The 565,169-nt window shown below is 42.0% G+C and overlaps 2 protein-coding genes across 6 annotated transcripts; both read left to right on the top strand.

Annotated features, from left to right (window-relative positions):
* The first annotated feature begins 108,688 nt into the window (after window positions 1-108,688).
* SEMA4G (semaphorin 4G) lies at window positions 108,689-408,698 on the top strand. Of its 3 annotated transcripts, none has more exons than XR_016313584.1 (16): window positions 108,689-108,865; window positions 192,887-193,050; window positions 248,464-248,612; window positions 262,908-262,970; window positions 275,450-275,548; window positions 307,789-307,882; window positions 312,734-312,850; window positions 318,781-318,938; window positions 335,853-336,016; window positions 355,888-356,032; window positions 361,092-361,314; window positions 362,064-362,179; window positions 366,163-366,317; window positions 370,211-370,272; window positions 377,645-378,753; window positions 400,216-408,698. XR_016313584.1 is itself a non-coding variant. In XM_089683293.1 (15 exons), exons 2-15 carry the CDS (start codon window positions 192,933-192,935, stop codon window positions 378,460-378,462), a joined length of 2,481 nt encoding a protein of 826 aa, XP_089539419.1. In that variant the 5' UTR covers window positions 108,689-108,865; window positions 192,852-192,932; the 3' UTR covers window positions 378,463-381,666. The 3 variants fall into 3 exon arrangements, 1 of the variants encoding a protein (XP_089539419.1); XR_016313583.1 differs by having other exon boundaries at window positions 192,852-193,050; XM_089683293.1 differs by lacking the exon at window positions 400,216-408,698 and having other exon boundaries at window positions 192,852-193,050; window positions 377,645-381,666.
* A 49,156-nt stretch (window positions 408,699-457,854) lies between these two features.
* Window positions 457,855-502,770, top strand: TWNK (twinkle mtDNA helicase). 3 transcript variants are annotated; one of them, XR_016313582.1, is made up of 8 exons: window positions 457,855-457,986; window positions 460,519-462,203; window positions 480,352-480,592; window positions 484,894-485,001; window positions 488,360-488,501; window positions 499,662-500,165; window positions 501,391-501,450; window positions 502,168-502,770. XR_016313582.1 is itself a non-coding variant. In XM_089683292.1 (6 exons), the coding sequence occupies exons 2-6, from the start codon at window positions 460,910-460,912 to the stop codon at window positions 499,911-499,913; spliced, it is 2,037 nt and encodes a 678-aa protein (XP_089539418.1). In that variant the 5' UTR covers window positions 457,855-457,986; window positions 460,519-460,909; the 3' UTR covers window positions 499,914-500,646. The 3 variants fall into 3 exon arrangements, 1 of the variants encoding a protein (XP_089539418.1); XR_016313581.1 differs by having other exon boundaries at window positions 501,391-502,770; XM_089683292.1 differs by lacking the exons at window positions 501,391-501,450; window positions 502,168-502,770 and having other exon boundaries at window positions 499,662-500,646.
* Window positions 502,771-565,169: the final 62,399 nt, after the last annotated feature.

Here is a 565,169-nt window from a genome sequence, read left to right as displayed (position 1 = left end):
CTATGAGACTGCTCATTGCCAGAATATATAACCTCTTCACTGGATGAGTGGCAACAATTCCTTGAGTGTATTGACTATGTGTTTAATGAATGTGACCCCCTGTTAGGTGTTGTCCTCTTTATCCCTGGCTGTTTGAACAAAGCATACAGGGCTTTACTGGCCAAGGCAGGAGCAGCACAGACCCAGTTTAGATGTGCATGCTGTATACTGATCTGGAGAGATTAAATGGCAATGAGCCCATGGCTACAGGGACAAACCTATAGCTTAGAAAAGTAAGCAAATGGTTTTGCAGCAAATTGGCAGCAAGAAATATAAGAAGGCAAATGTTAGAATACAGTGTTCATGCATTTTGTGCAACAACTACATTAGTATTCAGTAGAGATATATTCTTCAACCAGTAGATGGCAGTGTTTATAAGTTTGTATTTGCATATATGGTAATACTCTATGTCTTTTCTCTGAATAAAGTTTCTGTTTTCTTTGTTTCAGTGAAGCAGAAAAGCACATGTGGACTGTTCACTGTCTTTTCTGTAGGGTTATATACAGAATTGCTAACTGTAAACAGCACACAGCTTTAGGAGGCCCACAGAAGGACTGACAACCCAAGAAGAAATATCAGAAAGGAAGGCACTGATATCCACCATTACTAATGTGCAGTCACATTATAGAGGGATCAGACTGCAGGCTGCACAAGTACCTGTCCCAGGCGGTCCGAGCAGATGTGGCAGCGGGTACCTTTCAAAATCAGGTATCCACTCCCCCCCTCCCAAAAAGACTGAAAAATGTCAAAGAGGAGGGGGGAAGAGGAGGCCTTAAAGTGGAACTTTTCTTTCTGGGTGGAGTTAAAAAATAAGATGGAAGTTTTATATCTGTGCAGAGGAAAGGGGATGAAGAACAGAGGTAGACATGGCTGGAGCTGCTTACTCAGAAGAGGAGAATGTCAGCTGGATTTTATCATTTGATCAGTCCTCTAAGGCCTTGTTCACACCATACGTGCATGAAAACCAATGGAAACTGATGTGCAGATTTCACTTGCCAAAACATCAGTTTATATCAGTTTTCATGCATGCCTCAATACGTTTTATACACGTTGCAGGTTCCCCTGCAGAAAAAAATCTGCATGTGATACTAGTGTTGTGGTGTGAACAAGGCACATAGAGAACAATTCATTTTTTGTGCCCTTTCAGAATGCATGCAGAAAAACTGACATCTCTGCAACATGGTGTGAACAAGCCCTATGAGTTGTTGGACACTGGGGGGGGGGTTATTTACTAAAGCTGGAGAGTGCAAAATCAGGCACACTTCTGTATAGAAACCAATCAGCTTCTAACTTCAACTTGTTCAGTTAAGCTTTGACAATAAAAATTGGAAGCTGATTGGGTTCTATGCAGAAGTGAGTCTGATTTTGCACTCTTCAGCTTTAGTAAATAAACCCCTGGCTGACTGCCTGCCATCGTAGTCATAAGAACAATAAATGGTCTGGCTGAAAATGACTGCCTCTCATGTCTACGTTCTTGGCATCTCTGTTGAGTGTTCTTGCAGCTGCCCTATGGTGGTGTTTTCAAGCAGCAAGCAGCTGGAATGTCACAGTATAGTGCCAGAATCCAAACTTTCTACCCTCTATTCCATGTAATTAGTATAAAAAGTATCCCGTTTCTCTGTGCTTTGCTTCCATTGTGTGAGATACATCAGTGTGCTCTCCTCCAATGAACAGACTTGTCCTAACAGCCTTTCATTGGGAAGATCAATGTGCTGCTGTTTCTCCTCCCCTAGGTCTTTTGCACCTGAGACCAAAGGGTATGTGATCGCTGATAAAAAAAAGGGGGAAAAAAGGTATTTAGAATTTTTGTTTATATCTGTACACAAATATTTTTTACCTTTGATTTCTAGTTTAAACTGAATGGGTTGTTTTACAAGGTGATGGTTTACAATCACTTTAAGCTCCTGGTCTGCTGTTACTGATTTCTGCTTTGAGTGAGTTGGCAGGTGCCAAGTCTGTGCCTGACTGCAGGTATGTGTAGGCACCACTAGGTGCTGATTTGCTAAAGTGATAGAATGAAGCAGTTTTCCTGTCCAGAGGCCTTTTTCAGCCTATTTTACAGATGCTTATCAGGATATCCTGTCTAGGTATTATGCCTATTGTTACCAGGACACCTTAACAGGTGCTAGAACAGTAATATGAATATTTAGTAGTAGCGAGCGACTTACAGTGTAGTCACATATTATAGCATGTGCGTTTGTTACTGCCTGGTTTTGTTTATTGTCTGTTCTTGTGGCTCCACTGGATATGAGCAATACCTTAATCCTAGAGATTAACTGCTTGAATGGTCATTATAATTCCTTTTCTTGTTTTACACATGATGTCACAATTGAGGCATATAATGTATGCTGGCTAGCTTACCTTCTAAATCCGAGGCGGCTACAAGATAATGTGTGTGAAATTACACTCAAGGTTGTCAAGCAAGACAGTATCTGGGCAGTTCCTAATGCAGTGACTGTTATATTGAAACATCTATTACAGTGCTCAGCATCAATGAGTACACCCCTTTTGAAAAGTAAGATTTTAATCAATATCTCAATGAACACAGGAACAGTTTCCAAAATTCTGACAAAACTGAGTTTTATACTGTATTTAAATGCATGTTCTTAGACAAGTTAATTTGGTTTTTGATAGTTGGCTAACTGGCTGGCAGTTTGAACTGGCTTTCTTATCCCCCTCTTTTGATAAGTTGTACTTATCCATGTTCCTTGCCGACAATAGCCATTATTAGACTGGGGTAGGCTGGCAAGTTGAACTGGATAGTCCTATTTTTTACTTTGTGACGCCTTCCATGTTCACTGTTTAGTGATATAGACCTGGGCAGGTGACCAGTTTTTTCTTTGCATTTAAAGGCTAAACATGGGTCTTTTAGAATTTTACTAATTGTGGCCCAACTAAAACTTTCTTTTTTTTTTTTCATTAGGGTTTGTGTGGGAAAAGTTTAGAACATTAGTCAGGTTTTTATTTTGTTCCCCTTGGGGAAAAATAACTTTATGCCCTGTCTCTCTGTCACTGGGAGAGAAGAAGCAGAAAAAATTCCCTACTTTTCAGCCAGTAGGCTGAAAAAGGAAAAAAGAAAAAAAAACTAATAGGTAGACAGAGGAATTGCCCCTGTTGGGACATTGTATTCTGACAGAAGTGGCACTTGCCATTGCCAGAATACACTGATCAGTGGCGGCAGACATAATCACATTCTATTGCTTTGCAGCCTGAAATGAAGACAGACACAGTTTTTGTATTATCCAGCTGTATTTATTCAGTGCAACTTACAACATCCAAGTGAAAGATATGTAGCACTACCCTCTCGAGGGCCGCTGTATTTGATTGGGGCCCCCCGAAGTTCTGCACGGCCTGGCAACATGCATGTTCCTTGTACACTTAAGTCAGTAATACAGTCCTTGAGCTGGTCTTTATTTTTTTTCTATTAAGGCGTTAACAACTTGGATAGGTTCTAGGAGTTTATGGGATGCCCAAGGAACTGAACTTGAAGACAAACGTTTTAGCAACCTGTACACGACAAAATGTGGATCCACAAAAATAGCACTGTCTCTTTAAGGAGCTCTAAAGTCCCCTTGATGTACCAACTCAGACATCAGATGACTCCTTCCTCTTCACCCAGCTGCACTGAGAGTATCCCTGGGCAAGGAATTCCAAGATTTAGCAATGAAGTAGTCCCGGATGAGAACTAGCTGGGTCTTGTACCTGACTGCCTTCTCCCTTTATCTGGCCCAGGGAGTGTAGAAGTACTCACACGGTCCTGTCCTATCCTGTCAGTGTGGTGGGTTTGTAGCTGCTTTCAGGCATTTTGCTGTCTGGCTCCTTCCCTAGATGGCTCCTTCCCTGCTGCTCAGGATGTCCTCCCTAAGAGACCCTGGGCAGTAGAGATCCTCCTTTCCAGCATCCTGCCTGAAGGTAGGCTCCCCTCCCCAGGGCCCCCTCCCAGGCTGTACACTCAACACTCCAGCCTTCCCTCAGTCCATCTTCTGCCTGACTCTCCTTCTGCTCAGGCTCTACCATATTTAAGGGTTGTCCTAGGCCACTTGCCCGGCCTCCTGCCTGGGGATTTGCCAAGTGCCCTCAAACATGCAGATCTGAGCCTCCTCCTCTCCTCTTCCCCACTTCAAGAAAGTTCTCTAACTCCATAAGCCCTGACCCACAGAGTCTTCCAGCCTGTCCTGAAGTGAACTCCTGCCTCACTCAAATGCTGACTCCCAGGCTGCTTCCCAACCTCTAACAAAAAACAATAAACCCAGCTACCTAGAGGACACTACAGATATAACACCATGTCAGAATTTGTTAAAAAATAATTCAAAAACAGAATCGCTGAGTTGAAAAAAAGGATCACCCTCTTGTGTCAGTATTTTGTAGAACCACCTTTTGCTATAATTACAGCCTTTAGTCTGTTGGGATATGTCTAACTTTGCATATCTAGACTTTTCAATAATTGCCCACTCTTCTTTGCAGAACTTCTTAAGTTCAGTTAAGTATGATGGTGACCATTTGTAGACTGCAGTCTTCAAGTCCTTCCATAGATTTTCAATGGGGTTTAAGTCTGGGCTCTGACTAGGCCATGCAAGGACATTCACCTTTTTCTCCTTCAACCACTGTGTTGTCATTTTTGCTTTGTACTTTGTTTCATGTAAACCTTCTTTCCATTGACAACTTTCTGGTAGAGGAGAGCAGATTTTCCTCAAGAATTTGACTGTATTTTGTCCCATCCATTTTTCCTTCTATCCTGACAAGTACTCCAGGTCCCTGCTGCAGAGAAACACCCCCATAACAGGATAATGCCACCTCCATGCTTTACTGTAGGAATGGTGTTATTTGGATGGGGAGCTGTTCTGGACTTCTACCAGACATACATATCTTTCACTTGGATGGTGTAAGTTGCACTGAGCAAATACAGCTGGAAAAAAACAAAAACTGTGTCTGTCGTCATTTCAGGCTGCAAAGCAACAAATTGTGATTATTTTAAAGAGGTGTTCTATGCTCACTGTATATCACTAAAAACCAGACAGAGGTTGTAACCCTTCTTCATCTATCTAAAAAATGTTTTATGATCAAGCAATGTTATTGTACTCTGAAGTTTGGCCACATCTCGGTGAACTGAATGTACCTATAGACTTATACATGCACAATTTGACCAATTATTATCATCCAGTAGTAGCACAAACATGATCAAGAACACAGCATGTGCCAGTCCAACATACTGACCCTACCCTTCCAAATCAACCTTTGTTTGACAGAGGTGTTTCTACATAATCATAAAAGAAAAGAAGATGATTCGACTGACGTCTTTGGGCAGCTTTTATTTTGTAATCACTCCTGAATAATTTTCATCTGAAAACAAACAGAGTATTTGAGAAAAGACTAACACATTACGCTAAACATTGGCAACTTGTCCTGAATACATTTGGTGTCAGCCTAAAGCATTTTATTGTTTACTGTTGGTGTACAAAAGATCCATGGAATTGCACAAATATTACACAGGCTTATTGTCAACATTCATTTGAAAATAAGATACCTTATGTTACTAATCTGTTTACTTTTTGGGTGTGACACCAACACAAAGTGTGTGCAGGTTAACAGAAATGATTCCAGGCTATTTAATGAGTAAAGTACACCAAATGTGTAACCAAGACCTAAGACTAGGTTCACACCTATGCAGGTTGCGTGTTTTTGTATTTGCATTTTGCTCTTTTTTTCTTGTTGCTAGGCAGATTTAAAACGCAAAATGCATCAAAAACGCAGTAGATGCTTTTCTACCAACTCTACCCACTTAGAGTGGACATCACCAGACAGCTACTCTGGCACTCATGCCAATCCTTGCCTTCCCAGGAGGCCTCCACAACATTCCAGTCTTCACTAGTTACATGACAGGAAGATAGGTTGACTCTGAGTTCCAGTGCCACGCCACACTTTTGCATGTGAGAAGCTGAGTTCCAGTCTGGTTGGACAACAGTGGAAGGATCTCTCCATCGCTGCTGAACTTCTTCAGATCTCCGAAGTACAGATGGATGCCACATCATGATCATCCTCCGGGGCCCCTGCATATGGACTTTGCTGCAACATTTATCTGGAGATTGTCAGGGAAGGCTTACCTATAATACAGGTGAAAGTTTAAATATGCACATGTGCAGACCAGCAACTGGCCAGGCAAATGTGCATGGTCTTGGACATAGGCGCGTGCAAGTTTGCACGCATGCGCACTCACACATTCAGGTGCGTGTCTGTCACTAATGCTGGCACCAAACAGGCTATTTAAAGCAGAGTTCCACTCACTCTGTAAAAAAATAAAAGCCAGCAGCTACAAAAACTGTAGCTAATGACTTTTAAAAAACAGCCACTCACCTGTCCCATGATCCCGCGTTGCCCCCACCGCAGCTCGTTTCACCGGCCGTCATGTATTCCAGGTGTCGGCATCTTCAGTGTGGGCACCCAGCTGTGACAGCTTGCAGCTTCACAGCCGGGTGCCCACTGCACATGCGTGAGTAGCGCTGTGCTTCCTGAATGGCCCCGTCATCTTCTAGGACCTGTCACGTGTCCCACGAGACTTCGGGGAGGAAGGGAAGGAGGACAACTTCCATTTACGATCGCCTAGGTGACCACAGTGGAAGTGGGAGCAGATACTTGTCAAATTCGGGTACCTGCCCTCCCCCCCACTCCCCAAAGTTGCCAATCCTTAATGGGGAGCGGGGGACATCCAACCAATCTTTAAAGCAGAACTTCCCTTTTTGGGTGGAGCTCCACTTTAAACAGGCTGCAGTAGTATCTCATTGCTGTTTGGTCTACAGATTCTGTGTGTTGTTCCTGATTCTTGTGCCTGACCTCTGATACAGACCTGGCATGCAACAGCGCTCAAAGCTGAAAATTGGCCTTGGCAGGAAAGGGGGGAAAGTGCCTGGTAAGCAAGTGGTTGTTAATCAGGTATGAGGAGGTGACACTGGGCACAGATCTTAGACTTCTCCCATGAGTTGCCTGACCCTGATCTATAACAATTGTCACTGCTCCTGGTTCAAAGCACCTGTGTAGCTCTTTCTTGTAAAAAAGAGAATGCTGGTTTGCTATTTCCTTGTTTGTTATTCCTAAACAGTGTCAGTAACAACATACAATCGTCTGCAACACAAATGTTGAATAAATATAAAATAGTGCTTGTGTAAACCCGTACTGGTGCTGGGTATATATATATAAATAAAAACAATCCTTTGACAAGCATTTTTGATGCTAGTGGATCTACATACAGGTCTATTTAAAATATCTTCATTGTACATGTTAAAGTAGTCTCAAAACAAAGATTAACCCATAGTTCCGTAACTTGGTAGGAGAGGGGTTTTTACTCAGTTTGTGCCTAACCCAGCTATAGGGGCAATTTTCATAAACTCAATCTCACTAGGGGATTGAATGCTAGCAATTTCAATTACCGCCTAAACAGATGGACCATATCGCTCCCTAAGGTAAGGAACATCCAGGCAGAATTGTTTTATTTGGATGTGATTACCTGAGTGTTTTGTGCTGCAGATCTTGCAGCAAATCTTTCTGGCGAGTGAGCATTTATTTAGGGATGTGGTGTGGACATACACATGAAGATTGGATACAGATGTGACACGATGGTGAAGACACAATTATAGCACATTATCATTGATCATCATCATCATCAATTGTATTTGATCAGTATACTGATTATATATATTTCATTTTTTATTGCCTAATTGTACTATTTTTGGTGCTGCACATTTCTTTTATCTGTATTGTATGTTAGGTTTGGTGTAATAGCCGATCTGGTTGCTGGCTGCCCGACTCCCATAAGCACTGACCTTTTTAACCTTTTTTTAAAACAAGCAGGTCACCCTGGTGGATGATGTAGGCTCACCCAAGGTGCAGGGTCTAAGTACTTTTGCTGCATTTCTGAGGGTAGGGCAGCCCAGTTGACCTGCTTTTATCATCCCCAACCTTTAGCTGCAGAAGCATCAGCTGGGGGTGTACACATGCTGTGGCCACAGCTGGAAGTATACCTTCATGCCAATGGGGTTGCACTACAACAACCCCGTAACTGTGTGGGCATTGAATGCGGCTGTGGTGATGCTGCATTTAATACAGGTGGTGAGGAAGCAACATATTGCCTATTTACCACCTGTCAAATGCCTCTGAAAAGCGATCTGAGCATGTATTGCTTTTCAGAGGAGCAGCAGTCTTTGCTGCTATTAAAACTAGTCCTACAAAAGCAGTTCTGATGGTACAGGAATAGGGGGTCAAGATTAAAGGTAACATACATACACCTATAAAAACAAACACACACAAACAAACGCATGTATACACACACATATACAGACACATGTACTTACAGATACATGTACACACACATACAGACGCATGCACACACACATATGTACACACACACAGACACATGTACACAAACACAAGTACATACAGACACACACATACAGACACAAACACAAACACACACACATGTACACACAACCACACATACAAACACATGTATATAGTCCTATAAAAAGTTGCCTTCCCTCACACAGCCGGGTACTGCACTCTAAGGGAAGGCAGAGCGCACAGCTCTCTTTGCTTTCACTTTGCTCAGAGTATTGAGCAGTCTGATTGAGCTCCCAGTGCCAATGTACAGTGTGGCTTGGGTTGAACTGACAGCCTTTCTCTGCCAGGACACCACAGCACCCCTGAAGACCTTTGGTGGCACCCTGGGGTGCCACAGCAACCCGGTTGAGAAAGGCTACATTGGCACATATAGCAGGTAGGGATCAAGCGTAGTTAGTAAACAAGCCAAAGGAGGGTAACAAGTGGTTTCAGTTTGGTATCAAGCAGAAGCGTACTTGAACAACAAGCCAAATGTAGATAAAGAAGGTAGAGGCAGCACGAGTGACAAGAGAGATATTGCCTGCAGAGAGTGCATTAATCTAGCACACATGAAGTGGAAAGCCATAGCTTTATTAGGAAGTTCATGGGAGGAGCAAAGGGTTCAAGGTTCAAGAGAAACAAAAACTCAAGGCATGGTCATCTTAAGAGATAAGACAGTGAGCTGTCCAGCATCTCAGGTGGCTCAGCAAGAAGAGTTACTGCCAGACACATGTAAGTAGGTTGAAATGCTGGTTAATGAGACAGCTACTGCTTCAGCCAAGAGGGGAACATTTAACCCTTTTCTCAAATTTTTTCTGAGCTCTGCCTTAGACAAGCCACCACATGCAATCTCCCGATGATTACAGAGAAGGTAGAAGAGAGAGCAGTTCCACCTCAGAGAGCAAGCCTTTCTGCTGTCACATCCTCTACATCGGGGGATTGCTGGGACCTGCAGAAGGACACCAGTTTAGGAAATCTGTTGCTAGGGGCTCTGCTTTGTATGGACTCTTACCTGTGCAGGTATGCTGGGGCAGCCACAAGGCTGAGTGAGGGACTAGGTTAGGGGAAGACTATTGCTGTTCTGTTGGCTGTAATGCTGAAGTTAATTAAGTAAAGCGTTGAAAAGTTTGTCTTGCCCGGTCTAAAGTCACCTAAAGGTTTGCATGGTGGTAATGGTTTATGGAAGAACAGAGCTGTAATGTACACACAGGGTGAAGTGGTGACATTCCATTGCTAGTGGCAGCAAATATGACAGCCAGACAGTAGGAAAGCGGTACTGGCAGGGGTGACAGATCTCATGTATGGTTATGGAGCAGTGCATGGCCTGCCTCCTGAGCAGTCAGTGCCCCAGCAGCTGGGACCAAAACCACATGGCTGAGGCCCCAAGTACCTAGCCGTATGGTACAGAAGAGAAAGGAGGTAATTATGTGCACACATAGGGTCAGCACCGATGCAGTGGGACCCCGTTCTGTTACTGGAAGAGACTCAGCAGAGTCAAGGTTGACTGGTAGAACAGATTACTGCTCTGTGGTGTCTCCTTCAAAATGTCGCACCCTGAGCAGGTATATGTATCGTTGGTCTAGGAGGCACCTGTATGACAGCTTCAGGTTATGATATAGAAACACCGGGGTGTATGGCTCACTTCTAAGTTGGGGTATCATCAATGTTGATGTCATATTAACGTGGCCCCGCCTAGTCCCAGGCATTAGCAAGGGTGAGCAAAAGGCCCTGTGTGCATTGGGCGAGTCAGCCCCACCCACACATAGAAGAGGTCATGGGTCAGATCCAGGTCCTGACACAGGTGCAACCTATTTAGGATAGAGGATTTGTTTCATTTCTGTGTATCTTTAGTGGGTAAATGTAAGGGTTTATCAAATATTACCAAACACAACAGCGCTCAAATCTTGGTGCTTCACAATTCCACACGATATCTGTCACTTGATGAGGTGCAGCCCTCCACAGATTGGGGAATCTAGGAACTGTCAAAAGCAAAATACAAGAGGGAGCACTCTCCTTGTGCATTACCATAATATCATAATTATTAAAAGAGTGATCACAAATGAATACTCACAAGCCAACCATAAAAACAGACATGGAGCCTGATTTTTAAGTCCCAGACAATGGGGTCCTGTCCCAGATACTGCCCGATCGGGAAAGCTGCAGCATTTCGGGAGGTGAACTCCCTTCCTCAGAGCTGCCTAAAAAAGTTAAGAACCATTTTTTAATAAATAACAAAGCTTTAGTTTCAAGGCTGGAGAGCATGAGGCTGGGGGGGGAGAACACTAGCGGGTGGTGGCCAGAGAGCATGGGGGCAGGGAGCACAGGGGGCTGGAGAGCTGCGGGGGTGGCTGAATATAGAGGAATTGATCTCTCCATTTTCCTCCTGCAGCCTCTGAAAGCCTGCTTCTCCTCCTTTCCCTCCTGCAGGCAGAGGCTGCAGGAGGATGGATTCCTCTATATTCAGCTGTTCCCGCCGCTCCTCCTATAATTTTTTGTAATAGTAAGTTAACATGCCACCATTGGCAGTCTGCCACTTATTTTCTCTCCAGTCCGGATTGTAGTGTCTGCTTTGGGCCCCACAAGGACATGCTGCCTGGTGGTCCGGCTCCGGTGTGCCCTATGGCCAGTCCAGGCCTGCCTTGTGCCAACAGTGAATGGACTGACAAAAGCCCAGGTGCCAGGATGCAATTTTTAGTCACCATTGCAACCTAGTGCCTGGGATTTGTTGAGCCCCAGTTTACAACCACTTTAACAGTACTTACCAGTTTGAGGATGGTGACTTGCAATTTCTGCTGTCTTGCATTGGTATGAATCTCCTGCATGGGTATATGAATACAGGGGTTTCAACCCTGAGGAAGTCACGTGTTACCGTGACGCAACGCAACGCGTCGGAACGCGAGGAGGATTCTGGGAGCGCGGTGACGTCATTTCCGTGATGGCGGCCATATTTTAAACCCCTGTATTCATATACCCATGCAGGAGATTCATATCATGGGGTACTGAAGGCTTGTTACAAGACGATTTTAAATGTGAGTGGGCAATTTTACTATATATCTACTTACCTAATAAACAGGATTACACTATGGGAGTTTTTGTTTGTATATGAACCGAGGAGGAGATCGCTGTTAGAGTGTAAGAGGCGGGGAAGGTCCTGGTGAGTCATCTAAAGGGTGTCCTGTTGTAAAGCGAGCTGACCCTGTAGGGTCTTGGCAAGGAGGTGAGGAGCCATCACGGCCAAAGTTTGGATTCACACAGTGTGGACACGTGTGACACATGCATGAAGACTGTTAGTCCTTTTGTTGCATTTGGACACTTTATCTTACTTTGGATTTATCATTATTTATAATAGATAATTGGAGTGATTTTTATTGCACTTTATTCTCATTTTGATTGCACTTTATTCTCATTTTGAAGCACACGGTTTGCACAAATTTTGCTTATGCACATATTTGTAAATGCACCATTTTTACACATATGTTTAGTATTTTGTGTCACTATGTAGAGCACTTTTCAGCCAAGTGTGCACTTTATATTTATATTTATATGTAATTAGTTTAGGGAGAGCGCTGCACTTTATATTTATATGTATTCCTGTTATGATTTACTCTCCCCATCACCTTCTTTTTATGCCATTCTGGCACTTGGAATATTGGTGTTTTTTGCCGATATAGTTTAGGAATACCAAACTAAGGACACAACCTATGGCAGTATCTATAGACATAGCTACAAGCTGCTTTAGTGCTACCTTTTTTATAGGTTTCTTCCTGCTGATAAAGCCTAACTCCCAACGAAATATTTTTTTAAATTTCCTTTTGTATAGAGTGAGGAAGGATTAGAGCCTCTGTCAGGTTTTATTGTTTTTAGCATCTCCATTAGGGAGCTTTCCCTTCACTTTTTGCTCCAGCAACCAGGAAAAGAGAACAATAATCTTCAGCTGTTACAACAATTATTTTGGTATAATGGGGAAAGGTTTTAATCTGTATGAGGTTTTATTGTTTTCAGTGTACCCATTTGCGAGATTTTATCTTACTTTCTGTCCTGATGACCAGTAAAAGTGGGGAAGTTTCTCAAGAAGAGATACCGTAACAGCACATATTGTAGGGGCCAACAAGATCACTGGAAGAGCAGGGATGTCACTGACAGCATCAGTTTTTCAGTGACTGATCTGGCCAGGTATAGCTCCAGCAACACCTAATAAGATTTGATACTGTGGGAATGAAGCTATAGGTGTGAGTGCAAATTTTTTTTAGCAACCCTATTGCTAGCCTATTGCCTTCAACAAAAAAGCATAACTAGTGTGGGATGGCCCTTAGAGCCTTAAAGTGCTTCTAAACGCTGAAGGTTTTTACCTTTACACATTCTATGCATGAATGTAAAAAACCTTCAGTGTGCAGCTTTCCCCTGAGCCCCCCAAATACCTGAGCCTGATCTAGATCTAGCAGCAGCTCTCCCAGGTCTCTCCCTCCTCATTGGCTCTGACACTGTAGCGAGAGCCATTGGGTCACACTTCTGTCAATCACAGCCAGTGAGGAGGGAGTGGGGTGCTGAGTTGCACTCTGTGTGGCGGGAGCGAGCACAAACAAGGGCCCCAGAGCAAGCAGCTGGGGGCACCCAGCAGAGGGGACGAGCCAGAAGCACCGGCAGGGGACCCAAGGAGAGGAGGATCAGGGCTGCTCTTTGCAAAACCACTGCACAGAGCAGGTAAGTATGACATGTTTGTTATTTTTAAAACAAAACAGCTGAACCTTTAGTATCACTAATCAAGTACTGTACTTATTGCCCCTCATTTGCTTTGGGGTAATTCCCATTGCTGTCTTCTCTGGTGACAAAAGAGGAAGTGAGGGTTTATTTCCTTAGTGGAGACACAGTAACAACATCTGGCAAAGGATCTAATCCTTCCTTTACTTGTTGTGGAGGGAGCGGTCAGAGCTCTCTTGGGGAAACAGTGAGGAAGACCATGGGACACAGTATTAAGGTAAGTATTAAAAAAATGACATTATTTCCTTAACCTACTGGAAAGGGAGTGGGGCTACATTTTTTTTAGATCAGTCCTGGGTTCAGCTTTAAATCACAAACCAAGAATAGCATGCTATAAACCAGTGAACTTAATCCTTATCCCTATACATGTCTCAGGTCCGTGACTCAAAAAAATTTGAAGCCAAAGCATCAGCATGATGGCCAGCTAACTGGAATTCTCAAAAGCAGAGGTCAGCAACGGCAGCCTACATAATTCTCTCATGACATTTTCCCTTTAGGTTCAAAGTGTTAAGCTTTATCTCTTTGAGGTACTCATTTGCCAGTGTGAATGAGCCCCAATGCTGACAATACAAATTTCAGATAATTCCAGCAACCTTCAACCAGATTTCAATTTCAAGAATGATCGAAAGCAGAAAGGTAGCTTACCACCACCAACTTTGGCTGGATTAAATCTTTTTTTCTTTGCTGTCTGGGGAATTTTCCTTTTAATTCCTTTCCCAGAGACACAGCAAGTCAGAGGATATCTCAAAAATTGGGGGGATATTTTCCAACAGAACAGGTGTTCCTTTTGTAGGATTTCCCCTTGCTTCATGTTCTGGGGGCAATTAAAAAAGTTTTACTTTCCCCCCACTTTCTTTCCCGCTGACAAAGGGCACCAGTACAAAGAGTGGGATGAATCTCCCCAATGGGGACACAGACAGCACTTAAAACTGAACAGAGGGTCTAACCCTTCCTCATTCTATCCACAACTAAAAAATTGTTTTGCTTAAAGATACACTTTATGAGTAGTTGAAGTCTGAAAGACCCCTTTCACATAGGTTTTCAGTTTACATCAGCCTAATTCCCAGTCCATTCAAGCCCAAAAAAAACCAAACACGGACTGTGTCCTTTTCCATTTTTCCCAGTCTAAACAGGTCTCAGGTACCATAATGTAGGCAGCATTTGGCAGCTCAAGGATCCAGCACAAGTTCACCACAGTCTGCTGTCAAAATGCAGACCAGCAACTGAATGATACAGATCACAAAATGGACATCCATCCGTTTCATCTCTGATTCAGCACAGATCCCCTGCTGAATGGAACGGCCCCTAGGTGGTTATATACTTTAGATGAAGTCATCTGATATAGCTATATTTGGCAATAATTTCATGTCTTTGAGCACCTGGGGGTACTGCCAGTCCATAGATTTGGTGAGGCAGTAGTTACCAGAAAGGTCTGGTACCCTTGTCTGAACGCTTCTGTTTCCACTTAAAAAAAAACAGTACCATAAGTATCTACAAGTACTCATTTCTCACCAACTTCATATAAATCCTTTGTGCCCTTAAAAAAAACAAAATGTTTGAAGCTTGACAAAATTACATTCTCAGATGGTCAGCTGATTTGTTTGTATCTTACAATACTCTATGATCAGCTCAACCTGCACCCTGCTTATCGACCCATAGTAGTTTTATGTTTACGTTGATTTTATGATGTTTCGTTTCTAAATGGATTTACAAACCCCCTAGTTAGTAGCTGTTGAACTAATAGCAGCTTATTATTTGTTCTTATGTATTATGTTCTTATGTATTTGTGGTACTATTGTTTATTCTCATACACCAATGACATGCCTCCACTTAGGGACCTATAATTAAACAGGTTTGTGTTCCTACATTAGAATCTGTACCGAACGATCATTTTCTAATATTCACAAATATGTGAGCCGTGTCTCATCCACATAAAAAAAATAATGGGGATGTCCGCCATCATACATATTCTCCAAAATTATCTCAAATATCTTTTTTTAGAAAAGTTTTTTTTAAATATATACTTGTGAATATTTTTAGCAGCTGTGCTGTAAAACAAGAAGGTATGCTTGCTTGCTGATTTTCTTTTTAAATTAGTAATATTTTTTACACATCAGCACAAAAATACAATATATATTGTAAAATTGTAGCAAAGTGAATACTCCTGCAGTTATGAGACAGATGATGTGCTTTAGTTTCTTGTTTTTAACTGGAGAATTCACGTTTTTATCACCCACCAAAAGCCCAACATTACAAACTTAATTCGGCTTGTCGAGACTGACAAGTTGCAACATGTGTCAAACTTTCCAGTTATAGTCAATAGGAAAGGTTGCCTATCAGAAAAAACAAAACAAAACAAAAAAAGACAGGCTGTCAGGAGGCAGTCGGATTGCCTCCTGAATACCTGGAAGCTGCTACCATCCTATAAAAAGAGATGCACCATGGATTCCTTGGATTGCTTCTCATAGGGTGGTAGAAACTGCTTTACGTGTGAACCTGACCTTTAATTGCAGAAATGTTTTTGAGGTTTTTTTTTTGCAAGAGGTAGAGTTGGATTAAAAATGTGAATATAGACCTATAGCCAAGAGTCAGTCTTGTTGAACAGGTCTATACAGGTGTATTCTTTGATTAGGTGTCACAATGACTTAGAAAAAACTACTAGACTTAACTACATGTGACTAAGTGACTTCATACTAACTGCGTAGTAATTATTAAAATTCTTAGTAAAATTTTTGTTCATATTCTTTTTTTTTTTTTTTTTATAATCCCTTTATAAAAAAGAGGTAGGTATCTATATATGTCTTAACCCCAAACTGGGTAGGGGTTGCAAAGGGGAATTGGGGGGGCTGCTGGTATGGGAGAGGGAGAGAAAACAGCGCAGGATTAATGAAATGAAAGAAGATAGAGTAAAAGAACAGATGCCAGGTGCTAGGGCATCCAAGAAGAGGCAGGAAAAGCTATAGGCATCTAGAAGGAGAGGTTATTTTGCCCGGAGTTCGATCGCAGGGCCCCCCCGAGGAGTCACTAAGGTTGTGAAACCTCTTGCAAACAGGCATCTGTATACGCAAAGTATTGCCAGAATCTTCATGTGTCACAAAAAGCCTCCTTCAAATTGTGAAGGGTAACCATGATATCCTCCATGTCTCTAAATTCATTGACTTTAGGGAACCAAAGGAATTTCGAGGGCAGATACTCAGACTTCCAACGCGGAATGCATGCCTTAGCCACATTCAGCAATTGAATAGTGAGGGAGGCCTTATACTTTGTGATAGGGCATTCTGACAGGTGCAACAGACATGACGCAGGGTCTCCAGCTAGCTCAACATTGGTCAGTTGTTTGATAATACCGGTCACCTCCTGCCATAATGGCCTGATCTTGAGTCCCAAAAGAAATGCAGCATCAAGCCTTCTTCAGCCCCACCCCACCAGCACTTACTAGGTACCTGAGGAAGGATATGATGTAAGGTAGAAGGTACCCTATATCACCTGGTCAAGATTTTGTAGCTGGTCTCCTGGACCTTAGTGGAAATGGAAGACTTCTGGATGTTAAGAATTTTCTCCTTCTGAGGATCTGTAAACTTTATGTTAAGATCGGATTCCCAAGAGGAGAGAAAAGCAGGAAAAGCCGTCGCCGGTTGAGCAGCATAAAGAATGGAGAGGCTATGGCAGATCGGCTCCCTCCTGTGGCAAATGCTCTCAAGTACCATGAAATGATGAGAGATACCCGGGGATTGATATTGCTGATGAAGGAAATGATGGAGTTGGAGACTACTCCATAAGTCCAGATCTGGGTCCAATCTGGTTGCAAAGTCTGTGGAAGAGAGGTGGCAATCAGGACCTAGGAAATCCTTGAGATGAAGGTGGCCACTGGACACCAGCGAAAGGAACTGGGGGGGGTTCTTAATTTTATTGTTTCGTTCTTTTGCTTTTCATATGACTTCTACTGCTTAATTCTGAAATATGTGACTACTAGAAGGGGAGAGTTTACAGGCTGAAAAAGAAACCCATCACCGCTACATTCAGAAGAGGAGCGTTTGGGCAGAAAAAATGCTTGATGCACCTAAATGTGCCTTAACACTACACATGTTTAACTCCTAAATTAATATTCTGATCAATGGAATTCATAATTGCTCAAATGCTTGATGTGCCTACACACGCCTAAATGTGTGTACAATATGCAGCTTTAGGGATGTTTTTTAAGCTGCTTTTTCCTGTCAGGAGTAAAAAGAGTTGAGAGGAAAAATTCAAACTCCCTGTGTGCCCAAAACTTACACAGACTCACACTTCATCCAGGCTTCTTTTATTGAGATTATGATAAGACTGTGTTACTCCCTTGGAGTCCTATTATGGTTGCCAGTCCTGTTCTTGATAAATTACGATTTATGAGCTCTGAGCTCAGGGGTTTTGTTTTTCAGGGGGACACACATTTTAGTCAATCAGATGCCATGGAGAACCCAGCATGGACAATAGCTGTAGTTGAATACCCTAACATGAGTTTGAAATTCATTGCTGGGGTTTTCCATCTACCTATGGTGGTCATCTATGGCACCTTGACATTTTTCCTTTCCTTTTTGTATTATATCACGCTTTTTTGTAGTTTAGATCTCTGAGCAGTAAGCTGTAGTTATGTACTATTAGGTTACTGAATATTAGTGGAGAGAAAAATATTTTACCCGTAACAGATCACGGCTTTTTCAGAAATTAACTGTCAAATTGTCTGATGTATAGTTTGTATTGTTCTTTGCAGGCTCTATGTTCTGCTTAGTAGTGCAACCTAATGTTATGCTTTGTTAATCCTTTGGTCTCACTGCAGTTCTACTAGGTAGGGTCTGTGTGACTGAAAACAATATATTCACTGCAGACTCTCACAATGAAAAAAAATGTGAATGCTCTTGATAGCCAGAGGCCATGTAGTCTTTTCCTTGGTTTTATGTCATATGAGGAAACTCAGAGTAGTGTTTTCTTCTAGTTTAGTTTTTTGCTTTATTCATAGCAGGAAAGAGGTTCTTGTTTCATGAAGTAAACCTGTACTTTGCCAATGTAGGGCTCTGCGCAAAGCTCATCTATGTGCACTTTGCTTTGGTTATAAATTGGGGTGGTTGCCATTTTTGTTTAGCCAGCAGTGTTTTAGGCTGGTGTGAATTGCAGCGGCAGCAATCTTTTGATGCTTGCTGTGACTGTGAGTGGATAGGTGTAGCCACTGGCCCCATTCACTATTTAGACAGGTCACTGGTGACAGCATCTATTCAGCAGTGATTGCTGCTGGACGCACTTTGAGTGCGCCCTCAATGTGCTTCCAGTAACACACTCTGCAGGTGCAGACAGCCACAAATAGCTGCAGCCTCCAGCGGTGTGTGTGGTAAGGCTTGTGGTGGATAAGATTTTTTGTCCTTGTACTGCAGATTGCAAATGAGACAGGGCAGACTCCTAGCCTGACCTGCACCCTCAGTGGAATACCCCGAATGGAGACATATATGTAGGGACCCTACAGTCAACTTAGGTTCACAGTGATTTGGGAACCAGTTAAATTGGTGGGTTTAATTTCACTATAAGAAGGAATGGGCTGCCTCCAGGCATACCTTTCCTTAATGTATCCATATATACTCCAACATGAAGGCTTTCGTAGACTAGAGTTAGGGACCACACTTCACATTGGAGCTTTGACAAGGCAGTGTGGTTTCCTCTTTTTTTAATACCAATTGTTAGGCATTGTAGTTTTTTTCTGGCTAGCTGGTAGATGTGTTAGGAAAATGCTTTACTTTCTCTGGGCAAAGCCCTTCCATGTTCACTTTACTTAAAGTGAAAGTTCACCTTTTCAGAAAAAATGAAAGGGGAACTAACAGCCTACATCCACTCCAAACCCTCAAGCCTGCTATACTTACCTCCATGGGTTATGAGCTGTCAGTGCCCATGCAGGTAATGCAGCAGCCTGGGGATTTAAAAATCCCTGTTCTCCTCCTTCTTCCTGCCGGGCTTCCACGACAGATCAGATCGGTTCTGATTGGTCAGTGTCTGCACAACGCATAGCTCTGATCTGTCTAAGAAGCACTGCAGAAAGAAGTGGGAGAAGACTGACTTGCTGTTTACTTAGTGTGGGACAGTGACATAGCTTACAAGAAAGCTAAATAGGTTTGACTTATTGTTTCTGTAACTAGGGTACAATCTTAGTGTCAGAAAATGGCAGTTTCCTTCAGACACTTCTCATCCAGATACTTGTACTTTATGACACAGAAGGTCATAGCCTAGAAGGTCCTTTTTCACAAAACTATTACATATGTATTTCTGGCTTTTGTTAGACAACACTCAAGACTGTTGAAATGATTTTCCAGCTTGTAGAACAAGGAAGTCCTTCAATTGTTCTGTTCCTTTGTAGAGGCCGCTTTGCTCATAAACACTAACTGCTAAAAAACATCAAAGCAATGCCTCTCACATACAGATAATTGATGGCTTACATCTATAGCAGTGAATGTGTCATCTGGACACCTGACTGATCAATGATGTACATAATGATGTATAGTCATAGCAATACATGTGAAGTCTGAACCTAACAGATGGATGACATGCAAAGGTAAACAGCCATAGAAGAGAAAGTGCCTACACCTAGGACACCTATGAGAGATTTATATGTCAAGGTGTCCCGTCAGTCTGGCTGTATTTGCACTGGACACATATATGTATAATATAAAACAAACGTGTACTTACATTATTCTGACTTTCTGATCTGCATGTCTGTGCCAGCTCAGTCACTCAAAAATAACTGAAGACAGACACAGCTAGAAAACTAGTATTTTTAGAACCAGGTTAACAATGGTGGCCAATTTATTTCTCCAATGACTTTCCTTTTAGCAACATTGTCAAGCAACCTGAGAGCCCAGGAGCAACTTGAAGCTGACATGTTTTTTCTTTGTTTCAAAATTTTATTGTTTAAGGCCTCGTTCACACCATACATGCAGAAAACCTGATGGAAACTGACGCACAGATTTCACTTGCAGAGACATTAGTTTACATCCGTTTTCATGCACGCGTCAGTGAGTTTTATTCACATTATAGATTCCTATGGAGAAAAAATTTGCACGTGATGCTAGTGTTGTGGTGTGAAGAGGGCACATAGAAAACAATTGAATTTGCCCTTGCAGAATGCATGCAGAAAAACCAGCGTCTTTGCACCATGGTGTGAACGAGCCTACTCTCTGCTAACTTTGTAACATTTTACGTTTTTGAATATTTTTAAATATTAAAAGTTTTAATTAACTCCTTTGTGCCGATGCCTCCTTACCCTTTAGGAGCTTTTAGATGCTGGGAGGTGGAGGCGGGCATTTGGGTCATGTGACCACTGTGATTGGCTGTCACAGCAGTCACATGATTAGAAAGCTACCGATGGCAAGTATGCATCAGGAGCTTACTGATCCCCACTGACTACTGTGCTGGGAGCATGTAGGGTGTGTCCTCTCAGCCTGGTAAGTTGTTTATACAGGCCTTCATATATGCGGGCACTCGGTGTTTAGGCCCATCCGTCAAGAGGCCGCATGTATGCATACAGCTGGCACAAAATGGTTAAAGAGTTGATATACTGGTGACATTACATGATAACTGTTCTGGATTGCAGAATCCTCTTACTGTAAGGCCCTGTTCACATTTCTTGTAGTGAGAACAAACGTTCCCACTTACAATTTGTTTTGGACAACTCTTCTTTCGCCAACTGCTCTAGGTCTCTGACTAGAAGGGTTCCTTTTCCTTACTGTTTTGAGATCTCTCCACAGGTGTTCTATAGGATTGAGATTTAGATTCATTGCTGGCCAGTTCAGTACTCTCCAGCGCTTTGTCTTAAACCATTTCTGGGTGCTTTTTGGCATGTGGTTTGGGTCATTATCTTGCTGTAAGACCCATGACCTCTGACAGAGACCCAACTTTCTGACACTGGGTCCTACATTGCACCCCAGAATTCTTTAGTAGTCTTCAGATTTCATAATGCCATGCACACGGTAAAGACATCCAGTGCCTGAAGCAGCAAAGCAACCCAAAAACATCAGTGAACCTCCACCATGTTTGACTGTAGGGACTGTACTCTTCTCTGAAACTAGTAGAATGATGGGCTTTCCAAAAAGCTGTAATTTTGTTTCGTCTGTCCACAGCACATTCTTCCAAAAGGATTTTAGCTTCCTCAGGTGAGTTTTAGCAAACTCTAATCTGGATTTTTTATGTCTCTGTGTCAGAAGTGGGGTCCTCCTGGGTCTCCTACCATAGCATTCCTTTTCATTCAGATGGCGACGTATAGTGCGAGCTGACACAGTTGTACCCTGTGCCTGAAGGTCAGCTTGAATTTGCCTGGAAGTCGATAGAGGTTCTTTGTCCACCTTTCGAACAATCCTTCATTGCAATATTTGATTGAGTTTTTCTCTTTTGTCCAGGGAGGTTAGCAACAGTGCCATGGGCTGTAAACTTCTTGACAATGTTGCACACAGTGGACACAGGAACATTAAGATCTGTTGATTGATACAGGTGAGTTTAATTCCAATTACAGGAGCATCACAAACGTGGAATGCCATTATTTCTTACAATTTGGGGAAGGTGCCAATAATTTTGTCCAGTCTATTTTGTGGGTTTTGCACTGAAAGTGTCAGATTTGGCTTTTTGTAGAGTGGTTAAATATTTGTAATTGCAACACTTTTTTGAGCGAAGTGGTGCATTATCTGATAGAAGTGCAGGGGTGTCAATATCTTTGGCCATAACTGTATATGCGCTTGCTGCAGCAAAGAAGCTTGTCCTATGCTTGTACCGATTCTGCCCATGATTCTAAATCAGACCTTAGATATATTTTAATAAGCAGAATAGTAACAAAAGAATAAAAAGATGATATTGCTGGATTTGGATGGAAAAACTCACGTTTTGAAAAGGAAAGTCAACTGAACATGGATATTTAATTTAAAAGTACCCAGTGCCTAAATAAATCACCTGTTGAGTTCATATTTTAACCAGTTTCTAGCCGCCCTATAGGAGAAATAGTGCTACAGAGTGGCAGGGGTGCACAAAATCAAGTATATATACGTGATTTTGCATTTCCGGGTAGGGGGTCCCACCCGCGCTACCATTCGTGGCCTCAGCTGTCAATCACCGGGTCCCGGCCGGTGATTATTTGCTGGCACTCGGTGATTGCTGAGTATTACTGACGGGGGAGAGAACTGTATGTAAACAATATAGTTCTGTCAGCTCCAGCACAGTGCTTTGTATGGCTCTACATAGCAGAGCCATACAAAGCAATGTGCTTACAGTGGAAAGCACAGACACAGCCCCCATAGTGAAACAGCACATAGTTAACCCTTTGATCACCCCAGATGTTAACCCCTTCCTGCCCAGTGCCATTAGAACAGCGTCAGTTCTTTGTATTAGCACTGATCACTGTATTGGTGTCACTGGGGATGTCAGTGACACCAAGTCAGTTCCCCCCAGTGTCAGAATGCCTGCCGCAGTCCCGCTATAACTCTCTGATCGTCGTCATTACTAGTATAAAAAACCCCAACAAATTCCAGTATCTATAACCGCCATTTGTAAACACTATAACTTTCACGCAAACCATTTCATTTACATGTATTGGGATTTTTTTTAGAAAAGACATGTAGCAGAATACATTTTGCTCTAAATTTATGACAAAATTTGATTTTTTTTAAAAAAATTTATTGGACATGTTTAATAGCAAAAAGTCAAAAATATAGTTTTTTTTCTCAACATCAGTGTTTTTTTGTTTATAGCAAATACCACTGAAAGAAAGCTCTATTTGTGGGGGAAAAAGGACATAAATTTAATTTGGGTGCATGATTGCGCAATTGCCAGTTAAAGTAACGCAGCTGCGTAACACAAAAAATGGCCAGGTCAGGAAGGGGGGTAAATCCCCTGGAGGGCGAGTGGTTAAGAAGGCTCCAGTAGCAGGACATCCCTACTGGAGCTCTCAGCTCTGATCTGTTAACACTGCAAAGTAAAGCTTGTGGCTCACTCCTCCTGCTGAATTCTATGGAATGTAGATTAAATGCTATATAGAATCCTGTATATTAGTAGTAGTAGTAGTAATAATAATAATAAATTAATAAACAGAGAAACTAGAGGCAAGGGCTAGATTACCTATCAAACATGGCCATAGCAGGCTGACAGACTGGGTTGCACTCAGCTTTTATACGTAGATGTTGACATATGTTCAGGCTTTCTTTGTTTGGTAATTTGCAATATACAGATTAGTATAAGGGCTAATAATAGGATTCTGGAATACTTTCACTGTTTTTACACTCCCTGATAACATCTTTGAAGCTATGCCTGGGATTAGTTGACATTTTTGGTAACTGTTATGTTGTTAGTAAAGCTCCTTTTGGCCATACTTGTCCTGTGGGTCACAGGAGTGCACATAGTTCAGATGTCACTGAGCTGGTCCAGACTCTGGAGCAGGGGCGGACTGACCATTCGAGCCCGGGGGCCCCATGAGTTGTCAGTCCGCCCCTGCTCTGGACGGATCCCGACAGTATTTGTAGCTGCTAACTTTTAATTTTTTTGAGGGAAGCTAAAGCTCCTCTTTAATTACATATTAAGATACAACTGTTTTAAAAGTTTTGCTAGGGTTGGTAGATAAAGAGTTATAAAAGGATTGCAATTCTTACCTTCGCTGGCAAGCCTTATTCTCTTTTCAGTGCTTGCCGCATATCTAAAAGCTTTTAGTATTTGGTCACATAAATTTTACTGAAAGGAAGGATCATTCTGTTGGTGGAGCCAGTTTGTTGGTACCCAAGTTGGAAGAATGGCACACAGAGCCCAAGGAAAGGTTGACCAATTATTATTTTGTAACTTACAGCTAAACAGATAACAAGTGAAGTACCATTCGGCAATCATCATCACTAGTAATGTGGCTGCAGTAACTGTGGCAAAACATTTGCCATAACAATTCCAAGCAGTATGGTCTTCTCAAACACAGTGGCACTGACAACACAGGTGTAGAAAGGCTAGTAGGTGTTTACTTAGCAATGTTGGCAGTACATTGGCAGAATTCCAGCATAAGGGTTGGTATGGCTTACATTGCCAGAGCAGGATCTGTGTAGGGAGGTGACTGATAGGCAGAGTGGTGGTGCAAATGGCAATTATATGGTCAGTTCAAGTCCTTTGACACAGCACTGGAGGATAGCAGAGCAGACAGCAGTGTCCCTAATTAATATTTCCTTCAACAGCAACCTTTTCCCTAGGGCTAATTCACTGTCCCTGACAAGCATGGTTCCTTTCCTTAGTCTATTCATTTGCAAATGTGAACCGAATACAGTGGGGCACTGCTATTTATAAGCATTGCCCACACTAAAGATGGCCAGGGAGGTCACCCAGTGATGAAGTGTTCAGTTGTATCACTGCTGTCCTGGTAACACCTATGGAGTCTGCAGAGGAACAATGTTCCTCTCAACCTCCACTCCCTCTGTACATTGGTCAGCAACAGTGCCACCTACAGAAGGGAGGGTAAACTGCACCTGCCTATACGCCAATCTAAATGATGTTTTTGTCTTTCAGCAGAAATCACATGACCCAATGGCTAATTCTTCATGCAAGTGGCCAGTATTAAGAGGAATATGGTGCAGCATATCCTTATCTCCAGCTAGACAAGAGTTGTCTTCAAAAGGTAAACATGGTAACTGAGTTTTCTTGTTACAGGTCCAGTGTAAATATCTCAGCTCCTGACGTGGTGCTGAAAAAGATTACAGCCTTGGGAAGAAATGGACAATTGTTTGGATTCTAATTCCTGTCTTTCTGGGTATCTTGGGCTCACAGTTCCTCATCTGTCTCTGCCTGTCTAACAGCTTCTTCATTTTGGTTGATCTCAACCACAATGCCTAGCTGGCAGATCTAGTTGTGTCAGCTGTGCAGACACAACTTATCTGCCCTGACGATGTCATTTATGATGCAACACGTAGGGCAGAGCTTACGCTCATTACGTCATCCTGCAAAAGAAAACTAGGAAGCAACTGCGGCCGATTCTGGGATTGGTATTACATGTGTTCAATGCTTTTAATATCTTTGTTAATGTGAGTAGATACAAATGCATTTTAATAAATATGGCTTTACAGCAGCAATTTTTTCTTTATTTATACTGTGGAGAGAACTTCCATTGTTCTCTGTTTAGTTCTATTGGTTCTATATCAGTTTTTTGCAGCTTACACTGTGCATAAAACTGAATAATTTTTCTCCTTTTGATTTTTTGTGTGATCTTGGCAGCCATACCTGCCCTTGGATTGACAGGGGCTAATTTACTAAGGACAAATAGGCTGTTCACTTTGCAAACAAAGTTACATTTTGCATTGAAATTTCCCCTATAACATGCAAGGAAAAAATTGGACGATGGAAGTCAGCAGAACTTCACCTTATTCACTAAGTTCTGGGGATAATTTCCTTCGAAAATGAATGATCTATTTGCCTTTAGTAAATTAACCCCTCAGTCTCAACATGGTTGCTTAGACAGCACTTCCAGACAGGATACAGTACTGTCAGTGACCAGGATATACTGAAAGAGTAAGTGACAAAGGGATGTACAAACCAATACAATATATGACCAAAAGCATGTGGACACCTCTCCAGATTATTACGTTCAGGTGTTTTTAGACTATGTTGAATTTCTTCCTTTGTGACAACAGTTCAGGCAAGGCCATTTCTTTTTCAGCATGATTGTGCCCTTTGCACATAGCCAGATCCATAAAGACATGATTTGATGAGTTTGGTGTGGAGGAACTTGAGTGGACTCCACAGAGCTGACACAAACCCTACTGAGCACCTTTGGGAAGAATTGGAATGCTGATAGTAGGAACGATCTTCTCATTCTATATCAATACCTGACCTCACAAGTGCTCATTCAGCTTGATGGGCACAAATTCCTACAGACATTGTCCTAAATCATGTGAAAGCCTTCTCAGAAAGTGCAGGCTGTTATAGTCACAAAAGGCAAGACAACTATATATTTTTGATATGGGATGCCCAGCCAGCTCATATTGGTGAGTTCAGGGATGGGACAAAGGGGTGGGTGGAAGGGGCAGCTGCCCTGGACACAATGGTTTGCTGTAGGGATGGGGAGTGACTGCTGGGCGTAGGATCCCCTAAGCTTGCACATCATGAACCGGGGTGGGAGAAGGGGTTTAGTTTGGCATCTTTGCCCTGGGTGCTGGATGACCTTGTCCCTGCACTGGGTATGGTAATCAGGTGTCCATAAACTGTTGCCATATAGGGTATAGATATTTCAGCTTGAGGATTCTGAACTCTAAAATTAATATTCTTTTGTGTGCTGCACCTTAAAGCAAAAGAGTCTTTTGCTTAATAAGAAATTAGTCATTCAAAGACAATAAAACCCATTAGCCATTAAACCCTCAGCCAACAGCACACATATTCTTGAATGTGAAGTAATGGAACCTTGTCTCTTATCCTCCACACTTGAATATAGTGTTGATGAACATTACTCTGATGACGAAGCTCTATTTGCTGAAGAGAGAAAGCAACAATGCTTGAGTGGCACCACAAACAGACACCTAGTCACTGGAGCATTTCCTGTCATGCCATTTCTTTCTCAACACAAAGAGATATTTCCACCCTCCAACAGGTCTTTGGGATTCTGAAGATTGATGTATCTACTCTTTATTTAGATATCATGAGAATATGAGATGGTTTATTGAAAAGATTAAGAACATAGCAACATTCAGCTAAAGTCCATAGTAAAACTTAACCCAGATGTTTCTAAATAAGTGTTTAACATGACGATAAGCTGTGGTTATAATCTATTCAAAAATATATTTGTAGCACCCTCCTAGTTAGGTGCTAGAAGTGAGGAAAGATGTTAGCGGAACGTGGTGATGGTCACCGCCATTTTGGTACACCTTGGAAGTATAATCCCATATAGATACATGTGTTTGAGGTCTGATTTCAACTGATGTGATGTAAGTGTTCATTTGGCATTTCTCCATTAAAGATTTTGCTTTAAAATTACTACTCTATGGGAGTGCCCTCTCTTTTTCCTTTGGGGTGTATCTGAACTGGCTGATGTTCCTGTGAAAATGATTACCAGTTTCAACACTACTGAAATCATTATGGTTATACGGTGAGGAAGGCCATATTCCTGTGATCGGTGTGATCATCTTGGATATCTATTAAGGGCCCTGGGAGTGTGAGGCCTGAAAGCTGTGTGGCCCCTTGGGGTCTTGGTGTGGAGGTGAGGAGGCATTTTAGCCGGTGACGGATTTATCATTCATTTCATCCAGTTGCTTTGTTCGTTTGGAGTTGGCGGTCTACTTACATGGACTTTATGCCGATTTGATAATCACTTATGTTTATTTTGATGGCCACTCATTATTTGTTATATGTCACGTTGTTTTAATTATTTTTTGTGCTTATTGACGTTTATTTCCACTGTGCGTTTTTCACTGGCATCAATCCTGATTAAAAGGTGCATTTTTAGTTTCATGCACCTTGTATGATTAGTTTTGCACATATATTTCTTTGCTTTTTGATTGTCAGTTTTCTTTGCACGGTGCTTTTTGTGCCATTTTTATTTAGGACGTGTTAGTCCTATTATGTTTAATACATAATTTATTTTCACTTGTTGATTATCGTGCACGTTGTTTTCATCACAATCCATATTGCACTTAGTTTGGTCTGGTTTCAGGCCTTTACATTTTTATGCATTATTTATGATGTATTTATAGTTTCATGCACCTTGTATGATTAGTTTGCACATATTTGTTTCCATTTGATTTTGGGACAGTTTTCCTTGCATGGTGTTTTTTATGCACTTTTATTTAGGACGTGTTAGTCTTATTATGTTGAATACATTATTTATGTTCACTTAGTGACTATTCATGATGTATTTCATCACAATCTATATTACACTTAGTTTGGTCTGGGTTCAAGTCTTTACATTTTATGTATTATTTATGTTCACTTGCTGATTATTAGTTCAGTTGTCTTTGTCACAGTTCATATTGCACTTAATTAGGTCTGGATTAAGGCCTTTATACTTATCACCTCTGTTTTGGGGTTATTTTTTCTGTTTCCCCACTATTCGAATTGTTGTGTCCTTAGTACTATTGATATTAGCGCAACACCATTTTATTTGTTTTGTTTCCTTGTGCTAGTGGTGTCTAGGTCTAGGTGTTTGCAGCTTTTTTCAATAGTCCTATCTATACCTATATCAGCGCAGAAGGTTTTTTTCTATTATGAATAGATACTGTTGTTAAGTCTGTGATGGGCATCTGAAAACATTTGTCATGCAAACACGACTTGGTTGCCTTACATTGTTTTTAGGCACAGTTCCTGCCATATAGTACATAAGAATTCCTAGTTTACATTTGTGGCACCCTCTAGTGTGCTACTAGTATGGTGTAGGCAATTTTTTTTGTGTATGACTCAAGGTAACTGTGTGAGTCTATGATTAAGGTCAGGTTGCTGCAGGTCAAGTTGGATGGCTTAACAGGTTGGGACTCTATCTTCTCCACCTGCTTCTGGACAACCATTGGAACTTTCCAGAAGCTAGTAGGTGGAAGAGGTGGAGACTTAATCTGCATGTTTATCAGAGTCTAACCAGGATTGGAGGTCCTGGAAGAGTGGTGGATCAGCCCATAAAGATGGGAGAGTCAGGCTGGCAGGGGAGTTGGGTGGACAATGGATTTCTGAGGACTGTCTATGGAAGGGTCCCCTAGGTGTAGGGAAGGAGGGGCAGCCTCCAGGTTGGGCTTGGGCTGGCTCAGAAGGGTCCATTCAGCAGTATGGCTTGAACAGGATCAAGGCCTGAGAGCAAGGAGGACATAGTGAGTTAATCAACACACCGAGGGATGTACAAGAGAGACTGTCACATGTAGCAAGCTATCAAAGGACAGCATTGTGCTTAATCCTTTATCCTTGTTCTGGGAGATCTTCAGAGCAGACATGAGGGCTGTTAGTGTCTGCAGGCTGTGAAGCTAGGAGCAATTCTACAGGGGAGAGGAGACATCTCGCCATGTATTTTGCAACAAGCTAAGCCAATTTTCAAAGGGGGGCTGTGAGTCCCTAGCCCATAATGGGCAGTTGTAACTGATCAGCAAAGACTGACAGCTTTCCAGGAAAAGAACAGTCCAGGATTTGTTTCTGTAAATAGGAAGGAAGCTGTCCCCTTGCATTGATTCAGCAAAATTGGGCATCCCATAGTCCCTTTTACCCTATCGAAGTTATTTCCCCTAATAAAATAACAAAAACCAAGTACAAGGACTGTTGCGTGTTGCCTGGCTGTGAAGAGCTAACTGGGATCTGGAAACCCAGCAGCCCTCACAAGGGTAATGCTACACATGCTTGTCTTAAAGGATAAGTTCACTTTAAAAAAAAAAAAGAATACATGTCCACTTTTTTGCAGGGAAAGCATTGCATCAGCGATCAGCAAATCACTGGTGCCATACAGGACCCCTGCAAACTGTTATTGTATCTGTGACTGGAAGACTCTATTAACTACCACAGCGCTCAACAGCACCGTGGTTGTTCATTGAGGACTTCAAGGCAACAGCCACAAAGGCTGTCAGAACTTGTAGTTCATTCATTCACAGAACTCTGTGAATGAATGGCGGGGCCGTGTGGGTGGAGCCCTGTACAACCACGCTGTTTTCAAAAAGTGACAGCTAGTACGGGGAACTTCTCCTTGTACTGCTCTCACAGGGAGGGGGGACTGGGCAGCGGCTGCAGTGATGGGAACATGTTACATGTTGCACCCTAAAAATGGGTGGAACATGTAACATGCTCCCAAAGGTGGACTTATCCTTTAAGCTGGACATACACTGTTTGAAGGTTTCTAATGAATCGCCTGAAATTTGCTTAGTGGGTGGTCCTGCTGTCCTTCTCCTACCCAACGTCCTTCAAAATTCAATAGAGCTGGGTGGAAATTTTTATGGCTGAACAGTAGCTTAACAGGAGATTCGTCCATCCACACTGTATAATTAAAGTATATGGTCAGGGTGTGTGTGTGTTTTGTGTTTAGGAGACCAATGGCAATTGGCCAATCTGTCTAATCTCTTTATCATAGCTGTTTGAGGTTGCTCCATACTGTAATGGGAGGGGTTTACATTGGATGTCTATAAGCATGTTTATTCTGAAAAGATATTGAATGAAGGTTTTTGCATTTGTACACTTATATCCCATGGTAACAAGCCGGGTCTAGTTGTCAGTGTACTAGTTCAAGTTACAAAACATAACAGTGAAGTAGTGATATCTGTGTGGATGTGGGACATAGGTTCATACACTGTTTGTAGAACAGAGGCCTGTTAGTGTACACAAGATCCACTCCTATTTTGAATTCTGTAGAGCCGCTAAATACACATTTGGTTTCCTGCACTGTCACTCAATGCAGGGTGTGTTCTGCTCAGATACTTGCTGTACCTTAGATTCCATGATAGGTGTACTGAGTGACTATATAAAGGCATGCGTTGCTAAGTTCCTGCTTTGTTTCAATGGTTTTTCACTGTCATTTCAGTAGTAAGGTTTCCCCATCTTTCTAGAGCATTTATTGTCTGACAGAATCTCTGATTCAATTGCATCTTTCTGCTAGGTAATTTTCTGTCAAGACCTGTTCCCTTTTAAGAAAGGAATGGCAAAAATAAGCAATGCTTTTCTTTAACCACTTGCCCTCCGGAAGATTTACCCCCCTTCCCGAACAGGCGATATTTTTTTTGCTATTTTGCGCTGCTCTATTTCAACTAGTAATTGCACAGTCAAGCAACACTGTAACCAAACACATTTTTTCCCTTTTTGTTTACACAATTAGAGCTTTCTTTCGGTGGTATTTGTTCACCAGTGGGATTTTTATTTTTTGTTATATAGGAGAAAAAAGACGAAAAAGTTTAGAAATAAAATTGACATTTTCTTTGTTATAAAAAATATCCAATAAACTCAAATTTAGTCATAAATTTAAGCCAAAATGTATTCTGTTACATGTCTTTGGTAAAAAAAAAAAGAAGAACCCCCCGCATAATGACACAGGGTGGGCAATCTACCTTTAGTAACAAGAGACACACCAGCAGACAGTCCCATCAGGAGGGAGGGCTGCTGGAGACACCCCCACCAAGCCGATACACATAAACACATACATCCCATAATAGTTTCCTCCCAAGCAAGACACACAATAGAACAATGGGATGCAACCACATGGCATTAAACAATCAACAACCCCCACCCCAATATTAGGACAGATCGCCCTGTACCCCTAACAGGCACAGGGTGACTTACACATAAGAGGGATATGGGGAGCTGAGACAGGGGTCTTCCCACCTCTCCAAAGTGAGCTGGGTTTCCACACCCAAAGTGACTCCTGTCACAGTTATAGCATCTGCAAACTATGGTATGTACTTTGGAATTTACGCAACTTTTACTTTCTGACTGCCTATCACATTTCTTGAGGTGCTAAAATGCCAGGGCAGTACAAAACCCCCCAAAGTACCCCTTTTTGGAAAGAAGACACCCCAAAGAATTTGCTGAGAGGCATGTTGAGCCCATTGGAAGCTTTTATGTTTTGCCAAACATTTTTGGAAAATGACAAAACAATTTTTTTTCCCACAAAGTTGTCATCACAAAATTGTCACATAAATGATACACTGCTCAAAAAAAAAAAATGAAAAGAACATTTTGAAAACACATCAGATCTCAATGGGGAAACATATCATGCTGGATATCTATACTGATATGGATTCGTAATGTGTTAGGAATGTAAGGATGTCCCATCATTTGATGAAAATGATCAGCCTACAGAGGACTGAATTCAAAGACACCCTGAAAATCAAAGTGGAAAAATGATGCAGCAGGCTAGTCCATTTTGCTGAAATTTCATTGCAGCAACTCAAAATGGTTCTCAGTAGTTTGTATGGCCCCCAAGCGCTTGTATGCATGCCTGACAGCATTGGAGCATGCTCCTAATGAAACGACAGATGGTGTCCTGGGGTATTTCTTCCCAAATCTGGACCAGGGCATCACTGAGCTCCTGGACAGTCTGAGGTGCAACCTGGTTTTGTCGGATTGACTGAAACATGGTATCCCAGAGGTGTTCTATTAGATTTAGGTCAGACGAGTGTGGGGGCCATTCAATGGTATAAATTTCTTCATCCTCCAACAACTGCCTGCATACTCTCACCACATGAGGCCGGGCATTGTCATGCACCAGGAGGAACCCAGGACCCACTGCACCAGCGTAGGGTCTGACAATGGGTCCAAAGATTTCATCCCGATACCTAATGGCAGTAAGGATGCCATTGTCTAGCCTGTAGAGGTCTGTGCGTCCTTCCATGGATATGCTTTCCCAAACCATCATTGACCCAACACCAAAATGGTTATGCTGAATGATGTTACTGGCAGCATAATGTTCTCCATAGCTTCTCCAGACCCTTTCATGTGACAGACTCGGGATGAACCTGCTCTCATCTGTGAAAAGCACAGGGCACCAGTGGCTGACCTGCCACTTCTGGTGTTCAATGGCAAATGCCAATCAAGGCCTATGGTGCCAGGCAGTGATCACAGGGCCCACTAGAGGATGTTGGGCCCTCAGGCCACCATCATGAAGTCTGTTTTTGATTGGTCAGAGACATTCACACCAGTGGCTTGCTGGAGGTCATTTTGTAGGGCCCTGGCAATACTCATCCTGCTCCTCATTGCACAAAGGAACAGATACCAGTCCTACTGATGGGTTAAGGACCTTTTACGGCCCCATCCAGCTCTCCTGAAGTAACTGCCTGTCTCCTGGAATCTCCTCTATGCTCTTGAGACTGTGCTGGGAGACACAGCAAACTTTCTGGCAATGTGCCATCCTGGAGGAGTTGGACTGCCTGCGCAACCTCCGTAAGGTCCAGGTATCACCTCATGCTACCAGTAGTGACACTAACCCTAGGCAAATGCAAAACTAATGAAAAACAGTCGGAAAAGATGAGCAGGGAAACAATTTAATTGGCGTCCACCTGTAAAACCATTACTGTTTTGGGGGTCATCTTATTGTTTCCCATATAGTGTACATGTTGTTAATTTCATTAACACCAAAGCACCTGAAACTGATTAACAACCCCCTCTGCTACTTAACAGAGCAGATCAATATCCCAGGAGTTTAATTGACTTGATGTTGTACTCTGGTTAAAAAGTGTTCTTTAATTTTTTTGAGCAGTGTATATTGCTCACACATGACATGGATATATGTGGAAGAACACTCCAAAACACATTCTGCTACTTCTCCCGAGTATGGGAATAGCACACGTGAGAGACATCTTGGCAGCCTAGCTACATACAGGCCCCCAAATTCCAATGACCACCTTTAGGCTTTCAAAGGGCATATTGCCTCGTATCACTTCCTCACTACCCATCACAGTTTCGGAGGCCCTGAAATGCCAGGATAGTACAAACACCCCTCAAATTAACCCATTTTGGAAAGTAGGCAACCCAAGGAATTTGATAAGAGGCATGGTAAGTATTTTCAGGTAGAATTTTTTGTCACAGGGTTTTGAAAAAGGTGATTGGGGATTTATTTATCTTTTAAATACATAAAGGTAAAAACCCTTCAGCCGTTACAACCACTTAAGTCCATTCAGTGACACAGAAATCCATAAATAGTCTGGTTATACTGCTGCCCACAGGAATACTGGATGCTGTCAAAAAAATTATGTAGGCCAGGTCACAGGAACCCCCATGACCATCATACTTCAGTTTCATAGCAAACTGGTTCCAAAAGCAATGGCTGTAAACACAGAGGTTGTGTCTCTCAATGGACTCCAAGAAAAGGATTTTAAGGTGAGTACAAAAATCCTGTCTTCTCTCTTGTTCATTGAGGGACACAGCAATATTTAAATTCCCCGGACGTCCAAAAGCAGTCCAACTAAGAGGTGGTCAACACAGCAAACACTGGCTAACAGGCTAAACAACAAGAGCTATGGACTGCATTGTATAGAGGAAGGCATGTGGATGTCGTGTATGTGGATTTTGCTAAGGCAGCTCACAAAGCTGCCTGTAAAACTTTGTGTCTGAAGCTGGTATCAGAAATGTCCAGCTGGTAAAACTTAGAGAACATGTGAACAGAAGTCAGGTGGCCTTACAAACCTGGGAAACAGAGACTTGATGCCAGAATGCACAAGAAGCACTCAGCCATAACTGAATGAACTTTGACAGGAACATAAGGGAAAACAATAAGAGGATGAAAACTATTCTTGAGACCATAGACCTTTGCCCATTTGGGATAACAAACAAAGAATTTTATTTATTTATTTTTTTTGTTCAAAGAGACCATAGCTGAGAGATGAACCCTTACAGCACAAACTACATTCAGACAGTGGAGTGAGGTCCTCTTCTGATGAACTGAGGCCAGTCACAGGAATGGTAGGACAATGTCTGGGTTATGTTGAAAGGCTGAGACCACCCTAGGAAGGAAGGAAGAATGGCCCAGGTTTCAACACCTTAATACTTTGAAGCCAGCGGAGCACTATTAAATGAAAAACAATAGAAAGCTCACTTGACCTGCCAAACATACAGTAGTACCCACAAATTAGTGTAAACCCTGCAGAATATACCAAAGAACTGATAGCGATAATCCCTGATGTGGCAGTGATTAGTGACACTGACAGTGTGTAAAAAAATAATAAAAAAAATTTGCCATTCCTTACTTTTTTTGTTTACAATTTTTTTACATACTATCACCAGAGCAGCAGTGTCACCATAGGTAAACTGTAGGACTCAGGGTGGGGGTGGTGATCAGGGATTTAAATTTTTTTTAATACACTTTGATTGCTTATTACAGTGACAATCACCGTTTAAGCAATCTGTAACACTGTTCAAATGTTTCATTCATGTAACCTTTGTTTACTGATGTGATTGGTCACAGCTATCACATGGTACAGGGTTGTTGTGATTGTCCCTGGTACCATGTGATCACTGTGACCAAGCACAGAGATCACACAGTAGTAAGCAAGGCATCATGAATACTACTGTAATTGTGATCACTGTGAATGGTCACAGGGGCCAGGTATAACGGTCTGTGATCGGTTAAATCCAGTGAACATAGTAGTCATGGATTGCACTGCTGCAGAGAGCACGCATGAGCAGCTGACGCAAGATGACATACAGGTACATCCACCTGCATCAGCACTACTCTCTTCAGCCATTTATGTACAATGTCCAGGAAGGGAAGCAGTTAAACTGAGCTGGCCAGAGTAAGCATGGCAGTATAAGCTTGGCTGAGAGCCAGCATACCAGGGTTGAAAAAAAAATTTCAAAAAAGCCATCTTATGAGAGAAGTCAGTAACAGTCCTATGTAAGGAGCTTCCTCTGCTGGACAAAAGAAACACTGCAACTTAAGTGCCTAAAAGCTTCCTTCTGCATTACTAAAAAATGGCAGTGATAATTTAACTTTTAGAAATATCATAGTTGGTAAGCTTGAATCGAGAGACTGGTCCATCCAGTTCAACATGTGTGTGTATTCAATACTCCTGTAGATTGTGTTAACTAAGAAACACATTTTTGAATTTATCTACACTCCGCACTATACATGAACACACTGGAAATTTTTGTTTACGGAATTCGTTTTGTATTTTTGGCATTCGTTTCATATATTTGTTGGTCTGGGTGTATTAAAAAAAAAGTTGCAGTTTTTGCAGAAGATTGCTACATATTCAATATTATCGAATCAGATGGATTAGAATCAGAAGTATTCAATATTTTAGGACACTAGTCCAACCCATGAAGAGAAATTGCATCAGCTGATTGGGCAATATCGACAGAACAAAATTCAGATCCATTAGTTTTCCAAATCCAAATTTGGAAAATTGAATTTTCAAATTGGAAAATCGAATGAATTTCCCCATGGGTCCGAACTACAATTGCATCATGTGCATTCGTTAATTTTGCTATAACCTTTTTTTCTTAATTCATAGACATTCGTTAGTGTGTTCATTTGGAGATTCGTATACATCCAAATCTCCAAAAATTTAATTTATGTCCAAAGAAATAATCGTAATGAAATGAAATGCACTTGTCAGCTCTCCACTGATACCACCAAATGTAGAAGGGAGTTCCACATCCTTACTGATCTATCCGTAAAGAATCACTTACCCAATTTAAGATTGAACTGCTTCTCGACCAACCACATTGTGTGGCTGCATGTCTTCTGTAAAGATCTTAGATTGAATCATTTTCTCCCAATGATACAGTCACCATTTAAAGATGTGTATATTGTGATCAGATTCCCTCTAAGCAGCTCTTCTCCAGGGAGAATAAGTTTAGTTTTTGTAGTTCCTCTTAATTGAGAAGCCCCCTTTGTTGCCCTTCTTTGGACTCTCTCCAGTTCAAGGACAATCCTCCTGAAGATTGGTGACCAACACTGGACTTCATACACAAGATGTGGACAAATCAGTGTAAAGTGGTAGAATTATACTTTTATCTCTTGAGTAAATACTCTTTTTAATGCAAAATAATAGTCTGTTAGCCTTGCTTGCTGCTTGGCATCAAATGCTCAGTCTGTGATCTACTAGGTCCCACAGATCCTATTCCATACTTGATTCTTCCAGGGGTTCTCCTCCTAGCAAGTAACTTGTGTGGATATTTTTAGCTCCCTTTTTGTATTACTTTATATTTTTCAATAATAGACCTCACCTTTCATATAGCTGCTTACTATTCTAAAGCTAAATCCTGTTGTGAAACTATTGTCATGCTTAGCTTTTCATCATCAAACATTAAGTTTGGATTATTTATTCCAACCTCTGTATCGTTTATGAACACGTTAAACAGAATTTGTCTAAGGACAGAGTCCTGGGGTATCCCACTTACAACTCTAAACCATTCAGAAAATATGCCATTAATCACAACCCTCTGGACTCATTCTTATAACTAGTTTTATATCCTAATGTCAAAAGGCCTTAAAGATAATCTTCAATCTCCCCCCAAAAAATTAAAAGTCAACAACTAAACACTGTAGCTGCTGACTTTTAATATAAAGACACTCCCCTGTCCAGGGATCTAGCGCTGTCCTCACCTGAGCCAATTCCTCAGTTGGCTTTGGGTCCAGGGAAACAGGCTGTGAAGCCTTGCAAGTTTACAGCTGGCTTTCCACTGCTCTTGCGCAAGCCGTGCTGCACTTTGTGAAAGGTCCCACAGTCTTCCAGGACCTGTGATGTGTTCCAGAAGGTTGTGGGCGAAGGGGAGGGGGTGTACTTTTACTCGCCTCACCTAGGCAATCTGGGTGGAAGTGGGAGCTGGTACCTGTCAAAACCAGGTATTCCCCCCCCCCCCCAAAAAAAGTGCCACATGTTAAAGTGGAGGGGGGGAGGAGAAGGAGGAAGGCAAGCGGAACTTCCTCTTTTGGGTGATGTTTCTCTTTAATTTGAAAATTAAGCATTTGTGGGGTACTATACCAAATGTCTTAGCAAAATCCACATACATGTTTCATTTTTATTCATCTACAGATCAAAGAGACTTGATAAGGCGCATGTGTGCGAAATGTGGATATCAGCTTTAAACGGTGTCAACCCTAGCTACTTCATTCTTGGAGGATTACAAAGGATACCCCCATCCACCCACATCTCCATAATGCCTCCTGGTGCACAGGAAAGTTTTCCACTTACAGGCTTTTAATGGCATATTTAGCAGCCCAAAAGAGAACAAATAAGTGAAGATAATGGCTGGAGTTTACATACTTTTTAGCTAAGCAAGCAAAAAACTGATTAGTTGCCATCTGTAGCTGGAGCACAGGAGCCTAAGGAGGAGGAGCTTAGACATCTTTACCCTAGAGATACCTAATCTCCCATAGCCAAACCATCCTGTAATATTAAAAAAGAATTCCAGGTATGGCATTTTATATAGTTGCATTGATCCAGCTTGGTGATATTACACTTTCTAGCTCATCCAATCAGAGAACCATTTACATGCCGAGTGGCTGACCTCCTGTGTTTAGAATATAGCAAGGCAGCCACTTGGCATGGGACCTAAAAACTAATGGAGATCCCTGGAATACTGGTGTCTAGTACAGTGATTTCCAACTTCTAGAGGGATCCCACAGATATGGTATGTGTATTGTTACATTGGTCCATGCTGGACCAATGTAACTATGTCTAAAATGCCATACCTGGAAGTTTTTTTTTATGAGGTTAGCCATCTAACCCATGTACTTACCAGTGAAAACTTGTTCCCTGGCCCTCTAAAACTGGCTATTGGATTCTCTATTAAACTATAAGGGACTGAGAGTTGCAGTCCTGTTGAATTTAGGTGCAGATTCACCTGGGAGACCTTTCTGTAAACCACAACACACTGCATGGCCTTTCACTATGGCCAGCAGGCTCTTCCGAGAGACCAACAAGGGGTTTTGAGAAACCTGCTATAAAAAGGAAGTGGGCACAGGGCAGCCAATAGTGTCAGTGTATTGGAGGCTGCTGTAGAGAGAAGATAGGGAAAAATGACATAGCGGTCAGCTAGGAAACGTTTCTTTAATTCTGAGTGCTAGCTCTTTGAGCAATCAACCCATTTGCTAACTTTTAAGAAAATAAAAATGGGATTCTGTTTCATACAGGTACATTGGAATTCTAATTTATTTTTGGGTCATAATGTTTTTAATTATATGTTGACAGGGCCAAAAGTAGAACTGCATTTTAATGAAAAGTTCACCTTTCAGAACTTGTTACACCCATATTCAGGGTGTAAGATGTAACATGTTATGAGCAGACTGGTCCCCGCTCCCCTGCTTTGACAGCTAGAGGGGGGATCTTCTCTCCCCTTGCAAGCTGTCAAATTTTCAAATAATGTAGCCAGCGGTGCTCCGCCCACCAGCCGCATCACTCATTCACTGTGTTCTGTTAATGAGAAACTACAAGTCCCAACGGCCTGTGGTAGTTCATTGAATCTTCCTGTCTGTATATCTGCTTGCCTGTACATCCCATACCGGCAAGCAGACATACTGACAGATCTGCAAGAGACCTGCATAGCACCAGTGATCTGCTGATCACCGGTGCAATGCTTTACAGGCTCCTGCAACAAAAAATAATGAATGCACATTTTTTTTTTAACCTTTATTTTTTTTTAATGCAAACAAATGTGCATTTATTATTTTTTGTATAAAGGTGAACTTATTCTTTCTTTATTGTTATGTGTATGTATTTATGTATATTTGTATGTATTTATGTATATTTGTATGTATTTATTTTTTGCTGCAATGCTTACCTTTAAAAGAAGTAGTCTTTTTAGGGATTTTCATTTTTCAGGGGAGTTTCTTGATCTTTATATGATATATTTTATGTTTAAGGTGCCCAAAGCACAGTATTCACTACTTGCCATCTGTTCTTGGCCACCTTTTGTCTGCAGCACACAGATGCATTGTTTGAAAAAAAAAATCCTCTGGAGATGATTTTATTTTTGTAGAACCTGCCTGTACTCCCATATACTGTAATTAGTAAATTTGAGCCTAGCCTCATTTATTATAATTTACCAGCTGCTGGCACATTTTATACTATTGTGCCATCTGCAGTTTTCTAACTCTTGTAGTAAAACACCTGCCTGAATCCTTGTATATTTTGGCCAAATCTCTGTTATTATTTCCTGCTTCTGGACAGTTTTAGGCTGCTTTATCAAAGTGTTTTCTCAGCAAAATAAAGCAAGGAGACATGGATGAATGGGTGAGTTTGCTTCATATAATATAGATGAATTAAAGTGGTTGTAAACCCTTACATATACCCCGTGAATTGAAAGGCCTCAAGTGATACAGAAATGAAGCAAATCCTTCTGCATAAATTGTACCTGTTTATCTGTAGCCACATTATCTTTCCCACATCCATTCAAAGTCCAGAATTTATAAAGCTTGTCTGTGCTTTCAGAAAACATGATGGAGAGCTGAAATGAAATGCTGCAGAACTTGGTGAGGAAAGCTCTAACAGCTGATTGGAGGGAAGGGACACATCCTCTTCACATAGCATACAGGTATTGAGCTGAGGCTGTCAATCACAGGCTGTGTGCTGGAGATCCCTCCCCTGTCATCTTTTTTTCTCTTGGTGTCAGGAAAAACTGTCAGATGTTCCTGAGGCAGCAGACAGAAATTACACTTAGTGCTCTAGACTGAGACAAGTACACACTAAAGAGGGGTTTGCTTTGTTACTATTTCATGTCTGGGGTTTACAGCCCCTTTAAATAGTGCTTTCAGTTTGTAGTGCTGAGATACAGTGTAGTTCCACTTTATGTTTTCTACTGAATGCAGGTCAGTATGATTGCTATCAATAACATTCTGTAAACATATAAAACACATAAGCACCAAGTAAAAAAAAAATGAAACCATAAACCATTCTCAATATTTGCTGTAACATTCTTTTGTGAGTGTGTACTTTTTATGTCATCAACTATCCCTACCTAACTATGGTTGCTGTGTATGTTTGTGTTTTTGTTTTTCTCAGATTGTCTTGCTTAACATTCTGATAAAACTTTGTGTATTATTACTTCTTGGACCTTAGACTAAGGGGGTATGCATCAAAAGCATGTCCTTAACATTTGAATATTCGTGCAAAGAAAACAAAAACAAAAATCAAATACAGCACTCATTTGCTTTTGTTGAAAGAAGGTGGGAACTATACAATGATTGTGTTTGAATAGCAAGTCTCAACATTGAACAAGAGAAGGCTGTGCATGACCTGCTTTGCCTGAGGTTCAAAAGCTCTTTAATAAGTCAGGCTGCATTCAAAGAAATGCAGCGTAATGCAAAACAGTTCAAACGCAGCCTCTGAGCTTCCATGTGTACTGCTTGACTGAAGTCAATGGGATTTTGATGACCAATGTTTCACATGCTTTCCAAATGCATGTCAATTGCAAAAAAACAAGCCAATTAACAGAAAGATTAATGTTTAATAAATAGTTTTAAATAATTAAACACTTTAAACTTGAGAGGTACATAAAAAGTGATACCTGTGAATAGGGCTGCTGTTAGAAACCATGGGGCCCCATAAAGATGACCTAACAGGCCCCCCCTCCACAAAAAAAGTTTACTATGCTTCAGTTATGAATAAACACAGTGAGTGATCGGTACAAATAACTCATTATGTTCATTCAGGAAAGGAAGTTGCTGGTAAATGTGACATTTACTGGACCCTCTCCCCACTCTTCATTCTGAAGGATCCTGTTGTGTGTTTGCAGCCACCTCTGGAGAGGAGGGAAGCTGGCAGCACTGTGGGGGCATACAGGGGAGTCTGGGCAGAAGGGCGAAAGGTATGGTTCACAGGGAGGGTGATGGGGCAATTACTGGAGCCGATCCCCTATATGGCTCTCTCTGCAGTAGCTGAGAGCAAGAGGGAAGGAAAGGAGAAGCAGACAGCTTTCAGCTGCTGCAGAGAGAGCTATACAGGGGATCAGTTACAGTAATTGCCCCCCTGCCATGACGAATGCCCTGCCTGCCGACATCCATTTCACTCAGATGTCTGTGCCCCCCTTGCTGGCCTGGGCCCCATACAGGAGGACTGGTGGTACCCCCTTATCCACGGCCCTGCCCGTGAAGATGTAAGGTTTTTTTTTAATAGAACAAAGGTACGTTTTTTATTTACAGACTCAGCAATTAGAGAACAAATATTAACTACAGTTATAATTACCAGCCACTAGAGGGAGCTTGGTGATTTAAAATGCTGTATTTGCTGCTGTATTCATTTGGAAGAATATTGTATAATATAAGTGATAGTAAACGGTTCGGATTTTTCTTCTTAAGGCGGAGTTCCACCCAAAAGTGGAAGCTCCACTTGTATGCCTCACTCCCCCCACTGCCATATTTGGTACCTTTTTGGGGAAAGGGGGGAGCGGGTACCTGTTTCTGACAGGTACCCACTCCCACTTCCGGCTCAGTTTGCCACAACAAAGTGAGCAGAAATTTTGGCTCCCTCCTTCCTCCTGCAGTCTCCTGGGAACTTTCACCGGTCTCATAAGACTGCCAGACTGCCGGACCAATCAGGAGGCGCAGTGCGACTTGCCGCATGCTGTCACAGCCTGGTGTCCACAGTTAAGATGCCGGCGCCATGGAGGAGAGAAGGAGAGGAGGGACGACGTGGTTGAGAACATCGCTGGACCCTGGGACAGGTAAGTTTCTGTTTATTAAAAGTCAGCAGCTAAAGTTTTTGTAGCTGCTGACTTTTAATAAGCACAAAAACGGCTGGAATTCTGCTTTGAGATTAAAAAAAAAATGTTATACCTACCTGCTCTGTGCAACAATATTGAACAGAGTGGTTGCTTACCTCCTCTTCATCCCCTGCAAACAGTCTCTGCTCCTTCTGTCACCTGAGCAAGCCGTGTGCTAAGGAGGCACCCGTGTGGCCATGCTCCTAAGCCAGGCTGTGTGCGTCTATAGAGACACACAGGGCCGGCATGCAGCACTCTTGCTCCCTCCTCACAGCAACAGTGCTGACTAAAAGAACTGCTGGCCTCGGCATCAGATCAGGCATCAGGCTGTGGCTTGTATTCACACGTCCCGCCGCACGAATAGAAGCTGAGCTTGGCAGTACACTCATTGGCTGAATTTGGAACTGCACATGCGCAGTTCTTAATCGCCGGCAACAACATTTTTTAAAACTCACCACCAGCAAGATCAGGAAGGTATGTGTAAGAGGCACTCACACTCTGAAGAAGGATGTCTTATGCACTAAGGGACCATACTAGAAGAGGAGGACGTAAAGGGGTAAACTGGAGGAGGATGTAAGGGGGCACCGAGGGGTTACTCTGGTGGTACTAATGCCCCCTTGTATCATCCAGAGTGCCCCCTTAGTGCCTCCACAGTTCCCCCATACATCCTCTAGAGTGCCTCCTTAGTGCCTCCAGAGAGTCCCTAGTGGGGTGCGGGCTGCATTGGGTGACACTGGGGGTGCAGGAGCAGGATGCCAGCAGAGCTTCTGGGCTCTGTGAAGGTCCTGGCTAGTTATTGGGGTGATCCCGGATTCCCAACACAGTGACAGCTGCCCCCCGGAGTAGCGGTAAAATGAGAATCCCATGAAGGTATGTATCCCTTGAAGCAACTGCGCAAGTGCCGGTTTCAGGCCGAAGAAGCCGATTGCCGATCTCTGACTTTAGCACAGAGCTGCCAAAGTTAACCCCTTACAGGCTGCAAACCGCTGAAGCTGATCCCGCGGATCAATAAGGGTTGCAAGATCAGTTAACCCCGTATAGGTTTAACCTGTACGGGGGTTAATTGATCTTGCAACCCATAGTGATCTGCGGGATCAGCTTCAGCGGTTTGCAGCCTGTAAGGGGTTAACTGTGGCAGCTCTGTGCTAAAGTCAGAGATGGGCTTCTTCGGCCTGAAACCGGCACATGTGTAGTCGCTTCAGGGGATACATATCTTCACGGGTCAGGATACCCATTTTACTGCTACACCTGCACCACTCTTTCCTCTCTGGAGGGGTGACACCACGTGTTACCACACCGGGTGACACCAACCCTACTAACGCCTCTGCCCTCTGGAGGATGTAGGGGGGCACTATGAAGAATGTAAGGCAGCCCTCTGGAGGTACTAACTTAGTACTTCCAGAGTGCCTCCTTCCTGAATCCAGAGTGCCCTTTTACATCCTCCAGAGTGGGGGCACTCTGGAGGCTCTAAGGGGGCACTCTGGAGGATATAAAGGGGAACTCTGGATTCAGTAGAGAGGCACTCTGGTGATACTAAGTTAGCACCTCCAGAGTGACCCCTTACATCCTCCTCCAGTGTACCCACTAAATTTTGTGCCCCCATACATCCTTCTCTTCCATTGTGGTCTGTTAGTGCATAAGACATCCTCCTTCAGAGTGCAAGTGCCTCTTACCTATACCTTCCTGATCACTTCCCCAGAGTTACTATGGTAACATTGTATTGCTCTGGTCACAGTATAATAAAAAAAATAGTAAAAAAAGAAAAAAAAGGAATAATAAAGAAAATAATTTAAATTTTTTTTAAAAATTATCTTTTTACATACTGTCACCAGTAATTGTTCATGATCACTGCCACACCAGTTGTATGATGACGCTGTCCTGCACTGGTGACAGTATGTAAAAATTTTTTTTTTTTAAAATGTCTTCATCTTCCAAAAAATTTACAAAAAATTACAACTTCGAGAGCTTTCCATGCCTAGATTTGTACTATTTGAGGGTATTTGTACTGTCCCGGAATAAAAAACATACACTGATTTGGGTTATTTTTACCAAAGAAATGTAGTAGAATACATTTTGGCCTAAATTTATGAAGAAAGATTACGTATTTGTAAAAATGTATAACAGAAACAAAGAAAATGTTTTTTTAATTTTTGGGCTTTTATCATGTAGTTAGCAAACAAATAAAAATAAACAGTGGTGATTAAATACCACCAAAAGAAAGCTATATTTGTGTGAAAAAATTATAAAAATGATATGAATGACCGCGCAATTGTCATTCAAAGTGTAACCGCACTGAATGCTGAAAATTGGTCTGGGCAGGAACGGGCTGAAAGTGCCTGGTAATGAATTAGTTAAAGTGCTGCAAAAGAAAGTCAGTGTCTTAATAGTGTACATAGTTCTTTTTAGAGCATCCTATTCATTCCCCGTCCCTATCCCAGTTACCCATAAAAATAAAAACATGAAAAAGAACACCTGGACTGTTTAATGAGCCAAAGAGTGAATGTGCTCATGCGCCTGGCTGCGGGGCAAAATTACGTAAAATACCTCAGGGACCTATTTAATTGCTGGCCCCTATGGGGGTACTGCTACAGTTAGATATCCTTTTTTACAGACTTGACAACTTATCAACCTGGAGAAAGTGGTTGTGGAATTAGCTTTAGGCCCCTTTCACACTGGTGCACCTTTGTCATACTTTTCCAGGGTGAAAAAAGGGAATAAAAAATATTCCCCATTAAATCCTATGTCACTGTTCACACTGCAGGTGTGCTGTGCTTTGAAAAGTCCGGCATACTGCATGTTTGGTGCAGTTTTTCACAAGCACACCATAAAGGCACTTTCCGTTGTAAGTCAATCCAGGGGAGGACTGACCATTCAAGCAATCGGGCACTGCCGAGGGCCTGGGGTCAGTAGGGGGCCCCATGAAACGCCCCTGGTACCTTTTTTATAGGCTTTTTTGTTGTACTTTAAGGGTGGGCAAGGACACAGGGGCCCCATGATCCCCTATTTCCCGGGGGCCCCATGAGTTGTCTGTCCACCCTGAACACATCAAAAACGCATCAGTGTGCCAGGGTTTCTAAGAAGGTACCTGGCACAAAGAAAACCACCTGGCCCAGGAAAACTGTCATCCACAGTACTCAAGAGTAAGAAGAATACTCTGGTCTCTGGCAGAAATAAGTTCTGTTGCAATTATAACTGAAATCAATGACTTCCAGACCTATGTCAGCCTCAAATGTTGGATCCTCCTTTAAATATCAAGGGATTCTGATAACTAGAGATCCCTCACTGACTCTCTTAAAAAGTACTATTCCCTGTTGCAAATGGCTAAAACCAAACTTTCAGTGGGCTGCCCTTGCAAGAAATGTGCAAAAGAAGTCCCTTTGTCAAAATCATACCATAGCGAACAAATTGGTGCTGTAGCACCATGCAGACTGGCGCACACATTAGCATATGCGTGAGGGTGACATTAATAATTAATGGCACCGAGGCAGATCTGGTAAAGAGCAACTCATTTCTATGTGCAATTTTGCAGAGGTTCTGGACATGCACAAGATGTGAACCTAGCCTAGCCTGTGATGATTCTGAAATCCCTTTTGATACAACTCTATCCTCTCTTCGTTTGTATGAGGCAATGCCAGACCTCAGCTGAACATGATCACATTACAAAGAAGCGAAGAGGAAGCAAGAGTGGCCCTCCCAGACCTTTTTCTATACTTCTTGATAGAGACATCAAGTCAAGAGGGTTCTCGTGGATACACCTTCAAACTCAAAGGCATGTTTGACAAATATACTAGAAACAAAACAGCTGTTCATCTTTTTAGAAGCCCTCAAATTGCTCTTGCATAACCTACAACTACCTATTTTGAAAATTGTCCCTATCTGAAGCGAGGTAAAATGATTGGTATCCTTTCGATTCTTTTTTATTATTTTTCAGAAAAAGGTTACATTTAACAGAGAGAGGTCCAGACAGAAAATATACAAAACCAGTAGGCATAAACACGTCTTAGCACCACAATGTCACTACACTCGGAGGTCTAATGGAACCTTGGAATAATGGCCCATGGCCTACGATTGCATGCATAATAGATTACTTCTAAATTATCAATACCTGTAATCAACAATTGAGTTGACCTTTAAGGCCTATAGTGCATACATAGTGCTTATTATAGACAAAAATAACTGAAAAAAAAGGAAAAAAGAAGGGGAAAAGACACTAGAATAAAGAAACGCAAAAACAGAGAGAATTAAAACTAGCGTGCAGATGCAGCAAAAATCAAATCACGGTTATATAGAAAACAGTATTCTCATGCAGTTACATCATGGGGTAAAACATATTTGTCCAACACGACCATTTCAAGTCAAATTTCCCCATATTTTGACACTGAAAAGCCATCGCTCTTTCGCAAATGTATCTCGAGTTAACTCTATGGATTACTTCTAGTATATTAGGAATCCTCACTAATTTCCAAACAGCAGCAATAGACATTCTAGCAGCGATGAGTATATGACCAACAATTGTTCTATATTGGGCGGGGAATAATTGTAATGTAATATTGAGGAGAGCTAGATGAGGCGCTGAGTTAGTGGTCGTGCCAGAAACCCGTGAGATGAGTGCAAAGAGTTCCTGCCATAAATTCTTTAAGAGGGGGCATCCCTACCGAATGTGGAGTAGATTGGCCTCCTCTCCACAATTCTTCCAGCAAAGGGGCGACATATTGGGATACATTTTAGCAAGAGTTTACGGAGTGAGGTAGCTACGATAAAGGATTTTTGGAGAGCAATTCCAATAATTTGTGCATTTGGAAATACTTAAGTTGTTGCCCAGTGCAGCCTCCCATTCATCTCATGTGAAAGACCTATTAAGATCGGTTTCCCAGCTACTTATGTTGCGGGGGGTAATAAGGTCAGTATCATAATGTAGATAATTATTGAACCACGAGATCCCTTTTTTTAATCGAACAGGATTCATCATGGCTTGCCAGAATTTGGCATCGATTTCAACCCGTCTTTGGATGCGCCCCATGATAACTTCTGAGCTGTAGAAGGGAGTATAGACCTCTAATAGGGGTGGTATTCCCTATTTCAGTAAGAGTAGTGTAACCCAACTCCTGTAAAGGTCTGGTGTCAAGGTTAGGGATAAAGTGTTCATATACTGGAAGAGGAATATCTATTTGAATCTTAGGTGAAGAGGGATTTATTTTATTTACACCAAATAACCATGCCACGAGCGATGGCGAAGTGAGCCAGAAGTTCAGCCCCCTCCTTCCTCCCGCAGTCTCCTGAGAACCTTCACAGGTCCCAGAAGACTGCCGGACCACTGAGAATGCGCAGCGCAACTCTCACATGCGCAGTGGGCACTCGGCTGTGAAGCTGTGACAACCCGGTGCCCACAGTTGTGATGCCGGCACCAGGGAGAGAAGAGGCAGAGAAGGGATGGCGTGGGTGAGCACATCGCTGGATCTTTGGACAGGTGTGTGTTTATTACATGTCAGCAGCTACAGTTTAAAGTATAACCGCTGAATGGTGTATCAAGTGAATAAGACAAACATTTTACACTAATATTTTCCCATTGAAGCTGCTGGAACAATTCTCATCGCTGTGGAAGAGTAAATAAATAATAATAATAATAATAATATACCAGCAATATCCAACACCCCCTTCAAAATATGCAAGCAACTCGTAATGTGCTCCAACACAATAAATTAATAATAAATAGTTTATTTACTCTGAAAAAATAATGCTAATAAGTGCAATAAAAAATTCAAATATTAAAATCAGCAATAACCAGTAATAATGAATAATCCCCCTTCACACACTCCTATTAAAAAAAAAAAAAAAGTCCAGTGAATAAGATCATATAAAAATCCAATTGTTTCAGACAATTTATGCTTCCACTCCTTGGTGCACAAAGCAATTCAAATAAAATCTCAGCAGAAATATACAATCCCTTAATAATAAGTAGGCCATAGAGAGAAGGGTGTAATAATTTCAGCGGCCACCAGATATCACTCTCCTCCTCTGAAGACTAGTACTCCCAATTCCTCCGCTCCTACAAGTAAATAAAACATCCCACATGGAGAAAAACACAATCCACTCCATAGTGTATTATATTGGTTAAAACCTCTTTATTCTAATAAAAGAATACACTCACATTTGGCTTGTTTGAAATGACTTTATATAGAGACAGACTGGCCTACAGCATACTGGGAAAAACAACTTCCAGTTTCTGGACCCGGCATCTGATCTCACTTCCACCTCCACTGATTTCATCTCTATGACCTTCTCTTTTGGCTTCTTGAGATAGTCCTACTGACAAAACCGGTATAGACATCCGATGTCACTTCTGCCTCAATTGATTTGTTCACTTTCTCAAGAAGCCGAAAGGGAATGTTCTAGTGATGAAACTAATCAGAGATAAACTAGGAAACGAGGCAGAAGTGATGTCAGACACTGGGTCCATAAACCAGGTCCAGAATTGTTTGGGTTCTCTCTAATCTTACATAGTAATGCCTCAATGATTAAGTCAAATAGTAAAGGGGAAAAAGGACATCCCTTTTGAGTGCCATTCCTGATCTTAAAAGGGCGTGAAAGGGTGCATTGACCTGCACTCTTGCAGAAGGCTGACTATATAGGGCAAGTATCCAATGCAATATAATATGGCTCAGTAGGGCCTAATCCTAAAGTGTATTGGGTTTCCTCTAGAAAAGTCCAGTCTACCCTGTCAAACACCTTTTTGGTGTTGGCGGTCAAGAGAAGACTAGGAGGACAGGGATGAAAGGTTCTAGCACAATGTGTCAGATGTAAAGCTCTTATTTATTTATTTATTTCAGGTACTTATATAGGGCCGTCAATTTACGCAGCGCTTTTACACATACAGTTGTGTTCAAAATAATAGCAGTGTGTTGAAAAAAGTGAATAAAGCTCAAAATCCTTCTAATAGCTTTTATTTCCATACACACAAATGCATTGGGAACACTACAGATTCTATTCCAAATCAAAACATGAAGAAAAATATATCAAATTTGTGTTGTTCCTCTAAAAAAATTGAAGAAAAGTGAATATTAGACTGCTCAAAAAATAGCATTGTTTGTATTCTTTACAGAAACAATTGAGTACTGTCTGTGATACTTTGCACTAACATATGCACTAACATACAATTTTGAGGAAAAGCTTTTGGGGAGTGTCCCCTTCTTCAAGGTCCAAGCAGTACTGTTAAAAAGTTTCAGCAGAATGTTAGAAGATATGTGGGGATTGAGAAGAGAAAAAAAAACAACTGAAATAAACACACGCCTAAGGTTAGCCTAGAGATAAGAACAGCAAAGCAAAGAGCAAAGACTGGGGGGGGGGGGGGGAAACAGCACTCATAGAGGGAGTCATAAATATGTTGGATAACCAAAAAGATATTCTTCTTTACATTCACTATATAAACTGAAAAATGTTTGAAGATTTTGATTTCCTTTGAATCACTTAATGAATATTTAGTTGTATAAGCACTGTTTCTGAGAACTGCTGTACATCTGTGTTGCATGGAGTCAACCAACTTCTGGCACCTGTGAACAGGTATTCCAGCCCAGGATGATTGGACTACATTCCACAGTTCTTCTCTATTTCTTGGTTTGACCCCAGAAGCTGCATTTTTGATGTCACCCCACAAGTTTTCTATTGGATTAAGATCCGGGGATTGGGCTGGCCACTCCATATTGTCAATCTTGTTGGTCTGGAACCAAGATGTTGCACGTTTACTGGTGTGTTTGGGGTCGTTGTCTTGTTGGAACACCCATTTCAAGGGCATTTCCTCTTCAGCATAAGGCAGCATGACCTCTTCAAGTATTCTGATGTATTCAAACTGATCCATGATCCCTGGTATGCGATAAATAGGCCCAACACCGTAGTATGAGAAACATCCCCATATCATGATGCTTGCGCAACCATGCTTCACTGTCTTCACAGTGTACTGTGGCTTGAATTCAGTGTTTGGGGGTCGTCTGACAAACTGTCTCCGGCCACTAGACCCAAAAAGAACAATCTTACTTTCATCAGTCCACAAAATGTTGCACCATTTCTCTTTAGGCCAGTCAATGTGCTCTTTGGCAAATTGTAACCTCTTCAGCACGTCTTTTTTTCAACAGTGGGACTTTGCGGGGGCTTCTTGCAGATAGCTTGGCTTCACATAGGCGTCTTCTAATTGTAACAGTACTCACAGGTAACTTTACACCTTCTTTGATCTTCCTGGAGCTGATTGTTGGCTGAATCCTTGCCATTTTGGCTATTCTTCTATCCATTCCAATGGCAGTTTTTCGCTTTCTTCCACGTCTTTCAGGTTTTGGTTGCCATTTTAAAGCATTTGCCATCATTTTAGCTGAGCAGCCTATCATTTTCTGCACTTCTTTATATGTTTTCCCCTCTCCAATCAACTTTTTAATCAAGGTACGCTGTTCTTCTGAACAATGTCTGGAACGACCCATTTTCCTCAGAATTTCAGAGAGAAATGCACTGTAACCAGCATGTACAACATTTGCTGCCTTCCTTCTTTAAATAAGGGCAATAATTGCCACCTGTTTTTCAAAGAATGAATGACCTCACAAATAGAACGCCACACTGCTATTATTTTGAACATGCTCCTTTCAATTAGTGATTCAATTACACAGAATCAGCAGCATGCATGTCATGACTGTTGGGTCTGTTGGATTTCTATTACTCTACTACACCTGCTAGTAAATTATTTGCCATGTAGAAATATAATTTCTACCAAAAACAGTGATTGGTCAGGATAGTGATGTCTGACTGCTATTATTTTGAACACAAATGTATATATTGTACATTCACATCAGTCTCTAACCCTCAAGGGGTATACAATCTAAGGTCCCTAACTTACATTCATACATACACATATTAGGGCCAGTTTAGACAGGATCCAATTAACCTACCAGCATGTCTTTGGAGTGTGGGAGGAAACCGGAGTACCCGAATGAAACCCATGCAGGCACAGGGAGAACATGCAAACTCCAGGCAGGTGGTGCTGTGGCTCTTATAGAGTTGCCTCAAGCTTCTCTGTCCATTATGATACAAAGCTAAGCAAGGTAATAACTTCCAATAGGATATAGAAACCTTACAAGAAGAACTTGATAAAATAAAGGGGTGGGCAACTACATGGCAAATGAGGTTTAATAAAAAGTGCAATACATTTGGGAGCTAAAAATTTGAATGCAGGTGGAGAAACTCTGGGTGAATCAAGTATGGGAAAGGATCTGGGAGTCTTAGTAGATCACAAGCTCCGTAATAGCATGCAATGCCAAGCTGCAGCAAGCAAAATTAGTAGACTATTAGCATGCATTAAAAAAGGGTATTTATGTGAGACAAGGCTAAAACTGTACTGCTTTACAGAACGCTGATCTACTTATACTTATAGTGCCACTGTAAGCAAAAAAGGAAGATGTATATTGTCCCACTGGTACTCAGGAATGGGGTGCCGGAATGAAATATCACCATCCAGTAATGTGTAGTGTACTCCCAGTCCAGTCTGTGTTGTTAACATGTGTGATATGGCCTCAGCCTTACACCACTCCACACACCAAGCCCTCTGACATGTTTCACCCCACCCATGGGGCTTAGTCATAGCGGTTAAGGGCAGAAGCAGGATGGAAAAATGTACACATCACTGGCCATGAAGATGAGGGGATAAACATGTGCAAGTGATTAAGGTGAAGAAGTGAAAGATGTGGAACTCCCTTCCACATTTGGTGGTGTCAGGAAAGAATTTCAACATTTTCAAACAATGTTTAGATGGGCATCTAAGCGAACACAGTATACAGGGATATGGGAAGTGGTTGTGACCGAAACACAAACTCACAATAACACAGGTTGAACTACATGGATTGGTGTCTTTATTCAACCTTACTATTTACTGTATGCTACTATGAACCCACTTTGATCATGGTGGATTTTGTGGTAGGAGTTGTTGATGTGCAAGTAGCAGTATTTTAACAAGGATCTTTATGTCCACATTTAAAAGGGAAATTGGATGAAAATTTGCATATTGGGTGTGGATTATACCTTCCATTGGTATTACAGTTATGTGGCTAGAATGAAATCAAGTGACATAGAACTTCCGTTGGTTAATGAGTTAAAATATCTGCTCATGCAAAAACAGTAGTACTTATTGTTATAGCTACCTGGGCCAGGACTCTTCCCATTAGGGAGACCCTTAATATTGGATTCTATTTCATCTGAAGATGTTGCGTGTTCTGAAGTGGCAATCACATCTCTGCAATTTTGGCCGAAAAGGTGCTACTTTCAAGTTGAGAGACATTATTTGATTGCAAATTATAAAAACACATCTATAAGTTGCATAATTGTTCAGCGATATGACATATGAAATACATGTTGTCCCACTGGGGACAATAATTTATGAACATGCCTGGCCTCTAGCTATTTCCATAATGCACTGGCAAGCATTCTTCCCTGATGTACTACCATATTTGCAGTATTTGTAGGACCAGTATTTTATTTTCTTCAGAATCTGTGGATCAAGTAGATGTGGCATTTATCCCACAAACTTTCTAGATTGTCCTTAAATGTTGGTGTTTGTACTTATTTTCCAGGTGATGTTTTTCAGCAAAAAGTTGGGTAGGACAGTGTCTAAGTGGTTAGCACTTCTGGCTAGCAGCCCTAGGGTTATCAGTCTGAATCCCAACCACAGCACTACCTGCACTGAGTTTGCATGTTCTCCATGTGCCTGCATGGGTTTCCTCCCACACGCTAAAGACATGTTAGTTAATTGCTTCTTTGTCTAAATTGGCTGTAGTATGAATGTGATTTAGTGACCTTAGACTGTAAACTCCTTAAGGGTAGGGACTGATGTGAATGTATGATATGTAAAGCGCTGTGTAAATAGCACTAATACAAGTGCCTGAAAAAAATAAGGTTATATATATCTTCAAGCCTTTGCTTCTTAATCCAAGAGGCATGTAAGATAAGGACTTTACAAAAAACTGGTTTGTGTCCTTCCTATATGACCCTTCAGAGACCTCGCCTGTTGTGTTAAGATTTGAGCACCCTTTCAGCTGCCTCAGATGCTGTCAAATCATTTTAAATGTTGTCATTCAGGCAATAGATCCATTCTTTATCTACAGATTGGACCTAAATCAGTGGTCGGCAAGCCGCGGCTCGCTTTAATGCGGCTCTTCTGTGTGCCGGGCGCCCGCTCCCCTCCCTCCTCTCGGGCGGCCGCCCCAAAAGTCAGGACTCTGCAGCTAACCCAGCAATGGGCAAACTACGGCCCGGCAGACCTTTTAATCCGGCTCGCGGAGCGTGATCAAAAAAAAAAAAAACAGCCAGGGCAGCGCGCTCAAATGCAATGATTGGCCAGTCTCGCTGCCACTCACATCCTGATAGCCAGTGATTGGCTGTCAGGATGTGTGTAGGCGGGGCAGCGTGACGAACATGAGAGGAGCTAGGCTCCTCTCACAGTCCGCCCTGAAGACCGGAACGGCGCGGGAACACGGCGAGAAGAACGCGCGGAGCAAAGGTAAGTGAATTGACACAGGGGGGACTTGGCTTACTACTTGCTACTTACTTACTACTACTATATGAGGGATGAATTAATATGGGGGATGAATTACTATAGGGGGGATGAATTACTATAGGGGGGATGAATTACTATAGGGGGGATGAATTACTATATGGGGGATGAATTCCTATGGGGGATGAATTACTATATGGGGGATGAATTACTATAGGGGGATGAATTACTATGGGGGATGAATTACTATATGGGGGATGAATTACTATATGGGGAATGAATTACTATATGGGGGATGAATTACTATATGGGGGATGAATTACTATATGGGGGATGAATTACTATATGGGGAATGAATTACTATATGGGGGATGAATTACTATATGGGGGATGAATTACTATATGGGGGATGAATTACTATAAAAACTTATTGAAACTAAAAACAGTGTACCATCCTATGTATTTTCAGTTTTAAAAATGTGGCTCTCAAAATAAATTTCAATCGTGGTTTTGGCGAGATTTGGCTCAGTTGAAAAAAAAGGTTGCCCACCACTGACCTAAATGGATACTGGCATATGATTAGAGAATGTGATTTGTTTGAGAGCCTAGCCAATCAGTGCATCTACATAGAATCAGTCTATATACAGTAAGTCAGTTCTCGAAAAAGTGACCTTAGTCCCTTTGAGAAGCATCTACAAAAGGAAAAAATGAACTGGGCAGCAGCATACCAACCAAACCAATCCAAGAAGCAGCTATCTACTGTAGCAATGATTAATATCAATGCATAAATGAAATAATAAAAAAAGACAGCACTAGTGGGAAAGTCCTATTCCAATACTCATACAACTGTGAGCCAAACTTCTCTGTACATCAAAAAGAAAAAAATACTGTATAAGGTATCGGTATCCCTATAAATCAAAATTCATAAGTAAAATATTTCAAAATAAATGTGAAAAAAATTCATATATAAAGAGGTCTCCAAAATTATGCATCTGTCACCCAATTAAAGTGCTATTTGCTAAAGTGCTAAAAAAAACTCAATATGATCAAACATTACTGCACAAAACTACAGAATGTTATTAAAGGCGGAGATGTTGTCCATAGTAACCAATAGGGTTCCATCTTTTATTGCATCTGAAAATGCAACAAGGAATCATATAGGCCACAATGAGCAAATGCTCTGTTTTGTTCTCCTTGTATCTTTGTATGTGCATTTTATGTTACTATGTTTCCTTCTAACTATGGGCTCAGTTCACTAAAGGATGGCACATGAAATATTTGAATCACGCTACTCATTTGACCCATATATCAGGCCTGAAAAGGAGGGGGGATGAATGTGTGCCCCCCTCGAACCATACCAGACCACATTTCCTCAAAATGGATGGGGGGCCTTTGCCAAGGTTAGGCCCCCTGGCAAAGTACCTTTTCCCTATGTTGGCGAGGACCAGGGCCTCTTCTCCAGAACCGTGGTCTGGTGGTTGTGGGTTCCTAAACTTACACTGTGTACTGTGTCTGTCTGTGTAGCTGCTTTGCCCAATAGATATCAGTGGGACTGTCTGCATGGGGATGCATGAAACACCTGTACAGTACTGTATGCCCAACGTGAATGAGGCTTTAAATGGACAGGTGTATTTTTTTTAAAAAGTGGCAGTGATCCCCATGGCAATCAGGTTCTAGCAGGTATATTTGTTTCCTTGTCCAGCCATATGACGGTTTAAGAATCCATTTACTCTAGGCATCCTTACCCCTATGCAATATACCAGTATGGCTTGGAACATTATAAGCACTGCCCAAAGACAGCTGCCTGAACTATACTGGCAGAAAAGGCTTCATATTAGTTAGAATTAATTATTGCTTGGATGGTTAATATTCACTTTAGATATGTTTTTGAAAAAGAATTTGGGAATTGATTCTTAAATTAGAACTAACAGCAAAACCTTATTTCTCATTTTGGATGGCGTAAGGGAGGGTATTAGGGAGATTTCCATTCACTTCTTGTCCCATAGCCAAAATAGAAAGTGTGAGTAAATCCCTCCATACTTAGGGAATCGCAGGTTGTCATCGGGGTCACCAAAACTAGTGTCCCTATTGGAAGATTTCTCCTCTATTACTGTTCTGGGAACAACCAGAAAATTGGAATTTTATTCTCACTTTCGATAATAACAGTACACGTGACAAATAGGGTAAATCTCCCTAACAGATGCAAAGACAGCAAAAAAAAACAGACAAGTATTCCAATCTCTCTATACTCTCTCCAAAAGTAAAAAAAAACCTTTTTGCCATTAGTAATACTTTGAGCTGGCCATAGATGGTTCTTTTTTTTTTTTTTAGCCAGCAGACAAAAACAGATACCTCCCTCCACACAAAGGAGGTAGATGGAGGAAATCCCTCCACTGGGACATTGTACTTTGACAGGGGTACTTGCTGCTGTCAGAATACACTGATCAGTTTTAGTAATGTTCCCCGCGACTTCCAGTCGGGGCCACCTAGGTGATTGCATCATCAGCTTGACCAGTTGACTCCTGGGATATCTACGTCATCAATCCCAGGAGTCTTTGTGTATTTAATGGAGGTACACAAAGCGTGTGTGTCATTACTGCGCATGCGTGAGATCCCAGGGTGCATGCTGGGTAGCCAGCTGCATGAAATCTAGGAAATGAAGCCAGGCCGGCTTCAGCAGCATGGCTGCAGACACAATCGAGGGGGACAAAAGAAAAATAAACAGTTTGTCAGTAGTTACAATGTGTATATGGGCAACATTATCCATTCTGCTTATGGGGAATTACAATGATCCCTGCAGTGCTATTAATGCAATGTGGGCTAGGAGACTGGAACTCCGCTTTAATGATCCACCTTGGTGACCAAGATTGTGTACACAACAAAACTCTCACCAGAAGTCAATGACCCCTGATTGCTAAGCAGGTCATATGAGCCAGATGTAAATGTAGCAAATGAATAAACCTCCCAGTAATGCTATTACTATGCTACAGCTAGAGGAAACTCTACTGTGTAGTGTCACTTCAGGAGACTATACAACAAGCTCACATTAAACTCAAATTGCAAATGAGAAACCTGTGTTTTCTGCTCCTAGCCACACTATGTTTATGCTCTTTGTTCAGTTATGTGTTTGTTCTGACACTCTCTGTTTACTATCCTATATGTTAGTAATGGTAATTCTCTAGTACAAATTGATTTGCTTTTCCATGTGGCCTGTGCTGCCACCATAAATAAAGTAATTAACTGTAGAATGGGATCCATTTCTGTTTAACACATAAAACCCAGAATGCAAGTGAGCAACACATGTTTTCTACTCTTCCTTAAATACAGATACTGCAGGCTGCATCATTGTCATACCTCGCTCTCAGATCACCGATCAGCCTGTAACATAATGTATGAAATAATCACCAGGCCATGATTTCTTTTTTTTCCTGTAACAGACCTGTCCTGTTTTGGACTCCATTCCACAAGTCCATCTATTTTGTATGTTTCTACTTGCATTGTCTGTAATCTCTTTTACACATTTTGTAAAATGAGTAAACATATTGAAAGTGAAATGAGCACCAGGCACTGCTCTGCTTAAATTATGGCCAGGATTTCCAGCTCCTCCACTCCAGAAATGTATAATTCCTTTTCAATAAATTAGTAAGATTCTTGCTTGCTTATGGCTAGAACCACCAACTCTTCCACTCTTTTTATAAAAGGGTTTAGGCATCATAAAAAGAAAGTACAACATCCATAGTGCAACCAATATAAAAAGTTCTTTATTAACCTCTTGCCCTCCAGAGGATTTACCCCCCTTCCTAACCAGGCAATTTTTTGCGTTACGGCACTGCGTTACTTTAACTGACAATTGCACGGTCATGCAACGCTGCACCCAAATGAAATTTATGCCCTTTTTTCCCATTAATTGAGCTTTCTTTTGGTGGTATTTGATTGCCTGTGCGTTTTTTATTTTTTGTGCTATAAAAAAAAGTGACAATTTTGAGAAGACTTTTTGACTTTTTGCTATTAAACATGTTCAGTAAAAAAAAAGTAAAAAAATTTCATCATGAACTTAGGCCATAATGTATTCTGCTCCATGTCTTTGCTAAAAAAAAAATCCCAATAGGTGTAAATTAATTGGTTTACATGAAAGTTATAGCGTTTACAAATGGGGGTATATATACTGGGACTTATAGTGGGACTGCAGTGGGCATTCTGGCACTGGGTGGAACTGACTTGGTGTCATTGACATCCCCAGTGACACCAATACAGTGATCAGTGCTAATAAAAAGCACTGACCCTGTACTAATGGTGCTGGGCAAGAAGGGGTTAACATGTGGGCCGATCAAAGGGTTAACTGTGTGCTGTTTTACTTTGGGCTGTGTCTGTGTGCTCCAATGTAAGCACACTGCTTTGCATGGCTGTGCTAAGCACAGCCATGCAAAGCAGTGTGCTCGAGCTGACAGGGAGGAGAACTGTTTTGTTTACAAACAGTTCTCCCCCCCGGTCGGAGATGCTCGTCAATCACCGGGTGCTGGCGAGTAATCACCGGCTGGGACCCGGTGACTGACAGCCGCAGCTGCGAATGGCAGCACATGTAGGGCATGTGCCTCCTACCCGGAAATGCAAAATCACGTATATTTACATGAATTTGCGCACCTGTGCCACCCTATAGCAGTATTTCTGCTATAGGGCAGATGGGAAGCAGTTAAATAACAAAAAGTAATACACTCACATTTAAAATGAATCAGGTAATCTCATAAAACTGACGACTGTTAGTATAACAGTAAATGTATAAAAGCTATATAGTATAGTGAAGTGTTTTTCAAAGAACAAATCCCAATAAAATATATATATCATACATTATTAAACATAGTAGATATATCATGCATTAACATACATAGCACATGCATTTTTTCCTACGTGTGATTAACAATAAAGTGCATGCGTAGTAACAGCTCCTAATGTAAATAAATAAATGTGCAAATGTGCATAAAATCCAATATTTTAATTGAATGCGATCCAAAAAGTGTCCAAACAATCAAAAACACGTGTGTTCAGTCCAGGGGTGTATTTGCCACAAGGCAATCAAGGCACTTGCTTAGGGCTGCATTTTTCAGGGGGGCAGCACCTCCCCTCAGAAGAAGAGATGGAAGAAGGGATATGCGTGATGGGAACCAGGTGGGATCTGAGAGAGGCTGCTTGTTGGTGTAAGTAGAGTCTGATTCTCATTCTCAGGGATGTCCGGAGCTGTGCAGATGAGTGTCTTTCTTTCTATCTATATATGGGGGGGCAGGGGTGTTGTTGGTCAATGGTCGGGGGGGCAGGGGTGGTGTTGGTTGGTGTCCATGGGGGCAGACGATTTTTCTGTTGCCTAGGGAAGCACAAAACCTAAATACACCACTAGTTCAGTCCATAACGGGAGTCCCAATAATACCTTGTAAATGTTAAGATCATCAATGGTAAATCTTCACCGTGCTCAATCATCACCACCGTGTCCAATAATAGGTGTACTCTCACCTCCACGGTTGGACCCCACTCATGCAATATATTAAGAGGTCATACAGCACTTGGTATATATCCCGCAAGCACAATCCAATATTTCTTCTGGAAATTCTAGCTCCTCAAATCTCAGATCAGCGATATATCACACCAGGAAACATGTTTTCAGTGTAGATTTCAACAAATTCTTGCACTTGTCCTTCCTGGACCTGAGTTAAAGATGCTGACAGTGCAGTCATTCAGACACAATTCAATTTTCTTGTAAAGTAAAATTTGTGGTCATCCACATAAACAGTCGCTCAGCTTGTTACTTTGAACTGCTCATCATGGTAGCAACCCACAACTTAGGTAGTGACCAGTCTATAACTGCCACTGCTCAGAAACTCGCCAACCGCTGCCACACTATGGGGCTCTTGGGGGGGGGGGGGTGGCAGTATTAGAAGAGGCTAAAAAAACCCATATACGTACCTTCAGGAGAGGAGCTGAAGAGCAGAAAAAATGCTAAATACACCTAAGAATATGCAACTGCCTCTAAAGGTGCCTAAACATTAGGCGCACTTAGCCACATTACAGAGTCACTGCATTACAATAGCCAGAATAAATATTATCCTCCCAAATGGAATCTATTAACACTCAAACGCTTGACGTGCCTAAACGCAAGTGCAGCTTTGTCATGATTAAAGTGGCGTTTCTGCTGCCAGGAGCTTTGGTGTTCAGAGAAGCAAAGGAAACACCCTGTGTGCATGAGGCCTAAGGGTCAGTTCACACTGCTGCAACTTGGCATCCAACTTGTGAATCCCTAAGTCGCATGGCATGTGAAATCCTATGTTAGTCAATGAGAGCTGTCTTAATTAGCACTACTGAAGTCGCTCTGAGTTTAGAAAAGGTTCCTGTACTACTACCACTGCCGACAGAATTTAATGGAAGTTGCATTCAAGTTGGAGCCTCATCAATAATGATGTGAATTGGATCCGACATTGCAGGAAGATTACTCAGGCAAAGTCGCAAGGCATGAAAATCGCGCATCAAGTCACATCAAAGTCGTACTCAAGTCGCCAGCAAACTGCCAGGAAGTCGCCTGGCAAGTCGCACTGTAAGTCATGTGACTTTCAGGTTGCAGCAGTGTGAACCAAGCCTAAATTGCTGGGAGGAAATGCTATCACTATATAAATAAAGGAAAATAAAACATTAATATATTTTTATTTCCCTAAATTTAATGGGTGCAAAATTTAGCTAAACAAGACTTTGAAAAAAATGCTGAATGTCTGCCTATCTTGTTAAACCTGTTTTAATATATTTCAGAATTAAAGAAAGTAAAGAGAGTTTAAAATAGAAAAAAAACTTGATTGACAAGATTCCACTTCCCGGTTTATATACGGCTTCCAAGTAACAAAGAAGAGGCTGTTCTTTAGCTTTCATTTTTCATATACTTGGTTGGTTATAAAACCAATGCATGAAAACGGCAGATGTTTCCCCCTGTTCCTGATCTGCATGCTTAAAGTGCACCTGCACCCTGTTAAGGGACTTTAAGTCCCTCCCTCTGGCACCCCTTTAACTATCCAAAAAAGTTTTTTTTGGGTTTTTTTCAGGCTCATTCTATTTTTTTAAAATATTTTTCTGTAGTCCACCCACCACCACTGTCATTTTCACCTATGCGAGACTTGTGTGTCCTACTCCTGCACCCTCTTGGGATATTCCCTTCACATATCCTAGGAGGCTGTGGAAGCCAATTTGCAGAGCGGTGGTTGGGTGGAGCTGCTTCAGGTCTTTGTGGGACTGGTTGCCAAAACCAGGAAGAGACATCTGGGTGACTGAGTACACCAAGATGACTGTGGAGGACACAGACTAGCTCCACTGAGCAGGTGAGTATATTTTCTGACAAGAGCCCATTGTCACAGGTAAAAGGGAGTGGTTGAGGGAAAAAGCAGGGGGAATGAAGTTCCTGTTTAATCAAGGTCAGCAACTCAAGTAAACTATTAAAATCAGTTGATCTGCACAATAGCAAGACACCCAGTATTTTCAAAGGGAGGTCAGCAATGGAAGCCTTCATTTTTCCTTGAGCAAAGGTTTCCTTCAACCTCAGGACAGTAGCTACAATTCTATACATTCTTCTGGTCTTTTTTCGTGATAAATTTCATGATTTCTCTGTTCTGGTATGGGATGACTCATCAACTTTGAACGGTTAAAGGTTGGGCTTGTTCTAACATTTCTTGTGTAAACTTGACATATTCTGCTTGATAATCTCTTGTAAACCCTTAACAATTACTTAAACAGTAGTACAGCTTCCACCCCCTAGTTCTGTAAATGTACTGAAAGTAGTGTAGTCAGGTTGTTTTGAACAATCTTGTGGGTTACGAAGTAGAAAAAACAAACACGCACATAAAATTTCTGTCCATAGTGTTCATCCAAATAAGAATGGATGTTTTCACAGTGGAATTAAAGTGGCTATAAAGTCAGAAGGTTTTTTTTACCTTAATGCATTACCTGCATTCAGGTAAAAACTTTCCACTAGTTGTTCCTACCAGTCCTGAATCTTGTATTGATCCAGTGCTGTGCCTGTCTGCAGCACGTTCTTTCTTTCCCCTCTCACAGGCTCAGAGACAGAAGTGGGTGTCTGTCAAATGCTGTGAGGAGGGAGCAGGGTCGAGCCACGCTCTGTGGTCAATAGACACAGCTCAGTTCCAGAGCAAGCCCTGAGGTGCTCCACCATAGGTGCTGAGAGTGTAACCTTCCCAGAGAAGGAGGTTAGGGCTACTCTGTGCAATACCATTGCATAGCGCAGGTATATATACCTGTATGTAGGGAGCAGGTGTATGTATGTATGTATGTATATGTGTATATATATATATATATATATATATATATACACACACATACAGTTGTGTTCAAAATAATAGCAGTGTATTGAAGAAAGTGAATAAAGCTCAAAATCCTTCTAATAGCTTTTATTTCTATACACACAAATGCATTGGGGACACTACACATTCTATTCCAAATCAAAACATGAAGAAAAATATATCAAATTTGTGTTGTTCCTCTAAAAAAAATGAAGAAAAGTGAATATTAGACTGTTCAAAAAAATAGCAGTGTTTGTATTCTTCTTTACAAACTCAAACATTCACTATATAAACTGAAAAATGTTTGAAGACTTTGCTTTCCTTTGAATCACTTAATCAATTATTTTGAACACAACTGTATATATATATGTAGCACTACCCCATTAGGGATTGCAGAATACTTTTTGGGTTCCCTGTCATTCTGGACCTCTTGTTGAAAACCTCTGCCGACACCACCGTGCTCTGGTGACCCAGATACATCACACTTGTAGAATGGACTCACACACAGTAGTAGTATAAACCAAAATTAAGTTTATATTGGATTTGGAGGCAACTGAGTCAAGAATAACAAAACAACTCTGGTAATGGCAGCAAATCTGATCACTCTTGACTATTGTGAACAAAAACAACAACATTCACAATAAAACAACAGTATCCGTTAGCAGGCCTACAGTTTGCTGCCTCCAGTCTAAGGGGAATGTTGAATCCCCAGTGAGCAGGAATGAATATCAACAACAGATAAGTTCACTGTGGGTCCTCAGAACTGGATAACCAGGATTAAATGTGAAATAAAGAGAATATTCAGTTATAATGGGCAGTGTTCCCTTTAGGAGCTCTATAATGTCTTCTGTTGGGTCCCAACTGGTGTTAAGCTGCATCAAGGAAGAGATGACAGTTCCTCAGGGTGGTCATGTCAGAGGTAGCAAGGGAAAGGGAGAAGATTCAACACCTCCCTGATTGATGGTAAAGAATTAGTGCTCTGACCATTAACATAAATGTCTATGGACAAACAACTCCCTCTGAATGTCAAAGACAAAAGGTGAACAGTAGTAGGAATCCTGCTGTGCAGAGAGGGAAATAGACTTGTTGATTTAGTTGGCACTTTTGCATTTTGGGCTGGAACGGTATGTCCTGTGGTCAGCTTAAATGATAATTGTACTGCAAATATATTCCAAAAATGGCGCTGGTATAACTAGGACGCAAACTGGGGCGCTGTATGTAATGTTCGCAACTCTGTGCAAGCAGGTAACTTAGGTGGTGAACTATCAACGATCACATTGTTTGAGGATGCATGGTTCTCTCTCACCCGATCAATGTGGTTTGGTGGATTGCTATGATCAATCTTTCCCAATGGACAGAGACAGTCCACGGGCCCTCTGGTTCAGTCTTGGCATTCTGCTCTGTCTCCTGCTGTCAGAGTGGCCTGCTTGGCAGCATGGCAGGCTGGGCAGTCAGTGAGTATTTCCACTCTCTCTCTCCAATCCTGGCTCTATGGCCAAGTTCAGCACTTCAGCTGACAGCACACCTCCTTCTCCTTCAATCTCCCTCCGAACTCTCCTGGCCAATCTCCCGGGTTTTGATATTTATATGCCCCCCACACGCTACCTCTCCTTGGAAATGTAGTCCTAGGCACTCTGCTTATCAGCCAAGTCCTGCTGTTCAGAAATACAAGTTCCAGAGGGCTGTTCTGTCAATGTGAGTAACCCTGAATAGCAGGCCACCACCATCTAATGTCCACTTTAGTATACTGTAAGTAATAACATTTCAATGGGTTACACATATACAATATAATGCCAAAAGTATTGGGACGCCTGCCTTTACACGAACATGAACTATAATGGCACCCCAGTCTTAGTCCGTAGGGTTCAATATTGAGTTGGCCCACCCTTTGCAGCTATAACAGCTTCAACTCTTCTGGGAAGGCTGTCCACAAAGTTTAGGAGTGTGTCTATGGGAATGTTTGACCATTCTTCCAGAAGTGCATTTGTGAGGTCAGGCATTGATGGCAGACAAGAAGGCCTGGCTCACAGTCTCTGCTCTAATTCATCCCAAAGGTGTTCTTTCTATCAACCCCACACCATACACAGTGCCTTGAAAAAGTATTCATACCCCTTGAAATTTTCCACATTTTGTCATGTTACAGCCAAAAAAGTAATGTGTTTTATTGGGATTTTATGTGACAAACACAAAGTGCCACATAATTGTGAAGTAAAAGGAAAAAGATAAATGGTTCTCAAAATTGTTTTACAAATAATTATGTGAAAAGTGTGGCGTGCATTTGTATTCAGCCCTCTTTACTCTGATATCCCTAACTAAAATCTAGTGGAACCAATTGCCTTCAGAAGTCACCTAATTAGTGAATAGAGTCCACCTGTGTGTAATTTAATCTCAGTATAAATACAGCTGTTCTGTGAAGCCCTCAGAGGTTCGTCAGAGAACATTAGCGAACAAGCAGCATCATGAAGGCCAAGGAACACACCAGACAGGTCAGGAATAAAGTTGTGGAGAAGTTTAAACCAGGGTTAGGTTATAAAAAAATATCCCAAGCTTTGGACATCGCACGGAGCACTGTTCAATCCATCATGCCAAAATGGAAAGAGTATGGCACAACGGCAAACCTACCAAGACATGGCCATCCACCTAAACTGACAGGCCGGGCAAGGAGAGCATTAATCAGAGAAGCAGCCAAGAGGCCCATTTTAACTCTGGAGAAGCTGCAGAGATCCACAGCTCAGGTGGGAGAATCTGTCCACAAGACAACTATTAGTTGTGCACTCCACAAATCTGGCCTTTATGGAAGAGTGGCAAAAAGAAAGCCATTGGGGGACACAACAAACTTGAAGAAGAAGGTGTTCTGGTCAGATGAGACCAAAGTTGAACTTTTTGGCCTAAAAGCAAAACACTGTGTGGCAGAAAACAAACACTGCACATCACCCTGAACACATCATCCGCACTGTGAAACATGGTGGTGGCAGCATCATGTTGTGGGGATGCTTTTCTTCAGCAGGGACAGGGAAGCTGGTCAGAGTTGATGGAAAGATAGATGGAGCCAAATACAGGGCAATCTTAGAAAAAAACCTGTTAGAGTCTGCAAAAGACTTGACACTGGTGTGGAGGTTCACATTCCAGCAGGACAAAGACCCTAAACATACAGCCAGAGCAACAATGGAATGGTTTAGATCACAGCATATTCATATGTTAGAATGGCCCAGTCAAAGTCCAGACCTAAATCCAATTGAGAATCTGTGGCAAGACTTGAAAATTGCTGTTCACAGATGCTCTCCATCCAATCTGACAGAGCTTGAGCTATTTTGCAAAGAAGAATGGGCAAAAATTTCCTTCTCTAGATGTGCAAAGTCGGTAGAGACATACCCAAAAAGAACTGCAGCTGTAATAGCAGCGAAAGGTAGTTCTACAAAGTATCGACTGAATACAAATGTACGCCATACTTTTCACATATTTATTTGTAAAAAATGTTGAAAACTATCATTTTCCTTCCACTTCACAATTATGTGCCACTTTGTGTTGGTCTATCACATAAAATCCCAATCCCAATAAAATACATTTATGTTTTTGGTTGTAACATGACAAAACGTGGAAATTCAAGGGGCATGAATACTTTTACAAGGCACTGTATATACTGTATATAACAGCCAATCCAACTGAATTGGGAGGACACTTGTGCTGAGGTATGTGGCTGTGATAGAAATAAGTATTTGATCCCCTGCTGATTCTGAATGTTTGCCCACTCACAAAGAAATGATCAGTCTAAAAATCAAATGGTTGGTGTATTGTAACACTGAGAGACAGAATAGCAACAAAAAATTCAAAAGAAATGCATGTCTCAAAAATGATGCACTGATTTGCATGTTCATGAGGGAAATAAGTATTTGATTCCCTTTACAAAACTCAGTACTTGGTGACAAAGGAAGGATTTTGGCCCACTCCTCTTGGCAGATCCTCATTAAGGTTTGGTGGCTGACATTTGGCAACTCGAACTTTCAGCTCCCTCCACAGATTTCCAATCGGATTAAGGTCCGGAGACTGGCTAGGCCACTCCAGGACCTTAATGTACTCCTTCTTGAGCCACTCCTTTGTTGCCTTGGCCGTGTATTTTGGGTCATTGTCATGCCACCCATTCACGACTCATTTTCAATGCCCTGGCTGAGGGAAGAAGGTTCTCACCCAAGATTTGATGGTACATTGCCCTGTCCATCGTCCCTTTGATGCGGTGCAGTTGTCCTGTCCCCTTAGCAGAAAAACACCCCCAAAGCAGAATGTTTCCACCACCATGTTTGACAGTTGGGATGGTGTTCTTGCGGTTATAGGCAGCATTCCTCCTCCTCCAAACACGGTGAGTTGAGTTGATGCCCATCCTCTGGAATTCCCTACCCCAATCCATCAGACTGTCACCCACCCTCACCACCTTCAGGCGCACCCTGAAGACCCACCTCTTCAGGGAGGCCGACCCCTCCCTCACCTAACATCTGACCTCCACTCCTCCCACCACCTCATCCCCCACAGCCACTTCCTCCTGTACCACTTTCCCCTCCCTCCTAGATTGTAAGCTCGAAAGAGCAGGGCCCTCGAACCCCTCGTGTATCGCACTGTCTCTGTCTTGTCTCATGTCTTGTCCCCCTGCCTTTGTACAGCGCTGAGCAAACCCTTTGGCGCTATATAAATACTGTATAATAATAATAATGCAAAAGAGTTGGTCTCATCTGACCACAACACTTTCAACCAGTCCTCCTCTGCATCATTTAGATGTTCAGTGGCAAACTTCAGACGGGCCTGAACAAGTGCTTTCTTGAGCAGAGGGACCTTGTGGGCACTGCAGGATTTCAATCCTTGTCAGTGTAGTGTGTTACCAATTGTTTTCTTGGTGACTGTGGCCCCAGCTGCCTGGAGATCATTGACAAGATCCTCACGTGTAGTTCTGGGATGCTTCCTCACTGTTCTCATGATCATTGACACTCCACGAGGTGAGATCTTGCATGGTGCACCAGACCTAGGGAGACTGACAGTTGTTTTGTGTTTCTTCCATTTGGGAATGATTGCACCAACTGTTGTCACCTTCTCACCAAGCTGATTGGCCATTGTTTTGTAGCCCAGTCCAGTCTTGTGTAGGTCTACAATCTTGTCCCTGACTTCCTTGGACAGCTCTTTGGTCTTTGCCATGGCGGAGAGTTTGGAATTTGATTGCTCCTGTGGACAGGTGTCTTTTATACAGGTAACAAAATGAGATTAGCAGCACTCCCTTTAAGAGACTGCTTCTAATCCCAGCTTGTTACCTGTCTGAAAGACACCTTGTAGCCAGAAATCCTGCTGAATGATAGGGGATCAAATACTTTTTTCCCTCATGAACATGCAAATCAGTACATCATTTGTTAGACATGCATTTCTTTTGAATTTTTTGGTGCTATTCTGTCTCTCAGTGTTACAATACACCTATCATTTGATTTTTAGACTGATCGTTTCTTTGTGAGTGGGCAAACATTCAAAAGCAGCAGAGGATCAAATACTTATTTCCTTTATTTTATTTAGATCTGCCAAATATAGACCACTCTATTGGGAGGGCAGGGATTAGCATTTGTCAGTTAGAGAAAGAGACGTTTATGGCATTTCCAGACAATAGTCAGTCAAAATCATGTAGGTGCACAAGACTATAAATTATTATTATTATTTCAGGTACTTATATAGCAGCGTCAATTTATGCAGTGCTTTACATATATATTGTACATTCACATCAGTCCCTAACCCTCAGGGAGTGTACAATCTATGGTCTTAAACTCACATTCATTCATACATACACAAACTAGGGCCAATTTAGACAGGAGCCAATCTACCAGCATGTCTTTGGAGTGTGGGAGGAAACCAGAGTACCCACGGGAAACCCACGAAAGCACATAAGATAAAAAAAGTGTCAGTCTTCAATGGGCTTTAAAAGAGAAGCATTACCATCTTGTTTTGATTATTGCTCACTATCAGCTGACATGGCAGAGCCACAGGCTTGGGAAGGATCCACCTGGCTGACAGCTGGCTCCACCTTCCAGGGAACAGCAAAAAGCCGGTGCCAGACGTGTCCTTCTCCTTCCCAGCTCAACTGAGCGCTGGAGGAACAGAGAGGAGAGCACTTACTGATTGTCCTTTTGGCGTATACTGGGAGCAGAGATGTCAGTGTGTCGGAGTGGGGTAGCTGTAGGGTCACACAGATGATGCAGCATGAAGGAGAGTATGTATGGGTTGTTTTAATATATTCCAATACTTCTCCTTTAAGTTAGCCAAGAAAGCATGTTCCTAAATCTTTATCTTGAGTGAGGACAAGAATAATGAAATTGCTACCACACTGGGACCCAAGAAGATAAATTTTGCCAAAATGTCAGAAAAGCCTTACGAAGATAGCAGTGGTTGTCTAATAAAAACATACACTAGCAGCAATTAAAGCAGTTCTGTATTCGTAATAAATCCTGGTGGAGGGGCAAGGGCCACATTAACAAAATAGGTTTTCAGGTCTATCTCTGCCACTAGCACCAGTTTCTATTATTGAGTGAAATAGGAACTAGTGCGGGTTCCGAACCTGATTAACAAAGTGATTGCAGCAGTCTTCACTCTAGAAAACTGCCACCAATCCCTGCCAGACTAGACCCAGCGTCGGGATATAAACTCTCTGCTGGTAACCTAGCAGACAGCTCACGTGTCTCTCTTTATCCATGCAGCGAACTCACTACATGAGCAGAGCCTTCATACAAACAGGAAAAGCTCCTTTCCCTGCCTGTATGCCTGGCTGCTAACCTCAGCCATCTCAGGGTTAACAGCCTTCATGCTTCTTTTTACTCTTAACCAGAGTCAGGGGTGAGTAGAAGGAGTTAGAGTAAGCTGTTTGATCCCAATTAGTGAAAAGACTTGTGTCCTCTTTGTTAATCAGAGGCATGATCTGCCCTTTTTTCAGCTTAAAAAATTGGTGCAGGATTTATGCCTGCGCCACCCTTTGTTAATTCCCTCCATTGTTTTTTACATTTCTGCTTTACCACTGAAGAATGTCTTGAGATGTTTTTCATGCTATCGGTGGTTTGTTAAAAATGCCACTTTAACTTGTTAACTTTTTTTTAAATAACAAACAAGTCATACTTACCAGCTCTGTGCAATGGTTTGCACACAGCAACCCTGCAGGCTCTCCTGGCTGCCTCCCCTTGACCTGTGCGCCCAATAGCAAGTCACTTTCTATGGGAGCACTGGTGCCCAACTCAATGCATCCATAAGACAAATAGAGCCGCGGCTTGCCCCTCCCCCTACTCTCTCCTCATTGGCTCACTGACTGTGATTGACAGCAGTGGGAACCAATGGCTCATTCTCATTACTAAGAACATTCCCACATTGCTGGCACTCTTCTCCATTTCTGCAAGGTTTAGCTAGAGTGAAACTAAAGTTATGTCATCCAGCACCAATAGTTACATTATCCTGTGCTGGTCAATGAAGATGGCTGAACACCAGCACACAGCAGAAGATGCCAGTGAAGGATGGGACTGATGAAGCAAAGGTAAGTTTAGTTCTGCTTCAAGCCAAGAGAAATGCAATCTTAGCTGTGTTTCCTTTTAGTAGTAGATAATTTTAACTAGTGTCGGGTCTCTCCACTTCACGATCTTATATGGGTATTTGCTGCTGTCCCCTCCTTGCACGTGCTCTAGCACATTATGATTTTGCGCTTGGACACAAAGTCAAGTGGTGAGCCATCCCGAACAGATCTGTGACCCAAATTTGGTTACAACCCAGAAACACTGCAAAAAAAGTTACCACTTATCTCTCAAACACTTAACAAAATCTAAGCAATGTATTGGGCCTTTGAAGTGAACACAGACTTGGCTAAAAATAACTACTTTAGCAAACCAACCCCTTTATTAATCTAAGGCTGTGTTAACACCAGTTCGGGAATAGCGTTGTGAGATGGGGAAACAGCTTTCATTGTTTGAACACTGACTGAAGTAAATTAAAAACGTTCTGACTGACATTCTGCAGTTTAGCCACAAGATGTCACTGTTTTTTCTAACACAGAATCAGACTGGATAGAGATTTCTATATTCATGAAGGGGTGGGGTTTGACACTTGGAGAGTGAACAGGAAAAAGAAGGGTAGCCATGCTTGAGAGAGAAAATGGCTGAGTGATCAGAGAATCAGTCGCCATCCAGCTGTGAGAACGGCCCTCTGTAATCAGAAATTCACTTGAGTGAAGCTGATGGTGTTGAAGACGCTAACCCTGTTCAAAGAAAGGAAGATTTGCTGCCAGGAAGCTGATGAGCACAGAGGAGCAAAGCAACATATACTGCTGATGACATCGCATGCTTTGCGGAGAGACATCTGTTCTGTTCACCAGCGGATGCAAAGCAGATCCGGGTCGGTAAGATCGTGCACGCACCTCATTTCAGTGTTGGCGCCTATAGGACTGAGACAGGTCTATAGTTAGTTAGGGTCTCTGTTTGTGTCAGGCCACAAGTGTTGTTACTGATCATTGGAAGGACTCCACAACTTAAAGTGACATTTTTACATTGGAGAGCTGATAAAATCCCACAAACTCAAGCCAGACTGGCGTTTTGCTCAGAAGGAATACTCAGGCACGTGTCACAGGACCAGTTATGGGAGGGGGAATACTGTAGATTTGTGTAAGATTGTAAGCTGTTGTGCTGCACCGCAAGCTAGCCCATACCATACACCCATACACTGATTCTTGTTCTTTTAGGGTAATAACAGGTAAGGTGTTGCAGCTTAGTTGTACCCACCAGTAGGTAAATTACTACACTTTCTACCTTCATCCATCAGAAGGCGCCGTGCTGTGCAGCACAAGGGTCTCAGCCTTTGGGCTGAGTGTATGTAAATTTATTGTATATTCCAGCATTTGTGATTTTGTTTATTTGCCACATCTAAGTAAAATTCTCTTGTGATGGGGTTGCTTTCCTCGTTCGTGACTTCACTGTATCCTGGGGAGCCCACCCCGGTACAGGGCTTACAGCGTGATTGTATGCCTGTTTTACATGCGATTCTAGGTGCACTCCCATTGACTTCTATTAGACCATGGCACATCAAAGATGGCGCATACGGGACTTTTATGCGCTTTCATGAATATGCAGTTTAATAGAAGTCAATGGGAGCATACTTAAAACTGTGCGTAAAATAAAAATACGGTAGCGCTGCTCTCGAACCTGAGCACACCCATGTGAACCTGGCCTAAATGTACTTAATATAATTTCCATTGCTATATCCCAAGGGCTCAAAATAACGTAACAATTTGAGTATCACATTCATATCACATGAACATCAGCAACAAGCAGGACATGTGATAAGAAACAAACAACTTGAAGTATGCCTCTTAATGAAAGTAATTCAATTAAATAATAGTGGATCATTTATTTTGGAATAATATTTGTTAAATGTTATGTTTTAGCATCACTTTCATGTTTTTTATGTCTGTTTTGCAATAATCCTTTCAATAGACAATGTGCTGAAATCTTCACCTAAGCTGGCTGACCATCAGTCACTCATATCTAATACAGTACCTGCAGACTGCCATGCCTGAGATTTTTAGGGAATATATGACCATTTAAGCTGGCCATACACAAACAGCACAACTAAAAAAATGTAACCAATTCCTCCATCCATGCTATACAGTGCAGATGGACAAATCTCACACTGCAGCAATTACAGGGCCAGCTATCAAAATACCCTGGACGATGGCTACAACTGTTGGATGCGGATGCTGTTTGATGGACAAATTTCCACTTGGCTCCATTCAATTGAGGGATGTCATGCAGGAGATGACCAACAGGGCTACCCACTGAACGGATTTTGCCTCGTTTGCAGAGTCTGAGTGCTATGCTTGTTATAGCAACCCTGGGCCTGAGTGTGGGAGGAAACTTTGTGTGTATAAGAAACTAGCACGGATCTAGGACTGTTTCATTTGGGGTTAGGGAGGATGCAGCTGACAACAACTCTGATACTCTGTGAAGTTTTCAGTTTAGAGGAGATAATCTGGTTATATTTAAACTTTTATGGTTCCTCATTTCCCCTCATGATCAACATGCTATTAAAAAAAAAAATTCTTCACATATTTTATTTTAGTTCCAGTGCTATGTATGCAATGTCAGCAGATCATGGATGGTGGGAGGGGCCAAAAAGTTTCTGTGCATAGATTCTTGAAAACATCACAGCCCCTTGTATCAGTGCTTCCTTCAGGAACCTTCAGCACTCGTGCAAGCATTGGGCTGGCTCTTGGGAGTAATGCAAATCTCATAATGACTTGATAGTTGGATGTCAGTCTGGAGGAGCAGGCATTTCTAGGTGGACTGTACATGCTCACGGACCATCCTAGGTAACACCCACATGTGATAATGAGTCTCCATGAACTAAAATCCAATGAATTAAAGGGGTGGGCCAGTAAGGCAATATATGAAAGGATTAGATGAAAGCAAAAAAAAGATAAAGAGGAAAATAAAAATGTTTAAAAATTATAAATATTTAATAAAGATGTTCAACCACTTAAGCTCCCAAAGGTTTTATTCCCTTTATGACCAGGCCATTTTTGCTATTCGGCACTGTACTACTTTAATATGTTACTTTCCTCATTTTACCAGAAAATTGTGGCCAAAAATGTACAACTTCAAAAAACTCACTATACTTCTTACTATAAGCTTTGGTGTGTCTACTTTCAAAAGAGTCATTATGGGGGTATACTGTCCTGGCATTTTAGGGCTATCAAGAGAAGCAATCAGTACATTAGGGTTGATACATTTAAAAATATATATTTTTTAGTTTTTTAGACTGTATGACTTTCACGCTAAATAGTATACACTTCGTTGTTTTTTTTACCAAATAAATATAGCAGGATACGTTTTAGCCCAAATTGATAAAGAAACGTTATTTATTTGCATATTTTTTTAGCAGAAGCTAAAGGAAAAGGGTTGTGGGTACAGTATTGCATGACCACGTAATGGTTATCAACTTATGACAGTGCTGAAAACTGAAAAATAGCCTGGATAGGAAGAGGGTTTAATATGCCTGTCTTCAAACAGTTAAAATACCCAGTGATTATGCCATGTAGGTCCTTGTGCCCAGGTACCTGTTACAGGAAGACCACTTTCTTCACCCTTCATCATTTGCCTACAGTGAAGACTACAAGCAGCTGTGCTGACACTCAATGCACATTTATATTCCACTATTGTACCTATAAGGAAATCCACCCTGTGCAACAACATGCAGGTACTACTGGAGCAAGTGTACCTAGACACAAAGTGGCTGCAAAGATGTTGAAGGAGATCAGCAGTATTGAAATATGCATCTTAAAAATGGCAATTGCTCATGATACTCAATGGTTTTGCAAACGAAATGTCATCCATTCAGGATTTACATCTGTTTTAACCACTTGCCCCCCTCCTGACCAGGCCATTTTTTGCGATATTGCAATATTTTTTACTTTTTGCTATAAAACATATCCAGTAAAAAAAAAATTTTAAAAAATCAAATTTCTTCATAAATTTAGGTCAAAATGTATTCTGCTACACATCTTTGCTAAATAAATCCTAATACATGTAAATTAGTTTACGTGAAAGTTATAGCATCTACAAATGGCGGTATATATACTGGAATTTTCTTTTTTTTCTACTAGTAATGGCAGTGATCAGTGACTTATAGTGGGACTGCGACGGGCATTCTGACACTGGGGGGGAACTAACTGCCACTGACATGCCAATGACACTAATACAGTGATCAGTGCCAATAAAAAGCACTGACACTGTACTAATGTGTCAAGGTCCTACCTTTCCTCAGGGCTTGTGCTGCTCCATGTGCTGGCATCCATCTTAGGTGTCTGCAAAGCATTGTGGGATCCTTTATGCTTTCAGCCCTCTGCGGCTCCTCCCCCAGGAGGTGGTGGCTTATCACATATAAGTGCTGTTTGTAGTTGTCCTTTGCATTCGTGTCCTGTCTGTTGCACAGCAGCAAGCTCCTGTTTAGTTTCTCATTGCTCTCCTGGATACCGACTTGGCTTTGGCAAGACTCCTTCCTGGCTTCTGACCCCGGCTCTGGCGACTATCCTTCCTGGCTTCTGACCCCGGCTCTGGCGACCATCCTTCCTGGCTTCTGACCCCAGCTCTGGCGATCATCCTTCCTGGCTTCTGACCCCGGCTCTGGCGACCATCCTTCCTGGCTACTGTCCTACCAAGTCATCCGCTGTTGCTGTTGGACTCTGTCTTGTTTTTGTATAATAAACCTACCTTTAATTGCACCTCCTTGTGTGTCTGGCTCCTTGCTCCCTGACATAATGACACTGGGCAGGAAGGGGTTAACATCTGGGGCCATCAAAGGGTTAACTGTGTGCTGTTTTACATAATGTGCTGAGTGTGTTTTACTAGGGAAACATACTGCTGTATATTTCTCTACTGTGCAGAGAAATGCATACCAACATGTTACTGCTGGTAAAAGAGAGACCTGTGAGGTTTACACATAGGTCTCTCCCCTGTCAGTGATACAGTGATCGCGGGGAATCTCCGGCCGGGACCCAGTGATCGACATCTGTAGCCGCCAATGGCGGCGCGGGTAGAGCAATGTGCGAGCGCACCCCCTACCTGGAAATGCAAAATCACGTGTATATATACGCAGCCCTGCCGCCCTGTAGCAGTACTTCTGCTATAGGATGGTCGGGAAGCTGTTAAAGTGGTTCTAAAGTCTAGGTGTTTTTTATCTTAATGCATTCCCAAACACTTTCCTGAGTCCTCTATTCATCCAGCATTGTCCCCAGCTGCAGCTCTTCTCTCTCCTCTTCCTGCTCTCATGGCCACACTCACTCTCTATAGCACACAGCTTGCTATGTGGGTACTTGTAAGCAGGAGAAGGAAAGGGCGCTGGAGGGGACCACCAAAGAAGAGGTAAGAGACTGACTGTGCAATATCACACAGAGCAGATAAGCATAACCTCTTTTTTATTCTAATTTTTTAAATATTGCCTTTGGAACCATTAGTAGAAGTCCAGACTAAGCCCATCTAATATTAAACGTGCTTCCACCTCCATTCTAAGTCCTATACTAACTAGCCTGTACAGCAAAGATGTCTGTAGTTACCTATTCACTTGGTGCTCCAGTGATGTCTCATGATCGTTTCCCAGTGCCAGCTTCAGTGGAGAGATCAAAGAAAACTGCAGTGTTGTCACCCATGGGCATACTACGGGGTATGCGTTGTTGGCTGTCTCTCCTCTGTCCTCAAGCCGCTGCTGGGAGCCTATCATACGACCGGACCATAGCACCTATCTTTTCTCCACAGCCTAGCTAGTATAGGACTTAGAATGGGGGTAGGAGCAAGTTTAGGTTTAGACCGGACTTCCACTTTTGTGGATTTTATGATAATTTATCTTTAAGTATATAGATTGCAAGAGAAAATGGGGGCTGTCATTTCTGATTTCTGCTTCTGAAAATGCTAGTTGCATGACTGTTGTGCTTAGGGTTGCCACCCAATTTAGATAAAGGATCAGCACAACTAGGGTTGCCACCTCATCCCTTTAAAACTGAACACATTAATTACACAGGTTTTGTGGCTGATTGAGGTGTTAATTAAACTCATTTAGAGCCTTATCTGCATTAAATTAGCCTCAGAACCTGTGTAATTAATATGTGTTCGGTTTTAAAGGGATGAGATGGCAACCCTAGTTGTGCTGATCCTTTATCTTAATTGGGTCACTGATCTGGAAGAAGGTAGGAACTTCTGACTGAACACAAGACAGTTATAAAAACCCAGTTTAATCTACTTAAGTTAGCTTTAAAATAATCTATGGACTGATATTGTTTGCAGTATTCATCCAGTTGAATTGCCCTTTTAAAAATATGTTTGTAATATTTCACACTGTGCTAGGATTACAGCATTGAAGAACAAGCATTACTAATAGACGACAAACCTGCTATGTGTAATAGAGTGGTTTCTTTTATAGTTTAGAAACATATTTTTATATTTCAATCTTTACAAGGCCAACACATATAATTATGCAAGTACCCTGTCAATAAATTGATTAATTGTATCTATTTTAATAGTCATATTGAGTGTCACCTGTGATTGAAGCAGAGGTATCATGAATAAGGGCTCATGTACACAGGGTGTTTGGAAAACTCTTCTGAACGATGAAAGCTGACTGCTGGAAAACGTAGGTTAAAAAATGTCTGCTTAGCCACGTTTGCATACTGAGTTTATGTGCGCTTATGCGCGTTTGCGTTTAGAAGCGTTTTTTAAAGATAACCTCAGGAGACCTTCCCAAATGCCCAGTATGCACTGAAAAACAGTCAAAAATTAACTATTTCAGACATTTTGAGAGAAATAGAGAGAGCAGAAGCAGAGAGAGCAGTACGTGTTGAGATGACCTGTCTTTTCTGGTTGTATTCACTATGGATCCCATCATGAGCATAATGCAGCACGTTCTACCATTTTTTCCTTCACGTGAAACCTGACTGCGCTGGTGTACTAGGTCCATTTGAATACATGGAAAACTATTTGGATGCATTTCTGATGAGGAAAAAAGGCTCTGGACAGCACCTGTATATGGAACAGTTAAAAAACGCTTCTAAACGCAAACGCTTATAAACACGATTTACAGTCAGGTCCATAAATATTGGGACATCGACACAATTCTAACATTTTTGGCTCTATACACCACCACAATGGATTTGAAATGAAACGAACAAGATGTGCTTTAACTGCAGACTGCCAGCTTTAATTTGAGGGTATTTACATCCAAATCAGGTGAACGGTGTAGGAATTACAACAGTTTGCATATGCGCCTCCCACTTGTTAAGGGACCAAAAGTAATGGGACAATTGGCTTCTCAGCTGTTCCATGGCCAGGTGTGTGTTATTCCCCATTATCCCAATTACAATGAGCAGATAAAAGGTCCAGAGTTCATTTCAAGTGTGCTATTTGCATTTGGAATCTGTTGCTGTCAACTCTTAAGATGAAATCCAAAGAGCTGTCACTATCAGTGAAGCAAGCCATCATTAGGCTGAAAAAACAAAACAAACCCATCAGAGAGATGGCAAAAACATTAGGCGTGGCCAATACAACTGTTTGGAACATTCTTAAAAAGAAGGAACGCACCGGTGAGCTCAGCAACACCAAAAGACCCGGAAGACCACGGAAAACAACTGTGGTGGATGGCCGAAGAATTCTTTCCCTGGTGAAGAAAACACCCTTCACAACAGTTGGCCAGATCAAGAACACTCTCCAGGAGGTAGGTGTATGTGTGTCAAAGTCAACAATCAAGAGAAGACTTCACCAGAGTGAATACAGAGGGTTCACCACAAGATGGAAACCATTGGTGAGCCTCAAAAACAGGAAGGCCAGATTAGAGTTTGCCAAACGACATCTAAAAAAGGCTTCACAGTTCTGAAACAACATCCTATGGACAGATGAGACCAAGATCAACTTGTACCAGAGTGATGGGAAGAGAAGAGTATGGAGAAGGAAAGGAACTGCTCATGAACCTAAGCATACCACCTCATCAGTGAAGCATGGTGGTGGTAGTGTCATGGCGTGGGCATGTATGGCTGCCAATGGAACTGGTTCTCTTGTATTTATTGATGATGTGACTGCTGACAAAAGCAGCAGGATGAATTCTGAAGTGTTTCGGGCAATATTATCTGCTCATATTCAGCCAAATGCTTCAGAACTCGTTGGACGCCACTTCACAGTGCAGATGGACAATGACCCAAAGCATACTGCAAAAGCAACCAGAGAGTTTTTTAAGGGAAATAAGTGTAATGTTATGCAATGGCCAAGTCAATCTCCTGACTGAATCTGATTGAGCATGCATTTCACTTGCTGAAGACAAAACAGTTGCAGTAGAGGCCTGGCAGAGCATCACCAGGGATGAAACCCAGCGTCTGGTGATGTCTATGCATTCCAGACTTCAGGCTGTAATTGACTGCAAAGGATTTGCAACCAAGTATTAAAAAGTGAAAGTTTGATTTATGATTATTATTCTGTCCCATTACTTTTGGTCCCTTAACAAGTGGAAGGCACATATGCAAACAGTTGTAATTCCTACACCGTTCACCTGATTTGGACGTAAATACCCTCAAATTAAAGCTGACAGTCTGCAGTTAAAGCGCATCTTGTTTGTTTTATTTCAAATCCATTGTGGTGGTGTATAGAGCCAAAAATGTTAGAATTGTGTCGATGTCCCAATATTTATGGACCTGACTGTACATGAGCCCTAACAGAAGCATGTTTTTTTTATTATGTAAGGTAAGTGGGGGACTGCTAGAACCTCTGTCAGTTTTTTCATTTTCCCTTCTTTATTCATTAAAATGTTGTCTTCAGGGCAAGACGTGGGGTGTTTTTTTCCAACAGCAATACAGACAGAAATATTTTTTACGTTAAATAGGGAAATGCTAGAACTCTATCAGCTTCTTTTTTATTGTTGTCTAGTTCCCTGTTGCAATTTTTCCCTAATTTCCTGTCTGGTAAAAGGTTGTCCTCAAAACCGAAAGTGAGGGGAAATCTTTCTATCGAAGCCCTTGATAGCAACAAAACCTGACAGGAGTTCTAACATTTATCCATTTTATCCAAAGCTAAAAAAATAGGGGTTTAGAGCACCCTCTTTCAACCTGCTTACCCTAGAGGAATCCATGAAAAAATTTGAGGTCTTGGGGTACCCCTAATAAAACCAATTTGTCATTGTCATCACATCAGTGTGAAAAATGCCTCAAACATTGGTGGTCAAAATGCCACCCTTACAGATAGTTAAAAATATCATTTTTGTCATTAGCTATGCCAATTGGATCTGGAACTATGCAGGCACATTATATAGGAAGTCAATCAGCCACAGCTCAAGGAACCCCTATCCACCTCTGGAGGGGCCCTGGTTGACAATACCTGGTATATGATTAAAAGCTTTATCAATCCAGTCAAGTTTGAGAGAAACTTGGTGCAATGATTTCTTTTATTCCGTAAGAAATGTAATGATTTTTTTTCAAGTAAAACAACAATGTCATAAAAAAAAGGGATTACGTGTCTGTAATCCCAACCCAGGGAGAACATTAGCATATGGCAGACAAAACAGAACAGTAGCAACTTTCCAAACTCCTGGCAGGATAGGACTTCTTGTACTACCCTGGAAGACAGCAGCACATACTATAGAAAAAAAAATCACTCCTCTCCAGTAAACAACAGGGTTAAGGTTTGTAAGGGGAAGAGCAGACCCACCACCTTCTCCACAGACAAGTCTATGCTCGATGGGTGTCCAAATTCTCCTGGAAATAATACATATACGCGCTTGCCCCGTAAAATATGAACTTGCGGAGGTACTGGTGCAAGGAATTAACTTTGGTTACTATGGGTAACACATTTCCCTTGATTTCACTTTCAAAGCAAAACTGAAGCCATGTTTTAGTACTGTATTGTACAGTCAGGCTGCATGAAAAAAAAAATTAAGACTATATTTTTTCTACGTGTTAAAAGTGCTTTTGAACTACACTATATTGCCAAAAGTGTTGGGACACCACTTCAAATCATTGGATTCAGGTGTTCCAATCACCTCCATAGCCATAGATGTTTAAAATCACACACTTAGGCATGCAGAGTGCTTCTGCAAACATTTATGAAAGAATGGGTTGCTCTCAGGAGCTCAGTGAATTCAAGTGTGGTACCGTGATAGGTTGCCATCAGTGCAGTAAATCCCTCCATGAAATTTCCTTGCCATCACCAAGTGCAACACAAAGCATCAGATACAGTGGTGTAAGGCATGCCGCTATGTGTTTTGTGGAGTGACGAATCATGCTTTTCTGTCTGGCAATCTAATGGATGTGTCTGGGTTTGTCGGTTGCCAGGAGAACGGTTCTTGCCTGACTGCATTGTGCCCAGTGTAAAGTTTGGTGGAGGGGGGTTTATGGTATGGGGTTGATAGATAGAACACCTTTGGGATGAATTGGAGCAGAGACTGCGAGCCAGGCCTTCTCGTCCAACATCAGTGCCTGACCTCACAAATGTACTTCTGTAACAATGGTCAAACATTCCCATAGACACACTCCTAAACCTTGTGGATAGCCTTCCCAGAAGGGTTTAAGCTGTTATAGCTGCAAAGGGTGTGCTAACTCAATATTGAACCCTACGGACTAAGACTGGGATGCCATTAAAGTTCATGAGCGTGTAAAGGGCAGCGTCCCAATACTTTTGGCAGTATAGTCTATATCACGCTATCCTGTGCCTGCACCATGCTAGAGTTTTAAATCATCACTCTCATATAAAGCACAGTGATTTAATCACCAATACTGCTTAGGGAGCGTGAATTTTGTTGATTGGAGTAGTATGTAATATTCTCACGACTGTTGCAGCCTCCTTCCTGCTCTATCCTAACTCTCTAACCCACATCTTCAACCTCTCACTCTCCATGGGCACCTTTCCCTCCCCACTCAAACATGCACTGGGTACCCCCATCCTCAAAAAACCCTCGCTGGACCCCGCCTGTTTGAATAACTTAAGACCCATCTCCCTGCTCCCGTTTGCCTCCAAGCTTCTCGAGCGCCTTGTTCACAACCGTATGAACTGCTACCTCACTGACAACAACCTTCTTGATATCCAACAGTCTGGCTTCCGCCCACAACATTCCACAGAAACTGCCCTACTAAAACTCACTAATGACCTACTAACTGCTAAAACCAACGGCCATTACTCCATACTCATACTCCTTGACCTTTCCGCTGCCTTTGACACAGTCGACCACCCGATCCTCCTCAGTAAACTCCACTCCATCGGCCTCCGTGACTCTGCTCTCTCCTGGTTCTCCTCCTACCTTTCTCAGCACTTTCAGTGTCACATACAACTCCTCCTCCTCCATTCTGCTTCCTCTTTCTGTTGGGGTACTCCAAGGTTCTGTTCTTGGGCCCCTCCTTTTCTCCCTCTATACCTCCTCCCTGGGCCAACTGATAACCTCCCATGGCTTCCAATACCACCTCTATGCTGATGACACCCAGATCTATCTCTCCATTCCCCAGCTCACCCCCTGAATCTCCTCATGTATCACAAATCTACTAAGCGACATATCAGCATGGATGTCACATCACTACCTTAAACTCAATCTTTCAAAAACTGAGCTTGTAATATTTCCTCCTCCCCGATCCCCTACTCACGACTTTACCATTAAGATCAACAGCACAACCATTGGTCCTTCCCCTCATGCCAGGGTGCTAGGCGTAATCCTAGACTCTGACCTCTCCTTTGGGCCCCACATCCACTCACTGGCTAAATCATGCCGCCTAAACCTCCAGAATATTTCCAAAATCTGCCCCTTCCTGACCAATGACACCACAAAACAACTCATCCACGCCGTGGTTATATCCCACCTCGATTACTGCAACTCCCTCCTCACTGGTCTACCGTTACACAGGCTATTCCCCCGTCAGTCTATTATGAATGCTGTTGCTAGACTCATACACCTTACCAACCGATCAGCGACTGCTGCCCCTCTCTGCCAATCCCTTCACTGGCTTCCACTAACCCAACGTATAAAATTCAAAATACTAACAACAGCTTACAAAGCCATCCACAACACTGCCCCTAGCTACATCACCAACCTCATCCACAGATACCACCCAAATCGCCCACTCCGCTCCTATCATGATATCCTCCTCTCTAGCTCTCTCATCACCTCCTCCCACGCTCGCCTCCAGGACTTCTCCAGAGCCTCTCCCATCTTCTGGAACTCCCTACCACAGCATGTCCGGTCACCCCCCACCCTGTCTGCCTTTAGGCGATCTTTAAAAACTCACTTCTTTAGTGTAGCCTACCCCACCTCCGCCTAAGAACTGTACTTGAATCACCTCCGCCAGATCATCCCCCACAGCTATCACCTCTTGTATCACCTCCCCCTTCCTTTAGATTGTAAGCTCCACGAGCAGGGCCCTCCTATTCCTTCTGTACTGAAATGTATTGTAATTGTACTGTCTCCCTTATATTGTAAAGCGCTGCGCAAACTGTCGGCGCTATATAAATCCTGTATAATAATATTCTTTTACATCTGTGTAATTCAACCTAATACATGTTAGAATATAAAATAATTAAAGTTGGTGTAAAGCTTATTTATTTATTTTTTGTAAATACTGCTCTGTGCAGTGGTATTTCACAGAGCGGGACCAATCTTCCTCTTCTAGGGTTCCTCACCGGTGCTCTCAGCTCCCCTTCTTCTTGGTGTGCCACCATAGGAAACTGCTTCCTATGTTGGCACACTGGTAGGCTTGTTTCCAAGAAAGTCTGTGTGAATCTATTGACAAACACAGCCTGGCTCTCTGCTCACTGAATTAGATTGAGAGCAGCAGAAGCCAATGGCTCCCACTGCTGCCTGGGAGAGAGCAGAGAGCCACTAAAGACAAGCACAGTGCTGGATCGATACAAGACTCAGGTAGGTATTTGGAGGCAATACTATCCTTAGGAAATTTTTTCACCTTAATGCATTCCAAAGTATTTAGTAAAAGGCATGGGAAGGGCCCAAAATCCAAAGAGAACCTTCAGGCATTTTAGGGGCATAAATTACACATCTAATTTCCTGACTACTTATTACATTTTTTAAAGTTTAAAACCATATAAAATATATACAAAACCTGTTACTATTTTGTAAATGCCAGTTGCCTGCCTCTCATTTTGCCCCTCTGTCTTCAATGCTTTACTGACCCAGGATGAGGATGCAGATAAGGATCTCTGACTTTTCTCCAACTTTTCCTAATCTACATATTTGCTCTGGGACAGTGACTCAAACCAGTGAGTCAGCATTAAAGCTGTGCAAAAGTAGTTAAAGAAAAAGAAACCCAACATTTCATATTCCTGATATGTGCCTGCTGTACCATATATGTACTTATATGAAAAAGTATCATGTTCTCTTTGGATTGCTTCCTTTGTGTGAAATCCCTGGTGTTCCCGCCAGTCCCTCTGTTTTCTTATTAAAAACGGACTACACTAGGTATGAGAGCACAGCATGGTCAGTTCTCTGGTTGTGCTGGGAAATCAGTCTGCTCTCCTCAAATGATCACACTTCTTCTGACACACCGCCTGCCATTCATTGGGAAAACCAGTGGAAAGTGGTTTCTCCTCCCCTAGCTCCTATGCAGCTGAGAACAGAGGGTATGTGATTAAAAAAAGGGGAAAAAAAAGGAACGTACAATGTTTTTTTATATCTATACATAATTTTTTTGCCTTTTCCATTTCTATTTTAAACTGAATGGATTGCTTTACAAGGTGAGAGTTTACATAAATTTTAAGGAGATTGCCAACATCAAGTCCATGACACGTTTACTTTAAAGAGACCCTGTCACCAACTTAAAATATTGTAGCTAGAAGCCCAGAAAATTTAAGTATTTTAAATGCTTGTGAGTGGTGTTTTTTCTATTCATACACTATTTTATGTTCATTTGCAACATGTCTATGTGCTAGATTTGACCACTCCGGGACAGTCAAGTTCCTAGGAGATGCCCCTCCCTACATGTAATAGTTCTTTGCTCTTCTTGGATTCTCTATTTACTGCCTGTAACTGGCCCAGCTCCTCCACCTCTCCCCTCAGCACCCAACATAACCTTTGATGTAGCAGCCTGGAGAGGAAGGTAGAGGAATATACAGTATATGGTCACTTGAGTGACAGAGTCTGCTGGGTCGATTGACATCCAACATAGCGTGTCCAGTAGCAGTCTCATGGCTTTTGGATGTCTACAAAAGGGAGGCTTTTATGAGTAAATACCATGCATAAAATACGCTAAATGCACATCTAATCTCATATGAAGATTTTTGTGGAACTGTATGGTCTGGCAACAAGGACTACTATGTCCTAAAGACATACAATGTAGAATCTGATTGTAAGGGAAAACACACATTGATTTTTTCATCCTAATGCACGGCTCTGCATGTATCTCAGGTACAAGTAATATGACAGTTGAAAGGAATGTTTTTCAAATAACACAACCAGTAAATGTCAAAGATATAGGTAGCTTTTACGTGTGGAGCATACTACGTGCAAATACACATCTAAGCAGTACTAATGACACTGCATCTACCAGAGTACTATATTCTGCTGATAAGATTGACAGTAAAGATACTTGTCTGTATATATCACAATCTCCCCAGAAGAAATGATTGACGGCATGAATCAAAATAGGCAGAAAGCTTTGTCTAGACTGATAAAAACAGCTATTCAGAAAAGGGATAACACTAATTCTACAGATCATTCCAACACTGATTTGTCTGTATCTTAAAAAAAAGCACCTAAAGCACAAGTACTAAATGCTGTTGGGTAATACTTCAACATGAACTTTTGATCACAGGTCATTGTCATAAAAGGTCACAGGAAACTCATTTACAGAAAGGATGTAATACTGACAATGTCACAGACAAGACTTGTATGTGTGAACACAGGCTGATCTTAAAGAGCAACACTACTTTAATGTAAAGCTATTAGAACAGAAGTATTGGGGCTGCCATTTCTGACCTTCTGAAAATGCTAGGCGACTGTCTGGTTTTTCAAAGCCATTAAAGCTGAATTGTAATCTGATTATATGTTGCCTTCTCTGGTTCTTGTTTTCCCCCATTAACATGCTAAATATAGGGAAGGGCAAGTCAAAACCTAACTTAAGCCGGCCATAGATGGTTCGAATCTTGGCCAGTTCAGGGACAGGCCAAGAATCGAAACATGTATGGGCAGGCTGAATGTACCCAAGTTGATCAATCGATCAATTTGGGTACAACCAGCCTGTTGGATTTTACATGTGATTATTGCTAGCGTTCTCCCAGCGGGGACGGCAAACTCATGGTTGCAGGAAAATAAATTACTTCATCTATTGCTGAACCTAACACCTAAGCTTAAATCTACCCCCACCCTCATTCTAAGCCTATTCCATTTACCCTGTAAATGGAAAGATATCTATAGCATGAGACATTGTGGTGCCGTTCAAAAGCTGAATGTCGGAGAAATCACTTAACCAGCAAATGCAGAGGAGCGGTGTCCAAGTGTCAGTTCAGTCACTTACATGGTAGGAGAAGAAAAAGAGCCATCACTTGCACCACCTGTGCAGTCCCATGTGTAGAGGATGGCCTCAGCCATCATGCTGGCCATGTCCTGGCCGGCTTGACGGCTGAGGCCATCCTCTACACATGGGACTGCACAGGTGTTGAGAACGGTGTCTCTTTTTCTTCTCCTGCCATGTAAGTGACTGAACTGACACTTGGACACTTCTCCTCTGCATTCAGCACAGAAACCGGTGCGAATTCTACACCACATCAGTGTGAACCCCTAATGGTAGCTTCTGTGTTCTTCACCTATAGCAGCCTCCTTTCCCATAAGGCAAGCAGGCCTACCGGTACTCGGTTGCCCCCAGGACTTATATACAATGCTATAGTGCCTGACTACCACGCCAGGGCAGGAACTAACTGAGCACAGCAAACAGGTACTTGTGGTTGGTAGACAGGCAGAGCGGTTCAATGACAGTCCGTGTGCATTGCAGGCAAGGATCAGAATAGTCAGGGTTAAATCTGTATTTAAAAGGCAAGCAGAGTTCACAGGTTCGACATCTGATCTGAAGTTATACACAGGGCAATACAAACAGCACGGCAGACAAACGGAGCTTAAGCACGTTACAAACGCTATCAAAAGCATGAGACTGCAGGCATGGCTGGCTCAAACCAGATTTGTCTCTACCCAGAGACTGGTCACATGAATCACCTTGAAGGGGGACAGACAGGGAGAATGTATCACAGCCAAAACCAGGATGCTGGCATGAGACCAGGAAGGTATAGTAAGGAAGGCTCAAGAGGAAAGAGATAGATAGTGCTGGACATTCTCCATCTAGGAAATGAGACAGACTCTATCTGACTTGAAGAGAAGTTCTGCTTAGATTCAGCAGGGGACATATTCACAGACCCCCTGCTGAATGGACCATACATAGCCATTGTGAAAGGATCCTGTGTGAAATTATGTTTTTATATGAGCCTAGAAATCAGTTTTAACCTCTTTCTGACCAAGTACTGCATTAACTCAATGGCAGAAAAAGTAGGCCTCAATGCCCACATATATGCATCCATGATCGTCTGAGATTGTGTGCTGAAACAACACTTATTGCACATTCACCACCCACTGACCGAGCTGCCTCAGACAGCTCTTTATCACAGCTTCTGATCGGGAGCCAGCAGTATGGACTCCTGATCATGTGACTGCTGTGACAACCACTCATGGCGGTCACATGACAGGGAAGCCAGTCTTCCTCACTGCATTAAAGTCCACTTAATGTGCCTCAAGGAGATGGTGTCAAGGGGTAAAAGAATGTCCCACTGCTACATGAACAGCATAATTCCAGGCACTTCTGTACACTATTCTGTTCTCACCCCAAAGAGTTTAATAAACACTGTATAAGGCACTGGCTTAGATCCATTCAATTTGTGGTGAACAAAACTCCATGCCAATAGTAGCATATGAGTTAACCGCATAAAATGGAAACTTTTTCTGTGCTATTGTGGAAAATATACTTCCACCACTCTAACTGGCTTTTACACCGTGTCAAATAATCGTCAGCTTCTATTGTTTCCTAGGCAAGCTAGAGATCTTCAGTATCTGTCGTGTGGGCTTTGAAGAAGTATTGTGCAAAGAAAACTGAACACATTAACTGATCTTCAGGAGTTCATGACTCACAAAACACGTTAGCAAGGTGAAATAAAACATGATACGTCAAGGCCGGGTGTTCCAAATAAGACTTAATAGTCTATTTGTTCTGCGTTTTATTGCATTCATGAAAGGCATTTACTGACTGACTATTCCTTTGTATTATATACAAGGTGAAAGAAAACAGAAAAAAAAGAATCATATAACAAAAGCGCTGCTCTATATGGCAGTTGGAAGTTAGGGTGTTACCAGATAAACTTTGCGTCTGATACTGCGGGTTCCATAGATGGACAGATATCTGATAAACAGGGGCCTAAGATGATCTACATTATCTAACCAACCACCACATGATAAAAACCACTAATTCTCAGCCAACCAGTGGGATACACCAGTTCTATAGGTTTGATTACCTTGTCCAATTGTTATTCTCCCCCATAGTAAAAAGCAATGAAACCTATCCTCCTGCTTGTACCGACACCTCTACATTCAGGTAAACATGTATGGTCAGATTAGCCACATTGGGGTAAACTCACTAACGCTGATCTCATGTAATATTGGTGTTTTATACAAATGTAACACTGTGCATTGTTACTGTACTGCAGAACTTTATTTTGACCGGTGGTAGTGTTCCACAACTTAGCTCAACACAAGGCCCAATATAGGAGTGCTGAGGATGCTGGGACTTGTATGCTATAAAGCAGAACTTTTTAAACAGTTTAGGTAGAAATGAACTACAGCCCAGGAGCAATTGCCAGGGGTGGAAACATATAAAATAAAAAAATACTTAAAAGTGCAGCGCTTAAAAAGTTACAAATCATTATAAGAAAACAGTGAAAAGTGTGTAAAAAAAATAGTCCATCCAAAAATAAAAGAAAATAAAAGTCCCAGAGGCTGTGATGAAACACAAGAAATCCAAGGACAGTTATTGTGTCACCAACCACTACTACAGAAGGCTTACCAGAAATTCATGGCCCCCTGTTAAGAGTGGTCAATCACGCTTTGTTAAACAATTCAGAAAGCAGGTCACTCGAATCCTCCTCCAGATCACCAAAACAGCAGATAAGGATCTTCCAAACAATGGACCTTAACCTCCCTAGCGGTCTGATTATGTCCATATTTCTGTGCTCAAAGCGGTACATTTTTTTGCATGGAAATATGTTTTTTTTATTGTAGGCCTGTAATTTTTAGGAATAACTCACTGAAATCTGTCCGAACAAGAGTCTAGTAAACATCCCGGGTATGATAAAGCTTGAAACACGAAATCATAAATTATAAATTTAATAAATAATTATAAAACATAATAATATAATAATAATACATTTAATTCAATAATATAATCAAACCAAAAACACTGAAATTTGAAATATAGCGCCAAGTTCGCACATCACTGAGCAAAGTCGCAAAATCGTTTTCAGTGTCTGATGACAAATTTCCCCACGAATCATTATCACTCAATTCTGCAAGTGGTTCTGATTTACTATAGCTGTTCTCTAGCTGGTCTAAAATCACTTTTGACCTAAAGGGACAGTAAAAATGCAGGCAGGGCACAGGACAAAGCATTAGGGACAAAATGTATGTGAAATGGTTGGATACAGTAATGTTTTACTATGTGATTTTAGTGAATGTCACTTTTTGTCATTTTAAAATTTCCCACCGTTCATCCCCTGTACGTCCCGACGCTCGCAGGGGATGGAACTCAGATGACAGATGCCGGCATCCACCGGATTACATTGCCGGGGACACTGCAGGAGGGACATCGCGGGAGCACAGGGCAAGGTAAGTGCTCAAGGGATCGTGGAGCAGCGCCGCATTGGTAAGCCCGAGTGTAGCTCGGGGTTACTGCTTGTGGTACTGAAACTTTACCCTGAGCTACACTCGGGAATACCTCCAGGGAGGTTAATTAGGGTAGCTAAACCATTCAGGATAAGGCTTGGACTTGTAGTGGAAAACATGCAAAGGAAGAACGCTTCACATAGTGTAAAACCATAATCACAACATTTATTTAAAGTATGGTTGCACTCACATGTAACCAAACATCATTAGGCATTGATTGGCAAAAAAATCCAAATTTTCCCAATTCCAAAATGAATGCTGGCTGTTCGCGATTTCTCAGTAGCATGTGTGCATGGCTCCACCCTACGTGTATCGTCACAGGTAATGTCATCAGGGGTGCCCCTCTGGGACTTTTATTTTATTTTTGGATGGACTATTTTTTTGACACATTTTTCACTGTTTTCTTATGATGATTTGTTTTCCTATGATGATTTGATTTTTAAGCGCTGCACTTTTATGTATCTATTGTTGATTGCCTAGTATCAGGGTTTTTGTGTTCAGCCGATATATGTTTTACACCTCATTTTTGATTATTGATTATCTATTGTAGTTCTTATTAGCGCAGGTTTATATATATATATATATATATATATATATATATATATATATATATATATATATAGTCAGGTCCATAAATATTGGGACACCGACACAATTCTACAATTTTTGGCTCTATACACCACCACAATGGATTTGAAATGAAACAAACAAGATGTGATTTAACTGCAGACTGTCAGCTTTAATTTGAGGGTATTTACATCCAAATCAGGTGAACGGTGTAGGAATTACAACAGTTTGCGTATGTGCATCCCACTTGTTAAGGAACCAAAAGTAATGGGACAATTGGCTTCTCAGCTGTTCCATGGCCAGGTGTGTGTTATTCCCTCATTATCCCAGCTACAATGAGCAGATAAAAGGTCCAGAGTTCATTTCAAGTGTGCTATTTGCATTTGGAATATGTTGCTGTCAACTCTCAAGATGAGATCCAAAGAGCTGTCACTATCAGTGAAGCAAGCCATCATTAGGCTGAAAAAACAAAACAAACCGATCAGAGAGATAGCAAAAACATTAGGCGTGGCCAAAACAACTGTTTGGAACATTCTTAAAAAGAAGGAACGCACCGGTGAACTCAGCAACACCAAAAGACCGGGAAGACCAAGGAAAACAACTGTGGTGGATGACCGAAGAATTCTTTCCCTGGTGAAGAAAACACCCTTCACAACAGTTGGCCAGATCAAGAACACTCTCCAGGAGGTAGGTGTATGTGTGTCAAAGTCAACAATCAAGAGAAGACTTCACCAGAGTGAATACAGAGGGTTTACCACAAGATGTAAACCATTGGTGAGCCTCAAAAACAGGAAGGCCAGATTAGAGTTTGCCAAACGACATCTAAATAAGCCTTCACAGTTCTGGAACAACATCCTATGGACAGATGAGACCAAGATCAACTTGTACCAGAGTGATGGGAAGAGAAGAGTATGGAGAAGGAAAGGAACTGCTCATGATCCTAAGCATACCACCTCATCAGTGAAGCATGGTGGTGGTAGTGTCATGGCGTAGGCATGTATGGCTGCCAATGGAACTGGTTCTCTTGTATTTATTGATGATGCGACTGCTGACAAAAGCAGCAGGATGAATTCTGAAGTGTTTCAGGCAATATTATCTGCTCATATTCCGCCAAATGCTTCAGAACTCATTGTACCCCGCTTCACAGTGCAGATGGACAGTGACCCAAAGCATACTGCAAAAGCAACCAAAGAGTTTTTTAAGGGAAAGAAGTGGAATGTTATACAATGGCCAAGTCAATCACCTGACCTGAATCCGATTGAGCATGCATTTCACTTGCTGAAGACAAAACTGAAGGGAAAATGCCCCAAGAACAAGCAGGAACTGAAGACAGTTGCAGTAGAGGCCTGGCAGAGCATCACCAGGGATGAAACCCAGCGTCTGGTGATGTCTATGCGTTCCAGACTTCAGGCTGTAATTGACTGCAAAGCATTTGCAACCAAGTATTAAAAAGTGAAAGTTTGATTTATGATTATTATTCTGTCCCATTACTTTTGGTCCCTTAACAAGTGGGAGGCACATATGCAAACTGTTGTAATTCCTACACCGTTCACCTGATTTGGATGTAAATACCCTCAAATTAAAGCTGACAATCTGCAGTTAAAGCACATCTTGTTTGTTTCATTTCAAATCCATTGTGGTGGTGTATAGAGCCAAAAATGTTTGAATTGTGTTGATGTCCCAATATTTATGAACCTGACTGTATATATATATATATATATATATATATATATATATATATATAAAAACAAAAGTCTGGGAACACAGAGAGATTATGCTGAAGTTCGAAAGTGCGAGGGAGAGCTGTGAGGATTCTCGTAGGCCCAGATCGGATTGGGTCCAGCAAGACAGCTGCAGAGCCCCTGGGGAATCGAGAATCCTGAGGAGGCAGTTTGGATCAGTCCGTGGGCAGTCAATTTGGGTCCTCACCATCATTTCAGCCACATCTACTGAGGACAAATGCCCCCCCCGACAGGACGCTTAACGCTTTTCTATGCTTAGCTTAATAACTGGGTGAGAGGGTTCCTATCCCATACAACACTGCCCTTGTTTCAAGTGTGTTTGCTGTTTTCAGTTGCTGTAAGTTCAAGTGCATTGAACAGGACAGGTATCTACGTTTCAGCACAGGCACTATATAGCCCATCTATTACTACAGTCTGCAGTCTCATGCACATAGCACATGTGCCAAAGCCCATTTATTGCTGTAGTTCACCATCGTTACCTGTCTCTACAAATCCTTCCTACCGTCTAATATTCTTAAAGTGGTTCTCCACACTATCTTCATGTATTAAATGGGAACTTCGCTGGCCACTTTACCATCCATAGGAATAATCCCATTTTTTCTCAAAGAGACTACGCCCCTATTGTGCACCAACATAAGGGTCCCAACTAGCTGGCAAAAGAATCCATCAGGTGTTTATGGTTCATCGGTGGGAGGGATTGCTGTTACATTTTTTGAAGATTAAACCCTGACTCTTCTCACTGAGAGCCCACAAGTGAGCTAGCCCTTTGTTGGTTCTTTCTTCTTATTTTGCTCAATTGGGGAAAATCTCTTGGTTTGAGAGCTATCAATTATATCTTCAGTCCTGCAGGAAGAGTGGGTGTGAATTAAAGTGGAACTGTACTGTGTTCAATTGCACTTTCTCTGTATTACCTTGTTATTTGATAACTTCAATTGAATGTTATCCTTTGCATGGCTTACCAATGTATTGATATTAACACAAGCTAATCATTTATCTCACCAGTGTGTGTGCATTTTTCTTTTGTGTGTGACAGCCAGGGAATCACCTCGCCAAGGTATTTTGGTGGTGTCAGCAGAGACAGTGCACTGCTCAGGGCTCAGTGATGAACAGGGAACCTAGAATATTCAGCGGTTACTGTGGGGGTAGTGCTACACAAAATATTGCATGCAATATACAATGAGTCCATTTGCTCAGGTATATATCACATTTGTTGTAAATACTGCAAATTCAGTAGTTGCATTGGGATTGTTGCTGGGAAGTAAAGCTTTCACTGTACTTCCAGTGCTCTGACTTTCCAACAAAGCCGTCATCTTGTTATTTGCCTGCCCCTCCTTTCCTCTTGTCCAATCACAAAACACTTTGGGGTTGATTTTCTAAAACTGGAGAATACAGCCAATCACCTTCTGACAATAGCTTGTTCAATTAAGCTTTGACAATAAAACCTGGAAGCTGATTGGTTTCTATGCACAGCTGCACCAGAATTTGCACTCTCCAGTTTTAGGAAGTAAGCCCCTTGTATTCTGTAAAGCATCCATTTTGTGAATGGAAAAAATTTGGTTTTATACACACTGATATTTTGTATATTTTTAGAACCTTTATTTCTGGTTTCTGTGTATAGTATAGCATACAAACATCATTGAAGCTGTATTTGTAAGAAGGGAGAGTGTCTGTCTGTCTGTCTCCCTTCCTCCTTCTCCTTGTTTTCCAGACATCAGCGGTTTTTATATATTTTGCTTATTTTGTACTTTAATTGATATTATTTTGTACTGTTGGGTTCATTTATTTTTATTACATTGTCATCATTGTTTTGTACTGGAATATCATTTATCTTCACAACAGCATGGATCCTGAGGAAGCGAGAATATCTCAAAACGCATTGATCCGTTGAAACCACAATATGTGTTCATTATGTCAATTTTGATATGCAAATTGATCTTTTCTTGTGTACTTCCTTTTTAACTTTGTCATAAAGTTGGATTGATTTTACATTGGTATATATCCTCTTTAAGAAACGATTAAAGTCCTAATTCACTTTCTCCTCCTCCAGCTGGTAAGAAAATGGAGAAGGGTTATATGATTAACAGCAAAAATGTGGTAAATATTAAAGTGCTTATTATAATGGTGTAGTAATTTAAAATACACTTTAAGTCGTTCATTAAATGCCTCAGCAGATGAGCTCAGCAAAATACCATTGCACAAAAAAAGAAGGGATTTGCAGAAAATGACTTTCAAAGAAGGCCATTTACTCCATTACCATGTTTAAGCGTGACTTGAAATGTACAGCTCTGAAAATGAATGTAACTGTATTCCCTCTTGTGACTCAGCTCTGTTCAGAGGGGCTCACTGAGGGGAACGAATACAAGACCCCCTGCGGCGTGCCGATGGGCCGCTGCTTCACTTGAATCGGTCAATCAGCATTTTTTTCCCCCAAATATCCTTCCTTTTTTCAAAAAAGCACTAAACTGCTTTACAGTGAAATGGGCTAAGTTGTAACCTGGTAGGAGGGGAATTTAATGAAGTCCCCGTGGCAGGCTGCTGTTTTAATTTAGGAAACAGCCACAACAAAATCTCTTTGTTTAGAGCATGAGCCATGCAGCCAAAAAACATCTGCTGTGGTGTATTTAATTAAATGGCTCTTTGTTCATTAACCCTCTAATCCTCATAAATACATTTAAATAATATACAGAGAAAAATACCAAAGAAACTCAGTGCCAGAAAAGCGAACGTGTCTCAGACTGAAGCTGAAAGCTGAAACTGTGCTAGCTGAAAAGGCTTGGTATTTTATTGGCAGCCAGTGCCCTGTCCATAGGTTTGGAGGGCATTCTGTGTGTAGACATATTACAGCCCAGACAGCGGCCAGAAAACAGATGAAGAGTGGCATCTCTCCATGTCACAGTGTGCTTCACAATACCTTATGTTGGCTGTATAGTGAGTACAAAAGACACACTATACTCAGTTCTTTCCACTGGCTGAAGAACTTTACTTAACAATCTGTGAGAATAACACAAAGGATACCAGGTGGAGACTGGAACACTTGACATATATATTTACCGCTGCTCAAGATAGAAAGACTCCCAATCTCCAAGCACAACTCCTCTAGAAGGTGCTAGCCCAGCTCGTGTGCTGCATAGATGCGAACAAAGGATGTCCGATCGGCTGCACTCCAAACAATCCACTTTATTGAACCAAGATAAAACCAATACAGACAGTGGAAATACAGTGGGGACTGGCAGGTAAACGCGTCTCATGCTAAAGACAGCGCTTATTCATTACAACACTTGCCAAATGACTTCTAAATCAGAACAGCAGGACAGTTTCTATTCATTGCCCACATGGCTGGTCCCAATGTCACTTTAGCAGCCCCAGAGGAACTCTATGTTCACCTTGATGGGGGATCCCCTAATGGAGACCAATACTGAAAGAAATACAAAGGATGCCATTGCTGGCCTCTTGCTGAAAACACTACTTGCATGACCATATGTGGCTTTAATACTTGATTCACTGGCCAAGAATAAGTGGGCAGTCAATGTAGTCAAAACACCTGATCTGTGTATATGCTCAGGTCTGTGAATCAGAAAGCGCTGAAGCCAATTAATTTGAACGACAGCCAGATAACTAGCATTTTCACAATGAGAGATTAGCAATGTCAACATTTCTTTCATCAAAGGTCTCCTTGAAGATCTAAATAAGCCCACCACCTTCTAGCACTCTACAGTATTCCACTATGACTAAATCTTGTACAACACACGTTCTTATTTCATCTAGTTGCTGCCAAATAGGTCAAAAACTACATGTTATGTCCCATTATCATCCTATGTTTTGCAGTGGGATGGACTTCTCCTGTTTCAGGGAAGTTCATCCCTCATGACCACATGCCAACACTTTCTAATTAGGGATGAGCAGCCCACTATGCCAAATAATTTCCCACCAAAATGACAGATTTCTTCATTGACACAGTGTAGTCAAAATTAGACTTAAACGTGGAAGTAAACTCTATTTTGCATCTTTACCTACAGGTAAGCCTTTAATAAGGCTTACCTGTAGGTACTGTAAATATCTCCTAAAAGTGCACCATTTAGGAGATAATTACTATAGATGTACCAATGATGCTGTCCATTGAGACAGCCATGCCACAGCCGAGACTCCCTTTACGCATGCAGGGGAGTGACATCACGGCTCAGCCAATCAGATGGCCACAGCTTGAGAACCTGGAAGACTGGATGAAGATGGAAGCCTAGGGGAGCCGTGAAAGCGCTCCACTGGAGGGCTTTTCAGGTAAGTCTTTCATAATGTGCTAGTATGCAAGGCATACTAGCACATTATGCTCTTAACTTGCAGGGAGAAGATTTTTTTTTTTTTTTTTTTTTTTTTTTCACTGTTTACTACCACTTTAAAGTGGTTGTAAAGCCTTAAAGGTTTTTTACCTTAATGCATTCTATGCATTAACCTCTTCATGTTGCATATTTGCGTACAGCGCGTGCCCTGCACGCTCCCAGCACATGTGTCTGCATCCCATGGAAAGGTCCCGATCTCTCCTTGCGATTGGGACCTTTCCAAACATGTGACTGCCGTGACAGCCAATCATGGCGGTCACATGACCCTAAACCCTTCCTTTCCTCCTGGCGTCAGAAACCCCTTAAAGGGCTGGGAGGCACCGGTGGGAAGGAGTTAAGGTAAAAAACCTTCTGTGCCTGAGATCCCCCCCAGCTCTCGTTATACTTATCTGAGCCCCATCGCAATCCAGCGCTGTGCATGAGAGCAGAGGTTCTCCCGGCTCTGTTCCCTCCTCACAGGGCAGATTGAAAGCAGTGGAAGCCATTGACTCCCACTGTTATCAAACTCTGATGTGGGAGTGGAGGATGGGGCTTTGCTCCACTGTCAGTGTCTATGAACCCAGGCAGCGGGGCTCGGAAACAAGTCTGCCAAGTTCCCCCATAGGAAGCTTATTTCTATAGGGGCATTGGATAAACATAAGGAGCCAGGAGCATTGGTGGGGGACCAGGGAAGAGGAGGATCAAGGCTTTACAATCACTTAAAAAAAAAATCAAGGAGTGAACTATAATAACTGTGACACCTTAACACTGTGTGACATGCTTTGTTGATAAACAAAGCCACATTAGACCACGTCAGCACTCACATGGTGATCATATGATTTTGTTACGAGGTCGTTTTATAAAAGGAGTTGAAAATCTTCACCCAATAAACTAGCTGTGTTCACTTTGAATACCCAATCGTGTGCAGATGAAATAAATGAACAGCAATTTACTCTTCCCGTGATTGAAGAACTTGATTGAGGAAATTTTGCCTTTAGTAAATCATCCTCAAATGTGTTAGGGTTAGCATTAGGGCAGAGATACCATTAAGGCTAATATTATGCTAGGAAAGAGGTTACTGTTAAGATTAGCATTGGGTTAGCAGTACTGTTAAGGTTACTATTATACTTAGTGTTTGGATTAGGGTTCCTGTTAGGGACATTGTTGGAGTTAACACTAGGGTAAGCATTACCATTAGGGTTAGCATTTTTGGGCACGCAAACAGGTCTAAGATAGGCTTCCCTAGCCCTCAGAATCCCATATACACCTTTTAGACCCACCTTAATTTAATTCTCCCAATTTCTCAAATGCGTTTTCTATAGAGTGGAGAAATATGATTTTTGACATAATTTTGTTGAAATCAACAACTCCCAATTTTGCTCATCCCTAACTGTAATGGGGAACCCCAATTACCTCCTTACATTTCTCCTGAAATAGCTGATACAGATACAGTGTATAGACTCAAAGGAAATAGTCAATTAGTGATCAAACAGTGATCAATCACTGAGACTTTCCAATATGTCAGAAAATCTGTGAGCAATTGAAAGCACGTTTATAAACTCACCGGTCACTTTATTAGGTACTTGCTTAGTAACACAAATTGCTAATCATCCAATCACATGGCACCAACTCAATGCATTTAGGCATCTAGACATGGTGAAGATGACTTGCTGAAGTTCAGCCCGACCATCAGAATAGGGAAGAAAAGGGATTTAACTGACTTTGAACATGGCATGGTTGTTGGTGCCAGATGGGCTGGTCTGAGTATTTCAAAAACTGCTGATCTACTGGGATTTTCAGGCACTACCATTTCTAGGGTTTACATAAAATGGTCCAAAAAAAGAGAAAATATCCAGTGAGTGGCAGTTGTGTGGTAGAAAATGCCTTGTTGATGTCAAAGGTCAGAGGAGAATGGGCAGACTGGTTGCTGCGACATTCAGATGGTAGGGTCAGAATTTAGCATAAACAACATGAAAGCATGGATCCATAATGCTTTGTATCAACGGTTCAGGCTGGTGGTGGTGGTGGTGTGGGGGGGATATTTTCTTGGCACTAGCAAGGTGTACCTAATAAAGTGGCTGGTGAGTAGAAGTGCTAATTATCACTGCATCCCTACACAGCTTATGTACCACAAATGACTTGCATGTATAGGAACGCTCTGTTAAACTATATAACCAGTGAATTTACTGCTAAATGAGTGAAATAAACTGACCCAATTAAGCTTTCCTTTTAATCCATTCAGGATCACAAAATGTAATTTTTAGCTTTTGTCTTCCTAAAGCCATTTGTGTGACAGGTAATTTATCCTGAAATACAATATATTTCACAGCTGAGTCATTATTCATTTTCTTGGCAAAATTTCAGTAGTGTCAGGGCTAATACTAAAAGCCATTAAGAAATCTTTTGCCCTGGCATCAGCCATCATCTCTCACATTTCTCAAGCTTATTCACTGTCTGGGCTCTTGGACAATGCCAGCCAAGAGAACAGCAGATCATGTGTCCCACCCGCCAATATTCTACATACTAGAGATACAATGTACGTCCAATTCAGAGCCTAGCTCATGTCCTTCACTGCCATAGGTGGGATTTATGACACCAATCCATGCACTTCTCAGCCAAGAGAATAAAACTACCTTCCAGTGGACCATCAGGGATAGTAACTAAGAACAAGTATAGTACCTAGGCTAACTACATATAGAACTGAAAAACCTCCAAAAATATTTTAGACGGTATAAAGCGGACTTTATAGGCACCACATGAGACCACACATAAATTGTAATAAAAATTGTATGTATTTTATTCAAACATAATAAAATTAGGCACATATCAGACATATATGCCTGAATTAAAAAGTACATATGGGAGAATACCCCCAAAAAAATTATCACCTCCTCATATACATATAATTGGCGTAATAATCTATAACGTACATATTTGATCCATCTTCAACGGTCAACGCATTTCGTATTTAGCTTCTTCAGGACCATATATTTGAGAATACAGAAAGTTAATACCGTAGAAAACATAATATACATTAATTTTCAATCTGTAAATGACATTTCCACATGTAACAGAAAACTAATAAGGAAGGCTCACATTAGGTGGGGCAGATTGCCAAAAGGATCCAGGTAAAGTCTTACAGGCGAACATAGGGAAACCGCAAGAGACTCCCAATCACTGAGGAGGCAGATATCAATACAGGGGCCCATCAACACCACTATAGAGATATAAATGATAAACCAAAGAAACTATAATACTAGCTTGTATTACAAATCACTGTTCTATTCCACAAATACTTACACAGAATCTTCACATGTAGACTAACTACATGTATCTATTAGTTGTTAAAAGAATCAGCTGATCTGAGACTTTTCACTAGGAAAAAGTACTTATGAAAATTTAAAGTGATTGTAAACCCTTACATATGCCCAGTGAAGTGACTGTCCTCAAGTGATACACCAAGATTAAGCAAATCCTCCTACAAAAATTATAGACATTTATCTACAGCTCTCTCCTCTCTGCAGCCATTCAAAGTTTAACATTTATACAGCTTGTCTGAACTTTCAGAAAGCAAGAGGCAGGGAGCTGAAGTTACACTCTGCAGAGCTCAGTAGGAGTTGACTGGAGGGAAGGGACACCCCCCCCCCCTTCACACAGCACACAGGAACAGCGCTGAGGCTGTCATTCACAAGCTCTGTGCTGGAGATCCCTTTTCTGTCACTTTTTTATTTCTTGGCGTCAGGAAAACTTGTCAGACGTGGCTCATGCAGATAGCAGAGCAACGAGGCAACTGACATATAACACTTAATTCTAGTACACACTACTAGTTTTTATTTTTTTTCAACCCAGCGGGCTAAATGAAAAAAAAAAAACTGACAGAACAGGAGGAGCCGCTGTATTAACTATTCAATGTTAATACAGTTATCTGCTGTACTACTGTGTTCTGACTGTGTGTCCCCCCCTTGCAAAAACCCTCCGATCAGCGCTCTTAGCCATTGGCTGAGATCATGCACCGAGAGCCAATCAGCAGACCTTTTTCGGTCATGTCCCTTTTACAGAACGGCCATACACACGGGCCGAATGTCGTCTGGTTTCTATAGAACCGGCCGATGCCACCCGACTTTCAACCCATGTGTACTAGGCTTTAGGCTACTTTCACACTGATCCCTAGGAAAAGTGCGCTAAAAACATATATGCGATTTTGCTACACTTTTACGGTCTTTACAGTGCTTTTTAAACAGGACATGTGACTTAAAAAAATTATCAAAAATGCAATGTGGGTGCTTGTTTGCTGCGCCTTCCATGCATTTTAATAGGGAGGTATGTTTTTTTGCATTTTTTTACCGCACTAAACCTGCACCGAAAATGCAGTAAGCAGGATTTTACTAAATGCAGCACATCTGCAACAGATCACTGCGAAGAGTTCCATAGGATTACATGGTCACATGTTTTTCCTCCACTTTTTTTTAATGCAGAAGAAAAACGGATCAGTGTGAAAGCAGCCTTAGTGCTCTGGACTGAGACAAGTACACACTATAGAGGGATATGCTTTGTTCATATTTCATGTCTGAGGTTTACAACCACACTATCAAATATCAGAGCTGGAGACAGAAGAGAACATGAAAAGAACCACAGGTAGTTTACATTGGGGCTTATTTGCACTTTAGTGCGCTGTAGTAACACATGCACTGCGGCATGCTTTTTCTTGTGTTAGGCATGCTGTGGTAAGGCAGCCTATTCATTTTGAATGGGACTAAAAGCAGCAAAAATCTCCCCTGCAATAAGTTTTCACCTCAATACGGGTTGTGGTGCACTGTAAACACAGGTGTGCTGTGTATGTGCATTGGGGTGCTAATCAAAATTAATGAGAAAATTGCCAAACACACACATATAAGTAAGATGTGTATTTTCATATATTGTAAAGTCACTAAAAAATTAATGTGTTTAATGTGAGTTGGTTTAGGGTTACGCAATTCTTGAACCGGTCAGTAACAAGAGAATGCTCTGCTTTGAGTAATTCAAACTTTAAAAAAAGGCTAACAATAAAAAATTACACATTTAAAAAAAAAAAAAAAAAAAAAACACAAAAAGAAACTAAATAACACCCCTGAAAGAAAAGCCCATTTTGCAAAGGGAAGACCTGCAGCAAAAATAAAGGGAAAAAAAAAAAAAAAGCAGTTCTCTTAAAAAATTTCCCAGCGAATCTGCACACAAATTCTCTAGGATTGCAAATCTTAAATCTGCAGGATTCGCCTCAAACCTGTTATAAATGCAAACCTGAACCTAATCTCTATTAATTTTAGCCTATGCTAATGTTTCCATCAAAATGTCCAGCTGAGACAAACATAAATATATCATTGATGTGATTTTGCATTTCATTTGCACAAAATTGATATTTAAAGCAATTGTATACCCCTAACTGAACATGTAGCTTGCATTGTATAAACAGTCCATGTTAGAGATTCTGTTCTCCTGTAGCCTCTTTGCAGCCACTTCCTGTCTATATGCGCTTCATTAATGGCTGCATGACATTCCTCAGGGTGGGTTTCCTGATGGTGACAACAGCAGGCCATGTAGTGTCCATCAGAAGCCCATGTGACAACAGCAGGCCATGTAGTGTCCATCAGAAGCCCAAGTGACAACAGCAGGCCATGTAGTGTCCATCAGAAGCCCAAGTGACAACAGCAGGCCATGTAGTGTCCATCAGAAGCCCAAGTGACAACAGCAGGCCATGTAGTGTCCATCAGAAGCCCATGTGACAACAGCAGGCCATGTAGTGTCCATCAGAGGCCCATGTGACAACAGCAGGCATGTAGTCTCCATCAGAAGCCCATATGACAACAGTAGGCCATCTAGTGTCCATCAGAAGCCCATGTGACAACAGCAGGCCATGTAGTGTCCATCAGAAGCCCATTTGACAACAGCAGGCCATGTAGTGTCCATCAGAAGCCCATGTGACAACAGCAGGCCATGTAGTGTCCATCAGAAGCCCATGTGACAACAGCAGGCATGTAGTCTCCATCAGAAGCCCATATGACAACAGTAGGCCATCTAGTGTCCATCAGAAGCCCATGTGACAACAGCAGGCCATATAGTCTCCATCAGAAGCCCAAGTGACAACAGCAGGCCATGTAGTCTCCATCAGAAGCCCATGTGACAACAGCAGGCCATGTAGTGTCCATCAGAAGCCCATGTGACAACAGCAGGCCATGTAGTCTCCATCAGAAGCCCATATGACAACAGTAGGCTTGTAGTCTCCATCGGAAGCCCATATGACAACAGTAGGCCATCTAGTGTCCATCAGAAGCCCATATGACAACAGCAGGCCATGTAGTCTCCATCAGAAGCCCATGTGACAACAGCAGGCCATGTAGTCTCTTAAGAAGCCCATGTGATAACAGTAGGCCATGTAGTCTCCATCAGAAGCCCATATCACAACAGTAGGCCATGTAGTCTACATCAGAAGGTCATGTGACAAAGTGAAAAGGCATGAGTACAAATTAGAGACAGGGACAGAGCATTGTCACTTTATAACAGGAAGTGCCTAAACAAAAGACATTTATGGCAGGACCACCAGGTATTATTTTAGTGAAGCTGCAATTTTAAAAAGGTAATAAAATGGCTTTTGAAATAATATTAACATGGTAAATGTATATAGGATTTCAGCGATTAGGTTTACACATATTTTAAACAGTTTATTAGAAGAGGAAAAAACTTCTGTGACAACTTTGTGACTTGGCCCCATTTCAGTTAGGTCAGGTGGCCTCTAAATGAACACGGCTGAAGAGAGGTACTTTGGCGTCATGGAAGAAAAGGTCTAAAGTGAGGATTCAGCCTTATTTTACCTATTTTTGTCAGTTCAAATCTCTTAATCCAGCAACTCACTAACTAGCTATTTTTTGGCAACAGTGTTTTTCTTGACTTCTTCTTTATACGTGCATCTAAGATCTCTTTTGTTATCATCAGTGCGTGTTTTCAGGAGAAGATCTGTGGCCGCCCACTAAGAAGCAGATCATCAAGGGAGCTGCCTGTCATCACAGTCTTAATAAGTTTCTGTGACTTTACATTGCACAAAACTTTACATCTTCCATAAGAGTGACTTGTGGAACTTTGAAGATGTTTTGCATGTTTGTGTGTTTGGCAGGAGTTTTTCAAAGCTTGTTCCATTAATGCACTACATAATACTGGTGAACGTTATTTGTTTCATTTAAAGGAAACTGATAAGAATAATAGATCTAAAAGCACAAATGTGCATTCTTGACTAAGTTAAACATACATGTGTATGGTAAGCTGGCCATAGATTTATTTTTCAATTCATTCTGCAGGCTGAATAGCAAAATGTCTAACAAATTCCTTCAGCCACGCTATACAAGGTGGGTGGATGAATATTCTGAACAGCAGCTGCATCAGATTAGATGCAGGTGCTGTTATGATGACAGTTTTCCACCTGGTTTCTTCGATCTTTCAGTCAAGGGATGCCAGGCGAGAGGTGGCAAACAGGGCCACCAACTGAGCAAATGGTTTAAAGTGGTAGTAACCTCCGCTCTATAATAAAGTTTACCTGTAGGTATGTGAATATCTCCTAAATGTGTACAGTTTAGAAGATATTCACATTTGTAGCAGGCGGTGATGTCACCGGCACATGTGCACTGTGCTTTCAATTGACGGCACACTGGAGTATACCATCCATTGAAAGTGCTGTGCTGCACCTTGACTCCAGTGTGCATGTACGGGACTGAGGTCATCGAGGCCCAGTCATTCATATGGCCAGACAGCGCGAAACCAAAAGGGAAACCATGTGAAGATGGAAGTGCTGACATTTCATACCTGGAGGGCTTAATTTTAAGGTAAGTCTGTCATAATGTGCCAATATGTAGTCCCAATTTGCAAAAAATTATGTATTGTAGAAGTAATTCAACAGCACAACCAGATTTGGTGGGAAGGCTCACCCAGAAGAGAATACTCACAGGACTGCAGTGTAGCATCAGCGGTAAGAACCCTCAGTAAGGCCAACAGTGTCTGCTACAAGGAGCAAAGTGTGGCCTGGCCAGTCCAACCCAGAGGAAGCTTCTTGAGAAGGTAGATGTCCCTGCTTGTTCCTTACTCCTCTGGAACCTTTCCCTATTGCTAGCCTTGTCCCTGCCAGATGGGGAACCTGTCTCTACTCTAGCCGTTTACATAAAGCACACCAAAACCCAGGGTTAGAGTCTAAAATGGATTCTGCTTGACCCAAGATGGCCACCTAGGTCACATAGGACCAGAGCATCCAACCAGATCACGGTCCTGTGTGACCAATGAAGTCTCAGAGAAAACCCTGTTTCACTCCACTACCTCTCCCCTCTGCATTGCCATGTACAAAAAAGGGTTAAAAAAAAATTAAAAAGGGCTTACATTTCATTTGGGTGCAGTGTTTCATAACCGCTCAATTGTCAGTTAAAGGAACGCAGCCCCATAATGCAAAAAATGGCCTGGTCAGGAAGGGGGGTAAATCCTCTGGAGGGCAAGTGTTTAAAGTACCCCTTTGATCTGTCAAGCTGCCATCCTGCTGCATACACTTCTGGGGTCTGCATCTACATCTGTCTTTAGGAATTAATCTAAAGCCTATAGGCTGAATGAATCCAGCAGATTCCTCCATCCAGGATATACAGTGTAAATGGATGAATTTTCTGCGGCAGCCATTGTATTCTCACAGCCGGCATCAATGGCTCTCAGAATACCTAAACATTAGCTGTGCCTCATTGGATGCAGCCACTTTTTGGCTGACGATTTACCAATCAAAAGATATTGGACTGGAGGGGGCCAGATTAATAGACAACTGTACCTGTATGAAACTTCTGACAGCCAGGGAGAGAACAGCACAGGGCCTAGGCCAATCATGTTACCAGTTCAAACGCCTACACAGTACTGATCCTTATTTGTGTGTTTGGTTTGTTTGCACAAATAAAAGCATGAGGTTGGTAAACATTACATCTAGGCAGGAGGTCACATTTCAGGTTACCGTGCAAATAGCACCATACATATTAAGTAATACAGGGAATGCTGTATACACATATTGATCGCAAACTTCTATGTCTGATTCATTAAATTGAACATCACGGTTGCTGCATTTGGGAATTTGCCTTTATATAAGAACATGTGCTGCATGCCTATAGTAGTTTCATATCAGCTAAGTATGTAGCCTTAGAAAGATCACAGCTTGTACAAGATCAAAAAAAAATGTCATTGTTCTGGGGGGGTCATCTGACACCAGGTGAGTGAGAAAGGGGGTAAAAGCACTCAGTAGGCAAGTGGTTAACATTTAAAGCAAACTCACCCATCCGTCCATGTCTCCATGCCTTAGTTTGCCGGGAAATCACCGTGAAAAACACCCCCTAGTATTTCTGGCAGTGGCCATCTTGAATAAGGGCAGATGAATAATGTTGCATTTCCTTCCCGGAATCCATCTGCCCTTAGCTCAGGCATGCAGGCAGGAGGGTGTGCTTAGCTGAGACCCCCCCCCCTCCTGAAGACTCCTAGAATGTATGACATCATTTACCAAGGCCTGGAAAGCAGAAAGCACCTGAAGCAATGTGAAAAAATCTTTTAAAACCATTAAATATTATATACTTTCCTACCTTTGATAAAAATAATGTTGATTGAGACGGTGAAGATCCACTATAAAGTATAATAAAAGGCAAAACAATTTATTTTGTTTCGGGTAGAGAGGTGGACTAGGATACCTGTCAGTTTTTATTGCAGCCTGTATCCCTATTAGAGAGATTCGCTCTCTCTATTTGTCCTGTTTACCATTATCTTTGAAGGTGAAAGTAAAAGAAAAGTCCCCAATTTTGGGTTGTCCCCCAAAAAGTAATAGAGGGGAAATCTTCTAATGGGGACACTAGATTTGATGGCCTAGGGGTCCACAAGGGATTCCATTCATTTGTAGGGATTGTCTCTCACTTCCCGTTTTGGCTATGGGACAGAAAGTGAAGGGAAATCTCCCCAATGGGGCACACACAGCAAACAGTAACCAACTGGGGTTACAAAGCTGGTCTGTGCTACCTGTGGATATATATGCTGGATTATGTTCCTGGCGCTCATTAGAATTGAGGATTAATGATCCCTCCCCCCCCCCCTTCTGCTTGCTCCTTTCCCACTCCCTCCCCTTATAACACCTAAAGCTGGATACACACGGTCTGAATATCAGCAGGAACAGGCCGACATTCTGTGTGTATGTGGGTACAGCTGTCCTTCCGACAGAAGCTGGTCTAAGGATCAACTGTTGCTGAAGGGACATGCTGGAAAGCCAGCATTTGATCAGAGCTGTTAGTGTGTTCTGCATTGACTTTACTAAGTGATCACAGTGATTTCTCAGTTGGTTTTTCTTTTCCACTTGGTTGAACGAAAAAAAAAACTTAAAGTGTTACTAAACCCAGGACCCTGCATTCACTATATCTGGTCTCCCACAGAACATGGAAATGCAATCATTTTAGTAAATATAGACTGCTAAATACCTTTTCTCATGAGCAGTATATAGCAGTCTTGTGACTTCTATCAGTGTCCAGTAAAGCACTAGCTAAAGCTTGTAGGAGGACTTTTCTTTTTGCTCTAGGAGGATGCAGAACCCCTGACCTCTGTCTGGACAGTGCTGATTGGCCCTGTGCTGATCACATGCACTCTCCCAAGAAAATAAAAACCTCTCTAGCAATACATACCAAACTGAGCATGTGCAGAGTGTCTCCACACCTAATGTCTTATCTGGAAATAAGAGGGGGCACAGGACAAAGGGGAGAATCAGAGAAGACAGGATCAAACAGCCTTTTTACACAATGCAGAGGATTAACTGCATATACAGACTGATTTTTACTGTTGTGGGTTTAGTAACACTTTAATGTTTGTACCAGACTTTAGACTCCTTGGCAGTGATTTCTCTTATGTAGTCTGATATCTGATTTGAGTTGTTATTGTACATTGTATGGTATTGTACCCACTGCCTCTTCTTATTGTTGTACACGCACTGTAATGATGTCTGATCGCTTACTGGGTAGCTAAAACAATATCACTTCTGTAGTATGTAGGTGCTGGAAGTGTTTTGTATGCTGTGTGTTTCTTTAGATATTGATTTATAATTTTCAATAAAACTTTGTTAAAAAAAAACTAGACTGCACAGTGCTTAGTGAATACGGTGAAGGTAATGTAATAATAATAAATATTACCCAATTACATACAAGGAAAATTTACTAAACTAAGGAAACATTCCTTTACCAAGTGCAAAATCCCCTGCACAGCGAACAGCCTGATTTGATAAATGGTAGGGAGCCATTCCATGGTGAACGCACACAGTACAGGAGAGCCACGCTGAACGCACACACTACAGGAGAGCCACGCTGAACGCACACACTACAGGAGAGCCACGCTGAACGCACACACTACAGGAGAGCCACGCTGAACGCACACACTACAGGAGAGCCACGCTGAACGCACAGTGCAGGAGAGCCACAGTGAACGCACAGTGCAGGAGAACCACGGTGAACGCACGGTGCAGGAGAACCACGGTGAACGCACAGTACAGGCAAGACATGGAGAACACACACAGGACAGCCACGCTGAACGTGCACAGTACAAGACAGCCACGGTGAACACACACAGTACAGGAAGCCACGGTAAACGCGTACAGTACAGGAGAGGCACGGTGAACGCCCACAGTACAGGAGAGGCATGGTGAACGAGTACAGTACAGAACCACGGTGAACGCGCACAGTACAGGAAAGCCACGGTGTACGCGCACAGTACAGGAGAGCCACGCTGAACGCGCACAGTACAGGAGAGCCACGCTGAACGCGCACAGTACAGGAGAGCCACGCTGAACGCGCACAGTACAGGAGAGCCACGCTGAACTCACAGTACAGGAGCCACGCTGAACGCGCACAGTACAGGAGAGCCAGGCTGAACGCACAGTAGAGGAGAGCCAGGCTGAACGCACAGTAGAGGAGAGCCAGGCTGAATGCACACATTACAGGAGAGCCACGCTGAGTACACACAGTACAGGAAAGCCACGGTGAACGCACAGTACAGCAGGAAAGCCATGCAGAACGCACAGTACAGGAGAGCCACGGTGAACGCGCACAGTACTGGAGAGCCACGTTAAAACGCACACAGTACAGGAAAGCCACGGTGAACGCGCACAGTACAGGAGAGCCACGCTGAACGCGTACAGTACAGGAGAGCCACGCTGAACGCGCACAGTACAGGAGAGCCACGCTGAACGCGCACAGTACAGGAGAGCCACGCTGAACTCACAGTACAGGAGCCACGCTGAACGCGCACAGTACAGGAGAGCCACGCTGAATGCGTACAGTACAGGAGAGCCACACTGAACGCGCACAGTACAGGAGAGCCACGCTGAACGCGCACAGTACAGGAGAGCCACGCTGAACGCGCACAGTACAGGAGAGCCACGCTGAACGTGCACAGTACAGGAGAGCCACGCTGAACGCGCACAGTACAGGAGAGCCACGGTGAACGCACAGTACAGGAGAGCCACGCTGAACGCGCACAGTACAGGAGAGCCACGCTGAACGCGCACAGTACAGGAGAGCCACGCTGAACTCACAGTACAGGAGCCACGGTGAACGCGCACAGTACAGGAGAGCCACGCTGAATGCGTACAGTACAGGAGAGCCACACTGAACGCGCACAGTACAGGAGAGCCACGCTGAACGCGCACAGTACAGGAGAGCCACGGTGAACGCACAGTAGAGGAGAGCCAGGCTGAACGCACAGTAGAGGAGAGCCAGGCTGAACGCACAGTAGAGGAGAGCCAGGCTGAATGCACACATTACAGGAGAGCCACGCTGAGTACACACAGTACAGGAAAGCCACGGTGAACGCACAGTACAGCAGGAAAGCCATGCAGAACGCACAGTACAGGAGAGCCACGGTGAACGCGCACAGTACTGGAGAGCCACGTTAAAACGCGCACAGTACAGGAAAGCCACGGTGAACGCGCACAGTACAGGAGAGCCACGCTGAACGCGCACAGTACAGGAGAGCCACGCTGAACGCGCACAGTACAGGAGAGCCACGCTGAACGCGCACAGTACTGGAGAGCCATGTTGAAGGCGCACAGTACAGGAGAGCCACGCTGAATGCGCACAGTACAGGAGAGCCACGGTGAACGCGCAGTACAGGAGAGCCACGCTGAACGCGCACAGCACAGGAGAGCCACGCTGAACGCGCACAGCACAGGAGAGCCACGCTGAACGCGCACAGCACAGGAGAGCCACGCTGAACGCGCACAGTACAGGAGAGCTACGCTGAACGCGCACAGTACAGGAGAGCCACGCTGAACGCGCACAGTACTGGACAGCCACGCTGAACGCACAGTATAGAAGAGTCATGCTGCACCTTGGTGTACTTCCATCCTGAGTGTCATTATCCCAGCAGTAGCGGGGCTTGGCCAGTAGGCGGCGGGGCTGTACCTGTGCTGACGATGTGTGCTGCGTTCAGTTGCCAGCAGCGCGTTGTCTTTGTGAGTCCGGAGGAACCTGCGTATATGTGGGAGCTGATCGGGCAGAGGAGAGCTGCGAGCCGGCCAGGGGGTCACATCCGGACTACTCCGATTATTTGATGTGGGGAGCAGCCCATTGGTGAGGACGCGGAGCGGGAGCTGCCTGCACAGACCCGGTATGGACAGGTTCCAGTGGCCAGGTGCTGAGCTGACCCCATGTGGGGGAGGGGAGCTGATCCCATTGATTCCAGCACACACATACCTGGCTGCCTCTGGTCACCAGTTATCCATTGTGTTGGGGGATGGGGGGTAGCTGCAGTACAGGGGGGTGCACTGAGCCAGGTCCCCCCCATTCTCTATGGAAGCGTTAGAAGAGGGGGGTGTACTGAGTGGAGCAGTATTGTGCTCAGCTGCTGCTATGTATGAGCTGTGCAGGTGACACCCCCCCCATCCAATGAAATCTTCTATAGATGGTTTGCGTCTGATTTATAAAGCGACATTGTTATTATAATATCCCCCTTTACCATGCATCCTGCAACTCGGGGAAAGTTAACCCATGCGACGAGCTGCGTGTGACGCACGCTGCAACCTTTAATTAACCCCTGACTACCCACAAAGGAGTGTGCGGACGTCCTCCTCCTCAATGGTGTGACCTCGTCATTTCATGGCGCAGCATGCAGATGTCAACCTTTTCATGAGCTGGCCCCCATTTTATGCCGTTTTATTTTTACCACCCACCCCCCCAAAAAAAACAACAAATTCCTGGCAAATGCAAAGAATGCGATCCAACATCCTATCTTTTAGTTCATGGACCCCAAAAACACTTTGCAATTGTGGTCCATGTATTGCTTATGGTACCCTGGCTGCAAAGGGGTTAAGGTGGGTAGCAGTGGGTGTTGCGTTGACAGTAATGACTTTAATGGAAAGGTTTCGGCTAGGAGTTGCGTATTTCTGTAGTAATTACACTCCATGTATTGGCACCTTTTCATTTTTATTTAATGTAAATAATTGTAAATTGCCCGTGATGTGACCTGTTAACATGGCCGTGTAATTCCTGGGTTATTATTACCGGAGCACTGTTCTTCGCTTCTGAGCACCTTCAGTAAATTCGTTTTTCTACTTGTATGTGTTTAGTTAACATTTTGTAATCTCTGTATTATCAGCTGTGTAGGAGTAAATCTTTTCACGAGTGACTAGCGGATAATACGCCAAGGTCGATTTACGAAAATGGAGCAAAAGTGGACTTCTTTTTTCTTGTAGCAGTCCATTAGGATTTATCTTTTATTTCCTGGAGTCGAGAAAATCTGGTTGCATCTCTTGTGTTGTGCATTGGCCCCAGAAGACGGGGAAGCTGGTGTTAACTCATGGTCCTAGCTGTAGATCAGAGATGAGGGTCTGCGCTGAGAACTACTTCTGCCTTCCTTCAGATCCAAATATTGACTTTTGTAGTGAGTATGCAATGGTGCGGTGGACTAGCAGAGAATCATGCACATGGACATAACAAACGCTGTGTTCACGTTCATAAGTTGTATATTTTGTTTTGGGGATCTGAACGCAGCAGTAATGTGTGCTATGGGCCCCTACGCACAGCTCTAGTGACATCTGTAAAACTGCGTTGTGCAAAGATCGGTGAAATCGAAATAGAAAACATTATGCTGGATCATGTGGCAGAAAGTTCCTGAGTAAAAAAACACAGATATTGTCCGTATAATGTTCATAGGCACTTAAATGTCTGTACGTGTAAATGAGAGTACAAATTACAGAATGCTTTCAACTCCCAGAATTGAATGGAGAATGTGCAATAAGCACGCAAATACGTGTAAAGTATTGACCAGTAACATAGATCCTCCTAGATTGTAAGCTCCAAGGATCAGGCCCTCCTATCCCTCTTGTATTGAACTGTATTACTGTATTGTCTCCCATTATATTGTAAAGCGCTGAGCAAACTGTTGGAGCTATATAAATCCTCTATAATAATAAATATCATGTGCAGATATATACAGACATTTGCAGCTCCTCCCAGCCTGTCATTGCTTTGTCCGGCTGATCGGATGCAGCTATTCACACACACCTGTGATTTCTGCCATCTGCGGGGCCCCATTCACACTTGGTGATTGGGAATTGTGGGCAAAATCGGATAGATTTGGCTTGTGGTCCCAAATCATGTAGTAATAGTAGATTCCCTTTTTAAACGATCTGAATGTGGCACTAGTTTACTGACATTAACAACTGTGTGAACGTGCCCATAGAACACAATGGGCTGCAATAGGATTCATAAACAAAAAAGCTTGAAGGCCCTAAAATGTTGCATTTTGATTGCCCCATCTGCCTGGGCCCCCACAGTGCCGGATTCCCTCCTTTCCTTCTAGCTGCGAGCACACGATAGAATCCTTCAGGATGGAGAGTGGAGGAATGGTCCGATAAATACATCACATTAACCAACCGCTTTCTTTCCTGAATGAACACAGTTAGTGATCAGTGCTGATCACTCACTGTTCATTCATAGCTGAAGCATAGTAAACTGTTTTTTTTTAAGGGGCTCTTGTCAGGTTGGCTGTATGGGGCCCTGTGGTTTTTAACAGCAGCCCTGGCAGCGTGCACAAAGCCAGCAGGGACTGACCAAGATTCGATCCATCTATAGGCAAGCTGGTTGTACTGAAGTTGATCCATCGATCGACTTCAGTACAACCAGCCTATCAGATTTGTTTGCATGCCATTACTGCTGGTGGCTACAGCCATCAGGAGTAATCATTGTGTTTGACTAATAAGTATTGTTGTGCTGTGTTTTAAAATAATCAAAGTGTGCAAACACGGTGATTTGAATTGAGTATTTAAAGTTGTGGTGTAGATGGTTAGCACGTTTTTGTATTTGGACGTGTTTATTGAGTGCAGTGACTTTTTGCGCTTAAAAAAATTTTTTGTATTACTAAGCACAGTTATTTGAGCTTTTTATTAATTATTGTTTTGTGCTGGCAAGAAAAGCTCCCAGCTGGCAGGACTCAATAGCGCTGCTGGAGAGATTTCTCCATCAACACTGTGTTAACTCTTGAGTGAGGTATTGCAACTGTAACCTTTATAACCACCCTATTAACTTGTTACCCCCCCCCCCCCAATAACAGACAATCTTATTATTTGGAATTCAAAGGCCATAGCAGCCATTTTATTGGAAAGAACAATAAAATGCAACTTTATTGAAAAAAAATACATCTTTACTTTTTTAAATATGTGAACATCACTGATGACAATGTAATTACAGTAACTAAGCTCCTTAAAGTCTAAAGGTCTTTTAACCGATTCCCAACCGCCCTATAGCAGATATACTGCTACAGGGTGGCATTTGGGGGCAAAATCACGTGTGTATATATACGTGAATTTGCATTTCAGGATAGGGCGCACGCGTGCCCTACCCGCAACGCTGTTCGCGGCTGTCAATCAACAGGTCCCGGCCGGTGATTACTCTCCGGCGCCCGGTGATTGCCGAGCATCTCCGATGGGGAAGAGAACTGTTTTTGTAAACAAAACAGTTCTCCTCCTTGGCAGCTCATGCACACTGCTTTGGATGGCTGTGCACAGCCATCCAAAGCAGTGTGCTTACAGTGAAGCACAGGGACACAGCCCACTGTAAAACAGCACACTGGTAACCCTTTGATTGCCCCTCATGTTAACCCCTTCCTGCCCAGTGCCATTAGTACAGTGTCAGTGCTTTTTTTTTTTTTTTTTTTATAGCACTGATCACTGTATTGGTGTCACTGGGGATGTCAGTGACACCAAGTCAGTTCCCTCCAGTGTCAGAATGCTCGCCACAGTCCCGCTATAAGTCAATGATTGCTGCCATTACTAGTAAACATAAAATTAAAATTCCAGTATCTATAACGCCATTTGTAAATGCTATAACTTTCACGTATACCAATTAATTTACACATATTGTGATTTTTTTTTTTTTTTTAGCAAATACATGTAAGAGAATACATCTTGGCCTAAATTTATGACAAAATTAAATTTTAAATTTTTTTTTTTACTGGACATATTTAATAGCAAAAAGTCAAAAATGTTGTTTTTTTTCTCAAAATTGTCTGTCTTTTTTTTTTTTTTTTATAACGCAAAAAATAAAAAAAACACAGGCAATCAAATACCACTGAAAGAAAGCTCTATCCGTGGGGGAAAAAAAGGATGTACATTTCATTCGGGTGCGGCATTGCATGACCACACAATTGTAAGTTAAAGTAACAGCGCTGTAACGCAAAAAATGGCCTGGTTGCAGGAAAGAAAATTGCATCATCTATGGCCTGCTTAAGTCCCTTCAACTTCCTTTAGCCTGAACAGGCCTAATTACTACATCCTGGATTTCAAAGTATAATTAGTGGAAATTGATTTAAATTTTTTTTGTTTTTTTTGTTAGAAAGATAAAAATTTTCCTTACAGCAGGATTTACAGGTTTCATTTATTTTACTATAGGTATTTATATAGAGTAATCAATTTTTTCAGCACTTTACATATACTGTGCATTCAGAATAGTCAGATGATCCATATTTGTACCGCCCCTCCGGCTGCCCACAGAGAACCTAGCATGGCAGCCGGAGGGATTCGTACGCATTCCTGGACTGCAATGCTTTGCTCCAGTGTGTTGAGTCTGACAGGCAGCATTGCCTGTCAAGCTTGCTTTTTCAAGTCAATGGGAAAGCACCGTAGCTGTGAGCCAATGCTTGCAGTCCAGTATTTCAATACAAACTCTCTACTTTCAGCTGGAAAAAAGGCATTCAGGAGGTAGAGGCAGCAGTATTGATTCTTAAATGTTTGCAGAGCGTCTCTAAAAAAGCGATCCGCCTATGTGAAAGAGACCTATAGGTCATCCAGGCATCACAAGAGTTTTTGGTGTTCTGATCAAGTTATACAAAACTGGTAAGGTCTGCAATAATGCTTCTGTGTTTATGTATGTCCTTGTGTGTAAATATGATGGAAACATGTTCACTGTTCCAATAAAGGGAGTGTGTACATGTAAAACAGATCAGCTTGATGTAAAACCAAACTTAAAGTGTTACTAAACCCAGGACCCTGCATTCACTATATCTGGTCTCCCAGATTGATTTTCATGCAAGGCTCACTTTAAATAACCATGTCAAGCATCATCATCAAATTTTAAAGTGTTACTAAGTCCTGCATTCACTATATCTGGTCTCCTAAAGTACACACAACATAGAAATGCAATTATTTTAGTAAATATAAACTCCTAAATACCTTTTCTCATCAGCAGTTATAGCAATCTTGTGACTTCTGTCAGTGTCCAGCAGAGCACTGGTTAAAGCTTGTAGGAGGAGTTTTCTTTCTGCGCTAAGAGGATGTGAAACATCTGACCCTCTGTCTGGACAGTGCTGATTTGGCCTTGTGCTGATAACATGCACCCTCCCAAAAAAAAAAAAGCAAAAAACCTCACTAGCAGTACACACCAAACTGAGCATGTGCATGTGACCACAGGTTCAGTCTGTATCAGGTTGTCATTTCAACAAAAAGAGGGGAGGAGAAGACAGCCTTTTTACACAATGCAGAGGATTAACCCCGTAGGTTCCACAGTGAGTATAACAAGCATGCTGTACTGCATATACAGACTGATTGTACTGTTGTGGGTTTCATAACAGTTTAAAGCGGTAGTAAACCTGATAATTGGACCCCCCCCCCAACTTTTCTTTCCTGCAAGGCAATGTCATAATGTGCTCGTATGCATCGCACGTTATGGGAAACTTGCCTTAAAACTAAGCCCTACAGTGGCACGCTGTCACCGCTGACAGGCAGGGGCGTATTTACAAGGCGTTTGCCTAGGGCAGCACTTTTCAGGGGAGCAGCCCCCCTTCCCAGGATAAGGGACATATGCGGCATGGGGACCAGATGGGATCTGAAAGAGGCTGGGGGCTGCTTGATGGTATATGCAGAGCCTGACTCTCACCTCGAGCTGTGAAAGTGAGCGTCTTTCTCTCTGTTTGGGGGTGGTGTTAGTGGAAGGTTCTCTCTGGGGGGGTTGTGTGGCATGGGTGTTGTTGGTCAGTGTCGGGGGGGTCTAATTTTTGTGTTGCCTAGGGCAACAAAAAAACTAAATACACCACTGCTGACAGGTCCTTCTTCCGGGTTCGCAGGCTCCAGCAACTTGAATGGCCGAGCCGTGATGCCGCCACTCCCGCGCATGGGAGTCACTGTTTACAGCTCTGAAGGAGTGGCACTGGTATGCCGTTCCTTCAGATCACATGCATCGGTGCTGCTACACAAGTACATATCTCCTAAATGGTGCACGTTTATGAGAGATTCACAGTCCCTGCAGGTAGGCCTTATAAGTAAAGTAAGTAAACAAACAGACTTTACTACTTCCTGATTATGTTTACACGGAGCTCTGCCTTTAGCTTTACAGCACCCCACAGTGGTTGCACTTTACTGCGCTTTCCCACAATGCAGGTCAATGAGTCGGCTGACTAAGTGCAAATAATTCACTCTCTTTTTGGTTTCTACCCAATCCCAACAGCTGTCAGGCATGGTATGTGCTGTAGCTCCTTTACACTGCCTTTAGTGTCACGGAACGTATGATGGAAGGTTCACACCACAGCTTGTGTGGGTGTGTATCAGTTGGTATTCATTGACATGCTGTAGCACTGTATATTGTGGTGTTTTATTTCCTGTTGTACATTGCCTGCGTGTGTTGCTGTGTAGTGTTTGGTTTTTATTTCTTTTTAACCAATAGCCGCCCGGCCAATAGCCGTTTGGTGGCCGGCAAAATGCTGTAGATTTCTGGGGTGGACGCCATATGGCGCAGTTTTCGCACTTGCAGAGCCACGCATCCTGTCACCGGCTGTGTACCTCAGACACGGCTGATGACAGATCTGAGTACCGGCCCCCATTGCCGGTACTATGTGACCTGCTGTGACCAATCAGAGCAGGTCACATGACAGTTGTATACAATGGATGGCTTCATTCATGCCATCCATTGTATACTAGTGTCTAGCTGTGAATGGTCACTGAGATCACATGCACATGTCATGTGATTAGCTGTGGCCAAATCACAGCTAAGCACAAAAAAAAAACAAAAAAACCCTGAATAAAACAATGTCATTCAGGTAAATGGTTGCTTACAGCAAAGTAATTCTTTGCTATAAGCAAATTGTGAAAAAAAAAAAAATACTGATCACTTCCCCAAAGTAGTACAATGTTACTATGGTAACATTGTACTACTTTAGACATAGTGAAATATGAAAAAAAAACAAATTAATAAACAAAATAAAAAAATATTTTTTTTTTTCATACTGTCACCAGTCAGTGTCCCTGATCACCGCCATGCCAGTTATATGATGACGCTGTACTGCACTGGTGACAGTATGTAAAAAAAAATAGTGAAAATAATTTTTTTAATTTTTTCATTTTCCGAAAAATTATGACAAAAAAAATACAACTTCAAAAAACTCGCTATGCCTCTTATGAAGTACGTCGGACTGTCTACTCTGCAAAAAGGGGTCATTTGGGGGATATCTGTACTGTTCTGACATTCTTGGACCTCAAGAAATTAGATTGGCTGTCAGTACTTCAGGATTGATCAATATTCAGATATATCCCATAGTTTGTGAACTCTATAACTTTCCTACAAACTAAATAATACATCCTAATTTGGGTTATTTTCACCAAAGACATGTAGTAGAATACATATTGGCCTAAATTTATGAAGAACAATTATTTATTTGCAAACTTTTATAACAGAAACAAAGAAAAATGTGTTTTGTTTTTTTTTGTTTTTTTTTTAATTTTCGGGCTTTTTTTGTTAATTTAGCAAAAATAAAAACCCCGGCGGTGATTAACCACTTGCCTACCAGGCACTTATACCCCCTTATTTACCAGGCCAATTTTCAGCTTTCAGCGCTGCCGCACTTTGATTGACAATTGCGCGGTCATGCAACATTGTACCCATATGAAATTTTGATCATTTTTTTCTCACAAATAGAGCTTTTTTTTGGTGGTATTTAATCGCCACTGGGCGCTTTACTTTTTGCGCTATAAATTAAAAAATTGCAAAAAATTTGAAAAAAAAAAAAAGTTTCTTTGTTTCTATTATAAAATTTTTCAAACAGGTATTTTTTCTCCTTCACTGATGTGCGTTGATGAGGCAGCACTGATGGGCACTGATAGGCGGCACTGATGGGCACTGATAGGTAGCACTAAAGGGCACTGATAGGCAGTACTAATGAGGTGGCACGGATAGGCGGCACTGATAGACAGCACTAATGAGGTGTCACGGATAGGCGGCACTAATATGCAGCACTGATAGGTGAAACTGATGATGGGTACTGATAGACGGCACTGACTGGCATCACTGCTGGGCACTGACTGGCGGCACTGACTGGCACAACCCCTGGGCACTGACTGGTGGCACTGACTGGCTGCACTGGTGGGCAGCACTGGTGGGTGGCACTGGTGGGCAGCACTGGTGGGTGGGCACAGGTGGGTGGCACTTCTGGGCACAGGTGGGTGGCACTTCTGGGCACAGGTGGGTGGCACTTCTGGGCACAGGTGGGTGGCACTGCAGAGTGGCACAGGTGGGTGCACTGCTGGGCACAGGTGGGTGCACTGCTGGGCACAGGTGGGCGGAGCTAGTGGGCGCACTGCTGGGCACAGGTGGGCGGAACTTGTGGGTGGCATTGCTGGGCACCGATCATCAGTGCCCTGATAATCGGTGCCGATCCCCGCTCTGACAACTGCCGGTTCTCGGCAGTACTTTCCTCACGATCTGACAGCGTGAGGAAAGTGCAGCCGAGAACCGGCACTTGCATTTCCCTGTGATCAGCGTGTCATTGGACACCGCTGATCACGTGGTAAAAGGCCGGTATGATTGGCCTTTTACCACATCACGTGATCAGCTGTGTCCGTAGCGCCTGGGGCGCGCAGGAGAGCGCGTTCTGGGAGGACGTCATATGACGTCCACTCAGAACTGTTCGGCCGCAGTTTAGCCGTCATTCGGCTATCTGCGGTCGGCAACTAGTTAAATACCACCAAAAGAAAGCTCTAGTTGTGTGAAGAAAATGATAAAATTTTAGTTTGGGTACAATGTTGTATGACCGCGCAATTGTCATTCAAAGTGTGAGAGCGCTGAAACCTGAAAAATGGCCTGGGAGGGAAGGGGGTAAAAGTGCCCGGTATGGAAATGGTTAACTCTTCTTACTTTCTTTTTCCCTAATGCAACATGCTGTGGTGCCATATAATGCTGCCTGCTTCATTATTATTATTATTTTTTTTTTTTTATTTTCTTACAGGCTCGTTGGTGTGAACTGGGACAATACAAAACGAAGGTGCCTTTCACATGGCTGTTCTGTTTGTCCATTTTTCATCCATCCGTTGATGGATGAAGAACAGACATTAGTGCATATCAGTTGAAAAATGTAAATGGATGATCATCCGTTTACGTCTGCGTCCGTCAACGTCCATTTTTTGGAAAGGATCAAAGCCCTATTTTTGTTTCGTTAAACCAGAACGGACGAAAAACGGATGTAAATAGACAAACAGTCCACTTTTGCATTGGTAGTGGATGTAAAAAACTGCCGTAAAAACTGATGTAAACTGAAAGAAAAAATGTGACTGATCTGATGAAAAAATAAATGGAATGCCTGTGTGAAAGGACCCTAAGGCTTTTTGCCTTTTCCATGTTTGGACAGTCGGCTAAATGCATGTGGTGTGAATAAGCCCTATTATTAAAGTTTCCTGTTGTAATAGAGACACCTACCGCCCACCCACCTCTAAAAATGACAGAATTTTGTTTAAAAAATAGAATGTAAGCTAAATTCCACAAATATGTACCTAAATCCACAGTCCGCTAACATGCTGGGCTCCAAATCTCTGTTCTTTTTTCATTTAAAGTGAGAGGGTGCTTTGAGTGTCCTTGTCACTGCCTGTTGAGGTGGTCACTTTTGTGTCCATAAGTAGGGCCATACAGAGCCATGTGGCTTTAGTGACAACATAGTGAGGTGGTGTAGTGGATCACCAACTTCGCTAGTGGAACAGACACTCTAGCGGTATGGATGGGGTAAATTTTACTTTTGCTCAGAGTTAAGCCTCTGAAAATCGTATGAAAAATGCTGCTTTTGAAGTGACCATACCATACAGTGCCTTGAAAAAGTATTCATACCCCTTGAAATTTTGCACATTTTGTCATGTTACAACCAAAAACATAAATGTATTTTATTGGGATGTTGTGTGATAGACCAACACAAAGGGCCACATAATTGTGAAGTGGAAAGAAAATGAGAAATGGTTTTCAGATTTTTTTTACAAATAAATATCTGAAAGATGTGGCGTGCATTTGTATTCTTTGTAGAACCACCTTTTGCTGCAATTACAGCTCTTTGGGTATGTCTTTGCTGGCTTTGCACATCTAGAGAGTGACATTTGTTACCTTTTCTTCTTTGCAAAATAGCTCACGCTCTGTCAGATTGGATGGAGAGCGTCTGTGAACAGCAATTTTCAGGTCTTGCCACAGATTCTCAATTGGATTTAGGTCTGGACTTTGACTGGGCCATTCTAACATATGAATATGATCTAAATTGATCTAAAACATTCCATTGTAGCTCTGGCTGTATGTTTAGGGTTGTTGTCCTGCTGGAAAGTGAACCTCTGCCCCAGTCTCATGTCTTTTGCAGACTCTTAACAGGTTTTTTTCTAAGATTGCCCTGTATTTGGGTCCATCCATCTTCCATCAACTCTGACCAGCTTGGGGATGGTGTGTTCAGGGTGATGTGCATTGTTAGTTTTCTGCCACACATTGCGTCTTGCATTTAGAACGAAAAGTTAAATTTTGGTCTCATCTGACTAGAGCACCTTCCTCCACGTTTTCTGTGTCCCCCACATGGCTTCTCGCAAACTGCAATGGGATTTCTTTCAACAGTGGCTTTCTTCTTGCCACACTTCTATAAGAGCCAGATTTGTGGAGTGCACAACTAATAGTTGTCCTGTGCACAGATTCTCCCACCTGAGCTGTGGATCTCTGCAGCTACTCCAGAGTTACCATGGGCCTCTTGGATGCTTCTCTGATTAATGTTCTCCTTGCTCGGCCTGTCCATTTAGGTGGACGGCCATGTCTTGGTAGGTTTGCAGCTGTGCCATGTGCTTTCTGGATGATGTATTGAACAGAGCTCCATGTTCAAAGCTTGGGATCATTTTTTTTATAATCTAACCCTACTTTAAACTTCTCCACAACTTTATCCCTGGCCTGTCTAGTGTGTTCCTTGGCCTTCATGATGCTGTTTGTTCCCTAATGTTCTCTAACAAACCTCTGAGGGCTTCACAGAACAGCTTTATTTATACTGAGATTCAATTACGCACAGATGGACTCTACTAATTGACTTCTGAAGGCAATTGGTTCCACTAGATTTTAGTTAGGGGTATCAGAGTAAAGGGCGCTGAATACAAATGCATGCCACACTTTTCAGATATTTATTTGTGAAAACATTTGAAAACCATTTATCATTTTCCTTCCACTTCACAATAATGTGCCACTTTGTGTTGGTCTATCACATAAAATCCCAGTAAAATACATTTACATTTTTGGCTGTAAGAAAATGTGGAAAATTTCAAGGGGTATGCATAATTTTCAAAGGCACTGTAATCTGATCATTAGTACACTGCTTTCAACATTCGATCCTGACAGTTCATCCGAAATTATCCGAAGGGACAAACATGAACATTTTTCTCTTACAATGCCAGATTGTACAATTTTCATTTAATCAGTACAGTTTTCAACATTGCAATGATGACACAAAAATAGGTCACTGAAACCCAATGCACTTCCTCTTTTAAGTTGCTCATCTAGGAATGTAAGGGCTGTTGTATGAAAATATGGAGTAAGAAATTCTGGTTGGTATGGGTGACACTTTTCAGAAATCAGTCCTATAGTCTAGCCTTCAGCCTAAGGAATGAAAAGCACACTAGGGTCTTTCAGAAGACGGAACCATTATTATACCCATCTTGATTACGCGCCCTGATTCAGCTGGTAGCACATAAGCTGAGAAAGGTGTGGTTTTTTTTTTTTTCTTCTATGGATAAAAGATAATGACCACAGACCCTTTTCCCACAAACTGTAACATGTATTTGAATGTGATAATGAGCACTTCTGCTAATTGGAAGAGTGGATCGTAGCCCTTTAGCAAACTCTTGTGTGGTTTATATTCTCCTTGGACAGACTTTGGCTGCCCTGAGCTATCATAGTAGAAGATAGGGTGTTCTAGGATACCTATACTTAGCTCGGGCTAGTGAACTGCTATTTGTAATCTTGTGACATTTGTTCAGCTTATTTGGGTACATCACATTGCCAACTCTTGCTTCACTTTATTTGTCCATCAGGCATGAAATTTCATGTGACACTGTTAAACATAATTGTACGCATAAGTTATTACATTCCAGATTGCTACATTACTGATGTAGGTTCATACTTCAACACCTTCCTTAATCAGCATGACTCAAGAACTGGTCAGTCCAACTAAAAGTGCTGTATAAGTTGTGAATACTTGCAAGTTGAATCATTCATTGTAGTCTTCTCTCTAAAGGATTCAAAAGGGATATTTCCCAATCAAACTTGCTTAATCTGACCACCTGCCACAGGTATTGCAAGTAAGCATTTCTCTCTGGATTCTCTACTATTTTTACGTTATGGAGTGTGAAGAGAGCAACTTACTCTGTTTGTAAGCCTTGCCATGAAAGCTCCTGGAAGGTATAAGAAGTCATTTGGATAGTCAACCAGATGTGGTTTTTTTGATTGTCATATTGGAGTTGATTTACTGAAACTGCAAAATCTGGTGCAGCTCCACGTAGAAACCATTCGGCTTCCAAGTTTTCTTGTCTTCAATTAATTGAACGAGCTGACGTTAGAAGATGATTATCTAGCATGCACAGCTGCAGCAGATTTTGCACTCTCCGGCTTCAGTAAAACAGCCCAATTGTGTTTACAGGGGGTGAACAGAATAACAGAAGCACCTAGCAATACCTAGGACCTTCAGGGAGAAGATAAACCCTTCGTAAACCTGGACTTTGTGCACTCAGGTCAAATTAACATATCGTGGGCAGCCTGCTTTTAGTCCTACCATGCACCTTTCTCATAGCCACCCTGGAACCTCTGAAAAAAATTGAACTTTAGATATGTCTAACACCTCCTCTGCAACCCCCCTCCTCAACCAACACACACAAACCAATGCTTATTGGGCTTGTGTGACTTATCTCCTGTACCTGATTGCAGTATCATGGGGAATTGAGGTGTGTACCTAACCCTGTGTATATACCATATTTCAAGTAGATCTTTGGGTTGGGGAAGGGGGATGTGGTAAGGATAGATGACTACTGTATAATGTTATTTTGCCTTATTTTTTCATATAATAGATTTACATTTACTGCTGTAGGTGCAGTCATAGAATTCTTAAATCCTATAAATCTGCTCTATTTAAGCTGAATATTTTCAGTTTTTTGAAGGTAGAAAAGTTTAATGCCTTTTAGATCTGGTGACCGAGGAGTTTGCAGATAACACCCCTAAGAAAATGCTTCCAGCCCCTAATGAAAATGTTAGGCCCACCAGCAGATGTACTGGCCATCTACAGCCTAGATGATTGGAAGAACATATTTTGCTTGTGTTTCCACCAAATATGAACCCATCCTGATATAGGGTAAAAAAGGTGAAGAACTCATTGTACCCTGTTATTTTTCCCATAGATTAGGATCTAGGTTTTGTGCTTCTTACAAAAGATTATGTATCTTTGTGTGTTGACCTTGAGTACAAGCACTTTTCCGTTGGGTGACCCGGCCATCTATCTTTGTGAAGATCATGAAGTGAAAAAGAAAGCATTCTGATTATTTGGGGACAATGACTTTAGTTTTAGATGGAGTACAGAGAAGTTGGCAGCTCAGCCAGGTTTTCTTGCTAAGCGTCCTGATGGAGATTCATTCTTGCCTTCTGTTTTGATGATTGTTGTCATGAAACCTCTCCCACTTGTTTTAACAAGAGCTGTGAAAGGTGGAACCTTTTTGGAGAGATATCTCTTTCACTTTCTGATGAGTCTACGGGAGAGGAATTGTGGCAATATTTCCACAGTGGAGATACCAATAGCAGATGTAGAACTAAAAAAAGTTGGTTAGAGTTTCACCTAAAGTAAACCATAACATTAAGGCTCCATGCACACTGGCCTAAAAAGACTGCTCCTAGAGGAGTTTTGTGTTTTGCCTCTAGAAGCAACTGTTATCCTATGTGTCCTTGCACATTAGGTATTCTAGAGGCGTTCTATAAGCTCAGCGTTTAGAGGCAGAAAAAAATCCCTTCTGTTTTGCAACAGCTTTTTCTGGCAGAAATGCTAAAGGCTCCTAAATGCTTGTACAAAAAACACTCAAAACTAAAGTGTTTTTTTTCTGCCAGGAGCACTGGTGTGTTTTTAAGCCAGTGTGCATGGAGCCTAAACCTCCAGCTAGCTCCTGCGTCAGGGTCACATATTGGTTTTGCTTTACCACTCATTTGGAATGGCGTTCCAATGCACATCCCCAACGCATGAAAACAGAACTGCATTTTGGCACACCACAACCATCCGAACAGCAAGTGTGTTGTAGTACTGTGGGGGGAAAAAAGGTACAAGTGCATTGGTAGCCTATTTTAAAGCTAATCCTTTACCCTAGGTGCACACATAAGCATTTTATGCAGTGTTTTGTAGAAACACAGTACGGTCCATTTAACATGATTTCATATGGGACATGTTCACACCTGCGCATTTTCACCCGTTCTTCTTTTTTTTTTTTTTTTTTTTTGGAAAGGGTCAGGGACCCTTTTTGAATGCACAAAGTTGCATTTTTGTTTCTATAGACTTCAATGGGAATGCTGAAGAAAAGCATGTACTGCATTTTTGCTGCGTTTTAAATCTGCCTATCAACAAGAAAAATAAAAAACAATAAAAAAATGCAAGTGCAAAAGCACAAAACGCAATGCAGAAATGGCTGAATCGCAATCTGCATAGGTGTGAACCTAGACTTAGTTAAGACTTATTCTTAACCTCAGCCTCACCCTAATTAAAAAAGAAATTCTAAAATGTAATGCAGACCTGTCGCCTCCATTTGCAAACTAAAATAACCATCTGTGCAAACTGTTGGCGCTATATAAATCCTGTATAATAATAATAATAATCTCCCACAGAGCACAGTAGTCACCCTCTGTACCTCTCCAATCCATGGGCATACCTAATACAATTCATGACTGTTAAACTGTTGCATTCACACCTAAGTGTGATTTAGGCAAGTGACAGCTCATTGACTAACACACTAAAGAAGCTCAAGTACCACATTTGTTGCACATATTTTTTAAATGTGCAGCTGCTACCTGCATTGGGTTGCCATTAAGAAAAAATAAACTACAAGCACGGCATGTGTTTTTGCAACTTTCTCTTGCTTTTCTGGAAACGCAGGCAGATAAACGCATTTCTGCCTGCGTTTCCGTGCCATTTAGGTGCAATTTTTCTTTTCTATGTGGCTTATTCACATCTAAGTGCGGCAATATAGTTTTTTCAAATATACACTTATAAGTGTGAATGGGCTCTAAATGTTATGGGCTGGCACTGAAGGATGTCTGCTGTGCTCCTAGTTGGGGGCATATTTTAGTTTAACTTAGGTGACGTTCAATTAAAGTGAGATTTTTTTTTTTAATTTTCAAACTGAAGTGACCGGTTTGCTTAAACATCTTGCTTAACCTCCTTACCCTTGTCCCAAACTTCAACCTAGCCCTTCAAATTCTAATCACTTCTAAAGGATCCTACCGACTGAATACAAGAGTTCCTTTAAATCAGTGGTTCTCAACCTGTGGGTCGTGACCCCTTTGGGGGTCGAACAACCCTTTCACAGGGGTCGCCTAAGACCATCGGAAAACACATATTTCCAATGTGTAAAGAGCAGCTACTGTGTAGAAAGCAGCTGCTGTGTAGAAAGCAGCTGCTGTGTAGAAAGCAGCTGCTGTGTAGAAAGCAGCTGCTGTGTAGAAAGCAGCTGCTGTGTAGAAAGCAGCTGCTGTGTAGAAAGCAGCTGCTGTGTTGAAAGCAGCTGCTGTGTTAAAAGCAGCAGTATTGGAGGTAAAACGACACTTCATGAATTATAATTACTGGATAAATAATTTTATGATTGGGGGTCACCACAGCATGAGGAACTGTATTAAAGGGTCGCGGCATAAGGAAGGTTGAGTACAACTGCTTTAAATGAACCAGCTTCATTTTCCCTCAATTGAACACTGTGTTACAAAGGATGGGTAAAACATGATGGTCCAGACAGCATTTTTTTTAATTGATAATTTTCTGTTGACATTGCAGCTTTATAAATTAAGCAGACAGTTTGTTGGATCTATTTTTGTACAGTAAGCAGATAAACTGGAATGACTTGGCACTGGGTCATCAAATTAGTGATTGTAGATCCCTTTTATTAACAGTTTATTTTGCATACAACTGAATCAGAATGCCTGGGTTGTATCTTGCCCCTGGCTGTGAAATGGGTTGTGCAGAACGCCCTTGCACTGTAAAATTTTATGAGCTCAGCTAGTCACTTATTCCACACCTCAAACTGACATTGCTTTTATAAACAGCAGCTTTTTAAGTCATTTGTTTTATTCTCTGTAGTTGGTGGGGTGACATTACTTGGAACCATATTGTGTCCTCGTTTTCTAGCAGTGAAATGCTTTTTGTGGACGTATGATGCAGCTAGGTATTCATTATAAAAAACCTTCACTTTAACATGCTTCTTTTTTGCAAGAGATCATTTTCACAGGAGATAGTCGAGTCAAACGTACTTAAAGTGTATGTCTGAAAAACATAGCAAAAATCAGTACATCTCTAAAATATATGCACTTTCCCTATTTTTTATTCCTTTATAAACACTGGAAGACCGTTACCTGTTGGAAATGCAGTAAGCTCTTTCTGTTTGAGCTGACAACTCTTTGCTGCACTGAAGTTCCCAGAATGTTGTCATCCCTGCCTATTGTGTCCACATCCACCCTCCTGCCCCAAAGTAATACTACTGATCTGTAGTGACGTCATTGGGAGCTGCACGGGGGCATACTGTTGATCATTTTTCCCAGCAGCTGCCCCTGCAAAAATATTACAGACATGTTGATGTCACATAAGGGTAAAAAAAAAAGCAGTTTCACTACAACAGGGGTGTCCAAACTTTTTTCAAAGAGGGCCAGATTGGATGAAGTGAACATGGTGGAGGGCCGAACATTTTTCCAAACATTCTTTGAACCATTACAATTAAATGCAAATAAATTATTTTATGCCAAGTTACCGTATTTTTCGCCGTATAAGACGCACCTGACCATAAGACGCACCTAGGTTTTAGAGGCAGAAAACAGGAAAAAAAAAAATTCTGAACTAATGGACTGCAGACACAGTACAGAAGATGACCAGAGACTGCGGACAGCACAGGGATGACCAGAGACTGCGGACAGCACAGGGATGACCAGAGACTGCGGACAGCACAGGGATGACCAGAGACTGCGGACAGCACAGGGATGACCAGAGACTGCGGACAGCACAGGGATGACCAGAGACTGCGGACAGCACAGGGATGACCAGAGACTGCGGACAGCACAGGGATGACCAGAGACTGCGGACAGCACAGGGATGACCAGAGACTGCGGACAGCACAGGGATGACCAGAGACTGCGGACAGCACAGATGACTGCTGACCTTTGGGGAGGTGGGGAGCGGGTACCTGAATTTGACAGGTACCCGCTCTTACTTCCGCAGTTGTTCTTTGATCTTACCTGTTCCTCGATCCAGCCGCGCGCTGTCTTCCCGGCTTCTGTAATGGCGCTCGGCATGACAGCCGGGTGCCCAGTGCGCATGAGCGAGAAGCACTTGCGCTTTGTGATTGGTCCGGCGGCTTCTGGGATCTGTCATGTGTCCCAGGTACCGCCTTACCATTCACAAAAAGCACCGCTTCTTGCGCATGTGCACTTGGCACCCGGCTGTCATGCCCAGCGCCCACACTACAGAAGCCGGGAAGACAGCGCGCCGCTGGATAGAGGAACAGGTAAGGTCCTGCTGCAGAGCTGAGCGGCCGGCCCAGTATTCTGACACGGCCGCGGTGGAAATACCGGACCGGCCGCTCCATAAGACACACTGACACACTAACATGGAGGGCCGTATTAAACCGACCCTCGGGCCGTAAATGGCCCGCGGGCCGGACTTTGGACATGCCTGCACTACAAGAACAAGTTAAAAGTAAAAATTGATGCTGGCAGATGCTGTAAAGGGAGAGGGGGAGGGGGAGTTTTGGGGCTCATACCTTTTTTAAGAAGTTATTTATTTTTTCAAACAGGTCTAGAAAAGATAAAAGGTGTAATGCAGATGACTGTTTATTGTGCAATATATACAGTGTAACTGGCTTCACCTTCCTTGCTAATGCTTTAATTATATAGAGTGCAGGATTTATTGGGTGCTGGTCATTTGGTTGTTGCAGAGACACCAGTGATTTCCCATATAATCTGTAACTGATTGGTACAAAGACTTGTGGCATGCAGACTAGCCGGAAAAACCAGCCCATTCACCTTCTCTTTATTAGTTTGTATTGGGGTTTACACGGTGAAGTGAAATTTGTGAATTACTATTTAAAGGAAATCTGTCATGACAAATACATATTGACTGTTAACTGATGACCACTGCTTCTGTAAGTGCTAGATGTAGCCCCAGATACAGTTACATCTATTGCTTCAATACCTCTTTGAATTTCTGCTTTAAGTGGTGTACAGATAATGAGTTCTGAATTTCATATGCAACACCCTGGAAGAGGCATACAGATGGGGAACCAGAAAACAGCCTGATAGAGGCTTTAACCCTTCTCTGTCCAAAATAAAAATATTGGTTGGATTAGGCTTTAATAGGCGACTTATAGTTTGACATCTAAACACCAGTGCCCTTGTACACTGTATATAGTTAATTTTGAGGTTACATTGTCTTTCTGCTAGCTTCAGAGTAAAAATGGGTGGTAAAGGAGGGCCCAAATATTTCCTTTGTCCTCTTCTGGCCACCTCTTGGAGTTGCCATTATGCGTAATCCTCCATAGTCCTCAAAGCTCTCCACTCACCACTTCATTTTCCAAATGAAAACAAGAAATCTTGCGAACAGCTATCCAGAACCAATAAACCCTACAGAGGTTGCACATTTGGGGGGGAAAAACTTCATTTTTCAAGCTCATTGTTTTGAAAATTCACAGCTATATGTTTTTAACTAGACCTACAGAGGAAGATGGCTTTCTTAAACTGATGTTAACACCCCTGTCCAACTGGATGTGAATTGGCATGCGATTTGCATGCCATGCGATTTTGCAAATCACATGTGAAGTCGCACCCTATTGTCCTCAATCACATCGGTCATATCGGTGTGGTTCCGACTTGGTCGGAGCCGCACCAATTTCCAAAGTAATACATGCACTAGTTTTGGTGTGATTTGCATAGACATCTGTGTCAGATGTCTTGCAAATTGCACCTGAAATCGCCAGTTCGCCCGACTTTGAAATCGTATGACTTCACTGTAAGTGGCATGATTTCAAAGTCGGGTTTGATGTGACCGGGGTGTTAGGGTGACATTTGCCCATTGTATGTGGCACTGGGCAACACCCATTAACACCATACTTTTGACTTTTCTCATTGAGAAGAGGGATGGATCAAGCAGATTGCAAGTTGGATAATACCTGTTCAATTGTAAGTGCCTGTGTTGGGGATATTCATTAACACCTCATTAGGGTAACCCTAAATTGCTCGTACTTTGCCAAGCATTGTATTGGGACTGTTCCAGGGGCACTGTATGCATTTAATCCTGATCTTGTGTCTGATGCGATCTATTTATTCTCTAAACTGTTCCTACTGTGCATTTGTAAAGACCCATCAGCGCAGCCTGCTGGAAACAGGCAGAGGAATGAATGACAGCTTACACATTTGTAGATGACACTATGCTGAGAGGAATCAAAATGTGTTTGGGACAGTGTGTTGTTTTCCTTTCCGGATAAATTCTAGTGGAGAGAGGAAAAAGGGCCACATGCAACCAATACTAGTATGAGCAAGAACATGACTGTAAAATAAATAAAGCAACACAAGAAGCTCCCTTGAGGGCATGGACTATCTGCCACAGATTTGATGGACTCCCTACCAAAGGCTACATGTACACTAGACCAGCGGTCGCCAACCTTTCGGACCTCACGAACCACTAAATTCATCATTTTAAATTCCGCAGACCACTAATGTGAATTTTTTAAAAAGATAAATACATTTGTAAAATAATGATCATTGAACTTCCATTTTATTAATATGAAATGCACCTATTCAATATAACAAATTTATAAATGCTTATTTAATTATACCAAAATTGGAAATGCTTATTTAATCATAAAACGTTTAAAGGTTGTTTAATTGTAACAACATTATTAAAGTTAGTGTAATTATTACAAAATAATTGAATCTTATTTAAGTATTACACATTTTTAGTGGGATATTTGTTCCTGCCTGTTTGAAATAAGTTTGTGGATTTTTGGCTCCAATGACGTTACTGCAAGATGGAGAGCCGTTTTTATTTCAAGCCGAGACCGGTACCGACAATACTGAAGCGTACGGCTGGGCAATCATACAACTTAGGACTACCCTGACGTCACGCTGCGCCTCTCTTGTTTCCCTCTCTCTAGTACAGTTTGTGAATTTAGTGCAAAGTCCGGAAGTGACGAAACGCGTCCAGGGCACGTGACGTATTGACGTTCGCGGAAGTGCCGTGGCGGCCATTTTGGATTCTGGAGCGCTTGTGTTTTGGCGTTACTAGGACTCGCAGTGTACTCCTGGTGCTCTTCCAGAGCCGAATTGAGTGTTGGGAAGGATTGTGGCGGTTTAACTCCCTTGTGATTGGGAGACTATTTGATGCCACAATGTGGCTGTGCATTTGTCGTCAGGACCAGGAAGCTGTTTTTACCAGTTTTTAATGTAAGTGGCTACAATAAAATTTATATGCTATTTTGATTCATATACTGATCCCTGGTCTGTTTGTGAGGTCTAAAGAAAGTGGCTGAACAAGAAGATGCCAGTTTGAGGATATTCCATGCCTATTTTTTGATCACATGCTGATATTACTGATTTTAGGGCAATTATGCACTTTTTATATGGTTTGCAGTGACATGTACTGAGTATTTTTTACACGGTTGCTGTGACACCATAGTGTTTTGCATGCTGCACGTGTGGCACTATTTTGTTACCTAAGATAATACACTATGTCTAGATTTTGTTTTTTTTTTTGAGGTATATGAAGAACATCTGAGATTTATCTTCATTTCGGAGTAGTGAGCACCTATTCATCAAGATTTGGATATAACTTTGGACATTTTATTTTGGTTTTTGTTTGAGATTTTGGACACTTTGCTTTTGGGACTTTGAGTGTATTTAAGTCGGTTGATATAAAATATAAAGGCATAAATTGTTATTCAGAATGTAAACATTTCTTAGAATATAATTATTGTTTTATTATTGATAAAACATAAAAAATGCAAATGTCCAGATTTTTCTGTGGACCACCAAAATTTTCTCACGGACCACCAATGGTCCTTTGCACTAAATGGCTGCGGCAAAAATGTTTTGCCACGTGTTGCATCATTCCAGGCGGCCGGCTGGCGGTCAGCAGTCAACACGTTCCTATCCTGAACACAATTTGTCTGCGTTTAGGAGGGGGAAGTTTAACCTCATCTAAACTCGGCAGCTCCTAAACTCTGCTAAATCCTCTGTGTACATGGACACATAGGCTTGTATGGAGTGGAGTTGAGGAGCTTTGGCAAAAGAACGGCAAAGCAAGTGTGCATGAAGCTTGGGCAAAAACTCCACAGATATGCTCCAAAATCTTGTGGAAAGCCTTTCCAGCAGAATGGAGGCTGTTAGAGGCACAAAGGTAATGCCATGAACAGTAGGTGCGGCCCTGTAGTGTATAAATTACTGCAATTATTAAAATTAAAGTCCGTTTTGATGCAATAAACACAAAACGTGTAGTAAAACAAATCAGTGTGACTAAACCCCTAGGGATAGTCCATCTACCTGGTATTCATTATTATCTATGAAAGAGTTGCAAACATGACCATCATTTTATGAGCACCCTTAAAGCATTGATGAGAGCAAGTGTCAATGATGGATAAAAGATGGCGCTGCCGTCCACTCCAAAGGTTTTTTGTAGGGTTAAGATTTGGGCTCTGTGCAGGACATTCTACACCAGACTCATCAGGCTGTGTCTATATGGAGCCAACTGTGTGCACATGTGAAAAGGGCCTTCCCTGAAAGAGTTGTAAAAAGGTTGCAATTGTAAGTCTTTCTAATCTGTAGCATTAGCACCTGAACTAATTTTGTCCACATACATTTGCTCATATAGTGTATGTGGCTAGTTGACATGCGCACTGCAACTTAGTGTGTTCTTGAAATTGAACATGCTGTATTTTAGTTTTTTTACACATGTAAGGGTCATACCCAGCAAACGATGAATACTGGGTGTTCAGTCCCGGTACATGGGGCTCTGGTGTTTTGCTGTGGGCAGAGGGCAAAGGCGTCCAATCCATCGCTGCCACTGGCATACTTTCCAACTCTATGAGGCTGGCATTTGCTGGGGCTGGATGGGGCACCTAGGGTTACTTAAATTTTGGGCAATATGCGCTCAGAGGCCAGAGCCTGAAAGGCAGATTTTTTTGAATACTGGGCATTGGTCCCGGGGTGCATACTGCCCTAAAGGTTCGTACTGCTGGGTACATCATCCAGCTGTCAGCCTCTCATAGAGTTGGAAAGGATGCTGACTCCGGGACTGGATGAACACTTATGTCCTCTGCCCACGGCTAAATCCCAGAGCCCAGTGAACCAGGGCTAAATTCCCACTGTACATGGGACCTAGGTAAACCAAAATGTATGTTGGACAACATTTAGATCTGTTTCTGTCCACAAAAATGGAAAAGATGCACACCTTCTCCCCCCCCCCCCCCCATGCCGGTATAAACTAGCTTTGATGTAAATGATTTGCCTGTCTGAAAGGGTCCCTAAAGTGGTTCTAAAGCTTGAATATTTTTTACCTTGATGCATTCCCTGCATTGAGGTAAAAAGTGTCCCGGTATGTGTATCGCCTCCTCACTCCCTATTTTTCTTCCCCAAGCTTGATCTGGATCCAGAGCTGTACCTGTCTAGAGTGGTTATCTCCTCGGTGTCCTCACAAAGGCAGCAGCGGGAGATATTGGCTCTTGCTGCTGTCAGTAAAATCCTGTTAGAGAGTGTGTATGAGGGAGTGGCTGAGCTGCATTTTTTGTGTCAATAGATGCACACAGCCCAGGTTGGGATCGAGCCCGTAGGTATGCCACCATAGGAAGTAGCTTCCTATGTTGGCACACTGAGAAGACAAGAATCCAGAAGTACCAGTGGGGGACCCCAGAAGAGTAGTTTTCAGGTTGCTCTTTGAGAAACCATTACACTGAGCAGGTAAGTATAATATGTTTATTTTAATTAAAAATACAAACTCTTTAAACCGTTCCTTTGACATTAAAGCTAACAGCTCAAGAGTGCATATACTGTATTATGCATTTGTGAATGTTTTGCACAATAGAAGATTCCCTCTTGTGAATCTTTTTTCCTGATTTTTGCCTGATGAATAGTCAAAGTGTATTAAATGCACAAAAACATACATTAATTCGTAAAAAGAGACAAAGTATGCCAACCTGAAACAATTTTAAAATAATAAAACCTCTGTCACTGTACATGTGGGAGTGTGAAGGGGCTCTTTGTTACACACTGCTGCTGAAGCACCTTGGATATTTTTGCATCTGGCAAGTTGGAATGAGAAGTGGGTCTAATCTGCTTTTGGGATCTACACTGCTCAAAAAAAATTAAAGGAACACTTTGAAAACAAATCAGATCTTAACGGGGAAAAATATCATGCTGGATATCTATACTGATACAGACTGGGTAATGTGTTAGGAACATAAGGATGCCTCTTCATTTGATGGAAATACAAATTCTCAACCTACAGAGGACTGAATTCAAAAGACACAATGAAAATCAAAGTGGAAAAATTATGCAGCAGGCTAGTCCATTTTGCTGAAATTTCCTTGCAGCAACTCAAAATGGTACTTGGTAGCTTGTATGGCCCCCATGTGCTTGTATGCACGCCTAACAACATCGGGGCATGCTCCTAATGAGACGACGGATGGTGTCCTGGGGTATTTTCTCCCAGATCTGGACCAGGGCATCACTGGACAGTCTGAGGTGCAACCTGGCGACATCGAATGTACCGAAACATGATATCCTACAGGTGTTCTATTGGATTTAGGTCAGGCGAGCGTGGGGGCCATTCAATGGTATCAATTCCTCCAGGAACTGCCTGCATACTCTCCTAATGAGGCCAGGCATTGTCATGCACCAGGAGGAACCCAGGACCCTCTGCGCCAGAGTAGGGTCTGACAGTGGGTCCAACGATTTCATCCTGATACCTAATGGCAGTCAGGATGCCCTTGTCTAGCCTGTAGAGGTCTGTGCGTCTCTCCATGGATATGCCTCCCCAAACCATCACTGACCCACCACCAAAATCAGGCCACCCTCGTGAAGTATGTTTCTGATTGGTCAGAGACATTTACACCAGTGGTCTGCTGGAGTGCTCATCCTGTTCCTCCTTACACTAAGGAGCACATACCGGTCCTGCTTTTGGGTTAAGGACCTTCTACGGTCCTGTCCAGCTCTCCTAGAGGAACTGCCTGTCTCCTGGAATCTCCTTCATGCTCTTGAGACTGTGCTGGGAGACACAGCAAACCTTCTGGCAATGGCACGTATTGATGTTCCATCCTGGAGAACTTGGACTGTGTGTGCAACCTCTGTAGGGCCCAGGTATCGCCTCATGCTACCAGTAGTGACACTGACCCTAGCCAAATGCAAAACTAGTGAAAAACAGAAAAGATGAGTAGGGAAAAAAGTGTCAGCAGCCTCTACCTGTAAAACCATTCCTGTTTTGGGGGGTCATCTCATTATTGCCCATCTAGTGCACCTGTTGTTAATTCAATTAACACCAAAGCAGCTGAAACTGATTAACAACCCTCTCTGCTACTTAACTGACCAGATCAATATCCCAGGAGTTTAATTGGCTTGATGCTATACTCTGATTAAAAAGTGTCCTTTTAATTTTTTCGAGCAGTGTATAAACCTTTCTGTAACTTTGTATGAATGAATACAATTCTAATGCGTCAAAATATAGAGCAACAGAATAATTAGAAAAAAAAATCTGTATCTTTGAGCCCCAGGCTGCGTTTTGTGAATGGTCTGGAGGAGGGGGACCATAGCGCCGAGGTCTGTGAGATCTGCAGCACGCTCTTCTGAGCTGTCATGAAAGTACAGCAGGAGCCTTCCCTCTCAGCATGTAAAAAACAGATTTGACATCTGTAGAATAAAGGCGGCATGATGGGGGGTTTCTCTTCTGCTAACGGAATGTGTAACTGATGTAATACTGGTGATAGTTGTGTGCCCAGAGTTGGGCTTTAACAGTTGATCTCTTTGTGTAATTATTTATTGGATTCAGTCACTCGTATAGGCTGAAAGTTTTGCAAGTTATTTGATGTACTAATTAAATGGAAATCTCCATTGCTGGGTCTCGCAGGACTTGCTAGAATTGGACGTGGAAGTCTTGGCCAGGATCCTGGAATCTGATGCAGTTATTATATTTGCCTGTATTCAGCAATGTCCAGTTACAACACAGCTCAGTGAAGCTTTTTCTGCAGTTGGGTTTTATGTTTGGTGCATGTTTATACAACTTGTTATGTATGGTATTAAAATTATCAATTATTTAATTGTTTAACATTTTGTGCTAAAGTGATTGTAAAGCTTGATTTTTTTTTTTTTTTAAATAACCTATCATACTTACCTGCTGAAGTGGTTTTGCATTTAGCTTGGATCCTCCTTTTCTCAGGTCCGCCGCTAGCTCTTCTGGCACCCAAGGCCACAAAGCTCATTCTTCATCAGGGCTTTAAGAACGATCATGTGGACTCTAGATAGTGATCTAAAAGTATTATAAATCTCCAAGAAACTCTGTCATATTCAGCTTCCCTCCAACCACCAATTGAACGTGACTGAATTTGTTGGAGATTTATTGTCCTTTTTTATATCACCATGCAGAGTCAATATAATCATTCCTGAAACATTGAAAAAGGGCAAGTTTAGTGACCCCCCCGAAAAAAAACACATTGGCCTTTGCATGCTATATATGTTTGGAATAAATTCGTACTCTTTTGGCTCGAAGCCCACTTTTACACAGGCGATCTAATCAGGTCCGCCTGTCATTTTCTTCAGGTGGACCTGATTGGTCCTGTAGGCGGACTTATGTCAGTTTACACCTGTCTATCTCGAGGTCCGATCCGGTCTGCTAAAAAAAAATGGTAGGGGACCTGTCCTCTTCTGTTTTAGGTGGATCGGGTGGGAGGGTAGTCATGTATAAACGGACTGCAGGGTCTGTTTACTCTTGGCTGCCCATAGAGCAGAAAGGGCTCTGTTTCTGCAGAGTGGACTCAGATGTGTCATCTTCCCCCTTTGCTCCACGTGGCATGGGATCTGTGAGCTGATCCCCTGCTGATCAGAAAATAATCTGCCCTGTATAAAAAGGGGCCTTACTAAACCCACAACAGGAAAATTAGTCTGTATATGCAGTAAAGCATGCTTGTTATAGTCACTGTGGAACCTAAGGGGTTAATCCTCTGCATTGTGTTAAAAAGAAACAAAAAACTGTTTGTTCCTGTCTTCTCTGATCCTCCCCTTCTTTTGCTGTCCCCAGTCCATCTGCCATAGTTGGAGCAGCAGTGGCAAGTCTGCACATGATCTATTTGCTGTGTATTGCTAGAGATCTTTTTTGGTAGGGTGCATGTGATCGGCAAGGTCCAATCAGCGCTGTCCAGACATAGGGTCAGGGGTTATGCAGCCTCATAGGACTGTCAGAGGAGAATGAAAACTCTTCTTGCAAGATTAGCCAGTGCTCAGCTGGACACTAATAGAAGTCACAAGACTTTTATATACCGCTGGTGAGAAAAGGTATTTAGCAGTTTATATTTACTAAAATAATTGAATTTCCATGTTCTGTGTACTGTGGAAGACCAGATATTGTGCATGCTGGGTCCTGGATTTAGTAACACTTTAACCTCCAGTGTGCCATGCTGATTTCTAGACTCAAACATTGCTTAGCAGCATGTCCGGTTTGCGTCTTCTTTTAGGTTACACATTGAAGTTCTTGTTCTCCTGATTTTTATTTTTTTATTTTTAAGGAGTATGCAGCAAATGCAGAGAACATGTTACCAATATCAGCATTCCTTCAATAGTCACTGAATTACCAGCTGCTTCAGGAAATAAGTAGTGTTTTAGGACGGTGCTGTACGAACATTATAAAGGCCCTTCCCTGAAAAGCAGCTGGTTCTTTTGAGTGGAGAATGTCATCTGTGATGAGGTTCACCAGCAAAGTGAAATTTTGCTTGTTGCGTTAAACCTGACCTTCCTTTAGAGAGAACAGGGTGGAGCAGATCTACCATTTCTGATTGGCTGACACTTTGTCCCATATGATATAATATTTAACAACACTGAACAAAGAGCAACTTGAGAAACCCAACGCAGCCTTGAAATGGTCGTTCTTTTGAGCATAGTCCTTTTTTTTTTTTTTTTTTTTTTTTTGTCCATGTACTGTAAAGGTATGCACATCCTGTGTGTGCTAAGTAAAGGTTATATGTTCAGGTTGGGTTTATAATCTACATTGCTTAGATTAGAGACAAGTGTTTATAATCAGTGAAAGTAAAAATACCATTCACTTGACATTAATGTCACCCCTGGAAATGGTATACTGTATAAAGATTTGAATGCAAAAATGTATGGAACAAAGTAAACCCAATAGCTGCATTACTTTTGAATCGCATAACAAGAGTTCAGATTACACACTGACTTCCCTTGCTACATACTTGTCCAGGTATGTTATTTAAAGTTTTGAAGCCAAAGAACAGGAACCGAACTAGCTTTTTTTAGGTCAGCAGTGGCAGTCTATATATTTTTTGCAGTGTAGGATTTATTTTTGTACTATGAAAAGTGTTTATATTGCTTGGTTGAGGACAGGGGTGGACTGACAACTCATGGGGCCCCCAGGCAATAGGGGATCATGGGGCCCCTGTGTCCTCACCCACACCTAAAAAAGCCTATGAAAAAGCCAATGAAAGGTACCAGGGGCATCTCATGGGGCCCCCTACTGACCCCGGGCCCTCAGGCAGTGCCCGAGTGCTCGAATGGTCAGTCCGCCCCTGGTTGAGGATCCAGTACAGCTTTGTAATACTTATAAATCACAGCCATAAAGGTTGATTATTTTTCCCAAACAGCATAATTGAAGTCAAAGAAATGAATATGAGTTAGATGGTGATTATATACCCTATTTTTTCCCTAGTCTTACATTCCCTTTCCTGTATAGCATCTGAGTATGTCTAAGTCCTCATGCACAATGGACGTTTTTACAGCGGCTGTTTTTGGCTTTTGATGGTTTTTTTTTTCTACAGCCAGTAAACCCCCCAGCATGTTATCCTATGTGTCCATGTGCACATAGACTGTAATCAACGGTTTTCGGCTGGAAAAAAACTCAGAACTAGTGGGTTGCTAGAGGAGTTGTTTAGCTGTAAAAACGCTCTAATGCTGAAAAACATGGCAAAACGTGGGAAACCAGCTTTTTTGGACATTTTTTTGATCAAAAAAACCCCTAAAAAATGCAAACATGAAAAAACGCGGCAAAACGCTAATACAAAAACACAAAAAAATGCTGAAAAACTCACGTTTTTAACATGACTTTACACGGCTAACGTTACCAGCGTTATTAAAATGTCCAGTGTGCATGGAGCCTAAATATGACTGTGCAATCCTACAGACACCAAAAAAGACCCAGTTCTCTCAGTAATTCACATAGACTTGGTCAGACACTCCCCCACCTGGTTTCTTTAATACATGTCTAACCCTAGGTTCACATCTGTTCGGGTGGTGCCGCTGCGGATGCGCATGAAAATCCGTGCAGCTGCACCACCCGCACAGAGAAATGCGGACCCGCAGGCGGGTGCCATTAGTTCTAATGGCACACCGCCCGCACTGGAAAACACAACCATACTGGGAACCGAGGTTCCCGTGCTGACTGTGTTTTCCAAAGAAGTGCAGGGACTTCTTCACGGGCACGGGAGTCCATTCAAATGAATGGGCTCGTGCCCGTGCAAAACGCGGCCCGCACGGCCGCATATATGTGAACGGGGGGTTACACTTGTACGGAGAGGTGTGTTTGTTAATTAGCTCTGCCAGCTATGAGCACTCCAAAGTGGGAGGAGGAAGCAGCATTTTCAAGGCAAGAAAATATTTTAATCACTTTCAAATATTTTAACCCCCTTCATGACCAGGGCAATTTTTGTTTTTCGTCAGTCTGCTGCTTTAACTGGCAATTGCACGGTCATGTAACATTTTACCCACATGAATTTTTTATATTTTTTTTCACACAACTAAAGCTTTCTTTTGGTGGTATTTGATCACCACTGGGTTTTTTATTATTTAAACGAAAATGTTTACATAAAAAAAAAAATCTATTCTAAAACATATCTGATAAAATAAAAAAAAAATCAGTTCTTTATAAATTTAGGCCAAAATGTATTCTACTACATGTCTTATGGTAAAAAAAAAAAAAAATCCCATTAAGTCTATATTAATTGGTTTGTGCGAAACTTACAGCGGCTGTAAATGATGGTGTGTGTGTGTGTATATATATACTGGAATTTTAATGAATTTTTTTTTTTTGTCTACTAGTAATGGCGGTGATCAGTGATTTATAGTAGTGGGACTGTTATAGTGCAAGTAGACAATCTGACACTAACTGACTCTGGGTAGGAACTGACTAAATGACACTGATATGTCTAGTGACACTAATATAGTGATCAGTGCTGATACTATATACTGTCACTGTACTAATGATGCTGGGAAGGGGTTAACATCTAGGGGCTATTAAAGGGTTAATGATGTGCCTTGCAAGTGTAATGTGTGCTGCTTTTCCTACTACTGTAGGAAGATCTCCTTGCTTTGTAGGGAGAGACAAATGGCCACATCTCTGCTCTCCATTCAGAGCCCTGTGTTATTAGGAATTAATTTGCTAAGCTGATTAGCAGGTCCAGGCATTGGCTAGCAGCGGCTTCATGGGAGAGGAGGGAGAGCGTGACAACGCCTATGGGTGACAACACCACTCAGGTGTTCCAGACGTTGTCAGAGCTCACCTCTCCTCTGTAGCTGGCACTGGATGACATGGGGGATAACCCGGCTGGACTGGAGCAGCCTGAGAATAAGTACAGGTGAAACTCGAAAAATTAGAATATTGTGCAAAAGTTCATTTATTTCAGTAATACAACTTAAAAGGTGAAACTAATATATGAGAGAGACTCATTACATGCAAAGCAAGATAGTTCAAGCTGTGATTTGTCATAATTGTGATGATTATGGCTTACAGCTCATGAAAACCCCAAATCCACAATCTCAGAAAATGAGAATATTACATGCAATCAATAAAACAAGGATTGTACATAGAACAATATCGGACCTCTGAAAAGTATAAACATGCATATGTACTCAGTACTTGGTTTGGGCCCCTTTTGCAGCAATTACTGCCTCAATGCGGCGTGGCATGGAAGCTATCAGCCTGTGGCACTGCTGAGGTGTTATGGAAGACCAAGATGCTTCAATAGCGGCCTTCAGCTCTTCTGCATTGTTCGGTCTCATGTCTCATCTTTCTCTTGGCAATGCCCCATAGATTCTCTATGGGGTTCAGGTCAGGCGAGTTTGCTGGCCAATCAAGCACAGTAATCCCATGGTCATTGAACCAGGGTTTGCTGACAAATCACGGCTTGAACTATCTTGCTTTGCATGTAATGAGTCTATCTCATATATTAGTTTCACCTTTTAAGTTGCATTACTGAAATAAATGAAGTTTTGCATGATATTCTAATTTTTTGAGTTTCACCTGTATATGCATCTTTTTCTTTGACAGGTTTGTTAGTATAAGTGTTAGAAGGGGGATGGGAGCAGTGCATGATTGTTTAGATCCTGGAATTCTACTTTTAAGGCATTTCTAAACACAAAGGAAATCTGTAAAAAAAAAAAAAAATCATAACATTGGGTACGTGACTATTAAAGAGATTAAAAAAGTATGAGACTTCAGTTGGGTTTTAAGCAGCCATGAGTAGTATCAAGCTATTTTAGATCTCCCACTCACTCTAAACCCAGAAACAAAAATAACACACTAACCCTTCATTCACATTAAGTATTTCATAAATGTGTGAAAAATGTGTGTGTTGCCATTCATTGTTAATAATGGTACCTCAAACACGGCAAAATGCGCAAAGGTTCATGTTCATAAAGGTACATGAGCTATTTTACCATGCGTAGGGTAGCCCGTCATAATGAATATGCTGTGCTATGCATGCGACGCAATAACATGCATATGCACAACCTGATTTTGAGAATGTCCACAAAATGATAAGTCTGAATGCAGGCTTTCCAGCCGGAATAGGTGAAATCAGAACTTCTTTTCCATACTTCTTTCTCTTTGGCATTTCCAAAAGCTTGGATCTAGAGGATATGTATAAGGGAGAGGTTGGCAATGGGAGCCTCCATAAATGTTTTTATGAACATTTTCTTCAGTAAACCAGTGCAAATGGAAATGATGATGTATGAATACACTAGATTTCACCTTCATCCAACACAATGAAAGATGGATGGTGCACATTGTTCTTTTATGCTAAATATGTTGGATATACCTTATTGCTAAAGAAGCTGTGGGGAGAGAGAAGTAGTGAAATCTGTAATGTATTCATTCATTAATTTCTGTGGTCTATTATGTGTTCTTATATTTGTGTTGTATACAGGCTGTTCACATGTTAATGTGTAATTGAATTGTAAGATAGTTACAGCCCGGATGTTGGATCACTAAGAAGATTAAGTTTGATTGGCATGCTGTGTAAGGCTCAGGATTTGTTGACGCAATGAAGAACATCACATTTATTAGAGACATCAAGCCATACGATGCATGTTCAGTTGGCAGAAAATCTCAATTTATGCATTTTCATTCTGTTGCATATGTCTGTTCTTTGCTTTCCTGAGTAGCGAGAAATTATTTTATTCATTTTTTTATTACAGTTTCAAGTATTTTTCATGATATTATTACCTGTCTACAAAGCCGATGTGTTAATCCTGTGGCTGCAACTATATGACCTTTCAGAGAAGCTCATTTCCATACATTTTCTAGATGATATTTCCTGAAGTGTGTCTGTTTGTACTCAGGATACTAGGCCAGTCACTGCTGCTGAGCTCCACTTGTTGAAGAGGACCACCTTTAGGCTGATAAGAGCTAGGAGGAGAAAATAGTACTGTACTGGTTAGTTTTCCGGTCGCGCAAAGGATTTGTGAGGCTTTACAAACCTAGTAGATCGATAATTCACCTGACGGCCCAGAGTACAAAAATGAGAGACTTGTTCGTATAAATTGTATTTCAGGTTAATTACAGCGAAAGGGTTGCAGAGTCTTAGAACCAATTCGAAGCTCCAAAATGCTCATCATCCAAAATCTCCTAATGTGTTCACACATTCAGCTCATATGCGCCCGTAGCTCAAAGCTTTATTCTTCAAAAGCTACATGAGCTAGATTTGTTGCAGAATTGGACATTTCTGGCCCCAGAGATATGAATATAGGAATAAAGTATCTGAAGTTTAAATACACATGTAGAGTGATTGAAATAGGCTTCTAAAACACTTGTATACATGTGCAAAAACTGCACAAAATGGAGAAAAAAAAATGCTTGGAAACACCAGAAAATTGCTCTGCTGAGGTGTGAATGCAGCCTTTTAGTTTGTTTTCTTTAGAAAGCAGCCACAGCCCAAGTGGAAAAGTCTGTCCCCTTCCAGCATGCTCTATAGAGTGACTATTGCTTTCTACATGGAAGCTGTGGTCTCTCTGCAGAAGGCTGACCTCTGAGAGAGACTACTGCTTCTTCAACAAGAGAAAAGGTAATTTCACACAGATGTTCCGTGTTTTTTTTCATCAGTTCAGTCATGTTTTTTCAAAGAAAAAACAGATTCGTTTTTCATCAGTTTACATCTGTTTTATATCCATTTTTTACATACTTTTACCAATGAAAAAACACTGCAAAAATGTACTGTATGTCTGGTTTTTCACCCGTTTTTTAGGTCTGTTCCGGTTTTTTTTTTTTTTTTTTTTTTTTTTTTATGGAAGAAAATAGGGTCTTTCTTTTGTTCAAAAAAACGGATGTTAACTGATGTGGACATTAACGGATGTAGACAGATGATTATATGCTAGTCCATAGAAATACATGGATATCCATTTTTCATCTGTAAATGGACAGATGAAAAACGGACATGCGGAACGCCCATGTGAAAGGACCAAAAGGGTTCTTCTCTATAGCAGATTGGCAGAATCATCAGGAGTGCTCTGTGACCACTGTGTGCCTTGGACACAGTGGATCACAGATCTGGGTAAAGGGCCAATCACAGCAACCCTTTATCATGTAGTTAGCTGTGTCCAGTCACAGTGCAAACAGACTCAATTCCTTTGCTGACACACAGAGACCATGTGTGAGGAAAGGAGAGCGGAGTCTGTGAGAGGCAAAGTGAGTACTGTAGTTTACACTGACTAATACAGTGTCCTGATCATCATTGCCTTGAAGATCAGTGCAGCCCCATCAGTGCTGGCTTTGCATTGTACCTGATATGGTTGGCGAGATGGGAAAAATGCAACAGAAAAGGAGTATCTCTGTGGGATGGGTCATCACTAACAGAATAAGTGGAGAGGAAGCATGTAGGAGTAAGGAAAATAATACATTCTATTACATCCCTCCTAGAGTAAATAAGCAATAAAGCCTGTACATTTGTGGGTTGGGGAGGGCATCCATATGTCGTTTATTTATTTTTTGTCAGAGTTGGGTTTTAAACTTTTGTACTTCACTTCAATAAGAATTGAAGTTAAACCTTGAAATGAATACAAGGAGCACAACATACCTGCTTAATATTCCAGTTTCCATCCAGACAATGTAATAATGTACTAATCCCTCCTGCTCTGTTTGGTTGGTGATCTGGTGGTTCTGGAACATACTGGCACGTGATTCTGGTCCATACACTGAAGACACCTTTCTGCCTCAAACATGCGAAAAGCTTTCTGTAATAAAAAGAAAAAGAAAATGCATTATTAAAGAAGTTTTACAGCAATTAATGCAAGGAGCTGCACAAAGGTTTATATTTAGGATTACACTAAATTCAGCATTAAGGATTATTTTGTTAAAGCAGAATTCAACTGTATCTGAGCACCACAAACTGAACACACCATTTAATTCATTTATATCATTCAAAACAACCTAACCCATTCATCCATGTCCCCATTCTTTATTTTGCTGAGAAATACTTTGGAAAACACCCCTATCGTTTCTAGCTATTGCCATTTTGAGTAAGGGCAAATGATTCATATAGCATTTACTTCCTGGAATCCTTTTTCCCTTAGCTCAGGCATGTAGGAAGGAAGGGTCTGCTTAGCGGAGAAAGCTCTCCTCCAATTGGAGGAAAAAAACAAATGCCCATGAAGACTCCTGGGATGTAATAACAATTTTGGCCTAGGCCAGAAACTAGGAAACAACTGAAGAAATTTTGTTAAAAAAAAAAAAAAGTTAAAAACAAGTAAATATAATATACCTTCCTATCGATTTTACTAAGGCTAGCGGCATAAGGATTAAAAATGATTAATGTTAATGGAGAGAGTTTAGTTCTCTTTTAAGGAAGCCCTTTCATTTATGGTGAACTGCCAATACACCACAGTCAACACTGGACCTGCATATGTGTTGTGGTGCACTGCAGTACAGGTCCATTGCACCTACTGTACTTGTGTGTTGGGTTGCCATCTTTAAAGTGAAAGTTCACCTTTTCAGAAAAAATGAAAAGCTTAACTAATACCCTACACCCTCCTCCCCACTTCCCTGTTCCCTGCTGCACTTACCTCCTTGGGCACTACAGTTTCACAATCCACTCAGCTGGTGCAGCGGTCTTAATGTTTGAAAACCGTGCTGTTCTTCCTCTTCTTACCCTAGGAATACTGGGAGAACAGTTCTGCTTGGTCAGCACTGGCCCGTCAAAAGAATGGAGGGGTGGGGAGGGTTTAGAGCAGGGGTGTAAAACTGTGGCCTCCCATCTGTTGCAGAACTACAAGTCCCATGAGGCATTGCAAGGCTGATAGTTAAAAGCATGAATCCAAAGGCAGAGGCATAATGGGACTTGTAGTTCCACAACAGCTAGAGGGCCACAGTTTGAGCCCCCGGTTTAGAGTGTTATTTCACTTTTTCATTTTTTCTGAAAACATTAACTCATCTTTAAATATAATATAATTACAAATAAATACCATGGGTTACCTGAACTGATAGTTTCCACTGCGAAGCCCACCCAAAACTGGCACAGTAGTTTGTTAGCATGAGATTGGCTTAGACCTCAACTTCCCCACTTCTGCACAAATGAGCCAGGCCAACCTCGATTATTTGCCTGTGCAACCATTTTCACTAGGAGCTCCATTTAATACCTAAACCCTGCCCGACTTCTGCCAACACAGAGAACATTTTGGGTGGAGTTGCTCTTTAATAAACAGTTTCTCTGCCCTACTGTTGTACTTGCATTCCTAATTAAATTAGAAAAACAATTAATGATGTGTGCTCCTTATTCCACTTCACTAAACTTCTCATTAGACATGGGAGATGGTGTATGAAGAAAATTTAAAAAACTAATTGCATTATAAAGACAAAATAATGACTTAAAACATGCCATGTGTTCAACCATTCTTCCTTGTATTTAGATCTTTTATAGCACAGATCTATTGCTCTGTATCATATCCATGCTGTTATGGCTGTTGTTTACATTAGTGGTGAATTAATGTGCAATGTCTGAAGACATGATGGAAATAAATCTGTATGTAGAATTGTTCTTTGTAGTGTTTCACCCCAGTCAGAGTGTGGGCAATTTATCTCTATCATTGATGCTGCTGGATGGCTCTAATTTTGGACACACACAGCGTAGTCTTTTATTCAGTTTTTATAAACACTTTTTATAAATTGAAGCACCATACTATGGAACGTTTATATGACAGGATGATGCTTTGATCACTTTGGGGTCAAAACCTGGTGGAAAGTGGTTCACTGTTGCTAGGAATTTAAGAAACCAAGACATGCCTATTTTATAGATGACGGTAGGTAGGTCTCAATCTGGAGATACAGATCGGTATGTTTTCTGCACCTAGCACCTCTCAGAGGTAGAGGTTGAAAAGCACAGGACCCTTTGGCAAGAGGCTGTGGCCCCTGATGCTACACTGACAACTCGCCTCAATTCAACTGATACAGATTATTTAAACTCATGTTAAGTATGATTTCAGTACTTAACTTGGGCACCATTGTGGTGTTTCCTGGATTGAATTGTCACTTTGATTGATTTTACTAATCTCTTGCCTCTGCGTTTCTAACTAATTTCATTCCCTAGAGATGGTGCTACAAATTGGGCTGTTGCAAGTCATGCTCAGTCCTTTTCTGGTTTCCAGGAAAATAGATTGATCCATCATGTAATATTAGGGGGCCCATTTGTTAAAATTTAATGCAGTGGAAGGTTCTAAGACTGTGCATAGAATTCCACAGCCCAGCTCACATTCCAGCCAAATTACAGCCAAATGCCAGCCCAGAAGGTTTTGTTTTTTTGCTTTGCGGAAATGATGGAAAATTTCCACAATAAGCATACATTTACACTGGCGTGCAGCATGCTTCAGTTAACTCCGTGTGCGGCAGCACCTTGTGATACGCAGCAATAGGCCATAAGGCAAATTGACTTGTCTCTGCCTTAGGCCTATTTCCCATGGGCTTCAACTTGTATAAGAGCAGTGTGAACAGCAAGCTTTGACCAAGCATTTGCAGAGCTTTGTTGAAAGTTTTAAAAGTACCACTCAGCTCCAGTTTGTAAATGTTGAACACACATCCTAATGGGAGTGTTGATAACCACTTTAACCACTTTGCCTCTTACACCTGTTCACCCCCTATGGACTAGAGCAATTTTTAAGTTTCTGCTATGGGCCTGTTTATTCAACAAAAACTTTAGCATTACTTAAAAATACAATATATGTATTACGTTTCTATCGTAAGGACATACGTGGCTTTCTTTTTATGAATATTGCAACAATTTTTTTTCCCCACAAACGTTAACCACGTCTGCGCCGCGCTATAGCAGAAATACTGCTACAAGGTGGCATGGGTGCGCAAAATCACGTATACGCGATTTTGCAGTTTTGGGCAGGGGACGTGTGCGCGTCATTCGCGGCCTTGGCTGTCAATCATTGGGTCCCGGTTGGTGATTCCCTGTTGGTACCCGGCGATCTCCGAGGATTTTCGATGGGGCAGAGACCTGTATGTGAACAATACAGATCTCTCCCCTCTCAGCTACTGCACACTGATTTGTATGGCTCTGCATAGCAGAACAATACAAAGCAGTGTGCTTACAGTGAAGCACACACACAGCCCCCATAGTAAAACCGCACACAGTTAACCCTTTGTTCACCCCAGATGTTATCCCCTTCCTGTCCGGTGCCATTAGTACAGTGTCAGTGCTTTTTATTAGCACTGATCACTGTCAAAATGGTCGGTCTTTTTTTTTTTTTTTTTTTTTTATAACACAAAAAAATTACCGCAGAGGCGATCAAATACCACTGAAAGAAAGCTCTATTCGTGGGGAAAAAAGAATGTGTAAATTTCTTTTGGTGCACCGTTGCATGACCGCACAATTGTCAGTTGAGGTAACGCAGCGCTGTATTGCAAAAAATGGCCTGGTCAGGAACGGGGGTAAATCCTCTGGAGAGTAAGTGGTTAAAGTGGAGTTCCACTCAAAAGCGGAAGCTCCGCTTATTTGCTTCCTCCCCCCCCACTGCCAAATTTGACACCTTTTGAGGGGGAGCGGGTACCTGGATTTTACTTCCCACTGCCGCAACGCACTGAACCGGAAGTTCGGCCCCCTTCTCCCTCCCGCAGTCTCTTGGGAACTTTCACAGGTCCCAGGAGACTTCCGGGACCATTAGGAGGTGCAGCGTGACTCGCACATGTGCAGTGGGCACCAGGCTGTGAAGCTGTCACAGCCTGGTGCCCACAATAGAGATGTCGGCGCCGTGGAGGGGAGAAAGGATGGCGCGGGTGAGAACATCGCAGGACCCTGGGACAGGTAAGTGTATGTTTATTAAAAGTCAGCAAATGCTTTGTCAAAGCTCACTGTTCACACGCCTTAGTGATAGTGCGAACAAGTGGTAAGGACACAGGAAGCAAAATAAAGCCAATTTTTGGTAGCGTAGAGCAAGGTTGAAAACAATGTTTCTGATTGCAATAACTCCGTCACAGGGCTGTTTGATTGTTTTGGATGTAAGTGAGCAATAATTGGCCATGCTTACAAAATAAAATAATAGCCAGACAAATCACTATTTGCTCTGATACCAAAGTCTTGAGACAAATACAACCAGGATATGATCACTTCTGCTGTCACCCTACACAATCTGGAAATTCAACTACGGTGCTGAACCTTTGGATCATACCAAAAAAAATTCTAATATTTTAGGCTCGATTCACATCTGTCCATTTTGGTGGGTTGCTTTGACTCATGCGTTAACGTTCTGAAGTTAAAAACTAGCAAACATTGAATTGCTGCATGTAGCATTTTTAATGGAAGTTAACATAATTGCATCTAGTCACTACAAACCCAAAAACGCCATTTAATTCGCTGTTAGGCTTCATGCATATAGGACATTTTTTGCAGCTGCTCCTAGGGATGTCAAGCATTTTTTTTTTTTGCCTGCCTTTAAACTCCCCTACATGTTTGCCTCAGCACACATAGACTTTTAGCAGCATTTAGTGCCTGCAGAGTTTAGAGGCAAGAAAATAAACCCTTTGCCAGTGCGTCCAGGATGCTTCTAAATGCACCTAAATGTGTGTTAACGCCAAGGTCGCTTAGTGCTTGAGCATTAATTTATTTCAATGACAAGAATCAAAGATTTATTCTGGCTAATGAAATTAATTAACACCCAAGCACTTGACACTTGTAAATGCACCTAAATGCTTAAACACTTTTACAAGCATCAAAAACACTGCTGGCTTCTAGGAGAGTTAAAAAAAAAAAAAAGTCCTGTGTGCATGAGGCCCTAATATTCAAAAAGAAAACTCACTCATCCATCCATGTCTCTATGCTTTATTTTGATGTAAAATCACTTAGAAAATACCCCCTAGCATTTCTAGGGCAAATTATTCTCGTAGCATTTATTTCCTAGAATCCATCTGCTCTTAGCTCAGGCATTTTATTCAGGAGGGTATGCTTAGCTGAGAAATCCCCTCCTCCAGATGAAAGGAAAAAATGTCCATGAATACTTAGGGGAAAGTATGACACCATTTTGACTTAAGCCAGAAACCACAAAGCTACTAAAGTTTTAAGAAAAAAAAAAAAAGCTTAAACCAAGTAAATATTCTGTAATATATCTTGTTATCTATTTACTAAGTCAGGCCATACATGATGAGATTTTTCTTTCCTGTAACTTGTACTTGCAGGAAAGAAAAACGCTTGATTCAGTGTTGATGGCGGAATCCTTTCTGCAGAGCTATTGTGTTCTCCCGGCTTGCTCCCAGCGCAAAGACCTTCACTAATGATCGGGACTCTTGATTCCAGGTCACTTGATCACTGGGATAGCCTCTGATTGGCTATCACAGTGATCAGTCACTGTACAGCCCGCCCCTCTTATTTTTATTTTCTCTACGAATGGAGGAGAGAGATATATTGTATATCTCTCTCTCCTTGCATAGAGGAAAAAAAAACAAACTTATAAAAAAAATTGTAAAAAAAAAAAAAAAAGATAAATATTAAAAAATACGTAGATCAAGGTTTGATCTAGTTCAGTGCCAGGGTTAGTCTTTGGGTCAAGGTCAAAGGTCAGGATTTTTTTAAAAAAAATTGGAATCAGTGTCAGGGTGTGTGAAAGTGTTAGGTAAAAAAAAAAAACAAACAAAATGTGCACTTTTGTTTCTGGGCTATCCTATGGGTACAAATAACATACACCTATATGGTATTACTGCGATCGTCAAGAGCTGGAAATTTATTTTGGGTTGTTTGGTGGTAGGTTATGGTAGTAACAAGAAACACACAGCTAAATTTAAAAAACTTTTTTTTTTTTATACTGTTTTGGGCCAGTTTTCCTTTGATGATAATAAAAAAAAAAAAACAGGAGATATCCATTACCATTTACCGCTAAATGAAATCCCAGTTTAGTCCTGAAAAAAACGCGGTATAATTCACCTGGATGTGCAAAGTAGTTGTGATATGTACGGTTTCACTAACACGTCAAAGTTGCAAGTCTGCTGAGGCGTTAGGATTTGTTTTACCCTTGAAGGGGTTAAGTAAATAGTCCACCACTCTGGCAGTAGTTTAGTTTATTGTTTTCCATGCTGTGGAGTTTGGTACTTTCCAGCAATATTTTATCATTTATTAGATATAAATGATAGATTGTAGAATAAATATGGCAGTGTTGCTTTAGCAGATTCCAGGGTTTGGTAGTGTAATTGTGTTTGTGATGACACTTCGTTAAAAAGCTTACTGGTCATATTACTAGAATGTGCTTTTCTAACCTTTTCTCGTGTGATCACCCATATTCACATGAGACAAATAATTGGAAAAAAAAAAAACTTGGTAATCTTTTGTTTGCATGTAAATGATATACTGTAAATGAAACAGCCAGGTCATGTTTTTGTGTTTTTTTTCAAAATCCTTCCTACACCAGGTGTTCCGATAGACGGGTACTGAGCAACTGCTGAGAGCCACATCAAAGCTGTCTGAGAGACTGTTAAGAGGTGCACATGGCTCTCCAGCTACTGACTGCAGGAAGCGGTGGTCTAGGAATTTTGCTTATGAAATGAGAGCATTTTCCAGTAATTATTATTTATAGTAAAGGCTAGGGTTGGTAATGCAGAAACCAAGGTCACAGCAGTTGCCATGGAGACTAGGGCCCCAAGGGAACAGGTAGCTGCAACTCCGTCTTCGTATTGCTGGCCATAGACAGTAGATAGTGGTTGCAGTTTGTCAGATGATTCCACCCAAACTGTATTTCCCCAACAGCCACATAAGCGGCATCATATCAGTACTGACCACTGCTCTTTTTACATGGGATTTATGGGCTATTGTACCATGTACAAAATCTAAGGTCATAGGTACATGTTTATATCTGTGTACAATTTTAAAATGATTGAAATATAAATCTATCGTGCTATCAGACCAGAGTGTGCATTTGTCTATATAAACAATAGGTTATTGCTCTAGAAATTTAACAATGCTTTTATACATTTTTTTTTTTTTTTTTTTTTTTAAGCCATTGATGCCTGCTTTTGGCAGTACCCAAATGGACATTGAGTCTTTGACTGATCCAGTTTATCTTTAACTAGACCTCTGCTCCAGTGTAGGTGAAAAGCTATACTGGGAAGCCTGTTGGGATTGACATATAAAGATTAGTAGGTAAGCTGTAGTAACTTTCCTAAAGCCCAGCTTTGGACCCCCCTATACCACTAGAGTTGACTACTTGATTAGGTCTTGCGGTACACAGTTATACCTCACTCCTCGCTTCTGTAATCTCCCTTCATCAATGCTCGACCATGGAAACCCATTCCATGCAGCTCCCTACACACTGTTTTTGAGCTAATCTGAAGGCCACGCAAAGTTTGGAGGTCTGTAAATATTGACTCTGCAGACAGTTGTTGACTTCTTTGCACTGTGCGCTTCAGCATGCTCTGACCCCATTCTGTCATTTTATGTGGCCTACCACTTGGTGGCTGAGTTGCTGTCGTTGCGAGTTGCTTCCACTTTGTTATAATACCACTAACATTAGCACAAAGCCTCCTTTCTAAGGCATTCCCGGCTTTCATGTTCAATGCAGGGTTGATGGCCCTGCACTGTATGTGATGACGTTGGGGAAGAGGTGAACATTCTGAAGTTTTCTGGAGGAAGGAGTAAGGTAAGTTAAGCCTCCTTTTATATGAAGTTTAGCAGCATACATCAGATTCCAACAACAAGAATCGATGGATTCTTGCAGCTGAAATGATAGGTGCTGTGGTTAGGGACATACACTATATTGCCAAAAGTATTGGGACGTCTGCCTTTACACGCACATGAACTTTAATGGCATCCCAGTCTTAGTCTGTAGGGTTCAATATTGAGTTGGTGCACCCTTTGCAGCTATAACAGCTTCAACTTTTCTGGGAAGGCTGTCCACAAGGTTTAGGAGTGTGTCTATGGGAATGTTTGACCATTCTTCCAGAAGCGTATTCAGAGCTTCAGCATGCGGTGACCCCGCTTTCACTTTACGTGGCTACCACTTTGTGGCCGAGTTGCTATTGTTTCCAGTTGCGTCCATTTTGTTACAATACCACTAACAGTTGACCGTGGAATATTTAGTAGCAAGGAAATTTCACTATGGACTTATGGCACAAGTGGCAACCTATCATGGTACCACGCTTGAATTCACTGGGCTCCTGAGAGTGACCCATTCATTCACAAATGTTTGTAGAAGCAGTCTGCATGCCTAGGTGCTTGATTTTTGACCTGTGGCCATGGAGGAGATTGGAACACCTGAATGCAGTGATTTGGAGGGCTGACCCAATACTTTTGGCAATATAGTGCATGTCTGAACCTGCACACAGTCATCTGCATCCAGGCTTAGACCTATGTCCCTAACCACAGGTAGGTTCTTGGTGTGACTAAATGGGAACAGCAGCAGCCACTGTCAATGTGTCGTCATTTGCATAGTCTGAGCTGCTGCTGCTATTCACATGCACCATCATTCCAGTGGTAAGAACCAGCAGATTCTGCACATTTAAATAGGTGTTGGGTTGTTTTCTCACTCAAATGAGGCCTTAAGACATTTGTATGCGGTGTCTTTTGTAGGACAATGTGTTCTACGGCCATTCTATTTTGCTGAATAGCTAATTTACTAGTCTAGTGAGATGGGTACTCATTAAATGTTTTTCCATCATATCTGGCAGACCTGCTGATTGTGTATTTCCATGAATGTATCATGTTTCTCAATGTTGTCTTTGAAAGTAAGGTCATGATGACCCAGTCATGGTGACTCCACAATTTGGGCTTTACATTTTATGTAGATAGATAATACGTGAAAGAAACAAACAAATCTATTTTTCAGTTAAAATCCAACCAAAACACTGAATACATGGCTTTTATTTAAAGTGTTACTAAACCCAGGAGTCTGCATTCACTGTATCTGGTCTCCAGCAGTACACAGAACATAGAATGCAATTAGTTTAGTAAATATAAACTGCTAAATACATTTCCCTTCAGCAGAATATCCAGCTGAGTCCTGGTTAAAGCTTGTAGGAAGAGTTTTTCATTCTCTTTTGACTGCCCTATGAGGCTGCAGGACCCCTGACCCTCTGTGCTGATCATATGCACCCTTCCATAAGAAAAGAAAAAACCTTTCTAACACATACACACTAAACTGAGCATGTGCAGAGTGACTCCAAAGACTCTGTGTTATCAGATGAGTCGTGGACAATGGAAGAAGGGGAGGATCAGAGAAGACATGATCACAGTGCAGAGGATTAACCCCTTAGGTCCCACAGTGAGTATAACAAGCATGCTTTACTGCATATACAGACTGATTTTACTGTTGTGGGTTTAGTAACACTTTAATGAACAACTAAACCTAGGCACATAAATCTAGTATATTGCAGCTTACCAGTCCTTAGATGTTGTGGTTGTGTTTAGTATTCATTTTTAATTTTCAGCAAGAAAAGATCTGTTGATCTTCCCAGATATGCGGTGTTGTCACTTTCTGTGAATTGAACTGGAGGCATAAAACATGTCAGAATTGTTTTGTAACTACTAATCTCTCCATCTCCAATCTATTGGAGATGAAAAAAGTAATACATGGTTGTAGTCCAGCCAGGATGGCCGCCATGACTGCTTCCATACATAGTTATTAGAGTGGTTGAAAAAAAGACACAAGTCTGTCTAGTTCAGCCAATAGAAGGGGAAAACATATATGGAATCCTATATACACAATCCTATACTCGCGGTTGACTTAGAGTAGGGGTGTCAAACTGACGGCCCTTCCAGCTGTTGGGGAACTACAAGTCCCATCATCTCTCTGCCTGTAAGAGTCATTCTTGTAACTGTCAGCCTTACAATGCCTCATGGGACTTGTAGTTCCACAACATTTGGAGGGCTGCCAGTTTCACACCTGTGATTTAGAGGAAGGAAAAAACCCCAATAAAGCATGATCCAATTTGCTCCAGCAAGGGAACAAGATTCCTTTCTTATCCCCCAAGAAGCAATTGGATATTCCCTGGATAAACTTTACATACGATAGAGTGAGTGTAGTTATCAGGGCACAGGAAGTATGTTATTAGATAAAAAAACTAACAAAAGAAAAAGTGTAATTAAACCAATTGGTTCACCTGAATGGCATAAAAGATATAACTTGCAGTGATCAATATCTGGAACCTCTCTTGCAATAGTCGTCAGTTGAATCCAGAGTTGATCAAAACAACATGGGGGAGACTTAATAAAACTGGAGAGTGCTAAATCTGGTGCAGCTCTGCATAGCAACCAATCAGCTTCCAGGATTTTCTTGTCAAAGCTTAGGTGAACGCGCTGAAGTTAGACGCTGATTGACTTCCTCGCGAGATTACAGTAAGAGATCAGTCAAACACCGTTTACTAAACAGCGGGAAATTACTGCTGCTTTGTTTGCGGATCCCCCGATTCTCCGCCTCTAGGCTGGAGAATCTGGAGGGAGAACACAGATCGCCAGTGAAGGGCTGACATCTCTTCTTCATACACTGGCAGTCTGTGTGCTGAGATGATCAGCGAACACATTCTCCGCTGATCATCTCTGTTTCCTAAACCACTAATGATCTGAGATCGGCAACCATCGTCAGGATCACCGCTGATCTCCGTTTCATAAAAGGACACCTTAGATGCACCTCCTGGTGTGAACGATCCCTCAGACTGGTGTGCCCTGAGATTGTGCACAGTTCTAAAAGGTACCTTGATGGAAAAAAGGTTGAAAAACACTAGTCTATAGAATGACTTCCACATAATAATACAGTCTAGTTTTGTACCAAAAACCTATAGTCTAGTCAAGCCTTTAACATCCCAGGTTTAAGAAAAACATCAGAATTATTTTAAATCTAATAAGGTAAACTAAACTTTTATTAGGTTTATGGGGGACTCCTGGCTATCATGCTTACCTGCAAGGTTTAACATTTTGAATCACAGATCTGAAACAAGTATGAATTTCAAACCCTGCATACTTATACCATTTTAATGAGTCAGAAAGCCAATGTGACCATCAGCCAACAATAGGTTCTAAACAGGGGCGGACTGATCATTTGGAAACTCGGGCACTGCCCGAGGGCCCAGGGTTAGCAGGGGGCCCCATGAGATGCCCCTGGTACCTTTTTCATAGGCTTTTTTGAGTTTGGGCAAGGACACAGGGGCCCCATGATCCCCTATTGCCCGGGGGTCCCATGAGTTGTCAGTCCACCCCTGGTTCTAAAATACACATGTAGAAAATGCTAGCTGCTTGGTTTCTCTGGCTCTATATAATTATCTATAATAAATGTAGAAATACATTTAAAATGCCTTTTTCAGTGTTATTAAAAAAAAAAAAAAAGTTCTGCTAGCAGGTGTAACGATAAAGAGCATACAGAGTATCTGCACATACCTGGAACAGGTCTCCTTTCCCTTTCCTGCAACCCAACGCTGGCTGTTCTAAAAGAACAAAGCTGTAATGCTTTCTGGTAGTGTCAGAGCTTGCTTTTTCCCCTCAGATATATTTCTATTTTACCAACACTGTGATGAGCTGAAATCCAGCGTTTTCAAGGTGCAGGGCCTATGCCATGTCTTCAGTCCCAGCATACCTCCTAGCCTTTTTATAATCCAAACAGCACTATCTCTTCTCTGCCCCATACCTACTTCGTCAATGCTTAGTCAAATGGCATCCTGTATTTTGGAGCAACATACCTAATGGACATCAATACTCCTCTAAATTAGGGACATTTAGGAAGCACGCCCAACCTTTTTCTTTTACCGGGTTCTCCCTCTCTTCCTTGTTTGTTGCATTAGTAAACCAGATTTTGTACATACTGTATTTCCAGTATATCCCACTCCTAAGTGCGTTTTATGCTGGTGTGAAGCTGCCACTTTCTTGCCTGCTTGATGGAATGCTTCATGCTAGAATCCCTTCATCAGTGCATTCCACGGCTAATCCTCTGTCAGAGCAGCCATGACTATGGGATGGAGATCTGAGATTTGTCATCACAGCAGGGAGCGAGGGGGACTGTGCTTCGTTTTGTATTTTATGTCTGGGCTCGCTCTTCATGGGGAATCGTCAGCTTTTGGCAAGACAAAATTTAATTACGGCTACACTGGGTGTTGAGGCAGTAGTATATTACCTCTATGCTTTGTGGTTTTCTATATGTTGTGGCGGTCCTGCTGGGCAGAACAGTCACCACAATAGTCTGTCACATCACAATATTGATATGTGATAATGATGTGCGACATTATTCTTCAAACATTAACGTTTTGCGATTGCTTTTTTGCAACTGGCACTGAAAGAGCTTGATGGACTTTCCTAAGCAAATCTATGTGAACTGTAAAAGAGACCTCTGGATTCTAAAGTGAATGTAATCAGAATTCTGGAATTAACAGCTTCAGCATTGCTCCAGGTATGTAGAGGGACTTGTCATGGTCTGAGATATTCCATCAACATTTTGGTAGCATGTAGTCAAAGCCTTGAGCTGATTAATTTATATATTTTTTAATATACCAGTGGGAGCGAAAATAATCTTGTAATTGTGATGCTCAATTCATGACACAGTACACATAGATGTGATTACCTATACATACAGGCAGTATTTTGGGTTGAGTTGGGGTAATGTCACAGAGGTGATTTTGATGCTAGCGACAACTCATCAGCACCAGGGTCGCAAATAAATCACTTTCCGGTCTCACTGTGATAGTTATTTTGCGCATTCAGGGCCAACAAGAGAGGGATTCCACAGAAATGATCTGAAGACTTTCCTCCATGTGACATCAGCCTTAAAGTGTATTTTCACTTTTGCATTCAAATTTGAGAAATGTTTCATACCTTTTTTAGATGTCATTCAGAAGGCTTCATGGTAGGCTTCAAGGATTTCTGAACAATGCCAGAGTAAATCTTCCCTAAGGATAGACTGAGGCAGTCCATAGATGGATCAGTTTTTACCCAATTCCCCCATCCACACATTTGAGATGGAGTGGGAATTCCTCCCTGCTGAGCTATTGTATTCTGACAGCAGGGAGACTTCCCTACTCTCACAATACATTGATCAGTGATGCAGGTTATATCCTGCAGCACTGATTGACCGGAGAAACTCTGACAGGGGCGGTTGTACAAAAGTCGATCGGTAGATCAACTTCTGTAAAAACTCCCTTCCCATGCATGGATTGAAATTCGTTCGGTCCTCGCTGAACATGCTCAATTTCGGTCGATGTTTGCCCAGCTTGAGTCTCCTTTCATTGACATACAAACAAAATCGTTTAAACTTTTCTTGGGACAGTGTTCTAATCTAGTTTACAACAGATAATTAACATCTGCCTGCACAGTACATACAGGGTTAATTATGGCAAACACCACTACCTAGCCCCCTCATTAACAGAGAACTGGTAGGACTTTGAAATTCTGGAATTTTCTGAACAGAATATCATATATATATATTGATAAATTATCAATAATAAGCTTACCTTATATAATAAATAAGGTAAACTGCAATTTTTAAAGATTTTCTTTTAAGTTATGCTGTGTGAATGGAAAAATAAATAAATATAAAATAGGTGTTATACCAAATTGGCTGCAAAAATGCAAATACAATTTAAAATGGAACTATGCTTACCTCCCCACACTGGTGCAGAGATCTTCACCCAGTCATCCGGTTTCTTGATCTTTTGGTCATCTTGATTGGTGTGGCTGGAGTAACATAATTCCTACATAGGAATTAATTCTTTTTGGCATCGCCATGTGCCTGGAATGTACACTGAGGGAAGTGCATGCACTGCTCAGTGTACATAAAAAGGAAGATTACAAACAGTGAAGTATGTTTGTTTTTTTTTTAATTGCATTGAAGACTTAGTATGTTTCTTCTGTACTAAAGAGCCTGCCAGATTTAATTTTTTCACTTTCAGTGGTGTGGTAAAAAGCATAATCCATATTAAAGGATAAGTTCACCTTTTTGTAACATGTTACACCCATATTCTGCCCCCCAACTTGTCGTCCCCGTCCCCCCCAGCTACACAGTCTGCAGAACCGTGGCATCACTTCTAAAAGCAGTTGAAGTACTTAGTGGAGAAGAACAACATCCTGGATGTGAATAATTGTCAGTGAATATTCCAGTGTAGTTCAACTTGAATGTTTTGTAGGGAGTGGATTTGCCTGAGACCATCCTTTCTCAACAAGGGTGGTGCCTTGAGATTTCTTCAGGGGTGCCTTGGCAAAATGTCTAAAAATTGCCCAAAACTTGTATGCAAGTCAGTGGGTAGAACAAGCCGGCCTTTTAGTTACACAAAGTCATTGGTTTTCATTGTGCACCATTACGACCACCTAGCCGCCGGTGTCCTGCACCACATCCTAGTTGACTCTCCCCTGGCCCTCTGCATCAGTGTTGGGGTCACATTAGCTCAATGATGGAAAAAAATTGAGGGAGAAGACAAACACTGGAATGTTAGTATCAGTGTGCATCCTGGGGTGTCTTCAAGTTTCTTCAGGGGTGTCTTGGCAATATGTCTAAAAATTGCCCAAAACTTGTATGCAAGTCAGCGGGTAGAACAAGCCTGCCTTTTAGTTACACAAAGCCATAGGTTTTCATTGTGCACTATTACGACCACCTAGCCGCCGGTGTCCTGACAACCAATGACATCATCAGTTGATAAGGAGGATGTCAGCTGCCTGCACAGCATCCTAGTTTGACCCTCCCCTGCCCTTCTCCATCAGTGCTGGGGTCACATAAGCTCAGTGATGGAAAAAAATTGAGGAAGAAGAGAAACACTGGAATACTAGTCAGTATCAGTGTGCAAAAGCATATTTGTTTTGGAAGAATAAATCACCTCTAATGTTGGGTGTCCTACATTTGTGGATGTTGCTGTGTTATATAAAACTATTAGAATAGTTTTTCACATTTTAGAATGGGATGCCTCAAGACTGTCCATAATTTTAAAGAGTGCCTTTACTGAAAAAAGTTTGAGAAACACTGGTCTAGAAGACAAAGGGCTTATATGCAGCTGTAATTAATGCAACTAACTACTTGGGACATACAGTGTGTGTGTGCTTGTGTCTAAAGCAGCCCTACCTTTTCCCATGTTTGGGTCATAAGCTAAATATAATGATGGTTAATCAGGGGTGGACTGACCATTTGGAAACTCGGGCTCTGCCCGAGGGCCCGGGGTCAGTAGGGGGCCCCATGAGATGCCCCTGGTACCTTTTTCATAGGCTTTTTTGAGTTTGGGCAAGGACACAGGGGCCCCATGATCCCCTATTTCCCGTGGGCCCCATGAGTTGTCAGTCTGCCCCTGTGGTTAATATACTTTAATATCTACTGATATTTGTTGTAACTATTGTATCCTAAGGCACCCTAAGCGCTGTGCACACTATGAGAATATCAGGCGAATGATCGTCTGTTACTTTTTTTTTTTTTTTTTGCATGCTAGTCTCATATCGAAAGTGAAAGTGATTACTAAAGTTACAAAAATTCTTGTATGATAAAAATTTGGACGTGATGTTTTTGTATTGTATTTTCGGACTAAAACTTTACTGATTAAACAAAAATCGTATGATCTGGTATCGTACGAGAAACATTTCTGTGCTCATCCTTTCAAATAATTTCTGCCAAAAGTTGTGTACTAATGGTCAGATTATCATATGATCACTTTGAAAGTGGTATTTTCATACAATTTTCTGATCATGTGTAGGCATTAGGTTATGTTAATGGAAAAAAGAAGATCTTCATGACAGACAACTCATATCATCTCGTTAGAAATTATCTCATAACCAATCCGACTGTAGTACACTTGACTAGCTGTGTTGCTACACTTTGCACATTGTTATTGTTGTTTGCACTTTTCTGTTGACTAAAAAAAAATTATATTTTGTCTGTAAATAGTTTATTTGTGGAATACATATGGCAAATATGAAGCAAAGTTGGTTTTGTAACCATCTATCAAGATTAATCATTTCGGGTAGCCGTAGATAATTTTTTTTTTTTTTTTTTTAATTCAAAGAGTGGGTTGAACAAAAAACAAACAAAAAACTGGCCCGATTACCCCATTCACATATATCTATCAGCACTGCAGTCTACAGCCTGCAGCATTGATTCAGTGCTTAAAATCTGACAGGGAGGTTGAACAGAAGTGGACCAGTAGATCAATTTCTGTTCAACCACAGTGGCCATACATGGATCAAAATTTGCCCGGTCCCTGCTGAAAAAGATACATTTTGATCCATGTTTGGCCAGCAGCTGGCCAAATGGATCAAAATTCAGCGAATGTCAAACCACTAATCTGATTTATTGCTATAGGTGACAGGCCTGGTTGTGCTGCAGTTTTGTGTTGCCTAATATTCTATAAGGAGCACATTGTGTTCATCTTTTAATGCTGACCTTTTACATTTATAATTTTAGAACATTAACAATTTTTATTTGCAAGCAGGAATATTGCAGGAGTTAATTAAAATGTGTCAAGCCTTTTTCATTACATGGGGTCTTTGTGCTTTACACAAACTGTTCCAGTAAATACGGTCATAAGACTGGAAACTCTGACAAGGGGTTCGTAAATTAGGTCCTCTCTGTCAATAAATCATCATTTTATGAAAGGACTGACAAGCTTTCCAGAGCAATGGTCAATTGGGAATGGAAGTAGATTAAAAGCCTTTTAAATTGTTGTGGAATTAAATCTCAAGACAGTTGTATGAACCATTATTAAATGTGCAAATAATAAAACACATGGAAAAAAATCAACAGCCACTTGCCTCCCTTACAATAATAAAAGATAATAAAAATATTAAAGTAAAGTACTCTCCTGCAGAAAATGCTTCTTCACAAGGGGTGTTACCACATGTCTGGACATTGGTTATGTGATGTTAGGGGGCTTTGGGTACTGATGTGAAGCTTTGAGGACTGAATTTCTGCAAAAATGATCCTGGTCTGTCTGAACCTTGATTGTCTCCTGTATGGAGATATACTTGCAGGCCATTTTTCTTCCCAAAGCAATGGTGCCTGGCTGCCTTTGGCTTGGTGTATATAAAGCCAAAATGGTTTTAGGTTTGGATAGAGTGTGAAAGGGTTAAAACCTCTGTTAGGTTTGATTGCTGTCTGAGTCACCACTATGAAGATAAACTCTTTTTGTCAAGGTGACCATTGTTGTCAGGACTGAAAGTAATTGAAAATCCCAAATTTTGGGTTGTTACCCACAAGAATAGGCGGAAAATTCCACTGGGCTCACTTGTTCTGAGGACAGTTATCTATTTCCTGTTAAAGTGATATTAAAGATTTGCATTTTATTTTTTATAAATAACTTGTCATACTTGCCTGCTCTGTGCAATGGTTTTGCACAGAGCAGCCCCGGTCCTACTCTTCTCAGGTCCCCAACTGCCACTGTCCGCTCCTCCCCTCTGCCACATGCCCCCTTAGCAAGCTTGAAGATTCTATTTAGAGGCCCTCAAATATGGAAGAACCTTTACAGCCGACTCTGTTTCATCTGTTTGTAGCAGTGAAAATGATGGATGTTATGGGTTGCTACACTTGACACACCGCGTGTGGTCCTTATGGAACTATAAAAATGTATTTGTTTCCTCTGGTGTAACGCTCCGTTTCTTTTTATCTACTGAGAATCATTTATAAAGTGCATTAAACAATCAATGAAGTTAAGCGTTGGTTTCTGCCAGCAGCAATGAGATTTTTTACAGAAGTCTTGTAGGGAGATGTACCACTTCAGTATTAAATTTTTTAAGAAAGACAATTACTTCACACTTTAAAAGACAGCCTGTATCGGTTTGAGAAACCTTACTTGAGAATGGAGTATATCTAACATACAGTACTGCTCTCTAGACAATGGATGGCACCCTTCTAGATTTTTTAACGAGCACACCTTCATGGCCAGTAAATGGCCCCATAAAGTGTTTGCAGAGCTAAAATGTTTCCTAATGAGTCTGTATTGAGTAGGTAATGCTTAAGACCCCTGAGGTGTTTTTTTTTTTTTTGTTCTGTCGGGGGGGGTAAAATTAAATCTTTCCAAAGCGAGGGAATATCCCCTCTTAAGCTGGCCATATATGTAGTGACTTTCATCTGGTTCTTAGTGAACTGATGGAATTTTGAGCCGTGGGTGGCATCCTTCAATCTGAAAATGAAAGGAGTCGGGCAAAAAATTTTCTCTGAATAGAGGCTGCATCCAACCAAATGCAGCCACTGTTTGGGTATTCTGACTGCTGCAGGTGCTGGCTGTCAGAATGCCAGGGGGTGGGGGGGTGGCAGCCATTCCTGCCGGGAGAACAGTGAATATTACTAGTGGCTATAGCCGCTGGCCATAATTGCATAAAAAATCTGACAGGTTGGTTGTACCCAAGTCAGACAACAATCAAATTGGGTACAGTCAGCCTTCCCATAGATGGTTCGAACCTCGACCAAGATTTAGAGCCCAGCCCAACTACTAGTGGCCAATGTGCATTGTCGGACAACTGTGTAGCTTTTTCGGACAACTGTGTATATTGTGGAAAGTACAGACTAAGGCATGATAATCAAACTAACTTCCTATCGCACTACATAAATATTTTATACACTATCCTCATTTCACAAGAATGGAATCCGAATATAGTCTGAATATGTGTTGCTCTGGGAGGTGATGGGAAATGATTGGAAGGAATTGCTAATTTAAGGAAACATCCCATGCCTATCTTGACTACTAACCTGGAACAAATATGCTAGTCAAGAGTTTTTACTATAGTATGATTTCCTTTGTTTAGGGTCAAGGAATCAAGGTACTGAAGCTAGAGGATCAGCATGACATAAGCCCTCTGCATGGATCTCTTTATAGGTTTTCCTTAACTCCTTCCTGTTTGTATTTGAGCATAACAATAAAAAAGGTCCCACATCCTCATTATTCTATGATCTAGATCTGTCAAAAGAAAGACCATATAAAATAACCATCCGATTGGCAGCTGACCAGCAATTATTTCTCCTCAGTTTATGGGTTCCTAAACTATTTGACATCTGATTTGATAGATTGCTGATGAGAAATTGTGATTTATGCTTTCTCTTCTATGTGTGCTGCGGTTTACTTTTTCAAGCTAATCTTTAATCTTTTTCTGTAGACACAAAATAAACTTGTAAATCTTTAAACTGTTCAATAGTTGAGGTCTTCTTGTGACGACTGACCTAGAACAGACAAAGATTATTAAGCACCAACTGGAAAATGTTCATCATCAAAGCGAAGGCTTAATTATGTCTTTGAACAACACTATGGGTAGTGTTGTAGCAACCAGGGCACAGCGCTGTGTCTCTCTGATCCTGCTTTATATCTGCCCCTTCAATGCCGAAGTGTCACATGTACGAGGAGGAAATCCCAATTTCACTCTGAGAAGTAAAAGCCTCGCTGTGCTTATCCCTGTGCCTAGTAAGTAGCATAATGTTCTAAATCAGTGCTCTCAAAACTGTAGCTCAGGGGCTGGATGTGGCCCTTTACTTGCCTTTATCTGGCCCTTGATACAAGGCACTATTTTTCCCACTGACACCAACAATTGAGCAGCATTCCTCCCACTGACACCAACAATGGGGCGATATTCCTCCCACTGATGCCAAAGATGGGGCATTATTCCCTACCCTGATTCCAAGGATGGGGCATTATTGCCCACCCTGATTCCAAGGATGGGGAACTATTCCCTACTCTGATAGCAACAGTGGGGCACTATTCCTCCCACTGATACCAATGATGGAGCATTGTTTACTCCCAGAGCCACAGTCTGCTGCCCCCTCCAAAAAAAAAAAAATCCGAAGGACAGTAAACTGGCCCTTTGTTTGGAAAGTAAATGCAAGGGTCATTTCATTTCTAAAGCAGAATTAAACTGGATGACTCAGGTGGTTTAGATCTATTGCATCTACCAAGGCCAAAAATAATAGTTTTGGGTAGAGAAGACCCTTTTTAATTGTGCCGTTGCATAGAGAATAAACATGCAGTGACATTGTATCCTATTGGATTCATCTGCAATCAGACTGATGTGAATGTAATATATATATATATATATATATATATATATATATATATATATATATATATACATACATACACACACACACAGTGGGGCAAAAAAGTATTTAGTCAGCCACCAATTGTGCAAGTTCTCCCACTTAAAAAGATGAGAGAGGCCTGTAATTGGCATCATAGGTAGACCTCACCTATGAGAGAGAAAATGAGAAAAAAATCCAGACAATCACATTGGCTGATTTGGAAAGAATTTATTTGCAAATTATAGTGGAAAATAAGTATTTGGTCAATATCAAAAGTTCATCTCAATACTTTGTTATATATCCTTTGTTGGCAATGACAGAGGTCAAACGTTTCCTGTAAGTCTTCACAAGGTTGGCACACACTGTTGCTGGTATGTTGGCCCATTCCTCCATGCAGATCTCCTCTAGAGCAGTGATGTTTTGGGGCTGTCGCTGGGCAACACGGATTTTCAACTCCCTCCAAAGGTTTTCTATGGGGTTGAGATCTGGAGACTGGCTAGGCCACTCCAGGTCCTTGAAATGCTTCTTACGAAGCCATTCCTTCGTTGCCCGGGTGGTATGTTTGGGATCATTGTCATGTTGGAAGACCCAGCCACGTTTCATCTTCAATGCCCTTGCTGATGGAAGGAGGTTTGCACTCAAAATCTCACGATACATGGCCCCATTCATTCTGTCCTGTACATGGATCAGTCGTCCTGGTCCCTTTGCGGAGAAACAGCCCCAAAGCATGATGTTGCCACCCCCATGCTTCACAGTAGGTATGGTGTTCTTTGGATGCAACTCAGCATTCTCTCTCCTCCAAACACGACAAGTTGTGTTTCTACCAAACAGTTCTATTTTGGTTTCATCTGACCATATGACATTCTCCCAATCCTCTTCTGGATCATCCAAATGCTCTCTAGCAAACTTCAGACGGGCGCAGACATGTACTGGCTTAAGCAGGGGGACACGTCTGGCACTGCAGGATCTGAGTCCCTGGCGGCGTAGTGTGTTACTGGTGGTAGCCTTTGTTACGTTGGTCCCAGCTCTCTGCAGGTCATTCACTAGGTCCCCCCGTGTGGTCCTGGGATTTTTGCACACCGTTCTTGTGATCATTTTGACCCCACGGGGTGGGATCTTGCGTGGAGCCCCAGATTGAGGGAGATTATCAGTGGTCTTGTATGTCTTCCATTTTCTAATTATTGCTCCCACAGTTGATTTGTTCACACCAAGCTACTTGCCTATTGCAGATTCAGTCTTCCCAGCCTGGTTCAGGTCTACAATTTTGTTTCTGGTGTCCTTCGACAGCTCTTTAGTCTTCACCATAGTGGAGTTTGGAGTGTGACTGTTTGAGGTTGTGGACAGGTGTCTTTTATACTGATAACAAGTTCAAACAGGTGCCATTGATACAGGTAATGAGTGCAGGACAGAGGAGCCTCTTAAAGAAGAAGGTACAGGTCTGTGAGAGCCAGAAATCTTGCTTGTTTGTAGGTGACCAAATACTTATTTTCCACCATAATTTGCAAATAAATTCTTTCCAAATCAGCCAATGTGATTGTCTGGATTTGTTTTCTCATTTTGTCTCTCATAGTTGAGGTCTACCTATGATGCCAATTACAGGCCTCTCTCATCTTTTTAAGTGGGAGAACTTGCACAATTGGTGGCTGACTAAATACTTTTTTGCCCCACTGTGTGTATGTGTGTATATATATATATATATATATATATATATATATATATATATATATATATATATATATATATATATATATATATATATATATATATATATATATGTGTGTGTATGTAAAGCGCTGCGCAAATTGACGGAGCTATATAAGTACCTGAAATAAATAAAATCAGGGCGATGATGTGGAATGGTGCATTGTCCAATGTGTTCTGTTGCATAATACAGTTTATTTTATCTGGTAAAACCCATTTATGAAGATCATTATCTGTCACCATAAATCCAATATCTACAAAAGGTTTTAACACTTCACTACACACATCATTGCGAGAAATTTACCAGAGAAGACTTAGAGGGAAGTATGTTTTTAGAAATTCAGACACCCTAGAATCCAGGGTGCATACAAGCTGAGTTTGACTTGAGGAGCCCCTGGAGGTTTTCTAATGAAGCCATACATTATTCCATTTATTACGCTAACCAGTATTCCTTAAAGTGTATCTATTTTTTATTATAATTTTTTAGTTTTTGATAGATTAAGGAAGGGTTAGCACCCTTTTTTTGTGGTGACCACTGTCACTGAGACTGCAAGAGGGTAAATCTTAAATTTTGGGTTGTCACGAGAACAGGAATAGAGCAGAAGAGAACAGTAAGGCTCCATGTACACAAGCCTACCATGACCGCCATACGCAGGAAAACGCATATACATGGCAAAATGCGCTAACTGCGGTGCCGCATTTTGAGGTTTCTCATGGTCGACGGTCAAACCGTTCCTATCCCCGAACGTAATTCTTCCACGTTCAGGACAGGGAGGTTTAACCTCACCTAAACGTGGCAGCTCCTAAATTCTGCTAAAAGCCTATGTATACATGGACACATAGGCTTTTATGGAGTTGAGTTTAGGAGCTTTGGCAAAAATCTAGTATGTCCTACAGTGTAAGGCCATGCCACCAGCTAGGTTCAGCAGTAGGTTTATAGGGGAGGATCTGATTTGGGTAATTGTTTTAATTTTAAAGAGAAACACTAATATATTTTCTAGATTTGGGTTATCGCCTCTGCTTTTTTTTTTTTTTTTTTTTTTTTCCTGTGTTTTCTGTCTGAGTTGCTGTTTGTTGTCTGGTTGTTTCTCTGGTATAGGAAGTGAGGGGGAATTTCCACAGTGAGGTCACAGAAAGCAAAATTGGGTTCTACTTTTGGTTGGAGTACTACTTTAAATAGCAACTTTAAGAAAATGGTAAAATCAACCTGATAGAACCTTTTGTACTAACATTCAGGGCTATTTTAGAAAAAAATATTGACATGCACATAAGGATTTAGAGCCCATTCACACTTGTGCGATTTGTCATGCGAACTTGGGTCCAAAGTTGCACCCCATGTTTCCCCATGAGTACCATTCATATCTGTGCAACTTTAAGTCGCAGCTCCTGCACTACTTTGGTTCAACTTTCATGCGACTTGAGGGCCATAGACTTCAATGTAAACCCACCATAGTCGGATGAAAGTCGCACCTGAATGATATACATGTGACTTGTGTGGGACTTTGTACAGCACAAACAATCATCCTTGGTCAAAGCCAAAGTCGCTCTCATTCAAAGTTGCATCACGTCGCACTGTAAATTTGCAATGAAAATCGCACGATTTTGAAGTTGCACAAGTGTGAATGGAGCCTTGGCTGGTGAGGCTATCCATTCTATAAAGTATAGCTTGTCTGTATCTACTGAAGGAGTTCAGTCACAATATGGTCATATTCTTCAGGGTTAGTGAAGCTGAGCTGCCAGCTTAACCACTTGGGCATTAGCTCCATCACATAAAACTGGACCTCCAGGAATTGCATACACAGTTACCTTTATCTCATCGCCACTTCTGCCCTCTTAATATGTCTCTTATTTTCCTTTCTTTTTGCCTATTGCTTTTCTTGTTGCCAGGTTCTGCTGAATCGGATAAAAGCATAGAATGTAGAGCACTAGTGCCCACCCTACAACACTTTTCTATTTATTGTGTGGCCCAAGGCGTCCAGCAGGCAGTATTCTGTGTTTTTTCATGCCTAGGTGCTCCCTCAGATTTGATCAATACACTTCGTGGATTAGTGTGTCAAGTGATTTAAGACCTCTTCTGTGGCTTTGTGCCCTGAGACTGGTTAGAGAAATTCTAGGTACAGCTTTCCCCTACTCTGCTGTGGGTCCTACACCAATGGGGACAAAGTGCTTTCTTTAACTCCAGGTGACTATGGTTTTCAACAGTTTCTTTCCTCCGTCTGTTTTTCCTCAAGCTTGTTTCCGCCGTTTGTAGCATATCCACAATCTCTGACCATCTTCTATAGTAAATCCACAGTTTCTGACAGTCTTCTGTAGTATTAAACATGCTGCCGTTTTGGTGATGGTAGAGGCCATGCTTGAGGCCATGAATATAGTTGACCACCACTGGAGGCACTCATTGGACCAGGACATCAAAGTATTGAATCATGTTGGACTGCAGTTTGTGAAGAACTTGTGGCAATGTGCCATCTAGTCGGCCCATCTTCTTAGGATTACTTTACAAACTTATGACAAAGCTCACTTAATGAAATTGGCTGATATCTATCTATCTATCTATCTATCTATCTATCTATCTATCTATCGCAAGACATTGTGCTATTCAGTTAAAGTGTCATTAACCCACAACACTAAAATCAGTCTGTATATGTAGTAAAGCATGCTTGTTATATTCACTGTGGAACCTAAGGGGTTAATCCTCTGCGTTGTGTAAAAAGGCTGTTTGATCCTGTCTTCTCTAATCCTCCTCTTCTTCCAGTGTCTCCCTCTTATCTCCTGATAAGACATATTATGTGGAGACGCTGATTTTCATGGGAGATTGCATGTGATCAGCACAGGGCCAATCAGCACTGCCGAGACAGAGGTCAGAGGTTCTGTATCCTCCTAGAGAAGACTCCTCCTACAAGCTTTCATCAGTGCTTTGCTGGACACTGATAGAAGTCACAGGACTGCTCTAACTGCTGATGAGAAAAGGTATTTAGCAGTTTATATTTACTAAAATAATTGCATTTCCATGTTGTGTGTACTGCGGGAGACTAGATATAGTGAATGCAGGGTCCTGGGTTTGGTAACACTTTAAGAGCTGGTTGACATCCAGGCAGTTTGGTGACTTATGTGTTTTAGGCACGTTTCTGTTGAGCTTTATAGAATGTGTATTTTGGTGAGAGCACATCAAAGATACAGCATGCAGGCTTTTTTTTTTTTACCCACCGCTCCTACAATGCACAGGTGTGAATGGGGCCTAAGAAATACTAAGGGGTTTATTTACTAAAGCAGGAGAGTGCAAAATCAGGCTCACTTCTGTATAGAGACCAATCAGATTCCAGGTTTTATTGCCAAAGCTTAATTGAACAAGCTGAAGTTAGAAGCTGATTGGTTTGTATGCAGAAGTGTGCCTGATTTTTGCAAATAAACCTCTAAATGTTTTAAAGGCTTGTTGACGTTTAAAAATGATCATGTTAAATGTTAGCATTAAATTAAATATTTTGAGCAGGAGACATACATACATGTATTTTAAGGGGCCGTTATTATGAACATACCAATTTTATTTTAATGCTAGTAACCTATTTAATATCTATTATGATACAATTTTCTCACATACAGCCTTACTGAGTAAGGAGGTCTAAATGTGGCAGTTCACATCTTAGATTTTAGTGCAGTGTACATATGTAACCCTAGTTAAGAATGGCTGTTCTATTGAATAAGGTTGTCGGTTCTATATATATATATATATATATATATATATATATATATATATATATATATATATATATATATATATATATATATAAATAAAAAAGTGTGTATGTATATATGTGTGGACAAAGCCATACATAATAGTGTTGAACAAACAGTTTCGGGCTATTATGTTAACACCCTTCTTGAGATCAGAACACATATTAAAGTGAGAAATACCACTATGATCAATTTATACAGACATAATTGGAATCAATTATATAATTAACCACAAATTGGATAAACATCAGATAAGCATCTTCTATTGTGGCTATCTGTGAATGGAAATTCTGTCAGGAAGAAACATCCCTATATCAAAGATGTAGACTATAGACATATGTACCTATTCTAAAAAGCACATGTATATACATTCAGGAGAAAAAATTGTTTTAGAATAAAAAGAAAATATAAATAAGGAAGATATATATATATATATATATATATATATATATATATATATATATACACACAAAAATAATTTAAAAATATTAAATATATATCACCACTGTGTACTGCTTATCGCTCTCTCTCTGTATATGTATGTACACACGCACACACACACGTACGCCACCTGACTAGTACAGGGAACATTGATTATCTTGATAAAATGGCATCTGAAAGTGGGTGGAATATATTAGGCAGCAAGTGAACATGTTGTCCCAGATTGATGTGTAGAAAGCAGAAAAAATAGGCACCACAATTCTGTTTATGGCTGCGTAACAGAGCGCTTCTGTTGACCTGTGTCTACAGCTGAAAGCGCTTACAATGGGCACGTGAGCATCAGAACTAAATCACAGAGCAATGGAGGAAGGTGGCTTGGTCTAAACAATCACATTTTCTTTTACACCATGTGGATCGTTTGTGTGCATTGCTCACCTGGGGAAGTGATGGCACCAGGATTCAGTATGGGAAGAAAGTAAACCAGCAGAGACAGTGTGTTTCTTTGGGCATTGTTCTGCTGGAAAACCTTGGGTCCTGCCATTCATGTAGATGTTACTTTGACAAATACAACCTACCTAACTAAACATTTGCAGTACTTTACAGAAGTGTTACTAAACCCAGGACCCTGCATTCAGTAAATCTAGTATCCCACAGTACTCCCAACATGGTAATGCAATTATTTTAGTAAATTTAAACTGCTAAATACCTTTTCTCATCAGGAGTATAAAGCCGTCCTGTGACCTCTATCGGTGTCCGGCTGAGCACTGGATATCCTTGTAGGAGGAGTTTTAATTCTGCTCTGACTGTCCTATGGGGCTGCATGACCCCTGACCCTCTCTGGACAGTGCTGAATGGCCCTGTGCTGATCACATGCACCCTTCCAAAGTAAAAAAACCTCTACCAATACACACCAAACAGAGCATGTGCAGAGTGACTCCTAGAACTCTGCACAATCAGATGGACTGGGGACAGTAGAAGGGGAGGATCAGATAATACAGTATCAAACATCCTTTTTACACAATGCAGAGGATTAACCCCTTAGGTTCCACAGTGAGTATAACAAGCATGCTTTACTGCATATGCAGACTGATTTTACTGATGTGGGTTTTGTAACATATTAAAGGATCTGCTACTGACAGCTTTTGCCAGATGCCACAGCATAGCTTCAGAAGTGCTTTGAGGGGTCAGGGCTGTTTTGGCGGCAAATGGGGGACCTACTCAATATTAGATAGGTGGTCATAGAGTTGTGGCTGGTGTGTGTATGCGTATATATTAAATCAAATGTTGAGATACTCCAATTCTAAAATGTCTTTTTCCTTCTTGTACTTTTGCCCAAGCCAAGATCCATATGTATAAGGTGTAGATAAGATTATCGCGGCCTCACCTCTCCATATCATGAAAGTGTGTCCCATTGAGATTATGTTTGATGTGTAAGGGTTAATGATCTCAATGTGGGGCTGGGAGCTTCTTATAACCTGGTGAGATGTGAACAGGGCAAGAATGGGCTCTGGAATGGCAGAGTGCATACTGATGTGACTGCTACACTATCAGACTGTAGTTGAATAGTGTCACATATCCCGTGTAACACAAGTTCACCTTGGATCTCAGCAGATCAAAACTAATTCACTAGATAAATGCCCTCAATTCCACTTATCTGATTCTGCCAGTTATTGCTTTTGTAATGTGACCCAGCCATACATGATTTCCACTAATTCAAGCAGCAGTAGTGATGTCTGAGTAGTGCAGGGGCGGACTGACAACTCATGGGGCCCCCAGGCAATAGGGGATCATGGGGCCCCTGTGTCCTTGCCCAAACTCAAAAAAGCCTATGACAAAGGTACCAGGGGCATCTCACGGAGCCCCCTACTGACCCCGGGCCCTCGGGCAGTGCCCGAGTTTCCAAATGGTCAGTCCGCCCCTGGAGTAGTGTTTAGGTTATGGAGACCAATGCAGAGCATGAGGCTGGTTGGAAAATGTTCTCATCGTGTTGAAAAGTTTCTGACTGTTCTTTTAATTGTTTGCTCTTTTCTTTTGAAAAAAAAAAACAAAAACAAAAAACATTAAATGTAAGATTTCTTTTGACCTATAAGATCTGCCCGCCTCTAGCCTATTTTCCAAAGTCCCTCTCTGATCATTTCCAAAGTTGCGTTTTTTATAAGATTCCAGTCATTTTCAGTAAATCTCTTTTCTCATCTGGAATGTCACACATGCTGTGCCTATCTGGATGGTAATGTTCCACAATGCATTGTGTGAGAAATCCTTGAATTTGTCCTTCCCCATTGACAGTTATAGACTTGCGTGACAATACCAGAGGAGGGAAAGTGGGGGGGGGGGGAGTAAGATTGTGATCACATGGTTAGCAAAAAAAAAATGCAGATGAAAACACCTTTCTCTGGTTTTCCTGCAGGGATCACTGAGCATATCCTCCAAAGGGTCTTCAATCCTGTGAAAATAGCACTAGCACCTAGGTGTCCCCAGCCTGGAGATGGACACCTTCTGAGCAGGGAATGTTTAGGCTCTGTTGGTGCTTGTGTAGTTCAATAGAAGTGAACCCGCACACAAAATGCATGATGGGATGTGTTTCCTTACAAGCCATGGCTCTAAAGCTGCAGGAAGAAGATACACAGATGGGAAATATGCCATTGTCTATGACATGGAACTCATTTTGAGTCCAGCGTCACATGCTTTTATGTGCACAGAAGTGTGGAAATATGAAAGCTCTGCCATGTCTGCCTCTCCGTATTCTATAGCCTTGTGTTCTTTTTAGTATGCTACACGGTAGGCAGTGTGTAGGGCAATCGGGAGGCCTATGCACAGATGCTGCTCAGGGCCATCAATAAGGACCATAGGGAGATGCTGTTGCCATAGCAGCCTGCATCCAGAGCATGACGCCAGGGTGATGGTATATTAGGAATTTTGCACACTCGTCCCTTGTCTTCTGGGAATGCAAGTCTTTAATTTATCATTAAAACATTGTAAAATTGAAATGTATATCTCAGTTTATTCTCTGCGATGCAATAAATAAAAAAAAAAATAAAAATAAAAAAAAAATGCCTTTGTGCACCATCTAAGTGAATCCTATGAAATAAGGGTCTGTGACAATTCATGCTGAACTCATATGTGGCCTGCCTCATTATGTGGATAATGGTTACACACTTATAGGTCCGCACAAGTGTGTCATAAGGGAAAAATTATAGAAAAAAACCTCCTGCGCTAAAATGGGGCCCTATCACTGCTGATACTAACCTCTTACCAATGTGAGTCAATAAATAATATATATAAACAGTGCAGCGCTAAACATAAAATGAATGTATAACCATATATATAAACGAATAATATAAATTGGTGCAAACAACCCCCCAATGTGCAAAGGGGTAAACCTCCTATAAAGTGCAACGTGTGTATTCCCTGCGGGAAAAATATAAGTGCCAAAGTGGTATGCAAAACTCAATATATCTGAAATCGCTCAAATGTGATATATGCAAACACACAATATAAAATGTCCATATACGGTGATCCAAACACAATATTCATGCAGGTGATGCTAGGTGTCCACACTGTGCAAATCCTTAGGTGGCTAAAGTGGCCCCTCACCTCCTTAAATCGACCCTACAGGGTCAGCTCGCTTAGGATGTGAACCCCTCTGATAGGATCCTCTCCAGAGTCCTCCAATCCTTACATGTACCCCATAGTCAGTAACCTCCTCTCCGGATCATATACAAATAAAGAGCTTCCATAGTGTAAAACCGCAAAAATTGCTGGGCAAACTATAAAGTGCACATTTAGAGTCGGTATTGAAAAGAATCACCCCCTTTTAAAATCACATTTTGTTGCTTTGCAGTCTGAAATCAAGACACACAGTTTTTGTATTTATCCAGTGCTTCTTATAACATCCAAGTGAAAAATATAACGCCAACATGTCGGGAGAAAAAAAAATATAAAATTCAAAAGCCAAATCACTGAGTTGGAAAAAAGATCACCCCCTCCTAAAAATGACACTTAAACACAATCAGCTGTAGCTAATCACCTTCTCAATGGCACATTCATCTGTGATCAGCTGTGATCATTTTAATTAGCTCAGTATGGAAAGAGCTTTCCTGGAGCATTTCAGTCCCTGAAGCAAACTATCAAACTGTGGGTGGCAAGGCGCTCTCAAAAGATCTCCGGGATAAAATTGTGGACAGGCACAAGTCAAGAGATGGATACAGAAACATTTCACAGGCTTTATCAATGCCTAGAAGCACAGTGAAGTCTATTATTAAGTAGTGGAAGGTATTTGGTACAACACAGACCCTCCCTGGATCAGAGCATCGCTCCAAACTGGATGAAAGAGCCAGGAGGAAACTGGTCAGAGAGGCTACCAAGTGGCCTACAGCAGCTCTGAAGCTGTTGCAGGACTTGGACAAAGAGTGGTTATTGTGTGCATGTGACAACAATATCACATGGGAGGGTTGCAAGAAAAAAGCCACTCCTCAATAAAGGCAACAAGACTTATCCCAACAGACTAAAGGCTGGAACTATAGCAAAAGGTGGTTTAGGAAAATATTGACACAAGGGGGATCCTTTTTTCAACTCAGAGATTCAGTTTTTGAATTAATTTTTTTTTTTTATCTTGCATTTTGTGTTATATACACTGGTGCTGGTGTTATGACCCTTGGATGTTATAGGCTGCACCAAGTAAATACAGCTGGATAAACCAAAAACTGTCTGCCTTCATTTCAGGCTGCAAAGCAACAAAATGTGATTATTTTAACCACTTCCACGCTGCCCTATAGCAGAAACACTGCTACAGGGTGGCACGGGTGAGCAAAATCACGTATATATACACGTGATTTTGCATTACCGGGTAGGGTGGGGCGCGGCTGTCAATCACCAGGTCCCGGCCGGTGATTAGTTGGCGGCGCCCAGTGATTTCTGATGATCTCCGACTGGGAGGAGAACTGTTTTGTTTACTAACAGTTCTTCCTGTAAGCTTGGGCCCACTGCTTTGGATGGCTGTGCACAGCCATCCAAAGCAGTGTGTTTACAATGGAGCACACTGACATGGCCCCCTATGTAAAACATTCCCAGCACACAGTTAACCCTTTGATCGCCAATCATGTTACCCCCTTCCTGCCCAGTGCCATTAGTACAATGTCAGTTAATTTTATTAGTACTGATCACTGTATTGGTGTCACTGGGGATGTAAGTGACACCAAGTCAGTTCCCCCTAGTGTCAGAATGCCTGTTGCAGTCCTTATCTAAGTCACTAATCTCCGCCATTACCAGTAAAAAACCCTAAAAATTCCAGTATCTATACTGCCATTTGTAAACGCCAAAACCTTCACGTAAACCAATTAATTTACAGGTATTGGGATTTTTTTTTAGCAAAAACATGGAGCAGAATACATTGTGGCCTAAATTTGTGACGAAATTTGATTTTTTTTTTTTACATTTTTTACTGGCAAAAAGTCAAAAACATTTTTTTTTTTTTTCAAAATTGTCGGTCTTCTTTTAATTTTTTTTTACAGCGCAAAAAATAAACGCACAGGCAATCAAATACCACTGAAAGAAAGCTCAATTCATGGGAAAAAAGGATGTAAATTTCTTTTGGGTGCAGCATTGCATGACCGTGCAATTGTCAGTTAAAGTAATGCAGCGCCGTAACACAAAAAAATGGCCTGGTCAGAAAGGGGGGTAAATCCTCAGGAGGGCAAATGGTTAAAGAGGGGTGATTATTTCTATTCCCACTGTATATAGTTGCGGTAATTGTATTTTCTGAGTGGTCTTGAATATCACCTTTCTCTTGACCTACTAACCTGCTTATATTCTGATTGGTTCTGTGTTTCATGTTCCTGCACTTAGCTCTGTGCCCGATATATTGACGCAGGAGTGGGATGTTGTGTAGCACAGAATCATTATAAGACACTGCTGTTCTATCCCAAAGTACTTCGAAAGGATTGCTAAATCTGTCTAAGGATCTAACAAAACGAGTAGACTTTTTTTTTTTTTTCGGTAGCACAGCTATGGGGTCCCTGGATAATATTAGTATCCTACTAATGTAAACCTAAAAACAGTATCAGCTTCTAACTTCAGCTTGTTCAATTAAGCTTTGACACAAAAACCTGGAAGCTGATTGGTTTCTTTGCAGAGCTATACCAGGTTTTACACTCTTAACTTTTAGTAAATGAACCCCCTGGACTCGCACTGTATTCTAATTATGTTTGACAAGATGACATTAATTATTATTATTATACAGGATTTATATAGCGCCAACAGTTTGCGCAGTGCTGTACAATATAATACATTTCAATACGGGAGGAATATGAGGGCCTTGCTCATGAAGCTTACAATCTAAAGGATGACACTTTATGCATGTACTGATGCCTGTATGTTTTGCTGGCATTCATTAATGCCAAAGTAAAGATAAGAAAGTCAATCTGTGGAAACCTTTTATAGCATCCATTAATAGCCAATGCATTTTGGGGGTTCAGCGGTCCCTGGGCCCCGATTATCAAGATTTGAGCAACTCTAAAAATAAAGAAGTCTTGATGAGTAGAGGTAAGAAGTTTCTGAGGAATTTCCAATAAGCTAAGTTTCGGCAAAAAGCCTTCTCCGATTTCCTAAATTGACCTGTAAGGGTCCCTGAATGTCCAAAAATTGTTGAATTTAAAGAGAGATGCAATAAATAAAATACTTCTAGAGTATGCAACACTCTGGAGCTACTCTTTTTTTTTTTTTTTTTTTTATACCCTTGGCCAGAGATAAATGACAATTGGAAGGCAGCTCCGATTTCAACAGTGATTATAAAGGCATGAATATTTTTTAAAATATTAAACATAATATACTTACCTGCTCTATGCGATTGTTTTGCACAGAGCAGCCACGAACCTCCTCTTCCCTTCCTAGTGCCCCCATAGCAAGCTGCTTGTTATGGGGGTACTTGTGCAGGCTCAATCCAAAACTGGGCTCTCTGCTTCTATTGACACACACAGCGCTGCTTGGTGCCACCCCCTGCTCCTTTTTCACAGGATTTGGTTGACAGCAGCAGGAGCAATGGCTCCCTTTGCTGCCTCCAAGCCCTGTGAGGAGGTAGAACGAGCAGCTCAGCTGCTCCCAGACACAGAGCTGGGTAAAGATTGGGTTTAATGCCTTAATGCAGAGAATATGGAGCTACTCTTGCATTCAATGAATAGAGTTGTCTCTCTACACTGTGTGCATCATTAGAAACGCACAGCCCCATAAGCTAGGATCACATGGTTCTCTCCTCCTCCCCCCCTTCTCCAAGCAAACTGGCTGGCTTGAGACTGCACTGTCCACTATTAACTTTTTTCTGTGAAGACAGGAAGTTCAGGGAAGCAGCACTGGGCCCACCCCCCCTTTTTATTTTTCCTTATTCACTAACTTTGCACCCCCATTTTAACAAGTTTCAAAAACACATAAAAATTAAGGAGAGCAGTAGGAAAATGTTCTACGTAATGTTTGTTACCATCCTTGCTACATACCTGGATGCTACAGACATGATTAGCAGATTTACATTGAAAGATTATTGCTGCATATCCAGCATGCAAGGTAAGTCCTTCTGGTGATGTTATGTTTCTCTGCTTACCTACTAAATAAGTAAAAAAAAATGTCTGACACAGCTGACTGCATCCAGAGGCTCTGGCTTCCATCCCTAACTGCAGGTCTGTGTCTCGTGCCCAGTTCCTTCCAGCCACAAGATTTTGCTGATTCTTGCCACCAAAATCTGGTGGCTGCATGTAATCTGCCTTGTTAATGTGGCCTAATATTACTTTAATTTAGGAAACCTAAACATTTAACTTTTAGCAAACCTCAGCCTGGGTTCACACTGATGCTGTGCTGAATTCGCACCCGTCTATGTGTGATTTCCACACCACATCATAATCGCACCTCACTCATACAAACTGCTGCGGGTGTGTATTTTAAGTTAACAACATCCCAAAATAAGTTCGCAAAATGTGGTACAATGTGCAGAATTGGATTGCATGGGATCATGCGATCTGATTTTGGTGCAGACAAAAAAAGGGTCCTGCACTTTTTTTGGTGCGGATGCTGTGTGATTTTAGCCATACAAAATGTATGGCTCAAATTGTACCACACAGAAATCGCATGTGATTTGCACAGGAATGCAGCGTGGTTCCTGTGCGAATCACATGCGATGTGCCGCACCGCATTAGTGTGAGCGTGGGCTTAACCTGAAGCTGTTCAGTATATTTCTTAGACTATGTTTACAAGGACACTTGCTGCAGTGCTGGGTATACCTAGTTTTGGGGGTTCCAGGTTCTGAGGCAACATGCTGACATATAGTGATGCCTGCTATATGATAAGAGGAGATTTGTTTTTCACCCCCACCCCTTTCCCCCCTTCCCAACAGGTTTTTCTTAATATATTGTAAATTCATAGGCTGGATTACATTTTTTGTTTTGTGTGTTTGTGTTTTGCTATTAGTATATCTACTTAGAGTTTAGCTTAAATTTGTATGGTACGTATAGATAAAAATTTCTACCTAGAGATATTTACTAGTACAAAATGAAATCCATGACAAGTGCGTCTTTATGTAACAAACGGACATCTTTGAAGCTGGATTCTATTCTTCGTTACTCTTGTTTGTGCTTGAGTTGAATGTAGCATTCCTTTGTACAGCCAGGAAAGCAGGTGTAACACTTTGTATTAGCAAAGCACTAATGTGTGAATTGTCCAGTTTAGCACCGCTGTCTTGTCAGCTTTTTCAAGCCATTTTTACACCAGCACTTTGTACAGGACCTGTGAAAGGAGGCTACACTGTGCCTGTGAAAATTATCTAGATGGATCTATCTTGGAGATCTTTCTAAAAAGAATGTGACACCAGATAACATGTAACAACTTGTATAGACTTAAAAGCATATTTGAAAACTTAAAACCTACTTCCACTGGAACGTCAGAAATGCCCCAGTTTATCAGATCCACTCATTTATTCTTTTCTAGTAATTTAGAGCATGCTGTTCTTCTTTTTTTTTTTTTTTTTTTTTTTTTTCGTTCTTGATATCCTGAATGTTTGTCATTTGACTGATCCTTACAAAATATGGTAAAAAGCAAACTGCACCCTTTACTTTGGTGGAATACAACCCCAATTTCAAAAAAGTTGGGATGCTGCCTAGAATCTACAAACAATGTACTGATTTACAAATCTTATAAACCCATTCACAATATAAAACATATCAAATGTTTAAATAGATAAAATTTACCATTTTAAGAAGAAAATAAAGTAATTTTGAGATTAATGGCAGCAACTTGTCTCAAAAACGTTGCGACATGGCCTTGTTTACCACAGTATAGCATCCCTTCTTGTGACAACATTCTGTAAATATCTAGGAACTGAGGAGACCAGTTGTTGGAGTTTTGTGAGAGGAATGTTGCCCCATTCTTGCCTGATATAGGATTCTTGCTGCTCAACAATCCTGGGTCGTTTTTGTTGTATTTTTCATTTCAAGATGCTCCAAATATTTTTAGTTGGTGAAAGGTCTTGACTGCATGCATGCCGGTCAAGCACCTGGACTCTTCCACTACGAGGCCATGCTGTTGTCATACATGCAATTTTCGGTTTAGCATTTTACTGCTAAAAAAGATCTTGTGTAGATGGGAGCATATTTTTCAGCATTGATGGTGCCTTTCCAGATGTGCAAGTTGTCCATTCCATCTGCGCTAATGCACCTCCATACCATCAGAGATGCAGACGGCTTTTGAAATAAGCACTGATAAGCCAGAAGGTCACTCTCTTCTTTAGTCCAGAGGACGTGGCTCCTAGTTGCCAAAATGTCAATTTTTGATTCCTCAGACTACGGATCAGTTTCTCACTTTGCAACCGACCATTTTAAATGTGCTTTGGCCCAGAGTAGAAAGTGGGATTTCTGGATCATGTTCACATATGGCTTCTTCTTTGCATGATGGAACTTTACATTTTAGATGGCACAGCAGGCTCTGTTCAGACATTGATTTTTGGAAGTATCATTGACCCCCTTGGTAACTACCCACCAAGTGAGTAATTACATTATTTAGGCATTTGGCCAGGCCTTTTGGCAAAATTTTTGTCTACATTAATCAGCAAGATAGGTCAGTAGCAGTCACATCTAGTTGGGTCTAATTGTGTCTTTATGTGATTTCAAAATAAGAACAATGAGTGCTTCCCTCATATAGGGGAGATAATTCCTTCCCTCGAAAGCTGCAACAAAGGTTTTAAGGAGATATGGGTTTAAATTTGGCATACCATTCGGCTGGAGACCCGAATAAACTAGGTGTTTTGTGGGAAGGCAATTGTAAAATAGTAAAGTCAGTCTCATAAGTAGATATAGGAGTGTCTCCTAAGGGGAGATAGTAAACAGCAGGTGATAGTTCCCAAGTAATCGAAGAGTTGCTCATCAAAGTATTGCACAGTATAAATATACAACATAGAGTAGAAGGATATGAAGGCATCCAGAACCATGTGCAGGGAAGTACTAAGAGAACCAGAGGTGGTCAGAATACGTTGAACAGAGGTGGGGCGTAATCTGATCTAGCTAGATATGTCACAAGGTGACCTGATTTGTTACAATGCTCAAAGACCTTCCAAGTAGTATATAACAACTTTTTCTTTGTAAGATCAAGGAGCCGAAGCTTATATGATCTATGTTTATGAAGCCCCTCAGTATGATTATCTAGTGAGGGATGTGCGGTATAAGAGTGGTCAGCTTGGAGCATTGCTGACTCTAATTCTTCAGTAACCATATGGGAATTCTTACTTAAAATTCTTGTAATAGACATGAAAGTACCATGTAGGGTTGCTTTGAAGGCCTCCCATTCCATGGAAGGGGAGGCAGTATCAACATTGAAATGTCAGAAATCTGCTATAACCTGTACATTCCCTCGAACTATGGTCTTCCAACCATCAAGAATTTAAATGTCATAGCCCCAAAACCACAGGGGGGAGAAGCTAGAGTTCCAAAGCAAGAGGTGCATGTTTGGAGATGTCTCTAGGTAAAAACGAGTCACCATCTATTAACTAAGTGTCATGGATGAGGCAAAGGCTAGGTCTATGAGAGACATGGTGTTAAATGAACCTGAATGACAGGAAAATTGGTGGGTGTTTCAATGCCTCCACCCCCATACAGAGAGCCTGTATCCTTAGTAAAGGTTTTGGAATCTAGTGCTTACATAGCCTGTATCCTCTGTGATATAATGGGTCTCAAGTGCCTGAGAATGTTGTATCCTTCGTGACGTTACTTGTCTCTAATGCCTAGTTAGACTACATCCTCAGTGAAGTATCTTGTCTCTAGTTCTTTGATAGGTTGCATCTTCAGTAGTGTTACTGGTCTCTAGTATTTTGATAGATTGTATCATGACTGCTGAGAAGCATAGGCTCATTTATGACCAACTAGTAAATCAATAACTTGCCCCGAAAAGACACGGAAGCTGAATAAGTTGGAAATAGGGCAAGGCCATAGATTTATTTAACTTTGCAAATGTCACAACTTTCCAAATGTACCAAACAACAATGCCAGTTACACTTATATTGTGAGCACCCAGAAAACATAAACTCACTAGGCCTGTCCTTACCATCAATGCCAGACACGCATTAGACTGACCCCAGAATTTAACTTGAGGGCATAGCGCACAAAGCAACATCAATTGCTGGCAAGGTCAAAACCACCTAAAAAGTTGGGAAAAAACATCACAAGGGGCAGTAGTGTGGGCAACTCTTGTGACAGCTGAATCTCCTCAGAGCAGTTGGACGTGCCCTAGTGTAGTCTTTTCAGTTCAGGCTCTACCCAGTCACTCAAACAGATAATAGACACAAAACCTCCTGCACTTGAGAGTGAACCCAAAGGTAATGTTAGGCTACTTTCTCATCCTTGCTTTCTTGGATAACTCTCGCCTTGCTGCCCTCACAAGACTGAGGAAGTCTGGGAACACTGTAACCATAAAAACTTAACAGAGGGAGAACTGGCTTAGTGCATTATCCTAATTACATGTTTTATTTTTTAAAAAAGGTAAATATTCTACTCACAAAAATAAAACATGTAATTAGGATAATGCATTAGGTCAGTGTACCCTCTGTTTTATTTTTTTTGGTTCCACCCAGTCACCTTAGGTCTTTGTAGCCAGTCCTAAGGGAGCCACTTAACTTCCCTTTTTAGGTTCATGCCCACAGTAACGCCATGCTTCCAGCAGTTAAGGCTCCCTTTTATCTAAGGGAGGTTCAAGGGACCTTTGTTAGTGAGGTCCCCAGTTAAGACTTCAGTTACTAGTGCCTGGATAAACTTCATCCTTGTCATGGGTCTTTAATGCTTGGATAGACTGTTAACTTGGTGTTATCAGTCAATTAATGATGTCACAATATTTGTGTAGGCTGTCATTCATCTCTAGTGCATTTTCGTGGTCTCTAATACCTGTCAAGAGTTTCTAGTACCTGTAGAGACTGTATCCTTTGTGATATCACTGGCCGTGGCCATTATTACCTGGGTAGACTGCATCCTCCATGAGATCACTGTTCTCTCATACCTGGATAGACTATATTTTCTGTGATGTTACAGGTTTCTCTTACCTTGTTGAAGCATATTTTCTATGTTGCCATTGATCCCTGGTACCTAAATAGGCTGCATCCTTTGTTAGGCAGATCATACATTTCTTTTTTTTCGTTCAACCAGCGGGTTGCAGGAGAAAAGTGATCAAGGAGGATGGGGCAATCACTTCCACTGTGCTATTGTGTTCTCACAACAGAGAGCCTTCTGCACTGTCAGAACCCAATAATCAGTGTTGCCGGTTATAGTCGGTGGCACTGATCCTTCAAAAAAAAAAAAAAAAACCCCAACAAAACCTGCCAGGGTGGTTGTACAGTCACCGATCAATAGATCGATGTGTTTACAACCAGGGTGCCCATATATGGATTGAAATTTAGCCAGTCTCTGCTTAACCGGTGCATGTGATCAGCACAAGGCCAATCCGTACTGTCCAGACAGAGGGTCAGGGGTTATGCAGCCTCATGGGACAGTCAGAGGAGAATCAAAACTCCTCCTACAAGCTTTAACCAGTACTCATCTGAACTGATAGAAGTCACAAGACTGCTATATACTGCTGATGGGAAAATGTATTTAGCAGTTTATATTTACTAAAAAAATTGCATTTCCATGTTCTGTGTGCTGTGGGAGACCAGATATAGTGAATGCAGGGTCCTGGGTTTAGTAACACTTTGAAACATATATTGTCTTAATAGGCTGTTTTTCTCTTTGATGTCACTGCTCTCCAGAGCCTGGCGTACATAATGTAAACAGCAATACTGCTTACAAATATTATGCATTTCCTTTTTTAAGGGTATGCAAACTCTTTGGTTGTAAAATATCAGCTAACCACAGCAAGCTGTGCTGCATTCAGTAATGTGACACGTACGGCGTTGTTGATACGCAGTGCTACAATGATTTCCTGGAGAACTCTTTATTTCCATCAGCAATACACTAAATACGTGCCAGTTTTATAGAAAGCTCTCCTGTATGTACAGACATTACATGATGTGCGCCATTATTCAGGAGAAATCTCTGCGGCGCTTATTTATAACTCCAGCTGAGCCACAATGTATGAGTGACGTTCAGTGCAGAAAGAAAATACATTTGTTGATATTTCTTAATTCTTTATGTTAATAATCGAAACCAAGACAGGATTAAGGCAGCTTGCTAGTGCAAGTCTAACAGCAGAAGATCAAGAATAGTAGAAGCATCCTCTGTTAGCCATCAGTCCAAGATCGATGATCGGCTCCAAGAGTGAAAAGGAAAAGCACCATGTAGTGGTAAACCTGCAGCCTCCTAGGAAATACATTTGTTTCTAATCAGGCATTTCTATTCTGTTTTGTCTTTAACCACTTTCCTGCCACCCTATAGCAGATATACTGGTACAGAGCGGCAGGGGTGTGCAAAATCACGTGTGTGTATGTGTATGTATGTATATATATATATATATATATATATATATATATATATATATATATATATACATACATATACGTGCTTTTTTATTACCAGGTAGGGGGCACGTGCCCTGCCTGCACCTCTATTCGTGGCCTCGGCTGTCAATCACCAGGTCCCGGCCAGTGATTACTCGCCAGCACCCAGTGATCGCTGTCGGAGGGATTACCGTCGGAAGGGAACAATACAGTTCCCTCCGAACAATACAGTTCTCTCCCCTGTCAGCTCCTGCACACTGCTTTGTACTGCTTTCTCCCCTGTCAGCTCCTGCACACTGCTTTGTAGGGCTCGGCATATCAGAGCCGTACAAAGCAATGTGCTAACAGTTGAAAGCACTGACAGCACCCAGTAAAACAGCACACAATTAACCCTTTGATCACTCGACATGTTAACCCCTTCCTGCCCAGTGCTATTAGTACAGTGTCAGTGCTTTTTATTAGCACTGATAACTGTATTGGTGTCACTGGGGATGTCAGTGACACCAAGTCAGTTCCCCCCAGTGTCGGAATGCCCACCGCGGTCCCGCTGTTGTTGATCGCCGCCATTACTAGTGAAAAAAAATTTTAAATCCCAGTATATATACCGCCATTTGTAAACACTATAACTTTCACGGAAACCAACACATTTTTGAAATATAAAGAAATTTGATTTTTATATGTTTGTTATAGGATATGTAGCAGAAAGTAAAAAATAAGTTTTTAATTTTATTTTTTTTTCATTTTCACTCCTTTGTTTTCATTTACATAACAAAAAATAAAGCCCAGTGGTGATCAAATATCACCAAAAAAAGCTCTTATGTGAAAAAAATGATATAAATTCCATTTGGCTACAGTGTTGCATGATCGCATAATTACCAGATAAAATAGCGCAGTGCCAAATAGCAAAAAACGGCTTGCTCATGTAGGGGGTAAAATCTTCCGGCACTCAAGTGATTAAAGGGCATGTCCACATTTAATCCTCTTATAAAAAGCTGTGAAAGGGTAACCTTTACCAGATTGTCTGCCATGTGACAGATTGGAAGTTTATAGACTTATTCGGTGTATAAAAATTATAAGCGTAAAGAGATCACCTACATATAGCTACTTGACATTTTAATGGCAAAGCTGTACACTTGGTTTTGAAGTGTGTTGAACATTACTGGAATTCTGATGAACCGTGCTCCATATGGCTCAGAGCTGTGTGTTGTTCATCATTCGGTGTAATTGTCCCAGTCCCTTTTTCTAAAAGAGATATCCTAGGTAAGGTCTAAGGCATGAATCAGCCATTTCTAGTGTTGGGGGCTCCTGGGGCAGGGTCTCCCTGCCACAATTCTGGCTTCTCTCCACCATGGGTCTTGCCCTTCTTGACATAGGAGGGGTGTTCATATTTCCATTTGCATTTTCCACATCTAGAGCATCGAATGTAGACATCAACATAGGGGAGGAGGTGGTTATTCTCTAGCAATCAATCATCAGTTTTTCAGGGAATCTTCACTTTTATTGAGGAAAAAAGGAATATCTTAGAGGTCCTTTTTATATATTACAAGGGTTTTAACAAAATTAATCGCAGATTACTGTTATACTATACACATATACTATGTGTATACTATAATCCGTATCCGCCACCCCTCTCTGCCAATCCCTCTACTGGCTTCCGATTGCCCAACGGATAAAATTCAAAATGCTAACATTGACTTATAAAGCTGTTCATAATACTGCCCCAAACTACATCACCGATCTGATATCCAAATACCACCCAAAACGTACTCTCTGCTCCTCACAAGACCTCCTACTCTCTAGTTCCCTGGTCTCCTCTTCCCATGCCCATCTCCAGGACTTCTCCAGGGCTTCGCCCATTCTCTGGAACTCCCTTCTCTAATCCATCAGACTGTCACCTACTCTCCTTACCTTTAGGCGCACTCTGAAAACCTATCTCTTCAGGGAAGCCTACCCCGCCCTCAGCTAATTACTGAACTCCTCCACTCTTCCTACCACTCCATCCCCCACAGCTATTTCCTCCTGTACCATTATCCCCTCCCTCCTAGATTGTAAGGTCCAAGAAGCAGGGCCCTCGAACCCCTCATGTATTGAATCGTATTGTTACTGTACTGTCTCCCTTTATAATTTACAGCGCCGAGCAAACTGTTGGCGCTATATAAATCCTGTATAATAATAATAATAATAATAATGAGCCATGTTAAAATGGAAAACCTGTATCTTCACATCCCTGTAGATGTACAGTCCTCTAGGTTTGTACCAAACACAGGTGCAGTAAATGAGATATCTGTGAACAAATATAGTTTATAACATCACCAGTGTTACAAGGATGTGACATTTGAAATTTGTTTCAGCAGTTTTAGAAGTTTAGAGTGGCTGCATATGGAAACAGCAGGGCACTGAACGTCCCAGTAAATGGCTGTGCAGGGAAGAGGAGGCATGTCAGCACAAGTTTGATCATTGGATGAGAGCAGACTGAGTTCCCAACAGAGCTAGTGAACTGACCATGCTGTGCTCTCATGGCTAGCGTGGTCAGTTTTTAGTAGGAGAGAAAAGGGATTGGCAGGAACACTTTTTTTTTTTTATACAAGCACATGGTACACTGGACACTGAACGTCCCAGTAATTGGCTGTGCAGGGAAGGGGAGGCATGTCAGCACAAGTTTGATCATTGGACAAGAGCCGACTGGGTTCCCAACAGAGCTAGAGAACTGACCATGCTGTGCTCTCATGCCTAGTGTGATCAGTTTTTAATAGGAGAGCAAAGAGACTGGCAGGAACACTTTTTCATACAAGTACAAGGTACAACAGGCACATTTCAGGAATATGAAATGTCGGGTTTACATATTTTTTAAGGTTAGGCTCACATCTGTGCGGGTGGTGCCGCTGCGGGTCCCACACAAAGTCCAGCAGCCGCAACCACCAACATAGAGAAATGCCTACACTGGAAATTGCTTCTGTACTGGGAACCTCGGTTACCGTGCCGACTGCAATTTCAAAAATAGTGCAGGGACTTCTTTCCTGCGTTTCCCAGGACACAGCAGCCCATTCAAATGAATGGATTCTGGTGCCCACACAGATCACTGCCCGCATAGGTATGAACCTAGCTTCAAAGCGGTTTACTGAAGTGAGGGTTTCTGTTCATTACCAAAGTTGTCACTGCTCCTCCCCCTGCTCCAGCCAGTGAAAATAGTTAGTGCTTCTTCGTGTAGAGGCCATGTGACAGTAATTGGGTGTAGCAGCCAATCTGTAGACCCGAGCACTGTCACATGACTGAGGTAGTGATGTCACTGAGGATTTTGGTGCCATATGCAATGGTGGATGGAATGGCAAGGGGAGTAAGAAGTGGCTGCGGTGGGGGGTTGGGTCCTTTACATTGACACAGGTTTCCATGTCTCTTTAAATAGTCTTTTATCAAGGGATATTTTGTAGTTTTTGTATGCAGGTTGGTGATCAGCATTCCTAGAAAGTTTTCCTCTTGAATCTTGTCACATGGTCCTGGGATCATTCTTGGAGCATCTGTGGGCCTTGGCACTCCGATTGTTTATATGTACACTATGTGTTCCTTGTAGGTTGACTCACTTCCATGTTTACCAAACAGTCCCTTCCATTCAAAGCCAAAACAGAAATAGGAATGGTTCTGTTCATCTGTATACCTCAGGGTTTTCCCAGACTTTTAGGCTCCATGCACACGGGGCGTTTTAATAGCGCTGGTAACGTTAGCTGTGTAAAGTCACATTAAAAACGCAAGTTTTTCAGCGGCTTTTAGCGTTTTTGTATTAGCATTTTGCTGTGTTTTTTCGTGTTTGCGTTTTTTTTTTACCAAAACAAAAAAAAATTTTTTTAGTCAAAAAAAGTCCAAAAAACACTGATTTGCTGAGGTTTACCGTGTTTTACCGCATTTTTCAGTGTTTTTACAGCTAAAAAAACTTATCTTGAAACCCACTAATTCTGGTTGTTTTTTCCAGCCAAAAAACATTGATTAAAGTCTATGTGTGCATGGACACATAGGATAACATGCTGGGGGGTTTACTGGCTGTAGACAAAATGTCAAAAGCCAAAAGCAGCCGCTGTAAAAACGTCCAGTGTGCAGGAGGACTTAACAAAAAAAAAAAACAGCCTTCTGTCAGGCAGTGTTCACCTCAAAGTGGTTCCCAGCAGTATAATGCAATCTGGTATCTCAGGGAATCCTTCCAAACATAGGATTGTTATATAAATCCGATTGGACTGTTATATCTGTGTGCGGCACTGCGTCAAGTTACATGCTGTCTGCATCAATTTTACTGCAATGGTCTGCATTTTGAAGTGGTAACACTGTAAACTGTTTATGTACTGAACTGTAATACAATAATATCAACAGCCAACGGAAATTATTTTTTAGGCAAAAAACATACAGTAAAACTGCATGCCGTAGTGTGTTCAAAATGCCAAATAATGCATTCAGAAATTGAGCAGTTTTTGTATGGAAGGAAAGCACTTAATATGATGTCATACGCACACTACCTGCATCTTGTGATTCATCTCAATAGGCAGCTGTACACAGCAGCAGTGCGTTCTTGGATGGTCTTGTGTATAATCCCTATAACTTTTTATTCAACGTCAGACGTAAAATTTTTCTGAAGTAAATGGCAAAATTGCAGACCATAGACTTTCGCTACTAGAGAGCATCCAGACCTTGTTCAACTTAAAGTATAACTAAAGGCAAAACTTTTTTTCAGTTTTTGATAGTGTGGAGAAGGACTAGAACCCCTGTCGAGTTTTCCTTGGTGTCTGTGCCCCTGTTAGGGAGATTCGCCCTCTCTCTTAGTCCTGTTTACCATTAGCAGTGAAAATAAAAAAATAAAATAAAATCCCAAACTTTGGGTTGTCCCCAGAAAAGTAAGAGGAGAAATCTTCCAATGGGGACCCTAGTTCTGGTGACGGGGGGAGTCCCCTAGGAATTCCCTTAAAGTGTTACTAAACCCAGGACCCTGAGTTCACTATATCTGCTCTCCCACAGTACACAGAACATGGAAATGCAATTATTTTAGTAAATATAAATGGCAAAATACCTTTTCTCATCAGCAGTTAGAGCAGTCTTGTGACTTCTATCAGTTCAGATGAGCACTGGTTAAAGCTTGTAGGAGGAGTTTTCATTCTCCTCTGACTGTCCCATGAGGCTGCATAACCCCCGACCCTCTGTTTGGACAGTACTGATTGGCCTTGTGCTGATCACATGCACCGGTTCAGCAGAGACTGGCTAAATTTCAAACCATATATGGGCACCCTGGTTGTACAGACGTCGATCTATTGATCGACGTCTGTACAACCACCCTTGTGACTTCTATCAGCGTCCAGCCAAGGCCTGGTTAAAGCTTGTAGGAGGAGTTTTCATTGAGTTGTAGGAGGATGCAGGACCCCTGACCTCTGTCTGGACAGTGCTGATTGGCCCTGTGCTGATCACATGCACTCTCCCAAGAAAATAAATACCTCTAGCAATACACACCAAACTGAGCATGTGCAGAGTGACTCCACATGATATGTCTTATCAGGAGATAAGAGGGGACACTGGAGGAAGGGGAGGATCAGAGAAGTCAGGATCAAACAGCATTTTTACACAATGCAAATGATTAACCCCTTAGGTTCCACATTGAGTATAACAAGCACGCTTTACTGCATATACAGACTGATTTTACTGTTGTGGATTTATTAACACTTTAAATTGCAGGGGTTTTTTCTCACTTTCTGTTTGACTATGAGACAGGAAGTGAAAGGAAATCTCCCAAATTGGACACAGATGGCAAACAAAAATCTGACCAGGTTGATAACCCTCCGTTGCTCTATCCAGAATGGAAAAAAAAGTTTTGCCTATAGTTATACTTTAAATTCTCACATCTCTGAGGGCATGCTCCCCTGGAAGATCCTGTGATGCGCCCTTGCCCCACTGGTACAAAAAAAATGCTGCTGTGCTGGAACGCTTTGCATTCTAGGTAGGATCAGGGACTGCAGGTACTGTAGGGTCAGCTATCTTTCTATTAAAGTAATATTAATCCCTCAGTTTTTTAGCTTGATACATTGAGCACAATGTAAAAATTCCCCAGTAAAATAATTGTGAAAATTCTTACTCCAGCACTTGCACTTTATGGACACATGAACACTGGAGCTGTCATAGACATTAACTCTACAGGCAGCAGGAAACCGCTAAATGCGGTAGTGTGTTTAGCCGCATTTAGTGCTTGGGTGTTTATTCATGCAGGCAGCACAGTGACTAAATGGTTAGCACTTCTGCCTGGCAGCACTAGGGTCATTGGTTCGGATCCCAATCATGGCTGAGTTTGCATGTTCTCCTTGTGCCTGCGTGGGTTTCTTCAGGGTACTCCGGTTTCCTTCCACACTCCAAAGCTGGTAGGTTAATTGGATCCTGTCTAAATTGGCCCTAGTATGTGTCTGAATGAATGTGAGTTAGAGATCTTAGACCGGTGGTTCCTTGAGGGTGGTGTAAATGTACAGTGTGTGTGTATCTATCCATCTATGTATGTGTAAAGCACTGTGTAAATTGACGGCGCTATATAAGTACCTGTAATAAATAAAAATAAAATAAATTTCATTGGCCAGAGTACTTGCCATTGAAGTGAATAAATGCGGCTAGCGATTAGGCACACTTAAACGTGTTTACACATAGTTTTGGCGCTTTTTGGACAAAACATTTCTCTCCTTCTTAGGAGCAGCAGTGTACATGAGGCATATAACTTTCAATGCTGATAACTGCTGCTCTCAGTGCTTCTTCCCTGAATGGTCTGTCTTCACCTGGCTGAGTCTCTACTCCTCAATGTATCACACATGAAAATTCTCATTATACTGAGCTCCAGAAACAATCCCGCACACATGACGACTCATTTGAAGTTTATGAACAATCTAAATTCAAATATACATTGACTTTATATTCGGTGGACTTGCAGGATTTGTTATCTCATTTTTTGATTTGACATACATTTCTATACACCGTGTTCCAAATTATTATGCAAATGATATTTTTCTCATTTACCTAAATAATTGATGTAAATAACAGTCAGCATAATTCTCATGTTATCAACTATTAAGAGTACAATTCAAATTTTATTAAACAAACCTCCTAATAACAGGATTTTTTTTAAACATAAAACACTTACAATGCATTGTTCCAAATTATTACGCACAGTAAGTTTCAAAACACTTTATAGGTTGTAAAGAACTGAAAATTGTCATTTGTTGTGTTTGCAGCATATTTACTGAAATCAAAAGCTATTTCAATCAAACTTTTAACAACATTTAAACTTTTTAAACATTTGAACAGGTCACGTTACATTTAACATAGGACCCCTTATTTGATAGCAGCTTCACAAGTCTTGCATCCATTGAACTTGTGAGTTTTTGGACAGTGTCTTGGAAATTCGCTTTAACGAATTTCTCCTTACCGTGAGTACTCGCAGTTGGATGCGCAGAAATCCCCCATAAAGCTGTGCGAATCTCGCTTACCACGACTGCAGCTAAACTACACGATTCCTGCCCATCCAAATGGGTTAGCTCTGTTGAAATGTGGGGGGGTGGAGCTCCGTTACCCTAGAATGATCACACGACACTCTAAGGCTGCTGTTGGAATTCACATAAGGGCCGGTTTCAGACTCAGCCCCCGGTTTTATTACAAACACACACGCCCCCCACATGAATAAAGTCAATCCCCTCCCACCGAACAATGCAATGGGGAGTGCCTATACACAGGACATACATTCCGATTGGAGCATGGCCTTTCCTATTATCTATCACTGGTCCTCCCCCATGAGCCTTCAGAGGTCAGCAAACTTCCTCCCCTTCCCCCCCATGAGCCTTCTGAGGTCAGCAAACTTCCTGTCCTACTAGCTCCTATTGGTATGTAAATTCTTTGTACAAGCATTCCCTAAGCTAAACATCAGTCTGTACCTGGATGGGCCCGATACGATCTTTATTAAAACACATCCATCCAAGATACAGTTCAGATTGGTAATGGGTTGTAAGATATGCATAAGCCTACACGCGGAGTTCGTACTGCTTGGCGCCTTGCGGCACGAAGTCAATGTGGTACTATGCTGCTGATATGTGGATACAGGCCCGCGGTCTACTGCCAGCGGCATTCGCATCGATTGCCGTGGTGGTATACACGCCGGTCTATAAGCGCAGATCCGCCATCTCATCCATTACCGAGCTGAGTACTGTAATACATACATTGTACATGCGCATGGCCCAATTGCAGCCTTCAGAGCTTTAATTAAGCCACACGAGAGACATATGAATAACATAAATATATGACACATTTAAAGTTCGACCAACAATACAAAATTTCCATGACAACAGTTTCTGCTTGAATTTGTTTGCAAGATGTCAGAATAGCCTCCCAGAGCTGCTGTTTGGATGTAAACTTCCTCCCACCCTCATAGATCTTTTGCTTGAGGATGCTCCAAAGGTTCTCAATAGGATTGAGGTCAGGGGAGGATGGAGGCCACACCATGACTTTCTCTCCTTTTATCCCCATAGCAGCCATTTATGCAGAGGTATTCTTTGCAGTTTGAGATGGTGCATGGTCATGCATGCAGATGATTTTATTACGGAAACCATAGTTCTTCCTTCTGTACCAGGGAAGAAAGTGGTCAGTCATAAACTCCAAATACTTTGCAGAGGTCATCTTTACACCTTCGGGGGCTCTAAAGGGGCCGACCCGCTCTGTTCCCATGATTCTGGCCCAAAACATGACTCCACCACCGCCTTGCTGACGTCGCAGCCTTGTTGGAACAAGGAGGCCGTCCACCAACCATCCACTACTCTATCCATCTGGACCATCCAGGGTTGCACGGCACTCATCAGTGAACAGGATTGTTTGAAAATTAGTCTTCATGTATTTTTCTGCCCAACGCAGCCGTTTCTGCTTGTGAGCATTGGTTAGTGGTGGCCGAATAGAAGGTTTATGCACAGTTGCAAGACTCTGGAGGACTCTACACCTTGATGTCCGTGGGACTCCAGAGGCACCAGCAGCTTCAAATAACTGTTTGCTGCTATGTAATGTTATTTTAGCAGCTACTCTCTTGATCCGATGCATGGATCTGGCAGAAATCTTCCTCAATGTGCCTTTATCTGCACAAACCCGTCTGTGCTCTGAATCAGCCACAAATCTCTTAATAGTGCGATGATCACGCTTACGTTTTCGTGAAATATCTAATGTTTTCATACCTCGTCCAAGGCATTGAACTATTTCACTCTTTTCGGCAGCAGAGAGATCCTTTTTCTTCCCCATATTGCTTGAAAATGGTGCTCTGCTTAATAATGTGGAACATCCTCCTTTAGTAGTTTTTCCTTAAATTGGGCTCACCGGCCAATCTAATTATCACAGGTGTCTGAGATTGTTTTCAGTGATCAAAAGAGCCCTGACACACATGCCATCCATGAGTTACACTGAAAAACAAAATATTTAATCTTTGTGACACTTAAATAGAATTTGCATAATAATTTGGAACGCGGTGTAGAGGGGTAAGTATAAACTCTATCTGTGTAACTATGACCCATCACAGTAATCCATGACAATATTTTGCAGTTGCACACACCACTTTATGGTTGACCCTCCTTCCTTTCTTTGGCGGACCCCAGGTCCCCACAAGAATCGAGTTAATGGCATTAGGCCCAAAAATACAGGTTTGGCATTTCTTGGCTTTGACCTCTGTCAGGTTTTTATTGCTCTCTGGGTCATGGGTGAGATTTTTTTCCTTCTTTCTTTTCTGTGTCCGTTTCCTGCTGAGACAGTAAGGCAGAGTAAATCTGCCCACTGGGGACACAGATGACAATAAACAGCCAATAGACTTCCTAACCTCTACCCATTGTACCATAATGGAAAATGTTTTTATTATAGCATTTTATGTTTTCCTTTTACTTTTCAGGATGAAATTGCCAACACTGTTTGTTTCAATCTCAGATCTCTTCGGTGACAACTGGTGAACACAGGCTTTACTTAAGAGAAGATGAAGAGGCATGTGGCTTGTTACTTTCTGGCACTATACGCAATAACAATTGGATATACATCAAAGAGGTCAGCTGCTGATTTGGATGCGACTCCCAGGAAAACTGTAACATATAACGGTAATTAGTTTTCTTTTTTTTCCTCATGAGAGACATTTTGATAATCGTTGTTGCAAGAGAGACATTTTGTATCCTGTATGCTGATGAGCTGATTATAGATATGCCTCTATCGGTAGCATCCATCAGACGTTATTGACTGCTTAATGAGCATGGGAGTGATGGCACTTGCTTAAAACAGCAGATTGTCTTTGTGGAGAATGAATTATTGCTGCTAATGATGATGAGGAGCTCCTGTAAGCAAATAGGTACAGATTCATTCTAATGATACCCCGTGAAAACGGGAAGAGAAATGTTGGGCATCTCATACACCCATCATGTTCTGCTAAACCAATTCCTTGTCTTCATTGGATGCATTAAACGTGCTATTAAACCTAAAAGCAAACATTTATTATATTGCAGCTTACCAATTCTTAGATGCGATGGCTACATTAGCTTTCTTTTTTAGGCTTTCCTTCTGTTTTCATCTGATGATCCAGCCAGTAAGTCTTTTTCAGGCTTTTCAGAACCACAAGCTCGCCAGCAGAATATATCAGTTTACATGAATGAGACAATCCATTTACCACTGACGGGTGGTTCAAATGATCAGTTTTTGTTCATGTAAAACGTTTATCCCAAAAGGGAAAAAAACTATTTGCTGTAACTGATTACAAAATGTAAGCTGGCTTCAATGTGTTATTGTTTTCAAATCTGCTAATACATCTAATCTCTCCTCCCAGACTGACAGTGTTGTCTGCTGTGCCTCCTGTGTGCATTCATCCAGAGTTGTGTCTCACTAATACAGGTGGTATTTTACTGGCCAGATTACCTGAGGAAAAAAGCCAAAGAAAAGAAAACCAATGCAGCTATCTAATAATTGTTAAGCTGCAATAAATTACATTTTTTGTTGTGGGTTTAATACCACTTTAAGTTGCTGCTAATGGCAAACAAAAATAAGTTTATCATTTTGTATTTAAGAAAAAATTTTAATATTGATCGGCAGTAAAATGTAATTTCCCCAATTGGTCTGCTTGGTGGGTTAGAGTCCAAACAGTGAAATTCTTCCTAGGGAATACCAGATTCACCAGCAGACTTGAAATCTGCAGTATGTTAGAGAACAGGCATATGTGTAGATCAGAGGTCATATTAGAAGGAACAGTAAATTGCCAAAAATGTTATTTTAGAACATCTACAGTGTATATATTACTAAAACCATATAAGGTACTGTATGTACAGTATTTCTAAATGGCTAATCTCATTGATTTAAATCAGGTGTTTCCAAACTTTTTAAGCCAAGAACCAGTTTACTGTCCTTCAGACTTCAGGGGGGCCAGACTGTGGCCAGTGGGAGTAAAAAAATGCCCCAGTGTTGGTGGGAGTAAACAATGCCCTACCATTGGTTTTAGTGGGAGGAATAGTGCCTTATTGTTGGTATCGGGGGAATAATAGTGCCCCATTGTTGGTATCAGTGAAAGGAATAGCACCCACCAATGGTGTCCCATCATTGGTGTCAGTTGTGAATGGAATAGTGCCCCAAGGGCCAAATAGAGGCAAGTAAAGGGCCACATTCGGTCCCCGCAGTTTGGAGACCCCTGATTTAAATAGTAGTTTTTAGCTTCTGTTTGTTTTTGTACGTTGCAAACTTGGAATGTATTACTCCGCAGGTTAGTGGTAGGTATACCATATTGTTGTATTTCCTGTATCAACATGTAGAGTACCAGTGATCCACAGCTGTGTATAAACCGTTCTAGTGAGGAAGCAAAAAAGAGGAAAATGAGAAAAGAATAAGTTGTGAAAAGAGAAGGGAAAAAGGAAAGATTAGAAAACGTTCTTCCCTGTGGTCCAGGTCTCAGCCCCTGTCGCTGACCTCCGGTTTAGACCAAGGGTTGTAGGTACCACAGCCAGGAATTCCAAGTCTTTTTAAAGCTAGTTTTTTTTGTCCTGTAGGAAACTCGACTGCTTCTCCAGGATATTTGTTCTTCAGAGTGGCTATATTTATTACAGGTGATCATTTTGGACACTATTAAGATGTAGGATATCAGAGTTTGAGTATATCATGGAACATCCTCTATTGGAGGTAAAAAGCTTTCTCTGTGCAGCCACCCCCCCCCCTCTAATACTCACATAAGCCCCCTCTAGATCCAGTGATGTGCACTGGAGTCTCTGCTATCCCGGGGCTCCCTCTTCTCATTGGCTGAGACAGCAGGGGGGCTTTTGGCTCCCACTGCTGTCAATCACAACCAGTGAGCCAATTAGAAGAGAGTGGAGGTGGGGCCAAGCTGTGGCTCCATGTGTGGAAGGAGCCTGCGGGGGACCCGAGAAGAGGAGGATCCGGGCTGCTCTGTGCAAAACCACTGCACACCGCAGGTAAGTATACACGTTTGTTATTTTTAGAAAAAAAAGTTAAGCCTTTAGTATCGCTTTAAGGCCTCTTATAGATGATTACTGTTTTTGTTTTGTTTTGAAAATGTTCAGTTTCTCTTCCTTCAAACTAGCTCAGACTTGGGGTTCATGAATGGTAGCTTTAACATTGAGTGGGCATTTTGCAACTAGATGGGTTCCGAGATCATAGTTGGTAAGAGATGACAGCTGTTGGTCTATGCAACTTTTTACTTTTTTATCAACAACTGCCAATGCTGAGCTTCCCTGCAATTGAATACTGAAATTTAAGACCGCTTATAGCCCTCCTGCCTCAACAATTTTGATAGCTATTTAGGTATAATTTTGCCCCAAATTATCCCAAAGGATATTTTTTAGTTTTTTGGGCTGTTGGACTACAGATTTCCATAAGTGCCTATAACTGAATATGTGGACAAACATCTTTTATAATTTGCACTGAAATGTATACCGGACAACCAGAATCGTCGATAAATTGTAAAAAAAAGTTACACTGGAAGGTGGAAGCGCCTAGTGCATCAAAATGTGTATTAAATAAGAATTTGATTGATATACGCAAAAAAATTGTAAAAGACAAGTGCAAGATGCAAGACATCTATCCAAACATAACGCAGTTGGAATGGCTAATGTGTTTCGGGTCTTGTACCCCCTTCCTCAGGGCTCGCAGGAAGCAGCTGTACTCCAAAACTATTGGGCAGTAAATTTTAGGTGTTTTACTTTTGGTGTTGTAGTGTAGCATGTGATAAGAAACAAATTGTATTACCTACCGGTGTACTCGTGGTGCTTTTACTGTAACAAAATTCTCATGGCTCCTTTAATTTACAAATATACAGTATTCCTCTAATAGGCAGGACCGCTCTTATATTGAAGTTTTGTGAGTTTTTAATAACGTTTAGGCAGTTCCCGCCAGTAAAGTTTGCTCAGAAATCACCAGCTTTTTCCATGAGTGTGTTTTCCCATCATCAATCTTGCTGGTTTGCAGAATTTTTCTGGTAAGGATTTTGGTATCTTCTGTCAATATGCAGATATGATTTAATGTCACCTGTAGCTTGCTGGGGAGTGTGTTTTTTTTTTTTTTTTTCTACCTTGAAGCATATAAAGAATTAAAATAGTAGATTTCCGGGCTTTACAGAGTAGCTAAAGTTTGAAACTGAGCTCCAGGCATGTTTTTTTTTTTTGCTTAATAATATTTCTCTCCTGATCACTGAGCCAGAAAATTTTACCAAAAAAGATTGATGGGTAGGTATCTGGGATTTGGTCACTGCTTTTGTCTCTGTAAATGTCTTTTGGGCACCTTTAGGCCACATCTATGGTAGGGAGGCTCGAAGGCCCCACAAAATCCTACAGCTCTTAGAGGGTCAATGCAACAATATTTTATCACCTACTGTTGTTTTCTTGGGACAGATGGGAGATGGGAAATCTCCACAACATCAAAAGCTGTTAGAAAAAAAAACTGTTTTAGCTGCTTTCCTACTTTCTAAAACAAAAAAGTGTTTTCATTTCGGCTGTACATACAAATTAATATATAAAAAAACAGGGGTGACAGTTCATTCCTTATACAGGGTTTGTTGTTGTCGCTCTCTCTGAATGAACTTCTTTCCCTTAATTACATTTTTTTCAGCATGTAAAATGACCAGGGAATTTGACCACAACACTTCATGGGGTATGGCTGTTAAAGTATATGTAAAGCCAAAACTTTTTTTTCAACAAAAAAAAATGATTGAGGGAAGTCCTCTCTTAGGCCCCGTTCACATATTGCGTAGCAAGTCTTCCTGCTTGTGATTTCAGGTGTCGCACAAAGGGCAGCCCATTCACTTGAAGAGCTGCAGCCATGATCCTGGGTTTTTAGATCCAGGAATCATCTTTTATGTAAAAGTGATCTGAGTGGCCCTACAGCTGCCAGCACATTTTTACAGGACGTGGAAGGGGCCCGCCTCCGTTGCACTTGGTTGTTATTTCTGATTCATCTTTGTGTTTACTGGTCTGTACTGGCCAGAGAGGCAGTCTCAGAGGCAATTTTTGTTTGATCAGCTGCCTTGAAGGGCAGAGGAGGGATCAGGGGTCCAATAGATACCTCGTTCCTCTGCTATGTTCATGAGTCACGTCTGACAAGTCTTCCTGACACCAAGAGACAAAAAGATGACAAGGGAGGGAGCTCTAGCACACAGCCTGTGATTAACAACCTCAGCTCTGTTCCTGTGTGCCTTGTGAAAGGGGGGTGTCCCTTCCCTCCAATTAGCTTTCACTGAGATTTGAGTGTAACTTCAGCTCCCAACCCCCTCTTTTTTCTGAAATCTTAGACAAGCTGTATAAATTCTGCACTTTCTACATATGTAGAGAAAAGAGGACTGCAGACATACAGGTACAACTGTGAGATGGGAGGATTTGTTTCATCCAGGTATCACCCGAGGCTAGTCACTTCACTGGGTATATGTAAGGGTATACAACCACTTTAAAGTGGACCAAAACATTGCAACTTGATTGTCAAATTACCTTTAGATATACTACATGTAAATACATACTTTATGTAACAAAGCCCACCTAAACCATGAATTAATGTTTTTAACCAGACAGGCCCTTGTATTATAAGTTATTACAAATTAAATCGCAGTTGTTGCAAGTTCTAAAGGAGATTGTAAAATGTAAAGCTGGCCATACATTGTTTTTATTCCCGTTTAGCCAGCAAAGTGAAATAAGCTAATGGATTCTTCCATCCACACAGGGAAGGTGGTTGGAGGAATCCTCCCCACTGGGTATTTTGACAGCAGGAATCTGTTGTCAATACACTGATCGGTGGCTGTAGCCTGATCAAGACAAATTTTCCAATTAGCTACTTCAGCAAAAATTGATCATGCACGGACATGTTTAGATTGAAATTTGTCCGGTCCCTGTTGAACCAGTCAAATTTTCATCCATCTATGGCTAGCTTAACATGTATGGTCAGTTTTAGAATAACTCGGTTTAGGCAGTAGTCCCTTTTACAGTGGTAATAAACCCAAAAGCAGACATTTTATTATTAATATGATATATATTAATATATATTTCTTTCTTTTCACATTGTGATCCTGCCAGTAAGTCTTTTGATTTCAACAGAACAAGCTGTCCTGCAAATGTAGCAGGTAAAGGGTTGGGACAAGCCATTTAACACTGACAGGGAAGCTTACAGTAATCCACTTTTATTCACTTATGAAAAACTTTTTATCCCAAAAGCAGCAAACTGTTGTTGTATGTGCTTAAAAAGTATTAGCTGGAGTTTGGCTTCAATTTGTTTAGTCTATCGAAATCTGCTAGTGCATCTAACACTCAGTTGCTCCTTCATCCAGAGTGTAGGTGTTCAATAACAGTGTGTTAACTGGCCAGATCACCATGTGAAAACATAGGAGGGGAAAAAAGCCTATAAAAAAGAAAACTAATGCAGCTACCACACCTGATTGGTAAGCTGATATATATTACATTTTTGCCTTTTAATATCACTTTAAGCAGTAAGCTAGTATTGGCATCAGTAGTGCTGATCCTATATATCAGGGCCAGATAAAGCAGCCATTCACTTCAAATGAATGACTTTGCAACCCTTGTAGATACATCATTAAAAGTGTACATTGGACATCTGAAATAATTCCAGTACAAATCTGAAAGCAGAAAATGAAGTGCTCAGGGTTACTCTCTTTATGTACAAAAAGAAACTATATGAAATAAAGAGTTACCCAATACCTTTTTGGAAATGAGTAAAAATTCCTCGGAAATGTAATTATCGTTTTATATATAAAGCTGTCAAGTTGAGTTATAGTATGGCAATGGCTTCTGTTTAGTGCCTTGTCTGTAGTGTTCTGCGTACTCGCTATTGAGCTGGCACTCAGCGTTAGATACATCTCTGAACATATGACAGTGCCACAGTCCCAATGCACATCCATATTGCAGCAGGGTATGGCAGGTTTGTTGGGAAGAAGGGGGCAGTCTGAATAATGTCAGCCCAAGACTGCAAGGATAGCAGGACAGTAAGGTTTTATAAAATGCAGTCATTTACAAAACCGTTCTGAAAAAGCAGTATAAGTGACAGGCTTTCTTTATGAGGACAGAAACTGTGACCAAACTATGTAGGGTTACAAGACTGGTGCTATAATTGGCTTTTTAATTACTTCATAATAGGCAGCGCGAATAGGAGTGGCCATGTACATACATAGCAAAACCCATACCAATTGTGGCTCATATGCTTTTCCCATTGCCATTACTGTTCAAACCACTGATATATCCTCTAAGCCAGAGGTCTCCAAACTTTCTAAACAAAGAGCCAGTTTACTGTTCTTCAGACTTTGGGGGGGGGGGGAGTGGCCAGTGGGAGTACACAGTGTCTCAGACTTGGTGGTCAGTGGGAGAAAAAAAAAATTACATAGTGCCTGTAGTCAGTAGAAGGAATATGGTGACCCATCATTGGTATCAGTGTGTGTGTGTGTGTAAGGGGGGGGGGGGGGAGTAGTGCCCCATCATTGGTATTGGTGGGAGGGGAATAGTGCCCCATCATTGGTGTGGTGGGAATAGTGCCCCATCATTGGTATCAGTGGGCGGAATAGTGCCCCATCATTGGTATCAGTGGGAGGGGAATAGTGCCCCATCATTGGTATCAGTGGGAGGGGAATAGTGCCCCATCATTGGTATCAGTGGGAGGGGAATAGTGCCCCATCATTGGTGTGGTGGGAATAGTGCCCCATCATTGGTGTGGTGGGAATAGTGCCCCATCATTGGTGTGGTGGGAATAGTGCCCCATCATTGGTATCAGTGGGCAGAATAGCGCTCCATCATTGGTATCAGTGGGCAGAATAGCGCCCCATCATTGGTATCAGTGGGCGGAATAGTGCCCCATAATATGTGTCAGTGGAACGATTAGTCTGCCATCCTTGGTATTATTGGGAGAATAGTGCCTCATCATTGGTATCAGTGAGAGGAATAGTGGCGAGCAAAGGGGCACATTTTGAAGACCACTGCTCTAAGCTAATCAGTAGCAGTGACTGGCTCCTAATAGTATCTAGTCTTCTCCATTGACCCTATGAACGAGATGAGGCTGTTGGCCAGTGATGGCTAACCGCTCTTTTTTTGTAGGTAGAATTTTAAAGCAACATGGAGGATGCCAATGCTGACTTCTCATTCTACAAGTGCTTGTTGCCTGGTTATATGCAGAGCCCCCATTATTCTACCATGAAAGATTTATTTTAACTTGAACAGCACCCCCGTGCTCAGGCGTAGCAATATTCAGGCAAAGATACCATTCCCTGATCTGACTGCAGTAAAATGGAATGTGTCTGCAATGGGTTGTGTAACTTTTTCACACCATTGTTGTTCTAAGCACAGATGTTATTTTGGTTATAATATGCTATTTATACATTAACCAGTGTATTCCTATTACACATATAATTTACAGGTTGATACTTTAATGATAAATTCCTCTTGGGAGACAAAACTAAGAGAAAAAAATAATTTGCTTGGGAGAAGACTGAGTTATTTCAGCACCTTATTGAAACAAAACAGATGGAACAATTCATGGAGGTGCTAAATGAGGACAGTGAACTTGCCGTCAATCAAGCAATTAGCACTGTACACTTCCTCAGACATTTAGTGAAGAGGTAATTACGAGCTTCACAGATCATTTTTATGAGGAACAAATTATGCGGCTGTAGATTCCGGTTTAGCATTGCAGATTGGTATGAGGTCAGCAAGCTCTACCAAGCAGTGTGTAAAGTTGTCCACAATTGTCGGGATACCAAGCCCAGTTAGTGGTGTGTACACTCTGGGGCAGGTGGCACCGCTTCACTACATGGCACCCCAAAGCTGCATGGTCTGGCTGAATGCTCTTCAACACCCCATGACACTACTCTGCTGTGGTTGCCCTGATTCTGCCCTGTTTAGGACCTCTAGCCCTCTAACACATCGTACCCAGGCATGTATGACAGAAGGCCATCATGCGGTATGTGGCAGTGAAGTTTTCTTCCCATTTTGAGTGTAATTTACAGCCTTAACCAGAAACTAAATATAATCATGGAAAATACTTGGCTGTATTGGAAAATGATTGTTCAAGGAGGAAAACTGCCAGGGGCATCTATGAGAAATATTAGCTGTGTGCTTGCAAGAGCGTGAAAGAGGTCATATTCATAGTTTTTCTGTTCAATGTTGAGTAATTGCTTTATGAAGGCATTTTCTGCTGCAGAATATAATAGGAGAAGAGAAGGTGTTACGGTAGTGAATTCAGAAATTATCTTTAGGTTTGCTTTTCTCATATTATTAAGCCTTGATGATATATAGTTGTATGATATAGTCATGTGCAAAAGAATCTAGGCTCTGTCATTTTCAAGAGATGAATTCTAAAAATTGTTGATCTTTCTTAGTTTTCTTCCGAGTATTTAAGCTTGTGTAGGGGATGGAGTTTGTGTTAGGAGGTATGGCTTTGTAAATGGAAAACAAAACAAAAAATGAATTGTTGGCCTTGTGATTGAAGGAATTTGGTTTTAACCGCTTGCCATCTGCTATTTAGCAGATATACTGCTACAGGGCGGCACGGGTGTGCAAAATCATGTGTATATATGAACTGTTTGTAAACAAAAGAGTTCTCCTCCCTGTCAGCTCCAGCATACTGCTTTGAATGCAAAGCAGTGTGCTTACAGTGAAGCACACAGATACAGCCCCATAGTAAAACACACCCAGCACACAGTTAACCCTTTGATTGCCCCAGATGTTAACCCCTTCCTGCCCAGTGCCATTAGTACAGTGTCAGTGCTCTTTATTAGCACGGTCACTGTTTTGGTGTCATTGGGGATGTCATTGACACCAAGTCAGTTCCCCCCAGTGTCAGAATGCCCGACGCAGTCCCGCTATAAGTTGCTGATTGCCGCCATTACTAGTGAAGATTTAAAAAATAAAAAAAATCCTAGTATATTTACCGCTATTTGTAAATGCTTTAACTTTCATGTAAACCAATTAATTTACACATATTGGGTGTGACGATTGTGCGCCATAGAGGCATGAAGGCTGTACATGGCAGCCATCTTATTAGGTCGCAGCCATGTTGTCTCTCCTGTCCTCCCTCCTCCCTTTTGAATGGAATGTGAGGCTGTAAGTGAACGGAGGTCAACAGGATCTCTTATCCTAAATAAAACACAGCTAGATGAGCTCCATGGCTTTAAACCACTAATTAGTCTGGTTCCAGGGGGTCTGCTTGAAAACCACTTTCCTCTGCCCGATTGTAAAACAATAGCTCAGTAAGTCATGACCTGTTAGGCCATTAGAGCTAGAGTGTGCCATAAAACGTACATTTCACATGAGTCATTTTTCATACAAATTCATAAACTTCAGCAGGAACTAGGCACATTAATATGAAGTATATATTCGGATAGGTCATTTTAATATGAGTCACATGAGACCTTACATCCCTATGTTATCGCCTACAAGAGAGTAGAAAGCAATTTCTTTTATCCGGAGTGGCAAGGATATGCTATGTTTGGTACCTTTTGCGTTTGGAATATAATTCTAAATATTAATCTGCCAGTTGCTAGGATGCTACCTGTACCTATTGAAGGTTATTGACCGTAGTATGAAATTGTAAGGGATTTGGTTATAACCTTGGTTACCGCCTAACACCCATCCCCAAACAGGATGATTGGCCATTTGTTCTCAGGAGACACCCCTTTGAGATGATAGAAAAAGACTGACAGTCTGGAGAAAAATGAGCTCTCCTTTAACATCGATCAGGAACCATCTAAGAGATTTGAGAGCCAAGGAAACCTTTTGTTCGGACAATTGGACTCTGCTCAAACCAAGGACTTTTGCAAGTATTCTGCCTTTTGAACTTCTCTCTTTCATTTCTCTGTTGTTTTATTGCTCTCTTTATATCTTTACCTCTTTTTCTGTAAATATTTTAATTGCACCATTTTGACCTTTTTAGCAATAAATCCTTTTTTCTGAAAAGTGTTGAACTGCATCTAAAGCTTTTAATGCAAACTAAAAAATCCCTGTCTCTGAAGAGTGCTACTGTATGTAATAATCCTCTGCATACATCTGTCTGTGGTGACAGTGTGTATTACAGACACTTTTACTAATATCATAGTGTTACTGCTAAGATTTGTGAGTTTCCTCCTTCTCTGTAAAAAGGTGGTAGTGACAATGTGAAGGGTTAATTGCGTAATTAACCTGACCCAGTAACAATCGCTCTCAGGCTGCTGGCACATAGATTGTGGTCCCGCGAGCTGGAAAATCTTTGTGCAGGGTGCAGCTGAGGGTGGCATTGTTACTCAAGTGACAGCGTGGTGTGAAATCGGCTGGTCCTTCGGTCACGAGTTGGTGAGAAGGGCTGGGGTCTGATGCCGCGCACCGTCACATTGGGATTTTTTTTTTAGCAAAGATATGTAGCAGAATACATTTATGAAGCAATTTGATTTTTTTATTTTTTTACTGGATATGTTTTATATCAGAAAGTCAAAAAAAATTTTTTTTTTTGTTTATAGAGCAAAAAAACAAAAAAAAAATGCACAGGCTAACAACTACCACCAAAAGATAGCTCTATTTGTTGGAAAAAAGGACATAAATTTCATTTATGTACAGCGTTGCATGACCACGCAATTGTCAGTTAAAGTAACGCAGCACTTTGGTCAGGAAGGGGGGTATACCTCTATTTGTAAATGCTATAACTTTCTCGTAAACCAATTAATTTACATGTATTGGGATTTTTTCTTAGCAGAGATATGTAGCAGAATACATTTTGGCCTTAATTTATGACGAAATTTGATTTTTAAAACTTTTTTACTGGACATGTTTAATAGCAAAAAGTCAAAAACATTGTTTTTTTTCTCAAAATTGTTGGTCTTTTTTTTATAGCGCAAAAAATAAAAACCGCACAGCGATCAAATACCACCGAAAGAAAGCTCAATTCATGGGAAAAAGGATGTACATTTCATTGGGTGCAGTGTTGCATGACTGAGCAATTGTCAGTTAAATTAACGCAGCGCAAAAAATGGCCTGGTCAGGAAGGGGGGTAAATCCTCTGGAGGGCAAGTGGTTAAGGAAAGCCTACCTGTTGCTTCTAGCCACCAGTCAGTGTATGTCCTGCAGGCAAGTTATCCTCGTGATGGTGCCAGTAGATCAGTGGTTCTCATTGTGACTGTATCAAAGGTTCTCAATTTGACTCTGTAATTTGGCCATGACATATTCCTGTACCCTGTTGAGTGTTTTCAGGGAAAGTAGCTTAGACACCTGCAATATGCATATTGTGTGAGATATTGTAATTATACATTTTGTAACTGTCCATTATTTACGCGTTTTATAGTCTTTGTTCCTCTGTATTCTCACTTGTATAAATCCATTCATTTTTAGCCTGCACTCACACATGAGCAGATTGGAAGCTGAGCATGTTCCTGGTGATTTTGAAGTGTGTTTTTGTTCAGGCATATTGTAGATGTTATAAAAGCTTTTTTGCATGCATATCAAGTTTCAGGAGATGGTTCCTGGATTGAGCTGGGCAAGCGGAATAGAACAGTTTTATATGAGGACAGGAATACTTCAGGCATTTTTAGATTCTCCCATTGAAATCTATGGGACAAAAACACAGGACTAAAAAAAATACTACACAACCACAGAAAAAAAAAAACTACACACATGGGACAATTAGAATGAATGGGATTTGAAATAGTTGGGCGTAATCGGGCATTGGAAAATGAGAAGAAAAACCCTGAATGAGGGCTTACTTTGCAACTGACATTTTTTAATAATGTCTTCTTAGTTTTTCTATTTCAATATTTTTATTAAAGTTTTCAATCACCATTAAGTCAATATTCGAGTTCAAAATCAAGTAAGTACCTGCAATGCAAGCAGGCTGAGCATCATAAAACCATTTGTAAGAGACATTGGTGACAGGTGTTTGCATGTATAAACAGGTCAAAACATGGGTCAAAGATATCATCAACGTTGTTTTGGGAAGTCCCAACCAAATGGGAACTGACCCTATGAATTAAATGCAAAATGCCTGCCAAGGTACAACAAGTAAATGTGTTGTTAATGACCATCTTCATACAAGAAGACCTTTATTCAATGATGAGCAATAAGAGCATCATCAATGAGGAAAGGGAAGAAGAAAAAAGAAGGAAGAAAAGAAAGAGAAGCCGTAGCTCACCTGAGCACCATTCCAACCGCCACCACAACAACCGTTAAGCAGGGTGTTGGAGATATTGTATCCAGACTCTCTCAGACCTTAAGAAAGTGTCTCACAAAATGATAACCATATTTTCGTAAGTCATTATCTATATTTACTTCCGCTTCACCAATGCCTGGTCTATGACTACATTTCCTCCTATTTTTACCAGTTGCTTAGTTTACAAATGCTAGTCAAAAGTTGATTGTGATCTGGCTGATTTAACTGTTGCTAGAATTAGGCAAGGTTAGCATTACTAAAGAACTAACAATGTGCATTTACATAGGGTTCTGAGCAAAAATGTTTAAATTGTATCTTTGGCTAAACCTTTTTTTTTATTGTTTTGGAGTAGAAAGGGTTAGACCCCTGTCAAGTTTCTAAATCTGTCTCTGTCCCCATTGGTTAGATTCAGCCATTTCATTTGTACGGGTGACTAAGACTGGTGTCCCCACGATGGAAAGCCAGAGGAAATCCAAAGATTTAGAGTTGTGTCCAGAGAAACAGAACAGCAGGGACATTTCCTGGGACAGCTGTCTAGGAGTTCTTCCTCACTACGGGAGAGGTTTTCAAATTTCTTGTTGCATCTCTGGGATATGAAGTAAAAGGAAAGATTCCCAATGGCACACAGATATTAAAAGAAATACCTAACAGGGGTTTTAGTTCTTCTTAAATTAATAAAAAAAAAAAATATTTGGCTATGCATACACTATTATTCAGAAAGGGCATCCCCCTCTTGGGGAAAAAAACATGTTGCCTATACCAATGAGTCTGGTTCTTTGTATAAGCTGATCTCAAGGCAAATGGCAAAATACGCAGATGAGATATGTAGGAGGAGCTGTTTTACCTGCCAAAGGATATGTAATTCTGTGTATCCAGTCACACAGCTCTGATCCACAGCACAGCCGTCTCTGGCAGGATAGGAGATTAGGTTAGTTATACAACACAGATCTTGTCCCTCACCCAGCCTTTAAGCGGGACAGTGAAAGTTGAAGCATTAGACTGAACTTATCTTGGTCAGCATGCCCCTTGTTAGGACATGAGCACTACATTACAACCAATTGGCTTCTTGTGCTGCTTTTCCCTCTCCCAGTCTGAGTGTTGCTGTAAAGGCAGAGCAAGCGGCTGATATAAAGTCAAGTTTAGGTAAATACACTGCTTAGATTTTAAAAAATTGCATTCAATGATGTATTTGTGAAGACAGAGTTCCATTTATTTGTGTTATTTATAGTTACCAGAAGTTCAGCTTTAATCCTTCCAGTGTTTGTTAAAAAAGAAGCATGGAAACCTTATTTGCTGCTATGTGCAAAGCCTGATTTCTGTTTTAGATGTTCTAAACCAGTACTGATTTTAGCTCTTTGCATTGTTTTCAGTATCTTCTGAAGTGAAATATATTTTTCAATATGTTTATTAGGATTTTTAGAAACAGTACACAAAAAGACAGAAAACGCAATCCACCAACATGATGAGTTGTAAAACATCAAGCAATGGTACAATGTATTCAAGCACAATGTGTATAGCAACACAAGAACAAAATTGACCAATAATGTGTAATGAGAAAAACACACTGGTAGCATATTTAGATTTTGATCGATTAGCAACAAATTGCACCATAAGCGAAGTGGTACAAAAATATCATTGACATAGTAGTCAGGAGTAAAAAAAAAAAAAAATGGAAAATGTAGATAAAACTGAGAGAAGAAAAGTAAAGAATAGAATAATGAAAAGAAATAAGAGTGAGGGCCAGCCAAGAATCTGTTAAACCCTTCGTGCCGGTGCTTCCCGGCCCTTTAAGGGTTTCAGAAGCCGGGAGGCGGGGCGAGGTTTAGGGTCAAGTGACATGCCATCACGGCGGCCACATGATCGGGAAAGGTTCCGATCGAAAGAGGAGATCGGGACCTTTCCGTGAGTACCAGAAATGTGTGCTGGGAGCGTGCAGGGCACGCGCTCTCAGCACGTTATTTTTTTTTAATAGAGCTCAAATGTGCAGCCACTTGGCATCTAGGCCCAGACGCCGGGAAGACGCACATTTGCGTTCGGCCGGCGTGAAGAGGTTAAGTACCAGAAATATATCAAATCCACGGATCCCAAGTGCTCTCAAATTTAGAAGTATTGTTATTAAGTATACTAATAAGTTTATCGTTAATCATAATCCAATTAAGTTTATGTTTGACGAGGTCCAGCGATATTGCTGGCCGTTTCCAGTGTTTGGCTATTGTAACTCTCGCCGCCTGAAGTAAAATTTTAAATAAATATATTGTAGTTTTGTATATATTTTTTAAAGTAAGGCCTAATTAAAGAAAAATTGTCAGCCAGATATTAAGTATTGCATGTGAATATTTTAAGCCTACTTTGGGTCAGCAGATGGACCCTTAGGCTCCTTTTTATGTTTCCAAGCTACTCTGTTTTCAAATTTGCAGGAAAAAACTGTAGATTGCAGAACTCAATTTTTCAATCTGAAATGTACACCTAGAACTGAGGAAAAGTAGTGACTCCTCTCCTTCCTCTGCCTTTTCGGGCACCTCCTGCATAAGTTTTATTTAGACAGCATAAATGTGCTTTCTTTTAAAATAACTCATAGAATTATGGAAACCCAATGTCATTTTTAAAGGTTCATTTGTAAAGCAAACGTGCTAAGTAGTAAAAAACAGAAAACGTGTGTTTTAAAGCCTCCGTACACACTAGCTCCTAGCAGCTAGTTATGAGTGTTTTTTTCTGCCCCTAGAAGCAAATCGTGTTATCCTATCTATCCATGCACACTACTGTAGGCTAGGTTTGCCTGCAGAAAAACAATCAACACTCCTAAATGCTGCTAACCACTGCCATGAGCTGGTGTCCAGCATTTTTTTTTCTTCAGTGAACAGTTGGCTGTTGTGTCTTTAAAAAATGATGATTTACCAGCTGTCAGCTACATTCCTGGCTGACAGCTGAATGTAAACAGAAAATTGCCGGCAATGAAAATTTGAGAAAAGAAACAAGTGTGTTGTCTCCCCCCCCCCCCACCAAATCCATACCAGGCCCTTTGGGTTTGGTATGGATTTTGATGGGAACCCCATGCCTGAATTAAAAAAAAAAAGGTGTGGGGTGCCCCCCTCCAAGAGGCATACTAAATCCTCCTCTGGGCGTGCAGGCCAGGAAGAGAGGCCATATGCCCTCAACATGAAGGGTTCTTGATCAGGGCAAAGGCTTCTGGGTTGTGGGGGTCTGTGGGTAGAGGACCCCAGATCCCAGCCCCCCCCCATGTGAATGAGTAGGGGTACATTGTACTCCTAGCATTCACCAAAAAGTTTCAGAATAAATTAAAACACATAGATAATTCCTATGTTGTTGTGTTTTATTTATTTTTTTTCAGTAATGTCCTCCGAAGTAAGTCAAGCGTCAATCACAATGAGTGTGTGGCGTTCCCCTCAAAATCCATATCAGACCTGAAGGGCCTAGTATAGATTTGGCGGGGGGGGCACAATTTTTCTCAAATTTTAATGACCCGCCATTCTTTTGTTTACTTTCAGCTGTCAGCGGGGAACTTTGCTGACAGCTGATGAGCCATCGATTGTTAAAGACGCGGCTGCCAGCCTGCTAGCCTGGTCCTTAACAACCAACTAAACTGCTAAACAGCACCAAAATGCCAGCACATAAAAGGGAAAAACACTGGAAAAAAACACTCATGAAGTGTTTTTTTATACAACTGTTTTTTTCTGCTCCTCGTGTGCATGGAACCTAAAAATGCAAAAAAAAAAGCGCAAAAAAAAATTTACTCAAAATCATTATTGCTACCCCAAAGTTGTATCACCCTAAACATTGATAATGTAATATATTACTGATGAACCTTCATAAAAACCTTAAGGCATTATGTAGCACATAAGCACATTTGCCCAGCTGGGGAACAAATCAAAATGAAAGTTTAAGCAGTAAAAAAGGTGGATTTTTCTTGTTTCAGGTTGAAACCTTTTTGCAAAGAAATAATTTAACTCTGCTGAGCATTTCTAGCCGGGATGATAGCTGGTGTGTTTCACAGCAGACTGCGGAGTGCTTTAATATAATGGTGGGGGTCAGCTCTGGTGGTCAAGTGCACTTCTCACAGAGCAACAAAGCCCTGGGACTAAGCTTTGTTACACAGTGTTTTGGGAAGCCGAGCAATTTGTTATTACTTTGATATAATTACTCCACCAACTGGTGCAATGATTGAACGCTTTACTGCTTAAGAGAATATTCCACACATTTTCCCCAGATATGGGATAAAAAAAGAATAAATCATGAATCAAATATTCAGTTAGAAAACCCACACACTTTATTTCTTGCTGGAGGCACTGAAAATGTAACTTTTTCAAAACGCAGTCTCGTAGTTAGGGAGGTCTTTGATTTTTTTTGATTTGCTGATTGGCCCACTGTGGCTTGTGCAGACATCTCCTTGCCAACTGATCTCAGAGGATGAATGGAGTGCAATTTTTTTTAGCAGTGAAAAACAAATTAAAATGTTCACTGAAATGGACCACCTAGGAATAAGGTGTCTTTAAAGGGTTTAAAGAGACCCCATTTGTAGGTGGACCATTATAGCAAACACATTTGTTATGTGTTTATTTTTTCCCAACATACCCATTATTTTAAGTTATATTTTTTAAGTAATAGATTTCCCCTCAAAAGTGCGAGTGCACGCAAAGTGGTTATGCATTGCATTCTTGATATGTGACTGCTGAAGGTCAAATGGCAGGATTTGCTTACAAACAGCCCAAATTTATTGATTTTTTTATTTTTTTTTATCATCAAATATGCACAAGGAGCAGTAAAGCAGTACTTGCATTAACCACTTGCCCTCAAGAGGATTTACCTCCCTCCTGACCAGGCCATTTTATGCAATACTGCGCTGGGTTACTTTAACTGACAATTGCATGGTCATGCAACACTGTACATAAATGAAATGTATGTCCTTTCATTTTCCGCAAATAGAGCTTTCTTTCAGTGGTATTTGATCACCTGTGCGTTAATTTTGTTATGCTATAAGCAAAAAAAAAGGCCGACAATTTTTTAAAAAAAATCCTCAACATTTTTAACTTTTTGCTATAAAACATATCCAATAAAAAAAAATTAAACAATCAAATTTCTTCATAAATTTAGGTCAAAATGTATTCTGCTACATGTCTTTGCTAAAAACAAAATCCCGATACGTGTAAATTAATTATTGTATGTGAAAGTTAGAGTGTCTACAAATGACAGTTTATATACTGGAATTTTTAATTACATTTTTTTTTTTTATACTAGTAATGGCGGTGATCAGCGACTTATAGCGGGACTGCGGCGGGCATTCTGACACTGGGAGGGAACTATCTGCCACTGACATTCTAATGATACCAATACAGTTATCAGTGCTGGTAAAAAGCACTGACACTGTACTAATGACACTGGGCAGGAAGCGGTTAACATCTGAGGCGATCAAAGGGTTAACTGTTTGCTGTTTTACATTGTGTGCTGTGTGTGTTTTACTAGGGAGACGTGCTGATGTGTATTTCTTTGCTTTGCTTTGCAGAGAAATACACAGCAGCATGTCCTTGCTGGCAGGAAAGAGACCTGTGTTGTTTACACACAGTTCTCTTCCCTGTCAGCTTTGCCCAACGATCCCCGTATGCCAGCGAGGAATCTCTGGCTGGGACACGGTGATTGACATCCCCAGCAACCAATGGCGGCGTGGGTAGGGTGGTAGGCGTCCCCTACCCGGAAATTCAAATCACACACATATATATGATTTTGCGCAGCTCTACCACCCTGTTGCAGTAGTTATATTATAGGGCAGTGGGAAAGTGGTTAAGGGCTGGTTTACACCAGAATGTGGTGCGCTCCGTGTGCGTTTCCTGCACTGCGTTCAAAATGCACTGCAGGTGCAATCTGCAACGGGTGTCAATATTCGGTTAATGACACCCCAAATGCAGTGCATTTGACAGCAGCAGATCACATGGTATAGAAGTACCATGCTGTGCGGTTGCAGTGAGTTTGTAAAAGTAGTGCATGCACTGCTTTTGGTGCGGTGTAATTTCAGCTCAAAATTAATGGGCTGAAATCGCACTGAACAGAACTGCAGGTGAATTGCACAGGAACGCACAGCACAATTCCTGGTGGAAACTGGCCCTGAATAAGAAATGTCCCTTGTGTTGGTAGCTGCCCTTTTAGTTGAACTCTTGTGTCCGATTTTATCCCTATTTTGGAGTTATGGGACAATATCAAGGCCCAGATGATAGAAGGATCCAACACTCCTAGGCTGTTGGATTCTTAAAGCAGACCTTCACTAAAAAGTGAAATTACTGGTCATCCTACTCTTCTCACCTCTTAAAAAAAAAACCAAAAAACAAAACCCCCCCTCCCCCCCAAAAAAAAACCAAACTTGCAGTGCAGTGGGGTTTTTCTTTTTTTATTTGACAGATACCGACTTCCTCAACCTTCGCCTAGTCTAGGATGACATCAGTTTGTCCCTCCTACCCGCTGCTTCTTGGGACATGTCATCCGTACTTGAATGCTGCTGGACCAGTCTTACAGTGCAGCGCCATCTTGTGTGTGGGCAGAGGGGAGTTGGTTTGAGACCTCAAAACCTCAGACCTTTTTGAACAGGAGTGAGATTCCTCTTTAGGAAATTTACCTGTAACTACAAGCAGAAGGAGAAAATAGGGGAGAAAGTAGAACCTCTAGTAACTAAAACCCCCTTTCTAAATTAAGTAATATTAGTAAAGACATTTTACACCTGATGACAGCATCTCTTAAAATATTATTCTGAAGCACAAATGGATTAGGAAATATAATTTTACAATGACGGGCAGATATTTCTAAATCACTTCTGCCCCAACAACCTGCCCTGGAGCAGTATACTGTACATATACTTCTGTATATAATAACTTTTAAAATAATGATGAATTATCTAAAAAAATAAATAATAAAATGAGGTCTGTTGTGGGTATTTAGCTGAACTGTAGTTTGGACATTGCTTCTAGATGGCTGTATATACAGGTATTATACAAGTGCCAGACAAGAAGTGCCAATTCTACTCTGAACAAAGAAATACCTATAGTAAACGCTCTAAGATTGTGAAAGCAACGGAAGAAAACCTTGTTCTCTGATTAAGATGGGAAATTCCAGACCCTGCTTAGTACAATGAACCATTTTCAGACCCAACCACTAGTAGGAAACGCTTTCTAAACTGTCCAGACCCCTTGAAAAATTTCAACACAGTTCCTGGTATGGGAGGGAGCCTAGACACTCCTGAGCCCACAGCCAATATTAGATGTAAAGTATATCTGCTGTGTGAAATCCACGGCACTGCTGCCTCTGGCTGATAAACTCAGGAGGTTTGAAATAAGATTTGGTGATGTCATTACTGTGCTGTTGACTTTATTCCTTGCTGGAGGCTCTGACATGAGAAGCCTTGCCTCTACTAAGATGGCCACCGCTACACAGACACAATGTAGAACAAAGCATGGTGGGTCAGTAATGAGTAAGGATCAGCTGCCAGCCTCCCTTATTTTGGGCACAGCATCCATCACTGTCCAGTTCAGAAACTCTAGGTTTACAATCTCTTTCAGACGATGTTCTGACTCAACTACCAGGCCACAAACTTTATCTCCAGCGATGTATACAGCTATACCACTTGGTGTTAAATTTATCCCTTGCATTGGGTCAGACAGTTTAACTCAATGAATAAACTCACATGTTGAGGAAGTCAGATGAGGAAACCCATTTGATTGTTCCGATTAATGGAAAAAAATCATAGGTAGAAAAACATTAATGTTGTAAGCCTCATGGAATGATGCATTCGGGAAGACAGGATACAGTGGAATGATTACAGAGAGAGGCGGGGGGGAGGAGTATACACAAGTACTGTAAGAGAAAGAGCTCAGCTTAGACAGGAGACAGCTTAAAGACAGAGAGCAGTAATAAACAAGTGATGTCATAGAGAAATAAAAATAAATCAAATAGTGTAACACAACAGATGAACTATATGCAATGCAAGGATTTTAGTAATCTAAAAAAAATGACAAGGTAAGGCAAACCCAGTTTTTCAAAGTTACTGCCAAATAGGAGGATCTGTCTTCATTATCTCCTACTGAGCAATTTCAGTATTGTGAAAAGCAAAGCTACGGGCAAAGTTACTCATCAAAAACAAAATGCTTGCTTCCAGGGATGGCTTTGATGGGAATTGTAGCTTAGTACAGATATCAGTGTTGAGCAGTGGGATAAACAAGTAAACCGTGGAATTTTATAGGGTTTGTGTACAGAACACCCCCAGTGTTTCCATGGTTACAGAGGAACAACTTTTGACATTTTAGACAGTATTTACATATTTATACTATCTACATTTCTGTAGCTACTGATGATTTTGATATGTGGTTTTCACTAAAGGTAATTTTGTTTTTATGCATTTTTTCATATTTTCAAATTTCCACCCTTAAAAGCTCCTGATTAATTTTTTTGAAAAGTCTCCAAATCCCAAGAGATATCTCATTTTTGTTACCTGAGTAAGAGCTTGTTCACACTTGCACATATACCGTTAATAGGTGTGTATGAGTCACGTTTAATGTGCATTAAAAACACTCCCCAACCGCCCTAGGGGCCAGTTCACACCACATGCAGTCCAGTGCGTTTTTTTTTTTTTTCCATTAAAAACGCTGTCATAGTAGGTTACATGGTTTCCAATGGCATAGTTCATACCAGTGCAGTCATTTCTAGTACGTTCCAGAAAAAAAAGTACATGCTGCATTTTTTCCTGCATTGAACTGTACTGGAACGCAGTAAATCACACCAAAAACACACCCATATCCTTATTTAAGTTGAAGAAAAAGAGAAGGGGTAAAAATTAACCGGAACGTGTCAAGAACGCGCATACAGAAATGCAGCTGGACAGCATTTCTTTAGTGTGAACCGGCCCTTTGTGCTGTAATGTTAACGTGACACAAACGCCTGCCAGCACATTTTGCGGAGCATTCGCATAGACATGAATGGGAGGCATTTAAAGGCTTCAAACTCCTTCAGACTCAACATGAGGCTTCAATTTTTAGGCGAAGCGACTCGAACGATTTATGTTCTGATAATGTGAACAGCACAACCTGCTGTCTATATTATCATTTGCATACTCTTTATGCCTATCAAATGCCTGCTTTCAATGCTAGTGTGAACTATGCCTTCTACAGTTGATTTGTCATCAGTGAAATAATTCATATAGTTTGTAATGTACTTTTTTATTATAGCAAATCAAGACAAATGATGGCACAATTGTATAAGCTATTTTTGTTTTTTGGTCAACAGAATGTTTGCTTTTTTACTATGGCCAGCTTAAAACACTAAAATATTAGGTAGACCTATAGACATTGTTTTTGTAAAAAAAACTTTGAATTGCACCACTTGAAACCCCTGTGAAGCTGCTAATTGAGTAGTGTGATCAAGCCTTCATTGATATTTGTAGTTTCTGCAGAATTTTGCCAGAACATTTCTTCGCAAGTTTGATTTCCATTTGACTTCATTTTTTAGAGTCCAGGTAGTTTGAAAGACAAGTACTTGGTTTTTTTTTCTTTTTTAGAAAGAGAGTTCCTTTGGTGACCACTGAGTTTTTTTTTTAGTATTTTATTATATAAAGGAAAGACAAAAAACTGTTTAAAAAAAAAAAATGTTTTCCCTTACTTTCTGTTCTAAAATATAGCGAATAATGGCAGGACAGTACGAAAACCGCAACAATTACTACTTTTTAGAAAACAGACAATACAAGGTAGTTTAATTTTTTTTGCTACAATTTTCTGAAAATAAAGAAAGATGTCAATATTGAGGGGTTTAAAACATGGAGCTTGATAATGGTGCTCTAGATATGTTCAATTTACAGGTCATTCACAGAGTAATCAATAGATGAAGGGGTTAATGTACAGGTCACATACAGTGGCAGTATGAAGATTAAGGGGTTAATGTGCAGATGTGCAGAATATGGAAGGCAAGGGGTAAATATACAGAGACAGGATGAAGCTGGCATATGCTGTAGAGGGGTGGATGACAGGATGAAGCTGGCATATACTGTAGATGGGTGAATGATGCAATTTCTGGTACTGGGGGAGGGGGGCAGGTAATAATCTACGCTGGTATTGGCAGCAGTCAGGAGGTGTGCCAGAGAAAAGTGAAAGCTGGATTATAACTGCAGCCATTGTTTGCATTGTGCAATGCTGTGATTGGTCACAGTAATCACATGGTACAGAGCCATCAGTGCATTCACAGTACAGCATTCATGTAGGTGTTACAGAGCACACAAGAGCACTTAAAATGTTTTTTGTTTTTTTTAAACCTCATCCTGCCTTCAGGAGTGCACTGTCCAACTGTTTATCTATAACAAGCAGACAGCAAGTAGTTAAAGTGATTCTAAAGGTTCATCTTAAAAAATAACAAACATGTACCTGCTCTGTGCAATGGTTTTGCACAGAGCAACCTAAATCCTCCTCCTCTTGGGTCCACTGCTGGCATTCCTGGCTCCTCCCGCCCCACTGAGTGCCCCCAGAGCTGTATGCATGCTCACTACATTGCTACCTCTGTGTGTCCATAAGACACATAGAGCGTGGCTTGGCCCCGCCCAAACCCTCCTGCTTCCTCTTCACTAGCTGTGATTGACAGCGATGGGAGCCAAGAAGCAGAGAGAGACCCGCTGCTCTTGTGCACATCCCTGAATTGGGTTTAGGTAAGTATTGGGGGAGCTGTGTCTGCTCACTGTATATACTGCATATGTATGCCACAAACATTGTACTTACAGAATATGGTATCCCTACTGTGCCACAAGCAAGAGTCTGACACAACACGGTCATTTTTTATAAGTGAAAAACTTTGATTAAATATGCATTTCAGCAAAATATTGATAATAAAAAATAAAACAGTGACTACATGGCAAGAATTAACACTTTCAGGTCAGAAGTATGTAAAACAGAATGTAGCATAAAGAGTGCAGTGGTCAGGAGAATGCCATCTACAGTATAGCCCAGAGTACAAAATGCAGTGGTCAGGAGTATGAAATGAACATGTGTGTATATATATCGCTCAGGAGTAGATAACACATGGGCTAAAATTGTCCCCCCACCCACCCAGAAAGGCCTGGATATACTGATATTTTTATTCTTTAGTTTTGATTAAGGCCATTGCATTTTGTGATGTTAGATTTGGGGGTCTGTATATGAAAAGCATAAATATGTTGTTGCAAATAGCAACCAGTCTAAATCACTGTTTTGCTGTTAGATTTATACAGCAGAAATGAGGTTTGGAAGATGATTGGTTGCTAAGGGTAACCAAAACGTTTATGTATTTTTTTTTTTTTGTTGTTTTTTTCTTTCACAATGCTTTTCAAACTTCTTTGTAGCTTAGAGGGAAAAAGAGTATTCTTCTTTTTACCTAATATGTTAACACACATCAATAGATCTGGGTTTTTGGCTTTCTAAGCACGAGCCTTTATTAAATATGCGTTCTCTTCCAAATGCATCTTTAAAAGCTGTCTATAAAAATACTTGCCAAGAACACAGTATCATCCCTCACATTGTGGACAATTGTATACTCTGAATTGCTTTCTAGTTGTTGACAAAATGTAGACATAAAACTGAGAACCAATCTATTGCTCCTGCATCTATATAAAAAGTACAGCAACTTGTCATCAGACTTGTTCATTGTTTGTTGTCTGCGAATTTCTGAATAAAGTAAAAACTATTGTGATTCTCCAGCTGGCCTGCCCACAGTTGTTGCTGAGCCCTGGGACAGAGCCCCATTCTTTTGTTGCAGTTGCAGCCATAACAGTGTAACAATTGACAATTGTAGCATATGATGTGGGTTGCAGACCCGGTGCTGCACCTCCCACATGTCACGTAATGCCGTGTCCCATGATAGTCCCACGTAATATGCATAATTACATGTATAGATGCACAGTGCTCATCTGCCCAGAGATATAGCCGTCCAGGCTTGCAGGATGTGGCCGAGGTTTGATTTGTTGACCAGCTGAATTGTAAAGAACTCTAGCATGAATGTTTTGTGTTGGGAAGAGCGACGAACAGTAAGGGTCAATGCACACTGACTTGCGCTAAAATGCGTGTACTTTTCCATCCATTTTAGTCGCGTTTTAATGTCCATTTACATACATTTTGATGCCCAGACGAACAATAAGGGTCAATGCACACTGACTTGCGCTAAAATGCGTGTACTTTTCCATCCATTTTAGTCGCGTTATAATGTCCATTTACATACATTTTGATGCCCACTGACTTTCATGTTGCATTTTAGTGCAACTCAATGCAACGTTATGGTGCGAATAGGACACATTGGAAATTGTGTTTCAGATGTCCTTCTGTTCTGCGTTTTTACAGCTTCCCTAAAATGCACTGGAGTGAATTGGCCCTTAGAACCTCTGTAATCCTAGGTTCACACCTAAGCGCCTTCCACAGCGTTTTGCAGAAACGCAAGTACAGTCCATTTAACATGATTTTCCTATGGGACACATTCACATCTTTGCGTTTTCACCCGGTGCGTTGTTTGGAAAGGGTCAGGGACTTTTTTGAACACAAAACATTGCATTTTTGGTTCTATAGACTTCAATGGGAACGCTGCAGAAAAGCACGTATTGCGTTTTTCCTGCGTTTTGCATTTAAAATTGGCCTAGCTACAAGAAAAATGGAAAAAAAACACACAACACGGCAAAAACGCAATGCAGAAACGCCTCAAAGGCAAACTGCATAGGTGTGAATCTGGACTTAAGGTGTTTTCTGCTGTTTGTTTTCCCACTTAGAAGATACTGTTTGCCCTCATGTCCACTCTGGAAACTGGCACTACTAATTTATAACTGGGATATAGATGGCAATATTTTTGCTTTAAAGCTGAACTCCAGGCAATTGGTAAATAGATGAAAGGATTTGTATTTCTGCCCATCTAGTTCTGAGAATTACACTACTTTGACAGTCATTTTAAATATGCATAGAAAGCACACGGATAGCAATGTATTAGGCATATACATACAATTTTACAAACGGGTACAAATATCCAAGTATGTCACATTACATCAAACATAAAGCATAGATATTCCCTCTATTGCTAATTTCAACCAACACAAATACATGCATGTACTGTATATTAGGTACACATACAGTGAGTACCACTTAAAGTGGTTGTAAAGGCTGAATGCATTTTCTACATTAACCGCTTGCCTGCCGCCCTATAGTAGAAGTACTGCTGCAGGGCGGCAGGGCTGTGCAAAATCATGTGTGTGTATATATACGTGATTTGCATTTCCGGTTAGGGGGCGCACACGCTGCCCTGCCCGTGCTGTCATTGATAGCTAGGGATATCAATCACCGGGTCCCGATTGGAGATTCCCCACCGTCACCCGGTGATCATTGGACAAAGCTGACAGGGGAAGAGACCTGTGTGTAAACAACACAGGTCTCTCCTGCCAGCAAGGACATGCTGCTTTGTGTTTCTCTGCACAGCATCTCTGCAAAAGAAGACATTCATTGTTTACAAATATCATGTGATCTGCTGTGATTGGTCACAGTGATCACATGGTACTGGCACGGTGCAGTGACCAGCCACTAGATGTGTCCGGTGGATACAGTGGGTGAGAGAACTCACAAACAGCACAACCCCATGCTAGGCACGTTCTGGGAGCACATCATGGGGTTTATTTACTAAAGCTGGAGAGTCCAAAATCAGACTCCCTTCTGCATAGAAACCAATCAGCTTCTAACCTCAGCTTGTTCAATGAAGCTTTGGCAATGAAACCTGGAAGCTGATTGGTTTCTATGCAGAAGGGAGTCTGATTTTGGACTCTCCAGCTTTAGTAAATAAACCCCCATGTGACATCCACCCAGAATAAGGAAAGGCCCGCCCGGCCGTCATATTTAATAGGCTGGGAATGAAGAGGTTAAAAAAAGTTTAACGTTTACATTCACTAAGTCATATATCAGCTTATGTACAGAAATTGAGAACCCGAAACAGAATAATAAGGAGCATGGTAAAAAGTGTGTTGGGGGAAAAAAGACAAGATTTGGGGGGGGGGGGGGGGGTAAAAACCTCCTGAGGCAGGTGTTTTTGAATCTCTGAAATTGCATACATGCCTTGGCAGCCCACCTGTAACAGATTCTGTGCACCTCTTTGCCTGCTCTCTTCGTGCATGCTTGTGTTGCATGTCAGTGTCACATCTACTGACTTCTTGCGAATGTGTTAACATAGGTAAATTCTGAAGGCATATAGCACAGGGAGTTCTTATGGAGAACAATCTCTCACTGACCTCTCTAGCAGCAGGCACCACGGAAAAGAATCCATCCTCAGATTCAGAGCAGAAGCAGTGAAGTCCTTTCTTTCTGCAGCTCAGCTCAGTAGAGGGTTATCGGGGTAGTTGAGCTACTCAGAGAATGGCTTAAATGACTTGTGCTACTCCTCATCTTGTAAAACAGCTCATTCAGTTTAAAATAGAAATGAAAGGAAAAACTTGTGTACATATATAAAAAAAAATATAAATACATTTTTTTATCACGCAATCCCTGTTCTCAGCAGTATAAGGGGCTTAGAGAAGCTCACTGATCTTCCCAGTGAGTGGCTGTGCAGAGTGGGGGGGTTGTCAGCACAAGTCTGACCAATGAGAGGATAGCAGACTGTTCTCCCAGCACAGCCAGAAAACAGCCCACTGAGATGGATGTGCTCTCATACCAGTGTGGTCAGTTTTAAATAGGAAAGTAAGATGAGTGGCAGGAACACCAGATATTTTAAACATAGGAAGCAATACAAAGAACAGGATACTTTTTAACACAAGTACATAGTATAAGAGGCGCATACCAGGAATATGAAATGTTGGGGCAACAAAAATGTTAAAGTATAACTAAAAGCAACACTTTTTAAGTATTGGATAGAGGGGAGATGGATTAGAACCTCTGTCAGTTTTTATTGCTGTCTGTGCAACTGTTAGGGAGATTCACTCTCTCTATATGTCCTGTTTACCATTATGTTTACAATGATGATAATTATTGAAAGTGAGAGTAGAAGAAAATCACATATTTTGAGTTGTCCCCATAAAAACAAGAGAGGGGAAATCTTCCAATGGGGACATTAGTTTTGGTGTTCTGGGGGTCCCCAAAAGATTCCCTTAATTTGCAGAGATTTCTTCTCACTTCTTGTTTTGGCTTTGGGACAGGAAGTGACGGTAAACCTCCCCAATGGGACAAAAATTGGTAAAATAAACCTTAGAGTTTTACCTATAGTAATAAGTTATACTTCTGTGGACCTTGAGGATTAATTGCTCCAAGGTGCATGCAGCTACATAGGCCAGTGGGGGTTCATTGTAAAGTGAATATATGGCTTGTTGAGAATAAATTATTTTTTTGTCAATAGTAAGGTTATAGTTACACTTTAAGGACAACGTTGTGTTTTGGCAGTCTAAGAGAAGAGTTGTTTTACGACTGGATAGACAGAGGCATAATGAGGTGCAGTAATTGGATTGTTGGCAAGTTCCATGTAAGTAACATGGGAATTGTGTTTATTTTCGGTTAAAGGTTACAAGAAAATTTGTGTACAATTCTGCCAGTGTCTTTTTATCCCTTTTTTTTAGTGTAGGCTCTGAAATGCTTAGTTCTTTATGGCATCTAATGGTTTTCAGTTAATACCCAAGACTTTGTCACCATCATGACAAGAGTCCGCAGAGCTTTTATCTTGACCTGAAAACTGAGTTCTGTGGATTATTAGTTTGCACAGTTAGCACATTCATTATCAGATTATGGCCATTATAATTCAGCCAGTCCTCCAAGGCATTGATTAGTAGATGCTCCCATTTACTAATAATTAGAATATCCCTAAATGCTATGATCCTGTAGGTAATAGAGCATGTCCTGGAGCAAGCTGTTTATCCAAAGACAAGTGTAGTGACTGCTGATATCTGCATTAAGAATAATTTCTCCTACTAAATGTAAATGGTTAAACTTCCTTTTATTGTTTTCTTCATATGTACTTAAAATATTTGTTTTGCAGTTTTTTAAAGCCGAACTTAAAGCGAGCTCCAGTCTCTGGTGAAAAAAATAAGTCCGCAGCTACAAAAATGGTAGCTGCTAACTTTTAAAAATCAGCCACTCACCTGTCCTGTGTTCCAGTGGTGTCCTCACCTTACCTGTGTTGACCAGCCATCCTGTGTCCCCGGCGCCGGCATCTTATTTGTGGGCACCTGGCAGTGACAACTTGTGGCTCCACAGTTGTGTGCCCACTGCACATACGCAAGCAGCGCTGCACTTTGCGAATGGTCCCGCAGTCTTCTGCGACCTGTCACATGTCCCAGAAGACGGCAGGGGAGAACTTCCAATTGCTTAGGCGATCACGGTGGAAGTGGGGTCTGGTACCTGTCAAAATCGGGCTCCCCAAAGGTGCCAATCCTCAAGTAGGAGTGGGGGGTGAGGCCTTAAAGCAAAACTTCCCCTTTTAGATGGAGCTATGCTTTAACAGTAGTAGAGCACCGCAAACTGAAAATGCTATTCAATTTATTTTATTATTCAAAGCAAGGTCATCCATCCATCCATGTCCCCATGCTTCATTTTGTTGAGAAATCATTTTAAACTCCCGCCTGTATTTCTAACCACGGCCATCTTGAGTAGGGGCAGATGATTAATGCAGTGTTTACTTCTGGAATCCATGTGCCCTTAGCTAAGGCATGCAGGCAGGAGTATGTACTTTGCTGAGAGAGCCTGTCCTTCAGAAACCAAGACGCAACTGAAGAAATGTTAAAAACAAGTAAACATAATATACCATAACTATATATTCATGCTAGCAGCATAAGGCTTAAAGTAGTTAATGTTGATTGAGAGAGTTTAGTTACACCTTTTATACATCATGCATTAATGCAGGTTTTTTTGCAGAACGTTCAGAGAGCACAACAATGTTTTGTTTTCATTGACTAGCTTTTCCCAAATTAATTTCCATATAGAAGCCATGCTGAGCAGTGAGTTTTATGTAAATGTAATTTCAGCTATTGAACTCTATAAACAGGGTATTTTCAGCAAAGCAATTAAGGTTAGCCTGGTAAATTTGTGAAGTCTAGTGTTCTACCTACTGGCTGAAAATACAGAATACGGAATATTTATTTGAAATGTTAATCCAAATACTTATTTTACATTTATTTTTATCCCTCAACATTATGAATAACACAAATGCATTAAAAAATATACGTCAACTTTAGGAAACTGGTGCTTGGTTCAGTTTGCTGTTGTACATCTAAAATGTTTACCAATTTTAAATAGTCTTGGCATATTTTGATACCTTTATTATTATTATTATTATTATTATTATATACACATAATTTTGCTGACTATTTCTTAATCATCTTGGACACCTTAGCTAGATTTCTGTACACATATATTCTACATACAATAAGCACAACATTTTTGATAATGAATACCTTTCTTTTAATATGACACTGCAGTAGCCAAAAGAAATCCCAGAGGCAGTTTCATACAAATGAAGTATATTATTTACCTGGCCTCTTTTTCCTACCTTAGCTGTTTTCTAGAACTACAGCCTCTGCCACAGGATTAAGCATTTGACACTTCCTGGTGTGTCAGATTCCTTTGTCCTCTTGTCCAGAGGAATAGAGCTCCATTTTTGTTGTTAGTGGAAGGCATTATGCCCCATGGTGTCAGTGGCATGAATTATGCCCTATTGTTGGTGTAAGTGGCAGGAATAATTTCTCAAGCATTGGATAAAGGCAAGCAAAGGACCGCAGTTGGAGACAACTGCTCTTGTCGCTCTCAAGGGCTTGATCTTATTCCTACAGCACTACAGGACATCGTAGTGGTGTATGGTCAGTGGATGCAGTTGCAACACCTGGTACAGGACACAGGCATCCAACACTCTAGGAAGTGTCAATTGCTGAAGATTATGGCAGAGGCTGTAGCTCTATAACATAATGAAGATTGGAGATATGGGCCACCCGAGAGGTGACTATAATATCTCTTCTTTTTATTTATAGCAACTGCAGTGTCACTTTAAGGAAGAGAGGGATTATTGCTGGCAGAAGAGAAGCCGTAATAGCATAAAAATGAATTAAGTTGCTGAGAACATTTTAATTGCTGCTAATTTAAAAAACAAAAATTGTGTAGCTGGCATTAAGGTGGCTGATGTCCGATTCATTTTCTCTGGTGTGAAGTAATTAAAGGCACAAATCTGCTCCTTGCTGGGATAAGTGAGCTTCCTTTATATTCCTCATTACATTATAGGAGGGGGTTGGAGGGAGATTACTTATCATTTTCGAAGGACTAGAGGAATGGATGGCTGGAGGACCAGAATTCCAGCACAATGTAATGGAGCTCTGGCTGCCATCCAAGGAAGTGGAACGCTACGGAGACCTGTAATTTGCTTACCGATCTGCATTGTTAGAGGAGAACTTAAACCTTTCCAACAGTTTGTGAGCACTTAATCAAGATGTAATGATGCCAATTTCAGGTCAGTGGGGGAGGAGAAGCCGTCTTATCTGTTAACAAAGGATGGAAACAAACCAGCAGCCACGCAGCTACTGTATTCTGTGGTCATTTTACAGCCTGCTTGTTGCCACTCATCAGAGCTGCAATCAGCTCCAAAATGACATCTTCTGAAGAATGCAGTAAGAACAGAGTTAGAAATCCAACTGTTTGACATCAAATATGATCATAAGTGTTTAATGCATTTCAGATTTTAATATGCCTGTGTCCATTTACATCAGTCCTACAGAAATTGTGTAGGTAAATGACTGTATATAAGACAATAACAAACTGCTTAGGATTGTCTTAATGGCCAGTTGCTGTCAACCATCCTTTTAGCATTCCCACAGGCAGAAATAATATGTAGCACGGACGGGGCTCCTGGAAGGCATTGCAGGTAACAGTGACATTGTGTGATCTGCTTACGTGCTGTTCATTCTGATTTTTTCCCAAGTACTTCAGCAACATACTTTGAATCCTAAGTCTTCAAACTTTGCTCATCTCCAACAGTGGGTGTTACAATTCATAGATATATGTTTTAGATTAGAATATAAATTGAATGGCAGGACAGTCAGCACGCAAGTGGTAAAAAAGATGCAATCTTGCTGCAGGGAAACCTTGGAATATGTCTTTTCAAGGTAAATGTTCTCTTTTGTTGTGATGGTACTACAATTTATCCACTGCTTGGTAATGACTAGAATACAGTTTCAACAGCTTTGCTATTTCCCTCAGACTGTATATCTTTATGAAACAATATAGAACAAACATTGCAGAAGGAACGTGACCCCTTCCCAAAACCTTTGTTAAAACATTATTCACACTTAAACAGAGAATAATAAGCACACAGGATAACCAAAATAATCCTCACATGAAAATAAAATGAAAGTGCAGCGCTAGGAAAATATCTAAATGTGTCACAATAAATAAAAGTGATCAAAAAAAGTCCCAACAATGGTGACCTAGGGTAACAATGCACACTAACCAGAAGTGCACATTATAAGTGCAATGTAGCCAGGATGGAGTTCATAGAGTAGTCATCAGCATGAAAAGGGTAGATGTATTTCCTTGGTCAGTGAAGGTCCTCACGATGGTACAGAGCTGGGCAGAACAAATCCACTAGATGATGGGAAACGATCACTGCTCCACCAAGAGAGCACTATTCCTCCACTGTGCAAGGACGATATCTGGGAGAAAAGGTACTCCCCACAGGGGATCAAGAAAAAATGCCCATAGTGAAGTAAAGTTTAAAAACGAATTTATTAGAATGAGCAGGATGCATCCAAAAATAGCATATATTAGACCGACAGGACTAACCATCCTGTCAGATGTGATGGCCGCCGGAGCTCCACGATGCTCCGACGGCGTGATGTCAAGGCGTGCGTAGGCTCTTCCTTACGCGTTACGTACCAAGCACTTCTTCAGAGAAAGAACCAGTCTTTCATTTTATTATTCACACTTGCGTATGGGGCTGTTAGTGATTTAGATGTGGGAGATCCAGCGATTAGCTGTAGGCAGAAGCCCCATAGAAAGCAATGGGAAACTGACAGCTCCAGCAGCTATTCATGGCCTCTTGCATGTAATCGCTCATGAAGCAATTACCTACAAATGATCATCCATGGGTACAGACAGTCTGCTTCCAGGGCTAAATTTTTGCAGGCAATTGCTGAACGATTACATGTTAACAGCCTTGGATAGCTGTGGGAGCTGTTCACTTTCACTAATGTGAATGGGGCCTAAAGTAGTAAAGACTGGTATTTAGAGGCTTGCAAGCTTTACAAACTCGTCTTGTCATATTAATCTCCACAAAGAAACTTGCTTAACATTCACTGAACAGGAGAAATCACCATCCATATCCGTACATCCAGTTAAAGAGGTACTGAGTTACTCCTGAGCTGCATAGCAGGTTTGCGTTGACTATCATTGGTCTGGGCCAATAGGCATAGCAACCCCAGCTGCTGTAACAGCAGTAAAATATTCTTCTTTTGGTGGATTGTATGGTTGTTGATGATTGGCTAATAGATGCCCCACATGTAATTGTAGTGGGGTGTAGTAGGTGGATAAACTTTGATTTCTAGGACACAAGTTGCTAAAGTTTTAGTGATGACACTTAGGTTCTTGTTGAAAGGATCACTTAATATTTCAGTGATGTTACTAGCTTCTGAAAAGTAAGGCAGGATTTTCACCAATGGCACAAATTTTGAATGAGACGACACCTCTCATTTGTAGTAATTTTACTCTTCCCTTTGTGAATATATAGGCTTCACCCTTCATGACCTTGCAGCAGGCAGTATGATCTGTAGCAGATTGGGTCATCCTTAATGATAATCGATATGGATGTTGTGGTCAGGTGGGAAGGATGCCTTATAGGTTGCCTCTCAGTGATGGCTCTAGCTCCTAGTGAATGGACAGGCTGAACTTTTAAGTGGTGTCACTGGAACCTGGTGGAAGATGGGCTGAATTTTCAGACATATTAAATCCAGATAAAGGATAGACAAAACTTTTGGTTATGCAGCAAAATGATGATAAAAAATGGGTCTAGACTTTCGGCTATATCAATGAATCTTGATGTTATGATACGGTAAACATCAGATGGGTCACTTGATCCTGGTAAAAATAATCAGCTAAACTTAACTTGCAACAATGTTATTGGATCTTGGTGGAAGCTGTTGAACTTTCAATAAATCTTGGTGAAAGGTGAGCGTGATTTTCCATATGATGGTGGATGATAGGTTGAATGTTGGCAGTGTCACTGTATCCTAGTGAAACTATTCAATACATTTTCAGTGATTTCTCTCTATTGTGTTTAAATGATGGGTGACCTTTAGCTTAAGTAGCTGTATAAAAAATATTATCGCGGCACTCAAACCTGGTGCAGGGCAAGGTACTTGAAGGGACAAGTGATAAGACTTTACAGCATTTACAGTAACTGTATTATCAGTGTTCTCCAATTTTATTATCACCCTATTTCCCACAAGTCTTAGGCTACAGATGACACTGTTCTGGTGTGGGAATGGTAAACATTGTGTGTGCGTTGGGTATAAAGTAAACAGTTTAGTTGTGACAAAGTCGTGGGCTATTAGAGCAGTAAACTCTACTGTCAATATTGTGAAAGGTCAATATACATAAAATAGATGGGTTACAAGGAAATGTTGCTTGTTATACTGTTATTAGACTGTGCTGTGTATTTGGATTCAGTATAGGATTAAATTAGTAATTTGGAAAATCTTGCACTTGCCAGAAATCCTAGTTGGCTGTATCTGTGGACTTGTGTCAGCTCCCGTGGGCTGCCTAACCTCATTAGCTCTGAATTAACAAATGGCAGATTGCATCTACAGTCTACCTACCTTTCTTTTCTTACTATTGGTTTTTCCAGATGTGTTCACTGTCAGGGGTGCACATGCTTGTTTACATCAGTAAGCTATGCAATGTGGGCTATACAGTTAACACTAGTGGCAGGCATATCTACAGTTATAGAATATCTTAAAACAAACATCCCAGAGACAAAAAATCGTTAAATCTGAACTCTGGGGAAAACAAAAATATCCAATGAGTAGGGCCACCCAGCACTGCAAGGATAACATGCTTGTTTTTGCCTAGGTTACCCATAAAAATTACTTTCACTTACTGTATCTTATCCCTTGCTCCACAGTTGTTGGCGTTCAACTCTCTTTGGGTGCTCTGGGTTGTGAGCTATTCCCATAGTGTCCACATATACAATGCAGGGCTCTTGGCCACATATTGTATGTGAAGATGTCAGAGTGCCATCGAATGATGGAGTATTTTTTAGTGAAGAGGCTACAGGGTACTGTCTGATAGCATGGAGGGAACATCCAGGATCTATGGATTAGGTAAGTAGAAGTCCTTTTTACGGATACCCTAGGCATAACTGAGCATTTTACCCTTGTAGTGTTGGGGGAGTCCACTTAAAGGATATTATTTTGTTTTCCCTAGAGTCCCATCAGTTTTTTTGCCATCTGTATCCTGTTGGGAAAATCTCCCTTCACTTCCTGCCCTATAGTCACAACAGTAAAAAAAAATAATCTTTCCAAAGTGAAATTCTTTTAGGCAGTTGTCACTGGAACAAGTAACTTCATTGGACGATTTGCTTTGCTTTCGTTTTTGGTAACAACACAGTGTTTGTTTTTTTTTTATGTCTCTTTCAGTACTGATGATTATAGCCACAAAGTCAAATAGAAAGTGTTTCTTTCTGTTCTGGTGTCAGTTGTTTTTTTGTTTTTCCTAACTGTTTGTCCTGGTGACCATTGTCATCAAGACTTAAGAGAAAGTGCATATCCCTAGCTGGGACAATAACTGCAATAAAACCTGAAAGGAGTTCTAAATCCCCAACCCTGTGTTCAAAGAAAAAAAAATATATTTTAGATATGGTTTAAAATCAGTATGTTTACGCTGTCCTCTTTCATTTTTTCATGAAAACTTTATAAACAAATATAGCTTGAAACCTTATATATGCCGTGCTTTTTGTGTTAACCAACTGTTTTCAGTGTTACACAATGGATGACATTTTATTTGTTAGTTTTTATCATTTTTTTTCTGCCTATAATTGAATCTAGAAAAATGTCGAACAGCCTTCTTGGTATCATCTGATTTACAGTGGAGCAGCCTGCATGGTATTCGTATATCACAATGACCTATATGAATGTAGGACTTGCCCTTGTGGGTTCTGTTCAGGGAAGAATCAGCTGGTTAGTTGTAGTTGGTTTGTTTCAGGCACTGTTTCCTATTGCTACCTTTGCTTTGATCTTGTGCTTATGCTAAGAAGTATGTTAATGAGTGCGATGAATACAGAGCTGTTTTTAATTAAACACAGCAAGAACACGGTTTTGTTGTAATGAATGTGGTTGTCCTCATACATTGTGTACAATGGAAGATTGAAATAAAAGAACCAAATTTGTAACAAGCAGGAACATGTTTTCTATGGGCAACATTATATTTTTTTATTACACCTTATGAACATTGTGGACAATAGATGTGGCAGTGAGCAGTGCGTCTGCTGCAACAAACTCGGCTACAGTTCTGTCCAATAGCATCTCCATGAATTTCACTCTGTGGCATGTTCTGGCCCCTACACAAACTATTCAAATCTGAACAATTGATATGACTAGACTCTTATAATATCTTTTTTTCCCCATGCCAGTCAGCCTATACCAAATTTCCCACCACACAGTAGAAGGCAGCATCTTACATGCAGTACTGTGAGCTGCAGGTCCTATTGTTACCCTTTTTTATGATCCTAGCACCAGGAATTAGGATTAAGACAGATTGGGGTGAGATACAGGGCACTGCAAGGGGTTTACTTTGACTCATCATGTGCTACATGGGCTGGTGTGATGGTAGACCTGGCATTAATAGTCATTGATAAAACCTTGGAATACTGTGAACAGCAGTGCTATGGTTTATCTCTTTAGTGTCTATGAAAAATAATGAATATTTAATTAAATATATCACTCAATCAGATCAAGGTTTTTTTTTCCAATCTGCTGCAGTCATTTTTATTTCACATTCTGACTAAAATGCAATTGTACTTAACTAAAGTGTAAAAAAAAAAAAAACATACAAAAAAAATCTCTGGTGCACGTGTCTCTGTATGCTCCTCCTAAAACATCTATAAGTCAATTGAATTGAATATTTATTATATAAAGTTGATTCCCACTTCCTGGTTAATTGAGGCCCTGGTGATCAAGCCAGGGTCTCATAAATGTACTCTGGGAAGGCCTTGTCACCTGTGCCTTCCTTTGGGATCTTGTCTCTGCAAAGTGAGATCTAACGAGATTTCAGGAAGTCTCACAAGATCTTGGGGAAGGTTTTTATCCCTCAAATGGAATTTACTGTCACAGAGGAAGATAGCAAGCTATGCATGTATTACCAAATTCACATGACATTTGCTTAAAGTGGTTATAAAGGCTGAAGGTTTTTTACCTTTGTGTATTCTATGCATGAAGGTAAAAAAAACCTTCAGTGTGCTCTTTCCACCCACCTGTCCCTCGATCCTGCGGTGTCCTCCCTAAACCCCCCCCCCCTTCCCAGGCCGTCTGGTGTTCCCAGCGCCGGCATCTTTAGTGTGGGCACCCAGCTGTGACAGCTTGTGGCTTCACAGCCGTGTGCCCACTGCGCATGCACAAAAAGCGCTCTGCTTTCTGAATGGTCCCGTAGTCTTCTGGGACCGGTCACGTGTCCCTGAAGACTATGGAGAGGGAGGGGGGAGGACAACTTCCACTTCCGATCGCCTATGCGTTTGCAGCGAAAGTGGGAGCAGGTACCTGTCAATTTCAGGTACCTGCCCACCCCCCACTCCCCAAAGGTCCTAGTTCTTAAAGTGTTACTAAACTCAGGACCCTTCATTCACTATATCTGGTCTCCCACAGTACACACAACATGGAAATGCAATTATTTTTGTAAATATAAACTGCTAAATACCTTTTCTCATCAGCAGTTAGAGCAGTCTTGTGACTTCTATCAATGTCCAGCAGAGCACTAGTTAAAGTTTGTAGGAGGGGTTTTCTTTCTGCTTTTGAGGATGCAGAACCCCTGACCTCTATCTGGACAGTGCTGATTGGCCCTGTGCTGATCGAATTCACTCTCCCAAGAATTAAAAAAAAAACCTCTCTAGCAATACACACCAAACTGATTATGTGCTTAGTGTCTCCATATGATATGTTTTATCAGGAGATAAGAGGAGGACACTGGAAGAAGGGGAGTATCAGAGAAGTCAGGATCAAACCGAATTTTTACACAATGCGGAGGATTAAACCCTTAGGTTCCACAATGAGTATAACAAGCATGCTTTACTGCATATTCAGACTGATTTTACTGTTGTGCGTTTAGTAATACTGTAATGTGGAGCCAGGGAGCAGTCTTTAAAGCGGAACTTCCCCTTTTGGGTGGAGCTTTGCTTTACGTTTGATGTGCTTAATGTTTTAAAGAAAAAATAAAACAATTTAGAATCCCTTTAAAATTCACTCATAGATTTATGTATGCACTATTTCAGGAAGCAAAGAGTGACAGAATCTTCTGCCCTTAATTAAAATGTTCACTGGGATAAGAGCACAGATAGAAAAAAACAAAAAGGTAATGAATGAAACAGTCTGCATATTACGGAAATTGTCATTTCTGAAATCCTTTTTCTCAAGATTAAAATTGATGTATTGAGTTTTGTATTAAGGTTCCAGTGAAGGGCCACTTTAAAGCCAAACTTCAACCATGAAAACTTTCAATGAAAGCAATTTCTCAGTATACGCAAAAGATGAAAAAAAAAATCTACTTTGTGTTCACCAAATGCTTTTATGTGCGGTACTTTAGGACCATACACCCAAATGTCGAGCTCCTGTTACATCGATTATCATGGATGGGTTAAACAACTTGTCTGGTAATGATCCAAGCTAGTGCCTGCCCTTTTACAGAGCATTAGAAGAACACTGGGCCATGCACCGCTGTTGGCAAATATTTAAAGAAGATGGACAAGGGATTTTTTATGTGCACGCTTACTTAAACTGGCCATATGCTGTTTGAAATTTGGCCGGTTCAGCAGAGACCAGAAAAATTTAGATCAGTGTGTGCCTGTCCCTGCTCAACAGAAGTCGATTGCTTGGTGCGTGTTGGAAAATTTTTCTCGTTCACCATTTGCAGGCTTGAATCAGTGAATTTTGGCAGCAGCGGGTCCCACTGTCAGAATACAGTGTCCCAACAGGAGGGATTCCTCCATCCACCTCATTTGTGTGCATGTAGGAATCTGTTTTTTTTTTTTTTTTCTGTTCAGGCCATTGGTTAAAGAGAAAAAAAAACGGTCTATGGCCAGCTTTACTGAAGGTTTGCTTTAAATAGCCTTTTCCTTGCAATTTCTACTATTCGTTCTAGTTGTGGTAAAGCTAGAGGCCCAGGTGTGCCCAACAAATATCTTCTATCATTCTGCTATTGCTAATAGGAGAAAAGATATAACTTTAACTCAGGTCAAATGTTTCCTGGAGAAAGGACAGAAAAAGGACACTGTTGGCTCATAATGGAAACAAACTGAAAAGTTATTAAGATTATATGTCATTTGAAAGTGGGGGATCCACACAGATTTTCATTATGCTGTTTTTAGATTCAATGGATTTTTCCTCCTTGCAGAAATCGATGACCTAGATCTTCTTTGCCCATCAGAAATATTAAGATAGATTTAATTAGCGCCAGCAGTTTGCCCATCACTTTACAATATAAAGGAAGACAGTACAGTTACATTAAAATTTAAAGCGGAGTTCCGCTCACCTTGTCAAAAAATAAAAGTCAGCAGCTACAAAAACTGTAGCTGCTGACTTTTAAAAAACAGTCACTTACCTGTCCCTCAGTCCTGCGGTGTGTCCCTCGCAGCCCGTTTCACCGGCCGTCCTGTATTCCAGGAGGCATCTTCAGTGTGGGCACCTGGCTGTGACAGCTTGCAGCTTCACAGTCGGGTACCCACTGCGCATGCGCGAGTAGCGCTGTGCTTTATGAATTGTCCTTTAGTCTTCAGGGACCTGGCATGTGTCCCAAAAGACTACAGGGAGGGAGGACACCTTTTGTTTCCGGTCACCTAGACAATCGGACCGGAAGTGGGAGTGGGTACCTGTCAAATTCTGGTACCCGCTCCCCCACCCCCAAAGGTGCCAATCCTTAATGGGGAGCGGGGAGCAGTCCTTAAAGCGGAACTTCCCATTTTGGGTGGAGCTCCACTTTAAGGGCTGGAGAACCCTGCTTATGTGAGCTTACAATCTAAAAGGGAGGGGAAAGTCATACCAATAGTTGGACAGAGTAGGAGATGGCCAGTTGGGTTGGGGTAGGGAGTTTCAGGGGATGGAAACAACTTTGGAGAAGTCCTGGAGTTGATGAAGAACCTACAGGGCAGGAGGTCTTGCAAGGAGCAAAGAGGATAGTTTGAGTGAAAATTTGAGGCAAGATTGGTGATGTAGCTGGCTTTGTATGTTAGTGTTTTGAACTTTACTTGTAGGTTGAGCAGAAGGCAGTGAAGGGATTGGTAGAGAGGGGTAGCGGACAGTGGGTGGTTGGTACGGTGGATGAATCTGGCAGCATTCAAGATGCATATTAAATATTGTAATTCTTCTGTATAGTGAGGGTTAAACTGACATGAACTCCACCAGACCATGATGTGTAAAACTGCTTCCTATCATTGCTGACCTCTCCTAAACATTTCCTGGCTGATCCTATTGCTTTTATACTGTGAGTTGCTGGTATGGAAAAAAATATATAGGTAAGGAGTTTACATTTTAATCCACCTTTTCTGATTTGCATAGTTTCTGTATTGGGGCCAGAGGTGTAGCATAACAGCCAGACAACTGGTATTTGTAGAAGAATGTCACCATTTGCAGCCCCAGTATTACTCTGGCAGGTTTATTTTAAAAGGAACATTTGTTCAGGACACCTAGCTTGAGTGAAACCTAAAATGGCTCTTGGAGTGCCAGGATCTAAGTACTGTTTGATCTCAGCTCAGAATTGTCTGTTTGGCACTGATAGTTGTTTGGCTTCCAGAAAGGCTTTTTAGTAGTTGATTTAGTGTTATGGATCAGGTAAAGGGTTTGGTTGGCTGATGAGAGTGAACTTGACATCCTTCTGAAATGCTCAAAGCTGAACTGTAGGCAGATGAAGGTCCCAATTGATGTAGCCCTATAATTCTTAATACATCATTGAATGTTTTTAAATGCTAGCAGTGTAAGTACTTGAATTTGCCCTGCTATCAGCCTCGTGAAGTCTTTGTACAGCAAGGCTGGAGTATGAAGTGATTGAATGATGCTGGTCATCTGACTAATGATATCCTATGGTAGAAAAGGTATACGGCCGACCTGGGAGCAGGCAGGCCCTACAAAATATCTGTAATTACTTTGGTGTCCAAGCAGTCAATTACCAAGCACCAGCCCTGTCTTGTTCGAAGAAAGAAAGTGAGTTACAGGCTTTCCACACCTAGAAGTGCCAGAAGAGTCTGCAATAGGAAAAGCAAACCTCAATAAAGGTAAATAGCAATAAAACTGCATAATTCAAATGTTTTTTAAAGGTGAATATTTGGATTGTTGCATATGCCTAGTGGCAGTTGGTTCCCTTTAACGTCATTGGTTAAAAGTTAGAGAGAGGATAGAGCTTAGGGGCTTTCTTTCATGAACTATAATGTTCAACCTTAGCACTGAAAATCATGCCAAAAACCCAAGTAGCAAGAAAACTTACACAAGGAAATTTCAGAATGTTTTGCTCATTGTAGCTTACCAGATTTTCATCCACTTGTAATGTGAGAAGCCTAGAAATGTATTTATGGACCTCTTACCAACTGATTTCTTTGCTAAATGGTGGCATGAAGCTCTGTGCCAAATACTTGGCTACTCCTAAAAAAAACCCCAAAACTTACCATTGACCAGATTGTCTTTTGTAGGCAGGTCTGGGATAGTACAACTTGAGTGACTGGCCAGTTACACTTTATCTACCTATGTACTAAATTCTTCCTATCTTATATGAACTGACCGAAACGAGCCTTTGGTTAGGTGGGATGGGCTTTCCTGCAGGGAAAACTCCCACATTTGCTAAACAAACTCTTGTACAAAATGTTTTACCCCTCTATACCCATACTTCGGCTAAAAACCACGGTGATTTAACACCTGTATCATGCCAAATATTGAATGGTACCCACAGGTCTGTTTGACCAATTTTCTAACTGAATATGCAACAAAGGTCCTGTCGAGGGTCAATCTTCCACACCACATCCCAAAATATATATAACAAAATAAAATGAAAAACGGGATTTAGGCTCCTTGCACACTGGCTTAAAAAAGTGCTGATCTTAGAGGTGTTTTTAACGTTTTGCCTGTAGAAGAAACTGTTATCCTGTGTCCATGCACATTTGGTAGTATATAGGCATTTTTTAAGCTCGGTGTTTAGAGGCAGAAAAAAAACCCTTCTGTTTTGTGTGTTTGAGAGCATTTTTCTGGCAGAAAAAGAAGCTATTACAAAAACACTCAGAATTAGTATTTTTTCTGCAAAAGTACTGCCATTTTTTTAAGCCAGTGTGCATGGAGCTTTAAAATTTGACCCCCTTCATTAAGCTACACACACACAAGATATAAATGCTTATTCTTTAGTAATCATTGAAGACATAAAACCAAGTTGCATTATTAAAACAAATAAGTTCCAGCACAGCAATATACATCACACCCCTGGAAAGGCTGCACCAGGAACCAGTATACAAATCTCACCATTATAATAGCATAGAAGGGTCCAAAGGGTCTAAAATAATCAATATTCTGCTGCTGGTCTTCTGGTGAATGCAGTCTCATTCAACACGTTTCACATGAAATGCTTCTTTAGGAGTAGGGTGATAAAGAGGATCTAAAACTTTAAAAATGCTAAGTGGTGTAGCTGGGGCTCCAAACTTCAATGTGCGGTGTGGGGATTCCCAAGGACCCTAAGGGGGGGGGGGGGGAAATCACGGCCTCCTGTGGATTCTAGCTCCCGAATCACCACACTGATTGAGCAGAGGAAAGGCACCATTATAAGGGATCAGTAAAGCAGCACTGCACAACAGGAAATAATTTGCACATCAGATTTTATCCTTCTTACACCAATAAATTGGTATTTGTGTTTTTGGGTGTAGCTAACCTTATGTTTTTCCTCGGTAGAAGCGTTTCTTTCTGGAATTACACTTATTTTTATGGCTCAGCATTCACTGGAATCTACAAGAGAACAATTAACTTCCTTAGTCCACTGTAAAAACCAACACTCTTCCATACAAGCCACTGGGGGATTTTACCTTGTGTGAGAAAAGTCCTGCGGTTAGAAGAACCGGATGAGAGTCTGCTAGTTATTCCCTGAGTGCATATCAAAAATGAGGTCAACTACTAGGTCAGAAAAATGAAGTACTTTCAGAAGCAGTTTGAATTAATGGGATTGTTTTAGCCTAATAACCAATTATTAAACATGAGGAACATCAGAGCCCGATTTTCCTTTGCCTTTTTTTTATGGCAGAGATGTTTACTACAGTATTGTGAATACTATAGATGATAATGGAACAGATCACAGGGGAAAGTGTTGCCTGTTCTTTGTTATTAACAGTTTATAATGGAATAGAACAGTTTATATGGAAACCTGTATCTAGGAAAATGTAAGCATTGCTGATCCAATACCTCAAATAGTCTGAGACATTGACCCAGAACAAGTAGGCAGATTAGGAGCTATGCTTTACCCTAACTTTATTTTCTGCATGTTTATCCCAGGTTAGGTAACGAGGACGTATTGCCAGCGGGAGCCAGACATTTTCGGTAGAAGCTGAATGTTTCTCCGACTACATGTTTATTTTAAAGCCGGGCTTCACACTTCCCAGGTCACCCCTTCCTCCCCTGAGGCTGCATTCACAATTTATTTTAGGTACTTATATAGTGCTGCCAGTTTACGCAGTGCTTTAGGCACGCACACCCCACTGCCAGAGCCGCTCTCGGCACCAGTACACTGTGAATGAAAGGCACCCTAATAACACCCTCTGCTTATTGTTCTTTAAATATATAGGAAGAAAACTGAGTTTTTTTTTTATCTGTGATCGTTGATGTTTGACAAGCCATTCAACTGTATTTAACTTATTTTAATGTAATAGTAGTAGCACTAAGGCTATAATAATATTACTTAGTATTTAATAATAATCTTCTGTTACATCCTATGTCAATCCTTTTCCATTTACAAGTAATCTGATGCAGTGTTTCCTTCGAATAAGACTTGCTACTTTTCAACTGAACAGTTTCTATGAATTCACAGTTCAATACTCTGCTGTTGGTGTACATTCTAGTGGATTATAGGAGCAATAAAAAATAAAGTCCTCATTAATTCAGACCATTGGAAGGTGTTTACATTATCATAATTGTTTTGTCCTGCAGCAATAAATCTTAATATGCCTTCCATTGCCGTCTGCACACTTGTGAGATTGCTCATGTATTTCTATATTGACTATGTGCAGAAACATTTATAAAATTATTCCACTACATGCAAAGGAATGGGCTAATCCTCTTACACAATATATGATTCATTTCTGCAACATGCCATATGTTCTCATGGTTGTCTAGGAATTCTTGTAGTCTCATAAAGATCTGGACAACCTAAACTTGTTAGACTAATTTTATATATATATATATATATATATATATATATATATATATATATACACACACACACACACTATTTTGCTACAAGTATTGGGAAGCCTGCCTTTACACGCATGAACTTTAATGGCATCCCAGTCTTGGTCCATATGGTTCAGTATTGAGTTGGCCCACCCTTTGGAGCTATAACAGCTTCAACTCTTCTGGGAAGGCTGTCCACAAGGTTTAGGATTTATGGAAATGTTTGACCGTTCTTCCAGAAGCGCATTTGTGAGGTCAGGCAATGATGTCGGACCAGAAGGCCTGGCTCGCAGTCTCCACTCTAATTCATCCCAAAGGTGTTCTATTGGGTTGAGGTCAGGACTCTGTGCAGGCCAGTCAAGTTCCTCCACCCCAAACTCACTCATCCATGTCTTTATGGACCTTGCTTTGTGCACTGGTGCGCAGTCATGGCGGAACAGGAAGGGACCATCCCCATACTGTTCTCACAATGCTGGGAGCACGAAATTGTCCAAAATGTCTTGGTATGCTGATGCCTTAAGAGTTCCCTTCATTGGAACTAGGGGGCCAAGCCCAACCCCTGAAAAACAACCCAACATCGTAATCCCCCTCCACCAAACTTTACACTTGGCACGATGCAGTCAGGAAAGTACCGTTCTCCTGGCAACTGAAAAACCCAGAAATGTCCATTAGATTGCCAGACAGAGAATCATGATTCATCACTCCAAAGAACATGTCTCTACTTGTCTAGTGTCCAGTGACGGCGTGCTTTACACCTTGCATCCAACACTTTGCACTGCACTTGGTGATGTAAGACTTGGATGCAGCTGCTCAGCCATGGAAACCCATTCCATGAAGCTCTTTACGCACTGTTGTGCTAATCTGAAGCCCACACAAAGTTTGGAGGTCTTTAGCTGTTGATTCTGCAGACTGTTGGCGACTTCTGTGCGCTGTGCGCTTCAGCATGCGCTCAGCCCTCTCTGTCATTTTACGTGGCCTACCACTTGGTGGCTGAGTTGCTGTTGTTCCCAGTTGCTTTCACTTTGTTGTAATACCACTAACAGTTGAACCTGGAATATTTAGCAGCAAGGAAATTTCACAGATATACTTATTGCTCAGAGGGCAACCTTTCACGGTACCACACTTGAATTTACTGACCTCCTGAAAGCGACCTATTCTTTCACAAATGTTTGTAGAAGCAGTCTGCATGCCTAGGTGCTTTTTATACACCTGTGGCCATGGAGGTGAATGGAACACCTGAGTCCAGTGATTTGGAGGGGTGCGCCAATACTTTTGGTAATATCATAAAATATTTTCACTATATCTTTTCATGTGACAACACTGAAGAAATGACACTTTGCTACAATGTAAAGTAGTGAGTGCACAGCTTGTATAACAGTGTAAATTTGCTGTCCCCTCAAAAAAACTCAACAAACAGCCATTAATGTCTAAACCGCTGGCAACAAAAGTGAGTACACCTCTAAGTGAAAATGTCCAAATTTGGCCCAATTAGTCATTTTCCTCTACATAAAGATGGCCTAGGCTATAGAAGATTGCCAAGACCCTGAAATTGAGCTGCAGCACAGTGGGCAAAACCATGTGGAGGTTTAACAGGACAGGTTCCACTCAGAACAGGCCTCACCTTGGCTGACCAAAGAAGTTGAGTGCACGTGCTCGTCATATCCAGAGGTAGTCTTTGGGAAATAGATGTATGGGTGCTGCCAGCATTGCTGCAGAGGTTGAAGGGTTGGGGGGTCAGCCTGTCAGTGCTCAGACCATACGCCGCACACTGCATCAAATTGGTCTGCATGGCTGTCATCCCAGAAGGAAGCCTCTTCTAAAGATGATGCACAAAAATGCTGCAGTTTGCTGAAGACAAGCAGACTAAGGACATGAATTACTGGAACCATGTCCTGTGGTCTGATGAGACCAAGATAAACTTACTTGGTTCAGATGGTGTCACGTGTGTGTGGTGGCAACCAGGGGAGGAGTGCAAAGACGTGTGTCTCGCCTACAGTCAAGCATGGTGGTGGGAATGTCATGGTCTGGGGCTGCATGAGTGCTGCCGGCACTGGGGAGCTGAAGTTCATTGAGGGAACCATGAATGCCAACATGTACTGTGACATACTGTAGCAGAGCATGATCCCCTCCCTTCGGAGACTGGGCCGCAGGGCAGTATTGCAACATAACGACCACAAACACACCTCCAAGACGACCGCTGCCTTGCTAAAGAAGCTGAAGATAAAGGTGATGGACTGGCCAAGCATGTCTCCAGACCTAAACTCTATTGAGCCTCTTTGGGGCATCCTGAAATGGAAGATGGAGGAGCACAAGATCCCTAACATCCATCAGCTCCGTGATGTCGTCATGGAGGAGTGGAAGAGGACTACAGTAGCAACCTGTGAAGCTCTGGTGAACTCCATGCCCAAGAGGGTTAAAGCAGGAAAATAATAGTGGCCACACAAAATATTGACACTTTGGGCCCAATTTGGACATTTTCATAAATGCAGGCTTTTGAACTGAAGCGCTGATAACAAGCTAGAAGGTCCCTCTCCTCTTTAGGCTAGAGGATGTGTTGACCATTGTTGCCAAAAAGAACGTCAAATTTCAATTCATCTGACCACAGAGCAGTTTTCCACTTTGCAGCAGATCATTTTAAATGAGCTTTGGCTCTGAGAAGAGTGTTTTTTCTGGATAATGTTCCGATACGGTGGCTTCTTTGCAAGATAGTGTTTTACCTTGCGTTTTTGGATGGCACGGCGAACTGAGTTCACAGACAGTGATTTTTGGAAGTATTTCTGAGTCCATGCAGAACAATACCTGTTTGTAATGCAGTGCTGTCTGAGGGCCTGAAGATCACGGACATCCAATATTATGTTTTGGTCTTGTTCCTTTTGCAAAGAGATTTCTCCAGATTCTCTGAATCTTTTTATTATATTATGTACTGTAGATTGATTTGTTTAAAGTCTTTGTGCTTTTATGTTGAGAAACATTGTTCTGAAATTTTTCTACAACTTTTGGGCACAGCTTTTCACAGATTGGTGAACCTCTGCCCATCTTTCCTTCTGAGATTCTTTGACTCTCTAAGATGTCTTTTTAATATTCAATCATGGTACTGACTTAATGTCAATTAATTGCAAAATGCTTTCCAGCTCTTCCTTGTTACTTCAACTTATTTTGCCAGGTTTTTATTGCCCTGTCGCACACTTTTTGAAACGTGTTGCTGCCCTCATTTTCAAGATTACCTTTTTTTTTCTTAAAATTGTATATTTTCTCATTTTAAACATTTGATACATTTGTCAGGGCTGGGTTCCTGCTACTTAATGAGCAGCTCTTCTCTTTCAGTGCTCAGAAGCTGCTCAACTGCTGATTAATTACCAGCCACTCATTTCCACAGTGATTCACCTGGATACCATTACCTGGCTCGTTAGTCCAGTCTACAGCCAGCCCTTTTTGCTATTTGTAGCAGCTTAGCTTTTTTCCTCCTTGCCCTTGCGTGGTCTATGGTCTGTAGTGTGTTCATGCCTATAACTCGATATGGCTGACTTTTCAGTTCCTGTTCCTGATTTTTGGCTCTGGACTACGCTGACTTTTGGTTTCCTGACCCTGGTTCATCTTCTTACCCTTTCTGGCATCCGAACCCTGGCTTCTGTTTTGACTACGGTCCTGAACTATTATTTTTACTCTTTCATTAAAGGTGTGGTTTTACCTGCACTTTCTGTCTCTGCCTGATTTCTGACAACATTTTCTTTTTTCTACTGTAAATAAAAAAATGCAAACCATAGCATTCTGATTTTATGTAGATTTTACAGAGCGTTCTACCTTTCGTAGAATTGGAATTGTATAGTCACACCTCATGAGTATACATCTATAATACTAGTTTACAAATGTATAACATCATATACTGTGTTCAGTTTTAGAAAAATGAGAAGAGCAATGAGTTGAGTGAAAGCCTCTTTGATACCAGAGTGTTTCACAGGGAGGGGCTCCATTACCTGCAATGCTTATGAACGTGTCCACTGAATTTTTTTATATGTGCCAAATGGTGGATCATGCGTCCTTTGACAAGACTGTATGTAGCTTTACATGGCAAGGTGGCAAGGATGAACTCTGATAACTGCTAGGGGTGAATAATGTATAGTTTTACCTCCACCCAAAATTTTATGTAGTTTTGTGTGCAGTACGGCAGGGTTTGATAGCCTGCTAGATGTCCTTTACTGTTTTTAACCTTGGTACAGTGATATCACCCTGCTCAGGCATGATAGTGACAATCAGGGCTCTCCTGTGAGCTCAGCAGGTATGCCTTCTCTCTGGAATGGATTCTTCATTGTATTCTTTTGGTGTAACTTTTAGACAACCCATAATACTGTATAGCTGGTGTTGAATACTCTCTAGTACACTCTTCATTGGACTTTAAAGCACATATACACCAAAGTCAGGATGTTTAACTCACAGCAGAGCCATGCAGAGACTATGGATTGGTGGGTGATCTCCCTGATTACATGCACTATGCTCTTCACCTTTAGAATTTGGGAACAATAAAATGTACTGGGAGGTCTTTTAAATCCTTATCTTTGGTACATTCATTTGGGTTTACTCGTTGTCCATCAGGCTCTATAAGCCAGGTCTTCAGCCAACCTAAAGTAAAAATTGACTTTAGGTCCATCTGCCTCGAATGTCACCTAACAAAAGGAAAATGATGGCTTAAAATACCGGCCTATCAGATGGTAAGTGTTCCTAAAGTTGAGAATGTTTTAGGCAGAGGCATTGATAGAATTTCTGTTTTCCACAGCCAGTTCTTGGCTGAAAGGCAGACATGGCTTGGGTTAAAGCACAACCATCTGAACTGCAGGATTTCTTACCAGATGATTAGTGAGTATTTTACTGCTTCCATTGCCCTTTCTGGTCACTTAGCAACATCCTGGAGATGTGGCCCTAACCTTAGTTTTTGAATTGAGGTCAGCTGTAAGGGTCTTTTCCTATTCTGTACATTTTCCCAAGCATTTTACCTTTCAGGGAAGTGTGATTGTAATGGGACTGTTTATACCTCAGTATTGGTGCTGCAGAATGTTGTCAGACGGTGTTGTTTTACGGTGTTTTATGTGGGGTACATTGATAGGCATCCTCCTAGGATGTCATATCACTGCACTGAAATTGCAGTTTAAAAACCACAGGCCTTTTTAATCTAAGATTTTCAGCCCAAAACTAAATGGCCTGTTTTATTATTTTTACCTTACCAAGTTACCAGACCTGCAGCACCCCTTTAAAATCAGGAACGGTTTGAATTTACACCTCGTTTTAGCTTATATTTAACATCTCCCTAAGATGTGCCATTGTGAAATATCAGTGGTTCTTTCTATAGCAGTCATTGCTATTTGCTTGGAGGCAATTGCTGCTCTAGGCAGTACGGCTTCGAGCTTGTAATCGTTCATGGAGATTAGATTACTGAGTCAGCAGATGTGCCGAATCCATGAACCATCTTGTAAGCCCCGGTCACACCATGGTGACTGGCAGCCAGCATAAAGAACAGTGCTGGTTTCCCTCCGGCTACATGTCGGTGGAAGATGTTGCTTAGTAACCACAAACATGTGAGCCACTGGTAGGTGAACATTGAACTGCACCTCTCTACTGACTACAGAAACATGTACACATCCATTCTGTCCTTACTGAAAATATTCCATATTGAAAAGATGATCAACACATAATATGTATATTGGGTTATTTTTACTGACCTGGTCATTGCTACATATTTGCAGCACTGGTGGAGTATTTTTAAGTGTTTTTTTTCTCTTATAATAAACACTTTGAGGTTAACAAACCTTATGTAGACATGTTTATACAGTGTATACACCAATCAGCTATAACTTTGACTGCTGATTAGGTTTAGTGAATAACAATGATTATTTTGTCACAATGGCATCTGAAAGTCATGGGATATATTAGGCAGCAAGTAAACATTTTGTCCCTGAAGTTGGTGTGTTAGAAGAAAAAATGGGCATTGGGGCTGCGTAGACCAATTGTTGACTCGTGTCTACAGCCAAAAGTGCTTTCAGTGGGTACGTGAGCATCAGAACTGAACCACGGAGCAGTGGAAGAAGGTGGCCTGGTGTGAGGGATCTTTTACATCAGGTGGATGACTGGGTGCCTGTGCATTGCTTTCCTGGGGAAGAGATGGCACCAGGATGCAGTATGAGAAGAAGGCAAAGCAGCGGAAACAGTGTGGTGCTTTGGAGAATGTTCTGCTGGTGAAGCCTTTGGTTCTGTCATTCATGTGGATGTTACTTGACATGTGCCATCTACCTAAACATTGTTGCTGCCCAAGTACACCCCTTCTTGGAGACCATGTTCCCTGATGGCAGTGACCTCTTCAGAAGGATAATGTGCTCTGCCACACTGCAAAAAATGGTTCAAGAATTGTTTGAGAAACACAACAATGTGTTTGAAATGTTGGTTTGGCCTCCAAATTCTCCAAATCTCAATTCAATTAAGTATCTGTGGGATGTGCTGGAAAAACAAATCTGTCTATGAAGGCTTCAGTTTGCAATTTACAGTAACCATAGGGGCTATATTCTATGGGTTCACGTCTGTGACCGTCTAGTCCAGCAATGGGCAAACTACGGCCCGCGGGCCGTATACGGCCCGGCGGACCTTTTAATCCGGCCCGCGGAGCTAGGCTCCCGCAAGGCCAGTGGTCGGCAAGCCGCGGCTCTTTACAAATTTAGATGCGGCTCTCCTGTGTGCCGGGCGCCCGCTCCCCTCCCTCCTCTCCTCCTCTCCCCTCCCTCCTCTCCTCCTCTCCCCTCCTCTCCTCTCGGATGGCCGCCCCCCTCCCTCCTCTCGGACGTCAGGACTCTGCAGCTGTCAGGATGTAGGCGGGGCAGCCAGGATGTAGGCGGGGCAGCGTGACGAACTCCTCTCACAGTCCTCCCTGAAGACCAGAACGGCGCGGGAATACGAGAGGAACGCGCGGACCAAAGGTAAGTGAATTGACACAGGGGGGACTTACTATATGGGGGACTTACTATATGGGGGATGAATTACTATATGGGGGACTTACTATATGGGGGACTTACTATATGGGGAATGAATTACTATATGGGGGACTTACTATATGGGGAATTAATTACTATATGGAGGACTTACTATATGGGGAATGAATTACTATATGGGGGACTTACTATATGGGGAATTAATTACTATATGGAGGACTTACTATATGGGGAATGAATTACTATATGGAGGACTTACTATATGGGGAATGAATTACTATATGGGGGACTTACTATATGGGGAATTAATTACTATATGGAGGACTTACTATATGGGGAATGAATTACTATATGGAGGACTTACTATATGGGGGATGAATTACTATATGGGGGACTTACTATATGGGGAATGAATTACTATATGGGGGACTTACTATATGGGGGATGAATTACTATATGGGGGATGAATTAATATGGGGGATGAATTAATATGGGGGATGAATTACTATGTGGGGGATGAATTACTATGTGGGGGATGAATTACTATGGGGGATGAATTACTATATGGGGGATGAATTACTATGGGGGATGAATTACTATAGGGGGGATGAATTACTATGGGGGACGAATTACTATATGGGGGACGAATTACTATATGGGGGACGAATTACTATATGGGGGATGAATTACTATGGGGGATGAATTACTATATGGGGGATGAATTACTATATGGGGGATGAATTACTATGGGGGATGAATTACTATATGGGGGATGAATTACTATATGGGGGATTAATTACTATGGGGGATTAATTACTATGCTTACTATGGGGGAATATTACTATACTTACTATGGATGACACATACACATCATTCATCTACTCTTGGTCCGGCCCCCGGGTCCAATATATGAACCCATTGCGGCCCTCAAGTCAAAAAGTTTGCCCACCCCTGGTCTAGTCTGTCTTAAACTCGCCAACCCAATTGGAGATCACATATCTGTCTTTTACGTGGGAGCTACCCTCTTCAAAATCATTTATCTAATCCTGAAAAGCAGCCCTATAAAGTAATATTGTGATAGAGGTTTTGGATCCCAAGGAATCCCACTGCATCTAATAAAGCCAAAGCCAAAAATCCAAAAGGACTGCCCCTTTTTTTTTTTTTTTTTTTTTTTTTTTTTTGAGCCTCTCTCGTATTAACATGGCTGCACAGTAGCGTGGTCCGAGCGGTAAATGACCAGTCTCCATCACCTCATTATTGGTCAGTAATGCTCTTTATCATAAAGGTGACTCAGCAATGAGGTGGAGATGAAGACTGGGCCAAGTACAGATTGAGTGATGTGCTGTTTGCATATTTTCACAGCTATTTACGTTACCAGAAAAAGAATTGCGAAAACAGGACGTCACTCGGCTCATGGGCGGATATTTTGCAATATATAAAGAAGGGGTGTTGACTTGCAAGTATTTGGAGCTCTTCATCATTTTTCATAATGCCCATCTCCAAATTAACAAATCACATGAAAATTTTGAATAATACATGCCTTGTTCTTATGTAATGAAAAAAAGTATTGTCTAAAGCCTAGGCAACCTTGTTGACAGTCATCATTGATTAGCAGTGAGCAGCATGAGTGTGTCATATATTCATTAGAGACTGCCGAGAGCCCATCGTTTTCTGTCAGACTGAAGCTGGCGGTGAAGTGTAAGGATTAGGAAGGCACAACAAGAAAGCAGAGTCTGAAATGCAATGAGCAGAAATGCATTTTCAAAAATATAAATGCTCACCAGTGAAATTATGTTTATCTAAACTTTTATATGTACATTTGAAAAACAAACAAAGCTATAGGTTTATTGTAAATTACTTCCCATATTCGTCTTAAGAACTCCACCCCAAATTATTCATTCCATTCCTAAATATCCTTAAGCATTTTTGATTTTGATTACTAGGTATGGGGTTCACGTTTGCACCAAACTCTGCATGTTTGAAATTTCGGTGACCAAGCAAGTTTAAATGGGCTGATTTGGCCTTCTATAGCAGCAGCATTACTGGCTACTACTGCTGCAGGAAGTCATTCATTTACTGGTGGTATTACTGCAGCTATTACTAATGCCATACATCTTCGGGGGGGTTTACACAAGTGTAAATCTGACAAGCAGGCTATCAGATGGAATCAACCCAGTGGCTGTAAAGCCACCCAGTTGCTTCCACACACCCTGGCACGAGTCGATTCCCTCCTCTGCATGTGCTTCTGCCATGTTTCCCTGGGCTTTGTGCTTCCATCTGCCGACCTTGGACAGGCATGGTGCCACTCGGTAGAGGGAAGGAAGACCAGAAAACATTAATTCTTTGATGTTCCTACTAAGAACCTGGAACTGACATGTAAAACGTAATTCTGGTTTCTGCTGTCACCAGGGTGGATTTGATTTAAATCAAACTGATTTAAATCACGATTTAAATCACAATTTAAATCACTAGTCAGTAAGGCTTGATTTAAATCATAGTTTTCTACATAGACTATTTCTTGCTGGTATAACTTTAATATGCAAGTAGATGAAGATTTTTAGAATAACAACTTTTCATGCTAGTTTTTTTTATCCCCAGTTTAATAGGTTAATCATTCATATTTGGACAACTTTTCTGTTGTACTTAGGAAGGAGAAAAATAATCATTACCTTAATAATAACAATTTAAATAGATTTATTCAACTGAAACAATAACATTCCAGCATATGTGATTTGCTTAAACATCCATGTTTGTTAACTAATTTGGCTAAACAAAATATATATATTTTAAGAAACTTAGACTGTCAGCCCCTTCCTCCTCACACTTTCTTCTTGTGCAGATCTATTCCACTCCAAACAATCAGAAAAATATTGTTTCTATTCTATTCACTGAACTTCTTGAAACTTAGCACTGAAGGGGTTGATTCTGTATTCATAGGTTTGTAGAAGTTAGGATTAAGGTCTTTTTCTTAACTCTGTTCATGTTATAACATTTTTGCTGTGAAGAAGAGGCATGTGATCTCCGCTGAGTCAAATTCAGTTTTGAGAACTGCAAAAGTAAACCAAGTATCTGTGATAATATCTTGTAGGCAGAGAAACTGCCCAATAATCTTACAAAAACCTCTGGAAGAGCATGACATTGTGAATGGATTAATGGCATTTATTTACTAAAAAAATTAAACATATACAGCCTTATTCTACATAATTAAAAAATGCATCTTTATTTCATGATGGAATAACCTTTGGATGGTAATATATTTTCCTCAAAAAGCATTTTATTCAAAAAAAATCCAATTTAAATAAAAAAAAATCTGATTTAAATCCAAAAAATCCTTTTTTTTTTTTCTTTTTTTTTTTTATCATTGATTTTTATCCACCCTGGCTGTCACTTTCCCTGACCACAGCAGCACTCTTCAATTTGCGCATGCTCTGCAGTCTGCACTTCATTAGCTTTAGTAGATCCTCATCTTTTATATTTTTCCAAAAAGTGGGTAATATATTGTGTTTGAGTACCCTAAATTTAACTTTAGTTCAGTTAATTTTTTTACTGAAATTTTGCACTTGCTAAACCATTTTGCGAACATTGAGTTAGACATAAAGTGGAAGTAGAACTATTTTATTCTCCAGGGTCTCTGCTGTCTGAAAATATAGAATGTTTTGGGTGTTTTTGGTAAACTTCAGGGCTATGATTTTTTTAAACGTGAAAAAAAATGCTAAAATGGCTCTGGCTGAAAATGGTTAAACTGAAGGACATTTCCCCTTTACTCATTCATTTGGGGGAGAGTAGGTGCCAGATATCTAGGGACCCCTTTTTTTTAGGGAGGGCTTCCAAATTTCAGTAGAGAATATGGAATTATTAATTTTTAACGGTTACTCTGGAAATCGAGAAAAATTCCTTGTAATAAATGTTCTTTGTGTGCAAAACCTTTTGTATTGATTTTTGTTTGTGCATCACTGGATATGTTTATGAACTCCACATAGTTTATTAAAAATGGCTCTTATTCTTAATTATATTCTGTAGAAGCGATATGTTGCGTTTGTACTAGTTAAATTAATACTGCTTCTCTTTGTGAGTGTTGTGTAAATCTTTGTATGGGGTTATACATGAATGGATAGTGCTGTACAGTTATAAGACTGCTCGTGTTATCCTTTATAATGTTCCTCGAGTAAAATAATGCGACAATGTTGGTAATCAAGTATTCTGCTGTGTTTGAAGCGTTCTGCTGGGTCCCTGGTTAATGCTTTCGCTATGAGAATAGTGTGTGTAATCTGCAAAGTAATAAATGTAACCATGTGATGTGTTCTTATCCACAGAACTTTCTGATGCCAAGCGATTTAGTGATAAAGTGAAGAATTACACCACGTTACTGCTGGAGGATGAGAATGGAATTATTTTTGTGGGAGCGAGAGGAGCCATCTTTTCTCTGAATGCCACAGACATTTCTCACAGATCCCGCAGAACTGTAAGTTACATTGTCTTCTGTCTAATCTTGTTGGCTTAGCGGGTAGTATTCTGAGTGTACAGCAGTGCGGTAGGCCCATTACTTCCTCTGTGTGCGGGATCTCAGTTGGAGTAACTCGCTGGAGTATGGAGAGGGATAAGCAGAAGCTGCGATCTGTAATGCACAGTCCATCCATGGGCAACCTGAGGGGGATGGGGGATTCCTCCTTTGGTGAGGTGGATGGGGGATTCCTCCTTTGGTGAGGTGGATGGGGGATTCCTCCTTTGGTGAGGTGGATGGGGGATTCCTCCTTTGGTGAGGTGGATGGGGGATTCCACCTTGGTGAGGTGGATGGGGGATTCCTCCTCGGTATCCTGACAACAGGGAGACTTCCTCGTCATCAGAATACACTGATCAGTGTTGCAGGCTACAGTATATCCTGCAATAGCTATAGGGCAGTGATGGCGAACCTTTTTGAGCCCGAGTGCCCAAACTGCAACCCAAAACCAACTTATTTCTTTCAAAGTGCCAACACTGCAATGAAACCTGAATATCGAGCTTTTGGTTTAGAAAAAACAACTCGTACAGTAGTGCAAACTAATTAACAGTACAGGGATGACCAGAGACTCCGGACACAGTACAGGGATGACCAGAGACTGCGGACACAGTACAGGGATGACCAGAGACTGCGGACACAGTACAGGGATGACCAGAGACTGCGGACAGTACAGGGATGACCAGAGACTGCGGACAGTACAGGGATGACCAGAGACTGCGGACACAGTACAGGGATGACCAGAGACTGCAGACACAGTACAGGGATGACCAGAGACTGCAGACACAGTACAGGGATGACCAGAGACTGCAGACACAGTACAGGGATGACCAGAGACTGCGGACACAGTACAGGGATGACCAGAGACTGCGGACACAGTACAGGAGATGACCAGAGACTGCGGACAGTACAGGGATGACCAGAGACTGCGGACAGTACAGGGATGACCAGAGACTGCGGACACAGTACAGGGATGACCAGAGACTGCAGACACAGTACAGGGATGACCAGAGACTGCGGACACAGTACAGGGATGACCAGAGACTGCGGACACAGTACAGGGATGACCAGAGACTGCGGACACAGTACAGGGATGACCAGAGACTGCGGACACAGTACAGGAGATGACCAGAGACTGCGGACAGTACAGGGATGACCAGAGACTGCGGACACAGTACAGGAGATGACCAGAGACTGCGGACACAGTACAGGGATGACCAGAGACTGCGGACACAGTACAGGAGATGACCAGAGACTGCGAACAGTACAGGAGATGACCAGAGACTGCGGACAGTACAGGAGATGACCAGAGACTGCGGACACAGTACAGGGATGACCAGAGACTGCGGACACAGTACAGGAGATGACCAGAGACTGCGGACACAGTACAGGAGATGACCAGAGACTGCGGACACAGTACAGGAGATGACCAGAGACTGCGGACAGTACAGGGATGACCAGAGACTGCGAACAGTACAGGGATGACCAGAGACTGCGGACACAGTACAGGAGATGACCAGAGACTGCGAACAGTACAGGAGATGACCAGAGACTGCGGACAGTACAGGAGATGACCAGAGACTGCGGACAGTACAGGGATGACCAGAGACTGCGGACACAGTACAGGAGATGACCAGAGACTGCGGACACAGTACAGGGATGACCAGAGACTGCGGACAGTACAGGGATGACCAGAGACTGCGGACAGTACAGGGATGACCAGAGACTGCGGACAGTACAGGGATGACCAGAGACTGCGGACAGTACAGGGATGACCAGAGACTGCGGACACAGTACAGGGATGACCAGAGACTGCGGACAGTACAGGGATGACCAGAGACTGCGGACACAGTACAGGGATGACCAGAGACTGCGGACAGTACAGGGATGACCAGAGACTGCGGAAAGTACAGGAGATGACCAGAGACTGCGGACAGTACAGGGATGACCAGAGACTGCGGACATAGTACAGGGATGACCAGTGACTGCGGACAGTACAGGGATGACCAGAGACTGCGGACAGTACAGGGATGACCAGAGACTGCGGACAGTACAGGGATGACCAGAGACTGCGGACAGTACAGGGATGACCAGAGACTGCAGACACAGTACAGGGATGACCAGAGACTGCGGACAGTACAGGGATGACCAGAGACTGCGGACACAGTACAGGGATGACCAGAGACTGCGGACAGTACAGGGATGACCAGAGACTGCGGAAAGTACAGGAGATGACCAGAGACTGCGGACAGTACAGGGATGACCAGAGACTGCGGACATAGTACAGGGATGACCAGTGACTGCGGACATAGTACAGGGATGACCAGTGACTGCGGACAGTACAGGGATGACCAGTGACTGCGGACAGTACAGGGATGACCAGAGACTGCGGACAGTACAGGGATGACCAGAGACTGCGGACACAGTACAGGGATGACCAGAGACTGCGGACACAGTACAGGGATGACCAGAGACTGCGGACACAGTACAGGGATGACCAGAGACTGCGGACAGTACAGGGGATGACCAGAGACTGCGGACACAGTACAGGGATGACCAGAGACTGCGGACACAGTACAGGAGATGACCAGAGACTGCGGACACAGTACAGGGATGACCAGAGACTGCGGACACAGTACAGGGATGACCAGAGACTGCGGACAGTACAGGGATGACCAGAGACTGCGGACAGTACAGGGATGACCAGAGACTGCGGACAGTACAGGGATGACCAGAGACTGCGGACAGTACAGGGATGACCAGAGACTGCGGACACAGTACAGGGATGACCAGAGACTGCGGACAGTACAGGGATGACCAGAGACTGCGGACACAGTACAGGGATGACCAGAGACTGCGGACACAGTACAGGGGATGACCAGAGACTGCGGACACAGTACAGGGATGACCAGAGACTGCGGACACAGTACAGGAGATGACCAGAGACTGCGGACACAGTACAGGGATGACCAGAGACTGCGGACACAGTACAGGGATGACCAGAGACTGCGGACACAGTACAGGGATGACCAGAGACTGCGGACACAGTACAGGGATGACCAGAGACTGCGGACAGTACAGGGATGACCAGAGACTGCGGACACAGTACAGGGATGACCAGAGACTGCGGACAGTACAGGGATGACCAGAGACTGCGGAAAGTACAGGAGATGACCAGAGACTGCGGACAGTACAGGGATGACCAGAGACTGCGGACACAGTACAGGGATGACCAGAGACTGCGGACAGTACAGGGATGACCAGAGACTGCGGACACAGTACAGGGATGACCAGAGACTGCGGACACAGTACAGGGGATGACCAGAGACTGCGGACACAGTACAGGGATGACCAGAGACTGCGGACACAGTACAGGAGATGACCAGAGACTGCGGACACAGTACAGGGATGACCAGAGACTGCGGACACAGTACAGGGATGACCAGAGACTGCGGACACAGTACAGGGATGACCAGAGACTGCGGACACAGTACAGGGATGACCAGAGACTGCGGACACAGTACAGGGATGACCAGAGACTGCGGACAGTACAGGGATGACCAGAGACTGCGGACACAGTACAGGGATGACCAGAGACTGCGGACAGTACAGGGATGACCAGAGACTGCGGAAAGTACAGGAGATGACCAGAGACTGCGGACAGTACAGGGATGACCAGAGACTGCGGACATAGTACAGGGATGACCAGTGACTGCGGACATAGTACAGGGATGACCAGTGACTGCGGACAGTACAGGGATGACCAGAGACTGCGGACACAGTACAGGGATGACCAGAGACTGCGGACAGTACAGGGGATGACCAGAGACTGCGGACACAGTACAGGGATGACCAGAGACTGCGGACACAGTACAGGAGATGACCAGAGACTGCGGACACAGTACAGGAGATGACCAGAGACTGCGGACACAGTACAGGGATGACCAGAGACTGCGGACAGTACAGGGATGACCAGAGACTGCGGACAGTACAGGGATGACCAGAGACTGCGGACAGTACAGGGATGACCAGAGACTGCGGACACAGTACAGGGATGACCAGAGACTGCGGACAGTACAGGGATGACCAGAGACTGCGGACACAGTACAGGGATGACCAGAGACTGCGGACACAGTACAGGGGATGACCAGAGACTGCGGACACAGTACAGGGATGACCAGAGACTGCGGACACAGTACAGGAGATGACCAGAGACTGCGGACACAGTACAGGGATGACCAGAGACTGCGGACACAGTACAGGGATGACCAGAGACTGCGGACACAGTACAGGGATGACCAGAGACTGCGGACACAGTACAGGGATGACCAGAGACTGCGGACACAGTACAGGGATGACCAGAGACTGCGGACACAGTACAGGGATGACCAGAGACTGCGGACAGCACAGGGATGACCAGAGACTGCGGACACAGTACAGGGATGACCAGAGACTGCGGACACAGTACAGGGATGACCAGAGACTGCGGACACAGTACAGGGATGACCAGAGACTGCGGACACAGTACAGGGATGACCAGAGACTGCGGACACAGTACAGGGATGACCAGAGACTGCGGACAGCACAGGGATGACCAGAGACTGCGGACAGTACAGGAGATGACCAGAGACTGCGGACAGTACAGGGGATGACCAGAGACTGCGGACAGTACAGGGATGACAAGAGACTGCGGACAGCACAGGGATGACTGCTGACCTTTGGGGAGGGAGGGGGAGCGGGGAGCGGGTACCTTAATTTGACAGGTACCCGCTCTTACTTCCGCAGAGTTTTTTTTTTATCTTACCTGTTCCTTTATCCAGCCGCGCGCTGTCTTCCCGCCTTCTGTAGTGTGGGCGCTCGTCGGACAGCCGGATGCCCAGTGCGCATGCGCGAGAAGCGCTGCGCTTTGTGATTGGTCCGGCGGCTTCTGGGATCTGTCATGTGTCCCAGGTACCACCTTACCATTCACAAAGGTCACTGCTTCTTGTGCATGCGCACTTGGGACCCGGCTGTCACGCACACTACAGCCGGGAAGACAGCGCGCCGCTGGATTCTCCTGGCGTGCCCACAGATAAGGCTCGGCGTGCCGGCTGTGGCACGCGTGCCACGGGTTCACCATCACTGCTATAGGGGAATGCATGATATACTGTAGCCTACATTCCCCTATAGCTATTGCAGTATATAGCCTGCAACACTGATCAGTGTATCCTGCAATAGCTATAGAGGAATTCCACAGGGTGGTTGTACAGACGTCAGTTGGTAGATCACCTTTTCTACAACCACAGTGTCCGTACATGGATCCAAATTCAGCCAGTCTCTATTGAATCAGCTGAATTTTGATCCATGTAAAGCACAGAATTTTTGCAAATTAAATTAACAAGCATGTCATACTTACCTGTTCTGTGCAATGGTTTTGAACACAGCAGCTCCAAACCTCCTCCTCTGGGGCCCTCTGCTATTCCATGCTCTTCCTCTTCTCTTTGTGCTCTCATAGCAAACCGTTTGCTATGGGGGCACACCTGCAGGCTCGCTCCTAAGCTGGGCTGCCTGTGGCCATACACAAACAGTGTGGCTCAGCCCCACCCCTGCTCGCTCCTCACAGCATTTTACTGACAGCAGCAGGATCCAATGGCTCCTGCTGCTGCCCAAGCCTCTGTGAGAAGAGGAAGAGAGGGAAGAGAAGACTGCAGTCAGGTACAGCGCTGGATTGCTGACAGGCTTAGGTAAGTGTTTAGAAAAGGGGTGGGGGAGTTAGTGGGGTGTTTTTTTTTTTTTTTTTTTACCTTACTGCAGGGAATACATTAAGTTAAAAAAACACCCAGCCTTTAGAATCACTTTAAGGCAAGATTATTATGTGTAATAGGGATGAGGAGTGCTTAGGTGAGCCTTTTTAACAATACGCTTACACTTTAAGCTGATCATGTTAATTTATATAAAAAGTGCACTTACAATTAAGTGGAGTTCCAGTCGCACTGTGAAAAAAAAAAAAAAACTGTAGCTACTGACTTTTAAAAAAAACAAGCCACTCACCTGTCCCACAATCCTGTGGTGTCCTCCCCACAGCCCGTTTCACCAGCCATCTGGTGTTCCAGGCGCCGGCATCTTCAGTGTGGGCACCGGGTGCCCACTGCGCACATGCGAGTAGTGCTTCGCTTCCTTAATGGCCCTGTAGTCTTCTGGGACCTGTCGCATGTCACAGTAGACTACGGGAAGGGAGGGGGGGAGGACAACTTCCACTTCCAAATGCCTAGGCGATCACAGCGTAAGTGGGAGTGGGTACCTGTCAATTTCAGGTATCTGCTCTCCCCCCCCCTCACTCCCCAAAGGTGCCAATCCTTAATGGGGAGCGGGGGACCAGTCTTCCCTTTTGGGTGGAGCTCTGCTTTAAAGGTTTTTTTTTCTTTTAAAATAACAAACATGTCATACTTACCTGCTCTGTGCAATAGTATTGCACAGAGCAGCCTCAATCATCTTCTGGGGTCTCACGTCGGTGCTCCAGGCTCCTGCCCTTTGGCAAGTACTCCCATAGGAAGCTGTTACCCATGTGGGCACTTGTGCGGGCTCAATCCCATACTGCCTTGACTGAATCCATTGACACAGACAGGGCTGCTCGGTTCCACCCCCCCACTCCCTCTGCCAGCAGCAGGAACCATTATCAGTCTATGCGGTGAGGGGGAACAGAGCCGGGAGCATATTGCTGGTTGGGATCATGCTCAGGTAAGTGTAAGGGGGGCTGTGCAGCACAGCAGGATTTTTATCTTAATGAATAGAATACATTATTGGATAAGTTCATGTAAAAAAAAAATAAATGCATTTTTTTTTTCTTTTTTTTTTTTTTTGCAGGTAAAAAAATCTGGGTTTACTATTTTTTTTTTTTTTTTTGCGCCTGTAAAGAATTACACCAGCGGTCAGCAGATTGCTAACAACAGGTGGAACATGTAACATGTTCCCAAAAGTGAATTTATCCTTTAAGGTTCAGAAACTCTAATTCTTTACAACCACTTTAACATAAAGAAAAATAATATGTTCCATCTAAAAGGCAAACCTATGGATTTTTCTACCCACACACAACCCAAGCTTGCACCTACAGGTACTCTTTTGGTAGCACACCTAGCTTATCATAATTCTGGGCACTGGGATAAAGTTGATCTTCGGCTTTCTTTGCATCCCTATTGGCTCCTCCTCTCTATTGTACCCAATAAGGAGGTGAAGAAGGGCAGTAAGGGGCAAATCAGACCTGTTTGCTGTTTTCTCATTTCCAACTCCTGATTTTGCAGGCCATTCACTCCTATGGGTTTTTATCTCCAATGAAAACGTTTATCAACAGGATGCTGGAACATGCATCAACATGCGGTTTAATTGGTTTAAAGCCAAATTGAACTTGAATTGAAATGTGTGCAAAGTCTGAGGGCATATTTGCACTAGAATGCAGTGCAGGAAAGCTGTATTCCTGTGTAGCTTCCCACATCACATTCCAATTGCACTGTCCTTGCGATCTGCTATGAATGTCAATCCAGAGTTAACAACCCCAAAAGCAGGTCACATAAACAGTGTGTTTGCCTGCATTGGATGTTTGTACCATGCGATCCAGTTGTCTTGCATTAAAAAAATTACTGCATGCACTACTTTTGGTGTGGTGCAATTGTAGCCCATTCAAACTGAATGCGGCTGAAATCGCAATGCACATAACTGCATGTGAAATGCAAAGGAACCACAGTGTTCCTGTGCATTTCACACGTAGTTCCTAGTATGAATGGGTCCTTGCAGGTCTTTTTTTTTAAATTGGCCACAGCCAGTAGAAAAGCCTTTTCCCTGCCAGTATGCTGCAGATGGGTAAACAGAGATCTGTTTGAAGAGATCCAACACACACTCCCTTACTGAGTCAGACCCAGAGCTCTCCAATCAGCAGAGAAAATGAGCTTTGCTGATTGCAGAACTCAGTAGGGTGCATGTTGGACCTCTGCATTGAGAATATGCTTCTACCAGTGGTGGAACTACCAGGGTCGCAAAGGTCGCACTTGAGACTCTAGACTCTGGGCCCTGGAGTTCCGCCACTGTGGAGGGCTCCAAGAGCTAGCCAGAGTCTGCCCGCTTGAAAGGGCCCTTACAGTGTAAGTGGAAATTCTGTAGATTTTGAAGTAACAGAGACTCTGAGAACTGTGATTAAAGGGGAATGCTGGGAATGATATAAGTGGGGGGGCTCTGGTTATCAGGGACTCCCTTACATCAAAGATACCCTTTACACTAGAGTTTGCAGTGTCCCCCTTACATCAGAGTCTCCTCGTTAAATTAGAGTTCTCACTGTTTTTCCTTAAATCAGAGTCTGCAGAGACCCCCCTTACAGTGTAGGTGAACTCTGCGAGTTCAGAGGTAAAGGGGAACTCTGCGAGTTCAGAGGTAAAGGGGAACTCTTGTGATTCAATACATATAATTAGAATTTAATAAAAAATATATGTATAGTGTTTACTACAAAAATGTAAAAAATTGCTGTGCACTGCTAAATCATCGGGTTTGGCTTAAAGAAAAGGTGGAAACCCTACCCAAGACTGCAGGAAGGGGTCTTATCGCAAGACCATAATAAAGGGCCCCCGACAGTAGTAAAGGGCCCCAGGACCCAGGAGGTTGGAGAGGGGGCCTTCATGGTTTCTTGCCATGGGGCCTTGAAGATTCTAGTTATGATTCTGGCTTCTACACAGAGAACAAGGGTTCCACTCTGCAGTTGCTGGCAGGGGGAAGGCTTTTCTGCTCAGAATATGGCTGCTTTGGAAAGAAGACAAAGTGTAAATCAATTACTACCTTTTATTTTGATGTACATCAAATATATTAAGTTGATTTAAACTTGGGATTCAACTGGGCTTTACATAAAAAAACTTATTTTAAAACGGCAAGGTCTAAATAAGCTTTTACTGGGTAACTTGGTAAAAAGAAGTAGCAGGGTGTAGGCAAAAGGAAGGACCTCGGTGACAGTTCCTGGTGGCCAGAAAAGCCACTGGTTTACTTAAAAAAGATAAAAAGCGAAAGATAGGCGTAGTAGCTTGTGTGTGTTTTTTAAATGACTAGAAGCCTTAAGCAGGTTGTGAGTCACCATAACAAATAGTGGTATCAGTACTATTGTCAGCAAGATATTTAATGTTTGACAGCAGTAATGACATATTTGATCCTTGACCTCAGCATGTCGATGACTAAGCGGCTGATCTGCAGACACTCCTTGTGTCCTCAGGGCAGACGGCTCTGGATTTTCTGTGCCAAGTCACACAGCATGTCAGGTGACTCAAGCCACTGCAGTTTGGCAACTCTTGCTCTGGTCTCTTCATCTGTGTACAGAAGAGTTCTTGCAGTGTGAATTAGTGTCATGTACTTCAAGTCTTTTACGGTACTACAGCAAGACAATATTTTAACTTATAACAAACAATGTGACTCAGCATAGGCTAGTACAAAGTTTATAGATTCCAGGAAATGACATAAAGCCGTGCGAAACCAACGGACGTACTTGTTACACTTTCCAGTTTGAAAGAGACATTATTATTTCAGCTTTCTCTTAGCATGTATTTTTAAAGAACAACTCCAGGCAAATTTTTATTTTTCCCATGCAGTGGGGTTGCCCCTGCACTGCATGGGTTAAGTGTTGTCCAGGGGAGCAAGGAAAGGCCATACTTTTCTTGCCATACTCATGTCCAGAGCCAGTCTATGGGTATGAAGACATCAGGAACAGTCCATTCACAAGACATTTAGCGTGCGGGGGGGGGGGGACCAGTCTTATACTCGGAGGATCGGGGTATTAGGCAAGTGTATCTCCGCTTTGCAATGCCCTAGACAAAAGTGAGCAGTTAACCCATGCAGTGCAGGCACAGCCCCATTGTATGGGAAAATAAAAACTTTGTCTGGAGCTTTTCTTTATTTTTCAGTAGGTTTTGTATTTCTTTTTAATTAGCTATGTGGGAAAATACTGTGTGCAGTTTAAAAAGAGAAACTATATTTGTTTTGGGGTCAATTTTATTTAAAATACATTTTAAACTGTTTGTGGCTTTATTTTACTGTGTCTATACACTTTTTTATTTCTATAAACAAAATGTACGTGACAACAGAATCCCATATATAGGTTAGAGACAGCCTGGGGTTTATTTACTAAAGCTGGAGAGTCCAAAATCAGACTCCCTTCTGCATAGAAACCAATCAGCTTCTAACCTCAGCTTGTTCAATGAAGCTTAGGCAATGAAACCTGGAAGCTGATTGGTTTCTATGCAGAAGGGAGTCTGATTTTGGACTCTCCAGCTTTAGTAAATAAACCCCCATGTGTCATATGTCCCAGAAGTCGCCGGACCATTCACAAAGCGCAGCGCTTCTCGCGCATGCGCAGTGGGTACCCGGCTGTCACAGAAGCCGGTGTGGGAAGACTACAGTGCTGGACAGAGGAACAGGTGAGGTCCTGCAGGAGAGAAGAGCTGAGCGGCCGGCCCGGTATTCTGACATGTTGGCGGCGGTGGAAATACCGGACCGGCCACTCCATATTCGCTCGATAAGACGCACTGACATTTTCCCCCCATTTTTGGCTCCTGCAGACTCTCAACATATCTGTCTACCTGTACCTCATACCTAAAAACAGGTTAAACATGTAACATGTTTCAAAGGCGAACTTATCCTTTACCCACTTCCTGTCGGCCACTGTATATAAACGGCCAGAAGGTGTCAGTGCAGCGGCGGGTTGCCGTTCTTAAACGGCGCCCGCCATTTTGGATTGTGCGCGCTCTGTGTGAGGTCCCGATCATGTGATCACTGATTGGTCAATCAGTGATCACATGAATAGGTGTAAGCAAGATGTCACTTCTGACATCATTGCTTACTACTTGTGAAATCTGTGAATGATCACAGAGATCACATGGTACAAGGCTATTCACATCAGCCTTGTACCATGTGACAAGCTGTGACCAATCACAGCTCACACTGTATTTCTCAATGGCTGCAAGAATGCAGCCAGAGAGAAGGAGAAATGATTGCTTTTACAGCCTTTTATGGGTGTAAATGCAATCAGTGTAAAAATTTTTTTTTCATTTATATAGCAAGAAACAAAACAAAAATCCCAGTGGTGAATAAATACCACCAAAATAAAGCTTTATCTGTCTCACAAAATTCATATGGGTACATTGTTGCATGACTGCGCAATTGTCATTCAAAGTGTGATAGCACTGAAAGCTGAAAATTGGCCTGGACAGGAAGGGGGTAAAAGTGTTCGGACATGAAGTGGTTAGGCACCTGAGTTTGTCCAGTGTAGTTTCTGACGCATATCCCCCAACTGGAAGCCCATGAATGACTGTGAGTGCCTGTACTTGGGCATATGCTTTCAAAAGATACACATTTTTCTATTCTTTGGATGTGCCTGAACGCTATACTCATATTTACATTAGCATCAACTTTGTTTCAACAAAGCAGAGACAAAGAGGAGAATGTGAAAAGGAGACCAAAGCTCCCTCTGCTGATTGGATAGAAGATTGCCTAATATTTATATGCCGTATTTCATGTTTACTTGAATTAATATTCTTTTTATTTTTTAAACTTTTGTTTGTGTTTTTTTAGTTATCATATTCGTTAAAGAAAACATGTACAAAATTGCCATATCACACATTTACCTAGTAGAGTAGGGAAGTGTTAGGTTTTTTTTATGCTCTGTATCCTCTTGTCCCGGTGACACCCTCTCATTTCTTCTGGTGTTACAAGGACAGAAAATGAGAGAAAATCTTCCTAATGAGGACACAGACAGCAATAAAAACATGAAAGATTATAACACTTACAGTGCATCCAGAAAGTATTCACAGCGCTTAACTTTTGTCACATTTTGTTATGTTACAGCCTTATTCCAAAATGGATTAAATTAATTTTTTCCTCAACATTCTGCAAACAATACCCCATAATGACAATGTGAAAGAAGTTAGTTTTGAAATCTTTGCGATTTAATAAAAAAAGAACTAAAAAAGCCACGTACATAAGTATTCACAGCCTTTGCTCAATACTTTTTTGAAGCACCTTTAGCACCAATTACAGCCTCAAGTCATTTTGAGTATGAAGCTACAAGCTTGGCACACCTATTTTTGGGCAAGTTCTCTCATTCTTCTTTGCAGTACCTCTCAAGCTCCATCAGGTTGGATGGGGAGTGTCGGTGCATAGCCATTTTCAGATCTCACCAGAGATGTTCAATCAGGTTCAAGTCTGGGCTCTGGCTGGGCCACTCCAGGACATTCACAGAGTTGGCCTGTAGCCACTCCTTTGTTATGTGGGCTGTGTGCTTATGGTCGTTGTCCTGTTGAAAGATGAACCATCGCCCCAGTCTAAGGTCCAGAGCGCTCTGGAGCAGGTTTTCATCAAGGATGTCTCTGTACATTGCTGCATTCATCTTTCATTCAATCCTGACTAGTCTCCCAGTTCCTGCCACTGAAAAACATCCCCACAGCATGATGATCCCACCACCATGCTTTACTGTAGGGATGGTACTGGCCAAGTGGTGAGTGGTGCCTGGTTTCCTCCAGACATGACACTTGGCATTCAGGCCAAAGAGTTCAATCTTTGTTTCATCAGACCAGAGAGTTGTTTCTCTTGGTCTGAAAGTCCCTCGGGTGCCTTTTGGCAAACTCCAGGTGGGCTGCCATTTGCCTTTTAATGAGCAGTGGCTTTCGTCTGGCCACTCTACCATACAGGGCTGATTGGTAGAGTGTTGCAGAGATGGTTGTTCTTCTGGAAGGTTCTCTTCTCTCCACAGAGAAACGCTGGAGCTCTTTCAGAGTGACCATCGGGTGCTTGGTTACCTCCCTGGCTAAGGCCCTTTTCCCTTGATCGCTCATTTTGGCCAGGCGGCCCGCTCTAGGAAGATTCCTGGTGGTTCCAAACTTCTTCCATTTAGGGATGATGGAGGCTACTGTGCTCATTGGGACTTTCCATGCTGCAGAAATTTTCTGTACCCTTCCCCAGATCTGTGCCTTGATACAATCCTGTCTCAGAGGTCTACAGACAATTCCTTGGACTTCATGGCTTGGTTTGTGCTCTGACATGCACTGTTAACTGTGGGACCTTATATAGACAGGTTGATGCTTTTCCTAATCATGTCCAATCAACTGAATTTCCCACAGGTGGACTCCAATCAAGTTGTGGAAACATCTCAAGGATGATCAGTGGAACAGGATGCACCAGAGCTCAATTTTGCGTGTCATGGCAAAGGTTGTGAATACTTATGTACATGTGTTTTGTTTCGTTTTTTATTTTTAATAAATTGCAAAGATTTCAAAACAAACTTCTTTCACATTGTCATTATGGGGTATTGTTTGTAGAATGTTGAGGAAAAAAATGAATTTAATCCATTTTGGAATAAGGCTGTAACATAACAAAATGTGGCAAAAGTCAAGTGCTGTGAATACTTTCTGGATGCACTGTAAGTTTTTTTTGCATTGTGCATTGCGTTGATGCACACATTCACACACATTGCATTTTGAATGGGCTTGCATTGCAGCTAAATGGACAAAAAGGACATGCAGAAATTTTGTGTTGTGGTGCACTGCAGCTCATGTAAATGTATATGGACCCTTAAAGCAGAACAAAACGAATCTGCAAACTGGCAGGCTTTTTATTGCTGAAGAGACTTGCTATGTCTTAGTGAAAGTGATAGGAAATAAAAAAATGACAGCTGAATGGCCAGGTGGTGATGCATCACTGGTTACTAGGAAGCCTGCTGGCATCCTAACAACCAGCCTGAGCAGAAAGTTGTCTGTTCTTGCAGTGGTAGTGTGTATTATTTCTTTTGACAGTTAGAGATTTGGCTCAGCAATCAGGAGAACACTCCATTTAGTTCACCTGTTCCCTGAACAGGCAAAGTCCAAACCCGAAGCTCGTCGTTAGTCAGTTCATATGTGCAATGAAGCAGAACCTGGCTGACTGCTAGTTCTGTCCCTGCTGTACTGGGTCTTACAGGGCGCCGATATAAATTTAGGAAGTTAGGTTAGTTGCATATAGAAATTCATTCTGCTTAAATAACATTTATTGGGAAATAAAAGGGATAAGAAAAATGTTGTTTACATCTACGGTTTGCATCCCATTAATACAAGTTAAAGCGTCATACTTACAGATTCAAATATACATTATTCCACCTAAAGAATCAGATGTGATATGCTATATACTAGGAGTTATATTGTGTAGTTTAGTGGGTTATTAGTTTGTTAACCTGTGAACTATTGGTTAACTATAAACTAACTGCACATTTTTTTTTTTTTATCTTTTCTTAGATCAATTGGGAGGTAACTGCTGAAGAAACCAAAAAATGTCACAACAAAGGCAAAAATGTTCAGGTATTTCTCCTTTTTTTGTGTGCTTTTTATTTTGTATGAGAATAAAAAGGACTTCTGAACACACCGAGTGTTGTAGATGGAAGGTCTGTAGTTGCCAATGTCATGACTGTGCTTTGTGTGCCAAGCCTGCAGGTGTCTGCCTGCTTTTATTTTCGCAAGGTTCCAATGTTTCTTCCAGTTAACTCCCTGGTTATCTTATTTGAAAGCAACTTAACTCCTTAATATTTCTCCAAATTCTATGTATATTCTGCTGAAAATCCTAAATTGCTTTCATTTAATTCTGCCCATTAAGCATGTTTAAAGCTTATTTCCAGATTTTTTTTTTTTAAACGTCAGATTGGGGAAGAATTAAAATTTCTTGTCTGTGACCCCATTGGGGAGATTTTTCCTTTATGTCCCTGTGACATCTATACTGGAAATGAGGGGAACAGTTGTTAGAGGGACACAAATGCACACAATACAACTGAAACATTGAAGTCTTAATCTCTTCATTAAGCTGGCCTAGTTGATTCGAATCTCGGCCAGTTCAGCAGGGACCAGTCGAAATTCGAAATAGCCGCGATTATTGTCAGCGGCTATAGGCGCTAGCAATAATAACTACGTTCTCGCGGCGGGAAGTCTCCGCCCCCAATCCCCCAGGAGAACACAATAGTCCGTGGTTGCAGGAAAGAAAATCACATAATCTATGGCCTTCCTTAAGCTGACCATATGCTACACAATCTGATTGTACAATGTATTTTACTTGCATCACCATGGTACACAGTAATGACATAGAGGTCAACGGATAAAGACGCAAACGTTCATCTCTCCTGGTAATGTCAAATGCTGTTGAGATATATATATATATAGATAGATAGATAGATAGATAGATAGATACAGTCATGGCCGAAATTGTTGGCACCCTTGATATTTCTCCAGGAAATCATGTATTTCTCACGAAACGTATTGCATTAACACATGTTTTGCTATACACATATTTATTCCCTTTGTGTGTATTGGGACAAAACAAAAAAAGGGAGGAAAGAAAGCAAATTCGACATAATGTCACACAAACCTCCAAAAATGGGCTGGACAAAAGTATTGGCACCCTTTCACAACTGCGGATAAATAAGAATGTTACAAGCATGTGATGCTCCTGTAAACTCACCTGGGGCAAGTAACAGGTGTGGGCAATATAGAAATCACACCTGAAAGCAGATAAAAAGGAGAGACGTTCACTTAACCTTTGCATTGTGTGTCTGTCTGTGCCACACTAAGCATGGACAACAGAAAGAGGAGACGAGAACTGTCTGAGGACCTGAGAACCAAAATTGTGGCAAAATATCAACAATCTCAAGGTTACAAGTCCATCTCCAGAGAACTAGATTTGCCTTTGTCCACAGTGCGCAACATTATCAAGAAGTTTGCAACCCATGGCACTGTAGCTAATCTCCCTGGTCGTGGACGGATGAGGAAAATTGATGAAAGATTGCAACGCAGAATAGTCCGGATGGTGGATAAGCAGCCCCAAACATGTTCCAAAGACATTCAAGCTGTCCTGCAGGCTCAGGGAGCATCAGTGTCAGCGCGAACTATCCGTCGACATTTAAATGAAATGAAACGCTATGGCAGGAGACCCAGGAGGACCCCACTGCTGACACAGAGACATAAAAAAGCAAGACTACAGTTTGCCAAAATGTACTTGAGTAAGCCAAAAGCCTTCTGGGAAAACGTCTTGTGGACAGATGAGACCAAGATAGAGCTTTTCGGTAAAGCACATCATTCTACTGTTTACCGAAAACGGAATGAGGCCTACAAAGAACAAAACACAGTACCTACGGTAAAATATGGTGGAGGTTCAATGATGTTTTGGGGTTGTTTTGCTGCCTCTGGCACTGGGTGCCTTGACTGTGTGCAAGGCATCATGAAATCTGAGGATTACCAAAGGATTTTGGGTCGCACTGTAGGGCCCAGTGTCAGAAAGCTGGGTTTGCGTCCAAGATCCTGGGTCTTCCAGCAGGACAATGACCCCAAACATACGTCAAAAAGCACTCAGAAATGGATGGCAAAGAAGCGCTGGAGAGTTCTGAAGTGGCCAGCAATGAGCCCAGATCTAAATCCCATTGAACACCTGTGGAGAGATCTTAAAATTGCTGTTGGGAAAAGGTGTCCTTCCAATAAGAGAGACCTGGAGCTGTTTGCAAAGGAAGAGTGGTCCAAAATTCCGGGTGAGAGGTGTCAGAAGCTTATTGATGGTTATAGGAAGCGACTGATTTCAGTTATGTTTTCCAAAGGGTGTGCAACCAAATATTAAGTTAAGGGTGCCAATACTTTTGTCCAGCCCATTTTTGGGGTTTTGTGTGACATTATGTCATATTTGCTTTTCTGCCTCTGTTTTATATTTGTTCCAATACATACAAAGGGAATAAACATGTGTATAGCAAAACATGTGTTAATGCAATACCTTTTTTGTGTGAAATACTTGATTTTCAGGAAAAATATCAAGGGTGCCAACAATTTCGGCCATGACTGTAGATATAGATATAGATAGATATATAGATATAGATATATATATATGCATTATATTGCCAAAAGTATTGGGACGCCTGCCCTTACACGCACATACAACTTACAACTTTAATGGCATCCCAGTCTTAGTTCAATATCAATTTGGCCCACCCCTTGCAGCTAAAACAGCTTCAACTCTTCTGGGAAGGCTGTCCACAAGGTTTAGGAGTGTGTCTATGGGAAGGTTTGACCATTCCTTGCTTTGTGCACTGGTGCGCAGTCATGACGGAACAGGAAGGGGCCATCCTCAAACTGTTCCCACAAAGTTGGGAGCATGAAATTGTCCAAAATGGTATGCTGATGCCTTAAGCGTTCCCTGCACTTCACTGGAACTAAGGTGCCAAGCCCAAGCCCTGAAAAACAATCCCACACCATAATCCCCCCTCCACCAAACTTAACACTTGGTGCAATGCAGTCAGGCAAGTACCGTTCTCCTGGCAACCACCAAACCCAGACACATCCATCGAATTGCCAGACAGAGAAGCATGATTCGTCACTCTAGAGAATACGTCTCCACTACTCTAGAGTCCAGTGGTGGCATGCTTTACACCAATGCATCTGACACTTTGTATTGTACTTGGTGATGTCATTTTACGTGGAATACCACTTCATGGCTGAGTTGCAGTTGTTCCCAGTTGTTTCAACTTTGTTTTAATACCACTAACAGTTGACCGTGGAATATTTAGTAGCAAGGAAATTTCATGTATGGACTTATTGCACAGGTGGCAACCTATCACGGTACCACGTTTGAATTCACTGAGCTCCTGAGAGCGACCCATTCTTTCAAAAATGTTTGTAGAAGCAGTCTGCATGCATAGGTGCTTGAATACTTTTGGCAATATAGTGTATGTACAGTGGGGATCGAAAGTTTGGGCACCCCAGCTAAAATTTGTATTAATGTGCATAAAGAAGCCAAGGAAAGATGGAAAAATCTCCAAAAGGCATCAAATTACAGATTAGACATTCTTATAATATGTCGACAAAAGTTAGATTTTATTTCCATCATTTACACTTTCAAAATAACAGAAAACAAAAAAATGGCATCTGCAAAAGTTTGGGCACCCTGCATAATTTATAGCATGCACTGCCCCCTTTGCCAATCTGAGACCTGCCAGTGTCATGGATTGTTCTCAATCATCGTCTGGGAAGACCAGGTGATGTCAATCTCAAAGGTTTTAAATGCCCAGACTCATCTGACCTTGCCCCAACAATCAGCACCATGGGTTCTTCTAAGCAGTTGTTTAGAAAACTGAAACTGAAAATAGCTGACGCTCACAAAGCTGGAGAAGGCTATAAGAAGATAGCAAAGCGTGTTCAGATGTCAATATCCTCTGTTCGGAATGTAATTAAGAAATGGCAGTCATCAGGAACAGTGGAAGTTAAAGCAAGATCTGGAAGACCAAGAAAAATATCAGACAGAACAGCTCGCAGGATTGTGAGAAAAACAATTCAAAACCCACGTTTGACTGCACAATCCCTCCAGAAAGATCTGGCAGACACTGGAGTTGTGGTATACTATTCCACTATAAAGAGATACTTGTACAAATATGGTCTTCATGGAAGAGTCATCAGAAGAAAACCTCTTCTACGTCCTCACCACAAAAATCATCGTTTGAACTTTGCAAATGAACATATAGACAAGCCTGATGCATTTTGGAAACAAGTTCTGTGGACCGATGAGGTTAAAATTTAACTTTTTGGCCGGAATGAGCAAAGGTACGTTTGGAGAAGAAGGGGCACAGAATTTAATGAAAAGAACCTCTGTCCAACTGTTAAGCATGGGGTTGGATCAATCATGCTTTGGGTTTGTGTTGCAGCCAGTGGCACAGGGAACATCTCATGAGTAGAAGGAAAAATGAATTCAATAAAATTTCAGCAAATTTTGGATGGTAACTTGATGCCATCTGTGAAAAAGCTGAAGTTAAAGAGAGGATGGCTTCTACAAATGGATAATGATCCTAAACACACCTCGAAATCCATGGGGGATTACATCAAGAGGCGTAAACTGAAGGTTTTGCCATGGCCTTCACAATCTCCTGACCTCAACATAATTGAAAATCTATGGGTAGACCTTAAAAGAGCAGTGTGTGACAGACAGCCCAGAAATCTCAATGAACTGGAAGACTTTTGTAAGGAAGAATGGGCAAAGATACCTCAAACAAGAATTGAAAGACTCTTGGCTGGCTACAAAAAGCGTTTACAAGCTGTGATACTTGCCAAAGGGGGCAGTACAAGATATTAACTCTGCAGGGTGCCCAAACTTTTGCAGACGCCATTTTTTTGTTTTCTGTTATTTTGAAAGTGTAAATGATGGAAATAAAATCTAACTTTTGTTGACATATTATAAGAATGTCTAATCTGTAAGTTGATGCCTTTTGGAGATTTTTCCATCTTTCCTTGGCTTCTTTATGCACATTACTACAAATTTTTAGCTGGGGTGCCCAAACTTTCGATCCCCACTGTATATATATCTATATCCAGGTTTTGGCCAGGCTGTACATCTGAAAAGGTGCCATCAGTGCTGGAAAAAAAATATAAATATCTATCTCCAGGTTTTAGAGCAGCATATGCTCCCGTCAAGACAACATCTTTTTCCGGGACATCATTGTATATTTTAGCAAGTCAATGCTAAACTGCATCTATGACAACAGCATGGCTTCTTAGTAGAAGATTCCATGTGTTTAACTGGCCCGCCTGCAGTCCAGACCTTTCACCAACTGAAAATATTTGGTGCAACTTGAAACAAAAAATACAACAAAAAGACCCAGGAGTTGAGTCGTAGATATTAGAATCTAATATCAGGCAAGAATGGGACAAAATTCCTCTTCAAAAACTCCAGCATCTGGTTCCTCCATTCCCAAATGAGTGTTGTTAAAAGAATAGGGGATAGTACACCTTCGTGGTAAACATGGCCTGGTCCCAACTGAGACAAGTTGCTGCCATCAACTTAAAAATTACCCTTTTTTTTTTCTTAAATTGGTACATTTTCAGTTTTAAACATTTGATATGTTTTCAATTTTCTCTTGTGAATAAAATGAGTTTGAGATTTGAAAATCATTGTAATCTGTTTTTATGTAGATTTTACACAGTGTAAAACTTTTTTGTAATTGGAGTTGTAGGATGTGTCTTTTGAAAGGACTGTGAGGGGCAAGTGTAATTTGTCAGTTACACTTACCTTCATGCTGTTTTTCCCAAGGTACAGGTCCCTGAAGAATCTGATGCCAGCAGAGCGGTACCACAAGCTGCTTCTGATCCCTGGGTGTTATGCTTCTTGTACTTTTCACTATTTCTTTTACAAAGAGCTTTATTGAATATTAAGCAAAGATAAACAAACATTCGGAACATAGATGCAATGACCAACAGTTAGAAATTGTAGTGGGTGAGGGGAAGCTAATTCAAGGCATGCACTGGAAAAGGCATAAGCTGAAAAGTTTACATATGTGCCCTGTAGGAAAAGATGGGGGAAGGGGTTGGGAAAGGACGATTAACAAACCTTTGTGGGTCAATGATAATATAAACTCTAAGGGGGAGTTTTGCTACATCAACATTATAGAGAACGGGAGAGGCACGAGAAGAGGCCTTCTCCAAAAGGTGATACATGTTCAAAACCTAGGGATTACAAAGAAATCCAGATTGCGTTGGTAGTATTGCAGATGTAGTGCAGGCACTATCCGAAAAATATGTTTAAGGACAGATTTGACAGGAGGTTAGGAAAAGAAACAGTAGAGAGACACGGACAACAACAACACCAAAAAAAAAAGGGGGGGGGCTCCGGGGCGATCACAGCGAAATCCATCCTCATATCGACAGAAGGGACTGGTCAAATCTCGAAGGTTGAGATACATCCAGCCAGGGACGCCATACCTGCAGAAATTTTGTATGGGTATCCAACAATATGGCCGTCAGTTTTTCATTAACCATTATGAAGTTCATTCAGTTTTTGACAGCTTCAAAACTAAGGAGAGGAGTTTTCCAAGCTCTCGCAATTGTCAATTTAGTTGCCATAAATAAAAATGATGCCAGCTGCCGTTCAGAACGGAGGAGGCCCTCCAGCGGTTTAAATAGAAGCGCTTCATACGGGTTACGCTTAATGTCTGCGTGAAGGGTAGTGCGGAGGAGGGCATACACTCTGATCCATAATCTACTTACTTTAGGGCAAGTCCACCAGATATGAGCCATAGTACCCGATTGTTGGCATCCCCTAAAACAGACCGGGGAATATGTAGGGATAAAACTAGCTAGACGAGCAGGAGTATAATACCACCGGTATAGAATTTTGTAGGCATTCTCAAGAATGACATTCCTAGAACATTTAGATAGTGCTTGGGTCATGTTCTGCCAGTCCTGTTGATCCAAGGTCCCCCCTAATTCAAACTGCCAACGCTGATGATAGTAGCGAACTGGAGGGGTTCTATAAGATATAATGGAAGAATAAATCAAGGAAATCAAACAAGGAGCATGAGGTCTATGTCTGCACTGGCACTGCGTGCGTATTAGTGTATTAATAAAGTGACGAAGTTGAAGATATCCAAAATGTTCTCGGAGAGGGATGTTATAAGAAGAACGCAGAGCGTCAAAGGTAATTATTCTAGTGGGAGATAGGAGTGAGTGAACATCATAAAAACCATGCGCTTGCCACCAGGCAAACTGTCTAGGATTATCCCTACCCGGAGGGAATAATGGGTTATGCAATAGACGTAACAGCGGCAAGTGAGGAGAGATAAGGCCAGCGGAATATTTGATAGAATCCCAGAGACGTAGCGAAAGCGTCAGCGTTGGACTAAGGGTAGATGGACGTTGAGAGATAGGAAGCCATGGCAAGGAGGAGAGCGGTATCGGGTGAGAGTCCATCATATCTACAACAGCCCACAGGGGGAAGTGGTGAGATGCATGAACATGAGCTAAGGGGGCAATGTTAGCTGCCATATAGTAAGACTGGAGATTTGGAACAGATAACCCGCCCATACTCCGTCGTGCGAATAAGATATGTTTGCTAATTCTGGGTCGAGAAGAGCTCCAAATAAAGGACAAAAGTTTTCGCTGATGAATACGCAATATGTGCGAAGGTACTGGAACTGGCAAGACACGAAATAGATACAGTAGTTTAAGAAGATAGGTCATACGGATTGCGTTAATTCTGCCGAACCATGAAAGCGGGAAATGAGACCAAGAGGACAATAGCTCTGTCAACTCATGAAAGACAGTGGGAAAGTTAGCCTGATACAGTCCGTCATATGTCGGGGTAAGCTTAATTCCGAGATATGGTAAGGCCGAAAGCCATTGAAAAGAGAACGTTTGCTCCAAAGTGGTCAAGAGTGATGGTGGGAGGGTAACTGACATAGCTCTTGATTTAGCTGGGTTGACATGTAAGCCTGAAAGGGTTGCAAAGGAATCGAGAACCGCGAGCAAATTGGGCAAAGTAACCCCCGGGTTCGAGATTGACAATATGTCATCTGCAAACAAAGACAATTTATGTTGGGAGCTCGCCACATCAATCCCCTTAATATCAGGATGTAAACGAATGGCTTCTGCCAATGGTTCCAAGGCTAGGATAAAAAATAAAGGGGAAAGTGGGCAGCCTTGTCTAGTGCCTCTGGCAACCAAGAACGTAGAGGACTCAAATCCATAGTATTTAAGCTTCGCTTGAGGGGATGTGTATAGCGAAGAGATCCATCGTAGGAAGGAAGGACCGAAGCCAAAGCGGTGAAGGACCGATAGGAGATACGGCCAGGATAGAGTGTCGAAGGCCTTATTGATGTCTAAGGATAAGAGCATCATATCGAATTTACGAGTATGGGCCAAATGTTGCAATTGTAAAATACGTCTAATAGCATCTCCGGCCTGCCTGTGGGGAACAAATCCCACCTGGTCCTTTTTGATTAGGCGAGAAAGGAAGGAATTCAGTCGAGTAGCTAAGATCTTAGTAAGAATCTTCACGTCGATATTGATGAGAGATAGGCCTATAGTTTGCCCAGGAAGAGTGATCTCGATCTGGTTTAGGGATCATAACCACATTAGCAGTTAACGAGTCCGGGGAAAAATTCGAACCTCCCTTCACCGCATTAAACATAGCAGCAAGGTGAGGAGCGAGTACATCAGCTAATTTCTTATAGTATAGTGCCGTATATCCATCGGGACCAGGGCGTTTGCCCGTTTTCAGGTCTGCTATGCATTGCAAAACCTCAGATACTTGGATATTACGATCCATCAAATCCTTATGGGCTGACGTTAAAGTAGGCAGGGGCAGACGAGATAAAAAGTCAGAAATGGACTGAGGGTCGGCCCGAGTGGGATCAGAGTAAAGTTTAGCTAGTTGGTGCCGGAACTCTTCTAAAACCGCTACAGGGTTGCTCGTAAGGGTATTGTGACGAGTACGTAAAGATATCAGTTTAGGATGCTGCGCAAAAGAACGCAATCTACGGGCCAACATAGAGTCTGGTTTGTTTACTTTGCTATACCACTTCTGGCGAGTCCATCGTAAAGAGCGCTCAGCCTCATCTGTTAAGCAAAGATCCAATTCTAAACGAGCCTGATCCAACAGTCTGCGGTTCGACGGGGAAGGTGATTGTTTAAATTGGGCCGACGCAGAAGCTAACTTCGATTCCAACTGACACTGTTTAGACTGTCTTTCCTTCTTTCGCCTTGAAGCTATTTGGATAATATGTCCCCTAAGAACCGCCTTGTACGCTTCCCACAATGTTACTGAAGAAGAGACAGAACCCAAGTTCAATTGGAAATATTCCTGAGACTTACGATGTAGTTCCGCCTGGATCTCCTTTAACGAAAGCAAGGAGTCATTCATTATCCACAAAGAGGAGGCCGGCCTACATAGGAGAGATCGACAAACCACCAAGATAGGCTCATGATCTGACCATGGGACCGTTAAGATAGAAATAGAGTGAACTAAAGGGAGGTGTTTACGTGAAACGAAGGTAACATCTATGCCATGGATCGTGCCCTGGAGCAGGAGGTATCTGCCATTGGGATCAGCAATACGCCTCACACAGACGAATGGAGTTTTACTATGGAAGGCGACCAATACGCCTCTCTGTTTAGTGGGGCCAGTAGCTTGAAATATCTGAGGGTAACGTGCATCAAAATATTTTGGGGCAGAGGTAGTGGAGAAGTGAGTTTCTCGCAAACAAGCAATGTCAACTGGGCGAGCCCGGAGAAACTTAAATATCTTTACCCGTTTCTGCGGAGAGTTCATCCCCTGGACATTCAGTGATAACCAGTTCAACGACATGGTGATCTAAAAAAAGGAAGATTAAATCCGCCGCGATCACCGGGAGCCCTGGAAAAAAATTTATAAAAACACAAAACACACATAACAAACGACAAGGAGAAAGAGACGAAAAAGAAAAGAGAAAACCAGAAGACATCTGATATACAAGCAAGATATCTGTGAAACATTAATATCAATTCAAACAATATAGTAATCAACTGTGGGTAAAACACCCACATAAAGGCTAGGTAGCGGGCAGGACAAAAGACCATACCGGTAGCCAGCTCGATGGGGGACACGACCATCCACCGGAACAACTCGGCATTAATACAAAATATAAAAATATTATACAGACAACTAAGGGTAATACACCTGTGAATAAGTAATCTGAAACTCTCAGGACAATAGAAATCTCAACCAATCAGTGCGGAGAAAAGAAAAATCCACTCTAGATTGGAAGAGATAAACCACACGGTGGCATGAAATCCCTGAACAAATCTAGAGTCAAATCTAGAAAGTGGCAGCCAAAAATCCACATGGAACAAAGCTACCTACTGGCGGCCCGCCTCTAAACATCATGTCGCGGAGACTTCCTGAAAACGTTGAGCCTGTAGGGATCTGAGAGCCTGGGAACTACTTTGACTAGGAGGAGATTTACGCGAAGACTGGGAATTGTGAAGACGCGTAGGGATTGAAGTCTCCTCACTCTGGGATTGTGGCAGTTCCAGGTTGAGCTCCCAAAAGTGACGCCGAAGAGGCCTGGAATTGACGACCTTGAAAGGAGAACGAAAGCTTGAAAGGGAAGCCCCATCTGTACTTGATATCAGCCAATTGAAGAACTTGAAGATAAGGTCTTAGGGTACGACGTTTGGCAATTGTGACTGGGGACAAATCCGCGAACAGATGTACAGAGTGACCTTGAAATTCCAGAGCCGAGCGGTTCCGAGCCGCCTGCAGTAGACGTTCTTTAGTACGATAAAAGTGGAATTTAATAATAATGTCTCTGGGAGGACCTTCCATGGGCTTGGGTGCTAGAGTTCTATGGATACGGTCAAACTCCAGACGTTCTATGGGAATCTCAGGGGCCAACTCCTGGAAAAGAGTAGTAGCAGTGCCCTGCAAATCGGTGAGTGCCTCGGGGATTCCGCGGATGCGGAGATTATCCCTGCGTGCTCTATTCTCAGCATCCTCCAACTTATCTTTTAAAGTGTCCAGCTCGGCATGTAGATCCTCCACTTCCTGTTCATGACCCTCCAAAACTGTAGTCGCCAGATCCATACGTTGCTCTAATTGGTGGGCGCGAAGGCCCAGCTCCTTTAGGCCTCTCGTCAGATCAGAAGATAATTTACGTGAGGCAGCTGTAATCTCCTCTCGCACTATAGCACGGAATTTGTGTAGCAAGGCTTCGGGATTGTGTTCAAGAGAATCAGCCATCCCCGATGGAAATTGCTGCTATCGCCATCAGACTCAGGGTCACCTGGAAGCTGGGTGTTGTCATCAGGCTCAGGCGGGTTAGGTATCAGCTTAGCGATATGGCCCTGCGGAGGGGATTGCTGACGGGCCCGATGTTTAGGTTTAGTGCGGGGAGTGCGGTGCATTGCCGGGGGTGGTCTACAGGATTCCAAAACCCCCTAAGACTATTGAGGTGATACGCTAGGGTGTAAAAGCCCAGTAGCCGAGAGAAATATTTCGGTGGCACAGCACAGGAAGGTCACTCTGGCGTTTTCCTCCTGGCTCGTGTACGTGTCCCCCACCGGGGAGATGGTCACAGAAGGCTCAACATAACGCTGCGGCCAGTGAAATGTAGATGGTTATGGTTATGATAACTTGGCAGGCTGCGTATAGGCTTCCAAAATATGTCCCAGACACCCCTGATGTATCCACTCGAGGAAGGGGGTCATTAGAAAATTCCCTCCTCCATCCAGCACTACCTCTGCATCCACACTGATCTCCAGCAGCTCACAGGGATCCTGCAGGGATGTGCTGTAAGCCACAGTGCCACCAGGAGGATCAAAGGAGCCCACCCAGCCTGTCCCTGCAGCTGACCTGTCTCCAGAGCCGGCCGGGCAGGGCGGTGGTGCGGCGATGCAGCGATCCGGCCGCGGTGGCGATCCGCTCCGGCCGCGGATTCAGGATACACCGCGGCTTCACACGCCGTGGTAGGCCTCAGAGCGTCCCGCGCCCCAGATGCTCGGAGAAGGGACAGAGTAGCTCGAAACCCCTCCCCGAGTGTCAGGAAAGGTCTAGGCAGCCGGGGATCTGCTCTGGATGGCCGCCGTTCCCTGGATGGCAGCGGATGGGAGATCAGGGTGCCGGAGCTCAGGGAAACACAACCGCTCCCGGCGCCATCTTGGACACGCCCCCCACTTTTCACTATTTCAAAGGAATTAATTCTTGCAAATGTGTTTTGGTTTCTGTTCTTTAAAAAACACATTTAATATATTTTTTATCAGTAAATGTCTTCAGGTTTTATCTCCTTTATTTTCTATAAATATTTATTCATATATTCTTTTTACCATATTATGATAAATATTTGGAGAAAGTGAATGCTTTAATGTCTGTCCACATATACTGTACATCTCTGAAAAGCACGTGTTCAGGTCGCTGTGTGAGCTAGACTGTTTAATGTAAGATTAGTTTGTCTCTTTAGCAGAATTTAGTACTCTGGTGTTTGAACATAATAATTTCACTTTTTTTCTCCCTGCAGACTGAGTGCTTCAACCATATAAGGCTGTTGCAGAGATTTAATGAAACCCACCTGTATGTCTGTGGAACGCATGCCTTTGCTCCACAGTGCTGTTACATTGTAAGTACTTCCTGACCTTTCAGTTTATCTGCTGTTCATGAGAAGGGATTATCACCTGTTTTTAGTACTAAACGTTTTTGTGACGATTTCATGGTGTATAAAATCAGGACACTTTGGCAGAGTTTGGAATGAATTTGCAGTTTAAAAAAAAAAAAAAAAAAGCTAATTTAAATAGTAATCTTTGGCCACACACAAAATAATTTGTTGTCTCAATCAGCTATCAACTGCAATAATTTCCTACTTTCCAGTATCCAAATGAATAAACATGGGTTGGAAATTGCAACTCTAAAAGGTTCCATTCTAGTTTTTATGGTTTGATCATTTGAAATCGGCAAACTTTTGTGGCTGAAAGCTCTGACAGAAGTAAAAATTCAAAGTGTATAGCCAGCATAGCCTAATTGCTCTAAAGTATTGGTATTACCATTGCTGTTATTGGATAAACATTAGCTTGATTGATGTGCTGCACCTTTCCATAGTTCTCAGCTTCCCCTCATTTGGATCAATAACAGTGTTTTTCTGCACTTAAACCCTTTTACCCAGCTTCTAAATTATAGAATGTATTTTTAAAAGTCCAGATAAAGCAAAAGTAGTGGTTAGGGAGAAAGCACCTATGTATTATTTCTTTATGGTCTTTGAATCTGGGTGAATCCAAGGGCTGTACCCTTTATCCTGCATACTTTGTACTAGAAGGTGTCCATCTTTCTCATGTCAATAAGTTGGTTGGTATGTATATCTATATCAGCATTATTATGTACAGAATTTTTGTGATTCAAGGAGCTTCTGTTGTTTATACAACTAAACATGCTTGATGTCCATCAACCACTTTTTTTGATTGAAAAGATACTTTTATTACAGAAGCATCAAAAACAACATGTTACTTGTAATCGGGGTACATCTCACCCTGTACTGCGACGCAGCGCACCACATTGCAATACAGTTCCAAGCATACAATAAATACATTCAGAAATAAATACATTCGCTCAGCGGTATGATGCCTGACGTGATGTGCGTGGAGGACGAATCTCCAGACCACCACGTCATGCATAACGCCGCTTACCCCAAAAACTGTAGCATCCTAATATACATTACGTTTCCTAAGAATACTAATGCATGCAAAAACGAAAACCGGATATTACGATCAACAATAGGCATCGGGTGTGTGGGGGGGGGGGGGGGGAAGGGGGGGAAAGAACACAGGCCCGAAGCTTTATTGAAAAGACAAAGACACGCAAGGGGGGAGTAGGGGGAAAATCTTCAGACGTCCTCTTCCTCCTTAAAGTCCATCAAGGAATAGTCTGAGCAGACTGAGGATCAGTCTGCGGCAGTCCTCAATGGACATCCTCTCCCGCTGGTGGATGAGGCGCTTTCTGGCGCACCATAAAGCGTCCTTAAAACAGCACAGCACCCGCCAGGCGCCGTCAATGTCCTCCAGAGAAAAAGTCCCACAGAATAGTCCATTCAACACCCCAAAGTGAGTGATGGCTGTCTGTGGTACAAAGTCCTTGAGTTCAGGTTCCAGGGCCCCCAACAGGGCCTGAGCAAATGAGCACTCCCAGAAAACGTGGTGAGACGTTTCCTCGTGGATGATGCAGAAGGGGCAGGGTCTGTATCTGCTCAGGTTCCTGGCATGTATAAATGTCCTGAGAGGCAACCCCCCTTGGATTGCCATCCATGCCAGGTCTTTGTGCCTGTTGGTAAGGATGTTGGAAGAAACATTCCTCCAGACCACCTTGCAGGTGTCTGAAGGCAGGCCTGGAACCGACTCCAAAATGTCGCTGGCTCGGATGAGCTTGTAGATAGTCTTTGGCTTCCACAAGTCAGGCTTGACTCCCTGCAGCCCTTGCTCCCTGATGAACTTGAAGGTATCCAAGTAGTACCAAGGAGTGTCCCAGTTGTAGGGGATGGAACTATCCCAAGTGTCCCACCCCAGGGACCTCCAGAGAGGCAACAGGAAGAAGCGAGACATTGCGTTCCCGCCAGAGTCCATAATCCGTCTGGGCAAAGTTCTGCGGATGCAGTTGCAAGCAAAGAACACCCTCAGCTGGGTGGCGATGTCGGGCACGCCCTTACCGCCCTTGAGGGGTTCCTTGAACATGACTGCCCGCTTCACTCTGTCCATCTTGGAGCCCCAGATGATGTGAAACACCGCCCTGGTGATGGCCTTACAGGTGTTGACCCGTGGGGGCCAGGCCTGGGCGAGGTACTGCAACACAGGGAGAATCTCGCTGCGGAGTACCAGTGTCTTCCCTTCGATGGAGAGGTCTCTGAGGCTCCATAGTCCAAACTTTTGATGCATCTTGGCCAGTCTCTCCTCCCAAGACTTCAGGGCTGCGCCCTCGGCACCAAACCAAACTCCCAAAATTTTCATGAAGTCTGTCTTGATGCCAAAGGGCATGGATGCAGAAGAAGGCAGGAACCACTTTCCGAAGAGCATGACTTCCGACTTCCCGCAGTTGACCTTTGCCCCCGAAGCTTGGCCGAAGTCCTCGCAGGTCTGGACGAGCAGGTCGATGGAGCGCTGGTTGGCACAGAACACCGTCACGTCGTCCATGTAGAGCGAGCACTTCACTTCCCGTCTGTCTGGTCCCGGTGCGGTGATTCCCCCGATCTCTGGATTCCGTCTGATGCATTCGGCGAAGAGCTCTATACAGCAAACAAAAAGCAGAGGTGAGAGAGGACAGCCTTGTCTGACCCCGGAGAGGACCGGGAAGGGGTCAGTCTTCCAGCCGTTCACCTGCACGGAACTACAAATGTCGTTATACATCATATCCACAACCAAACAGAACATTTCCCCAAGACCAAACCTGCGCAGGGCTCTGCACATAAACCCATGGGAGACACGGTCAAAGGCCTTTTCCTGGTCAAGACTGACCAGGGCCGCGTGCACACGGCGGTCTTTGATGTACTGGACCGTGTCCCGGACAAGCGCTAGGCTGTCCGCAATCCTGCGGCCAGGAATGCCACAAGTCTGATCCGGGTGGATTATCTGTCCGATGACAGCCTTCAACCTGTTCGCCATAACTTTGGCGAGGATCTTGTAGTCCACGTTCAAGAGAGAGATGGGACGCCAATTTTTCATCAACCACTGCCCTAGTTGATGGTGCTTGTGATAGGTCAGCCAACTTTCCGGTCTCAGGAAACCCCTGCTAAAAATGACTTTATCTACAATTCATGATACATTAGTGTGATAGTCAGAGGTAACAATGCACCTTAGACTTGTGGTCATTGGGAAGAATTACCCCCCTACAGATAGCTGTAAAGATCATTGGTGTCAGTGGGAACAAAAATTACTCAAGGAACCCCTGGCAACCTCTGGAGGAACTCTGGTTGAGAAACCCTGTGATAGGTTATCGATGCTTTGCATGGTTACTGTGAGCACCTTTTGCTTTTAATGGTTGTGCTATGAACCAAGGGTATTAAAAGTCTCCCCAAACACAGGGATATGTACAGGGATATCTTCAAGCTTTGCCCCCAGGGAGATTGCTTGCTTTAGGACATGTAGCCTCACTGGTATTCTATAAAAGTTATGAGACTGGAGCATAGTGGGTGGAACAGTTTATTTATTTAGTTACATAGAAGTTTTATCAGCATTTAGGCCCTATCCACATGAGCACATGGGGCTGTCTGAAGCTAATCGCCAGGAGCCTACACTGGACCCCCACTTGTCATCGCTGATGGCCCCATTCCCAAATGTAAATGGGGTCTTATGTAAGGGTGACATTCACTCTTAGGCCTCATTCACACTGACACTGTCAATCCTATGTTTTATATACATTTAGAGGACAGTCATTGAATAACCAGAAACGCTCCAGCACTCAATCTTAGGTGTTCCGAAAGGTGCTAAGGTGCGCAATGCTTCCTAAAGTACAGCCCTCCACAGATCAGGAAATCTCCAGACAACTGTAAAAAAACACCCAAGAGGGCGCAAACTCCTTGTGCATTACACCACACAATTTATTAAATCCTCAGAGACAAGTGGATACTCACAAGCAAATAAAAACAGCTGGCATAAAACAAGGATACTTCAGCCTTAGGTGGTGTTCCCTTCGTGGAACCATCTGGTTGGAAAGCTAACACCTTTCGGGAGTCAAGCCCCCTTCTTCAGAGCTGAAAGCTGTCAGCGCTGAAGAACGGGTCTCTACTCCCCAAATGTGTTAGCTTTCTGACCAGATGGTTCTATGATGGGACACACTACCTAAGGCTGAAGTAATCTTGTTTTATGGCTGCTGTTTTTAATCGCTTGTGAGTAACTTTTTGTCTCTGAGGATTTATTAAATTGTGTGGTGGTAAGACACAAGGAATTTGTACCTTCTTGTGTGTTTTTTACATTTAGAGGACATGCATGTAAATGCATGTAATAATTTTTCAATGGTGACATTTACACTAAGCTTTTACCTGTGTTTAGGTGTGGTTGATTGAGCTGCACTTAGAATAGTATTCTGGGTGCCCAGAATTTGATTAGAAATTCTAAATGTGCCTAAGTGCTGTAAAACCTGCTGTAAATCAGGAACACCTACACTCTGAAAAAAGTAATCTAGGAAGCATGAAGTTTTTTTATACTTAGAAAATTTCTCCTTCATTTAGTAAAGCTAAACACTGGAGTGTCAGAGTGAATGAGGTCGTAGTCTGTTAAATCAGGGCAGTTTAGTATCTTTCTGAAACTGTAAAGATATCTTAGAAACAGAATGGGGGAGATTTACTAAAACTATAACACTCAGAATCTGGTGCAGCTGCGCATGGTAGTCAATCAGCTTCTAACTTCAGCTTGTTCAGTTAAGCTTTACCAATAAAACCTGGAAGCTGATTGGTTTCTATGCAGAGCTGCACCAGATTTTGCACTCTTCAGTTTTAGTTCTTCTCCTTCAATGTTTCCAAGCATTGATACTGTCCTGTACAACAAGCTGGTAATGACAGATTCACTTAGAGACTGCAGGGAATTGTTTAAGATATGACCTGGATGACAGCTTCTATAGTTCAGTCAAGGATCACATCCATTTTTGGAAATAGACTGATGGTTTTCTGTTCTGTTGGGGTAGCTAAGGTAATTGATAGAACATCAGTCCATAAAAGAATTTGACTGTATTATTTTGGGTGTAGACTGTATATGTCTATGTCTGGTATTAGTATTCAGTAGTTGGCCCTTTTCATCATATATTCCAGGCTCTTGAAGTGTACTTTTCTTTGCACATATAGGAATGTTGGTTAAAAACCAGCCCTGTAGAACCTAACTTTAAACACATTTACATTTTGATAGCCCTCTGACACTTTGGGGTAAATATTTGTGTGAGCAGCGCACTCTGCTTGTTCATATTTTTTTCTGCTCCTTTTGAAATGTATTTTGTATTCTGTGATTTAGACTAAGAGAATTTTAATAGGCGGTGCTCAGGCCACAACCTTACCTTTGTTTGAAATGGCCAAAAATAGTCTTGTATAAATGAAAGGGAAAATGTTAAAAGCTGTAGTTAAAACAGTCAAAATAAAGGGAGTTTTGCTTAAACAGTGTGTAAATAATGGTTAGAGGAGACAGGCGGGTGGCCTGTAGACAGCATGCCCACACATCTTCATCATGTAATCACCAGTAGTCAGTGGTCTGACGTTTACCTATACTCCGATTGCATCTCCTGCCACATTGTACACTGGCATGTCAACTATAAACTTTATATTCTAGCCAGTACAAAGATATCCCCTATTTACATTTGTATTGCTGGTTCTGCAATTTTAGAACAATTTTCTTCTTTTATTCAGCAAAGTAAACAAAGACTGCGGAAAATTTTTATGTGAAAACATCACATACATCCATTTCTCTCTTGACTTTAATCCCCTGAATGAGCCAAAATACCTCCATTGTAAAAGACATTTTGCTTTAGGCCAAAGATAGATATGAATGTAATTTACTTTATTAAATTGCTTACTTTTTAATGCAGTGGCAAGTAGCAAAGCATAGACTAGCTACTGAATTGTGTTTATGGGATTAACACTATCATGCCCATCAGTTATAAGTGCTGATATTCTTAGTGCGCTGTGTGGTTTTACTGTCTTGTATGTTAATGTGGATAGAAGCAGGAAAGGGTTTGTGACCTATCGTTTTGAGCATTGAAGCCATCTCTATTCCCGTAGAAAAACTGTACTGATAGAACACTGAACATATACAGTCATGGCCGAAATTGTTGGCACCCTTGATATTTTTCCTGAAAATCAAGTATTTCACACAAAAAAGGTATTGCATTAACACATGTTTTGCTATACACATGTTTATTCCCTTTGTATGTATTGGAACAAATATAAAACAGAGGCAGAAAAGCAAATATGACATAATGTCACACAAAACCCCAAAAATGGGCTGGACAAAAGTATTGGCACCCTTAACTTAATATTTGGTTGCACACCCTTTGGAAAACATAACTGAAATCAGTCGCTTCCTATAACCATCAATAAGCTTCTGACACCTCTCACCCGGAATTTTGGACCACTCTTCCTTTGCAAACAGCTCCAGGTCTCTCTTATTGGAAGGACACCTTTTCCCAACAGCAATTTTAAGATCTCTCCACAGGTGTTCAATGGGATTTAGATCTGGGCTCATTGCTGGCCACTTCAGAACTCTCCAGCGCTTCTTTGCCATCCATTTCTGAGTGCTTTTTGACGTATGTTTGGGGTCATTGTCCTGCTGGAAGACCCAGGATCTTGGACGCAAACCCAGCTTTCTGACACTGGGCCCTACAGTGCGACCCAAAATCCTTTGGTAATCCTCAGATTTCATGATGCCTTGCACACAGTCAAGGCACCCAGTGCCAGAGGCAGCAAAACAACCCCAAAACATCATTGAACCTCCACCATATTTTACCGTAGGTACTGTGTTTTGTTCTTTGTAGGCCTCATTCCGTTTTCGGTAAACAGTAGAATGATGTGCTTTACCGAAAAGCTCTATCTTGGTCTCATCTGTCCACAAGACGTTTTCCCAGAAGGCTTTTGGCTTACTCAAGTACATTTTGGCAAACTGTAGTCTTGCTTTTTTATGTCTCTGTGTCAGCAGTGGGGTCCTCCTGGGTCTCCTGCCATAGCGTTTCATTTCATTTAAATGTCGACGGATAGTTCGCGCTGACACTGATGCTCCCTGAGCCTGCAGGACAGCTTGAATGTCTTTGGAACATGTTTGGGGCTGCTTATCCACCATCCGGACTATTCTGCGTTGCAATCTTTCATCAATTTTCCTCATCCGTCCACGACCAGGGAGATTAGCTACAGTGCCATGGGTTGCAAACTTCTTGATAATGTTGCGCACTGTGGACAAAGGCAAATCTAGTTCTCTGGAGATGGACTTGTAACCTTGAGATTGTTGATATTTTGCCACAATTTTGGTTCTCAGGTCCTCAGACAGTTCTCGTCTCCTCTTTCTGTTGTCCATGCTTAGTGTGGCACAGACAGACACACAATGCAAAGGTTAAGTGAACGTCTCTCCTTTTTATCTGCTTTCAGGTGTGATTTCTATATTGCCCACACCTGTTACTTGCCCCAGGTGAGTTTACAGGAGCATCACATGCTTGTAACATTCTTATTTATCCGCAGTTGTGAAAGGGTGCCAATACTTTTGTCCAGCCCATTTTTGGAGGTTTGTGTGACATTATGTCGAATTTGCTTTCTTTCCTCCCTTTTTTTGTTTTGTCCCAATACACACAAAGGGAATAAACATGTGTATAGCAAAACATGTGTTAATGCAATACGTTTCGTGAGAAATACATGATTTCCTGGAGAAATATCAAGGGTGCCAACAATTTCGGCCATGACTGTATATGGGTAGTATATGGAAGTATAAGCATCACATCCTAATTAACAAGAAAGTTCAGTTTAGCAAAAGAAATCTGGGATTGTAAAGGTTCATAAGACAGTCAAATTCGCATTTTTTTAAACAGCAAAAACATACAATTTTATTAAAATGGTACACGTATTAAAAAAAAACATTAATAAAAACACTAAATGGATCACGTGGTTTATTTTGCCGTCATTTCATAGTGGTAACAATAATGAAATTCCCAACATGTCTCGCCAAAGATAGACTTCTTCAGGGCAGTTGCCACTAATAGATTCCAAACTGTATAAAGACATATACAAATAGATGATAATTGTGTTCAACAAGTAATATTCAAAAAATTGTTTTATACCTCTGAACATTACTGATATAGGCTTACCTGACCACTCAGGGGAGTTATTTCACATAAATAGAGCCAACATATATTCTAGATCATTGACTATCAAGAGTGTTCAGAACTGGTAGTGGCCACAGAAGATACAAAAGCTGGGTCCTTTATCTATACCTGGGACTCTTTATCAGTTTTGAACACTTTTGTCAATGATTGTCAATGATCCAGAATATGTGATGGCTCTGTTTTTTTATATGAAATAACCCCTCTGAGTGGTTGGGTAAGCCTGTAGCCTCATACAAGCAGTGAGAATGTCAGTTTTTTTTGCATGCTAGTCTTTTTTCGAAAATGAAGAGGTTACTAAAATGACAAAGATTTTCATGTGACAGAATACAACTTCGGAAGTGATGTAATGTATTGTACTGTATTGTAATGTATTCTTTCGTTTCTGAGCATGCATGGTCTTGGTCTTCCGCTTTTTCTTGGACGAATACTGTACTGATTAAACTAAAACATTCTGGAATTGTACGAGAAACATTTTTGTGCTTGTCCCTTCGATTAATTTTGCATGAACAGTCGTGGTCGGCTCTCCAAAGCTGTGTACGAACGATCAGATTATCGTAAATCACTTTGAAAGCGGTATTTTTCGTCCGATTTTCTTATTGTTTGTACTAGATATATATCTGTAAATTTTAGAAGTATAAAACTATTTTTTCAATATTACTTGTGGATTATGATTATCATTGATTTATATATATCTTTATACAGTTTGAAATCTATTAGCGGCAACTTCCCTGAATAAGCCTTTCTTTGGTGAAACATGTTGAGAATTTCATCACTGTTACTGCAATCAAATGATGACCATGTGATACATGTTTTTGTTTATGCTTTTTCGTAAATATATGTATCATATTAATAAACTTTCCTGTATTGATAGAAATATGCACAAACTTCAGTATGTACATCTCCTTTTAAAAGTGTTCTTTGCCTGGCTGTCATGCTTACTTTCATAATTACTAACTCAAGTATACTGATCAGGAGATCTATCTTCACTTGTTAAATGCTTGTCCAAGGTAACTGAACCAAGAAAGTAATGGAGCGAGATACAGCAAGACATCTTGCATTTTCAGAAAGAGGTCAGCAATTTTAGTAAAACGTGTTGCCTCAGAAATAGACCTTTTTCTCTAAAGTACAGAAGTCTGACAATCTGGAGACTTGTGAAAATGGAAACCTAGCGTTGTGGCATTGCTATCCCGTCATATTGTATTGAAGTTGGTAGAGGTTATCTGTTTGCCAGGTTACATAGCTGCCAAACCAGCTGCAACAAGATTTCTGCAGACTACCGCACGAGATAAAATTCTCTTCACGTTTCAGTACTATTCAATAATGTTCAAGTTTTAGTCATTATTTAGTCCTCATACATTGTTTCCTATTGAAAGCCCTGAAGAACGGGGGTGTTTTTTGGCCCCCAAATTTTGTTGGCTACTCCGTCAATTGTCCCTCTGACCCATACTAGAATAAAATCATATCTGGACTATTGAATAGTTGTGTGTCACTTCAATTCGTATTCCAACTGGTAAGCTTGTGACAGCAGAAGAGGTTAGCTCCAGTAATAATAGTTTATATAATGTAAGGACATTAGCCTAATGTCTGTTTATCATCATTGAGGAATATATTGTTTTTCTCTGGCTCAGCCTTCTGGCTGAGCAAGAGAAATGGGCTAAGTAGTTAGCACTTCCACCTAGCAGTACTAGGGTCATTAATTTGAATCCTAACCATGGCACTACCGGCCTGGAGTCTGCATGTTCTGCCTGTGTGGGTTTCCTCCACATACTCTGGTTTTCTCCTACTCCTAAAGGCTTGTTGGTCAGTTAATTAGCTCCTGTCCAAAATGGTTCTAGTATGTCTATGTAGGAATGTGAGTTAGGGACCTTAGATTCTATGGTCCTTGCGGGCAGGGACTGATGTGAATGTGTAATATACAAGGGGCATTCAAGTCAACCCAGGACGTTTAATTGTACAGGTATAAAAAGGGATGCTAGCATGGCAGTGCTACACGCAGTAATAAGTGCCAAGTGTGTCCTATTACTGATAGGTGGCACAAATGTCACGGGCCAGTCCAGAGACCGTTAATCAAGATGGCCGACAACAGTGCTAGCGTGTGCATGGAACAGTATGTGGTGATGAAGTTTCTTGTGAACGAAAGTGTAAAACCCACGGGTATCTACAGAAAATTTCAAGCACAGTACGGCGATGAGACGCTTAGCCGCAGAAAGACATTTGAATGGTGTAAACGTTTCAAAGATGGCCGTACGTCCATCAGTGACGATGTTGGCCGTGGTGGTTCCCAGCCCACAGCAGTCATTCTTGTGAACATTCAGCGTTTGGAACCCCTGGTTCTGGATAATCGACGCATAACCTGTTGTGAAAGTGCACAAGAGACGAATCTTTCTGTGGGAACGGTAAACACAATGATGATGAATGAAGCAGGCTATGCTAGGATGGTTCAGGCGTACTGACAAATCTTTCTATGCCGAAGCTTTACAGGTATTGGGTAAACGCTGGGATAAGTGTTTATAATGTAGTAGGGTAATATGTTGAAAAATAAATGCACTTTCCACTCCTTAAAATTAGTTCTTTTATTATATAAACTCAAAAGTCCCCATTTGGCTTGAATGCCCCTTGTATATGTAAACCGCTGCATAAATTGCTGACGCTATACAAGTCAATGAAATAGATAAATAGGTGTGTATAGTGAGCCTTAATACGTACAGTGTTTCTTGGCATTTCTATGTTTAGCTGCAACTCTACGTCACAATGAATATATTATGTGTCTGCTGAAAGCATGGCCTGGGGTCACTGATGAACACTGTGAAATACTTGTGTATGTGTGTGATGTAGCAGTAGAGACTGGAAAGCCATGTTTTTCTTCTTCTTGTTCCGTAGTTCACATGACCATTAACTCTTTAAACCTGTCGTACTTAATAAGAGTGCTACACTGGGGCATTGTAGGAATGTGACAGAACCAGCCAAGCATGGCGGGAGTGTGATGTGAGATTAGCTGAGGGATGTCTGTGCTGTAGACTGTTTGTCTAGAACATGTCTTAGTGTTTGTACATGTATGCTTTTCAGCTTTTTGTGTGCTAATGCTAGTCATGTTACTATCTATATGCCTAACAGTTTGTAATCACTTACAGTGGTTGATATGCAACTCAAAATAGTCTCTTTGAAGGATATAGGTCAAGGTTGGGCATCGTGAAAAAAAATGTTTTGAACTGGGAGGATTTTTCGGTGTGTATTTTCTTTTTGCAGAGACTGAGGACATTCCACCCACAACCTTGTGTTGAATTGGTTTTGCCCTCTGCTTGGTCTTAGGTTTTGGGTGGAGTATCCTGCGCTGAAGCATGGAGAAGGCAAGTAGTAGTTGGGGAACTTTGATTTTTGCAGGATGGGGGGTGGGGGAACAGAAGGAAGGGACAAAAAAATTTAAAGATTTCCTCTTCTGTGGTTAGGTCTGAATGACTTGCTAGCATTTAGTTTCCTGTGTCCCCTGTAGGTCATAGATGCCGAACAGACTATATGAATACAACCCAGTTCAGATTAGAAACCTCATGTCATAGCAAAATATACAGTACTTCCTTCTTTTTAATTACATGATCCTTGGCTCCCCCAGCAGACAGCAATCCCCTATGCTCTGGTTGTCATTAAGTGCAGGGCTATGGACTCTGCATCAGTCTTGGTGACATCAGTCCTTAGTACACCAAAGCATAGGGGAAGAAGACACTGCAGGGACTGGTCTAACAGTGTAGAGGCCACCATGTCTTTGGATGAAGATAGGCCAACTTTTCTCCAGTTATTTTCAGTGAAGAATCATAAATAAATTGCCAAAGCAGTGTGCTTACTGCCTGGCAATTTCTGTTTGAAGATGTAAAAAAGAAAAGATACATATTAGACATTTCCAGCCCTCTTAGTTCTTTTGGCCCCATTCTGAGTTCTGTGGCTGTCTCATCTACCTTCAGAGACAACAACCATGGTAAGTGCAGTGTTTTCTTTCACTCTGCCTGCTTTGGTGGACAAATTTAATTCTACCGCTTCTCTGCTTTCCTTGTCTTTTCTCTGTCTCGTACCCCTAACCCCCTGCAGCCAATCTGTATTCATTTTTTCACTGATTTCGTCTTCAGTGAAGTAAATCTGCAATTGCCAAAAATAAGCAGTGAAAGAGGGGAATTTGTGTATGACATCAAGTAGACACTAAAGTATTTTATTGTGTTCTCCTCGTGTTACAATAGAGCTGTTATGTGTTTATGAAAGTATTCTGATTCTAGTATACAGTATTACATAATCTATTATATCAACATTGTTCTACATCACAAAGACATGCAGATATTCATCCAACATTTTTCTTGGAATAAAGTCCACTTTTTCATTGCAGAGTTTGTATTGAGGTTTCAAACAATATTGATTAGCGCATAAAGTATAATTAAAGGCAAACTTTGTTTTTTTTTTGTTTTGTTTTGTTTTGTTTTGTTTTTTTTAGTTTTTGATAGAATTGAGATGGATTAGAACACCTGTCAATTTTTATTTCTGTCTGCGCCCCCATGAGGGAGATTTACCCTCTCTATTTGTTTACCATTATCATTGAAAGTGAAAGTAAAAGAAAAAGTTTGAAATGTCCCCAGAAAAGTAATAGAAATCTTCCAATTGAGACCCTAGTTCTGGTGACCTGAGGGTTCCCAAGGAATTCCCATAATTTGCAGGTATTTCCTCTCACTTCTTCTTTGGTTATGAGACAAAAAGTGAAGGGAAATCTCTGCAATAGGACACAGGTGGCAAACAAAAATTCTGACAGGGGTTATGACCCTCCGTTGCTCTATCCAAAATGAAAAAAATGTTTTGCCTATAGTTCTACTTTACACATTTGAGCAAACCTAGTATTTACTGTAGCAATATATTATCAGATCAGCATTGTATAATGGAGACCTAGCAGGTCCTCAGTCAACAAGATGGTACAGGAAAATAATCTGTTTTAGCAACTTGATTCTGAACTAGGAGTAGTCCGAGTCCACTTTTTCAAGGATGCATATGCTGCTCAAATAATAAAACATATCTTGCAGACAAATTACGAGTCACAAACATATACTGTGTATACCATAACATGCCCAAATGATATCATTAAAGGTTTAAAGTGTTTTGTTTTAACTTGGCATGCAAGGCCAAAGAGAAATAAGTTTCAGAAACTTTGCACTAGATTACGCAATATAAAGTGCATGCAAGCTTAACATCCCATTTCTTGATATGTACCTGCAGTGCCATGTAATTGTATGAAAAAGTATCCTGTTCTCCTTGCATTGCTTCCTTTGTGTGAAATTCCTGGTGTTCCTGCCAGTCCCTCTGATTTTCTATTAAAAACTGACCACACTAGGCAAGAAAGCACAGCCAGTTCTCTAGCTGTGCTGGGAACTATGTGCTCTCCTCCATTGATCAGATGTCTGCTCTACCACCCACACACCCATTCACTGGGAAGTTCAATGTACTGCTGTTTCTCCTCCCCCAGCTCTCTGCATAAGTCGCTTAGAGGGTATGTGATTACTTATAAAACAGGGCAAACAAGGTATTTATTTAACATGTTTTGTTTTTTAGCTATACACACATATTTTGCCTTTCATTTCTATGTTAATCACTTGTCCTCTTGTGGATTTACCCTTCTACCTGACTAGGCCATTTTTTGTGTTACGGTGCTGCGTTACTTTAACTAAAAATTGTGCGGTCATGCATGGCTGCACCCAAATGAAATTTACGTCTTTTTTTCCCACGAATTGGGCTTTCTTTCGGTGGTATTTAATTGCTTGTGCGTTGTTGTTTTTTGCGCTTTTTAAAAAAGAAAAAGACCAACAATTTTGAGTTAAAAAGAATATTTTTTACTTTTTGCTGTTAAACATGTCCAGTAAAAAAAAAAAAAAGAAAAAGAAAAAAAAAAATTTCGTTATAAATTTAGGCCAAAATGTATTCTGCTACATGTCTTTGTTAAAAAAACAAATCCCAATATGTGTAAATGAATTGGTTTAAGTTATACCGTTTACAAATTGTGGTATATATATTGGGATTTTTTTTTTTATTTTTACTAGTAAGATCAGCAACTTAGCGGGACTGCGGTGGACATTCTGACACTGGGGGGAACTGACTTTGTGTCATTGACATCCCCAGTGACGCCAATACAGTGATCAGTGCTAAAGAAAAAAAAAACACTGACACTGTACTAATGGCACTGGGCAGGAAGCGGTTAACATTAGGGATGATCAAAGGGTTAACTGTGTGCTGGGAGTGTTTTAATAGGGGGTGGTGTCTGTGTGCTTCACTGTAAGCACACTGCTTTGGATGGCTGTGGTGTGCACAGCCATCCAAAGCAGTGTGCCCGAGCTGACAGGGAGAACTGTTAGAAAACAAAACAGTTCTCCTCCCCGTCGGAGATCTTCAGTAATCACCGGTCGGGATCTGGTGATTGACAGCTGCAGGTGCGAATGGCAGCGCGGCTTGCGCACATTTCTTGTCTGGAAGTGCAAAATCACATGTATATTTATGTGATTTTGTGTACCAGTGCCGCCCTGTAGCAGTAAATGGAATGGGTTGTTTTACAAGATGAGGCTGTACATACCCTTTAAATTTATGAATCCCTCTACAATCAGAAACATCAACCACTGTCCGTTCAAAGAGCAGCAAATAGGAAAAAAAAGATAATTGCATCAGGTACGAGTCTGATAACACAGATAACTAGATTAGTAGAATAAAGTGCAAGCTTCAGGTGCCAGTGAGTTGGGTTGCTTCCAGTGAGTTGGGTTGCTTCCAGTGAGTTGGGTTGCTTCCAGTGAGTTGAGTTGCTTCCAGTGAGTTGGGTTTTGACCAGTACTTCCAGGTAAGGAGGAACTCTGTTCGTGTGACAGTGCTGGGCCCAGAAGCTGAGCAGATTGAGCAAAGCACAGGTTCACGCTAATAAGTATGCTTAGGACGGGGTTCTTGTTTAGCACCAGGTAATGAATATATGTGGGTGCTGCAGCAATGATGAAGGCAGATTCAGGTATTTGCAGAAGAAACCACAAGGGCTTCATTCCAAAGTACAAATGCCATCAACAACCGCAAACAAAAGTTTGATAAAATAAGTTTAAGGAAAGATTACATTTTACTGGTTGCTGTGTTACTGCACATTAATCTGTTCCTGATTGTTTAAGTCTGCAAGTGATAATTAAAAAGAAGAGAGATAATTATGCCTCAATACAGCTGTCTAGTGTGATGTACTGAATGTCACCTTTGGTAATGCTTATACTGAAAATAAACCCCAAATCATTTTCTAACAACACACAACATGTTTTCTGTTTTCCTAGACTGATCATTCAAACTACATAGTAATTTATGTTTTTGAATTCAAAGGCAATTAGACTGCAGTTGAGAAGGGAGACCTAAAAAACCCACAATCAATCAAATATGTATGTTAATTGTTTGTCTCAAAGAGAAGTAGGATTTGTTCTGTACCCAGAGCGGACTACAGCCAGATGTGCCAGAGCCCACAAAAGGCTAACCTGCACTCTTCTGTACTTAATGTAACAACATAGCCTATGGGTGATTGGGTATGTTCCAGAGCAGTGTAGGCTTGTGTGTGTTAATACTACGCATGCGTATAGTTTGTGTTCTCTTTATTGTTAGATGTATACAGTGAGCCTAGATGTACACTCACACAGCTTGCAGATCTCCAGTAAGATCTGAACACATGATTAAAGGCTTCTTCCCACCTAAAGCTCATTGAAGCCTTTGGACTCTGGACCCTGACCTTGGATTACAGAACTGGAGGAAACTGAAAAGCTGTCGATGGATCCAGCGGTGTCCTCACCCCGAGCCGATTCTTTAATTGGCTGTCAGATGCTGGCGCTGCCACCTTGACTAAGGGAAACTGGCAGTGAAGCCTTGCAGCCTCACCAGCGGTTTCCTACTGTGCATGTGCGAAGCACGCTGAATTTGTGAATGGGCAAGCAGTCCCCTGGGACCTTGGAAGTGTGGGTACATGTCAAAACTAGTTACCCACTCCCCACCAAAAGGTGCCAAATGTTGGAGTAGACAGGGGAGAAGGCAGAAAAGTGGAGCTTCCGCTTTTGGGTGTAATTTCGCTTTAGGAAGGCTTTCAGAAATACAAGTGTTAATAATGTTTTTTAATGAATTAACAAAATGGAAAGTAAATGAACAGAAATACTGGCAGATATGTATCCATCATGCCATACCATTACGGAGATATATGATTGGCCCCAAATTTAAACATGGGAACTGAGGTGCAGAAAAATGGCAGTAGGTGCTCTGGACTGATGAGTCAAAATGTGAAATATTTGGCTGTAGCAAAAGGCAGTTTGTTTGTGAAGGACTGGAGAGCGGTGCAATAATGAGTGTCTGCAGGCAACCGTGAAGCATGGTGGAGGTTCCTTGCAAGTTTGGAGCTGCATTTCTGCAAATGGATTTGGAGATTTGGTGAGGATCAATGATGTCCTCAATGCCTGAGAAATACAGCCAGATAATTATCCATCATGCCATATCATCAGGGAGGTGTATGATTGGCCCCAAACTTATTCTGCAGCAGGACAACGACCCAAAACATGCAGCCAATGTCATTAAGAACTATCTCCAGTGTAAGGCCTTGTTCACACCATATGTGCATGAAAATTGATGAGCAGATTTCACTTGCAGAGACATCAGTTTACATCAGTTTTCATGCACGCCTCAATACGTTTTATACATGTTGCACAGAAAAAAATCTGCGCTAGTGTTTTGGTGTGAACAGGGCAGAATGTGTGCCGAAAAACTGGCGTCTGCACCATGGTGTGCACGAGCCCTAAAGAAGAACAAGGAGCCTGGAAGTGATGGTCTGGCCCCCACAGAACCCTGTTCTGAGCATCATTGTGCCTGTCTGGGATTATATAAATTGACAGATTTTAGGCAGTCTACATCCACAGAAGAACCGTGGTTGGTTCTCCAAGATGTTTAGAACAACCTTTCTGCCACGTTCCTTCAAAAACTGTGTGCAAGTGTTCCTAGAAGACTGTATGCTGGTTTTGAAGGCAAAGGGTGGTCACACAATATTGATTTGATTTGGATTTTTCTTCTGTTCCTTTACTTTCCATTTTGTTAATTGATTGAATTAAACTATTACACTTCTATTTCTGAAAGCTTTCCAAATTTACAGGATTTTTTCAAACCTTTTTGCACAGTACTGTACTAGTGTGTATGTATGTATATACTGTATATGTGCGTGTGTGTGTGTGTGTATATATATATATATATATATATATATATATATATATATGCAATCCATGAAAAAGTACATAGAACATGAAGACTGTCTTGAGAAATGTGGGCTGTGCCCCACTGAAACATTGACACTACTTTGGTAAATCCCTCCTGTTATAAGGCCCATTGAGTGCACCTACTGCCTTTTATAATTATTTACTAGAAACAGACAAAGCCCTGCTTAAAGTGGTTCTAAACGCTCAAGGTTTTTCTATGCATAAAGGTAGCATCCCCCCCAGCTCTCTCCCCCCCAGTCCTTACCTGAGCCCCCTCCAATCCAGTGATGTGCACAATAGTCTCGGATATATTTGGGCTCTTCCTCCTCATTGCCTGACACCGCAGCAAAAGCTCATTGTGAGAGTGGGGGGTGGGGACAGGATGCGGCTCTATGGGTCTTATGGACGCATAAAGCAGCGGCTCGGGAGTGAGCACGCAGTGGTGCCCCCAGGGCAAGCAGCTTTCTCTGGGGGTCACTCCTCGAAAGGGAGGAACTAGGAGCAAGGCACAACTACTGCACAGAGCAGGTAAGTATAACATGTTTTTTATTTTATGGAAAAAAAAAAGAAACTTTAGTACCACTTTAAGAAGTATATCTTATTACTTGTGTTTACAGCAGGTTCCTACATCTGAGCCTCATGTAAACGCATCAAAAGTGAACAGTCCCAAAAACTTGTGTTGTGGAAAACAAGCCTGTCATTTGTTCATTAGTAGGAACCATAAACCTTTAACATGTTTAAGATTCTCTTCTGGCATAGTTGTCTCATGTAATAAATATTCAATCTTTTCTAAATTTTGTAATGTACAGATAGCTTTAACAGGGTGAAGGTGGCATGCAAGGAACAGTTACCAACAGCTGCCAATCACAAATCGTATTCCTGTAATCTGACAGTGAAAATCTGAAATGTGGTCGGTTGGCATGTTACTTTTTACTTTGTTCTTATTTTAGCAGGATAGCGTAAAGGTGGCCATACATGAGCCAATTCCACATCGAATGTGTGAATGGGGGGAATCCTTCTAACAGCGAGCCATAATACAATGATCAGTTTTGCCAGTTATAGCCAGCAGCACTGATCATTTGGGAAGGCTGGTTGTACACAAGTTGAGCGATAGATCAACTTTGGTGCAAACAGGTAGCCCATGCATGGATCAAAATTTGGTTAGTCCCTGCTGAACTGGCTGAATTTTGATCCATGTATGGCTGGCTTAAGACATATATTTTAAATCCTTAAAACCTGTCTTCAAGCAAACAGTTAAAATACAAGAGTTCTTTTACTTGCCATATGATGTGTAATTTATTTATCTATTCCTGAAAGTGACTCAACACTGCCAGACTGTACATGGCTTGGTTGTCTCCCAGTGACCAAGCAGCAGCACACTGATGAACGTAGGGCTCCTTTACACATGCGGTTGGGGGGAGCTGTAACAACAGGCAGTAGAGATGCTGCAGGAATTAAACCCTGTCGTGTTTTGGGGGCACTAGTGCTTGCCATACGTGACCCATTCAAGTAAATGTGGTCACACTGCAACTGTCCCACAACCGCATGCAATGCATATGGTTCAGCACAGTGGTGTGGCATTTCTGTGGTTAAGACGGGCAGTGAGAAGGTGTCATATCCCCTGCACACCACCTGTCAAATGCCTCTGAAAAGTGTTCTGAGCATGGATCTCCTTACAGAGGTGCGGCATTCCTTGGCTTGCCACTTGTAAACAAGCCCTTACTCTCTTCCCTACCTTCCTTTCACAAAGTTTCTCTTTGTACAACTGCATGCAGCAGAGCATGATTGGCCTGCAGTACTGTCTGTTCCCAGTCTAAGTGCAGCTGTACTGGATATTATAAGGGGCAGAAATTAAGAAAAATGTAGATTTCTACATGAACGATATTTAAAATATATTGACTGTGTTAATGTTTGCTCAGCTGAAGATGTTTGTCATGGAGTTGTGCTTTAAAAGGTGCAAGAAAAAAACCTAATTTGTGGGCTGATAATCCGATCCACAACCATAGTCGGAAAGTTAAGTCCATTCCAAGCAGATTTGGCAGCCATTGCTTCTGACTGGGACTGCATTCTATTGTCACAGAATTCTGTGCTTTTCAACACACTATTATGTGTGGCTGAAACATCAGTAGGCTCAGAGAGTGAGCAGTAGCGGAATCAGAGAACACACTGGCTTGCATTTTCTCCATCTGTAGTTTAAGGATATGTAGCCAATGGGAAAGCTACCAGTTGTTGGGATTTTAGCTAGAAAAACAGTGGTGAGCTGTAAGGGCTCATTCAAACCTTGAAGTGTGTCCAAGCAAGTGCTTTTATTTTTTATTTTTTCTTAATACCTTCATGGGCAGCCTGTTATATTCAGTAGACAGCCCTATACACATGAAATGTGCAAAAAGGTGTAGGCAAATTTTTCAAATCACACGGTACCATGCACTTTGGTGGTCGTGAACACACATGCATTTGCCAAATGTGTGGGGGTGCCAATAAGAATTAATGGCACTCATTCCCATCTGATGAAGGCAATGCATTTTTATGTAGTGTTCCACGCCGTATGTGGTATGAACAAGCCCTAAAAGATGAATGTTGCATTTAAAACTTGAGCCATTCAGCAGGTAGATGTTGTCCATCATGGTCATCACCATTTTAAAATTCAGTTTGGGTTTAAAAGAGAAGTAGGATTTTTTCCCCCCCAATTATACTTACCTAGATGGATGCAGCATCAGTCCCCTGCCTGCTTTAAATGTGAGAACTCGGCGATCACATGACCACTAATCGTTGAGTTCTCACAGCCACTGTGAGCAGAGCGCAGTGACTGTCAGTCACTGCTGTCTACCTTGCCCCCCCCCCAGCACTCACTGTTGTACTGGGCTGTGGAGGGGGAGGCAGTGGCTGGCTCAGGTTCTCAGTGGATTGCTTAAAGGCTGAGCCAGGTGCCGCTCCAGACTCTGGGGTGGATCCTGACTTTAAAGCTGGACCGGCTGAGTGACGTCAACAAACAGTGGGCTTCAACCAGCTGAAAACTGGTCACAGGAGTGCAGAATGAACTGCACTCCTGTGATCCACAGAAGTACAGCCAAATGAGCTTTGGTTGTACTTCTCCTTTAAGGTTTGAAGCAGACTGATTTTTTTTTTTTTTTAAGGTCACCATGACTGCAGACTGTGTGGAAAGTTGTGTGTCTTTGTAGTCTCATCATATGACATGAAAGTCTTCTCAAATGGCAGTCCATTGTTTTTTTTTCTATTTAAAATGTATCATATTGGTGTATGTTTCACATATTCTGAGTCATCCACCATCCTTCTAACTTGTTTTCATGCTTATTTCCGTACATTGTGAAGTCATGCTAAACAAAGTTCAGTACACATGTATTGTTTTACTTTCTGATATCATCTAACTCCTGTATGTTGGCATCAGATTATCATAATAATTTAATTTGTTAGTTTTCCTGGACAAAAATCTAAGGTATTTCTGTGAACTTGCCACTAACTTGGGCAGCTCAGACATCATAAGATACAAAAATGTATTCGCAATGGTCACCTTTAGTGAAACGTGCATGTCGTTACACTCAGTAGATCCAAAGACAATGTAGGTTATATGCAAATTTTGACTTTTCTTGTAGAAGTTGCACCCGTTCCACTTACCAAGTTTCCCTGCTGGTTGGTGAGGCTGCCCATTACAGGGATTTACAGGGAGTGTGGACACCTGTTAATTATTAGAGCTAAGTCTGTGATTTACTGATCATTTTGACAGCTGCTTTCCACTGAAGGTGATCTTGGTTTATGATCAGTTACTATCATTTAGCTTTGTAGTTCCCAAGTAGGTAAGCTGAACTAGGAATTCTGATTGACTTATCTTTTCCCTTTCTCGATAATGAAAATATGTAAAAAAACAATCATGTAATCTAATTTACCAGCAACCATGCAAACCTGTAATGTGATTTCTGGGTAGATTAAGATTACCAGATTACAAATGACATCTGTCGACACCGCCACTTTCAACCATATGCAAAAAAACACAAAAAAATTTGTAGCAGCACCCACAAAATCACACCTCCATTTTTAACACACTCCCATACAATTGGTTGCAAATTTTTGGAACAAAAAGCAGTCATTCAAGGTATAAAAGCAAAATTAAGTAGATTTCAGAGGCATCAAGATATGTCTGCATCATTAGGAGGGATGCCGTGAAGATATACAAAAATTTATTAAGTGCCAACAAAATGTTTTGCCACAGAAGAAAAAAAAGTTCTAGAGTTGTAGTGTTCTTTAAAGCATTTATGGCCACCAGGGACATCGCCAGGGACTTTTGCTTGCTGGAGACAAAACTACTCAAAACAGGTGCTGTTTTTGAGAAATGGGGATGGATGGCACCCTTAGGGTAGAGGGCAGGCGTTTGATTATCCAGAAGCTGCAAGGGAAGTTGGATAAATCTAACAATAAGCAGAATTTTTTCTTATGTAAACAAAACTATAACCAGAATCTTTATTTTTGGAATATAAGAATTCCAGATTGTTTCCACTAGGTAATAACATCCATATTCTGGGAGAACTGGGACACATCCAAGCCTTAAGCATGGTTATTTATACACAAGCTGGATAGTAATAAAGTTTGAGGAGACATCCTGTTTGGTATGCTTCAGTGTTTTGTTTTGTTTTTTAGTAGGTACATTACAGTAATAATATGGAGCTTCTGGTTTTATTTCATGTACCATAGCTGTAGATGGTTTATGCTGACAGAAGAAAATTTCTGGCCCTATAACATTAACTGAAAATTTTTCACAATGATCTTGAAAATTTTCACATAAGGACATACACTCACTGGCCTCTTTATTAAGTACACTTCATTAGGTGAATTTAGGCATCTAGACATGGTGAAGACAACTTTCTGAAGCTCAAACTGAGTATCAGAATGGGGAAGAAGGGGGATTTAAGTAACTTTGAACATGGCATGGTTGTTGGTGCCAGATGGTCTGATCTGAGTACTTCAAAAACTGGGATTTTCACACACTACCACCTCCAGGGTTTACAGAGAATGGTCAAAAAGAAAATATCCAGTGAGTGGCAGTTGTGTGGACTTAAATGCCTTTTTGATATCAAAGGTCAGAGGAGAATGAGCAGACTGGTTCGAGATGATAGAAAGGCAACAGTAACTCAAATAACCACTCGTTACAGCCAAGGTATGCAGAATGCTATCTCTGAACGCACAACACATCGAACCTTAAACCAGATGGGCTACAACAGCAGAATACCACACTGGGTGCCACTCCTGTCAGCTAATAACGGAAAACAGAGGCTACAATTCGCACAAGCTGGAAAAACGATGAGTCTCAATTTCAGCTGCGATATTATGGTAGGGTAAGAATTTGGTGTAAACAACATGAAAGCATGGACCCATCCTGCCTTGTATCAACGGCTCAGGCTGGCTGGTGGTGGTGTAATGGTGTGAGCAATATTTTTTTGGCACACTTTGGGTCCCTTAGTACCAATTGAGCATTGTTTAAACGCCTACCTGAGTGTTGTTGCTGACCATGTCCATCCCTTTATGCCTACAGTGTACCCAACTTCTGATGGCCACTTCCAGCAGGATAATGTACCATGTCACAAAGCTCAAATATCTCAAACGGTTATTTGAACATGACATTGAGTTCTGTGTATTCCAATGGCCTCCACAGTCCACAGATCTCAAACCAATAGAGCACCTTTGGGATGTGGTGGAACGGGCGATTTGGATCATGGATGTGCAGCCAACAAATCTGCAGCATCTACGTGATGCTATCATGTCATTGTGGACCAAAATCTCTGAGAAATATTTCCAGCACCTTGTTGAATCTATGCCACAAAGAATTAAGGCAATTCAGAAGGCAAAAGGGGGTCCAGCCCAGTACTAGCAAGGTGTACTTAATAAAGTGGCCGGTGAGTGTGTGTGTGTGTGTATATGTGTGTGTGTATGTATGTATGTATGTATATATATATATATATATATATATAAATATATATATATATATATATATGTACACACACACACACTGCTCAAAAAAAGTAAAGGAACACTTTGTAAACACATTAGATCTCAATGGGGAAAAGTATTGTGCTGAATATCTATACTGATATGGACTGGGTAATGTGTTAGGAACGTAAGGATGCCCCATCGTTTAATGGAAATGAAGATTATCAACCTACAGAGGACTAAATTCAAAGACACCCCAAAAAGTCAAAGTGAAAAAATGATGCAGCAGGCTAGTCCATTTTGCAGAAATTTCACTGTTGCAACTTAAAATGGTACTCAGTAGTTTGTATGGCCCCCACGTGCTTGTATGCATGCCTGACAACATTGGAGGATGCTCCCAATGAGACGATGGTGGGTGTCCTGGAGTATTTCCTCCCAGATGTGGACCAGGGCGTCACTGAGCTCCTGGACAGTCTAAGGTGCACCTGGTGGTGTCGGATGGACTGAAAACATGGTATCCCAGAGGTGTTCTATTGGATTTAGGTCAGGCGAGCGTGGGGGTCATTCAGTGGTATCAATTCCTTAATCCTCCAGGAACTGCCTGCATACTCTCACCACATGAGGCCGGGCATTGTCGTGCACCAGGAGGAACCCAGGACTCACTGCACCAGCGTAGGGTCTGACACTGGGGCCAAGGATTTCATTCCAATACCGAATGGTAGTCAAGGTGCCATTGTCTAGCCTGTAGAGGTCTGTGCGTCCCTCCATGGATTAGCCTCCCCAGACCACCGCTGACCTACCACCAAAACGGTCATGCTGAACGATGCTACAGGCCGCATAACCTTCTCCATGGCTTCTCCAGACTCTTTCATGTCTGTCACATGTGCTCAGGGTGAACCTGCTCTCATCTGTGAAAAGCACAAGGCACCATTGGCGGACCTGCCAATTCTCGTGTTAAGTGGCAAATGCCAATGGAGCACTGTGATAGCAGGCAGTGAGCACAGAGCCCACTAGAGGACCTCAAGCCACCCTCACGAAGTCTGTTTCTGGTTGTTTGGTCAGAGACATTCACACCAGTGGCCTGCTGGAGGCCATTTTGTAGGGCTCTGGCAGTGCTCATCCTGTTCCTCCTTGCACAAAGGAGCAGATACCAGTCCTGATAAGTTAAGGACCCTCTATGGCCCTGTACAGCTCTCCTAGAGTAACTGCCTGTCTCCTGGAATGTCCTCCATGCTCTTGAGACTGTGCTGGGAGACACAGCAAACCTTCTGGCAATGGCACGTATTGATGTGCCATCCTGGAGGAGTTAGACTGCCTGTGCAACCTCTGCAGGATCCAGGTATCACCTCATGCTACCAGTAGTGACACTGACTCTAGCCAAATGCAAAAGTAGTGAATAAAAGTCAGAAAAGATGAGTAGCATCTTTGCACCTCCCTTTCTTCAATACTTTTTCCCTGTGCCATTCCATTTTATTGCACAAAACTTAATTTCCTATTTGTTTTGGTTTCTTTGTATGTATGGCTTGCATGGGTTATTACCAACATGTGGTGAAAATGTCATGTCAATAGCACCTTTAGAAATTTATCTACCTAGAAAAACGTGACGTGTTCAATACTTATTTTACCCTTTGTATATTTTTTTCTGCATGGGGTGATTAAATGAAAATCTAAATTACATGGTTCAGAAAGAAACCTTTACACTAGGTATGATTATTTGATCTTTGACCGCTGAGTTTTGTGGTACTGAATCCTGACACGTCAGCCCACATCAAATTTGCATGTAACAACAGAGTGTCAGTGACATTAAATTGTTTCGAAATGCTGGAGTTTTGTTCACAGTTTTAAGTGTATACTACTGAGAAGGTGAGGGATGTTTTTGCCCTTTTATAACATTTTATTTTATTTCATTTCAGTGGACAACTAAGTTGCTTAGAACTTTCATGGTTTGTGACATGTCAGTTGAAGTTTGTTTGGGTTATATGAACATTTTTTTCCTCTTCCTCCTTTGCAATTATTGGCCTGATTTGCAGTTGAATGAAGCTTAAGGCTAATCTGTGCTTTCTGTATTATTTAGCTGAATTAAACTTTTTTGTTAGTCCTTTTAACAAGGATAATATATGTTAGATGCCATATTGTTACTGTAATAAAAAAAAACTTAATTTGTTATCTTGGATAGATCTACTGTAGCCCTTTTATGATATAATTTACTTCATTGGTCCTTTGTTGGATCTCAGTTTAATTTGCCTGCTTTGTTTTATAACTACATTTTTCGTGAGAACTTCACATGTTCATTATCTCAACATCAATTGCAGAAGTGAATGTAAATTTTCTGTAAGCTATAATTGTGCAATGTTCACACACTAGTTTGTCATTTTTTTTTCTCTGTTTCAATGAAGCTAGTAGAATTCAAGCATTCAGCTTGTTGCAGACAATCCAATACTGATTCCATTGTATATATGAAAAAAAATACAGGTACAAAATTAGCTTCAGCATATTACTAACACACCATGCAAATGTTTGTAAATATTTAGCCTAGGATGCAGACACCTTGTGAGCACAAACTACTTGTATTTTGGCTCTAACCATATTAAGAGGATTAAGCGATTAGTAAATAGTTTTTTTAGATTGTCTGTCTACTTGGTAGAACTGATCGGAACATGATCATGAGTGCATCTTTACTTGAATAAATTATTTGGAGTATTGGAATGGCATGCAATTAAGGCACCCCATGCCATATAAGAACATTTGAATAATGTAAGAATTTATGGGATATTTAAGGCAAGAAGAAACTGGAATAATGCTGCAGGCAATTTACAGCACAAGCTGATTTTGGTAGCATAATTATTAATGTGGTATGTATGTTTCTTGCTAGAAAACATTTATTTTTTAACAGGTTATTATGGGTAAAGTTCCACTTTAATTCAGGCAGTAAAATGTGAATGGCTTGACTCAAGCATTTTCCAGATCAGGATATCTTCTTGACCAGGATGTACTATATATGTGTCAGTGAAACTATGTATTCAATCATGCTGTAAACCAAAAGCAAAAACTCTCAATCAAAAGACTTGAGGGGAGGCATGGCATATAAGGGTTCATGGATCTTCGGAAGTCCTATAGAGTTCTAATACATCTGATGACCCATATGCTATTCTGAGCATAACAACACTCTTTGGGTACAAAAAGAACAAACAAGAGGACACAAACACCGAGATGCCAAATGGATACTCACAGAAGTGGAAAGTGAAATTGCATAAAAATCACAAGATGCCACAGCAAGGGGAGTCATGTGTGTCCATGCAACCCAGCTTGAATGGCAAGCTGGCACGTTTTGGAGGCATACCTCCTTCCTCAGAGCTATGGCAAAGACCTCATTTTGAAACTGTTTTAGTATGCTCCAGGTATTCCCCATTGGGGGGCTAAAGATTTTGGAGGGTACCTCCCTGAAGGTATTGAACAAAATTAAAAATAAAAATTTTGTTTTGTTTGGAACTTTAAAAACCCCATACAATCTTCAAATGAGAAAAGTAAAGGCTGGTGGAAATCAGCTAAAATGTTTAGTCCTTTATGAACAGTGGTGACAGACAGCCATAAAAAGCCAATGCGTTTCAGCCCTCAGGTCTCTTCATAAAAGTGTCACAATCAAAAGATTTCTCCACTATTCCTAATGACATTTCCTTGGCACTTTTTGTCCATGTAGAAGTGGTCACCATGCCAAATAGAGTAAAGCTCCTTAAAGCGGTTGTAAAGGCTCAAGGTTTTTACCTTCATGCATTCTATGCATGAAGGTAAAACACCTTCTGTGTGCAGCCGCTCCCCCAGCCCCCTCAATACTTACCTGAGCCCCATCGAGATCCAGTCATGTGCACGACAGCCTCTGCCTCCTCATTGACTGAGACAGCAAGCAAGAGCCATTGGCTGCTCTGTGAAAAACCACTACACACAGCAGGTAAGTATAGACATGTTTGTTGTTTTACTAAAAAAAAAAAACACCAACCATTAGTATCGCTTTAACTCCCAGGAGTAAAAACATAACGGGTTCTAAGTCGTCGCCGCTATATTAAAAACTAAAAAAATGGAAATATATTGAGTCCTACATGTGTTTAGGTTGCCTTTCACACATGAACCTTCTCACTCCCCCCTAAACAATTAAACAATGAAGACATTTCTAGTACTATTGCCACTCCCTCAATTTACTTCTGTAATCGCAGAAAAGTATAATTCAGAATATTAGCACTAAACTTGGTGAAAGGTCAAAAAGTAGGCAGAATTGTGACAGAGGGACCTGGCTCTAGTTCTGCTCAGGTGCAGATGGTACACCCAGACCTCCATACATGCCCACTTTGTCCTCCATTTGGTTGATAATATTTATAATCATAAATGCTTTAAGAAAGAACATGGTTTGAGGAGTGTCCTGACATTTCTGCTATTTGCGTGATCTCTGGATCTTCAGATGGGGTCTTCAAGCTTGGAATTGCTAGCATATTTCCTTATTTTAAACTATGGCTCTGTTTCACATTTTTAATATTGTACGGTATGAAATCTCTCGTGGCCTGCTCTGTCTCACACATTTTAGAGCTGTTTAGTTGCTCTGTAAACTCCAGTACACATGCCAGCATTGCTTAATGTGTCACTTGGTCAAAGAGCAAACATTTCATAAAATTAAAATATGCCTAGAATCCGAAGTCTGCATTGAAGAATCAGTCTGAGGGGATGGAAGTTTCACAACAGTCCTACAATTTACCATAGCCTATAATGCGATTTATTAATTAAATGTTCTTAGAATATTTTGCTGCAAGATTTATAGCCTACCTTATTTTAGCTGCAATGCAATTAGCAGCAACTGTTTAACACTTCTAGAAATGCTTTCACAGTTTAATTTCCCACTGATCACAGCTGCTCATTTGGTTAATGGATCTTCAGACACAACACTTACAAAAAGTAGGAAAATCATAGTGTGGAGGGTTGGGAAGCAATGTTGTCTTTTTATAGTGGATATTAATACCTTAAAGTGACTGTAAAGGTTTTTTACCTTAAAGTATAACTAAAAGTAAAACTTTTTTTTTTTTTTTAGTTTTGGATAGAGTGGAGAAAGATTAGAACCCCTGTCAGTTTTTATTGCTTTCTGTGCCCCTATTAAGGAGATTCACGTTCTCTATTTATCCTGTTTATCATCATTGAAAGTGAAAGAAAATTCCAAATTTTGGGTTGTCCCCAGAATGTTCCAAGGAGGACACTAGTTCCAGTGACTGGGGGGTCCCCAAAGAATTCCCTTAATTTGAAGGAATTTCCTCTGTCTAACTGTTTTACTATGATACAAGAAAAGAATGGAAATATCTGCATTGGGACACAGATGGTAAAAAAAGAAAAAATTGGTAGGGGTTATAACTCTCCTTTACTCTATTCAAAATGAAACTTTAATGATACTTTAATGCATTCTCTTCCCTCCCTCTCTTTTCCCTCTCTCCTCATAGGCTCAGAGACAGCAGTGGGAGCCATAGACTCCTGCTGCTGTAAATCCCAGCCAGTGAGCACTGAGTGGGTGGCACGCTCTGGCTTGGGAGCTGGCATGGGAGGAAGCCCACACAAGTTCCCCATAGCATGTGGATTGCTATGATGGGAGTGGGGGAGAGCTAAGAGTGTTGGCTAGGGACTCAATAAGATCAGGGCTGCTCTTTGCAAAACTATTGGACATAGCAAGTACGTATAACAGATTTGTTCTTTGTGTTTTTTTAAAATATGGGCAGCACAGTGGCTAAATGGTTAGCACTTCCGCCTGGCAGTACTAGGGTTGTTGGTTCGAATCACAACCACGACACCACCTGTCTGGAGTTTGCATGTTCTCCCTGTGCCTGCGTGGGTTTCCTCCCACACCAAGACATGCTTGTAGGTTAATTGGATCCTGTCTAAATTGGCCCCAATATGTGTATGTATGAATGTAAATTAGGGACCTTAGATTGTACACCCCTTGAGGGTTAGGGACTGATGTGATTGTACAATATATGTAAAGCGCTGCGTAAATTGACGGCGCTATATAAATACCTGAAATAAATAATGTGTGTACCATCACTTTAAAGCTAAAATTCATAATTCTTTAATTCCTAAAATCACAATAGTTATTGAACTTTATGAAAAATAGTCTATTTGACTGGAAGCAATTGTCTTTGCAATGGTTTCAACTGCAGACAGTCCCTATTCTGGGTATAGCTACTAGGCTGTGACTGACCAGAAGTAGAAATTAGGCAACTTAAAGTGATACTAAAAACACACACAGTTTAATTTACATTATCTCTTCTCTTTCTGTATGTGGATGATGGGGCTGTAATTATTTTAGTAAAAAAAAGTACCTTTTTTCAATATACAGACCTAGCTCTTTCCCAGCCTGTCTGCAGGGAAACAAGCAGGAGAAGCTTCTAGTCCTCTGCTGCTGGTCACATGTTCAAAATAACAAAGAGCCTTTGGGATACAAAATCAATAATTAATATCAATAAACCAATTTAAATTGTCATACAAATATATATTTTAAATCAAATCTTATTTTTTGGCAATAACATGGTGTGGGCGGATTTCTGCCAGTTACAGGCTGTGTCACTTCCCTCTAGCCTGTGTCTTAGAAAAACAGTGAGGTGAACCCAGTCAATCAAGATGTAATATCTCACCCCCATTGTGTTTAATTGGTTAGTGGGCATGGGGGATGAGGGAGGGAATGGGTGTTTCTCTGCAGCCTAGCCTGCACATCCTTTAGCTGTCCATACACGGTGTGAATTGTGGCCAGTTCCTGATAAACCAACAAAACGTTGCATTGTAGGGGCCCTGTCAGCACCCTCCCTCTGGACATCCTTCAACTGAAAAATCAGGGGTGCCAGGTAAAAATGTATCAACTGAGCCACACTGGCATCAAATCAAATGCGGGAACTGTTCAGGTATGTTTTTCAGCCAGCAGCGATGGCTATCAGGGTACAATAGCTGTAGTAGGAGATTTGTTCATCACACATCCAGTGGGAAAGCCATACTCATGTTGGTCTCAAATAGTCACTTGGAGTATGCTTTCCAATAGAAATAAATGGGCCCACAAGCTGAATGTGCAGTATGAAACAGGAATTTATGGAAGAAAAGCAGTACAGCTCTGAGCGGGCATTCACGGTGAAGATGGCAGGATGGGTGCTGATGGTAGTATTTCACGAAGAACCATTAGTAAAATAGTCATTAGCAAAGTACATTTTTAATAGACAAGTTTCGAAGGAGAAAGAAAAGCATTACAAAGCTAAAGAATGTAGCGATCCTTATATATTTTAAGTGCGTTAATGTGTTCCATTTACGGTACTCAAATTGTAACAAATTGAATTGAGAGTATTGCTTTATCAGAATGTAACATGGTTTTGTATATATTTTCTTATTCGGGACTAAAATATAATTATATTTTGTAAATGTTTTTTAAACTTCTTAAGCATGTTTCCATTTTCTTAATCTGGTAAAAATGAAATATTTTATCTGAATGTGTATGATTTGTTCTCTAGGATCCTTCTAGAGTTTCACAGGATACTTCTAATTTGCTGGAAAAGCATGTTGTTTACAGATTTCAAAAGCTGAAGCTCATACGGCACTCACACATCAGAACTATTGCGATGGGTGACCTATTCTCCCTCCCATTTGTTTTTCTGTATGGCTTTGATTTAGAGCGGGGGTAAGCAACCAGTAGATCATGATCAGGTAATTGGTAGATCGCAGTCTGGACTTGCTGATCCACCATCCCATGGCATCAAAGTGCAATGCAGAGGAACTACTTGTAAATTTGGAGCTGTAGTAGAGAACAAGAGCCCCATAAGCTGATGTCTCCTCTGTAGTGCTGCTCATACGCCCTGCCATGGTTGGTGGGTGTAGTATCAGCCAAGCATGACCCATTCAAGTCAATGAGGCCACTGTGCAATTGCCCTTGTGAAGTACAACAAACAAGGGGTTAATCAGGCAGCGTTAAACAGGTGCTTTCTCACCACTTGCTTTAACCCCTTGGACCCTGCAGAAGCATGCAGTTGCAGGGCACTTGCAGAGTGGCCCATTTACTTGAATGAGTCTCGGTTGACAGGCAGTAGCACCCACCAAAAGCAACAGGGGGTGTAATTCCTGCTGCTGCATGTCTACACCTTTGGCTAAAGGGGTAGAGATGGGGGGGTGACGATTGCAATAGAGACATGGAAGCTGTACGTGACAGCCATTTTGTCTCTCCTCTCCTCCCTCTTGAAATGGAATTTGTAGCTGGAAGTTGTAACGGAATTCAAAAGTGCCTCTTATCTTAAATTAAACACAGATAGATGAAGCTCCAGAGCTGTAAACCGCTAATTAGGCTTGTGCAGGACGTCTGCTTGGAAAACCACTTTCCTCTGCCCAATTGTAAAATAATAACTCAGTCAGCCATGACCTGTTAGGCCATTAGGGCTCTAGGATGCAGAGCATGCCATAAAATGTCCATTCCACATGTAACCATTTCACATACAATTCATAAAGTTCAGCAGGAACTGGGCACATTAATATTTGGTATATATTTGGATAAATAATTTTTATGCGAGCCCAACAAGATCATACATGACTATATTAGCACATAGGAGAAACAAGAAAGCAGTCTCTTCCCTCCTGGGTGACAAGGGTATACTGTGTTTGGTATCTCTGGGTCTGAAATATTATTCTGAATATTAATCTGCCAGTTGCTAGAATACCACCTGCACGTACTGGAAGTTATTAATATTAGTATGAAACTGCAGTTGGAACTTGGTCATTAACTTTATCGTTAATTGTAGAAGATGTTTCAGACCAGCTGCAGACACTATTAAAATTTTTTTTTTTTTTTTTTAATCATTAGGATGTGAAGACGTTTGTTTTACCTTTAACATGTGAAGATGGAAGAGAGAAGTGCCCATTTGATCCAGTTATAGGGTACACTGGCTTTCTTATTGGTAAGACTCATTCCTTGTAAGCCACACCCAACTAGCATGTACTAAGCTAGGTACTGTATATATTTTTTCTCATGATAGGAATTTACATTTGAAGTTTAACCTTCCTTTATTTTGTCTTCTCTGGTTCTTGTATTACCCTTCATAAAAATGCTGATGAATTTTGAGCAGTTGAGTGGCAGATTGGGCTTAATATATATATGTAAGGTAATGCACTTGGGAGCTAAAAATATGCATGCAAGGGGGAGAACCTCAGAGGAATCCTGGATAGAAAAGTATCTTGGGGGCAGAGCTTTTTTTCAGCTGGAATTTGGTGGAACTCCATTCAGGCTCAGTCCCTCTGCTTACCACTACCACTTCTGCAGCTTCTGTGTTTACAAGTGACATCTTGTCCCCCAACGGCTCCCAAATATCTGGTCTCCTGAGCAGCTCCCACTGAGTGCAGGATGGGGACAAGGGAGATGCAGGTGCCCGTGTGCAATGCGGATGCTGACGCCTCCACTGGATTATCTCCCTGTAAGTGAGAGAGACTGAGTTACCTACAGTGTGTAGGGATGTACTACAGAAGAAGAGGGGTGAAAGTGAGATGTGGATGGAGATGCAGAGGTAAGCAGCTGTGGAAGAAGGCTGAAATCTGCACTCTGTATGTAGCACACCCCTGAGCTTTGCACTCTGTACGTAATGCACTCCTGGCGTTTAGTACCCCTTTAAGACCCTCCCAGTGTTAGTGAAATTTAACCATATCCACCATTTGATGCGGTTTGGAGGGTGTGTGTGTAGTGAAGGAGAAGGTTTGGGGGGGGGGGGGGTCATGGTTGAGTTCCTGTACCTATTTTCTGAGACAAAAGCCCTGTCTGGGGGGTCATAGCAGATTACAGACTCAGCTATAGCTTATAATGCCAAGCTGCAGCAAGCAAGACTAGCAGCTAATAGCATGCAATAAAAAGGGTATTTACGCAAGAGAAAAAAATCTACCACTTTACAAAATTCTGGTTCAGCTACATCTTGAGTATGCGGTCCAGTTTTGGTCAGTGTTCTTCGGGAAGGATGTGCTTGAGCTGGAGAGCATCCAGAGAAGGGCAACAAAGCTAATATGGGGGCTGGAGGACCTCAGTTGTGAGGAACACGTACAAGCATTAAACTATTTCTTCCTGGAGAAGGGATGCCTACGTGGGGATATAATAGCAATATATAAATTCTTAATGGTGACTCCAGGAAACTATATAACCTAAGGTCTTTAACCACTTCAATATACGGGCACTTTTATTCCCTTCCTGCCCATTCCAATTTTCTGATTTCAGACCTGTCACATTTTGAATGACAATTGCGTGGTCATTCAACACTGTACCCATATGAAATTTTTATCATTTTTTTCACACAAATAGAGTTTTCTTTTGATGGTATTTAATCACTGCTTTTTTGCTAAATAAATGGAAAAAAGACCAAAAGTTTTGCAAAAAAACCCCCGCGTTTTTCTTAGTTTATATTAGAATATTTATTTGCAAAATATTCTTTCTCCAGTAATTTAGGCCAAAGTGTATTCTGCTACATTTCATTGTTGAAAATAACCCAAATCAGTGTATATTATTTATAGTCTGTAAGAAAGATATTAAATCCACAAACTATCAAACTATGGTATGTGTGTATAAATATATAATATATCTATATATACAGGCGAAACTCGAAAAATTTGAATGTTTTGCAAAAGTTCATTTATTTCAGTAATGCAACTTAAAAGGTGAAATTAATATGAGATAGACTCATTACATGCAAAGAAAGATAGTTCAAGCTGTGATTTGTCATAGTTGTGATGATTATGGTTTACAGCTCATGAAAACCCCAAATCCACAATCTCAGAAAATTAGAATATTGTGAAAAGGTGCAATATTCTCGGCTCAAAGTGTCCCACTCAACCCAGCTAATTAAGCCATAACACCTGCAAAGGGTTCCTGAGCCTTTAAATGGTCTCTCAGTCTGGTTCAATAGGAATCACAATCATGGGAAAGACTGCTGTCCAGACAGTTGTGCAATAAACCATCATTGACACCCTCCATAAGGAGGGAAAGCCTCAAAAGGTAATTGCAAAGGAAGTTGGAAGTTCCCAAAGTGCTGTATCAAAGCACATTTATAGATAGTTATGTGGAAGGGACAAGTGTGGAAGAAAAAGGTGCACAAGCAGCAGGGAAGACCGCAGCCTGGAGAGGATTGTCAGGAAAAGCCATTCAAAAGTGTTGGGGACTTTCAGAAGGAGTGGACTGAGGCTGGAATCAGTGTATCAAGAGCCACCACACACAGACGGATCTTGGACATGGGCTTCAAATGTCGTATTCCTCTTGTCAAGCCGCTCCTGAACAACAAGAAAAACAGACCTAGTCTGTTGCTCAGTGGTCCAAAGTCCTCTTTTCTGATGAGAGCAACTTTTGCATCTCATTTGGAAACCAAGGACCCAGAGTATGGAGGAAGAATGGTGAGGCACACACTGCAAGATGCTTGAAGTCCAGTGTGAAGTTTCCAGAGTCTGTGTTGATTTGGGGAGCCATGTCATCTGCTGGTGTTGGTCCACTGTGCTTCATTAAGTCCAGGGTCAACGCAGCCGTCTACCAGGAGATTTTGGAGCACTTCATGCTTCCTTCCGTGGACGAGCTTTATGGGGATGCTGACTTCATTTTCCAGCAGGACTTGGCAACTGCCCACACTGCCAAAAGCACCAAAACCTGGTTCAATGACCGTGGGATTACTGTGCTTGATTGGCCAGCAAACTCGCCTGACCTGAACCCCATAGAGAATCTATGGGGCATTGCCAAGAGAAAGATGATAGACATGAGACCGAACAATGCAGAAGAGCTGAAGGGCGCTATTGAAGCATCCTGGTCTTCCATAACACCTCAGCAGTGCCACAGGCTGATAGCTTCCATGCCACGCCGCATTGAGGCAGTAATTGCTGCAAAAGGGGCCCAAACCAAGTACTGAGTACATATGCATGCTTATACTTTTCAGAGGTCTGATATTGTTCTATGTACAATCCTTGTTTTATTGATTGCATGTAATATTCTAATTTTCTGAGATTGTGGATTTGGGGTTTTCATGAGCTGTAAGCCATAATCATCACAATTATGACAAATCACGACTTGAACTATCTTGCTTTGCATGTATTATTATTAATATTATACAGGATTTATATAGCGCCAACAGTTTGCTCAGCACTTTACAATATAATGGGAGACAATACAGCAACAATACAGTTCAATACAAGTGGGATAGGAGTGCCCTGCTCCTTGGAGCTTACAATCTAGGAGTGAGTCTATCTCATATATTGTTTCACCGTTTAAGTTGCATTACTGAAATAAATGAACATTTGCACGATATTCTAATTTTTCGAGTTTCACCTGTATATATATATATATATATGTGTGTATGTATGTGTATGTATAATTTCTTGAGGCCCGAAAATGCTAGTACAGTACAAATACCCCCAAAATGACCCCTCTTTGAAAAGTAGACAGTCCAAGATATTTAGTAAGAGGCATGATGAGTTTTTTGATGTTGTAATTTTTTGTCACAGTTTTTTGGAAAAAAAATAATTTTTTTTTCCTTTTTATTAAATTTTTTTTTCCTTTTTGGTTTTTAATTTTTTTTCCTACAGTGACCAGAGTAATACAGTGTTATCATGGTAACATTGTATTATTCTGGGGAGATGATCAGGATTTTGTTTAACACACCTTATGATTGCTTATAACTGAGTTTTACAGTTATAAGCAATCATTTTTTTGAATGAAATCGATTTGCTGGACCGCGTCATATGAAGTCCTCCCAGGATAATAGGGTTCCCGCCCAACCATCATTGTACAATACGGCGGGTGGGAACCGAAGAAGACACACAGCCACACAATGAGGCTGGACGAAAAGCTGTTAAATCTTAAACTGCAAAGGGTTCTTTACTGTTGGAGCAGTAAAGGTGTGGAACTACCTTCCACATACGGAACTGTCAGGAAGGAGTGTAGTTAAATTCAAAAAACTTTTAGATGTGTTTCTTAAGCCTGATACACATGCACCAAAAGTCGGGCGGTTCAGCAGGAACTGGCTGACTTTTGGTACAGGTATGCCGCTGTCTGTTCTACGCAAACTGGTCTAACGACCAGCATTTGTTGAGTGGTCTTAACAAACTTTTATTGAAATTTTTTCAAATTTGACTGTAAAAGGAAATGCACTTTAAGCACTGCTAGGAACAGTTATGGTATTTGTACATTTCAACTTTACTAATGGGAATGTTTCATGTTTTCATGTATTTTTGCTATGATAGGTTTGTAATGAAAAATCGTGTTAACATTTTTTTATAGTCAGTGTAAAAAGTTCTTGTAGCACCAGGGGCTGCTGTATTTTTTCGTGAAACGTGTCTGACAGACTGAGCAGCACCTGTTCGGTTGATATGAGAACAAGTAAGGATCAGTGTGTCAGAGATCTTCCAGGAAAATTGGAAAATATCCGTTCTTGATCATGTTTACTTCTGTTGGTCAAAAGTGTTAATCGACTCCTAGTGTAGCTCCTAAAAAGCCTGATCTTCACCCGATAGTCATATTTATAGACATTTAAAAGCGAAACAGACTATATAAATTTAGAATATGTTTCACCACCATCCTCTTTACGGTTTAGAGCCTTGGATTATATGCAGCTCTTTTGCCCTCTTTGCTTCTACAGGCAAAAACACTTACCTCTACCTTAAATTTAACAAATAGTTTACAGAAATACATGACTTCTTTTTAGTTTGTAAAGCATTTGTCAACAAATGACTTTTCAGCAATTTTATTACATTCTAAAATGGAGTATCAAAGTGATATATTGCTTCATTGATTTTAGATGGGGTTCTGTACACAGCATCAGGCTATGGTTTCTACAGCGCACCGGATATACGGAAAAATGTTTCAGTGCTGCATACGCTGAAAACCGAAGCATCACCTCTTCAATGGCTGAATGGTAAGATATCATTTGTGTACACTAGAGCTTATTTGTAAAAAAAACTAGCACAGAGGAAGACATGTCTGTTTTTGGCTACAGTCAGATTTTAGCACAATGATTTGGCTCATAGGGAATGGTGGCTTTGTAGAGATTTCCTTTTTTATTATAGTCAGAACTGAAAAATAATAGATACACATTTTTTTGACAGGGAGAAATGATTTAATGAATGTTAATATTTTATGTTATTCTTTTGAGCAATAGGTAGCACTCTAGCCTTCTTTTCATATGGTTAGCTTTTCTAGCTTCCAGCTTTGCTGAAGTTTGATGTTTCAGGCAGATAAATGGAGTCTCAATCTGTATTTTTTAATTTTTTTTAAACTATTCAGTTCTAATTGGAAACTTACATTTGCAGTTGTTGCTACTCTGTGTATGACACTGTTAGAGTTTAAAGCAGATCTTATAGAAACAATTATCCAGTGCCTAGATGCTAGCACTCCCTCCAATCCCCCACCCCTTATCCCTCCCCCTTTTCCAATCAATCATTGTGATAATGTGAACATTTCAGACTTTGCGGGAACATTTTTCTAGTGCCTGTCTGTTAGCAACACCCCCCATCCCCCCATTTTTTTGTTATCGCTAGTGCTTTAGCGTGAGGGGTGCTAGCAGATACGCACGTATTAAATTTTCCTGCAAGGTCTGATTAAATTTTTCACATTATACAATGTTTTGGCTCTGTGTATGGGTTACAAAATGATTTGTGGATCTGCAGATATAGGCTGCTGAATCGATATGCACAGTTTATATTTTCCTGTAAAAGTTAAGGTGGTTCTAAAGACTGAAGATTCTTTTACCTTTATGCATTCTATGCATGAAGGTAAAAAACCTTCAGTGTGCAGCTCCCCCCTCAGTCCCGCCAATACTTTCTTGAGCCTGATCCAGTGCTGTGCATGAGAGCAGTAGCTCTCCTGAGTCTCTCCCTCCTCATTGGCTCACAGTAGTGGGAGCCTCTGGCTCCCACTGCTGTCAGTCGCAGCCAGTGAGGAGGAGGTGGGGCCTTGCCGTGCTCTGTGTGTCTTATGGACACAGAGAGTGGGACTTGGGATTGAGCATGCAGGAGTGTCCCCAGAGCAAGCGGCTTGCTCTGGGAGCACTTAGTAGGGAGGAGAAGACAGGAGCGCTGACAGGGAATCCAAGAAAAGGAGGGAAAGCTGTGTGCAAAATCATTGCATAGATCAGGCATTTTTTTTTTTTTTTAATTCTACCTCTTAATATCACTTTAAGATTGCTCCTACCTCCTCTCAACTATTGAGTCTTCCTATTGGTCCATAAATTTGACGGTTACCCTTGTTAAGTAGAAAGATAGGAGGGGTCAGGTCATGCTTGAGGTTTACTGGAAAATGTAGAGAATATGTCATGAGAGCAATAAGCTGCCAGCTTTCTTCTGAAGATGCTAGTTGACTAGTTGTTATGGTGACCCGTTGGCTTTAGTACTTTTGAGCCCCTAATATGGTGACACTGGTTACTGCTGACAAAAACAATGCTCAGTAATTAGGTTAGTGCATAGATATTGTGTGGTTGAGATATCTGTGTATGAGTTCCTGGATCAGCATTGGCCATTACATGAGGCCTGCAATAACAATGCTGGATTTTTATTAATCTTCATTAAATAAAAGGAAGGATAGAAGAAGGTGTATGGCATGTATCAAATGTGTTGTCGGATCCCCCAAACCTTCCAGGTAGACAAGAACAGAGTTGGGTATTATGGCAGACAGATGTTGAGGTTTGAATGTCCAAGGCCAGGGGCTAATTCAGGCTACCTATAAGCTCACTTTTGAGTAAAAGCATGTAGATATCAATTTACTCCTCTGTATTTGTTTCATCCATATTAATCTTTCATCTACTTTCCAAATGCGATGTTCTGACCATTCTCAGGAGGCCTGTATATCGCAGTCTGTTACTTGATGGTGTTTAATCAAGCTGCTTCTCTTGTTTTATGTGAGCATATTTTCACTGCCCTGCAATGCTTGCTGTTGATATTCCCCCTTCTTCTGACAAAATCACTGTTAGCTGCTCATTCGGGTATCCTGTGTTCATTTTCTGAGCTCTGTTGGTTTTGACAAGTTTTCTGTTATCTTTTCATTATTGTATCTGTGTTCGCCAACCATCAGCTGCCACTCATGAACACCATGGTCCTAATCAGCACACACAATTGTTTTTTATATACATATTTTCTAACCTGGATGTGTGTGCCCAAGTGATTATTTAATACTGAGGGGAAAAGCAGCATAAATAATTCAGGGCAGACGTATGAAATGCCTTCTGCTCATTCTCTGACATCCTTTGTTATGACATACAGTAAACAAGAAGATAGTGAAACAGGCTGGCATTTCACAACATAGCAGGCAGACTGATAGGGGCAACCAGACTTAAAGCTGTACTCAGGCAGTTAAAAAAAGAAACATGTTTTTGCAGCTTTGTGTAGATTAATATGTCATTAAATGTATTTTTTTGATATGTAAGCCATGGAAGTATATGAATTGGACTTTCTATCAACCGCTTGCAAAACCCAAATGCAGCAGGACTGTAGAGCAGAAGGAAGTGTGCTACAGTTCTGTGCTAAAAAGAGTTTGCTGATAGCAGTAGAGAGCAGAGTGACCAAAAACTCATCATCTTTCACTGTCCAGTCACAGGCTGGGGAGAGGCAAGACCTGTAAGTGCTGCTTAACTGCACAAGAAAAAAATGTATATCTATTTCCCTGCCAGATAGGACTGTGTGTTCTGTAAATCTCAAAATTGAGTGGACAGAAATACAAAACCTATGGCAGGTGAAACAGTTCATATATTATATATATATATATATATATATATATATATATATATATATATATTCACACACCTACTGAGCGACATATCAGACTGGATGTCACTCCACTTCCTTAAATTGAACCTCTCCAAAACCGAGTTTCTTGTCTTCCCCCCAGCCCGGACACCACCCCCCATTGACTTCTCCGTCACATCCAACAACGCTACCATCAAACCCGCCCTGCAGGCCAGAGTACTTGGTGTAATTCTGGACTCCAACCTATCCTTTCAACCCCAAGTCCAATCTTTAACAAACTCGTGCAGACTCCATCTCCGCAACATCGCCAAAATCCGCACGTTCCTAACCCCAGAAACCACTAAACAGCTCATCCACTCCCTCATCATATCACGACTCGACTACTGCAACTCCCTCCTCACTGGCCTGCCTCGCCGCTGGCTATCCCCACTTCAGTCGATCCTGAATACGGCTGCCAGACTCATTCACCTTTCCAATCGCTCTGTCTCCGCCACCCCCCTCTGCCAATCCCTCCACTGGCTTCCGATTGCGCAACGGATCAAATTCAAAATCCTAACGCTGACGTACAAAGCTGTCCACCATACTGCCCCGAACTACATCAATGACCTAATATCCAAGTACCACCCAGCACGCACACTCCGCTCCTTACAAGACTTCCTTCTCTCTAGTTCCCTGGTCTCCTCCTCCCATGCCCACCTCCAGGACTTCTCCAGGGTGTCACCCATCCTCTGGAACTCCCTGCCCCAACCCATCAGATTATCACCTACTCTCCTCTCCTTTAGGCGCACCCTGAAAACCCATCTCTTCAGGGAAGCCTACCCCACCCCCTGCTAACCTGCCGACCTCCTCCACTCGGAATTCCTACCATTCCATCCCCCACAGCTATCTCCTCCTGTGCCACCATCCCCTCCCTCCTAGATTGTAAGCTCGAAAGAGCAGGGCCCTCAATCCCCTCATGTTTTGCATTGTATTGGTATTGTTCTGTCACATGTTCTGTCCCCCTTTGTAATGTACAGCGCTGAGCGAACTATTGGCGCTTTATAAATACTGTATAATAATATATATATATATATATATATATATATATATATATATATATATAAAATCTGTGTATTTAGCACTTGGTTTGGAATTCAGCTTTAAGCTAGGTAAATTGTGTTTGTTTTTCTTCTCCTTTTAAACTGGCCACACGTACAGTACTACATTTTTTTCCTTGGAATTCAGGTGCTTTGCGTGCACAGTGCCTATATGTAGCATTTAAACAAAGCTATAACATTTCATTGTATGTATTATATGTAACTATTGTAAGTCAGTAAGGTGACAAAATTCCAGTTTATCCAGTCACTGTGTTATACATTCTGAACTGATTTTTGCAACAGAACAAAAGATCTGCACACAGATTTCTGCACAATTCATCATGCCTTAGTAGATTGTGCAGTCTGAGGTTGGTATGTATTGCTGACTGATGGGAATGTGGGGATTTATGATTAGGTAGAGAGTTTTCAGCAGGTATGGCTAAAAGACCAGTATAAAAAAAAGATAGGTTAACATTGTATGACAGGCTCACTGCTACTAAACTGGTTGTTCTGAAAAAGTTGAAGCAGGTTGTGTTTTTTTTTTTTTTTTAAATAACAAACATGAGATATATATATATATATATATATATATATATATATATATATATATATATATATATATATATTGTACATTCCCATCAGTCCCTAACCCTCAGGGGGAATACCAATATAGACAGGAAACTGGAGTTTCCGGAGGAAACCCATGCAAGCACAGGGAGAATATGCAAACTCCAGGCAGGTGGTTCCGTGGTTGGGATTTGGACCCATGACCAGTACTGCCAGGCGGAAGTGCTAACCGTTTAGCCACTGTGCTGCCCATATAGGGAGGTGTGTGTGTGTGTGGGGGAGTAGGGGGGGTGGCAATACAACAACTGGGATGTTTTTTTTTATCTTGATGCAGGGAATGTATTAAGGTAAAACATGTGTTGCCTTTAGAACCACTTTAGTAATCCCATATAAATCTCCATTCCTTATGAGTGCTGCTAACCCATTGTTCCATGTTACAGCCATTCAGGTGAAGAGAGCCTAACAGAAGGGCTGTGATCAGTTGGAAATTAAGTAAAAATGCAAGGACTTGGCTGTTTTTTATAGCCCTCACCACCCAAATAAAGACTGCTAATTTAAACCTACAAAAATACTCAGCTTACGCCCGGGTTCCAGGGTGCTCATCTAGGAAAGGATGATTTCACATGTCCTCCTTATTGAATCCAGAGGAAGCTGAGGATCTCAAATCTTGTGACAGTCTGTCGTTTATACCATTTTCAGCTGAATCAGAAAATATTCTAATGTACATTTTGAATTCTTCATTAGCTCCAAATGTACACTTTTTAGAGCTCACATCTAATCATAAGACCTTGTTTAATGCTGTTCCAACACTGGATCATTCACAGGCTCAGGTAGGTGTTTAGGAAAGGGGGGTGAAGCAGCAGCTACTGGAAGGTGTTTTACCTTAAAATGGTTGTAAACCTCAGACATGAAATGTGAACAAAGCATATCCCTCTATAGTGTGTACTTGTCTCAGTTAAGAGCACTAAGTGTCATTTCTGTCTACTGAATTGTTCCTCTATCAGCATGAATCACTTCTGAGAATTTTTCCTGACACCAAGAGAAAATAGTAACGGGGAGGGACCTAGAGCAGATTATTAGCCTCAGCTCTGTTCCTGTGAGCTGTGTGGAGGGGGTGTGTCTCTTTCCTCCAATCAGCATTCAGAGCTCTCCTCACTGAGCTCTGCAGAGTTTAATTTCAGCTCTCCGCCCCCTTTTTTCTTGACTCTCAGGCAAGCATTAACATTCAGCACTTTGAAAAGATGTAGAGCAGAGAAGACTGCAGTTAAACAGGTACAAATTATGTAGTGCGATTTGTTTCATGTCTATGTGTTACCTGGATATTTGTAAGGGTCTACAACCACTTTAATGCAGGGAATGCATTAAGGTAAAAAACCCTTTGACTTTAGATTCACGTTAAACATGTCCCTCCTGTGTACAAGTCCCTGACTGCCAACTGCTTATGTGTTTCTTTTTGCTTTTCCCAGATGCTGAGTTTGTGTCCTCATCTTGGGTTCAAGAAAGTGTAAATTCTACATTTGGAGATGACGATAAAATCTACTACTTCTTCAATGAACAAGTCAAAGAAGAAAGTTCTGAGTTTCTAGCCAACACCAAAGTTGCAAGAGTAGCTCGGGTGTGCAAGGTAAGTTTGGTTTCATCTGATTTTGCAGTTCCTAAGGGTACATGTACATTTAGTACAAAAACTAATGAATAAAATTAGTTTCAACTGCATCTCCCTCTTTGGCATTTGTGGTTGGGTGCTTCCAGGTTGTGGCACAGTATGACTGACCATAGAGAGCAATTCTACGTAAGATCTCACAAGGCTGCCTGCTCGGCCCACTATCATGTTTAAACTGTATGTAAACCCTAACAATGAACTTTTCTTATTTGTAGCCATTTGCTCTGGGGAATATACCATTAAAAGCATTTTGTTATCTGCTGGATAGCAAAAAATATCTGTCAAACGTGTCAGAAATTCAGAGCAGTCCTGTGTCTTGTGCACACTTCCCTTGTTATCTCGTGGAGTCAAATTAGTCCAGTTAGCAGTTATCTTAATACTATAAAAAGGATTCGTGTCAAAAGCCTAGTACACATTATCATTTTTTTTTTTTGTTAAAACCAGCGGGCTGAATGAAAAAAAAACTGAAGAGCTCGGGAGGAGATCCAGTACTAACAAGCCAATGGTAGTACAGCGATCTCTCTGCTAAGCTATTGTGTCTTGACAGGGGAACAGTCCCCCCCATCAGAACACACTGGTCAGCTCTCTCTGCGATTGGCTGAGAGCCCTGATCGGTTGCCGATCGACAGATCTTTTTCGATCATGCCCCTTCGTTAGAAGCCGGACCGTCTTCTGTACACGGGCCGAATGTTGGCGGGTTTCTATTTAACCAGCTGATACAACCCAATATTCAGCCTATGTGTATGGTGCTTTAGGTAGCCCATAGGTAATTAAATTTTCTTTTCATCCACCATGGGTGGAATAATACACAAGTGTAACTCTCCCCTCACCATCTTCCTGTGTGTGTTTATGTACACACTATATTGCAAAAGTATTGAATCACCCCTCCAAATCATTAATCTCGGGTGTTCCAATCACCTCCATGACCACAGGTGTATAAAATCAAACACCTAGGCATGCAGACTGCTTCTACAAACATTTGTGAAAGAATGGATCGCTCTCAGGAGCTCAGTGACTTCAAGCGTGGTACCGTGATAGGTTACCACCTGTGCAATAAGTCCATCCATGAAATCTCCTTGCTGCTAAATATTCCACAGTCAACTGTTAGTGGTATTATAACAAAGTGGAAGCAACTGGGAACAACAGCAACTCAGCCACCAAGTGGTAGGCCACATAAAATGACAGAGAGGGGTCAGCACATTATGAAGCGCATAGTGCACAGAACTCGCAGAACTGTCTGCAGAATCAATAGCTAAAGACCTCCAAACTTTGTGTGACCTTCAGATTAGCACAACAACAGTGCATAGAGAGCTTCTTGGAATGGGTTTCCATGGCTGAGCAGCTGCATCCAAGCCTTACATCACCAAGTGCAATGCAAAGCGTCAGATTCAGTGATGTAAAGCACGCCGCCACTGGACTCTAGAGCAATGGAGACATGTTCTCTGGAGTGATGAATCACGCTTCTCTGTCTGGCAATCCAATTGACCTGTCTGGGTTTGGCGAACGGTACTTGCCTGGCTGCATTGTGCAAAGTGTAAAGTTTGGTGGAAGGGGGATTATGATGTGGGGTTGTTTTTCAGGGGTTGGGCTTGGCCCCTTAGTTCCAGTGAAGGGAATGCTTAAGGCGTCAGCATACCAAGACATTTTGGATAATTTCATGCTCCAAACTTTGTAAGAACAGTTTGGGGATGGCCCCTTCCTATTCCAATATGACTGCGCATCAGTGCACAAAGCAAGGTCCATGAAGACATGGATTACTGAGTTTGGGGTGGAGGAATTTCACTGGCCTGCAGAGAGTCTTGACCTCAACCAAAAAGATCACCTTTGGGATGAATTGGAACAGAGACTGAGAGCCAGGCCTTCTCGTCCAACATCAGTGCCTGGCCTCACAAACACGCTTCTGGAAGAATGGTCAAACATTCCCATAGACACACTCCTAAACCTTGTGGACAGCCTTCCCAGAAGAGTTGAAGTGGTTATAGCTGCAATGTGTGGGCCAACTCAATATTGAACCCTATGAGAGAGAGAGAGAGACCCGGTGTCTCTTACCTGTGTCAAGCGTTTGGACATTAATTTTATTGGCCAGAATTCTTGCCATTGAAATAAATTAATGCTCAAGCTCTAAAGGCACTTAGCATTAATACGTGTTTAGGTATGTTTAAGCATGTCAAGCGGTTTTTCAGCCAAAACGCTGCTGCTCCAGGACACCCTGGCAGTGTTTTTTTTTTTTTTTTTTTTTTTTATCTGTCTTTTTCTTTTTTGCCATTAAAGTCTTCTGCCTAGAAAATGCTGCTAAAAGCCTATGTGCACATGGACACATACATTTACATGCAGGGGAGTTAGGAGGTAGTATAAAAAAACACCTAAAACCCACTAGCTGTAAAAAATTCCAGTGTGCATGAGGCCTAATATTTGTTGCATTTTTATTAGCAAACAAGAATACATAAAGTCTTTGTTATAGTCAGGATATACAGCTCATGGTATGCTCATTTATTTTACACAAGATCTTACGGCAGTGGAAGAAAATGTAAGGACAAATGTGCCTGGCCTAGAGTGTTCGCTCCGTGGGAGAGTTTTCTTTACTTCTTTCTCTGACTTGTATTTCTGTCACTCAGTCCTATCTGTTCTGTGTAGGATAATAGTGTTTGTTTTTTACTGTGACTTGTTGGCAGCACTCCTCATATTGAGTAAAGTGGTCTCAAAAGAACACTTTGTCAGACATGCTTCTTGTGTTAACAGAAGGCTATAAACGCGAACATTTCTCTGCTGTTCCAAAACATCACAAAATAGCGCACATTTGCCCAATATAAAAACAAGCTGTAAACTCATAGGCGTTATCAGATCAGGCATGTTTCCCCAGTAAACTCATTTCTTCTGTTACAAGCTATCAGCCAGAATATTTTACAATGCATGCAGATGGTAAATAGCTTCATTTCTTATCAATTCCTGCAACATTTCCCTTTACTGAAAATGGGTTTCACAACAGACTCATTAGCTAGTACATTGAACTCTTGTTGTCACAGCTAGGTGACTGAGCAGGGACAGAGTAAAAGAGTCTCATTCCAGAAAGATGTACAGCTTTTTGTCGTGCAAGAGAACACAGTGGTCACACAAGCCTGCCTTAGACAGAAAGTATGACTAATAGTATATAGTGTATGTACAGTATATACGAAGGTGGCAGGACCATATGTAAAACAACTCCATAAGTAGTATCCAGTCCACTTTCAGCACAATGGCACAAATGAGCTCTTCTGGTCAGATTTCTGCTTTTGATATGTGCTTGTACCCTGCTATGATCTCTTCTGCTACCTTCATTAATAGTTACTTTGGATTTAAAGCAGAACTGAAGGCATTTAACAAAAGACTGTGAGCAGGTCGGCTGTTATCACATAAGACACATGCAGTGTCGCTTCTGCAATAAAATACACCTACCTGTCTGCAGTTTTCTGCAGCAGATAAACTGAGCTGCACAGGTGCAGATTAAGTTTGCATTGCCAGCACAGTCCTTGTGTGCCAGGATGACTGATTATAGTGCATGTGTAGGAATTACATCATCCTGCCCCAGCCAGTGAAGGTGCCTGAAGACCGGCACCCAACAGGATGATGCCGATGAAGGACCCAGGCTATTGGAGAGGAGGTAAGTTTAGTGCCTTTAGTTCTGCTTTAATGACTTGCCCTCCAGAGGATTTTACTCCTTCAGGCCATTTTTTGCTATGTGGCACTGCATTCCTTTAACTGACAATTGCGCGGTCATGCAGTGCTGTACCCAAACAAAATTTATATCATTTGTTTTTCACACAAATAGAGCTCTCTTTTGGTGATATTTTGATCACCTCTGTTTTTATCTTTTATTATATAAATAAAAAAAGACCGACAATTTTGAAAAAAAGATATGTTTTTTACTTTCTGTTATAAAGCATAGCCCATAAAAAAATCAAATCTCTTTATAAATTTTGACCAAAATGTATTCTGCTACATATCTTTAGTAACAAAAAATCCCAATAAGTGTATAGTAATTGGTTTGTGTGAAAGTTATAGCGTCTACAAACTATGGGATATATGTGGGAATTTGTATGTATTTATTTACTTAATACTAGTAATGGTGTCATTTAGCAGCTTATAACAGGACTGTGATAGTGCGACGTGCAATCTGACACCAACTGACATTGAGGAGAAGTGCCTTACTGCCACTGACTTTACCAGTGAAATTACTACAGTGATCAGCTAATAATATGCACTGTCACTGTACAAATGACACTGGCCAGGAAGGGGTTAACATCTAGGCGATCAAGGGGTTAAATGTGTGCCTAACAAGTGTTTGTGTGTGTGTACTGTGTGCTGCTTTTACTGGGGATCTAGTTGTTTTCATTCCCTTCTTAGATCCCCTGCCACTGAACACATTCACAGAGCTGTAATACTAAATCAACAATAAAGGCGTTTCAGGTGCTGCAAAATCTTACATAAATCGCATCAGTAATACATTCAAAAATAAAGTCTATGAAAAGTCTCTTGAACAAAGTCCACCACGTCACCGTGCAATATATCTTCAGTGCTTCTCAAATCAATCCTGTGCCAGTGCCAGCAACATCCACACCACTGTGAAAAATGCTCACTCACTGACATTCCTGCGACCCTTATTTGACTAAAGGTCATAAAACTGCTCTGTGATGTAAATGTTCATCCAAGAATAATGGCCATCTGTATCACTTCCTCATCCTCTTGCTGGAACGTCCCCCTCCCATTCATTTCATACCAACCAAGCCAGAGAAAGATATCCTTTAGTAGGTTTATTCAGGTTTAAAATGTTTAAAAGTGTAAAATTGCACTCACATGCTGTATATTTGTGCCCACGATCGGCACAATTGGAAACACCCTCAATATGTCACAGTCCCTCCCCGGATCCGCTTGCATGCCACCAGGAGGAGGATAGAAACCGGACGTGATATTACAGGAACCAGATATGATGACTCACAGGGGCCACAACTAGTTTTGCATACCATATAATCCTGAAGATGTGGTATACAAAACTAGTTGTAGCCCCTGTGAACTAGTTGCAGCACTGAAGATTTATTGCACGGTGCTGCGGTGGACTTTGTTCAAGAGACTTTTCATATACTTTTTTTTCATTTTATCACTGATGTGATTTATGTAAGATTTTGTTGCACCTGAAACTCCTTTATTGTTGATTTAGTATTTCAAGTGGTTAATTATCACTATAGAGGGCAGCTTCACATTTATAGGGGTATTTTGGTTGACATTGGCTGGTGCCTTTTTTGATATAACTGATGTGGCTTACAGCCAAAGTTAAAAAAGCTATAGATAATAAGAAAAGAGCTTTTATTGAATATAAAAATGGAAGAATGCTATCATAGTTTAAACATTACAAAGAATATAACAGAATAGGCCAAAAGGAAATAAAGGCCGCAAAAATTGAAAACAAATGACAGATTGCAAAAGATAGCAGGACTAACCCCCAAAATTGTTTCAAATATATTCATAGTAAAAAGGTCTGGTCCGAGCATGTAGGCCCTTTACAAAATAATCTAGAGTGGGTGACTGGGGACAAAGAGAAGGCAAATTTATTAAATACCTTTTTCAGGTCTGCGTATACAAAGGAGCATGGGGAGCTCTTGTCCATAATGGGCATGGTATTGACACAGCTCCAGATGATCCACATTGGCTCACAATTGATATGACCAAAAATATTTAGACAGAATAAAGGTGAGTAAAGCACCTGGAGCGGATGGCATACACCCACGGGTCCTTAAAGAATTGTGCTCTGTCATTTGAAAGCCATTGTTTCTCATTTTTAGGGACTCTTTAATGACTGGCATAGTACCACTGGATTGGCATAAAGTCAGTGTGGTAGCAATATTTTAAAAGGGGTCAATCTTTACCAAGTAATTACAGACCTGTTAGTTTAACTTCTATAGTTGGGAAGATACTGGAGAGTTTAATAAAAGACCACATAGATGAGTTCTTGCTGGAAAAAAATATTTTAAGCAACAGACAGCATGGATTCATGAAAGACAGAAGTTGTCAAATCTGATTTTTTTATGAGGAGGTGAGCAAAACCTTGGACAGAGGGGTGGCAGTGGACGTGGTATACTTGGATTTTGCAAAAGCATTTGACACAGTTCCCTACACACGCCTAATGTGTAAGGTAAAGTCCAGGGGCTTGGAAAAATCTGTATGTAAATGGATAGAAAACTGGCTAAAAGGAGCAAATTGGATCACAGTTTGCTGGGTTTTTCTGCCTTCCTCTGGATCAACTGTGGGTGTAAGATTCTAACTTTTTTTTTTTTTTTTTTAATGGTTGAACTGGATGGACTTTTGTCTTTTTTTTTAGCCAGACTAACTATGTAACCATGATTCACAGAGCCTTTGTGGCTGACGGCACTGTTTAAAACTCTAGTAGTCCATTGAGGCTTCTTGTCTTGTATGAACACAATGTAATAGAACATGTATTGACAGTTTTTGATGATTTGGGGTTAATGACACTTCAAGCCTGAGCCATTGAATTCTGAGTAGTTGCTTTCTGTTTCTTCTCGCCCTTTACTTTGATCTCTGTATGAGTTTACACCACCAAAATATATTCTGGAGTTATAATTATTGTCATAACTGGCCCTCTCTAATAAGACAGAAATGTGTAAAGCTGATATTTTTCCAAGGATACAACAAACATACTTGATATCACTCCCAAATCTCTTCTCAGTATTACATGACAGTCTGTATATAAATTACTTTTATTTCCCAACATGTTCTAGTGAACTGACAGCTGGAATGACATTGTTAGCTATGAGCAGCTTCACTTTTCTTTTCATCCAGCAGTTCAGTCTCACTGGCCTATTTGTGAGTTCATCATGAAAATGGATAAAACATGTATTTTATTTCAAATTTTTTTTAAAGTGAATGCCATGCTCACGGTCAGCCACAACAAGATGTCTGCTGCTGCCTTTATAGAAAAATTAAAACCTCCCCTATGCCCTCTGATTTATTTTCCCTTAGTTATGGAGCTTGACCTCTCCTTGGTTCTTATGTAAGCTTCATCAGTTACTATTCCACTGCCCAGTGAGTGTAGGCTTAAAGAAAGTAGGACCCCCTTAACAAAGCGAGAGGGACCAAGAAAAGATAGCACAGGTTCATAGAAGAGAATTGGCAGGAAAAAAAGGCCAAGTGGTCCATGTCATCTGCCTCATTTGTTTTTCTGGTTTTGATTTATATATGTTTTTTGTCTGAGTAAAGATCTATGTTTGTCCCAAGCTTGTTTGAATCCTCTAATTGTTGACTGACACGCTTCCTCCCCTGGAAGTCTATTCCAAGCATCAACTAATCTTTGGTAAAATAATACTAAGATTAGTTTTGAACTTTCCTTCTGCTAGTTCAGTGGTCGGCAAGCCGCGGCTCGCGAGCCACATGCGGCTCTTTACACACTTTAATGCGGCTCTTCTGTGTGCCGGGCGCCCGCTCCCCTCCCTCCTCTCGGGCGGCCGCCCCAAAAGTCAGGACTCTGCAGCTAGCCCAGCAATGGGCAAACTACGGCCCGGCGGACCTTTTAATCCGGCCCGCGGAGCGTGATCCAAAAAAAAAAACAGCCAGGGCAGCGCGCTCAAATGCAATGATTGGCCAGTCTCGCTGCCACTCACATCCTGATAGCCAGTGATTGGCTGTCAGGATGTGTGTAGGCGGGGCAGCGTGACGAACGTGAAAGGAGCTAGGCTCCTCTCACAGTCCGCCCTGAAGACCGGAACGGCGCGGGAACACTGCGAGAAGAACGCGCGGAGCAAAGGTAAGTGAATTGACACAGGAGGGACTTGGCTTACTACTTGCTACTTACTTACTACTACTATATGAGGGATGAATTAATATGGGGGATGAATTACTATATGGGGGATGAATTACTATATGGGGGATGAATTACTATGGAGGATGAATTACTATGGGGGATGAATTACTATATGGGGGATGAATTACTATATGGGGGATGAATTACTATGGGGGATGAATTACTATGGGGGATGAATTACTATATGGGGGATGAATTACTATGGGGGATGAATTACTATGGGGGATGAATTACTATATGGGGGATGAATTACTATATGGGGGATGAATTACTATATGGGGGATGAATTACTATAGGGGGGATTAATTACTATAGGGGGGATGAAGTACTATGGGGGATGAATTACTATGGGGGATGAATTACTATGGGGGATGAATTACTATGGGGGATGAATTACTATATGGGGGATTAATTACTATGGGGGATGAATTACTATATGGGGGATTAATTACTATGGGGGATGAATTACTATATGGGGGATGAATTACTATGGGGGATGAATTACTATATGGGGGATGAATTACTATAAAAACTTATTGAAACTAAAAACAGTGTACCATCCTATGTATTTTCAGTTTTAAAAATGTGGCTCTCAAAATAAATTTCAATCGTGGTTTTGGCGAGATTTGGCTCAGTTGAAAAAAAAGGTTGCCCACCACTGTGCTAGTTTGAGGTAACGTCTCCGTGTTCTTGATCTTGGCTTCATATTGAAAATACTGCCCTCCTCATTTTAGTAATAATAACATAAAAAGCCTATGTATACAATTCTGTAGTGTTGTCAACTGTCTTTATATGATTTTAACTGTGTTTTGAGAAACATTTCTGGAATTAAGTGTTGTTTGTGGCGTGTGTCACAGTAATTAAGTATATAGACCTGTTATGGGTCTATCTGTGGCATCCATGCCAGTTTCTGTTTCAGAGTGGAATAGAAATTGGCGTAGGATCCACTGCCGGGTAACAAAGGGAATATGGCAGTTTTCAGTATAGAAAACTGCCACAGATCTGTCATACAAGCAAAGCCTGCAAAGCCCTCCTCCTCCTTCTCAATCTCAAATGATTGGAAAAGGGGTTGCGGGTGGGGTTTAGAGACAGCAGAGGAATTTGAAGCCTGTTAAACCTGGGTTCTGCGTATATATGTATTCTTGTGTTTGTGCTGGGATTCTGTTGTACGACTCACTCCCAACCCAAAGACCAGGCTCTCACGCAAGAACGATCGGGGCCTTGGAATTCTGGTTTCCAATCGCCTGATCGCTGTGATGCATTTTCTTTCTCCTCTGAATGGAAGGAAGATACTTGGGGGTTAATTTACTAAAACTGGATAGTGAAAAATCTGGTGCAGCTCTGCACAAAAACCAATCGGCTTCCTATGTTGTTTTTTTTTTTGTTTTTTTAATTTTTGCCAAAGATTACTGGAACAAGCTGATTGGCTACCATGCACAGCTGCACCAGATTTTGCACTCTCCAGTTTTAGTAAACCAACCCCACTGTTTTTTTCTCTCCTTATAGGAGAGAACGATGTAAACAAACAAAAGTTGAACCACTTACCCGCCGCCGTATAACAGATATACTGCTACACGGCGGCACGGGTGCGCAAATCACGTATATATTCGTGATTTTGCATTTCCGCGTAGGGGGCGCGCGACCTATCCACGGCACACCACTTATTTTAGCAAACTTTTGTTTGCGGTTGTTGCTGGCATTTTTACTTTGCAGTAGAAACCACAAGGGCTTCATTTTAAATACCTGAATCTGCCTTCATCATTGCTGCAGCACCCACATATATTCATTACCTGGTGTTAAACAAGAACCCCATCCTAAGCATACTTATTAGCGTGAACCTGTGCTTCAATCTGCTCAGCTTCTGGGCCCAGCACTGTCACACGAACAGAGCTCCTCCCTACCTGGAAGTACTGGTCAAAACCCAACTCACTGGAAGCAACCCAACTCACTGGCACCTGAAGCTTGCACTTTATTCTACTAATCTAGTTATCTGTGATATCAGACTCGAACCTGATGCAATTATCTGTTTTTTCCTATTTGCTGCTCTTTGAATGGACAGTGGTTGATGTTTCTGATTGTAGAGGGATTCATATATTTAAAGGGTATGTAAACCCTCATCTTGTAAAACAACCCATTCCATTTAACCACTTCCCGACCGCCCTGTAGCAGAAATACTGCTACAGGGCGGAACGGGTACACAAAATCACATATATATACATGTGATTTTGCACTTCCGGACAAGAAACGTGCGCGAGCCACGCTGCCATTCGCACCTGCAGCTGTCAATCACCGGATCCCGGCCGGTGATTACTGAAGATCTCCGACAGGGAGGAGAACTGTTTTGTTTTCTAACAGTTCTTCCTGTCAGCTCGGGCACACTGCTTTGGATGGCTGTGCACAGCACAGTCATCCCGATCAGTGTGCATGCAGTGAAGCACACAATCCCCGCCCCCTAGTAAAACACTCCCTACACACAGTTAACCCTTTGATCACCCCCACATTAACCCCCTTCTGCCCAGTGTCATTTGTACATTGTCATTGCTGTTTTTTTGAGCACTGATCACTGTATTGGTGTCACTGGGGATGTCAGTGACACCAAGTTAGTTCCTCCCCCATGTCAGAATGCTAGCCGCAGTCCCGCTAAAAGTCGCTAATCGCCGACATTACTAATAGGAAAAAAAAATCCCAGTGTATATACCTCCATCTGTAAACGCTATAACTTTCACGTAAACCAACTAATTTACATGTATTGGGATTTTTTTCTACCAAAGACATGGAGCAGAATACATTTTGGCATAAATTTATGCCGAAATTTGATTTATTTTTTTTTTTTTGTTTCTGTACTGGACATGTTTATTAGCAAAAAGTCCAAAATATTGTTTTTTTTTCTCAAAATAGTCCGTCTTTTTTTGCTTATAGCGCCAAAAATTAAAAATGCACAGGCGATCAAATACCACCGAAAGAAAGCTCAATTTGTGGGAAAAGAAAGGATGTAAATTTCATCTGCGTGCGGCATTGCATGACCGCACAATTGTCAGTTAAAGTAATGCAGCGCCGTAACGCAACAAATGGCCTGGTCAGGAAGGGGGGTAAATCCTCAGGAGGGCAAGTGGTTAAAAACTATCAGTATTACTGTGTTTTTAGGTAGGTTTGCTACCTAAAAAGCAAAATGTGCATTATAGATTCGGGGCCCTAGCACAGGTACATACAACAAATAACATACACATATATGGTAATTGTTTTGGGCCAATTTATCCTTTGATAATAAATAAATCTTGAGATGTCCGTTACCCTTTACCACGAAATGGAAGCCCAATTTGTCCTGAAACAAACAAGGTATAATCCACCTGGTTCACTAAGTAGTTGCGATCATATGTACAGTTTTACTTACACATGTTAAAATTACTAAATTTGGGCTGGCCATTAAGAAGTGTGGGATTGCTTTTTTAAATTTTTTTTTAAATCCTAGTTACCTAGTTGGATTCAGCATCGGTCCCCCGCCGCCTCCAAGTGTGAGAACTCAGTGGTCACATGACCGCTGATTGCTGAGTTCTCACTGTCGTTGTTTGCCTTGCCCCCCCAATGTTCACTGGAGCGCTGGGCTGTGAAGGGGGAGGGAGCGGCTGGTTCAAGCACTCACCACATCGCTGAGAGGTTGAGCCAGGTGCCATGCCAGACTCTGAGGTGCTTTGCCATGTGTTTCAGAAATGCTGCAAATGGGTATTGTGTTTGTCTTGTCATTACATTTTAAAGGTACCCCAAGGGTGGCACCATGCTTTACTCCAAAAACAGTACTAGAGCTCCTCTGGGGTGATTGTTGTGTGTAGGGCAATGGGCTGCCCTATGTGTGACCAGTGAAAAAACTCCAAAACACCCAAAACAAAAGCGGGAATGTGAATTTTCTCTATGTGGAGATGTGAACAGGGCCTGATAATTGAATGTTTTTGTCCACTCCCACCTAAAGTTGTGTTCAAAATAATAGCAGTGTGTTGAAAAAAAGTGAATAAAGCTCAAAATCCTTCTAATAGCTTTTATTTCCATACACACAAATGCATTGGGAACACTACACATTCTATTCCAAATCAAAACATGAAGAAAAATATATCAAATTTGTGTTGTTCCTCTAAAAAAAAAATTGAAGAAAAGTGAATATTAGACTGTTAAAAAAAAAATAGCAGTGTTTGTATTCTTCTTTACAAACTCAAACATTCACTATATAAACTGAAAAATGTTTGAAGATTTTGCTTTCCTTTGAATCACTTAATTAATATTTAGTTGTATAAGCACTGTTTCTGAGAACTGCTGTACATCTGTGTTGCATGGAGTCAACCAACTTCTGGCACCTGTGAACAGGTATTCCAGCCCAGGATGATTGGACTACATTCCACAGTTCTTCTCTATTTCTTGGTTTTGCCTCAGAAACTGCATTTTTGATGTCATCCCACAAGTTTTCTATTAGATTAAGATTCGGGGATTGGGCTGGCCACTCCATAACGTCAATCTTGTTGGTCTGGAACCAAGATGTTGCACGTTTACTGGTGTGTTTGGGGTCTTTGTCTTGTTGGAACACCCATTTCAAGGGCATTTCCTCTTCAGCATAAGGCAGCATGACCTCTTCAAGTATTCTGATGTATTCAAACTGATCCATGATCCCTGGTATGTGATAAATAGGCCCAACACCGTAGTATGAGAAACATCCCCATATCATGATGCTTGCACAACCATGCTTCACTGTCTTCACAGTATACTGTGGCTTGAATTCAGTGTTTGGGGGTCGTCTGACAAACTGTCTCCAGCCACTAGACCCAAAAAGAACAATCTTACTTTCATCAGTCCACAAAATGTTGCGCCGTTTCTCTTTAGGCCAGTCAATGTGCTCTTTGGCAAATTGTAACCACTTCAGCACATGTCTTTTTTTCAACAGTGGGACTTTGCGGGGGCTTCTTGCAGATAGCTTGGCTTCACATAGGAGTCTTCTAATTGTAACAGTACTCACAGGTAACTTTAGACCTTCTATGATTTTCCTGGAGCTGATTGTTGGCTGAGTCCTTGCCATTTTGGCTATTCTTCTATCCATTCGAATGGTAGTTTTTCGCTTTCTTAAACGTCTTTCAGGTTTTGGTTGCCATTTTAAAGCATTTGTGATCATTTTAGCTGAGCAGCCTATCATTTTCTGCACTTCTTTATTATTATTTTGAACATGCCCCTTTGAATTAGTGATTCAATTACACAGAATCAGCAGCATGCATGTCATGACTGTTGAGATAGTTGGATTTCTATTACTCTACTACACCTGCTAGTAAATTATTTGCCATCTAGAAATATCATTTCTACCAAAAACAGTGATTGATCAGGTTAGTGATGTCTGACTGCTATTATTTTGAACACAACTGTATGTACTTGTATAACGATTATCATACACTATGCAATCTCTGTACAATTTCCTTTAGATTTACCAGAACTATGGAATAGGAGGACACACCTGAACAATCTATTCTATCTGTATCAAATCAGACAGGCCCTTGTACTACATAGCTGATGGGAGATCTAAAAGAGATTGTACAATTGTAGAGAAAGTGGGTGTAAGGTAGTATTGTAATGAGGGAGGCGTGGTCCAGAGTGGTGAACACACCCTATCACACCCTCTTCTGTGATGCAACAAGGAAGTGAAGGCTTCTGGGAGATGACCTACAGGCAGTGATTGCTGAAAGCTATTCTACTGGAAGTGATGGAATCTGAAAATCATTTCAATAATTCAAATAAACTGACAAAATGCTAAACCACCTATGGGATAAGGTAAGTCAATGAAAAGCACATTGCGATGGCTGGGCCAGAAATGGTTTTGGAAAACACTTCTATTTCTTATGAAAAGTGACATTTTGCTCAAAAAGGTGAATTTATCCTTTAAAGCCAGCTTATTTACTGTGAGAGAAAGTTTAGGCTTTTCAGTTTGTCCTCAACTTGAGAGATACGCAAAATAGTTTTTACTGCTAATCATTGCACTTGGTAGAATGCCTGAAATCAGGATCAATGAATACTTTATGGGGAGGGGGCTGAAAGTAGACAAATCCCAGAGAGAAAATTATTTGTTTTATGTCCAATTCCACATGTACACAGGTGGTAAATAAACATTTCACAATGTGATATCTTTTATTGATTCCATTCCAGGATAGAGGCTTGTTTGCCATGTTAGGAATGCAGTGAGTTGTGGTTCACTAAAAAGACTAAAAACTTACTGAGAATTTTAGTTAACTTATCAGATGAAGAAATTATATTGTGGAGTAAAATCTTCGCTATGTGAGTTAAGATATTTTTAGTAGTCCTACTGCTAAAGCTAGCCATACATCTGGCTGAATCCTGCTGAAATGGTTAAAAATTTGAGCCAATAGAAGCCCTGACAGCACCACCCATCTGGACAAAAGTTGATCTTAAATTGTATGAGACTGGTGGAAAATGATTGACTGAACAGTGACTGCATCCTGCCAGACATAATCACTCTTTGAGTATCCAGACAGCCATGAGTGTTGTGGCTGTTTGAATGCATTAGAATACACAGTTGTACTTCAAAGTTTGTATACCCTTGGAGAATTGGTTATAATATTTACCATCTTTGAAGAGAACATGAGTGAGACAGCATCCTAGATTGTAAGCTCGAAAGAGCAGGGCCCTCGATCCCCTCATGTTTTGCATTGTATTGCTATTGTTCTGTCACATGTTCTGTCCCCCTTTGTAATGTACAGCGCTGAGCGAACTATTGGCGCTTTATAAATACTGTATAATAATAATAATAACACGTTTCTTTTATTTCTTATGGGACTCATATTCAACTGTAGGTCATAACAAAATGGTACAACTGACTGTTTCAAATCTTATGACAAGTACACCCAATTTGAAAGAAGTCCCTGCACTACTTTTTTGCGATTTCAGGTTCCACTTGCATAGACATCTGTTGATGAAGTCGCACTTCATCCGACTTTGAAATCGTGTGACTTCAAGTGAAGTCACACGATTTGAAAGTTGGATCCAGTGTGAACCTGGACTAAATAGTCAGTTAGTTTGTTAGCTCTCACATGGATACACTGAGCAGGCTAGATGGTGAGCCATGGGAAGCATTAAAGAACTGTCAACAAGGTAATGGAACTTTATAAAGATGGAAAAGATATAAAACAATATTCAAAGCATTGAATATGCCAGTCAGTTCTGTTCAATCACTTATTAAGAAGTGGAAAATTCAGGGACCTTTTATATCAAGCCAAGGTCAGGTAGACCAAGGAAGATTGCAGCCACAACTGCCAGAAGAATTGTTCAGGATACAAAGAAAAACCCACAGGTAACTTCAGGAGAAATACAGACTGCTCTGGAAAAAGATGGTGTTATTTCAAGGAGTACAATACAATGATACTTGGGAAAAAAAAAAAATGCGCTGCATGGTCGAGTTGCCAAAAGGAAGCCTTTACTGCACCAATGTGACAAAAAAAGCCTGGTTACAGTATGCCTCACAACTTCAGGCACAATGTAATCTGGAGTGGCAAGACCGAAATAGAGCTTTATGGTCTCAACCATAGGCGCTATGTTTGGAGAGGGGTCAACAAGGATTTTTACGATAAGAATACCATCCCCATTCTGAAGAATGGTGGTGGCTCACTGATCATTTGGGGTGTGTGAGCTCTAACGGAATGGGGAACACCGATATTGCATTAGAAAATTTGGCAGGTTAGGTTTTATGGGAAACAAGTCTTTTATCTCCAAATGGTCTCACACCTACGTGTATGGCAAGCTATAAGGAGCTCAGTTGTTTTCGCAATCTTGCCAATTTGGGCAGCAGCAGTGGTTAGTAGGTAATCATAGCCTTTTACCTCAGAGGAACCCTTTAAATAATGTTCAGGTTTTGGAGAATCCTTGGTAAAAATGACCAAACCTACAGCTGATTACATAATAATGGTTTTACCTTACCTTGGTGCTGAGTGTAGAAGTGACCCTTTACATTGGTGGTTAGTGCTAAATTTCCCCCTTGCATAGGTGGTTAGTGTAAGTGAGAGATCAATTGGCCATTTCTCACTGCTAAAAGAGTTAGTTCGCCTTCCCTAAAAACTACCTATGCAGATAAGGAGCACTTGTATCACAATAAACTATTTAGCCTTGACTAAAGCTGGATAATGCCCTTACTCTAGGCATAATCTGTCTTGCTGCTAGGACTTTGCTAAAATAATCCCAGCTGTTACTGCTCACCCCATCATACCAGGAGTGAGCTCTAAAAATCCTGCAGGTTTGCTCCACTGTCTTCTCCATTGCCACTTCTCTGAGTTTAGAGCTACTGCAACAGTGGGGAAGAGAGCGCATGCAAGGGAGTTTAATCCACAGGGAGTTTCTTAGCAATGTCCTTGGACAAGGCAGGATGAGATGATGCCATCTCTGGGAGTTTTTTGGCCAGACATCAGGAGGTATGTAAATGGCCTACATGTATAGCAATGGCATGATTTAACTCTGGTCATCTAAAGGCACCCATTACCTGCATAGGCAGTTTTTTGGTAAAGGTGAGCTAACCCTTTAAGAAATCCTCAACAACCTCAGGAGGAACCTATTGTTTCCGCGGAATTCCAGTTGAGAGAGGCTACTCTATGGGGTGCACGCAATTTATGCCAGGCACCTTATAGAACAATGTGTGATTTTTAGACTCCTTTTTTACATTAAAATGTATGTAAACTCCTACAATGAACTTCTTATTTGCTACCTTTCGATCTATTAAATACGCTATTGAAAGTGTTTTGATATATCTGTTCAATAAGTGAAAAAATACCTGTTTTGATTTTTGTTGAAGTCAAAGAGGTAGGAGCATACTATATATACTCGGCACAAGAACAGTTACTTTCTGTATCTGCAGCATGTTTAAATGGATAAAAGAGAAAAATGTGCATGTATAAATTTTATAGCAGCATTTGAGTTTCACCATCCGTTGTCAAAAACTCTCCCAATTTTTTGCTCATTTCTGTTTACTTTTGTTTAGTCGCATAATCTTTTCTTTATGTTCCCAGAGTGACATGGGAGGGAAGAAGATCTTGCAGAGGAAATGGACTTCATTCTTGAAGGCACGATTAGCCTGCTTCATGCCATACTACGAAACATTAAAGAGTGCATACACCCTAGAGGTGGGGAGCTGGAATACAACAATCTTCTATGGAGCCTTTATTTTACAGTGGTAAGTTTTGGAGTGTTTTTTTTTCCCTGCAAAGTTCCTTCATTAATGTTCCAACTTTAGTGGGGTTCTCACGATTTATATTGAATGGGTGATGCTTACAAAAGTGGAATTGAGCTCTGAAATAAAGCAGAATGGGTGCAGGGTTAGGGTGGAGTCTAAGGTTTTTGTTTTTTTTTCTGTTATGATGCATGAAATGCAATTGACCACACATATATACACTATATTGCCAAAAATATTGGGACACCCCTCCAAATCATTGGATTCAGGTGTTCCAATCACCTTCTTGGCCATGCAGACTGCTTCTACAAACATTTGTGAAAGAATGGGTTGCTCTCAGGAGCACAGTGAATTCAGGCATGGTACCGTGATAGGTTGCCACCTGTGCAATAAGTCCATCTGGGAAATTTCCTACAAAATTTTCCACGGTCAACTTTTAGTGGTATTATAACAAAATGCAATCAATGGGGAACAACAGCAACTCAGCCACAAAGTGGTAGCCACATAAAATTACAGAGCGGGGTCAGCACATGCTGAAGTGCACAGTGCGCAGAAATCGACAACTGTCCACAGAGTCAATAGCTAAAGACCTCCAAACTTTGCGTGGCCTTCAGTTTAGCACAACAGTATATAGAAAGCTTCATGGAATGGGTTTCCATGGCCAAGCAGCTGCATCCAAGCCTTACATCACCAAGTGCAATACAAAGTGTCGGATGCACCGCCACTGGACTCTAGACTAGTGGAGATGTGTTTATCTGGAGTGACGAATCACGCTTCTCTGTCTGATGTCCGATGGAGGTGTCTGGGTTAGGTGGTTGCCAGGAGAACGGTACTTGCCTGACTGCATTGGGCCAAGTGTAAATTTTGGTGGGGGGGGGGGGGGGGATTATGGTGTAGGATTGTTTTTCAGGAGTTGGGCTTGGCACCTTAGTTTCAGTGAAGGGAACTCTTTAAGGCAACAGCATGCCAAGACATTTGGGATAATTTCATGCTCCCAACATTGTGGGAACAGTTTGGGGATGACCTCTTCCTGTTCCAACATGACTGCGTACCATTGCACAAAGCAAGGTCCATAAAGACATGGATCAGTGATTTTGGGGTGGAGGAACTTGACTTGCCTGCACAAAGTCATGACCCCAACCCAATAGAACACCTTTGGGGTGAGTTAGAGCAGAGACTGAAAGCCAGGCCTTCTCATCCGACATCAGTGCCTGACCTCACAAATGCTCTTCTGGAAGAATGGTCAATTATTCCCATAGACATACTCCGAAAGCTTGTGGACAGCCTTCCCAGAAGAGTTGAAGTTGTTACGGACTAAGACTGGAACGCCATTAAAGTTTGTGTAAAGGCAGGCATCCCAATACTTTTGGCGATATAGTGTATATAATGTCTACACAAACTAGAGAAAATAATGAAAAGTTACATAAAGCCTTTTTTCCCCATTACTTTAAGTTGGATTCCATTGGTTCTTTGTTGGACTCCTTTCATTCTATGATTCTATAAGACTAGTTCATTTACACTTACGTTTTTCTCTTTCAGTAGATTTTGATTGAGATTTTAAAGATAATTCAGTTAAGTTACTGAGATTCACAAGTTTGTATGGTTAGCAGTCGACTACTATACAATAAGGGTACTTAGTGCAGGACCATGTGGGACTGTTATTAGTGGACACACAGAGCTTCTGAATGATTAAACCACAGACAACATCTCTGGTTACAAAAGGTGAGGAAGAAAACCTCTCCATACCATCGTAACTTATAGTTATTTTAATGAGCATATCTCCTATAAGGAAATGTGAGTGGGAACATTGTGAAATGGGAAGCATTAACATAGTGGAAGCACTGAAGAAAGGAAGTTAAGAGACAGAGGAAATACAGAAAGCTTGGGGGGCAGATGCATGGGAAGCATGGAGAGAGGACAATTGAATTTTCCATAGAGGTACAGCATTCAGGCGGAATTGAGGAATATGTGTATTGGATACATGGTGCCCAGACAAAAATAAATTTCTTGTGAGTGTTCATGAGTGTACTACTACACTGATGATAAATGAGTCTATGCATTGCCTGACCTCTGCTGATTGCGTAAATTTCTTCCGGCAGGCCTCACCAACTGTTTGGCATCTAATAATACCAAAGTAGTTAGTTTGAATTGTGATTTGGTGAGGAAATGGGGTTTGAGATGGAGAAGCACAAGCCAGGGATATTTCGGGAAGGGACTGCTAAATAACATTTAAATACCTTGGTCCAGAATCTGCTCAACATAGGACAGGACCATCAAAGGTACAGCACATCTCCAGCAGCACTACAGCCTCTCAAATCCAGGAGTAAGGGATTGAGTTGCATCATTCTGAATGGAACTGTATACCAATGTGTGAGGACCTTAAATGCCAGGTTAGCTGAGATTGCATTTATAGAGGTTAAATTGATTGAAGAAACTGTAGATCAAATTTGTTGCCTGTCATTTTTGCTTTGTGCCATTGAGCTTCCTTTCCAAAACTTGTGTATATACTGCAATTTTAGGCAACAATTTGAATTGGATATAGATGTCAGCTTGAGAGAGACAGGCATATGGTTGCAAATGTGCTCAAAACAGATATTTGATATGTGAGATTTGTTAGCTGTTGCTGATGTAAGCAAATTTGCATATATCAAATATCTTTGAGAGGGGGGGGGCATTAAAGTGATGTTAAAGGCTTATTTATTTATCTATTTTTAATAACAAGCATGGTATACTTATCTACCCTGATTGTTCTTTTTCTCGGGTCTCCTAATGACGCTCTGGACTCCTCCCCCCTGCCGAGTGCCCCCATAGCAAGTTTTCTGCTATGGGAACACTTGGGTGTATTCCCAAGCCCCCCACCCACCCTCGCCTCACTGGCTGGTATTGACAGCAGCGGGATCCAATGTCTCTGAGCCAGTGAGGAGGGACAAAGACACAGTTGCTCTCGTCCACATCTTGGGATTGGACTTGGGTAAGTATATGGAGGTTCTGCGGGGGGAGCTGCATACTGAAGATTTTTTACCTTCATGCAAAGAATGTGTGAATGTAAAAAAAAAACCTTCAAGCCTTGCAACCACATTAAATGTCTCCCTGATCCCAGTCCAACTATAGACTGTGCAGCAACTATTGAAAGAGTACAAACCCTGGAACACATGAGAGCTCCACCAGTGAAAGGTGCCAGGAGAGAATAATGATTGCCTCTTGAGAACAAAGGTAGGCGTGAGGTCTTGATTGGGATGGGAGCCAAGAGTGCTCAGGGGATTACAGGTGAGCAACAGTGGGCCTCCAAGTCTACCCATGTAGGAAATTTTCATTGAGGTGAATAAGGAGATCAGTGTAGTAATTTGAGCTTCTATGAAATATTTGTGTAAATGGAGCCATCCTGGTCATTTACTGTATGAATTTCATTTTGAATAATTTTAACAAGGTTTTGAAATTAGTTCAGTTTAGAAGTCAGAATGGGGATAGGAAGGGTGCAAAAATTTGGCAATATGGTAACTTTTCTGGTGTTCGTTTTCCCTGTTCAAGCGATGTTATGTTTTGACAAGGAAGATATGAGTTTTGACTCCTAAAAGTTGTAAGATAGTTCTTCCAGTACAGAGTCAATAGAGATTGCATTAAAGTGTTACTAAACCCACAACAGTAAAATCAGCCTGTATGTTCTGTAAAGCATGCTTGTTATACTCACTGTGGAACCCAAGGGGTTAATCCTCCGCATTGTGTAAAAAGGCTGTTTGATCCTGTCTTCTCTGATCCTCCACTTCTTCTACTGTCCCCATCTGCTGATAATACAGACCTATTGCTAGAGAGGTTTTTTGGGGGGGGAAGGTTTATGTGATCAGCACAGGTCCACTCAGCACTGTCCAGGCAGAGGGTCAAGGGTTATGCAGCCTCTTAGGACAGTTAGAGAAGAATGAAAACTCTTCCTACAAGCTTTAGCCAGTGCTCATCTGGACACTGATAGAAGTCACAAGACTGCTATATAGTGCTGATGAGAAAAGGTATTTAGCAGTTTTTATTTACTAATATAATTGCACTTCCATGTTCTGTGTACTGGGGGGACCCAGATATAGTGAATGCAGGGTCCTGGGTTTAGTACCACTTTAAGCACACTCCCAAGTAGCCTAAATAGGAGTTCAACCAGTTTAAATTAAGGTTTTGCTTAAGAGAAGTTAGGTGTAGCATGTGGAAGTGAGATATTAGAGATGACTTTAATAATTAGGCCAGATATTTTAGAGAATTTCCTGAGAGTGGAAAATAGATTAGGTAGGGCGATAAATGATTGTGTTGGGATTAGGAGCAGGTCATCCGCATATAAACTTGCTTTAAAAGATGTGGCCCTAAAATCTGCTCCATAAATGTTTGGATTGATTCTACAAAGGTGTGTTAAATGGAGCAAGGCTAATGGGATGGAGGAAAGAGGCATCCTTGTCAGGTTCCCCTTCTTATGGATGAAGGTTGATGAAATGGTTTAGGCTAGGTTCACACCTATGCACGTTGCGTTTGAGCAGTTTCTGCATTGCTTTTCGCATTGTGTTTTGTGTTTTTGCACCTGCGTTTTTTGCCGCTGTTTTTTTTTCTTTTTTTAGAAAATGTTTCTTGTTGGTAGGAAGATTTAAAACGTGGCAAAAAGGCATTAAAAAACGCACTGCATGCTTTTCTGCAGCATTTCCATTGAAGTCTATGGAACCAAAAATGCAACTATTTGCGATCAAAAAAGTCCCTGACCCTTTCCAAAAACTGCACCTGGTGAAAACGCGGAGATATGAACATGTCCCATAGGAGATCATGTTAAATGGACTGTAGTGCATTTCTGCAAACCGCTGCAGAAAACGCTTAGGTGTGAACCTAGGGTTAGAGTGTGTCTGAAACTCCAATTTTTGTAAAGCTTAGTATCTGTAGCAAGACAAAGCATCGAATGCATATCTAACTCCTACTCCATTAACATTCCTTGGATATGTTTTTGATGCATTATGTGGAGCAAATGGATTACTTTGCAGGTATTCACATTCTAAGCACATGTAAAAAGTAATAGATTCTGGTTGCAAAGATTAAAGGAATAGATTCTGGCTTTGTCTAGCATATGTGCATTAAAGATGTAGATTAGCCTGAGTACTAAGGTGACTGAAAAGATTAGTAAGATGGCGAGCTGTGTTTAGCAGTGTGCATACACCTACAGTATATAATAATAATAAAAAAAAATGTGTATCCTTAAGTTTTGTTTTCAGTCTTTTAATATAAAAGCTTCATTCACACGGGTATTATGGCTCATACAGCATGAATTGGCGGTTTATATGGCTGGAACCACCACTTGCTGCATGGAGGCAGCCCAGTCAAGTCTATGGGGACGCATGCGGCTGCACAGACACAACCACTCATCCTCATTTGGCAGGGGTTTGGGTGAGTGGTGACAATGGGAAACTGTTTACATTCAGGGATGCTCACCTGCGCCCGCATGCTTATTAAATTAGGACAGCTGCTGCATCCCTATGGACTTGCATGGGCTACCTGTACACAGAACCTGGCAGCTTCATAGCGTCACCGTCTTAACTGTGCGATTTGGGAGTTAAGATTGCATCTGATAAATTTGTATGTCAGTGCCTTAATATTTGCGATTTGCTGCAGCGCAATTTATAAAGTAGTTTTTCTACAGTTTTGTTGCAATTTCACATACATAGAATATAATGGAAATTGCACTGCAAATTGCAAGAAATCATTGAAAATCTTAACAAGTAGCAATAAAGTGTTCAGAAATCACGCTTAAATTGCACACAAATTGCGCAATTTTAAATCGCAGCGGTGTGACCGGTGACTAAGTTTTGAATAGAAAAACGGTTTCGACCATAAAAGTCTGTTGGTTCTATGCATGGAGGTAAAAAACCTGTGTGTAGCAGTGCCCCCCCCCCCCAATACTTACCTGAGCCTCATCGTGATCCAGCGATGTGAATGACAGCCTCGGCTGTCCCGGGTCTCTTCCTCCTCATTGGCTGAGACAGCAAGCAGGAGCGTTTGGCTCTCACTGCTGTCAACCACAGCCACTCAGCCAATAAGGAGAAAGAGGGGCCGGGCCAGGCTACGGCTCCGTGTGTGAATGGACAAACGGAGCAGTAGGTGCCCCCACAGCAAGCTGCTTGCTGTGGTGGCACCCCAGACAAACAGGAGGAGTCAGGAGAGCGTGCAGGGGATCTGAGAAGAGGAGGATCCAGGCTGCTTTGCGCAAGTACAGACATGTTTGTTATTTAAAGGAAAAAAAATTCACCTTTAGAAATGCCCGAATTCCTAATTATTTAACCACTTGCCTACCAGGCACTTGTACCCCCTTCCTTACCAGGCCAATTTTCAGCTTTCAGCGCTGCCGCACTTTGATTGACAATTGCGCGGTCATGCAACATTGTACCCATATGAAATTTTGATCATTTTTTTTCTCACAAATAGAGCTTTCTTTTGGTGGTATTTAATCGCCATTGGGCGCTTTACTTTTTGCGCTATAAATTAAAAATGGGCAAAAAATTTGAAAAAAAAATTATTTGTTTCTTTTTTAAAATTTTTCAAACAGGTATTTTTTCTCCTTCACTGATTTGCGTTGAGGCGGCACTGATGGGCACTGATAGGCGGCACTGATAGGCAGTACTAATGAGGTGGCACGGATAGGCGGCACTGATAGACAGCACTAATTAGGGGTCACGGATAGGCGGCACTGATATGCAGCACTGATAGGTGACACTGATGATGGGTACTGATAGACGGCACTGACTGGCATCATTTCTGGGCACTGACTGGCGGCACTGACTGGCACAACCCCTGGGCACTGACTGGTGGCACTGACTGGCAGCACTGCTGGGCTGCACTGGTGGGTGGCACTGGTGGGCAGCACTGGTGGGTGGGCACAGGTGGGTGGCACTGGTTGGTGGGCACAGGTAGGTGGCACTTCTGGGCACAGGTAGGTGGCACTGCAGAGTGGCACAGGTGGGGGCACTGCTGGGCACAGGTGGGGGCACTGCTGGGCACAGGTGGGGGCACTGCTGGGAACGGGTGGGCGGGGCTAGTGGGCGCACTGCTGGGCGGAACTTGCGGGTGTCACTGCTGGGCACCGATCATCAGGGCACTGATCATCAGTGCCCTGATGATCGGTGCCGATCCCCGCTCTGACAACTGCCGGTTCTCGGCAGTACTTTCCTCACGATCTGACAGCGTGAGGAAAGTGCAGCCGAGAACCGGCACTTGCATTTCCCTGTGATCAGCGTGTCATTGGACACCGCTGATCACGTGGTAAAAGGCCGGTGGGATCGGCCTTTCACCACATCACGTGATCAGCTGTGTCCGTAGGACACAGCGATCACGGAGATCGCCGGGTGCGCGCCCCCTGGGGCGCGCAGGAGAGCGCGTTCTGGGAGGACGTCATATGACGTCCACTCAGAACTGGCCGGCCGCGGTGAAGCCGTCATTCGGCTATGCGCGGTCGGCAAGAAGTTAAAGTGATACTAAACGCACACTGTTTAGTTTACATTATCTTTTTTATTTTAGTGTGTGGATGATGGCACTGTATTTATTTTAATGAAAAAAAATCTAAGTACCTTTTTCCTCATCAATATACAGCTGTCACATGACTCTGTTCCTTCCCAGGCTATCTGCAGGGATACCGTGGCAGGAGGAATTTCTAGTCCTCTGCTGCTGGTCACATGTTAAAAAAAAAAACCCAGCCTTTGGGATACAGAGTAAAAATAATATCAGTAAACTGTTTTAACTCGTCATACAAATATATATTTGAAATCAAATTTTTATTATTTGTAGGCAATAACATGGTGTGAATGGATTTCTTGCATTTGCAGGCTGTGTCATGCCTCTACAGCTTGTGTCTTAGAATAGCAAGAAGGTGAAGCCTCTGTCAATCAAGATGTAATATCTCACCCCTGTTGTGTTTAGCTGTTTAGCGCGCATAAAGGAGGAAGAGGGAGGGCGTAAGCTGTTATTTACCACTGTGTATACACCCACATGTGTGACTCTATAGTCACATATGCTGCTCAGATGTGAAATCGCTGAAAACTGAGCATGTGCCGTAGCTGCCAACACTGCTCTGCAAAATCCCTAGTTGCATTGGGGACATGGACAGAAGAGGGAGATAGAGAGTAGCAGAATCAACTAGATTTTTTGCAGAATACAGAAAACATATCCCATTGTGACCATTGTGAGTGTGAACAGCATGTAATACAGCATTTATTGATCGTTTTTTATGATGTGGTTTTAGTGACACTTTAAATGCATTTTCTAATCAGTGGGACATGACCACTCCCTGACTATGCAGCAATTGTTTTAACATTCTGTTCTCCTTCACATTGTGAATTTCACTTCTTTACTTCTTTTTTAAATATTCCATATGTGCAACATGTCACAATAATTTGTTCTTGGGCAGAGGGGATAAATGGACTTGTATATAAGTATATATACAATATATAAACGGCCGGACGGTGGCACTGCAGGGTCGGGTGGCCGTTTATAAATGGCCTCCCCGCACCCTTCTTTTGCGCGCTCCCTGAGAGTGCACAGCACCGCGATCTGGTGCCCGCTGTGTCCTGCCCGCTGTAGGAGGTCCCGATCGTGTGATCGCTGATTGGCCAATCAGTGATCACATGCAAAGTAGTAAGCAAGATGTCACTTGTGACATCATTGCTTACTACGTGTGAAATCTGTGAATGATCACAGAGGTCACATGGTACAAGGCTATTCACAACAGCCTTGTACCATGTGACAAGCTGTGACCAATCACAGCTCACTCAGTAGTTCTCAATGGCTGCAAGAATGCAGACAAAGAGAGAAATGATTGCTTTTACATCCTATATGGGTGTAAAAGCAATCAGTGTAAAGAAAAAATACTGTGGTGACACTGTACTGCTAGGGTGACAGTATGTGAAAAAAAAATAAAATTAATATAAAAAAATAAAATAAAAATGTAAAAACAAGTTTAAAAATTGTAATTTTTGGTTATAAAATAATTAGGTTTATTTTTATTTTTTTTACTAAAAAGATAACAGAATAAATTTTGGCCAGGATTTATGATGAAATATTATTTATTTGCAAAATTTTATAAGAAAAACACTTTTTTCAAAATTTTTGGACTTTTTGATTTACATAGCAAAAAAAATAAAAATCCCAGCGGTGAATAAATACCACCAAAATAAAGTTTTATCTGTCTCAAAAAAATGGTAAAAAATTCATATGGGTACAGTGTTGTATGACCGCGCAATTGTCATTCAAAGTGTGATAGCGCTGAAATTTGCCCTGGACGAGAAGGGGGTAAAAGTGTCCAGACAGGAAGTGGTTAAAAAGCAAACTTTTACTGTGATTTGCAGTGCCATCTGCTGTAATGCAAGTCTCCACTTTGTGAAGTGCTTGATTCCACTACCTGCCACTAGAAGAGCTAGTATTGTGTATCATGTAATCTAGTCTTGTTTAGTGACAAACCTAAACCATTGACCATGACCATTCTGACATTTACAAGAAGGCCTGGTGTGTCCCTGCAAGAAGAAGAAGAGCTAGTTTATGCTCTCATAGGTTTTAGCGTGTCTTTTTTTTGCACTAAGACACTAAAGCAGTGGTTCTCAACCTTCCTAATGCCGCGACCCCTTAATACAGTTCCTCATGTTGTGGTGACCCCCAACCATAAAATTATTTTCGTTGCTACTTCATAACTGTAATTTTTCAGTGGGAGGAGTAGTGCCACATCATTGGTGTCAGTGAGAGGAGTAGTGCCACATCATTGGTATCAGTGGTAGGAATAGTGACCTATCATTGGTATCAGTGGGAGGAATAGTGACCTATCATTGGTATCAGTGGGAGGAGTAGTGCCACATCATTGGTGTCAGTGAGAGGAGTAGTGCCACATCGTTGGTATCAGTGGGAGGAATAGTGACCTATCATTGGTATCAGTGGGAGGAATAGTGCCCCATAATTGGTGTCAGTGTGGGAGGAATAGTGCCCCATCATTGGTGTCAATGGGGGGGGGGGGAATAGTGCCCCATCATTGATACTAGTGTGGGGGGGAATTGTGCCCCATCATTGGTGTTAGTGGAGGGGGGGGGTAGTACCCCATCGCTGGTGTCAGTGGGGGGAGGAATAGTGCCCCATCGTTGGGGTCAGTGGGGGGAGGAATAGTGCCCCATCGTTGGTGTCAGTGGGGGGGGAGGAAATAGTGCCCCATCGTTGGTGTCAGTGGGGGGGGGAGGAAATAGTGCCCCATCGTTGGTGTCAGTGGGGGGGGAGGAAATAGTGCCCCATCATTGTTGTCAGTGGGAGGATTAGTGCCCCATCATTGGTATTAGTGACACCAATGATGGGGCACTATTCCTCCTACTGACACCAATGATACTTACCTTGCTGACTCCTGCTCCAGCCTGGGCTCGCTCCCTCCCTCTCCCATCTACAGCCAGCATACCTGGCTGCAGCAGCACCATCTGCACGCTACAGACACTTACCTGTCAGCTGTCTTCCTTCTCCGGCCGCTCTCTTGCTCGATCTTCGCGCTGCTGCTCGGCGGCTCCTCCTCGCCGGTGATTGGCCGCCTGTGTGCCTCTCATGAGCTACAGTTCCGGCGGCCAATCGCTGGTGAGGAGGCGGAGCTGTTGAGTGATCCCAAGGATGTGGCCAGATGACAGGGACGGCATGTCATCCCGCGCACACATCGCGTCCAGGGAAATGTGGACGTATCTGCATGTGGGTGGACCCGCCTGGAGACTGATAGAGGAGCGGTGTCTCGGTTCCTAGGACCATCGGAAATATGTGTTTTCCGATGGTCTTAGGAGACCCCTGTGAAAGGGTTGTTTGACCCCCAAAGGGGTCGCGACCCACAGGTTGAGAACCGCTGCACTAAAGGAAACTTGTACCAAGATAAAATACAACTGCTTTTACTGTCCTTCTGAAAATGTAAATGGCCTGGCAGTCATGCTTGATTCTTTGATGTTTTACTACTTTGAGTCACTGACCTGGAACATGCATGTAGCTATTGAAGGCAGAACTTCTTATTTGCATAAATACTCCATAAGCCAGGAATGCTTTTAATTCCCAGTATGGCCCCCCCTGGAGATATGAAAGCACTGTCTCTCTACACAGCCCAGAATGTCTTCTGCCTCATGCGTCTGGTTGTGGGCAATGTGTCTAACTGCAATAATTGTGATGGATAAAATGGGGCCACAGGGACAGGGGGTAGTATCTGGGCCATTAGTATTTTCATGGGTATCACAGCAGGAAGATAGAATCGAAAAAATATAGTCACAAGCAGTTGAGCAAACGGATCCCCTGATGCCCATTTAGAGACTTCAAATTTGTTTGAAAATAAGAAAAAAACATGTCCATTAAAAGTGTATGTAAACCCTAACAATGAACTTCTCCTTTTTTGGTGCCTTTTGGTCTGTTAAACATACCATTGAAAGCACTTTGTCTGTTTGAAAAGCTCAAAAATACCCTTGTGTGCTCCCTGTGCTGTTAGTCTTTGCTGTTATCTGTTATATTGTTCTCAGCTGTCTCTGAACACCACAAAACCATGTCTCACTATGTTATGGGGAATAGGAGAGGGGTGTAGTCCTATCTTGTCTTTGGCAGAATCAGTAGATGAAAAATAAAGGGGAAAAAGCTTGGAAAAAAATGAATGCAGCCAGCAAGGATATTTAGGTTTCAATATATGAAATGTTTTTTGGTTTTAGATATGGTTTTAAAATACAGATCTAAACCATAACCAAATTACATTTGCTTACACAATACATGTGCACAAGGTGTCAATGAATTAAGGTGTTTGTTCACCAATGCCAGAAGTCTGCCAAGCAAAACAGGTGAGTTGGAAGCTTTGGTGCATGAACGGAACTATAATTTAATTGGTATTGCTGAATCTTGGCTTCATTCTTCACATGACTGGGCCATTATTATTCCTGGCTATATTCTCTCTCGGAGAGACAGGGTAAAAAGGAAAGGTGGTGGTGTCTGTCTCTATGTGGGAAGTGATCTCAGAGCGAGTGTGAAAGAGGATCTAGTTGAGGGAAAGTGTGATGAGGCTGAAGCATTATGGGTGGAACTGCACATGGGGGTGCGTACTACAAAGGTAATCATTGGAGTTTGTTATAGGTCTCCAAGTGTTAATGAGGAGGTGAAGACTCAGCTCCTTGCACAGATCGAAAGGGCTGCAAGGGCTGGGACAGTGATAATAATGGGGGATTTTAACTACCCGGAAAGTGACTGGAGTAATGGTACTGCAGGAACAGTTAAAGGGCAAAAATCTTTTAAACCTACTACAGGACAATTTTATGGTACAGTTCGTAGAGGCACCAACTAGGAATGATGCTCTGCTGGAACTAGTAATCTCAAACCATGCAGAGCTTACTACGAATGTCCATATAAAAGAATATCTGGCTAGCAGTGACCATAACATGATTTCATTTATTGTTAGCTGTAAACATAAAGCACATACAGGAAAAATAAAAACGCTCAACTTTAAGAGCGCTAATTTTCCAGGGCTCAGAGCTGCTCTCCAAGACTGTGAGGGAAACACAACATAGAAATGGGAGTTCTTAAAAAAAAAAACTGTATGTGAACACACTGCAAAATATATTCCCATGGGCGATAAGTTTAAAAAGCTAAAAATCAAATCTATGTGGCTTACGGCCAAAGTTAAAAAAAAAAAACTATAGATAGTAAGAAAAGAGCTTTTATTAAATATAAAAATGAAGGAACGCTATCATCGTTTAAACATTGCAAAGAATATAACAGAATATGCAAAAAAAAAATAAAGGCCGCAAAAATTGAAAACGAATGACAGATTGCAAAGGATAGCAAGACCAACCCCCAAACATTCTTCAAATATATTAATAGTAAAAAGGTCCGGTCCGAGCATGTAGGCCCTTTACAAAATAATCTAGAGTGGGTGACTGGGGACAAAGAGAAGACAAATTTATGAAATACCTTCTTCAGCTCTGTGTATACAAAGGAGCATGGGGGAACTCTTGTCCATAATGGGCATGGAATTGACACAGCTCCAGATGATCCACATTGGCTCACAATTGATATGATTCAGAAATATTTAGACAGAATAAAGGTGAATAAAGCACCTGGACTGGATGGCATACTCCAACGGGTCCTTAAAGAATTGAGCTCTGTCATTTCAAAGCCATTGTTTCTAATTTTTAGGGACTCTTTAACCGCTTACCTGCCGCTGTATAGCAGATATACTGCTACATGGTGGCACAGCTGCGCAAAATCAAATATATATATATATGTGAATTTGCACTTTCAGGAAAGGGGCGCGCACGAAACACGTGCGCCCTACCCGCACCGTCATTCGCAGCCATGGATGTCAGTCACCGGGTCCCACTCTGTGATTACCGTCGGGGAGGAAGACTGTTTTGTTTACAGTCTTTCTCCCTGTCAGCTCGGGCACACTGCTCGGAATGGCTGTGCACAGCACAGCCATCCCAATCAGGGTGCTTACAGTGAAGCACACACCCCCTGCCCCCTAGTAAAACACTCCCTACACACAGTTAACCCTTTGATCGCTCCTCACATTAACCCCTTCCTATCCAGTGTCATTGGTACAGTTTCGGTGCTATTTTTAGCACTGATCACTGTATTGGTGTCACTGGGGATGTCAGTGACACCAAGTTAGTTCCCCCCGAGTGTCAGAATGCCTGCTGCAGTCCTGCTAAAAGTCGCTGATCGCCGCCATTACTAGAATGCATGAAGGTAAAAAAAACCTTGGGATTTTACGATCTTCTTAATCATTTTTCTTTCTAATAACATATTTTTTAATTCTTTGTAACACTTCAGTGCTGCTGATCCACTGCACCTTTTTTTCTGCCATTTCCTGTCAATATGCATGCCCTCTAGCAGTGACTGCATGTCCTTTACTGGGGCAGGTTTCCTGGTGGTGAGACAGGGGCATTGGCATTATTTATGTTAAAACAGACACTTGTACTCGTCATTGAAAGTCCATGAGACAGGGTGACAATGCAGGAGCAAATTTGGAAGAGTATAGTTGCCATATAACAGGAAGTACCCGAGCAAGAATCGTTATGGCAGGATCCACCAGGTATCATTATGAAATCAGGTGCAAATATAAAAATATTGAGGATGAATCCTAAAATTACTTTAGAATGTTATGCTTATGTGAGATTTTGGTGATTTGTATTTACATATACTATAAACACGAATTCCATCCAGATTTGAAAAATCTCTTTTTGATTGCCTCTTTGGGGATCAAAAGTCCACAGGTTGCCCATATTGCGGAAGGGTGTATAACATCATGCTAACTACAAATTAAAATGTTCTAAAGACAGAGATTTTTTTTTTTTTTACTTAAATGCATTCTCTGCATTAAGGTAAAACCTATTCTGTGATCAACTCCTTCCTCAGCTCCCCCTAAATACTTACCTTAGCCTGGCTCTCTCCTCTTCTCTCTCTCTTCACTGGATATGGAGGCTGTTAATCACTGGTAAACGAATCCCATGAGGAGGGAGCTGAGGGGGGAGGGGAGAATCAGAGGCCAGCTGGTGATTGAGCCTTCATAAGTGCCCCCATAGCAAGTGGCTATGGGGGAGGAGCCAGCAGCCCCTGCGGGGGACCCCAGAATAGGAGTATCCATGGCTGCGCTGTGCAAAACCATTGCTCTCTTGGGTGTTCCTTGGTTGATAGTAAAATCAGAGCTTTCTTACCAGGTGCTATAATCCCCTTTTTATGTGATATCAAAGGGGTGTCGCCAGAGGCCATCTGACCAATAATCTGGTTTAAGGGGTGCGTGCTGGGAGGCCATCACGTTCACAACCAATTACCAAATACAGTTTTACACTAATATTAAGAACTTGCAATATGTGCAGGTGGTATTCTAAAAACTGACAGAATATTATTCAGAATTATATTTCGTATCCAGGGATACCAAACACAGTGTACCTTTGTCACCCAGGCAGGAGGAGACTGCTTTTTTCCCTTTTTGTATGTGCTAACATAGTCATGTATGACCTTGATTTGTTCGGTATGATATTCCCCATTGAAATATATACCTAATAATAATGTGCCCTGTTCCTATTGAATACTACAAATTGTATGTGGAACTGTTCCATGTGGAATAGACATTTTATGGCACGCTCTTCATTCCTAGAGCTTAAATGGCCTTACAGATCATGTGTGGCAGGCTTGACTGAGTTATTATTGTTTTACGATAGGGCAGAGGAAAGAGTTTTTCATGATTTGTGACTAGAAACGTGTATTGTCCGTGATATTTTTTTTATGTGCACTAACATACAATTTTCAGGACAAGCTTTCAGGGTATGTTCCCATCTTCAAGGTCCAAGCAGTACTACTTCGCAAAGTTTTAGCAGAATGTAAAAAATTTAAAAATAAACAATCTCTGGGGGGGGGAACCCCAGAAAAAAACACACACAAACAAATGTATACAGCAATGGTTATAAAACTAGGATTAGACTAGAGATAAGAGGAGGGGAGGTTCGTGAAAACAGACATCCTGCCAAGACTAATTAGCTATTTACAGCTCTGACCAGGTCTGGAGGCTGAAGTTTGTTAAAACTTACAGCTACAAAATCCACAATTTTCAGGAGGAGGGAGGGGAGGAAGATCATTGCTCATAATAAACAAAATTGCCAAGACTTTAACAAGATGGCTGTCGCCTACAGCTTCCATGTCCCTATTGCGCACAATCGTTACACCACCCACTGCTTAAAATCTACTGCAGCCAGAGCATTTCCCACTCGGAATGGGGTTCTATTATTATAAGGTGTCACAAGCATCCCCGCACATTTGTGTACATGCAGCTAGGTGTGGGGAATTCCCTGGCTGCAGTTGATCAGGTGGCATTGACTACTTACTTCTGGGTTCGATCTGAACCCAAGCTTATATGTGCCTGTTAACTGCTGCACAGGGAAAGAATTAGGAACATATACAATGTCAGCATTGCATAAAGATACACTTGAATTTTATCCATTAGTTCTAGTTATGTTCTTATATTTAGGCAATTATATACAGTAATTCGAATAACTAAATTGCTTGATTCTAACCCAGTCTTAGACCCAAGGCTTAGATTGTTTTACAGTACCTCTTGTGATAGTGTGGCACCTGTTGGATAAGCTGTATGGTACTAAATTTAGCTACTAAAAGCTTTTTGTATTCACTGGAAAGTAAGGAAGCCATAGATGGGAGCTGTTGCTGATAACAGATGCTCATAATTACTGGCAAAGAAAGACCAATTAGAATTTTGTCAGCGGACTCTGCCAAGATTGGGCTGAATGATGCCTGCTCAGATGGGAATTGTTTGCTGATATCTTGCAATTTATCAAATCAATATTTATGAAGAATGGGTTCCACATCACCCACTCACTACTAAGGAAATGCTGTCTTGTGATTGGCATTATCCATCGGCTGTGTTTCAGATTTAGAAAACTCAAAAGTCAGAATGAAAATGGTAGTATAGTCAAAGTTGTTTAGACATTGGGGGCTTGGATAAGCAATATAACAAGTAGTATAATTGTGCCTGCAAAGGTACTTACATGCTCTCTCTCAGCTTAGAAGTCCCATATCTGCTCTGCTTTATGGAGCATATATACTGACAGAACTACCCATGCCCTCTGTAACCCTCAGTGCCTTGATGTGATAAAATTGCATGTTCAAACCCATCCATCACTGGGTCCATCAACATAATAGGCCAAACCTAATCCTCAAACCACACTACTTCTGTTGTTTTTAGATCTCCCTGACTCCCCTTGGCTGGGGTTACCTTCCTGCCTGCATTGGCTGTTATAGTTGCTAAATATCTGCCAATCTCAGTTGTTTGCAGACATTGCTGTGAGCCAGTTATCACAGAAGTGTGGCATCTAAATGTTTAAGCAGGAGTATGCTGCAAGTGTAGTGTTCATTTATTGGGATGTTGCTGACAATGCATGGACCATTTCTGAGTCATACAGTTCTGGATTTATGCTGTGGGGATTGTACGACTTGATGTACTATGAACTTTGGAAAACTGTTTTATCTATGGCCAGCCTAGACTAAAGAATAGAAGTCAGGATTGTTTGTGAAAACCATATTAAATATCCTTATGCTATTTTACACTGTGCATGTTTGGAAAGGTCCTCTGCTCTTTCTCTAAAAAAAAAAATGGTAGCTCCCAATATACACAAAGGGAATAGGGTAGAAAAGGAAAAATAATTGTATTCAATGGTATACAATATATCAAGGGTCTCCAAACTTTCCAAAGAAAGGACCAGTTTACTGTCCTTCAGACTTTAGGGGTGCGGCTGTGCCCAGTGGGAGTAAACCATGCCCGATCTTTGGTGCAAGAAATAGTTGGTGCTAGAGGGAGGAATAGTGCCCCAATGTTCGTGTCAGAGGCAGGACTTATGCCTTATTGTTGTTTCCGGTGGCAGGAATAATGCCTCAAGGGCCAGATAAAGGCAAGCAAAAGGCCACAGTTTGGAGACCACTACTATACACGGGAGCCTTTCTAAACGATTGAGCTTAGGTATTTCTAGTCAGGTGTACTGCTAAGTAAGATTCACACTGTTGCAAGGCTATAACAAGTGTTTGATAAAGGAAGCCCATTAATTTGAATGAAATTTGAAATGGTGCATGCACTATTTTTGTAATGCAGAGCATCACAGTGCATGGCGGACATATAGTGTAGCAACTAAAAGTCCTGCACCTCCCCCAGTTCCAAATGTGCCTTATTATATGGAGAAATTGATACATACCTTTTTGTATTGCCACTTTGTGGTCAATTGCACTTAATTGAAAATTTGGCCAACATCCCCTTTTCTCTAATTCTGGACCGCATTGATTCTTTATTGTTAATGGAACTTATTTTTCATTCTCTACACAACTCCCTACCTCGTTTCTCTGATAAGTGGGATATTTTGGACTCTGAACGCTTTTCATTTTTCAGCATTTAGTTGCTTGATTTCCAACTCATGACTAATACTATTTATCAGATGACTCATCTATATCTTGTCCATATCTCCATTATTTACGTCAGTTTTGATGGATGTACTCTTTGTATGGTTTAGTGAGACGCTTCATCAGAATTTGCTTTTTGATCTTTTTTACAGTTGATTACTTTCTGTATTTCAGATAAAGTTTTCATTTTTGACTGTATTGCTATTTGTGATACTTTCAATAAAATGTTTGTAAATAAAATTCCTGCAGCTGTTTTAGAGAGAACGTAGACTATTCACATTAGAGATATAGATTGTTGGCCCCTCCAATCTATAACAGTCTAATGACCACTGCAGATACTACTGGATTAATTATTGATCTGAAGAATTTAAGCAGCCAGGGCTTTATCATGTTAGATAATGATTATTCAACTGTAGGATTTTCCAACTGCCCTCTCATGTCTGTATGGTAGGTAGAGTTTTGTAGTACAGCTTTAAAAAGAAATCATTGAAATAACTGAAATTTCTCTTTAAGAATCAGTGCTAGCAGACTAATATGGCAGCAAACGAGTTAATAGTACCCTGCTATGCAGAAAATAGGAATGATTTTCTCGTCTGTCAGGGAGCTGTTGGCCCGTGCAGTGTCACACAATAATGCAGAATTTCAAACCTTCCATTGTAATTCTTTTTGGCATTTCTCTTCGCATCCAGCAACAAGCCGCCTCACACTAATATAAACTGTATAGAATAGGAATTAGAGATGCAGCACGGAAAAATCACTCAGTAGAATTTGCTTGTTTTCTTCTGTCTCCTTAATCAGGATAAATTGGTGTATGCCATTGCAATTTAATGGGGTATAGAAAACACATTTATGGCAACAGACAAAAATAAGTTAATTTAGCATTGGTTTGTGTAATTAGGCAGACAGGTAACAGATCATTTCTGAACTTCAGGCAAACAGCTATATTGTATAGTTGAAATACAAACATGTAAAACTGTCTTACCTGCCTGTACAGCCAGTTTTATGATCCAGATACACCTACCAGACATTGTAGCCAAGTTCTTGACCCTCACTTTTCATCTCTGCATTCAAGTAATACAACTTGGTCACGAACCCATTCCCAGCCTACTGTTGCTGCTGAGATAAACCACTCATTCTACACTCCCCTGCAGCGATAGAACTGCGCAATGCATCTGTGTCTATAAAATAAGAAGAAAGACATTTAGTTACAAGTATATCTCAATTAAAATGTGTCTTGGCACACTATTTTGGGCACCGTGACCTGAAATATAGTATTGTACAAGATAAAAATGCTGCAGTATGATAGTGTGGCTCTATTTGTTTCTGGTACCAAAAAAATGATTTGCTTTTATGACTTTTGATGTATCCCGTACTGCCAGACAGCAAACATAGCTTACAGTTATCATTTAAGGACAAATTTGCTTAAATAAAGGGTGTCTTATCTGCTGGAAGGCTGTATGCCATATGGAGGGTTCTTTATGTTCCTTTTGCTGATCTTTTCCTTTCTCCATGTATCTAATATATTTTTGTGGCTCTGTTTTGTTTTAAATTGCTCTCATATTCATTTTCACTTCATTCCATCTGTCTTGTTGCATTTTCCGCACATCAGTAGTAATCTGTCTTTATCCACATTGCAGCAATTGTGTTCAGTCATCTCAGAAAATATGTTGCCCACTAGTGGAGCTATCTAGCCATGTCAGTATATTGCTTGCCCTGGAAAATCACAGGGGCCTCAGCTGTTCATCAGTGCAGGTTATTTGCGACTGCTGCTGTATGAATGCTCATAATTTATGTTATTAGCTCCAACTCATGTATCTTGATACGTGTTCTGTAATTCCATGTTTTTGTGTTAAGCAGTGTATAGTTCCATTGTTTCAGAAAAATGCGATGACCTCTGCTGCAGATATGTAGTAATTGTATTACATTGTCTCTCTCTCTTCAAGGAGAAACATGGAAGCCTCAGCAGTCTGCCGGTATAGCATAACAGATATTCATGATGTGTTTGAGGGCGATTACATGGAATATCAAGATCTTTTGCGGAAATGGTCAAGATATCAAGGGGATCCACCAAGGCCAAGACCAGGTTCTGTAAGTGTTTCTTCTTAGCCCTGTATCAGTCACAGTGTGTGTATATAAACACATGCCAAATTTGCACAATATATCTGCAGTCATTCAAGCAAGAAATATTTTAGAGTTGCTAAACCTTATCCCAATCCACAAAAAAATCCATTGAAATAACCTCTAAAAAGAAGAAAAATGTGTTGCTGCCACTATAAGTGTAAATACACTTCTTAATACAAATATATATATATATATATATATACATCTGTGACATTGAACTGTGTAAATTGTTCAAAACAAATAATAGACATCATATATAAAGAGATGGAGATATGGACTTTATGTATGTCTTTTTTTTATGTTTTGAACAATTTACACAGATGTGTCACTTTTGTATAGTATGTAGCGTTTCATATGAACAAATTGAATATGAACAAAGATGAAGATAGCAGAGAGAGGGATTTTCAAATGCTGTCTTTCATATCCTGATCAGTCTCATCATAGAATACTGCCACTCACCTACAATGGATATAAAAAGTCTACACATCCCTGTTAAAATGTCAGGTTTCTATGATGTAAAAAAAAATGAGAAAGATTAAATAATTTCAGATGATTTTTCCACCTTTAATGTAACCTATAAACTGTACAACTCAGTTGAACAACAAACTGAAATCTTTTAGGTGGAGGAAAGTAAAAATTAAAAACTATAATAATATGGTTGCATAAGTGAGCACACCCTTAAATGAATACTGTATTGAAGCACGTTTTGATCTTATTACAGCACTCAGTCTTTTTGGGTATGAATCTATCAGCATGGCACATCTTGACTTGGCAATATTTGCCCACTCTTCCTTGCAAAAATGCTCCAAATCTGTCAGATTGCGAGGGCATCTCCTGTGAAGAGCCCTCTTAAGATCACCCCACAGATTTTGATCAGATTCAGGTCTGGGCTCTGGCTGGGCCATGTCAAAACTTGAATCTTCTGGTGAAGCCATTCCTTTGTTGATTTGGATATATGCTTTGGGTCGTTGTCATGCTGAAAGATGAAGTTCCTCTTCATGTTCAGCTTTCTAGCAGAAGCCTGAAGGTTTTGTGCCAATATTGACTGGTATTTGGAACTGTTCATAATTCCCTCTACCTTGACTAAGGCCCCAGTTCCAGCTGAAGAAAAACAGCCCCAAAGCATGATGCTGCCACCACCATGCTTCACTGTGGGTATGGTGTTCTTTTGGTGATGTGCAGTGTTGTTTTTGCGCCAAACATATCTTTTGGAATTATGGCCAAAAAGTTCAACCTTGAATTCATCAGACCATAACACATTTTTCCCACATGCTTTTGGGAGACTTCAGATGTGTTTTTGCAAAATTTAGCTGGGCTTGGATGTTTTTCTTCATAACAAAAGGCTTCTGTTTTGTCAATCTACCCCATAGCCCAGACATATGAAGAATACGGGAAATTGTTGTGACATGTACCACACAGCCAGTACTTTCTAGATATTACTGCAGCTCCTTTAATGTTGCTCTAGGCCTCTTAGCAGCCTCCCAGACCAGTTTTATTCTCGTCTTTTCATCAATTTTGGAGGGACGTCCAGTTCTTGGTAATGTCACTGTTGCACCATATTTTCTCCACTTGATGATGACTGTCTTCACTGAGTTCCATGGTATATCTAATACCTTGGAAATTCTTTTGTACCCTTCTCCTGACTGATACCTTTTAACTTTGAGATCCCTCTGATGCTTTGGAAGCTGTCTGCGGACCATGGCTTTTGCTGTAGGATGCGACTAAGAAAATGTCAGGAAAGACCTACTGGAACAGCTGAACTTTATTTGGGCTTAATCAGAGACACTTTAAATGATGGCAGGTGTGTACTGACTTCTATTTAACGTGCTTTTGAATGTGATTGTTTAATTCTGAACACAGCTACATCCCCAGTTATAAGAGAGTGTGCACACTTATGCAACAACATTATTTCAGTTCAAGATTTCAGTTTGTTTTTCAATTGAGTTGAAAGGAGGAAAAAGTTCTGAAATTATTTATCTTTGTCTCATTTTTTACATCATAGAACCTGACATTTTAACAGGGGTGTGTAGACTTTTTAATCCATTGTATCTAATAAAGGCCTCTTTAGTTACAGTTGGAAAGAGGATGCCAGGGGGATGTCCGTAGACCAACAGATTTTTTTTTTTTTTCAGCCTATGGGCTGAACAGAAAAAAATCAAACAGATTTTCTCCATTCAAGCCAAGCAGCACATATGGATGAATCTCCCACTGTGGCTACTGTTATCTGACAGCCAGTGAGACCAGCTGTCAGAATACTCAAGCTGGGCTTAGAAGTGATTGGATGCAGGTGCTGTTACGTTGAGAATTTTCCACCCAGCTCTTTTGAGTTTCCAATTGAAGGATGTTGGGCAGAGTGGTGCCGACAGGGCCACCCACTGATCGAATTCATTAGAAACCAGCCGAAATTTGTTCAGTGTATGGCCAGCTTAAGTTCTAGAGTCTGAAGAGTCAAACCCTGCGATGTTCAGTCAACAAGATACTTTAGTGAATAAGGCATGTTGTTGTATAAAATAAGCCAGGTACCAAAGAAAAGCCCGTCCAATTTTGGGCTGCACCTATCACTTTATCAGCACCTAAAATCCACCTAAAAATCTAAGTAACTTTCTTTATTCAAACCTGTAATAGCACATTTGGAAAGTTTACCTTTTCTTTGTAAGAAAGCTAAGGTCTGCACCTCGTAAGTGCCTGTACACATGTCCAGGACCTAGTCAATGCCTTGTGGTCTCTGCTGAAGGGATGGATCATCAGGCAGATACACTATACTGCCAAAAGTATTGGGCCAGCCCTCCAAATCATTGGATTCCAGTGTTTCAATCACCTCCATGGTCACAGGTGTCTAACATCATGCACCTAGGCGTGCAGACTGCTTCTACAAACATTTGTGAAAGAATGGGTCACTCTCAGGAGCTCAGTGAATTCAAGCATGGTACCGTGATAAGTTGCCACCTGTGCAATAAGTCCATCCGTGAAATTTCCTTGCTACTAAATATTCCACTGTCAACTGTTAGTGGTATTATAACAAAGTGGAAGCAACTGGAAACAATAGCAACTCGGCCACAAAGTGGTAAGCCACGTAAAGTGACAAAGTGGGGTCAGCGCATTCTGAAGTACACAGTGCACAGAAGTCACCAACTGTCTGCAGAGTCAATAGCTAAAAACCTCTAAATTTCATGTGGCTTTCAGATTAGCACAACAGTGTGTAGATAGCTTCATGGAATGGTTTTCAATGGCCACGCAGCTGCATCCAAGTCTTACATCACCAAGTTTAATGTAAAGTGTCGGATGCAGTGGTGTAGAACACGCCGCCACTGGACTTTAGAGCAGTGGTGGCGTGCTTTACACCACTGCATCCGACGCTTTTCTGTCTGGCAAACCGATGGATGTGTCTGGGTTTTGTGGTTGCCAGGATAACGGTACTTGCCTGACTGCATTGTGCCAAGTGTAAAGTTTGGTGGAGGGAGAATTATGGTGTGGCGTTGTTTTTCAAGAGTTGGTCTTGGCCTCTTCATTCCACTGAAGGGAACTCTTAAGGCATCAGCATACCAAGACATTGTGGACAATTTCATGCTCCCAACTTTGTGGGAACAGTTTGGGGATGGCCCCTTCCTGCTCCAACATAATTGCACACCAATGCACAAAGCAAGGTCCATAAAGACATGGATGAACTTGACTGGCCTGACCTCAACCTGACATAACACCTTTGGGATGAATTAGAATGGAGATTATGAGCCAGGCCTTCTTGTCCGACATCAGTGGCTGACCTCACAAATGCGCTTCTGGAAAAATGGTCAAACATTCCCATAGACACACCCCTAAACCTTGTGGACAGCCTTCCCAGAAGAGTTGAAGCTGTTATAGCTGCAAAGGGTGGGCCATCTGAACATTGAACCCTATGGACTAAGACTGGGAGACCATTAAAGTTCATGTGCGTGTAAAGGCAGGCGTCCCAATACTTTTGGCAATATAGTGTATGGCGACTGGCTGACTCTTGATTGTTAGCGCACTAATCCGCTAAGGAAGACCATATAAGAGCATGTCATGTGACACATATCTCTGGGAATCCCAAATTTAGGAAAATTTTACAATCCTCTTTATTTTCTTTTTGTGGTTCCTGTTTTTTTCCTCCAATTATCCCTGGATTGCAGATGATTTGAAAATATATAGGGGGATATGTAGTGGAGAAACTGTTAAAGGGTTACCAGTGTATACCTAAAATTATGATCAGTGAATCTTGAAGGGAAATGTAATACAAAATCTGCATAGGGCTTATCTAGCCTTTCAATTCAAAACCATAACTCCTACCCTAATTGGAGGAGAACAAATACTTCATTGTCATGTTGTTTATGGTCTGATAACAAGGAGGTCTGGCCAGCCCAAAACTATGCAGAGGAAATTAGAAATTTGTAATAAACACAGTGCACCCTTTTTTCTACAAAATTCACAAGTTAGCAACAAAAACAGCCAAATTGTCTGCCAAAGAATTTGTACTGTACATCATTGCTGCACCTATTTTAGGTAGCCAATGACATATAGAATATGTAATGCTAATGACCAGGATGACTGCATAGACACAGGACTGCTGCTAGAGTCGCACCCCCTCCTGCCAGTTCACCTCCAGCAATGAGACTGGTGTCCTGTGTTGCCAGTCTTGCTGCTAGTTTTTTTGTTCAGGATGCCATGTGTGGAGAATAAGTAACAGGAGCCTCATGTTCACTTACCTTCTGGCTCAGCACTTCCATGTTTTTGTGTCACTGCCAATGCCGGGAGAGGAGATTAGGACTGTGTCACTGATTCCCTTCAACCTCACACACCTTTATGTCTTCATAAGGAAGTGTTTCAAGACCGTGGAGACATTACAAGTTTAGAGGAGTCTTCTTTATGTCTTCTTGTTTTATCCAAATTGACTGTTCAGTTAACTTAAAGTAACAAAAATGGTGTGAACAAATTTAAGCATCAGCAGAAATTATCTAGAGAATTCACACATTAATAATTCTACCACTACCTTTTCTCCTTTTCTTTCACACAGTGCATTACAAATGAACTGCGAAACAGCAATTACACCACCTCTCAGGATATCCCCAATAATGTCCTGGATTTTGTGAAACTCCATCCTCTCATGGCTGAGGCCGTAAAGTCTATTGACAAGCAACCAGTTCTCATGAAGAAGAACATCATTTATACCCAGATTGCAGCAGACAGAGTCACAGCTCTGGATAAGGAACAATACGATGTCCTTTTTCTTGGCACAGGTAATAAAACTGTTTCTTTGCGGATGGGAGCTTTGAAACTGTGTGGATTTTGGGTTGGATTTGTAATTTTGGTCTTTATTTTTAACTATCAATAACGTATTGCAGGATAGGGTAGTAGGCTGTCTGAACTGTTTTAAAAGAATACCCTGAGTGGTTTTTATAAATGGCTTTTGTTGATATAAGAGAGCAAGTCTAATGATACATTTTGGTGTACATACACATTGCATGCAAACAGGTGTCTGAGTTTGTAGATGCGGTGGATGCAGATAACATGGCAAGTCTAAAGCTGGCCATATGCTGTCAATCAACAGATTCCTCCATTCACACAAACGAGGTGGATGGAGGAATCTCCCCAGCATATCCTTCAGCAGAAGTCAAATGATCGACTTCTGTAAAGGAGAGGCGGCCACACACCAAATTAAATTCTGGAGGTCCCTGCTGAAGCATTCAAGATTTAATAAATATATAGCCAGCTTTAGGCTGGCCATACACAGATCGAAATTTGGCTGGTTGTACTGGTTATCAGCGCCACCTTTTATAGGGGGGAAGTCTCCCCGCTGTCAGAATACAAAGCCTAAGCAGAGAAGATTTCCTCAACCACCTTAAAAGTGTGATTGTGTGAATTGAGTCATTTTTTTTTCACTCAACCAGAATCATCTATGAGCTGCCTTTGTCTCCAATGTCAGTGTTTGATAATCTATTGGTTAGGTGTCTAATGTCTAATGTTCCTCATGTTTTGATTAATGCAGATAATGGTTGGATTCATAAGGCAGTAGTTATCAAATCCCAAGTTCATATCATAGAGGAGATCCAGATCTTCAAAAAGCCACAGCCAGTAGAGACATTGGTTATCTCCAAGAAACAGGTACAGTCTGTATTATATGTTTTCAATGCAAATATAATGACAACAAATCTGAAGTCTAAAGTATAGATGCAGGACACATATCAGGCCTTTCTTTGTGCCTACAACATAACCCAGCTTTGTACCAAGGTACTCAAACGTTTTATCAACAGTATAGGTCACATACCTTGTGAGATGTTGTTAAAGGTTACAGGTTTTGTATTCAGTTTTTCCTTAGAATCTATTTCTGTCATTATTGGGATCCATATCATGCTAGTGGGGTTTATGTAGATGGAAATGACCTACTTGTCCTCATTCAATCAAGTAGGCTCCTATGATCTTTCTATTGAATTTAGCCAAGGAACAAATGCAGCACAGGTTGTACAGTGTGTTGAAATATCTGCATTGGGAATAAAGAGCATTTCTGATATTTTTTTAAACTTTCATTTATGTTGTTACCCCTTACATGTCCTTAGTTACTATTGTTAATATATTAATGATCTTTAAACCGGTTGCATCCTTTATATTTTTTAGGTCTGTATAGCCAACCTAGAGCTAAAAATGGACATTTGATTGTGGATGGCTTTGCTGCTCATGCTGGCTGATTCTTAAAGTATTGGCCAGATGAAAAACCAATTGCTAGTTATCCCAAGAACAGACAATCAGCAATGTGTGGTGGTCAGGGTGCTGCCTAGTTCGTAGATTGTTGCCCTGATCCTTGATGGTAGCTCATGCTTATGGTGACATTTTAACTTTGTTAAGCACTATTTACAGATATACTGAGCACATATGAAAACTCAAATGCACTACAGCAATCTTTTCAGAACCATTTGATGCTTATGGGGTCCCGAAAAGACAATAATAACAAATGGAAATATGAAAAAAATAGGACCTATGTACAGCATGTCGTAATGGGTACAAATCGGGAACAAATAATAAAGCTTTGTTTTCATTAATTAATTGGCTATGTTCTTTGCTTTGTGTTAGCCATGATGATTTGGTGGTGATGACTCCAGATGCACCAGACCTCCTAATGAATGCCAGTGTACGTAAGGCAGCATATACAACATATTCTGGGGTCCTAAAGATCTACTGATTTGCATACTAGCAGCTCTTTCACCTTCAGAAACTTAAAGATCTAAACTACTGTGCCATTTGATACTAAAGGAAAGAGCAGTAGTGTTAGAGACACTGTCACCTTGCTTATGCAGGGCAAAGGTACAGGCTCTGGAGGATCCATGAAGTCAATCCACAGGTCATGTGACAGTGCTTAGGTATAGCAGTTGGTTGCTGGGTCTGGGCACCATCACAGGGGTACAAGTCACAATCTTCTTCCATACCCACAAATTCAAATAAAAATGACAAGAAAAGCAAATATTTTCAAATTTGATAGCATTGTCCATTACAATTGTCACGATAATCTATGTCAAATATTAGTTTGACAGAAATTCCAGTGTTATCTCTACAATACCTAGCTTTTCTGGCTTTATATTCAACATTCTTTCCTAATCAACAGGTAGGATTCCAATCACAGCGCAAAATAACCTCACCCAATCTGTTGCTGATAATAAAGTTACAATTAAAGAGCACGTAAAGTCCTGAGAACTGTCATTTTTATATAATTTTTAAGAATGAGCAAGAAAAACGTTTGATATTTGCATGCTTATTTACTTTTTTTTAATAAAAAGCAACTCAAAGTGTGATTATGCTTAGCCAATCCAATATACATTTAAGCACTTTAGAGCAGTTGGAGTTGTAAAAGCATTTAACACAGCAATAGACCTTTGTGCTCCAAACTTTTGTAAATTAAGTTATTTTTAGTAAGCCACTAAAAGAAACTACTTTGCAAACACAATTTGTTTTTGTTTTTTTTGTTTTGTTTTTGTCTTTTTAAAGTGGAACTGAAATCTAGTATTTTGTCCAGCTTTCTAATTTGGGAAAAAATTGGGCATATGTGTGATGTGTTGATGCCATTTCTAATGGTTGCCTTTATCCACAATCTTGTCCCTTCTTTTGCACATTATGATAAATGCTTTTATTTTTACATCAAAGTGCAAATGTGAGATGTTCCAACAGGGAATATATTATTTATTATTTGGCTCCATTCAGCCAGAGTATGTTTGGAATTCCAGGAAGAATGAAAGACTTATTTTTCCCACTTACATTATTATGTCAGGATTTGATCTTGATTTACATGGAATTGCATATTACTAGACGTCTGTCTGCTAAGCTTTAGCTGCTGTCCCTGGATGTTATTTGGGAAGCAGAATTTTTCTTTTACTATGCTGTTTAGTTCTGTTTAGTCTCCAGTAACATAGTGGTAGATACTGCAGTGCAACATAATTCTGATTTTAATATACAGCAATCATATATAATACTGTATATATGTTACTAATCTATAGCAAACAGTCCTCGCCTTTTATTTTTCTTCAATTTCAACACAGTATTCTGGCTCTCATAGTCGACATAAGCAGTTAACAGCAGCTTTTATACATAAGATTGCGGCTTATGGCAGTTCAGGGTATTCAAGATGCATTGTCTTTATTATTGGAGTTTAGTTTTCTGGTTATTGTATCTAGTGCAAGGGTAATCTAAGATAGACAGCAAAGTTTTGGGGTTACTGGGTGTTTCAGTGACACTTTGCAGAGACTGTTGACATTGTTTTCTTTTTTGCTAAAATTTAAGACATTTTGTTCAATTAAAAAAAATCCAAGACACTATATATTACTTTAAAAACAGCATAAATCTTCTGTTTGTGGATGTTTGTCTGCTTGGGTTGGTCGACCTTTTGCCCTTTACAAGAGCATCTAGAACTCTTTTGGGTTTTTTGTGTTATGCCAGGAAAGCAATTTTGTTGAGATTGAAGTCCCCTATTGCCTCTACCTTAGATTTCTGGGAATCTCTGGTCAATTTGGTTTCTTCCACCTTATAAGGCCACCTACCTCTCTAGAGGTTGCCCTGAAAAAAATTCATAAAGTTTGAGATCACTGACTTGAATCCGTACCTACCAGTGTGTGCTTTGAGGTTCTTGCTTAATACTTACCCTTTCTTTACTGGAGCCAGGCAAGGGTTTTTTTTTAGCTGAATGTTTTGCCCTTAGCTTGCTTTTGTAGGGTCACGACTATATTTGCAGGTATCTCTTGAACCTTCTGATATATATTAACCTGGTTCTTTTTCTACATACTCCTTTATTTCTCCTATATTTGCTGAACTTGAGTATATCTACTCTATTATGTATGACAATGTTATTGCTATTGTTTTTATATTTTTTTCAGTTTTTTTACAATGTGGATATTTTAGCCAGGGTATGCCCAATTGGCACTGTTTTTGTTCTGATATACCATGAAAACTCAGAGCATTTGAAAACAACCACTATTCACAAATTCAGTTGTTATTTTTATGAACATTTGGAGCATTCACCTGTCTAAGTTCTGCTCTCTTTAGTCCATTTCAAAAAGCCAGTGAAGAGGGTTGTTTGTGGTGCTCGAGAAAATGAGAGTGGAAGAAAAGTTCACGGCGTCTTGGTAGTGATGGGGGTGGGAGCGTGCATCTCCTGCGTACTGGAAAGACACATCTTGCCAAGACAACTCTAATGTATTCCTCCTAGTTTAGTCGTATTATATCAACTTTTTGTATGCACATCATGTCCTCTCCATTTTGCTGAACTTGCTGAATTGTTCTGGTTTGCTACCAAATTGTTAATTCTAAGAGCCTCTCTTAGGGCTTGTTTACTGCTTGTGTTCTTTCAGTTTACATAAGTTCCAAGACTGTTTTGGAAAGGGGACAGCTTGTATCTTCATGTCATTCTAATCATCTTGTAGTGAACTTATTGAACTCACTTTGAAATCTAAACTACCAGCTATTCTGGGCCTTGCTAATGATATTAAATGATTTGGCAGAGTTAATTAGCTGGTGGTCACAAATGAAAGTCTTGTTCCAACAAGTTCCTAATTAAAAAATAAAATTTATGTAATAAATAGAACTTGTGTCTTGTCTTTGTCTTACAGAATAGTTTGTATATTGGAGCACAGAGTGGAGTCCTGCAGTTACCACTTTCTGGATGTAGCCGAAGCAGCTCATGCTATGACTGTATCCTCGCCAGGAACCCATATTGTGGGTGGGATGGCAAAGTCTGTCGAGAACCTCGAACATCACGGGACAGGTAAATAATACTCACAACAGAAAACCAGTTAATGCACCAGGACACTGTGTACCCGCAGGGGAGACTCATTTTCTTTATCCTGGTGACCAGGAACACAGAAATGAGAAAAACATTTACATTGGTTTTAACAATTGCCAAATCTATCTAAATCTAAAATAAAAAAAAATGTGACCTATAGAATGCACTTTAACTCAAACTGAAGTTAGGACTTCAGATTAGAATCAGTATTACTGGCAGTTATCAATCTATTGGTTCAGCTTGAGAGCCAGGCAGTTAGCATTTTCAGAAAGAGCTGTGTCCAGTCTATAGGCATTAGTATTTACCAACCCTCAACAAGCAGTAAATGAGCTTTGATACAAGCCCATACTGACCTTTGTTACTGCATGTACCATAGAGTAATTCATCCTCAACAATTGCAACAGAGACTCTGTAGTCAGGTTGCAGTCCCTTTCTGAACAGTTTACAGGCTGTTTATATTAGAAGGTTGGCAGGCTGCCAAGATGAGTTGGGATTTCAGTGCTTCTGTTATACCAGAATGAGGTGTGGGAAACCTGTGTTCCATGCATGATTTCTGCACCGTGTTAAAAAGCACTGTAGTTGCAATCTGCAGCGGATGTCAATGTTAACTGAAAGGATAAGTTCACCTTCTAACAAAAAATAATAAATGTACATTTTTTTGCAGCTAAAAAAATGTGCATTTATTATTTTTTGTTTCGTCTAAAGCATCCTCTAAAGCAGGGGTGGGCAACTGTGGCCCTCCAGCTGCTGGTGGACTACAAGTCCCATCATGCCTCTGCCTTTGGGAGTCATGCTTGTAACTGTCAGTTTTGCAATGCCTCATGGGACTTGTAGTTCTACAACAGCTGGAGGGCCACAGTTGCCCACTCCTGCTCTAAAGCATTGCTCCAGAGGTCAGCAGATTGCTGGTGCCATGCAGGTCTCCCTCTGACCTGTCAGTAAATATCTGCTTGCCCATACGTGATGTACGAGCAAGCAGATACCTACTGACAAGAAGACTCATTGAACTGCCATGGCGCTGTGGAATGGAATGGTAGTTCATTGAAAACTACAAGTTGACAGCCGTAAAAGCTGTCGTAACTTGTAGCTTTCCTTTCCCATTCACAGAATACTGTGAATGAGTGATGCGGCCGGTCAGATCTTAACATGTTACACCCTGAATATGGGTGGAACATGTTACAAAAGGTGAACTTATCCTTTAATCCCAAACGCAGGTCACACAACCAGTGCCATGAGATCCAGTTCCTGTGTGCATGCACTACTTTTGCTGTGTTCTGGTGCTATTTCAGCATATGAATGGGCTAAAATCGCACTGCACCCTGATTGCATGTCAATCGCACAGGAATGTGCTGTTCATTCATGGTGTGAACCCAGCCTAATTTTTGAGGATGCATTTTCTCACAGTGCCTGCAACTATAGCAATCCATGAACATATGTTTTAAAGTACATGTTCTGCTTGTTAGGAATATGTAAATATTTGAGTATTCCTTGCCTGGCTACAGGTCTACTTTAACAATAGCAACATCTGCATTTCTGTCAATACAGGTTGCCCCTAATGCATTCATATCAGAAAAGCCCTATATCTCAATTTTGAGAAGTACACGGCAGTCATTCAGATGGTTCCACTGGCAAGATCAACTCACTTGAGTTCTCATATCTGTGCCTTCTAGTCCTGCCAATGTAAAGCCTGAATAGGGACTGTCCTTTATTTCTACATTCTACATAAAAAAAACAACAGCTAGAGGGTAATTAAATGGGTAGTAGGTCAGTTTGCTCCTTTTAATCATTATCCCATAATGTTTCAAATTCAGCGTTGTCAACGTATTGGGGGTTATTTACTAAAACTAGAGAATGCAAAATCTGATGCAACTCTACATAGAAGCCAATCGGCGCCTAGGTAATATTGCCATAGCGTAATTGAAGAAGCTGTTTGTAATGCTGATTGGCTACCATGCACAGCTTCACCAGATTCTGAGTGCACCAGTTTTAGTAAATCTCCCTCCCCATTGTTAGACAACACAAATGAATGCCAAATATCTGGATGACCTAAAAAGTGTAAAGGGGACTTGAATAAATCAGGCAATCAAAAATCAGTTGCTGCACCAGCTTCTGTTGAAATCTAATACTGAAGTGCGACCATGATTTCTGTTGGGAATCACAATATTGCACTGTGCATTGTGTGACTGCAATGTAACAGTGACAGATGTGTTTCTTTAAATGAAAGGAACTCAAAAAAAGAGGGCAGATTTACAAGTTTTTGGTAGTAAATGGGAAACCAGTAAGGACTAATTATGGGAGTTTGTTGCCTTGTGTTACACCGACCTGCAATAAGAATGTTGCAAGTGAAGTCTAAAACCTCTGATCTTGCATGCTTGTTCCAGTTAAGCGATTCACCAAGATCACAGTACTGGACCTCTAAAAATAAGCCATTGGCAACTTTCTCATTGCCATTCTCACAGGTTTAATTTCAAATATCAAAGGGAAATCAAGCCACCACTACTCATTGAAAACATTTCAACTTTGCTTAACCTTCAGCACATTCCAAATCTTGACAAAAGGAATACAGGCACATAGCTCTAATACCAGCCATAGGCATGCAATAACCATCATCTTATTTGGCCAAGTGTCATAGACAATGTTGGACACCCACCAGCTAAGCACTTGGAAGGGAAGGTCCAACCTGATAGCTATAAACACCTTTTTTTTGTTGCTGTCCTTCTGCAGTCAGGAATTCTGCAGGTACAATTCACATAACTACATTTAAACATACATGTTAAGGAAGCCATATAATCGCCCTCACATTTCTATGACAAACTTTATACTCGCCTGTATATGCCTCTATAGAGTACATGGAAAAAAGTCATGCATAAACTTATTTTACTTTGTGAATGTTTTGAGAGTTTGTTACCACCATATATGTTACCATATTTTATTAAGGGAAAAAGTCGGGAGTGACTTATTCTTTATCAAACAGCTCAGTCTTAACTTTCAGTCAGACAAACTGTGCCTCAAAGCCAGTTCACATATATGCAAAGTGGATGCATTTTGAACCACATCCAATTCGCATGACATGTGAAAGAACATTGCTTTATATTGTGCCTGTTCACATATGTCCGCTGCTCCTGGAGTGTAGATTCAGTGCCAATTGAAAAAGAGTCATGTCAGTTTTCTTAGTAGTGTGGTCTGGCTAAGGTGTGAATTCAGGCCCACTGACTTCTGTGGGAATGCTTCTGAATTGCACATGGCATTCAGTTGTGAACAGTATAAACTCCTGACCTGATCCTGATGTTCAGCATTTCAGGTCAGGTTTAGATCAGGACAGGTTTACAACTATTTTGTCAATTAGCTGTAAAAGCTGAGCTTTAGTTCCCACCTCACATGTGTGAATCCACATTGGTTTAGCCAAAAGAACAGTACAACAGATGCTCTCTACTTTCAGAGTGCTCTGCAATTGCTATGTCATCATTATTACAAATCAATATTGATTTTCAAAATATTATGTGTATATTGTATAAACAGATATAAGGCAACCGTTTAAAAATATATGAACTTCTAAAAATATAGCTAAAGTTTCCCTCTAACTACTATTGTTTGTTTTTTTTTTTTAATTTGGTGGAAATTGATAATGTAATATCCAATTAGCAAAACAACTGCTTAACTAATCAAAGTGGTATGTCAGATGTAACAGCAGGACTCCATTATTTATCAAAGAGACATTTTAATACTTTTTCTTTCCTGTTGAAAATTGTTCAGGCCTTCCTAAGAGTCATATATTGCTTTCTGTTTTGTTAGTACAGTTTAAATTCTGATTTTGTTGCGGCCTGTGATTGTCATCACACTTTACAGCATGAATTGTTGTTTTTGGCTGCTTGCAGGGTACGGATGACGCAGGATATGCAGAATGGTAACGGAGGATGTTTAAACAACACAGACCAGGGTAAATGCTCTGTTTATTTTACAACATCAGCCCTGCATGCTAGTAAGAAAGTGGTACTTTATGAGCATACATGTAGTGAGAAAGTAATTTTGTAATATAGTAGGAGGAAACTGAAGGAAAACATTTTCTTTTGCGTAAAAAAAAAAAAAAAAAAAGTGTCAGTTTATCTAAAGCATAATAGGGAGTGCAGAATTTTACAGTTGTCATTAGAACATGCAGTGTGTGTATGCAAGTAAATGTTCCACACAGGATAACGGTTTTGATGACAACTGTCTCAGAAGGATTTCACCATGTTTTTGATTTTCTCCCTTCCTGTTGTGTCCCTGGGATAGGAAGTGTAGTTAAATCTCTCAGACAAAAACACTGCCAGGTGTTTTAATCATTTCCTATGCGAACCAAACAATTTGGGTCTAGATATACCATAAAGCAGCGGTCACTAAATGGCAGACGGTGGTCCAAGAATGGCCCCAGCAGTGCTCCCTTCTGGACCACCAGCCCGCAATGACAGATCTGCTGAGCAGGGCGATCGTCACGGCAACATGACATCACATGTGCGCCCTGCCCCTTGCAGCTCACTGTCTCTCCTGCTCCCGCTCCCTGTCTGTTACACAAGCATCCTTCAGCAAGGATCCCGGCATGGCTCCTGTCTGCCCTCAAGGTAGGCTGTAGTCTTACAGGGGCACATTTAATGTTAAGGTGCACTCTGATGGGCACAACATAGAATGTGCCCACCAGAGTGCCCCTTAATATAAATGTGCCCACCAGAGTGCCCCTTAATATAAATGTGGCCACCAGAGTGCCCCTTAATATAAATGTGGCCACCAGAGTGCCCCTTAATATAAATGTGGCCACCAGAGTGCCCCTTAATATAAATGTGGCCACCAGAGTGCCCCTTAATATAAATGTGGCCACCAGAGTGCCCCTTAATATAAATGTGGCCACCAGAGTGCCCCTTAATATAAATGTGGCCACCAGAGTGCCCCTTAATATAAATGTGCCCACCAGAGTGCCCCTTAATATAAATGTGCCCACCAGAGTGCCCCTTAATATAAATGTGCCCACCAGAGTGCCCCTTAATATAAATGTGCCCACCAGAGTGCCCCTTAATATAAATGTGCCCACCAGAGTGCCCCTTAATATAAATGTGCCCACCAGAGTGCCCCTTAATATAAATGTGCCCACCAGAGTGCCCCTTAATATAAATGTGCCCACCAGAGTGCCCCTTAATATAAATGTGCCCACCAGAGTGCCCCTTAATATAAATGTGCCCACCAGAGTGCCCCTTAATATAAATGTGCCCACCAGAGTGCCCCTTAATATAAATGTGCCCACCAGAGTGCCCCTTAATATAAATGTGCCCACCAGAGTGCCCCTTAATATAAATGTGCCCACCAGAGTGCCCCTTAATATAAATGTGCCCACCAGAGTGCCCCTTAATATAAATGTGCCCACCAGAGTGCCCCTTAATATAAATGTGCCCACCAGAGTGCCCCTTAATATAAATGTGCCCACCAGAGTGCCCCTTAATATAAATGTGCCCACCAGAGTGCCCCTTAATATAAATGTGCCCACCAGAGTGCCCTTTTACATAACGTGCCCATAAGAGTGCCCCTTTTCATAACGTGCCCATCAGCATGCCCCTTATTTATGTTGAGGGGCACTCTGAGGGGCACATGTTATGTTAAGGGGACACAAAGGGGCACTCTGATGGGGACAACTGATGTAAAGGAGCACTTTGATGGGCACACTTGATGTGCTAGGAATACGTGATGTGAAGTTGCACTCTGATGGTGACACCTAATGTAAGGGGTCACGCTGATGGACACACCCTATTCGGACTTCGGTCAGAAGAAAATTCTAGTGACCGGACCTCCTTGTATTTAAATTCAATACCCCTGCTATAAAGAGTACATCCACTTTATGAACTCAATCTGTAATTGGATCCCACCTGGACAACCTTCTCTGTAGTTCCCTAGTAAGGTTTACGTGTACCTTTTTCTTGTCATACCTGTAACTGCCACCTGACTGCTGAGACATAATCACGCGGTGGGTACAATCAATGGAAATATTGCATTGCTATGTTTTCTTGAAATAGCACATTACCCATTTAATACACTGCTCAAAAAAATGAAAGGAACACTTTTTAATCAGAGTATACCATCAAGCCAATTAAACTCCTGGGATATTGATCTGGTCAGTTAAGTAGCAGAGAGGGTTGTTATTCAGTTTCAGCTGCTTTGGTGGTAATGAAATTAACAACAGGTGCACTAGATGGCCAACAATTAGACTACCCTCAAAACAGGAATGGTTTTACAGGTGGAGGCCACTGACATTTTCCCATACTCATCTTTTCAGACTGTTTTTCATTAGTTTTGCATTTGACTAGGGTCATTGTCACTGCTGGTAGCATAAGGTGATACCTGGACCCTCCAGAGGTTGCACAGGCAGTCCAACTCCTCCAGGATTGCATTTCAATATGCGCCATTGCCAGAAGGTTTGCTGTGTCTCCCAGCACAGTCTCAAGAGTATGGAGGAGATTCCAGGACACAGGCAGGTACTCTAGGAGAGCTGGACAGGGCCGTAGAAGGTCCTTAACTCATCAGCAGGACCGGTATTTGCTCCTTTGTGCAAGGAGAAATGACATGAGCTCTGCCAGAGCTCTACAAAATGACCTCCAGCAGACCACTGGTGTGAATGTCTCTGACCAAACAATCAGAAACACACTTCATGAGGTTGGCCTGAGGGTCCAACATCCTCTAGTGGGCCCTGTGCTCACTGCCTGGCACCAAAGAGCTTGATTGGCATTTGCCATTGAACATCAGAATTGGCAAGTCTGCCACTGGCTCCCTGTGCTTTTCACAGATGAGAGCAGGTTCACCCTGAGCACATGTGACAGTCATGAAAGTGCCTGGAGAAGCCGCGGAGAACGTTATGCTGCCTGTAACATTGTTTAGCATTACCATTTTGGTGGGGAGTCAGTGATGGTCTGGGGGGGCATATCCATGGAGGGACTCACAGACCTCTACAGGCTAGACAATGGCACCCTGACTGCCATTGGGAGGAAATACCCCAGGACACCATCCGTCATCTCATTAGGAGCATGCCCTGGCCTTTTCTCAGGCATGCATACAAGCACGTGGGGGCCTTACAAACTACTGAGTACCATTTTGAGTTGCTGCAATGAAATTTCAGCAAAATGGACTAGTCTGTTACATAATTTTTTCACTTTGATTTTTGGGGTGTCTTTGAATTCAGTCCTCCGTAGATGGATAATTTTCATTTCCATCAAACAATGGGACATCCTTACATTCCTAACACATTACCCAGTCCATATCAGTATAGATATTCAGCACGATACTTTTCCCCATTGAGATCTAATGTGTTTACAAAGTGTTCCTTTACTTTTTTTGAGCAGTGTGTGTGTGTGTGTGTACATATATATATATATATATATATATATACATACATACACATACATACATACACACACACATATACACACACACACTCACCGGCCACTTTATTAAGTACACCTTGCTAGTACTGGGCTGGACCCCCTTTTGCCTTCTGAATTGCCTTAATTCTTTGTGGCATAGATTCAACAAGGTGCTGGAAATATTTCTCAGAGATTTTGGTCCACAATGACATGATAGCATCACGTAGATGCTGCAGATTTGTTGGCTGCACATCCATGATCCAAATCGCCCGTTCCACCACATCCCAAAGGTGCTCTATTGGTTTGAGATCTGGTGACTGTGGAGGCCATTTGAATACACAGAACTCAATGTCATGTTCAAATAACCGTTTGAGATATTTGAGCTTTGTGACATGGTACATTATCCTGCTGGAAGTGGCCATCAGAAGTTGGGTACACTGTAGGCATAAAGGGATGGACATGGTCAGCAACAATACTCAGGTAGGCGTTTAAACAATGCTCAATTGGTACTAAGGGACCCAAAGTGTGCCAAAAAAATATCACTCACACCATTACACCACCACCAGCCAGCCTGAGCCGTTGATACAAGGCAGCATGGGTCCATGCTTTCATGTTGTTTACACCAAATTCAAAGCATGATATTTTTCCCTGTTGAGATCTGATGTGTTTTCAAAGTGTTCCTTTAATTTTTTTGAACAGTGTATATCTTGGAAAAGCATCCAATTTTGTAAATATATGCTTTCACATTGTTACTGCTCTCTCCTGATTGCTTAACTGAGATTGTTAAGTTTCTCTCCTTTTATAATTCTTTGCTTGATGGCTAATACAGCAATCTATAGATGTCCCCAAACACAGGCATAAAAATAACAAAGATCTTCTGTCATCCCTCTACACATGCTTATAGACCTCAATCCTTCAGCAATGAGCAAGAAGGAAGCAAACTAAGGCTGGCCATAGATGGATCATTTTTTCTTTTATCAGCCAGGGGGTGGGCTGATTGGCTGCAGTGCTGATCAAATGAAAAATTTCAAACATTCCCATTTGAGTGGGAACAGCCATAGATGGATGAAAATTAGGTTAGCTTATGGGAGCACCAGGGATGTTAAAGCGGTATTAAACACAAAAGTAAACATTTATTAGGGCTCATTCAGAAGGGCGATTAATCCCATCCTCCATGCAGAACCACTGTCAGATGCGTGTGCATCCACCTCAAAGCTGCATGCAGGTAGCCCATAGAAGTGGATGCACACACAGCAGTTGCATGGACGCAATTGCATGTCAAAATTTGAGGGTGCACAGATCCGAATGCACAGTATCTGCAGGAATAATCGCCCCTCTGAATGAGCCCTTATACTGCAGCTTGCCAATTCATAGATGTGATTCCTACATTAGTTTACTTATTTAGTTTTTTTTTTCTTTTTTTTCACCTGGTTATCCAGCTAGTAGGACTGTTGTTTTTCAACAGAACAAGCTGTCCTGCAGGTATAGTAGTTAGAAGGTTAAGACAAACCATTTACCAGTGACAGTGGTTCTTATAATACAATGGTCAGCTTGTATTTATTTATGTAAAACCTTTATCTCAAAATGAACAAAACATTTTGCTGTAACTGTTTATAAAGTGTCAGCTGGAGTTTGACTTCAATTTGTAAGTGTATTTAAATCTGCTAGTACATCTAAACCCCCCCCCCCTTCCCAGACTGACAATGATGTGATGCTGTCCAAGAGGTAGACAAGTTCATTACCATAAGAGCAGTGTACCAGTGAAGGAAAATGAGGAGGTGGATTGAAACTGCAGTGGATGCCAAAAAGCTGGGTAGGAGAAAGATGGTGCTGCTGTAGAGCTGAAATAGAAGCTGGTAACAACAGAATGTGAAATGTGAAGGGACTGGGGAGCTGGAGTAGAGTGGGATTTGAGTGTAGTATGTGGCCGTCAATGGGTAACAGAGATGCCAGGAGGTAGACAAGTCAGACTATGAGAGCAGTGTACCAGTGGAGCACAACAAGAGAGGATTGAGACTGAGGTGGATGCAAAGAACCTGGACAGGAGAGAGATGGTGCTCTTGAAGAGGGCTGAACAGGAGGTGTTAGAAGGGAGCTGTGGGTCAGGTGAGATGTGATATTGGTGAACACTGAATGTTGCTTCTTTTGGGAGAGTATAGCATTCATAGTAAATATTGGTGTTGTGATGGAAAGGCAGACAGGGATGCTGTGTGAACAGTGACAGGGATGCTGTGTGAACAGTGACAGGGATGCTGTGTGAACAGTGACAGGGATGCTGTGTGAACAGTGACAGGGATGCTGTGTGAACAGTGACAGGGATGCTGTGTGAACAGTGACAGGGATGCTGTGTGAACAGTAACAGGCAGCAGTAGATGGAAGATAGCGGAGTTGGTTTCCGTTGTATGTCCTCCAAGAAGATAGGTTAAATACCTTCACTGAAATACTAACTTTTAAGATGGACTGGAGCATACCTTAAAAGCAGCTATACATGAACAGGTTTTTTTTTTTTCAACCAGTGGGTTGAACAAAAAAAAAAAAACCTGTCAGATCCCCGCATCCACACATCACCCCCACTGCACTTATGTATTCTGACAACAGGAACACCCCACCTGAATACACAGATCAGCGCTGCAACCATTGCCTGGTAATGCTGATCGAATGCTGGTTTTCCAGCATGACCATTTGACAGAAACCAGTCATTAAAATGGCTTCTGTTGAACAGATAGAGATGCAGCTCCCATCCCACCCCATCCTCTGGCTTCACAGCCCCCCCATCCTCTGGCTTCACAGCCCCCCCTCCTCTGGCTTCACAGCCCCCCATCCTTGGGTTTCACAGCCTCCCCCCCTCAGGCTTCACAGAACCCCCCACCCACCCCATCTTCAGGCTTCTTATTCTCCTTCCCCGCTCGGGCTTCACAGGCTTCCCACCACCCTCCAAATCATCTGAATTCTGTACAGTCCCTGCGCCCCCCCAAACACACACCTCAACAGGCTCAGGCACATCTCTCACAGGCATTGTAGATTTCTTTCTGCTGGGCTCCAGTGGATGACATACCCACCTGCCCACCTTGCAGAGAAGCAGTACCTACACCCAGACAGCCATGCCTGTCACACCCCTCTCCGCTCCAGTAACAGGATCTGCTTGTGAGAAATGACTCACGCAGATCTTGTGACAGGCATCAGAGAGAGGGAAGTGACAGGTGTGTCTACAGCGCCTCAGTTATGTATCATCCATGGGTACAGAATGGGTCAGAGCACAGTGGACTCCAACCCCTTGGGGCTCGTGTCCAGTGCACACCTTGCACCAATGGATGATATGCCACTGTATGGAGACCCTCTGTATTCCTCACCTAGGCTAAACACTAGGCTTTGGCTTCTGGCCAAATCAGATGGCAGAATATATGTCTCAAGTCAAATTTGATAACTAAATGACAGTGGGTGAAGCTTCGTGTCCTGGGACTAGAATGCAGAGGCCTCCAATAGGACCTAGAAATCCTCTCCTTGTCTTCTCTAGATAGGTAACAACACTAATAAACAAAGATTCCACAACTCTTGCATCCTTTTCCTGGGTGTGTGGGCAGCATACGACATCATTTTGTTTGTTTTATAATTGGCAAGAGCATTTTTTATTTATTAGTAATGGGTTACTCATTTTATTCATTGCTAGACTTTGTCAGATTGAGATCTGAGATTTTCTGCATCATAACAGATACATCAATATTAGAATGAGGAGATGGAAGGTTAAGTATAGGAGAGAATGAAAAGACAGTATTTGTGCTTCATTGAGCAATAAATATATGTAGCCGCTTTAGACCCTTCATCGATTCTTTTGCATGTGAAGTCTCCTAATACCTCATGACATTTTGTGGTTTTCTATTCTTGAGCAACAGGCAGGCTGAGTCCTCAATAAATTTACTAACATACCTTTCTTTTTAGCTGTTCCAGTGAAGAAAGTGAGAACTGTTTTGAAGGGAGATGACGTCCTCCTGCAGTGTGACCTTTGGTCAAACCTAGCTAAGCCTCTTTGGCTAGTGAATGGCACCGACCCACTGGAAGATGATGATGGTCACCTTCGAGTGGGAGTTGATGGACTCCTCATCACAGATGCTCTTTTGGAACACAGCGGTGAATATGACTGTTTTTCTGAGGAAAAAGGCTTGCAATCTATAGTTGCTTCATATAACGTCAATGTTCTTCTAAAGCTGCCAAAGCCATCTGATACTACTCCCATTATCCAGTTGCCAACACCAGCACCTCAATCTTCTTCTAAGCTGGAATTTGTCTACATTTCTGTCATCACAATTTTGGGTGGACTGTGCTTAGTCCTTTCAATAGTTCTATTGTATGTTTCTTGCCAGCAAAAAAGAAAGGGCAAATATGCAATGAGCAATTCTCGGATAACCAGTGTAGAACTTCAGACGGTATCTTCAAACTTCAAAGACAAGTCTGAGGAACATAATTATTCTGATGGATGCCTTCAGATAATTCCTGGAGAGGCACCAACTACATCTCCCACCAAAACAAATCCTCCACCACCACCACCACCACCTCCTTTACCATCAGAGTTTACCAATGGGATCAGTACCCTGCCTAACATGCTGAGGAAAATGAATGGTAACAGTTACATGCTTTTAAGACAGAGTGAGGAGGCAAGTTCTCCTTTGTACAACTCATTCACAGAGGAACTAAGCAAGATCTTGGAGAAAAGGAAACATACGCAGTTGGTTGAAAAGTTGGATGAAAGTTCAGTTTAGTAAATACTAATAAGAGACAAAGGAAAAAAATAAAACAATCTACCTCAAATTACTTTTTTTAAACAAAACTTTTTATTATATTTTCATTCTGCTTTACCTTTTTTTATTTATAAGCAAAAACACAAAATGTGCAGTGACAAGTCCACAACTATTTTCACACTATATACATCTTTATCTGTGGAGCTTTAGGGTTCTTTTCTGCTGTAAAATGGACATGTTGTAGGTGGCTGTGCTCTCCTTGAAAAGAAATCCTGCTCTGTTCTGGAAAAACTGTGACCAAAGGAAAAAAAGGTAGGTGTGTATTTCAGTCGTAATATCATTGTTTATGTTTCTGGCTATGGGTTACTGTAAACGTATGTGTTTTACGTCTGACTCATGTTTGCAAAGGATATGAAGTGCAGTGGTTAAAGGTAATCTGTGGCCACAGCATACACATTAATTAACATCAGCACTTTTTTTTTAACATAGTTACATAGTTAGTCTGGCTGAAAAAAGACAAAAGTCCATCCAGTTCAACCATTAAAAAAAAGAAGTTATAATCCTATACCCACAGTTGATCCAAAGGAAGGTAAAAAAAACCCCAGCAAAGCATGATCCAATTTGTTCCTGCAGGGAAAAAAAATTCCTTCCTGATCCCCCGAGAGGCAATCGGATATTCCCTGGATCAACTTTACCTAATAAATGTTAGTATCCAGTTATATTCTGTGTATCTAAGAAAGAATCATCAGTATTGTAATAGCAATACAATTAATTTTTGACAAGCCAACATAAGCTTACTTGAAAAATCTCCTTAAATGTTGTGAGTTCTGCCTGTCTGTTGGTCATCTCTTTCCACACCCTCCTCGATTCCCTGCATATGTTGCAGCTTCTCTGTTGTTTACTTCCAATTTCTAAGGACTATACGTTGATCAGCCATAGCATTATGACCATCCACCTAGTACCAAGTAGGTCCCCCTTTCGCCACCATAATAGCCTTGGACTCCAAAGTAGCATCTGCATAAATGACACAGGACCCAAGGTTTCTCAGCAGAACATTGCCCAAAGAATCACAGTGCCTCTACCAGCTTGCTTTCATCCCATAGTGCATCCTGGTGTCATTTCTTCCCCATGTAAGCGACATGTGCTCACCCAGCCATCCACATGGTGTAAAAGAAAACATGATTCATCAGACCAGGCCACTTCTTCCATTTCTCTGTGGTCCAGTTCTAATGCTTATGTGCTGATTGTAAGAACTTTTGACTGTAAATAGGGGTTAGCCATCTTGACCAATCTGCTGCTATGTGGCTCAATAGGCAACAAACTGTGATGAACTATGTGTTCTGACACTTTTTTTTTTAATCAGAACCAGCATGAACTTTTTAAGAAATTTGAGCTATAGTAGCTCTTTTATTGGATCGGACAACGCGAGCCAGCCTTCACTCCCTACATGCATCAGTGAGCCTTGGCAGCCCATGACCCTGTCGCTGTTTTTTTTTTTTTTTCCTTGGACCACCTTTGGTAGTTCCTGACCACTGCACACCAGGAACATCCTACAAGAGCTGCAGTTTTGCAGATGCTCTGAACCAGTTGTCTAGCCATTACAATTTGGCCTTTGTCAGAGATGCTTAAATCCATACGCTTTCCATTTTTTTTCTGCTTTCAGCACATAATTTTCAAGGACATGTTAATTTGCTGCCTAATCTATCCCACCAATTTTCAGGTGCCATTGTAATCTTATTCAGTTTACCGGGCAGTGGTTCTAATGTTACGGCTGATCAGTGAATATCCCATGGTACCTCGCTGCCTGCAAGCAGTGATACCTCTGCTGACTCTGCCTCCTGAAACTTCTCCTCTCAGCACCTTTGTCATTCAAAAGGCAGGCTCTGTGAATTCTTTGACACAGCAGTGCCTACTCACAGGGCATAGTGAATACGTATCACAAAATTCAAGGAAGTAAATGTGTGGAGATCTTCACAAAGTAAGTTTATACACTTCAAGGTTGTTCAGGTTAATAGAAGTAAGCTAGAAATAATTGAAGTACAATGTAGAAATTAAATATGATTTTACATTTTGATCATTGATACACTTTAAATTTTGGAGTGCATCTTGGTGGCCAGTGTTCACTTTTACTGTGTGTCTTTCTGTCCTGTATACAATTTAATTAAAATGCAGTGTGAGTGCATATTAACCACATTTCAAATGCAAGCAGCATTTCTTTTGAAATCATGCTATGTGTGATTTGCTTCCAGGACTGACACTCTGGAACACCAATCCTCAAATCTGACACACTGAATCGGGGGGGGGGGGGGGGGGGATAGGTACTTGTGCAAAGTTTGAAATGTTTTGGTGGTTTGGCCATAATGCCCAAGTAAGCATTTACTTTAAATCATGCCAATACAATCCAAGTGCATCAAAACAAAAGGTGTGCACAGTGTTTGTTTTGTTTAGACAGCAGCCACAGTTTACATAGAAAAGCCTGTCCTTTGCCTTCATGCTACAGAGAGTGACAACTGCTGACTAGAGCTTTCTTATCAACAGGGAACATGAGTTTGCTCATTGTAGAGCTATAGGCCTGACTCAACAAGGGGCATACTATGCCAGAGACACTAAAAACAAGCACACCAGTGTACAGCATGCTGGCACAAGACAGGATTTTCTACTCTGGCTGTGGCTGTGGCTGTGGCTGTTTTCTAAAGAAAATGCATAGACGATTTTGCACAGTTTTTGTTTTCATGTACCTGGAATGTATTTTACTGATTTAAAATGAAACTTCAATTGGGTTTTAATGCAATACACATTAATGTGCAATATAATGGACTGCTTATGTGTGAATAAAACCTTGGGGGGAGATTTACTAAAATGGGTGCACTCAGAATCTGGTGCAGCTGTGCATGGTAGCCAATCAGCTTCTAACCCCAGCTTGTTCAGTTTAGCTTTAGCAATAAAACCTGGAAGCTGATTGGTTTCCATGCAGAAGTGCACAAGATTCTGAGTGAACCATCTCCAGTAAATAAACCTCTAAATGTTTATAGAAACATCAGATATTACAAATGAAAAATAGGAGATTTTTTAGCAAGATTAAAATATATTGTATTATGTTTTTTGTAACGGAAATTTTGAAAGTTGTTGAAAAAATATAAAGATAAATGTTTATATAAACAGCAAAATGTCAAGCCATTCAGTTTACTATGTTATGTTTGGCAATAAAAACATTTAATGCAAAAAGTCTTTATTCTTTGTTAATAATGCATATGTTTAAAAGAGAACTTAAAGCAAAACAGAATTCAGGAATACATGAACTATTAGTATAAGCCAGTATTTCTCAGCCTTTTTAAATCTAGAGGAACCCTTGAGATCATTTTCAAGCCTCAAGGAACCTCTGCTTAATACAATTTATTGGAGGTCAGCGGGGAAAATCTTTCTGAAGAAGAATACCTCCTTACAATGATGGTCAGTGGGAAGAATGCTCCCCATACAGTGATGGTCAGTGGGAAGAATGCTCCCCATACAGTGATGGTCAGTGGGAATAATGCTCCCCATACAGTGATGGCCAGTGGGAAGAATGCTCCCCATACAGTGATGGTCAGTGGGAAGAATGCTCCCCATACAGTGATGGTCAGTGGGAAGAATGTCCCCTTACAAAGGTGGTCAGTGGGAAGAATGTTCCCCATACAGTGGTAGTTAGTGGGAAGAATGCCTCCTTACAGTGGTGGTCAGTGAGAAAAATGCTCCCTATTCAGTGGGAAGAATGCCCCTTTACAATAGTGGTCAGTGGAAACAATGCTCCCCATTCAGTGGTAGTCAGTGGGAAGAGTGCTTCCCATTTAGTGATAGTGGGAAGAATGCCCCCTTACAATGGTGGTCAGTGGAATGAAGGATCCCCTTACAGTGGTAATCAGTGGGAAGAATGCCCACTTACAGTGCTGGTCAGAGAAGAATGCTCCCCATACAGTAGTAATCAGTGGGAAGAATGCCCCCCCTTTCAGTGGTAGTCAGTGGGCAGAATGCTCCCCATGCAGTGGTAGTCAGTGGGCAGAATGCTCCCCATACAGTGGTAGTCAGTGGGAAGAATGTTCCCCATTCAGTGGTAGTCAGTGGGAAGATTGCCCCCTTATAATGGTGGTCAGTGGGAAGAATGCTCCCTCACACAGTGGTGGTCAGTGGGAAGAATGCTCCCCATACAGTGGTAGTCAGTGGGAAGAATGCCCCCTTACAATGGTAGTCAGTGAGATGAATGTCCCCATACAGTGGTAGTCGGAGGGAAGAATGCTCCCCATACAGTGGTAGTCGGAGGAAAGAATGCTTCCCATACAGTGGTAGTTGGAGGAAAGATTGCACCCCATACAGTGGTAGTGAGAGGGAAGAATGCTCCCCATAGAGTGGTAGTGAGAGGGAAGAATACTCCCCCCATATAGTGGTATTCAGTGGGAAGAATGCCCCCTTACAATGGTGGTCAGTGGGAAGGATGCTCCCCATACAGTGGCAGTCAGTGGGAAGAATTCTCCCCACACAGTGGTATTCAGTGGGAATAATGCTCCGCACACAGTGGTAGTCAGAGGGAAGAATGCCCTCTTACAATATTAGTGGGAAAAATGCTGCTCATACACTGGTAATCAGTGGTAAAATAACCCTCCTTTATGGACAACAAAAAAGGTCTTTGGTGCCATGCAGCTGGCTCTGCCAAGAGGCCTTGCCCATGTAACTGTGCAGTCATGATTAAATGGAAGGCAAATAGGCAGTTGCTCAAGGAACCCCTAGCTACCTCTGGAGGAACCCTGGTTGACAGTGGCTGGCATAGACAATTATTTGTATGTTTATGTATGGGCTTTGATTGTAAAGGAATTGTATTGACTAACTATAGCTCAAAATCCTGACCATATGTCAGACCAGCTAACCAATAAGTAGACCCACTTTCTCAAATGCACTGATTTTGATCATTATAGCACCTGGTAGCTAGATCTGAACTCCGAGTCTGTCTAAAATTTCCGTTTCCAGTGGGACCCCCTAAGTACTGCAAGGGTTAAGTGCTTTTAAGGTGTAGGGGAATTGGAATAAACACAATACTTTCCTTTTTTCCTCCCTCAGCAGACAGCACCCTTCTCTACTCTGATGCTTTTCTAGAGCACACTATTAAAACCTAGAAATTCTAAGTGAATGTGACCTAATATCCTTTTATGGGTGCTGTTTGTGTTGGTCCTTTAAATTTGTTTCTCAAGAATCCATTTTTTTAAATTCATTTATATAGCAATCAATTTCAAAGCACATAAGACTGTTAGCTGATGTAAATGGCTTATGTAATTTAATGTGCCGAAAAAGTAGCTTAAAGTAAAACTGAACTCAAAAGGTGTATTTAAGTGATACCAAAGGCAATAATGGTGACTATTTATTTGCCCTCAAACTAGGAAACATACAAGGAAACTGACAGTAGCTTTCATTGTTATCATGCTCACATCAATACTTTATGAATCACCGACCAGTATACAAATTAAGCGTTCTGAATTCACCTTGACTTATTTTGCTGCTTGCCAGTGATAAAACCAACTACCGTTTTTAGCAGGTCTGCAAAGCTTTAATCGGTTGTTGTGTAAAATATTCCATTTCGGAAGGGGTGGCCAAAATATGACTTTGAGCCTGTCTGTCCAGTCCAGCAGCCAGCTTCACTGACAACAGGGGTCCCCCTGTCAGAATACAATAGCACAGTGGGAGAGATCCCCACATCCTTGTGTTGATGCAGTAATCTGTCCAGTGTTTTTTGTTTTTTTTTGTTTTTCATCCTGCTTAGCCCAGCTTAATACAAAGCTAAGCCACATAGGGATGGGTGTTTAAAGCAACCTTAGAGAGAGGGTGGTAACTGTTTGCAAAGTTAACAATGAGAGAAAATCTCTGTTGTATGTTATTATTATTATCTCAGATACTTGTATAGCGCCGTCAATTTACACAGCACTTTACATATATATATATATATATATATATATATATATATAGTGGGGATCGAAAGTTTGGGCACCCCAGCTAAAAATTTGTATTAATGTGCATAAAGAAGCCAAGGAAAGATGGAAAAATCTCCAAAAGGCATCAAATTACAGATTAGACATTCTTATAATATGTCAACAAAAGTTAGATTTTATTTCCATCATTTACACTTTCAAAATAACAGAAAACAAATAAATGGCGTCTGCAAAAGTTTGGGCACCCTGCAGAGTTAATATCTTGTACTGCCCCCTTTGGCAAGTATCACAGCTTGTAAACGCTTTTTGTAGCCAGCCAAGAGTCTTTCAATTCTTGTTTGAGGTATCTTTGCCCATTCTTCCTTACAAAAGTCTTCCAGTTCTTTGAGATTTCTGGGCTGTCTGTCACGCACTGCTCTTTTAAGGTCTATCCATAGATTTTCAATTATGTTGAGGTCAGGAGATTGTGAAGGCCATGGCAAAACCTTCAGTTTACGCCTCTTGATGTAATCCCCCGTGGATTTTGAGGTGTGTTTAGGATCATTATCCATTTGTAGAAGCCATCCTCTCTTTAACTTCAGCTTTTTCACAGATGGCATCAAGTTACCATCCAAAATTTGCTGAAATGTTATTGAATCCATTTTTCCTTCTACTCGTGAGATGTTCCCTGTGCCACTGGCTGCAACACAACCCCAAAGCATGATTGATCCAACCCCATGCTTAACAGTTGGACAGAGGTTCTTTTCATTAAATTCTGTGCCCCTTCTTTTCCAAACGTACCTTTGCTCATTCCGGCCAAAAAGTTCAATTTTAACCTCATCGGTCCACAGAACTTGTTTCCAAAATTCATCAGGCTTGTCTATATGTTCATTTGCAAAGTTCAAACGATGATTTTTGTGGTGAGGACGTAGAAGAGGTTTTCTTCTGATGACTCTTCCATGAAGACCATATTTGTACAAGTATCTCTTTATAGTGGAATAGTGTACCACAACTCCAGTGTCTGCCAGATCTTTCTGGAGGGATCGTGCAGTCAAACGTGGGTTTTGAATTGTTTTTCTCACAATCCTGCGAGCTGTTCTGTCTGATATTTTTCTTGGTCTTCCAGATCAGCTTTAACTTCCACTGTTCCTGATGACTGCTATTTCTTAATTACATTCCGAACAGAGGATATTGACATCTGAAAACGCTTTGCTATCTTCTTATAGCCTTCTCCAGCTTTGTGAGCGTCAACTATTTTCAGTTTCAGTTTTCTAGACAACTGCTTAGAAGAACCCATGGTGCTGATTGTTGGGGCAAGGTCAGATGAGTCTGGGCATTTAAAACCTTTGAGATTGACATCACCTGGTCTGCCCAGACTATGATTGAGAACAATCCATGACACTGGCAGGTCTCAGCTTGGCAAAGGGGGCAGTGCATGCTATAAATTCTGCAGGGTGCCCAAACTTTTGCAGACGCCATTTTTTTGTTTTCTGCTATATTGAAAGTGTAAATGATGGAAATAAAAATCTAACTTTTGTTGACATATTATAAGAATGTCTAATCTGTAATTTGATGCCTTTTGGAGATTTTTCCATCTTTCCTTGGCTTCTTTATGCACATTAATACACATTTTTAGCTGGGGTGCCCAAACTTTCGATCCCCACTGTATATAGTACATTCACATCAGTCCCTAACCATCAGGGGGTGTACAATCTAAGGTCCCTAACTCACATTCATACATACACATACTAGGGTCATTTTAGACAGGATCCAGTTAACCTACCAGCAAGTCTTTGGAGTGTGGGAGAAAACTGGAGTACCCAGAGAAAACCCACGCAGGCACAGGGAGAACATGCAAACTCCAGGCAGGTGGTGCCGTGGCTGGGATTCGAACCAATATTGCTAGTACTGCTAGGCAGAAGGGCTAACCCTTTAGCCACTGTGCTGCCCATGTTAGGGAGAAAGTGGACTGGACAATATTGGGGCTAGGGCCCTGACCAGTGGGTTGAACGAAAAAAACTCACCCCTGCATCCATGCAAGCGATGTTGATGCAGGGATCTCTCTGTTTTCTTTAGGCTGCTCTTGATGTGACTGAGACCAAGGTACGTACCTTTTGAGGTTATACGTCTTCAGGTTAGGGTCTCTAAGACACAGCAACTACACTAGACACACGCCCATCTTTGAACAAGGAGAGACAACAGGCCATCTTCTAGAACACCCTTATCTGATCCTGCTGCTATCCACACCCAAATTGTATTGGTCTATAAGAAACTATACTCCTCTAGGGCCCAATATTCCACAACTCATCTTCACTCCTACTTTGATGATATTGAATTCCCCACCTTAGCCTCACATTTGTAACAGCGGTTGGATACCCCAATTACTTTAGAGGAAGTCCAGCATGCAATAACCAATCTATTTTCTGTAGTTTAGTGAAACCCCGGGTATATCTGAACTCCAATCCGAGTTCTATAAGACCCATATAGAGGTCCTTGCTATAAGATTTCACAAGATGCTCCTTGCTGGATTGGATGATGGTTGCCTTCCAGCTATCATGTCACAAACAATCATCAATGTGATGCCCAAACCAGGAAAGATTCCAGAGCTGTGCTCCTCTTACAGACCTAAATTACTGTTAAATGTAGATGCCAAAATTTTCATAAAGACACCAGCTACTTGTGGTGTTCTCCATCTAATACATACGATCATGCCTGGCACGGGTACAGATATTACCCTCTGGAGGTTATTCACTATTAAGGCCTCCTCTGCAACTTCACACACAATTGTGTGGACATACTTGTGGATGGTCCCCTGGAAGTTTGGATTCGGCCCTCAATTTATCTTTATCTCCTGGATAAAACTCCTCTATGCCTGTCAAACCACCAGAATCCAAACTGGAGATGTGCTTTCTCCCACCTTTAGTCTGCAATAGGGGGCAAGACAGGGCTGCCCTCTTTCCCCAGGCCTTTTTGTGCTTACCATAGAATCATTACCTATACTACTTAGATCCTCAGAGAGTTTGTGGAATTACAGTGGATCCCTTAAAGGAGAAAGTTTCCTTCTATGCAGACAGGGTGGGTTTGATTTAAATCACGATTTAAATCACTAGTCAGTAAGGCTTGATTTAAATCATAGTTTTCTACATAGACTATTTCTTGCTGGTATAACTTTAATATGCAAGTAGATGAAGATTTTTAGAATAACAACTTTTCATATTAGTTTTTTTTATCCCCAGTTTAATAGGTTAATCATTCATATTTGGACAACTTTTCTGTTGTACTTAGGAAGGAGAAAAATAATCATTACCTTAATAATAACAATTTAAATAGATTTATTCAACTGAAACAATAACATTCCAGCATATGTGATTTGCTTAAACAAACATCCATGTTTGTTAACTAATTTGGCTAAACAAAATATATATATTTTAAGAAACTTAGACTGTCAGCCCCTTCCTCCTCACACTTAGTTTCACTTTCTTCTTGTGCAGATCTATTCCACTCCAAACAATCAGAAAAATATTGTTTCTATTCTATTCACTGAACTTCTTGAAACTTAGCACTGAAGGGGTTGATTCTGTATTCATAGGTTTGTAGAAGTTAGGATTAAGGTCTTTTTCTTAACTCTGTTCATGTTATAACATTTTTGTTGTGAAGAAGAGGCATGTGATCTCCGCTGAGTCAAATTCAGTTTTGAGAACTGCAAAAGTAAACCAAGCATCTGTGATAATATCTTGTAGGCAGAGAAACTGCCCAATAATCTTACAAAAACCTCTGGAAGAGCATGACATTGTGAATGGATTAATGGAATTTATTTACCAAAAAAATTAAACATATACAGCCTTATTCTACATAATTAAAAACCTAATCTTTATTTCATGATGGAATAACCTTTGGATGGTAATATATTTTCCTCAAATAGCATTTAATTTAAAAAAAAAAAAAAAAAATCGATTTAAATAAAAAAAAAAAACGATTTTTTTTTTTTTTTTTTTTTTTTTTTTAAAAACCATTGATTTTTATCCACCCTGTATGCAGATGATACTTTGCTTTATTTAGTAGATTCCTCTGCCTCGTTGTCAATGCCCCTAGAGATGATTGATATGTTTGGCAGGTTTTCAGGTGTTAGGATCAATTTGGACAACTGGATCTTATTTCTTTTAAAATCCTAAAGTCTCTCAGCAGGCTGTTGGTGCCCTTCTCATATGGTATTGTCACTTTAAATATATGGGGGTTACAGTCCCAAGAGAGCTATCATCCTATCTGTCTCTTAATTTACATCCTATTTTTCTCCACTTGACTCATGTGCTGTGTGGAAATCTATACCTTTAACCCCCATGGGGAGAGCTAACTTTATTAAAATCATCTTTCTCCCTAAATTTCTGTATATGCTCCACCATATTCCTATCCCAATTTCTAAAACATTCTTTCAATAAACTGGGTCAGATTGTTACCTCCTTAATATGGGCAGATGGTACAACTAGGACTGCTAAGTCTACCCTTCAACTGCTACTTACTGTTGGTGACTTGGTCCTCCCATGCTTCCAGAAATACTATTGGGCTGCAGTACTTATGACCATTCATTGTTGGTTTACTCAGGTAGATAACAACCCGGCGGTTAATTTAGAGATGGCATCGATAGGCTCCTATTCTGAATTAAGTAATTTTAATTTTCTAGGGCCCCCGTTCTATCTCTAACATCACTGTTCCTATGAAGACTACTCTCCATGTGTGGCGACAGGTCAGCGTTTATTTAGGAGCCACAGATGTATGGTCCCCATGCACCCCACTTTGAGGGAACCCCATGCTCCCTCATTTCCATTCCATACCGGATCCATCTATCTGGACCAAATATGGCATTAAAACATTGCAGGGTGTTATGTCTCAAGGATTTCTGTTAATGTTTGATAGGCTATGATCCTTGTACTACCTGGCCAACAAGATGTACGTCAGATACTTACAGCATAGACACATGACTCTGGCACAATTTGTGTTTCCTATTACTAGCCTCCCATGCAGCTAAGCGTCTCCTGAGCTGAGCATGTAGATAAGCCCCTCTTTTATTTATACCTTTTGCCTACTGTATCTCAAACATACACTTTGAAGGTTACACAACCTTTCCAGACATGGCAACAAGACATTTCCACACAAACTGATTGTGATTGGGAAGAGGGTATCCAACAATACCTTCTACTTCCAAATATATATATATATATATATATATATATATATATATATATATATTGGGATGCTGTAAATCTCATAAACCTATATTTTATTCACATTTAAAAGTAGAAATGATATCAAATTTGGATGACATGGCAAACTGTTCACAGTGATTTTTGGAAGCATTCCTGAGCCCAAGCAGTGAATCACAGAATCATGCCTGTTTTTAATGCAGTGCCGTTTGAGGGCCCAAAGATGTTGGACATCCAATATTGTGTTCCAGCCTTGTTCCTTGCAAGAGATTTCTCCAGATTCTCAAACTATTTTAATGTTATTATGTACTGTAGATGATATTTTTTTTTCTTAAAATGGTACATTTTCTCAGTTTAAACATTTGATATGTCCTCTCTTTTCTATTGTGAATAAAATATGGGTTTATGAGATTTGCTAATCATTGCATTTTGTTTTTATGTAGATTTTACACAGTGTCCCAACTTTTTTTGGAATTGGGGTTGTATATGTATGTGTGTGTATATATGTGTGTATATATGTATGTATATATATGTGTGTGTGTATGTGTGTGTGTATGTATGTATGTATGTATGTATATATATATATATATATATATATATATATATATATATATATATATATTCCAGGTACTTATATAGCGCCGTTAATTTACGCAGCGCTTTTACATATATGTTATACATTCACATCAGTCCCTAACCCTCAAGGGGTGTACAATCTAAGGTCCCTAACTTACATTCATACATACACATACTAGTGCCAATTTAGACAGAATCCAGTTAACCTACCAGCATGTCTTTGGCGTGTGGGAGGAAACCGGAGTACCCGGAGGAAACCTATGCAGGCACAGGGAGAACATGCAAACTCCAGGCAGGTGGTGCCGTGGCTGGGATTCAAACCAACGACCCTAGTACTGCCAGGCGGATGTGCTAACCATTTAGCCACTGTGCTGCCCACACATATATACATACATACATACATATACACACATATATACACACACAGACACACACACACACTATATTGCCAAAAGTATTGGGACGCCTGCCTTTACAGGCACATGAACTTTAATGGCATCCTAGTCTTAGTCCGGAGGGTTCAATATTCAGTTGGCCCACCCTTTGCAGCTATTACAGCTTCAACTCTTCTGAGAAGGCTGTCCACAAGGTTTAGGAGTATGTCTATGGGAATGCTTGATCATTCTTCCAGAAGCAGGTTTATGAGGTCAGGCACTGATGTCAGACAAGAAGGCCTGGCTCACAGTCTCCGCTCTAATTCAAACCAAAAGTGGCCTGTCGGGTTGAAGTCAGGACTCCATGCATGCCAGTCAAGTTCCTGCAATTAATTACCCTAAAGTTAAATTTAGTGCCCACAAACACAATCTATAGTAAGTCCCTGACTTAAGAACATTTGAGTTGCGAACTTTCACAGATACAAACGGACCTCATATTACGAACATTCGTAGATGCAAACAAATCATGGAAGTAGCTCTCCTGTCTGCCAGAGATTGTCACAGTTGTGCTGCTGTGTGATTACTGTACAGTGTGATAGTGTACTGTACAAAGCCCAGGATGTTCGGAAACAAGAGGATGCCAGGCTTCAAAGCAGCAAAGGACAGACTTATTCTGTTGTTTGGTGGCAATGATTCCAGTGATATGAAACTAAAGCCTCTCTTAGTTTACCATTCAGAGAATCCAAGATCCCTCAAAAACATAGCCAATGGCTCTCTACCTGTTGTGTGGAAGAGTAACTCCAATGCCTGGGTTACACAGGCCATTTTCCAGGACTGGTTTTTCCACCACTTTATCCCAGAGATAGAAAAATATTGTTTGGAGAAAGATATCCCATTCAACATTCTTTTGCTGCTTGACAATGCACCAGGTCACCCCCAATTCATGGATGACTTTCATCCCAACGTCAAAGTAGTGCATCTGCCACCGAATACTACGGAGCTCATCCAACCTATGGACTAAGGCGTTATTGGGACTTTCAAGAAATATTATTTATGTCACACTTTCCTTCAAGCAGTGAAGGCTATTGATGAAATAGGAACAACCTGGCGACAATTTTGGAAGGACTATAACATCTTCAAGGCCATAAAAAATATCAACTTTGCTTGGCATGAGGTTTCAGCTGTCACCATGAATAGGGTTTGGAAGAACTTTTGCCCGCAGTTTGTTCATGAAGTTCATGGACTTGAGAAGATGGGTAAGGAGTCCAAAGAGATCTTCCAACAACTTAGTGACCCTTAGCATGAAGCTGGAGCCAGATCTGCAAGAGGACAACTTCATTGAACTCCTTGCTGTGCAAGATGAGGAGCTTACTAATGAGGACCTGATGGAATTAGAGGCCCAGCGAAAAAGACGACAAGAGCCAAGAGGAAGATGTAACTGAAGAACCAAAGAGATTCACAGAACGATGCACAAAGGGTGCAGCAGCTGTTCAGAATGCCATCCAGTGCTACAGAGTCATCTATGATGAGAAAAAAAGAGCTACTACTCAGACATCACTGTATCATTTCTTCCAAAGGGTAGACAGAACTGAATTAATAAAAAAAACTGCGTCATCAACATCAGGTGTGAGTGAAATGCCATCTTGCCCTCCATATCTTATTGTTGATCCTTCAGCTCCATCAACATCAGGTATGGGCCAAATTCCATCTTGCCCTCTATCTCCTATTGCTGATGATCCCTCAGCTCCACCATTTCCCACCTACCCTCCTTCCTCCATTTAGTAACTCTCTTCCAGTATATGCCAGTTGTGGTACTGTACTGTGCCACCATGTTAAGGTAACTTTAAAAGCAAAAATAGTTTATTTACAGTTGTACTGTACCACCATTTTAACCGCTTCCCGTCCAGCCGTCCAGCCCTTGTATATAAACAGCCGGACGGGAGCAGTGCAGGGGCGGGTGGCGGTTTATAAACATCCTCCCCACTTCCCTGCTTGTGCTTGCTCCCTGGGAGCGTGCAGCACAGCACCTCTGGACACAGCGGAACACCGATTGTTGTACGGGACCTCTGTGTGAGGTCCCGATCATGTGATCACTGATTGGCTAATCAATGATCACATGAATAGTAGTAAGCAAGATGTCCCTTCTGACATCATTGCTTACTATGTGTGAAATCTTTGAATGACACAGTATTTCTCAATGGCTGCAAGAATGCAGCCAGAGAGAAAGAGAAAGTATTGCTTTTACAGCGTTTATGGGTGTAAAAGCAATCAGTGTAAAAAAAAAAAAAAAAATCTTCATCACCCCCACAAGTAGTACAGTGTCACTATGGTGACACTGTACTGCTAGCGTGACAGTATGTTAAAAAAACATAAATAATAATATAAAAAATATATTTGAAAAATTATAATTTTTGGTTATAAACTAATATGGTTTTTATTTTTTTTTACTAAAAAGATAACTGAATACATTTTGGCCAAGATTTATGTAGAAAGATTATTTATTTGCAAAAATTTATAAGAAAAACACTTTTTTTCAAAATTTTTGGACGTTTTCATTTATATAGCAAAAAAATAAAAATCCCAGTGGTGAATAAATACCACCAAAATAAAGTTAATTCTGTCTCAAAAAAAGCTAAAAAATGCATATGGGTACAGTGTTGCATGATCGCGTAATTGTCATTCAAAGTGTGATAGCCCTGAAAGCTGAAAATTGGCCTGGACAGGAAGGGGTAAAAGTGTCAAGACTTGAAGTGGTTAAGGTACAGTAACTGTTAAAGTAAAAAATAGTTTATTTACAGTTGTACTGTACCACTATTTTAAGGTTACGATAAACGTAAAAATAGTTTGTTTACAGTATTTCTGTTTTTTGGTTTTTTTTTATGCTTTACATTGTATATTTGTGTCAAAGATGTATAAGATTCACTTTGTTGGACTTTTGAACTCCCGGAACGGAATTCGTTCATAAGGGACTTACTGTATACCCATTTTTGGTAAAATCTAAAAGACGAAATTGTGCTGAGTAAGTAACCAACATGTCAAACCTTAAAATTGCAAATGCCTGTGAAATAGCGACAAACTTTGGCACTCCAAATTTTCCCTTGGTGGCATTGGATAAGCTTTTACAAGTCATCAATTTAATGTGAACCATGAATAATGGCCCTAGAGTTATTGCTTTCAGTGCAGTGTGCACAGCGATATATATGGTGTAGTGCAAATGAAATACGTGCATGTACTTATGTACATGACAGGCTTAAGGGCCTAAATGTACCTTTCATTTTTTACACTTTTTTTTTTTCATTTAAACGTGTCATCATATAGGGAACCATAGCATATATACTATCAGATTTCATTTAATGAGACTTTAGGGCTCTATTGGACTCCTCAGGTCTCCCCTGCACTCCACTAAATTTAATGAACATCAGAAACCAGATTTGACTAAAGTCTTGTTGTTAAACAGGTTCTTGCTAGCTAGTGGAGATATGCAAATGGCCAGTCTCCCTCCCCCCTTGTACCTGTTCAGGGAGGATAATGGACAGTCAGCTTTTCAGATTTATGCTGGTCAGCAGACTTAAACCATGGCAAAATCAGCTTTTTTTTTTTTTGCATTATCAAACAGGTAACAATGGTATATTTAACAGATACCTTTTGACTGCTGTTAAAGAACTTCTGCCTAACCTTCTATAGAAACGTATAGAGTAGTAGACCATGGAGGTCTCCAGTATCAATCTCATTCTTCTGCCTCTAAAGTAGGTAGTCATATTGTTAGGGAAGTGACTCTTCACTGAAGTACCAAATGGAGGGGGATATGATAAATAGGGCATTGTATCATTTGTAAAAAATGTTTAAGTAATAACTTCATGGTAGATTAAGTTCTTTCTTCATGTAGATTAAATTCTAGTATCTTAATACAAAGACTGAATTTACATTGCTATTCACGTGGTGTTCTTTGCAATGTCCTTTTTGATCAGGAGTTTTTATTGCAGCTCCTTTACTGCCAAAACCCAGGAAAAGGGTCTACAGTGAAATATAAATTGTGAGTGTTCTTCCCAGTTTGGATATTCTCCAGTACAAGTGACCTCTCAGAATGATTATGCTGTGAATTAGCTGAGTATTTTCTGCTCCCATACTCAAGTGATTGCTTATTCCAGCTCTCCAGTCTGTTCCAGTAAATCGATGTGCTAGCTCATTAAAATCTTCAATGCAAAGAGTACAATTGAATTCACTTATGGTTTCTGGCTATACAAGTGGTTAATACCAAGTAACTCCTGCATGCTTGATCAATACCGATTCACACGCATTGACAGCGTACAACCTTCCTATGCTTTACTATATATTGTTTTCAATCTTATATGCTAGTAGTTCAGGAGGAAAATATATCATCCTTGATCTCCATGTAGTGCTGAAATTGTTTACCTACAATGCACACAGACATTGTTCATTCTTGACTTGTGAGGGCTATGCTAAAGGCATCAGCTTCAGTAGGCATTTACAAAACATTCAGGCAACCCAAGAAAAAAAAATGTATTATATTGCAGCTTACTGGCCCCTGGACGTGGTGACTGCATTTATTTGTTGCACATATTGGACAGATGTAACGTAATACTTTCAATTAAATAGCCTATAGACCAAAAGGCAGGAAAAAACTACTAAAACACACTAATGATTTACTAACTGCTAAAATCAATGGCCACTACTCCATACTCTTACTAGTAGACCTTTATGCAACCTTTGATACTGTTGACCACCCACTCCTTCTCAATAAACTCCACTGCCTTGGTCTCCGAGAATCAGCTCTACCTATCACAGTACTCCTTCAGTGTTACCTATAACTCTGTCTCCTCTCCACCTCCTCTTTCTGTAGGGGTCCCCCAAAGGCTCTGTTCTTGGACCCCTTCTCTTCTCTATCTACATACACCATTTCTCTTGGTCACCTGATAACCTCCCACGGCTTCTAATGCCATCTCTATGCCAGTGACACCCAAATCTATTTCTCTACTCCTTACCTCACTCCTTTAGTCTCATCTTGCATTACTAACTGACATATCAGGATGGATGTCGCACCACTTCATTAAACTAAATCTCTCTAAAACTGAACTGAAAATGTCCCCCCCACCCCCCACCCCCCGCTCGTGTCCTCCATGACTTTTCCATCAAGATCAGTAATGCAACTATCAGTCCTTCCCCTCAAGCCAGGGTACTAGGTGTAATCCTAGACTCTGACCTATTGTTTCGGCCCAAATCCAATCGCTGTCAAAAGCTTGTAGATTTCACCTCTGTAACATCTCTAAAATTTACCCCTTTTTAACCAGTGAAACCACCAAGCTACTCATTCACTCGCTTGTTATCTCTTGCCTTGACTACCGCAACTCCCTTCTCATGGGCCCACCTCTACTTAGACTCTCCCCTCTTCAGTTTGTCATGAATGCCAGAATCCTCTACCTTACCAACTGCTCAGTGTCTGCCACCCCTCTCTGCCAATCCCTCCATTGGCTTCCGATTGCCCAGTGAATTAAATTCAAAATACTAACAGCAACACATAAAGCTATTCACAACTTTGCCCCGAACTACATCACCAATCTTGTCTCCAAATATCACCCAAACAGTCCTCTCCGCTCCTCTCATGATCTTCTGCTCTCCAACTCCCTTGTCTCCTCCTTCCATGCTAATCTCCAGGACTTCGCCAGAGCCTCTCCCATCCTATGGAACTCTCTACCTTAATCTGCCTGGCTATCCTGTACTCTGGCTGCCTATAGGCTATCCCTGAACTCCATTTCTTCAGGGAAATCTATCACACCTCCAAATAAACATTTATCACTCCCATCAGCTCACCCCCCCCCCCCCCCAGTTATAACTTTTTGTGGCACTTGCCCTCACCCTATTAGATTGTAAGCTTTTATGAGCTGGGCCCTCTTAATCCTTTTATTGTATTGTAACTGTACTATCTCCCTTTATATTGTAAAGCACTGCACAAACTGTTGGAGCCATATAAATCCTGTATAATAATAAGACAATAAGGGATATATTATTTGGGTTTACACACTTTAAGAGCTTGTTTTTACCGCTCCGCTTTAAGCTACAAAGGCAACGCACAGGGATGTACACCTACAGCAATAATTAGACCCGCTGTTGCATTTGGTGGGCAGTACTGCCTTACCAATGCACCCCATTCAAGTGAATGAGACTGTACACTGTTGCAGTGCAGGTTTTTAGGGGTTAAAACAAGCTGTGAGGAGCTGACTTAATGCCTTCTCAGCATCTGTCAAAACTCCTTCTGTGGATTGCTCTTCAGAGGGCTGACGCAAGTGTAAACAAGCTTTCTATAACAGTAGTTAGGCCCCATAACAATTTTTTGTGTATTTCAATCCAAAAACCTTTTTTTCCAATTGGGTATGGAGCGGGGAAGGTTTGGAACTCCTTCTGGGCTTTAATTTGTATCCAGCACTCAATTAGAGGGATTTCCCTAATTTATTGTACTGCTAAGGGAAAATCTGCAACAGGGACACATACAGAAATAAAAATCTGACATGGAGTTAAACCTTCCCCCACTCTTCTAAAGAAAAAATCTTTTTGTTTTTTGTTTTTTTGTCTGTTTATCAGAGTTTCCCCTCACTTTTTTTATTTTATGGTACAAGTGGTAAAGGGAAAATCTTTCTAGCAGAGCCCCAGATAGCAGTACAAAAAGTAAATCTGTGATGTAGACATGCTGTATACAAAAGGCTTTCAGTTACTAAACCAGTCTGCTAAGTTGCTACATCATACCCCACATAGTTTGACAGCCTTCCTCCAGAGCTCATCCAAAAAACCTGTACTTCTGGGTATAGAGGAAAACAAGCAAAGTTCCGCCAAGAATGCAGTCCTTGGTGCCTAAGGAACATTGCCGCATAATGATGGTTTTTAGCCTACGCAAATTTGAAACTTCAAAATGGGATAGGAACTTTAGAGTCAAATTATTACATAAAGTTTTTTTTGTAGGATTAGATAAAAATCATCTTATGTCCCTGATGTTTGCTTCATCCGTACTCATTGGGGACAATAATGGAAGCAAGTGGAAAGTCTATTTTGTTTCTAAACAGGCACAATGTGTCATTCTTAAAATTTAATCTATCAATAACTTGCACATTTGTTTCCCAAAGGGGAACTCTATTGTAGAGATTCCAAGCCCTGGCAGATGTATTAGAACTAATTCTCTCTACGGCTCAAGCAATCCCTAAGAATTGGAAGAAAACATTTAACGCATTTGGAATTCACAATGCAGCACAAAGTTCCTGTTTTGTGAAGCTCTGGGCACATTTCTGTGGAATTGTAATTTGTTTTCACAGCCTTACTCAGCAGCAGATAAATGACATTGAAATGCACAGGATTGTTGTGGAGAAGCACACAATAGCTTTTTAAAAAATAAACTACATTCTGATGAAGTTTAAACTTCCCAGGCTGCTATATCGGCTTCCATAAGAGGCAAATATGTATAGGAAAAGGTTTAAATAATTCCTATACACTTTTTTTTTATTTTGATCAACACCACCTGAAACCTTAAGCTAGCCATATATGGATCGAAATATGACACATTCAGCAAGAACCAGCCAAATATTGATCCATGTATGACCATTGCTGTTCATAAGAAGTTAATCTATCGATCAACTTCTCACAAATGGGACTGCTGGTAAATTTTCATTTTATCAGTACTGCAGAACTGATCTGTGTATTCTTACAGCGGGGATGTCTCCGCTCTATCAAAATACAATCACTCAGCTGGGTGGGCTCACGCATTCACATGTGTGGATTGGGGAATCGGTTCAGGTAAAAAAAACTGACCTATGTATGGGCATAGGTTACCCTTTTCACATACCTCCCAGCTTTGTGGTATGGGAGACGGACTCCATCTAGTGGTTAAACCTCTAACCAAAAGATACCCTCTTGTCAGACTCATAGACCTACTTTCGGCATTTCACATTGTATTTACATATCCCCACTATACAGAGTCCAAAAAAGAGGCTAATAGCTTTGGGCTTTCCATACCCCAAACCTCCTTTTTGGGCACGCTGTTCATTTATCAGCCGTTTAAGGAAAACAGCACAAATGTTCTTACCTCAAAGAAACCTTCCATATTACTACTTTCTTTGAAGTATTTTAAACTATTTCACCTCCTGTATCCCTCTCTTTATAACCTAATAGACTGTAAGGTCCTCCCCTTCTGTATCCTCCATAATACCCTAATAGACTCTAAGCTCTTCCCCTTCTGTATCCTCCGTTATACCCTCATAGACTCTAAGCTCTTCCCCTTCTGTATCCTCCGTTATACACTCATAGACTGTAAGCTCTTCCTCTTTCAGTATCCTCCGTTATACACTCATAGACTGTAAGCTCTTTCCCCTTCTGTATCCTCTGTTATAACGTAAAAGACTGTAAGCTCTTACCCCCTTTGTATTGTCAGTTATACCTTAATAGATAGACTGTAAGCTTTTTTTTCCCTTCCGTATCCTCCATTATACAGTAATAGACTGTATGTTCTTTGTTATACCCTAATTGTCTTTCTCATCCTTTTCAACACAGAGGAACCCTTAAAGTAACTTTCCGATCTCAGGCAACCCCTGCTTAAAATGTATTATATTTACAACTCATGATACATTATTGTGATGGCCAATAAAAAGAATGCTCCTTACACTTGTAGTTATTTGGGAAAAAGTACCCCCTTACAGATAGCTAAAAAGATAATTGGTACCAGTGGGAATTTGAGAGGTAGAATTGCTCATTGAACCCCTAGCAATCTGTGCAGGAGCTGTAGTTGAGAAAGCCTGTAATAGACTGTAAACTCCCCCCCCCCCCCACCTTCTGTATCCTCCTTTTTACCATAATAGACTGTAAGCTGTCTGACAATTACTGCAGTCCTATTCCATTGAGAACAACACAGTGGCTAAGTGGTAAGGGCTTTTGCATAGCAGAACTAGGACCTGTGTGGGTTTCCTCTTGGTAGTCTGGTTTCCTCCCACACTCCAAAGACATGCTGGAAGGTTTATTGGTTCCTGTCTAAATTGTCCCTAGTATGTGTATATATGAATGTGAGTTAGGGACCTTAGATTGTACACCCCTTGAGGGCAAGGACTGATGTGAATGTACAATATATGTAAAACACTGTGTAAATTGATGGTGCTATATACAAACCTGTAATAAATAAGCAACTACAGTCCATTTCCCATGGTGGTAGTTTATTCATTCACAGATCTCTGTCAGGATGGGATGCCTAGGGGATGGGGTACTTTACAACATGTTACATCCTTTGTTAGTCTTTAATGTCAGCCAAAATAGATCAGTATTGTAACATAGAACGATCATCTGTGTAATGAGTGACTTCTACTTGGTAGATTCCTTAAAAACTGCCAATATGAGGGAAGTAAATGCATCTGATCCACAAAAATTTTGATCATAAAATAGTAAAGAACACACAAAAACACATCCATTATGCTTTTCTGGTGAAGCTGTGGATGAATATAAAGACGAGGGAATCAACTGCTAAATAAAGTCAGCATAGGCCTTGGTCATATAAGGCCTAGAACTAACTTTATATCATTGATGATACCAATTTTTGGATATAAATCAGATATTACTTAGCATAGAAATTTACCTTTTCTCAGTGTATGAATATCTTGCAATGACTCCTAATTTAATGTTTTTTTCCCTCTCTCTCTCTCTCTCTGATTAAAGGATGCACTTACAGTGTTCTGAAGCAAGAAAAGGCAACTAAAGAGTGGGGATTGCAATACGAGTAGCACGTGGCATCCTATTATGCAGAGACGATTATAAAACAATCTTGACTTGAACGGAGTGCAAATGACTGCATCTGCTGGTTAGAAGCTAATTATTCAAGATGGTTGGTTAATGGCTCCAGCTGTCCTTTTAATACCTTTGGGGTGACTACACACACTATGTGAGGATAATAAGCAGCAATGGCAAGAATGAGAACATTCACTTGCAGGCAAGCTTTTACTCTTAGAATGCACCTGGACACATCTGCACTTCAGCTCTGTTTGAAGACCTCATATACGCAGATTAGAGCACTTTATCCATGGAGCTGTGGATTTATAATGAAGTTTGAACCTTCCTGTGGAACGAGAAGGAAACATTTTGCTTTACTGGTGTATTGATACTGCTGTTAAAGAGGATATGTGGCCCATTACTAACCCAGTGCCACAAATGTATGCTCTATCATTCCTGAGCGCTTTTTTTTCTTCACACAAGGGCTTTGTCAGTCATTCTAAAGGGAGATCCTTGCTTACCAATGGTTTGCATATTGTAATAATTTTATATGCTGTTTTATATGTCATTTTTTTTGGTAAAACAGCCCAAGCACCTGATATGGGTTTACCCATAATAGTTCAGTCTGAAGTTTTGATGTAGCCCAAACAAACAGTCATATTTCAGTGGTAATTGTTCTGCTCAGATTAGAAAAATCAAAGACAAAGCCTCATTATTATGGACAATATCACACTACCTAGTTATGTTACAGACAGTGGGTGCCTCTATCAGAGATGCGTGTAGCTACATAAATCTTTCCTCCCACGCTTTCTGCATTTTCACATTTCAGCATATGTTTGAATATGGTTGTCATGCAATGTCATGTGTCACCCTAGCCTTATAATGCACAAACTAAATTTTCAGAAAATCCAATCCACTATCAATTGGAATATATTTGAATTATTTTTTTTTTGCCCATACAGAGAGTCTTAGTGCAAAATGGTTAAAGAGTTTACAGTATATTTGTATGTTGTATTGCTTGTGCCTTGGATGTTTGTTCTCTACAAGCATTATGATGGCTCAAGACTCCACAGTATTCAACACTCATCTAGAAATGTTGGGTGCCTGCTCCCCTGGTGAGCACTGTTGTGCCGACTGGTGGCCTCTAGCTTCATTGCAGGACACAGTAGTGATGTAGCGGTCAGTGGATGGATCCACACAAGGCAGCAGGGGACCAGGCATCTGACACAACAGGAACCATGTTAAATGTTAGAGGGACTTGAGTTGGCATAGCCCTTGATGAGCGCAAAGATATGAGGCTCTGGCAATGGGACAAGGAAATACATTTTCTCATTTGCGTGGATTTTATATTTTATGTCCACAAAAGAGCTGCTCTGAACGCTGTTCGGTGATTCATGGCTGTAGATCACAGTACATCTCTGCTTTGTACACTATTCTGTTCAGTTTCATAACCTCTTGATAGCGGTCTGAAGAAATGGGTAATATCAAGCGAACGTTTCATTCATCTAAGATGATAGTTCGTCAGGTAGATCTTTCTTAGTTGAACAGCACTAGAAATATCGATCTGTAGAGCTGCAATTGGTCTGTTTTCTATCAGACTATCAATCTTTATACATCTCTTGTTCCATCTTAAAGGGTTAGAACAATAGTACACAATACATGTGAATAGGCTATTCATTCTTATCTAGGATCGTTCCTGAATCTGATGAGTACTGCCATCTTTGGACTTTTACTAAAAAAATTAAAGAAAAAAAAATGTAGCTTGTCAAATCGTAGGAAGCAGATGGCAAACTATAAGAACTGTGCTCTTTTAATTTGCCAAACCAAGGGAAAAAAATGTCCCTTCCCAGCTGCCAACAGTAAGTCATGGAAACCGTTTGCACTTAAGCAACAAACTTGTTTAACTCATTATAGGACTACCTTCATACCATAGCTGCATATTTTATATTAATCATTGCATTCAAGCATGAAATACTTTCATTTGTGTACAGAAGAACTACATTAACTGTATGCATCCTGTATATTCTGTCATCTGTCACTTGGAATGTGAAGATTAAGCTGGCCATGTACTGATCAAAATTCAGTTGGGCCAGCAAGGACTGGCAAAATTGTAATCAGTGTGTGGTCTTCCCCGCTCGATAGCAGTTGCCACTGTCAAATTACAATTTCCCTGCTGAGGGTGGGTGTCACTACCATGGGTTGTGGTACACTATAACATTGTCAAGGTTCATCAGGATGCAATTAGGAATGAACTGCACGGCAGCATATCATGCAAAACTCATGTTATCGCAGATCAACAGTGTGAACCCAGCCTTAGGGCGCTTTCACATCAACACGGTCAAAATGGAAGGGCAAGCAGAATACCATTGTTTGATGCTTTGGTGTGCACAAGAAAAAAAAAGTTAAAAAAAAAAGTAGTGGAATTGAATTGCTGCATGATATAGAAGGAAAGCAGTCCAAAAAGAAATGGCCCCCAAAAAACAAAACTGCACTATGATGTATGTAAAAACGCTTTGCAGAGCAATGCATAAAGTTGCAGTAGGTGCCGGTCATGTTTGGGTGGAACTTGGTATACCTTAAGTGATATAAAACTGATTTATATGGCTCTGTTCTACAAATGTTATATACTTACAAGATGACTAGAGCACAGCCATTCAAAAAAAGTGACTGAATGTTCATGACGAGTCTACAGTTAAGGTGTGTGTGGCATCTGCATTTGATGACATGAGGAAAAAAACCCAGCACTGCAACAATGCGCAATTCATTGTAAAGTGGCATGTCAGTGCTGGTCCACGCATGCATTATGCGTTTGTCATCACATGCTCTATACAAGCGCCGATAGTTTCTCAGCAGGCTGAGTTTACCTTGTCTATTGTAAAGCCTTGTTTTTTAACACTGCAGAGGTTTGGAATGGTGGGCTGGCAGTTGTGGCAGCAGGTCTACCATGCTGGAGAGAATTTGCAAGCAGCCATGAATGTGTTTGGACTGCTTGGGTTTAGTCAGGCCAAGGGATAATGCAAAAAGTGTATTGGCTGCCTTCTCTGCACCTTGGTCGCCAGTACTTTATATGAGCTCACAGCAATGCCAGTTCATAAATATTATTGTCTCATTGTGTTTAGGCATGCTTACTCTTAGACCTTTTAAACCACAGTCTATTTTTCTTGTTTGTCCTTGACTCCGTTATGCGTAAGTAGAAAGAAGTGACACACTAGTATGCTTAATGTGATAATGTAACCTAGACCGTGCATTACCATCCATTTTCCTCTATACTTTAGAAGTAAACAAAATGGCTCCAAACGATCTTTAAAATGACACCCAGATACCAGGAGACTAAAGAAAATTCTGTAAAATCTATAAGGTCTCATTCACACCTCAATGTTTTGTAGCTCACAGCTTCAGGGAGCTGAACCAGCAAAATCCCATTCATTTAAATAGCCCCTTTTCACATTTGAGCATTTTGTCACCTGTAGCAAAACGCCTGTCGCCTAAAAAAGTATGTTAGATATTTTTCAGGCAGGTTGGAGTGTTTTTTTGCCCTATAGACTTAAATGGGAATACCAGAAAACGCATGACATAATTGCTTTTCAAGCCTTTTTGTCGCGTGTTTTCCAGCCAAACAGCAGCTCTCCGCCTCTAATCTCCTCCCCTACTGCATTCTATTGGCTAAAGCAAAAACGCCTGAAGCTTGAACACAAGGGTAAAGCGCTCGTCATACACTTCTAAAATGCTCATAAATGCTTGCAGAACTCTCAAACCACCAGAACATCACTGTGCTCAAGTGCGAATGCAGCCTAGGACTGTAAATGTGACTGCATAGACAGCCATGTTTGGATGGAATCTGGTTACTACCTTTAGTGATACAAAACTGATTTATATGGCTCTGCTGCACATATGTATGTTCTATACCTACAAAATGACTACAGCACAGTGATTCAAAAAAGGTGACTGGATGTTCATGACAATGCTACAGTTAAGTGCACACCGCCAGACATTTTAATTGGCTCCACCAGGTTGGGGGAGACAGAAAATGTACAGGGGGTCCGCTTTGTGTTGCATTCTCTCATAGCTTATCCTATACATTTGCATTCCATGGGGGTGGGGGGAGACAAAATGCACAGAGGGTCTGCTTTGCAGTGCATTCTCTCACAGCTTATCCTATACATTTGCATTCCATCTGCTTTCTTTTTTTTTTTAATTGGCTTGCCTTCATTGGAAATGCATCTTAAAACCAAGGTAGAGCATGTATATACAATGCATTTGATTTGCTTCTACCACACCAATCTACTAAACATCAAACAGCAGTTCTAAGTAAAATCAAAAGCATTGTATCCACATCAGACATTTCACATTAAACAAACGAAAGAAAGATCCGTATTTTCCAGAACCTGCCCATCAGCATGCGCTATATAGGTTTTTCTTGCTTATGTCTGATGGCATTGTACACAAACCCTGAAGCTGGCTACACATGGATTTTGCTTCAGATCAGTCATGATTAGCAAAGTCTCTGGTCTTTATACTAGGAATGGCTGTCTAAACAGAATTAGAATCTGCGTTCAGCAGTGTACTGACTGAACTGAAAGCATTTCAGGGGTTTAAAGAGGAAATAAACTTTGTAAGCAGTGCCAAAAAAATTTTTTAAATCAAAAATGCCTTGTTCTGCACCATCTGTGTAGGGAGGCAATGCTGATGAAGGTAAAGCTTTGCTTCCCCATTTTATAACCTCCAGTAGGAAGAACAGTGAGTAGCACAGTAATGACATCATCACATCTTACGTCAAATCTCATTAGAGGCAGCAGCACCTTAGATCTCATACAGTGGATCTACAGCTATGAAGCTGTAGGCATAGGAGTGTCTAGGCACCCTCGCATACCAGGAAGTACACAGATATTTTTTGGGAAGAAGTTACAACAAAAGGTACCTTTTTAGGTTACTGCTTAAGCAAAATTAACATTTCTAAATGCCCCCAAAACATAAAAATAATTTTCATTTTTTGGGTCCGTTTCCTCTTTAAGGGCCCTGCAAGTGTTCCCAAGAGGTTACAATTTGATTAGAGTCTATAACCACCACAAAACCTTTTTCATGCCAATAAACTAAAAAACTGAAAGTGAAAATAAACTTCAGGTAGGAGAGCTACACATCACCAGCAGTCCTGGACTACCTCCAGAGATTGGTCACATAATGAAGTCTATAGGCCCTTCCAGATGCTTCCTGCCCGAGCTTATCTGGGGAAAGTCAAATCAGTCAGGATATATTTTTTCAGAAGATCAGTTCCCTGTCTTCTTCCCATCCCAAAGTAGTGGCATTTGCATGATGATAGTGGTAACACCAGTGGTGTATTTAGGTTTTGTGCTGCCCTAGGCAACATATAAATCATTTGCCCCCCAACAATACCCCTGCCCCCCACTCGGGAAAGCCTTCCACTACCCCCCCCCCCCCCCCGGAAATATAGAGAAAGACACTCATATTCAAAGCTCTGGACATCCCCAGAATCAGACTCCACATACACCATCAAGCAGCCCGCAGTCTCTCTTGGAACCCACCTGATTCCCATGGAGCGCATGTCCCTTCTTTCATCCCTTCTTCTGAGGGGATGTGCTGCCCCCCTGAAAAATGCCGCCCTAGGCAAGTGCCTTGTTTGCCTTGTGGTAAATACGCCCCTGGGTAACACTCAGCCGCTGGACTGTACATCTGTTTACTGAAACCTTATAGTTGGATAGATGGCTCCATGTGAATGACAGGATGGCCATCTGCCTGTAGCACCAGGATTGTCCCAGCCAAAAGCTGTGCATATATAGATGAACACCCCCTTTCATCTTCTGATTAAGAAAAGGGAAAGATCGGGTTAGAGGAAGATTTTATGACAAGTTAGAAAATCTTTCTCTGCAGTAACGCATGCTTTTGGTGTTACAACATGTTCATTATAGTAGTACCTAGCACCTCCAAATGTACTGGATCTTTGGTTACTGCATTGAATTATGCTGTCAGATTGGGTAGTCATCTATAACCTATCTGCAGGTGTAAATGACATTAACATAGTCTGACTATTGTTGGCCATTCTGGGTGAAGATTGCATGTCTTTGGACCTACTACATACTCTCAGGGAGCAACTACTTTGGCAAATTATAATTTGTCCCGATTGCTATGGTTCACCTCTGTGACAAACTGTGCCAGCAGTGTCCTTTAATCTTCCTTCATACAATAATATCTGCATGACAGAGATACCTGTTCCTAGGGGATCTGAGGATCTTAGATCTCAGTCTCTGGATATTTTTAAACAAAAGTATACTTGCTGAAAGGTCCATGCGCCTGGTAGTAAATCTCTGTTACTAAACCCACAACAGTAAAATCAGTCTGTATATGCAGTAGAGCATGCTTGTTATACTCACTGTGGAACCTAAGGAGTTAATCCTCTACATTATGTAAAAAGGCCATTTGATCCTGACTTCTCTGCTCCTCCTCTTGTTCAAATGTCCATGTCTTTTCTCCTGATAAGAAAGACTGAACCATAACCATTCTGCGCATGCTCAGTTTAGTGTGTATTGCTAGAGTTGTTTTCTTGGGAGAGTGCATGTGATAAGAACAGGGCCATGCAGCCGTGTCCAGACAGAGGTCAGGGGTTTTTTCATCCTCCTAGAGCAGAAAAAAAACTCCTCCTACAAGCTTTAACCAGTGCTCTGCTGATCACGGCTAGAAGTCACAAGACTGCTCTAACTTCTGATGAGAAAAGATATTTAGCAGTTCATATTTACTAAAATAATTGCATTTCCATGTTCCGTGTACTGTGGGAGACCAGAATGCAGGGTCCTGGGAATAGTAACACTTTAAGGAAGGTTTGTAGATGGACAGAATTGCATTGTGTGTAGTGTCATGTCAATGCTGAAAAACACAAAACCCCAGGGCCTTTTGTGTGACATGTTCCTTTTCATGCTGTAGACCAGATCACCCCCCCCCCCCCCCCCCGAATCAAAGAGCAAATACAAGTATATAGCTTTAATTTCCTGCATGTGTGTGAAAATGTTTTGTGGCTTGCCTCCTGCTAGCTGCATCTTTCAGTCAATACAGTGTACAGTAATAAACTTTAATAGGACTACATAAAAAGCTAGGTTGGCCATAGCAACCATTTACAGTCATTTGCTTTTTTGTCCAGCACGAGAAAATGACTGATGAAATCATTTTCACCATGAGGTTTTTACCAGCTATCCATCTACACCAGGGGCCAGTTTACTGTCCTTCAGACTGTGCCCAGTGGGAGTAAACAATGCCCCATCTTTGGTATTAGAGGGAGAAATAGTTGGTGTCAGTGGGAGAATAGTGCCCCATTTGTGTGATCAGTAGAAGGAATTATGCCCCATCATTTGTGTCAGTGGAAGTAATAGTGCCCCATTTTTGCTATCAGTGGAAGGAATTGTACCCCATCATTGGTGTTAGTGGAAGGAATAATACCTCAAGGGCCGGATAAAGGCAAGCAAAGAGTCGCAGTTTGGAGACCACTGGTTTACACACATGCTACTTTTTTTCATATTTTTTTTGTGTTCAGTTGATGGTACCAAATGATCATTTAATGAGCTTTTAAGGATTGGCGTGGGTGATGCATTTGTTTAATAAATACCAGCCATTATTTTGCTCCAAACATTCCAGTGTTTTGATGGAGGAGGATGAACAATTGAATTTTTTTTTTGTCCACTGCAATGATAAATTCAGACTGACAGTATTCATCCATAAAAGGTCACAAAGCAAATGTCTCAAGCTGGATTTGTTCCTGCTGCCTAAAGCCAAATGGCTGATACAACTGTACAGTTTCATAAATTGTTCTTGTATTTGCCATCAGAACTTGCACTGGCTACTCCTTAAACAGTGTTAGATTTGTTCCAATAGTGATCAAGCAATGTACATCCATTTATTTGGTCAAGCACACACAAGTGAGCTCCCAGCATTGGTGTTATTTTGAAATTAATGAATTTACAGCATCCCTGATGAAACAAACATGGACAGCAAAATCGTGATCTAATTATAATCGAGACATGGGGTTAATAGGAGCTGTGCTGATCTGAGTACTTGATGTATGCTTACAATAAGAAATGGTAAAGTAAACACTATGGTAGCTGTTAAAATAATATACAGTAAAATAATCTAGTATTTTTCTTCTTTTTTCACAAATTGTTTATTTTGCTTCTTGCTGCAATAGACTTCCTTTGAATAGACCTTGAGATGTTGGCTAATTTACTAAAAATATATTCACAATGCTTTGCCTATGGAAAATGTATATTACTCACTGGATGTTTTTCCTGATATATAACAGATGTTTCTCCATATACAGTATTCATTTATGCACCAAATTGCATTCTGTGAGCTGTATTAAAATAACACCATCACCATTGTGAAGTGACTTGTACAGTTTATCTGATAAATACATTTATATTTTTATGTAACAATGTAGTGTTCTGTATTTATTTCTGTACACATATTTAGTATGAATAGTGAAATATGCGATTGTTATGGGGAAGGCGCAGACCATAGAAGCCAGGTATGGATCATTTAATACGGCAGTAAACCACAATAAAAGGACCAATCCCCACTTTTAAAGCCTTAGGCCTCATGCACACTGGACATTTTTACATCTGCTGCTGTTGGCGTTTTTTTCTGCAGCCAGTAAACTCCTCAGCATGTTATCCTATGTGTCCATGCACACAAAGGCTTTAACCTCTTCCTCACTGAAAAAACTGCTACAGGGCAGCATGGGTGCAAAAAAATCATGTGTATATATACATGATTTTGCAGTTCCGGGTAGGGGGCATGCTGGCATTCACGGCCTCAGCTGTCAATCACCGGGTCCCGGCCAGTGATTCCCCGCCGACACTCAGTGATTTCGGAGTATTTCCGACGGGGAGAGACCTGTATGTAAACAATACAGATCTTTCCCGTCTGCTTCTGCACACTGCTTTGTGTGGCTCTGCATAGCAGAGCCACACAAAGCAGTGTGCTTACAGTGTAAAGTACACACAGCCCACACAGTAAAACAGCACACAGGTAACCCTTTGATCTCCCCACATGTTAACCCCTTCCTGCCCAGTGCCACTAGTACAGTGCCAGTGGTTTTTATTTGCACTGATCACTGCATTGGTCTTATTGATGTCACTGTGGATGTCAGTGACACCAAGTCAGTTCCTCCCCTGTCAGAATGCCCTCCGCAGTCTTGCTATAAGTCGCTGATCGCCGCCATGACTAGTAAAAAGAAAAGATTTCCAGTATATATATATACCACCATTTGTAAACGCTATAATTTTCACATAAACCAATTAATTTACACATACTGGGATTTTCTTTTTAGCAAAAATGTAGCAGAATACATTTTGGCCTAAATTTATGACGAAATTTGATTTTTAAAATTTTTTTACTGGACATTTTTAATAGCAAAAAGTCAAAAATATAGTTTTTGTTTTTTTTTCAAAATTGTCAGCCTTTTTTTGTTTATAGAACAAAAAATAAAGTAAAACGCGTCAAACTGGCATTTTTGAGCATTTTTTTTCAGCCAAAATTTAATTTTTTTGCTAAAAAACGCAACTAAATGCTAAAAAAAAAAATGCTGAAAAATGTGTGTTTTAAATGCGACTGAACAGGCAACGTTACCGGCGGTTTTATTTATTTCAGGTACTTATATAGTGCTGTTAATTTATGCAGTGCTTTACATATATATGTTTTTGAAGACGTCCAGTGTGCATGAGGCCTTAAACTCAGGTCCCAATATATCCCTTGTCTCCAATATCTTCCTGTGTATTTTCCTGCAGACATTTTCACCCATTTCCTTCTAATAAGGCTACAGAAAAGAGGATCAGAAACAGGAATTCTTGTGGAGTCTCTCTTGTACAGAACAGTGCTACGGTTCTCTCTAATTAAATCTAAATTAGCATTCTAAATGTTTCATAGACCGTTATTTAATGTATGAAATATTAATAAACCAATGATTACACAGATCAAATGGAGAGTGGAAACCAGTGTTCTGATAAATGAAATTACAAGTGCCTGGCTGGGTCCAATTAAGGTTCACTCGCTCTTTAATGCCACACTGCAACAGAGAGCACAGCAAAGCATTGGTCTCCAGGATAGTAATAAAGGAAGCAGCTCCCCGGGACAGGAGGATGTCATGTGGATAATGCAATCTACAAATAGACAGATTTTTTTACTCAATTTCTATGTATTAAAAAGGTACAGTTGATTTAGGTATTAACCTCCTTGGCGGTATGATTCTTTCCGATTTTTTGTGCTGAAAGCGGTACCATTTTTTTGCATGGAAATGTGTAGTTTTTTATTATAGGCTGTAATTTTTAGGAATAACTCACTGAAATCTGTACAAACAAGAGTCTAGTAAACATCCCGGGTTGGATAAAATTTGAAACATGAAATCATAAATTATAATTTAATCATAAAAAATAATAATATAATAAATTTAATTCAATAATATAATTTCAAAAACACTGAAAACGATTTTGCAAATTTGCCTCTGTATTTCAAATTTCAGTGTCTGATGACGAATTTCCCCACGAATTATTATCACTCAATTCTGCAAGTGGTTCTGATTTACTATTGCTGTTCTAAAACCGCTTTTGACGTAAAGGGACGCTTTTTGGACGCCATGGACTTTTCTAAGTTTCCAGGCAGAAAGAACATTCAAAATGCAGGCAGGGCACAGGACAAAGCAGTAGGGACAAAATATACGTGAAATGCATTGCAACAGCAATGACAGCAAAAAATGACATTTTTTAAAAATTTCAAATTTCCGGCGCCCGTACGTCCCGACGTCACAGGGACCGGAACACAGAAGCCGGATGCCGGCATCAGCCGGAGGAGATGGCCGGGGACGCTGCAGGGGACACATCGGGGGAGCGAAGGACAAGGTAAGTGCTGCAGGGACCCCCAGAGCAATGCCGCATGGTAAGCCCGAGTGTAGCTCGGGGTTACCGCTCTTGGTATAGAAATTTTACCCCGAGCTACACTCGGGATTATCGCTAAGGAGGTTAATCTACTGAGTGGCTCTACATCTCATCTGTTGCAGCTGAACCCCATAGAAGCTGGACTTGTAGTCTCTATATTTTCTTGCTCTGGCTCTTTCAAAATGCAGTCTCATTCTGAATTCACAATAAGTATCTGTCACCGCAACACAGCCTAAGGCTGCGCTAAAATGCAGGCATTTTTATCACAGCTCACCATACCTAATCCCATGGAACTGTACAGCAGTGCAGCGCATTGCATTGCTGTACAGCACCATGAATGAAGGTCACGTTTTGTACACTTCAAATAAAGTTTGTACAAAAACAAAATCATGCACAGCACTGCCCCCTACTGCAGCCAGCAACGGACTGCTGCAGCAAAGCGTTCCGGCAGCTTTCTGTTGTGATGTGAACTCAGCCTAAAGGCTGGTTCACACCAGATGTAGTCCAGTGTATTTTTATTCAAAAATGCATGGACAGTGTCTACATGGATTCCAATGTCCCTAGTTCACACCAGTGCAGTCAGCAAACGTAGAACATGTTGCATTTTTTTCTGTATGGAACGCATCTGGAACACAGCAAAACACATCAAATCACTGGAACGCAGATATCTTCAACTGAGAGGAAGAAAAAAAGAGGTGAAAAACACAGCCACACATCAAAAATCCATCAGAAACACACCAGAATGCATCAAAAATTCATGCAGAACTGCATCGGGAAAGCAGAAATTGTGGTGTGAACCGGCTATAAGGGTCCTTTAACACTATTCTGCTACGTGTATTGATGCAATGGGTTGCTATTCATTTCGAATGGCACCCCAATGAACTAAGGCAACACACAATAGTGAGTTGAGTTATGAAATTTGTGATGGGTACGATTTTCTGGATGTCTTGGTGCGTTGGCAGCTCATTATATAGCCTGTCCTAATACAACTTATGTTAACACAAGACAATGCATTAACATACCGCAACATTGTAAACGGCCCTAATTGTTCCTTGATTGCAAACACCATTCTCTGTGGTCTCAGAGAAAGCGATGGCACAGTGTGTAGTCATTTGATGAAGCTGAAATTCTGCCAAAGAACTCTGTGAAAATCTTGCTGAATCTGTCTTTACAAGACTTGGGTTAATGTCAGTTAGACAAAATCTACCCTTGCAGTGGTGCTGCCTCTATGCACTGCATCAGTTAAATGCATGTTCGGCTTAGGGGGAGCTGAAATGGTTGCAGTATTATTATACAGGATTTATATATTATTATTATTATTATTATACAGTATTTATATAGCACCAACAGTTTGCTCAGCACTTTACAATATAACGGGAGACAATACAGCAACGATACAGTTCAATACAAGAGGGTTAGGAGGGCCTTGCTCCTTGGAGCTTACAATCTAAGAGGGAGAGGCTGCTTGTACAAAAGGTAATAACTGTAGGGGATGAACTGATCAGAGAAAAAGATTCGGTTTTTAGCTGAAGGCAGGATAGGCTTCCCTGTAGAGAGAGGTTTTCAGAGATCATCTAAAAGTGGGCTGAACAGGCGATAGTCGGATAAATTGGGGTAGAGAGTTCCAGAGGATGGGGGAGGTTCTGGAGAAGTCCTGGAGATGAGCATTGGAGGAGGACACAAGGGAGCTAAAGAGCAGGAGGTCTTGGGAGGAGCAGAGAGGACAATTTGGATATCTGCCCCAAATTACATCACCAATCTTGTCTCCAGAGTAATAAATTACTTTATATGTTATTGTTAATGTTTTGAATTTTATTCATTGGACAATGGGAAAAGAGTGAAGGGATTGGCAGAGAGGGGTGGCAGATATGGAACGGTTGGTAAGGTGGATGAGTCTGGCAACAGCATTCATAAAAGACTGAAGAGGGGATAGCCTGAAATTAGGTAGGCCAATGAGGAGGGAGTTACCTTACACACCCTTCCAGGACATCTTTTTTCCTTTTCTGCTTCCGGCTGTGAACCGCCCATCTGCGTCATCATGCACATAGCAGGGCGATTAACCCAGTGTTGTACAGTATATTGAATAGGCAGTAGTGCAATTGTGGCCAGGAGTGCCCTTGTAGGAGTGGTCACGTGGCTTGAAGGAGCCTACAGAAGTGAGTATTAAGGTAAGCATCACTCCTTATTCCTGCTCCCCTAGACGCAAAGCCTACCTCCAGGGTCGCTAAGCAATGACCATAGACCAGAGACAGTCCATTTGTATCTTCATGTACTCAGTTTGCAGTTAGCGTCTGTCTTCATTCACATGATGATCTGGGGTACACACTCTACTCTCACAGCCCACCAGGCCTTTACTTCCACTGACAGCAATCTGTTTACTATTATAATGATACAACACTTCTAAAAACAATTTGACATTGGCGGAAATTAAGATTCTCGCTGCAAGCTGACATTTTAAGTGTGTGCATTTCTTATTTGATGTGTTAAAGTTTGGACTAAAGATGTGATATACAGCAGCTGTTATCTTTTTTGATCTTTTTTAAACCAAACCTCTTATTCCTAAAACATTTCGAGGATCTTCTCTGTTTTGTTCATGGAATGATATGTGACTCAAATGCTAAGATGTTCGAAAAGTGATTTAAAAGTACTAATAATTTAATTCCATTTACAATCTGATTATTTTGTTCCGATATATTTTTAGTAGGTATCTTTTGAAGCAAACCTGTGGCCATGCCATGGAAATATAAGTATTTAAATGTTCCTTTTTATTTTGCATTCAATAGAGTTAGAGATATTTTCAAAGAATACTAGAGTAATACAGGCCTATGATAGATTCAGTTGACAGTTGAATACAACATAACCAAAATGAGCACCACAAGAGGTTGCAAAGAATAAGCAGAATAACAGAATGCGCATGGTTTGCAAGGTGACAAAACTGTCCCAACTCTTGGCAGGTGTGAAAACCATACAGACTATGAGAATAACATGAGCTTAGGTACCCAACAGTATAACTTATTCAAAGACACCATCAGGACGGATCTAGAGTTAGGGAACATAAAACAACAAAAAAAGGGGGGGGGGTCACAGGAAGAGACGGACAGGGAAGGAAGGGATAGGTGACAGTGTGGGAAGGAATCTATCAAAATCATAGTCCTATAGGACAATGCCCAGATGTCCGTGCCGAAGTTGGAAGGTATGTAGTATGTGGAAGTAAATGAGTCTCTGTAGTTGCAGGTACTGTAGAACTATTTATTTTCACACTTCAATGCAGAATCATTAAATTTGCTCAATCTCTCAGCAGGCCAGCTCATATTCACCCCTCCCAGCAGTGACTTAGCAGCCTTCTAATCTAGAATATAAACACAGAGCAGGTGCTCTAGGAGGGAGGACCAAAGGAAGCTGAGCTGCTAAGAGTATAAGGTCCCAATCAGATGGGTGTTCAGATCAGGTCTACCTGAGTTTTTCAGGGGGACCTGATCGGAAGGTGAATTCATTCTTATGGACAGGTTGCTTGTCTGTTTACACCCACCTGCCTCTGGCTGTGATTAGACAGCTAATAAAAACAAGAGAGGACTCCATCCACTTCTATTTGGGTGGACTGGATCAGATCTAGGACAGCCACATGTGAATGGACAGCGGAATCCATTTACTCCCAGCCACCCATAGAGCAGAGTGGGCCCTGTCCATGTCTGCTCTGCAGATACTGAGCCGGTGTTATCCGCCCGCTCTGCTCCAATCAACAGTTGATCCACCTTACTTGAATGACTTCAGTGATTCTGCTGGAAACTTTGAGGATGAATTTCTCCAAATTTCCTGCAGTTAAAAGGTCATTGAGCGCATGTTTTACAGTGTATGTTTATTTTTTCAATATCCAAAGTATTTTGCTCAAACATTACTATTATTAATATATTCTTTATGTACGTTTTAAAGCACACCTTCTTTAAATTTCAGCACTTGATACATGCTGCTGCCAGAATTCCTTATTTGCCATCATTTCCCAGCATCATTGTCACCCTCTCGTCACAGCATCTTATTACAGTCCTTAAAGGCAACACTGGCACCCTTATGTTTCTTTCACTGTAGATTCTCTGTCACCCTGTAGGAAGTGCAGATAATACCTAAGCTACAGCTTTCCCTCTCCCCTCCTTTGTGAAGTGCTGGGCTACCAGGAAATGTATTCATGGAGAGGTGGTGGAAGTGACACACAAGCCCCTTGCAGTACACCCAGCCCCCTGATGCTCTATGGTAGAAAAGAGCCTGAATGGCCTTATGACTGCAAGCATGAGACAAGAAATAAGGCATTTAACACTTTTTTTGTAAAATTAATGGATAGCAAACTAATGCTATCCATGCACTACACTGTCATAAGTTATAAGAGGAGTATATCCATCTACTAAATGGCTAATTTACTGCTTGCCAAGAATATAAAAATACTTGAATGTGTACAACCTGATCACAGGTCCACATTACATTCACTATATGCAAAAAAGATGGTTTTTGCATTTACTTTGTTGATAAACATACTGGGGGGAATTCAGCAAAGCTGCTGCACCGCTTTTCTGGCGTTAATCCCTCTTGTTACTGTATTGTGCCAGATTCATGAAGCAATTTTGGTTCGGACAGCGTCCTGTGCACCGGATTCTGAAATTCTAGTTCTGAAATGCCACACTTTTGGTGCAACGAATGTACCAAATTGAAAATAAAATACCGACAGTTCATATCTTATGAAAATAGAGCTATACTTTTGGCATATAGAGAGAAACTGGCTCAGACAGATTTTGCATTCTAAAAGTGGCACAGCATGCTCCAAATTCAAGTACAAGTTCTAGACAGGTATATGAATTAGGCAAAATCTGTCTACATCATTCTGTATGAATTCCAGGCGTTGTATATGATATGAAGGTGATTCTTATCCACTAAGATATCAAAGTGCATACAGTGGGCCTAATGAATACCACTTGGATATCATAAAAGTAACAATTGTTTCAAAACCAAGGTCTCCACTCTCCCATTATCTCTGCCAATTAACATACCATGTCTACCAAACATGTTCAATACCTTCCTCTTTTGGCTTTGTCACTGCTAAGGAAGTTTCCAAAATTTTCTTTGATGCCCACCTCACCACCTGCCCCCTGGACCCCATTACACCCTTACTTATCTGGTTACCAGCTTGCTGTATTCTGCACTTCCTTAGGGCTTGTTCACACTTGCACACCTCTCTGAAGAAAAAGTACAGTTGACAGGCAGCTAGAAGGTGTTCTGTCACTTCCTCAATACCTGCTTTAACCCTGAAAAGGCCACAGTATACAGTTGCAGCATGGCCCTTATTCACTTGAATAGCTCACAGTTGGAGAGTGTTTGTTTTCATGGCCCTTGGCCACCATGTGGGCGAGCCCTTGTCACTTCTTCAATCTCTCACTCTCTACTGGCATCTTCCCCCTACCCTCTAAAACATGCAGTGGTCACTTCCATACTATTAAACCCCATCCAGTTTAAATGGCGTAAGACCCACAACACTCCACAGAAAGTGGTCCTCCTAAAACTCACTAATGACTTACTAAATGAGGCTACTCAGTAATCCTACTATTAGATTTTTCTGCTGCATTTGACATAGTTGACCACATTCTCTTCTGCTTTAGCATCCAGACTGTGCTTTTCTGCTTCTCATATCTATCTATGCTCTCCTTCAGTGTCACCTACAACTCTACATTCTCCTCTCCGCATCTTATTTCCCTAGGGGTCCCCCAAAGCTATGTCTTCAGATATCTTCTATTCTTTATTTACAGCCCCTTCCTAAGTTTGTTGATAACCTCTCATGGCTTCCAATACCATCTCTATGGATGTATTTCTCTGCTCCTCGTTTAACCCCTGAACATCACTAATTTACAAACTGAAATCAATATGGATGCCGCACTGCTGCCTAAAACTCAATATAAAAGAAAAACGGAGCTCAATATTTTCTCCTTCCTGACTTCATTAAGATCAACAGCACAATTATTAGTCCCTCCCTCCATGTGAAGATACTAGGTGTAATCCTGGACTTTGACCTCTCCTTTCAGCCTCACAGCCAGTCACTGTCCAAATCTAGCCACCTTCACCTCTGTAGCTTTTCAAAAGTACATACCTTCTTAACTAATGATACCACAAAGTTACAAATTAATTCACTTATTACTTTCTTCACTAATTGTAACTCATTTCTCATTGGCATATCCCTGAACAGGCTATCTCCTCTTAAGCCTATCATGAATGTTGCTGCCAGACTTTTCCACCACACCAACCGCTTAGTGTTTGCCACCCCCCTCTGCCAATCCCTCCATTGACTTCTGATCACTGACGCCAGCTAAACCTTAACTTAAACTAACACACAAAACCTAAATATATAAATATGTAGCGCTAATAAAATCAAAATTAAAATCAAACAGAGATTGCACTGTCATATTAAAACAACTGAGTCCAATATTAGTGGTACAGTGAAAATATTGCGTGCAAGCATTAATAAATACCATAGGGGCACCTCCCTAACACGTAAGTACACGAAACGCATTAGGGAGGTGCCTCTGATTACTGTGCATACACCGCAAGGCCATCCTGAATGACAACCGGTGGCCATATTGGATCCGGATGTAAGTGCGTTCTTTTAATCTGTTTATGCTGGAATTTTGTGAAATAAAGACCTACTGCACTATTGGAAGCTTTCTCTGGGCTCGTCATTTCCTTCGGAGCCCGTTTTTGAAGGTTTTCTGTGACCTGGATTGGTGTGTGATCCTCCCCCTGGTGGCTGTGATTGGCATATTTGAAGACTAGAGGGTATACCTAGATGGATGACACTTAGTGGCCTATACGCTGATGACATCTATCCCTATGGTATTACAAGTCCAGAGTACCAGGAGCAGGTCTTATTTGCTCCATACGCATTAATTGCGCTATCTGGTTAGTGCAATGTTTGTCTATTCTCAGGAGCACAAGAGTCACAGATTTCCTGTACTGCGAGTTTATTAATGCTTGCACGCAATATTTTCACTGTACCACTAATATTGGACTCAGTTGTTTTAATATGACATAGTGCAATCCCTGTTTGATTTTAATTTTGATTTTATTAGCGCTGCATATTTATATATTTATGTTTCTGATATTGGGTTTTAAGGTTGCCTTTTATGCAAGCAGCTTATATATTTATTATTACTCTTCCCAGCGCTCGATTACAGCTTTTATAACACACAAAACTGTCTTTTGCCTCCTCTCAAGACCTCCTTCTCTCTAGCCCCCTTGTCACTTCTTCCCATGCTCACATCCAGGACTTCTCTAGAGCCTCTCCCCTCCTCTGGATCCCCTTACCTCAACTCTGTCTGCCTTTTGGAGATCCCTGAAAACTCATCTCTTCAGGGAAGCCTACCCACCTCTACCTAACAACTGAAATTTTAATTCTCTAATAATTTGTCCTTCCCTTTCAGATTGTAAGCTCTCATGTGCAGGGCCCTCCTAAACCATCTTGTCTTGAATTGAATTGTAACTGTACTGTCTCCCTTCATTTTGTAAAACGATATGCAAACTGTTGGCACTATATAAATTTGGTATAATGATAATTATAGGAGACTTAAGAGAAATGTTAGTAGGAGAATCAACTCTCTAGAATTGACCAAAAGTTTAAATATCAGTTTTTGCTGACTAACCTTTCAAAGTAATAGGCTTATGTCAGCCGCTTGACTCTGCCTCTAGCAAGAAAATCGCCAGTGTCAGAATTACTAAGAGGCTGCCCAACTTTCCCTATAGACTTGCTTCCTTTTAAATTGTTCCCCTGAATGCCACCAAATTCTGATAATTATTGATGGAAAATACATCTCGTTATTTCAGCTAGTGAGGGAGTGACTTAATAGTGAAAGACAGGCAGCCACCTAGCGATCCTGCCAATTGTACCAATTGCCAACAGCAGGGTTGCTAGCAGCAGACTCACCTGTCTGAATATGAGCCTTAAGTTAGCCATGCACACAAACAATTTTCTCATTTAGCCATTCTGACATCCACATGAAAGAACATGAATGAGGAATTTTCCCCTGATGGCTATTGTATTCAGCAGTTGGCAGGATTGATGGCCACTGAATGCCTGACTAGGGATTGCACTGAATTGATGTAATCACTGAACACCTAAACATTTTTCACCAGGATCCACAAAAATCGATGGAACAATTGACTGTTTAGAAGGATGGTGCTAACAGGACTACCCAAAGCTTGAAATTGACCCATTCAATAGTAATAGAGTTATGCATGGCCAGCCCTCATAAAAATGTTATTTTCGTTTTAAGTTTTTTAAGAGTAACATGGGGTTTATTAACTCACTGGATTTCAGTTAAGTGTCTCTGGTGTTGACATATGTGCACCAAAGTTTGTGACTTTACCCACTTTGTACAGTCAATACCAGACTGTCAGGGCTTGGGTCTGAACCCAGGACCTCTGCTGTGTCTGGTGATGTATTTTCCTGCCAAGCCACCTGGAATGCTGGACAGCTCCCTGGACAATTCCTTGAATGATCCGGCCTTGAACATTGTTGTGAACCTTGAACCCTTTTGCTCCTACCATGAATTTCCTGATTTAAGCAATGCCTTTTCACTTCCTGTTTGCTGGATTATTGTACTTTCTCCAGCCAATATCTCGCTCTTGTCTATCCCACTGCAATTCATATTATTATTATTTTTATTATACAGTTTATGGAGCGCCAATAGTTTGCTCAGCGCTGTACATTATAGTGGGAGACAGTACAGTAACAATACAATGCGATACACGAGGGGTTCAAGGGCCCTGCTCCTTGGAGCTTACAATCTAGGAGGGAGGGGAGAGCGGTACAGGAGGAAATAGCTGTGGGGGATGGATTGGTGGGAAGAGCGGAGGAGATCAGCAATTAGGTGAGGGCTGGGTAGGATTCTCTAAAGAGATGGGTTTTCAGGGTGCGCCTAAAGGCGAGGAGGGTAGGTGACAGTCTGATGGATTGGGGTAGTGAGTTCCAGAGGATGGGAGAAGTCCTGGAGACGGCCATGGGAGGAGGAGACCAGGAAACTGGAGAGTAGAAGGTCTTGTGAGGAGCGGAGAGTGCGTTTTGGGTGGTAGATGGATATCAGGTCGGTGATGTAGTTTGGGGCAGTGTTATGAACAGCTTTGTACGTCAATGTTAATATTTAAAATTTTATGCGTTGGGCAATCGGAAGCCAGTGGAGAGATTGGCAGAGGGGGGAGGCGGATACAGAGCGGTTGGTGAAGTGGATGAGTCTGGCCATAGAATTCAGGATAGACTGAAGCGGGATTAGCCTGTGTTGGGGTAGGCCAGCGAGGAGGGAGTTGCAGTAGTCAAGTCGTGATATGATAAGGGAGTGGATGAGTTGCTTTGTAGTTTCTGGAGTTAGGAACGTGCGTATTTTGGAGATGTTGCGGAGGTGGAGTCTGCATGAATTTGTCAGCGATTGGACATGGGGCTGGAAAGACAGATTGGAGTCTAGAATGACACCTAGTACTTTGGCTTGCGGAGTGGGGCTGATGGTGGCGTTGTTGGTCGTGATGGAGAGGTCGGGGGGGGCGCGGCCTGGGGGGAAAACTAGGAGCTCGGTTTTAGCAAGGTTTAGTTTGAGGAAGCGGAGTGACATCCAGTCTGATATGTCGTTCAGTAGGCTAGTGATTCAGGTGGAGACTGAAGGGGAGAGGCAAGGGGTGGAGAGATAGATTTGAGTGTCATCGGCATAGAGAGGGTAGTTGAAGCCGTGGGAGTGTATCAGATGACCAAGGGAGGAGGTGAAGATGGAGAAGAGAAGGGGCCCGAGGAAAGAACCTTGGGGGACCCCAACAGAGAGGGGGAGTGAGGGGGAGGTGGCAGCGTTATAGGTAACACTGAAGGAGCGTTGTGATAGATAGGAAGAGAGCCAGGAGAGAGCGGAGTCTCTGAGGCCAAAAGAGTATAGTTTTTTGAGGAGGAGGGGGTGGTCTACCGTGTCGAAAGCTGCACCACTTGTTATCGACCTTTGGCTTGTTCCTCGTCCACACTTCTGCAACTACTTGCAACTATTTGGCTTGCTTATTGACTACATCCACGGCTGCCCTAAAAACATCAGATGTTATACTTAATTAACAAAATATCTTGCGTTGTGTATCTAGTCACCTTAGTAAACCAATCAATATAAATAAATTAATGTGACATTCAAAAGGGCCATGAACCTAATGAAATGTATCTGTGAAACTTAGAACAATAATTGTGAATGGTTAATTGTGACAAAATAAAAGTCCATGAATCCACTTAAACCTTTCTCCGTGAAATTGAGTGTCCATCAATCTATATCATCCAGTGAGATTGTGAATCCACCATCACAAAAAAAACACAGCCTCTTACCAGATATATACAGTAGACCCCGAATTATAGGTGGTCTAATAGGGAATGAAGCTGTGTGTATTACAATCCAGATCCTTCACCATAGAATTCCTGGTGTCACGATCTCCTTCTCCCTCGCCTACTCTTTTCAAGGGCTCAGGTGTGGAGAAAACACAAATGCCAATAGTGAAGTACCACAGATGGAGTTAATTAAAAAAAGTCAAAAATCTACTTACAAAGTTCCTATGTATAAATCTCATATACAGGGGCGGATTGACCATTTGGAAACTCGGGCACTGCCCGAGGGCCCAGGGTCAGTAGAGGGCCCCATGAGATGCCCCTGGTACCTTTTTTGAGTTTGGGCAAGGACACAGGGGCACCATGATCCCCTATTGCCTGGGAAACGCACTGTTGCCGGCTCCAGGGGACATGGGTGACATCAACACGAACTCCTCCTCCCCTGCTTGTATATCTATCTTAGTGGTTGGTAGAAGTCCCTCTACTGTTATGACACTAGGATCGCTATGTTTCTGTGTGCACGCTCTGTCAGCTTCATAGAAGCCGCCGATGAGGACTGAAGTGCAGGTATGTTAGCCCACATTGGCACCGCTTCCAGTCCACCATTTATAGGCAATGGGCGGATGGGAAGTGGTTAAGATCTGTGTATAGCATTTCCATAACAGGAGCAGAAGGGTGCATGAAAAAAATGGAAGTCTTTTGTTGTGTGATGAGCCCAGCCCTGCAGTGTGTTTGTTGGGGATCAGCCTGTCCATGGTTGCACGGTTGAGGAATCCCGGATTTACATGTGAGAGAAATCAACTTAATGTATTTGTGGACCATGGAGGAGGATAACTAGAACAGTGAAGGAGAGCCAGACCCACTGGACAGCATTACCATCTCATCACAGTCCAAATAAAGGGACACATGCTTTATATGACCTCACTTAGCGGTTTGGTCATATACACAGGTGAGAGCACAACCAGTGGAGGTACACATGTGCTGTTTTATATCACACGAGCTGAACTGAGGAGCGCCCCATTTCTACATAACAGAGAGCCACGGATTTTTGTGTGGACACCTGAATAGTTTATTTGTTGGAAGATTCCATTTTATTTTGTTTGTTTGCATATAGTGGAACGCGGCACCGCTTTTGGCACGCAACAGAAAATTGCAGCCATCACATCTAAGAATTGGTAAGTTGCAATATAATGTTTGCTTTGGGGTTTAATTCCACTTTAAGTGCAGCAACTAACAACAAGCTGATACCTGGCCCATGAATATATATATCCCACTATTAACGTTCAAGCTCCATTCCTCACATCTCAGGATAGATGCCAGTAATGGCTGTCACAGAGAAGACAAAACAAATATTTCAGTGTATTCAGTTGGATAGGGGGTTCTGAAAGCAGGGTCTGTATTGCACAACAGATTATTGTGTGGTATAGATTATCTCTGTAGTTAAGTTATGTCCTGTGTACTGTTGCTCTTAGACATAAACCAAATATCACTTTACCCCTAGAGAACTTTGTAGAGACTGGCTGTTCTGAGTCCTAGGTAGACATGTTTGTCTCATGTTCATTGGAGAATAGTCTAATCTATGTTAAGGAAAGAATAAAGACACCTTTCATGTTTCATGCTCATGTGAACTTGAAATTTGTATCTGGTTAAAGCTGAAATCCAGGTATGGCTTTCTTTGTATAGTTATATTGTTCCAGCTTGGATCAATGAAAGTAGTCATATGCCTTACATGTCTGTAGCACCCTGTTAGTGCAGCTAGGGGGAGCTAGACCCTAATGGGTAGTCAGGAGCTGATTAGCAGCTCAGGTGTGATAACTGAGGGTTCAAATTGTGGTCAGGGCTGAGAGACTCTGCAGGCCAGCCCCTCTGGAATTTCCCCCTGCTCTTTGGTTATTGGAGGAAGGCCTTTGCGGCAGTGGGTGAATCTGAGGAGTGGCTGGTTGCACTCTTAATGGACCTCAGCCAAGCCCCAACAGAAGACTTGGCAAGGTATTTGGGACTCTCTTAAAAGTGTAAGAGCCTGCTCAGTAGCAGGGGTCGGGTGGAAGAAAGAGTAAGAAGATTTGAGGCTGAAGGAGGAAGAATGCTAGGAGGCCTAGTGAGATGGGGCCTGCAAGCGAGCCTGGAGCTGGAAAGGTGGAAAATCCAGGACTCGCTGGCCCCCAGAGCAAGGACCACCTGTATGGCAGGGATGGAGTGGCCCAGCTGATAGGACTGGTAGCAGCAGCCAAACTGCAAGTGGTACAGGAGAGGATCTGAGTGAGTGCATCTGCACCCCCTGGGCAGATAGGAGAAGGGGCACTCTTCCTCTAGGTTCATCTAGGGTCTGGGGTGATACAACTAGGAGATACTGGCTAGCACTCTAGCAGAGACTTCAACAGACAAGAGAAGCTTGTTAATAGTTCAGATATTGGTACCTTTGGGCATCCTATACAACCCTTTCCCTATCCAAGTTCTAATCTGCTTAATAAAACAATAAAAAAAACAATGCTCAAGGACAGGTTTCTGCCTCCGAATGCAAGCTTGTGTGGAAAATGCTGAATGACTGGCTGTGCAGGACTATAGGGGGACATTTGGGAAGCTTGTGGAGCTGACTACGATTTCCCAGGGGAAACTCAACAGAACATCGGAGGCTGACAGTGCCTGCAGCCATTCGCATGTAATCGAATATTCAGCAAATATTAGAGGGTGATCAGTCCTGGACGCAGAGTCATTGCTTTGGGTGACTCCTTGGCCCCTGTGCACTCTATCGACCCCAGTGTCTCCAGCAACCTCTGTGCCTGCTGAGACCTCTGGATCTCCAGCAGCTCCTGAATTTCCAGAGACTCCCATGTCAAACTCTGGTGAACTCCATGCCCAAGAGGGTTAAGGTAGTGCTGGAAAATAATTGTGGCCACACAAAATATTGACACTTTGGGCCCAATTTAGACATTTTCATTTAGGGATGTACTCACTTTTGTTGCAAGCGGTTTAAACATTAATAGCTGTGTGTTGGTTTTTTGAGTGGACAGCAAATTTACACTGTTATACAAGCTGTACACTCACTACTTTACATTGTAGCAAAGTGTCATTTCTTCAGTAGTGTTGTCACATGAAAAGGTATAATAAAATATTTACCATAATGTGAAGGAAGTATTCACTTTTGTGAGATTCTGTAGATCAAAAGGTGATTTGAAAATCTTCCTCAATGACGGTGCTTTACAAATACATTCACTATATGTTGTGCCTTTTTATTCACATGTTGTTCTTGCTATTTTTTTCATGCAATGAGGCCAAGAGTAACATTTTAAAACAATCAGATTAATTCCTGTTTTTTACTCTTAGGAATTTATAAACTACATAACATTAGCCATTTATAAGTAGCTGTTGACAAATCTGTCACTTTCTTGGCATAGAGCTTTGTTTCTTGACAATTGTTGGCTTGTTTTAGTTGCCAAAATTAGACCTAAATGTTTTAAGTGCATTTATATGAATACGGAACTGATTCTTGAGTTCAATGCAAAGGATATAGTAGAGATGGGAGACAGGAAATAAAATAGCTCTCTTTTGGGGAAAATGGTCAAGAAAGTGTGACTCATTTATAAAAGATCAATCAACAACGATGAAAATTATGTATCTGTGGTCTTTTCTGGATTTGTTCATTTTAATCAGCAGTCTGAACGTTTCTGAGACTTGTTGACTTACTATTCTCTGCAGTTACACTTCGTGCCATATACTAAACGCTACAAGGAATCTACAAAACTCAGCCAAGGAAGAAAGTTCAACTGGCTAAAGGTTGCCATACCCTTGTAGATTTCATATGAAAATTCATAGTATATTCAACAACTTGACAAATTAAGTTTGAACGATCTTCACAATTTTGTTTGCTTTTAACATTCAGTTTTGGAATGAATAAACTTTAATGAATGTAAAGCGCATTTGCTGTTTGAAATTTTAATTTAAGCAAAATTTTCCATCTTGCTTCTCTGAATTTTCTCAACACTGGTTAAAAACAAATATGGATTTGAGCCCACTAGTGATTAGATAACTGAACAAATGTTCTTAACAGGAAAAATATAGAATGAAAGTCTACTAGTCTATGGCCAGCTTGAGAGTGACAATAGATAAGCAGTTATCTTTTCAAAAATGGTGGACAGGTCTCCCCCCTTATTTTCAACCTCATGGAGCCCCTGGCGGAGAGTATTAGATCATATATAGACACTGCAGGCTTTTGTATTGGCACAAGGGAACATAAAATTAATTTATTTGCGGACAATGTGATACTCATGTTAAGCAACCAGGCTTCCTTCCTGGCTTCGGTTCAGCACGTATTGTCTACTTTCAGCGCTGTTTCTTATTATAAGGTAAATTACACCAAATTATTTTTTCTCAATCTAGTGCTACATCCCACTCAACAACTTTCACTAGCAGCAAAATATCCCTATGTCTGGGCCGAGGATGCTATAACTTATTTTGGGTATCAAATGAACCAAGTCTGTATCCTCTTTTTTTTCAAGTTAATTATCCCCACTTTTTACTTACTCTACAAAAAGATCTTGAACACTTCTCCAAACTAACTCTTACTTGGTCCAGAAGGTTAGCAGCATTTAACATGCTTAAATTACCTCAGCTATTATATCTATTTAGACCACTGCCTATCCCTGCGCCTGCATCATACTTCAAATCTCTACAATCAATACTAAGTCATTATGTATGGCAAGATAAAAAAACTAGAAGCTCTCAAAGCAAACTAATAAAACATAGAACCAGGGGCGGACTGACCATTTGGAAACTTGGGCACTGCCGAGGGCCCGGAGTCAGTAGGGGGCCCCATGAGATGCCCCGGTACCTTTTTCATAGGCTTTTTTGATTTTGGGCAAGGACACAGGGGCCTCATGATCCCCTATTGCTCGGGGGCCCCATGAGTTGTCAGTCCGCCCCTGCATAGAACAGTAGGAGGCACAGGGTACATTGACTTCAGAGATTATTATAATGCCACTCTCTTGGCACAGCTCAAACCTTGGTGTTCCCCAGAAATACCCGGCATTTGGAGAGAAATTGAAGCACTGCAAGTCTCAGAGCACAATCCTTAAAATTGGATGCCTAATGTAGCACAAATGAAAGTGAAAGACAAGATTATATCTCCCACAATAATTGTTTCGGTACTGGCTTTCGCTTATTTTTTTTCAGAAAGCACCCTTAGGTCCATCCCCGGTTAAATTTGTCTTCCTATCACAATATTCCAGCTTCTCATTCCTAACCTCTCTCTACGCACATGACTAGTCAAAGGTATTTCACAAATATCTGACCTGTATGCCCAAAATATACTCAAACCTTTCTCTATACTACAGTCCAGCTATGCCCTTCCTGTGTTGAAGTTCTATAGGTACTCGCAAATGTCTGACATTAAGGTCACTACAAAAGGCATTATGCTTTTTTACAACTTATTATAAGACAACCTTACCTTTTGTAAACTAGCTCCTTTTACAAAATGGGAAGAAGAGATTGGAAGCTCTTTTACCACCTCCCAGTGGCAGGTAGTGTTATTGGCTGCCTATAAGGCCACCCGCTCTACAAATCTATGGCAGCTTGCTCACAAGATTAATCTACGTTGGTATGTCACACCTAACACTTTACACAAAATGGACTCTACCATTTCACATTTATGTTGGACGGATTGCGGAGAAAGGGGAAATTTGTATCACATTCTATGGGAATGTTCCAAGATTTTAGTCTTTTGGAAGGATATCTCCCAGCTGATCTTTGAAATTAGTAAAATAGCTATAGCTCTTTCACTTGAACTTACTCAACATTGGCATTGACACTGTTCCACACAATGTCCTCACACACATATTAATATCTGCCAGACTAATACGAGTGTGCCATTGGAAAACCCCCCATACTCTATCTAAAATCGAAGTTATTACCTTGATACATATCCATTATGCGTATGAGCGTATGCTGGCATCCAGTGAAGGTCGCCAGCATATTGCAGAGACTCAATGGTCCTCCTGGTCTACCTGGTACACTCAACTACATAATAATCCAACTTAATATACCTCTGTGCATCATATATGCTAATGCTCCTTATAAGACACGTTTGTGAATTTATTGTTATTCTCAAGAGTTTCTTGGTTACGATGTGGTAGGCCCTTGTTAATTCTTTTTTTATTCTTTTATTGTTTCTCTGTTTTGTAACATTGTCCTGTTCTTAATAACAAAATATCTTAATCTTTAAATAAAAATAGTGGGCAGGGAGATAACTACCCCCTTCAAATAAAATTAATTCTGGGATCCACTAAAGCCAACCATAGACTGTTCGAATCGTAGCTGGTTCAGCAGGGACTGGCCAAGATTCCAACCATGTACGGGCAGGCTGAATGCACCCAAGTTGATCGATTGATCAATTTGGTTCAACCAGCCTGTCCTATTTTAAATGTGGTTGTTGCTAGTGGCTATTCTAGCCACTAGCAGTAATCACTATAGCTCCGCTGGAGGGATTCCCGCATCAACGCTGATTGTGTTGATGGGGGAATCAAGCAATTTTCTTTCCTGCAATCCATGGATGCAGGAAAGAAAATCATTCTGTCAATGGCCGGCTTTAGTTTGTCACTCAAATGAGGCCATGTACTCTATGGTATTTTGATCCTTATCTGTTTTTTAATTGGTTCTCTGCAGATCAACTTTTTGAGACCAGAACCTGAGCTCTTACTATTCAATTCAAGCTCTTACTATTCAAAGGAGCTTGTAAACTTATTGGCTGTCTCTTTCATGATGATTCTGGGAACACGTGTATAGCTTTCACTAATATGGCTGCACGTGGAATCAAAAGGAGAGCAAACACTGAACAAGAGCAGCCATGGACTGCAGTTGAGTTCCCCGCAGGGTGTCTTGGCATAATATAGTAAGATTAAAGAAAGGTCCAGACTTTTTTGGGGGGACTCAGTGAAATTTATGTCCACCATCAACATTAGTTAAAGGGAATGTGGTAAAATGAGGAACCTATCAGATTAAGGCTTCATACACACTGGGGCTCTTCTAAACGCTTTTTTCCTGCCAGGAGAAAGCAGCTGCAAAAATGTTCCTAAACCATATTTTTCAAATCTGTTAAGGTGCATCAAGCACTTGGGCGTTTTTTCAATGGCCAGAATATTAAAGTTGTTTTAAACCTCAGCCATGAAATGTGAACAAAGCATTACCCCCTGTAGTGTGTACTTGTCTTAATTAAGAGCACTAAGTGTCATCTCATTCCTCTGCCTCATTCCTCTGCTATCAGCATGAATCATTCATGACAAGTTTTCCTGACACCAAGAGAAAAATGGTGACAGGGGAGGGGTCTCCAGTTGATTTACAGCCTCAGCTCTGTTCCTGTGTGCTGTGTGAAGAGGGTGTATGGCCCTTCTCTCCAATCAGCTCTCATACCTCTCCTCACTGAGTGTAACTTCAGCTCTTCGGCCCCTGCTTTTCTGAGCAAAGAGATCCTGTGTAAATTCTGCACTATGTAGGGGCTATAGATAAGCAGGTACAACTTATGTAGGAGGATTTGTTTCATTTCCGTATATCACCTGAGACCAGTCACTTTAATGGGTATACATAAGAGCTCACAACCACTTTAATTTATTCTGGCCATTGAAATGAAAAACCGCTGAAGTGCTAAAATCGCCTAGCGTTTAAACGTGTTTAGACGCTTCATGTGTTTTTTTTTTTGCCAAAACACTCCTCTCTTGAACCCACAAGTGATGTTTTTTCTGCCTCTAAGCTCCTGTAAATGCCTATGGTTAACATGGACGGGAGTTTAGAAGCAGAGAAAAAAATGCTCAAACACCTGTATAAGCAGCGTTTTTGTAGCTCAAGTTTGCATGCGGCCTAAATACTGTAAGGTGACAATATGTAATAGATTGAAAAATGGCTTGCTACCCTGAGAAACTGACGGAAGAATTCTGATTGGGCCCTTTGATTTTCTTTCTTCCAGGCTTGATAAAATAAGCTCACTGCATCTTTTACTACAGTTGTTATACTGTTACAAGTTTATAGTAATGACTTTTGATGGCTTATGTAAGTACAGCGATGTCTAATACTGCACAAGCTCATTTAAACTTTCTCAGATGAGAATGACAAGCTATATTTTTGATAAGTCATTTACACCATAACAATTTGTACACTTGGGTAAAAAAAAACTGTGACATTTATTTCGAAGGGCACAGTCTCTTAAACGCATGAGCTGTTTTAACTTTGGTAATGTTCTTCAATCTCTATTATATTTTATTGTGCTTTTGAGAGTAGAATGATTTGCCTAGTTCAAAAATAATAAACTGCTTCAATTATGGACTACGTAGAGACAGAACATGAATTATGCGACTTGGTATAGCAGCCTCATGGATGACCCAATTTGGAAATGATTCCTCAGCTGGCTTGCCTACACACTGCTGGGGATTTTTTTTTTCTTCGAAGAATTGTTTTTATTTTTTTGGCAGTGCTAGTCTTTTTTTTGTTAATGAGGCTTATCTGTTGCTGATTTAAGCCATGAGCCCCGGGCTTCTCCCAAACCAATAAACATCCTGTTTTTTTGTTATACTGCCATTTAAAACACAGAAATGGATGTGAATTTGGTGCATTTAGTTGTTTTCAGTGTACCTTGTAACCGTATTTTACTACAGTTTACAATTACAAGATGTCTAGATAACATTCCACAGGTTTAAAATCCATTTTCTCATTGTGTACTCAGCAAGCTTTGTTTATTTTATGATGGGAATGAAAAAGAAAAATTGCATTGTAGTGTTCTTCATCCTTGCTGCTCTAAATTAAAAAAAAAAAAGCAATTGGAGAGTATTGCTCAAAGGAGCACAAGTTTGCAAATCACTTATTTTTGCACTTTAAAAAAGTATGCAATTTTACTAATTATTTACATAATAAAATAATATCCAATTCTGCTTTTAAACAATTGGGCATAAATATGTATACACATGCTTGTTGACACATTATGCAAAGGAAGGAAGTTTATTAATGCTCCCCATTGACTGCAAAAATTAATGAAAGCTCTTCTTTAAAGCAAACATAGTGAAGTCTAAACGGAGCTTCATACAAACAGCTTAGACAAACTTTAAAGTGATTGGAATCCCCTATTTTTTTAAAATAACAAACATGTCATACTTACCTGCTCTGTGCGTTGGTTTTGCACAGAGTAGCCCCAATCTTCCTCTTCTGGGGTACCTCACTAGCACTCTTGGCTCCTCCCCCCCTTCAAGTGCCCACTATAGCAAGCCGCTTGCTCACCCAGGTTCACTCCTGAGTCGGCTCTGTGTGTCCATAAACACAGAGCGCACGACTTTGCACATCCCCCGACTCCCTCTTCACTGGCTGTGATTGACGACAGCAGGAGCCAATGGCTCCCGCTGCTGTCTGTGAGCCAATGAGGAGGGAGAGAGCTGAAAGAGCTGCTGCTCTCGTGCACAGCACTGGATTGGGATCAGGCTCTCAGGTACATATAAGGGGGAGCTGAATTCAAAGGTTTTTTACCTTAATGCAGAGAATGCATTAAGCTAAACAAATTTGGAACCACTTTAGGTCTTCATGCACACATGCGTATTTAACCAGTAATTTTCTTTTCCTGATGCTAAAAGATGACAGGGCTTTGTATTAAAGGATAAGTTCACCATTTGTAACATCTTACACCCATAGTCAGGGTGTAACATGTTACGATCAGACAGGTCCCCGCACCCTCTGATCCCCGCTGTGACAGCTCACAGGGCATCTTCTCCCCTTCCCTAGCTATCACAGTTTTTAAAAAATGCCGCCGCGCGGGGCCTTTGCAACTATCTGCTTGTAGTGTTCAAAGAACTACCATTGCGCTCCACAGCACCATGGTAGTTCATTAAGCCTTCTGTCAGTAAGTATCTGTTTGCCCGTATGGGATGTACAAGCAAGCAGATATACTGACAGGTCAAGGGGAGACCTGCATGGCACCAGCGATCAGCAGATCTTGCAGAATGCTTTAGAGGCTCCACAAACAAAAAATAATAAATGTATATTTTTTTACCTGCAAAAAAATGTGCATTTATTATTTTGTTAAAGGTGAACTTATCCTTTAAGTCTTGTTATGAGAATGCCGCATTGTGGTGGGTGAGTACAACTGGTCCTGTTGGTTCGGCAGGGGGTGGAGCCTATACCCATGTGTGTATGCTATCATGCTTTAGTGTCAGGAAAGGAAAATTACCGTCAAGTAAGTATACAATTTTTCATTATCTTGCTCAATAACTGAAAGTAATCTTGTAGGATCAGGTAGACACTTTACCATAACACACAGGAACAAAGATGTGACTGAAATGCATGTATTAGTTTTTAAAGAACTCCAGCAGGTAAGAATCTGCAATAGAGTTTTTTAAGTATATAAATGATCTGAAGGGGATTGGAGTGGAGTTTTACTTTAAAGTGGTTCTAAAGTCTAAACTTTTTTTTTACCTTAATGCTTTCCTTTCTTTATGGACGTAGGCAGCATGGCTCAGGATCGGGCCACCGGCGTGCCTTAATAAGAAGCTGATTCCTACGGTGGCACAGCAAGAAGAGGAGGAGCCAGGAGCATCGGTGGGGAACCCCAAACTTGGAGGATCTGAGCACAGATCAGGTAAGTTTGACATGTTTGTTATGTTTGTTACAACCTCTTTAATTTTATAGATGGTTTGCAAAATGGACCTGGATGACTTTACCCATAGTGGTCCCTAGCACCTGTTTTTGAAATCACTTCTTTGTGACCCTTATTTCATGGAGCTTAGCAGTGGTTTGGGTTGCCATTTTCTATTGGTATATTAGGTGGCCATGTTAATTGGGAACTGGTCTTGGTTACTATTATTGTTAAATTGTATTATTGCTTCAGAATTTCTGAAAATGAATCAATGTGTATCAACTTGTTGAAGTTATTCGGATAAGAGAAGAACCAGTGGGCAGCTAAGGCTGGATGACTCTCATAAAACAGCATCTACAATTGGTACCATTTGTTTAACCTTTGTTTGATAATCTCCAGGCTGTACATTTTATCCAACAGAGGACAGAACTACTATGGGAAGCAATCCTTTGATAAAATAGTTAAGTAGGGGCATGGACAGGGCCATGAGAATAGCAAACGCAGTCCTTCAGATTTTAATGATGAATGTGCAGCCCGAAGGAACAGTTGTCTAATTTAATCTTCGACACAGACCAGAGTTCAGCAGTGAGCACTTCTCATATTAAATCAGTGACTTCAAGCTGTTTAACAATATCCGCCATCAAACAGGACATTACATTATAATCACATATAAAACATTATTTTAAATATCACTGCATGCCATCATGTGTGTCCTGTTTTCTTTCTGCAAATTGTTTGAAGAAGTTGCTTTGGAATGTCCAGTGAGCAGAGAAAGTTCCTCTGTTTTTGGCAAAGGCAGTTCCAAACTGTGCTAAATGAGTTGTAGTGAGATATTCTCTATGCATTATATAGAGTAGAGAGAGTAGGCCAAATCAGATGCCTCTGGGGTAAGTAAAAGGTCATATAAAGAAGAAATCAATTTACGGGGCACTTCTCCATGTATCACATCCCATAACAACAGTGGCGTGAGGGATGAGAAGCCATTAGGGAATTGGAACACTAGGGCATGTCGTACTTGAATGTAACGGAACAATATAAAATTTGGGAGGGAAAACTCCCGCTTCAAGACCTTAAATTACTTTAATGCCCCATTTGATAATACATAGGAGAGAAGGTATACACCTCTAGAGGTCCACAACATGTGGTCAGGAACAGTGCGAAGTTCAGGCAACAGTCGGTTAGACCAAAGTGGGGTATCTATATGAAATCGTGGGACTTTAATCATAGAGCTGGAGAGATCCCAAATTCTCTGGTAATGGAAGGCCATTCCTTTGGTGAAAGGCTGTGCATAGATCCCCGAGCACCTCTAGCAATATCACAAAATGGATGCATCTCAGGCGGAAGTTCCGGGTCAGATACTAAGGCGCAGAACCTTGCTCTCTCAGTCTTATCGATATGATATAGTTGGGAGAGTTGGGCTGCCAAGTAATATAGACCAAAATCTGGAAGAACAATACCCCTGTCAGAGATCCGGGTATGACCAGAAATGTGTGGACTGACACAGGGAAGTAACAGGCTTCAGGAATGATATAATAATATAATTTATTATTAGCTACCCAAATATACAACGCTCAGTAAATAAACCAACCTTCCACTAATCTTAGTATGTGCAGGAACACAGGAGCAGTCAGGGCTGGAGAGGTGGAAGGGTCAGGCCGGCCATATGGTTCTGTTAACGACCGTCTGGTGATACCCCTAGCAGTCCTCAGGACAGGATTCCCCAGGGCGCGGAGTCTAAGTCCCAGTCTGCTTATTCACCAGGGCCCCTGATGGTGGGGATGGACTTGGAGCAGACAGGAACCAGGTCGCGGCCCCTGTGTTCACCTGCTCGTGGTAGAGGGATCCGCCAGAGGTATATGCAGGTAGGAAGCCTGATGTGAAGAGACAGAAGGTGTGAGCAGGGATGGCTGGATCCGTGCAGGATGGATGGATCGTCTGGGTAGCGTAAAGCGTAGTCAGGCAGGCCAGGTCAGCAACGTGCGGGCAGCGAGGGACCGAAGGAGCAGGCAGAGAATAGTCAGGGTCACAAGCTGGGTTCAGGAACTCACGGGCAGCGCGGTACAGAGGATCAGGCAGAAGGATGGTCAGGCAAGTCAGGGGTTAAACAGGAGACGGTCAGCAGGGTCAGGAACAATGCAGAGTCGGCAACAAATCAGATAGGCAGAGGAACAGGAACACAGGATACAAGGCACAGGGGCTCATGGGAAACACACACCAAGGCACTGATCACAGGCATGGTCATTCCTTAAATACACCTCCTGCAATCAGCCCCAGGTGTTGGCTGACTGCAGGAGTGAGCTTCTGGCTGCTGAGAGCACCCGCTGGTCAGCCCTGGTACTGCAGCCCACACGGCAGGTGAGTCCCACCAACAGTGCTGAGTCCATTCCTGACAACCCCCCAGAGTAGTAGGGTTTTTTTAGGACATGCCAAGGCAGCTTATGCCTACCTTCACCCCAGCCTTAAAATACCGTAATGGGATATATACTGGGTAGTGCCCAAGTATGTAAAGAATTCTGGGTAGTAAGACTATTTCTATTAACCCAATTCTGCCCATCACCCCAAGTAGCAATTTGGCCCATTTGAGATTTGGCTTTAATAAGGGAAAAAAGTGGTTCTATCTTTAGGGCAATATATTCAGCAGGTAATCTAGATACTTGTATACCTAAATATTTGATGCTATTAAGGCATACTAATGGCACAGGGACTGGAGTAGCAGGAGGGGTAGGGAATTAATAGGAAGAATTTGAGATTTATCCCAATTAATTTTGATGCCAGAAAAATTACCAAATTGTTCAATAAGGTCTAAAGTCTGCAACAAGGATAGGCCAGAATCGGCTAGGTATAGTATCATATCATCAGCATAAAGTCCAATCTTTTCATCTAGTTCTCCTCTGTGTTGTCCACGCACTCCATGTGCCGATCGGATCTTAATGGCTAGGGGTTCGGCCAAGGCATATATTAATGGCTACAGCGGACAACCTTGACGGGTACCTATGAGAGAGAAAAAATTTCGGATATCCTTCTATTAGCCAACACTCTAGCCTGCAGATCTGAATAAAATATTGAGATCCATTTAATAAATTTAGGGCCAAAACCAAAGCTTTGGAGACAGTGCCATAAGTATATCCATTCAAAAGCCTTGGCAGCATCTAAAGAAACCACAACTCTTGTGTCAACATGATTGTGGGTAGCTTGTAGATTCAAAAATAGCCTCCTAGTATTAAATGAAGTATTTTTTAGGGGCATAAAACCTGTTTGGTTTGGATGCACTAAGGAGGTAATAACCGTATTCAGGCGTAGCACCAAAACCTTTGCAAGGATCTTAATATCAGTTTGCAGTAGCGAGCTAGGACAATATGAATCTGGCATATTCAAATCCTTGCCTGGCTTCGGTATTAGAACTATAAGCGCCTCATGCATAGAATCCGTTAAGGTAGTGGTATGAAAAATGGCTTCACAGAGTACCAGGAGCTTAAGAACAGGGATCTCAGCATAACAGGTATAGAATTCAAGAGGCAACCCGTCAGTGCCCGGAGCCTTTGCGTATTTACCAATAGCGATGTCTATTTCCTCCTTAGTCAATGGAGCTTCAAGCATAATAACCTGTTCTGCTGACAACTTTGGAAATGAAATGGATTGTAAGTATTACAGCAATTGTTGTGGGGTGAAATTAACTTTAGCGGTATACACATCATGGAAGTAATTAACAAATTTTGCTGCAACCAGCGACGGGTTGGACACCAGGGCCCCCGCAGCCATCTTCAAAGTGATCACGACAGGAGGTCTGGAGTCCATATGAGACAAGTATGCCAGTAATTTACCGGGAGTCTGGAACCTAATATTGTGGATAAAGTGATAAAATCAATCCTGAAAAAAGTGGAGTGTGTGGCGGAAAAACAGGAGTATTCCCTATGTAGGGGATATAGATGTCTCCAGGTATCAAGGAGACCAAATTCAGTCAATATACAACTGAATTGCATTTTCCGTGTGTTTGAAGGAGGGGGCGTTGGTTGGTTTAATTGATCCAGGGAAGTATTAAGGACTGTGTTATAGAAATATTCAGGAGCCAGTGTATCTGTGCCAGGACCCTCAAAAGTGAGCTAAGCAGATATTGAAATGCTGTCAGCATATAGGGGGATATCCCCACCACGGCAGCACATACAGACACAAAATAACAGATCATACATATCTCATACATTGTCACTAAAAGATAAAAAACCCTAACCCTCTCAGCTCTCCATATACCCCAACTTGTGCGAGCATTATTCCTAAACAGTGCACCAAAAATCTGGATGTGCAAATTAGAAGAAACAACTAGGAAGATGAATAATCTCTGAAAAACGAGACAAGGTGGTAGGTTCAGGAGCCAGCAAGCATGTATCCATCCCATTTGTGAGGAAACACTGGTCATGTGGTGCTGCTGAAGAACATCTGGAGGAGCTTATGGCATCAAATATATCGCAAAGGTGATCCAGGAGCACCCCTCTAGGAAGTGTAGATGAGGGAGGGGTATAAGAGGGGTAGTTCCATGCCTGTGGCTGACAGATGACGAATGTCCTATAAACATATAAAGCACCCAAAATAGCAGAGATGAGTAGCCATCCCCAATATTCAAGAGAGGTTGTGTAGCAGGATGTCCCTTGGTGGCTATGTATAGGTCTTCCAGAAACAGTAATTGAATACATATCAAACAAAAAGGTGAGAGAAAACAGAATGTGGGTGAAAAATCAGTCTCAGGAGGGATCAAGTCAATCCAGCCACACATTGGCAGCCTCCGATTCCTCAAAACGGTGTACACGGTCTTCTCCAACCACACGGAGAAGTGCCAGGTACAACATAGCATACTTAAGATGGCGGACTCTAAGGCGTTGTTTAACAGTTAGAAATCTATTGCGGCAACGTTGTATCTCAGCAGAGAAATCCGGAAAAATGGCAATTTTCATGTTTTCAAAAGGTATTTTACCCTTCTCCCTGGAAAGGTATTGTATAGCATCCTGATCTGCGTAATTAAGAAATTTAGCAATGAAGGCCGTGGTGGGGCTCCCTGAGGGGTGGTTTAGCCAGCATCTGGTGGGCACGCTCCATTACAAATGTAGCTGAGAAGGCCTCTCTACCATAGGTAGAAATGAGAAGGTTTACCAGGAATCCTGCTGGATTTTTCCCTCTGCGCCCTAAGGAAGGCCAATGAAGCGGAGGTTATTACACCTTATCCTATTTTCAATGTCGTCCTGCTTCTGTTGCAATTGGGAAAGAAGATGGTGTTTCTGTTCAGAGGAGCCCTGCAGCGAGGGAAGGGCATCCTCCACACGACTCACCCTATCCTCCGCTTCAGATGCACGGCCCCGGAGCTTCTGGAGATCCTGCCGAATAAGGGAAATATCCACCTTAACTTCTTCTATTGTGGATGTAAGTGATGTTTGGCAGGTCAAGATAGCTTCCAACAACCTAGCCATCTCTGCTGATGTAGATTCCTGAGCAGTAGAGGAGCCGCCATCTTCCCCTGACACGTTCTTTATGTCTGTATTTGTCCAGCTTAACACAGGCATTCACTATTTTGCGAGGGTGAGACATAATTAGTGCTATTAAGCTGATCCTTTGAATATAAATCTGGTCAGAAAGGCTACTGTGTGATGCACAGGATACTTGAAAGGATAAAGCTCTGCTTGCTCAAGACCTACTCCATGTCGTGCCAGGCCACACCCCCGGTTTACAACCACTTGAAGTTCAATTTAACACAGTAGTTTTTATTTGTGTATGTCGCCTTAGTAACATAGTATATTGCATTTTGATTCTACCATTAGTTTATTATTTTTACATTTTTTAACAGATCAACCTGTACAGGAAAAGTGGCAGTTGGAGGATTAACACAACGTACAAACCATTTACCACTGGTAGATGTGCTTACAATGGCCACTATTCACATAGTTAACACCTATATCCTAAAAGAAAACAAAAGATGTTTCTGTAAAAAGTGTTAGCTGGAGTTTGAATTTAAATTTTTGGTCACTTATATAAAACTAATCTAAATATAACAGTCCATCTAACAATTCCCTCTCCACAGGGTGAAAAGGCTGCCATCCAAGGGTGGCTACATTCCTAGATACAGTGAGTGGGTGAGTGTAGTCAGTCTAAGACAGGATTACTCTCCGGATCACCAGGTGAAAATAAAGGAAAAAAGCCTAACCCCCCCCCCCCAAAAAAAAAAACTAATGCAGCCACTCTACATGTAAGGATTGGTAAACTACAATATATTAAATGTTTTGGGTTTAGATTTTCTTAAAGTTTTTATTTCTTTTTAGGTTTCCATCATCTTGCAATTTATTAACCCAAAGTTGACTATCTGATCTTCATGTCTAATTTGAAGATTTATGAGTGATGTGGTAAGCATTGTTTGGCTATTCTTGCAGGGAGAAACTAATGATTTATTCTATTGGCTTATTCATTATTTATTGATTTGTTTCCTATACAGTTTCAAGTGTGCTCCTCTGAAGAAGTCCATCTGGGCAAAACATGTTGGGATCAACAACATTTTTCACCACTGTAAAATGATGACAATGAGACCACGTAACAGAATAATGTCTAATAATGTTTTTTTTTAATTATTTTAAATTGTACAATGTAATAAAACTGTAATGTTTTTAGTTATCTTGCAATATCTTTATAAGCACTTTGAAACTCCATGATTTTTACTTTTTTTGGTGGATTGTTTTAATTTGGGATGTGGTAGAGATTCAATCAACTACCCATACACACAATTGTGTCATTTTACTCTATAGTCAAAGAGGAAGAGATGGGATATTCAAGATCCATTAACATTCCACTTTTTAAATCATCCCATGACCATTACAAAAAACACAACTAATCAAAAAGGACATAAAATTACATTATTTAAAACTCAACTCTGGGCAGCTATTTAAAAAAGGGCAACTCTTTTTTTATGTAAGCAGTGTAAGTACTTTAACTTAAATAATTAAATGTGGTTGCCGCATTTGTTTTCTGTTTTTTTCCCCTTTATTTTCACCTGGTGACCTGGCCAGTAGCACACTCCAATCTTAGGATGGCTCCTTTATCTATGGAGGAACAATGACAGTGGCATTATCTGGAGAGAGTAATGTTTAGCTGCACCAATATATTTACATGCACTTTACATAAGTGACTGACAAATTAAAGCCAAACACTAGCTGATGTTTTTTAAGCAGTTACAAGAACCTTTTTTTTCTTTTTGCAATAAAGCTTTTAACTAAATTAGCAAAGACTGACCATTGTAAGCTCCCCTGTCAGTATTAAATGATTTGTATCAATGCTTTAAAAGCCTCTTTTGTTAGACACCTTAGTCTGTTAAAGGAAGTTCAAAAATAGCAGCAGGCTCAACAGGTACAAAAATAAGTTACAGGGGGCATGCAGAAAAACAGACTGCCTCATATACGTCATTTTTGAATTTGCCTTTAGTGTCACTTTAAATCAGAATCAGCCACTTGCAATTGACTGAACAGCAAGGCTCAGGCTGGAAGAGGGAGAAGCAGCCCACAGAACCTATGATGAGGTATGATGCAGTGTTCTTATGCTAACAAGGAGCATGTTGATAAAAGGAGTCACTAGAGGAATTAGTGTAGTTGTCTTCAAGAATCGGTCTTATGCGCCATCTGTTCTTATGAGCAAGTTCAATGAGGAGTGGAATAATGTAAGCAAGTAACAGGCCTAGTCTGACTCTGAAAACCGAAGATTGCATAGTGATACTCACTTTATACAATCATCTACAGTTCTTACAAAGGTCATTAGTTAAAAGTGGAAGTTCAAACATTTTTTATGTTTTAGACAAAGTTGGGAATGTTTAGAATCCCTATCAGATTTTTATTGGCGTTTCTCTGTTTACCCCTCACACGCTGTAGATAGAATATCACAAAACAATAGTGCAGCGCTATTGTTTTGTGATGTTTATTTTTTCATTCTTACACCAGGATAGAATAGGAAGTTGTAAGGAAATATGTCTTATTAACTGGCATCAATTTTGTATAATGCCTCCATTTCTAGATGTGTGAACAGTTAGTTTCGGTTTTGTAACTTCTATCTCGTTTTCTTACACTAGTTTCATTTCTGTACACGGAACTACCTTATATGGTATCCCTCAACTATCTGCAGTTTCTGTTCTTCACATAACTATATTGATAAGAGTGGAATGTTTCATTAGTCATCCTAGGATTAAGCAACACCTACTGAGTTCTGTATAACCGTTCTTGTTTTGCATTAAACTTTCAGAGATTTAGCTTGCACACTTCGGTGTCCGGAGCTTTATTTCTACCAGGCCTGAGAATGAAAATAACAAGGACAGGGGCTACAGACATAGGCTGATTCCTATCAGAAGGTATGGGCTAAGTTTATCCATCTGACAACAGTCTCATAGCAGATATCCTGCTACAGGGCAGCCTTGCTGTGCAGAATCACGTAATTCTTCAATTCCTGGTTGCAGGGGCGCATGCGTGGCGCATTTCTTCTCCTGTGATTGGTCACAGCAGAAGCCATTCAGCCGGTGCCAGCCAATGGATGAGTGCCGGCACCTACTGATTGTCTAGGAGACAATTGTCTATGTAAACAAGGCAGAGCTGTGTTGTCAGTGGCAATGTGCTGGATTCTTTTTCCCTGAAAGGCAGGGAATAGAATCCAGCACATTACCTAGTGAAAACAGCGTACACAGTACAGAAAACACATAGCTAGGTGCACAGTTAACCCTTTGCTCACCCTAGACGTTTAACTTCTTCACCATACATTAGTACAGGGTCAGTGCATATTTTTACCAGTCACTGGTTCACACAAAGTGCTAGTTAGTGTCCGATTTTCCACCACAATATCACAGACCTGCTACAAGTTGCTGATCGCCGCCATTACTAGTATAAAAAAAATATAGAAATTTCAGTATATATACCATAGTTTGTAGAAGCTATAACCTTTGCACAAACCAATCATTATACGAATACATACTGGCCTTAATTTATGAAGCAATTTGATTTTTTTACTTTTTTTTATTGGATTTGCTTTATAGCAGAAAGTAAAAAATATGTTTGTTTCATTTTTTAATTTTCAGTCTTTTTTGTTTATAGTGCAAAAAATAAAAAACCTGGAGGTAATCAAATACCACCAAAAGAAAGCTCTATTAATGGAAAATAAATGACATACATTTCATTTATATGCAGCATTGCATAACCACGCAATTGGCAGTTAAAATAACGCTGTGCCATATGGCAAAAAAATGGCCTGGTCAGGAAGGGGGGTAAATCTTCCAGAGGTCAAGTGGTAACAGCAGTATTAAACCCTTAACCAAAAATGAAATACAAGGGGCATTCAAGTCAAACAGGGACTTTTGATTGTACAGGTATAAAAAGGGCTGCTAGCGTGGCGGTACTACACACAGTATAAATGGCAAGTGTGTCCTATTACTGATTGGTGGCGCACATGTCGTTGGCCAGTCCAGAGACCGTTAATCAAGATGGCAGACAGTGTTAGCGCATACATGGAACAGTGTATGGTGATGAAGCTTCTTGTGAACGAAGGCATAAAACCAGCTGATATCTACAGATGGCTTCAAGCACAGTATGGCGATGAGACGCTCAGCCACAGTAGGACATATGAATGATGTAAACGTCTCAAAGATGGCCATATGTCCCTCAGTGACGATCTCTGCCGTGGTGGTTCCCAGCCCACAGCAGTCATTCCTGTGAACATTCAGCTCGTGGAACCCTGATCTAATTGACGCATAACCTGAAATTTCACAAGAGACAAATCTTTCTGTGGGAACAGTAAACACAATGATGATGAAGTCTGTCCTAGAATGGTTCAGGTGTACTGACAAATCTTTCTATGCTGAAGTTTTCCAGGCATTACTTAAAGTGTATAAATGTAGCAGGGGAGGATATTGAAAAATAAATGCAGTTTCCACTCCTTGAAATTTGTTCTATTATTATATAAACTCAAAAGTCCCAGTTTGACTTGAACGCCCCTTGTATATTTCAGCTTACCAATAATTAGTTGTGGTGGCTATATTTGTTTAAATTTTGTGGCTTTTTTCCCATGTCTTTTCACCTGGTGATCAGGCCAGTAACATACCTCCTGTATTAGAGTGCCTCCACTCTGGATGAAGGAGCACAGGGGGTATATTTGGACATTTGGAGGGGAGGGGAATCTAAGATGTACTAATAGATTTAAATACACTAACAAATTGAAGCCAAACTCCAGCTTTAATATTATATTTTTTTCCTTTAAGGTTTTACCTAAGTAAATAAAAACTTATCATTGTAAGCACCCCTGTCAGTAGTAAATGGTTTGTCTTATGCCTGTAAACTGATACATCTGGAAAAGAGCCTTTTGTTTTGAAAAACAACAGACTTACTGGTTGGATGACCAGATGAAAATAAAGGAAATAAAGCCTAAAAAAGAAAACTAATGCATCCATCACATCTAAGAATTGGTAAGCTGCAATAGAATAAATGCTTGCTTTTGATCTAATACTGCTTCAAAAATTGTGTCGGGTTTTTTCTTTTTTTTGTGATCTTCTTGGGGACTTTCCTCACTTCCTGGCCCAGTGATATATGCCACCAAAGATTTCCACTCTAACAGAATGGGACGTAGTAGATGCTTGTTGTCCAATCCCTGCTATTTTAGTAGGATCAGATCATGTGGAAAATATAACTGATTATTTCACTGGTCCAGGGGCGGACTGACAACTCATGGGGCCTCCAGGCAATAGGGGATCATGGGGCCCCTGTGTCTTTGCCCAAACTCAAAAAAGCCTATGAAAAAGGTACCAGGGGCATCTCATGGGACCCCCTACTGACCCCGGGCCCTCGGGCAGTGCCTGAGTTTCCAAATGGTCAGTCCGCCCCTGCACTGGTCTGCCTAACAATAAATTCACTTCGCAAATGGCTACTGAACAACCCAGAAAGACTCAGTACTTTGGAAAGGTTTTAATGCAGATAGAGGAAACTAGAAAATCCATTATAATGCCTTGTGGCAGGGAAAGAGCAGCCACAGACTAGTGAGGTCATCCCTCTGATCTCTCTATCCGCATATTCCTTGTCAACATATTTGCATTCAACACACCTGTCTCTACAGTCTAGCCGTATAGGGAATTTCAAGAGGTTGATGGTAAAAGATAAATTCAGGTACTCACAGTAGTTGCAATAAAAATAAATACATGATTTACTATTGAATACACAGTTGCATTAGTTTGTGTCTTTATAGTTGCCTGGAGTTCAGCTTTATGTACAGCCTTCTGTATCCCCCTGAAGCTTTTTCCATGCCCATTGGGGAATTATGGTAAGGTTGCTTGGCAAAGAACCATGTGACATGAAACTACAGTTCCCACTGAAAATTCTGAAGGAAACCTTTCCCCACTTTTGCATAAAACCAGGGATTTTTAGTTCACATACAATGCAATACATGTCCAAGCTGGACAACTGCATCAAAGTGAGTCATCTCTGGTCAGTCCCTATTGTACTCTGTGGGCAGCACAGTGACTTAGTGGTTAGCACTTCTGCCTTGCACCAGTTGAATACCAACCATGACACTGCCTTCATGGAGTTTGTATTTAAACTCTTCTCCCTGTGCTGGCATGGGCTTCCACCAATTTACTCCCAAACCTCAACATGCTGACTGCTGTATAAATTAGTTCTAGTATGTGTATGTACAGTATGCATGTAAGATAGGGCCCTGACAATGTAAGCTCCTTGATGGCAGGGACTGATATGATTGTACAATATGGTTTATGTACCAAAGCTAGAGAGTGCAAAATCTGGTGCAGTTGTGCAGAGAAACCAATCAGCTTGTCAGCAAAGTCAAAGCTTAATTGAACAAGCTGAAGTTAACAACTGACTAGCTACCATGCACAACTGCACCAGTTTTTGCACTCTTCAATTTTAGTAAATCTCCCCCTATATGTAAAGCACTGGGTAAATTGTCAGTGCTATATAATCACCTATAATAAAGTGCAAAATACTTGCTTATAGCATCTTTTAGTAGACATACAATGCTAGTATGGGGCTAGAGAGGGGAAGGCCTGGGAAAAAAAAAACAGAAACTTTGGGAAAAAACATTTTTCCCATTTTTTTCAAAGCCTTTTTTTTCTGGAAAAATTGGAAAAAAAGAAGCGTGGAATATGTTCTTTTACAGTGATAAATATTATATCTATGACATGGTATTCAAACTATATAACATGAAGACCCTAATAAAAGATTTCTGAGACTTTATGTAAAGTATTACAGTACTGCAACCTCTCTCAGCTGATGACAAGCAATTCCTGGAATACAATTCAAGTAACACTGTACTTTTCAAGGCAGTTTCTCTGTACAAAAAGGAGGTGGTGGCAGTGTGAAGGGTTAATTACGTAATTAACCTGACCCAGTAACAATCGCCCTCAGGCTGCCGGTACATTGATTTGTGGTCCATTAGCTGGAAAATCGTTGTGCAGGGTGCAGCTGGGCATGGCATTGTTACGCACGTGACATTGCGGTTTTAGATTGGCTAGTCCTTCGGTCACGAGTTTGGTGAGAAGGTCAGGGGTCTGACGTGCGATCGTCACAATGTTTACCTATATTCTGTTCCGTAAATAGTTTTTTCTTTTCATCCTCTCAGTAAAATGGTGAGATTAACATCTAGACTTTGGAAACATTTCCACAGGGCAATTTCTCCTGAGAGCAAAGCTGCAATTTGCAAATATTGTGAGAAGAAATATTCTTTTCAAGATGCTACAAGAATGACAAAACACATCCTTGCATGCTAGAGGTGCCATTAAAAAAAAAATTTTTGCAATTACATGATGAGGACCAAAATGAAAGTATAAGTAGCTTTTGCCTCCAGAGTTCTCATTCCAGAAACACTCTTTTTGCTGTTTCTTGATCAACACAAGGTGTTTCTTCACCAGCAGCATCTTCAAGTAGGGAAGTGTTACAAACCATGGCTTTACAAAAAAAACCCAAAAACACCCTCCCTTTACTTATACAGAAACTGACACCTGAAAATTAGAAGAACATTGACGAAGCTCCTGTAAGGGCTCATGTACACTGCAGCTGATAAACTCACGTTTAGGAGCTGTTCAGCGTTTTTTTCAGCAGCCCCTGAACTTACCCTAATGTTTTCCTGTGTGCCCATGTACACATCTTCATTTACAGTCGTTTACAGGCATTTGAGTTTACAGTCGGTTTTTTGAACGCAGAAAACTTGCGTTCAGCAGTCGATTTTATCAGTGTTTCAAACGCAAACCGATTGTAAACATGGCAAGTTGCGTTTACAAGGGTTTGCGTCTAAAAATGTTTTTAACTCTTCGAGTTCCCTTTGCTGTCCAGAGCCTGTTTTCATTATGAAAAATGCATGCAAAGCGTTTTCAAGGTACTCGGATGAACAAAACACTGAACACAGGATGTTCCTACCAAGCTTGTCACACATTGCAATGACCAATTCACACCTCAGACCTCTCCCACCCTTGGAAACAAAAGATATGTTAATGCACATTCACACCTCAAATTCCTCATGAAGACCCCCTGCCAGGTGACCTTAATGACTCGCTCCACCAGACACCTTTCCCACCCTTGGAAACAAAAGAAATGTTAATGAGCAACTCACACCTAAGCGAATTTCAACACATACTTCTGTCTCTGCTTCTACTCTCTGTATTTCTCTGAAACAGTCTGAAATAGTTAATAATTTACCACTTTTCAGTGCATTCTGGGCATTTGGGAGGTTCTCCTGTGCTTATCTTTAAAAAATATTTCTAAATGCAAACACACATAAACGCATTATGCAAATGCAGCTAAACAGATGTTTTTTAACCTACGTTTTCCAGCAGTCAGTTTCCATCGTTCAGAAGTGTCCCGTGTATATGGAGCCTAAGAGCAATATACAGGTGAAACTCGAAAAATTGGAATATCGTGCAAAAGTTAATTTATTTCAGTAATGCAACTTAAAAGGTGAAACTAATATATGAGATAGACTCATTACATGCAGAGATTGTGGATTTGGGATTTTCATGAGCTATAAGCCATAATCATCACAATTATGACAAATCACGGCTTGAACTATCTTGCTTTGCATGTAATGAGTCTATCTCATATATTTGTATAACCTTTTATGCAGGGGCGGACTGACAACTCATGGGGCCCCCGGGCAATAGGGGATCATGGGGCCCCTGTGTCCTTGCCCAAACTCAAAAAATCCTATGAAAAAGGTACCAGGGGCATCTCATGGGGCCCCCTACTGACCCCGGGCCCTCGGGCAGTGCCCGAGTTTACAAATGGTCAGTCCACCCCTGCTTTTAAGTTGCATTACTGAAATAAATGAACTTTTGCACGATATTCTAATTTTTCGAGTTTCACCTGTATGCTTCTGGATCAGCATTGTCAATAACTGAAAATACATATTGGCAGGAAGCTTTTAAATTATTATGAGGGAAACGGGGGTGGTTACCTGTTCTCATGTATAGCTGAAATGTTCTTAACGCATACAGTCCTTGTTATACCATTTGTAATTAAAAAAAAAATAAATAAAGTATAGTTTTTTTAAGCTGTACTTTAATTTAAAGCATAATACTTTTATATACACTTCATTTCACCTTCCCAGTGTAACAACATGACTTTCAATTTGTAAAACTATTCCATGATGGATTTTTAAAAACATATTCTGAAAATGTCCATTTTTTTCCAGAAAAAAAACACATTTTTTTCTCATGGTTTCAACATTTCCAGAAATGTAACATCTCTATATGGGGCAGACAGATAAAGTTGAAGTAGGGCTACAGACTCAGGTCTGAAAGTTGTTTGATTTTACAAGAGCAGTATATAATTTGTACTATGTCCAAGCATGCAGAAGGATGTGGGCTAGTCTATAATAGGTACAATATCCATTTACAGCTTTAGAACATTATGCAAGGCTTATGTGGGTTGGCATAAACAACTTTGTTTTCTGCAAAGACTCAGGACTTTCGTAAAACCTTATCTACATCAAAGCCAAATTCGATAACAGTTCCCCGAACTCTACCCATATATAACATGTTGTGCTGCCTATTTTTTTTTTTTTTAGGTTTGTGTATCCCAGTCTGAAGGACACACACGTAAAATACTGACTTCAGGAGCAAATGAATAGAACAGGCTTTCTCAACCTTTTCAACATAGAGGAACCCTTGAAATGGGATTTTGAAATTTGGGAACCCCTGCTAAAAATGAATGTATCTACAGCTCATGATACATTAGTGTGATGGTCAGTGGGTAATATGCTCCTTACATTTGTGGTCATTGGGGAGAATTATCCCCTGACAGCTAAAAAGATCCATGGTGTCAGTGGAAATTTATCTGAGGCAGAAATTGCTCAAGGATCCCCTAGAAACCTTTGGAGGAACCTTGGTTGAGAAACCCTGGAATGGACTGTAGAATGTGCCGCCCAACCGACACTTATAGCTATTTTCCCTTCTATCTTTGTGCTTTCCTTTTCTCTCCTTACTTTTGACTTTCTTCTTCTTTCCCTCTCATAGAAAAAAAAGGATGTATTCAAGCTATACTAAGCTACATCTTTCACTTAGCCTGGGTTCACATATGTGCGGAGCGGTATATCGCATGTGATTCGCACAGGAACCGCACTGCATTCCTGTGCACATCACATGCTATTTGTGTGCAGTGCAATTGAAGCCATGCATTTTGTATGTATTTCTGTCTGTTTATTCTCCATGTCTATTTTTTGGTGGGTAACTGTTCTGCTCTTATTTTTATTTTCATTTTTTTGGCAAACTTCCATATTAAAAACTGAATGCACCAACAATAGAAAAAAAAAGAATAATTTCATGTGTCATTTAAAAATGGTGTACATTTTTCAGCCTTGCCTTACATTTTTGTTACATTTCAGTCCTACTTAGGTGACACAGGTGTTGAAAATTGCTTCAATGCGAACAAACCTTAAAGGATAAGGTCACCTTTGGGAACTTGTTCCACGTTCCACCTGTTTTTAGGGTGAAATATGTAAAAGGGGCAGCCGCCCCTGCTGCCCATCCCGCCCCCGTTCTCCCGTAACAGCAGTACGGGGAGAAGTTCCCCGTACTAGCTGTCAGTCTTTGAAAACAGTGCGAGCTTGTGGGGCTCCACCCACACAGCTGTGCCCAGGGGCGGCCTGACAACTCATGGGGCCCCCGGGCAATAGAGGATCATGGGGCCCCTGTGTCCTTGCACAAACTCAAAAAAGCCTATGATAAAGGTACCAGGGGCATCTCATGGGGCCCCCTACTGACCCCGGGCCCTCGGGCAGTGCCCGAGTTTCCAAATGGTCAGTCCGCCCCTGGAGCCTGCGCCATTCATTCTGTGAATGAACAACAAGTCCCGACAGACTTTGCAGCTGTCAGCTTATAGTTCTCAATGATCTACCACGGCACTGTTGAGCACTGTGGTAGTTCATTGAATCTTCCTGTCAGACTACGAGATGTATGGGCACACAGGTACACTGATAGTTTGCAGGAGTCCTGCAGGACACCACTGATTTGCTGGATGCTGGTGCAATGCTTTCCAGGCTCCAAAAAAAAAATTCATAAATGCACATTTTTTTACCTGCAAAATTTTTTTTTTTTTCTTTTTTTATTGAACTTATCCTTTAATTATCTACATCTATAATACAGTCAGCACAGACAGACCCTAAACTGGCTTATTAAAGCAGTATTAAACTCTTACACGTTTTTTGAGTTTAGCACACTAAACACAATAAAATAAACATTTCCTATTAAACTATTTGTTAACATTCTTACCCAGCACCTGCAGTTTACAGCATTAAATGTTGTTGGCTGCTGGTCTCTCAAGGCTGATTACTTTCTTAAAAAAAAATAAAGAGTTAGCAGTGGACAGTGCAGTCTCCAGTCAGTTAGCTTGGAGGAGGGAGGAGCAGGGGAGTATCTTACCATCTTAGGCTACGGGTTGTGTGCTTCTATTGATGCACACAATGTAGGGAGACACAGCTCTACTCCCTGCACCATAGGGTGCAAGAGAAAGAAGCCACCCTAAAACAGGAAACCTGGGGTAGTGATTATGGCACCAACCTAAACTGGAACATAGGCAAGGATTAAAATATAAAGAAGCTACATACTTAGTAAGAGTTTAAATCAGCTGCTGAAAGTGCTTAATAAAAACCTTTGGGTTTAAAATCACTTTAACTGCAGGAGCAGTTGTGTTCCTCTGCGGCACAAACAGATTTGTTGGGGTTCTGTTTTATGAACTGCAGATAATAAACTCAGATGTCTACAAGTATAAAAATCCTCTCATGGACAGGCCTGGTGACATTTAAACTGTTAGCACAACCCAAGGTATTTCAGCCATCAATCAAAGCAAAGCATGAATCAATTTTGTTGCCAAGGCTGATATTGCTGTCCAAGTGTTGGTAGAAACTGCAAATACAGCCCATAATCCACATCACTGGATTTTATCCCAAAGTGGGGCTTTAAATATATTGTTGAAGAAGTGTTCCACTAGTTAAATACATTAGAAAAATGCATGAATCTTGAGTGAAAGATATGTGATTCTTTTGTGAAAACACTTATAAATTGATCCAGTGGTGTAGCCTTGTACCCTTGGTGCCCAACCTACATTCTGTGTTTTCATGACCTAAATGAACCAGTCATAATTCTCTGCAGCACATGTCACAGGCTGAATCTACATCTCCTACAGGCAGTATCACTGGTGAGCATGGACGTATTGCCATCTACAGCCTTATAATTTTATCATGTTTTGTATGTTTCATATATTGATTGCATGTATTTATCTGTTTTTTTTTATAGTTTCACCTACCCTGTTTTGTTAATAAAGCTTCAAGATTACATTCAGTCTGGTTTATTGCAGAATAGAAGGGTTTAGCTAGTTACACACAGGGAAACATGTAGTGAGCACAGAACAGGCATGTTTGTAGTCTTTGACCATCTATTGTAGCATGCCCCTATGATGACAATTCTATGATCATTTAATGTTGCATGCCTTACATTCACTGGATATTATGTGTGGCCTCTTGGCAATATGAGGAGCCACATTTGAGTCTCTCTATATCAAGTAAGGTGACCCCCACAGTCTCCTACCCGCATAAAATGTGACCAAAAGGAGTATCACTTGTGACATAAAGTAGGTCTGATGTCACATAGACAGTTTTTACCACCCGCCATTAGCCATATATGCAGTATACAGTTCTCACCTAGAAGTGTCCACAGTGTTTACCCCACAGAAGACATATATACAGTTCTTTCCCCATAGCAGCCATATATAGAGTTGTCTAAAGTGATTACCAATTAAAGCCCATTCACACAGGCAGAAAAAAATGCTGCATTTAGATGCATATGCATCAAACGCAGCAGCATAGTAATCAGTCCATACACAGAGTTGCGTCTCCATATAATAATGTGTTGTGCCTTTAGCCACGCATGGATACAGCTTCAGATTTTACATTAGGTGCATATTTTACAGAGGATTTTCTAGCTCTATCAGTAAGAACCTTTTTTTCATGCAGAAAATACAGGTATGCCTGTGTGAATAAGTCCTTAAAAGAAAATCAGTAACGGTAATAGCACTTATGTGAGTGTGGTGCTCACCCCCTTAAGATCTGCTGAGTTTTTGGGTCCCCCCTAAGCGCTGCATGGCCAGACAACACACATTTTTCTACATCTTCACACACACAGTCAATAAAACAGTCCTTGAGCTGTTTTTTTGTTGGTTTTATTAGGGGTTAACAACTTAGATGAGGTCTAGAGGTATATTTGATACCCAAGGAACTGCAAAACTTGAGGACAAACTTCTGGGCAAACTATACACTGTACAAAAATGTGGATCAGAAAAAGAGCAGTGTCTCTCTAAGGAGCACTGAAGTCCCCTTGATGTACCTCTTCAGACCCCAGATGAATCCTTCCTTCCTCCTGGCTGCACTGAGGTTATCCTTGGGCAAGGGATTCTAAGTCCTGCCAATTAAGTAGTCCTGGATGAGGACTAGCTGGGTCTTGCACCTGACTACCCTCTCCCTTTATCTGGCCCAGGTGGTGTAGAAGTACTCACACTGTCCTGTCAGCTTGGTGGGTGATAGCTGCTTTCAGGCCTTCTGCTGGGCTGGCTTCATCCTAGCCGACAGGCTGTACTCCCCAAGAGACTTGGTACAGTAGAGATCCTTCTGTCCAGCAACCAGCCTGTAGGTAGTCTTCCCTTCCTGGGTCCCCCTCCAACGCTCCTCTCTCCAGCACCTTCCTTCCGTTCATCTTCCACCCAACTCCCCTGCTGCACAGACTCTGTCACATTTAAGGGTTGCCCTTGGCCACAATGCCCGGCTCCTGGCTGGGGATTGGCTACGTTCCCCTACACAAGCAAATCTGGGCCTCCTCCAGAAAGTGCCAGAAGTTTCTGGAAGGGTGGGAGGGCTCCAAAAGCGCTGACCTGTAGAGCCTCTCAACCTGTCCTGAGGTGAACCCATTACTTCACTCCCAGGCTGACTCATCCCAGGCTTCTAACAAGCCTATAACTAAAAAAACATCTTATCTACCTAGAGGGCGCTACATCCACTCCCCACTACAAAACATCCATCTCCTCACTGGCTGGGAACAAAAAATGGCCCCTAAGCCCAGGAGCAGAGCATCCCATATAGAAAACATGGAGGGGAAAAGGAAATGAACTTGGAAAGGGATATGTACAAATAAATCAGTAGAAAAATAGAATATGTACACTTTACATATACAGTAGCAATATTAGCATATTTACACCATAACTACAGCTCACTGTATCTAGCCGTATGAAAATAGAAAACACACTATGACATATGTACAAAGTGCATTTAAGTAGACATGAAGCACCTCTTTTTCAGAGGAAACCCTTCATAGCAAAAATAAATTAGTTCCCAAGGCTGGGGCAGGAAGGACAGCTATCTGTGGAATACATGCAAACAAAAGAACATGACACATCCTAACTCTATCTAACTGACTATACAAGACACTTCAGCAATGTCCATTAGGTAGCAAATTTAAGGAGGAGCCCCTCCTGATAAAGTAGAAAGGCTAGGCTGCCTCCCAGCATCTTGGCACAGTGGATGTCTCCTTCCCAGGAGACTTGGCACAGTGGAGAACCTTCTGTTCAGCCACCAGCCAGTAGGTAGGCTTCCCTCCCTGGGGTCCCCTCCAAGGTTCCACTCTCCAACACCTTCCTTCAGTCTATCTTGCACCTGACTCCCCTGCTGCACAGGCTCTGTCATATTTAAGGGTTGCCCTTGGCCACCATGCCCAGCCTCCTGCCTGGGGATTGGCCAGGTTCCCCTAAACATGCAAATCTGCGCCTCTGCCCCTGCTCCAGAAAGTGCAAACAATTTCTGGAAGGGTGGCACTGCTCCAGAAAACCCTGGCCTGTAGAGCCTCTCAGCCTGTCCTGAGGTAAACCCACTACCTCACTCCCAGGCTTCTAACAAGCCTCTAACTTAAAAACAAATCCTATCTACCTAGAGCATGGGTTTTCAACCTGTGGCCGTCCAGCTATTGTGGAACTACAAGTCCCATGGGGCATTGCAAGACTGACAGTTACAAGCGTGACTCCCAAAGGCAGAGGCATGATGGGACTTGTAGTTCCAAGACAACTGGAGGGCAGCAGGTTGAGCAGTCATGACCTAGAGGGTGCTACATCAGAACAATGCTTGAGAACTACTTGTGGTCAGGCCCGGACTGGCCATAGGGCACATCGGGCAATTAAAGTCTAAACATGAATCCCTTAGGACCACACACATGCAATGCAACAAAACACAAAAATAATATTTGCCTTTCTCCACGTTGTTCAGGTATATTTGAAAATATACACGTAGAGAGAAATAAAAAGGGTCGATTCTAAGCACTGAGAAGGGAATCTCTACTTTCTATTCTGGTTGCACATTTGGAGAATATCAATCAGGGAAAGAAGTACAGTCAACTGCCACTGCTAGAATGCTAAATGGGGAATCTGGTTACCTGGAGGGTAAAAACACGAGAAAAGAAAATACTGGATTGATGCTATTCTGCATGTACGTACACAAAGCTTAATAAAAGGACTTAAATATGTTTCATTATATAAATTATCCTACTCCTCTCAAGGCAAAGCACCAAAAAAGTACATGCACTATTTTAGCAGTGCTGCAACATAAATACGATGAGGTACCATTCAGAATTCATAACACACATTACCGCAAAAGATTGCACTCAAAAGTGTGAATCTGGCCTAAAGAAAGCAGAATTTCTCACATTTTCTTTCTGTTGTTTTTTTTACATTTTTTTACGCATCTTGCCTTTCACAAAAGTGCATGCTGCTTAGGTCTTTCCTTGAACAAGCTGGGATGGTCAGACACATTAAATACAACTAATCTTCTTTGCTTGTCATCCTAGAAAGCATGCATTTAGAAACACACCCAGGTACCCAAACTCTTTCACACAACAGTATGGCATTTATTTATTTATTTTAAAGCTTCCAGTCATTAAAAAAAAACATTTACAACTAAGGATACAGTGCCATCTTCTGGAATTTCACATAACTGCAACCTCGCCAAATAATTTCAGTATTCGCATCCAAATCTTTAATATTGTTATTGTTAGTATGTAGGAATGTAATATATAGGTGAGCACTGGTAATGTCTAAGAAGCAGCAAGCACATAAGGTGAAGGTAACAATCCCCTACATGTATATGTGTACAAAAGTGTAGCGCTGTTATTAGTAGTATTACTACTATTGCCCAGCATCACTCAATCTCAAGGGAGGGAAGGGAGGTGAAGAGTTGGGCTTTAAAGTCACAAAAAATAAAGGATGTGATCTGTTTAACCCAAGGACAGTACAAATGACAAAAAGACATAATTTATGTACAGTATAAAGAATAAAAATTTTTCAGTGGTGCAAGTCCATACATCTCCATCGTATTCTTGTGTAATTAAAAAAAAAAGTTTGTGCAAGTTTCTTTGACATTCACCAGGTGCTGGTTTCCTAACAATTTTATGAGCTTGTGATTTAGCTGGTGTGTGAGAATAAACACTTATGTATTTCTTTTAATAAATGGTTTCTAAAGTAAGGCATAAGGCTGGTGCACCCTTCTTGTTGTTTTGTCAAATAATATAATGTTATATTAAAGGATAAGTTTGCCTTTTATAACAAAAAAAGTAGTAAATGCACATATTTTTGCAAATAAAAAAATGTGCATTTATTATTTTTTTTTACACTTTTTTTGTAGGCCCAATTAGAAAACATGCCAACTGCTATTGTGCAACTAAGATATAAATGCTGGCAGTTTGCTTGGGATAGGCTTGTTGGCCACTTAGGACAGCTTATACCTTTCGCTTGATCTGAGAGTATTAGATCTGCGGCGATGCAGCAATCCTGTCGTTCATACACAGATATCTACACCATGCCCAACACCATTTAGCTGTTTTTAATGATGTATACACAAGGTGTTGTGTGTTTGCCTATATTCTCCCCTTTTTAGACTTTTTTGTAATAATAAAAATTAGACTTTTTACCATTGAAAACTATTAAGGTTTTTTAAGCCAGACTTGTTGCCTAATTACTTTTTTGCTTTGGCCTGTATGCTGTAGAATATATATTGTAATTTTTTACACTGCAGCCTGTAAGGCATTGCACCAACGATCAGCAAAGCGTGTTGCAATGCTAGGATCCTGCAGACTCTCAGTCAGCTATCTGCCCGTACCTCCCATACAGGCAGACAGTTACTGAACTGCAGGAAGAGTCAATGAACTATGAGAGCGCTTGCCAGCACCCTTGTAATTCATTGAGAATTACAAGCTGTCTGCCACAGTGGCAGATAGTATTTGTAGTTCATTCATTCACAGAACTATGTGCAGGAATAACGTGGCCATGTTGCTGCGCTGCTTTTAAATAGTGACAGTGGGTGTGGGGAGAAGAACACCTGCCTGCTGTCACAGGGGGGATTGGGGAGTGCAGGCACGTGCTGCATTGTAACATGTTACACCCTAAATATATGTATAACATGTAACAAAGGTGAACTTAGCCTTTATTCCTATATATCGGAATTACTGTAACATATATTTACTCTATCTTTCCATGTATAACCTTTTATGATATACTTTAATCAGTTGTTACTTGAAACCAAGGCTAGGCACACACCTTTACACTCTCATTTTCCTGAGATTTATTTATTGTATTTTTGATGCTTCGGGGAATCACAATTATTATTCTTATACAGGATTTCTATAGCACCAACAGTTTGCTCAGCGCTTTACAATATAACGGGAGACAATACAGCAACAATACAGTTCAATACAAGAGGGAAAGGAGGGCCCTGCACCTTGGAGCTTACAATCTAGGAGCACATTTGAATGCCATCTGAATATTTTTTGTTTGGCAAAAGAAAGTAAATTAACCAGTTACCGTAGTAAATCTCCTATAAGGTGGACTCCCAGTGCGTACATAAACGTGATCTGATGTGCTCACAGGCAGGGGGTGTGCACCCACCTGCACATGGTGCTGTAATTAAGTACAGCGATGATTACTCACTAGATCCAGGCCAGTGATGTTCGGCCTTGGACCTGCTGATCGGTTGTGTTATAATCGGTGCTTTACAGAACACAGGCACAGGAAATGATGCAATCTTCTCTTTCTGGAGGCCATTCCATAACAGAGAGAGATGAAAGCAGATCCACATGAGTCAAAGCAGCACACTGACACAGTAAAAGCACAGCTAGGTCACATTTAACCCCCCAGTTAAGCCTTTCACTGCCTCCAGTGTCATTAGTACAGTGTACAGACTTTTTTTTTTCACTGATCACTGTATTTGTGTCACAGGCGACTTCGGATGTTGTTTGTGTCCCTCCCAGATAGCGTCAGATTGCCCGCCATTACATTAATGTCACATTTAACCCTTTGATTGCCAGGAACATGCTCAAATACACACTATAAAACTTTGTTGTTAGTATAGTGTCTGATTAATATATGTGATCATATCAGAACTATACTAGTATTCACAATAGTATAGTGTCCCCAAAAACAGTGTTAACAGGATCAGCCCGACCCCTACCAGCACCTGCATTTAGCCCCTCTGAACCAACCCCCCCCCCCCCACAAGCAAGTTCAGTGTCAGTAGATCACTGTCACTTGCTACATTACACACAAAACTGCAGCATTAGCAAGATCAGGCCTGATCTCTGCTAGCACTAGCAGGTACATTTTTGTAGCAGTTCAAGCTGTCCTCTCAGCCAGGTGCTCTTTTTCCTATAAGTCACACTAGGTACCTATAAATTTAGTGGCAAAAATGTCCAACGAAAAGTACTCTAGTGAAGAGGCCTACAGGATTCTGAGCAAGTCAGAAGAGAGCAAATACATACTTCCCAACTGTCCCTGATTTTAAGGGATTGTCAATTGGAACAAAGTCCCTCTGTCCCTCCTTACTCCTCATTTGCCCCCAATTTAAGTCTGATCTATATAGTTGTGTATACAATGCACTATTTATCTTTCAAAAAGTGTTTCCCAGTGCTAAACCTTTCATCCAATATATAATTTGTTGCATATAAAGTAATAGTGGTGGTTTTAGAAAACACTTGTGGGTATAACTAATCTTTTTTTTTTTCTATAATTCTCCTTTAAAGGGGCGTGGCAGGGGGGTGTCCTATGACTACATACATTTGCTAATCTGTGTCCCTCATTCTCAGAAAGAAAGAAAGAAGGGGGGAAAGGAGGAGGGAAAGAAGGAAGGAGGGAAAGAAGGAAGGAAATAAGGAAGGAGGGAAAGGAGGAGGAAAAGAAGGAAGGAGGGAAAGAAGGAAGGAGCGAAAGAAAGAGGGAAAGAAGGAAGGAGCGAAAGAAAGAGGGAAAGAAGGAAGGAGCGAAAGAAAGAGGGAAAGAAGGAAGGAGCGAAAGAAGGAGGGAAAGAAGGAAGGAGGGAAAGAAGGAAGGAGGGAAAGAAGGGAGGAGGGAAAGAAGGAAGGAGGGAAAGGAGGAGGGAAAGAAGGAAGGAGGGAAAGGAGGAGGGAAAGAAGGAAGGAGGGAAAGGAGGAGGGAAAGAAGGAAGGAGCGAAAGAAGGAGGGAAAGAAGGAAGGAGCGAAAGAAGGAGGGAAAGAAGGAAGGAGCGAAAGAAGGAGGGAGGGAAAGAAGGAATTGTAGAAAACATTTGTATTAAATCCTCACTGATCCTGCTGCCTCCTTAATGCCTTTTTTCTGCTGAACAGCCATTTATAATAGGAGCACATGGCACACCCGCAAGCCAAGCTCTTGGATCGTGGTTGTGGCACGGCCCTATTGACTTGAATGGCTGGAGAAGGCTTTTCACATTGCCGTTATGACTGGTTTCTGACGGCTGTACTTAACGCTTTAGGTGGGCAGCCAGTTGGTGGTAGTGATATCACCATAAGTACTCACCTACATGTCCGCTTGTAGGTGGGTGGTCGGTGATGGTAAGGGCATTAAAAAACCCCACAGATCTATCACCCATGTGCGCCTCCCCCTTGGCCGCAGTTTGAGGAGAGTGGAACTGCCTATCTACATTACATTTTGATAATTGTATTATAAAGGTACACTGAGAACTCCAAAGCAGCAGCACAGATGAAGAACAACCCCACAGTGAACGGAAGACGTTCTCCCCAAAACAAAGCCGGGGCTGAGCTGCATCACTAGTTACTAGGAACACAGCCAGTATGAGCACATCGCACACGTGCCAGGTTTTCTGCGCCGTGAGTACGCGCACGGGAGCGAGTACGTAGGCAAGGTTGTAGGCGTTCCTTCCTTCTCCGTTCACCGGAAGCGGAAGTTGTGTTATGAAAGCATGGCAGTGTTGTGGACGGCATGTTAGTTGTCATTGAGAAGTCTTGTGTCTGGGATGTAAACACGAGGTGTGTATAAAGTAGGGCATGGCTGGGAAACATGGAGAGGAGCATTGCACTGATGAAAGGCACACAGGAGGGGAGGTGGTGGTACACACAGTGCGGGGGATGATGACATTGGGGGTCGCTACACTACACTGCTGTGGTCCGGCTGTTGTGTTTAATTATAGCAGACCATTACAGGCTGGTTACAAGGACATCTGCATGGAGTCTGCATGTTGTTTCTTGCCTTGCTTTCCTTCAGCACTGCAAAGCCTTGCTGGTAGGTTCATTGGCTCCGGTATAGATTGGCCCTGCTATGTGTATGTGAGGGCAAGGACTGATATGAATGTACAGTATACGTCAAGCACTGTGTAAATTGTTACACTATATAAATAATAAAACAAAAATGGTTACTCTATGGTACATGAATTCCCAGGCAGCACTATGCCCACTGCTCTGTAATCCTGCCATGTTCACCTTTCCAGTATTGGGGGGTATGTGATACTGCCCTGTCCTGGGGTTTATACTCGGTCATCACTTATGGGTGATATAAAACATATATTCTTTGCCTCTGTCAGTCCTTATATAGTTAGCTCAGCCAGTCCCCAAGATCCATCCTTGAGGGAGATCATGTAGTCATGGGCTGTGTGCCCCCCTCCAGCTTCAGTCAGACCTCTCATCACTGCGGCCACCTCGGACAAAGTCGCTGAATTCTTATGCCCCCCATTTCCCATGTGGCTTCCTTCGCAGGTCATGTGATAGATCTGTGGCATTTTACCATGGCAGACCTCCCTCACCTTGGCTAGGTACCACTATGATGATAGATGAGCAGACACTCCATTGTTACATTAATTTCTCAGCAGGGCAGATCCTAGGTGCAGGCTGTCCTGGTTAGGAGGCTGGGTGGTTATTCTAGCGATTAAGGAATTGCGCAAGACAGTTGAAAAAGAACAGCAGGACTGTGACAGGCAGAGCGCGCTTAAAGGTTAAATTCACTTTTCGGAGTATGTTACATGTTCCAGCAGCTGCAGCCTCTCCCCTCCTCCCTGTGACAGTGAACGGGAGATCTTTTCCCCCCTGTTACTATTTGAAAGTAATGTGGCAGTGCGGGGCTAATGCCACATCATTCATTCACCGTTTCTTATGAGTGCATGAACTACAACTACTGTCAGCCATTGTGGCTGACTGCTTGTAGTTCTGAATGTACTTCGGGGTTCCTGATGAGAGGCCTAGTGGTTCATTCACAGGCCCTGCAACTTGTAAGCAGGTACAGTCTGACCCCAGGTTCACATATGTGGCTCGGTACATTGCATTTGATTCGCACAGGAACCGCACCGCATTCCTGCGCAAATCACTTTAGAATTGTGTGAGTTGCGATTGGAGCCATACATTTTGTATGGCTCTAATCGCACCGCACCAAAAAGGTGCAGGACCCTTTTTGGGTCCACACTAGAATCAGATCGCATGGATATTCACACCTATACGATCCGATTCTGCACATTGCACTGCATTTTGCGGACCGATTTCGGGGTGTTAACATACACACCCTCAGTGGTTCCCATGAACGGGGTGCGATTCTGATGCAGTGCAGAATTTGCACAGACAATGCTGCAAATTCCGCACCACATCAGTGTGAACCCAGGCTGAAAGTTGCAGGGCATGCCTACAGGTCTCTGGCATTGCACCTCTGATCTGCTAGTCACAGTTGCAATGCTTTCTAGGCTTATTAGGGGAAAAAGTAATAAATGCAATTTTTTTTTTTTACCTGCAAAAAATATGTGCATTTATTATTTTTTCCTAAAAGGTCAAATTGTCCTTTAAAGTAATATTAACGATAGAGCCAATTTAGACGGGAGTCAATTAACCTACCAGTATGTTTTTGGAGTGTGGGAGGAAACCCTCACAAGCACAGGAAGAACATAAAACTCCATGCAGGTAGTGTCCTGGTTGGGAATCGAAGCAAGAACCCCAGGGCTGCAAGGCAGGTGTGCTAGGAAAATATAGAGAGGCAAGTTATAACAGATAAGAATTGTGTTGGGGAATAGTACTATAAGATACAGCATAGTATAGAAGAAATTTAGTGTATGTAAACTCTAACAATTAACTTTTCTGATTTGCTCCCTGTTGGTCTGGTAAACATACCCTTGAAAGCATTTTGTTATATCTGTTCTGTGAGTGAAAATAAAATCTGTAGATCCTGCCAGAAATCATATGAGTTTAGAATTTCCTGTGCTCTCTGCTGACTATTATGTAGCTTTGTTCAATGCTATCTCTATGGACTACAACACTCCTCCCCCAGTATTGTGGAGAAGAGGGGATGTGTTCTGTAGCCTAAAACACTTCCTGTCCTAAGGTAACAACACTCCTTGTCCACAAATACAGTACAGCCAGTAAATGTTGGCAATCTAAAATATGCTACTGATAAGATCACTAGGTGGAAGTAAATGAAAAACTTGGGGAAAAAAGGAAACTAAAACAGCCACGGCATTTAAGGACTGGTAAATTTGTGTGTGTAAATCTACACTAAAATTTACACTTTGTTGTGTTTATTTTTTTCAGCAACTAACATTGATGAATGTTCTGCTTTCATTCTACGACGATTGCTGCTATCAACCTGGAAGTCTTATTTTCACACTAATGACAACATCATGCCAACATCTTGGTTATGGACAGTGGACACTAACCAGCTCCCTAAGTGTTAGCTTGGGTACAATGACCATGGCATGAACAGTCACCTTACAATCATTTAATCTAAACCAAGATTTCCTTTGTAACTGACTTGGGTCTGCTCTGGAGATGTACTTGGCACCAAGGTGTTTGGAAAAATAGTGGCATGGCAATGCCTTCTGCAAATTTGCGTCTTTTTGTGTGATTCCTTGTCAAATCCACAAGTGAGGATAGAAATGTTGAGCCTTCTCTACAGGATGTAGAAGGATTATTCTGGGAAATCATGTTACCATTCACAATGATGAGATGTGCCTTCTACAGACTGGTCCCTGGGCCTCCATTCCAGATTACAGATCATCAGTTCCTTTCCTGTGCTGGGAAGATCAGATTACATTATGGGGCTGCTTGGAAAGGGACGCTGGCTTCTGCAGGTGTTTCCCGTAGGCACTTTAAGAAAGATCTGTTAACAATCTTGGATGCCCCCATAGCACCAGTAACTGTGACCGAACTCCGACAGTACCTCCGGGCAAAGAGCATTTCCTTTCATGATGGCTACAGCTGCTTGCATGTCCCTAGCCCTTTCACCTGCAACAAAGGCAACAACCTTTTCATTGACAAGACCACTGGGCGCTTTCTTTGCAAGGAAACATTGCTGGAAGGTACTTGGGCAGATTTTAAAGACAGCATGGAGATGCTCAACAAAGAGAATTGTTCTTTCCTGAGCCCTGACACCATGGCCACCCTCTTGGGGGACAGTGATATCGAGGATGAGGATACACATTTTAATAATATGGAGGTGTCTCGGATCTGGAACAGAGCAGTTTGGTTTCATGATGTTGAAGAAGAGTATTCTCAGCTTATAAAGGCTATGTTCAGCATTTCTAAAATTACCGATAGTACACTGAAGAAGTTTGGGGTAAAGTGTTTCCAACCTACCAAAAGTCTGGTGTTTCCATGGTATAGCCCAAGGGATTCTACTGTGAAAGGTTTAAAACTACTGTCAGCTACATGCCAGGATGATACAGTCAGTTACATTGAAAATTTTTACCCTCTGCCTTCACATTATCAGAATTTATTTGGCCTTTCTGTACTGGGAAAGAAGGACACGGAAGTTGTGATCACCAGCAGAGAAGTAGATTCTTTAGCCTTACACCAGGCAACAAATGTAACCACAGTATCACTACCTCGAGGAATAAGTTGTTTACCCCCTGTCCTTTTACCATATCTTGAGCAGTTTAAACGCATTATTCTGTGGCTCGGTGATGATCTGCGTGCCTGGGAGGCTTCCAAAGTATTTTCTAAAAAACTCAGCCTTAAGAGGTGCTCATTGATCCGACCTGCAGACCAGCAGCCCAGCCCTCTGCAGGCACTTAATCTTGGACTTAATTTCAATAAGATCCTTAAAAGCTCTCTCCCAGCCAGTCACAAGTCTATCATTTCATTCCACCAACTCAGGCAGGAGGTGTTTGGTCAGCTGGAAAATTCTGAGCAAGTCGCTGGCTTAAAGTGGGACAGATTTCCTGAGTTAAATAAGCTGCTTAAAGGACACAGGAAAGGCGAATTGACAGTATTTACAGGTAAAATATGAAAAGTAAAGGTAGCATTTTTGTTGATTTATGGGCACTCTTTAATTGTACATATCTCAGTTACGCATTCTTGTTTTGTGGTGTGGTTAGTTTGAATGTTTGTCTGGATGTTTTATCTCTCAAACCTCCCACCCTCCTGATGAAGCACTGTTTTCTGTGAAACGTTGAATACTGGATCCTCTTAACAGCCTCCATTCTTATACCAGGAACAATGTATAATAAGCTTTACTACCCTGTTGGATCAAGGATGGTATCTACTGCTGATTAATGGGGCCTCTTATATGCGGAGGAGAAAACATTTCTTTTCTTTTTAGATACATTTTCACATTAATGTGTTAATACATTTTACTACCTTTAACCACTAGCCTTCTGGGCATTTATACCCCCTTCCTGCCCAGGCCAATTTCCATTTTTCAGCGCTGTCGCACTTTGAATGACAATTGCGCGGTGTGGGGTTAGCTCAGGTGGGGGATCTCCTTCCCTGGGACAAAGGTAGACCGCACAGCAGGCTTTCATCAAAATCTGACTGGTTGTCAGCTTTATTTAAAAGGTTTGCAGAAAATAAACAGAACATGAAAATAAACCCTTGCCATCCAGGCACTAACTAAACAAAAGATGATTCCTCTCTCAGAGGTGAAGGGCTTCTCCCTGTCACCAAAACAAAGTAACAGCAAACCTTTTCTTGCAGGTATAGTCCATACACACAGCTCTCTCAGAATACCTCTCTGAGTCCCAGGCCACGAGCCACTCCTTGCTCCAGCCCTGCCTTATTTATACCACCTGTTGGTGGTCATCAGTGGAGCCCAAACTCTGGTCCGGAACCACCTCTGCCATTGTGGCCCCAAAAACCCGGAGTGGACTCCACCTTACACCTCACAATATGATCTCATGCGAGGTGACACATATCGTCCATCCATCACTTTGCCGTTCATACTGTCACATATCCCCCCCCTCTGCTCAAGCCCCTGCGGCTGAGCAACTGTCCCAACCAGGCAATGGACCCGGGAAAGGGCATCTACATTATTTTGCAGTTTCCCCGCTCTGTGTTCCACTGTGAATTTGAACACTTGTAGCGCGAGAAACCACCTTGTCACTCGACTGTTTTTTTCCTTATTATCACACATCCATTTGAGCGGGGCATGATCAGTAACCAACTTGAACGGTCTTCCTAACAGGTAATATTTCAGGGCCTCCAAGGCCCATTTGATGGCCAAACATTCCTTCTCCACAATGGCATAGTTTCTCTCATGTTTGTTGAGCTTTCTACTTAGGAAGACCACAGGGTGCTCCTCCCCATCTCTGATTTGGGACAGGACAGCACCTAGTCCCACATCAGAGGCATCAGTCTGTACCACAAACTCTGTTGTGAAATCTGGAGTCACAAGCACAGGTTGAGCACAGAGAGCTTGTTTCAGCCTTTGAAATGCGGTCTCCGCCTCAGGATTCCACTTAATCATGACTGACCCCCTACCTTTTGTCAGATCTGTCAGTGGGGCTGCAATGGTGGCAAAATTGGGAATAAACCGCCTGTAGTACCCCGTGATTCCAAGAAAGGCCCGGACTTGCTTTTTATTTACAGGTTGGGGCCACTTTTGAATCGCCTCAATTTTATTGATCTGAGGCCTAATGAGACCTCGACCAATGATGTAGCCAAGATATTTGGCCTCCTCCAAGCCTATGGCACACTTCTTGGGGTTGGCGGTAAGACCTGCTTCCCGCAGCGAATCTACGACCGCTTGCAAGCGGGACAAATGAGATTCCAAGTCTGGACTGTGGATGACGACATCGTCCAAATAGGCAGCTGCATATTGGCGATGTGGTCTCAACGTCTTGTCCATCATCCTTTGGAATGATGCAGGAGCCCCATGTAAACCAAACGGCATCCGCTTATACTGAAAGGACCCCTCGGGGGTGGAGAATGCCGTCTTTTCTTTTGCAGCCTCCGTTAAAGGAATCTGCCAGTAGCCTTTGGTCAGATCTAAGGTGGTTATGTACCGAGCCGTTCCCAACCTGTCAATGAGCTCATCCACCCGAGGCATCGGGTACGCATCAAACTTAGACACACTGTTCAGTTTCCTGAAATCATTACAGAAACGAATGGTTCCATCTGGTTTTGGGACCAACACTATGGGACTTGACCACTCACTGTGAGATTCCTCAATCACTCCCAACTCTAACATGTCCTTTATTTCCTTTGCCACCGCTTCCCGCCTGGCCTCGGGTATTCTATAGGGCTTGACATTTACACGGACCCCGGGCTGGGTAACTATGTCATGCTGTATGACAGTCGTCAGTTCAGGTAGGGGGGAGAAGAAATCTCTATTTTTCCTCACAAACTCCTTAACATCATTTTGTTGGGCTACTGACAAGGTTTCCGTTATAGGTACCTGAGGGGCCACGGGAACCACGTCCTTTTGGGGGCTTGGTACTGCCAACAAACTTTCCCTGTCTTTCCAAGGTTTTAAGAGATTAACATGATAGATTTGTTCGGGTTTCCTTTTTCCTGGCTGGTAAACTTTATAATTTACTTCCCCCACTTTCTCCCTAATTTCAAAGGGACCTTGCCACTTTGCAAGGAGTTTACTTTCCACGGTAGGGACTAGCACCAGCACTCTATCCCCAGGGTTGAAGGTACGGATCCTGGCACCCCGGTTATAAACCCTTCTCTGGACCTCCTGGGCTTGCTCCATGTGTTCCCGAACGAGTGGCATGACAGCTGCGATTCTATCCTGCATCTGTGAGATATGCTCGATGACACTTCTATAGGGCGTGGTCTCTCCCTCCCAGGTTTCTTTTGCAACATCTAGCAATCCCCTGGGATGTCTACCATACAGTAATTCAAAAGGCGAATATCCTGTAGATGCCTGAGGTACTTCTCGTATAGCAAACATGAAATATGGTAGCAAAAAATCCCAATTTCTCCCATCTTTGTCCACCACCTTTTTTAACATATTCTTAAGGGTCTTGTTAAACCTTTCCACAAGCCCATCGGTTTGGGGGTGGTAGACCGAGGTGCGGAGATGGGAGATTTTGAACAATTTGCATAACTCTTTCATAACTCTAGACATAAATGGCGTGCCCTGATCCGTTAATAACTCCTTTGGAATACCCACACGACTAAACACCCGGACAAGCTCTTTAGCGATATTTTTAGCGGAGGTATTCCGCAAGGGGATGGCTTCCGGATACCGGGTGGCATAGTCAAGTATCACCAGTATGTGCTGATGGCCCCGGGCAGACTTTACTACTGGACCCACTAGGTCCATGCCCACTCTTTCAAATGGTACTTCAATTATGGGTAGAGGTACTAGCGGACTGCGAAAATGGGGTGAGGGCGCAGAATATTGACATTCTGGGCATGACTCACAGTGCGCTTTGACGTCTCCATGTAAGCCTGGCCAGAAGAATCTCTGGGTTATTCTCTCCTTTGTTTTCTCTACACCCAGGTGTCCACCCATTATATGCCCATGGGCTAAATCCAGTACCATCCGGCGAAAGGGTTTGGGGACCACTAACTGTTCTACCACCTCCTCCCCCTGCTTTACCACTTGATACAGCAAGTTATTGTTAAGAGCCATGTAGGGAAAAGACACCGCTACATCATTTTCCACTGGTTCCCCATCAATCATTTTAATGTTTTCACGGGCTCTATTAAGTGTGGAATCTTTCAGTTGTTCCGTACAAAAATCCTCTTTTCTGACCTCTAGGTCAGGCACCACATTCTGTCCACTCTCACTAGAGCCAGCGATCATCTCTTGCTCTATCTCCTCAATGTCTGGGGTTGGATCCAACTCCTCCTGCTCCCCAGCCATTACAGATAAAGGGAAAAGATCTACGCCTTCCTCGGACACACCGACAGTTTCCCCTTCCACCTTGCCGTCAAAGGGGTCAGGAGTGAGTTCAGGAGTTTTCTTTGTTTCCCCAGCAGGGGGAGCTCGGTCCTCCTGACTCCCCTCCTTATCCCATAACTTCCAGAAATGGGGAAAATCTCTCCCCAATATGGCTTCATGAAGCAGAGAGGGCACCACCCCCACAGAATGGGTCACAGGGCCCCAGGGAGTATCAATCTCCACCAGAGCAGTCTGGTAATTACGTGTATCACCATGAATACAAATAACCCCAATCATGCTAGGGTGTAAGCTTGCAGGGTTTACCAAATCACTCTTAACCAAGGTCACAACACTACCCGAGTCTAGCAGAGCAGTTACTGGCTTTTCATCAATGGCAATCACACACATTTGTTTTTCCATGCGTTTCTGACATGCTGCAGTACATACCACCTGTGCAAACAGAGACATGCGTTTTCCTAAATAAGCATTTTCACATTGCATAGGTTCATCATTTAAAGGACAGTTTGCAGCAATATGACCCAACGCATGACAACGATAACAGATTATATGTTCAGTGCTTAGACCTCTAAATGGCTTTGGGGACCTTCCTGACCTATTTGGCCAGTCTCTAGGTCCTAAGCCTACAGTCTCCTTATCTGACACAATAGTCTTATTTTTTTCTGAGCCTTTGGCCCATGGAACAGTCTTACCGGATCTTCCGGATAGTTTTCCACCCCTAGTGACCTTGGGGTACGGCCCAGGTGAATGAAGAAAGTCCTCAGCGGCTGCATATCTCTCCACCAGGTCCACCAGCTCGTTTGCAGATTTAGGGTCTCCACGGCCGACCCACTTCCTCAAAGTGGCAGGGAGTGCACGCAAATATTGGTCCATGACCACACGCTCCACAATCTGAGGGCCTGACAATACCTCTGGCTGGAGCCACTTTTTGGAGAGATGTATCAAATCGAACATCTGAGATCTGGGTGGTTTGTCAGCCCTAAAATGCCACTGATGCACCCGCTGAGCCCGGACTGCAATGGTGACACCCAGGCGTGCAAGGACCTCAGCCTTCAGTTTCTCATAGTCCTGGGCATCCCCTGGTTCCAGGTCATAATAGGCTTTTTGGGATTCACCTGTCAAAAATGGTGCAAGCAGTCCTGCCCATTGCTCCTTTTTCCATCCTTCCCGAACAGCAACCCTTTCAAAAGTTGTGAGATAGGCCTCCACATCATCCGCAGGTGTCATCTTCTGCAAAACATAGCTGGTCCGCGCCATTTTCTGCTCCACTGGCAGTGGATCTGCAGATTCCTTCTTTAATTCTAATAGGTGTTGGGCCACCTGCTTAAGGAGCTCTCGGTCTGCTTGTTGGGCTTCATGTTGTGCTTGTTGGGCTTCCGACAACTGGCGATTTGTCTCCCGTTGTGCTGCATTGGCCTGCAGCAAGGCTCTTATTATTTCCTCCATCTTCCCACTTGCTCAGGAACTGCCCGCATCCTCCACCATATGTGGGGTTAGCTCAGGTGGGGGATCTCCTTCCCTGGGACAAAGGTAGACCGCACAGCAGGCTTTCATCAAAATCTGACTGGTTGTCAGCTTTATTTAAAAGGTTTGCAGAAAATAAACAGAACATGAAAATAAACCCTTGCCATCCAGGCACTAACTAAACAAAAGATGATTCCTCTCTCAGAGGTGAAGGGCTTCTCCCTGTCACCAAAACAAAGTAACAGCAAACCTTTTCTTGCAGGTATAGTCCATACACACAGCTCTCTCAGAATACCTCTCTGAGTCCCAGGCCACGAGCCACTCCTTGCTCCAGCCCTGCCTTATTTATACCACCTGTTGGTGGTCATCAGTGGAGCCCAAACTCTGGTCCGGAACCACCTCTGCCATTGTGGCCCCAAAAACCCGGAGTGGACTCCACCTTACACCTCACAATATGATCTCATGCGAGGTGACACATATCGTCCATCCATCACTTTGCCGTTCATACTGTCACAGCGGTCATGCAACACTGTACTCATATGAAATTTTTATCATTTTTTTGTGACAGAGCTTTCTTTTGGTGGTATTTAATCACCTCGGTTTTTTTATTTTTTCTTAAACCAAAATCCACTAACAATTTTGAAAAAAAAAAAGTTTTTTCTTAGTTTTTGTTATAACATTTTGTAAATATGTGATTTTTCTCCATCACTGATGTGCGCTAATGAGGCTGCAGCGATGGGCACTGATGGGCTGCACTGATGGACACTGATTAGGCACTGGTAGGTGGCACTGATGGGCATTGACAGGCATCACTGATGGGCACTGAAAGGCAGCACTGATATATGGCACTGTTAGGCGGCACTGACTGGCACTGATTGGTGGCACTGATGCACACTGATAGGCGACACTGACTGGCACTGATAGGTGGCACTGATTGGCTGCACTGATAGGTGGCACTGATTGGCATTGATAGGTGTCACTGACTGGCACTGATGGATGACACTGAAAGGCAGCTCAGATGGGCACTGATATGTGGCATTGATGTGCACTGGTATGCACTGATATGTGGCATTGATGTGGCACTGATGGCCACTGATATGTGGCATTGATGGGCACTGAAATGTGGCATTGATGTAGCACTGATGGGCACTGGCACGTGGCACTGATCGGCACTGATGGACTTTGACAGGTGGCACTGCTGGGGCTACACTGATGATCAGTGTAGATGTCCCCTCCGAGGAATGCCGATTACCAGGTCTCCTCTCCCCTGTCAGCGTGACAGCTTGAGAGGAGAGAAATGCCAATAACCGGCATTTCCGTGTTTACATGTGATCAGCTGTGATTGGACACAGCTGATCACATGACCGAGCTGACATTTTCGGCTCTTTCCGTGATCGGTGATCCGCTGTGTCCAAGGGACACAGCGCACCGCCGATCGCCGAGCCGCGCATGCGCGGTGAGAATGGGAGGACGTCATATGACGTCCTCTCAGAACGAGAGAACCACATTGCGCCCGTCATTGGACTATATGGCGGGCGGGAGGTGGTTAAACTATATCACATGTGTAATCCTTGGGTACCTATAAAGTCTGCTTACCTCAATTCTTCCATTCATTTTTTTTACATATTTCTGGATGTGGTACCCCTCTGTTTTTTCCTCGCTCACCCTTCAAACTCTCTGGTTTAAAATAAATCAAAGAAAATTTGACCTTTTGCTTCTATTTACATTTCTGGTTTCAAGTATGCTGTTTTTGTTTTTTTTAGTGCAATAGTTCGACTTAATAGTTCCACTTAAATCATAGTTAAAGTGAACCTGTGGTCAGGGTTTGGACATTTATATGCAAGGCCAGCATCTAATAGCTGACAGCAGCTTCAGCTTAACTCCATCAAGTCCACTGGACTGGATGGAGTTAGGCTGAGGCTGCTATCTCCTGTTATATGGAGGCAGGGCGGACTCCTAGCTTGACCTGCACCCTAAGTGAAATATACCCCATGGGGGAAATAGATTCCAGAGCAGAGACCCTGAAGTTTGGTTAGGTTTAGATATTGTTGTTCAGCAGTAAATGAGCTATAAAACAAGCCCTAACTGACCACCCCAACTGTAAGTAGTGTGGTGGAATCAATCCTTAAATTTCAATTCCCTTTCCTTCAGGTGCTTAGCTCAACCTGCTCCTTCCTTCTGGTAGTAATGCTGCAGCTTTTCCAGGTTTAAATTTTTGCAAATCTCTGGTAGCATTTGTGATACAAGATGTAATGGGAACATAAATATCAGTTTCTGTAGTGTGTGTACATTAGAGATTAGAAATTTGGAAAAATATTATTGATAAATTGCTCCTGCAACATCAGAGGCCAGGGAGGGCTTATTCTAAAGCTAATATATTGATTGTTGTTATAAATACTGTAATTGCAAATACTTAATTGTCCATAGCCTGGCTGCAGGTTAACCTAAATGTAATTATGCCTATTGGAAAACAAAATGCTGAATAGCAGACACCAAAAAGTGCCTGCTCTTGCCTTTAATTTGCTCCCTTGCTGCCAGTGTCCTTTACAGGAGTGCATCCAAATGCCAGGTACTTCTGGATATGGGGAAATGTGTTCAACCTTCTTGATTTCCATAAAGCACTGCTTGGTGCCTGAGCAGCCTGGTGATAGGCCTCAACTTTGAAGGGCGTTACTGAGTCCCTTACTGGTTTCATAAAGGAAACAGAGTTAAAGCTTGGATCCTGACAGCAGGGAAGCAAGGCAGAGGCAGCTTCTAGTGAACTTCCATTCAGAGAATGCTTTAGATTCATTCAGAAAATTTGTTGAGCTGTACGGCTCAGGACTCAGAGGCAGGTGGAGATCACCAAAGTAGCAGTGTCTGCTTCAGTGATATCCAGTGGTATCAGCCAGGTATGTCATTTACATAGTTACATTGATCCAGCTGGACCAATGTAGCTATGTATAATGTGCTGATGCCTTGAATTTTTATTTAAAGCTGAACTCTAGGCAAATATAAAAGATGCAAATGAATGCAGCTTTGTAACCAATAAAATGTCATTAATGTATTATTTAATGGCAAGCAGTCTTGCAGTTCCTGTGCAACAGGATAGTGAAAGGAAGAAGCAGCATAAATTGCCAATCAGTTCATATACTGTATGCTGACAAGGAACTTGCTGATAGGAGAAAGCATAGTGATAGAGAGGTGAGGTCATCTCTGTGCTGCTTCCCTTTTCTCTGTTCAGTTACAGACTCGGTCAGGTCCAGAACAACCTGGGCTTAGAGGACGTGGTTTGAATGGGTCTGTTCATCAGACTAAGGACATCTAGTGGTGGAAAAGAAATATTGGTTAGGAACCTCTGGAGTGATTGTAAATAGCTGCTTTTTTTTCCCTGATTACCTCCCAGGACAGCACCCTGAGAGATGATTGGCTCATTCGTCTAAGGGAAACACAAGCTGAACCACTTCCAAACCACATCATCTGTCATTGTAGAATTCCTCCCATCCAGTAAAACAATCATTGTCGTTTTATCCTGACCAGATGGCTGTTGGGTCAGTGATCCCCCTTGTAGTGCAGCTCAAAATGATATGTGTTGCCTTCAGCTTCTAATTTGGTCACAGGGTTTCCTTTTTTTCACTCCAGATTCCCTATCTAGATGTGGGGTGTCTACTCGTGAAGCCATGTCCTCCTCATTCTTGGCATGTTCCAGGGTGTCTGGGACCATGTGAAGTGCAGAGGCTTGCTACCTAGTGGGTGCATTCAGCCCAAGACTCAGTTTCAGGTACTTCTGGTGTCTGGCACTTTTGATGTCACTTTTGGTGCCCCAGGATAATGTGCTTCAGGTCACACCGGGACTGGGATGCAGATCAAAACAGTATGGGGGATCGCTGCTACCATCCTGAATGGAGAGCAACAGGACAGCAGGTGGTACTGATGCACGGTGATGAGCCCTTCCCTGCAAGGATCTGGTGAATTGGGCTGCAGTATAACTTTGGTGGTGGGTAAGGGGTGTGTTCCTGGGCACTTTCCCTCCCTGGGAGTTGCATTTGGCTTTTGTGGCTGTTTGCTTGTTTCCGGTATAGCCTTCCTTCTGAATTCCCACTTTTTCATCTGCTGCTCCAACCTCAGGCTTGGGTTATTCATTTTTAGATTTGTATGGAGTTCTGCTGTAATTTTGGAAATAAACCAAACTACATAGGCCTGGTAAGTAAAATTTAATTTTTTGTGTGAAACGGTATTAAAATTTAAATCTACATTGTTCTGGGTTATCGTTTAACAAAATATAGCCAATAGCAACCTCACTGTAAGGGATGATTTTCACTTTCCCCAGACATCGGCTTTAACAGAAATGTTTTTAAGACTGAATTCACACCTTGTGCTATGTGTGAATAAGCTGTTTGAGCATATAATATACTTAACCTACAGTGCTGCCTGGAGATGTGTGACCTGGCTAAAGACACACAGCCCCTGACAGATATTTTTCTGTGCTGACACGTGTTTGCCATTATACCTGTTCACTTCAGTGGAAAACCCAGGTAATTGATATGCCTGTGATTCCCTGAGGCAGTTTCAGATTTTGAAGATTTGGCTTTGGGAATCTACCTGATTTTCTATTTTGAACTAGTGTAGAATAAAAGATCGTCTTTCTGGACATTACAAGGGTTCTTTGTAAGTTTCAGTGCTTTTTCTAACTCTATTTTATATATATATATATATATATATATAGACACACACACAGTTCCATATATATTTAGACACAGGTACAATTTTAGTTTTTTTTTCAGGTATCAAGAGTAGCCATCCCCTTTTTTTTTTTCAAGGGAACAAAAGTAATTGGACAAATGAATATAATCATAAATAAAATGTTTTTTAATATTTTGTTGAGAATCTTTTACTGGCAATGACTACCTGAAGTCTGGAACCCATGGACATTACCAAAGACTGGGTTTCCTCCTTTCTAATGCTTTGCTAGGCTCTAACTGCAGCTGTCTTCAGTTGTTCTTGCAATGCTTGCTCAATTAAGTTGAGATCAGGTGATTGACTTGGCCTTTGCAGAATATTCCACTTCTTTTCCTTCAAACGCTCCTGGGTTGCTTTTGCAGTGTGTTTTGGATCATTGGCCATCTGTACTGTGAAGCGCCATCCAATCAACTTTGCTGCATTTGGCAGAATGTGGGCTGACAGTATATCTCTAAACACTGCAGAATTCATCTGGCTGCTTCTGTCTTCTGTCACATCATCAATAAACACCAATGACCCAGTGCCACTGGAAGCCATGCATGCCCATGCCATCACACTGCCTCCACCATGTTTTACAGATGACGTTTTGTGCTTTGGATCATGAGCTGATCCAAGCCTTCTCCACACTTTTTTCTTCCCGTCATTCTGGTACAGATTACTCTTAGTTTCATCCGTTCAAAGAATGCTTTTCCAGAACTGGTCTGGCTTTTTTAGATTTTTTTGGCAAAGTCTAATCTGGCTTTTCTAGTCTTCAGACTTATGAATGGTTTGCACCTTCTGGTGAACTCTCTGTATTTGCTCTCATGAAGTCTTCTCTTGATTGTAGACTTTGACAATGATACCTCCACCTCCTGGAGAGTGTCCTTCACTTATCTAGATGTTGTGAACAGGTTTTTCTTTACCATAGACCTCTCCTGCGATCATCCACCACTGTTGTCTTCCGTGGACGTCCAGGCCTTTTTATGTTGCTATGCTCACCGGTGCGTTCTTTTTTCCTCAGAATGTATCAAAGTGTTGATTTGGCCACTCCTAATGTTTCTGCTATATCTCTGATGGATTTGTTTAGTTTTTGAAGCCTTACAATGGCCTGTTTCACTTGCATGGACAGCTCCTTTGAGAGCATGATGTAGGTCCACAGCAATAAATTCCAAATGCAAATATCAACTCCAGACCTTTTACCTGCTTAATTGATGAAGAAATAACAAAAGAGTAGCCCACACCTGGTCATGAAACAGTTTTTGATTAAATTGTCTACTCTTAAGAGTTGTAATTCCTAAACCCTTCCAATTTGGATGTACATACCCTCAAATTAAACCTGAGAGTGTGCACTTTCAGACCATATTCATTATATAACTATAGCTTGAATATGTTTTGGTAAATGCCTGAAAAAAAACTAAAATTGTGCCTGTGTCCAAATATATATGGACCTAACTGTATATATATATATATATATATATATAAGTGCGGAAACATTTCAAAGATCCCTTGTAGATTCACTCTACATGCTTTTAGCCTAGGTTCACTCCATGAACCGCATGTGAATTGCACCACATTGCTGTGAAAAATCACATGATTCAATGTGGTGCAAGTTTAGCCCATTCATGTTGGTTGGCTGAAATTTCATCTCATCAAAAAGGTGCTGACAGCTTTTTTTTTTTTTATTTGCGCTGGATCCAGATCACATAGGTGTTTATACCCATGCAATTCCAGTTTAGACAAATGCAAACTGCTTTTGGGGTGTCTTAACTTTCCATTAACACCTGCAGCAGATCACAAAACAAAGTGAAATTGAGGTGCAGTGCGGGAAACGCATAGGAATCGCATCAGTGTGAACCAGGGCTGAAAGTTTTATTTTACTTTTAGCAGTTTACTAGGTAGGTGAGAAGTGTCCTGCATTTTGCATTCTGATGATGATTGTGGTACTGTGCACTGGTGGTTTGTCTGAGCCACTCTATAGGGCTGATTTATTAAAGGAGTTGAGATATTGGCTTCAATAATCCAATCGTGCAGTTGACATAACAAGAATTTGTTTTTCACGTGATTGAATTATTGAGGTTAATATTCCCACATTTTATTGTATATAAATGATCCTTTGTCTCATGTACATCTAGAAAAGGATATCTTCTACATAGTGGATGTTTGGCTGAGATACCTTTTTAAAAAATCAAATGCAAAGCAAGAATTGAAATGGAATTGCTTATATGTGTGTGTCTTTACCATATGGTGATGGAGGGCCCAATCACTATACAGGGGCAGGGTTACTATTTTTCTGGGTATAGACTATGAAAAGTTGTGGACTTGAATCTGTTTGATCTCTTGATGTCTGTTGGTTTGTAAAACCCTATACACACTGGTGCACTTTTGCCGTGCTAATAGGCACCTTTCCAGCCTGACAAAAACAAATAAAAAATAGATATCTTTAAACTATAGCTGTTCACATCTCTGTGTTGTTTTTTTTTATAGTACTCTGCAGTTTTAAAAAGTCCTGCTTGCTGCATCTTTGGTGCCCTGTTTGAAAAATGCACCATAAACACATCTTGAATTATTTTTTAAGTTGCATATCAATTTTTCTCTCGTGTCCAGTGTTGAAAACATCCAAAGTGTAAATTTTCTTCATCATACATCATGGGACACAGAGCAGGCCATAATAACGACTGTGGGTTATATGCCACCTGTAGGTGAATGGACACTGGCTGACCAATCAAACAGGAAGTCCTCCTGCATATAACCCCACCTACACAGGAAAAATACTTTTTTTGCCAGTGTCTGTAAGGTGGATGTTCACTGAACATGTGCTGCATATGCTCTGTGAAGCATACTGGGAGGTCTGAAACTATTCTACTGAGAGTCATGGATCTCATTTGGATCCATCTGAAAAGCTGTTAGCCAAAATGCATGGTACCCAAACCTTGCTGGATAAGTAGAAGAATCCTTAGGGTTTTGCCTGTAATGTGGCTTTACGGCGCTGGACCCTGCTATCGATGCTGGACCCTGGAGGGATGGCCAAGACACAGGGCAGGTTATTCTAAGGGCACATCAGTACTTCCCTGTGAGGGTCAGCCAGTCAGGCAGGAGGGTTGTGTACATGCTTCCCATTTTTTTTCAGTGGACAGCATTGGAGTGTGTTGCTTCACTTTAAGCAGGTCTATTGTGGATTCTGTGTATTGATTAAATTCTTACACCGTTCATGTAACACTAGTGGAGGTAATGTCATCCAGAAAGTGGTGTGGGCGAGGCACAGCAGGAAGAGGTGCAAATGCACCACTACCTGGTCCTGTGGAGCCTAATTGAAGTTCTCCTGAAAGACCAGGGGCAACAGGTCAATCGGAAACGCTGCTTTTGTCCGGCATTGTGGCTACTACCAGTGCGTCCGCTTCAGAGTACATAATTAAGGAGGAGCTTGTATCAGCCTTATCAGGTTTAGAAGACAAGATTGCTGGATTGTTTGCATCGGTGGCTCAAAGGGGGTAAGAAGCAGGAAAGATTCCCATCTTTGGGTCCACCAGTCCTTGAACAAGACTGGGTGGAACCTGAGGATGAAGATGCGGTAGAGGATTTTGAAGAGGGTCAGGCAATTGATCTGTCAGAGGAGTCACAGCCTGATGAGAAGCAGGGGGGTTCTGCTTCTCAGTTACAGAGGTTATTAAGACCCTCACTGATATGGTCCAGTCAGGTTTCAAGTTACCTCCAGTAGAGGTATTTGAGGTCTCTTGTTCCTTTTTGGGCTCATTAAAGCTGCCTTAAAGTATTAAGGCGTTTCCGGTGCACCCTCTTTTGGAGCAAGTTATGTATGCTGACTGGGAGCTCCCAGACAGAGTTTTTGTTCCACCTAAAGATTCTCCCTTCTGTATCCTATGGAGGAGAAGTTTGTAAGGAAGTGGGGCATGCCGGAGGTGTCTTCCCTGAATAAGCATTTAACTTGCCCTGTGGATAATTCCCCGGGTGTTTAAGGTTCTGGTGGATTAAAGATTAGAATCACTCCTCAAAGCCCCTTTTCCCTGGCAGGAGCTGCCACACAACCAGTGGTTGCTGCTCTCGGTATCTGTCAGAGTCTGAATGACCGCGTTAAATGGGTGGCTAGAAGACCATCTGTTTTGGGGGAGGATACGGCTGTGTTTTTGGCAGATTTACCACAGGCCTTGTGTTTTGCAGTTGATGCCCTTAAGGATTAGATTTAGCAGATATTCCGCATGGCCCTTCTGTCGGTACACATGTGCAGAATCTTGTGTGCTAAAGAGTTGGGCATTCATTATGAAGGAGCACCCGCACTTGTGCAGGTGGGGGGAAGACTTTTGTTTTGTTTTTTTCGAAGATCTGGGAAGAGCTGATCCAGGACGAGTGAGCCACTGCTACAGTTGCTCAGGGGTGCAAACTGGACTTTCGGGGAATTCCTCCTCCCCGTTTCTTAAGGTCCAATGTAGCCACGAATCCTTTGAGAAGGAAATCTTTGTTTCAGGCAGTTGACCGGCTGATGTCCCAGGGTATGATTGTGGAGGTTCCAGCGGATGAAAGATTTCGGGGATTTTATTCAAACTTATTCACAGTTCCAAAGCCAAATGGGGATATAAGGCCTATTCTAGACTTAAAGGAGTTGAATCTAAAGATTCGTTCATTTTGGGTGGAGTCAGTCCAGTCAGAAGTCACATTTTTAGAAGAGGGAGACTTTCTAGCGTCCATAGATATCAAGGACGCATACCTGCATGTACCAATATTTCCAGCTCAGATTCTGGCTCCAGTTGTGGGGCTGCTCAGAACTGGGGGAATATCGATTTTGGGCTTTCTGAACGAACTACTGCTCAGGGATCAGTCTGGTCCAAGCCTAGGAAAAAAAATTAGCTCTTGCAATTCATACTGTGGAACGCTTGGGTTGTGGGTGCTCAAATTTGAGAAGTCGGCCCTGGAGCCAGTAGAGTCTGGAGTAATTGGGATTGGTCCTAGACACTGTTCAGGGAAAGGTGTTTCTGCCTCTAGGAAAGGGCCGCACCCTGAGAGATTAGGTTCGGAGTTTAAGGAGCAGGAAGTATCCTTCCATTCGTCTCTGTATGGGGTTAATGGGGAAGATGGTATGGTCATTCGAGGCAGTGCCCTAAGTGCAGTTCCACTCAAGACCTTTGCAGAGGAATATTCTGTCGGCATGGAACAAAAAGGCTTCAGTGTGGGATTACCACTTGTCTTTGTCCCCCCGGGTGCTGGAAAGCTTGAATTGCTGGTTAGAAGCTCGGAATTTGAAAAAGGGAAGATCTTTCCCACCAGTGATTTGGAAGCTTCTAACAATCGATGCCAACCGCTCGAGTAGGAAGGCTGTTCTAGAAGGGACCACAGTTCAGGGGATGTGATCGCCGCAGGAAAAGATCCATCCCATCAATATCCTGGAGCTTTGGGCGGTGTGGTTTGCCCTGAGATATCGGACGATCAGGCTTCGTGATTGGCCAGTCAGACAATGCTACAGCAGTGGCATACACTGCCGGAGAGCTCAGGAGGAGGTATATCACATTCTGACTTGGGTAGAAGGGCATATTCCAGTTCTGTCAGCAGTATTCACTCCAGGGATATTGAATTGGCAAACGGACTACCTCAGTCGTCAGCGGTTGCTTCCGGGGGAATGGGCTCTGCATCCCAAGGTGTTCTTGGCAATCTGCCAGCATTGAGGGTATCTGGACGTAGATTTATTGGCATCTAGGTTCAACAGCAAGGTGGACAGGATTGTGTCCAGGGCCCTCTTGCAATAGGGGTAGATGCCTTGGTGATACCGTGGGATCAGTTTTCCCCAATATATGCTTTTCCCCCGATTCAGCTACTCCCACAGCAGGATTCGAGACAAGGTTATTCCAGTGATATTAGTGGCACCAGCCTGGCCCAGGAGGTGTTGGTACGTGGACATTGTCAGACTAGCAGTAGGCGATCCATGGCTTCTGCCAGATCGGTCTGACCTGCTGTCTCAGGGACCTATATTGCACCCAGCTTAACGGTCGCTGAATTTGATGGCATAGCTGTTTGAGACCAAAATTTTGACAGAAAAGGGAGTGACAGACTCAGTTATCAACACAATGTTGAATGCTAGGAAGCTGGTTTCTATGAATATTTATTATAGAACTTGGAAGGCATATATTTCTTGGTGTGAGGGTCGAAATTGGCACCCCTGAAAATTTTTGATTGGGAGAATTTTGTCTTTTCTCATCAGGAGTAAAAAAAAAAAGAAGTTTACTGTTTGTACTATTAAGGGTCAGGAAGTGGGAACATAATGGTGCGGGACTGTTTTTCAGCATACAGTACTGGCAAACTTCAAACTGAAGGAAGGTTGAATGGAAAAATGTACAAGGACATTCTTGATAAAAATCTGCTGCCATCTACCAGGATGATGAAGATGAAACGAGGGTGAACATTTCAGCAAGATAATGATCCCAAACACAAAGCCAAGGAAACTTTCAATTGGTTTCAAAGAAAGAAAATATAGCTGCTAGAATGGCCAAGCCAATCACCTGACTTGAATCAAATAGAAAATCTATGGAAAGAACTAAAGATCAGAGTTCATAGAAGAGGCACACGGAACCTTCAAGATGTGAAGACTGTGTGGAAGAATGGGCCAAAATCACACCTGAGCAATGCATGTGACTAGTTTCTCTATAAAGGAGGCATCTTAACCACTTGCCTACTGGGCACTTATACCCCCTTCCTGCCCAGGCCAATTTTCTGCTTTCAGCGCTGTCGCACTTTGAATGACAATTGCGCGGTCATGCAACACTGTACCCATATGAAATTTTTATCATTTTTTTCACAGAGCTTTCTTTTGATGATATTTAATCGCTGCTGAGTGCTTTATTTTTTGTGCTATAAACAAAAAAAGAGCAGAAAAAAAATTTTTTTTCTTTGTATCTATTATAAAATTTAGCAAACTGGTAATTTTTCTCCTTCGCTGATGTGCGTTGATGAGGCTGCACTGATAGGCAGCACTGATGGGCAATGATGAGGTGGCACGGATAGGCAGCACTGATGGGCACTGATGAGGTGGCACGGATAGGCAGCACTGATGGGCACTGCTGAATGGCACAGGTGGGTGGCACTGCTGGGCACAAGTGGGTGGCACTGGTGGGCACTGATGGGTACAGGTGGGCGGCACTGATCATCAGTACCTTGATGATCAGTGCCAGTCCCTTCGCTGACAATTGCCGGTTCTCGGCAATACTTTCCACACGCTGTGACAGCGTGAGGAAAGTGCAGCCGATAACCAGCAACTGTATTTACCTGGTGATCGCTGTGTCATTGGACACAGCTGATCACATGGTAAAAGGCTGCTGTGATTGGCCATTTACCGTACCCCGTGATCAGCTGTGTCTGTAGGATACAGCGATCGATGGCGAAGTGTGCACCACTGGGGGCCCGCAGAAGGCGTGTTCTGGAATGACGTCCATGGACGTCGTCTCAGGATTACACAACTGCGCTGTAGCTGTCCTTCGGCTTTAGCGTGGTTGGGAACCCATTAAAGTTGTCATTACCAACAAGTTCCACTTACACTGTCAAAAAATAAAAGTGAGCATACAAAAACTGTAGCTTCTGACTTTTAATAAACAGCCACTCATCTGTTCCAGGATCCCACGGTGTCCTCCGTGCAGCCCGTTTCACCAGCCATCTGGTGTTCCAGGCGCCGACATCTTCAGTGTGGCTACCCGGCTGTGACAGCTTGCGGCTTCACAACTGGGTGTCCACTGTGCATGCGCGAGTAGCACTATGCTTCCTGAATGGTCCTGTAGTCTTCTGGGGCCTGTCACATGTCCCAGAAGACTACGGGAAGGGTGGACAACTTCCGCTTCCAATTGCCTAGGCAATCGCAGCGGACGAGGGAACAGGTACCTGTCAAATTTGGGTGCCCCCCCCCCACTCCCCAAAGGTGCCAATCCTTAATGGGCAGCGGGGGACCAGTCTTTAAAGCGGAACTTCCCCTTTTGGGTGGAGCTCTGCTTAAAGAGTAGGCAGATGGAATTTTATGTTGACTCTTACTGTATTGCCACTAGAGGGCAGTGTTAAAACCCTTTTTTGCAGCTATGTGTTCTTATACATTATTGTTGAATTGACTTTCCTCTTCCTTTTTTTTTTTTTTTTGTTTTTTTTAGGCCCAACCGGTAGTGGAAAAACAACATTTATAAGTGAATATGCTTTGGACTTGTGCAGTCAGGGGATTAACACCTTGTGGGGGAGTTTTGAACTCAACAACATTCGTCTGGCCAAAGTCATGCTGACCCAATTCTCTCTGCTGCGTCTGGAAGAACAGCTGGACATGTATGATGAGTGGGCAGACAGATTTGAGGAGCTGCCTCTTTATTTTATGACCTTTCATGGACAGCAAAATATCAAGTAAGACACCAGAGTTGTGTTTAAATAAAGATGTAAACAACCTTATTCAAAAATCATTGCTCCCTTTTATTTTTCTTCTGGAGAGTGTTCTTAATGCATTAGATTAGCAACTGCATTTCCATATATAACCTTATTGAGGGATTTTTTTTTCTCAAGGATGGTGTAAATTATGTTGTATTTATTATATTAGTGAGATATTCTGTGCATCATTATCCTGCTATACTTTCCCTGGCCCTCAGATCATATATTATGCTTCTAAACTGTTGGGGTTTTTTTTAACAGGGACACAGAAAAGGCTTATAAAATGCTGATAATAGTTTTCAAGAACAGTTTCCCTCTACATAAAAGTTCACAATGTCCAGTCTGTACTCAGCCTTGCAGTTTAGCAAACGTCTGGAAGGACTGAAAACTGAAGATGAGACTAGTGCACTGCAATTATTGAAAATGTCTAAATTGCATTCTCAGAGAGTTGGAGGGATTACATTTTTAAATATATTCTCTAAATGGAACAAGAAAACTGGAGCTATTGCTGGCCAAATCTGCATGTAGCGGATCTGCTTCCAGCATAGACCTGAAAAGGTTGCATCCAGATGTGTATATGGCATTATCCAAGTGTAAGGGCTGGTTCGCACCAGGTGCAGTCAAGTACGTTTTTAAAGCGGTAGTAAACTTGACGTAAAATAAAAATCATCTTCCTGCAAGGTAATGTGAAAATGTGCTAATCTGCATCACATACTAGCACATCAGAAAAGACTTACCTTGAAACAAAGCCCTCCAGTGGCGTGTTGACAGGGCTTCCATCTTCACCCAGTCCTCCTTCCGCGTTCTCGGGCTGTTGCCGCTTGAATGGCCAAGCCGTGATGATGTCATGGGTGTTTTGGCTACGGCACAGAGCTTTGAAGGAACAGCACAAGTATGCAGTTCCTTCAGAGCGCATGTGCCGGTGACGTCACTGGCTGAAGAAACATTAAATATCTCCCATTTATGAGATATTTCTTGTACCTACAGGTAAGCTTTGTTATCAGCTTACCTGTAGGTGCAAGTCTCCAAGCAGTGCACATTTTTTTTTTTTACCTGCATAAAGATGTGCATATATTTTTATTTTTTTTTTACAAAGGTGAACATATCCTGTAATCTGTATCAAAAGCACATTCACAGGGTTTATCATGTATTCTAATGATTTTAGTTCACAACATTTTTTCTGTGTGGAAAATCCTTGTAACATGACAAAATGCATGAAAAACACATCTGAATTCACATGTTCTTAATTGAGATGAAGGGGAAAAAAAGAGGTGAAAAAAATCAACTGGAACACAAAAAATGTGCATGCAGAATATGTGGTTTGAACCAACCCATACCCTCTCGACCGCCTGTTGAGCTAGTTGCCAAGTAATGCGTCTTTGCAGACCTCCCCATTCTTCAGACAATAAGCCTCCCCCCTGCCTAGTTCTAGAGTAAGCTGGGTGTACTGGTTGTGTCCAGTCACTGATTTTGATATGCAAAAAAGAGTTTTGTAACCTGTGCCAATGCCACTAGAAATAATCCTAACTGTACATCAACTGATCAACAAGCAAAGTAGATGTGATGTTACTAATCGGCCACTAGATGACTCATTCTACTGAGCATATTTATGAGGAACAGAATCAACACTGTATCATCTAACTGTAGCATAAAACTATAATGAGACATTGTTTACAAGCCTGACTTGAGAAACAAGAATGATGTAGGAGGACTATATAAAATTTAACGTTGAAAAAGAAAAGAATGGTAAACGACTATAGATGATGTCAGAGTGAAAGCTATCATGAATAGTCCCCGATCAGATATTACGAAAGAGTTTGGATTTCTAAATCCACGTTTAGGTCTTTAGAGGATAAGATGTCCTATTCTTTTTTATGCGTTAACTTTTATGTTATCTTTTGTGTCTATGAATTTATGAATTCACTGTTATTTATATTTTATCATAATTTTAAACCAGAACTTCACCTTTTCTGCCACTATAATTATTTTGTTTGGGCCAATAAAGTTAAAACTTTATCTTACCGTTGCAGAATGATCTGGCCGCTGAAGATGCTGTAATACATTGCAGTAGCTTGTACAGTAAGTGCTGTTATCTTCCTGCATGAGTACGAGCGTCCTCCCCTTTACTTACAGGGCACATCGGCCATTCAGGAACAGCCTTGTATTTTTATAAATGAATGCAAAGGATTCTTTGATTGGCCGAAATGTGACTCCATCCACCTACCTCCCCACCTTGGCCATTTAGAGAAAGCCTTGTATTCATTGATAGGAATGGCCGAGGTGCTGTGTAAATGACTCTCGCAAGCAAGGAATGTCGCTTGTGCCCGTGCAGGAAAATAGCAGAGCTTACTGTATGTAGCACAAGCTAGTACAATGTATTACAGCATCCCCAGCGACCAGATTGGTTTGCAATGGTAACAATTTGCTTTAACTAAGCAGCCTTAAACAGACTAAACAGACAGGAAAGCTGGCATTTTGGTTTAACTTTACCATTAGATGCTAATCTACAATGATATACATTTTTCTAGCAGGGTTATTTTTTTTACTTTTTGCTAAATGCTTAATTTATTTCAACCTTTGCCCTAGATTAAGTATATTTTCTATCTCCATTTTGTTTTAAGATTTTTGTAACTTTCTCAATATTTAGATATGAATAGTATTTAAAACATTTTTTTTAATAATTATTATAATTGCTTACTGTATAAGTAGTAAGCAGAGTTAAAGCAAAAAGTATGCTTGACTAAGATGGTGCTCACCTTGAAACGTGTTGCTTAGCAAGTAGGTAAACTGAGATTATTGTCCATAACATATCTAAGAAGCATTGTACAGTAGTGTGGATGCAGTCTTGCAGATTTACTCCTGAGTCAGCCCTGCCAGCAGCAGTGATCTTCAAGCAGCTTCCTTCTTACATCCTAAATGTTCATATGCAAGAAGTCCTGCCACCTTTGTGAGTGCATTTTAGATATTTCATGATATTTTCAAGAACTTGCATTGTCACACTACATTGTTGTGCCCAATCTCAGGTTTTATTTGTGGAAAATGTATGTATTGTGTCTGTTTTGTTTTAGAGGTTCTATAAATTAGTCAGATTATTTATATAGACATTTTTCTGAGTTCCTTGATTACCAATAAACACCTTCCTTAAAATCGCATGAATATTTAATGATAAAGTGCTGACAGGTTACAATCACTAACTAGAATATATATGTATAATTTTATTTTTCCTAAAAGCAGTAGTAAAAAAAAATCCCTGCAAAGCAATGGTATAATGGTATTTGTGTTTTTCTTCTGACATGTATTTATAAAGTTTTTTAAGAGTTTGAAATGCATTTTAAAGGATAAACTCACCTTTCAAGAAAAAAAATAATAAATGCACATATTTTTGTAGGAAAAAAATGTGCATTTATTATTTTCTCCAGCAGGAGCCTAGAAAACATTGATCAGTGGATCAGAGGTGCAATCATCAGGCTTCTGCAGACAAGCCTTGCAGCTTTCTGCCCATACCTCCATACAGGCTGTTTGTTAAAAGCTGCAGGACATGCAAATGACCTATGAGAGCACTCATTAGTGCCTTCACAGTTCATTCAGACCTACAAGCCCTCAGCTGCAGTGGATGATGCTAGTTGTAGTTCATTCATTCACAGGAAACTAAATGACACAGCTATGTGGGTGGAGCCTCACAGGGTTGCATTTTTAACTGCTTCCCTGCCGCCCTATAGCAGAACTACTACAGGGTGGCAGGGCTACATATGTATACATGATTTTGCATTCCCTGGTAGGGGGTGCGCGCTGCCCTGCCCATGCTGCCATTGGTGGCTACAGCTGTTGATCACTGGGTCCCAGACGGAGATTCCCCGCCAACACCCAGCGATCGCTGAGGAATAGTGAAAGGGGAGAGTCCTGTGTGTAAACAGCACAGATATCTCCCCTGTCAGCATGAACGGGGAGAAGCCTAGGAGGATCCTTTGCTGGTGTTGCATAGCCCTGACCTTGGAGAAGTTATGGCTTCCTGAGACCCCCCCCATAAGGATCAGCATTAACGCTATTATACAAGCAGCATTCTGGTGATTGCACATCCATATCAGGTGGTGGATTCCCATGTTGGATCATAAGCACTCTTGAGCATCGCAGCTGGTATTTCTGTTTTAATATCCTGTAAAACCATATATTTTAAGGATTTATCAAACCAGTTTTATCTGACTTCTTGTGCATAGTTGCCCCTAAATGGCTTATTTTCTGCCTGGTGTCCTGTCTGATTGTTTACCTTTTTTTTTCAACAGGTCTGTGATTGACACAATGCAGCATGCAGTATACATGTATGACATTTGCCACGTGATCATTGATAATCTGCAGTTCATGATGGGACAGGAACAGCTGCATACTGATAAGTAAGAGGAGTTTTTCTATGTCATATGTTCTCTATTCAGGCTGAACCCCCCTCAATAAACCACCAACACCAATGAAATTACCATAGGAAAACATTTAAACATACTTTTTTTGCATGCCACTGCTTGATTGAAAACCTGCACTGCCATTTAAAAAAAAACAGAAAAAAAAACATTAGTGGTCTATGGGGGGAAAAAAACTTTTTTCCCCCTGGGATTGTGCAAGATTTCACAGTTTACAAATAAGAGCTTCCTGAAAGACACTGGTGGTGTAGCCTTGGCAGGGGGAAGGGAGGCACTGCCTATGTCACAAGGGCCTCAGAAAACCGGGAAATATTAACAGAAAAAAAACCAAAAAAAAACCTAAAATGTGAGTTCACACAAATAACTTTCAATTTACATAGGACAAGAAAGTGTTTAGAGATTAGCATGCACCTGTGCTTTTCAGGTTTGGGGGAGAAAGGCCCACTTTAAAATATATATTTAGGGAAGGAAAAGGAGGGATCACGTTTATATCAATGCAGTGTTTACCAAACCTTGCTCCGTGGTGTACACATCACAATTCTAAAAAGGACCACCCATCTGCATTTCTAGGACCCATTTAGGATGTTGTCTGTTCCAAAATGTCCACTGGAATGCATTCATACCTTTTCAAAATTGTTTAACCAATAGTGTGCTGTTGTCTTATGTTTTTTACATCCCTAACTATGGATTTTAGATGACCTGTCTAAAGAGAGCCAGTGCTTCTCTTATTCTTGTACTTCCCTTCACTACCCAGTTACCATTCACCGGAAAGAAGGGAGAATAGGAAGCTTGTTACTTGGAGGACTGTTCGCTGCTCCCCATGTAACCATGCTATATGTCTGAGGGACCATCCATTGCCAAGAACTAGCACTGTCATGGGGAAGAAAGAGTGTAAGCCACATGCATTATTCATGATGTAATTTCACTTTCCAGAGTGAATGAAGAAGGGAAGTATAAGCAGCCAACAGTGGCTGGTATTAAAGTAAACCCATAGTGCCTTGCATGGGCAAAGGGCAGGTCCACTTTTAACCACCTCCCGCCCGCCATATAGTAATATGATGGATGCAAGGTGGTTCTCTCGTTCTGGGAGGACGTCGTATGACGCCCTCCCATTCTCACCGCGCATGCGCGGCTCAGGGAGCACACAGGGCAGGTTCACTTTTAACCACCTCCCGCCCGCTATATAGTAATATGATGGACGCAAGGTGGTTCTCTCGTTCTGGGAGGACGCCGTATGACGCCCTCCCATTCTCACCGCGCATGCGCGGCTCAGGGAGCACACAGTGCGGCGATCGGCGGTGCGCTGTGTCCCTCGGACACAGCGGATCACGGAAAGAGCCGAAGATGTCGGCTCGGTCATGTGATCAGCTGTGTCCAATCACAGCTGATCACATGTAAACTGGGAAATGTCGGTTATCGGCATTTCTCTCTTCTTGAGCTGTCACGCTGACAGCTCGAAAGGAGAGGAGAGACGGTAATCGGCTTTCCACGGAGGGGACATGTACACTGATCATCAGGGCACTGATGATCAGTGTGCCCTGATCAGTGTAGCCTCAGCAGTGCCACCTGTCAGTGTCCATCAGTGCATTGTGTCAGTGCTCATCAGTGCCTCGTGCCAGTGCCCATCAGTGACACATATCAGTGTCTTCCAGTGCACATCAATGCCACATATCAGTGGCCATCTGAGCTGCCTTTCAGTGTCACCCATCAGTGCCAGTCAGTGCCACCTATCAATGCCAATCAGTGCCACCTATCAGTGCCGCCCATCAGTGCCAGTCAGTGCCGCCTATCAGTGCACATCAGTGCCAGTCAGTGCCGCCTAACAGTGTCAGTGCCGCCTGTCAGTGCCATCTATCAGTGCTGCCTTTCAGTGCCCATCAGTGATGTCTGTCAATGCCCATCAGTGCCACCTACCAGTGCCTCCTCATCAGTGCCACCTATCAGTGTCCATCAGTGCAGCCTATCAGTGCCCATCACTGCAGCCTCATCAGTAAACATCAGTGCAGGAGAAAAATCACTTATTTACAAAATTTTATAACAAAAACTAAGAAAAAACTTTTTTTTTTTCAAACTTTTCAGTGGTTTTTGGTTTGTTTAAGAAAAAAAAAACCATGAGGTGATTAAATACCATCAAAATAAAGCTCTATCTGTCACAAAAAAATTATAAAAATTTCATATGGGTACAGTGTTGCATGACCGCACAATTGTCACTCAAAGTGCGACAGCGCTGAAAGCTGGAAATTGGCCTGGGCAGGAAGGGGGTATTAGTGCCCTGTAGGCTTGTGGTTAAAAAGAACCTAGAAGGAACTAGCTTGCAAATGTTTCTTTTCGTTTTGGAAAGCACAAGGAGGAAGTAGGGTGTAGCCAAAACTTGACAACCCCTGCCCGGTTATTTTTTTGTCTGTGTATCATTGGGGAAATTTCCCTTCCTTTCACCGATGCAACAGGAAGTTGGAAAAATTTCCCAAACTGTCTGGCTTCCACTTTTAGACAGTTGTCCCTGAAGCACATGTCCCTTTTGGAAGATTTTACCTTTTCTCTTGTTCTCTAAAATGTCAGATTTCCATTCACTTTCTTTCTCTGAGATTATTGTCATAGTACAAACACAGAGATAACTTTTCCCAGGCAGATAGCAATAAAAACTGAACAGGGGATCTAACCCTTCCTCACTCTTTTCAAGGCTAAAAAAATATATATATTTTTGTTGTAAATATGCATTTAAATCCCTTACCCCCTTCTACCAGCCCTTTAAACTGTTCTGACTGATTGGAGGCAGAGTTTCTGATCATTGACCACTGAAATTGGCAGTCACATGATCGGGAGCCCCTCTCATCAGTCCCGATCATAAACAGTGATGCTGCTCAGTCTGTATGCTGGCAGTGTGCTTTGAGCACAGAACATGGTGCAGCACATGAGCGTTAAGGCCCACCCTGTTGCTGCACATATACGTTAGGTGTTCAACAAGAGGTTAAATCCCCTTTTAAATATTTATTGCTATTTCTGTTGAGATTTACCCCGACATCCTGTCTTGTCAACCCCTGGGGCATTTCTGTTAGCCGAGGGTCCGAATCCCCTGTTCGCAGCTCACAGCACTTCCCAGGGTGTCACTTAGATGACATGAGGGCAGATCTGAGACACTGATAGCAATACAAACTGACACATCTAACCCTTTTCTGTTCAATCCAAACTGGAAAAAAACAAAAATTCTGCAGTTGAAGTGTGCAGTAATTTCTGTGCAGATGCTAAATGTATAAATAAATGCTTTGTGCAGACTGTGGAATACTATGGTTCTTGACTAATCCTTTCTCCCAGCTAAGTTATAACACGTGTCTTCCAGATTTGCATTGCAGGACTACATCATTGGTGCTTTCAGGAAGTTTGCCACGGATAATAACTGTCATGTGACTCTGGTCATTCACCCCCGGAAAGAAGATGATGACAAGGAATTGCAGACATCATCTATTTTTGGCTCAGCAAAAGTAGGTCGATCATCTGTTTGGAACCATAATATACAAGCGAATATGAAATACCAATTACTTAATACATAGGGGTAAAAATGCCAATCGTGCAGCCTGTGAATACAGAATTAAAAAGGACTGCTAGACACTTGTATTGATGCTTACAAACCGCACTCTATTAATCCTGAATGAATTGTTCATTTGTTCACACCTGTCCTAATTGTAGGTATGGTTGCTGTGAAGTGACTGTTTACCACTTTAGACTAAGAAGGCTTTGCAGAGGCTGATTACTATGTCATTCTACAGAATTACCAGGCAGGAAGGAAGCTGTATGTAGTAAAATGTCTCTCCATAGGAACAGGACTTCATCCCAGTTACACTAGATTAGCCAAATTATAGGGTGCATCTTTACTTGATGTTTCCTGAACAAAGCTGCACCATGTATATGTTGGTAGTAGTGTAAAGTATAACTAAACGTAAAACATATTTTTTTTTGTCTTGAACACAGCAAATATGGATTAGAACACCTATTAGGTTTTTACTGTGGTCTGTGTCCTTGTTAGGGGGAAACACCCTCTCTGTTTGTCCTGTTTACCATAATCATCGAAAATGAAAGTAAGGAAAACCCCAAATTTTATGTTGTTCCATGAAAATTACAGAGGGAAAAATTTCCATTGGGGAAAGCACTGGTGCTCTGGGGGACCCAAGGAATTCCCTTAACCACCTTCTAGTCGCCCGCCCGCAATGTACTGTGCACGGACTGCAGCTACAGGATCAGCAACGTACCCGTATGTCGCTGGTCTTTTGCCAACACGGGGCGCTTTGTCCAGCGGAATGCGTATCCTGGTAATTGGGACCCAGTGCTCATGTTATTGCTGTGCAATCACATGATCACGATGACAACAAAGCTTTTATTTTATCAATCTGATTCTTAAAAGCTTAACTTATGTTCCTGGAGCGCTGTGATTGGTTCACAGCTCTCACATGGCACATGGGGCTAATCACAGCACCCTGTACCATGTGACCAGCTGGAGCCAATCACAGATCACTATTATATTGAACTGTCAAGAACTTAACACATTCAGCTTTGCATTGCAGAGCAATAACCATTATTGTTCATGCAGTGCAAAGTGTAAAAAAAATCCGTGATCACCCCCCCAAAGTAGTAAAATGTTTACTACACACTAGTACAGCGGTTCTCAACCTGGGGGTCGCGACCCCTTTGGGGGTCGAATGACACTTTCCCAGGGGTCGTCTAAGACCATCGGAAAACACATATTTCCGATGGCCTTAGGAACCGAGACACCGCTCCTTGATCCGTCTGCAGGTGTGGGCGGGATGACATGCCGTTCCTGTCATTTGGACACACCCCCGGGATCAATCCTTCCTCGTCGGTGATTGGCCGCCGGAACTGTAGCTCAAGAGAGGCACACAGGCGGCCAATCACCGGCGAGGAGGTGGAGCTTGGAAAGGAGGAGCCAAGCGGCACCGCGAAGCACGAGCGAGTGAAGAGGAGGAAAGCGGCCGGAGAAGGAAGCCATCTGACCGGTAAGTGTTTGTACCATGGGAGAGGGAGGGAGCGAGCGAGCCAGCCCAGGCTGGAGCAGGGGTCAGCAAGGTAAGTATCATTGGTGTCAGTGGGAGGAATAGTGCCAAATCATTGGTGTCACTATTACCAACGATGGGGCACTATTCCTCCCCCCACTGACATCAACGATGGGGCACTATTCCTCCCCCCACTGACACCAACGATGGGGCACTATTCCTCCCACTGACACCAACGATGGGGCACTATTCCTCCCACTGACACCAACGATGGGGCACTATTCCTCCCACTGACACCAACGATGGGGCACTATTCCTCCCCCCACTGACATCAACGATGGGGCACTATTCCTCCCCCCACTGACACCAACGATGGGGCACTATTCCTCCCACTGACACCAACGATGGGGCACTATTCCTCCCACTGACACCAACGATGGGGCACTATTCCTCCCACTGACACCAACGATGGGGCACTATTCCTCCCACTGACACCAACGATGGGGCACTATTCCTCCCACTGACACCAACGATGGGGCACTATTCCTCCCACTGACACCAACGATGGGGCACTATTCCTCCCCCCACTGACATCAACGATGGGGCACTATTCCTCCCCCCACTGACACCAACGATGGGGCACTATTCCTCCCACTGACACCAACGATGGGGCACTATTCCTCCCACTGACACCAACGATGGGGCACTATTCCTCCCACTGACACCAACGATGGGGCACTATTCCTCCCACTGACACCAACGATGGGGCACTATTCCTCCCACTGACACCAACGATGGGGCACTATTCCTCCCACTGACACCAACGATGGGGCACTATTCCTCCCACTGACACCAACGATGGGGCACTATTCCTCCCACTGACACCAACGATGGGGCACTATTCCTCCCACTGACACCAACGATGGGGCACTATTCCTCCCACTGACACCAACGATGGGGCACTATTCCTCCCACTGACACCAACGATGGGGCACTATTCCTCCCACTGACACCAACGATGGGGCACTATTCCTCCCACTGACACCAACGATGGGGCACTATTCCTCCCACTGACACCAACGATGGGGCACTATTCCTCCCACTGACACCAACGATGGGGCACTATTCCTCCCACTGACACCAACGATGGGGCACTATTCCTCCCACTGACACCAACGATGGGGCACTATTCCTCCCACTGACACCAACGATGGGGCACTATTCCTCCCACTGACACCAATGTTGGGGCACTATTCCTCCCCCTGATGCCAACGATGGGGCACTATTCCTCCCACTGACACCAATGATGGGGGCACTATTCCTCCCACTGACACCAATGATGGGGCCGTATTCCCCCCACTGACACCAATGATGGGGCACTATTCCTCCCACTGACACCAGTGATGGGGCACTATTCCTCCCACTGACACCAATGATGGGGCACTTTTCCTCCCACTGACACCAGTGATGGGACACTATTCCTCCCACTGACACCAGTGATGGGGCACTATTCCTCCCACTGACACCAGTGATGGGGCACTATTCCTCCCACTGACACCAGTGATGGGGCACTATTCCCCCCACTGACACCAATGATGGGGCACTATTCCCCCCACTGACACCAATGATGGGGCACTATTCCCCCCACTGACACCAATGATGGGGCACTATTCCCCCCACTGACACCTATGATGGGGCACTATTCCTCCCATTGACACCAACGATGGGGCACTATTCCTCCCCCCACTGACACCAACGATGGGGCACTATTCCTCCCCCCACTGACACCAATGATGGGGCACTATTCCTCCCCCCACTGACACCAATGATGGGGCACTATTCCTCCCCCCACTGACACCAATGATGGGGCACTATTCCTCCCCCCACTGACACCAATGATGGGGCACTATTCCTCCCCCCACTGACACCAATGATGGGGCACTATTCCTCCCCCCACTGACACCAATGATGGGGCACTATTCCTCCCACTGACACCAATGATGGGGCACTATTCCTACCACTGGCACCAATGATGGGGCACTATTCCTACCACTGATACCAATGATGGGGCACTATTCCTCCCATTGACATCAGTGACGGGACACTATTCCTCCCACTGACACCAATGACGTGGCACTATTCCTCCCACTGACACCAATGACGTGGCACTATTCCTCCCACTGACACCAATGACGGGGCACTATTCCCCCCACTGACACCTATGATGGGGCACTATTCCTACCACTGACACCAATGATGGGGCACTATTCCTACCACTGACACCAATGATGGGGCACTATTCCTACCACTGATACCAATGATGGGGCACTATTCCTCCCATTGACATCAGTGATGGGGCACTATTCCTCCCACTGACACCAATGACGAGGCACTATTCCTCCCACTGACACCAATGACGTGGCACTATTCCTCCCACTGACACCAATGACGTGGCACTATTCCTCCCACTGACACCAGTGACGTGGCACTACTCCTCCCACTGCAAAATTACAGTTATGAAGTAGCAACGAAAATAATTTTATGGTTGGGGGTCACCACAACATGAGGAACTGTATTAAGGGGTCGCGGCATTAGAAAGGTTGAGAACCACTGCTCTAGTAAAAGCACTACATTTACACACATGTTCGATTAGCACATTTAACTCTTTGATCGCCCCTATTTACCCTTTGATCACCCCGTCACTCAGCCAGTGCCGTTAGTACAGTGTCAGTATATAGAATTTTTCACTGTATTACTGCCACTAGCGACATCAGATAGCGTCAGGGTCAGTTAGCGCCCCTCCCAGCCAGGATCAGCTAGCGTTAGATTGCCCGCACACTATCGCACTCACGCTATAGGTCGCTGATCACTGCCATTACTAGTATAGTGTTTGTACAGATCAATATATTGATCACGAACAGAACTATACTATTGTCTCCTTTGTATAGTGTCTCCAAAAACACCGCTGTTTGTCACGGAAGATTTGTATGACTTTATTGTGGGCCAAAGCAATTTATATGCACAACAATACATCGCCGCCCGCTCAAATTCAGCTCTTGCAAGACAATTCGCATGGAAACCTATCACTGCTTCCGAATTTAAAACTTTTTTGGGCCTAACCCTCAACATGGACATTACAAAAAAGAATGAATTGCGGTCATATTGGTCCACAGACCCGATTCATCATATGCCCATGTTCTCTGCTGTTACATATATGCCCAACATGGACCAGCAACGTACTGGTATGTCCCTGGACTTTGAGTGGTTATACCGGGATGATTCCTGCAGCTACAGGCATCATCCTGGTATTGTTTTTTTCAGCTGGCAATTGGCTTTCATGTAAAAACAATCCTAGCCGCTGGATCACTTTTTACAAGCAGCGGGAAGGCACTCCCCCACACCTCCCGCCACCTTCCAAGGTTATCATGGGCTCTCCTGTCCCACAGGGGAACCCAAAAATGCAGCTGGCTGACAATAGAGCTAATCGGAGACTAAAATGCCTCCAAACATCTCTATGGTTTAAGACACCAAAAGCTACGAGCATTTCATCATTTCCGTTTCGCCATTTTAAAATTGAGAAAGCATCTGATCACACCGATCTTGGTGTGATCAGATGCTTTAAGGGCAGAGGAGAGATCTAGAGTCTGAAAGACCCCAGATTTCTCAGAAAAGAGTATCTGTCACTGCCTATTGCTATCACAGGGGATATCTACATTCCAATGACACAGCAGATCACCGGTAAATGCATTTGCTGGTTATCGGCTGCACTTTCCTCAAGCTGTCACAGAGTGAGGAAACTACTGCCGATTACCGGCAATTGTCAGAGGACAGATCAGCACCGATCATCAGGGCACTGATGATCAGCGCCATCCACGAGTGCCGCCCACCTGTGCCCAGTAGTGCCGCCCACCTGTTCCCATCAGTGCCACCCACCTGTGCCCATCAGTGCCTAGTTGTACCACCCACCTGTGCCCAGTAGTGCCACCCATCAGTGCCGCCCTGCAGTGCCACCCATCAGTGTCCAGCAGTCAGTGCCCATCGTTGTTGCATATCAGTGCAGCATCATCAGAGCTGCCTATCCGTGCCTACAAGTGCTGCCTATTCGTGCCACCTTATCAGTGCTGCCTATCCGTGCCACCTCATCAGTGCTGCCTATCAGTGCAGCCTCATCAACGCACATCAGTGAAGGAGAAAAATTACCTGTTTGCAAAATTTTATAATAGAATCAAAGAAAAACTAGTTTTTTTTTTCAAATTGTTTGCTTTTTTTTTGTTTATAGCGCCAAAAATAAAACACCCAGTTGCAAGTACATACCACCAAAAGAAAGCTCTATTTGTGTGAGAAAAATGATAAGTTTCATATGGGTAGAGTGTTGCATGACCGCACAATTGTCATTTAAAGTGTGACAGCGCTGAAAGCTGAAAATTGGCCTGGACAGGAAGGGGGTATAAGTGCCCTGTAAAGAAGTCACATTGTCAGAGCAAGCCACATTAAAAGAATAGAAACACCTAAACATAGCCAACTCCAAAGTGCAAATTTGTAAACTCTGATCTCTCACAGAGCTTATTATTATGTTAGTAAGTTTTAATAATCACATTTTAAAATGAAAAATAGTTATTTAATTTAATGGCATCATTTTGCACCGTGCACGATTATGAAGCATTTACAGCTCTGTGATTCATTGTAGAATCTGCATGTTTATTGCAATGTTTCCTGCGTTTAGCTGTGTGCCATTCACGTGAGTTAATTATTCTGTAGTGTGCTGTTATGTGAATCGGTAATCTGAGAATGTTTTCTATTCTTTCCATGTGTCAGCCACTCAATTAAAAACTAAACTTCAGGCAGACAACATACATTAAAAGGCAGTCGGACAGGGTTGTACACATGCAGTGGCATAAATGATACTCCTTGTTACCTTCAGAGGGCAATACCACTGCTAACCGCAACCTATGCAAGTGAGTGGGGCCACACTACATCACACAATGAATGAAAAGCACTGTATGAATGGAGAATGAAAGATCCACCTCCTCCATTTATACAGTGTTTCTCATTGTTGGAAGCAATAGTGCAGCTTCTATAAATTGAGGAGGGGGGGACAAAAGGGTGGGCACAATTGGCACCTTTGATGAGTGCATATGATAGGTCCAGCAGTTGTATTAACCCCTGCAGAACCAGATTACCTCTGGGGTAGGTGGAGTCAGAGTCTGGAAGATTTCATCTGACAGCAACCAATAGTACTTGAGACACTTCCTATTGAATGTAACTATCTTTTGTGCTGTTTTTGTTTTTTTTGCTGAAGTTTAAAGCTTAACTCCACATTTATTGTTTCATTAATAAGTTCATTTGGGCCAGCTATTTACTGCAGTAGCTGTTGCACTAGCTGTATGTGCTATATTAAATGTATGTAGCATTGCAGGATGGGGACTTCCTGTCCCATTCCTGGAACAAAATATTGTCAAGCTGAGCACTGCTCAGCCATTCACTGGAAACTTTGTATTCTATGAATGAATGCAAAGCTTCTTCTGATTGGCTGAAGTGAAGAGGTGGACAGATGACATCATTAAATTTGCCTCAGCCAGAATACAAAGCTTCCCTTGAATGTCTTAGTATTGCTCAGCCCAACTCAATTTTGTTCAGGAGGGGGATGGGAAGTCTGTCTCACTGCCGAAAGACAGTGTTGTATACCGCTTGTAGCTGAGGCTAAATACAGTGCGTACGACAAACGCAGTTGTTAAGTACCTGCCATCCGCTCACAGTAAATATACAGCAACCGGGCAGCAGGTACAGGCACAGTCACATACATGTAAGTGCCTTCTTCTGAGTTTGGGATGCACATGCGTGCGCCCACTGCTGACCTGTGCTGTGTTCAATCACACACAGAGTTTCGCAGCAAATTTCAGCCAGTGATTTTGGCTGAAACTTGCTGATTGGCTGTATCCAATCAAACACAGAGTTCTTTGGTTACAAAAACAAAGAACTCTGTTTACAGGGAACGGTGATCTGGCTGTTCTCCCTGAAAAGCAGGGAGAAAAAACAGCCAGTTCAGAAAATAAAAGCAGCACAAATTACACATTGCTAGGCACACAGTTAACCAGTGTCAGTAGTACAGTGTCATTGTTCAGTATTATGACTGATTACTGTATTAGTGTCACTAGCAACGTCAGTGTCAGTTAGTGACCCTCCCAGCCACTGCCGTTACCAGTATGCTGCGTAAATTACACTATATATACCATAGTTTGTAGATGCTATAAATTTAGCACAAACGAATATACACTTTTTATACACTTTTTTTTTTTTTACCAAAGACGTGTAGCAAAATACATATTGGCCTAAATTTATGAAGAAATGTTATTTATTTATTTTAAGATAGTTTTTATAACAGTAGAAAATATAGGTTTTTTTTCAAAATGTTTGGACTTTTTCGTTTATATAATAAAATGTAAAAAAAAAGTGGTAATCAAATACCACCAAAAGAAAGCTCTATTTGTGTGAAAAAAATTATATAGAATTGTGTACAGTGTTGCATGACCGCGCTATTGTCAATTAACCCCTTCGCGCCTAAGGGTAAAACAGATCTTATCACCTAAGCACAATTTTGCAACTTTGACATGTGTTAGCAAAACCGTACGTATCATCACAACTACTTTGTGCACTCAGGTGGATTATACCTTGTTTTTTTTTCAAGACAAATTGGGTTTTCATTTGGTGGTAAATGGTACTGGATATCCTGATTTTTTTATTATTATTATTATCAAAATAGTAAAAACAAAAAAAAAACCTTTTTTTTTAAATTTAGCTGTACTACCATAACCTACCACCAAAGTGCAACCCAAAATAACTTCTCCTGCTCCTGGTGATCACAACGATGCCACATATGTGTATATTAGTTGTTGTTTGTACCCGTAGTACTGCCCAGAAACAATAGTGTGTGTGTTTTTTTGTTTCTTGTTTTCTCTTGTCCTGCCGCTAACTGACACTAATTTTAAAAGTTAAAAATACTGACCTTGACCCAAACACTTATCTTAGCACTGACCTAGATCAAACCTTGATCTAGGTTTTTTTTTAAATTTTTTAAATATTTTTATTTATTTATTATGCACACACTTTTTTTTTTTCTCTGAAAGTACAGAGAGAGATACAATGCATCTCTCTCCTCCATTCAGAGAGAAAACACGGGAGCGGACTTCAAAGTGACTGATCACTGTAATGACCAATCAGAGGCTATCACAGCGATCAGGTGGCCCGGAATTGTGAGTTCCTTGTCCCGATTGTTAGAACGGGACCCAGGGCTTTCAGTGAGAACCCAATCTCTGTGCTGGGAGTGTGCCGCGCTTCCAGCACAAATACAGGTACGCAAAAAAGCAGCCCCACAGAAAAAAGCCCAGTCCAGTGTGGCCACTAGTTCAAAATAATAGCAGTCAGACATCACTAACCTGATCAATCACTGTTTTTGGTAGAAATTATATTTCTACATGGCAAATAATTTACTAGCAGGTGTAGTAGAGTAATAGAAATCCAACAGACATGACATGCATGCTGCTGATTCTGTGTAATTGAATCACTAATTGAAAGGGGCATGTTCAAAATAATAGCAGTGTGGAGTTCTATTAGTGAGGTTATTCATTCTTTGAAAAACAGGTGGCAATTATTGCCCTTATTTAAGGAAGGAAGGCAGCAAATGTTGTACAAGCTGGTTACAGTGCATTTCTCTCTGAAATTCTGAGGAAAATGGGTCGTTCCAGACATTGTTTAGAAGAACAGCGTACCTTGATTAAAAAGTTGATTGGAGAGGGGAAAACATGTAAAGAAGTGCAGAAAATGATAGGCTGCTCAGCTAAAATGATCGCAAATGCTTTAAAATGGCAACCAAAACCTGAAAGACGTGGAAGAAAGCAAAAAACTACCATTGGAATGGATAGAAGAATAGCCAAAATGGCAAGGACTCAGCCAACAATCAGCTCCAGGAAGATCAAAGAAGGTCTAAAGTTACCTGTGAGTACTGTTACAATTAGAAGACGCCTATGTGAAGCCAAGCTATCTGCAAGAAGCCCCCGCAAAGTCCCACTGTTGAAAAAAAAGACGTGCTGAAGAGGTTACAATTTGCCAAAGAGCACATTGACTGGCCTAAAGAGAAATGGTGCAACATTTTGTGGACTGATGAAAGTAAGATTGTCTTTTTGGGTCAAGTGGCCGGAGACAGTTTGTCAGACGACCCCCAAACACTGAATTCAAGCCACAGTACACTGTGAAGACAGTGAAGCATGGTGGTGCAAGCATCATGATATGGGGATGTTTCTCATACTACGGCGTTGGGCCTATTTATCGCATACCAGGGATCATGGGTCAGTTTGAATACATCAGAATACTTGAAGAGGTCATGCTGCCTAATGCTGAAGAGGAAATGCCCTTGAAATGGGTGTTCCAACAAGACAACGACCCCAAACATACCAGTAAACGTACAACATCCTGGTTCCAGACCAACAAGATTGACGTTATGGAGTGGCCAGCCCAATCCCCGGATCTTAATCCAATAGAAAACTTGTGGGGTGACATCAAAAATGCAGTTTCTGAGGCAAAACCAAGAAATAGAGAAGAACTGTGGAATGTAGTCTATCATCCTGGGCTGGAATACCTGTTCACAGGTGCCAGAAGTTGGTTGATTCCATGTAACACAGATGTACAGCAGTTCTCAGAAACAGTGCTTATACAACTAAATATTCATTAAGTGATTCAAAGGAAAGAAAAATCTTCAAACATTTTTCAGTTTATATAGTGAATGTTTGAGTTTGTAAAGAAGAATACAAATACTGCTATTTTTTTGAACAGTCTAATATTCACTTTTCTTCAATTTTTTTAGAGGAACAACACAAATTTGATATATTTTTCTTCATGTTTTGATTTGGAATAGAATGTGTAGTGTTCCCAATGCATTGTGTGTATGGAAATAAAAGCTATTAGAAGGATTTTGAGCTTTAGTCATTTTTTTCAACACACTGCTATTATTTTGAACACAACTGTAAATGGTCGGCATGAAGGGGTTAAAATAGCACAGTGCTGATTAGCAAAAAATGCCCTGGCCATGAAGTAGGTAAAACCTTCCGGAGGTCAAGTGGTAATGCAATAAATAGTTTGCAAACTGCATATACTATTTTCTGGAAAAGGTGAACTTGGGGTTTAAGGGCTCCTTAAGAAGCAGGACACTGACACATAGGGCGAGATTTACTAAAACTGGTGCACTTAGAATCTGGTGCAGTTGTGCACAGCAATCAATTTGCTTCTAAGTTTTATTGTCCAAGCTTAATTGAACAAGCTGAAGTTAGAAGCTGATTGGTTACTATGCACAACTGCACCAGATTCTGTGTGCACCAGTATTAGTAAATCTTCCCAAAACTGTAATATGGATGTAGTTGGCTACAGATTTTATTGACATTAGACTCTGCTCGTGAAGCTTTAACACTAGGATAAGGATCCTAGTGTTCACATGACTGTCATTTTCAAATCTTCTGTTGGCTCTAACCTAAAAATAAAAGTCCTTATCTTTAGCTAGCTTTGTGAATTGAGCCTATTGAGTTTGCCACAAGAGTGAGACTATACTTTTAAAAAATGTTCTCTTTTTTTTTTTCTCCCTGGTTCCAGGCGAGTCAAGAGGCTGATAATATTTTAATCCTCCAGGACCGAAAGGTGGCAAGTGGTCCAGGCAAAAGACATCTGCAAGTGGCTAAAAACCGATTTGATGGGGACGTGGGAGTTTTCTCTCTGGAATTCAACAAGTCCACACTGACATTTTCTTCCAAAGGCAGAGGAAAAGTGAAGAGAGTAAATAGGGAAAATGAGCCTTCTGCCAGCTCCTCGTGTGAGAAGCCCACAAAAAAGAAACCTGAAAAATAACTTTGTACTGGCCACAAATTATGAGTTTAAATTGCAACACATTTACTGATTTACCGGCTTGTCTGGGATATGATAGGATGTACTTCATCCACATCACAGAATGGTTCTGACTGTAACTACTGCACACAATTGGGGCTGATTTATACCAGCTGGATCAAAGGCCAAGGGGTGGCATGATCTGTAGCAGCCCGTCAGACTTCAGCATTCATTGTGAAGCTATTTTGATACGTTTTATGTATGTCAAGCTTCAAGGTAACTGGATTTTGTTTTTTAGGAACCACAACATTTCTGAGGGCCTTGTGTGCCCAGTGATATCACCATGTCAGTTTTAAGCTTAATGGTTTTCTCTCATTTCACCTGTTTGTTATTTTTTTTAAAGTGTTGTGTACTAGCAAGTCTAGGCACATGACTTGTATATTTGATGCTAAAGTAGAATTGAAGTATTTTTTTTTCCATAGTTTTGAATAGAATGAGGAAGGGTTGGAGTTCCAGTTTACGACAATCTTTTAGGACATTAAAACTTTGAAGTTCAGAGTGTCCATGGGAAGAACTACCTCTAAATGTGTCTGTATGGTCCATGTTGATTTGGAAGATAGATTGGCCCAGGCCACACAGCGTGAAAAAGTTCCTTTCTCAGGCTTCTTTCTGATATACAGTACATTTGTTACTACATCACTATAGGTACATTATAATATATTATATAAACTTGCCATTAAAAGAAATCACTTTGTTATTCATTGTTATTTATTTCTTCATGTATTTTTTTGGTTGACAACCCACTGGTGGGCTGAACAATCAATGCAGAAGCTGAATTAGAGGAACAAAATATATATACAACCCCAATTCCAAAAAAGTTGGGACACTTTGTAAGATCTACGTAAAAACAGAATGCAATCATTTGCAAATCCCATAACCCATTTCATTAGAAAATAGAAAACATATCAAATGTTTAAACTGAGAAAATGTACCCTTTTAAGAAGAAAAAGATTAGGTAATTTTGAAATTGATGGCAGCAGCACATCTCAATAAAGTTGGGACAGGGTCATGTTTACCATGGTGTAGCTTCCCCTGTTCTTTAACCACTTGCCGACCATTAACAGCACTTTTACTGCGGGCAGCCGGCATTGTATAGGCAAAGCGATGTACCCGTATGGAATGCGGATCCTCAGGAAATGGTGATCATGTGATCACTGTGTGATCACATGATCACAATGTCAACAAAGCTGTTATGAATGAATTTCATTCATAACAGCTTTGTTTCTCATACTAGTGAGCTGTGATTGGCCCACAGCTATCATATGGTACATGGGCCAATCACAGCACCCGGTACCATGTGATTAGCTGTAGCCAATCATAGACCACTAGTATTCAGAGCTACCATGAACTTAACCCATTCATGACAGCTCAAAATATTGCTGGTACAATGATCTTATTTTCTTCTTCTTTTTTTTTTTTTTTTTCAACATGCTGTCACCAGCCAGTGTACCTGATCACCGCCACACCAGTCAAATCATGACGCTGTACTGCGCTGGAGATGGTATGTAAAAATTCCTCATTGTGACAAACTTCAAAAAACCTGCGATACCCATTACTAAATACCTCAGACTATCTACTTTCCAAATGGGGGATATTTGTACTGTCCTGACATTTTAGGGCCTCAAGAAATGAGATCTGCTGCTAAGTAAATCAATATTGATCAATTTTCAAATATATATATACCATAGTTTATGGACGCTATAACTTTCTTACAGACTAAATAATATACACTGATTTGGATTTTTTTTTTTACTAAAGACATGTAGCAAAATAAATTTTTGCCTCAAATAGTGAAGAAATTAGATTTAAATTTTTTTTTTATTGGATGTTTTATAACAGAAAATAGAAAATATTTTTTTTGTCACAATTTTCAGTAATTTTTCATTTATATAATTAAAAATAAAAAACCCATTGGTCATCAAATACCACCAAACGAAGCTCTATTTGTGTGAAAAAATGATATAAATATAATTTGTATACAGCTTTGCCTGACTATGCCGTTGCCAGTTAAAATAGCATAGTGCCGAATGGCAAAAAATGGCCTGGTCATGAAGGGGGAACAATCTTCTGTAGCTCAAGTGGTTAAACAATGCTGTAAATTTCAGGGAACTGAGGAGAGACGTTTTGTGAGAATAATGTTGTCCCATTCTTGCCTGATTTAAAAACTGTTAACTCTAAATTCTCAGTCTTCTTTGTCACACTTTTTCTTTTAAACCAGACTCTTCTACTTAACTGAACGCTGATAACAAGCCGGACGGTCCCTCTTCTTTGCAATAGAGGGTTACCTTGCATTGGATGGCACAGTGGACCGTGTTCATAGACAATGATTTTTTTAAATATTCCTGAGCCCTGCAGTGATGTCCATCACAGAATCATGCCTGTTTTAAATACAGTGTCATCTGAAGCCCCAAAGACTATGGGCATTTAGTATAAAGTTGTGGCTTTATCCCATGTGCCCAGGGATTTCTCCAGATTCTGTAAATATTTTGATGTTATTATGTATTGTAGATGATATATTTAAAGTCTTTGTAATTTTACATTGAAGAACATTTTTACATCCAGCTTTTCACAGACTGGTGTACCTCTGCCCATCTTTACTTCTGAGACACTGACTCTCTAAGATGCTCTTTTAATACCCAGTCATGTTACTGACTTGTGGCGAATGAATGTAATTAGTTGCAAAATGTTCTTCTTTGTTAGTACAATTTACAAGCTTTTTGTTGCTCTGTCATCAATTTAAAAATTAACTTTTTTTTTTTAAATGGTACATTTTCTCAGTTGATATGTTTTCTGTTTTCCAATAAAATATATGGGTATAAGAGATTTGCAAATGATTGCATTCTATTTTAATGCAGATTTTGCACAGCATCCCAACTTTTTGGGGATTGTATACAAGTGTGTGTGCGTGAAAAAAAAATACATAGATATATATCTATCAGAAAATTAAGTCTGGCTAAATCACTTCAGGCAGGCCCCTTTTGCAGCTATAGTTATGTAAAATATTTTAAAAAGTGCCTTTATTGTTTAAATTCCAGTAATACACTCTCTAAAATCAGAGCCACTAGAGGCCAATCTGCTGACTAAAGATTAGTGCTGCTCAAGGGCTCTGGGCTTCAGCAAAATGGCAGCCTCCAGCAAAAAGAAACAAGAACAATGCTGAAGCCAACTTACAGCATACACTAGTTTTGTTAGCATAATTATTAACGTTGAATTTATGTTCCTTGCTTCTTTTTTTTTTATAATCAAGTTGTTATGGGTAAAATTCTGCTTCAAGTCCAAAATTAGATGGTCTACAACAGCCTTTCTCAACCAGGGTGCTTTGAGGTTTTTTCAGGGGTGCCTTGGCAAAATGTCTAAAAATTGCCCAAAACTTGTATGCAAGCCAGCGGGTGGAACAAGCCTGACTTTTAGTTACGCAAAGCCACATGTATTCATTGTGCGCCATTATGTCCTTCTAGCCGCCAGCATCCTCACAACCAATGACATCATCAGTTGATAAGGAGGATTTCAGCTGCCTGCACAACATCCTAGTTTGACCCTCCCCTGCCCCTCTCCATCAGTGTTGGGGTCACATTAGCTCAGTGATGGTGAAAAACTGAGGGAGAAGAGAAACACTGGAATACTAGTCAGTACCAGTGTGCAAAAGTGTATTTGTTTTGGAAGTATAAATCACCTCTAATGTTGGGTGTCCTACATGTGTGGTTGTTGCTGCAGTATATAAAACTATTAGAATAGTTTTTCACATTTTACAATGGGGTGCCTCAAGACTGTCCATAATTTTAAAGGGTGCCTTGCATGAAAAAAGGTTGAGAAACACTGATCTACAGTATGTTCTCTAATCTGGTACAAAAAATATTTAGTGCTGACTTATTGAAAACTGAACAATTGCAAAATATCCACACAACTAATAGCAGGTGGTGGTCAGAGAAAGGGAAACAAAGAACAGGCTGACTGTGGAAGAAGAATGTTAAAGTAGCAGACCACTCAAAAATAAAGCTTTGTGTGGTTGTGGTGGAATGATTCACCCACTGGCTGGTTTAATTTTTCAGGGGCTCCAGTGGTTTAAACTTTTGCTCAGCATTCCCTCCCATCATTTTTATTTTCATCTTTACTCCATATCTGTCACCTGTTAACCCACATGAGAAGAAGACACAACAGTCATTCAAATAAACCATTGGGCCTCAGACTGCTTTTTAATGTTTAAATGTCAGTTGAGGAACATTAGGTAAAACAAACACAAACTTTTGCTAAGCTTTAAAGTGTTTCTAAACCCACAACAGTAAAATCAGTCTGTATATGAAGTAAAGCATGCTTGTTCTACTCAGTGTGGAACCCAAGGTTAATCCTCTGCATTGTAAAAAAAAATCATGTTTTCTCTGATCCTCCCCATCTTCCAGTGCCCTCCTCTTAACTCTTGATAAGGCATATCATGTGGAGTCACTCTGCACATGCTCAGTTTGGTGTGTATTGCTAGAGAGGTGTGTTTTTTTTTTTTCTTGGTAGAGTGCATGTGATCAGCACAGGGCCAATCAGCACTGTCCAGACAGAGGGTCAGGGTACTGATAAGGTATTGATCAATTTATATTTACTAAAATGATTGCATTTCCATGTTCTGTGTACTGTGGGAGACCAGGTATAGTGAATGCAGGGTTCTGGGTTTAGTAGTACTTTAATGAGGTTTCTTAAATCAGGTGGAGTACTGTTCATTTCAACTCAAGCAGTGTTTAATAATGATGTGACAAGTGTACTAGTTTTCTTTTTTAGGCTTTCTTCTATTTTCATCTCGTGATTCAGCCAGCAACTCTGAAGTTCAAGTTCTCCAGCAGAATGTATCAGCCTACATGGATGAGACAATCCATTTACCACTGGCAGGGGTGCTTACATTGATTAGATTTTATTTATTCATGTAAAACCTTTATCTCAAAAGAGAGAAATGTTTGCCGTAACTGTTTATAAAGTGTTAGCTGGAGTTTGGCTTCAGTTTATTTGTATTCAAATCTGCTAATACATTTAACTCCCATCCCCCACGGATTGATAGAGCTGCTGTCTGCTGTGTCCTGGCTCATGCCTTCAGAGTGGTGTCTCACTAATACTGGAGGTGTGTTACTGGCCAGTTCACAGGTGAAAACAAGGAAAAAAGCCAGAGAACGGAAAAATGATACAGCCACCACATCTAATGATTGGTAAGTTGCAATATAATAAATTTTTGGTTTTTGGGTTTTTGTACTGTCACCAGTCAGTGTCCCTGATCACCGCCACATCAGTTATATGATGACTACACTGGTGACAGTATGTAAAAAAAAAAAAAAAGTGAACATTTTTAAAATTTCTTAATTTTCCAAAAAATTATGACAAAAAAATTACAACTTCAAAAAACTCGCCATGCCTCTTATGAAATACTTACTGTCTACTTTGCAAAAAGGGGTCATTTGGGGGATATCTGTACTGTTCTGACATTTTTGGGCCTCAAGAAAGTAGATTGGCTGTCAGTACTTCAGGATTGATCAATTTTCAGATATATCCCATAGTTTGTGAACTTTATAACTTTCCTACAGACTAAATAAACACTGATATGGGCTATTTTCACCAAAGTAATGTAGCAGGATACATCTTGGCCTAAATTTCTGAAGAACAATTATTTATTTGCAAACTTTTATAACAGAAACAAAGAAAAACTTGTTTTTTTTTTTCAAAATTTTCGGTCTTTTTTTGTTAATTTAGCAAAAAATTAAAAACCCAGTGGTGATTAAATACCACCAAAAGAAAGCTCTAGTTGTGTGAAGAAAATGATAACATTTTAGTTTGGGTACAGTGTTGCATGACTGCACAATTGTCATTCAAATGGTGAGAGCGTTGAAACCTGAAAATTGGTCTGGGCAGGAAGGGGGTAAAAGTGCCCTGTATGGAAACGGTTAATACAAGAGAAACCGCAGCTTGGCATTGCATGTCATTATTAAGCTTGTAATCTACCAGAACTCCCAGATCCTTCTCCACCATTGATTCCCCCAGTTGTACCCCCCCCCCAGTATGTATGATGCATGCATATTCTTAGCCCCCAAGTGCATAACCTTACATTTCTCAACCTTAAACCTCATTTGCCACATAGTTGCCCAATTAATCTGTGCATTGAGGTCGGCTTGTAAGTTGAAGACATCCTGTAAGGACATTATTCCACTGCACAGCTTGGTGTCATCTGAAATGAGATTTATAAGCCCAGACCCTATAATGCTTATAAATATATTATAAAGTAAGGGTCCCAACACTGAACCTTGGGGTACAGCACTGACAACCCTAGACCATTCAGAGTATGAATCATTAACCACTACTCTCTGAATACCATCTTTTAGCCAGTTTTCTATCCATTTACATACAGATTTTTCCAAGCCCGTAGACTTTACCTTACACATTAGCCGTGTGTGGGGAACTGTGTCAAATGATTTTGCAAAATCCAAGTATACCACATCCACCGCCACCTCTGTCCAAGGTTTTGCTCACCTCCTCATAAAAAGAAATCAGATTTGTTTGACAACTTCTGTCTTTCATGAATCCATGCTGTTTGTTGCTTCAAATATTTTTTCCCAGCAAGAACTCATCTATGTGGTCATTTATTAAACTCTCCAGTATCTTCCCAACTATAAAAGTTAAACTAACAGGTCTATAATTACTTGGTAAAGATTTTGACCCCTTTTTAAATATTGACACCACAATTGGCCTTACGCCAATCCAGTGGTACTATGCCAGTCATTAAAGAGTCCCTACAAATGAGAAACAATGGCTTTGAAATGATAGAGCTCAATTCTTTTAAGGACCCGTGGGTGTATGCCATCCGGTCCAGGTGTTTTATTCACTTTTATTCTGTCTAAATATTTTTAGATCATATCAATTGTGAGCCAATGTGGATCATCTGGAGCTGTGTCAATTACCATGCCCATTATGGACAAGAGCTCCCCCATGCTCCTTTGTATACACAGAGCTGAAGAAGTTATTTAATAAATTTGCCTTCTCTTTGTCCCCAGTCACCCACTCTAGATTATTTTGTAAACGGCCTCCATGCTCGGACCGGATGTTTTTACTATTAATATATTTGAAGACTTTTTGGGGGTTGGTCCTGCTATCTTTTGCAATCTGTTGTTCATTTTCAATTTTTGCGGCCTTTATTTCCTTTTTCCTATTCTGTTATATTATTTGTAATGTTTAAACGTTTATAGCGTTCCTTCATTTTTATATTTAATAAAAGCTCTTTCCTTATTACCTATAGCTTTTTTGACTGTTGCTGTAAGCCACATAGTTTTGATTTTTTGTCTTTTAAACTTGTTGTCCGTTTTGCAGTGTGTTCACATACAGTCTTTTTGAAGAACTCCCATTTCTGTGTTGTGTTTATTCATGCCAATATTCCCTTCCAGTCTTGGAGAGCAGCTCTCAGCCTTGGAAAATTAACTCTCTTAAAATTGAACGTTTTTAATTTTCCCATATGTACTTGTTGTTTACAGCTAACAATAAATGAAATCATGCCACAGCTTTAAGCATGTCAGAATGAGATCAACTGTTGGTCAAAAGCACCGTTTATTGAATTCTGAATGATCTTGGAATCGCTTCATGCTGATATCAAAAGTAAACTCATTGACACAGCCCAAAGCCCATTGACACAGACATGAAAACTGTTACCTGGTCTAGTGCATACTGACTGAAAGTACAACACTAGCATGGTTGACAAGGAAGTTATGTTCTGAGATGTACCCATGTCTGCATAGTTGACTTCAACAACAGGCTACTACACAACCCTTGCAGAGTGACTGTGACAACACGTGGCAGCTCTTTCTAAAGGAAGAAGTGAGCCAAATGTGTTACTGAGTAAGGGATTCTGTGTTTCATGCCACTGTAACAGAAACTGACATGTTTTGTTGCACATTAAGATGCCATTTAATTTACTTAAAAAAAAATGTTTGCTTAGTACTGTGCATACACTATTTTGGTTTACTACAACACTATATAATTTATGCTGATGTTGATGAATAAATAATGGTCTGTATGGAGTTTGCAGAAGCTTGAGGTTGCTGCCTGAAAATTCTGTGTGAAGGTGCTACAAGAAAACCAATACAGTGTGAATAATTTATCTGCTTGCTTTTTAGTTTGAGTTACAATTAAACTGCATTGTAAGTAGGTGCTAGGAGACCTTTTCTTATTTAGTGTATGATATACCTACACCATGTTTCAAGGTAATACAGTGAAGGAAATAAGTATTTGATCCCCTGCTGATTTTTAATGTTTGCCCACTCACAAAGAAATGATCTGTCTAAAATTCGAATGGAAGGTGTATTGTAACACTGAGAGACAAAATAGCAACAAAAAATTCAAAAGAAATGCATGTCTAACAAATTATGCGCTGATTTGCATGTTCATGAGGGAAATAAGTATTTGATCCTCTTCACAAAACATGACTTAGTACTTGGTGGCAAATCCCTTGTTGGCAATCACAGAGGTCAGACGTTTCCTGTAGTTGGTCACCAGGTTTACACACATCTCAGGAGGGATTTTGGCTCACTCCTCTTGGCAGATCCTCTCCAAGTCTTTAAGGTTTGGTGGCTGACATTTGGCAACTCGAACTTTCAGCTCCCTCCACAGATTTTCAATCAGATTAAGGTCTGGAGACTGGCTAGGCCACTCCAGGACCTTTATGTGCTTCTTCTTGAGCCACTCCTTTGTTGCCTTGGCTATGTGTTTTGGGTCATTGTCATGCTGGAACACCCATCCATGACCCATTTTCAATGCCCTGGCTGAGGGACTAAGGTTCTCACCCAAGATTTGATGGTACATTGCTCCATCCATCATCCCTTTGATGCGGTGCAGTTGTCCTGTCCACTTAGCAGAAAAACACCCCCAAAGCAGAATGTTTCCACCACCATGTTTGACAGTTGGGATGGTGTTCTTGGGGTCATAGGTAGCATTCCTCCTCCTCCAAACACTGTGAGTTGAGTTGATGCCAAAGAGCTTGATTTTGGTCTCACCTGACCACAACACTTTCAACCAGTCCTCCTCTGCATCATTCAGATGTTCAGTGGCAAACTTCAGACGGGCCTGGACATGTGCTTTCTTGAGCAGAGGGACCTTGTGGGCACTGCAGGATTTCAATCCTTGTTGGCGTAGTGTGTTACCAATTGTTTTCTTGGAGACTGTGGTCCCATCTGCCTGGAGATCATTGACAAGATCCTCACGTGTAGTTCTGGAATGATTCCTCACTGTTCTTATGATCATTAACACTCCACGAGGTGAAATCTTGCATGGTGCACCAGACCTAGAGAGACTGACAGTTGTTTTGTGTTTCTTCCATTTGCGAATGATTGCACTAACTGTTGTGTAGGTCTACAATCTTGTCCCTGACATCCTTGAACAGTTCTTTGGTCTTTGCCATGGGGGAGAGTTTGGAATCTGATTGTTTGATTGCTCCTGCGGACAGGTGTGTTTTATACAGGTAACAAAATGAGATTAGCAGCACTCCCTTTAAGAGACTGCTTCTAATCTCAGCTTGTTACCTGTATGAAAGACAACTGGTAGCCAGAAATCCTGCTGAATGATAGGGGATCAAATACTTATTTCCCTCATGGACATGCAAATCAGTGCATAATTTGTTAGACGTGCATTTCTTTTGAAGTTTTTGTTGCTATTCAGTCTCTCAGTGTTACAATACACATACCATTCGATTTTTAGACTTATCATTTCTTTGTGAGTGGGCAAACATTCAAAATCAGGGGATCAAATAATTATTTCCTTCACTGTATGTCTGGGCTATGGGGTAGAGTGGCAAGACGGAAGCCTTTTCTTATGAAGATAAACATCCAAGCCCGGCTAAATTTTGCTAAAACACATCTGAAGTCTCCCAAAAGCATGTGGGAAAAATGTGTTATGGTTTGATGAAACCAAGGTTGAACTTTTTGGCCATAATTCCAAAAGATATGTTTGGCGCAAAAACAACACATCACCAAAAGAACACAATACCCACAGTGAAGCATGTTGGTGGCAGCATAATGCTTTGGAGCTGTTTTTCTTCACCTGGAAATGGGACCTTACTCAAGGTAGAGGGAATTATGAACAGTTCCAAGTACCCTTCAAAATTGATGAAAAGACAAAAAGAAAACTGGTCTGGGAGGCTGCCAAGAGGCCTACAGCAACATTAACATCTGATGCTTTGGAAGCTCTATGCAGACCATGGCTTTTGCTGTAGGATGTGACTAAGAAAATGTAAGGAAAAACCTACTAGAACAGCTGAACTTTATTTGGGGTTAATCAGAGGCACTTTAAATGATGGCAGGTGTGTACTGACTCCTATTTAACATGATTTTGAATGTGATTTTTTTGTTTACTCCCCCCCCCCCCCTAAAAGATTTCAGTTTGTTGTACAGTTTATAGGTTACATTAAAGATGGAATAAGTTCTGAAATGATTTATCTTTGTTTAATTTTTTTACATCACAGAAACCTGACATTTTAACAGGGGTGTGGAGACTATTTATATCCAGTGTGTGTGTGTATATGTGTATGTGTGTATATATATATATACATACACACACACACACACACACACACATATTCAGTGCTGCCTATTTTTGGTGCAGACGCTGTGATACTAAGCAGTTGTGGTCACTAAATTTTTTTCTTCGATATGTGATCTTATTATTACCTTATGTTTCCCCCTCTCTTGTGGATGGCAGACCTCATTTATTGAGATGCACCAGTATATTCATTCAGAGACCACATCACCTAGGGTAATGGTTTGTCAATTCTTAGGGATCAAGTGAGGTGGCAGTTGAAGAATTATCTAACCAACAAGACCAGACTTTATTAAATTGAGCCGGGCAGCCCCTATTATGGTAAGTATCTGGGTACAAGGGTAAAACTGAGTTAACCAATTTCATCCAAAAAGAGACCAAGGCAAGTTTGTAGTTTTAATTCAAAAAAGTCCCTTCTATTATTCTCAGCCTTCTCTAAATCTCAAAATTCCTTTTCTTGAATGTAGCCACTCTCCCTAGCTCGTTTCTGGGATGAATTAGGCCCTGTTCACACCTGAGTGCACTAGAAATGAGCATTTCTGCCCATGTTTCAGCAAACGTGAAAAACTTGTCACACGTTTGCAGTGCCATTATTTCCTAAGATTTGCCATTATTTCTTAAGGACATCCCAAACACAGGAATCACTTGCCCCTTTTGGCATGCATTTTCCACGTGAAAAATGTACCATGCAAAAAGCACGTGGCTCAGTGCCAATATTTGCTCTATGAGCTTCTGTAGCGCATTTTTGAGGTGGAGAGAGGCCCATTCAAAAGTAGGGTGCTGTTCCAAAAGCATGCTAAAAAAAAAACACCTAAAATGCAACTCATTAGCATTGTTCAATTGTACCTTAGGGACTATGGACTGGGATGTGTAGTGTGTATAGAGCGATGCACATGACTGCCACTATCATGCATTGATCGTTCCAAACAATTGTAAGTGAGAGGGAGATGGACAGGTTTAGGAGCTCATGGAAGACGTTACAGAGAGGCAGAAAAGCACAGTAAGAAACCGTTTCTTGAATTACAGAGCTGTATGGTTTAGGTGTTTGTAGCTGTATTAGTGCACTTGCAACAAGAACAATTAGCAACCCTCATCCTGCTTTATTGGTAGGATGTGAAAACCATTGTTTTCCACTCTTACAATGCTGGGTTTTTACTTCAGCAACAAGTCAGAACATGGGGGTTATTAACCGGAGGTTTTTTTAGCCAGGCTTGTGGGGGCCCCAAAAGACCTACAGGTTAAAACAATTGCATTATTTCAGGACAAAATTTAAATTTTTCAGGACAAGCTTTCAAGGTGTGTCCCCTTCTTTAATGCAAGAAGTCCTGCTTGCGCCTGGAAGATGGGGACACACCTTGAATGCTTGTCCTGAAAAATTGGATTTTAGTGCATATAAAAAAGTATCACATACAGTATTCCATTGCTCTTAGGGCCAGTTCACACCACACCTGCATCAGAATCACACAGGAATGCGTTGTGTATTTCTTTGCGATTCAACCTGCATGCGAAACGCACTGCTTGTGTGATCTGCAGCGGGTGGTTAAAAAAGTTAACACCCCAAGTGCAGGTTGCAAACACTTGCAGCGGATTGCATAGTACTTTTGTACCTTGCGATCCGGTTACAGTATGCTTTAAAAATTAGTGCATGCACTACTTTTGATGTAGTGTGGTCCGATTTTAGCCGATTCAAAATAAATGGGATTAAAATTGCACCTTACAGAGATGTGTGCAATTCTGATGCTGGCAAGGTGTGAACTGGCGCTAAGAGCCATAATGGTCCCCAGCAGCATACAGACAGCAATAATAACCTGACGGGTTCTAATCCACAACTACAGGTGAAACTCGAAAAATTAGAATGTCGTGCAAAAGTTCATTTATTTCAGTAATGCAACTTAAAAGGTGAAAATAATATATGAGATAGACTCGTTACATGCAAAGCCAGATAGTTCAAGCCGTGATTTGTCATAATTGTGATGAGTATGGCTTACAGCTCATGAAAACCCCAAATCCACAATCTCAGAAAATTAGAATATTACATGCAATCAATAAAACAAGGATTGTACATAGAACAATATCGGACCTCTGAAAAGTATAAGCATGCATATGTACTCAGTACTTGGTTTGGGCCCCTTTTGCAGCAATTACTGCCTCAATGCGGCGTGACATGGAAGCTATCAGCCTATGGCACTGCTGAGGTGTTATGGAAGACCAGGATGCTTCAATAGCGGCCTTCAGCTCTTCTGCATTGTTCAGTCTTATGTCTCTCATCTTTCTCTTGGCAATGCCCCATAGATTCTCTATGGGGTTCAGGTCAGGCGAGTTTGCTGGCCAATCAAGCACAGCAATCCCACGGTCATTGAACCAGGTTTTGGTGCTTTTGGCAGTGTGGGCAGGTGCCAAGTCCTGCTGGAAAATGAAGTCAGCATCCCCATAAAGCTCGTCTGCGGAAGGAAGCATGAAGTGCTCCAAAATCTCCTGGTAGATGGCTGCATTGACCCTGGACTTAATGAAGCACAGTGGACCAACACCAGCAGATGACATGGCTCCCCAAATCAACACAGACTGTGGAAACTTCACACTGGGCTTCAAGCATCTTGCAGTGTGTGCCTCTCCATTCTTCCTCCATACTCTGGGTCCTTGGTTTCCAAATGAGATGCAAAAGTTGCTCTCATCAGAAAAGAAGACTTTGGACCACTGAGCAACAGACCAGGTCTGTTTTACTTTAGCTCAGGTAAGACGCTTCTGACGTTGTTTGTTGTTCAGGAGCGGCTTGACAAGAGGAATACGACATTTGAAGCCCATGTCCAGGATCCGTCTGTGTGTGGTGGCTCTTGATGCACTGACTCCAGCCTCAGTTCACTCCTTGTGAAAGTCCTCAACACTTTTGAATGGTGTTTTCCTGACAATCCTCTCCAGGCTGCGGTCATCCCTGCTGCTTGTGCACCTTTTTCTTCCACACTTTTCCCTTCCACATACCTTTCTATTAATGTGCTTTGATACAGCACTTTGGGAACATCCAACTTCTTTTGCAATCACCTTTTGAGGCTTTCCCTCCTTATGGAGGGTGTCAATGATGGTTTTCTGCACAACTGTCAGGTCAGTATTCTCTCCCATGATTGTGATTCCTACTGAACCAGACTGAGAGACCATTTAAAGGCTCAGGAACCCTTTGTAGGTGTTATGGCTTAATTAGCTGATTAGAGTGGGACACTTTGAGCCTAGAATATTGCACCTTTTCACAATATTCTAATTTTTTGAGATTGTGGATTTGGAGTTTTCATGAGCTGTAAGCCATAATCATCACAATTATGACAAATCACGGCTTGAACTATCTTGCTTCACATGTAATGAGTCTATCTCATATATTAGTTTCACCTTTTAAGTTGCATTACTGAAATAAATGAACTTTTGCACGATATTCTAATTTTTTGAGTTTTACCTGTATAACTAACTTTCCACTGAATAAAACAAACATGCTCAAGCCTGAAAATGCATGAAAAATGACCAAAGATGCTGCAAACTTACCCTTGTGAGAAATTGTCAGTCCAAATAGCAACATGGTATGCCAATGAAGGATGATGGATGCTGTGCTGTGTGAATGGGCCCTGAAAGTCAAAAAGCTAAATGTTTCAAATGGTAACCATGGCACATACAAGTACAACTCCTAATCTTTAATGCATATGGAAAAAGAGAAGCCATTTTGTTAAAGACAAACTCCAGACAAGAATGAAATGTATATAGTGTGTTGTGCATTCGTTACCTCAGTCCTCTGACTTCAGCCCTGTCTTCCTAAGCCGTCCCTCACTGTAATGGATCCAAGTCACAGCTTCCTCTATGAGCCCAGATAATGTTCTGCCTGGGAGCAGACATTTTTCTCGCTCTTTATCCTCTTGGTCCCAGTCCCCTCACTGCCCCTCATGGTTTCTCCTGCATCATCAACCTGTGAGAGGGGATCCGGCCACTGGAAGAGTCACCTTCAACAATACTCAGTGTGCACATCACACAGGCAGTGCTATGGACACCCAAAGGAGGACTCCAGGAAGTAAACAAAAGAAGAGAAGGGATGGGGCATTTTTTGCTAAAAAATGACCTAGAACCCCCCCAGACATGATATATTTTCTGAAAGCATCCATGAAAAATAAAATGGCATCCTTTGCAATTTTTTATGTCACACAATATTTGTGCAGCTGTTAAACGCATTTTTTCAGGACAAAACGCACTTAATGGCAGTGGACGGATAGAATAGAAGTTCATCTTTTCCAGAAAAAAAGCTTATGCAGTCAAGGGGTCACAGTAGATTTTCAAAATCTCTGCAGTGTTGTAAAATGATCATTCATTAGATTGTTTTACCTTTAGGCCTTTTGGGTCCCCTTAGAAGCCTGGCTGTAAAACTCCTAGTTAGTAACCCCCATGTCCTGACTTGTTGTAGGACGTAAAAACCATTAGATGCTGACTCCCAGCATTGCAGGAGTGAAAACCGCTCATGTCCTAGCAACAAGGCAGGATATAGGGGTTGCTAACTAAGAGTTTTGTTTTTTTTAACAGTAAAAAAACTTTATTGAAAGTTTTAGGTTACAGTTTAACAGAAAAGACACAATTTTGTACCTCAGGTCATATAGAGCATACAGAAAATAGCATGTTTCCAAACAAAATGCCAGTTTATTGTCCTTCAGACTTTGAGGGAGTTGGACTGTTGCCGTGGGAGTAGCAGATGCCCTAGAATTAATCAGTGTCCCATCACTAGTATCAGTAGGAGGAATAGTGTCCCATTTTTGGTATCAGAGTAAGGAATAGTACCCCATAATTGACATCTGTGGGAGGAATACTGCCACATCACTGGTGTCAGTGGGAGGAATAGTTCCCCATTGTTGGTGTCAGTGAGAGGAATAGTGCCTCAAGATCCGGATAAAGACAAACAAAGGGCCGCATCTGACCACCGGGCCAAAGTTTGGAGACCACTGATGTAGAGAAACATAATATGTGCCTAAACCTTATATAATCCATGGCTTGTGACATTACACAAACCAACGTCAACTAGGAGTTTTTCAGCCAGGCTACTGAGAGGAATCTAATGACATATAGATAAAACAATAACATTACTTATTAATTATAACTCTTTTACAAAACTGCACAGATTTTTAATAGCTACTGTGGTCCCTTGAGAACACCCATTCAAAGCTATTCAGGTGCAGGTAAAAAAAAGGGTCCTGCACCTTTTTGGTGCAGATGTGATGCGGCTTGAGCCATACAAAATGTATAGCTCAAATCGCACCACACAGACATTGCATGTAGTTCGCACAGGAATGCGGTGCGCATCCTATGCACATTACATGCAGTGTCCTGCACCACATTAGTGTGTACCCAGTCTAAAAGAGTTTACAGTTATTGGTATAGAGTTTAAAATGAATTATGGTCCTAGAATTATTGTCCCAGCAATATCTCACATGTGTGGCACAATCACTGTTTACATACACATGGAGGTCCTACATGCATGTTTGCGTTTGTGTGTATGCATGGGTAGGAAGGAGAGGAGACCAGGATGCTTTTATATATATTTTTCATTTAAAAAAAAGACAACAGACTTCTTACTGGTACCAGGGACCACACAGTTATCCAAAAATATCATTTGTGAAAATTACATAACAAAACGTTTTTAAAAAATCTTTATGTCAATAAAACCTTTCCTCATTATTGCCTTTTATTTTATTAAACATAATTTTTTTTTAACTTTAGATTTGTTTTTTTCATTCAACTTTATTGCTAATAAGCCCCTATGTAATAGCATGGACAGTTGACAAGTACTCTTTATACAGACATCAGGGGGTTTATTTACTAAAGCTGGAGAGTCCAAAATCAGACTCCCTTCTGCATAGAAACCAATCAGCTTCCAGGTTTCATTGCCAAAGCTTCATTGAACAAGCTGAGGTTAGAAGCTGATTGGTTTCTAGGCAAAAGGGAGTCTGATTTTGGACTCTCCAGCTTTAGTAAATAAACCCCCAGGGGTCTATTAGACTCCCAATGTCTCCCCTGCCCTCTACTGCAGGTAATCAAGCACAGATTGCCAGGGAATGACAGCCCTAAGTGACAAAATCCTAATTGATCCTGGTTCATTTCACAGAGGAGATTGAATGTTTCTTGAACTTTTCTGTACATAACCATTCCGGCAATTTACTGCAGAGAAATTAAAGAGTACAGTAGGTAACGTTTTTCACTTCCATAAAAGAGATTGCATAGCTGTAGAGCCAATCTGCGACTTTATAAAATAATAACAAGCTCATGGCTGCAGCTGCTTTTTTTAACCAGTTTTAAAAACAGCCCAAGGATGTGAAGTGGTTGAGAGATGAAATGTTATATTTACAATGCTCAAAAAAACTAAAGGAACACTTTGAAAACACATCAGATCTCAATGGGGAAAAAATCTCATGCTGGATATCTATACTGATATGGACTGGGTAATGTGTTAGGAACGTAAGGATGCTCCATCGTTTTATGGAAATTAAAATTATCTACCTACAGAAGACTGAATTCAAAGACACCCAAAAATCAAAGTGAAAAAATGATGCAGCAGGCTAGTCCTTTTTGCTGAAATTTCATTGCAACAACTCAAAATGGTACTCAGTAGTTTATATGGCTCCCACGTGCTTGTATGCATGCCTGACAATGTTGGAGCATGCTCCTAATGAGACGATGGATGGTGTGCTGGGGTATTTCCTCCCAGATATGGACCAGGGCATCACTGAGCTCCTGGACAGTCTGAGGTGCAACTTGGCAGCGTAAGATGGACCGAAACATGATATCCTAGAGGTGTTCTATTAGATTTAGGTCAGGCGAGCGTGGGGGCCTTTCAATGGTATCAATTCCATCATCCTCCAGGGACTGCCTGCATACTCTCGCCACATGAGGCCGGGCATTGTCGTGCATCAGGAGGAACCCAGGACCCACTGAACCAGCTTAGGGTCTGACAATGGGTCCAAGGATTTCATCCTGATACCTAATGGCAGTCAGGGTGCAATTGTTTAGCCTATAGAAGTCTGTGCATCACTCCATGGATATGCCTCCCTAGATCATCACTGACCCACCACCAAAATGGTCATGCTGAACAATGTTACAGGCAGCATAACGTTCTCCACGGATTCTTCAGACCCTTTCACGTCTGTCACGTGCTCAGGGTGAACTTGCTCTCATCTGTGAAAAGCACAGGACGCCAGTGGCGGACCAGCCAATTCTGGTGTTAAATGGTAAATGCCAATCGAGCTCTATGGTGCCAGGCAGTGAGCACAGGGCTCACTAGAGGACATCGGGCCACCCTCATGAAGTCTGTTTCTGAATGTTTGGTCAGAGACATTCACACCAGTAGCCTGCTGGAGGTTATTTTGTAGGGTTCTGGCAGTGCTCGTCCTGTTCCTCCTTGCACAAAGGAGAGATATTGGTCCTGCTGATAAGTTAAGGACCTTCTACGGCCCTGTCCAGCTCTCCTAAAGTAACTGCCTGTCTCCTGGAATCTCCTTCATGCTCTTGAGACTGTGCTGGGAGACACAGCAAACTTTCTGGCAATGGCACGTATCGATGTGCCATCCTGGAGGAGTTGGCCTGCTTGTGCAACTTCTGTAGAGTCCAAGTATCGCCTCATGCTAGCAGTAGTGACACTGACCCTAGCCAAATGCAAAACTAGTGAAAAACAGTCAGAAAAGATGAGTAGGGAAAAAAATGTCAAAGGCCTCCACCTGTAAAACCATTCCTGTTTTGTGGGTCATCTCATTGTTGCCCATCTAGTGCACCTGTTGTTAATTTAATTAACACCAAAGCAGCTGAAACTGATTAACAACCCCCTCTGTTACTTAACTGACCAGATCAATATTCCAGGAGTTTCATTGACTTGATGTGTTCCTTTAATTTTTTTGAGCATTGTATATATATATATATATATATATATATATATATATATATATATATATATATTGAAATTAATAGGAGAGGAGGCTCTACTGCATGATGGGTGAAAACATTTTATTCATGGTTCAGACTTGCGGAGGAGGCATGCCCATATAAAGCTGGATGTTTGGAATTGTCCATGCGTCTGACTGATAGGCTGCCCATATTTGTTGCAATTTGATAAAGCCAACAAGCTCCATTCCAATTTTTGTCAAGCTATTAATGATATAAGTCAACTGCAAGGATGGAAAGCCCTTTGATCGAAAGCTATGGAAGAAAAATCAGATCGATGTTTATGAGGTTTTCATAGTGTTTTTCTTTTTTTCACTTTTAATACATTTTTATTGAAATATTTTTAAAAAGCAGGTTGTAACATAAAGAATCATGCAGATATTTTTGCAAGGTGTTACTAATTTCCAGATGTAGTGCTGTCAAGGACAGAAGTTATGTGTGAAGACCACAGATTTTCTGGAAGACAGGCTGGTGATGCAGGGGTAGTCCATGGTTGCTTGTCAAAGTTCAACCAAAACACTGGCCCATATGTGTAACAAAATTCATTTGTAAAAAGAAATCTGCTGGAAATAAAGATAAAGAGAAAAGTAACAGAGTCTCCATAGTAAGGAGATATGGGGGGGGGGGTGATCGGTATCGGAGAAGGGTAGAAAAAAAGTAAGAGAGAGGGAAAGGAGGACATCCAAGACACCCAAGCCAGCGCTGTAGAGTTCCAGCACCTATATAGGAGAGTAACTTGTTATGAGTATTGAAGGATGGGCATGTTGGATCCAAAGAGTCCATATTGCAAGGAATTTCTATATGTCTAGAAGATCGTTAGTAAGTCTTCCCTTTGATGAGGAAAGAGTCCATACATTGGTGGACTTCTGTGAAGTGAGTGAACTGTTGCTTCAAGGCTTTTGCCTCGTGTCTTTCTGTTTTGTTTTGTTTTTCTATTTAATTTCAATTGGATCACAATTTTCCTTACCTATTGAAGCTGTGACTTCACAATCGGACAAATTTTGGTAGTCTGTTGAACTTGTGGTGGTGATTTTCTGGCGATCACTTCCATATGTGCAGTTTACAATGGCTTGAAAGAAATTGACTGAAATTTGCCACGTGCAATTTATGGACACCAAGAGCCCCAAAGGTGTTTTTATTATTTTTAATTTAGAACAATTCTTCCATAAATCCGTCTATCATCGGCGTCCATGGGATACAATTATATGGACATTGAGAACAAACTGGAACATTTCTGTGTGATGTGAATTGCTTGCTCACCATCATCCCATATATCTCACCTCATTTCCATCCCTTGCATCTCACAATGTCTCTTTTCATGATCTCCAATAACCCAACAATCATTCTGAAGATGAAAGATTCAACCTCCAATCCTGACTTTAAAGTCCCCTGTGAGCCCGGAGGAGCGCTGCAATTTACCCTCATAGCGATCATTAACCTAAAGACACAGTGTGCTAAGTGTGATTTGTATGTAGAATGTCCCAGAACAAACAACCCTTCCATACCACTCTGCAAACCCACCTGTACATGTTCGGAATTACGAAGCTTAGTACCTGGCCTGAATCTGGAAAGTGCAATTCTGCTGCCAATAGGTGTGAAGTAATGGAGATGTTGGGTGCACACATAGCATATGTTTGGTGTCGGGTACAGGATTAGCAGAGTATCTGGTCCCCCATTGTAATGAAAGGAATATAATGTATGTAATCTACCACTCCAATATTCCAGATGCTTACTCAAAAAGTATTATTTATATCTGACAACACCTTAGGGGTGATGGTAATAAATGTACACATTTTTTGGATGATGGTTATATATGTACACATTTTAGGGGTGATGGTATTAAATGTACAAATGTTTGGGGTGATGGTACAATATGTAAACACTTTTTGGAGGTCATAGTAATATATGTACACACTTTGAAGGCAATGTTATTAACCTCTTTCCCGCCGCCCTATAGCATAAATACTGCTACAGAGCGGCAGGGGTGTGCAAAATCATGTATACATATCAATTTTGCACTTTTGGGTAGGGAGCGCGCTCACCTTACCCGTGCGGCCGCCACCATTGGCGGCCTCTGCTGTCAATCACCGGGTCCTGGCTGGTGATTCCCCGCCACCACCCCAGTGATCACCGAGTATCACGGACGGGGGAGAGACCTGTATGTAAATAAAAAACTCTTCCATCAGCTCCTGCACACTGCTTTGTATGGCTCTGCATAGCAGAGACATACAAAGCAGTGTGCTTACAGTGTAAAGCACACACACAGCACACAGTGAAACAGCACGGAGCACACAGTTAACCCTTTGATCACCCCAGATGTTAATCCCTTCCTGCCCAGTGTGATTAGTATAGTATCAGTGCTTTTTATTAGCACTGATTACTGTATTGGTGTCACTGGGGATGTCAGGTGATGTCACTGGGGGTGATCTGAGGTGGGAAAATGCAAGAATTGGGACTGAGATGATGCCTGAAGGAACAGGAATTGGGGCTGATCTGGGTTGTAAAAATGCAGAAATTGGGGTGAACTGAGGTCTGGAGGTGCAGAAACTGGGAATGATCTGAGGTGGGAAAATGCAAGAATTTGGACTGAGATGATGCCTGAAGGAACAGGAATTGGGGCTGATCTGGGTTATAAAAATGCAGAAATTGGCGTGAACTGAGGTCTGGAGGTGCAGAAACTGGGAATGATCTGAGGTGTGAAGGTACAGGAATTGGGGCTGATCTGAGGTCTGGAGGTACAGGAACTGGGGCTTATCTGAGGTTTGGAGGTGCAGGAATGGGGCTGATCTGAGGTTTGGAGGTGCAGGAAATGGGAGATGATCTGAGGTTTGGAGGTGCAGGAATGGAGGCTGATCTGAGATTTGGAGCTGCAGGAATTGGGGGGATCTGAGGTGTGAAGGTGCAGGAATTGTGATCAGAGTTCTGGGGGTTCAAGAGTTGGGGTTTTATCTGAGGCCTGAAGGCACACGAATTGTCTCTGGAGAATAGGCTGTTAAGTTGCAGAAATTGGGGCTGATCTTAGGCCTGGAAGTGCAGGGATTGAGGCTGATCTGTGGTGTGAATGTGTAGGAATTGGGGCTGAGCTGAGGCCTGATGGCACAGGAATTGTTGCTGGAGAATGGGATATGAAGTTGTAGGAACCAGGGGCAGACTGACCATTCAAGCATTCGGGCACTGCCCGAGGGCCCGGGGTCAGTAGGGGGCCCCATGAAATTCCGCTGGTACCTTTTATATGCTTTTTTTGAGTGTGGGTGAGGAAATAGGGGCCTCATGATCCCCTATTGCTCGGGGGCCCATCAGTTGTCTTTCTGCCCCTGGTAGGAACTGGGATGAGCTGAGGTGTAAAGGTGCAGAAATTGGGGCTGATCTGAGGTTTGGAGGTGAAGGGATTGGGGCTGATCTGAGATGTGAAGGTATAGGAATTGGGGTGATATGAGCTGTAAGGGTGCCGGAATTGGAGAAGATCAGAGCTGTAATGATGCAGGTATTTGTGTTATCTGAAGTGTGAAAATGTGGGAATTGGGACTAATCTTAGGCCTGAAGAAACAGGGAATGGGGCTGATCTGGGTTGTAAAAATGCAGGAACTGGGGTGAACAGAGGCCCGGAAGTGCACAAATTGGGGTAACCTGAGGTGTGAATGTGCATATATTGGGACTGACCTGAGGTGTAAAGGTTCAGGAATTGGGGTGAACTGAGATGTGAACGTGAACAAATTGGGGCTGATCTAAAGCTTGGCGGTGTATGAATTCGGGCTGATCTGAGGTCTGGAGGTGCAGCAATTGGGGTGATTTGAGGCTTGAAGATGCAGAAATTAGGATGATCTGAGGTGGGAAGGTGCAGGAATGGGGTCTGAAGGGTTTGACCTGAGAGAATTTTATTAGGGTGACCACTATCGCCTCACACTTCATTTCCAACTGTATATTTTGCAGAAGTCCTCGGTTGACATACTCATTTCAATCTTATCATACTTGCCTCACAACACGTGTTCTGGGTTAGTTACCATTTACCATCTTTGAAAGCTCAATGTTTTCTTACTACTATTCAAATAGTTTACAGCATTTACTGTATAAAAATTCATTTCCTTGATTGAGTGTGTAAAGTCGACATTTTGTATATAACTGGCACTCTCAATTTCTTTGAAAACATTTTTCGTTACAATGCTCAAAAGGTTGCCTACCCTTGTGACACAGCATGCTTGCATGGAGAGCTAAATGCCTGTATGTTGCTACCTTTCATTAAACTCAACAAGCTTTAATTGTGTAAAGAAAATACCTGTAAGTGCAACACTTTTATACTTAGAAGACCATCTAGAAAAATATTTGCTTTGCGAATGTCGCAAACATTCACAGAGCTGTCATGAATAATCTTCACAATTTGTGGAACGTATTTACTCGATTGTCAGCTCTACCTAGTGACCATAATGTGATGTTTTTCTGAAATGCCCCAATTAGAAAATGACTGCATTATGGCCATTAGATGGAGAAGATGATCATAGGAAATAAAGATGTTACACATTTTACAGAGATTATCTGTGATGTCTGTACAAATATTTGAGCACAGCAGATTTTTAACGAAATAGACACCTTAGTGTGCATGCACTAGCAAAACTACATGCCACGTTTTTTAAGTTTTGCATAGCTAAGACAATGTTTATGACCTAGGCAAATGATGTTAGGCATCATTTTGTCAAAGTATCACTAAAGGCTTTAGTTTTGGATAGAGTGGAAAAGGATTAGAACACCTGTTGAGTTTTCATTTCTCGTTAAGGAGATTAACCTTCTCTTTTTGTCCTGGTGGCCAGTTTGAGTTGTCATAAGAACAGGAATAGAGGAGAAATCTTCTAAAGGGGACACTAATTCTAGTGACCACCAGGGATTTTGCTCATTTTAGAGAGATTTCCTCTCACTTCCTGTTGTGGCTACAGGAGAGAAAATGAAGGGAAATCACTCCAATGGGACACAGATGGCAGAAAAAAAAATGCCTTCAGTTCTACTTTATGGCCATAGAACGGAAGTTTAAATTTTTTTTACTCTATTTTTCTAATCATAGCAGTTTAACAAGGAGAACAATGCTCCCAGACTGAACTTTTACAAGACTGACAAGCCATAGTCCAAAGAGGGTAAAATAAATAAAATATGTGCCAGAAATCTCTGCTGTCTCAGTCAAAACATATGGGCTCTGGAGAGCCTTAACTGCAGTGAACTTTCCCACAGAAAATTGGCAGCGGAGCAAGCATCATATTATCCCCACAAGCAGAAGGCAGTCTGATGAAGTGAAGACGACACAAGATAGACTTTATACATCTCTGTTTAATATTCCCAGCAGCTGTCCCCGTGTGTCTGACCGGTCAGAAGATTCCCCAAGGCACACATCTCACCATGTCTCACTATTTTTTGGTCACTGTAAAAAGTTAACAAACCCCAAAGAGCTTTCCATTATGATCACATTAAAAAGTAATGGGAATATCTTATTTTGTCACAAATCTGAATAATTCAAAGTAAGCATATGATAAATAAAAATGACCCTGTCATTAAAGTGTCAGGCCAATAACTTTCATTTGAAAAGTTCCATGAAGTTTTTACTACCATCCGAAACCTACCTTTTTCCAGACAGGAAGTAAGAGAAGATCTGCAACAGGGACACAGATGGACATAAAAATCTGATAGTTTTCAAAACAAAAACTTTTATTACTGTTTGTGTTGCTTTTGGAGACTTCCTCTCACTTTTTGTCTAGTAAAAGTCAGTAGTTCAGAAAAAGATTGGAAATTTTTTTTTTTTTTTTTTCCAAAAAAAACGTTTATTGAAAAAGTGCATAATAATACAAAAGAAAAGCAAATGATGGTCATTTACAACATTTGGCAGTGCATGTCGGGAGAAAGTAGGAATATTCTTACAAAGAACCACCTAAGGAGCATGGATGTGCCAGTCCACGACGGGGTAAGTCTGTAATACTCAGGCAGTCTAGTAGGGCGCATGGGAATGTTATCGCATCGGACCTTCTTAGTATGTAATTATCATTATAGCGCCGCAGAAGGAGGCAGGGTAGATGCAGCACAACCGTTGAGGATGAAGCTAGTGTTTTACTGGAGTGGTGGTACCTGTAAGTAAGCTTAGATTGTCGTGAGGGTCGCTAATGTAAGCAAGGTAAATATGACAATGGCATGCCTAATGTTCTCTAAAGAGGAACCCAGTGGTTAACTGGGCGAGTAACAAGAAGGTAAGAAGAAAGAAAAGGAGAACAAGAAAAGATAAAAGATTACAAAAAAAAAACAAAAAAAAAACAAAAAAAAAAAAAAACCGGGGGGGGTGAAGGGGGGGGGGGGGGGGGCTGGGTTTGTATTGTCGTCAACACCAAGGGTCTTTTATGGGTGGATTTGAGCAAAAGTCTATTAACCGGGGCCGGTAGGTGGGGATAGAGCCCTGAAAGTGGGGAAGTCGCCTACCGTATGCTCTAGAGTGTGGAGTAACATACAATGGAGATTAGTAATCAATCAGGCGTGTTGGTTGGACGGTTCATAAAGGACCGGTACGTAGAAGTAGTTTTAAAGTGATTCCAGCAGGCCCAAGCATGGGAGAATTTAGTGGGGGAATCAAGTGCGGTCGCAATCAGTTCTTCCATTTCCGCAATTTTACCCACACGGAGCAGCCAATCGCGTATGGAGGGAGGGCGGGTGGAGCCCCAAAGAGTGGGAAGACAGAGTCTGGCTGCGTTGACCATATGCATTGCTAAAGATTTGAGGTATTGTCCCCTGGGCAGAGAGGAGTGATGGAGAAGAAACTGCTCTGGAGAGAAAGCTAGGGACAAGGTGGTCACAGACACTACAAGCCGGTGGACCTCCTGCCAAAATGGTTGGATATTGGGACAAGACCACCAAATGTGGAGAAAGGATCCATCCGGGGTTCCACATCTCCAACAGCTGTTGGGGACGGAAGGATTAAAACGAGAGATTCTCGACGGAGTTCGGTACCATCTCGAAGCAATTTTATATCCATTTTCCTGAGTCGAGACATTGAGGGAGCATTTATGAGTATGCATAAATATTAGGTCCCAATCGGCGTCCAATAAGCTGTTTCCCAAGTCTCTGTTCCAAGCACGGCAGGAGGGTAAAGAGTTATAATCCCTACTCTCAACAAGGAGAGGGTAAATCGCCGAAATCAAATGTTTGCGCGGTTCAGCTCTAGAGCATAGGGATTCAAAAGGAGTGAGGGGACGAGTCCAGTTATGGAACAGTTTGTGTGAGAGCAGGAAGTGTCTTATCTGCAGAAAGGCCCAAAAAGGAAAATCTCGACTATCTAGGCTATCAAGCAGTTCGCGGAACGATATTACTTTTCCACCGCGGATAAAGTGTTTAACTAAGATCTGGTCATGTGGCCAATGCTCAGATAGGAATGACTTGTGCATGCCTGGGGGGAAGTCAGGATTGAGACGAATGGAGGTTAAGGAATTCGGTGACTCAGAGATAGATACCGTTTTACAGTTCAGGCGGAGAATATTTAAGCTTGGCCCCACTAAAGGGTGGGTGAGGAGCTCTTGAGGTGTATGCTTTGGCAGTAACCATGGAATCGATGTCAGGGGTGAAGGTGAGAAGGCATTTTCGAGGCAGACCCAGTCTTTAGAGGTAGAATGAACATGCCAGTCCACTATGCGTGTAAGGTGGCATGCCCAGTAGTACCGGTGAAGGTCAGGAAGCCCAATTCCACCTCTAAGTTTGGGTAGAGTCAGTTGAGAAAAAGCAATACGTGGACGCTTATGATTCCACAGGAATTGTGTGCAGAATTTTTTACAAGATGTAAAAAAAGCAGCAGGTATGTGGATTGGCAGCGTTTGAAAAAGATAGAGAAGGCGTGGGAGTATGTTCATTTTGATTATAGCTGCCCTTCCAAACCAAGAGAAACAAGGACGATGCCATTTGTGGAGGTCCTCTTGGAGAGAACGTAGAGCGGGAAGGAAGTTTTTTGCATAGAGGTCATCGAGGTTGCGGGTAAGTTGGACGCCGAGATATGGAAGGGAATCCTTTTCCCAACGAAACGGGAAATGAGATTCACAGAAAGATACGAGTTCTGGAGGCAGGGATATGTTAAGGGCAGAAGATTTGGAGAAGTTGATTTTAAAGTTTGACAAGAATTGAAAGAGGGCAAATTCTTTTAACAGATTAGGCAAAGTGGTGTGTGGATCAGCAAGGAAGAGAAGGATGTCGTCTGCGTAAGCAGCGAGCTTGTATTCCTTGTCCAATACCCTGATCCCTTTGATGTCAGAGTTCGAGCGGATTTTGCGCAATAGGGGCTCGAGGGATAGGACAAACAAGAGTGGGGAAAGGGGGCAACCCTGACGTGTTCCGTTTCCTAAGTAAAACGAGTTGGACAGATGTCCATTGACCCTGACTCGAGCGGTGGGGCCTGTGTACAGGGTCATGATGAAGTTGAGCATCTTCTCACCCAAACCCAGTGACACCAGAGACGCTTGCAGATAGTCCCATGCAATTCTATCAAAGGCCTTCTCTGCATCCAGGGAAAGGAAAAAACCAGAAGTGTTAGATTTGCACAACCAATGGTGAAGGTTAAGGGCCTTAATGGTATTGTCCCTTGCTTCCCTTCCCGGTATGAATCCAACCTGATCTAAATTGATCAAGGAGGGAAGCAGGGGGAGAAGTCTATTAGCCAAGATCTTCGCAAATAACTTAATGTCTACATTCAGCAGGGAGATGGGTCTGTAGTTGGATACCTGCGTGTTATCTTTATCACCCTTGGGGATAACCGTTATGTGGGCTTCCAAAAGATGATGTTGAGGCAGGGGGGATTTGGAGAAAGTATTAAACGCCAAAAGAAGGGGGGTACCTAAGATATCCAAGAAGGATTTATAATAGGCTGCGGAGAAGCCGTCGGGACCCGGACTCTTACCAGGTTTTGTCTGTTTCAAAGCACACTGCAGCTCATTCAGGGTCAGATCCGCTTCCAGAGAGTTGACCAAGTCTTCCGAGAGAGCCGACGGACCGTGGAGCTGGAGAAATTCAGAAATCAAAGAGGCCCTGGATTCGTCAGTATGCGGCGGTGGGCGTTCAGGAGGAAGGTTATATAAGGATCTATAAAAATGTTCAAAATGGGCAGCAATATCAGGATTAGATGTGGCCATGGTGCCATCGGGACCTCTAATTTTATGTACCGTCATACTGGATCGTTTTTCGCGGAGAGCTCTAGCTAGGAACTTTCCGCTCTTGTTAGCAAATTCATAGTATAGTTTTTGAGAGAGAATGAACCGTCTCTTAACCATCTTCCCCAATTCTGTAAGAAGCTGTGAACGTGTACACGTAAGTTCGGATAGGGTCGACGCAGCCAGAGACCGCTTTTCGGGTGTATTCAGACCCTTGGTGTTGAGTGAGAGGATTTTCAGGGACCTTGGTCTCGAAACAGAGGTGAGGGACGGCATGTTCACCAATCAGTGTTGCGAGTGTCCAAAGATGCAGCGCCCCGGGGGGGGGGGGGGGCGGGGTTGAAGGGAAAGAGAGAGAGAGAAAAAAAACAAAAAAAAACAAAACAAAAAACGAAAAAAAAAACAAAAAAAAAAACAAAAACAAAAAAAAAAAAAGGGGGGGGGGGCGAAAAGATAGTAAGAGTAAACGGCTAGAGGAAGAGACCTGCTATTCCACGTGAGAGAGGACAAAACACCTGAAAGGAAATAGACAGAAAGAAAGAAAGAGAAAAGAGAAGGAGAGGAGTACGTATAAGAGAAGGAGACGAACAGTATGAGGCAAGTAAAGAGAAAAAAGGGGAGAATCGAGATAGTGAAGATAGCCGTAAAAATATTCAGTAATAGCTCGCAGAGCCTACTGTGTTGGGAACGAGGTAGACGACGAAACGAGAGTAGAACCACCGCCGGTCGGAAACCACCATGAAATGTGTAAAAATTTGTTTAAAGGAGTGGGATTTGAAGAGGGAGGAGTCTACAAAGACCCATATTACAGAAGAAGCCTGAGGTACGATATGCAGCGCAGGGTCCCAGCCCTCACTGTAGAGTAGCAGGGCACATATCAGGGTTTAGAGGCCATAACCACTTGTGAGCCAACAGGTAATTTTGAAACATTTGGCAGGCAATCAAGGGGGAAAAGGCAATATGCGGAATTGTAGGAGGCCAAATGAGTAATACAAGCATCCCCTTACATAAAACATAATATCAACAGGTTAACATATGCAATAACAGTTGAAGCAATGCAAAAACAGAAAAAACAGTGTTGAGTCCCAAGCATCGCGCAAAAATGTCTGGGCTACCCCAGGGTCAACGCCAATCATGTCCCATAGAGTAGAAAGGCTAAGTGTCAAAAATCAAAGCAAGGATAAACCATCTACAGCCCCTACGGTGACAACAAGAACGAGCATCACCTCTCACGCACTAGGGAAATCGGGGAAGTCGCAGGGGTATGGGGGAAGCAGGTCCCGTGGAAGCATTGACAGTGCGGGCAACCCCTGAATCGTACTCTCTTCCGGATCAAGAGACGGGGACCGGCCAGTAAGCAGAGGCACGTCCAGATGGGACAGATGGGACAGCTTAGTAGGAGGCGAGGAGAGGTGATGTTCGCTCGCTAAGACAAAAAAAAAAAAAAAAAAAAAACAACATCTGTGGAATCCCCCTATAAGTCCCACCCTCCTCCCCGCAACCAGCCCCCCCTCCCTCCCATGCCCCCAACACACCCCCAATTGAATCATATACTGTACTAAGTCTGTCAGGGTCTTCTTTGAGGACACCGATTAAGCAGAGTGTGACGGGACGGGCAGCAGAGAAGCAGAGGTCATCTGGATACTTCCACGGAGAAATAGAGCTTCTTCCAGTATAGCAAGAGGAGGCTCTGGGGGAACAAAAAGGGCAGGGACAAAGGAATACAGACGACTCAGAGGTCCACATGAGATTGGAGTACGTGTGGGTCTAGCTCATAGGGCAAGTCAGCGCGAGGTCTGTTGACTGAAACCGGGATGCTGAATGTCGAAAGAGAAGAGAGAGCTGAAGAATAGGTCATCTGTCCAGGAGGAGGAGCCATTTGTATTATGTATAGATCTCTTCTGACCATGGCGTAGAGATGATCAATAGGGGGCTCACAGAAGTCCACCATTCGTTAGTTGCGGAGCAGACCTCTGGGGCATTGCGTTCCCTTTAGGAGGTCAGATATTGAAATGGAAGTAATGAAGGTCCACTGATCAGTGCGTGAGAGATCGAAGAATCGCCGGGACTCGTGAAGAAATGGTATAGAAACATGAGGATAACAGTAAAACTGCAGGCACCTGTGAGAAAATGCGCTTGAGTGGCAGGAGTAGAGGAGGATTAGGTAGGATTAAGTCTCGTGCCGTGACTTTCTATGCGCAGGCGAAGCCGTAGGGCTAGGGGCCGCAGCAGTGCCCCCTGTGGGGTGTCTTGGAGGAGTCGACGGGACTGTCCGACGTCTCCGATGGGAATGGCCTTGCCAATCCATTGCGTTTTCTGTAGATCCTGCGTCCAGGACCTGCTGCAGTCCCAAGAGTCCGCACCATTCTGGCAGGGCTATCGGTGGGATGTTCAAGGAGGAACAGAAAGACGGTAGATCTTCGGGGTTTCTCAAGTTAAAGGTGTGACCACCATCCTGTACTGAAAGGCAAAAGGGAAATCTCCACCTATAGGACAGATTTCGGGAGCGAAGCGTGTCTAGTAATGGACGCAAGGCTCGCCTTTGGCGTAAGGTCATGTTGGATAGGTCCTGGTACAATTGTATTTCCGCCCCTTTGTACATTTGCTGTCTTCTGTCCCTAGCGCATCTGAGAACATCCTCCTTGAGCGGGAAGCTGACAATGCAGCATACCACATCCCTGGGTGGGTCTGCGTCACCCCCCCTAGGCCGGATGGCCCTATGTACACGCTCAATGTCAATTGGGGTTGCTGGCGGGCGGCCCAAGAGGTCATTAAAGATGGTAGTTACTGCCTTAGGAATGTCAGTGGCTTCCACGGATTCCGGCATGCCACGGATTCTGATATTGTGTCTACGGCCACGGTTATCTAAATCCTTGATATGCTTGTAAAAATCCCGGATAGTCGAGGTGTGCGACTCTGACTGTCGCTGTAAATATACTATGGCAGTCTTATTTTGTCTAGCGGCCATCTCTACTTGATCCACTCTGGACCCCATAGCGCGGATATCCTCGCGCAGGTCGTTAAGGGCAGTGGTCAGTGTAGTGGTTAGTGTGACCTTAATGTCAGCAGCCACCGCTTGTAAGTCCCTTAATGAGAGGGACTGTGTGGCAGAGGAGATATCATGGTGTGGCACTGTGTCCTGGCCAGCGTGTGTCTCAGTGCAGGGAGAGCAGCCTGTGTCCTCGGCTGCAGAGGGAGGGGGAGAGGGGGACTGAGAGAGAGAGGGAGAAGGCTGCGGCCCTGCTCTCTGCTGGTGGGAGCTGAACAGCTCCTTTATGTGCCTCCCAGTGGTGCTAGGGCCCCTCGGGGACCGGGACCGCGCGCCGGAGGACACCCTGTCGGGTTTCCCCATAGCGAAGGGGCACTGTCTCACCCGACTCCTCTGTGCGGCGTGGTGGATCGATCCGGCCGGCGGGAGCTCCGGATTCAAGCGGCCATGCTCGTCGGCGTCTAGCCACGCCCCCCTCCGGAAATTTTTATATTGGAGCAGTAAAAACCAGACAAGGGTTCACACCCATCCATATTATATCCAAAGCTAAAAAGAAAAAAAAATTGGCTTGGTATACACTTTAAAGACGAACTTCACTCCCTCCCCCCGCCCCACCTTTATCATTGGGTTATGCATAAAAGCATATTGACACACCCAGTGATCCAGTGATGCTCTGTAGGAATCTGCGGCTACACATCTAACCCTGTGACAAAATCTTCTTTTCTGATGTCATCATGGGGACAGCTGTCTCTTCCAGGTTCTTGCAGCTGGCCTCCTGGTGATGTGCATGCAGGGGGCTGCATCTTTCTGGTTCTTGCACCAGGCCCCTAATGACACAGCGTAGAGGTCCCCAAGGCTCCTTGGGATGCATGACAGGCATATTTCAGGTGGCTGTGGGCAACGCATATGTCATTCTTGCCTAGATGAGAATCTAGACAAATACAAAAAAATTGATTTTATAGAGGAGAGGGGCAGGAGATGAATGACAGAAAGAGGGTGGGGTTGGTGAAGGTCAGCTTTAAGATCCCAAAATAAATGTAGCCAGATGCTTGGCTGAGAGCGAGAGAAACACTGGCTGCAGCTGCCCCCAGTAGCTGCTGCCCTGAGCTGATGAACTGGTTAACAGCCATATAAGGAGGAGGAGGGAGCAAGAAGAGTTCAATAAACAGAGTCAGGCAGCACTGCACTATGGGAATTGTAGTCCAGAGGAGAGAGACTCTATTGTAAATAAAGAGTTGCTGAACTGTAATTCCCTGGAAGAGATTGCAAGGAGGAGGGAAAAGAGCTGCGTTTCTTTTCTTTATCGTATATCACAGGACACAGAGCAGGTCATATTAATCACTATGTGGATTATATGCCACGTATAGGTGAATTGACACTGGCCGACCAATCAAACAGGAAGTCCTCCCCCATATAACCCCTCCTACACAGTATTCAGTGTCTGTAAGGTGGATGTTCACTGAACATGTGCTGCATGTGCTCTGTGAAGCATACTGGGAGGTCAGAAACGATTCTACTGAGATTCAAGGGCCTCAATCGGATCCATTCGAAAAGCTGTTAGCCAAAATGGATGGTACCTTGCTGAATAAGGAGAAGAATCCTCAGGGTTTTGCCTGTAATGTGGCTTTACGGAGCTGGATACTGTGTTTTCGGAACCCTGTGCAGTTTGATCTGACCAGGGCTTTTCCGGTAGAGTGCTATATGGGTCCAAGGCAGTGGCCGCCATTTAAAAAGGAGAACCGAGTTCTTGAAGGTTTTTAGGACAAGGCCCGCCGTGATGGGTGGTGAAGGTTGGTCCCTGACTAAAAGTTCAGGGGCCTGCGGTGGGATGGGTACGTTTTCCTCTATGTGTGTGCATATACTATATTGCCAAAAGTATTGGGACGCCTGCCTTTACACGCACATGAACTTTAATGGCATCCTAGTCTTAGCCCTAAGGGTTCAATATTAAGTTGGCTCACCCTTTGCAGCTATAAGAGCTTCAGCTCTTCGGGGAAGGCTGTCTACAAGGCTTAGGAGTATGTCTATGGGAATGTTTGACCATTCTTCCAGAAGCGCATTTGGGAGGTCAGCCACTGATGTCATACGAGAAGGCCTGGCTTGCAGTCTTTGCTCTAATTCATCCCAAAAGTGTTCTATCAGGTGTTGAGGTCAGGACTCTGTGCAGGCCAGTCAAGTTTCTCCACTCCAAACTCACTCATCCATGTCTTTATGGACCTTGCTTTGCGCACTGGTGTGCAATCATGTTGGAACAGGAAGGGGCCATCCCCAAAGTATTCCCACAAAGTTGGGAGCATGAAATTGTCCAAAATATCTTGGTATGCTGACACCTTAAGAGTTCCCTTCACTGGAACTAAGGAGCCAAGCCCAACCCCTGAAAAACAACCCCACACCATAATCCCCCCTCCACCAAATTTTACACTTGGCACAATACAGTCAGGCAAGTACCACTCTCCTGGCAACCACCACACCCAGACACGTCCATCAGATTGCCAGACAGAGAAGTGTGATTTTCTGGCGTTTATCTTCTGTTGCAGGCAATTTACTTTCTCGCCATCAGCACTGTTTGGTTCAGGGTAGAAGTGCTTTTTCAGCAGTGTTAGCTGTCCGGGAGGTCCTGGAAAGGTGTAGGGCTGCAGGCTGGGGAAAGTTCTTGCTGGCATTGGATTAGGCCAAAGCTTTTGATCAGGATAATCATGAGTACCAATGGCTGCTATTTTGCATATATGGCCTGGAGGGGGGCTTTATCAATTGGCTGAAGATTTTATACAAGGGGGCTGAAAGCTTCATGCTTGTAAATGGTTGGATCGGATGGCCCTTTGAGGTTGGCTTAGGTTTGCATCAGGGGTGTCCTTTGAGTCCTCTGCTATACACGTTCACAATCGATCCCTTCATTCGGAGGTTAGAGAGCAGACAGTTATGTGGAGTTCCTTTGGGCATTCCTGGTAAGCATCCTCTGAGGGTTGTGGCCTATGCTGATGACGTGCCTGTTTTCCTTTCTGGGACAGAGGAGGCGGAGGAGGTGGTCTCAGTGATAGAATGGTATGCTGAGACATCTGGCTTAAAGATCAATCAGGATAAGAGTGAGGTTTTCTGGATGAGAGAGGTAGGCAAAGGATTTATGCCTTCCCAGAGCCCCAGCAGAAAATTAGGCATCAGATTTGGTCCCAGCAATTACGGCCTTGCAAATTTAGTAAGCAGGCTACAAGATGCTAATGCCAAGGTTGCCAGCTGGAAGGACCGGGAAAAGATTGACCTGAATAAGACTTACCTGATCCGGGTATTTATGTATGCCAGCTTTGTCTGTGTTTTGCCAGTGTCTCTCTATGCAAAGATCTACAGCTTTTTCTTCCAGCTGTTATGGGGGAACAGACTGAACCTCATTAATAGGTCTGTAACCTACCTTCCCAGGCAGATGGGTGGCCTATTTATGGGAAACCCGGTGGTTTTCTTTTCTCTGATGTTTTTGAAACATAATTTTGGTAGCATGCTGGCAGAGGAACCGCCTGGGTGGGTTGGTATTTTATAGTCCTGGTTTAGGCCTTTTCTGTGGAGCTGGGAGAATGGTGGGCCAATGTAAAGCCTGAGGGTTGAACATGGTCAGCGTATGTTGGTCGGTGTCTGAAAATGCTTGGCAGTGGCGATTAAAATTAAGTCTCTTCTTAGGAAGTCTTTTAGTGAGCCATTGGCCTTGAGGGATTGCCCAGGCCCTGTTATGAGGGAGGGTCTGTGTTTGGTGAATCTGGAGAAAATTCCTTTAAAGTTTTGGGATTTGGCCTGGCTCTCGTTCCATGTAAGACTCTATGTGAAGGGCAAGCTGAAGCATAGAACCTTGGTTGTCCAAGAGTGGAGTGTGTTGGGGTTGTAGAAATGATGGATCATTTCTTGCTTCAGTGCCCCTTCAATATAGAAGTCTACAAGTGGGTGGGTGGGGCTCTGGGTATCCCTTTCCTTTCCTGATTGAGTTATATGGAATGGTCTTATGGAGCCTTTCAAACTCACCAGGATTTTTATTTCGAGACACTTTTTCTAGTTAGCTTAGTAGTCCGTTACTACACGTGGAATGCATGGTGTCAGGTTTCCATTTGCAAAAAAGTCCTTCCTGTCGAGTTGGCTGTGCACAGCTTTCTGGGTGAGGTCAGGAAGATTTGGGGTGTTGAGAAGGACAGGTGGTGGCCGGGAGCCTGGACAAAGGCGTGGAGGAATGTCAGGTCCCCGTAACTGCTGTCTGTCAGTCTCTGGATGTGTGACTTCTCTTTCTGTCATTTCATGTCCCCTAGATTTGTGTAAGATCAGAATTAAAAAAAAAAGTCTGCATGCATGGGATAAATGTTCAATCATTTCTTAGCCTGAGGGTGTGTTTAGGTGGAGGTAGGGTTTGTTGAGATACATTATAAAGATAATAATAATATTAAAATATGATTAGTTCTGTTTATGTTTTTGCCAGCAAAAAACCCTCTTACTGTTTTCTCTGCTGAAGTAAGATATTTTTGATTAATTATATCTATATCTATTTATATTTTAATTATTCTGCTTATATGTAAATATGTTTTTATTATGTTGTTTGTAAGATTTTTAATAAACAATAATTTACACTTGGCACAATGCAGTCAGGCAAGTACCGTTCTTCTGGCAACCACCAAACTGAGACATGTCCATCAGATTGCCAGACAAAGAAGAGTGATTTGTGACTCCAGAGAACAAGTCTTCACTGCTCTAGAGTACAGTGGTGGCATGCTTTACACTACTGCATCCAACACTTTGCATTGCACTTGCTGATGTGAGGCTTGGATGCAGCTGCTTGGCCATGGAAACCCATTCCATGAAGCTCTCTACGCACTGTTGTTGTGCTAATCTGAAGGCCACATGAAGTTTGGAGGTCTTTAGCTATTGACTCTGCAGACAGTTGGCAACTTCTGTGCACTGTGCGCTTCAACATGAGCTGATCCCGCTCTGTCATTCTACGTGGCCTACTACTGTTGTTCCCAGTTGCTTCCACTTTTTTATAACACCACTAACAGCTGACTATGGAATTTTTAGTAGCCAGGAAATTTCACTAATGGACTTTTTGCACAGGTGGCAACCTATCACGGTACCACTTTTGAATTCACTAAGCTCCTGAGAGCAGCTCATTCTTTCAGAAATGTTTGTAGAAGCAGTCTGCATACCTAGGTGCTTGATTTTATACACATGTGACCATGGAGGTCATTGGAACACCTGAATCCAGTGAATTGGAGGCTGTCTCAAAACTTTTGGCAATATAGTGTATGTAGAGGAGTCTGCTATGGATGACTGGGAAGACCACCAAGGGGAGTACTTCTTTTTGTTGCCTGTACCTGCCTGCAATACCTATTTTTGGCCACTTGAGGGAGTCTGTTGCAGTAGAGACCACGTTGGCGCAGGAGCTGCGGGAACCCATGCGCAGTAGCAGCAGGAAGAAGAAGTTGACCATATTGTTTACATGGGATACTGCCTGTTACATGTGAGCTGCTGCATGCGCTGCTACCGCTGCTGGACCCTGGAGGGATGGCAAGACATGGGGCAAGTTATTCTAAGGGCACGTGAGTACTTCCCTGGGAGGGTCAGCCAGTCAGGCAGGAGGGTTGTGTACATGCTTCCCCCTTTTTTTCAGTGGACTGCATGGGAGTGTGTTGCTTCACTTTAAGCAGGTCTGTTGTGAATGCTGTGTTTTGCTTAAATTCTTACACAGTTCTTGTAATGCTAGTGGTGGTAATGTCATCCAGAAAGTGGTGTGGGGGGGGGGCAGAGCAGGAACGGGTGCAAATGCACCACCACCAGGTCCTGTGGAGCCTAGTTGTTCTGCTGTTTTATCTTCTCCTGAAAGACCAGGGGCAACAGGTCAATCTGAGCTGCTCCGTTTGTCCGGCAAATAGGCGATCATGCGGCCCCTGTGTCCTTGTCCAAACTCAAAAAAGCCTATGAAAAAGGTACCAGGGGCATCTCATGGGGCCCCCTACTGACCCCGGGCGCTCTGGCAGTGCCGGAGTTTCAAAATGGTCAGTCCGCCCCTGGTCTGGCTACTACTGGTGCGCCTGCTTCAGCTTATGTAACTAAGGGGGTTTCTGCTTCTCAGTCACAGAGGTTATTAGTTAGGAACCTCACTGATATGGTCCGGTCACATTTCAGGTTACCCCCAGTAGAGGCATCTGAGGTCTCTTATTCCTCTTTGAGCTCATTAAAGCTGTCTCAAAGTATTTAGGCTTTTCCGGTGCACCCTCTTTTGGAGCAAGTTATGTATGCTGACAGGGAGCTCCCAGACAGAGTTTTTGTTCCACCTAAAAGTTTCTCCCTTCTGTATCCTATGGAGGAGAAGTTTGTGAGAAAGTGGAGCATGCCAGGGGTGGACGCAGTTGTGTCTTCCCTGAATAAGCAATTAATTTGCCTTGTGGATAATGCCCAGGTGTTTAAGGATCTGGTGGATAAAAAATTAGAACCGCTCTTCAAGGATTCTTTTTTCCTGGCAGGGGCTGATGCACAAACACCAGTTGCTGTTATCGGTATCTATCTAGAGTCTGAATGACCATGTTAAATGGATGGTTAGAAGACTAACTATTTTGGAGGAGGATATGGCTGTGGATTTGGCAGATTTATCACAGGCCTTGTGTTTTGCAGTTGATGCCCTTAGGGATTCGATTCAGCAGATACACATGTGCAGGGTCTTGTAGCTAAAGAGTTGAGCGTCAGAACAAGCATGAAAAAGATTGTTGGCGGGTTTTCCCTTTCATAAAGAACATTTGTTTGGAGAAGACCTAGACACGTATATCCAGAAGATCTCAGGGGGAAAAAGTAAGCTTTTACCGTTTAAGAGCAAGTCCAAACGCCCAACCTTTAAGGGGCCAGGCACTTTGGTGGTTGGTGCTTCTTCTGTTAGGCAAGCATTTTGCCGTACACAGGGCTCTGCATCTAAGGGAAAATGTCAGGGCCATGGCCAGAAGAAACCCTGGGTGCAGAAGCCTGCCAGGTCAGATTCTAAGTTCACTTCATTATGAAGGGACGCCCCCACTTGTGCGAGTGGGTGGAAAACTTTTGGGTTATTTTCGGAGATCTGGGAAGAGCTGATGCAGGACAAGTGGGTCACTGCTACAGTTGCTCAGGGGTACAGACTGGAATTTCAGGGAATTCCTCCTCCATGTTTCTTAAGGTCCAATGTATCCACAAATCCATTGAGAAGGAAATCTTTGTTTCAGTCACTGGATCAGCTGTTGTCCCAGGGCATGATTGTGGAGGTTCCAGCGAATGAAAGGTTCCAGGGATTTTACTCAAACCTATTCACAGTTCTAAAGCTGAATGAGGATGTAAGGTATATTCTAGACGCAGTCAGTCTGGCCAGTAGTCGCATCTTTACAAGAGGGAAACTTTCTAGCGTACATAGACATCAAAGACACATACCTGCATGTGTCAATATTTTCAGCTCATCAAAGGTTTCTGTGGTTTGTAATAGCAACTCGACAGTTTCAGTTCGTGGCACTACATTTTGGGCTAGCCACAGCTCCTTGACTGTTTACAAAGATTCTGTCTCCAGTTCTGGGGCTGTTCAAAACTCGTGGAATATCGATTTGGGGCTATCTGGACTATCTACTGCTCAGGAGTCAGTCTGGTCCAAGCCTGAGAAAAATGTGGCCATTGCGATTTATACTCTGGAACACTTGGGCTGGTTGCTCAATTTTGGGAAGTCGGCCCTGGAGCCAGTATAGAGTCTGGATGTCACCCACCCCTCAAGCTTGTTGATTTGGGATGTCCCAGATAGTCATTATTATGGCCAGCTCTGTGTCCTGTGATGTACGATAAAGAAAATTGGATTTTTCTAGATACTTACCTGTAAAATTCCTTTTTTGGAGCACATCATGGGACACAGAGGTCCCTCCCTTCTTTCTGGATTTTCATTGCTTGCTACAAAAACTGAGTACTTCCTGTGTAGGAGGGGTTATATAAGGAAGAATGTGATTATCTGATTGGTCGACTAGTGTCCATTCACCTATAGGTGGCATATAACCCACATAGTCATTATTATGACCTGCTCTGTGTCCTGTGATGTACTCCAAGAAATGCATTTTACAAGTAAGTATGTAGAAAGAATCCAATTTTTTAAAAGAGAAGTACAGCCAAAGCTTTTTTGACTGTATTTCTCCTGTGGATCACAGGAGTGCAGTTCATTCTGCACTCCTGTGACTCATTTTGAGCTTACAGTGGACTGAAGTCCGCTATTGGCCGACGTCACTCAGCCAGTCCAGGCTGGGGAAAGATCCCAACTTCAAAGTCATGATCCACCCCAGAGTCTGGAGAGGCACCTGGCTCAGTTTCTCAGTGAATCACTGAGAGCATGAACCAGCCCCTGCACAACCCAGTGCTCCAGTGAGTGCTGGGGGGCTGCTCAGAGCGGAGAGGAGAACTCGGCAATCATTTGATCGCTCCTCACCCTTAGAGCTGGCGTGGGACAGATGCAGCATCGGACCAATGCTGCATCCACCTAGGTAAGTATAAACAGGGAAAAATCAAAGCCCTACTTCTCTTTTAATAAACATTTTATTATTTTTAAAAAAAATGTTCTTTACATACACAAATATATTACAAATTAAAAAAAAAAAGAGTCCTGTTATCTATGCTATTGTTATATATCCAATATCAAATATCAGTCACAGGATATGTATATTTTACATCAGTATCTACAAACCAAAACAGAAAAATCTGTTTACTAGTATACATTGTCCTGATCTCCACCTCACCAGCTTCTTTTTTGCCATGAGGGAGACCAGAGAGAGCACATCATAGTCTAGTGCAGTGGTCTCCAAACTGTGGTCGCGGGCCGAATGCAGCCCTTTACCTGCCTATATGCTGCCCTTTGGGAACTATTCATCACACTGATACAAGGCATTATTCCTCTCACAGACACCAATGATGGAGCCCTACTCCTTTCACTGACAGCAGTTAGACATTTTTCCTTCCACTGGCACCTATGATCAAACGCTACTCCTTCCACTGACACCAGTATGGGACACTATCCATTCCATGGACACCAATGATGGGGAACTATTCTTCCACTGACACCAATGATGAAACCCTACTCCTTCCACTGACACCAGTAATGGGGCATTATTTATTCCACTGACACCAATGATGGAGGACTATCCCTTCCACTGACACCAATGATGAAACCCTACTCCTTCCACCGACACCAGTAATGGGGCACTACTACTTCTACCAACACCAATGATGGGGAACTATTCCTTCCACCGATACCAATGATGGGGCATTATTCCTTCCAGTGAAACCAATCCTGAAACATTGTCTACTCACACTGACACTGGAGCATTTTACTCTCCAACAGCAGCCCTCCTAAAGTCTGATGGATAGTAAACTGGCCCTTTGTTTAGAAAGTTTGGAGACCCCTGGTCTAGTGTGTACCAGCAATGCTGCATGTCGGTGGCCTGAGTGGAATCTGGAGTGCTGAGTTCAGGGGTGCCAAAAGACAGAGTCACTTGGGTGCAGACCTGAGCCCTGTAGGAACTGACCATACAGCCATCCAGTAGCCTTATTCCTGCCTGCCAGCTTGATTTGGACTATTCTCATGTGTACTAATGGTACAAAATGGTCCCCAACACTAGCTGGAGTTAGGACTAAAGATTGTCCCTTTACAGCTGCTACACAGACACCTATACCTATTGCTTGTGCTAAGAGGTACCTCTCAGGAGAAACTGCACCATATCCTAGCCATTCTCTTAGAGTGCATTCAAGACTAGTTATAGTAATATTATTTACATTGCAGGTAATATTTATATGCACTGTTTATTGCTGACTTGGCTGATTCATGAGTTAAAGTGGAACTTCACCCTCTAAGTCAACAGTGACTATTTTTAATTCTTATGTCTCTTTTTCATCCTCTAAACTTGCATTTAGCTTTGGGAAAGTTACTTTCAGTGTGAGTACAGCTGCAAAATAAAAAAATAAAATGCAGCGCATATGTCCTGATATTGCATAACTTTTGATTTTTTTTTTTTTATTTTCACTGTAGTTGTCCTTTTGTTAAGGTTGATGGCTCTGTCATAGCCTAGGGATTATGGTCTTTACAGTAATATCCTCAGCCTCATTATAGCATTTGAGAGGTCATTTGTCACTAAGCTGAATAATTCTGTATTTCATTTCAAGTTTTAGGAATGAGCAAGCTCTTAGGTGTTCCCCGTGACAAATATCCAGTAATGGTGGCTAAGTAATACTTGCTAATTTACTGCTGTAAATCACGGATGTAATAATTCAGTTTTATTCCTTCCTACATTCCGTGTTGATGTCTTGTCTTTTTACTTGTCAGCATTAAGCAAGTCTCTTGTCACAGCTATCAAGGAAGCTCTTTTTTTGAAATACCAGGCCCACAATGATGACATTAATAGAAAGATCTGCAAGAAAGTAAACTTGTTCCGGCTGTAGATTTCTACAAATCCATCTGTTTAATACATAAAAACATTGGCTGTTTTGGAGTGCTGTCGACATCTGTCATCCATATGATGAAAATAAAATCTCTTATAAGCTTTAACATGTTACTGTAACTTCAACAGTTGTTTTCAATCTATTTTTAATCCTAATAGTACATGGTGATCCTGCCATGAAGGTTCTTTTTCATTACTTACTGTTGTGTGGGGACAACTATACCCAAGCTCTGCTCCTTTTCTGTCATCCTGTCACCTGGGCTCCTGTTGGAGACTACAAGCACCCATGTAAACACGCATTGAGCAGATGTATTCTTCCACTGTCATCATGAAGAAGCTGTCTAGAGTAAAAATTTGCAGATTATGCTGGAGTGAGTGCTGACGGAGCTGGGAGGAAACCAGCAGCACTAAGACACAAAAAAGTGAAAACAGCTTTTTATGAAAAAATATATTTTTTTATGATGCACTTTGTTTTAGAAATGTCACCCAGTTAGGGTTTAAAATCTGTTTTAACAATAATATAGGCAAATAGAAGATATTCGTTTTTTTGCATTTATTTGGTTACGTAGGGGTTTGTTCACACCATGTCTATATGAACTATGCTGATCTATATTGATCAATATACAGATAGCACAAAAACTATTTTTTTTCCATGTGCCCTGCTCACACCATATTACTATGCTATGTGAGGTGCATTGAGGGGCACTAAATGAATATGCAACATGTCAGCATTCTTATATAGCACAACACATGGCACTACATGTCTCCACAGCATGCTGAGATGTCACTATGTGATTTTTCTATAAAGTATAATAAGTAAAAAGTGCAATGCATTCTTACAATGCATTGCACTACCCCTTTCCACCCCTACACAATGCACACCCGTGTGCATGTATTATACCAGCGGTTCTCAACCTGTGGGTCCTGACCCCTTTGGGGGTCGCATGACCCTTTCACAGGGGTCACCTAAGACCATTGGAAAACACATATTGCCGATGGTCTTAGGAATCGAGACACTGCTCCTCTATCCGTCTCCAGGCAGGTCCACCCACATGCAGATACACCCACATACAAGTACCCGGCGTGATGACATCATCGCGCCAACCCCATCAAAAACAGCCCATACAAATACATGTGTATGTGACAGGGTTGGCGCCATAATGTACTTATGTGGACCCAGGGGCTGACTGACCATTTGGAAACTTGGGCACTGCCCGAGGGCCCGGGGTCAGTAGGGGGCCCCATGAGATGCCCCTGGTACCTTTCATAGGCTTTTTTGGGTGTGGTTTGAGTGTGGGTGAGGAGACAGGGGCACCATGATCCCCTATTGCCCGGGGGCCCCGTGAGTTGTCAGTCCGCCCCTGTGTGGACCAGTCACACGTGTAAAGAGCAGCTGCTGTGTTGAAAGCAGCTGCTGTGTTGAAAGCAGCTACTCTGTTAAAAGCAGCTACTGTGTTGAAAGCAGAAGTATTGGAGGTAAAACGACACTTCAAGAATTATAATTACTGGGTAAATGTAAAATCATGAAAATACATCCTGCATATCAGATATTTACATTACGATTCATAATAGTAGCAAAATTACAGTTATGAAGTAGCAACGAAAATAATTTTATGGTTGGGGGGTCACCACAACATGAAGAACTGTATTAAAGGGTCGCGGCATTGGGAAGGTTGAGAACCACTGCATTATACCATGCAGGCTGCTGTGAACCAGCTCTAAGGACATGTGTTGACTGGCTTTGGTCTGTGTCAAGGAGCTTGCATTTGACATCCATTGAGATGCTTCTGAGATAATTCAGAATTCATTGACAGGTACATCTTGCTCGCAGTTGACCTGCTTGAAGCATCTTTTGTAATCCTACAGACTTGAATGGGGAGTAATCATTTCTGACTAGACCAAAAATCTTGTCAACACTGGCCCTAAAATTAACTAATCCTCTGTGTTCTGCCTTCCACTCGCAGGCATTTATTACTCCCTGTACTGTCTACGTCTCTTCCTTTTGGTAAAGTGGTTCCATGGGGGTGGAGGTTGTAATTGTGCGTGATGTTTGCAGCACATAAGTGCTTTGTTTCTATGTTGGGTAAGGTCTCCAATGATTAGGGGTTAGCATTATACTACTTTTAGAAATATATACAGTATACAATATTATTACAGGTGTTTTTATAGTGCCGACAATTTATCCACCACTCTACATACTGTACATCCATGCCAATGTCTGTCCTCACGGAGCTGCCATTTGTATGCTAAAAATTAAATCATCTTATATTCATTATTTTATTTTATTTCTTTCAGTTACAATCACTGTTTTTTAATTTCCTGGTTTAGTGAAGCACTGGTGATATAACTAGAGATGAGCGAATCGAAGTATCCGAAGTGGAATTCGAGTCGAATATCGGAAAAATTTTGATTCGTGCCGAATCCGAAAAACAGCCTAATTCGGACGCGCGAATCGAAATTTTTCCGAAAATGGCGGCTGACATGTGCGGCGACGGAGCGGGGATGTCGGGGAAGGCGCGCAGACAAGGCGCGCTGCCCCATAATGCATTCCTCAACGACATGTGATCGCATCAGCCAATCAGCAGCCAGCCAGCCAGCACTGTGTAATGGTCGAGGTATATATAGCGGCCATTTTGGAAATCTTCATTTGCCTGCAGTCATTGAACAGAGGCAGACCGCTCTGTACTAGGGACAGGGACAGAGTTAGGGCCACAGAAACGAGAATTGGGGACAGAGAGAAGTTACTTAGGGACAGAGAACCATTACTCAGGGACACAGACTTGTTAATGAGGGCCACAGAATCGTTATTTAGGGACAAAGAAACGCTAGTTAGGGCCACAGAATTCATACTCAGGGACAGACAGAATTTTCACTCAGTACCAGAGAATTGTTACTTAGGGCCACAGAAACGTTATTAGGGCCACAGAATTTTTACTCAGGGACAGACAGAATTGTTACTGAGTGCCAGAGAATTGTTACTCAGGGACAGACAGAATTGTTACTGAGTGCCAGAGAATTCTTACTCAGGGCCACAGAATTCATACTCAGGGACAGACAGAATTGTTACTCAGGGACAGACAGAATTGTTACTGAGTGCCAGAGAATTGTTACTCAGGGACAGACAGAATTGTTACTGAGTGCCAGAGAATTGTTACTCAGGGACAGACAGAATTGTTACTGAGTGCCAGAGAATTGTTACTCAGGGACAGACAGAATTGTTACTGAGTGCCAGAGAATTGTTACTCGCACAGACACAAAATTGTTACTTGCACAGACACAGAATTGTTACTCGCACAGACAGAATTGTTACTCAGGGCCACAGAATTCATACTCAGGGACAGACAGAATTGTTACTGAGTGCCAGAGAATTGTTACTCAGGGACAGACAGAATTGTTACTGAGTGCCAGAGAATTGTTACTCAGGGACAGACAGAATTGTTACTGAGTGCCAGAGAATTGTTACTCAGGGACAGACAGAATTGTTACTGAGTGCCAGAGAATTGTTACTCGCACAGACACAAAATTGTTACTTGCACAGACACAGAATTGTTACTCGCACAGACACAGAATTGTTACTCAGGGCCACAGAATTCATACTCAGGGACAGACAGAATTGTTACTGAGTGCCAGAGAATTGTTACTCAGGGACAGACAGAATTGTTACTGAGTGCCAGAGAATTGTTACTCAGGGACAGACAGAATTGTTACTGAGTGCCAGAGAATTGTTACTCGCACAGACACAAAATTGTTACTTGCACAGACACAGAATTGTTACTCGCACAGACACAGAATTGTTACTCAGGGCCACAGAATTCATACTCAGGGACAGACAGAATTGTTACTGAGTGCCAGAGAATTGTTACTTAGGGACAGACAGAATTGTTACTGAGTGCCAGAGAATTGTTACTCAGGGACAGACAGAATTGTTACTGAGTGCCAGAGAATTGTTACTCGCACAGACACAAAATTGTTACTTGCACAGACACAGAATTGTTACTCGCACAGACACAGAATTGTTACTCAGGGCCACAGAATTCATACTCAGGGACAGACAGAATTGTTACTGAGTGCCAGAGAATTGTTACTCAGGGACAGACAGAATTGTTACTGAGTGCCAGAGAATTGTTACTCAGGGACAGACAGAATTGTTACTGAGTGCCAGAGAATTGTTACTCGCACAGACACAAAATTGTTACTTGCACAGACACAGAATTGTTACTCGCACAGACACAGAATTGTTACTCAGGGCCACAGAATTCATACTCAGGGACAGACAGAATTGTTACTGAGTGCCAGAGAATTGTTACTCAGGGACAGACAGAATTGTTACTGAGTGCCAGAGAATTGTTACTCAGGGACAGACAGAATTGTTACTGAGTGCCAGAGAATTGTTACTCAGGGACAGACAGAATTGTTACTGAGTGCCAGAGAATTGTTACTCAGGGACAGACAGAATTGTTACTGAGTGCCAGAGAATTGTTACTCGCACAGACACAAAATTGTTACTTGCACAGACACAGAATTGTTACTCGCACAGACACAGAATTGTTACTCAGGGCCACAGAATTCATACTCAGGGACAGACAGAATTGTTACTGAGTGCCAGAGAATTGTTACTCAGGGACAGACAGAATTGTTACTGAGTGCCAGAGAATTGTTACTCAGGGACAGACAGAATTGTTACTGAGTGCCAGAGAATTGTTACTCGCACAGACACAAAATTGTTACTTGCACAGACACAGAATTGTTACTCGCACAGACACAGAATTGTTACTGAGTGCCAGAGAATTGTTACTCAGGGACAGACAGAATTGTTACTGAGTGCCAGAGAATTGTTACTCAGGGACAGACAGAATTGTTACTGAGTGCCAGAGAATTGTTACTCAGGGACAGACAGAATTGTTACTGAGTGCCAGAGAATTGTTACTCGCACAGACACAAAATTGTTACTTGCACAGACACAGAATTGTTACTCGCACAGACACAGAATTGTTACTCAGGGCCACAGAATTCATACTCAGGGACAGACAGAATTGTTACTGAGTGCCAGAGAATTGTTACTCAGGGACAGACAGAATTGTTACTGAGTGCCAGAGAATTGTTACTCGCACAGACACAAAATTGTTACTTGCACAGACACAGAATTGTTACTCGCACAGACACAGAATTGTTACTCAGGGCCACAGAATTCATACTCAGGGACAGACAGAATTGTTACTGAGTGCCAGAGAATTGTTACTCAGGGACAGACAGAATTGTTACTGAGTGCCAGAGAATTGTTACTCGCACAGACACAAAATTGTTACTTGCACAGACACAGAATTGTTACTCGCACAGACACAGAATTGTTACTCAGGGCCACAGAATTCATACTCAGGGACAGACAGAATTGTTACTGAGTGCCAGAGAATTGTTACTCAGGGACAGACAGAATTGTTACTGAGTGCCAGAGAATTGTTACTCAGGGACAGACAGAATTGTTACTGAGTGCCAGAGAATTGTTACTCGCACAGACACAAAATTGTTACTTGCACAGACACAGAATTGTTACTCGCACAGACACAGAATTGTTACTGAGTGCCAGAGAATTGTTACTCAGGGACAGACAGAATTGTTACTGAGTGCCAGAGAATTGTTACTCAGGGACAGACAGAATTGTTACTGAGTGCCAGAGAATTGTTACTCAGGGACAGACAGAATTGTTACTGAGTGCCAGAGAATTGTTACTCGCACAGACACAAAATTGTTACTTGCACAGACACAGAATTGTTACTCGCACAGACACAGAATTGTTACTCAGGGCCACAGAATTCATACTCAGGGACAGACAGAATTGTTACTGAGTGCCAGAGAATTGTTACTCAGGGACAGACAGAATTGTTACTGAGTGCCAGAGAATTGTTACTCGCACAGACACAAAATTGTTACTTGCACAGACACAGAATTGTTACTCGCACAGACACAGAATTGTTACTCAGGGCCACAGAATTCATACTCAGGGACAGACAGAATTGTTACTGAGTGCCAGAGAATTGTTACTCAGGGACAGACAGAATTGTTACTGAGTGCCAGAGAATTGTTACTCGCACAGACACAAAATTGTTACTTGCACAGACACAGAATTGTTACTCGCACAGACACAGAATTGTTACTCAGGGCCACAGAATTCATACTCAGGGACAGACAGAATTGTTACTGAGTGCCAGAGAATTGTTACTCAGGGACAGACAGAATTGTTACTGAGTGCCAGAGAATTGTTACTCAGGGACAGACAGAATTGTTACTGAGTGCCAGAGAATTGTTACTCGCACAGACACAAAATTGTTACTTGCACAGACACAGAATTGTTACTCGCACAGACACAGAATTGTTACTGAGTGCCAGAGAATTGTTACTCAGGGACAGACAGAATTGTTACTGAGTGCCAGAGAATTGTTACTCAGGGACAGACAGAATTGTTACTGAGTGCCAGAGAATTGTTACTCAGGGACAGACAGAATTGTTACTGAGTGCCAGAGAATTGTTACTCGCACAGACACAAAATTGTTACTTGCACAGACACAGAATTGTTACTCGCACAGACACAGAATTGTTACTCAGGGCCACAGAATTCATACTCAGGGACAGACAGAATTGTTACTGAGTGCCAGAGAATTGTTACTCAGGGACAGACAGAATTGTTACTGAGTGCCAGAGAATTGTTACTCGCACAGACACAAAATTGTTACTTGCACAGACACAGAATTGTTACTCGCACAGACACAGAATTGTTACTCAGGGCCACAGAATTCATACTCAGGGACAGACAGAATTGTTACTGAGTGCCAGAGAATTGTTACTCAGGGACAGACAGAATTGTTACTGAGTGCCAGAGAATTGTTACTCAGGGACAGACAGAATTGTTACTGAGTGCCAGAGAATTGTTACTCGCACAGACACAAAATTGTTACTTGCACAGACACAGAATTGTTACTCGCACAGACACAGAATTGTTACTCGCACAGACACAGAATTGTTACTCAGGGCCACAGAATTCATACTTAGGGACAGACAGAATTGTTACTGAGTGCCAGAGAATTGTTACTCAGGGACACCTAATCGTTGAATTAAATAGTATGTCAGACAACATGCAGAGGAGTGGCAGAGGAGGCAATGTTTTAGGAGCGAGCAGACGTGGCAGCAGAGGAAGGGGTCGAGGCAGCAGTATTCGCAGCCAGAGGCCAGTGCTCCCGGTGTCATCCAGCGGTCGTGTCTCCACCGACAACCCTGCCGTCATTGATTGGTTGGCTCGGTCGTCTTCCTCTTCCCAGGTCACCTCTGACACCTACAGCCAACGGTCGGTGGGTACGTCAGACACAACCGTTAGTTGGCATGGCCCGGGAGCAAGCCCACTGAAATCACGTGTCCTCTACCTGCCCCTGTCCTTTGCTGTTCCCTCACCAAGCGAAGTATCGCATGCTGTGGGCTCAGCCCCACTGTACAGTGAGGAAGAGCTAACAGAGGGCGGTCAGGAACGGGGGGAGACATCGGCCTTTTCAGCAGCCAAGCGAACAAGTACTGGCGAGGAGAGTGGCTCGGTAGCCGGTCTAGAGACAGGTCTGTCTCCTGACCCAGACGCAGCCGAGGGGGCTAGTAGTGAGGCGGAGACCCTACTTGATGATGAGGAGGTTGATCGCACTTGGCAGCCTCGTCGTCATCAGGCAATTTCTTCCGCATCATCAGGAGAAGAGGGTGGCAGCTTGGCAGCAAGCAAAACAGTCGGTGGGTTGCCCAGGAGACAGCAGCAGGGTCGCATCAGTGTCAGTGGAGCCAAACGTCCACGGAGTAGAGCACCAGCTCCACTGCAGCCTACCACCACGGCCAGTAGTGGTGCCGGTGCGCACGGAGGAAGTAGCAGTCAGCCAGTGAAGAGTAGCGGGGGCAAAGTTTCCTACTCGGTGGTGTGGCAATTTTTCCTCAAGCCGCCCGAGGAAGTAAACGTAGCCGTATGTCGACTATGTGGCCAGAAATGCAAGCGTGGCCAGGGGGCCCATGTTGGGACTACAGCGTTGCGTCAGCATATGCAGCGTCACCATTCGGTGGCCTGGGAAAACCGTGATAAACATACGGCGGTTCTGCCTGCCCCAGCCCCCGCTCCATCACCCGCTCCGTTACTTGCTCCGTCACCCGACGTCGTCAATCGCCCTCTATCAGCCAGTCAAGGCTCCAACACCTCTGCTGAGGGGAGTTGTCGCTCGTTGGCATCTTCCGCTCGTTCAGATGCTCCTTCTCCTGCTACTCCTCTTCTCGGATTCCGTCAACAGTCTTTCTTGGAATCCGTATCCAAGAGACAACAGTTTGCGAGCACGCACCCGACGGTGCAAAAGCTGAACGTCCTCCTGTCCAAGTTGCTGGTGCTGCAGTCCCTCCCTTTCCAACTGGTGGACTCAGCACCTTTCCGAGAAATGATGGCTTGTGCCGCGCCGCGGTGGAGAGTGCCAAGCCGTCATTTCTTTGCCCAAAAGGCAGTGCCAGCCCTGCATTCACATGTAGAAGAGATGGTGGGCCAGTCTTTGAGCATGTCGGTCTCTGCCAAAGTGCACGGCAGCGCCGACGTGTGGAGCTGTAACTACGGTCAGGGACAGTACATGTCATTTACGGCCCACTGGGTGAACGTGGTGCCGGCACAGCCGCACCAGCAACTTGGACAGGTCACGACGCTTTTGCCTCCACGTTTGCACGTCCTTGGTCCAGCAAGCATGTCCGCCTCTACCACCTCTTTTTCCGCCGTGTCCTCAGCCGCCACCCCCGTGCCAAGTCCCATTACCCGACCGGCATATCACATGTGCAGGGCGCAACGGTGTCACGCTGTGCTGCACCTGGTATGCCTTGGCGAACGTAGTCACACAGGGGAGGAACTGCTGAGTGTAATGAACAGAGAAATCGACAGATGGCTGTCTCCGCGCAAACTAAAAATCGGAACCATGTTGACTGACAACGGAAAGAACATGGTGTCTGCTCTGCGTCAAGGAAGGTTGTGCCATGCGCCATGCATGGCTCACGTGTTCAATCTGGTTGTCAAGCGGTTCCTAAAATCCACCATCCCACTGCAAGACATCCTTAAAATGTCACGTAAACTGTGCATGCATTTCAGCCATTCCTACACCGCAAAGAACACCCTCATTGAGCTGCAGCGGCAGAACGGAATTCCACAGCATCGCCTGATCTGCGACGTTGCAACAAGGTGGAATTCAACCCTACACATGTTAGACCGCCTTTACGAGCAGCGAAAGGCCATCACCGATTTCCTGATGTTACAAGCGGATAAAGGTACTCCCCTGTGTAACTTAGATGTCAGCCATTGGCAGCTCATGCGTGACACCTGCCGCTTGCTCAGGCCCTTTGAGGAGGCCACGCTATTCGTGAGTCGGCAGGACTATGGGATGAACGACGTCATTCCTCTGTTGCACGTCCTGGAACAAATGCTGTTAACAATGGCTGGTCAGGGTGCGGTAGACGTGGCGCACAGATCTCAACGCCACATGACCCCTGTGGGGGCAGGACAGGAAGAAGAGGAGGAGGTAGAGGAGGACATTTGTGCTCAGGAATTATTGAGTGAAATGGGTGGTTTTTCCACTCAGCGGACAGGAGTGGAGGAGCAGGAGCATCTGGTAGAGGAGGAGGAGGAGGAGACAGAGGACCCAGACGCACCGTGGCAGTATGCTGTGGAGATGGAGGCAGGGAGTCCCTCGCATTCCTTGGCACAAATGGCCCATAGCATGCTCGGTTGCTTGCGTAGCGACAGCCGAATAATAACCATCAGACAGAGGGATGACTTTTGGCTGTCCACCTTGTTGGACCCTCGCTACCGGTCCAAAATGGTGGCCTTTTTCACACCTGCTGAGAGGGAGGCCAAAATTACGTACTATAAAAACCACCTATGTAGTCAGTTGGTCTCTGCCTTTGTGCGCCAACGTCCATCCTCAGACACTGTGGGCCCTGTGCGCTCGCGTTCCGCTGGCATGGCAGCAGGGGAGGGGTGGGGTGGTAGGAGCAGTGGCAGCTCCACCAGCAGCGGCTGCCTCAGTCTGCAGTCGATGATAAGTAGCTTTCTTCACCAGCGCAGTGAGGAAACTACTAACCAGCCGCAGCAGCAGCAGCAGCATCAGGTGGACCTGGAGCAGGAGCTCAAACAACAGGCTTGGGCCTACTTGGACAGCACCCTGCCAACCGAGGTAGACAATCCCCTTGACTACTGGGCAACGAAACTTGACCTTTGGCCCCAACTAGCTGAATTTGCCCTTGAAAGGCTGTCATGCCCGGCCAGTAGCGTGGCATCGGAGCGCGTGTTTAGTGCGGCAGGAGGTATTGTAACTCCGCGGAGGACACGACTGTCCACCCAAAGTGTGGAGAGACTCACGTTTGTGAAAATGAATCAGGCGTGGATTAGTCTGGATTTCAAACCACCAGTTCCTGACACAACTGACTAAATCCGCCATGAATCATGCCTCAAACATGTGCCACTTTCAGGTCTCCTCACACTGCTGGTGTGTTTAATTTTTTGACATAGGGTGCTGGCAGATTACGGGCCTCCTATAGCTGCTGCCAGGCCCCTAATCTGCCATAGGCCCCTATATACCGCCTCCTCATGCTGCTGCTAGGTCCAGAGTCTCTCATGGGTCCCTGTACGGCCTCCCATTGCTGCTGTCTCCATCGCCACACTCTGCTGCCATGTGCCACTTTCAGGTCTCTTCACACTGCTGGTGTGTTTAATTTTTTGACATAGGGTGCAGGCAGATTACGGGCCTCACATAGCTGCTGCCAGGCCCCTAATCTGCCATGGGCCCCTATATACCGCCTCCTCATGCTGCTGCCAAGTCTAGAGTCTCTCATGGGTCCCTGTACGGCCTCCCATTGCTGCTGTCTCCATCGCCACACTCTGCTGCCATGTGCCACTTTCAGGTCTCTTCACACTGCTGGTGTGTTTAATTTTTTGACATAGGGTGCAGGCAGATTACGGGCCTCACATAGCTGCTGCCAGGCCCCTAATCTGCCATGGGCCCCTATATACCGCCTCCTCATGCTGCTGCCAAGTCCAGAGTCTCTCATGGGTCCCTGTACGGCCTCCCATTGCTGCTGTCTCCATCGCCACACTCTGCTGCCATGTGCCACTTTCAGGTCTCTTCACACTGCTGGTGTGTTAAATTTTTTGACATAGGGTGCTGGCAGATTACGGGCCTCACATAGCTGCTGCCAGGCCCCTAATCTGCCATAGGCCCCTATATACCGCCTCCTCATGCTGCTGCCAAGTCCAGAGTCTCTCATGGGTCCCTGTACGGCCTCCCATTGCTGCTGTCTCCATCGCCACACTCTGCTGCCATGTGCCACTTTCAGGTCTCTTCACACTGCTGGTGTGTTTAATTTTTTGACATAGGGTGCAGGCAGATTACGGGCCTCACATAGCTGCTGCCAGGCCCTTAATCTGCCATGGGCCCCTATATACCGCCTCCTCATGCTGCTGCCAAGTCCAGAGTCTCTCATGGGTCCCTGTACGGCCTCCCATTGCTGCTGTCTCCATCGCCACACTCTGCTGCCATGTGCCACTTTCAGGTCTCTTCACACTGCTGGTGTGTTAAATTTTTTGACATAGGGTGCAGGCAGATTACGGGCCTCACATAGCTGCTGCCAGGCCCCTAATCTGCCATAGGCCCCTATATACCGCCTCCTCATGCTGCTGCCAAGTCCAGAGTCTCTCATGGGTCCCTGTACGGCCTCCCATTGCTGCTGTCTCCATCGCCACACTCTGCTGCCATGTGCCACTTTCAGGTCTCTTCACACTGCTGGTGTGTTTAATTTTTTGACATAGGGTGCTGGCAGATTACGGGCCTCCTATAGCTGCTGCCAGGCCCCTAATCTGCCATAGGCCCCTATATACCGCCTCCTCATGCTGCTGCTAGGTCCAGAGTCTCTCATGGGTCCCTGTACGGCCTCCCATTGCTGCTGTCTCCATCGCCACACTCTGCTGCCATGTGCCACTTTCAGGTCTCTTCACACTGCTGGTGTGTTTAATTTTTTGACATAGGGTGCAGGCAGATTACGGGCCTCACATAGCTGCTGCCAGGCCCCTAATCTGCCATGGGCCCCTATATACCGCCTCCTCATGCTGCTGCCAAGTCTAGAGTCTCTCATGGGTCCCTGTACGGCCTCCCATTGCTGCTGTCTCCATCGCCACACTCTGCTGCCATGTGCCACTTTCAGGTCTCTTCACACTGCTGGTGTGTTTAATTTTTTGACATAGGGTGCAGGCAGATTACGGGCCTCACATAGCTGCTGCCAGGCCCCTAATCTGCCATGGGCCCCTATATACCGCCTCCTCATGCTGCTGCCAAGTCCAGAGTCTCTCATGGGTCCCTGTACGGCCTCCCATTGCTGCTGTCTCCATCGCCACACTCTGCTGCCATGTGCCACTTTCAGGTCTCTTCACACTGCTGGTGTGTTAAATTTTTTGACATAGGGTGCAGGCAGATTACGGGCCTCACATAGCTGCTGCCAGGCCCCTAATCTGCCATGGGCCCCTATATACCGCCTCCTCATGCTGCTGCCAAGTCTAGAGTCTCTCATGGGTCCCTGTACGGCCTCCCATTGCTGCTGTCTCCATCGCCACACTCTGCTGCCATGTGCCACTTTCAGGTCTCTTCACACTGCTGGTGTGTTTAATTTTTTGACATAGGGTGCTGCAAGATAACGGGCCTCACATAGCTGCTGCCAGGCCCCTAATCTGCCATGGGCCCCTATATACCGCCTCCTCATGCTGCTGCCAAGTCCAGAGTCTCTCATGGGTCCCTGTACGGCCTCCCATTGCTGCTGTCTCCATCGCCACACTCTGCTGCCATGTGCCACTTTCAGGTCTCTTCACACTGCTGGTGTGTTTAATTTTTTGACATAGGGTGCAGGCAGATTACGGGCCTCACATAGCTGCTGCCAGGCCCCTAATCTGCCATAGGCCCCTATATACCGCCTCCTCATGCTGCTGCCAAGTCCAGAGTCTCTCATGGGTCCCTGTACGGCCTCCCATTGCTGCTGTCTCCATCGCCACACTCTGCTGCCATGTGCCACTTTCAGGTCTCTTCACACTGCTGGTGTGTTTAATTTTTTGACATAGGGTGCAGGCAGATTACGGGCCTCACATAGCTGCTGCCAGGCCCCTAATCTGCCATGGGCCCCTATATACCGCCTCCTCATGCTGCTGCCAAGTCCAGAGTCTCTCATGGGTCCCTGTACGGCCTCCCATTGCTGCTGTCTCCATCGCCACACTCTGCTGCCATGTGCCACTTTCAGGTCTCTTCACACTGCTGGTGTGTTTAATTTTTTGACATAGGGTGCAGGCAGATTACGGGCCTCACATAGCTGCTGCCAGGCCCCTAATCTGCCATGGGCCCCTATATACCGCCTCCTCATGCTGCTGCCAAGTCCAGAGTCTCTCATGGGTCCCTGTACGGCCTCCCATTGCTGCTGTCTCCATCGCCACACTCTGCTGCCATGTGCCACTTTCAGGTCTCTTCACACTGCTGGTGTGTTAAATTTTTTGACATAGGGTGCAGGCAGATTACGGGCCTCACATAGCTGCTGCCAGGCCCCTAATCTGCCATGGGCCCCTATATACCGCCTCCTCATGCTGCTGCCAAGTCTAGAGTCTCTCATGGGTCCCTGTACGGCCTCCCATTGCTGCTGTCTCCATCGCCACACTCTGCTGCCATGTGCCACTTTCAGGTCTCTTCACACTGCTGGTGTGTTTAATTTTTTGACATAGGGTGCAGGCAGATTACGGGCCTCACATAGCTGCTGCCAGGCCCCTAATCTGCCATGGGCCCCTATATACCGCCTCCTCATGCTGCTGCCAAGTCCAGAGTCTCTCATGGGTCCCTGTACGGCCTCCCATTGCTGCTGTCTCCATCGCCACACTCTGCTGCCATGTGCCACTTTCAGGTCTCTTCACACTGCTGGTGTGTTACATTTTTTGACATAGGGTGCAGGCAGATTACGGGCCTCACATAGCTGCTGCCAGGCCCCTAATCTGCCATGGGCCCCTATATACCGCCTCCTCATGCTGCTGCCAAGTCTAGAGTCTCTCATGGGTCCCTGTACGGCCTCCCATTGCTGCTGTCTCCATCGCCACACTCTGCTGCCATGTGCCACTTTCAGGTCTCTTCACACTGCTGGTGTGTTAAATTTTTTGACATAGGGTGCAGGCAGATTACGGGCCTCACATAGCTGCTGCCAGGCCCCTAATCTGCCATGGGCCCCTATATACCGCCTCCTCATGCTGCTGCCAAGTCTAGAGTCTCTCATGGGTCCCTGTACGGCCTCCCATTGCTGCTGTCTCCATCGCCACACTCTGCTGCCATGTGCCACTTTCAGGTCTCTTCACACTGCTGGTGTGTTTAATTTTTTGACATAGGGTGCTGCAAGATAACGGGCCTCACATAGCTGCTGCCAGGCCCCTAATCTGCCATGGGCCCCTATATACCGCCTCCTCATGCTGCTGCCAAGTCCAGAGTCTCTCATGGGTCCCTGTACGGCCTCCCATTGCTGCTGTCTCCATCGCCACACTCTGCTGCCATGTGCCACTTTCAGGTCTCTTCACACTGCTGGTGTGTTAAATTTTTTGACATAGGGTGCAGGCAGATTACGGGCCTCACATAGCTGCTGCCAGGCCCCTAATCTGCCATAGGCCCCTATATACCGCCTCCTCATGCTGCTGCCAAGTCCAGAGTCTCTCATGGGTCCCTGTACGGCCTCCCATTGCTGCTGTCTCCATCGCCACACTCTGCCATGTGCCACTTTCAGGTCTCCTCACACTGCTGGTGTGTTTAATTTTTTGACATAGGGTGCTGGCAGATTACGGGCCTCCCATAGCTGCTGCCAGGCCCCTAATCTGCCATAGGCCCCTATATACCGCTTCCTCATGCTGCTGCTAGGTCCAGAGTCTCTCATGGGTCCCTGTACGGCCTCCCATTGCTGCTGTCTCCATCGCCACACTCTGCCATGTGCCACTTTCAGGTCTCCTCACACTGCTGGTGTGTTTAATTTTTTGACATAGGGTGCTGGCAGATTACGGGCCTCCCATTGCTGCTGCCAGACATGTAATCTGCCATGGGCCCCCGTACCGACTCCTCATGCTGTGACGTTGCAACAAGGTGTAATTCAACCCTACATATGTTAGACCGCCTTTACGAACAGCTAAAGGCCATCACAGATTTCCTGATGTTAAAAGCGGATAAAGGTACTCCCTGTGTAACTTAGATGTCAGCCATTGTCAGCTCATGTGTGACACCTGCGCTTGCTCAGGCCCTTTGAGGAGGTAACGCTATTCGTGAGTCGGCAGGACTATGGGATGAATGAGGTCAAATCGGCCATGGGCCCCCGTACCGCCTGTTCACGCTGCTGCTGGTCCCACAGTGTGACCTGGGTCCCTGTACGGCCTCCCATTGCTTCCACTCTGCCATGTGCCACTTTGAGGTCTCCTTACACTCCTGCGGTTTTCCATTTTGTCATAGGTTGCTGGCAGATTAGCGGCCTTCCATAGGTGCCGCCAGGCCCCATATCGGCCATGGGCCCCCGTACCTCCTGGTCAAGCTGCTGCTGGTCCCACAGTGTGACCTGGGTCCCTGTACGGCCTCCCATTGCTTCCACTCTGCCATGTGCCACTTTGAGGTCTCCTTACACTCCTGCGGTTTTCCATTTTGTCATAGGTTGCTGGCAGATTAGCGGCCTTCCATAGGTGCCGCCAGGCCCCATATCGACCATGGGCCCCCGTACCTCCTGGTCACGCTGCTGCTGAGCCCACAGTGTGACCTGGGTCCCTGTACGGCCTCCCATTGCTTCCACTCTGCCATGTGCCACTTTGAAATCTCCTCACACTCCTGCGGTTGTCCATTTTGTCATAGGTTGCTGGCAGATTACAGGCCTTCCATAGGTGCCACCAAGCCCCATATCGGCCATGGGCCCCCGTACCGCCTGGTCACGCTGCTGCTGGGCCCACAGTGTGACCTGGGTCCCTGTACCGCCTCCCATTGCTCCCACTCTGCCATGTGCCACTTTCAGGTCTCCTCACGCTCCTGCTGGTTTCCATTTTGTCATAGGTTGCTGTATGGCCTCCCATTGCTGCTGCCTCCACCGCCACACTGTGGCTCCAAACACTGGTTTTGGCCCCGTGACTGGCCAAAGGAGTGAAGTGTGCAGTGATTCTAAGATCGACGGCACTCATCTGCATGTCATACTGCCTGACAGTATTATTTCTCTTCCCCAGCAGACTCCAAGGGCATTTAAATTAAAGGTACAGTGTTCTGCACTAATATTAAGTCTCTCTGAAGCCTAGAAACACCCTTTTTTAAGTTAAATTCACAGCGAATTTATTCGACTCGAATCGAATATTGTCCACGAATTCGCCGAATCAGTCGAATCAAATTTTTCATTTCTTCGCTCATCTCTAGATATAACCCTGACCTCACAGCTATATCCTGGGACGTTCCTGTCACATATTCCAGGAGGCTGACCCAGAGTTCTAGACAGAGTTCCAGGAAGTAAAGGGACATGGCTTTAGCTGCCATGAAAATGGCCACTGTGCGAATAATGGGGAGAAAAAGAGAATTAGGTATGCAAATAATACAAAGCCTACCTAGTTATCTATAGGTATCTGCTTGTTGATTGCCATTACTAAACATTTCTAAAGGTGCCTTTGTTGTAATTTTTAAGATAAGGGTAAAGTTCTTCTGTATATAAAGAACACAAAAAGAACACAGGCCTAGTGCATTTATTTTTATTATCTCAATAAATGTTTTTTACGGTAATGCACTAGGCCGTTGTGCCCTCTGTTTGTTTTTTTATGTCCAGTGCATTTGGACTACCACGGTCCTTTGAGGGCAGCAAGGAGTGCACATTCCAGGACATCCGAGATGTTGCCATAGCCCATGCTGAGTCCATTCCCAAGTGCAGGAGTATTTGGGTTTGCTTTTTTAAAGTTCTTCTGTAACTGATGTCCTTATATTCCATTCTGTGACATTGGATTCTGTCAGGTAACTTTTCCGGTATTAGATTAGTCATGGGTGGAGTACATTTTCTAATACTTGAAGAGGTATCATGATGGATTTCGTAATTATTTTCTAGTGCCATAAAAAGCAGTGTGACTGCTACACAAAGTTATGGTATTAGAAGCAAATTCATTTAAATTTCCTGTGTTGATCATGAAAACTAATGTAGGACATACATTTTGTAGGCAGGAGGATGTGTGGTGTATAAGGAAAGCTCAAACACAAGAGATGGCTGCTTGGAATAATTTAATTGTAATATTTTTTTCATATTGCATATTTGAAGTGCATCTAAACCCATGAACAAACATGTAATATATTTCATCTTACCAGTTAAATGTGGTGGCTGCATTTTCTTTTCACAATAAATACATTTTCTGCAAGTACAGACAAAATTCTGGTTGAACCTGTAAGAAATCCAGTGTCCTTTTAACTTACTGTACACAAACGAAATCTCAAACAATATCAGCTTTCTCAGCTATCTTCAATGAACTACAAACCAACTTTATCTTTGCTGTGTTCCAGCTTGTTGCAGTGAGGTTCACAGTCCCGTTGGCCGGGCTGGTCAGCTGTTTTTCCCTGTATGCTCCTGTTTGATTTTCCAGCCTCCTTTGGTGTACTCTGCAATATTAAAGCAGTAGTAAAGTCCGCTTTGCAACTTTTGTACTACAGGTAAGCTTATAATAAAGCTTAACCTGTAGATTAAAAGAATATCTCCTAAACGTGCACCGTTTAGGAGATATTCCAACGAGCAGCAGCAGGTGACATTACTGGTGCATGCGCTCTGAAGGAAGCGCATACCCGTTCCCAGCTCAGTCAATCAAATGGCTAGAGCCCGTAAACCCAGAAGAAGACCGGACGAATATGGAATTCCTGTGACAGGGCGGAATTCTTGTGGAGGGATCCTTTCTAAAGGTAAGTCTGACATAATGTGCTAGTATGCAGTGCATACTATCACATTATGGCTTAAGCCTACATGGGGGACCTTTTTTTTTCTGTTAACTTTACTACCACTTTATATCAGAACATAAAGCCTGCAGAATACTCACCTCCGTTCCAGCTGTGTGATAAGTGGATCCCTCGCAGGCTGCTAAGATCTTCTCTCTGGGCTTCTTGCGGGTGCCAGGTTTTCAGCCTCTTGATTGGTCAGAAAGGATGACATGACTCCTGCATATGTGCATGGAGGTCACTCATCCAGGCACACTGGCATCTTGCTGAGAATGTATGCATGCACAGCTCTGTGTACATTCAATAGAACATTGCTAACATGTTTTTCCTTTGATATAAAACTGTTTGCTCACACTTTGTTTACTGAACTTTTAGTTCTACTTTAAGGCCCTCACCACAGCATGGTTCTTGGCTAGACCACAGTCACTAGAATACCTCTGGACTTATCTGCCAAGATTGGGTTAGTTTCCATGTGGAAAGGGCACAACCTGGGGTCTGCATGCAGATAAGTCCACACTTTAGTGAAGGGGTCCTTAGTGGAATATCAGTTGGACCTTAGACTCCATGCCACTTCCACTGGGAATGCCACTTCACACCTTTGGGTTAACTTCATTCACATTTATGATACTTAAGAGAAGCTCATTGTTGGAGGGAGCAGGAAACAGAGCCAAGCTGCACTGTGTATGTCAAAAACCGAGCACAGCCTGGCTCAAGATAAAGCCCATAAAAGTGCCCCTATAGCAAGCGGCTTGCTATGGGGGCACTCGGAAGGAAGGAAGAGCAGCAACGGGAACCCCAAAAGAGGAGGTTTGGGGTTGCTCTGTGCAAAACCGTTGCACAGTGCTGGAAAGTATGATGTTTTTATTAAAATAACCTTTACAATCACTTTAGGCTTTTAAATTCCAATCCAAGTTTCATCACATTCCTGCTTTTTCTACATATAGGAGACCCTGATAAACTTCTTTCTTGAGCTCCGCTTTCATTGGATGCATTAGAATAATATATGGTTGCAGCTTTTTCTCAATAAAAAAAATGTATGCACAATGTAAATTATATGGATGTAGGAAGTCACAGAAGAGTTCAGTGAATGTAAATCTATTTCTGAATAATAGTAATGTATAGGTTCATTCAGCTTTGTAGTCTTTCAAATAAATGCTGTATTTTAAGAAGTGAAAAATTTTTTTTTGCCTTATCTGGTTTGCTGCCAGTGCACTTCAGTGTTTTACGGCCTGGAAGAAAAACGCAGAGAATCTATCAGATGGCGTTACTTATTTTGGTGCAATTACTCATAATAAGCGTGTTTTAATGGTTCTTTTACTTCCAGGGAATTTAATTTACTAATATAATGAAAAGCAGAACAGGGAGTAGTTATGTTGTAGATCTCTTTATATAATCCCATTACCTGTGTGCGCTAAATATTATTATTCTCTGCTCTGGTTTCTTTTAATAGCAAATTAGATTAATTATTTAACTATATTTTTTCAATTTACTTTTCCATCTTGTATTTGGGGTTGTTTAGTCTTAGTTTCAGTTCTTTAATGAATTTATTTATACTACAGCAATATCATGACTCAATAGGAAAACCTATTATAACCTATGACCATGCATAAAATAGTGTGATATATATATATATATATATATATATATTAAAGCTTGCCATTCTCTGGAGAGGTATATAGGCTGCAGCTCTGACTTAGAGAAAACCAGAGGCAAGGATTTGCTTTTTGGCCCACAGACTAGAGTTGATATACTGTATATAGAGGGCACCTCTAGCTAACTGTCTAAGCACACTGTTAAAAGACATACCAAATTTGTAAAGTGTTACAAATATGTCTGTGATCCAGCAACGGCTCTTGTATAGGTTTGCATAATATAATAGGGAAAATATACTTCACTGCCTGTGGTGGCAGGAAAGAAAATCGAATAATCTGTGGCTTGCCTTGCTCCACTTAGTTGTGTTGCTCTGAATAATCAACCCTTCTTTCAGCCTCAGTCTGTCGGAAATGTGGCACTACCTGATGGACCATTAACACCAGGAACAAGGGAACACAAATGTCAGCTGCAAGTGCTTGTATGGGTGATCCCTGCACATGGTACTTTGAAAAAATGCCTCGGTGCACAACGCAAGTAGTATGCTACTGTATATGTAGTTATATGCAGAATATACTGGTTATTCAACTCTAATCTTTCTTGATGTTAAATTTCCATCAGCTACATTTTAAAAGACAACCCACCCAAAAATGCTTTTTTTCTTTAGATGGATCCTGGTGAGGTGAGTCGGTCCTTTGGCTTTCTTTTGATTTAGATGATCCAAGAGTGAGATATCACTACTATAATTCCCAACTCTGGTTCTGCTTTGGAGTATTGGATGGTCCTACCCAACATTGTGTGTTCCAGTACCTCCTGTTGCATTTGCTATTATGTGGATTCACATTTCAACGCAGAGGAAACCCATGAAATTTGTCATAGCAGGTGAGGAGACCCAAGAACTCAAGTGCAGATATCTCTGCAGCAAACAACGTAGTTTGTGAAGTATGAATTTTGCCATTGCTACCTCCGGTTTTCTGATATGGGAAAACAATAAAGGAAATGCTAAATTAAACAAAATTACATAATGGTGCTTATCTTAAGGAAAATCATTCAAACTCCATCATATTTTTTGTTAATGAACAGGACAGCAAATGTAACTGGTTGCTATGATATACAAAATAACTTTCTTTTTATGATACTAATGTTTGAAAACTCACAAAAGCAATATAAAGAACCATATAAACCCCAAATCGTTTGTACTTAATAATCTTTTATAATTCTTCAAATGAGTCCTTCAAACGAGGTACGTAAAACATTCTCGTCTTCTAAATTCAGTATGTTTAATCTGGGAGGAGAATACTATATCTTTTCTGGGGTGGATTTCTACTTTGAAAATGGCCCTCTTATCAAAGTTCCTGTACTATTAGAGTGCTCTACAGGTCGCCATTCCAGCCTTTAGACTTCAGACATTCGAAACAGGAATCCTCTATTTTACTACGAAACGTACTGTACCAGCCACCATCTAGTGAAATTGGTATATTACAGACTGTAAATTGCAAGGCGGACTGGGACACCTAAACTTCTAGGAATATTATCATGCAGCTTAGTTAACTCAAGTGGCCCAGTGGCAATCAGATGGGGTGGGGCTATTGTGAATTTCCCAGGCCTACCTCTGTAGTTCCACTTCTATTAATATCATATGAGTCCCTCCTAAACATTGCAGATTGCTTCCCTGTCACTAAACACTCTTTGCAGATATAGGACACCTCACCTTCCTTTAATTTTTTATCTTTGTTTTTTAACTTTAGCACTCAAAAATGAGGTGCATTGTAAACTCCATTAGGTTAGACATATGCTTGATAAAATGGGCATCAGATCCTTTAGATCAGTGGTCGCCAACTGATGTGGTCCACAAGAAAATTTTGGAGGTCCACAGAAAAATCTGGACATTATTTAAAATTTTTATGTTTTATTTATAATAAAACTAAAATAATATTCTAAGAAATTTTATATTCTGAATTACAATTTTTGCCTTTTTATATTGCACTAAATTCACGAACTGTACTAGAGAGGGGGAAACAAGAGAGGCGCAGCGTGACACCAGGGTAATCGTAAGTTGTATGAGGCAACCATTGCTGAGCCATACGCTTCATTATTGTCGGTATCAGTCTTGGCTTGAAATAAAAACGGCTCTCCATCTTGCAGTAATGTCATTGGAGCCAAAAATCCATAAACTTATTTCAAACGATCAGGAACAAATATCCCACTAAAAATGTGTAATACTTAAATAAGCTTCAATTATTTTGTAACAATTAAACTAATCTTAATAATTTTGTTACAATTAAACAACATTTAAAAATTTTGTTATGATTAAATAAGCATTTACGATTTTGTTATAATTAAATAAGCGTTTATAATTTTGTTATATTGAATAGGTGCATTTCATATTAATGAAATGGAAGTTCTCTGATCATTATTTTACAAATGTATTTATCTTTTAAAAAAATTCATATTAGTGGTCCGCGGTATTTAAAATGATGAATTTAGTGGTCTGAGTGGTCCAAAAGGTTGGCGACCGCTGCTTTAGATCCCTACAAGATACCCATAGTTGGCCTCTAGAGAGATTTTTCAGGATCTCAAATTCACACATCTCCTCCAAGAGCAGACTCATACTGCAGAAGATCTCACATCATTCACAGTGTTTGAAAGACAACTTGCTAATGATTTTCAAGGCCCCCATCTTTTTTCTTGTACATACATCATCTTACTGGATTCTTTACAAAGTAGTCTACTCATTTATGCCCTCAGCTGGGAGGAAGATTGGAGCCAAATTCACCTAACTAAGTCCTAAAGCTCAGACCAGAGCCTGGTGGTGGAGGCAAATTATAAATTACTTCTTCACTGGTATCCATTTCCTGCATGTATCTTTAAAGTGGTTTTACATTCTATGCATGAAAATAAAAAAACTTCTGTGTGCAGCAGCCCCCCCTCCAATATGCATCTAAGCCTCATTGTTATCCAGCGATGTTTATGAGAGCCTCGGCTCTCCTGGGACTCTCCCTCCTCATTGGCTGAGATAGCAACAGGAGCCATTGGCTTCTCCTGCTGTCAATCACAGCCAGTGAGCCAATGAGGAGAGACAGGGGACGGGGCCGAGCCGTGGCTCTGTGTATGAATGGACACACAGAGCAGTGGCTCAGGAGCAAGCCTGCATGGGCTCCCTCATAGTAAGCTGCTTGGTCTGTGGGAACTCGGCAGGAGGGAGGGGCCAGGAGCACTGGCTGAGAACCATTGCACAGAGCAGGTAATCATAACATTTCTGTTATTTTTTTTAATATCACTTTAAATCTCTTCCTATTTTCTAATCCACATGTTTTCATGACAGTTACAGGTAGAACAAACCATTTATCACTGCTGGGAGAGCTGAAAATGGTCAGCTTTTATTCATATGCCTTTTTTCCCCTAAAGAAAAAAAAACATATTTAATTTCTGTTTTCAAAAAAAAAAAAAAAACACTAGCTGGAGTTAAGGTCCCTTCAAATGGGTCAGTTTTTCAGGTGGATCTGAGCTGAAGCTCAATGTCTATGGACAAATAGATGTAAATGGGCGTGTCCATACCTCTAAGTCTTTGTAGGCTTGGGAGGAAAAAAAATTTGTTTTTGTGGACCTAAACATGATGGATTGGAAGTAAAAGGATTTAATCGGACTTACAGTACGTCTGTTTATATCCATCTGCATATAGACCCAACATAGGTCCAGTTTCCTGCTGGAGGAAAGACCTGAATGAACACCAACCTCACAAAAGTAGCAACCATTCCATTCTACTTATGTATTTGTTCGTGGATCCTATGCTAACTGGAACAGATGCAGCTCATGTGAAGAGGCCCTTAGGCTTTCATTTGTCCATTTAAAACTAATTGTCAGTCTATGACTACCCTGTTCACAGGTTAACAATGCAGTGATGAGTTTTAATTGCAGAGCAAACAATGGTGTTTCCTTGTTAAAGGAAGTGGAAAAATAATAGAGCTACTGGCAGGATTAGCAGGAAAAAACTAGATTACAGGGGGACGTAGAAAAACAAAAACTGCTGTGTTAGTGTTATTGATAGATTGTAGCATGTACGTCATTTTTATTTTGCCCATATTTCCACAAGGAAAGACATAATTACTCATCCAGGGGTAAGTCTTTATCATGTAACTTATTAGGTGATTACAAGACATTCAGGGTTATAATTATATTGACTTTTACAAGTAAAGAAATTATATACTAAATTGTCTATAGTTTAGCTCACAGAACAGATGCTTTCATTATATATACTTAGTAGATAACTATGCCAACATTCCTTACAGCTTTGTCTATGCTCTAACCATGCTTTTTTGAGTTTGGGCAAGGACACAGGGGCCCCATGAACCCCTATTGCCCAGGGGCCCCATGAGTTGTCAGTCCGCCCCTGCAGGGTGATTTGGTTTCCTGAGAAACACCCACTTTATGGAGATGAAAGTACAATAGATCGTTGGAGCTTGATCCTATCCTGAAATATCTGGGAGTGAGACTGTTGTCATTAGACGCAAAGACACAAAAGGGCACAGTGGAATCTTTCTAAGGCATACAGT

Source organism: Staurois parvus, unplaced genomic scaffold, assembly GCF_062004578.1.
Source record: "Staurois parvus isolate SC_StPar_1 unplaced genomic scaffold, SC_StPar_1.0 ptg000303l, whole genome shotgun sequence".
In the NCBI taxonomy this organism is placed as follows: Eukaryota; Metazoa; Chordata; class Amphibia; order Anura; family Ranidae; genus Staurois; species Staurois parvus.
Note: the sequence above shows the minus strand (reverse complement) of the source record. Positions and strands in the feature narration are given on the sequence as shown.

Coding starts and splice junctions, on each gene's coding strand:
- TWNK (XM_089683292.1), top strand. CDS start 460,910: ATGTTACCATTCACAATGATGAGATGTGCCTTCTACAGACTGGTCCCT. Junction 462,204..480,351: donor CGAATTGACAGTATTTACAG/GTAAAATATGAA, acceptor TGTTTTTTTTAG/GCCCAACCGGTAGTGGAAAA. Junction 488,502..499,661: donor CTATTTTTGGCTCAGCAAAA/GTAGGTCGATCA, acceptor CCCTGGTTCCAG/GCGAGTCAAGAGGCTGATAA.
- SEMA4G (XM_089683293.1), top strand. CDS start 192,933: ATGAAGAGGCATGTGGCTTGTTACTTTCTGGCACTATACGCAATAACA. Junction 248,613..262,907: donor CTCACAGATCCCGCAGAACT/GTAAGTTACATT, acceptor ATCTTTTCTTAG/ATCAATTGGGAGGTAACTGC. Junction 262,971..275,449: donor ACAAAGGCAAAAATGTTCAG/GTATTTCTCCTT, acceptor TTCTCCCTGCAG/ACTGAGTGCTTCAACCATAT.